At 40.9% G+C, this 576,716-nt stretch overlaps 4 protein-coding genes, 1 long non-coding RNA gene and 1 pseudogene across 7 annotated transcripts; 4 read left to right on the top strand and 2 right to left on the bottom strand.

Annotated features, from left to right (window-relative positions):
* The first annotated feature begins 27,828 nt into the window (after window positions 1–27,828).
* On the top strand, window positions 27,829–272,273 carry HS3ST5 (heparan sulfate-glucosamine 3-sulfotransferase 5). 3 transcript variants are annotated; one of them, XM_072997633.2, is made up of 5 exons: window positions 27,829–27,966; window positions 118,501–118,703; window positions 156,042–156,139; window positions 267,349–267,487; window positions 270,342–272,273. In XM_072997633.2, exons 4-5 carry the CDS (start codon window positions 267,381–267,383, stop codon window positions 271,270–271,272), a joined length of 1,038 nt encoding a protein of 345 aa, XP_072853734.1. In that variant the 5' UTR covers window positions 27,829–27,966; window positions 118,501–118,703; window positions 156,042–156,139; window positions 267,349–267,380; the 3' UTR covers window positions 271,273–272,273. The 3 variants fall into 3 exon arrangements, with proteins under 3 accessions (XP_072853734.1, XP_072853729.1, XP_078241003.1); XM_072997628.2 differs by lacking the exon at window positions 156,042–156,139; XM_078384877.1 differs by lacking the exons at window positions 118,501–118,703; window positions 156,042–156,139 and having other exon boundaries at window positions 27,845–27,966.
* LOC140703333 (U1 spliceosomal RNA) lies at window positions 145,007–145,161 on the top strand (annotated as a pseudogene).
* LOC144586535 (uncharacterized) lies at window positions 213,872–220,002 on the bottom strand. Its single transcript, XM_078384875.1, has 2 exons — window positions 214,860–220,002; window positions 213,872–214,677 (listed from the first exon to the last, which is right to left on the bottom strand). Exons 1-2 carry the CDS (start codon window positions 219,013–219,015, stop codon window positions 214,670–214,672), a joined length of 4,164 nt encoding a protein of 1,387 aa, XP_078241001.1. The 5' UTR covers window positions 219,016–220,002; the 3' UTR covers window positions 213,872–214,669.
* Window positions 272,274–335,722: 63,449 nt separating the features above from the next.
* Window positions 335,723–375,597, top strand: HDAC2 (histone deacetylase 2). Its single transcript, XM_020811282.3, has 14 exons — window positions 335,723–335,922; window positions 345,707–345,819; window positions 346,253–346,370; window positions 348,287–348,361; window positions 349,351–349,489; window positions 358,016–358,157; window positions 365,313–365,405; window positions 365,488–365,596; window positions 368,637–368,777; window positions 370,286–370,394; window positions 373,082–373,212; window positions 374,020–374,175; window positions 374,972–375,029; window positions 375,237–375,597. Exons 1-14 carry the CDS (start codon window positions 335,871–335,873, stop codon window positions 375,265–375,267), a joined length of 1,467 nt encoding a protein of 488 aa, XP_020666941.1. The 5' UTR covers window positions 335,723–335,870; the 3' UTR covers window positions 375,268–375,597.
* Window positions 375,598–408,666: 33,069 nt separating this feature from the next.
* On the bottom strand, window positions 408,667–414,404 carry MARCKS (myristoylated alanine rich protein kinase C substrate). The gene is made up of 2 exons (XM_020811284.3): window positions 413,869–414,404; window positions 408,667–411,850 (listed from the first exon to the last, which is right to left on the bottom strand). The coding sequence occupies exons 1-2, from the start codon at window positions 413,965–413,967 to the stop codon at window positions 411,092–411,094; spliced, it is 858 nt and encodes a 285-aa protein (XP_020666943.1). The 5' UTR covers window positions 413,968–414,404; the 3' UTR covers window positions 408,667–411,091.
* Window positions 414,405–523,559: 109,155 nt separating this feature from the next.
* On the top strand, window positions 523,560–525,787 carry LOC144586747 (uncharacterized). Its single transcript, XR_013541759.1, has 2 exons — window positions 523,560–523,627; window positions 525,646–525,787. It is a non-coding gene; the product is annotated as an uncharacterized LOC144586747 (long non-coding RNA).
* Window positions 525,788–576,716: the final 50,929 nt, after the last annotated feature.

Consider the following 576,716-nt stretch of genomic DNA (forward strand, 5'->3'; position numbering starts at 1 on the left):
AAATAAACCCCACAGTGTGAGAGACTAAAACGAGACTACGTATGATCATAGTGGGCCATGAATGCTCAAGTGAACTGCCATGCAATGCTGATGCCAGTTAGGCTTCCATCATGATGATGATGATGATGATGATGATGATGATGATGATGATGATGCATCTCATCATTGTTGGTGCTTGGGGAATGAACCAAAGGGTCAAGCCAAAAGATTAGGAACCAAGTCCTGAAAAACTGTTGGTGAGATGACATGCTTGCAAAATCACTGACTTTGCAATTTCTGTCAGAAAATTAGCAGCTATTGGCAATAGTTTTAAATTAGTAAGTAAAATTTTTGGAGTGACTCCAGTTACTGACATTTGAATGGGGAGGAGGATGACCTGATCTTGTTTCCATATTTTTTTTAAGTTCTTGCCTTAATGTTTAGTACTTGGTATTTTTTGTACTTTTGTGCTTTCGAGGTTGCTTGTTGATGGAACTCCAATTTCTATCAGATATGTTTTTTCTTTGTTGTTCATCCAGAAGTATAATATCTAGCTTACTAAAGTCAACTGTTTTATCTTGTTATTCCCCATGATAGTATTGCAGTTTTCTTTTCTAAAACTGCAGGAGCAAATGATGTGAGTAATCTATATGATTTAATCAACTACTGAAAAATTATCTTAGCAAATTGGTTACGGTTGCATACGTAGTCTGTTCACACTAGCTTGGAGTATCCAGTTACTTGCACCATGCTTCAGAATTATTTTCTGACAGTATCTGGTGAAAATAACTAGGGTTAAGCATATGAATCCTTCTGTTTCAGAAGGAAGATGGCCTAATTTAAGCCGCAGGCCTGTTTGCTGCATTTCAGTATTGTTATTCAGGAGACAACTGGGATTTGTTTGTGTAATAATTTCTCAAGCCATGTATCCCTGTACTATGAGACTTTAATGTTGGATGTTTCTCCTGTGTAACTTGTAATATAGTTAGTCCTTTATTATTTTCTGCTGTCATCTACTGTCATCTGATGAAATGAAAATATGCTCCCATTGAATTAGTTTCAAATTTTTACTATTTGACCCATACAGAGTTTCTTAACATCAACAGGTCTGTGCCCACCCATGCTCTATGGCAAATAGAGCAGTACAATCTTTCAGAAGGTGACTAGAGTACCTTCACAGAAAGACTTGAGTCTTCTTGTTTAAATCATAATGATGACTACGGGTTGTACATTTTTAAACTGCATTTTGTATATTTTAGCCACATAATATGTTTTATGACTTGGTTGTATATTTTTAAGCTGCATTTTGTATATTTTAGCTATAAATATGTTTAATGAGCAGGTCACCTGACTGTATAATCATCATCATCATCACTGTACTTTTGATTGACAATATGTTAATAACTGGACGTGGTGGCGCTGTGGGCTAAACCGCAGAAGCCTGTGCTGCAGGGTCAGAAGACCAAGCAGTCGTAAGATCGAATCCACGCGATGGAGTGAGCGCCCGTTGCTTGTCCCAGCTCCCGCCAACCTAGCGGTTCGAAAGCATGCAAATGCGAGTAGATAAATAGGTACCATCTCGGTGGGAAGGTAAACAGCGTTCCGTGTCTAAATCACACTGGCCATGTGACCACGGAAAGATTGTTTTCGGACAAACGCTGGCTCTATGGCTTGAAGAGCGGGATGAGCGCCGCCCCCTAGAGTCGGACACGACTGGACAAAAATTGTCAAGGGGAACCTTTACCTTTACCTATGTTAATAACTGCAGTTGCCCAGCTATTAATAGCAATATTTTTTCTTTTTGCACTGATTTCTGTTCTGAGCACTGCCTTCACTTCATCAAAGTACTTGTTCCTGAATAACAACCTTAAGTTCCTTGAGTTTTATATTGAGGTTTTCATGAATGTCTAAGTATTTACACATTTTCTGCCCCTATAAGCATTGAATAAACTGACCATTAGTGAGCTCACAGTTAGTGCCCCCTAGGAATTTGCCTCTTTTTATGTGGATAATAGCACATTTATCAAGCTATCAGTTCACTCTGATAACTTTACTGTAAGACTGAACAATATTTCAGAGACTGTTCAGTTTTCAGGAAAGCTTGTAAATAATTTAATATCATCTGTATACATTATGTCTGAAACATCTATGCCATTACTCTGTATTTAAGTTTGTGGTCTTTAGTGCTGTCAGTGAGCGGTAGTGCTCACTCACCATGTCATCTTGTCATCATCGGGCTTTTGGTTCTTAATGGGTATAGTCCCAGCATGGAATGCACTCCCATACCCTGTTAGCATTGCTACCTTGTTTGGGACATCTTAAGAGTCCTACCTGTAATTACATAGCCTATATATCTGTAGGTCATTCAGCTACCCACCACCCATGGACCTGCCCAGTAGCCAAGGCTTGTTCTGGATGGTGATGGTTATTGTTATTGTTTTTGTTGTTTCTTGCTTTAGTTCACCACCACATAGGGTTCAAAGCAATCTGCTAGGGCATAACCTAATCTCTCCCTATCGTGCCTTTTTTTTTCTCCAGTTATTTGTACTGTATATATTTTAAATGATGCAAACGACTTAGAGTGATTTCACCCACCTGTTAAACATAGAGAACAGCCAATGCAATACTGGTCCAAATGACCAAACTCCTTGACCATTGTGGACCCCTAACTAAAAAGCCCCTTCTTCACATGAAGTCTTCATGTACTGCCTGAAGTCTCAGGGAAGCACTGTACAGTACTTCCTTGAGTCTCCAGGGCCATATTACCTGGTTATCTAGATTTTTCTTAGATTCTATGCTCAAATATCTGGATTTTTATTATGTCCACTTCCACAAACAAGTACCGGTAGTTCAAAAGCAATTCTGTTTCAGTTCTGAAACCTAGAGCCGCCTAGAGTGGTCCGGTGGTCCAGATAGGCGGGATATAAATCAAATAAATAAATAAATAAAATAAACCCTTGCCTACCTCAGAGGCCTGTAGGAGTTCCCACATGTAGAAGTGGGGTAATAATACCCACGAGAAAATTAGAAGAGAAGAAATATGAGAACATTATTTTCAAAGAAATGGCCAGAATTCTGTTGGGGATTTGTGCTTCAGTAAGTATTACTGTGTTAATTTTGGCAATGGACTGCCATTAATTTATGAGTTGCTGTTTGTATTCCTCAACCTATGCCAGTCACACCATTGGATGTGTGACAAGAATACAAGCAGCAATTTGTTAATTATTGGCAATTCACTGCTATGCATTACACTTCCAGTAGGATTCTGGCCATTATGTAATTATTCAGATTTAACACTTTATAGTTCCTATCAGAGTAAACCTCACATTCAAATCATATGTTGTTTTATTTTCTGCTTGAATTATTCTACTATTTATTTTCCTAAGTCATTTACTGAAATATTTATTTTTGAACCTATGGTGATTTATTTATTTTTATGTAAACAGGCATTTTCCCCTTTTAGAAGGCCAAACTGTTGTTGAGTGATGAAAAAACTCCAGGCAGGAAGACAACAACCATAATACTCAGGAATCAAATTGCAAAATTTGTGGGCCTAAGATTATTAGAAGCCTGCAACACTGTAGGACTCCTGACCAAAAACATTTTGTTAACATATCATGAAGCCCTGTAAACTGTATGTATATGATTTTTAACCATATACTTTTGAATTCAGACACCGGTTTCTAGGAATGGGGGAGGGGGGAAGGGAAGCAAGTGGGTGTTAAACTACATTCTCTGATGGTATAGCAGGCAATTTCCCAAACTAGAGTTCCCTGGGGAGCTTCATCAGCAGAAACATTTTATTCCTTTCAAAAGCGTTTATCTCTACTTTTTTTTTTTGGATCCATCTCTCTGTATTTTATTTCTCCTGAAATAGCTCCTCTCTCCCAGCAGTCTTATTCGTTTATAAATTCCATCCGTCTTATTCTCATTAACTCTTCTAACCTAATAGATAAGGTTATTCCCCATACATTAACACATGGAGGAAACTGCCTTTGGTGGGGTGTCAATGAGTCTGCTGGCTGCTATTTATTTGTGGTAGGTAAGGTGTGAAAACGTATCTACTTGTGATCTTGCATTATAAAGAGTTCTAAAGCCCTGACAACTCATGACATTATGATATACTTCTATTACACTGCTAAAGCAGACGTGGAGAGCAGAGTTCTCTGCAAAGTGTAAGTAAAGATTTATAGAGATGGCAAAGGAACACTTTCACTGCTCCCTTCCTTAAATAATTATGACTTTCCATGAATCTCTTTCTAAATCAAGCAGAGAACGACATTGATCTGGATAAGAAAAAGATTCCAAATAGCATTGGCTGCACTCTGCCACAAAGTGTGTTTTCAATCAAAGACGCTTCATTGAAATCTCATGGTGTAAGATATATTACTCAATTCATCTTATTCCTAAATCAAATTGTTATTGTAGCAGCTACTATGCTCACAGAACGAACTTACTGCTTGTTCTACATTTGCCCAAATGCTCCATTGGCTTGTGTTAATCTGGCAAATTGTTCAGAGGTTTAATTGTGAAAGACCCATTGTGACATACAGAATTTCTTCTTCCCGTACCATGGTAGGTTAAGGGATGAGGGAAACAAACAGAAACAAACAAAGCCATGGTCAGATTCAGTCTTCCTGATGAAAGTAGCATTTTTGAACCTCCTCAGACTTTTGAGAAGAAATACTGTGTGTACTTCTCATCCCCAGGAAGCAAAAATGCTTCGATTCATAGGAAAAATGGTTTAATGGGTAAGTCTATGCATATTAGAAGAAATGTATTTAAAATGTAACGGAGATTTACAAAACAGCACAAAAAGGCCGATGGGATTCAGAGAAATGTGTCAAATCATGACTGAGGTGATTTTCACATCATTAGGCGGGACTTATGGGACCGTCATTTCATAGGGGAAGCAGAAGCTTAAAACAGGGACTCTCCTACTCTCTTCCAGCCTCCACTCACCCTTTACCACCAAAGTCTTTGCTTATGTTAAACAGTTCAGTAGATTGACTGGTGTCCTTCAGTTTCCTTGGGACCCTTTATCTCACTTCTTTGTGTTACTGGCTGCCTGATTTAAATGCCCAGCCACACAGCAAATATGGCATAGGCATATATTATGCATGAATGAAAAATGCTCTTTAGACATTGCTTCCAACCCTTGCACTTAATGTTAGTTCTTCTGACTCATTTGCTCACAAATGTTCTGGGACCTGTAAACTGTATCAGCAGCACTGGAATAGCAATTTCTCTGCAAAGTTGTCCTTCCACTCGCTTACCAGCCTGATACCTCACTCAGTTATCATCTCCTTCATAGGATTCACAGAACACTTGTCACACCTGGCCACGCCTCTCCCTGTCTCTTAGTTTTACAGCTTCCTATATGACTCCTTAGATCAGTTAACATGTACAAGAAGCCATTTAGAAAAGGCAGCTCTGTGCATCATAGCTGCCACCTTTTAAGGCATCCATACTCCACACCTGGATGTTTGGAGGCCTGGCTGAGGGTTGCATGATGCATGTGCAAGCACTATATCCATACAGCCTTTTATGTGTGGTGTGCAGACCCTTTCATATGACAGTGTGTGGACTTTTCTCTCTGTGTGTTCTAGAGAGTCTGTAGCTTACTATTCCAAAAGGTGCAGATTTGGATCATCCAGTCCAGACCCTGTCAAGGAACACACAGTGGGGAATTGAACTCCCAGCGAGATGCCTAAACCACAGAGCTATGACACTTCAAAGACTGATATATTTTAATGCAAGCTTTCGTGAATCAAGTCTAAGAAGGTGGTTTTGTTGCATGAAAGCTCACATTAAAATATGGCTGTTGGTTAAGGTGTCACCATTTTTGTCTCTTGCTGTTTTTGCCCAAATGTTATTTGCTTTGTTCTAATGTTGTTTTGGATTAGTTTTGATAAATTCTTTAAAAGTTGAGAGTGTCCGTGATTTAGTAAATAAACATTGATTGGCATCCAAAAGCTATACAAGTTTGTGCTACTTGATGTTATTTATTCTCCTTTCTACTGCAGACGTCTGTTACTTGATTTGGGACCATTCCAGCCTCCTAATACAGCCTCTTCTCACAATAACCCATGCCATTCAGGAGGAGACCTAACCTTTCAGGAAGGCATTTTTAAAATAAGGGACAAAGTAAATTAAAATTCTAGGAATTCAATAAATCAAAATGAGTCGCCTTATATTTTTATGGCTCTCCCATAGCTTATCTCCTCTCACTCTTTTAAAAACAAGCAATACTTTACAAGTGTATCCAGGACATTTGAGAGTGCAGAAGACTTTCTTTTGAATACGGAAGGAAAAGGTCATTTATTAAATCATGGAGTTCTATAAGAAAACTGAAATTCAGCTAGGAGGAAAAAGAGTAGCTTTTTCAAGTGTGCTTGCATGAAACGATGTAACTGAACCCTATAGCACTTAATTAAAGGCACAAGGGGAGCAGGTAAATCTGAGTGAGCAAGTATCCAAAAGAAAGTTTTTTAAAAAATGCTTTCTCAGTTCATGTCCCAACTGCAACTCCCAGGTGATTTCCCTGGTGTAACAAAGGTTGAAAGCATACTAGGCTTTAAGAATTGTGATAATTATGAATTTACTCCCTATAACATCACAAATGATGTGACAATCCACCATCACTCCTTTGATGTAGGCTTCATTTTTTAAACTTACATTGTTTTTGCTGTGTTTGTTTGTTTTTGAAAAGCACGGTAGAACCTGGACTGGAAAGAGCAATATATAAAACACAGCAGATTGGATTCAGAATTAGTCATGCTTAGAAGAGCGCCACTGAAATTAATGGGAGAAGTTAGTCTAGACTCACTGAATTCTAGTTTAGAACTAAGGTGACCAATTTCATTTTTTTTATATATATATAATTTTTTAATTTTATTTTCAAAACTATTGGGTAATGGGGAAGGAATACAAAAGGCAAAGGGCGGGGGGGATGGAAAAAGGGTTTTGAGAATAAGAAAACATCAAATGCATAATCATTCAATCTTACATATCAAGTATATAAACATCTAATCTATTCATGTTCCAATAAAGGTTCATCTTTCTTCTTCTTTTTCTTCTTCTTCTTTTGACTATTTTTCTATGTATTAATCTCTTTAGCTTTCAACTTATACGTGTAATACAGCTTAAATCTATGTTATTCCCACAGCATCAGAACACCAAGGCCATTTGTGAAATATATCCCCTCTTTCACCCTCCTTTTTTCTTGAGAATGCACTCAGCAGACCCAAAACAATATAAATCCTGCTCTCCCCTCCCCTTTCCTCCCTGTGCTTGTTTTGTTTCTGCGACTCTTTTTTCTTCCATATTTTAAAAGGGGAAACAATATCATTCAAAGTTTGCTTTTCAACCTCAATCGCTACATCTCTTACTGGGTGGTCCTCCATCCCTTGTATATTATCTGATATCTTCATCAATACAGCCGGTTCTGAGATCTCTTTTTGGTGTAATTTAACCTCTGCTACCTTCCCTCCCCTACAGCCTCCAATCACGTCTTCCATCTGGTCAATATAATAATTTACCTGCATGAATTTTTGCAACAGTGACATCTGAAAAGAAGTTTTCCAGTCTAGCCACCGATCTGTATTTTTCTCAGGGGGAGGTTCCATTTTCCACTATTTTCACTTAAAATTCCCTCTCCCCTTTACCCCAGTACACATCCAATATTTCTAATATTTCACCTTACAACTATACCATATTAGCAATAAGATAGCAGGTACATTCAAGTAGGAGATGGAATCTAAAACATAAATCTCTCAAGTGTCTTTGTAGTCGCTAATATCTTCAGACCGGTTGCTTCTTTTTTTTCCCCTTCTTTTCTCTTCTCCAAGTTTGTTTTAACCTTCACCCGGCAAGACTCTATTATTAGAATGTCATTTGTCAAGATCCCAGTTCAGTTCAAACCACATAGCCCCCAGTTCACAGCTCACAGTCCGTTTCTTCCTTTTACTTCCAAAGACTTCCTTCTCCTCCCCCAAACAGGGAGATCCAGCAGAGTCCCGGCAGTATATTATTCACGGAAAGCAGAGTCCCACACAGTCTAAAAATATATAACCACAGAGGCAAAGGGGTCCAAAGTGAACAGTTTGCAACAGAATTTATTTTTTCAAGGCCCGTCAGTTGATTCTTCAAGAGTTATTTTTCCTCCTTTAATGGAGACACGAGCTATTTCTGCCTGGCTGTTCCTTTCGAAATAACCCGACCTTCAGCTTGGGTAAAGCTGGAATGCTAGGAATGCCGCTCCTTATCTCATTTGGTCATAAATTTGCACACAATCACTTGTTCTTCATTTAATGAGGTTTTTCATAGAACAAGGGCTTCCACTTACTTTGATGTATACTTTCGCCGTGCTTCTGTTTTCTTATTCTCGGCGAACGGAGCTGTCTTTGGCTAGTTGCCAAAAATGGCGCCCATCTTCGTCTGTGCTGATGTGAATTTCCAGAAGAAAGACAAATCGAGTTGCTGCCCAATCTTCTAACTTCTGTGGCTCACCAGCTGCTGCAGAAGGGTCTCTCCTGACTCTTCCTTGCCCCCCCCCCATTTCTGGAAGGGTCCCAGACCGAAGTGGTTCTAGCTTTCCCCGGGAGCTATTCCCGAGAGCTGCTAGCTTCACCAAGATGAAGCTCCTCCTCAGAACTAAGGTGACCAATTTCAGAAGGGACAGCTTTCGATCTGAACAGCTGGCAGAGGAAGAACTTCCTTCTGAATGTGATCCACATGTGAAAGGTTGCCCAATCCAAGACTGGTTTCCAGATAGCGAACCATAAGAAGGAAGATCAGGAACCTTGAAGTTTCTCACCTGCAATTTACCATCACATGGACAGCAGACTCTGCAGCTACATAGGTCACCTTGGCAGAGTAGCGGCTGCATAACTTTAAGGTTGACAGTGAAGTGCATCCTAGGGTCAAATCAAGCCTAAATTCACTCTAGAAGCAAAACTGACTCAACTGAGGTTTTGTTCTTTTGGCACATCATGAGAAGGCAAGACTCACTAGAAAAGGCAAGAGTGATAGGAAAAGTGGAAGGTAATGTGGGAAACCAAATACCAAATACAAGATGGATTGACTTGATAAAGGAAGCTAAAGCTTTGAGTTTGCAAGATGTGAGTTAATGACAGGATTTTAGGGAGGTCACCAATTCATGCAATTGCAATGAGTCAGACAAAATAAAAACAAATAACAACAAATTGTTATTATCCTTGCTATCAGCCTGTTTTCTCTCTAAGAATCAGATTTATTCAGAGTTGCTATGTGATGATCTTTCACAAAGCAAAGTTATATGCAATGCAAGATACAGAGATGAAGAAAAAACATTTCTAGGAAAGACTTCTTCCACAACAAATATGAATCACAGTATGAATTAAGCATATTGTCTAATCTGATCTTCAGAAATAACATAAATTGTAGATTTTAAAAGTGCACATTTTTCTAAATGTTTCAAAAGACAGGTTTAATAGATCAGTAAATTAAAAAAATCTCAGCTCAGATTTTTCCCTCACAATTTTTATTTGTCTGATTTGGAGGCTAGCCAGCCCACACATTTCCAAAAAGTTTTGACCAAAATAGTTTTTGTAAAACAGGGCCTTAAGGTCATAATTTAAATTTGTCATTGACTTCATTAACTTTCTAATTTAAATCATGTAAAAGCTATATTCATTCAATATATAAATAAAGGAAAAGACTTGGAGTCATTTCCAATTGGAGGAGGGCATAACATAGGTAATGGAAACCATTTGTTACACTGCTTTTGTTATAAAAAAATTAACGACAGCTTAGTCAATTAGAGAAGTTAAAAATTAGGTTCAAGTGCCTCAAAACATATGCTGAAGATTTTAGCAATTTGTATTAAAAACCAGGTATAATAAATGGGTACATTCTTTCCTAACCTGAATCATCTGCTTTATTAGTTCAATTCTTCATAGTCTCATAATGACTTTCTGTTTGTATTCTAAGTTAGCATCATCCAGATGCAGATTCTACTTCTGACTTCTTTTTTGTATTAAAAGAGATGGAGGGGGTTTGAGGTAAAATAGGTTGTTTGTTATACAAAATGGATCAGCAGAATGGGAAAAACCCAATGATGTCCAATTAATGGTAAAATAATAACTCTGCAGAATATTTCCCCTTTTTAACAACTCTGACACTCACCAAAACAATCTGAATTAAAGATGCTGCAAAAAAGGGGGGATGAATTTTCTTATGTAAAGTTTGTAGAGCACATAATTGTTTCATACACCATGAAGCAAAATCATGCAATTTAAAATGATATGCATTTGAGGCCATGTATTTGATTGTAAGATATTTCCATGCCTTGACTCAGTGTGGCATCCCAAGACAATCACTATTAACTAGTGTGGGCACATGGTGAAATCGAAAATAAATCAAATGTTTAGTTAGGCAACAATAATACTTATATTGCTAAAGAAAAGTCCTAGCTCGAAACATTTTGCAACCTGAAGTCAAGCCCAGATCATGACCTTCCCTTCTCCACTAGCTGATCCAGAAGTCTTTGTTCACCATGGAGATATCAAAGCCTGCCTTACCTGCTTTGAGTTATCATATGAAACAGACTTCTCTTGTATGGTAGGTCCAAGTTCACCAGATAGCATAATCTCGAATTTTTATTCTTCAGAACAGCAAATTATAATTCTCATATATTTCTCATTTTCAAGCCAGAGGAAGCATGTCTGAAGGAGAATGATTTTCAGATTGCACAACCTTTGAATCCTGTCCATTGCCTTTCTCATTCCAGTACTCGTTGGACAAGTTTATTCAATTCAGTAAGTTTTCCCTTCGGCATTAGGGGCCCAGTGCTATTCAATATTTTTATTAATGACTTGGATCGGTGAATACAGGGAGTGCTAATAAATTTGTAGATGACACAAAATAGGGTAGAGTAGCTAACACCCTGGAAGTTCGAAATGATCTTGATAAGCTTGAGCACTGGGAGAATGAAATTAAACAAGGAAAGTACTGCACCTAGGAAAAAGAAACCAAACACACAGTTACAAGATAGGGAATATCTGGCTCAGCAGTACTACAATTGAGAAGGATCATGGAGTAAGCTTAATATGAATCAACAGTGTGATGTAGCTACAAAAAAAAGGCAAATACACGAAATTAAAAGACGCCTGCTTCTTGGGAGGAAAGCAATGACTAATCTTGACAGCATCTTAAAAAGCAGAGACATCACCTTGCCAACAAAAGTCCGAATAGTCAAAGCTATGGTTTTTTTCTGTCGTGATGTATGAAAGTGAGAGCTGGACCATAAAGAAAGCAGACCACCGAAGAATTGATGCCTTTGAACTGTGGTGCTGGAGGAGACTCTTGAGAATCCCCTGGACTGCAAGGAGAACAAAACTATCAATTCTAAAGGAAATCAAGCCTGAGTGCTCACTGGAAGGACAGATCCTGAAGCTGAGGCTCCAGTACTTTGGCCATCTAATGAGAAGAAAAGACTCCCTGGAAAAGACCCTGATGTTGGGAAAGTGTGATGGCAAGAGGAGAAGGGGACGACCGAGGATGAGATGGCTGGACAGTGTCTGCGAAGCAACCAACATGAATTTGACCCAACTCCGGGAGGCAGTAGAAGATAGGAGGGCCTGGCGTGCTCTGGTCCATGGGGTCATGAAGAGTCGGACACGACTAAACGACTAAACGACAACGACGAACAAAAGTATAGTCTCCAAATTCAGTGAGGTACTGGTTCCCCTCTATTCAGCACTGGTTAGCCTTTATCTTGAGCATTGTGTCCAATTCTGGACACCACACTTCAAGAAGGATGCCAACAAATTGGAACAAGTTCAGAGGAGGGCAACAAGGATGATCAGGGGACTGGAAATCAAGCCTTATGAGGAAAGATTGAAACAGCTGGGCATGTTTAGCCTTGAGAAAAGAAGACTGAGGGGAGATGGGATAGCACTTGAAAGGTAGTCCTATGGAGGAGGGGTAGGATACTTGATCATCCTAGAGTGCAGGACTTGCAACAATGGGTTCAGTTTATAGGAAGCCAGGTTTTAATACGTATCAGGAAAAACTTTCTAACTGTTAGAGCAGTACGACAATGGAACCAATTACCTCGAGAGGTGGTGAGTTCTCCAGCACAGGAGACATTCGAAATAAATTTAGACAACCACCTGGCAGATATCCTTTGATTTGTATTCCTGTACTGAGCAGGGGGTTGGACTCAGTGGCTTTATAGGCCCCTTCCAACTTGATGATTCTGGGATTCTATTATTGGCTTCAGATTTGTCACTTTTTGCTTTCCTTTTTTTTAACTTTTAACAAATTTATTTTAGAAATAATATAAAAATTTCAGACTTAAAATGATATATTAATTGTTCCAACACAAGTCATATTTGCAGTTGGTGGTACATTAACCACTTGGAAATAAAGTAATGTAGTGATGTCATGCTGCTTGCATGCAATTACAATCCTCCTCCTAAAGGGGGCTTTTGATGATACAGTATAGTCAAAATAGCTATATAACCATATAGGGTAGCCTTTATGTATATAATATAAATATGCACACAACGCTGAAATTACTTCTGCCCCCTTTGTCTAACCACTGCCATATAATTTCTGACTGTAGAACTGAATATATTTTATCAAAATTGTTTAATATATATATATAAATTGTTCATATAAAAATATTTAATGTATTCCCTCTGCAATGCTTTCACTCTAATATGAGAGAGTGGGTATGAGTATGGGGGAAATGCTCTGTCCTTAAAATGCAGCAATGTGATTGTGAACTATTGTTGCTTGCCAGCAATGAACTAAAGAGGTTAATGGATCACAGATCTGGCAAACAGCCATGCTTCCTCTCATTCAATAGCATTTCTGCTGATTTTATGGCTGCTTGGTTGTTAGTAAATACAAGTTGTAATATTTTACACAACACTTTAAAAGAGACCACTCAGCTCCCTTTGTCATTCAGAGTGAATTTCGTTTGATGATGATGAATAAGGAATGGGTAATGGGGTCTTGAATTTCATTACTCTTGCTACTTACAGTGGTCTGTGCATTTGTGCAACATGTCTGTAAATGTTTTCCTGCACCCTTTAGTAGTATCACACTGATATGCCCCATCAGTAATGGCTTATGCCACCAATTAGGAGGGGATACTACAAATCCCCATCCCTCACTCTATCCTTCCATTAGCAGTGGCTAGTATGGTAAGAATCCATAGTTGAAATCTTTTAAATAAGTTGCAACTAGGGTAGGCCCATTTGAATCAATGGAACTTTTGGAGGAGTTGATTCTCAAAATCCCCATTTATTCAATGGGGCTACTCTAGTGTGACTTACTGCACAAAGCAACAGGATTTTGCACCTAGTACAGCAAAGGTTAAAAGGTGAAGCTTGATATAACCTAGTGGGTCAAGATGTGAATCCCGATGGGTTAGCAAGCAGAATTTTCTGAAAGTCTTCTGTAAATCTCAGTTGCTGAGGTACTGCAAGTGCTTATATGAGTTCTGCCATCAAGCTTTTGCTAGCCACACATGACACTAGACCCTGCTGAACCTATCCAGAATATAGCTGTGCCCCAATAAATGTCTGCTAAACTAAAACATGAACCAGAATGCGTTTTGACATTGTAATCTGTGTTTCTCCCCAACTACACAAAAATTAATGTGTTATAAAAACTGCATTTGAGAAAGAAAACACGAACATGACTAGGACTTAATTTGTGTATAGAAATGCATGCAGTTTGTAATGACTTGTCAATGCACAAACCAGCATTTACATGCAGATGTACTAGCAATGTGCATATTTTGAAAAATGAAGTAAAATATTTATCAGCTTTTGTGCAGATCAAAAGAATATGTACAACCCAATGCAGAAATGGGACAGAACACATGTAACTGTGTAAAAATAAAGACCTCTTAAAACTGACTGATTTTTAATAAAGGCTCTGATAAAGTCAGAACAAAACAGAATTGGCATTTGAATCCAAATATACTACAAAAACTTTGTTGATCTCACCTTTACCAGTGCAACACAACACACATTGTTCAGAAGGAAAGTACCTGCTTTCCCACCAATTAAAATCCTTCTGATCAATTACCCCTCAACTAATTACTCCCCACTCCCCACAGTTCACTGTCCATCCAGAGGATCCTCAAAGTGATTCCACGGAATTTATGCTCCAGTTCATTGCCCATCTGGATAATTTTGGAATTAATTCCCTTGCCTAGATCAGAGATTCAGAAGCATATTTTGTTTGTGGAGTTGTTCTTTTCCAAGGATCCCACACAGACACACAGTTTCAGAAATGGCAAATCTTGTGCAATGGAGGAAGTCTACATCTTAAGTAAAATCTTGCCCTTTATTTTACTCCACTAGGACCAAAAAGAAGCTTTCAAGGAAGTCAATATTCAGCAGGGGGGAAAGCCTGTAAGTAAGCAGCTAAACTTTACTAGAACTGAAACTATACTCAAGATTGCAGCCTGTCACAACGGCTACACCAGGTGTAGTTTTCTACACTATGACAGCCCTATGAACAATCTCCAGAATGTCCTGTCATTAACAGCCCCACTCAGACCTTGCAAATGTAAGGGTCTGGCTTTCTTTATTGATTCGCTCCAAAGGGAACGTTAAGTGATATCTCTGTTAGAACATGAAAACATCACAAACAAATGCTAGCTTTTGGCCCATGTGGGCCTCCATCAGGCTAGGTACCACTTATCTGTGGATGGTGAAGAAAAAATTTCAAGAGTTCCAAAAATAATGTTTTTGCCAGTTTTGAAATAAAAACTTCACAGCAAAGCCAGGACTGTGGGTTTTAAATTGTCCCTCCAGCAATTTTGATTGAATTGTCCCAAACTCACCAGACAGAAGGCTATCAACTAACCCTACCCCATCCAAACCAGAATTGCTTTATGTTTTTAAAACGTTTATTTTTTTTTTAAGCTGGGGATTGGGGAGACAGAGAAATGCAGCAAACCTCAGAAAACGTGGGATAAAATTAAGTTTACCAACTAGGTAAGCCAGTTACAGCCAAATTAATAGTATTACCTAGTATTTGGAAGAAGATGAAGTCTTGTTTTGCTGATTTTACATCAGCATCCATGCTTAGTTGCAGATGTTGCCCTGAGTGGCTGTTCACGGTATATTTCATAGTCTGACAGAAGGGGGAAAAGTCATAATTTTTTTGAACTCTTGTATTTTTTTCCGCACGGTCCACAGATAAATTTTGTGCCATCCGATGAAGGCTCATATGGCGCAAATGCTAGCGCTTTTTGGTTGATTTTTAGTGGTCTAGTAGAGGTATCACCTACCCTTGTATTTGGAGTGTGTGCAGACCACACAGCTCCCCCCCACCCTTTTTACTGTTTCAGTCCATCTTATTTTAGGACTTTTTTTCTACTGCATTTCTATTTCCCCTGCACTATTAACTTCCCCAGTGAGATTTGTTTTCTCATGTATGCTCTAGGTACAACAGGCTTAGTTTGCTCATTTTAGATTTTAATGAGTATTCAAACTGATTTGCTCTAAAACCCATTAATTTGTCTTTCTGGTAGTCCATGGTTTCCACAAAGCTTTCCTCCTACACCACATTTTGAAATGAGTTGTTTCCTGCACTCACTGTTTCTTCACCATCCATTTTCACAGCTCCACATAGTAACTGGGAAAACCATAATATGGATGATATTGGCCTTGGTCTACAGTGATACATCCTTACTTTTAAGGATATTTTCTAGTTCCTTCATTTTTGCCTTTCCATTTTTCAGCCTTGTAGTGATTTCTTGGCTACAGTCTCCATTTTGATTGAGGATTAAACCAAGCAATAGCAAATCTTGAACTACTTCCAGTTCTTGACCATCAGCATTTAATTACAAAAAAAATCTTCTGTGGCCATTATCTTTGCCCTTCTTAATTGGTTTTACACTACCTTCTTTAACCTTCGTCAGTAGTCATTTCAAGGGTTGCTACCTTCAACCAGCAATATGATATCATTTGTGTATCCTACATTATTGCTTTTTCTTTTACCAATTTTCACTCATCCTTCTTCTAAATCTAATGTAGTTTTTCATATAAAAGCTAGTTTTATGCACATGTATTTCAGATACACATTACGTAGGATAAAGTTACTGTAACATGTCGTTTAGTTCTTAGCCTATGTTCACTTTGGGGTTTAAGTATCTGCTTCCTGTTGGCTGTGCTTCCCTGATCCCAACACTAAGCTTCTAGGCTAGTAATTCTTTTTGCTGCTCATATGATGGTTAAATGTGTTGTCCTCTCTCCTCCTTGAGGCTCCTTCAGTGTGACTTTGTAATCAGTTATTTGTCTTTCTTTGGAATTATTTTCCCCATGCCCTGCTGATCAAGATGGCTAAAAGATGCCGAGGATATGAGCATCAAAACTGATTAATAATAGAAACTAGACTAGATGGAAGGGAGAAGAGGAAATCATTGGAGAAAGAGGAGAGAAATTGAGGTTATGGGGATCAATGATTTTGACTAGGAAAAAAGTTTATTGACAGCAAAAACAGATTTTTTCTCTGCTATTTCTGTTCATTCTGGTTTGAGTTTCATGTTTGAAAAAGTCAGTACAATGACTTTGAAAAAAACAGTGCAAGAGATAAGGAGTTGTTACACTATTTCTGCTAATTGAACAATGTCCTTCTGAGTTCACGTCTGATTGCTCTGTTCTTCCAATCAGTTTCCATAATTTGCCATCCTGCAGGCCTGTCCTTGAGTTTCTGCAAATCAAGTTCCATTAATCTGCTAATGTCATTTATTCATTGAGTTATTCAGTATCCATAACGCTCTTCCAGATATAATTCCAACCTATTTGCTCAAGTTGAGCAAGTGATTGCTGTATCTAATTAACTGCAACAAACTTTCCAACACAGAGAAAGAATAGAAACTGACACTAATTGGACATCATGCTGATAATTCCCCCCACCCACCCAGCACCATACACAGTTTCTAAACAATATTTGTATTTGGCTTCCTCTGTGCCATTACCATTTGCAAAAATTGACTCTAGGGCACTTCTCCTGTTCCAAGGGTGCTGACTCAGTAGGGTCTGTGCCAGTTTCCATGCTGTCCATCCCCTCATGTCTGAATGAAGGGAAATAAGCAAAGACAGTATGAATGGCAGGCAGCAAACCAGGAATTCTTGGAACTTCATTACATAATATCCTTTATTCCTCCTTAGCTGAAGTTAGATGCCAGGTTTTCTTTACCTGATTTAGTGCCACAGTATTAAGTTTTTAAAATAGAGAAAGAAGCTAAAACTAGCCTTGGAGGCAATTTTGGCAGGAGAGTGGTCAGCTGGATCAAGGTAATTCTAGTTTATGCTTGTTGCTCTTTCCCACTTCAGTAAGGCTCTTACTGACCAGTAGCTTCCATTTGGCGACCTATTTGGTACACTGCAAAATATCTTCCTTCCTTTAAAGCTGTTTTAAACTATGTTATATATTGGTTGAGGGGAGTTATGTGAGCTTGAGAATCACTGGGCTTTTTCAACTCTGTCCTGCATCTGCCTGCCCTCATACTGGCTGCCTGTTAAAGCCACTACTAGTCTTTTCAAATTATTTTTAATTTTTATTACTGCTGGTATAGAATGAGAGGGGAAAAACCTGACTGTCAATAGGAAATAGAGAGGAGACACCTTGCAGCTGTCCTTTGTTTTGGTTTACCATTCAACCAACAGATTCTTAACTACTATGGTAGAAACCCATAGGGTATAAAAAAGCTCTCACTTAACTCCAGGTCATTGACTAGGCAGAAAATGTGTGACCCAGACTGAACAAGCTGATCTGGCGCATTGAATGGGCCAAAATGGGAGTCATGTGGGTCAGCTTGACTCAAACGTGTCTACCAATGTTTCTGGACAAATGTCAATGGGCCAGAAGGTGGAGTTTCAGTGATCTATTATGAGCCTCTACCTCTATTAAGGTAACTGAGCCATTATTCCCCAGGTTGTTTGCCTAATGATAGCACTGGAATTACGTCGATGAACTGCCTATTGCGGCTTTGCTGTGTGGGGCTTCCAGAGAATATAAGGTGAAGCCCCTTGAATCTAACAAGGATGAGAAATTGCCTGATCTCTTGGACCCTTACAATCTAAATGGCAGAACCTCTGGATGGCTGCATTTTGGAGCCCAAGACCAGACCATTGAGGAGTCCAGAAACCTGAACACCCAGATGAAGGGGCCCTGGGGGTGAATCAGACCAGACTCTCCCTCAGCCCTCACAACTGCTGCAGGTTGAAAGCATGAGCCTGTTATAGAAGCTGTGCTGTGAGGAAAAAACAGGGGTCTTCTAGGGGTAAACCAAGACCAGCTCTCCCTGCAGAGAGACTCCAGCTCGGCACTGTAACACTCAGCTTGGAGCTGTGTTTCTATTGAAGATAGTCTCTTCTGGTTCCAGCTTTTGCTTGCTATTTTGATCCTTGTTGCTGATTCCTTCATATATTACTCCAATCTCCTGCATTTTCTTGACTCTAATTTAAAATGAAAAACAAAACAAAACTTCCTTGGCCTTATGCCTCAACAAAAGACCACACTGAGGAACACAAAGCTGCCCAACTATTTCCCTGCCTCAGCTGCTGGAGGTGGTGTTGTCTCCTCCCAATTGGTTGTGTTGGGGTATTTTTACATATATATATGTTAATGCTACTTGGTTAGGACTAGCTCAGGATTTCATGGTTTCCATGGCAACTCTGGGCTTGTCTCAGTGAACATTTTGGCCCCCTAACATAAGGCAAGGGACATTATTAACCTAGTTTTTTGCTGGCCAAGATTAAGGTGATTTGTGAGCAAGTGGTTCTTCAACAAAAGTCAGTTCTATTGGCATGAGCCAATGAGCAGATCCCTACCAGTGTCAGTAATTGAGCTCAGATTTTCTGGAACTAACATTTATACAGGTGGCGGACTTCTTAAAATAGTGTTTCCACAGACATGAACAGATTCAGAAGAATTCCTGAATAATGGCAGAGTGCAGTGTTGATTCCAGCTGCAAGAGCTGGTGATCTTGCTGTTGCCTTGGTTGATCTTAGTTGATCTGGTGAAGAGAGAAATCACCCAAGCATTCGGCACAATTGTGCTAATGTACTTTCTACTCTGACTACACAAAAGCCTTTGACTGTGTCGACCACAACAAACTATGACAAGTTCTCAAAGAAATGGGAGTGCCTGACCACCTTATCCATCTCCTGAGAAATCTATACGTGGGACAGGAAGCAACAGTTAGAACTGGATATGGAACAACTGATTGGTTCAAAATTGGGAAAGGAGTACGACAAGGCTGTATATTGTCCCCCGGCTTATTTAACTTACATGCAGAATACATCATGCGAAAGGCTGGACTGGAGGAATCCCAAACCGGAATTAAGATTGCCGGAAGAAATATCAACAATCTTAGATATGCAGATGACACCACTCTGATGGCAGAAAGTGAGGAGGACTTAAAGAACCTCTTAATGGAGGAGAAAGAGGAGAGCGCGAAAAATGATCTGAAGCTCAACATCAAAAAAACTAAGATCATGGCCACTGGTCCCATCATCTCCTGCCAAATAGAAGAGGAAGATATGGAGGCAGTGACAGATTTTACCTTCTTGGGCTCCATGATCACTGCAGATGTGGACAGCAGCCACAAAATTAAAAGACGCCTGCTTCTTGGGAGGAAAGCGATGACAAACCTAGACAACATCTTAAAAAGCAGAGACATCACCTTGCCGACAAATTTATTTTATATCCCGCCTATCTAGGTGGCTTCCAAATACATACATAAAAACGACAAATAAATATAACACAAAATTATTACATTGAATGATAAATTGTACAAGATGGGAAATAATAAAAAATAAATAAATAAAAAATAAAGAAAGAAAGAAAATATTGAATATTGACTGGAGGGAAGGCCTGCATAAACATCCATGTTTTTAATTGATTTTTAAAGATACTCAGCGTAGGGGCCGCACGAATCTCTGGAGGAAGATTGTTCCAGAGGCCAGGAGCTACAACCGAGAAGGCCCGGTTTCTTGTTTTTTACTTCTGGGCCTCTCTCGGCGTCAAGCTCCTCAGCCTCACCTCCTGATTCACGTGAGTGATATGGGTAGACCTTGGTGGGAGTAGGCGTTCCATCAAATATCGAGGTCCTAAACTGTTTAGGGCTTTATAAGTAAGCATTAATACTTTGAAGTCAATGCGGAACCGAATGGGCAGCCAGTGCAGCGCGGGCAGAATAGGAGAAATATGATGGTATTTTCTCACTCCACTAAGGAGTCTGGCCGCCGCATTCTGCACCACTTGGAGTTTCCACATCAACCTCAAAGGCAGCCCCACTAGAGTGCATTACAGTGGTCTAATTTTGAGATTATGAGCGCATGTACCAAGGTAGTGACCCTTATCGAGATAGGGTCGCAGCCGGGCTATCCGCCAAAGATGGAAAAAGGCAGTGTGGACCACCGACGCCACCTGCGTTTCCATGGTGAGCGCTGGGTCCAGATGGATGCCCAAGCTGCGAACTCCACTCTTTGCAGCAATGGTCACCCCCCCCAAAAAATGAGAGAGTCACCCAAGCCGCTAACAGTGGGGGCACTCACCCTCAGAATCTCCATCTTGTCCGTTTTCAGCCTCAGCCCATTTTCCTGCATTGCAGTACAGTCCCCAGGCAGTGCTGGAGGGACAGAACGGCATCTCCTGCAGTAGGTGAAAAGGAGATGTAGAGCTGAGTGTCATCAGCATATTGATGACACAATGCCCCACACCTCCTGATGACCACACCCAGTGGGCTCAAGTAGATGTTAAATAGCATTGGGGAGATGATTGAGCCCTGCGGAACTCCACAACTGAGATGATTGAATCCTGCAGAACCCCACAACTGAGGGTCCACAGGGCCAATAACCTCTCCCCAATCTGTACACCTTAAGGATGCTCTCCGAGGAAGGATCGTAGCCAACCCGGAAAGCCTCCCCAGGAGGATACTGTAGTCGACAGTATCAAAAGCCACCGAGATGTCGAGAAGGACCAACAGAGATGTTTTACCCATCAGCCTCCCTCAACAGGTCATCATACAGGGCAACCAATGCTGTCTCTGTACCATGGCATGACCTGAAGCCCGACTGAAACAGATCCAGGGCATCTGTTTCATCCAAATGAGCCTGAAGCAGGTCAGCCACCACCCTCTCGACTGCTTTGCTGATGAAAAAAACGTTGGTGATGGGCCTATAATTGCCAATTTTGTCTGCTGCCAAATTAGGTTTCTTCCTTATGGGCCTAATGAGTGTCTCCTTGAGGGCAGGAGGAACCCTGCCCTCAAGGAAAGACCCATGTATTATTGTTGCGGCCCATTCTGTTGTTATCAGCCTGGCTGCTTTGATTAGCCAGGCCAGGCAAGGGTCAAGAGAGGAGGCGGTGGCATGACAGCGATCAAGTGCTTTGTCCACAGAATCTGGTGTCACAGGCTGAAAAAGATCAAGAGTCACCGGGCAAGATGGAGTGTTGGACATCTCAGCTCGACTCATTGTATTCAAAAAAGGAGAGAGCTCCCGGCGGATGGTCTCCACTTTAGATTTTTAAAATGCTGCAAATTGGTCCAGTGAAAAACCAGACCAATTCCGGATAGGTTGCGCACTGTAAGGAATAACTCTACCTGCTGATTTGAAGCTTCGCTTATCCGGTTAGCAAAGTGTGTACGACTAGCAGCCTTTACCTTAGTCAGGTGGAGGTTAGTTGCGACCCTGACAGCTATCCAATTATAATCCGTTGGGTTCTTCCTCCAGTTGCGCTCTAACATTCTCCTAAGCCGCTTCATCACTTGAAGGTCCTGGTTAAACCAGGGTGCAGGCAGAGCTCTGCATTGGAGAGGGCATTTAGGCGCGATTGTGTCTATAGCCCTGGTGGCGGTGGTAAACCAGCTATCAACCCGACCCTTGACAGGAGCGCCAGCCAGGTCAGCCATAACACCTCTCATGGCATCCTGGAATCCAACAGGATCCAGCAGCCTTCGAGGGCGGACAACAGAAACAGGTCCATGCTCCCTGCGAAGGGGAGAGCCACTGAGAGGTTACATTGTTTTTAGGTGGTGATCTGACCATGACAAGGGGACCGACACAAGGACGGTCACCAGCAGACCACACTCACTCCAATTGTTGAAAAAAAACATGTCTAATATGTGACCACCCACATGGGTGGGGCCGTTGATATGTTGGTACATGTTCAAGGAAACCATAGTTTCCAAGAACTCAAGAGCTGGCCTAGAGGTTTCTGCCTCCGCGTGAACGTTGAAATCCCTCAAAACCAAAAGCTTCGGAGATCTCAACAATGCTGTGGAGACAAAGTCCATCAGCTCCAGTAGGGAAGTGGCTGGGTCGCGGGGAGCGCAGTAACCCAGCAAAATCCCAATACCATCCCTGGCCCCAATCGACACTTGGAGGGCCTCTAGACCCGGCTTTACCACCGAGGAGCGCCAAGTAACCTCCAAGATGGATTTATAAACAATGGCTACTCCCCCCGCCCCTCCAGCCTACCCTGGTGCTGGACAGCATAACCGGGCGGACAGGCGAGCGCTAGGGGAGGACCCCCCTCTCTGCCAATCCACGTTTCAGTTATGCATGCCAGGTCTGCATCCTCCTCCAGAATAAGATCATAAATCACCTGGAGCTTATTGGATACAGAGCTGGCATTCAACAGCACCAGTTTTAGAATGGAGGGCTGGCTGGTCTGGCTACCTTGATACTGACAGTTGATCACAGCCCCAGAACAATGAACAGCCTTCAAACATCTGTTCATCGTTCTTCTAACACGAGTAGGAGCTGTGTCAACAACAAGGTCTGCATAGTCAAAGCTATGTTTTTTTCAGTAGTGATGTATGGAAGTGAGAGCTGGACCATAAAGAAGGTTGACCGCTGAAGAATTGATGTTTTTGAATTGTGGTGCTGGAGGAGACTCTTGGACTGCAAGGAGAACAAACCTATCCATTCTAAAGGAAATCAACCCTGAGTGCTCACTGGAAGGACAGATCCTGAAGCTGTGGCTCCAATACTTTGGGCATCTCATGAGAAGAGAAGACTCCCTGGGAAAGACCCTGATGTTGGGAAAGTGTGAAGGCAAGAGGAGAAGGGGACGACCGAGGAGGAGATGGTTGGACAGTGTCATTGAAGCTACCAACATGAATTTAACCCAACTCCGGGAGGCAGTAGAAGATAGGAGGGCCTGTTGTGTTTTGGTCGATGGGGTCACGAAGAGTCAGACATGACTTAATGACTAAACCACAACACTTTCTACTCAGATACAAAGCACAAGATCCTTGGTTTTTGTTTGTTTGTTTGAGAAGCCAATGAAAAAGATGTGTAGGTAAGTAAATCAGGGGTTCTAAACTCTGAGCCCCAGATTTTCTTGGACAACAATTCCCATTGGTTAGCGCTTCTGGGAATTGTAGTCACAGGATGTCTGAAGCCCTAATTTGAGATCCACTGCTCTAGAATGGTGGAGAAAGATTAGGGGGGATTTTATTTATTTATTTATTCAATTTATATCCCACTCCCATTAGTGCTGAGACTCTACTTTGGGTAGTTACAACATGTATACTAGATAACTAAAAGATAAAAACATTAAAAGCAACAATAACCCTAAAAACGGATGGCACAGACTAAACATACAAATCTAGAGTGGAGAGAGGAAGGGGGTTTGTTCCCTACATTAAAGTTGCTGTTATATTTTTGATCCTAGAGCAGAGAGAGGGCATTCCCAGAAACACACAGTGATGGATCTGTGAAATACTTTGCTGGCAGAAATTACCTGTATCTGCTCCAACATGAAGTCCACATTGGCAGTAAATTCTGGTGAGATATCTGAGTCAAATACGTATCCAGTTTTGATGAGTGAACTTTTTTTCTTGCACCAAAAGTTGCTTGGGGGAAATACAATATTCCACAATATGAACATATTATTTTAACAAAGCTTATTTAGCAGTAACAAGAAAACCATCAAGAAAACTGTCAAAGCTGATGGGAAAGGTATTGGAAGTATGCTAAACACCAATGAAGAGAGAAGAAACTAAACAAAATGTAAATCTGCGAAAAGACTGATTTTGCAACATTGAAAAGATAGATGCCCACCAGTAATCCAGTGGATAGAAGACATCACAACACATATTGACCCTTGACATACAGATGGCAACTATGCATGGATATATTTTTTAAATTTGGAAATCTTTAATGGAAGCCTATGTGTAGACACTCCTCTGTTTTGCTTCATTATTTTCCTATGCTCTCCTTTTTTTCTTTTTTTTTCTTTGCTTTTCTGATATTATAATATTGTGTTTAGGTTTATGAAATTAAAACAATAATAACATATTTTAAAATTATACTGTTGCTAGTAAGTTACTCTTTAGTTTATTTTAGTGTGTAGTCTCTTCCTGCTTCAGTGGAGATTGCTGAGAGCGTCTAATATCCATGACCACTACAAACACTGTTATTATAATTTTTATAACACTTGGCATCAGCAGTCTGTCTGCCAGCCACAGCACAGAACACAGCCAAGGTAAAACTTTCCACATTTGTTCTTGAGGACCTAAAGAGGATCATACCGAACCCCAACCAAAGATGCTTATTTATTATGAATGGTGTCACACTTTGTTCCCTTATTTAATGGCAATATATCTGATAGCCTTGTTCAGTTTCATTACAATGAAACCAAAAGCTCATCAAGACATAAATGCTTATAGCCATGTGCATACTGTACAGGTAAGTGGCTATCTAATTCTTTATAACTGAATATTTTACTGTTGTAGCCTTTTATGCCTAGTACCCATTTCCATTGTGATGTATTACTGTGGAAGATTACTTGTCAAGCTGACAAGTTTACAGTTTTGTTATTTCCCAGATCAATAAAGTTTTAAAATGATTTATTGTGTGACTGCCTTGCTATGTTCAAGGGGAAATCATAGGATTGACCTTACTCACTTTCCTTTTCTGTAACGTTAAATTTTCTCTAATAAAGCATGTGCTCACAGTGGCATACCCAATGCGTTTATCCCTATCATGTTGTGGTAATAATATAAGCATTTGCCAACAGTCCAATGGGTAATCATAAACTGTGGGAAGAGCATCAAATCTGACTTGCAGCGCACAAAATTAGCAGAATGTATGTTTTATCCTACATTCTGTCATCTTCCAAATAAAAACAAAGCCTAGTCTTGCAATGCTTTGCATCATTCTAATTGAGTTCAGAGAGGCGGGGAAGGCAGATTGAATCCCTGCAGTTATTAGAGTGGGAGAAGAGACAGTCATAGGCTTATTCATAAATTCCATTCCAGTGTCTATGGTATAATGCGGTAAAGAATTCTGTGATTATAGAGCTAGTCAAGGTCATAAAAAAACAGGAATTCAACCACTGGTAGCTCCTGAATTGAGAAGGTAGGCAGTCAAGGGAAGCAGAATAAGCTTAGGAATTGGAAGATATGGATGAGAGTGATCCTATGGAGCAAGGGGTAATGGAAATTGAGAAAAGGAGAGCGAATGGGCAGTAGGGACAACTACATATAGCCAAGCCTACAGCAGAAGGAAAACGTGTTATTATTGTTATAAGTTGCCTCTTAGTCATGGAAACTCCAAAAAATGAGTGACTTCCATGAAAAACACTGGAAAATGTGGTATAGGGGTGTACATATGTTATTACCATTTTGGAAAATATTTTGACTGTGTCAATTGTGAGTCAGTGTCTAATGGATCAACTGTCTCTGCACAATGTCATGGGTTTTGCTTGCATGGCACCAGACATATTCCAAAGCACTACAAGGGAGGGTGTCCCATGCAATGACACCCTCCCTTGTAGACAGAGCCTTTGGTTATATCAAACACAAAATGCAGCGGGCTGGAGCAGCGCTTCCCAATCTTTAGTAGCCCAGGTGCTCTTGCACTGCAATTCCCAGAAGCCTTCAGCACCAGCTGTGCTGGCGGAGGTTTCTGGGAGTTGCAGTCCAAGAACACCTGAGCACTCTAGGTAGGGAACCACTGCGCTAGAGGATTCCTAACAAAAGAGACACCGAGGTACAGATAGATATCCTTGTTACAAGGAATGCAGTCTGCTTTTGGGATTAGAACATAAAAAGGGATCAGAGGAAGTAATTAGGTTTCTGATATTGGTATCTCCTTCACCAGAGACGGGAAACGTTCCAACAGATGGGAATAGCTTCTATTGCCTTGTGTAGTGATCGGCGTAACTGCTCCCCCAGAAGGATGCTATATCCGCAAATAGAGGGTTTACCGTGAAACATAATGAAGCAGTGGCAAATTCCAGAGGGGATTCAGTCTCTCGGTATTCCCGCCCCCCGCCCCAGCTTGGGTCCAAGAGATGGGTGCAAATTTTTCCCCTCAGGAAGGAAAAAAACAAAACCAAAAACTCCGGGGCTACCTGCACGGAACTCCCCCCCCCCCCGCGTTCCCACGCTCCTGCCCAAGCGCAAGCGGCTTCCGTTGGGCTTGCCCGGGGAGCAAATCTGCTGAGTCAGGACATCCCAGCCTCGCCAAACTCCTCAAAGCTAACAGGGCGGGCGCCCGGGCAGCGGCGGCGGCGGCGGGCGACGGGGGGGGGGCGAGAGAGAACGCACCCCTCCCCTCCTGAATCTGCGGTCTGTGGGAGGGGTCGGCATCTGCTCCAATTTGCTTCCCTGCCTCCTCCCTCTCCTCCCCCAGGAGCGGAGCAGCCGAGGTTGCTGGATCTGATAGGGCGGCAACAGCAACGGCGGCGGCGGCGGCAGCAGGAGCAGCAGCAGCAGCAGGAGCAGCAGCAGGGACGAGGAGGCGGCTCGCGTATTATTCGGGCTTCCGTGGGGCGAATGTTCAGACGACGGGCGGCCCAGGCCGGGACCGGGGCCAGGCAACAGCGGCCCGATGCGAACGTGCGCTGTGCCCTGGAGGACTCTCGCCCCTACCGCTGCCTCTTCGAGCGGCACGTCCTTCGCCTTCCAGCTCCGTCACCGCTGCTGACACGAACCCCCGGGAGCGTGGGAGGCAGCCTGGGCTGAGGGGCGCCGGCACCACCGAGAGGCGAAGGCGGGCGAGAGAGCCTTACTAGTGGGTGCCTCCGAGATTCGCAGAGGGCGGGGAGGCGCGCCGGCTGTTGGGGCATACGCAAGGGCACCGGCGGCGGCGGCGGCTGTGACTCCAGCACAAGCAGCGGGAGGGAGAAGACGAGCCGCCTGCGTGCCAACAGCGCCACAGGGAGAAGCGAGAAGGATGCTCCGCTGCCGGTGAGGGAGACGCTCACGCACCCCACGGGCGATGTCGGCGGCCGCTTCGCGGAAGAGGCGGGAGGGCGAGTCGCCCGCCTGGGACTCCGGAGAGTTGGGACGCGGCGCGTGAAAGTGAAAAGAAGAATGCGCGCCGGCCCTTCTTCCTCCTCCTCCTCCTCCTCCTCCTCCTGTCCTTCCGCACCGCGCGGTTCCCGCGGCGGCGGCTGCTTCCCACGAGCCGAGCGAGCTGGAAGTGAAAAGACGCGGGTTGCTCCTGCCGCTGCCGCTGTGCCTGCGCCTCGGGAGCGAGCCCTGCCGCTCCTGCCGCCGCCGCCTCTGCCTCTCCTCCTCCCCTTCCTGCACCTGCCTTCGCCCTCTCTGGGATGTGCTGCAAACGCCTCCCTCTGAACTCCCGCTACTTCTCCGGCGCGCACCAAGGCTCCGGCTGAGGGTCTTTTCCGTACCCAGGTTCCTGCCTCCCGCCCGGCTTTTACTGAAAGGGGGGGGAAGAGAAGGAGAAATACATTAACAACCCCCCTCAGCGAGACCCCCCCCCCTCCTGGCGAAGGATGCCCGGCAAACGCCAAGCGGTGCCATTCTCCCAGAGACCGCAGAAATACTGAGGAGGAGGAAGTGGGAGAAGAAAAGGCGGGGAAAGAGGCCGGCGAACGTGGGCATTTCTCTCAACCCGCCCAGCTCCCCTCAGTGGTCGGGACGGTCCGCAGCTGTGCCGCCGGAGCTGCCTGGACTCGAAGCGCCCGGTCCTTATTCCCTCCGTGAGTGTCCAGGCACCGGGAAGGGGCGTGCGCGGGGGGGGGGCGGGCTTGTTGTGCCTCCTTGTGGTGGCCCGGCCAGTGCAGGCGGGAGGACGGGCTTCTCTGGGAGGCTGCGGGCGGGCGCACACTTTTTGGTGTGTGTGTGGCGGGGGGGCGCGGGCTTGTCTCCCGGCGTGTGTTTGGCTTGCAAAGAGGCGCCTTGCTGGTCTCAGGTGCCGTTTGGAGGGTGCCCTGTTCGGCCGAGGGCTGAAGGCTGCCTGCCCACCTGGGCAAGCTGACCGACCTGGAAGGGAGACGTCCCATCCTCTACAGGTCGAAGGGTCGGCTGCCTGCACCACTTTCGTTTCTTCTTGGCGGTGTTGATGGCGCTGCTCAACCGAGGGGTGTGTGTTGGCCAGTTGGCTGGCGGGCTCCGGATTTCGTTGGGGCGATCGGTGTCGGAAATCGGGAGAGGGGCGTCTGGTCTTGATTTGGCTGGGCAATCTATTGGGTTAGGGCTCCGCGCCCCTTAACCCCCCCCCCCCAGGCTTGAGAAGAACAGAGAAGCCATTGGCGTGAGGGGCTGTGGCAGTGAGTGAGGCAGCCTTAGTTAACCGGGGAGGACAGAGTGGTTTTTGGGGATACAACCCACAAAGCTGCCACGCTGAGGCAAGCAGGTGTTGTCATCTGAGTGTTCCTCTTGGGAGCACCTTCTATTCTTAGAGCCTCTCTCCTTTGGGCGCATCTCTCCCGCGCTGTAGGTAGGAAGGCTGATCCGTTCCTTCAACCCCCGCCTCCTGCTTCCCCTCCTCTCATCGTGTGCTTAATAGCAGGCTGTAACTGTGAAATATGGATCCCTTAAGGGGAGTATTAATATTTGCAAAATGTTTTATATTAAATTAGTGCCTGGCTTCATTTAACCATTTTTAAACACACACACACACACATCTTTCTACGTGGCAACTTCCTTAGGATTTATGATAGTTCTGGTTGACAGACGTCAGAGGCATTTGGCTGGGTGGGGGAATTTTGGGGGACAGCTCTCCTCATTATTTTACATGACTTGGCATGATTTCTGTGAAACGTATAAAACCGGCAATTGCTGGAGGCTTTTTAATGGAGTTTGTTAGGCAATTTCACAATGTTTTCCTTAATTTTAGAGGCAAGAGGTTTGGCAATAATTTCCTTTTGAGCTTCACTTCGGATTCTTGGTCTTTGTAAGCTTGCTGTCCTGGAAATGAACAATTTAAACTTACAAGGATTTCAATGGGTGAAAGAATTAAGAGCCTTGTAGAAATACTTTCTAAGGAGAAAAGGATAAGGGAAGCTGGGAAGTGCTTTGATACAAAGAATCGATGCAGCGGGAAAAGCACAGCTTTAGACCTGGAGTGACCAGAAACGACTTTCTTAGAAGCAGTCCTGCTGACCTTAGTGAGAATATTCAGAATTAAGCAGCCAATAGACTGGAGAAGATGTGCTTTGTATTTTTCCTGCAGATATCCGTCCTTATGTATCAAAGAAGGGGTTGGGGGGAGACTGCAATAATGTGTATTGTTAGATATTTTTAAAAACTTACCATGCATCTTCAGGTTGGATCAGACTGAGTTTATGTAATTGTTCATAACTGGATGCCTGATACAGTTACTGTACAAACAGATGAGAAAAGCAATAGTATTGATCACTTAAATCAGAATATCAGCTGTTAACAATTGTACTGTAGCAGAGACAGGATTTCACCCATATTTCTTGATGTGTTTCCCCAGTTTAACATCATTGGTAGGTTCCTGGTGTAGTGTAGAGAATTGTGAGATATATGTTAGTGATGCAGGTCACCTGCCTAAAATTATTACAAAAAAAGGTTATTTGAGAATATTCTTCCATTTTACATTTTTATGGATATATTTTGAACCAGCTGACTGTGATAGTACATTTTGTGTGTATTGTCTCTAAATGCATAATCCAGCATAAACTTTTCATTTGCTTCTTGCAGGCAGATTCCTAGTTATTGGAGATGATAAAGTATACACTTAACTTAAAACTTTATGTTTATACCTGGTTTTACAATTAAGAAGAAATAAAATCAATTTAGATGGGTGTTAATGGAGATGGGTGTTCATAGGAGAAAAATTAGGTAGGTATATGACATGGAGGGAAACAATTTTCCAAATCTTGTACTGAAATATATATATGTCAGATTGCACGGCTCAGAATTTTTCTTTGGAGTCTGAGCCTAAATCACTTCTTTAAAGGTAGTTCATTTGATAAGACAGATGCCATTTTATAAATACAGCAATTTTGTGGAAAGTAAAAGGTTCAGAGAACACCAGCATAGTGAGATTCACAGATTACTCAGTGACAGAAACACATCTTTCTTAAGTGATTGTTTGGAAAAGAATTAATTGGGATTGAATGTATTCAGACATTCTTGTGGAATCACTGTAGTGCAACATCCTTGCCTGTACATTCTGTTGATCGCAACAAAGAATGAATCTGGGTAAGGTCTGTTAAAACCAACAGAAAAGAGACTTTCAAGTAAGCATATTTAGATCAGGATGATAGGATGCCTTGATTTCTTAATGGAACTTGTTGCAGTTTCTTGTATTTATTGCTTTAAAATACAATTTTAAATATCCATTGTAGCATAATGTCTTAGTACACTACTACATTTGCTGTACATGGTGCACAATAGATCATTTGGACTTAAATATGATGACTTGGACTCAAAGAAGATTCAATAAAGGTAGCAGGGCTTCAAGGAAACCCAGTCTTGACCATTGCCCCTACATGAAAAGCCATGTCCCAAGCTCAAGAGACATTAGAAGGGAGTCTTAAATAAAACACTAGGCTTGTTGAAGAAAAAAATAAGGAAACATTTATGCCTCTGTGGAAGTGTATAGTGTTTTCCATAGGAAATGTTTGGATCTTGCACACATCTGAAGTAGGGATTTTAGGACAAAAGCATTACACAAGATTGAAACAGAGCATAGTACTGCTCACATTTTACACTTTTATTTATGGAATATGAAATTCAAAAGAGGTGTTACATTTGAAGAGGTGTGTAACAGCTAAACATACCAGAAAACAAACAAACAAAGACAGAATACCCTCCCCAAAGCATTATCTTGCACAAAAGCATTCACTTCGAAACCCACTTCCTTCAGAATATTGCTTTTCTAGTGTGTGTGTGTGTGTGTGTGTGTGCATGAACAATATGATTGTTTTCTGTTTACTCGTACATCACTTTCTGTTTTGCTCTAGAAAAATGAAACTACTGTGTTACTACTGACCATGCACACATTGTTTTCAGTTGTGTGTTTCTTAGAGGTGACTCTCAAACAAGTTAAGAATTTTTGAATGTGTCCCAAAAATGGAAATCTTGAAGTGTCAGCAGACAAAGACTGGAACTGGGAATATGCACAGATGGCTGCTTTGAAAGTTGAACTAAAGCAAATCATGGGCTACAATTCCACTTTGTTCATTTTGCTATTTTGTTATGTTTTACTCCCAGCATGTTATTTGGAGAACAAAAACGTGAGAGTACATTATCCATCTGAGGAGAAGACGTGTCCAGCCCAAAGGCCTTTCCAACAAATCCATGTGGAGCTTCAGTTTCTGATGTAACAATTGCTATGTGTATTCTTCTGTGACAATGTTATGCAGTTATTCTTTGGAGGGAAAGTGTGTCACAGAAAAGGGCTTTTAGTTGCAGAACTACAAAGTATAAACAGTTGAGTAACACACACATGAGAGAGAGAGAGAGAGAGAGAGAGAGAGAGAGAGCGCATTTCTCACTATAGAGGTTCACTTCCACTGTGTTGACAATCCTTTCCATATGGTGCCATGTGTTGTGAGCCCTTAAAGGCCCCATGACTCCTGATCTAGAGGCTGAGCAAGTAAACCAACATCTTTGGTGTTGCACTCATGGCTCTACTTCTGGATGGCCAGAGGCAATGTATTTATTGAATGGTTGTTCTGGGTTTTTCAGGCTCTTTGGCCGTGTTCTGAAGGTTGTTCTTCCTGATGTTTCGCCAGTCTCTGTGGCCGGCATCTTCAGAGGACAGCAACCTGTGCTCTGGTGTAGTTGGCTTGGGAGTGCAGTATTTATGGCTGTGAGATAGGCTTTTGTCTTTTCCTATAGATGGGTGATTGGTGTGTATTGTTGTGGGTGTATTGTTGTGCTAAGGGGAAGAGATTATCTGTTCCTGTGGTTGATGGGTCATTCCCCATGCATGGGGAAACTTTTGAAAAAACACAACCTACAAACAGTATTCAAGCCCACCATAAAAATACAACAAATGTTGCGGTCAGCAAAGGACAGAAGGGACCCCCTCACCACCGCAGGAGTATACTGGATAGCTTGCAGTTGTGGCCAGGTATGTATTGGAACCACAAAACGAAGCATCCACACCAGAATCAAAGAACATGAGAGACACTGCAGACTAAAACAACCAGAAAAATCTGCAGTAGCTGAACATGCCCGGAAACAAACTGGACATGAAATTCTATTTCAAAATACTGAAATACTGGACAACACCAGCAATCATTACATCAGACTGCACAGGGAAGCCATTGAAATCCACAAGCACAAGCACAGTTTCAACAAAAAAGAGGAAAGTATGAAGCTCAACAAAACTTGGCTCCCAGCTATCAAACGTACTACGTGCAAAAAGTCAACGAACTCTACCCACCCACAAGGAAAGGGGATCACTACACACAAAAGACCAGCTAATGACACCCATGAACCACCTGCTCAAACCTGTGCAATTCAAAGGAGAAGTGTATAATATTCTAAAGACAAGACAGTTCTATAATTCAGGGCTTTAAAACTGCACCTAGTCAGGAAACCCACCCAACCCCGAGAATCGAGCTTTTTAACAGCAGTGGGACTACATGCTTCAGACTGAGAATACTAGATTTCTAGAGTACGTAATCACTGTTCTTGTGGACCAGATATGTTATAAGATATTTCATGGGAAGAATCTAGTTCTTTATCTGTTGTATGTTAGATAAAGCATTTTTTTGCAATTGTGTAAAAAAAAGTGGTGTACAATCCATTTCTTTCTTGGAAGGGGGATATATAGTCATCTAAATTGCATTAATAACACCTTGTAACTTAAGGGATGAACTACTTTTGAATAATTATGTGCATTTCTTATAGTTTGAAACACAGTCACAAATACAGAGGTTATACCACATAATTCTAAGAGAAAATTGGTGAAGATAGGTGGGAATTATTTTTTTTTAACTCTGCGAGTGACACATAAATGCAGTAAAGTTTTTAGTCCAAATGAAAATCTTTAACCTGTTGGTCCGTCTCAAACAAGTATTCCGTGCATGTGTTCACTTATGGAAGAAATGCACCACAAATAGGTGATTAACAGTTACAGTTGGGGATTGTGTAGAGGTGGATGATGGTAAGAAGATATCTGCTACCCAGAATAGGTTTTCTTTTATATGGTAAGTGAGATCTAGTGAATATGTGGCTCCATATATTCTTCTATGTTGCCAGTTTTCTGCATACTGCCTGATCTTTTAAAACTCCACTGAGTAAGTATCAGCTACAGTATTATGAAATGGAATAAGCAAGTAAAAATTTTTAGTGCCTCTCCAGATGGTGACTTCCAGTCCTTTTGGGTGTTTTGTCCTAAACCAGAAATGTCCTAAGTCAGTGGTACCAAACCTTGGGTCCCCAGATACTCTTGGACTAGAACTCCAGCAGGAGTTTTAGTCCAAGAACATCTGGGGACCCAAGACTGGGACCACTATCCAAAGCAGCGAATGTCATTTTTTTCCACTGCATTGTGAAGTTCAGAATGCTTTGTCTATTTTGATCATATAGTTCAGAACCCCATGAAATGAAATCGCAGAGGTGGAAACCACAGCTGCATAATCCAGAAAACTGCTTTTGTTCAAAAATCACAAATAGATATACTTCTTGTGTGGATAGTTATATTGTATTTTTCCTTTCAATTTCGTATTTATAATTAAATTACATTTGTCATGAATTGAGTGTTTATTGGATGACCACTTTGAAGTCTGGAACTTGACTGTGTTACATTTGAGATATGTAAAATTTATTAAATCAAGATGCAAAGATATTTACAGCAATCTTGGCAAATAGAATGAATATGTTTATTACAAAATATATTAAAAAGGATCAAAATGGTTTTTTAAAGGGAAGACAAATGGAAAATTTAATTAGGAGGGTTTTGAATATTATATATAATATAGAAAAAGATAAATCAAAGGCAGGTATTTTATCATTAGATATTTTAAGGCATTCGATTGTGTAGAATGGCCAACATTAAACATCCTTTTAAAAGGTTGTGGTTTTGGAAAGAAATTTAGGGGGGTAATAGACCAATTATATTTGGAGAACACTTCTGCAGTAATTGTTAATGATGTGATGACAGCTCTAGGTTGAGGCACCAGACAAGGTTGCCCTCTTTCTCCAGTTCTGTTTTGTTTGGTTATTGAAATGTTAGCAAATGCAATAAGGAATGACAATTTAATTGAAGGCATGGGTGAAAATAATAAAATAAAGATTAATTTATTTGCTGATGATTCCCTATTGACAGTGAAAACCCCATTAAAAATATAGATAGAATTAAAATTCATTTAGAAAAATTTGGAAAAATAACTGGATTACATGTAATTTGGCAAAAATCTGAAATAATGTTGTTTACTCATAATATAACAAAACAAGAAAAGTTTGTTGATAGATGTGGTATTTACCCCATGGCCCCTGCTTGTTTCACCAAACCCAGAGCTCACGAAGGTATCCCAACATGCTCTTTGACACGCTGCCCCCAGTTGATTTCTTTATCAACCTATATTTCCTGTGAAAGACTAAGGCCCGTTCAGTGCTGAACTTTTAAACAGATACAGGTTGATTGTTTACAAGTTGTTTCAGGAATAATTCTTAAGCACATTCTTAAAGTTACACAAAGCTTCTGTATTTTACTTTAACCTCTTCTATCTTAATTAATACAGGTCACACTCTGACTAATCACTACTTAAACACTCTCTCTGCCCCACACTATCTCCTCTCTGTCTCTCCCTGACTGACTTCCCTAGACTCTGACTCACCCCTCCCTTCTAGTTTCTCTGGCTCCGCATCCCAACAGCTCTCATTGGCACATGCCAATGATCTTCTACCTGAGCCAAAGCAGGATGATTGCTGCAATAAACATGATTTTAAGATATGTAAATCGGTTAAATATTTATGTATAGATTTAGTAAAAGATACTCAAAACATAAAGAAACATAATTATATTAAATTTTAAGGAGATATTAAAAAGGAACTACAGGAATATACTAATTTAAAACTTTCTTGGTTTGGAAGGATCGCACTGATAAAAATGAAGATTGTACCAAAAAAATTTTTATTTAAAATGTTACCAGTACAGTTAGCAGAAGATGATTTTAAATTTTGGCAAGGAACGATTAATAAATATTGTAATGAAGGGAAGAGAGCCAGAATAAATAAAAAGTATTGGCATAAAAAAAGAGGAGGTAAAGACCTACCAATATTAAAAAATATATTATTTGGCTAATCAGTTGAGGTTCATTGGGGAAATTATATATAGCTCAGAAAGGTTAATTTGGTGGGAAATGGAATAATCAGAATTACAGGTGGATATTGAAAAACATCTATTTGGTATGACTAAGAAATATAAAATAAGTGAAATTAATTACCTGTTTTTAAAGACTATGTTAAATGTCTGGTACAAGTATAGAAAGAATTTATGTCCATTTAACTCTCCTTTAAGATTAGTGACTGAAATAGAGAATTTTCCCGCCAATATGAAAGTTTATGCAGAATTATTTAAAGAAAAAAGGTGATTAGATTAAAAGACTGGTTGTATAAAATGAGATTGAAAGATTAAATGAAATAAATCCTACAAAATAAGAATATATCATGGTTGAATTATATGCGGTTAGAAAGATGGGCTAATAAATGGGTAAAGAAGTATCATAAAGGTAGAGAATATACAAAGTATGAACAATTTCTATTATCATATGAAGATATTCAGTAAAGGGTGCAGTGAATAAAATTCATAGATTCCTGCTTGATCTAGAAGAAGAAGAGACTATGAAAGAAGGATTGAAGGTAGTGTGGAAACAAGACTTAGGAAAAAGAATAAATGATGAAGAATGGAGGAAGATGTGGAAAATGAGGGTTTTATGATTTATGTCGGTGAGAATGACATAATTTTTTTTCAAATTGGGTTTAAGATGGTATTTGGCACTGACAAAACTGAATAATATTAATGCTAGTTATCTAAATGTCTGTTGGAAATGTGAGAAGGAAATTGGCACATACTTTCATATGTGGTGGGAATGCAAAAAAAATACAAAGATTTTGGAAATTAATCTTTAAAGAACTAAATGACATATGTGAAAAAGATATAGAATTTAATCCTGACATAGCTCTGTTATCAATATTTGAGAATGTGGAATATGATAAGATGACTAGAGAATTGATTACCAATTTATTAACAGCAGCCAGATTAATAATAGCTAGGAATTGGAAATCAAAGTCTGAATTTTGAATGGAAGAATGGTATAATGAAATATGGAACATTGCTATAAATGATAAGTTAACTTGTAACTTAAAGATTAAGAAAGGAAAGATGAAAGAAAGGAAAGATGAAAAATAATTTCTATGATGTATGGGGCAGATTTCTTGAATATGTGCTAACAAGAGGAAAAGGGAATGTTCCAAATCAAGAATCAATGCAGTTCTGGAGAAGAGGAAAATAAAAGAAGAAGAAGAATAAAGACAGAGGAAGAAGAGGATTATTGCAAGAGGTCCCGACTATGGTGGTGGGGAACACAGTCGATTTGTATTTTGGTTTATGTATTTTACGTTTTTGTTTATGTTGTAGTTTAAGAAAATTTTTTTAAAAAGAGATACATAAAATTAGTCAAAATAAAAATGACCAATTCAATGCCCATCCCACTGAGAGTAATTTTCTCTATTAGAGGAACATCATTGAAATTGTCTTGCTTAGTGTATAATTAAGACAAAAAGAACAAAGTCCTTAGGTCTGCTTTCTAATTATAGCTTATATTTATACCTACATTTTAATTGGATATCGTCATGCAGTCGTTTAGTTGTTTCCGACTCTTCGTGACCCCATGGACCAGAGCACACCAGGCCCTCCTATCTTCCACTGCCTCCAGGAGTTGTGTCAAATTCATGTTGGTTGCTTCGCAGACACTGTCCAGCCATCTCATCCTCTGTCGTCCCCTTCTCCTCTTGCCTTCACACTTTCCTAACATCAAGGTCTTTTCCAAGGAGTCTTCTCTTCTCATGAGATGGCCAAAGTATTGGAGCCTCAGCTTCAGGATCTGTCCTTCCAGTGAGCACTCAGGCTTGATTTCCTTTAGAACTGATAGGTTTGTTCTCCTTGCAGTCCAGGGGACTCTCAAGAGCCTCCTCCAGCACCACAATTCAAAAGCATCAATTCTTCGGCGATCAGCTTTATGGTCCAGCTCTCACTTCCATACATCACTACTGAAAAAACCATAGCTTTGATTATGCGGACTTTTGTTGGCAAGCAAGCAATCCTTCACGGATTGCTGCCTTGTCATGGCGAAGGGGCTTGAGTAACTCAGGGAAGCTGTGGGCTATGCCGTGCAGGGACACCCAAGACGGACAGGTCATAGTGGAGAGTTCCGATTAAACGCAAACCACCTGGAGGAGGAAGTGGCAAGCCACTCCAGTATCTTTGCCGAGAATGCCCCATGATCAGAAACAAAAGGCTAATTGGATCTAGAATGGACTAAAATGTGGGAAACTCAAATAAGGCAGCTGTTAGGCAACACTTCATTTTCACAGAGAGATAAATTGCATTGTCATGCAGATGTATTCCAAGACCTCAGCAGGCCTAATTTTACGCTGTAATGCAGCAGGTATTATTGAATTTTTATGGAGTTAAATTCCTATTGTAAAGGAACTTAACACGACAAGAAGGCTGCCATTGTTGAACTCATATGAAGTATAATTTGCATAGATTTTTTCAGCTTTTGAAAAAGTGTCAAGGAACACAGGCAAAGTAAAGACAACTGTTTTTGATAACTGATCATGCAAAGTGCTAATGCAGCAACACCATGTTGAACAGCCATCTTCCCCTTTTCATTATGGAGAAGAGGGCTGGGGGATTAATGATGATCCAGGTGCTGTTAGATTGCAGTTCTCATCAGCTCCATCCAGCAAAGCCAAGGGATGGATGAGGAAAATCTTTTGTCCATAAAACTCTATAGGACTTCATAGAGGACATCATGTTGCCTATCTTGTGGTAAAAGGTGTTTAATATTGCTTGGATGAAACCAGCATAAGTGAGAAATATCCATATCCCACAACTTTCTGGAAAATAGATAATATAACCTTTCAATCACTGTAACGGGAAGAAAACCATATAATAATTGATCATGATCATATTCCTGCTGTTCTATTTATAGCCTCAGACTGAAAAAGTTTCCAAGTACAGTAAGTTAAGAATTATTCAAAGGTGGTTGTTCTTAAGTTAGAGACTGAGATGACAGAATTTATTGGGTTTATTCAAGAAATAGCCAAGCTATTGTTTCAGAAACCATTTAATTTCTGAAGGAATTTTGCAACTTGTTGTCTTTTCAATCAAGGGTGTGTGTCTTTTTAATAAACATATTCTAGCTGAGCTATAGCGACAGGGCTTGAGATAGGATTTTGGAATGAGATATTGTTATGCAAGATGTCTGGCTAGATTACTATCACTGTGACCTAATGAAATCTATAGCTGTGTTTAGCTATGGAGACTAGGTCAGATATTCTTTTCATGGGTTGCATAAAAGGACAAGTATGATTGTCCTTTAAAATAAAAGGGTTGCTCAGGAAAGCAAAGCCTCTTTGACAATCCATGATACCACAGTAGACTGCCCTATTTTCAGCAAGCCTACACACATCCATAATGAGAACTCCCTCTCCTTTATTGCATACCAACAGCTGTTTCCATTACTACCTCTAGTACTGTAATAGTAATAGGAAGAGTTGTAAGACCTGAACAAAAATTTCAATGAATCACCATTTAATTGTTTTTAAACATATATATGGAAGAACTAAATTACTCACATATGAAAAAAGAATTTATGATGGTTTATCTAGTAGGATACACCACCACTTAACTGTCCACAGGTGCAGAGATGCAAGCTGTTGCTCCAAGGCAGAAGATATAAAAGTAGATATTTATCAGACTATCTGTTGGGAAAAGTCAAGCCTGGGCAGCTTCTGGCCCTCTGTATGTTGTTAGACTGCAGCTGTAATCAGTTCTGGCCAGCATAAATAGTGGTGATGGATGATGAGAGTTGTCTACTCCTGGTAGAGTTTTTCAAGCATTTATTTACTTTGTAGGTGATTTGTGATTCTGAAATTTTGAAAGGACTGGAATTAAAAGAGTTAATTGAGATGCATTAGAATTGTAATGTTTAATAGTAGTATGAATCCTGGAAAGGATATATCACTGGAGATTAAAGCCAAGATCATCCACACTTTGGTTCCCAGATTCAGTGTATAGGTGTGTGGTGGTGGTGGGAGTTTGATTCATTTAAAATGTGTTGGAGGATTGCTTACGATGCCATCTACTGCCATAAAGACAAATAAGTGGATTGAATCCTATTAGTTATGTCTGCTAGCATAATGGTAGCTGTTTAACTTTCAGTAGTGAATTGTCACCAGTTAAGAAGTCAGTGTAGGCATTATCTGTAACACACCAGTTGTGTAACTCAATATGTTATAAAAATGTCTATGCCAACTTCATAATTTGTTGCTGTTCACCTGGCATTTCAACTAGCCTTAGGCTAGTGAAAATATATAATGGCATTCTAGCCCTCGTGTTCTGGATCAAATTGAGCCTGAACTCTCATTAGGAGCTAAATGACTAAACTGAGGCTGCTGTTCCTTGTAAATTTCATGAGAAGATTAGATTTACTGGGGAAGACAATGCTACTAGGAAAAATGGATGAAAGGATGTTCTAGCATGAAATAGATTGACTCAAAGGGGGCCATGATATTTAGTTTGGAAGACCTGAGTAGGACTGTTAATGACATCACATTCTGGAGGCCATTAATTCATAGGCTGAAACCTGAGAAACAGCTTGGTGGCACATAACAACAAATGTATGCATAAGAAGTCAAGAGGAACTAGAGATACACTGATAGAAATTATTAATAAAAATGTGAGGATTTTATTCTAAACTTCAACAGTAATAAAATCCTGGCAGTGGAATTATCAGCGTTTCTCCATCGGCAGAGAAGATAAAACATAACAGATAAACTTTGTTCATATTAAGGATAAGATGCTTGCTTAAAAAAAGAGTGGGTTTTTAAGACCAGGTAAAACATAACTAAAGTGGACTACATGAATATAAGCCTCCAACTTAAATATTAGGATCTTCACTTGGTAGTGGTAGGTAAAATGATATCATTGAGTGCATGTAGGTTGCTCTTACTGCATTAATTTCCTGACTCATTCAGAAGTAGACACATAAGGTGTGATCACATGGGCAGAGAGTTGCTTGTGGTGCAGTCCAGAGCAAGCTACGGTATATCCTGGAGATCACCTGATGTAGAAGCAATATTGCTCAAGCCTGATCCTGATCAGTGCATAAGCTGGATCTTTTTCGGTCGAGCAGTAGGCCTACTGCTTTTTGGTGCCAGTCTGGAAAGATTCCCCAGCATATGGGTTACTCCGAGAGAAATTTGCAGCAAAACAAACCTCTCTGGTATGATCAGATATGTACCTTTCTCACTGTCTGATTGCACATGTGTTATTAGGAATTTTAAGTAAAAATCCATACTTGAGCTTCCCATTGGGGTGGGTGCACGGTTGTCTTTTCTATGAACAGGAGGACTCTTTAAATTCTGAAGGAACTGGAACATGGTAGATGCTGCCTAGCAGAGGTGAAGGTTTTTTTTTTACCAACTTTTTTTCTCTGTAGCCTTGAGGCTACTGAAGGGATCAAGTCAAAACACATACAGATGTATATCTGTCTTAGCCTAACTGCAGCCATCTTGCCTCTGTAACTTGCTTTGCTACATGAAGGTTTCTGCTTAGTAGACAAGAACGAACAAGGGAGGGAGGCTGCTTGAATTCCTTTTTCACTTTGCAACCAACTAGCCTAATTGGAAAAGTGTCTTTCATTAGAGATAAGAGACCTGGGAGTCTAACTGCATGGAACCTGGAGGGATGAGCTCAACCACCTGCAAATCCTCTCTTTTCTCCTCCTCCTCCACTCCCCTTTGATACACATTTCTTGTCAAAACGCATAAAATGTATAATCTATAATAAAGGGGTGGCCCTCTTCTCCGCATGTTTGGTGAGTAAAGTTGTCTCCATTATTTTGCTTACTTTCAGCTGAAAATAAGCATCTATTGGATTTTCTTGTCTCTAGTTAATTGACTGATATATTAGAGACAGGTTAATGGCCAGGAATTGGTTCTGGTGCCCTTCAGTACCTTCCTCACTTTTCAGGAGACTTCCACATATGCGCAGCAATTCATCCACTATAAAATAGAGCACCACTACTTTACTGTACTTGTGTTATAAAAGGTAACTAAAACCAGTTTGTATGATACTGATGGGTTTTGACTATTGACAGTTAGCTGGCATTTAATTAAAGAGATGCTAGAAATAGTATTTATATAATTAACAGATCAACTAATATTTATTAAATTTAACAACTGTGTTATCTCATCCATATTGGTATCAGCCCAATACACAGCTTTATTAAATACTATGTATCATCACTGAGATAATCCAAAATGGCATTGAGTTAGGGTATGATCTGACAGTTAAACAATTATCATGTCTGATAACAATGGAAAGGTTCCCTTTGCTGGGAACAATCTCCCTTAAAGTGACTGCTCCAACTGCGGAGGAATTGCTTCAAGACTGCCTCCCCCCCCAAAAAAGAAAAGCCAGCTTGAGTTCCAGCTTGAACATGAAACAAGGTTGGGCTTTTTCATGGTCTCACAATCACATACATCATCTGATCACTAGGAAATAGTTTGCAGGGATTGTGCCACAAACAGTCCGATAGGTGAGTTACTCTCCATCTGATTGCATACTTAAGAGTGTGACCAGGCAGGCATTTGTCCAGCTGTTTAGTCTGCTTCAAGCACAGGCTGGGATTATGTAGGATAGTTATTTTGTCAACACAAGTTAATAATGATCATGATTACTAAAGAAATATCTCTATGGTTTCACACATTTTATTAATCTCAGATGTATTGACTGCTTGAAAAGCCCATTTGATTGATGGTACTGTGCTTACATAGTTTAATTTCTAGATACTTTATCATCCTTCTGATGATGCATATGGCTGTGGCAAAAAGTAGATTTCTTTAAAAAATGTGTATTACGTATTACTACCTGTGATCACTTTTTTCAAGTACCACACTAACTGAATTTAACTTTAGAAAAAAATAGTGTGCTAGAAATTTAGCCTGCATTAACAGTGTTTTCATTCTCCTGTTTATATCTATTTTACTTTTACAATAAGAACAGAAAATAAAGGTAATCTAATTTTATTTTTACTTGCAAACAAGTAGAACAGCAAGTGGTAGGACACTCTTTCTAGGAAAATGTAGGTGCAAGTGGAAATTAAGGTGCAAGAGAGAAACTGAACAAAGATTAACATTGATCTTAAATTTACTCCTCAATTATAGTTTAACAACTCAAAGGGTGTTCACCCAGCTCTGCAGGAAGGAAACATCTTCCATCCAAATGTCACTTTGATCCTCACTGAACCAAGGTTGCATCCCTGGTTGAAATAGCTGTTACCTAATCAAGCAATTCAGCCCTGACAGGATATGCCTGTTCCTTATGCAGGGACCTGTTGGTAGGTCACAGACATGCATGTTTTCTGTATTTAGCATGCATATTTCTTGATGGTGGGAAGCAGTTATCCATGGCAGTTATAATAAAACTGAGAAAGACTGCATGTTAGCGAACTTCTTGATATATATTCTTGCTTGGTTAGTTTTTTTAATAAATTGCAATGCATACTTCTAGAGGGCGATACATTTATTTATTTATTATAGGGGTATTTTACTCTTTTTTCACTGAACTCAGGGTCAATATATATTCTTTCCAACCTATTGTTCCATAATTTTCTCTCACAACAGTTTGTGGACGATTAGGTTGAGAAAGAATGGTTTGTGTTAGTGGTGTTAAAGTAATTCTGAGATACTTTTCATGTACTTTAGCGGTGTCAGTTGTGCCAGATTTTTTTACACTCCTCATTGAGTCAGAATTTGTGTCTGAGTCCTCATTTGAACCCTGGTCTCCTGATCTCAAGAAACAAATCATTTTGTTGAAATTCTGTGTTTCATGACTAGAGGTGATGACTTATCTTGAAAAGTTCAGACATTGCAAAATATTCCTTCAAAGTTAGCAGTACAAACATTGACTTTAAATGAATGGAATGGTTTACAGCACAGTGTAGGAGAAACAATCACCAAACACATAATTAAGGTACGTAAACTTTAAAAAAAATCCTCTTGGACCTTTCCATGACTTGTTTCAGTGACGAGGCATACGTGCAGATGTCTGAATATATGTCTACATAAATACACTTTTCTAGTGCTTTGTAGAGCTCTTGAAGGAATGTTTTCTAGTCATAGTAACTAAAATAAAGGTCTTTACCCCCAAATGCATCTAAATAATTCTGAGGTACTCTTCAGTTACTTTAGGAGTGTTACATATGCTAGTTTTCTGACATTCCTTATTGAAGGAGAAGAAAACAGAATTAACACCAGTTTTCAGTGTATATATTTGTTTTGTATTTACCTTTTTTTATTCAGCATATCATTGGAATATTTATACTTGCACCACTAGGGTAGTCTCTTCACAGAATGTGGAAAGAAAGCCATTGATTAATTTGATAACAGCTGGTGGTGGGTGGAAAAAAAAACCAGCCAATTCATTAAGAAAAATGAAGAAAGCAATGGGTTGATATTTGAACTTCATTTTGTAATCTGATTTCAATTGAGATTAAGGCTGATGCTGTCTTTATTCGAAACAAGAACCATGCGGAGTGCTGAATCTGGGGAATCAACAACTGGAGATGTTAAAAGTTCTTACTGTAGGTACATCTAAAGGAAGGTTTATAGGCAATGATCAGAGAGAGCAGATGGCTAATAGGCTTCTATCCATGCCCGAAAGCAGTGGGGTATTTTCTGTGCATAGTCCCAATGCCATGGCTGGATGCCCAGCACAGTCTGTGGTACAGGGAAAAAACTCCAGGTGGAAGCAAGGTTGACTTACAAAATTATACAGAAGGCAGGGTAAAAAGAAGATAGGCAAGTCAAACCAGTCTGCTTTAGACTGAATTCAGGAAACAGGCGTGGAAGTCACACAAAAAACTACTAGATCACACAAAACTGTGATAGCTCAATGCAAAGCTTTATCAGTTACAAGATGAAAGCAGCAGGAGAAGTGTTGGCTGGGTGCCAACAACAAACACAGATGTGGCATTTGTCTCTCCAGAAGCTTGGAGTCAATGTATTCGCGAAGGCTTTCACAGCCAGGATCTAATTATAGTTGTGGGTTTTTTGGGCTCTTTGGCCATGTTTTGAAGGTTGTTCTTTCTAACGTTTCACCAGTCTCTGTGGCCAGCATCTTCAGAGGACAGCACTGAAGATGCCAGCCACAGAGACTGGCAAAACATTAGGAAGAACAACCCTCAGAACACGGCCAAAGAGCCCGAAAAACCTACAACATTCTTGGAGTCAATGTTTGGATATTGAAGCTACAAGAGAACTCTGTTAGTGAAAAGAAACCTTGGAGCCCAAGGTAACAAGTTAAATAAAGTCTCTTATCAGGCAGCTTCAAATCCTCCCTTTAATAAACAGAATAGACATGGAGAGTTTAGGAAAAACAGAGAGTTTGATAAGAAATTTATGCCATGATATATCCAGACTTCATATATCAGCATAGATCATACATATATACATGGCATTATATACATAGCTTGTGCGTAAATCACTTAGAGCCACACAGACATTCAAAGAAGTAAAAACCACCAGACTCACAACTGAGTGGCAATGTGCTGTTCTCACTCCTCTGCTTATATAGTGAGAGCAGCCTATCACTACAGTATAAGCCATGCAGCTGAACGTGGTTAACAAGCACTACCTAAGCTTGTTCCAGCTGTATGTCATCAGTCAACCATTTCACTTTGACTTTTACAGGCATTACTTTACATTTCTCATCCATCTTACATTCTCTCTACAATATTAAATTTAACCCCTTGTTCACATGTTAGGAACAAATCCTGACAAGAAGCTGCAGCAATAACAACAAAATATGTAAGTAAACAACTGTGCCAGCAGGCATTTATGCAAAGGGTGAAATGAGGATACACAAAGCTTAAGAATGTTAGCAGGTGCTAAATTCTGCTTTATTTTCCTGATACCAATATTATGGATGCCTTTTTTGTGCTGGGGAGCGATGTACAGATACTTTTATTTGGTTTGCTAGATGTGAGGTTGATACTTTTACCAAATGTTTGGGAAAAACTTCAGTAGGTCACTCTTAAGACAGAACTAGGCATTATATTTATGGTGTAGACATGGTGTAACTGCAGTTCATATACACCTTTTGGTTACAGTGGAATCACAAGGATCCCTAAACAGCCTTAGGAATATCCAGGTAAGTGGAGAGGAACAATTTCATTTTCTTGAAGACATCAGTATAACACCCCAACCCTCTGCAGCTGTTGCTTGTATTTAAAGGGAAGTTTCCATTGGCACTGGCCGTAAGATACTGAATGTATCTATACAGCACAAAGATCAGGATACAGCAAAATCCTAAGTAGGTAGGCAACCCTGTAGAAATTTGCACCTCAAGAGTAGAATCCTAAGGGACATCATTCTGTAGGAGTTAAATTCTTTGTAACTCTGCTCTGGCAGGAAATCCTCAAGTGAAGTAAATCTTATGCTTAAGCAATGGTTTACCAACCTTGGGTCCACAGATGGACTAAAATTTCCAGAAGCCTTCACCACTAGGTGTGCTGGCCAGGATTTGTGGGAGTTGTAGTACAAGAACATCTGGAGACCCAAGGCTGGGAACTACTGTGCTAAAGTAAACTTCAGTGAAAAGGCTAGAATAATCTATGTCTCGAAAAGCATGAAAATTTAATGTATATTTTTGTACTGATAAAATCTACAGCACAGACCTAGTTGGTGAAAACATCAGAAAAGAAAAAAAATAAGCTGTTTGGATACAGCCCTTCTTTAATGCCAACTTCTTGCACCACCCTTGATTTGAAAAAATTCCATCCTTCTGACTAAAATCTTCCTTTAAACTTCCACTTACTGTTTTTTAGTGCAGCCTAGTAGTTGATCTATACCCTTACTCTCTCAAATGAGCCCTTTTTAATGAAACCTGCTGTTTTAATGTCGGGGAAGTTTTCAGGGATCCTAGTTTTGTGCATATGAATGGACCATCAACTGATATATCCTTGAAGGAAACAGGTAAATAGATTGGAACGTTAAGCTGCTCTGTGAATTTGATAATAGGGTAAGAAGGTCAAAGCAGTCAAACTCCCGCTACCTCATGATGTTTAAAGTAAAGGAGGCCAGTTAGAAGAACCAGTTACAAATTTAAATAACTAAGTGCTACTGCTATTAAGTACTTTGTGTGGGACACTACATGTTCTGTCTGCTAACTAGGCAGAAATTGGAAAATGTGCTCTGTGTAATGAATTCTTGGCTCTCGGTGAATAAGTTCATTCCCTCGTGGCCGGAGGGCTACCTTAGAAGAACTGAAAGAGGCAGGTGAGTTTCTGGTCAAGGCCTTGGGAATAAGATAGTGGTGATCTTAAGTGTGTGAGAGAATGAGTCTCAAGAAAAGAGGGTGTCATTCTGGGGAAATGATCTCTTAGAAAAGAGCCCATCCTTGGGGGACAAAATGGTATGCATACGATTTCAGAATTGATGGGTGAGAGCAGCCTACTAGCAGATGATTCAGTCATTAGAAACACAGGCGCATGGTTTTAAGGTAGGAATCTGGCTCATACTGTGGCTTGCCTGCCTGATACAAAAGTTACTGATATCACAATTAGATTAGTTGGGGGGGGGGTTGTCCTGTAGGGATGAAAATGCTTCTTCATTGAGTGGGTCATTCTTTGAGATCTGTGAAATGACTGTGCTGTTAAATAATTGGTGGTGAAGGTGGGGACTTTGCCATTGTTTCAAGTAAAAGCTTATCCATAGGGATAGCAAACAAAATTGGGAGTTTAAGGAACAGGATGCTTGTGTTCCGTGGTTTTATGAGAACACATCAGGGATGAAAATTGCATGCAGGGATCTTCTGTATGCAAAGCACATGCACTGTAACTGGACTATAGTTCTTTTTTTAAAACCTTTACAGTGCATTAAAAATACACAGGGAAACTCTGTTGTAGGAGCATTTAGGAGCCTACCCAGTATCACTTAATTTTATTATTTTTAAATGATTAAAAAAACCACATTTAAGCAAGTGTGTTATAGCCCTAGTTGTGCTGTCTGTACGCGACATGAAACTAAAATTGGCAGTCTGCCCAGTCTGTGCTTTGCATAAAATATGTGCAGCATATTTTGCAAAAGTGGTGATGTTAACTCTGGCGCCCTGGCCAAATTTCATTTGGGTAATTATGCTCTGTTGCTATTCCCTTTGACATTTCAGTTGGGGAATAGATCTTTATTCATCTTGCTTAACAACTGCAGTAGAGTGTTGCATACAGAAAATGGCTTTTCAGTTGGCCTCAGAGGAAATAATATTTAGGTGTAAGAAGTGAATTTACGCTTGATGCATGTTCTAAAATGCACTACATTCATTATGGATAAACAAAACTGCATCCATAATAAAATGCTGTTGAGAATATACATTGAAGCTATGCATAGAGGTTTTTCTTCTGACTTATCTATCTGCTCTGAGCTGTGCTATAACTGCGAGAGAAAGATAGGTGTGCATATGGTTTAAACAATAGGGGAAAGTAATCGGGAAAACAGTTCCAAAGGATTATTGGATTGGGGTTTAGTCAAAATGAAGTCAATTCCCAACCTTAAACATGTTTGTTTTCAGTAAATCTTATTGATTGTGTGGTTAGGGCTGGATGCTACACCACCTTCCGCCAAGTACTGAGGCTTATCTAGTGTACAATGTTTCATTTGGTTATAACTAAAATAACGGTTGGGGGCAGGAATTGGTTAATAGATTCATTAAGGCAGTCAGAATTTTGTGAATTAATAGAATCTTAATAGTTGGGTCCTGGTTTTGGTTTAAGTAGCAGTGTTTATAATGATGAGTTCTATATACAGAAGAAACCAGCGGTTGCCTCCATTCAGAAATTTTAGTGGTTCTCTCTATTTTATAGCCACTGACATTTTTAGTAGGAAAGAGAAGCTGCATATTTAGCTGCATGAAAATATGAAAGTTCACACAAGGGCATTATGTGAAGGAACCTGGAACAGTGATCTTGAAGCTAAGTGAGTCTGGATCTGTTAAAGACCGTAATGAGAGATTGTTAGGAACTGGTGCTCCATGAATGAAAGGTATGTTTTAAATATAAGCGTATGTTATAGAAACACAAATCACTGTCCAGACACTACTTTGAGCAGTCACGATAGAAATTTTAAGGGGAAAACCCCACATTGGCTAAATTGCTTTGTAGAAAAGAAATATTGCAGTCAGGTTTACATTTTTCGAGTAAGAAAAAAGACCTACTGAAATCAGCAGGATTTGCTTGGAAGTAAAAATGCTAACATGCACTGGATTATGAAGAAAACCAGAGAGTTCCAGAAAAACATCTACTTCTGCTTCATTGACTATGCAAAAGCCTTTGACTGTGTGGACCACAACAAACTATGGCAAGTCCTCAAAGAAATGGGAGTGCCTGACCACCTTATCTCTCTCCTGAGAAACCTGTATGTGTGACAGGAAGCAACAGTTAGAACTGGATATGGAACAACTGATTGGTTCAAAATTGGGAAAGGAGTATGACAAGGCTGTAGTGTCTCCCTGCTTATTTAACTTCTGTGCAGAATACATCATGCAAAAGGCTGGACTGGAGGAATCCCAAATCGGAATTAAGATTGCCGGAAGAAATATCAATTACCTCAGATATGCAGACGTACCACTCTAATGGCAGAAAGTGAGGAGGACTTAAAGAACCTCGTAATGAGGGTGGAAGAGGAGAGCAAAAAATGGTCTGAAGCTCAACAACAAAAAAACTAAGATCATGGCCACTGGTCCCATAACCTCCTGGCAAACAGAAGGGGAAGATATGGAGGTAGTGACAGATTTTATTTTCCTGGGCTCCATGATCACTGCAGATGGAGACAGCAGCCACTAAATTAAAAGACGCCTGCTTTTTGGGAGGAAAGCAATGACAAACCTAGACAACATCTTAAAAAACAGCGACATCACCTTGCCGACAAAGGTCTGGATAGTCAAAGCTATGGTTTTTCCAGTAGCGATATATAGAAGTGAGAGCTGGACCATAAAGAAGCCTGACCACTGAAGAATTGATGCTTTTGAGTTGTGGTGCTGGAAGAGACTCTTGAAAGTCCCCTGGACTGCAAGGCGATCAAACCTGTCCATTCTGAAGGAAATGAACCCTGAGTGCTCACTGGAAGGCCATCTCATAAGAAGACTCTCTGGAAAAGACCCTGATGTTGGGAAAATGTGAAGGCAAGAGGAGAAGGGGACAACAGATGAGGAGATGTTTGGACAGTGTCATCGAAGCTATCAACATGAATTTGACCCAACTCCAGGAGGCAATGGAATACAGGAGGGCCTGGAGTGCTCTGGTCTTAACGACTAAACAACAACAACAACAAAACGTATAGAGCTATCTGAGAACATCTACAACATATTGAACAGGAAAATGTGTTTTGGCTGAAAAAGTTACATTCAAAACCACTGTTGTGGAGACTCTGCTTTTTCATTTGTTGAAAAAAATTCAGTTAGGATTTAGTTTCTTTTTGTATGAAGTAGCATTCTATCTGTGAGCCTGCATTAATAGTCTGAAATGGTACACTAGTAATATCAGCATGGTGAAAACTGGGGCAGACTCACTCATTAGCAGGAGTTCAGTTGAATAACTATGCTGATGCTTTGTCCAGCTGCATAAATTTCCAGTCTTGTATTGCTGCTGGTTGAGATGTTGGCATTTGAATTTCTTGTTGCGTATCAAGTCACACAACTGATGTGTGACAGAAAATACAATGTAATACTAACTTCTTAAGTATCAACAGTTATTTTATGCTGATGAACATAAGTAATAGGATCCTTGTCATTCATGCAGTTTTTTTAAATCTCCCATCTTTGATGCTGCAGGGAGATGACCCTACTGATAGCAATAGTTTTCGGTAATTAATGGCTTTCCCCCTACTGTCTCAAAGTCCCCAATGCCTTCCTGGTGATGAAAGTGATTACACAGGAACTTTGGGACCTTTAAGGGAGAAACTGGAAATGTTTTATTTTTCTCCCATATAGGTGATACTTCCTTGATAATTAAATGGAAATTTTCCTTAATCCTTATGAACAAACTCTTCAACCTGTTCTGCAGTTACATTTCAACAGGAAGTTGGGTAGACATGATATTCATGGTCGGCCAAGATATACCACAGGAACAAGAAGATGCACCTGTGACAAAGTCTAGTAACACCAAGTTCAGTGAGAGAAGCAAAGCTTTTCTATGCTTTAATGCAAAGAGCATTTTTACAAGAGTAATGGGCAAGGGGCTGTGAAAGCGTCCTTTACAAACTCAGACTTTCACACTCACACCACAGTCAGTCAAAGGAGTTTTACTTTGATAGCACAAGGTTATGCTTCCATTTGGTGTTCTTTATAAACAGGAAACTATTTATCTTCTTCTGTTGTGTGTTGACCTGAAAACCTATTGAGGCATGAAAACCTGAGTAAGAACTCCACATCTAAAATGCACGGGAAGAAAAGAGATATTACCAAGTTGAAGCCATCTGTAAATTTAAGAGGTAGCTGACTGTCCAAAATAGCCAATGTGGTATCTTATTCAGTACCATCTTACACTTTTATTGATATGGTTTAATTTCAAACTTTATATTACATTCATTTTTGGGTGTGGAGTTGCTTTAACAAAAGTTACAATAACTATATAATATTAGTGCCAGAATATTGTGTACTAAACTGAAATTACATCTGAAAAAAATATTAACATTTTCCACGGATACATTATGGCAGCAGTTAATAGGAAGTAAGCATAAATGGAAATGTTCTCACAATGTACCTCTTGGCTTCTGTGTGACAGATTACCCTATAGAATGCCTCTAGATAATTAAGCAAATAGGCCAACATTGGTTCCTATACAACAAGGTTTTGCCTGAATGTATTTATATTAACCCAACAAAATAAACATTCTTTAATGATTGTGAATGTAGATATGAATATTAAAAATAATCAGAGACTCAGTATGATACAGTGCTACAGGAAAAGAAGATTGTTGAGCCTGGAAAGCAAATATACTTCCCTTCAAGAATCTGAATTGCACACTCATGAGATATATTACATTTCAGGAAATGTTTTGATGACTGATTAAAATGTCATATTGTTGTCTGAGTTCCCAAAAAGAATTACATAAACTAGCAGTTCTAAAGCTACATTCTTAGAGGATGTCTGGATCAATTGGGAATTTTTTCATTTTCCATTGTCTTTTGTAGACATCCACAGTCCACTTATCTTCGACTTCTGTTAACAACTCATACAGTCCTCAGGAGACTCTCACTTAGAGAAGAATGAAATGGTACATAGGTATTCCACTGTTTTTTCTTCTTCTGTAAGACATCTCCAAGACACTTGTGGCACCTCAAAGATTTTTTTAAAATTATTATGTTATAAACTTGTGGATTACAGTCCACTTCATTAGATATCCACATAACAGGAGGTGGGAGTCTTTTAGATGCTAGAATTTTCTTCATTTTTAGTTGCAGCAGACTAATAGAGCTACCCTTTGGGAATTCTCTTTCTAAATGTCCATCAAGCTAACCGAAGATCCTACTTCCCCTCTGAGCACTCTCGCAAGTATAGGTGATATTTTCTTACTGTGATCCTTTCCACACCAGTGAACAAAAGAGTCTAGCCCTGTCTTCACTGTAAGTGTAAGTTATGTTAAACCTGTTGTTTGGTGAGGTGCTCAGAATTTTTTGTTGGAAATATTGAATCCTTTTCTAGATAGTAACAATTCCCAAGGCTTCCTGAAAGAGTGTATGAGAATTAAGAGATTAAAATTTCAAGGGCAGATATGCTAGTTGTCTCTTTCTCTACTAAAATATACATTTCAAATAATTACATGAACATATTTCAAAAGAGACATCAATTTATTAAAATCCACAGGGAAGATTGGGGATGGGAGTTGAACCTGGGAGAGGTGAGTTGATGTGAGAGTGTATAGAAAGACAGAGGAGGAAGCGGATATAGTACCAGAGAAGAAGGTAGGAAGACAGTAGTAGCCAAATCCACAAAAGAAGCCTAATTTGGTTATTATTTATTTATTTATTAAATTTATACACCACCTATTTAGACTACATCTACTTGGGGCAGTTAGAGATCAGACTATAAGCAACTTGGCCTATTGAATACAGGAGCAGATGTTTGAGAACAGAGAGAGAGAGATGAAAAAAATCAGAAATACAGTGGTGCCTCGCTTAGCAATTGCTTCGTTTAACGATGTATTCGCTTTGCGATGGGTTTCTTTGAGGAAATTTCCCCATCGTTTAACGATGTTCTCTGTGGGGGAATTTCACTCAACGATGTCCGTTTTTGCTCATTTAAAAGTGTCTTAAAATGTTCGAAACCTGTTTTAAATGCTTGTATTCGGTAGTGCACCTTCTGAAACATGTACAAACTTAATTTGGCTTTGTTCTGAGTCTTCGTTAATTTTTGGTGATTTTTTTGTTTTCCCCATTTAAATCCATTGAACTGTCTGGGGAAAACAAAAAATCACCAAAAATTAACGAAGACTCAGAACACAGCCAAATTAAGTTTGCACATGTTTCAGAAGGTGCACTACTGAATCCAAGCATTTAAAACAGGTTTTGAACATTTTAAGACACTTAAAAATGAGCGAAAACAGACATTGGAAAGCCATTCAAAAGCACTGAAGCCGGCTTCAGTGCTTTTGAATGGCTTTCCCTTGGGGGAAACATTGTTTCACTTAGCGATGTTTCCTATGGGGATTTTCGCTTAAGGACGGCAATCCCTTCCCATTGGAACAGATTAACCGGTTTTCAATTCATTCCTATGGGAAATGGTGTTTCGCTTAACGATGTTTTCCCATAGCGATGTTTTTTTGGAACCAATTAACATCGTTAAGCAAGGCACCACTGTATATTTGAAACTGAGATATTAACTAGTCCAAAATGAAGGAGTTAGCAGCTCTCTCACCACAGGTTGCTCTGATCTGGGTGTTGGGGACCAGAACACCACATTCTTACAAATTATTAAAGAATATCTAGGTCTTATAAAGGAAACACTATTTGTGGGGGGAAAGAAAGGTATTATGAACAAAGTTAGGCCTTGCCTGGATTCTAGTTAACACAGAGAGCTAAACAACCTAATTTATGACTCAACCCTTCAGTCAAAGGATTGGCAAACCCCAAATATTTTGGGGGGGAAAGGAAGAATTGGTTATTTAACTGTGACCCATCCAGACACTAAGTGTTTTGTAGTGGACATTTTTAAAAAATAGATCTGTAGATATTAATAGATTTCTTCTCTTGCTACTTCAGGAATTTAGTGGTGAGGATTTGGACTGGGGCACAGAACTGCCTGTGGGTGTTACTTTGCCTTGTCTGATAGGATGTACATATAAGCCATAGTGAAGTATAAATATTAAACTAAATGATTATTGAGAATGGAAATGCCTTTTATATTATGCAATGAGAAGAGATTAAAAAACAAACAAAAGCTTGGCAATTTTGAATCAGGAAACATTGATTCAGAAGTTACTCCGTTCAGTGTACCAGAGATATTATACATACAGTACAACTAAGTCAGGCATTGGATTTATTTTTCTTTTTGCTATATTTGGGGAGTGAGGAGGAAGAGAGGATGGGGAGAATAATCCTGACACAGCTGAACAGGCAATTGCATGCCAGCAATATTGTGTTACGGAGTAAGTGAATTAAGTTGTATCAGTTGACAAGAGGAAGGGATATATAAAAGCCAAAAGTCAATTTCACCCTCATCAATGACTGATGCTTTGATATCTACTAACTTCAGGGTGGCTAATTCTTCCCTGTCCTTTCCTGATAATGCACAATATTGTTATCCAGCCATGGAGATAAACTATTGAGAAAAAAAAACATTTATACTTTCAGTTTCTGCATGTATAATAGTGCTGGGGGATCAAGCTTCCCTCTGTGGAATTGGAAGAAACTTACCTGCATTGTTCATTGCAGTTCTCTGCGTAAACACATACACACCCTTCAAGGTGCTCCAGAGGGCTGAAAAATCCTTGACAGCTGGGGAAGGGGAAACTTCACATCTCCTTTGTTCTCTTTTGATGAAGTTCTTAAGTGAATGTGGCAGCTTTTGAAATCCATAGAATTTCAGAAATATTATGTTTCTTATACAATATGTATATATATGAGAATATCACACTGATTTTGTGTGCAAGATCCCAGAATGAAACGTCTATTCCTGTCAACATCACTATGTAGATAAAAGTTTTTTTTTAAAGCCAAAAATTACCTCCCCTCCTTCATTTTCATTTTCATCTTCTGTTGCACCGAAGTTGTAACTCTTACAAAATGCAGTACTGTAATCAATTAAAGTTAAATTTCTACTTCTTCATCATCATTGCTTTAAACAATAAAAAATCTGATAATTAAAATTAAAAAAATACAAAATTACTTTTATTATTGTGCATTTGCCAGCCAGGCCTTACACATAGGCAGAAATTAAAACCACTCTTAAGGGAGGACAAATAACATCTCACATCTGTGTAGTTAAATTTTTTTAAAAGGGGGAGATAGAACCAAACAATGGCAAAATTCAGCATACTTTGAGCAATCCTTTTTTTTTTTAAGGTGGTGGTTTTATTACTGTGACTTTGGTGGCCTCTTCATCCATCTCTCATGCTCACACCTGTGACTAGGTGTGAGCAGACATACAGACAGCTGACATGCATCCTATCCACTATGATTCTATTGTCCAATCTCCATGCAGTTAATTATATTTCCATTAAACTCCCAGTGTGGACTGGGATACATATACCAATGCATTGTTCTGAGATGTACCATTATGTAAAACTTTTCCTCGTGTTATTTATTACTTTTATAGTTCATTTTTTTCCTTCAACTATCTCTGGACTAAAGCTACTGTTGTTTTTTTTAACTTTGTACTGATAAAACATGAAAAGGCAGAAGGTTTGATTTTAAGGATGACTACCAATCAATTTAATGATATGTAGTGCAGAATGATTGCACTTTGGGCAATCACTTTTCAGTTGCCAGCCCTTTGGTAATCCTTTCCCAGAGCAACACTGTCTTTAAATGGACCACTTAGAGTGTTTGTCACAGTTTTCTTTGACCTTCAGTTAAAAAACATATCTTTGCAACTGCGAGGTTTTTATTTTCTCACAAATTCCTGAGTGGTCACATAGTAAAAACTATATTCATGTAGTGAAAATATGCTTTGTACTTCTGCATGAGCCTAAGTGTTAGTTTTTGTTAACTGTCATGGAACAATGTGAAAGATCTAAGATTTTTGTCTTGACCGATGTGTATTATTTTGGGGGGGGGGTTAACTGCCCCAAACTGTATTCAAATACCAAACACATCCATGATTGCAAACAAATGTGTGTAATTCTGCTTGTCTTAGCTGTGGGACTTTTTAAACTCCAATCATACTTTGGGAAAAAAAATACTGAGAGGGACCGAATAGTGACTTAAATCACTAGATGAGAATTTCTGGTAATGAAATGACACTGTTAATAACAGTCATTAATTCATAGGGTTGTCATAATTTGGAAGCAACTTGAGAGCACATAGCAACAACGTTTTGATACAATTTTTATCTGTTTTGGTTGAAAACAAACACATTTTATGTGTCTCCTTAGTACAATTTTTGTTGGACCAGCTTACCACAACATCAACACCTGAGCCACAAGCTTTTCCAAAAATAAGAATTCGGCTTACAGCTTATGGAAGGGTTCTTTTTTCCTGTCTCTCTGTTTCTTCCTTTGAACCTCAGGTGTTTTTTGTTATGGGAAGAAAACTATAAGTGGCAAGTAGCTGAAATTTGAGGATGTTATTTGCTACCATACAAGTGCCATTTCCCGAGAGAACTACACTGTAGGTTTGTTCTGTATAAATTTTTCAATGAAAGGTGCAACTAAGGTAAAATTTATTGCACATTGTTGGTGAGCTTATCAGAGTAATTTAATAGGGTTTTTTTTACCTTCTGTAAAATCAATTTCCCAGTACCCAAGTAAGGTATAAGTGGAAATAATGGTGAATAGAAATGGCAGCAAACCATTATCAGCCCAGCTCAGGAAACAGAAAAAACAATTTATTTTGGGTAACAAATATCACCTTACCTCACGGCCCTTACTGTTTGTGAATATTAAAGGAAGTAAAATGTAACAACTCAAGTCTAAACTTGTGCTAGGGTCACCACGTTATATACTTTACAGAGGTCTGTATTTGGGAGCATTTTCTCTTAATAGCATTGTCTAATCTAAGTCTTCTTGAGAAAAATAGGAAGAAGAACTGTAAGGTTGAAGAGCAGAGACCTTAGTTATTTCTCATCAACTCTTAGTGCATAAATAGCAGACTAGGAAGGTACACATTTTTCTCTACTACGGTGAAGAGTGTTGCATTTCTGTTTATGTTTTAGTAATTTCTAAATTTGCATACATAGGCAAACATGCAAAATCTTATATTCAAAACACTGCCCTTTCTGAAGTGATAGATTTCCTCTACAAATGATTAGATTCATTGACTAGTGGCAGTTTCCTGCTATTATTTAGCCATTGCCCATACATCCTGGTAATTAACCAGTAGGATTCTGTCCATTATTAGCATAAAAGGATATATTTTGTGATCAGTAGCTAACATTCCAGCATTTTGGGGGTGGGGGCGTGGAATCTGCCGTTCTGACAAAGAGAAATGGAATGTCACTTGCCTCAGAGAAACAATCTACAAGTTCATCCACAGGAAGAACAAAAATGTGAGACAGACATCCTAATCATAACAGCCTGTACTGGTGTGTCATGTTGGTAGTGCTAGAATTAGTATTCGAGCATATTAAAACAGAACAATCATCCTAAGCATCCTGCTTATCTGTAAAAGCCTAAGATCTTGAGAGGGGTAAAGACTAAACATGAAAGAAGATGAAGTGGTAGATAAAACCTGAAAGCTATTCTCAACTCTCTAAAACCAAGACAAGAAACACTCATTTCTCTTCCACTACTTCTATGCCCACCATAAATAGTTATCTGTTTAGCATCAAATATGGAACTATTCCATTATTTAAAAGCTCATCCATCTTTCCTAACTTCCTCTGTGAAACAAGTTTGAATTAGATGGAATCTTTTCTCTTTTTCTATGGTTGCCTTCCAAATTTTAAATCCACTTGGAGTTACTGTATTCACTTAAACAATATGGAGTTATATTTGGAATATTGTGGTGTTACAGAATGGAATAAGACTCTATTTGTAGACTTCTTTTAGCAGCTTATTTTCTTTTGGGCATGTTGTTATCCTTACAATAAACAGTCTATGTCTCCAGTAAAATGTGTACAAGTTTTATTTATATAAGAAGTGATACCTGTGTAATATAGTCTTTTGGCCGTTTCATAAGCGCTGTTGAAGAAACAGTGATATTTCAGAGTGTTTTTCCTGGGCTCACTCAAAAGAAGGAACAGCTATTAAACCATGTTAGATTAACAAGACACTTTTGTGGTTTTTGACAAAGATGTATAAACTATTAGAAAAGCACATTTGATTGTTGGTACTGTGCTTACATAGTACCACTGGGGCTGCAAAACCTTTAGCTTTATCTGCTGCTTTGGCATCTTTAACATGGGTAATCATAACTAAAGACATTACTATTGCTTTTGAAACAAAGGTCTCCTGGTGTTTTAATTGTATATTAAACAACTGCTGAAAGAATAATTGGTTCTGATTCAAGCTAGTATTGGTCTCAATAAATAAATAAATAAATAAATAAATAAATAGTGTCATCATTATGATTTTGATTATCTAAATCTACCATAAAATTGCTAACTGTGACTGTAATTGAGTACGATTTAAAAAATATAAATGGATTTCTCTAAGTGAAGATATGTTCTCTCAGATTAAAAAGAAGAACTCTTCACTGGGAGAGGGATGATTTGAAACTGATTAATGCTTTCTTTATAAAGAGCTTCCCCATTACTGATGACCACAGAATGATAGAATAATTAAGTTGGAAGGGACCTATTAGGCCATTGAGTCGAACCTCCTGCTCAATGCAAAATCTGTCAGATCTGCCAGATGGTTTCTCTTGAATACCTCTAGCATTGGAGCACCCATCACTTGCAAAGATAAATGGTTCTGTCGTCGTACATCTCTGACAGTTATGAAGCTTTTCCTGATATTCAGCCTCAATGTGGCTTCCTGTAGCTTGAGCCCATTATTACATGTCCTGCATTCTGGAATGATTGAGAACAGATCCTGTCCCTCCTCTGAATGACTACCTTTCAAGTATAATATGGCACCACAGAATACATACTCATCATCATCATCTTAGAACTGCAGAGCTGGAAGGGACTCTATGAATAATCAAATCCAGCACCATGTGAAAGGCATAGTGCAGAATCAAACTCCCAACCTCTGGCTCCGCAGCAAGATACCAAAACCATTGGCCTATCCAGTAGTTCTCTTGATGGCTTAGTTGTCTGAAGAGGTTCTGAATCCTATTTCTAAGTTTTTGTTTTTTAAAAAATGAAACCTGTCTAACTTACATGTTACCTACTTGAGAGTCAGACCTTGGGTGTCAGAGGATTTGTGGAGTTCCTTCCAAGAAAGCATGGGAGAACATCTTTTGGTCATTAGCTGCGGCCCTACCTTGATGTGGGGGCGCTCACTACCTTGGTACATGCATTCGTAATCTCAAGATTAGACCACTGTAATGCGCTCTACGTGGGGCTTCCTTTGAGGCTGCTGCGGAAACTGCAGGTGGTGCAGAATGCGGCGGCCAGATTACTCAGTGGAGTGAGAAAATTCCAACATATCTCGCTCACTCTGACCGCATTGCATTGGCTGCCCATCCGATTCTGCATCGACTTCAAAGTGTTGACGCTTACGTATAAAGCTCTAAATGGTTTAGGGCCTCGATATCTGGCGGAACGCCTACTCCCACCAAGTTCTACCCGTGTCACCCGAGCGAGCCAGGAGGTGAGGCTGAGGAGCCTAACGCCGAGGGAGGCCCGGAAGGAGAAGATAAGAAATTGGGCCTTCTCGGCGGTGGCTCCTCGCCTCTGGAACAATCTACCTCCTGGGATTCGCGGGGCTCCCTCACTGGGTATCTTTAAGAAGCAATTGAAGACATGGATGTTTCAGCAGGCCTTTCCTCCAGACAACTCCTGATGTTTCTTTTCTTTTCCTCTGCACTTGGTTTCTATTCTTGTAAAGTTTTTATTATTTATGCTATTGTATGTATGTTTATTTTTATTATCTGATGATGTTAGCCGCCTAGAGTGGTCCTGAGTTGGCTAGATAGGCGGGATATAAATTAAATAAATAAATAAATAAATAAATAAATAAATAAATAAATAAATAAATAAATAAATAAATAAATAAATAAATAAATAAATGTTAAGAAGACCCACATGGAAACAAAGTAATATATAAGGGAAATCTGAACTGGGGAAAACAGCAGAGGCTGATGGTTGTTTTTTCTGGTACATTGGTGCCTCGACTTATGAATTTAATCCATCCCAGAAGATGTTCATAAGTGGAAATGCTTGTAAGTCAAAGCACCATTTCCTATTGAAATGCATGGGAACGGGATTAATCCATTCCAGCATTTCAAAAACAAAACAAAAACAAAATAAAGATAAAAATAAAACACTGCAAGCCCCTGGGGCTGCAAAAAACAACAGAAATTTATTTATTTATTTATTCGATTTTTACCCCGCCCCTCTAGACAACGTAAACATAAACATAACCCCACCAGCCCAATCCCACCCTGCAAAAGCCACCCAAAACAGTAAAAAGCAAAAAGCAGCACCTTACCTCCGCCGCCGCTGCCCAGCCCAGGCTCCACTGCCGCCATAACCGCTGCCACCGGGAGGGCTTCGGGAGGTGTCCCGTGCTTCCACCTCCACTGCCGGGAGGCCTCTGGGAGCCTGCCCATTACCTCACCATCCCGGGGGAGAAGCTGGCCCCTGTCCAAGAAGGAAGTCCCGTGGGGATGCACAGGTGGCCAAGCAGGACAGGAGCGAGGTCCCCTCCTTTCCTCCTCCATGTCACCCCATCCCACAGCAGCAAGAGCCTTTCCCTGTGGTTGCCAGGCACTCTTGTATGCAGGGCACTGGGAGCCTAGGCACCCCAGAGCCAAGAGAAGCAGAGCGTACCCAGGAGCCCCAGTCAGCCCCAGCATGTTCCTTCCACAGCACCCGCTTTCCCCGGAGGGCCAGCAAAAGTTGGACAGGCTGCGGGCCACATCTGCATCCAGCAGACCGCCCCCCTGGCCAGCCTTCCCCACCCGGCAGCAGAGCAAAGTTTGGCGGTAGTGCCCATCCTTCTCCCTGCATGCGGGGCTGGTGAGTGTGGGGGAATCACCTTTGACAAGCATCTTGAAGGCGCGGCAGCTGGTCCCCAAGCAGTGCTCACACCAGGCGGTGGTGGGGACTGAGGAGTCGGCAGCGGCTGCTGCTAGTCTGAGAGGGGCTCACCGGAGGACGGAGCAGCAGCATTGTGTGGCTGGTGGTGGCAATGGTGGTGGATGCCTGGGCTAGGCGGTGGTGGCAGTGAAGGAGGCCTCCCAGTGGTGGCGGTTGTGGCAGTGGTGGAAGCCCAGGAGGGTGAGCATGGCCGGATGGTCCAGCAGCTCGCCATCTGGCACTGGCAGCAGTGGCGGTGGAAGTCCGGGAGGCTGAGCCTCCCTTTTCCTAACCAATGGGGCGAAAGAGCTACAAAGAAGCAGGCTTTTCACCACCAACAGTTTGAATTCCCTGCCTTTCCCCCCTGCCTTTTTCTGTTCTTATGTCGAAGCTCCACTTGCAAGTCGAAGCAAAATTTTGCAAGCGGAGCTGCTCGTAAGTTGAAATATTCGTAGGTAGGGGTGTTCGTAAGCTGAGGCACCACTGTATTAAAGTTGATGGTCTAGCCAATAAGTCAGAAAATAATTTAGCATATTAACCCACTGCCATAAAGACTACATAGAATATGTGCATAACTTGAAATGGTCATAAGTCGAAGCACCATTTCCCATAGGAATATATAGAAACCCCATTAATCTGTTCTGGCTGGAAAAAATATACCAAAAATTAAATAAAATAAAAATAAAACACTGGAAACCCCATAGGAATGTGCTGGGGCCAAAAAACAAACACGCCAACACAAACAGACAAATAAAAAACACAGCCAGCCTCAGCGGAATACTATGGGGCTGGGAAAAAACACTCAAACACACACACACACACACACACACACACACACACACACACACACACACACACACACACACACACACACACACACACACACACACACACACACACACACACACACACACACACACACACACAGCCCCAGTGGAACACTATGGGGCTGGGAGAAAAAACACAACACCCCCAAACACAGCCAGCATCAGTGGAATGCTATGGGGCTGGGAAAAACACTCAAAAACAACCCCCCACACACACACACAGCCAGCCCCAGCGGACCGCCATGGGGCTGGGGAAAAACCCCAAAAACACCCTCCACATACACACAGCCAGCCCAAACGTGATGGGGCTGCAAAAAAAAAAAAGCCATATAAAAACACAAAAAAATCACAGCACAGGAGGGGAAGCAGGAAAACTGGAAAAACTAAACCAAAATTAGTTTTCAATCTCTTACCTGGTTGGTGTCTTGGCTTGTATAAGGAGGGAATGCAGTTAAAAAGGAAGAAATAAACCACAATTAGTTTTCATCTCTTACCTTCTCAGTGTCTTTACCTGAATAAGGAGGGAAGGCAGTTAAAATGGAAAAAAATGACCAGAAATTGGTTTTGATTCCTTACCTGGTCAATGTCTTCACCTGCATAAGGAGGGAAAGTGGTAAAAATGGGAAAAAAATAAACCAAAATTAGGTTTGATCTCCTACCTGGTCAGTGTCTTGGCCTGTATGAGAAGGGAAGGTAGTAAAAAAAAATCTAAATTGAGTTTTGATCCCTTACCTGGTCAGTGCCTAACCATAAGATATGTTGTTTTACCTAGAAGATAGTTATGTGATATGTATTAACATTTATAAACCACTATCTCTTTAAATTTTGAGCAAGTAACTAACACTATGAATATGGAAATAAACAAAAGAGAATTCAACACAGAAAGAGAACTATTAAGCTGAACAAGTGAATAGATCCTGGCTTATTAACACATTAAATGGGTAAATATTTCAGACACAATAATCTTTGGAACCCTTCAGACTCAGAAACAATATGTAAAGAAGTCTGTTGTTCATTTCTGAACAACATAAACAAAAACTTTTTTTCTAATTATGGTTACTAAGGAAGGAAATTAACCGAATATAATCTAATGAATGCTAGGGATGAAATATACAGATTAATCATGCAGAGTGGGCAAATGTTTCAGAAATGAAACATTTTTGTTTCATTTCCAACAACTACACCCACGGCTCCATCAGAAAGGGGGCACCCAGAAAAGGATCCCCACAAATGCTACTCTTTCCCATCTGTGTGGGAAGTCTGTTATTGAAATCCAGCTTACATCTGGCTGCCCCCTAACAAACCCGTTTATCTCCATTAAAAAACAACAGCAACCTCTCAACCACATCAACTGCTGTGCCAGACCTCACCACCTTAAACCTACACTACCCAGGCAACGCCTTAATGTAGTTTCCAGAGCTATAGACAAAACAGGAAGCAATCCTGTTCGTTGATACAGAGTACATTTCAACAAACTATGGACCTGAATGGCTGAGAAAGTCCACGGTTAAGCCCGAATGAAAGGTGAATGTAAGTAATTTTGAGAAGCCAAGGTCTCTCTAACTCACTCTGCTCCTAATGGCTGTTGAGGCAGGAGAGCAGCAAGTGGGCAAAGACCAACTGTCAAGAGCTTAGAGCACTGTTGCTCCAGCAATCATGTGACCTCAGAAGTCATATGACACCTTCTCTCATTATGTCCTCAGCGGTAGGTCAATAGTTATTTAAATATCTCTCACACTCTTAAGCTCAACTAGGCTGCTTGTAAGAGTGAAATAAAAGTCTTATCCTGTGGATCATAAATACTTCTGCATGGGCTGCTGTCGGGCTGTTTTGTTATTGTTTTTCTTAGAAGCTCATAAATGATAAGCAGTATCTCCAAATGAGCACCCATTAACTATCTTAGTTAATGTTGTGGAGGTATTTACCTACTCCTTTTTAGGTCAAGAGTCAAGAATTAAATATTAGAAGATGTTGGAAAACTAATTGCCATTCAAAACACTATTTATGTCACAGAACCCTGGTCCAAATTCAGAAAATGTTAGCACTAAAATAAATCTTTCTTTCTTTTTCTCCTCCTGACTTGGGGCACAATCCTAACTAGCCAGGCTGGCCTTAGGCTGGCTGAACCAGACTCTCACAATTAAGAGGGAGATGCCTGTTAAAGGTACAGTGTGCTATTTCCCCCAAATGCAAGTCCGTTCTGCAGCTGCCATGAAACCCATTGCAACACCAGAGTGCCCCCATGACATCTGCCTTTCTTTCATTTAAACGTCTACCCACTCTACTGTCTGAGAGAACCACAGGAGGCAGCCAAAGAAAACTTCTGTTTATTGATCTATAGGATGGCCTCACATTACTCCCTCTTCCCCCTGCCCTAGGTCATGATTAGTGGTAAGGTTAGTGACTAGAGCTGTTTAAAGTTATACTTCAGGAAAGAATTCTAAGGCTGTGCTTTCCAGGGATCCTGTAGTCCCCAAAAAGGTTGGGGACCGCTGTGTTAGGGCTTGTCTATTATAGTGCCACTTTATGAGATATTCCAGAGACACAAATGACATCAGAATTTAGAGTTGTTGTTTTTCATAACTTACTCAAATTGCAACCTCGTTTAGTCAACAGCCATTATTTGCAGTTATTATTGGTTACTCCTTTTCTCAAATCCTCTAGCATGGCCTAAGAATGTAATGCGTTTTGTAGAAATCAGTGTGGTTTCTTCTATTTGTAATAGCCTGGGAGATGAGAAGAAAATGCTCTTTGCAGTGGCTTCATGCCAGAGTTTTGCAAAGGCCATGCAAATATTCCTTCACCATCCCCTTGAGTTCTGTGCAGTTTGTAGATACTGAGAAGAGGAGAATATTTGTCTTGAAATATCCATGTTGAGGAGTGGCAGTCACCAGGATTACAGTTGCTGATTGGAGTGAAGTTAGGAAAATCTGTTACTTCACTAATACATACAAGGATAAGCAAAGTGTGAACCTCTAAATGTTGTTGAACTGCAGCCCCCAACATTTCTTACCATTGGCTGTGTTGGCTAGAGCTATGGAAGTTGATGGCCAACAGCATCTGTGGGGCTGCCCTTTTCTATTTTAGCATTATGAGGCACACTCAGTGGGAGATTTAGGCTCACATCTTCGCCCATCTCCTCTTCTCCTCTGGTGTAGTGAAAAGGAAAAGCTTGGAAACTTTCACTATATTTTAGTTTAGTGTGCCTGAAGTTTTAAATATGGTTAATCTTTATTTTGGTTTATTCTAACAAGCCAGCTTCAAAACAAAACTGTGGCTCGGATCCTAAATGTTTATGATTTCTACTCATTGGTTGCTTCTAATGACAGAAAAGGTCAGATAAAAATTCTGACAATCTTCTTTGTATCCTTCTGTGCAAGTCTTACAGTTGGGGAATTCTCTGGCAAGCTGCAGATGGAGGCCTTCTGGAGGAAAAGGAGCTAGCTAAAATCCCATCAAGCAGAGGCCTCTGCTGGAATAGCATCCTTTTTGTAAACAAAAGGCATCCTTTTTATTGTATCCACGAAGGCTTTCACAGCTGGGATCTAATGGTTGTTGTGGGTTTTTCGGGCTCTTTGGCCGTGTTCTGAAGGTTGTTCTTCCTAACGTTTCGCCAGTCTCTGTGGCCGGCATCTCCTGTCCTCTGAAAATGCCAGCCACAGAGACTGGCGAAACATTAGGAAGAACAACTTTCAGAACATGGCCAAAGAGCCCGAAAAACCCACAGCAGCAATTCTTTTTATTAATGGAAGCATATTTCAAGACTGAAGCTCACCACTTGATCTTGCCTCATTCCAACAAACTATAGCTAACAGTTTATCTAGCTTCAGTGAACATGGTAAGCTGGAATGAATGAAAGCTTCCAGATTTTAAGTTACATTTACACTAAAAAGATAGTGGAAGCTCATAGGATCCTAACATGTGGTCATAACAGTGAACAAGGAATGAAGAATTGGTGGTCCAGATGTCAGACTACCGCTCCCCCATCCCTGATCTTTGGCCATAACAGGTGAGGATTATAGGAGTTGCTATAACGTCTGAATGGTTTCTTACCCCATACCAAGCTGCTGCTGTGTGTGAACTCAGCCTCTGTCTCACATCCATTCAATTTATATTTGCCAAATTCCCATACCACAGAACTATATATGTAGGCTTAGCTTTACCTCTTCTTTTTCCTTTTTTTCCCATTTTGGACTTTTGTATTAAAATTGGTCCTCATTTTTTAATGGATTTATGTTTTTCATTTATTATATTTGTATATTTGGTTTTTGTATTTTGTGTAAACTGCCCAGAGTAGACATGTTCTAGATGAGTGTTATATAAGTGAAATTAATCATCATCATCTAGAGATGGTATATTTGTATTTGTCACCCGGGGGGAGATGAATAATAACACTGCTAACCCAGGTGGCCTGGGCCCATTTGATCCTCCCCCCAGAACTGGGCTGTTTATTTACCACTCCAGCAAGGAGGTAGGATGGAAAGTCTCCCTGTTCAGATAATGAATGAAGCAGAGACAAGCAGAGAAGCTTCAGCTCGGCTTCTTCTGTGATTGGCGTGGCACGAATCAAGATGCTGCAAGCAGTAAGTGGATGGCCTGGTTCTTGGTAGGGGAGGGTCAAACAGGTCTGGCCACCTACAGTGGTGCCTCGCTTAACGAGTGCCTCGCTGAGCGATGAAATCGCTTAACGAGGCACTCTGGGCCATCGCTGGAGCATTCGCTCAGCGATGGCCCCTATGGGGTTTTTTCGCTTTGCGAAGATCGCTAAGCGATTTGCTTAGCGATCTTTGCATAACGAAGCCGGGGAGAACAGCTGATCAGCGGTTCCAAAATGGGCGCCGGAAGGTCAGCGCCGTATTTTTGCGCCCTGCCCTCGCTTAACGAGGGCGCGAAAATGGCGGCGCTATGAAGAAACATCACTGAACGGTGAGTTTTCAAGCCATCTATGGCTTTTTTTATTCCGTTTAGCGATGTTTCGCTATAGCGAAGGTTAATCCGGAACGGATTAACCTCGCTATGCGAGGCACCACTGTATGGTGGTGATATTCGTATTCATCTCCCTCAGGAGACAAGTAAAAATATCCCATCTCTAATGTAAACTCAACAAATAGGATCAGTGGAAATGGAAAATACTGTGTCAGGGCATGCTTAGAAAGTGCACTGAACATAAAACAGGCACTGTAGTGCATTGGGTATAGGTATATGTAGAATGCATTTGGAATACTGTTTAAATGTTCTGATCATTTAACCTCAAAAATGGCATAAAGCTTGAAAAAATAGGAAAGAAACATATTGAAGGGAAGCTTGAAATGTTTGTGGCTTTTTGGCTTGGAGGACAGAGAACTGAGGGAGGATTGGGTAGAGATTTAGACAACTTGTAAATCTATATTTTTCTCTTTCCTCTCTTACAACACTAAAACTTCCTGGTAAGATTTTAGGAACAGACTTAAAGAAGACAAAAGGAACCCTATTTTCATATCACACATAGTTCATTTATGGAGGCCAATCAAAATTTATAGATAGCCACTGCTTTAAGTTATTTTAAAAGTGGATCAGAGAACCTCAGTGAGGCTAGATTTTAATGGCTGTTTTCAAAGTTAGCTAGCTAGGGTTGCTGGTATGAGAAGCAATATACCCATTTGGTACTTGATGCGATGAACAGCAGGGAGACACTGTTATTTTCATGGGCCAGTGGGCTTCTTGGACTCGTTCATCGAAGCAGCATGTTGGATTAGATCAGTGGTTCCCAACCTTGAGAACCCAAGTGTTCTTGGACCACAACTTCCAGAAACCTTGGCCAGCACAAGTGGAGGTGAAAGGTCCTGAGAATTGCAGTTATGCAAGGTTGGAAACCACTGGATTAGATGCAAACGTTACCTGACCCAGAAGCAATGCAGAGCAGGTTAAACTCCTGTCAATACCTTTTCAGCATGGAGTCGCCACTGAAAAGCAATCAGCCAGTCATCTGTATGAAATACTTAAAACGCTAGCAGTTCTTCAGGAGCTAGGAGGGCCTTGTTTCCTTACATGCCAGTGGTCCTTAGCATCTATGTCAACACCAGTAACCAACTCTTACAGCACCTAAAAGTAGCTCTCTCTACTCTCCATGCCCTCTAACTGCCAGTAATGTGGTTTAGGCATAACAGAGCCAACAATAGCTTGAACATGCTAAGCTGTGTTCTGTTATTGCATTACTAGTACATACGTAGCACCATGAAAGTCACTTTCTTCTATTAATTACAGTTTTACTCTTTAAGTGAAAGCAGGACTTGTATGTTACACATTTACGACTAAATTGATTTTGTCTCTGTTATGTGAGAGAGCCTGCACGAGGGAATAAACAATGCTGGATCAATTCCATTGTCTTTATTACAGCTAATGGCATTTCTCCTCCAACAGATGGCCACGGTGTTATTCCTCTGATGGGAGTCTTCATCTCTTCTACATGCTGTTTACTGCATCGTCTGTTTGTTGCAACTTTGTAGTACGGTTGTTGAAGCCGCCACTTGCCTAAGCCGATGACATTATGAGGCAATTTATACAACTTCCTTTCAGATCACAGCCTTCCAGCAGAATAACATTCTTTTAAACAAATGTTCTAGTGACTCCAAGGCAAGACAAATAAAGACAAACTCAAGAAGACAGGCAATTTCCAGTTCCTCTGTCATTGATGACCTTGTTTACTTTGCATTATGATAAATTCTGTAATTGTTGATGGGAAAAGTCACACACATTCATGCCCACTTCTATTTATCCTAATGGCACTGCAATGTTAGACTGCAGCATCAGTGAAAATGCTGGTGTGCTTTCAAAGCCTTGGCAGCCTGCGGTGACCTTCAGGAAAAATGAAATGCTCCGCTGGCTAGGGAAACAATTGAGCTGAAACCAGTGAGGCGCAGTCAACTCAGAGACAGACTTCCCAAATTAAAAGCTGTTAGCAACAGCTCCAAACAAGATTGGAAAATAAGATCAAAACATCTCTCCCCCCCCCCCCCAAGGAGATTCATGCAATGAATTAGATACAATCAGGAGCATGAACTTCTCATAAAGAGAAATACCCATTAAACTGAAGAATCTGAACTTTAAATTGAGCAACATTTGCTTCATGTTTCAGAGCAAACAGGCATCAAAATTGTCACTTGTTGAAATGGACAGACACATATCATCTGATAACCTTAAAAAAATATTAGGTCATGAAATGGATCCATAGTTCCAAATGAATAACTTCCTGCTATCACATATGGTTGGTTCCTGCCCCGCCCCCAGTACAGTTTTTATGGCAGTCAAGAGCATCAGACCTTTTTTTTAAGTGTCAGATAGACTAAAATGATGTTTTGCAGTAGACCTGTTTAATGTCAGTTAATTTGGTGCAAGTGGAAAGAGGCGGTCAAGACTTAAATCAGTGGGGTAATTTCTAATAAATGCAGAGTGGCTAAAAAAAACTCAGCAGTCAGAGAAACAGTGAACATTTAAGTGGCACAACATCAGCCAAACAATCAAGTTAGAAAGTTGCACACATATTGAGAAATGTTTCCCCAATCTCTGTTGCAATGTTTATGTAAGAATTTTAGTCTTTTAGAACATAGATGAGTGGATAATATATTCATTACTCTTATTTCCAGTGTCTAGGGAAGTGGTGGTGGGTGGCTAGTCAGAGCTCATGGGAGTTACAGTTCAGCAACTTCTGAGAGACCACAAGCTCTCCTCTCCTGCTCCAGGAAATGATGTAAATTATGAACTGTAATTATCTGGAGACAAACTAAGACACTTTATATTTTGCCAGTTTTGCACAACAAGACCACACTTGTTACTAGTTTCTGAGAAGTAACTGATATATTTGGACTAGCACTACTGGGATGCTGATACACATGACTGTAAAAGCAGGCTAAATTCTGACTGAGGGAAAAGTACAGTAGCAGTCTTGGTTTCATAATTTTTGCCACCAAAGGTAGTTCAGGCTTGGTTTGCTCTAGGACCCACTTGTTCATCTTTCTTGTGGTCCAGGATGTCTACAAAGCATTCCACAATATCTGTATTTCAAATGAACCTTTTCCTGTCATCCTTCTTCACTGTCCTGCTTTCTTATCCATACATTGTGATCTGGAATACAAGTGTGTGGATAATCTTGATCTTGGTCTCCCATGACACATCCTCACAGTTGATGACATTTTCTCATTCCTTCATTGCTGCCCCTCTGAGTCTCAGTGCTCTTCTGATTTCTTGGCTGCAGTCTCCATTTAGATTGAGGATATGCAACAATTTTTAAATTGTCAGCGCTAAAGTTGTCTAATTTTTCTGTAACGATTTTTGTCTTTTTAATGTTCAACTGCTTTGGTACTTTTTTCTTCCACTTTCATCAGAAGTTGTTTTCTGCTAGTAAGATTGTATAATCTGCATATCCTAAATTATTGATGTTTCACCCACCAACTTTCACCCCTCCTTCATCTGAATCTAGTGGTAGATAGAATTCTTTCTGATGTTATATAACTGAGTTATCTGCAGTCTTGGTAACTCAAGTGTTACCATAAAGATGTCACTTTTGTCCCAATCTGCAGTTTTCAACAATGGCACTGATCTGCATCTGGTAATGTTGATCGTTATAACAGCTTCTGTGTATACTACTATAAGGTGAGAGTATGCATTCACTGACTGTGTTAGTGTCTGAGATCATGACTAGGTTTGTGCAGCAGTGGTTATGTTTACCTTGAGTGCTTATTTGCTGATAGAACCATTCAAAAGCTTAGGGCCATTTCACACATTATAATGAATGACATTGCCTCATGATTTTCACAGAAGGTAAGCATGCCTTTTAATTCACATTTCAAACATATTTGCTAGTCTGAAAACACACACCCAGGAGCTTTGTCTTGTTATAGTCCATTTGGAAGTCATTTTGGTATCTTAAGACACACAAGGAAGCCTTAAAATGATATAGAAAATTTAGTTCTTATGTTGCTTAACATCATTTGTGCAACACTTGGGATAATTTTATGTATTTCATAAGGCATTTAATTTCATATTGTTGCAAAAAAAGCCTGTATTGTTCAAATTTTCAGTTGGTGGGAAAAGAAGCACTTAAATATTAGATTGCAATTCTGCTGATTTTTTTAAGGATAGTCTGTTATTGTTTTTTGTACGCATCACAGTAAAGTTATATGAGGTTTTTTTTCCCTCCTAACACTATCCATTTCTGTGAAGGAATTGCAAGTGCAAAACTTCATAGTACTTCATATTCTCAACTGTAGTTTAAAAATGCAAATGTGATAGTGCTGTGCAGAAAATTTCTCCCCTGAGAAATTTCAACCATTCACTTTCAGTTTGATAGAAAAGTAAATCTCTTTGAAAAGAATAGCAAAGAAAGAAGGTTTTCTCTCTCTTTCTCCCACTCCCAGAATAAAGAGACGGGCACAGGTGATGGAGTTAACTAGAGCCACACTTTATTAATTCTTTTTTTTTAAATCTCCTCCATCCTGCAGAGGGGCATGAACATAGTGGGGATCCCTGGGGCAGGTGCCAGGGGTATCTCTTCCCTTTCCCCTCTTCCCTTTCCCCAAGCAAGTGAGTTCCAAGTCCCTGCTCAGAACTGTCCCCTGAATGGCTCATACCCAGTCTGCTAAAACTGGGGGACCCTCCCCGTCATCCCACCATCCAGTCCTCCTAAACTTAGATGGACATTGACTGTGCCTGCCCCCCCCTCCCATGCACACTCATCCTGGCAAGTGATTCTCAGGGTCCTAGTTACTGTGACAATGGGTGCAATAACACCCTTGTGCCTCTGGGGAACTCACAGACATTCACTTCCCATTCTGCACAACCTGCCAGTGTGACTTATTTAAATGCAGTACCTTATTTCTAATCAGTCCTGCAATGTCCCATGGGTAAAACAGTGTGGGATAGGAAAAAATACACCTGTCAACCTTTTTAAGCCAATTAGGTGAGATGGGAACAAAATTCCTATCTGGCCCCAAAGTGACCACTACAGCCATACTGGATACAGCAGCAGGCGAGTGGGTTGCCACAAATGAAAGCAGGCTGGCTGGGTGCAGACTGGCCTTACAAAAGGTATTATGGTTCTCCCCCAGCCAGCCTCATGGATTGCACCTATTGGCACACCCACCTGCCTATCTCTCACCAGGAGGGGAGGGCAAAGAATCTCTGCCTGAGCATGTGCACACCGGCAGAGAGAACACTGGAGAAATTCTAATGATGGGGCTCATGATTCTTGTGCTATTAGGTGTCCATGGCTCTCATTACACTGTCATCTCTGTATTACTTGGCAGTCTACCTCCACCATCCCAGCTTCCCACACTTCAGCAAAAGCCAAGAGGATGATGTCATGTGGTAACTCCTTAACCAGGACTTTTTCATAAAGTGTGACCAACCTGGGAAGCTGTGGACTGATAAAGAGAGATGGTCCCATGAATGTAACAGAAACATTGAAGCCTCTTTCATGGAGAAATAAAATTTTAAAGGAAATTGGATGAGAGTTGTTCCACAATATTTAACTGTGTATCATCTACTTGCTTCCAACTTATACTCATGCTTTCCCAAAAGTCCTATCAATAATAGCCCTATTCATGTCTTGCAGACTAAAAGCCATGGCTTCCTTCTTTCAATCAATTCCAATTCAATCCATTTCAAATTACGTCTTTCTGTTTCCTACTGCTTTCCACTTTCCGTAACCTCTTCCAAAAAGTTGTGCTTTTTCTGGAACTAGACATTATGCTGTCTTTCCTCATATCTGCTATAAGGTTTATAGGGAAGGTGTTCTATTATAGAAACAAAAATTACCTGCAATGGCTCTTTCAAATGTAATACAGTATTTGGAAGGTTTATAGACTTTTGGGAAACCATGAAGTTGCTGAATGATGAAGAAGTTGCTGAATGATGAAGAATGATGAAGCAAGTTTTTGTCAGAAGACATATTTCTGATATGTTTTCATATCCCTTTTCTCCCTTTTTCTTCCCTAAAATAGACACAGAAGGCCATTTTTGGCAGGGGGGATGCAAAATGTACCATTTATGGAAGAGTGTCTGTCTCCCATTCATGAACATCACAGTGCTCTGGACTGACATGAGGCAGAAAGAATTGTGTAAGGGAAAATGGTATCCACATAGTGGTGGTGGTTGCCACTTGCAGGGACTGAGCAAAACAACAACAAAAATCATAGGGAAAGCAAAGGAAGGTTTGCTGCGGCCATTGTTAATGGTGTGCCTCACTTTTAAGAAATTATTAGATTATTTCTCCATTCTCCGCAAAAATTCAGTGAAATTGCCCTAATTTATGTGATCATAAAGGGACGTGGTGGCGCTGCGGGCTAAACCGCAGAAGCCTGTGCTGCAGGGTCAGAAGACCAAGCAGTCGTAAGATCGAATCCACGCGATGGAGTGAGCACCCGTTGCTTGTCCCAGCTCCCGCCAACCTAGCGGTTCGAAAGCATGCAAATGCAAGTAGATAAATAAGGACCACTTTGGTGGGAAGGTAACAGCCTTCCGTGTCTAAGTCGCACTGGCCATGTGACCATGGAAGATTGTCTTCGGACAAAACGCTGGCTCTATGGCTTAGAAATGGGGATGAGCACCGCCCCCTAGAGTCGAACACGACTGGACAAAAATTGTTAAGGGGAACCTTTACCTTTATCTTTTATGTGATCATAAATAGGACAGAGAATTCCAAAAGACCCTTTATATGTAGCTGTACTTTTCAACAAGAATGTGAAACTTGAAGTTGCTTTTAATTCTGGTGAAAAACAAACCATTTTACAGAATTAACTGCAAAAAATGTATTACTGACATAAACCAGCTTGATTTCACTCTTGTACCAATTCTGTAAATGAATCATATGAAGCAAGCAGCTAATGCTCCCCAAGGAGACTTTAAGACAATGTAACATACCTTTAAAAAGCTTAGTTTAGTCATTTATTTATTGATGCAAATGTTGCATTTTATAGCAGCTGTCTTAATTTAAGATGAAAGATTTAACAGCAGAGTGAAGAATTCCCAGCAGAGGCATGGTGTACTTCATTATTTAAGCAGCCCTACTTTTGTCTGATACGGCCCTGTCAATCACCGAGAATATTTTGTGCCTTTAATGCATCAACTCAAATAAAGCAACCACATATATGCAAAAAGATACCCAGTATGGAGAGAGTGAAGACTAGGACTCAGGAGACCTGGGTTCAAATCCTTGCTTGGCTACGGAAACTCATGTGTGCGGAAGGGATGGCACTGATAAAACTACTCCTTAAAGATCTCAATTAGTTTGAAAAGCCTATCAGAGCTTTGTTGCAACTTGGTGGCACGTAACATATAACATGTTCTAAAAGCTAATTCCCAACTTCCCATCATATCATCAAGAAGCAGATTATTGGTTAAAAATGACTTTATTTATCAGAGTTTGGGAATGCAAACGTGGTGGCGCTGTGGGCTAAACCGCAGAAGCCTGTCCTGCAGGGTCAGAAGATCCGGCAGTCGTAAGATCGAATCCACGCAACGGAATGAGCACCCGTCGCTTGTCCCAGCTCCCGCCAACCTAGCGGTTCGAAAGCATGCAAATGCAAGTAGATAAATAGGGACCACCTCGGTGGGAAGGTAAACAGCGTTCCGTGTCTAAATCACACTGGCCATGTGACCACGGAAAGATTGTCTTCGGACAAAACGCTGGCTCTATGGCTTGAAGAGCGGGATGAGCGCCGCCCCCTAGAGTCGGACACGACTGGACAAAAAATTGTTGAGGGGAACCTTTACCTTTTACCTTTGGGAATGCAAAGTAAGACTATAGAAGACCTAAAACACAAAGTGTATCTTTAAGGGGCAATATTTGTTTCTGTAAATAAACAGGTGCCTATTTGACTGTTTTGAGGCACATGACCAAGCATTATAGCATGGTTATAGTGAGAGGAAAATTGTCCCTGCATGCTTAGTATTGGCTGCCAGGTCTCCACTAAAAGACTTTCCACATGGAAAGAAAAACACAACTATTTCTATGCAAAGAAACTACATCTTAGGGAAGTCTTTCCAGTATGCAAGTATCCCCTCTGCATGTAACAGACTGGTGTTTCACTAGTAATTTATAAATTTGTCTAAAACACTTTCACAAGGTAGTTTTTGCAAGTATCCTATTACTTATGTCCACCAGTGCAGGCCTGTCAGCATAAATCAGGGTAGCAAATTGCCTTCAGTTAAGACATCAGGTTTTGTATTTCCTGTCACATGGCAATTGTGTGGCTTGGCATATTACAGAAATTACAATTTTCTTAATTAGTGGATTCTGACTATCATTTATTGTTTGTTTATTATTGCAAAATTATGTTTTTCTGCTTTGTATCTGTTTCTCATTATTCTCAGTTGGTATAACAATGGTCAGAATGTTGTTGGCATTCACGTAACGTTTTTATGAAACTTTCTGTGGGCTAATTGCAGCTCATTGACAACATGCCAAGGTGTGTCTTGGTGACATTCCTGATCTGGTGCCTGATTGAGCAACTGAGATATGCCCCTGCACCTTACCAATTTAGTGCAATTAGCCATGGCATGTTACACAAACCTTACATGAATAAATATAGGATTCTGACAAATATACAAAAAGTTGCCATTTTGCAACCCCACCAAACAAATTATTTGGTAATAGTGAAACAGTAGCATTTGTTCACCACCAGATTTGGTGGACAGAGTCCCTGAAGAAGGCTCGTGACATTGTACAGGAGGCAGCAACAAAAACTATCCCCAAGAAAAGGAAATGCAAGAAAGCAAAGTGGCTGTCCAACGAGGACTTACAAATAGCAGAAAAGAGAAGGGAAACAAAATGTAAGGAAGAGAGGGAAGGTTACAGAAAATTGAATGCAACTTCCAAAGAATGGTAAGGAGAGACAAGACGGCCTTCTTAAACGAACAGTGCAAAGAAATAGAGGAAAATAATAGAAAAGGAAAAACCAGAGATCTGTTCAAGAAAATTTGAGCTATTAAAAGAACCTTTTGTGCAAAGATGGACATGATAAAAGACAAAAATTGTAGGGACCTCACAGAAGCAGAAGACATCAAGAAGAGGTGCCAAGAATACTCAGAGGAATTATGCCAAAAAGATCTGGATGTCTCAGACAACCCAGATAGTGTGGTTCCTAACCTTGAACCAGACATCCTGGAGAGTGATGTAGGCCTTAGAAAGCATGGCTAACAACAAGGCTGGTGGAGGTGATGGCATTCCAGTTGTAACTATTTAAAATCTTAAAAGATGATGATGTTAAGGTGCTACAGTCAATATGCCAGCAAGTTTGAAAAACTCAGCAGTGACCAGAGGATTGGAAAAGATCAGTCTACATACCAATCCCAAAGAAGGGCAGTGCCAAAGAATGTTCCAACAACTGTACAATTGCACTCATTTCACTCGCTAACAAGGTTATGCTCAAAATCATACAAGGTATACTTCGGCAGTATGTGGACCAAGAACTCCCAGAAGTACAAGCTGGATTTCAAAGGGGCAGAGGAATGCGAGACTAAATTGCTAACATGTGCTGGATTATGGAGAAATCCAGAGAGCTCCAGAAAAATATCTACAGTGGTGCCCCGCATAGCGACGTTAATCCGTTCCGGATTAATCGTCGCTATGCAAAAACATCGCTAAACGGATCAAAAAACCCCATAGGGGCCCCCAAACTCACTGTTCAGCAAAGTTCCTCCATAGCGCCGCCATTTTCGTGCCCGCGGTAAGCGAGGGCAGGGCGCAAAAATGGTTGCGGTGGCCATTTTGGGCATCCGGCGGCCATTTTGGAACTGCCAATCAGCTGTTTTAAAAAACATCGCAATGCGAAGATCGGTAAGGGAAACACTTACAGATCATCGCAATGCGATGTTTTGCCATTGAAAACATCGCAATGCAATCGCATTAGTGATCTGAAAAAACAGATCGCTATGCGGATTCGTCATTAAATGGTGCACTCGTTAAGCGAGGCACCACTGTACTTCTGCTTCATTGACTATGCAAAAACCTTTGACTGTGTCGACCACAGCAAACTATGGCAAGTCCTTAAAGAAATGGGAGTGCCGGACCACCTTATCTATCTCCTGAGAAATCTATATGTGGGACAGGAAACAACAGTTAGAACTGAATATGGAAACACTGATTGGTTCAAAATTGGGAAAGGAGTACGACAAGGCTGTATATTGTCCCCCTGCTTATTTAACTTATTTGCAGAATACATCATGCGAAAGGCTGGACTGGAGGAATCCCAAGCCAGAATTAAGATTGCCGGAAGAAATATCAACAACCTCCGATATGCAGACGATACCACTTTGATGGCAGAAAGTGAGGAGGAATTAAAGCACCTCTTAATGAGGGTAAAAGAGGAGAGCATAACAATTGGTCTGAAGCTCCACATCAAAAAAAACTAAGATCATGGCCACTGGTCCCATCACGTCCTGGCAAATAGAAGGGGAAGATATGGAGGCAGTGACAGATTTAATTTCTTGGGCTCCATGACCAGTGCAGATGGTGACAGAAGCCATGAAATTAAAAGACACCTGCTTCTTGGGAGCAAAGTGATGACAAACCTTTTTTTTTTTTTTTTTTTAATTTTTAATTTTTTAATTAACATATCCATACATAACCATTTCTCTTATCTTTACATAGTCATCATTTTTCCTATTTATTTCTACCCCCTTATCCCACCCCCCCAAAGGAAAAAAAAAAAAAAAAAAAAACAGAAAAAGACCATTTAATTTTAAATCTGCAACCATGAGCACACCTTTTGGAGTTTAACCAATATAACATTATTGGCCCCCCCTTCTCTTACCCATCTTACATATCCCGACCATTTCTTTCTTATCTCTAATGTTTTTTCTTCCCATACCTTATCCTGTGTCAAAATCGACAGTATGTCTGATTGAATCCATTCATATAAATACCAATTCCATCTTTCCAAAGTCCATTTTGATGCATCCTTCCACCCATAAGCTATTACTGCATGTGCTGCTATAATCATAGCTTTAAATAAATTCTGTTTAGGTTTTTTTACTTTATTATTCCCCAGAACTCCCATAAACAAGATTTTCCCAGTCAGCTGCAAGTTAATATTACATACGGCGTTCACCTTTTCTAAAATCAGCTGCCAAAATTCAATAACCTTAGGGCATTCGCACCAAAGATGTGCATAATATCCCTTACTCCTCTTACAATGCCAGCAACTTGAATTCAAACCTTTTATCATATAAGACAACTGAGGGGGTGTCCTATACCATTTCAATATTAATTTCATCTCCAATTCTCTAAATTTATCCATTTTGATTTCCAATATGCCTTCCATTAACCCATCTATTTCGTATGCTGACAATGTCATTTCTCTTTCCCACTTCGTTTGTATTGTCCCAATCATATAATCTTTATCTGTATTTATCAAGTTATACAACTTCCTTGCAATACCCTTCTTATTATCCTCTTTATTATTATATAGTTTTTCTAGCGGGGTATCCTCTTTATTTAGTATTCCAGAATACCTTCTCTGTTTCAAAATATTGTATAAAGCCATAATCTGTAACCAGTATTGTCTTCCAACTTGTCCTACTACATTTTGTGCCGGAATCTGTATCCCCTGAGGGTTGTATAAATCCTTCACTCTATAATAGCCAGTTTCTTTTAGTTTCTTCCAAAAAGTTTTCTCAATTTTCAAATCCTCACCTAGAGATTCTAGTGGGGTCCATTTGGAAAGACTTGGCATCCAATTAAGTTGCCTTTCCCCCCATATTATTAATGCTGTCTGTCTTGGACCTATTGTATTTTTAATGTCTTTTTTAACCTTCTGTGTAAATATTCCAAATTTATCTACTTCTTTATTTATTGTATCCTCCCATCTTACCCATTTCTCCACACTTTTCCCATCTAATTCCAATAGCATTTTAATTTGAAAAGCTTCGTAATAGCTTTCCAAATGTGGGAGACCCCACCCTAAATCTTCCTGTGGTGAATATATTACCCTCTTTACTATTCTAGCTTTCTTCTTCCCAAAAACCCAATTTTTTAATTCTTGGTCCCATACAGCTAATTGTTTTTTAGGGATGTACTCCGGGAGTACCTGAAATAGATATAACATCTTTGGTATTATAAACATTTTTATTGCCCTTATTTTCCCTAAAATACTTATATATCTATTATCCCATTCGTTTAGTTTTTCCTGTATCCTTCTCCAAGTTATTTTATAATTAGTTCCCATCAAATTTTTAATACTTTTTGTTATTGTTATACCTAAATACTTTAATCTCCTAATTCCTAATTTCATACCTGTCAGCTTTGCTATTTCTTTTTGTTCCTTTAAATCTATCCTTTTAAACATTATTTCTGATTTCGAAATATTTACTCCTAAACCTGAATATTCTTTAAACTCTTCTAAAATTATCAGTAGTTCTCTTATTGCATCAAGAGGATTTTGTAACACCAATATTATATCATCCGCATACAGATTTAATTTAATTACCTCTTTCCCTACTGTATATCCTCTTATTTTACTACTACTTCTAATTTTTTCGGCTAAGGGTTCCATAGATAACACAAACAGCATTGGGGATAAGGGACATCCCTGCTTCACTCCTCTCTGGAGCAAAATTTCTTTTGTATAATTATCATTAACTTTAATCATTGCCTTCCCTTCTCTATAAATTTCTTTTAATGCTATCAAAAAGGGACCGTCAAATCCAAATTTACTTAGTACTTGAAATAAATACCCATGACTTAGAGTGTCAAATGCCTTATATACATCTAATTTTAAAAGGGCAAATCTTCCTTCACTGTTTCCGTGATGTAGAGTATTAATCACATTCCTTATAGGGTGTCCAATATATCTCCCTTTAACAAAACCATATTGATCCTCTCCTATTAATCTTGGGAGTGTTTTCTCTAATCTATTTGCTAAAATTTTTGCAAAAATTTTATAATCCTGGTTTGTTAAACTAATAGGCCTATAAGAGTTGGGGTCCGTCGGGTCTCTCGATTGTTTCAAGATTATCATGATTTCTGTTTTCCTCCATGATTCAGGGGCTCTCCCTCCCTTCATTATCTTGTTAAACAAACTCTGCATTTCTGGAACTATTAAAGGCCCCACCATTTTATAAAATTCTGATGTAAAACCATCTAAGCCTGGTGATTTCCTACTTTTTAAATTTTTAATAACTGTCAAGATTTCTTGTTGTGTGATTTCTTCATTTAAAATTGCTAAATCTTGTTTCTTAATTTTGTTCACAATAGCTTCTTCAAATTGTTTCTCTTCATTTACTTTAAATAACTTACTATAAAAATCTTCAAAGATCTCCCTTATTTGTTTGTCTTTAAACACCTTACTTCCCGTTTCATTTTTCATGCACCCTATCTTTTGTTTTTCCTTTCTTTTCTTCAAATAGTTTGCCAATCTTTTCATCGAGTTTATATTTATTCTCTGATACTCATTCCTCACCAATAAATCTTTTTTCCACAAAAACAAATTATCTAACTCTTGCAACTCATCTTTCACCCTATTCAACTGTTCCTGTATTTGTCTTTCAAACTTCACCTGTAATCTTCTTTGTAATTCAACTATCTCCTTTAGTTTTTGTTCCCTTTTAAAATTCACCTTTCTTCTAAAATGAATTTCTTTAGAAATACATATTCCCCTGATTACTGCCTTTGCAGCATCCCAAATTATATCTTCCTCCGCAGATCCTTTATTTTCTTTAAAATATTTTTGTATCCCTCTTATTAAATCCTCTCTATCCTTTTGTTGCAAAAATATCCTAGAGTTAAACCTCCACCTTCTAACTTTCTGTTCCTCCTCCAAACCAATCTCAACAAGTAATGGTGCGTGATCTGAAATCCATATAGCTCCTGTTTCCACTCTATTAACTTCCATATCGTTAGTTTCTTTCACTAAGATATGATCAATACAGGAAAACTTTTTATACCTTTTTGAGAAAAAGGTAGGATGCTTTTCATCCTGCAGGAGACTAAATACCTCTTTAAGTTTCCATTTTTTTAAGTTTACTTTCTTATTTTCCCTAATATCATTATTCAAATCCCCTGCAATTAACAAGTCTCCTTCATAAAATGACTGCAATCTTTGAAAGGTTCGGTTCAAAAATAGGGTTTGTCCTTTGTTAGGTGCATAAATACATGCCAAAGTATACTTCTTTCCATTCATCCTGAATTTCACAAAAATAAATCTTCCATCTCTATCTTTACATTGTTCCAAAACATCTATATTCATTCTAGAGTGCAAGAGAATGGCCACACCCCTTGCTTTGTTTGTTCCCCTTGACTCTATCTGCAAACTCCAGTCAGTAGACTTCATCAAAGGTCTTACGTCTCTCTTACTCTTATGCGTTTCCTGCAGACACAGAATATCAACCCCTTGATCCTTTATCATCTTATTTAATCTATAACGTTTCAGATCTGAGGCCAAACCATTCACATTTAAGGAGAGTACTTTAATTATCCTCCCCATTTTTTGTCTATCTCAACTCCCCCTGGTGTGCCCCTATTATTTACTATTTTTTGATGGTCTTTCCCTTCCCCATAGCCCAAAAATAACCCCTTCCCAAGGAGTTGGGTAAGGATTCTATATCCCCCCATTTTCGTCTATATACGTGGAGATCTGTCTACCCACATACTCCCCCCCCAAAAAAATTTCATTCTTTTCAACCAACACTAACCAAAACAAAAAAAAAAAAACTATTTTCACGTGGTATAAATTTTACATTCCTGAAGGAAGCTTATTCATATTTACAGTCACATATAAATTCCCTCAATCTTCTTCTTCTTCTTCTTCTCCTCCCTCCTTCTCTTCTTCGGCCTCCTGAGTAGTACGTTGTATGTTAAGTCTGTATAGTAACTTCTCCGCCTCTGCTGGGTTGCTAGCTTTCAAGAGTTTTCCATCTTTAAAAATTAAAATATTGGCTGGATAACCCCAGGAAAATAAAACACCATTCTCATGCAACTTCTGTGCAAAGGGTTTCATAAGTCTTCTTTCATTCATGGTTTCTGGTGATAAGTCAGGGCGAGGAAATATCTTCTGTCCCTGAAGTTGTAAGTCTTTAATTTTCCTGAGTTTGTTCCAAACATAATTCTGCGTTTTCTCTCTTGAAAAAGCTATTATAATGTCTCTAGGCCTGGCTCCAGGCTTTGGTTTCGGTTTCAGAGATCGGTGAGTGCGTTCAAGGTCCTCATCTGTTATATTTATGCCATGTTCCTGAAAAAAAGCAATTACAGTCTTCCCAAGGTCTCCTGCAGCAATGTCTTCTGTTACTCCTGAAAGTCTTAAGTTCCTTCGCCTTTGGCGGTCTGATAATATAGCCAGCCTTTTTTTTAATTGCTGTATTTCTTTCTCGTTGTTTTCACTTTTTTTCACAGCATTATCTGCAGCTGACCTTGCTGTTTTAACCTCTTCCACTAATTGCCCAAACTTAGATTGAAGCGCTTTTAGGTCTTGTCTAATATTTTTCTCCATATTAGTTATCAACTCCGACAGTTCTTTAACTTCACGTTTTGTCGCCATTATGCTTGTTATGTTGTTTTGTTGTTTTCACGGAGAGTATTATTGCTTGTAATTAGCAAGGAAAAACTCACCAAGTCAAGGGAAAGTTTGTAGCTGAGTTTCCGGAACCTCCTCAAAAGTTCCTTCAGGCTTATCTTTCAATTGTTTGGTTGTATTATAGTTTTATCTGTAAGTTTCCTGGAGGGCGATGTAAAGGCGTCTAGCTTCGTCGACGCATGCGCAGATCTCCTCAAGTGATGACAAACCTAAACATCATCTTAAAAAGCAGAGACATCACTTTGCCAACAAAGGTCCGCATAGTCAAAGCTATGGTTTTTCCTGTAGTGTTGTATGGAAATGAGAGCTGGACCATAAAGAAGGCTGGCCGCCGAAGAATTTATGCTTTGGAATTGTGGTGCTGGAGGAGTCTCTTAAGAGTCCCCTGGACTGAAAAAAGAACAAACTTATCCATTTTGAAGGAAATCAACCCTGAGTGCTCACAGGAAGGACAAATCCTGAAGCTGAGGCTCCAGTAGTTTGGCCATCTCCTGAGAAGAGAAGATTCTCTGGAAAAGACTCTGATGTTGGGAAAGAATGAAGGCAAGAGGAGAAGGGGACGACAGAGATGGCTGGAAAGTGTCATTGAAGCTACCAACATGAATTTGACCCAACTCCGGGAAGCAGTGGAAGACAGGAGGGCTCGGTGTGCTCTGGTCCATGGGGCCATGAAGAGTCTGACACAACTTAATGACTACACAATAAAGCATTTGTTCCTTCTCTACAAACTGGAACTCTTTTGTAGTATTTCAGTTTTATTACTCAGAAATTTTTACATAGCTTTTTTATTCACTTCAATCAATTTGTCAACATGTTCTTCTAAACACTGGGTCAACATGACCCATTTGCATTTCACCATTAGCAATTTTATAGCAGAAGGACAGGTTTATGATTGCCAAGGTAACTATTGTGATAAATGACAAAACATGCTGATAAACAAAGACAGGGAAGTGAAGAGATATATTTTAACAATCAGACTGAGGGAAATACTCGTCTTTTGTCACATAATTTATCCTTGAGAATGAGATTCTTTTAAAAAAAGCTGATGCAGGGTGGAGCTGGGTGAGAAATGTGGCACAAATGGAAAAAGATCTAACTCTGCTGCTACTGTGTTTGCAATCTGGATTGTGTTTTTTCCATGTGCCTGCTAACTGGAAATAAAGTTGCCTTTGACCCAGTGGGAATTTCTTTCCATTGTGAATAACAGGTTTGCTAGGTTGGATATTTCAATGGGGTTAAAACTCCCCAGACCATTTCTTGAAATGCCACTATCCCTAATGTTATAAAGCTTTACTGAAGATCTGTGAGGTTTTGATGATCAGTAATACTAATGACCTTTTATTAGCTGCTGCTGAAAAATCTTACAATGGATGTATCAAATGACAGTTAATTTTTATATGTTCCACAACTATTTCCAGAGGATTGTTTGACAGAGTGAACATATGCAGTTTTGAATATTTTTTTATTGGGGCAATCTTTGTAGCCATTTTTAATGGGAAAATAAATTGGCATTTTTACCTTTTTTGTAAGCTTAACTCCTTTTCTATTTTCATGTTTCTTTTTGTTTGTTTTGTTTTGTTTCCTTGATTTAGTAAAGTTCTAGACTTCTCGAGTAGATGAACGCTTTGTATGCACAGTAGACATTTCTGATTACAGAACTTGAAAAACTACATTTAAAGAAATGTTCTTAAAAATGAATTCTAAACTTTCCCCTATTGCATATTTTACAGTGAATGTCTTAATATCCCAAGTTTGGTCGAACTTTTGGCATCCACAGGAATCCTAATAATCTTACATAGGCTGCAATCCAGTAGCAGAATTCGTGAATGATGCTGATGGTGTCATAGCTGGCTGGGTACAGACTGGCCTTACAAAAGGTATTATGGTTCTCCCCCAGCCAGCCTCATGGATTGCACCTATTGGCACACCCACCTGCCTATCTCTCACCAGGAGGGGGGAGGGCAAAGAATCTCTGCCTGAGCATGTGCACACCGGCAGAGAGAACACTGGAGAAATTCTAATGATGGGGGTCATGATTCTTGTGCTATTAGGTGTCCATGGCTCTCATTACACTGTCATCTCTGTATTACTTGGCAGTCTACCTCCACCATCCCAGCTTCCCACACTTCAGCAAAAGCCAAGAGGATGATGTCATGTGGTAACTCCTTAACCAGGACTTTTTCATAAAGTGTGACCAACCTGGGAAGCTGTGGACTGATAAAGAGACATGTATTATATAGGGAAAAAAACATTTTCCAGCAACCTTACAGTGTTATGATGCACTCTAAAGATACAAGCAACAAAAGTTCTAAATGGTCCCATGAATGTAACAGAAACATTGAAGCCTCTTTCATGGAGAAATAAAATTTTAAAGGAAATTGGATGAGAGTTGTTCCACAATATTTAACTGTGTATCATCTACTTGCTTCCAACTTATACTCATGCTTTCCCAAAAGTCCTATCAATAATAGCCCTATTCATGTCTTGCAGACTAAAAGCCATGGCTGTGGCTGTTTATGGAATGATTTTGCAGGTGGTGGAAATTTTTGTAAATTAAAGACTCCCTCTGTCCTGCAGTCCCTATTTGCCCTAGGCAGTTTGCTTATTTTGTCACTGTAAGCAATAGATACTTTGAGAACAACTTGAAAAACAGCCGTGACAATTGCTTTGTGTTTGGGTGAGAAGTGGTAAAGTGATGAAAAAAGTAGTCAGCTTCTGAGATTTTCCTTGCTGTTTCTTTGTGAATAATTATGTGCCCAAGAGGGTATCCTGTAGACCTATCATGGATATCATGGGGCACTTTGTCAAAAGCTTTGCTGAAGTCAGTATATACCATGTCTACAGCATTCCCTCTGTCTGTCAGATGGCTTACCCAATCAAAAAATGAGATCAGATTAGTCTGGAACTTTGTTCTTGACAAATCTTTGTTGGCTTCTAGTGATTACTGCTTTCTTTTCTAGATGTTTGCATAGTGACTGATCTCCCACTAGAACAAAAATGAGTAAACAGAGGCTATCCTACCTTGCACAGATAATGAGAATACAGAACCGACCAGAAAGTACATTATTGTTGGGAAAAGTGGTGGACGCAGCTGTAGGAGAAGAGGAAAATCTAACATGAGATAAGATAGGTCGACTCAAAAAGGAATACACATTTGCAACATCTGAGCAGAACTTACTGGAATATTTATTTAATTTTATTTATTTTTGTATTTGAGTTATATGCCGTCCACACTACCCAAAGGTCTCTGGGCGGCTTACAGCAATTTAACTACAGTAAAAAATATTTTTAAAAAATACAGTTAAAATATATACTCTTAAAATTGCCATCAGGACACACAGTTGATATTATTTCAGTTAAAAGCCTTCTGGAACAGGAAGGTTTTGACCTGGCACCGAAATGTCATCAGCGTCAGTGCCAGACAAATCTCAGTTGGGATGGTGTTCCATAGTCTGGGGGCAGTTGCCGGAAAGGCCCTTTGTCTACAAGCTATCGCTCTTACCTCATTGAGGGATGACTCTTTAAAAAGGGCCCCTGGCTAGATCTTAATTGCTGGGTAAGTTCATATGGAAGGAGGCAGTCCTTCAGGTATCCAGGGCCCAAGCTGTTTAGGGCTTTATAAGGCAGTGCCCCCAACTCCCAAGCCAGCCAGGCTATCCATAAGGACACCATGGTTGATGGTGTTGAAAGATGGATGTAACTCGAAATGGTAGTAAGTCGAAGCACCATTTCCCTTAGGAATGCATTGAAATGTTTGTAAACATGCTGTCCAATTCCATTGTTGACTTTAACAAAGAACACAAAAGTATTTTAAACAAAGAGTAAGAAATACAGAAGATGAAGTCAAACCTTTCTGTGTTGCCAAAAGTTTACATTTTTATACACATTTTATGAAATACTTAATGCAGTAAGAGAAGTGAACAGTTTTATAAAATGTCCATGCTTAAATCAGTTGCCGGATGATCAATACTAATAATATCTTAAGGCCTGGCCTTTTGGTGACATTCCTAATAGCTTAAATGCTTCATTAATTAGTATATGCAGCCAGCTACTTTTAAAACCCTTCAAAGAATTATGGCAATAAGAAATGTTTTTTCAATGTACATTACTACAGAAACCATCTTCAAACACCATTAAATGATCAAATTTGTTTCACCTGTAAAATAAAGATTCTTTAGAAAAACAATAATTCAGTCACATGAAGATTTGTTATCTAAAGAAATGGCCAAGTTTGAAATAGATTAGCTATTTAAGCCTAATTTGGCCATATGTCTAATGGGTATGGCCCATAAACCTACACATAAAAAGCTTTGAAATGGATAATGGATGGCAAAATCATCCCAGGTTTTATCTTCTTTCGTTTGAATATTTAAGCTACTGGCTCATTCTCAATTTGACTGCTATCAATATATTATTGCTTACTGAAGACAGACAGTTTGCTACCTCAGATTTTTTTAAATTTAACTTGTCATTCCCAATTTTTTAAAAAGTGCTTTATATATTGGTGCTTGCAATATATACAGATCCATATTTAAAAGATGTTTTCAACCCTGACTTGGAAGTTTCTTTTATTTGTCAAAACTCTGATGATGCTTTTGAATGGGTAGGGTTTCCACATTCAACACCAATATTAAAAATAAATCATAAAATTTCAAGTATGCAAATCTGCTCTCACAAATATTCTATTCCCTATAGAAATCTGCACCTATCTTTTTGCTTCATATGCTTTGGAAAGCATGCAGTTTTCTGGATTGGGTGACTCATATGATTTAATCAAAATGTTCTTTGGGCCCATAAATATAGTAAGTTTGTTTCTGTTGGGCCGCTTGTTCTTCTGCATACCTAATGATCTGATCATAGGCAGACAATTTAAATATACAGCTAGTAATCCAGGTTGGGTGGTTTGTCTTACTCTTCATGCTTTCACAATGTTGCTTACCAAGGACAGCCAGTATCCAATAATATATGTCTGTGGGATCCAGCTGCTTCTGCAAGAATCAGTGAACTTTCTCCTTGCATCTCCCCCATTCATTCCAGAAACCTGCTTTGAGTGCACGACAATCATTTGAAGTGCTGGATAATCATTTGCAGCCGCTTTTGGGTGTCATGGAGAGTTGTAGCAGGTGGAAGAGAAGAAGAAGAAAAACCTTCAAATATTGAGCAGAACAAAAGTGTTATTAGTCTGCATAAAACTAAAAAAAATGGGAATACTTTAGCCTCTCCAAGGGTGTTTCACTGTCAAGATGCCAATGCTCTTACTGCAGTTTCCACCAATCTACAGTAGATGCTTTTAGTGGTACAGTGGTGCCTCGATTTATGAACGTCCCTACTTATGACCATTTCGAGTTCTGACCAGTTCCGGCCGCAAAATTTTGCTTCTACTTGCGACTGGAGCTTCCACTTATGAACAAAGGAAAGGGAAAAAGGCAGGAAATTCAAATTTCTAACTGTAGATGGCAACGAGGCTGCTTCTTTGTAGCTCTTTCGCCCCAGCAGTTAGAGAGTACAGTATGTGATTGGAGAAGGCTACCTGGTAAGGTAAGGTGCTGCTTTTAAAAAACTGTTCTGGGTGTTTTTGCAGCATGGTTTTGGGCTGGGGGGGTTATGTTTCTGTGCTGTGATGGGTCTTGGGGAGTTTGTTTTTTGGGTTTCTTCTCCATTTCTGATGGGTCTTGGGGGATTGGTTGCTTTTGGGGGTTTTTCCCCCATTTCTGATGGGTCTTGGGGGGTTTGTTTGTTTGTTGGCTTCCCCCCATTTCTGATGAATCGTGGGGGGGTTGCTTGCTTTTTTGGGTTTTCCCCCCCATTTCCGATGGTCTTGGATGCTTCCCTTGCTTTTTACTTTGTTCTCTTTGCATTTCCGACCTGGTCCCTTTGTTTTCTGTGCATTTCCAATCTGCTCCATTTGTTTTCTGTGCATTTCTGATGGGTCTTGCGCACTTGACTGCTTTTCTTTCTTCCCCCCCCCCTTCAGCCAGAAGGAATTAATCGCGTTTCCAATGAGTCTTGCAGTGATTTTTTGTGATTTTTTTCTTCAGCCAGAATGGATTAATTGCATTTCAATGCATTCCTATGGGAAATGGTGCTTCGACTTACGACCATTTTGAGTTATGTCCATCTTCTGGAACAGATTATGGTCATAAGTTGAGGCACCATTGTACAGCAAAAAACAGGCCTCTTAAGTAGTGATGGGTTTGTTGGGAAATCAGTTAGCACCTTGAAGAGCACTAGTTTCCATAGATATTGAATACCAAAGTACACACCTGGATTTTGGCCAGTATTCCTTCCTTTCTGTAACTCAGTCATGGCTACACCCTATGATAAACATTATATACGACTTCGAGCATTTATGAGCTAATTACCTTGTACTGATCAAGCATAGTAATAGCTGGAGTATAATACTTAGTCAAATCAATTCTGACTTATGGTGACTCTTTTCAGAATTTTCTAGGTGGAGAGGATTCAGAAGTGGTTACCATTCCCTTCTTCAGAGGGCATCCTGGGACTGTATAGCTTGCCCAAGACCACATAGGCTGGCTCTTCTGGGATGCACAGTGGAGAATTGAACTCCCAGCCTCTGGCTGGTGAATCAATACTTATATAAGTTTCATTGATTCATTGGGTATACTCTTGTTGGGATGACCAGTTGGATTTAGGCAAGTGAGTCCAGGTAACAACTTGTCGTAGTTAGTTGGAATGTCATTAACAATGAAAACTGGAGGTACAAAAGCATTATGTTTTGTCTTAACAATAATTATATGATGTTTGGCTTAAGAGAAGTATAGATACATAGTATAAGAATAATGCTTCCTGTACCATACTTCCCAATCTACTGCTTACCTTCGGGTGTGAACTGTAGCCATTTCCTGAATGGGTGTCCAAGCAAAGCATGTAGTGCAATTTTCACTGACACAGGTATGGGGAAATGAGAGGATGGAAATAATAACAAGGAAAGAGATGGGTGCTTCTAATTCTTGAGCTCCAACAGCAGATGTTGTCAAGTAGGAAGCTGTTTTTTACTTGTTTGTTTTTTGGTGGGTCAATGTCCATGAACAATACATTTCATTTCAGCTTAGTCACAGTCAAGAATAAATGTATGCTCCTGGATCCAGTCCTCAACCTGGATGACCAGGTGTTGGTGGTGGGCAGTCATGGCCAAGACTACTTTTCCATAACTTACTTTGGTCTCCAAATAGTACCTGTTCCTAGAAATCTCAGCTATTCTCATGATGACATAGATTTTGATTACATACTGTTAGAATGTCAGGCTCTATGTGGGCCCCTCTATGAAGAGTATTTGGAAACTGAAGTTGGTTAAGAACACTCAAATCACACTACTGACCAGAACTAGTTATAAGAAATGTGTAACTCTTATACAGGTATTACAGCAGCTTCCCAGCTGCCAGTCTGTTTGTGAAACAGCCACATTTTGAAAGAATGGAAGGTTTTTAAAGGCAGCCTAACTTCTTTGATGAAGAAACTCACCTCTTCTCAAGAATTCACACCTTTGCTAAGCTTATTGCTGGTTAAAGGAAAATAAATTGTGGACAAAACAATGCATACTTTATAAAAGTTAAAAATGCAAAACTGGAAAAAAGATACACCCAATATACAAACATTAGTCAGTGGAGGTGTTAAGCAGAATGGATAAACAAATATATACTTTGGGGGGAAATGTGAAAATAAAAATATAATTTTAAAAAATGCACAGATTTTCATGTTGGAGGAAAAATAAGCTGATAGGAAATGAAGAATGTACAGATGGGATTTAAAGAAACACCACAACATTGAAACAAATATTCATATTCTGAATCATGACTGGTATACCAAGTAAAAGATGCCGTAGGTGATTGTGGCCACTTGTGTTTCTGATGACAAGCACTAGAAGAATCAGTTAGAAAAAGAAAGGAGTGGGTTCTGCTAAACTCAATCCTGCATCTCATCTAGCTTTACAGTGGAATGGAAATTGTCCTAGAAAATGTAGGAAAAATGCAAGTAAAGGAGGAAAAGGAACTGGGCAGACTAATGAGTCAGCATGTGTGATGCTGACATGAATCAAACAACAGTATGATCAGTACATCTGTCATGATAGTAGTAAGCAGTAAAGCTCAACGCAAAGATGCTGCTTTTAGTATAGCATTGTGCTAGATCAGTGGGTCCCAAGCTTGTGTTCCCAGATGTTCTTGGATTAAAATTCCCAGAAGCGTTCACCATTAGCTGTGCTGGCAGGGATTTCTGGAAGTTGTAGTCCAAGAACATCTGGGGACCCAAGGTTGGGAACCACTGTGCTAGATTAAATATAGTTTTACCATCAGACTGCTTCTGGCTTATATTTCAGCACTTTAGAAAATGTAGACATATGTTTCCCTGTTTATTCAAATGTTTTAAGATACTTTTTTGAGATAAGTAGAAAACAAAGTTCCTTATTCAGAGAAGGCTATATTTTCTTAAGAACTGTGTACAAGACACTATCTATTCAACCCTGAGTTTATCCCCCCCCCATTGGCCCATAAATTGCCTATTTAATCTTGCCTAATGATTCATATAATATAGTTTAGACTATTACAATAGGGTTCTTTAGAATTAATGATACCAGTATTTTTTCCTCCTGACATCCTTTGATTACATGTGTCAAAGGAACCATTCTTGTGATCTTAGGGTTCTGTAAAATGCTTTCGAAACTCAACAGAGGAGCTAGCTATTTCCAAACTGTCTTCCGTGAAGCCCTGTAACCATGTTCTAAGACCCTGATTTTCCATTGAACAGTAGTGACTGTGTTGACTGACTGGCTTTTCTGAAGGGTAATTTTCTGCCATTATCAGTCTCTTGTAATGTGCAGCTACAATGGACTTGAGTGTATCTGACAACATATTATCAGTTCTTGCAGGATAACAGTAGGGACTAGTGGGCACAAACAGAAAACTGAACAATGAACAAGTTCGCTTTTTTGGTTGGTTTGTGGTTTGTGGCTAACCACGATCCATTATGAACCACAATTTTTCAGGTTTATGTCCATCTCTAGCAGGGACCAACAGACCTGATAAGTATTCTGATGTGTAAGCTGAACATTAATCTACCCCCCAAATAAATACAATAAATATAGCAAGAGTCCCATGGTATGAAAGTTCTTGCCAGCAGACAAGTTGAGTTAGATAGAAACCAAAAAGTTTAAGTCAAAACCATGCTAAAAGACATAGTAAGACAGCATTTGATTTTATAGTCTAGGCCAGCGGTCTCCAAACTTTTGATTGTGAGTGCCACACCAGATATTTCCAAAATTTTTAGGACTGAAGGAACAGGAACATCTGTATGTGCAGCTGCACACACACACACAAACTCCACCCACACACATGCATGCACACCCCATTGACATCCCACCCCCACACCTACACACAGGCTGAAGGGAACAGGCCAGATAAAACAGCAGGGTGGTCCAGATGTGGCCCGCGGGTCATAGTTTGGAGACCCAGGTCTGGTCTAAATCCTGTTTCAGCTTTTATATGTGTGAAAGCAAAAACATGGAAATTATGGCAGCTAACTGAAACTAATTCATGAGCTTCTGAGGGCATACCTGGTTGTGAAACCAGCATGAGAGGAGGCATGTGACTAGTACCTTGTTAAATAGGTTCTGTTAGCTTCTGCAACTTCTCTTCTCACTTACATGTCTGTCAAAAGACCAACAGGATTCTTGTCTTCAAAATTTGATCTTAACTTATATAACAAAAGATTCTAGATAAGCATGAAGGTGTTACATGCTGTGTACTTGCATTTCTGTTGATTTTCTGGAAAATGTTCACTTTTGTACAAGCATTAAGAGCCAAACTGTTTGAGAGTGATAGTTATGTGTACATGCCCAGGAAGGAGAGACAGAAAGAAATTTCCACCACTACTTGGTCAAAACTGAAATACTGTGTGAAAGAACATAGCCTATCATGTACTTCACTACTCCTAAAGTGAAAAGTATAATTTGTTACAGACCACTAGACCAAGACTCCATTCCTTCAATGATGATTTTCATAATTATGTCTAGAAAAGATACTGAATCTTCTTCAACTACAATCAGCTGCTAATTATTCTAAGCCTACCAAAAGAACAATAGATTAAACAATTTGTCTTTTAAAGCTTACAGCTCTATATGCAGCAGATATAATGTTTGATAAGGAAAATGCTTTTAAAAGCTAAATCATACGGTATTTAATGCTTCCTTGAACACTGCTGTCTGCATGTTAATTATAATGGATCTTTAAAATGTAGATTATATTAGAGAATTTCAACTAAGAGTTTACTGACAGCATACTTTATTTTATTAAAAGAGTGTTTTGTATTTTGTTGTTTTCTGAGAAATCCAAGGACAGAAAGCTTGAAATGAAAAGTAATTTACATATGTTTTTACAAATCCTTCTTGGCAATAAAATAAAAGTTACAGCATTATATAATAAATTGCTAGTATTCTTGTACAGAACACTGAATTCATCTAATCTTACAATCTCTGCAAAATGACTTATACTTTTACCTTCTTTTATTATAAGCACTGAAAGTTCTTTGCTTCTTCAAATGGATTGCTGAAGGACAGTTTGTTCTCATCATAAGCTGTGGCAAAAATAGCAAGGTTGTTGAAATCTGAGCTTTTCAAAAGGATATAGAAACATGCAATTTACACATTTTCCCCTTTTAATGTGGTACTTACTGTATCTATTTCAAACTCTGGTCAGATTGCCCTTAACAATGGATTCTAGGTTTTTTGCACCCTAGGCTCTACCATAGCTCAGTGTGAATTATGAAACCCATAATCTTTATTTTCAAAGTGATGGTGCCCACTTTCTTCAGTTCCTGTATTTACTGAATTGTTAAATAAAGCTAAGGTTACAGAGCATATTGCAGTTGTTCTGTAAGACTGGAGAATTTCATTTGCAATTAAAATCTGAGAAATCTTAAACACATCTGTCAGAATGAATGACAGGCTGAATCATTGTTCCTTTTCAGTATAGGTGACATGGAAGTTGTCACAGCAATTTGAAAAATTAAGATACGCAACAAAGTTAGGCTGAAATGAAACTTTTGAAGTTAAAAAGTTTAAACACATTAAAATGCTGAAAGAGCTAAAGGTGATCTTCAACTAATAACAGTCTGGTAATATTTGATTTGTTTGTCTTTTTAAAACTTTTTTAAAATATCAATTTATAATAAAAAACAATTAGGAATGGCTGTTGGTATTTTATTTTAGAAGTATATTGTTTCAGCAGGTTCAGAAATCTTTTGCTACACATGATCAGGTGAAACTTGATTTAACGTATTTCATATTCTTATAGATTTTAATGTTTATATTTGTGAAGTAGAAAGCAGCAACAGTGTGGAAGTGATGCTGATTTTGTACAGGGAAGACTGGGAGAAATGTAAAGTATATTTAAAGATATGAAACCTAGCAAAGAAAAAGTATTAATTACCTTATAGATAGAAACTGTATTACTTAACTGCCCCCTTGTATGGTCAATCAGAACTATACATGTTAGTTGCGTTCTTGCCGTGATATTGTTATAAGTATTGTTTTTACTGTCAGCAGAGTGGTGGTATTATGAAATCAGGATTTGGAGTTACATTTTTCCACCTCATGCCATCCCACTGACCCCTATCAACCCTGACCAGCACTGCGATGAAGGTGGAACTAGATAAAAGTTAGGTATGGTTTGCTAAGGAAATTGGAAATTGTCAACAATTGCTTTGTTGCCTGCTGAACCCACTCTTCCGAATTAATAACATGTCTGTGTACACTTGGTCCACAATGAAGAAGGAAAGTGTTAACTCTTCTCTACTCAACACACTTATTACCCTTGAAAAACTTAAAAAGACCCATGTTTGTCTTATGTTTTATAAACAGAACAAAACAAATTTGAAAGTGCCACATTTATCGATTACTGCTTCTAAATGGCTAGTAACTTGACAAGGGGAAGGGAACACACTGTGTTACTTAAAAATTGCACACATCTGATATAGTCATATATTTTCCTTTTGCCCAGTGTGTCTAAGGTGCTACTGCTGCTTAATAATTGAGTATTGAAACTGTAGCCCAGTTGATGTTGAGCCAGCATGTTGAGGTGGCTAAGTTAGTGCTGACAGGTGCTGTGGGCTAGTGGAATGCATGCCTGTATATCTTACAGAATTCCCCACCACACTTCTTTTTTTATGTACAGTGCAACAATTATCGAATCAGTTGCACTGTGATATTTTATTCTCACATCATCCATAGTTTTTAGCACATTAATAAATGAATTTTAATCTACCATGGTGGAGATGAATGGGAGAATAAAACTAGAAATCTGTCCATTCTACCACCACTCTGCTCGACTCTTGCCCATCTTGGCTAATTAGAAGATCTGCCAGGGGGGTTGCCACCTGGGTCCAGAAGGCTGTGAATGCCTCTTTGAGAGAGGGAGTGGTCCCTGCACCTTGAAAGAGATGGTAATTTGGCCACTCTTTAAAAAGCTAACCTGGACCTAGGGCTGGTGGTTAACTACCAACCAGTGGTGAACCTCCCTTATTTGGGCAAGGTGTTGGAGCAGGTTGTGGCCAGGCAACTCCAGGCACTGCTGGATGAAATGGATTTTCTGGATCCATTTCAATCAGGTTTCAGGCTAGGCTTTGGTAAGGAGACTGCCTTGGTTGCCCTGTACGATGACATTTGCCGGGAGAGAGACAGGGTGTGTGTGACCCTGTTGATATTCCTGGACCTCTCAGCCGCTTTCAACACCATCAACCATGGTGTCCTTATGGATAGCCTGGCTGGGTTGGGAGTTGGGGCCCCACCTTATAAAGACCTAAACAGCTTGGGCCCTGGATACCTGAAGGACTGCCTCCTTCCATATGAACAATTCATATGGAAAGAGGCCAGCAATTAATATCTAGCCAGGGGACCCTCCTGAAAAAGTCATCCCTCAAGGAGGTAAGAGGTATGGCTTGTAGACAAAAGGCCTTTTCGGCAGCTGCCCCCAGACTATGTGATACCATCCCAAGTGAGATTTGTGTGGCGCCGACATTGATGACGTTTCGGCATCAAGTGAAAACCTTCCAGGTGGCTTTTAATTGAAATAATATCAACTGTGGGTCCTGATGGCAATTTGAGAGCACTGTATTTTTAATTATACTTTAATTGTTTTTAACTTTTTATTGCATTCAAATTGTAAGCTGCCCAGAGACCTTTGGGTAGTGTGGGTGCTAAATAAATAAATAAATAAATAAATAAATAAATAAATAAATAAATAAATAAATGTGCTAATTTGAGGTTCATTCTAACCCTGAACATTTCTTAAAGTAGGATAAGGAAAATTATCAGCATAAAGTCTGTTGTTTTCCCAAAATTTCTGGCATGGCCTAATACAGTTTTTCCTTCCAGGATATTTTTGGGGTTCTTGTTGACACTGTTGAGATATCAGGGGTTCATTACATTTGTAGCACAACCCTGTTTGTAGCACAACCCCGTTCATACATACCCAAAAATTCTCAGCTTAGATTTAGCAACAGATGTATAGAACTGCAGCCTGTATATTCAAAATGTTTTGAATATAAGCAACCCTTTCTATGATGTAAAGAAAAAGTGTGCTAAGTCTCTTCTGTCTGATTTTTTATGTGTGACATAGAGCTGCAAACCTTCACTTATTTCATCTTCACAATGAAGAGAAGGAAATGCAAAGTTACTTTGCTTGCCCCGTGAGAAGGTATTTTGTGCACTCTCAACAAGGGAACAGGAACTGCATGAATTAAATGTGCATAAACAATGCCTATAAGGCAGACCATTAAAATGCTGTTGAAGTCATCATTCTGAAAAGTTCAAGCAGTAACTTTATTGGGAACTTTCTGCCTTTACTCTCCATGCTCTCCAATTTCAGATGATACCGTGAAAGTCAACTGTTCTTTTTATTCTTAAATCTTGGCCTTTTTATTGCCGCTTGGACCATTAATCTGATTTTCTGATATCATTGACAGGGTGTAGCAAGGAAATAAAGTAATAATAATAATTTCCAGGGTTTGACAGATTAAGTGATATATACTGTTAGCCAAAATGGAAATTTCATTCAGTGACAAAAAATATTTCGTTATGAAAGCTTGTGAAAGATGAAGCTTGTGCTCATTTCTCTGCGTTAGCATTCCAGTCTCCATTGAGGTGTGTGTGTGTGGGGGGGGGGGTAAGTGGAAAACAAAAACCTTGCTGTTGATCGTTTTGTTACTTAGATATTCATTAACAAACTGAACTCTCTATAAAATTGCTCACTTCTCAAAATTCATGTTAACATTTAGATGAGCCACAGTGGAATTAGTGATGTAGACAGTTCTGTGTTCTATTTATAGCACAAGAAGTGGCACCAGAAGAGTAGTAGAATAATAGAATGAATTCCCAAGAGACACTATTTCACTCTCTGAATCTTGCTCCCATTTTACAATTTATTCTATTTGGTATGTATAAATGAGTGTTACATTAAATTTAACTATAACTTAAGGCAATGAGCATTTATTTTAATTAGTGAAAGCCAAAACAAATATTTCTGCTTTCTACTCTTGTCTGATTATTTTATTTTTTAAAAAGTCTGCTAAAAGAATCACATTCCATTTCTCTGCCTCCTCTCCTGCAACATTATTGTGCACCACCCTCCCAAATACAGAGAGCTAAAAAATATCAATCTTCTCATTTTGTTCTGAAAATGTAGTCTCCGGGCCAGTGTTGGCTAGCTTCATGTATTTGAAAAATACTCACTAGCAATTTGCTTGACAGTTTGGCTTCTTTCATCTAAATGCCTTCCCCTCCTCCCTACTTCATTTGATCAGGGAAGTCTAATTTTCAGATGTCAGGAACTTAGATTGATATCCTACTTTAAAAAAATTATTTAGTCATGATTTACTCCAGTTCGGAACCGAAAGCAACAATTTATTGCTATCCAAGGAGCTGGTAATCGAGTTTTAAAACTATGTATTTTTGCCCTTAGTAGAGCTAATGCAGTTATCCAAGACTGGATACAGCAGTTCCTCAATAAGCCACAAAGGCCACAGCCAAGCAATTTGTAGTGAATGTAGTTGCAATTGAAGGCTATATATTTGAAGTCTGTGGAATGGATCCATATCTGGCCATATACCAATCTCCATGAAGCACATGTTCTGTGTTCCATGTCAGTTATCAAATTCCATGGGTTCTTTCGAAAGAAACATGGAAGATCTATCGATCTGTCTATCTATCTATCTAAAACTAAAGTAAAATAAAATGCTTCAATAAAATTGAAAAGGATCTCTGATAAGGTAACCTAGCCAGTAGCCTGACTTATCTCTTGCAGCACAAGAGAAGCCAAAAGTCTTATAGCACTGTCAAGACTAAGTAGATTTTATTTTTCATAAGCTTTATTAAACAGATTCCCAGAAGTGAGTCTTTGCAAGAAAAACTCAAACTGGGCAGCAACAGGATACTGCTGTTTTTGACATATAGTTATACCAACTGAAAATACTGAAGCACATCATCAGAGACCTCCAGCACATTTTCGAAAGTGACAGGTCTCTGGTAGGCCTAAATGGGCGGGCAACCCATACTGGCATAGAAACAATATCTCAACCTAAAGAGAATTCTAACTGGCAACAACTGACTGTCCGCCAGAGATTCTGACGCTGGAACTGGACTTTGCGGCCAGGTGCCAGTTCTGTTTGCTATTTACATGGGAAATATTGAAGACCAAACAGCATAATCCACAGTAACAGGGACTCATCCCCCAATTTGATATATTCCATCTTCTGTCATCATTGCTCCCCTGCATTTTGTATCAAGGACAGATTCCAAAGGAAGGTTACTGAGCAGGTGTACATCAGGAAGTTCTGCTTTCTAAGTCTTAAAAACAATGGTTTTCTTCATCATTATGTACTGTATATTAGTCCAGTCTTGTGGGCTTTTGTCACCTAGTCAACTACCGTTGTGATATAATTAATCACCACCTATTGCCTGCTAAAGATCTTCTGCACCTGGAGCCAACACACCATACTGTATCTACCTGATTTACAGATAAACCTGAGATACAAAACGTAAATTTCAGCCACCACAGGTCATGTCATAGGAATGTCAGAAAGTTTCTTAAACTGAGTCAGGCCATTGGTCCATCTACCCCACTGTTGTTAACAAGATTCTAGGATTTTGAGCTGAATTCACACCCCTTGCCTAGAGTTCTCTGGTATTCTCTCATTCAGATAACTACGCCTGACTCTGGGCTTGTTTACGTTAAAGCAATAGTCCAGAATTGTAAATGAAACTGAGTTAAATCAACTCAGCTTCATGTGACCATCATGAGGTGTTTGAATCACAGTTTTCATCCCTTTGGAACAAACTTTAATCTGGTGTTCTTGAAGAGACACCTTCGCCAGACGTATGTGCTCTTTCTCAACTGAAGGTTCCTTTCGCAGCTGCTTTTGTGGCTGTGAGAGCCTTTTGCCTGCCTGCTCAGGTGAGGCACCTGCACTTGGGTGAGGCATCACACAAAGTAGTGTGATGGTGCGGGGACTAAGGCAAGCCCTTAAAAGGCTGCTTGCCCCTGCCATCTTACCTTTTCCTGAACGAAGGAAGTGTAATACAAAACAGCCAAGCAATTAGTGCGAGAAAAGCCTTTGCATTCACAGTGGTACCTTGTGAGTGCTGACATACACAGGAGAGCCTGGCGGTGACAGACGGCTGATGCATGCTACAATGCACAAATGAAACACACACCATCAGAGCAAAGTAGAAGACATGGGCTGATACTGGCTGGCTGGAGGGGGGGGGGAGAGGTGTCTGTGTTTTGCCTGCCTGCTTGCCTTTCAGCCACCAGTTCTAGGATTTGTGCACTGGCTTAGTGAAGAGATGCCTTCTTGGGTTGATCTCGCCTTATCCACTCCCCCCATCCCACATCCTGAGACTGGAAGAAGTTTTGCATGAGCAAATGAGCAGCAGGAGGCTCCTGCAAGCTGCTTGGTCCCCAGGCTTCTCCCTTACCTCCTGCTTTGAATACAACAGCACTGGCAAGTGGCTATGAGAGTCGGCCAGCGAGGTGGTTACTTAAAAATTATTATGAATGGGGTGTTCACATAGGGGGAATCTATTTATATGAATCAATTTCACATCCCTGTTAAAATTAACTGACCTCTGGTGGGGGAGTTAAAAAAAACCTCACTTTTGTTCCAAAAATAGACAGTTCCATCAAATTAATCCACTTTTATTTGTGTGTTGTGCATTCACCCACTTTCACAAAAAATGGGTGAATACATGAGAGTCTGAACAGTTTTTTTAAAGCAATGTAACTGCCTTCTCTGTCTAGCTTCCAAAATCAGGCAAGATTCTCTGTGCCCAGGATTGTATAGTGATATGCCACCATTTTGTGTGATTACTGTTATTATGTCATCATTTCTCTTTTCAGTCTTCCATTGGGTTTTTGCCAATTGTACAAGTACTTGGGAAGAAATTTGCAACTTTCACAGCTTTGATTTCTATCCTGAGTTACCTGATCCCTATCCACTGGCCCCTTTCAGGAAGCTGAGATACTTAGCCTGACTGGTTGCATAACTTTCCCATCAGCTGCTAGCAATGTTTTCCTCTATTGGAAAATCCATGGATTGAAATGGTATCTTCTGGAAGCAAAGTATGTGTTTTTGTTAAATTCTCAAAAATGAAGTTCAGATGTTTTCTTTATTACAGATTCACATGGTGCCATTTCTCCTTTTCATTCTCCCGTTGAGAGTCATCCATTATTTTTTCATAGTACATAATCTAAAATTAACATTTGTTGATACTGGAGGGCTGGTGTTAGTACCTCAGACATCTTGGAAGTGTTGATTCAAAACATAGCCTGCCTGACATTTTGCACTTCAGAACCCATCAAGCCAATGTGTTATGGCACAGTATAGCTGAAGTGGCATTTCATGGCATTCAGTTTCATATTATTTCATGACACAAATGTTAATTTTTCACAGTGATCATCTCTGAGTAATGGCATTTAATTGAAATTCATGTTTAGCATTACATATTAATATTTCATTTAGTGATGGAAGTATCTTACATCAGGAATTGGAAACAGGTTCTCTTTTTGACAGGTCATCATAGACTGAGAATGATTCAATGGACTGAACCTCCATCTCTTGTAGGGAATCTAATAATAACTGCTAATCAGCTCATATTTGAAACAATGCAGCCAGTATCAGCACACATGTTTTTGTGTGTAAGAGAAATAGCATGGAAGCAGCCAGACTGAGAACATCCAACTATAATGAAATCTGCATAGTAAATAGCCCATAACACAACAGTGGTGCCTGCAACTAGCTATGCCTTTTAAAGACAATGAGTGCAGGCAAGAAGAATGTAAAAGGAAGGCATGAACAGATATATTTATCTATGTACCTATTTGAATGAGTGACATTACCTTTCAAGTTTTGAAGTTGTCCAGCATGTTTTGCTATGTTGTTATCTGCCTTCAAATCAGAACTAATGTATAGTAACCCGAATGGGGTTTTAAGGTACATGAGATATCAAAGGAATGGTTTTACCAGTTCCACATACCCCGTGAGTTTCTATGGCTGAGCAGGGATTCGAACTCAGGCCACTTGAGTCCTAGCCGGTTGCTCTATCCACTACACCACATTGGGTATCCCAGCATGGTTCCCACAACTGTTAGTAAAATATACAATATTTATTTATTTGTCTAAATCATGCTGGCCAGCATCCTGTTGCATGGTTCCAGCTGCACGGCGGGAGTTATGGCAGCACCAGCAACAGGCTGCTGCTAGTTAAAGATTTCCTTTTTTATTTCAGGGTGCACATCACTTGCATGCAATGATACCCAGTCATAGGCACTCTAATAAAAAGGACGAAACTGATTAATTAGTGGCACTGCTACTGCCCCTACTGTTGCTCAGGTGGAGTTACGCAACACGACACTGGTGGATATACAGTATTCTCTCCCATACAGAGTGGCCTATGATAGGTTCCATGTACAGTACTCCTTTATTGTCTTCTCTCTGGGACTCTGTAGGGGATGCATCACTAGGCAACTAGCAAGTTATTTAAAAACTGTATTCTTGAAGGCTTTCACGGCTGGGATCCGATGGTGGTTGTAGGTTTTTTGGGCTGTCTGGCCGTGCTCTTGAGGTTTTTCTTCCTAACATTTCGCCAGTCTCTGTGGCCAGCAGCTTCAGAGGATAGGAGTCAGAAGTCTGTTTATTTAAAAATGGATGAATAGTTCACAGCTTTCTGGATCTGAGGCTATGTTAGTCTGTTCACAGATAGAACAACATGACTGATTCTTACAAGGCATATTACATCTGTAAGCTATTCCATGTGACTGATCATTGTTATATTTAGGGGAAATGTAATGTGAAGAATTGCCCTGTGTTATCTGCCAAGTTGTGGTTTAATGTCACTGGATTCCAGAAATAGGGTTGTGCCTGAAGCCACATATATAAACTGAACTGCGTTATTGAAGTTGATGGGTAGAGTGGCAGGGAGAAGAGGGAATGGTGGGCCTGAATTCTTCACCTTTTCTGTTTTGGCCTTTTCCCTACTTTGTTTATGTGGACAAAACAATCATATGCTACATCCTTTGCAAAGATGGCAGCTGCAGCTTCCCTACCCTAAATGAAGCTGCAGTCGCCATCTTTGCAAAGGGCAGCCATTCTCCCTTTTTACGTGCTATGGCTCGGACTAGGCCAAGAAACCTCAGCAGCTTCAATTAAGGTAAGGGGCTGTCTGTGGGGATGGGGGAGGGATAAGGTAGGGAAAGGAAGGGGTGGGGTAAGGCTGTGGTATTGGGTGGCTGTGTGGGGTGGTGGCTGCCTTTCTGCCACCAATCAGCTGATCGGCGGTCAGTAGGCAGAATTATGGTTTTTTTTTTTTTTTAAAGAAGTGCAAATAAAAATGGGTAAATATTCATCCCTTCGTATTCGTGGGGGTCTCTGGAACCCACAAATACATATTGACGGGTATTTAATGAATTGGCTATATTCAGAAAAAAACGATTGATTTTTATATCCATCCTCATCTCTGGTTGAAGTCCCTCTCTTAGTTACTGACACTAAGACACCCATGAAAGAATGCGCCATTTTAATACTATCATTTATTTCTGGCCCTGTTTACCAGGATAACTTCTGTGAAACTCAGTTTGGTCCCAGACTGAAGGAACATATCCACCATTGATCCACCAAGCATTCTAAACAAAAATTCTCAAAACTGCATTTCCCCTCTTTTTGCTATGCATTCTCCTTTACAGAAAATAGTCCACTTTTTGAAGGCATACATTGCGAAATAGTCCTTTGCTGTTAGCAGCTGGATAGCATATCCAGCAGATGCCTCGTCTCAGGACCACAATCTTCTCAACTTGAACAAGGTGCACTGCAATTCTCTTTAAGTTATAAAAGTCAGTTCTGATTTAATAACTGTAGATATAAATCAGCATATGCAGTTTTATGCAAATCATCATCCTCATTTGCCTTCTTCTTGGTGGTACCTATTTTCAGCTGACACTGACTGACATTTAAATACAATTTATCCTGCCTCCCTGCCTTCCCTCTGAGACAGGTACGTCTAAATTCAGTCTCTGGTTCCATCTAGAGTTGGGCCATTACACCAGCTGGTGAATTGTGAGTCAGCACTTACCCAATCTCACTGATTTAGCTGGAATACTCTATTTGGGAATACCAAGTGAATTCAGGACTTATTCAGTAATTTAGCTCATAAAGTTATATTCACACACTGTCCTCTGCAAGGGAACATGTGAGGCCAGACAGATACTGCTCTTCAAACGCTCTCCTTGTTTGGGTAGAAAAGAGCAAGACCCTATTTACATAGAAAGCTCAGGAGCATTTTAGTGTGCTACTCCAACACTATCAAACTAATTGTGGTCACACCAGATTTTTTGGGGAAACAGGCAAACTTAATTTTTTTCCCTTCCTCTAGTCCTATTTTCCCACTGCCGGGTAAAAAAAGCATGTTTGCATGCTGCACAAAAAGGAGCCAAAGGCCAAATATAGCATTCTGTCTTGCAAACAAGACATGAACTTGGATTTTCAGTCTCCAGCCAGTCCCAGCTTCCTCACAAGGGTACTGGTATTTTAGGCAGGTACTTCAAGCACTTTAAGGTGCCACAGCATTTTTGTCTTTTTATTTTTCATTTGTTTTTGCCCGATATGCTAGCATACCCTAACATGGCTACGTCTTCTAAAATTTTAAGTACTGTATGTATATGTCGCATCTAAAGTGTTAAATGTGGAAGGCAGAGAACTGATGAATACTTTTAAAATGTCTTACTGCAGTTTTCCAAATTCTGGCTGTGCCAGGACTTTGCTTCATCCTCCAACAATAAGATGTTCTGGCTTCCTGAAAAAAAAAATTCTGATTTCATTTTCCATTTTCCGTTTTCTTCTGCTTTGCTTTTTGGTCATTGGTCTGTATAAAAGGCTGCTAAATTTTGTGAAGCATATTGCCTTTCCAGGGAATCCTGCACAGGAAAGATATTATCCTGCCTAAAAATGGTAAAATCCTGCTTCTTCTATCCTGCCTAGGTGAATCCTATGCAGGAAAGTTGCCACTCTGTGCAAAAATTGTATTTCTGTGCAGCTAGCAATTTTTTCCAAAACATCCAAAAACTGCCACAAAGAAGACTTGCATTGATAAAGTATGTATGCTGTTATTGTATGTACTCCATTGTTTCCTAAATCTCATTTCCTATATAAAGCTTGGAAGCAACTGCTTTCTTGCCATTAATTCCTTTTTTAATAACAAAAGTATAATGAAGTTGTATTTTGGTGGTACAAAAGAGTAGTTTTACATTCTTAGTGCTGTTACTGTAACTATTTAGTTACTTTTATAATTAAGGGGTTGTGATGTAACTAAATAGAATATCTTGTGGTTCAAATGCTGGCTTGTCTTTTGCCTGATGCTGCTGTCCTTTACTCAACATGACGTGGACAAAAGGAAAATGGCTGAAATATTGTTGCTTAGTGTAGTAATAAGGGGACCCGACTTATCAGGCCACCCGTTCGTGGTGGGTGTGGCAGCCCAATCACTGAGGAGATCCGGGGAATGGCAGCAGCCACGAGGGTTGATGCGAGGAGGCTGACAGCGTTGACAGTCTCCCATTGGCCAGCTGTGAGAATTTGAACCAGCCTCTTGGCACGCAGACCAGAGTGACAAGGTCTTCACTCCAGTATGCCTCTCCAGCTTTTTTTTTTTTAAAGAGGAGCATTTTGTTTCCCCCAGACAGTTTGCGACTCATCAGCCTTCCTTCCTTACCTCCCTGCTTTTAGTGCTTACAGTTTAATTCTGATGTGTTGGTTTCTGTGGGAAAGGGGGTATAGAATGATTGTATTGTGGTTTCGTTTCCTGTAAATTCATAATGGCAAAACATTTTGGTGTTTGGGGGGCATTGGGATAGATCCAGGTGGTGTTAGGAGCAGCAGGCATGACCTGTTGCCTCTAGATATTAAGACCTTAGCTAGTGACAGGTTTTGGTAGGAAGCCACAAAGTGGCATGCACTTGGATGGTCTCCATGGAATGTCATCCTTCATGGTGACCCTCAGTGAACAGCTGATGGGTGGTGATGGCATCTAGAGGCATTCGGGTTTCCTGATGCACTGGATCCATCCCCAACTATGCTGCTGTAACCAATAAAGTTGTGCCCTTTCCTTCTAGAAGTGTGTTGGTGTATTTCATTATTGTAGACATTTTATGCATCCTCAGCCTGTTAATATAATGGGGGGAACTGGGAAGTACAGTAGATAGAGTGATGGATTAGGACTCTGGAGACCATGGTTTGAATCCTTATGTTCCACTAGTATCATAGAACTGTTAAACCACTCAGTTATCTGACTTACCTGGGAAACTCTATTAGGGTTGCTAAAAGTCAGTTTCAATTTGACAACACGTACACAGAGAGTACACATTCCACTCTCTACTCAGTGGAAATTTTGTGAATCAAATCTTCTGCAAGTTCTGTTGATTCAGTGGGCCTACTGTAGTTGTGGCTTACTACGCTAAATGCCGGGATTTCAGCCATAGTGTTTTGTACCAAGAAAATCATTCAGGCATTTGATAGCAATTAGAACAATAAGTGCAACTAATAACTTCTTTTAAACTGAATTTCCAAGCCGTGCTTATATGTGTGAGTCCTTTCAGTGTATCTGAGCAGCTATCTGTTTATTGACTAAGTATTTGATACAAAGGCTGAGTTTTGAAAGCACTGGGGTTGTTTTACTCCAGTCATAACATTGGCTCAGATTGTTTTCATTGCAGTAGATGCCAATTAAATTACTGATTTCATAATTATAATTCAGCACATTAGAGTCGATAATGAGTGTTGTCACACTCAAATTGAATCATTACTGTGTTTGAGTTCAGGTCTTCCTTGTGTTGATATGCTAATCATGAAGTTTGCAAACAATACATTTATTCAATTATAAAAACGCTTGGATTTTAGCAGCTTATTCTGATATGCTTTTGGATGAACAAATAAAGTAATCATATTTTAGGATGTCTCAACGTTTTGAAAGGACCATAAATTGACTCTTGTATAACTAGGGATTTTTTATGTTTTTATGTTATTATTTTTAGAATATTCTGTGGATTAAATGAAGTACTTGCTTTAATTTGTGTGTAATGAGTTTCTTTTCTCCTGCAGTAAAGGAAGGGCCACTTTGTGGTTGTTGTATAATAATTTAAACAGTACAGAGATTTAAGCTTATTGAAGTGTTCCAGACAAAGGGCAATTCTAGAGAGTATCTTTGGACTTTGGCTATTAATACTTTTTAGTTAACAATCTGCTACTACAATTGCTTTTTAAACTTTACTTATCAAAATGACACTGGACAATTGTTTTCTTGATAAGGGCCATGATCATTCCAGCAAAATGTCCCCCCTGTGGTTACACAACTTTTAATCATGTTCCTGTTGTGCTTTGTGGTCATGTGGTTCTTATTTGAGGATGTGTGTCCCAACATATTTTTGGGTTACGGAGTCATTTCCTCCCAATTTAATAAGTGCCTAGAACTTCTTGTTGTCACTGTCTGACATAAGTTAACTGACCCATCGACACAAATGCCATGGAAAAATAAAAAATTTTTAAAAACAGCTTAAAAGGACATGCACAGTGACAAAAAAAAAGTTGTGATAAGACCAGTCACACACAGCAATGCAACATTCTTTTGAAAAGATTCATAACAAAAAACATAGAAGCAAGAAATGATCTGCAGTTAGCATGCTCGCCAGGTAAATGATTCACTGATGGCCATGCTTCATGTGACCACAAATTTATGATACAAACTCAGTGGGGGATAGGAAGGCAACATTTTGCTCATGTGACTGTGGCCAAGGTTTCATGATGAAAAGTTTCCATTTTTTTCCTCTTCAGCAACCCCCTGAAAATCAGTTCCTTATGGTCTGGAAACTCTCTAGGAAAAAGGTGGAAAGTGCAGTGGGAGGCAAGCAACAAAATTTTGGATTCAGAATCTAAAGGCTCCTTTAAACTTCACCTACTAGAATTTTTTAAAAATCCAAAATTTTTTGCATTGAGTGGGTTCTGGACAATTTTCTGATCCAAAGAGAATACTGGTATGTTGGAAGTCTGCAGTACGATTAGGGTTAGGGTTTCATGTACATGTCTTTGTTTTCCTGAACCCACTGAGAATTCTGATGACCTGCCCTTCAATCAAGAGTATGTCACATTTGGTTTTTGGCATCCCAGGCTAGAGAATCCTATTGATTACTTACACCAGTACATGCAAGGGAATTTCCGCTTGCCACTTTAGTATAATTGCACTAATAACAACAAAAACTAACCAATAGGATTGTGGCCATGGTTTGTTAAAACACGGCATGTAATATATTTTGTGTGTGGAAGGAGAGATGTACATGGCCACTGACTCAAACTCAGTGTCATTGTTTTCAATTTTTTGGATTACAGCTTTGTAAAGTGCCTCTGTTATAACATCAATTCTGACAATTAAAAAAAAGATCTCCAAAGAATTAAGATATCCCATTCTATAGCACAGAATTTAGCTGTCTTTGGCTTTATTTTTATTTCTGTTTGGAAAAATCCTTTGAATCTAAAATCCCCGAATACTGTCTTCAGTAAAGTTTTCTCCAGAAAGTATAATCATGTTTTTTTCACATGTTGGAAAAGAATTATATCTTATTACACAGTGACAGTTAAATATTCTTGTCTCCCTTCCCCTTCTAAGTTAGAATTACAAACAATCTTATGATTTTGAGAAAGTGTTTTCCTTGCTAATTTCTCTCTACAGTTTTGTCTCATCATCAGTTTTCTTTCTATAAATATTCATAGTTTACCTAGAACTAACTGGTACTATGTTATCAGATTAGCTGGAATATTTGAGTTGGTGCACAGCCAATTAACAGGAATTCAGGGATGTCATCCGCTAGCAGCTCTAAAGAGACCTTTAACTCAGTTGCGTAAAGCCTCCAATGTAACAGGGGCTTAATACCTTCATGCTACTTGTTAGGATTTTCATCTGTGATCTGACTACTCTTTTAATTACCATAATATATGATATCAATGTTTCACAACATTTTATTCTTAATACAATAGGTAAAGGCAGAGATAAGATTCTGTGTTTAATCCTGATATACTTAGATTGGTGACCAGATTAGTGGCTACAGAATACAGATTATGGCTAGTGTACTGTATTTTTCCGTGTATAAAATGACACTTTTTCCTAAAATAATTAGAGGAAAAATTGAGGGTCATTTTATACACGGAAGGAAGCAGTCACGCGCGTGCTCGGGCACCTCTTGCTGCCACTATTGTTGCCCCATTGCCTCTTCCAGAGTTTACAGCTTGTCCCCTCTGGTGGCCGAGGCAGCAGGAGGAAGAAGAGATGGAGGCAAAGGAGCATTCACACACACTGGGACGCCTCTTGTTGCTGCCTCCCCCTGCCCGCCTGATCACCACCTCCAGCAGGACTGACCAGCTCAGCTCAGTTGCTGCCTTGTCCCCTCCTGCGGTGGAGGCAGAGGTGAAGGAGCATTCATACGGGCTCTGGCACCTCTTGTTGCTGCCTCCCCCCACCCCGGCCTGCCCAATCATGGCTGCCTTGTCCCCTCCCTTGGTAGGAGGCAGCAGGAGGCAGAGGCGAAGGCAAACAAGCACTCCTGCACTCTCAGGCGCCTCTTCCTGCCTCATTAGCAAAAAGGACAGGGAGCAATAGCTCCCCTTCCTTTTTTGCTAAACTCCGTGCCTTCTCAAAAGGTGAGGAAAAGCAGCAGTCACTTTGACAGCCACTTTCCTTGCCTTTTGCCAAGGTACAGGGCTTAGCAAAAAGGGTGATCCTTGCTTTTTTAAATTTGGGGTTAGAAAAGGGGGGGTTGTCTTATACTTTGGGTCATCTTATACATGGAAAAATACGGTAGTTATTTTAGAGAAAGGTGTAAACCAAAATTTAAAAGTCACTTTTGCAAGTTCACCTTCTATAGGAAGAACTTCTCTGACCACTTTGGTAGAAAGGCTGTGAAGAGTCTCAGTTCATGTGTTTTTGAGTGAAGACTGCTTTTTGTTGAAATCAAGCATTTTTATAAGTACAGTCTCATTGGCTGCTTCCCTCAGCAGAAAATTGAGTCACACTATTGAGTCATTTAAGCCAAGATCTAATGCAGAACAGGCATTGCCTCCATGGATTGCCAACCTGCAGCTTTCTCTACTATTGCTTTAACTCAGAAACAAGTTAGATTGGGGGTTTCCACCTTTTTGCTTCCACCGTTTCTTCTTCAGCTGCAATTTCTGTATTAAGAATCACATTTGGGTATCATAAATTTCTGCATACAGGACAAGCAGAAGCTCTGAGATGTAATTTTGACAGGGAAGATTGCATTTGGAATAGCTCAACTCTGCCTGCAATACTGCAACCAGCATCCAAATCATAACAAAACAAAATTCCTCTAAATACTTCATCTTATCTGATTATAAGGGTCACAGACTGCGAAAGCTAGTTCTTCAATAAGTTTGTTGCTTTTTTAAGATGTAGGAAGACTCCTTTTAACTTTCCCTACATGGCTCCTTTTTCTTTTCTTTTCTCTTCTCTTCTTCTACCCCTTTTCAAGCAAGTAATCTGCAGACCTTCTCCTGTACCATCTTGTTTGATCCAGTGATTTCCCCCTCATACTGTAGATGTCATCATGTGACACTACCACCATCACTACAGTAAATACTTTTGATCAAAATAATATAAATAATAAAATATATAAATAAATATGGAATTTAATGAGTACTGTATTTTGAAAAAAAAACATAGACATTTTAATATTTTTGTCACCATTATAGTTTTAAGTCACCATGGAATATATCATTGGTGATCTACTACATAGAAAGAACAACGCATGCATCTTTTTCTCCAGAAATATAAATGTTATTTTTATTTTTCCCCTATCTGAGGCAACTGGCATATGCAAAAGTATGCTGCTTATATACCACCCCATAGTGTTTAAAGCACTCTCTGGATGGTTTACAACTGAATTAGGCAGGCTACACATCGTCCCCCCAGTGAACTGGATATTCAGTTTACCAACCTTGGAAGGATGGAAGGCTGTGTCAACTTTGAGCCAGCTAGCTCAATCTGTTGGGACCAGACACAGGTTTTGAGCAGAGTCGTGGCTGTCCTACTCAAATTTAACCAATGTGCTATGAGTGACAGACAAGTAAATAAAATCAAATCAGTACGAACATTGAAAAACAAAGATGAATTAGTAGTGCAGGGAATTGATATGGATTGGTGGTCACATTCCCAATTAATTTCAGGATATGGTAAAGATAAGCAACAAGGTTTCTATGTGGACAATACTCCCTTTGACAGAATCCGCCTGGATACCAAAGACAAGTGCATTAAAGCTCTATATAATTTTTAACTAGATTTTTATAGCCAGGAGGTGGTGGTTAAAGAATGTATGACAAGGTGGGCACAGAATATTAGGCACAGTAGAAGTTTTGATCAGTGGGAACACATATGGAAAAACAATATAAAACTTACAGAGTCAGTAGCATTTAAAGAAAATATACAGTGGTGCCTCGCTTAACGATTGCCTCGTTTAGCGATTAATTCGCATAACGATGTGTTTTTTTTAGAAAATAATATGCACCGTATAACGATGTTTCCTATGGGCGATTTTCGCTTAGCGAAGTTTGGGACCATGCTTCGCATAACGAATGCGATTTTAGGGCCCCTGCTTCACTTAACGATGTTTTTTTTTCAATTAAAAAAGTGTCTTAGAAGGGTCAAAAACGGTTCTAAATGCTTGGATTCGTTAGAGGACCCCTTAAGTCATGTGCAAACCTGATTTGGCTTTGATCTGACTTTTCGTTAATTTTTTGTGAATTTTTTTTTTTTGGCCCATAGGAACCAATGGACCTGTCAAAATCTGACAGCTCCATGCTTTCCTATGGGGGAGAAAACAATTTACAAAAAATTAACGAAAGATCAGATCAAAGCCAAATCAGGTTTGCACACAACTTAGGGGGTCCTCTAACGAACCCAAGAATTTAGAACAGTTGCTGAGTCTTCATTAATTTTTTGTGAATTTTTTCTTCCCCCATAGGAAACAATGGAGCTGTCAGATTTTGACAGCTGTCAAAAGTTGGAGGAAAAAAATTCACCATTAATTAACGAAAAGTCAGATCAAAGCCAAATTAACTTTTGCATCCGTTTTAGAGGGTGCAGAAGCTAATCCAAGCATTTAAAACCATTTTTGACCCTTTTATGACACACTTAATTTTGCAAAAATTGACTTCGCAAAGCCATTGAAATGTATTGAGTCAGCTACAATACATTCCAATGGAGGAAACATCGTATCGTTTAACGATGTTTCCTATGGGTTTTTTCGCTTAAGGACGGCAATCCGTGCCTATTGGAACGGATTAACCGGTTTCCAATGCATTCCTATGGAAAATGGTGTTTCGCATAACGATGTTTCGCATAACGTTTTTTTGGAACCAATTAAAATCGTTATGCGAGGCACCACTGTATATAAAATGTTCTACAGATGGTATATAACTCCCACAAAACTAGTCAAAATGGATGTAAAAATTTCAAACCTCTGCTGGAGATGTAAAAAAAGAAGTTTCTTTCTATCACATGTGGTTATGTGGGAAAGCCCAAAAATACTGGAAAAACGTTGAACTGCTTTTGTGAGAGGTTCTAGAGAGTCCAATAACTGTAACCCCTGAATTCTTTCTTCTAAACATAATTCTGGACTCAATAGAACCAATGAAAACATATTTAGCCATCCATATCTTGATAGCTGCAAGAATTCTCTTTTCGAAACATTGGAAAGACCCGGAGAATCCATCACGAGATGAGTTAATAGCAAAAATTCTGGACATGGCAGAAATGGCAAGATTATCAGAATGGTTAGATCCGACAAGAAAGATGAACCATGAGGATTGTTGGCATAAATTTTATGACTGGCTCAAAGATATAATGCAAATTAATATTTGATAATTGAAAGCCTATGATCAATTTAGAAATAGAATGTACTGTATATCATAACTAAGTTGTACCAGGAACTTATGTGCCTATGAAATGTAACAGATGATAATGAGTATTCTAAAATGTTTATTTGATTCACACCCCCTGTTTATCCCATGCCCCCTTTTCTCCCATCCCTTAACCCATCCATTAAAATAAAATAAAAAATTAAAAAAAGAAAAAAGAAAAAAATCAGTACATGCAAAGAGGGACTAAGATTTTGGCTGAAAGCCATGCCACATTCTGCATCTATATATCTACATCTATATTTACAGTACTATCCTTATCTATATCTGCAATTAGAGCCAGCCTGTGTGGAAAGGTGTAAGCTGCATAGTCCCAGGGCACCCCCAGAAGAGGGAATGGTAAATCACTTCTGTGTATTCCCTACCTGAAAAACCTTGAATAGGGTCACCATAAGTCAGAATTGACTTGAACACACACACACACACACACACACACACACACACACACACACACACACTAGGTGTGTGTGTGTGTGTGTGTGTGTGTGTGTGTGTGTGTGTGTGTGTGTGTGTGTGTACACATGTACACACCAATATGCTGCCATGGGGAATAAATGTATGATATTCACCTAACAAGCTTCAATAACTTCATTCACATTCTAGCTCAGTGAAACTAAGCCCAGAAGCCTTTTGCAGTACCCCCAAGCCAGTTTCAGCCTTCTGGAGTGGGGATTTTTGGTGGATGGAGCGGCATGTGGGAAATTGAGATCACCTCATACCATATTCTGCTGAGGGAAGGAGCTCTTTCTGCTGAATTTTGATCATAAATGTGTTTCGAGTGCATTTTTCCATAGAAATGAACGAATCTCATTTCCACTTATTGAGGGTAAATATAAAATTGAGTTTAAACATTCCTTTGGATGCACTCCTATGCGTACTGCCTTTCCTATCAAGCCTGATACCTTCATTTTGATTGAATTACACTGCATCTCATCTTAAATGTAGTTATTTGCATGAGGTAAAGGTAAGGGTTCCCCTTGACATTTGTGTACTGTGAGCTAAAAATACTCTTGGAAAAAAAGAGGGAGCTCTTACTTTAAATTCAGTCTACTCTCTGCTTATCAGCTTACTGTGCCTCTTAAATACTGAGCTGAAGGAGGAAACATTTTTCCTTTTTAAAAAAAGCTGCTTTCCTAAAGCATAGATAATCTTCTAAACATAATGGAGTCTTTTTAGAAAAGAGAATAATGAATGCACAAGACGACACAGTGCACTTTCCTTTTTAAAAAAATTTAGCTTGTACTACAGTAAGAATCCTTTTTTCGCTTAGTTGGAATGCCATTTCTTAAACTAAGAAGAGTAGATATTACACAGAAATGTGCGATGAAGCCCTGAAAGTTTTGAACTGAGGTATCCAGGAATTAGAGAGGGAGGAGTGCTTAAACTTTAGTTGCTGGTTGTTGTTGTTGTTGTTGTTGTTGTTGTTGTTGTTGTTGTTCACAGTCATCTACTGTATTTCAGGACCATCACTTACTTTGATGTGGGATTCAGATTCATGTCTATTGCCAGATTTGGAAGGTTAAAAAAAATTATGCAGAAATTGTATGGCATGGTAAAGTGGTAAAATGTTTGCAAATTTAAGGAAATGTTTTCCCATCTACCTTAGTTATTACGATAAATGAATTACTTAGAGACGGTGGGGAAGAACTGGAGAGCTCCCTTCCCATATTCTGAAATGAGAGCCATTACCTTTTGAGATTACAGTCCTCAAAAGATTCTTGCCCTTCTGAGTTGGGTATTCTGGAAGCTGCAGTCCAAAAAAGTTACTTTCCCCATGCCTGCTTTGAGGCAGGCTGGGTTACCAGTTTTGATTCTAGTCTTTCATACAACAGGAAAACCAAAGATACTTTTGCTGCATGAGGTCAAACCAAGAGAAATGCAAACTAATGTCTGTAAGATCTGTTAAAATGGATTATTGCTCACATTATTGCTTGTGTCAACACCACAAAGCATGTTAGGGAAGTCTCATACTTTACTCGGCATAGGATTGTTGTTATTTTCACTGGAATCTCGTGAACAGTGTCTAGTGTATTTGGAGAAAACGCTTGTTCAAAAATATGATTCTTCAGTGTTTGTACCTTATATGGAAACACCAATGTTTTCTGCATAAATTGTGAAACTTACCTAAGAGGAACAGGGATGTAGGGTAGCGTATTGACATGAAGAAAAGGAAAACATCTGCAATAACACGAATGGACTGTTCTCCATATAGAGGCACAACCCACCCTGAAGGGATGGGAGGAGGCATCCTGTTGCTTGGATAACCAGCTACCAGTCCTCAGTAAAAGAGGACAACAACTCTGATTTACCAGATGAGCGGGATATAAATCAAATTAATTAATTAATTAATTAATTAAATTTGTGAAAGCAAAATAAACATCAATTAGTCACATTTTATACTTGCAAATGGTTAAATCAAATATATTGCGTAAGTCCTTTCTTTGCATACTTTATGTTCCTAACTTGTATTAATGTAATGGTTTTAGTTTGGCCAGGCATATGTGACTTATTGTAGTACTTTCATGTTTGATGTGGTTATTCAAAACAGCCATTCTTCTTCTTTCATTTGTCATGTTCTCAGCATGTTTAATTACTTCATATAGAACAGCTAAGTTTAAGTTACTGTACTGGCCACTGAGGGTAAGAATTGTTGATTTTTTTTGTGTGCTTCCTAGCTGCCAGGCAATTATAGTTCCTTGCCTTCAGGTTTCATAAAAAATGGATTTCATGCTGTCTCATTTGACTAGTATGGAATTAGTGTCATACTTTCACAGCTGAGGACAATATTTTATGTATGTATGTATGTATTTATTTATTTATTTACGTACAGCGGTGCCTTGACTTACAAACATCTCTACTTACAACCATTTTGAGTTACAACCAGCTCGGGCCGCAAAATTTTGTTTCGACTTGTGACCGGAGCTTCCACGTACGAACAGAAAAAGGCAGGGGGAAAAGGCGGGAAATTCAAAATTCTAACTATAGGTGACAATGAGGCTGCTTCTTTGTAGCTCTTTCGCCCCAGCAATTAGGAAGTGTGTGTTGTCGTCAGAGGCTTGGGACTGCCTTCTTCTGCTTCTGAGAGCATGTGTGTGTGTGTGTGTGTGTGTGTGTGTGTGTGTGTGTGTGTGTGTGTGTGTGTGTTTGCAGGGAGACTTCAGGCTGCCTTGTAAGGTAAGGTGCTGTTATCTGCTTTTAAAAAACCGTTCTGGGTGCTTTTGCAGTGTGGTTTTGTGCTGGGGGGGTTATGTTTCTGTGCTGTGGTGGGTCTTGGAGGCTTTGTTTGTGTTTTTTTGGTTTTTTCTCCCATTTCTGATGGATCTTGGGGGTTTCCTTCCTTTTTGGGGTTTCCCCCCACAATTCCGATGGGTCTTGGGGGTTTTGCTTACTTTTTGGGTTTTCCCCCCCATTTCCGATGAGTCTTGCACGCTTCGCTTGCTTTCTGCTTTGCTTTTTTTTTTTTTTGCATTTCCAATGGGTCTTGCACGCTTTGCTTACTTTTCTCCCCCCCCCCCTTTGGCCGGAATGGATTAATCACATTCTGATGGGTCTTGCAGTGATTTTTTTGGTGATTTTTTTTCCTTCGGCCAGAATGGTTAATTGCATTTCAATGCATTTCAATGGGAAATGGTGCTTCAACTTATGACCATTTTGAGTTACCACGGGCATTCTGGAACCAAATAAATTCGTAAGTCGAGGCACCACTTTACTAATAAGCTGAGTTGGAGGGAGTTCTATCAAGGATTAGGCTCAAGGCCCACAGTTGCTGAGTATAGCTTTTAAAGGTATCTTGGCCATGTGTTGTAATATTCTCTGTGGATTTATGCAATCCTGGATCATGGCTTTGTATGCAAAGAGACAGCTGTTGTTTTCATCGTTATGTTTTTCATAGAAGTATTTTCCCCCTAAGAAATTGCATATTAAAGATTGAATATTGGCATAAATTGAATATATCCTTTAAAACCATGATTTCAAAAGAGTTCATCATACAGGTTCATTCTGATGCACATGTTTCCACTGATGGAGTATTGAAGCCATGACCTTCTGCTTCTCTTTCAGAAGTATTCAATTTAAAACCACTTATAAATGCATTATTATTATTATTATTACTATTTTACCCTTGGAGGATGTAACCCAGCACTGCAGGCTGTGTAATAAATAGGATACATTGGAACAACCAGAAATAAACTACCAGAAATAACTTATTACAGATATGTGTTTAATTATTCTATGTGATTTAGACAGAGCTATTTAAACAAATAAGCTTATTGCAAATGAAAAATGGATGATACATCTCAGTGTCCATTTTCAAAGCCATATTGAAATGTTTCCTGTGTCACAGAAGGAACATCTTCTATTACTGCTCATGGCTCATATATTTTATCTCCTCTGTGAACAGCATTTGCTAGTACTTTTTGTACTAATTCTACCAGAATGGCAATTTCAGGAAATTCAGTAGATGTAATGAATTTTGTGAAATTTTAATACATTTAGCAAAGATTGTTTTTAAAGAAAAGTCCAACATTGCTTTTATGGTTTGAGGAATTATCAGTGGTGTAGAACTCTGTGACTCTATTTAAAGAGCACATTCATGACAAAAATGAGTACAGAAATATTAAAGTCATCCTAGATGCCTAAAATGGAAAAAATGGCTGGCTAGTTCAGTGTAAAACATGAAATTCAGCTATTGCTATCACCTACTGCTTCTTGGGACCAGTGACAAGCACATTATCCAATCATGGACATGCCCCTCCATCGCTGGGATTTCTATGGCCATGGATGCCTGTAAAAGCAGTGCCACAGTATAGGTTGCTCTATCTGATACTAAACCTAATTATTAGAGATTCAGGAACTGTATCTCAGTTATTAAGTGTGATGATGACAATTAAGAAAGAGACAGTGAATCAAACCACAGGTTTCGGGGACTATTGTTGGTTCTGCCTCAACCTGTAGATGACCTCGGCAGCTCCTCCTGTTGTGTTTGTTTATGGTCATGTGGCATCTTTGCTTAAAATGTATTTTATGCCACTTGGCTTAATGCCAGCACTTGCTTGGCCCTCATGAGTCCCTGTGTGTTTCTGAGTCACTATTCTCTTAAGGAGAGGAGAAGCATTTCCCTGCAAGGGTTCTACATCTTACCAATACTGTGTCCCATTGTTCCTTACCAGCCGTTCTGGTGTCACTTGCCTGAGCAATTCCAGATAGATAATACTGTACAATGTTTGTCCTTCCTTCATTTTTCTTGGCTGCTTCTTTCTTCCACTCCACACCAGTTTCTTCCTCACATTCCTTCTTTTCAAGTCTTATGTGTGGACAACCATGCTCCTGCTCTAACCAAATCCCATTAATCCTAGTCACCATCAGTGGAATTAGAGGCAAGCTTTGCCCTCAGTGCTGCTGAAGCCGTGTCAGCAATCCTGAGCCTCTCCTTCTCCCTTTGTGTCTGTGTCTTTCCATGTCTCTGAAAGTATTCATGTGCACGTTATGTTTTCATCTGTGTGCTCTCAACTGCCCTCCCCACTTATCATTAGATGTAGCTGAAAAGTTTGCTTCTACTTGCTGTAGGCTATAGGAAATATTTATCATGATATTTTGTGCTGATTGTATTACATTTATTATTTAGAAATGAAGAGCTACCCTTGGAGCATATATCTGCAATAGATCAGGATGGAAATTAATAAAAATAATTGCTTGATTTAATTCAGATGTACTTCTTTCCGAGTAAACATGCATAGCATTTGATTCCATAGCTGCAATGCTAAAATGATTGCCTGCTTAAGATAATGTTAAATGAATCATGGGTTTGCTAAAAACTGTTACTAGGAGATGCTGGAGTGTTTTGTCCAGGAAAGGACCCATATAGATTATTCTATTCCTCCTGCACCATCATTCCATATGCTAAATGGCACATTTAGTGTGTAACATTTCATGTAGTGGGGTGTTTAACAACAGATAGCATGTGCAGTGTGATACTTGGTGTTTCACATCATGTGTTGTTTGACCTTAACTTTCATGATGTTATTAAGGCTTTTTTAAAACTAAGTGCCATTAAGATCATGCTGTAAATTCATGATCCAGACATTTGTATGTCGAGGACCAGGCCTCATACATCTGTGAACACATACTGACCAAGAGATGGTTGATGCTGCCAGAATTTTTATGCCAACAAGCACCTATCTGATTTGCAGCACACTCCTAACTAACGCCAAGGGAGGCCCGGAGAGAAAGAACAAGAAACCGGGCCTTCTCAGCAGTGGCCCCTTGTCTTTTGAACAGTCTGCCCCCAGAGATCTGTCTGGCTCCCTCACTGGGTTTTTCCTCAACATTTCTTCAGTGTAATTCCTGTGGCTTCTGAACCATTATCAGGAATTCTGTGTGCTTTCACAGTGAGGAGATCTGGCTTCTGGAACTATGCACACATTAACCCTCGCCACACACAGTACAGTATTCAGTTCCGCAGAGAGATGTCTGCTTGCATTGCTAGGCTGCTTTAACTGAATCAGAGTGTGGGATATAATCTTGTTCCTCTTGGCTTTACAGTTTTATTGTGGGATGAAGTTTTGTATTGGACTTATTAACAGTCAACATAAATTATCTTAAAAGTAAAAAAAATCACATTCAAGAGGAAAAAAACTGCACAGAGGCACAGTATATGGAATAGCAGCACTGTATAGCCTGGAGTTGTAGCTTCATACTATATTGTGTTATTTTGTATTTGTTTTATACTGGTTTTTTTTTCAGAATAACATTCCTCCACCCCCTTCTCTTCCACAGCCTTAAACAAGTGAGGACTCCATTAAGAAGAAATGGTCTATTCATCCTGTTTGCATCTGGAGCATTATTACCATACCACTGATCTATTTTATAAACTCTGAAAGCTTTTGAGCTTAAAAGACGGAGACGTGAATCTCCCTTTGATGGTCTTTGGTCTAAAGCAGATGTACCAGATTCCTCTGGATGAGTCTACGGATAAAAAGGTTTGTGGACTCTTTGAATAGCATCAGAATAGTTTATTTCTGCATATAACATAGATTGTGGTGTGAGTGTAATAGGCGGGTTGGCACGTAGTTATTGTTTTTTTAACCCTTTGGAAGGAAATCCAATATTCGCGAAGGTTTTCACAGCCGGGATCTAATGGTTGTTGTGGGTTATTCGGGCTCTTTGGCTGTGTTCTGAAGGATGTTCTTCCTAACGTTTCGCCAGTTTCTGTGGCCGGCATCTTCAGAGGACAGCACTTCAGAGGGCAGAGCACAGAGTGCTGTCCTCTGAAGATGCCGGCCACAGAGACTGGCGAAACGTTAGGAAGAACAACCTTCAGAACACGGCCAAAGAGCCTGAAAAACCCACAACAACCAAATCCAATATTCTTTTCCTCCCTTGAATGTTCCAAATAAATTCTTGCTGAAAAAGTCTGCACTGAATTGCTTTTACAGATTTAAATCCTGATTCAATCTACATGTGATAAATGGGATATTAGACCACTTAGGTACAAATGTACTGAAAATTCTTAATACAGAAAAATAATGAAAAAAAATTGTATATGAAAATTGAATTAATTATAGTGAGGAGTACATGACAAACAATATGAGATTGGATCTCTTAATGACACTTTCTTTGCCTGAAAGGAGGCACTGCCTTTGGTAAGTCAAAAGGCAGATTAAAGAATAGGGTTGCAACTTGTGTTGGATGGGTTACCATTCCCCGAAACCCCAGGTATGAAATTTGTGAGTGCTCCTGGGTTCATCTCTGAGTCTGGATGTTGAGGTTTTGGCAATGGCCAGGAGTGCATTTGCATAATTAAAAATAGTGTGCCAGCTGTGCCTTTCCTGGAGAGGCCTGATCTGGCACAGCAACACATGCCTTAGTTACATTTTGGCTGGATTGCTGTAATGCACTCTATGTGGGGCTGCCTCTGGAAAGTTTCAAGAAACTTCAGAAGGTCCAAAATGCAGCAGTCAGATTGCTGACTGGGGCTGGTTACAGGGATCACATAAACCCCCACTGACGGCCAATCCATTTCCAAGTACAAATCAAAATGCTAGTTCTAACCTATAAAACCCTAAATGGCTTAGGCCCAAGCTATCTCAAGGACCCCATCGCCTTTTATGAAGGTTTTTAAATTGACTATTGTGCCTTACTGCTTTAAATGTGTTTTTGATGTTGTTTTTGTTTGTAGTCTTTTAGTGTGGTATTTGCTTACTCTTTTTTAATATATGTATGATTACTTTATTTTTTGGCTTTAAATAAATAAATAAATAAATAGAAGTGGATTTCATTTTTTGGTACTAAACTAGACTAGCCCTTAATGTTAGCATTTGGCTCAGGGAGCAGAGTAGTAGGAATGATGAAACTGCCACAAGATAAATTGTACTGCTCCCCATTTTTGCTCATGCTGGTAAAAGATTTTGAGAAAGAGTCCAACTTCAAACAGTGGGAGACCTCCCTGAGGAGTTGCCCTTTCTGTTCCATATGCTGTTCTCCTAGTGGGAATCCCATTCTGAGAAACTTCGGCTAGGCATGGAAGAGAGGAGAGAAAGATAGTTTCCCCACGTTGTGCTCCCCCCCCCCCCGGGTGAATATCAGTGTTGTGTGTATGGGTGTGATTACTGCTGGGTTAATGGGATTTAATGCTCACTGCCCTGATGTGAACTCAATGCTTGGAAGTAACATGTTAAAAATAAGTACGTTACTTTTGACATGATCCATGTGAGGGGAATGAAGTGCTTTTTTCATGGTTTAACTTTGAATAGAAACATGTTAGATGTTTGAGAATCAACATCAGCCATTTAGGGTAATGTTACCAGACTACATTTATCCAGCTCTAAACGTTCTGATCATGGATCTTTCTTGTCATGGTTTGGCTCTAGCAGATGAAATTACTAATTGTTAGTTTATCCTATTGTTGATATGTGCCATCAAGTCAGGACTTATTTATAGTGACTCAAAAAGGGGTGTCAGGTACGTGAGATATTTAAGGAGTGGTTTTACCAGTTTCATCCCTGCCCCTGCAAGTTTACATGACAGAACCAGGGAATTGGACCAAGACTTCCATTACTCTATTACCCACCACACTGGGTCTTGCTGGTTCATATTAGTACAGTGGTGCCTCGCAAGACGATGTTAATTTGTTCTGCGAAAAATGCTATCTTGAGAAAACATCGTCTTGCAGAACGCGGTTCCCCATTGGAATGCATTCAATGCATTTCAATGGGGGAAAATCGTCATCTTGCGAAAATCATCAGTAGAAATCATCGTCTTGTGAAGCGCAACAGTGATCGCAAAAAACAATCGTCTTGCAGATTAATCGTCCTGTGAGGTAATCATCTTGCGAGGCACCACTGTATTACCAAAACATTATTTCTATTGGAAGCTAGTCTTATGAGATTGCCAGGTGATCCCAAGGCAGAAGAGGGCATAAAGAAGCCACCTGCTCTCCCTCCAATGTATTGGCTTCCTATCTGGGAGCAAAGTGATCTGTTTACCATCTCTCTTTTCCTTGGAGACTTTCTTATCTTACCTCCATATTCCCCCCCCCCCATTTTCTAGTTCAAAATGACTGCACTTGCTTCAGTTCATGTGTGGATAAATATCTTATAATGGCGAATGAGTGCTTCCAGTGCACTTGGTTTCCAAAGGTAACTGAAGAACTGTTTAAAATATTGAACCCTGAGGTTCAAACAAAGCTGCAGACTATTAACTTTTGAAACTTAACAAAAAAAATAATCAAAGCAAGAAATCATCCTTATTCTCTTCAGATTAAAGATACTGTATTCCATTACAGTCTGAATCCAAAGAGGTAAGTAACTTTGTGCTTCTCTGTATTGAGGACCATTTCAGTCTTCCTTTCTTCATTTTTTTTAATGTTCTCATACAAATAGTCTATGGCTCTTAGTAGTAATTGATCCCTTGAAATGAGGAGCAAAGTGCTAGTGTGACCGTAATTTCTTTACTGGACCTGCTACTGGTTCAAAACATTGCAAGATACCCCTCTGATGTAAAAGGAAAAAACTGAAGTGGGTACGCTGACGTGCCCAAGTTGATGGCTACTCAGTTTACCCTGAAAATAAGGGACCCTCTGGTAAATAATGGCCAACTAAATCCATTTACCTGTGATTAAGCTTCTCAGTGGTACTTCCTTTTAAATAGACATGTAGGACTGTGCTGTACATTACTTAACTTGACATGTGAAGAGGAAGTAGTTGATGTCTAGGTTTAAGCAGAAATAAAGAAGCAAGTTGGGGAAATGCAGTGAGTGAAAAATATAAGAGACTGAGTGTTTATTTATGCAGTAATGTGTTGTTACTTGAGCTGAGATGGGAAAGCAGCTTTATGGACATCAGTCCCTCTTTTGCCCCATGCATTCCATTGTAATGTATGCAGTGAGTCCCCCTCCCAGTTGTACAAAATAAGTGTTTTTTTTCACATAGCATGAGGAATTAAAGGAGTTTAAGGAGGAACCTGGTATAGTGTGGTACTGTTCAACACCATGCATTTTAATGTTAAATGGATCAGAATGTTTGAAAACAGTGTGTAAGAAGCAATGTTAAATGCAGAGACCAAGGCTTGAATTCCATTCAATCCAGTAGGTAAAAGTGGGCAACATTCAGCCTGCAGGCTGCTTGCAGCCCTGGTGGACCAAATGTAGCTCCCAGGCACTTTGTGAGCTCCCATCACCTACTATATATATTCCCTACCATTTTTAAAAAGTTTAGGTAATATTTAGCTTTCAAAATTTTCCTTGTGCCCTCTGCAGGAGTATGGAAGCAAGTTTGCCATATTTAAAGCACCTTACAGCATACCTCAGACCCCCCCCCCCAAAAAATAGCCCCAAAGTTGATTTTTTAAAATATATTTTAACCCATGGGGGCACAAAAATAATTTTTCTAAAAGTTAAAAAAGCCCCTATTTTGTAAAAACATAAATTTTGATGAATGATGTGTCAGAAGAATAGATGCAGTTCTCCAAGGTGTACGAAAGAGATACGAGTGGACCCCAGACCCCTGAGAGTTACCCACCTGTGCGGTAGGGCTTTTGTCTGAATACAGAATTGTATGGCAGTTGTTTAGCAAGCCTTGATGACCAGCTGAACATTATTAATCTTCTCGAACAGGAGAAACATAAGTTTGAATTGATCCAGTAACTTTGACTGGATACTTAGATCCAGGAATGTTGGCAAGTTTTTTAGTTCAAGCCCCAAGTCTTTGGTACCATGTTCCAAGTCCCTATTAAAAATAAGCTTGTTCCCCAAGAAAAAAGGGAGGGTGGCTGGGTTCTGAGTTATAAAAAAAAAATGAGTTGAGTCACCAGTGTGACTTAAGTCTGATTTAACAGAAACTAGAGTTCCCATCCCTACTTGGATATGGGGTATCTGCTTTAATGGTGCAAGACAACAGCTGGAGTTGCAAATAGCCGGCCTGCCTGTTGAACAATTAATTGCACCTCCTCTACTTTTTTCTAGTTTTGACAGTTTGCACTTTTATAACACAACTTGATAAGGCAGAACACATCTATTAAATCACGGTGAGGAGTTGGAAAGCTTGTAGACAGAAAATATGCAAGACTTATTTTTCAAAATGCTCTATCTGCACCACTCTAGTAATTGGGATATGTATTCATCTGGCAGGGCATGGTTTGAAATGAAACTAATTGCGCATAATTTGTTCTAAGAAAAAAAAGTTCTGTCTTGCTATTGTAAACCTAGGGAGTTCTGATGATTAATAAAAGCTGAACTAAAAGTTAGCATTGTTACAATATCATAATCCCCACTTCTATGGTAAATGACATGAAATAAATCTCTCAGAAGATTTATATCCTGATCACCAATCTGTCTTATTTTTAGCAAATTTGTAGCTCTCTGTGTGCATGCTGTCCAGTTATAAAACAAAAGAAGCAGAGGCAGAAGACATGCATCTCTTTATCAGAAAACAGGAGCCATATATCCCAATGGCATCAATTAGATGGTCTAAACACAAGAAAAAGTAATTACATAATAAATGTAACAGAGAAGCAGCAAAAGCATGCAGCATCTTTCTTCACTAGAAATTAAAAATATAGTGGCAACTAGTAGATATATGAGGAGATAAATGTTGTGTTAAAGGTATGAATAATAGTCATGTAAATCCTCTACTTCCAAGAAGCAGCATCCAAATTTTTCTTGTAAAAGTTTTTTTAAAAGTTCACAATACATAATGAATGTTCCTGCACAATACATAATAAACGCAGAAAACATTAGCAGCTTGTAAACTGAGACAGGTGTCAGAAAATTCTAGTATTCCCCCTGATTGATTCTTAAGTCACCTATGATAGAAAATAAACAGGAATACCTAGTTCATTGGTTTAAAACTACATCTATAACGTGAAGAAGGATGTGTGCCTTGGATGAACACAAATATGCACATTTAATTAATTAATTAATATATTTCCCCATTAGTGGATGCACTGCTCTGGGTAGTTGGCAAAAGCCCAATTTCCTATATTTGCCTTTCTGACTCCCCTAGGTGTGTCCACTTAGCAACCTGGATTGAAAGGAGTGGTTGAAATAGTTGATTTCTGGGAGAGACATTTCAACACATATTGAGGTCCTAAACTGTTAAGGTCTTTATAGGTCACAACCAGTACCTTGAACTAGGCATAGAAACTGATAGGGAATCAATGAAGGTGCACCAGGATTGGGAATATATGATCAAATTTACTAATCACCGTGACCACCACATTTTGGATCTGCTGATGTTTCCATACTGTTTTCAAGGGCAGCCCTACATAGAGAACATTGCAGTAGTCTATCTTCGAGATTACCAATGCATGAGCCACTGTTACTAGGCATTTCTTATGTAAATAGGGGTGCAACTTGTCAATCAATCAGAATTGATAAAAGACACTTCTGACCATAATCGATATTTGAGACTCCATAGGGAGGGCAAGGTCCAGGATCTCCATCTTCTTGGGATTCAGTTCCAGTTTATTGGCCCTTGTCCCATCAATTATCAATGCTAGACAGAGCTTAGGTATATGTACAATATCACTGCAGCTGAAGAAAAGGAGAGACAGAGCTGTATGTCATCGGCATATTGGGGAGATGGTCAACCACTGTGGGACCCCATAGCAGAAATTCCAAGGATGGAGATAGCATCTGAGATCAGCCTTCCAGAAAGGACCAGAACCAGTCAAGAACAGAGCCCAATCCCTAAACTCTATAGCCTTTTCATGGTTAATATTATCAAAAGCCACAGAAAGATCCAGGAGGACCAACATGGTTACACTCCCGTGTCTGTCTCCCTTAGGAGATTTTCTTGCAGGGCAACCAATGCTACTTCAGCACCATGCCACAAACTCAAATTGAAATGGATCCAGACTATCCATTTCTTCCAAGAAGGCCTGCAACCGATCAATCAGAACTCTCTTGATTAACTTGCATAGGTCAGAACCACCACTTCTAGTTTTAATTTCTGACAATTCAGAAGTAAACATGCTTTCATCTAATCGTCGTCATCATTTAGTCATTAGTCGTGTCCGACTCTTCGTGATCCCATGTACCAGAGCACGCCAGACCCTCCTATCTTCCACTGCCTCCCGGAGCTGGGTCAAATTCATGTTGGTTGCTTCGCAGAAACTGTCCAGCCATCTCATCCTCTGTTGTCCCCTTCTCTTCTTGCCGTCACACTTTCCTAACATCAAGGTCTTTTCCAAGGAGTCTTCTCTTCTCATGAGATGGCCAAAGTACTGGAGCCTCAGCTTCAGGATCTGTCCTTCCAGTGAGCACTCAGGGTTGATTTCCTTTTGAATTGATAGGTTTGTTCTCCTTGCAGTCCAGGGGACTCTCAAGAGCCTCCTCCAGCATCAATTCTTCAGCGGTTTGCTTTATTTATGGTCCAGCTCTCACTTCTATACATCACGACAGGAAAAACCATAGCTTTGACTATTCGGACTTTTGTTGGCAAGGTGATGTCTCTGCTTTTTAAGATGCTGTTGAGGTTTCTCATCGCTTTCCTCCCAAGAAGCAGGCGTCTTTTAATTTCGTGGCTGCCTTCTCCATCTGCAGTGATCATGGAGCCCAAGAAAATAAAATCTGTCACTGCCTCCATATCTTCCCCTTTTATTTCCCAGGAGGTGATGGGACCAGTAGCCATGATCTTATTTTTTTTTTTTTTTTTTTTTGATGTTGAGTTTCAGGCCGTTTTTGCACTCTCCTCTTTCACCCTCATTACAAGGTTCTTTGATTCCTCCTCACTTTCTGCTATCAGAGTGGTATCATCTGCATATCGGAGGTTGTTGATATTTCTTCCGGCAATCTTTCATCTAATAGCATACTCCTTACAGCTGTAGTTAGTTGTCTTCAGATTTGTGGAGTGAACATTTGTTGGATTTAAATGGGTTCCACACCGGCATCCCAAATGCTATAAACAACAGCTATAGAGCCTTTCTTCTCTCTAGAGAAATACTGCACATGTTCACTATTGGTTTTTATTGTAGCTGTGTAACAGCAAATACCAAATCTGTCTGTTTGATACAGTAATGAAGGATCAAAACATAATATGATTGCATGTTGTTTGCCACTGATAAAGTTGATTGCATGATAGCTCTTAACTGTGTTTTATCTTTTGTGAAAACAGGGTACAAGCTACTGTTTGCACAACATGTGCTTTCTCTTCTTACATTACAGTACATTAACAGCACAGTGATGGTTTAGGTGACATATTTCCATGAATATGCACAGAGTCTTGTTGGCTACAGGCCTTGTTTGTAATCAAAGCTAACTCATGAGTTAGCATTATGAGAATGAACAAGAAGTCTCAGGTATGCACATTTCATTTTCCTCATTTACAAAGAGGAGTAGGCAAGAATTCATATCTATTTTAGCTTAAATTTTAGCTTTCCGTAGCACCTAAATCAGACAATGTAAGGTGAAACTTAACTATGGTAGTGGAAGTAATTCAGCTTCAAATCACAGTTTATCAAATTGGCTCATTTCATCTACCCATAGTGAAGGTTAATAATAGTCCAGAAGTCAGGTCACATGAGAAAATGATAACCTAAAATGAAATGCTCCCAGTAGCTTTCTGTATCAGAGGGAGAAAGGAAACTGTGAGTCTAAGACTCAGCCAAGTATATACATTCTTGTGATATTAAGCTGCAGTCAAAATGTCCTCTGTACTTTCCTATCCATTTTGTAATTTTCTGTTCTGTGGTTGAAATGAGGCTGTTGCCAGGGATGGAGTTGTTGTTGCGGACTTTCTTAGTGGCTTCTGTTCTGTTTTTCATGTTTTGCTTTCTCCTGCAAAATCCTTATGCTTTTCCTTAAGGAACCTCTGGATTTTACTCTAAGACTCTTAAGAGCTTGAGTGCTTTCTCTGTAGGAGGCTGACTCATTGCCTGGGTCAGCATAAAATAGCTATTGCTCTGAAATCACTTGCCTTGTTGTGTAGTTTCTAACGTGGATATTTCTGAGGATTTACAATTTTAATGTTACCTGGATTGAAGAAGTGTGGACATTTTTTTGCTAAAAATGTGCAAATGAACAATGCACATAGGTATCGTAAACAGGCTGTTTGCAGCCCAGAAGCTTCTGCTGAGAAAATTAAAAAATGTAGGCTATAATGATTTTCCTATCTCCCTCACATTAGGGGTCCTGCCATCATCTTGCAGATTTATATATTATAATGTGATGTTCCTGGCAAACTTCAATTTCAGGTAAACACAGGCTTAAAACACATCTCAGCTCAGCCATAATACAGACATACATGCCTCATCAATCAGGCTTACACATTCAAGTTTGTTTACTGTCTGATGACCAGTTAGATAGCAGGGCTGAAACAAAGCATGCTATTTGCATATACATAAGTGAAGAAAATTACAAACTATGTAAAACAGATGCCCTTCGCCACTTGAGGAAGTACATTTTCCAAAGACATTCTAAACATTTAGCTCTTGCTAACAAAATAGTAAACACACTTATCACAACTATACTAATAGTTTAAATTGTTAAACGGCAAGTATCTAAGTGACAAGAAACCATCTTCCACATGCTGTTAGACTACAGCATCTCTCAAACCTAGGCATAAGAGCTAGTAGTGAGAATTCCAGTTTTAACATTTGCCCCCTGCTGAACTATATTTTTGATCTGTTTAACTGTCTAAATCATAACCTAATTGGAGGAATTAATTCAATCAGGATATGATGTAAATACTCCTCTATCTTGTTTCTAGGTCAAAGTAAGTTCACTATGGCTCAAAGCAGTGGAATAGATTTAAGATTTGCTCTTGACACCATACACATCAAAATGTGCTATAGGCAACTCATTATCCAACATATAGACGACTCATTATCCAACAGGACAATTAGCTCTGCTTGGGTGGACTAAGTAGGTTACAAAGGGTTTCTGCTCCAGCATTTAAGGCAAATGGTTCTGAAATCCTGGTACAGTAGAACCCCCATATCGACAGGGAATTTGTTCCAAGCTGCCTTGTGAATACAGAAAACCATAGATAACAGCGAACACTATATATAGCATGGTAAAGGGGAAATAAATCAGAAAAAAATATTTCCACATGCATTAGCAAAAAGTGACCACTAGAGGCGCCAGAGACCATGCTATTCTTCACTAACAAGTATCCATAACACAGTCTCTGGCTCCCTTAGTGGCTCATTCCGGTAATACATGTGAAAACATTTTTTTCTGTTTTTTTTTTCTTTTAATGTTTCTAATATTTTCGGACTGTAAATAACTGGAAACTGATCCCGTGGATAAACAGTTCTATTCTATATAGAAGACGTATTCCATGTGGATGCTCATGAAGATTGCTCACTATGCAGGCTATTTTTCTATACTGATTGATCCTCTTCTTGCACTCCCGGCTCTTCTTGTATTAATACTGCTCATGTGATCTAACTAAACAGTGGTAACAATTTGCCTTAACATTACCCACGACTCTGGATTATAATGCAGATTGGAAGAGAGAAAGACCTATATCTGCTCACATGAATAATTTCAGTAAAGAGTGAAAAGCAAAAACAAGCCGTGGTAATTGTGTTGCATTTGGATTGGCAAATGTTTGGAAGTGATCTTAAGTACTATGCCATCTCTCACCTCCTGTGTACTAGCAACATGACGTTGTTGATGTCTGCTCTAATAGTGACACAATGTGACTTTACCTATCACCCCCCCCCCCTCCTCCTCTTCTTTGGCTTGTTCATAAAACTTCCCATGCCTGGTTTCAGCTGTGTTTAATTCTTCTTAAACTGGATAGTTTATTGTGCTTTTAACTTTACTTGTATTTATTTACTGTGATCTGTCTTGAGTCACTTTCTAGGAGCAAGGTGACATAGAAATTATTTGAATGAATAAGTAATACAGTACATAAATAAAAGTGAAGGAAGCAGGATTCCAATAGTGCAGTGGAATTTAAATGAACCTAAACGACTGCTCTTAATTCTGCAGCCCCAGTTTTTCTCTTTTGTTAAAGGCTTTTGGCTGGATTGTTATCAGTGAAGAATTGGAATAGGTCAGAGGCTGGGCCATTTTTCATTCCTACATTACCCCAAGGTGTGTCATGACATCCTCAGAAAGTTTTTAAAATTGGGGGTGGTGGCAATAGCACAGAAAGTCTCTGTGTGCTCTCTAGAGGTTGTAGTGGCCAACTTCATCATGTTTTGAGGAGCATCTGGCACCCCTGGGACCTTGAATACCTTGATTTAAAAGTGGAGGATTTTCAGTTTAAACTCCCCCGTTTATTAGTTAAACCCATTTCTCAGCTAATAAAAATGCCTTTTAGTAATATTTATAATACATAGCCATTGAATTAAAAGAACATTATTTAAAAATATATTAAAAGATGCAGATTAGCCTCTTTGGCAATGCCCATTCCCACTAATCACACCCTCTTGTAGTGTCAAGTGTAGCTGCAGACAAAGCAGAACAATATGGCCCTTGACCTCACTGGGGTAACTCATCTCTGGATTAGATGACCTTTGAAGGACTTTCCAATGTCTGTGATTTTTGCTTTGCACTCAGTACAAGAAAACAGATTTGCTGGTCTTGCACTCAAACTCTGGCAAGGTTATTCCAGAATGTGCTAGCCAGCATGGCCATCCCGGCTAGCGCATTCTGGGAGCTACCATCTCAAAAGGTAACATTTCCAAGCTCTGCTCATGCAGATACCAATAATCTTTTGTGTACTGGGTGAAGCAGAAGCTCTCAGATCAAGTTGCTGAGACTGGAAATACTGGAGTAACACGCTCAATTCATGATAGTCTAACTCTGGTATAACATGTCAGTCACCACCCATCAGTTTTAGTCCATTGTCCTGTTTTCCTAGAACACTTTTTTTTTTACCTGAAACTGGAGAGTTTTGTGCAACCTTGTTCATTCCATCCTTGTAAAGCTGAGAGTGTTTTTCTTGAGTCGGGTATGTCTTAATGAAGGAAAAATCACTAGAGAACTGGCTGAAGTTATCCTGCATTATTTCCCTAGGTAATTGATAAGATATTTCTCCACAAAAAAATGGCCCTACATCTAGAAGACTTTATCTCATGCAATTGTGTGGCACTCTGAATATGTTTTAAAACTTCACATAATAGTGAAATTATCTTACTGCATCTTATAATATTAAAATGAAACTCTCTTATTTTTCTAAAATGGTTGATGGATTGTTCTAGTTAAGGTTCATATTGTAACTAGCTGAAATCCTTTAAAGCAAATAGAATTGCTTTTGTAGTTATTACCAGTGATAGTAGGCAGCAGACAAAATGAGTTCTCTGTGCATCATCAACTATGTCATCTGGGTACAGCGAATAACTGATCCAAAAGAACTAATATGGGCAACCACACAAGCCAAAAGTGAGACAAAACAATGCAAGTGGAGATGCTACCAAAAAATAAAAACAAAATCTATGATGAGCTTTGCTTCGAACTCATGCAAAGAGATGGTATCTATTATGTGGAATAAATACTGAAAGGAAAAGCAAGAGACATGGAACAAACAGCAAGAAACATACCTGTCTAATCAGTCCCATAGTTCAATTGTGTTATGTGCGACCTGTTGTGTTTGCACTTAAGAGAGTAAATGGGACACCTTTCCACACGGACCTCAGAACACAGGGAGCTGCCTTATACTGACTTGGGCCATTGGTTCATTTAGGCCATCATTTTCAATACAGAATGGCAGCATATCTGACAATTTTAATTCCACTCTGTTTCTCCTTCTTTGGCCTTAATTACATTGCGGCCCAATTCTGTACAATTTTTAAATAGTCCACACTAAAATGAACATGCAGCTTCATACACATTTTCTAATGTGCCTATTATTGTACACATCAGCAGAAGCATTTTTCTGAACATTTTTTGCAAACAGTTTCTGCTTGCCCAATGAACTGCATTTATTTTTTTACAGCAATCTATATGTCTTTATGTTCTTTTTCATCTATGACACCATGTCTGACAGGGGAATATAGCAAAAATCTAGAAAAGTGTGTTTAAAAAGTGCTTTTTCACTTATCTCATAGGTCAAGAGTTGAGAATTAGGTACTGTATATTCATAAAAGTTTGGACTTAACATATTTCTCTTCCGGCCCTAGCATCAGCTGCTTTGCTTCAGGCAGGATTCTCTCCTATCCCTGCTTGGAGAGGCGGGGGACTTAACTTGAAAACATGCATGCAGACTTGTATTCTGCCACAGAGGTGGGGCCATCAGCTGTTCATGCTGTCCATCAACACAGCTTCTGCTGGATGCACATGGACTAAACATGCATGCACACATACCATTTTAAAGCATGACTGGAGGTGGATAGGGTCATTTGAATCCAGTGTATCCTAAAATAAAAGTCTTGGATTGCACAGCTAAGTGCTGCAAATATATTATTATCACACTAGGAAAATAGTGATAAGTAAAAAAAAATGTAGATTATGATGTCAAATTTGCTAATTACATTTGCAACATAAAATTTTACGATATACAACTGACAGATTAGAATGATCAATTTACCTAGAACTTGTCTTTTGAAATGTCAAATAGGTGTGGTGCCACAGTAAAGTTTACTAAAGTTCTATACTGTCTAGCTACCTTTTTTTCAGTAGCATGGATATTTGCTTAAATAGATTTGAAACTCATACAGAACAGCTGAGAACTAGAAAGGTACACACAAATTTGAGAATGCATGAGCTGTTGTGGTGGGTCTTCTTGGTTAAAAAGGGAATCAGGCAACCTTGTTTTGTGTTGTCCCAAAATGCTGCAGCAAAATAAGTGTTGCAGTCTTTTGAACAAGTCACTCAGCTGTGTGCTTGATGCCATTTACACCTGGGCCCAACAAACACCATCGTGTTTATTTGTTAACTTAGCAGAACATTATTTATTAATGAGTTCTTCATGCTTTATTAAGCCTAATGTTGAAATACCTCTGTGAACTGTAGGCATATTTTTTTTCTTTCTGTTAAACACCTTTTAAAGAAAATGAAAAATTATGCACTAAAGCTGCAGATAAAGCCCAACAGATAACAGTTCCATTCTCTTCATCCTGGCAGATGATGTTTCTGAGTAGTTTTGAAAGACCTGCATCAGATAATATAAGTAGGCCTCAAATGAAAGAATTCTGCACTCTCAAATGTGCATAATTAGGAGGACTAAGAAACTTAACAAAGCTACTCTGTTTCTGAAAGCTGAAGGGTATATTCAACAAGTGAAAACTGGCAAGTTCAATAGGAAGGTACAATGAAAAACTAGCTTCATTTTTTCATTTATTTTTCATTCTGCTCTTTTTTATTTATTTATTTAATTTATATGCCGCCCACACTACCCAAAGGTCTCTGGGCGGCTTACAACATTTAAAATACAATAAAATTTAGAACAATTAAAATACAATTAAAATATATATTAAAATTGCCATTGGACCCACAGCTAATATTATTTCAATTAAAAGCCTCCTGGAACAGGAAGGTTTTCACCTGGCGCCGAAATGTCATCAGCGTCGGCACCAGACGAATCTCAGTCGGGAGGGCATTCCATAGTCTGGGGGCAGCTGCCGAAAAGGCCCTTTGTCTACAAGCCCTCTTACCTCCTTAAGGGACAGCTCTTTCAAAAGGGCCCCCTGGCTAGATCTTAACTGCCAGGTAGGTTCATATGGAAGGAGGCGAGCCTTCAGGTATCCAGGGCCCAAGCCGTTTAGGGCTTTATATGTCAAAACAAGCACTTTGAATTGGGCCCAGGCAGCAACTGGTAGCCAATGTAACTTATACAGAATCGGTGTGATATGTTCCCTGGCGGCTGCACCACTCACCAGCCGCGCAGCTTGATTCTGGACCAGTTGCAGTCGTCAAACCATCTTCAAAGGCAGCCCCATGTAAAGCGCATTGCAGTAATCTACGTGGGATGTTACCAGTGCATGTGTAACTGTCATGAGACTCCGCTCGTCCAGGTAGGGCTGTAGCTGGTATAATTTCCGCAGCTGAAGGAAGGCGCCCCTGGCCACTGAGTCCACCTGGGCTTACAGTGTTAGACTGGGGTCCAGGAGCACCCCCAGGCTGCGGACCCTGTCCCTTAGGGGGAGTGTAACCCCATTCAGGGCAGGGAAATGGCCCTCCACCCTGTCCGGTGAAGCACCCATTAACAGTACTTCCGTCTTGTCTGGATTGAGTTTCAATTTATTAACCCTCATCCAGTCCATTATCAGGTCCATACATGAGTTCAGCACAGAAACTGCCTCACCTGGATTGGTGGAAAACGAGAGGTAGAGCTGAGTGTCATCAGCATATTGCTGACTCCTCAGCCCAAACCTCCTGATGACCTCTCCCAGCAGTTTCATGTAGATGTTGAACAGCATGGGGGACAGTATTGAGCTCTGAGGAACCCCATGACATAAACGCCATGGAGCAGAGCAACTGTCCCCCAGCACCACCCTCTGGATATGGTCAGCCAGGAAGGAGCGGAACCACCGTAAAGCTGTGCCCCGAACTCGCAACCCAGCCAACCTATCCAGAAGGACACCATGGTCGATGGTGTCGAAAGCGGCTAAGAGGTCCAGGAGTATCAACAGGGTCACACTCCCCCTGTCTCTCTCCTGGCAAAGGTCATCGTACAGGGCAACCAAGGCAGTCTCCATACCAAAACCCGGCCTGAAACCCAACTGAAATGGATCCAGAAAATCCATTTCATCCAGCAGCGCCTGGAGTTGCCCAGCCACAACCCGCTCCAACACTTTGCCCAAATAAGGAAATTTTGCCACTGGTTGGTGTAGCATTCAGCCCTGCCCTCACCTGTCCGTTACAGCTGGGCAGTGGATCATCAGCCAATGAGGGGACGGAAAGTGGTGCCGAAGGGAGAGGAGCTGGTATATATAATAGGGTGTATGAGGTAAAAGGGGGATTAGAGTGAGATTTTGTGAGAGATAGTGATGAGAGTGTCTAAGGGCCTGTGAGCCAAACAGTCAGTGAGGGAAGAGTCTGTGTGTGTCAGTGAGTGAGAGACCTTGATTAACTTCTTGTGATTAACTTACTTTATTTTGTTAAACCAATAAACAAGTTTAAGTTTTGAAAAATCACATGATTCAGTGATTTATTGGTATTGAAGCAGCAATACCTGGTGGCAGCTACCTGAGAAGAAGAGTGAGCACTCCTGGAGGCCTGAGTTGGTAGAGGCTTCAGCGTGCCCACTACAGTTGGTAGTTGACCACCAGCCTTGGGTCCAGATTAGGCTTTTTAAGGAGTGGTCAAATTACCACCTCTTTCAAGGTGGTAGGGACCACTCCCTCTCTCAAAGAGTCGTTCACGGCCTCCTGGACCCTGGTGCAAACCCCCCTGGCTGATCTTCCAATTAGTCAGGATGGGCAAGGGTCAAGCGGAGTGGTGATAGAACAGACAGATCCAAGCACCCTGTCCACATCCTCAGGTCTCAACAATTGAAACTCATTCATTAATACTTGACCTAAGCACAGCGCACTGGACACATCCTCTGATTCTGCAGTAACTGTGGAGTCCAACCCACTGCTAATCTGAGCGATTTCCCCCTCAAAATGGATGGCAAACTCATCACAGTGAGCTGATGAGCAGTCCGGGACCTCCACCGGATTTCCCGGTTGAAGAAGATCCCGGACCACCCAAAACAGCTCTGCTGGATGAAATTCTGAGGAAGCAATACGGCTGGAGAAATATTGCCGTTTCACCAGCTGTATTGCCACAAAATAGGCCCAATAATGGGCTCTAAGTCGTGTTCGATCGTACTCCCAGTGGGATTTCCTCCACCTGCGCTCCAGCCGTCTCCCCTCTCGCTTCATTGCCCACATTTCAGAAGTATACCAAGGAGCTGTCTGGGCGAGCAGGGAGAGGGCGCTTAGGCGCAATCGTGTCAACTGCCTGGGTCATCTCCCTATTCCATAGGGTGACCTGAGCTTCAACAGGAGCACCAACCATATCAGACGGATAACCCCCAAGAGCATTCAGGAATCCATCTGGATCCATTAGTCTTTGAGGGTGGATCATCTTAATAGATCCCCCACCCTTGCAGAGGGGAGAAGAACCTAAAAGACTAAACTTGACCAGGAAGTGGTCTGACCATGACAATGGGGTCACAACCAGCCCCTCCACATCCAAACCACCATCTTCCAGTCCCGTTGAGAAAACCAGGTCCAAGGTATGGCCCTTCTCATGCGTCGGGTCGATGACACATTGAGACAGCCCCATGGTTGTCATGGTGGCCATGAAGTCCTGAGCCGCCCCAGTCAAGGCGGCCTCGGCATGGATGTTGAAGTCCCTCAGCACCAACAGCCTGGGAGTCCTCAACACCAGGTCCGAGACTACCTCCGTCAGCTCAGGCAGGGTGACTGCTGGTACGCAGCAGGGTGGGCGGTACACCAACAGAATCCCTAATCTGTCTCGCAAGCCCAACACACAATACAGGCCCTCAAGACCTCCTCTGAAAGGGATAGGAAGCCTGGTCAAGGAGATAGAACTCCTATAGACTATAGCAACTCCCCCTCCCCGACTCTCCGAGCGACATTGGTGCTGGACTGAGTACCCAGGCGGACAGAGCGGACACACCGAGGTCTCAGTAATGCACGCCAGGTCAGCACCCTCATCCAGAATTACATCATGGATGAGGGCAGTTTTATTTTGTACTGACCTGGCGTTCATCAACAGCACCGTGTGGCTCAAGGGTTTGCTGATATGGCCACCTGATACCATCTGGTTGGGGGTAGGACTAGAAGAGGGGATAGATGTAAGATATCTAACCTCTCTTTTCCTACGTGGGCATGTTCTACCTGCACCGCCATTCCTTCCCCTACCCAGCACCACCTCAATGGCTCCCCCCTCCAACGCCCTCCCCCCTTCCTGTTCCCTAAAATCCACTGTGGGTTTCTTCTTAATTGATGGCAATTAATCACAATTTAAAATAAGTTTTAAGATATATATAAAATAAAACCTTTCTAAAGCCCCTTCTCTCCCCCGCAGCCATGTGGCTCATGTTGAGAGGGGGGGTGAGGCAGCCAGGAGCAGCAGGGCCTAGTCCTGCAGGCACAGGGGAAGGCTGAGCCAGCTCCCTTGAAAAAGAGCTGGCAGCCAGCAGGGGCCCAACCACAGTTCCACTGTGGTTTTTTGCTGAGGAGAGAAACTTCTGTGAACATTAAAATGATTGAGAGTTGAAACACAAGGGATTATCTGCAGTTTTGTTAATTCAGTACACCTAATATTGCTCAGGAAATCAATACTGGAGTTCAATAAACTTTTCCCTCCCTCCCTCCCTCCCTTTCTCCCTCCCTCCCTCCCTCCCTTTCTCCCTAGTGTTCTTCCTGAGGATCATCTCTCTCTAGCATTGATATACATTTCAGTTCAATGCGTTTGGGGGGGGGGGCTCTCTGGTACTCTTGAGTTTACCCAGATACATACTGCAGTATTTTAATAAGAACTAACTTTCAGTATGACAGAGCAAAACAGAGAATAACTTGTATAATGTATTTCTACATAGTTCTGAAGGAATCTGTGAAAGAAAGGGAAAGGAGATTTAAAAACGACTAGCCTTCATTGACTGTAAATCAACACCTGGTTAATTCCAGTTATGTTTAATAATTAATTCTACATGATCTATAATGACATTCCCTCTGTTGACCTACCTCACGCAGTTGTTGTGAGGTTAAAATCAAAAAGGAGGAGAGTCACATATCCTACTGCGAATTCACTGGAGGAAAAGGCAAATTAGAAATGTTACTAGTACATAAATACTTTTGAGCTGCAGATATTTTCCATTTCCACAGAAAAGGTAGAAGAAGCTTTTCTCTGTTGTGATCCAAGCATTTATCCAGTAGACCATATTTGGGTTATCTAAATTTTTCTTTATGAATTTTGATTCAGCAGGACATTGAAAATTGTAGAAACACCAAAGGAAAAGGCTATAATGAAGAATCAAAGGGTTAGCTGTGATTATTGTGGGAAGAGATGGGGAGAAATTTCATGGACTTGTATTTGAATGTGAACTTACTTAATTTGCAATTCCAAAGCCCACATAACAACTAAAATGTTGTTATGTCTTTGAGACATACTTTTCTAAATTAAGAATTTAAGAATCCATAAAAACTGCTTCAACCCCTTGGACCCACATGTACCATTGGAAGCAAACTAGATAATACCCCCCCCCAAACCTAATCAAAATATATACATTTAAATACAACACCAAATAATGAACTTTTAAAAACCAAACAAACAGGGAAAGCACCTCCCCACATACAGAGAAAAACAGCAAAATAAAACAAAAATCATAAAGCACCCAAATCAAATTGCTTATATAACTGAACACTGTCTTATCTTCAGAATCACCAGTGTACATACCAGGTGTCTGACCCCAAAGATAGACTGAATAGGATTCTTGAGTATAGATATTTAAAAGGCAGTTCTGCCTGTTTTCATCCATAGATCAGTTTCTTGATCTATCCACTCATACATTGATCCATCCCGCCATCTGTCAATCATATGTTTACAATATTTCTGAATTACTGTACTGGAGCCAGAGGTTGGAAGTTTGATTGCCCTCTGTGTCTCCTTTGAGTAGATCCAGTCTGTGTGGACTTGGACAAGCTACATGTCCCAGGGCAGCCCCAGAAGAAAGGATTGGTGCCACTTCTTAGAGTTCTTTACGTGTACCTGGAAAACCCTGGAAAAGGTTGCCATAAGTCAGAATTGACTTGATGGCACATTGTTGCTGTTGTTGTTGAGGATGATGATGGTGTTATACTATATTGAGTTTTATGACTGCAGCGTTTACAATAAACACAGTAAGTGTTTAAAATAAACGCAATAAAGCTTAGTTCCATACAAAAGCAAAACAAAACCAAGAATATACACAAAAGTAACAATAAAAATGGAAACCTGAGAAAATCAAGGACTACTTCCAATGTTGTGACATTTTATGCTCTTCATCATTGAAAGACCTTTCCACAGTCTCAAAATCAGAACAGATATATAAGTAGAATTAACACAGCTATTTTAGCAATAGCACAGAAAAAAGAGCAGAGGGTTTATTGTACGTCTGTTTAAGTTGCCAGAGAAGAAGCAATTATCCATAGAGAACCCTATCACACCTCGTCCAATTCAGCAACCGTTGCATATGCTTTTATTTTTAATAAAGCCCTTTGAGACCTGGCACAATGTGCATAGAAATATTTATATATATATAACAGGCAGTTCCTCCAAAATATGCTTCTACAGTTTTGCTTGTTCTGCCCTTTTCCTTAAGGGTTTATTGTCTGGTGGGCAATCATTACAGTAAAAAACAAAAGCCCAGCTGACACTTACCTTCTGTAATACAAACAGATTTTCATGTTAAGTGGCACATTATTTGCACAGTGTTTAATTTTAAACATCAAATAGTTCATTTTACATGATAAATGAATTTGCAGCAGAGCTCACACCCGCATCAGGGAAAAGTGTCCTAGATATTTATGCCATCTTTTGGGGGGATTTTTGAAAAGAAAAGCTGAGTCAGTTTTTTTGGGAAAATTAACAACAGGGAAGGAGGGGGAAAATCCTTATAAGCACCATTTATAACCTTGCAATATGTGTGGATTTCTTTGGATGAGGCTGTGGTAAGTTGCTGCTAGGTGTGTGTGAGAAATGTCTTGTGTAGGTCAACACTCTAAAGACTAAAACCTATTTCTCCCTAAGCTACTAAGCTTGCTGTTTCGCATTGCCCTGCAGTCTGCAAGTAAAGTGAGACACAGTAATAGGTTTCGAACTGGGTCATAGTTTTATTGAATTATTCAGTTATTCCACTGACCTGCAGTGAAGCCTAAGGTGGCATGTGAACTTGGAACTAGGGCAGCCAGATCCTATGCCCCCTGCCCCAGACTGGACTGAGTGAGCCCCTAGACCCAGGGTGCTGTGTACATTTCCCACATTGCCCCAGCCAGCTCCTCTGGGAAGACACCATCATGCTCATAACCCACCTAAATCTCATGATTTGAGACTGATCATAACCTGAGGCTGTCTCAACAGGCCAATCCCACCTGTGTCCCAGAATTTGGTGACTCACATTACCCATTGAGGGGACCTAATTGCCCTGTGCTGCTCACTGCTACTAACCTTTTCCTCAGCATTAGCTACCACAGGAGGGGGGCTAGCTCAAACTTAGCTCTCTACTCCCCCGTAGTGGCACACTCACATTGCATGCCTTCCTTTGGCTGGAGTGGAGCAGTGCTCCTCTCTCTTCCAACTGCAAAGGGGCTGTGGGAGCACAGAGGCATAATTCTCAATCAAAGGCTCAATCATCAGCCAGGAATCACACTGGCCCCAATCTATGTCTAGGTTGGTGTGTGTATGTGTAAGGACAAATATAGCAAACAAGGGTTAAGCTAGGATATAATAAAACACTTAATCTGTATCTCTGAAGGGAATGACATCATGTGTCTCCCCTGATTTCTGCATTTTGCACTTACTTTTTCCTGCATTCTTTTCTTTGAAAATCAGATGACAAGGTGTCACTCATGACAGCTTCCTGCAACATTCTCATGAAGTTTTATGAGATTTTTCCCCTCCATAAAAACTGATGACAAAAGAACATTTGTCTTGTGAGAATATCACCAGAAGCCCACATGACTGGCAGAGTGACATTATATTTATTACTATGCACCACCAATACACCTACTCGTGCTTGCTTTTCATGGTTTCCCCTTCTCTATCTTATACCAAAAACAACACTGTAAGGTGGATTTGACTGAGCCATTTAGCCCATAACACTAAGCAGGTTTTTAACTAAAATGAGATTTCAACTCAGGACTCCTTTCTTTCAAGCCCAGTCATAACTGTTACATTGTACTGGCTCTTTCTCACACACTCACACACACTCCACTGGCTGCTATATTGTACAAAAGACTGCCTAGTATTAATCCTCATAGTATGCAGATTTGCAGGATATGTAAATTAGGCTGCCTAGATTTGGAGAACCAAAGTCCAACAAGTCTAGCCTTCACTTATCTGCCGAGAAACATTCCATTTTTCTCCAGTATTACATTTTTGTTGATGCATTTCTAGAGAAGACGAAATGATTTTTTTGTGCCATTGCTGGTAATTTGATAGTCAACTAAGATATCGACTGAATTCACAAAATGGCCTCAGCAACCTTTGAAAACGGCTTTTAAAAACAATATTCAGGAGGCTATATTGTTCCTACCAGGCAGTGTTCAAAACTGCTTAGGAAAATATAATCTTATTACAAGAGACATAAAAAGCCTAGGAAAAGGTTCTTTTTATCCATTTAAAAAGCTATTGTTGAATTACATCTTTTAATTATTTTGCATCTCCGCCTCCTTCTCCCCCACCCCCGCACCGTCCACTCCCAGTGTTGAATCTCTGCTTTCCTTTGTCTTGATTTTGTTTTCATGTCTTGCCCGTGCCTTCGAACAGCAATAACTGCTGAATGCACTGTTTAATACAGAGAAAGGCAAAAAATGTAAATGCTGCCTTAAAAACTGAGAAGGTTTATGGTCGACAGTCAGGGAATGCACAGTTCCTTGTAAGATTGAGTATAGGGTGTAAAAGAGCTGAGCGAATAAAGAGGAAGGAAAGTGTGTGAGAGAGTCAGTCCAAGGTTAGAACCAACAGGTAGGCTTAGAGAGCCATCTGTAAAAAGTAGGCAGGCTGAGGAAGCAGGATCATAGATGAGTTAAAAACAACCCAAGTGTGGGACAGACCAGTCATGACCTTTGGCAAATGGCTTTGACAAACAGCCAGGAGAAAAAGTTATATATTGTAGTGATTATGGATCACTTCTTAATCAGGATAGCCAAGTATTCTTAAAGTTTGTTTAGAAGCAAGTAACACTAGTTTTCTTTTCTGATCTCTGAACCAAGCTGCATGAGCAATAGAAGGGCATGGTGTTTCTAATGCAACTATCTTCTTAACATGCTCATATCCTATATTTTTTAATAAAAGTCAACATTTTATGTTGCCTTAATACCAAGTCTATCTGGCTCAACACTTTTTGCTTTGATTGGTAGCCAGCTCCCAGGAAACCAAGAAGCATTAGTTCTTCCACATTGTTAGACGACTCCTCCTTCTCTTCCTCCTCCTAGTGGTATTCCAGTCTCAACCATCAGATTTACATTGTTGACAAAAGATAATGACTGAAGTCCTCACTGAGAATTTTGTGGCAGTTTCGCATCTTCCCCGAAACCTTTTTTTTTCCATTGCAAAACTGTCATGGTTCCTAGGAAGCATTTCCTGGTATTTGGCTTCTGTTTCCAAAGTCCATTCTTTGCTCAGCCATGCCTGTTCTTAGTGGTTGCTTTACTCAGGAGATAGTCTTTTTGATGCAAGCTTCTTAACATGTGAAACTCTATTTTGAGTGCTGAATAAGTCATTATTCCATTCATTGCAAATCTTTTACTGAATATTTTAAATATTCCCCACAGTTCTCTGCTAGAAGCCTACCCAGGCAGCATTTCTATCTCCCTTGCTTTGGTAGATTTCTCAGAGGAGCTTGCAAATGACTTCGATCTCTCCCTCTCCCTCACACATGCACACACCATGTTGGCACCCAAGGGTGTCATTTGTCAGGATCTGCTGCACTAGATTAGTTTAATGTGGCCAAATATATTCTCTGATGAGCTCTTCTCTTTTCATGACCTTTACCAAGCAAAGCTGTGAAAATGCCTGGAGACCTTCAAGCAAGATTCATTGTGTGAGCTTTCAAATCCACCCAAAGTTCAGGTGCTCTTTTCAACTTTACCAAAATGAGACAAATGCACCTCTCAGGCAGCTGCAACATTGGGTATTTGCTTAGTAAATGGAACACATCGGGCCAGTGAGTTGGATTGTAAGAGCAAGAATCTAACTTGGTTATACAAGAGGGAGATAGCTCTCTGTAGCATAACAATTCTGATGCTGAGTTAGATGGAATGACAGCTCACATGACAACCACAACCACTACATGTTTACTATTTGATTTTTATTCATAGACACATAGGAATAAATTGTTTATGGATAAACTTGAAGTTCGTGTGACTTAGTAATTGTAACAATAGCTAAATAGGTAGCAAAACAAGGGAGACAAACATGTATTGAAATATCTTCAGGGCTACACTAGGGGTTCAGCCAAATCCTAGACTGAATGGGAGAGATCTGGCAGCGTCTGATAGATCTGGGACATCTCCAAATGAAATAGGGACTCCTTGAAAGCAGTCCAAGTTTGAATCTTCCCCAAAACTTCTTTAGTGATGCAGATTTGGAGGGTGGAAAAATGATCCAGAATTGGCTGGTTGGGAGAAAGGAAGGAAGGGAAAATCATTATGTGACCTGCAGCTCTAGTTTCTAAGCATAGTGGACCGTTTTGGCAAAGTTCCTCAATTCTAGCATTCTTGGCAGGGATTTTCCATGTACAAGACACTACTTTTCCCTAAAATCATTAGACTGAAAAATGAGGGTCGTCTTATACATGGAAGTAAGCTGAGGAGAGAACAAAACGGCCCATACCTTGCCTCTGCAAACAGTCTTCCTTCAATCACGAGACTTAGCTTCCTCCAGTCAAGAGCCTTATTTAACTGACGTCAGCTGAAGCTGAACAAACCAATTGCAACAGTGCTCAGATGCAACAGGGACTCTTAATGTCTGAGCGTTCTCAACCCAGAGGCTGAATAAAGTTAAAGTGTGATGCATAATATGACAGTACTGGTATGCAAATATTACATAATTACTAAATAAAAATGTATTCTGTTTTATGTTTAAAATATTGATTTCTTAATTTTGGGTTAGAAAAGTGGGGGGATTCTTATACAGTACATGGGGGCATCTTATACAGCATATGGAAAAATGTGGTAGGCATTATAATTTCCTTATCACTGTTTGAAACCTCCTTGTGGAAATTTGACATCCACATTCAACCATGAGCTGAGTAAGCTGAATAGTAATGATGATTAATGAGCTTATTAACAACAATAAAAACTTCTAAAAATTTATACTTTCTCCTCCTCTCCTTTTGTCTTTCTGAACTTTTCCTTTCCTCAAAGGAGCACCTAGCAAAGCTCCCAGAAGCAGGTGGTATGTAATACAGAATTTGATTTGAAGGCCAGTAATATCTATAATATTAGAACATGGAAAAGTTTTTGGGGACTACAGATCCCATAATCCTACCCATGTACCATCAGTCATTCCTATGGCTTTGCTATTTGCTGACTGCTCTATAAACTGATTTCAGCTTTTCACGAAACAACTAGGAGCACACTTTGCCATGAAAGAGCAACTCTTTAATTTATTCATATATGAGATCCTATGAAACTATGGATGGATTCTCTTAATTGGCTAATTATATAGAAAAGCTTATTTGCCATCAGATGATTAGCTAAAATAGTGACTGAATGCCTTGCTTTATGTCTCCAGTTCTGTAAAGTCTAGAGACGAGAGAGAGAGAGAGAGAGAGAGAGAGAGAGAATCTTGGAATCCACGCTGGCTGATTATCTGAATGGTACTAAATAGTGTACCTAAAATCCAGGTGTACTTAAAATTGAGGTAAAACCCAGCCATCAGGGCAACATAGCAGCCTTGGTGGCAAGTCTTTCCCTTGTGTGTTGTCATGTGTATGGTATTCCCAGGAGTTGTCAGTTGACTGGATTATGCCTATACAGTACCGTATTTTTTGCTCCATAAGACGCACCTGGCCTTAAGACGGACATAATTTTTAGAGGAGGAAAACAGGGAAAATATATTCTGAACCAAATCGTGTAATAAAATATTTAATAAACTATAACAGAATAACATTTGAACCATGTAAAGTGAACAGCAGTCAACAGTGGCATTAAGAACCATTACCACTGTCATTAACAAATGGAGAGACTTAAAGCTTTGTGTACTCTAGTTTATGTACCATAAATTTGTGTACCATAAATTTAATTCAACTACATATAGACCATTATCAGCCAGTGATAAGACCTATACCACTCTACCTATATTTTACATTTCCTTTCATCCACCTCCTCCCCATACTTATAGAAATGTCTCAATGACAGATGAGATTGTTGTGCAACTCTGCCCAGCTACAGCTCAAGCGTATATTAAGTTAGAAATGGTTTGTCTGATTTGGCACTGCATTGAGAGGTCCTTTTTAGTTGTGTGGAGGATAAATAGTGGAATTAAACTATTTAACAGCTGGTTTTCCTTATTTACTTTAGGTTATACAAAAGAACAACAACACAAAGCTTAACTTGATCCCATTCACCAGCAGTAGCACATGCTCAGCATAAGACCAAATTTCCATTTTCTGACATAATTGAACGTTTATAGCATGCAAGGCACAACAGGTTAGGCCACACAAAGCCATGAACAATGTTCTTGATGAGCCAAAAAAACTGAATACAAACTATAGTAGCTGAAATCAGGAAGCAGGTACTGTAATCCAGTTAGAAGTCACGCGGCACAGTTAGTTTCCTTGCTGCAACACCCTTTGGAAATGCATTCTATATTAGATGCCCAGAATTAGTTGAAAAGTTTGCAAGTTGAATCCAAATTTCCCATAGAAATGCACTGAAAATTAATTAATGCATTTTATGGGGGGGGGAGGTCAGAAACTTTAAAAAAACTTAAAAGAAAGTCACTTACCAGGTACTGTAGACTGAGCCTTGCTCTTCACAGTGCCTTGGTAGACCCCAGAACAGCCAAAAAAGAGCCCCAAACAGCTAAAAGCCAGCAGGCAGCCAGCAGACGGCAGCCATTTTGTGCTCTTCTCTGCTCCTGTTCTGATCAGGAGGTGCAGCCGGGGGGTCACCATTCCTTTGGGGGACAGGGCACAGAAAGGGGCAGGAGGTGCAGGGGTCATTCCAACTCATACTTACCTGGCAGGGGAGATACCATGATCATCAAAGTGGTTTTCCCAGGGTGAGGCTCATCTATTGTACTTTGGATGTGCTGACCCCAGTGATTTCCCCAAATGTGGGAAAATCAACTGCCTAAGTGGGGGACTGTGTTTGTGGTTTCCCCTGGTCTTTCTAGAATCACTCTTTCCCCTTTTGTCCTTGGCTGTTTTCACTGCCTACTGCCAGAGGCCTGTTAGCCTTGCTGGTTTTACAGGTGGGCTGCAAGAAGCAGATTCTGGAAAGCCAGCAGTGCAGAATGGTGAGGTCCAAACAGCAAGCAGTCTTTGGTGCCAGTTCAGAGGCCTCCCAGCATGGCAGTGGGAGGCTTCTGGGTGGTGGTGGTTGAACCCTTTTTTACTGTATTCGCTCCATAAGACGCACATACTTTCTCCCCCACTATTGGGGGGGGGAGTGTGTCTTATGGAGCGAAAAATATGGTATTTGCAGCTTCAGGAATACTGGAACAAATGGCAAGTCCCTGAATGAGATGAAAAGGGGGAAAAGACCCAAAGTTCCAACATTTACATGTTTCCAGAAATGCGACTGCTCACCAAAAAAGTACCATTATATATTTTTAATATAACAGCAATTGATTTTCTATGCTGTTGACCTAAAAATCAGTATACAGTATTTGGCTGTCATGATTTATGTTGTCCTTAGAATTGTTTTCTGCTGCTTTTTTATATGATAACCAAAGGACACTGATGGAAGTGAAATAAAATATATTCATGAGCTATCCCAGTGAAATATTTGAAAACAGAGTTTTAAAATGGAAAACAATGGATAGCTCAGATTAAGTAAGACCAATGAAGACTTGAGATAAAAGCAGAGAAAATATGTCTTGCATTCATATATTACCACTTTAGAAATTAGTGCTATTTTTATATAAAATGACTTAAATTCATGCATGTAAGTTACAGAAAATGTATTTCTTATTATTTCTCTTCATTTTCTCTTTGTAAAACAACTTGGATCCTACCTTTTCTTTCTTGAATGAAAAGAGGCTTTGACCTGTGAGTGCAAGTATTCAGTGACCAGAATATCCTTTCCTTAACAAAGCAAAAGATTAGGATCCAAACTGTTATCTTTTGTGTAGAAGGCTCTGTTCTCTTTGTCAGAGTGGTATGCTGTGATCAGGTTCTTCAAAAATTGGTGACGGTTCCCTCATTTTGGCATGAATAAGAGGCAGAGACGATTTTGAAATTCCAACTGGCTCAACTTTATCAACATCTGAATTAACCAAATTAAACGGATCAAAACAGCTCAAATCTGGAATTGTCTTGTAACTTCGGATCTTAGCTCTTGGTGTAAATATGTCACTTCTTACATTGGGGCTGGACCAAAGCACTCGCAATTGGTTAGTACCCTCAAGAGGGTACTCCTTACTGCACATACCATCCCACAGCAAGAGTGCCTCGCCCAATCCCCTTTGAGAGGTGAATTGTTGTAAGAGGGACTGGGACTGATCACTTTCCTCCTCCCACCTTGGCTGCAAGGGTAAACCACCACTGTCCATTCTAGTGGTTTTATTCCTTTCCCTTCATTTCTGGGTAAGCTTGGATCTGGGAGTAATCCTCCTCCTATATTAAGGTTGGGGAAATCTTTCTATAAGTCACAGACCTTGTTGGGTGTCTCATCAATCCTCTCTGTTTGTACCGTGCTATCTTTGATACTTTTCTCTGTCTTGTCCGTTTCCACTCTAAATTCCCGCGCGTCACTCCACTCTTTTATAACCTCCTCCCACACTATCAGATCTTGCTCCTCCCCCGGTCCTCCTCCTTGTCTTCTCCCAAGCACACTTCTACCATTTTCCTTTACTTTACTTCTCCGTCTTCTATTTCTATTAGCACCCCGTTTGCACATTCACACGCCTTCTCCTGTCCATTCTTTGTTGAGGACGGCTCACTAGCCTCCTGTCCTTCACATATGCAATTAAATATGCAGCTACTATGACATTCTTCAAAAATATACATGCGAAGCACAGAGGGCTTACATCCAGTAGTTTAAGGTTTTGAAGAGTTTTGGAAAATCAGGAAAAAGTTTAATCATGCAAAAGAATCAATTTTCATAGGCAGTCAGACATAGTATTTGCTAGATTTAGCTCTCAGATTTTACCAAACTTTGTTAAATGGATCAAGCTCTTAAAGTATGGATTTTACTGTTAGAATAATTGGTTGTCTGACTGTATTATAAATCCTGGTTGTCTGTGGGCAAGAGAAAAAGAGATTAGAAAGACATTTTCCTTCCTTTCTGTCTTATCAGTTTTGTAGTATTGGTTCAATGTAGCACCATGGTGCAAAACAAGACCTCCTGCAAAATTATCAGTTAGTGCTGACCAGATATAAATGTAGTGATCCTGTGTTCACTGCTGAATGAATGGGCGGTGTCCCTGTCAATTACCCATCTGGACAGTGCACTGTTTCTAGGCATTTTCTTTCATTTTTGCAAGCAGATGGTCAGCACTTACAAAGCTGACTGCACTAACTATGTGGCAGGGGAGGGACAGGCAGTGGGCAGGGGAGGGAGGATGATGCAGAGCAGCTTGTGTAAGCTTATTCCTGCCTGCAAAGATTTCTGGATCAAGATTATACAATAAAATCAACAGCCTTTAATTTTTGTTTATACTGAATATTGGAAAGGTTTCTGCCTCCAACAATCAAGGTATAAACATACCTCCTAAAGGACAGAATTTCCCACAAAAATCTCCTGTGCGTTAACCCTTAATAATAAGGAAGATAAATATTGCAATAGAATTTTGAGTAGTGAGATATACTTATTTATGTATTTATTTATTTATGGCGTAGTCTGTCGATAGCAGTGGAGCACTCCAAGGCTGAAGTGTTGTATGCATCTAAACTCTAACAACACGTCAGAACAAAAGCAGGAGCAATATATTTATTGATCATCCTCCAAGCCTTTTTTCCCTTTTTTCTCCTATTTTTCAGAAATGGAGAGAAATTGTGCAGGTCAGCCCCAAGGCTAGTAAAAATGTTTCCTTTTCAAAGCTCTGCCAGTCATTATGGGGGTGCAGTACGGTTAGGGATAGGTTAAAAATAAAGAAGGCAAAAACATTCTGGCACTTTAAAGATGAACTGCTATATTTTAATATGAGCTTTCATTGACAAATCCACTTCTTCAAGAGTCTTCTTTATTTTTATTTTGGTTTTGGTTTTGCATAACGTAACAGGGAGAACCTTCTATATATTAGGGTGGAGGAACATTTGGATGCAATTGGCCCTTTTCCCTTACATACTGAGCAAATATCTCAGTCATATTTATAATTGCACCACTTCAGCTTTAGTCCTGCCAACCTGGGGCTCCAAATATGTCCACTCTTGGGATGCATAACCCAATAGTTTTAGGGCAAGGCAATATGGAGTTCAACAGGAAAAACATTGTCAACCTCATCTCTGAAATAAATGTGTAAATTAAAATAATAGTGAGGTCATTGTTCTTTAAAAAGAAAAAGAAAGACTTCCAGGGGAAGCTTGGAGGATTGATCATGCTACTCAGGTGTCAGACTCTTAATTGTTCATGATATACACTATTCTAATGCAATTTTTCTCTAGTATCAGTAATATTTGCAACATATCCGCCAATTAGCATTGCTTTTTAGGAGGCAATGTGCCAGAAGTAGTTCTTTGTTCGTCATCCAAAACAGAAGGATTAATTCTGAGATTCTATGTAGTAAACTGTTTGAATTGCTTTGCATTATATGTTTCTCATAGAATATTAAAATGACAGTGAATTCCCACAGCAACTTTCACAATTACATATATATGAAAATGTTATTGATTCACAGCAGTACATAGCAGTTTTTACTGTATCTGTTCCACATATAAATGGCTTTCCAAGGAGAACCCAATTCTGAATTTTAATCAGCTGTCAAAATAGTAGATTATAAAGAAACCAATGAAATTCAGAAGTACAGTATTGTGCTGAAAAACAATAACTATGTAAAAATGAAATTAATGGTCTCTCCTTTTTCTTAGATTCTGCAAATACTGCAAAACATAACTGTTGCCTTTTTCTTGTCTTTGAAATACCATGAATGTACATCTTGATAGACATTCTGCTGTCTGTCAGCTAGGGCCAAACTAAGATACAATGGGCCTATGACATTGATATTCATAACATGTGAACCATTCTCAGATGAACCAGATTTAGAAAAGAATGCAGTGATTTTGGAGACATAGTATGATTTGCTCAAAAACAAGTACAGTCAGATCAACCTTGTATCTTCCTTTTAACAGTCACAAGTTTATCGATGAGAGGACTGCTGTTTATATAGCGTATCTTGAATTGAGCAAGGCTTGTGACAAAGTCCCTGACAGTATTTTGCAGCCAAGCTGCTAAAACATGAGCCATATGATGCTAGGTGGATTTCCAGCTGGATGACAGTCTATAACCAAAAGAATGTTCACTAATAGTTCTGCCCTGGAGAGAAGTGACAAGTGGGGTGCTACAGGTTTCTGTCCTGGGCCCAGATTCATTCTGCATCTTTATAAATGACTTGCATGAGGGAGCAGAGAGGATACTCATCAAGTTTGCAGATGACACCAAACTGGGAGGGGTAGCCAGTATGTCTGAAGACAGAATCAGGATACAAAATAACCTAAACATATTGAAGAACTGAGTAGCCAAAACAGACAAAATGCACTTTACCAAGGAAAAAAGTTCTACATTTAGATGGCTTGCTAGCAGTATATCTGAAAAGGATTTAGGGCTTTGGGTACAGCATGAGCTAAAAATTAATTAACAGTGTGATGCAGCAGCAAAAACAAAACAAAACAGAAAAACTAAGTTGCATGAACAGAACTACGTATAAGGTCCAAATCAAGAGAAGTAATAGTTTTTTTATTCTGCTTTAGTGCAACCTCCCCCTGAATATGGTGTCCAGTTCTGGGTACCACAGTTTAAAAGGAACTGGAATATGTCCACAGGAACATGTCGAGGAACTGGAACATGTCCAGAGGATAGCAACCAGGATAGTAAAAGGTCTGGAAACTACACCCTGTGAGGAACAGCTGAGGGAGCTGGGTCTGCTTAGCCCAGAGTAGAGAACACTGTGAGAAAATATGTTCAGCTTCAAGTGTTTAAGCTGTCACATGGAAGATGGAGCAAGCTTATTATTTGTAGCTACAGGGGATAAAGCCCAAAGTAATGGATTCAAATTACAAGAAAGTATATTTCACTGAAACGTTAGGTAGAAGAACATCCTGAATGGACTGTCTCAGACAGCGATGAATTCTTCTTCATTGGACAGTCTTTAAATACTGTTGAGGTTAGATGGCTACCTGTTGGTCATGATATAGCTGTGGATTTCCTACCTCAGCAGGCAATTGGACTCAGTGATTCTTGGTGTCCCTTCCAGTTCTACTTTTTTTACCATTCTATGAAGCAGGATGACTCATCTCCTCCACCCGTTTCTTGCATGAAGTAGGGAATGCAAGTGAGGAAGCACTTTTCTCTTTTTTGCCTTTAATGTGTTGCATCTGCTCAAGCAATATTGTCCCAGTCCAGTTCACTTCTGAAATTGAAGCACTAGAAGAAGACTGGTTGCAGGAATGGGAGAGCAAAGCAGGGCAGGTGGTTTGAAGTATTTCACTGTATAGTGTGGGTGTTACATTTAATGGGCAAGGTAAGCCACACATTTCTATTTTACAGCTTAGCAAGGGAGGCATGAGTAGCTCTCCTATAGCCAATTTACGTGTACAAGTATCCAAGACAGATTATTCAGTCAAAAATCTTGTTTGTTAGTTATACTAGCATAATTGGAGTGACATAAATTGCAGTAGTGAATTATTGCCATTTATGCTATTGTGCTTGCACCAGCATAACTAACCAATAAGATTCTGATCAGTACGGTATATCTAAGGACACTATAAGTCGTTGTCGTTTAGACTTAGTCGTGTACGACTCTTCGTGACCCCATGGACCAGAGCACGCCAGGCCCTCCTATCTTCCACTGCCTCCCAGAGTTGTGTCAATTTCATGTTGGTTGCTTCGAAGACACTGTCCAGCCATCTCATCCTCTGTCATCCCCTTCTCTTGCCATCACACTTTCCTAACATCAAGGTCTTTTCCAAGGAGTCTTCTCTTCTCGTGAGATGGCCAAAGTACTGGAGCCTCAGCTTCAGGATCTGTCCTTCCAGTTAGCACTCAGGGTTGATTTCCTTTAGAATTGATAGGTTTGTTCTCCTTGCAGTCCAGGGGACTCTCAAGAGCCTCCTCCAGCACCACAGTTCAAAGGCATCAATTCTTCGGTGGTCTGCTTTCTTTATGGTCCAGCTCCCACTTCCATACATCACGACAGGAAAAAACCATAGCTTTGACTATTCGGACTTTTGTTGGCAAGGTGATGTCTCTGCTTTTTAAGATGCTGTCAAGGTTTGTCATCGCTTTCCTCCCCAGAAGCAGGCGTCTTTTAATTTCGTGGCTGCTGTCTCCATCTGCAGTGATCATGGAGCCCAAGAAAGTAAAATCTGTCACTGCCTCCATATGTTCCCCTTTCTATTTGCCAGGAGGTGATGTGACCAGTGGCCATGATCTTAGTTTTTTGTTTGTTTGTTTGTTTTTTGATTTTGAGTTTCAGGCCGTTTTTTGCACTCTCCTCTTTCACTCTCATTGCAAGGTTCTTTAATTCCTCCTCACTTTCTGCCATCAGAGTGGTATCATCTGCATATCTGAGATTGTTGATATTTCTTCCGGCAATCTTAATTCCGGCTTGGGATTCCTCCAGTCCAGCCTTCCACATGATGTATTCTGCATATAAGTCAAATAAGCTGGGGGACAATATACAGCCTTGTCGTACTCCTTTCCCAATTTTGAACCAGTCAGTTGTTCCATATCCAGTTCTAACTGTTGCTTCCTGTCCCACATATAGGTTTCTCAGGAGATAGACAAGGTGGTCAGGCACTCCCATTTCTTTAAGGACTTGCCACAGTTTGTTGTGGTCCACATAGTCAAAGGCTTTTGCATAGTCAATGAAGTAGAAGTAGATATTTTTCTGGAACTCTCTGGCTTTCTCCATAATCCTGCGCATGTTAGCAATTTGGTCTCGAGTTCCTCTGCCTCTTCGGAATCCAGCTTGTACTTCTGGGAGTTCTCGGTCCACGTACTGCTGAAGCCTACCTTGGAGGATTTTGAGCATAACCTTGGTAGCATGTGAAATGAGTGCAATTGTGCGGTAGTTGGAGCATTCTTTGGCACTGCCTTTCTTTGGTATTGGGATGTAGACTGATCTTTTCAAATCCTCTGGCCACTGTTGAGTTTTCCAAACTTGCTGGCATATTGAATGTAGCACCTTAACAGCATCATCTTTTAGGATTTTAAATAGTTCAACTGGAATATCATCACCTCCACTGGCCTTATTGTTAGCCAGGCTTTCTAAGGCCCACTTGACTTCACTCTCCAGGATGTCTGGCTCAAGGTCAGCAACTACATTGTCTGGGTTGTCCGGGATATCCAACTCTTTCTGATATAATTCCTCTGTGTATTCTTGCCACCTCTTCTTGATGTCTTCTGCTTCTGTTAGGTCCCTCCCATTTTTGTTCTTTATCATGTTCATTTTTGCACGAAATGTTCCTTGAATACCTCCAGTTTTCCTGAACAGATCTCTGGTTTTTCCTTTTCTGTTATTTTCCTCTATTTCTTTGCATTGTTCATTTAAGAAGGCCCTCTTGTCTCTCCTTGCTATTCTTTGGAAGTCTGCATTCAATTTTCTGTAACTTTCCCTATCTCCCTTGCATTTTGTTTCCCTTCTCTTCTCTGCTATTTCTAAGGCCTCATTGGACAGCCACTTTGCTTTCTTGCATTTCCTTTTCTTTGGGATGGTTTTTGTTGCTGCCTGCTGTACAATGTTATGAGCCTCTATCCAAAGTTCTTCAGGCACTCTGCCCACCAAATCCAGTTCCTCAAATCTGTTCCTTAAATACACTTCCACTGTGTATTCATAAGGGATTTGGTTTAGATTATACCTGAGTAGTCCAGTGGTTTTTCCTACTCTCTTCTCTTCAGTTTAAGCTTGAAGGACATAAGCATTTACTCTAAAGCACATCCTATTTCTTTCAGAAGAGCGTACATTACGATAAATGAATTTGTAATTTCTGTTAAAGAGTTAAATCTAGTTGAAGACTAAAGCTTAGGAGTTACTTTTTTGAGATGATTGGGGAAGTAGAAGAACCTAAAAGGGAAGCAGCTATCTAGGTACAATTCCAAAAGTTGAGAGTATAACACTTTCAAAACCAGCACTGCTACCTCTTGACTGCTAGAAATATATGGTTGACTTTTCTTGATCTATGTTTATTTTGTATTATCATGCATACAGAAGTTTTACATATATTAGCGATACACCTTACTTTTAGAAAAGAAGGTTTTTTTGGCTTTCCAAGTGCAAGTCACAGGAAAAAAAACACTTCTCTGTGATTGCATAAAAATGGAGTCTTGTCAAACAGAATAATGACCTTAATAATGTTATGCTATGACTGGGTCTCCTGCCAGTCTGCACTGTAGCAAGAGCAGCATAATTATGTGAGGAGCAACAATTCCCTTATCTATCATTAACACGTGCTGCTGTTAACTACATTTCAGTATGCTGAAGATGGAGCACAAAATTAAAATTTAAACTTAGTTCCTCTATTCTGTTTCTTATCTAGAGTTCCTTGACATAGAATGGGATATTAAAATTAAGGTGTTCTAAAACTGCATTTTAATCTGAATAAACGTACATCTTATTCATTACTACAAACACCATCACTACCAGCATAGAAATCTTGACTTTGTTAAAGAAAAACCCTAGTGGTGAGTGAATAAATATGAACATCAGGAGTCAATATTTCACAGTTCATTAGCAAATTAATCAGTTCCAAGGTGACTTTAATCTAGAAAACTGAATAACTAATCACACTATAAAGATATATGTTGAAAAGTGCACAGTGAAGATCATACTCCAAATTAATGCAAATTGAATTCTTACTTGCACTCAGATTAATTTTTAAAATTATATACAGTTGTGTCTGTCAACCAATAAAGGAAACAGAGATGCACATATGAATGCAGGCAGAAAGCCTGTTTCCACTGAAAACTGGTGGGAGGTGGAATCATATTTTTAACTGAGCTGTTTCTGCATAGGCAAGTGGTAAAAGAGATTAAGGAAAACACTGTTTGTGTATGTGTATGTCTATGTAGAAACAGATATAGCTGGCTGGATAGCTAAATGGTTTAGGTATACGACTGCAGAGGCAGAGGTCAGAAATTTGATTCCCCACTGTGCTTTCTGTGAGTAAAGCCAGTCTGTGTGGTCTTAGGCATGCTGCACAGACTCAGGGCTCCCCCAGAAGAAGGGAGTGGTAAACCATTTCTGAGTGCTCTATGTCTGGAAAACCTTGAGTCAGAATTGACTTGACAGCACATGATTATTACTTTAATGATAAAGAAAACTTTATTCATGGAAATCTTGGCAAACAGATTTTATATATATAGTCTAAAAGATAGTCTTTTTTGGATCTTACTAACCCAATTAGAAATGACTGCAATGTATTACCTTCAAACTACATTCCTGTAATAGAGTAGACATGAGTGTAAGGATTTAGTTTTGAACCATTTCTCCATTAGTATGACATGATTGCTATCGATGTCCCACACAACTTTGATGACCAAGTATTTTTCATAGTTTGCCTCCATAATGTGCTTTTATGTTCTGCATAGCTGCCCTTTAGTAATAATTGAACGAACAATACACCAGACTTCAAATTTCATAAGATCTTTAATAGGGTGATTTTTACATAATAAAGTATGAGTAGGGATCTGGTTTGATTCTGTTGTAAACAGCAATTTTAATTCCAGGAAGGCTGCTTTTCAACCACTACCTCTAGTGGACTTCAAATATATATATATATCTTACTTTATACTCCCCTCTGGATGTCTATTCTTCATAATGATTAACTTTTTCTGCAAATTCAACTTGGATAAAAGGAGCCAGGATTAAAATTTCATCCAAGGGGCACCAGACCTGCAATGTTTTTAGGAAGAATAGGTTGGTGACTTTTCCAGCTGTTTCCATTTTAACTGTGTTAACACCAAAAAGCTCAGTATTTGAGCTACTTTTCCCTACTCCTTATTTACTCAAGAGAGAGATGTCATTTGTAATTTAACTGTATATATTCTTTCAACTGGAAAGCAAAATAATAACTAAATTTGGGACTGCAAACCTGCCTGCATATAAAGGTATTCTTTTTTGAGAAGCAGCAATGAGAAGCCCTCAGCAATGAATAAGTCTAACATTGTCTGCTATATTTTTTTTAAAAAATGTGTCTCCTGTGTAAATAGAATTTCTTGGAACAGAAAAGCAATCTAGGTAAAATGTGGTACAAATCTAGTATTGCATTTTCTTGTGATCCGCATAAGCCTCTTCTAGTAGGGAATAGCATTTGACTCAGTGAAACTATAACCTACCACTGTTAATAAATTATTTATGTAAAACTAGACAATGCAATGATTGAGCTAAGTGGATTTCAACTCTGCATAAAGTACTAATATTCCTAAGAAATATTGATATTTGCCTTCCAACGACATCATTCAAACTAGCTGCTATGACTTCAACAAAATTTCTCTGTAGTCAGTAATGTTGAAGGCACCGGCAGTTGATATAGAGAAAGCAGAAAGAAGTAACTTATAAATAATGTGATTATAAATTTGATGGACTATAAAACTTTACTTGTATTTTATTATACTGCTCCATGGACATTCCCTGTGAAGTTTTGATGGGCATGTTATGACAGATGTGAATCTGTCATAACACTTGGGAAGGAGACACAAAATCTGCATTTAGTAGCATCCCAAAGTTTGTAGGAAGATTTTGTTTACTTTTGCAATGAAGGAAGCACAAATCATGATCCGATTCAGCTCTAACAGGCACCATTTAGCATATTGCTCTCCTGTGCAAGCGGTATTAGTCCTGGACTCACTAATTCCTCTGTGTCCTCTTCTCTGCTTTCACTTGCCAGATCCAGAGATTTCAAGATTCTGATTCCAGCTTTAAAACTCATCACAGTTCCCCTGTGATATTGAAATCTAAGGAACTGCAGTGTCTTAAAAAGAATTAGTGAGTAAACCAGATTATGTTACCATGATTTGAACCTGGTTGCTCTTACTGACTACACATCACAGGGTGTGAGTGGTTAAATGGAAAACTGGAATATGGCCAGCCTCCTTGTCTTTCAGATCTTCCCTGGAGACCATCCACAAGGGAAGAATAACCACCCAACAGCCACCTGGAGGAAATGTGTAGTCACCTCTGGTGGGGCCCTACTCTGAGTGGGTTGAGTCCCTGAGTATGACAGTAACAACAGTCTTTATAGACCTCTTACAACTCCATCTATGGTATGGTAAAATAAATGGACAATATGATTCAGAAGTCAGCTCTTCCATACATCCTCAGCATGTATATATATGCAATGTACCGTATTTTTCCATGTATAAAATGACACTTTTTTCTAAAATAGAGGAAAAAATGAGGGTCGTTTTATACATGGAGGGAGGCAGAGGTAAAGGAGAAGTCACATGTGCGCTCGGGCACCTCTTACTGCCCAATTGCCTCCTCCAGGGCTCACAGCTTGTCCCTTCCGGTGGCAGAGGCGGCAGCAGCAGGAGACGAAGACAGGCGCTTGGGCACCTCTTGCTGCTTCCTCCCCCACCCGCCAGATCACCTCCTCCAGTGGGACTGATGGGGCTCACCAGCAGCTCAAGTCTGCCTCGTCCCCTCCCGTGGCAGAGGCAAAGCAGCAGCAAGAGAGACAGAGGTGGAGGAACAGTTGCCCATTAACTGCTCCTTCACCTCCAGCAAGGGTCAAAATTAGGGGATTGTTTTAGACATTGGGGGGGGTCATATACATGGAAAAATACAGTATATATTGCAGAAACAGTAGCTCAGATGCATATGGACACTAGGGAGAAGATGAGTACCATATTGTCTTATGTTATGTCCCAAGAGGTCTCTGTTGAAATGATGTGTACTGCTATGATGCATCATAAAAACAGAGATAGACCTTGATATATATTAAAATGTTATTTATTCTCCCAACATATTTCAAATCTTGCAACAGATCTACACAAGGCAACCAGTATACTCCATTTAAATGATATCCTGAGACAGTAAGAGTGCAGAATTACAGCAGAGCAAACCAGCATTTTACAAGGCAATTCTAAAAATAGAGGTAGCCAAAACAAATAATTATAGCTTTGAAACTGGATTTTGGATCAGCTCCAAATTTCTGGAGGTTTGGGCAAAGAGGTTCCAAATTATGTTTTTTTTAAAATATAAAACTTTTATATACACCTATGAAGAAATCTTAAATGTCTCCAGATTTAAAATAGCTCATACAAATTGAAAAGACCAATCTTGCTTATCTTGAAAAAGAATGATTGCTATCCCCACTTTTTAAAAAAAATTGGAAAGAATCCAGGCTGCAGGTGCTGAAATGCTGATCCTCAAAAAAGTCTTTTCTAAAGGGTAAAACAGCCACAGGTAAAACAGGAACAGGCTTATCAGGAAGAGCATTCCAAAGTAGATACATTGTTGCAACTTCATGTCTTGAGATGTTTGGAAAGCAATGAAAAGTCACAGAAACAATCAAAAGAATGCTTTTCTTTAAAAAGTCAAGAAAAGCAGGCTAACTTTAAAGGAAGTAATGGAATGACATTCCTCCAAAAATGGAAATTTTACCCTGTATTGCCAAACAATGAGCTAATTTATTCTACTCTCTAAAATGCTGACATAGTTATTAGTTCATTGACTTAAGTGGTAAATTATAAATGTTTGGGATGTTCATTCACTTTTTATAAACTGTATAATGTAACACTTTTATTAACAGCATAACCAAAATTTTTTTTGAATAAATGTATCAGATCTCATACAGACTTTTAAATAAACAATGCGCTCCTGTCAGAGACTCAAACGATGAGCTAGTTTATTCTACTCTCAAGCATTTCTAATATGCAGCCATAAAGCTTCTCTTCTCATCAACCACTTTCATCAAACCTTCTTTTTAGATGTACAACATGATCTCTCTTTTTTTTCTCGGATGTAGCCATCAAGCATTATGGATGCTTCTGTGAACAGGGACAGATAGCAGTAGCACTTTTCTTCTTCATGCTTGCATTTCCAGCAACCCTGGAAAATGAGCTCTGCATGCTCATTTGCTCAATTTCATGCTTTTTCATGAGCAAATGAGCACCAGGAAATTATGTAATTCCATTGTCCTTGCCGGAATTATGAAGTTTCATCAGTCTGTTACTGATGAAGAAACAGTTAAAAGCTATCTTTAATAAAAAATAATGAGGATTTTGCAAGGAAATATATATAAATATATATGAAATAGCTTTCTACTGAATCAGATAATTTATCCATCTTGCCCAGCACCATCTTCTGTGACTGACAGAGGTTGCCCAGGTCTATTGATGTCCTTTTCCAATATCCTTTTTTTTAGGAGAAGAGATAGCAGGGACTAAACTTAGTGTCTTCTGCTTACAAGGCAGGTGATCTACACTGAGTTATATTTTTTCTTCTGCATTCCAGAAGGAGAAAGTGTATGTATATTATGTAATTGAATATCCATATTTCCTGTGAATTAAGGTGCCAGTGTGAGGGTGAAGCTAAAGAATGGCTTATACATGCACATTCTGTACCTGATTATGGCAACGTCAAGTGATGACTTGCAGACAAGAAAGATCAAATATCTATGAAATGCAAGCTTTTTGAAAACAGTCTCACACATTAAGTGGAGAAGAGGTACCAGATTGATAATATATCAAAATATGAATCAGCCTAGAAAGTGAGTACATATGTCTGTTCTAGACTCTCACCAACCCCAACTAAGTCTACATATAATGCCCCGAAAGTTTCTTTTTCATATTAAAAAGCTGTAACAAAAATGACATAGACTAGCTAGAGGGCTTTGTCTTTGTATATCATGTCACATCTACTTAGAAACGGCATGCCAAAATTGTGACCTGTTTCAAATGCACAGTGTGACCAAAGATCACTATCACAGCCCTGTTCATTCATTCTGTAATCCAGCATAATGAAAACTGTTGGAGGAGAGAGCCTAGTTCCACCCCGCCTTCAGCACTTTGCTCATGCTACCAGTGATACATCTTTGCTCATGCAATCAGTGATACATTTATGGAGGAGAGGTACTTGCTTGCATGTAAGCTCTATACATGAGAAAGAATCTTGACAAATGGCTCATGAATAGAGTCCATACATGAGCAGGGCCCTTCTCTTTTTCAGACATGTTGTTCAGTTCAGCAAAACAATGAGCAGAGGGCAAGACTAGCCTCCTTCCTCTATGTTACAAAATGGCCGAAGGTCTCCCTGGCATCACATAGTTGTGAGAAGATACCACTGCATTACCATTTATCCATCCAAGCCCCACTCCATCCACTGTTGATTGTGAGTGACAAGGAAAGTCTAATGACACTTTTAGGTGTGCATGTAATTGTTTCACTACAGTGGGGAGTCAAAAGAGAAGATATGTGTTAGTAGTTCATGTTTGCTTATAATGTGTAAAATACATCAAAGTAATACTGTTGTTTTCAGGAATTCAGTGACACTCTGCTTTAACACAGACAGACCATCACGTTCACATGCAGATGACTAATGCAAAGTCTCTGAATCTTACATAAATCTGCTGTGATCCTTCTCTTTTATGAGATAACAAGATTCCACTACTGATCTTTTTCTCTGATAATATATTATGAAATATATCTTCTTCACTCCTCCTTTCTCTGTATGTCAGTGGCTGAATTGCCTAGGCTGAAATGGCTGAATTATCTAGAGGATTATTGTAAGAAGGTTAATATGAACTTTCTAATGCGTTGAATTCAGTTCGTTGCTGTGACTTGCAGTGTGCCATTTCCAACTTTGTAGATTTTTGGTTTTGTTTTGTTTTGATTTTGTGAGTGAGTATGTGTGGAAAAATGGTCTGAGTTCAAACAATCATTAAGCACATGCTCCAGTGATTACCAGGATGACAACCCTGTCATATAAGAAAGTGAGCAACAATAGTTGCTATGGGTTTCCTAGCTCACCTAATCGGATTGCTTCAAAGCCTGTATAATTATTGTCATTAGGCTGAGTTTCAACTAGCATGACAGATTTATTTAAAAGCTAAAAATAATGCCCAACAGCAGATCGCTCTTCTATTATTTTCCCTGCCTTCAAAATGTCTGCACAGAGAGGCTCAGGGAACATGATTGTAAAAATGTTTCGAAATCAGTATAATATTTTGGAAATAGCCTGGTTGACCTAGTTCTGAGTTGTAATATGGGTAAGAGAGCTCACCGAGGGAGATGAAAGAATCCACCTTCTTTTACAATTGTTTTTCCTGCATCTCTTCAGGAGGCACATAGCTATGCAGGGCGCAAAGGAGGAGGAATTGCTTTGCAATTATATAAAGCTAGAAACATGTAGACAAAGATTTGGCTGGTGAATTGCTCCTTTGTGAAACCTGGCACCACCAGCTGCAAATTACCGGTTAGAACTCCCTGGACCAAAGTCCCCGACATTAATAAAACAAAAATAATTTTGTGTATCCAAACATTTGAGTTTGCTGCCAAAGTTTAGGGATTCCTTAAGGAAATGAGGAGGAATGATATAGTTTGTTGAACATGAGGGCAGGAAGTATGTTTCTTTCCTCCACAGAGGTAATGAACATGCAAAACCACAGTCCTATGCAAAGCTATATGGGAGTCTGCTCTTACCTCATTTTTTTCATGAGTAGAACAGGAATCACAGAAGCTGGTTACAGGTTGCAGCTAACTGGCAAAGTATCAAGTATGTGTGTTGGGCATGATGTGCATTACCTTATGAACTTACTGTGCTGGCTTTCTTCTACATGAGAAACAAAAGGATTGTCTCGAAAGCTGTTGGGGACATCTGGCTACTATTTTAGGCAGAGCAGAAGAAAGATGGGAACTAATTCTCTCTCTCTCTCTCTCACACACACACACACACACACCTACCTACCTATACCTACCTACCTACCTACCTACCTACCTACCTACCTACCTACCTACCTACCTACCTACCTACCTACCTACCTACCTACCTACCTACCTACCTACCTACCTACCTACCTACCTACCTACCTACCTCTCTTTGGGATTTGAAACAGTAGTGAATACTGAGAAAGTCTGGTGGTGATGTTGGTGACAGACCTGCAAGTATAATTCCAGTAGTCCTACAAGAGCAATATAGACCCAGATGTAAGTCCTCCCACTTGTAATTTTTAAAAAAGCAAAACCAAGGAATGTTGTTTGAAGAAATGCCTAATTGGCTCATTACATTCTGGGATCTGAATAATAGACTATAATGGGAACAACCTTTCATGCCCCTATTCTTACCACTTGTTATCGCACCATGAACTAGAACAGGAAGAAATGGGAACACACTTGTCAGAACCTCCCCATGGCATTAGGACAAACACTGAATTTGGTATTTTAAATAAATCAGAGGCTAACTATTGTGGGAAGGAGACTTCTAAAAGATTCAGAGATTGCTTCTTGGATTTCTGTTTTCTGTTCATGATGCTTCTATTTAATTACAGCATAGTTCATTACTGCAGGCTCTTTTCTGATTGAGTCTTCATAATCCTGCTCTGCTTTATGGCCTCCATGGATTTCATATTGTCAAGAATCTACCTACTCACTATGATTGTTAAGCATAAGCACTGTATGAAGGAACAACATAGCTTTAAAAACAAGTGCCCTTGGTATTTATGCAGACAAAATATCAAAAGATGTTACAAAACAGGGAAATAAAAACCCACTGTGTTTGTGTGATCAACTGTCTTTGTTACCAAGCTGTCTCCTGTTTAGTTTGAGTGAAGCATCACTTGCTTTCAGTGCAAAATGCACTGCAATCTTCAATTTTATCTGCACTTTAGATTTCAGTGTGTTTACAATGAACAGAAGCAGAAGCCGCAACTCCTTCCATTGTGAGAATAGTTCTTGTTTTGTTCTGTAGTTCTATATGACAACTTCATCAAACTTTGATGATAATTTATGCTGTTAATCCATTAAGTTGATTTTATGGCAGGAACACAACTAGTCCCCATTTGTGCAAAGCCTAAAGTCTCCTTCAGACCTCTACTGAGGGGGTGATTTTGATACCCAACCATTTTTATGGCTGACCTTGAGGCGAATTCAGTTTGGTAATTTATGGCAATACCATCTAGGAAGACCCATTTGCAAGATTCACTGTCATTTAATGCTAAACGATGGTTCCTGACTCCAAAGACAATCTTGAGTTCCTGACAGGGCAATCCAGCAGAAAATATGGCCTGACTGCCCAGGTGTCCTTTCCAATTATCTGGAGCAGAAATTAATACTTTTAAAAGCTGCTAGTTTTTGAAGGGTTATCACAATTTATTCCAGTGCTTTCTTTTGCACATTATGATGAATTGGTTTATTACGTTGCTATTTTCCATGTCAGCTTTTTAGGAGATTGAGCTGTAATGTTGAAGCATTAGAGAGAATGGCAAACATATTATTTTACAGTTGGGTGATGTATTTCCTGTAGCAAAGTGTGCTCTATTTTTAATAACATGTAATTTTATGTTCTCCAATACTGCTGTCAAGTGTTATTTATTTTCGTGTATTAGGGAAAACTTTCTTTTAAAATGTTAAGAATGATTTGGATAAATTTTAATATTAGATACTAGGAATCGACAAGTATCTTAGAATCACAGAATGATATACTTGGATGGGACCTATAAAGTCATCAATTCCTGCTCAATGCAGGAATCCAAAACAATGTATATCTGACAGATGGTTATTTTTCTCTGGAATGTCTCTAGTGTTGGAGCACTCACCATCTCTTGAGGTAATTAGTTCCATTGTACTGCTCAAAGAGTTAGGAAGATTTTCCTGATACTCAACTAAAATCTGTCTTCTTGTAACTTGAACCTATCTTAAGCCCATTATTACATGTCTTGCAGTCTGGGATTAACAAGAACAGATCCTGCTCCTCCTCTCTATAATGATCTTTCACGTATTTGATAAGTACTATCATATCTCCTCTCAGTCTTTTTTTTAATGGCTCAATTTGCCTAGTTCTTTCAGTCTTTCCTCATAGAGCTTGATTTCCAGCCCTTAATCATTTTTGTTGCCCTCCTCTGAACTTGTTCCAATTCACTTGTATCCTTCTTGAAGTGCAGTGTCCAGAACTGGACAGAGTACTTGAGATGAGGCCTAACCAGTGCTACATCCTTATTTCATCCTTGGGGAAGACAGCATAACCGGCGAGTTCATGGATCTTCCCAGCAAATTTCAGTTTCTGTCCCACACAGTTGTGTGTCTCCTACTACAACTACTCTCCTCATCTTCGTTTTGTAGGGTGCGGCTTCAGTGACTTTGTTGGTTGAGCTTCAGCCTTTCTCATGTCCTCCCATGGGGTTTCCTGTATGTCTTCCTCCACATGCAGTCTGCCAGATTCCTCTTCAACTATCTGAAAGTGGTTTTGCAGTTCACTGGTGAAGGGTGCCTTCTCTTTCTTTTGCTCCTAGGTGTGTCTCTTTTCCAATATGCTTCTTCCGCTGTGTTTGTTTGCTCCTGCTTTGTCTTTCTGTTTTTCCACCTCCAGTGCCTCCCTTGGCTGCTACTGCTTAAGAGCTCTGTCAATATACTTTTCACTTTCTCTCATGGCCTTAAGCACTGTCACTCATTTCTTCAGTTCTTCCACTTTTTCTTCAAGCAGTGCTACCAACTTGCACTTGCTGCATGTGTACATTGTGTTGTTCTCTGGCATGAAGACAAACATTGCATACAGTTTTCAGGTCAACATCACAAAAATGTCTCTTCCCTACATAATTCCTGTTACCTGTACACACACACACACACACACACACACACACACACACACACACACACACACACACACACACACACACACACACACACACACACACACACACACACACACACACACACACACACACACACACACACACACACACACACACACACACACAAAATTCTCTGCCTTTGTCTTCTTGGTCTACCCTTTTCTTTTGTCTCTTCCTCCAGTAAACCCTTTCTTTACCACAACTGTCCCCCATCATACTCCTGTCAGTTAGCTATCTCCATTTGCTTGCTCCGGACACTCACTCCCTGGGATCTGTCTTAGTATTAAGACATAAGACATAAGACATAAGAAATTTATTTGTCATTGCGCTCACAAGTGGGCTCTGTTAAGATTCAGCACAGAGAAGAGTTGTATTAAAAAAGATATATAATTATAGCTATATTAGATGTATAATAAGCATCATCAACATTGAAAATTTGGACATTCTTAATTGCTTTTTCAACAGTAATTTATTATCTCGAGCTGTTCCAGAGTTAATAAATATTCTATATTTAAGATCAAAAGGGGAAATCGTTCTCTAGTAAAACATGTTCTAACCTAGAACATTTATCCTCCTACATGGGCCCTAAACATTCTTGGTATTTACTTATATATTCATTGATCCATAGTAGAGATGAGGACGACTCACCATTTTGGTGAGTCGTCCCGCTTCGTGAGTCATCAAAAGTTGACGACTCACGAAACACAAAGTTGCCGCCATGAAGCGATGAATAACAAAATTATTCATCAATTCGTGAGGAGGTTATTTAAAAAACACCCCTGCTGCCCCCCTTCCTATTGCAAACCCCACCACCACCATTCTGCCTACTGGCCGCCGATCAGCTGATCAGCAGCAATAGGCAGCCACCCCCTCACAGCCGCCAAACCTCACAGCCTACTCCCACCCCCTTTCTCTCCCTACCTTAGCCCCACCCTACGCCCACTGACACCTCCTTACCTTAATGGCCACTGCCGAGGTCGCCTTCTGTCCTCCCAGCCATGGCATGTAAAAAGGGAGGCTGTCTGACCTTTGCAAAGATGGCAGCTGCAGGTTGCCTACACTAAATGAAACTGCAGCCGCCATCTTTACAAAGGGTAGACAATCTCCTTTTTACATGCCATGACTGGGAGGACCTCAGCAGTGGCCATTAGGGCAAGGGGGTGTTGGTGGGGATGGTGGGGCTAAGGTAGAGAGAGGAATGGGTGGGTGGGGTAGGCTGGGGGGTTGTGTGGCTGGGGGGATTAACTGCTGATCAGCTGATGAGCAGCTGGTAGGCAGAATGGTGTGTGTGTGTTTTGGAATACGAAGGACACAAAAAAGGATAAATAGTCTTCCCTATTTGTGGAACCCATGAATATGAAGGGGTGAATATTTAACTAATTGACTATTTTCATTGAAAAAGCCAATCTGTTTTTATATTCGTCACCATCTCTAATCCATAGGGTCCCTTCCAGTTCTGAAGTTCTAAGAAAATGATGCTAATCTTGTGTCTGTGACAATGTCAGTTTTCTGTAAATGTTCTTGGCTTTCTAGAGCAGAATGAACGTTTGAATAGGAGCTGCTGTTGTTAAACAGATGATTTTATACATGGTAGCCATAATCCTGTTTGTGCAGCTTCATGGGTGTGAGACTGATGATGTCATCAGGCAAGGACTTTGCATCTGATCTCAGTGGTGAATATTTTCTAGCATTAAAGTTTCCCCTCTTCATTCCTGAGGATCCCAAAGTCTTTCAGAGTTTGGAGGGGATCTCTAAGGGACTTTAGGGGAGGGGACAGAAAACTTTTAATTAAAGATTAAAGTCCATCTGTAACTAATGACACCATTATCCTTATGTATATGGAGCTGTACAAAAAGATTACAGCTATAGTTGTAAATATTAAGTATATCTAGTGAATAACAAGAGCTTGTGTCTGAATGTTATCTATATTATAGATACACAGTCCAGTAGTGCCCTGGATTGTTTTTTATTAGAACACTTATTATACACAAATTATTGGACATTGTAATATACCATATTTTTTAATGCATAAGATGATACTTTTGTCTAAAATCTTTAGATTAAAAATTGAGGGTTGTCTTATACACGGAAATAAGGAGCAGAAGGCAAGGATAAAAGTGCTTTGATTCCTGCTTTCCACCTCCACTTTCTTGCAAAGATAGTGCTTTCCCCCTCCACTTTCTTCGCAAGAATGTGAAGGGTTTAGCAGTATATCATTATAATGCAAAATGAATTAACTTAAAACTAGGGGTTTTCTAGACACAGATTTATCAAAATATTTTATTGTGCATGTATGTCATGCTTCCATTTCACATAATTAAATAAAAGTCCTTTTAAAAAACAAACAACAAAAACATAGGGCTGAAGTGGTTTAGCACTATATCAATATAGTCCTGAAGTTTCTAAGTTATGAAAGGAGAAATCATCACTTAAAATTACAGTTTCAGAGAGAAGATTCCCCCCCCCAATTTTTTGTGCATGTATTTCATACAACCATTGCATATATTTCTTGATACATTCCTCTTTTTTTTTAAAAAAAAATAACTACAGTGTTGAAATATTTATCAATATATCAGTAAAGCACAAACTTTTTCCAACTATAAACTGATGTAGAGGTAAGATTACAGCAAAGAAAAAAATCCTATAAAGGAAAGTTATTGTAGTAGTGACGGTAATCAGGATGGAAAAGGCTTCACTCCCACACCATGCCCCACTGAATAGCTCTTGATCTATATTCTCAAGACATATAAGATGATATAATGATATAATGTGATCAGAAAGGACGTGGTGGCGCCACGGGTTAAACTGCAGAAGCCTTTGTGCTGCAGGGTCACAAGACCAACAGTCGTAAGATCAAATCCACACAATGGAGTGAGCTCCCGTTGCTTGTCCCAGCTCCTGTCAACCTAGCAGTTTGAAAGCATGTAAAAATGCAAGTAGATAAATAGGTACCACCATGATGGGAAGGTAACGGCATTTCGTGTCTAGTTGCACTGGCCATGTGACCACGGAAACTGTCTATGGACAAACGCTGGCTCTATGACTTGGAGATGGGGATGACATGACTGGACTAAATGTCAAGGGGAACCTTTACTTTTTTAATGTGATCAGAAAAACTGAGATACTTGTTTCCTGTAGTTATGGGATTGAAAATGGCTATCTAAATAGTCTCTGCATCTCAGTGAAGTTAGTTCCCATCTGACCTGCTGGCCTCTTACGAGGTGCCATCGAGGGTCACTCATTAAACAGACAGACAGACAGACAGACAGACAGACAGACAGACACACACACACACACACAGAGAGAGTGACAGAGACAGTGACAGAGACAGAGAGAGATAGAGAGAGACAGAGAGATGTGAAATAGCCATTAGAAAGTTAATTCACAGAAAAATTGGGCTCTAGTTGAAAGAAGAAAATACTTTACAATAAAAGGAAGACATATGTAGATTTAATATTCTGGGCTTCATTCCAAAGATCTATTCTTTTTGTGCTGGTATGAAAAATAACAGCAAGGTCTCATTAGGATTAACCTATAACTTTTTGTAAGATTCCATTTACCCACAGAAAACAGTCTTTTTGAAATAGTAACAATTATAATAATTGTTCTTTTTTTAAAAATGAATTTTATTAAATATATATATTCACATATACATTCTTATATGTTATGCCCTTCTTCCCTCCCACCATCCCATTCCCATGGCAAAGTCATATCAAAATTCTTAGAAATCTTTTAAGGGAAAATTATAAATATCTTCAAAGTGCCGTATTTTCCCGTGTATAAGATGCCCTCAAGTACAAGGGAAACCCCCCACTTTTCAGACCCAAAATTAAGAAATCTACATGGAGCGTAGAAAGTGGAGGGGAAAAGCAGGGATCAAAGTGCTGCAGGATCACTTTGATCCCTGCTTTCCCCTTAGTTTTTGATATATATATTTTTAAAAATGGGCGGAATTGAATCAATAGCTATCTGCAACAGAAAAATAGAATACATTTACAACAAACATTTTAGTAAAGTCTCCTATCCAAACCTGTAGTTTATATACCGAAGCATACAGTGGATGTGCAGGAATAAGGAATAAAATGGCATGTAAAGGGCAGAGAAAAAGATGGTGAAATTGGCCAGAGGAGGAGGATGGGTAACAAGGTCGAGGATAATGCAGAGATACTAAAATGATTCTAAAATGCAATATCCTGGACTAAAAGAAATATAGATGTGTGAATCATACAACCAATAAGATCACTGACTATGCCTTTGAGGGAGTATCAATCAATGTGGAACAATCACCCTGTTTGATTGTGCCCGTGTCTCTCCCCTGAACTCTGGGGGAGATGTGTTCTGGTATGTAAATATCACTCCTCCATCCAAGTCAGGTTAGGTATTACCAAAGGCCAGCCTAATAGCTTGGCACCACATATGAAAAATAATTCCCACAAGAACCTCTCCCCCCCTCCCTTTCAGTAAATGTATGACAGTAATGAACTTGCTGACAATGATGGATTTACCAAGTAACTGAATCATCAAAATCACTTGGCTAGGCAACTGATTCATTCAGCCTAATTGTAGGGTCAATCCCATTGCGGTGAGGATTCTACTCAAGAATTTACTACCTCGTCCCAAGGTTAACTTTGTCTCCATTGCTACTGTAGAAGCTAAGGATTCAGTGTGGGGCAGAACAGTGTCGCTGGAGGAGTAATTTGAGGAGCAAGTACTGTCTGTTATCCTTCTGCTGAAGACACCTTTGCTCAAGTTTTTTTTTTTGAGATTATTGTTTTTCTGTTGAAAGGAACATGGACCATTTTAGATTCTTGTTTGTGCATTGCTGAATTGTGCATTAAATAAATTACTGCATTGCACAGAGAGTTACTGTAAGGTCTATTAAATACAGTACTTATTTAAAGACTTGGCAAGAGTACACAACAATAAATAATTCAAGTAGCACCTCTAATCTTGTTTTCTTTCTTCTTAATTGGTTTTACAGCATTGTTTTGACATTTACCCTTGAATTAAAAAAATACTTAACAAGGAAGGAAATGCATGCTTTGCATTACTCCACTTGCCAAACAACCCAGTGCTTCAGGATGCAAGAAATACAGGCTGACTTCATGGCTGTCATTGGAGTTATGTGGATTTACAACTTTCATTTATGTATGGGTGCATTAAAAGAAACCCCACACATATATTACAGATGTCTTTTATCCTAATCCCCTAATTAAGGTAAATAAAACATATCTGCACCACTAATAAATAATAAAAATAATAAAGTTGTTATTTTCATATGCATTAAAGAGAGAAAGAGAATGTAATTCACTGTCAGTGTCAAGGGAGGTATTTTAATGCATCAGCACAGACAATAATGGACAATAATGGGGGGGGGTGTTTTAAATTGCACAACCATTAGTACTGTGTTTCACAAGATGAAAAGTTCACAATATGACACGACTTGCAGAACGAATTAATTTCGTCTTGCGGGGGCATCACTGTATTGCAAAAAAGTTACAAGTTAAGGCTAGTGTTGCCTTGCTGTTATGTTTTGTTCAAGCACAAAAGGAAGCAAGACTTTGGCATAAAGCCCAGACTATTAGACATGCATATAAAAACCTATCTCACTATTCCTTCTAATCCATTTCTATTTCAGTTTCAGAGAGTTCATCCACATACTATTTGTTTCTGTCTTTAAAGGAGTTGAGTTGCCCATTGATTTAGATTAGTGTAACACAATATTACAGGAAGTTCAAACTAAATCCTCTTACACTCCTTCCTTTTTAGGATTATTTTCCCTTGCTTCAGAACTGGGTTGGTTGGTGATCTGTTACTTCTCTCTGTCCATTCCTCTTGCAGAAGCTTGGTTCCTGTGGAAGCTATGTACAAGCAGAACTCTCCTTCCTTGGAAAGTAATTCTACTAGACAAGTTTAGATCTTACGGATTTTCAGAGGGCAATATAATAAATTTGAGATATGATGCTGCAAACGAAGCTCTTAAACAACGCATCATGGAGGTGGAGAGGCAACATGATTTAGGAGCAATATCAAATAATATTTCTTTGGATAAAGTGCTACTGCCTTTTAAACCACCTAGCTACCTTTACTCACTGTTAATACCAAAATGTCATAGAGCCTTTACCCTTGCCCGACTAAATGTATTACCATCAGCAGGACTAGAAGGGAAGCATAAGAAAATTCCATACTGTCAACATAGATGTTCTTGTAATTTGGGTGCAATAGAAACAGTTACTTATGTTCTCCTGTCCTTATTATGTTGCTATTTGGAGGAATTTTATTGAGCCTCATCTAAAATTACTTGCTGGTCACTCTGAGGCTTTTTACACACTTTTATTGCTGTCTGGACGCAATATACATAGATATCTGGTATAATGTGGCAAAATTTCTTGCAGCTGCTGTTAACATCCATGAAAGGAAGGTTTTAAAAATTACTTGATTTTAGTTATTAGTGGGAACCTGAAAGGGAGACGAAGGAAGTACAATGTATTACTCTGTTAGGATGTTATTAACTTTCTATATGTTTTTATATATGAATTTTACTGGTTTTTGTATGTTTACTTGTATGTTTGGATATTGGTCTATGACGTATTAAATTTGATCTGAACTGATCTGATCTCCTGACATCAGCTGTGATGTCATGTGTCAAAATGTTCCTAACACGGAACTGGGCTGCTTCTGGGCCTCTTCTTTAAACTGGAAAGGGAGGTGGTAGTGTTCTCTCAGCACCACTGCCTCTCTCCCTCTGTTTCAGGCTTGCCAGAATCAATATAAACATAATGCTGTTTTTGCTCTTTGAGAAAAATATAACTAGCAGCTTTAAGCTCTCTTTCAAACTCTGCTGGATTTCCTTCATATTAGGAAGAAAATGACACTTCTTTTAAAAAAAAGGGGGGGGGGGGAGAAAGTTCCACAACCAAATCATGCAACAAGAAGAGACACATAATAGAGGCAAGATGGAGAATGAGGGGAGCATCAATGTGAAACAGAGAGATAGAAGAAGGAGATGTGTTGTGTACAGACTGAACTCCAAGGAAACCAGGTTACATTCCAGGGTAAGTTAAAACAGACATAGAAGCTTGGAGTAAGCTCCAGATGCATGGAGGTGGGGGAGAGAGATAATAACTTCATCCCACATTGATCATAGCCACATACCAGTGAGTGGGCCTTAATTTGCATTGCACCAGTCCCAGTGGATTGAACTGAAGAAACCCAATGAAATCACAGACTTAGTTTGTTATGTTGGTGTTAAATAGATCAAAGGATATATTTTAAATACAGCTTCTGCACAGCATTTACAGATTTAGTGCTCAGTCTTAGTTGCACAGATATGTAGAGGGAAATCTTCAAACCAAACATCAATAAAGCTACATGTATTTATTTATCTGACGGTATCAAGCAGGCTTTAAGTCCAATACAGAAGAAATCTGCTCCCTTGAAGTCTGCTACAGGCCTGATCATCCAGGACCGAGCACAGCGGATGGAATGGTGGATGTAATGCTACTCTGAGCTATATTCCAGAGAGAATGTAGTAACTGAAGAGGCACTAAATAACATCGAGTGCCTGCCTTTCTTGGAAGAGTTGGACAGCAAACCAACTTTAGCAGAAACAAAAGCTGCCTTGGATTCCCTTGCCTCCGGCAAGGCACCTGGGAAGGATAACATCACTGATGAAGTGCTGTAAAGAGATCATCACCACTGAGCTGTATCAAATCTTTTGTCTTTGCTGGAGGGAAGGTGGAGCACCACAGGACATGAAGGATGCAAACATTGTCACGTTGTATAAGAACAAGGGAGACAGGGGCAACTGCAATAATTACCATGGCATCTCTCTTAGCATTGTAGGGAAGCTGCTTGCCCATGTTGTGCTGAAGAGACTCCAGGTGCTTGCAGACAGAGTCTATCCAGAATTACAGTGTGGATTTCGAGCTAATAGATCCACAATCGACATGGAATTTTCTCTCAGACAGTTTCAGGAGAAATGTAGGGAACAACGACAGCCACTCTTTGTGGCCTTCATAGATCTCACAAAGGCGTTTGATTTGTTTAACAGGGATGGCCTTTTAAAAATACTTCCCAGGATTGGATGTCCACCTCGACTCCTTAACATCATCAGGTCCTTTCTTGAGGAAATGAAGGGCACTGTAATTTTTGATGGCTCAACATCAGATCCCTTTGACATCCGAAGCGAAGTGAAACAGGGCTGTGTCCTCGTGCCAACTCTGTTTGGAATCTTCTTTGCTGAAGCACTCCTTTGGAACTGCAACAGAAGGCGTCTATCTTCAGACTAGATCAGATGGAAAGCTCTTTAATCTCCCTAGATTGAGAGTGAAGACCAAAGTCCAACTGAAATGCATGCAGGACTTCCTCTTCAACGATGATGCAGCTGTTGTTGCTCATTCTGCTGAAGAGCTCCAACAACTTACAAATTGTTTTAGTAAGGCCTGCCAAGACTTTGGATTAACAATCAACCTGAAGAAAATACAAGTCATGGGCCAGGGTATGGACTCACCTCTCTCTATTACCATCTCCACACAAGAATTGGAGGTTCTTCATTACTTTGTATGCCTTGGCTCAACGATCTCTGACACTCTCTCTATAGATGTCAAGCTGGATAAATGCATTGGCAAATTAGCTATCATGTTCTCTAAACTCACAAAGAGAGTATAGCTTAACAAAAAGCTAACAGCATATACCAAGATCTAGGTCTATAGAGCCAGTGTCCTGAGCACACATCTGTACTGCAGTGAGTCCTGGACCCTTTGTGCATGGCAGGAGAGGAAGCTGAACACAATCCATATGCATTGTCTCAGACACATTTTTGGTATCATTGGCAGGACAACATTCCAAATAGAGTAGTCCTAAAACAAGATGGAATTTTTAGCATGTATACATTACTAAAACAGCGGCGTCTTTGTTGGCTTGGGCATGTCATGAGAATGACTGATGGTAAGATTCCAAAATATCTCCTGTACAGTGGTACCTCGACTTGAGAACGACCCTACATAAGAACGACTGGAGTTAAGAATGGCTCCATTTGCAAAAAGTTGCTTCAACTTGAGAACGGAGCCTTGACTTAAGAACCAAAAGAAAGAAAGAAAGAAAACCTGTTTCCTGCCCTTTTTTTGACCTAATTTCACCTTAGGTCAAAAGAAGAAAAAAATTAAAAATAAAAAATTTGCCCCCTAGTGGTAGATACGGATTAACCGGCTTTGCATTAGTTCCTATGGGAAGTAATGCTTTGATTTAAGAATAGCGCCTCGACTTAAGAATGAAAAATAGTAGATAGAGATTAAATGGTTTTCAATGCATTCCTATGGGAAATGGTGCTTCAATTTAAGAACGTTTCAATTTAAGAACACAGTCCCAATACAGATTAAGTTCTTAAGTTGTTTACTATATTAAAAACAAGCTACTTAAAAACTGGAAGGGAATAAAGAAATAAATAAAACAAGAAAAACTGTAGACCAGCTCTTAGGTAGCCAGTCACTAAGAAAAAGCCTTTCCTGTGCAGAAGCACAGGAAAGAATTGATCAGCCTTACCTCCCACGGAAGAGAGTTCCACAGTTTGGGAGCAGTGACCCGCAAGGCCCTCTCTTGTGCTCTCACCAAACACAGCTGTGAAAGTGGAGGGTTGGAGAGAAGGACTTCCCCTGATTAATTAAAAAAAAATGGGCAGGCTCATAAAAGGAAATGTGGTCCTTTAAGTAGGTATAAAGTTTTATAAGTTACTTATCTCAAGGACCACATCTCCCTTTATGAGCCTGCTCAGGAAAGGCCCTTCTCTCAGTCCTACCACCTTCACAGGTATATTTGTTGGGAACAGTTCTGTTGTTGCTCCCAGAATTTAGAACTCCCTCCCACAGGAGTCCAGACTGGCTCCATCTCTCTTGTCATTTTGCAAGCAGGTGAAGATCTCTTTCTTTAGGCAAGCTTTCCCTTAGTGACTGGCTGACTCATGGTTGTGCCTTACTGCTTTGAATGTGTTTTTGGTGTTGCATTTCTTTGCCATTTTTTATTATGTTATTTGTTTTATCCTTTTTAATATTTGCATCCTTACTGTTTTTAGCTTTAAACAACATTAGGTGTCCTAAAATATTTTAAATAAAAATAAATTTTAAAACCCCAGCACTTAGAATTCTTTATTTTTGATTTTATTCATTTTTAAATGTATTTCTTTAACTTGCAGCAAACTGCCAGAAAAATGTTCAGTCCACGTGGAAACAAGTCCACATTTGAAAAAGCAAAAACAAAATGTCTAACTTTCCAATGTAAGAGGAATATATTTAAAAAAATACCTTACTATACAGTGGTGCCCCGTATAGCGAGGTTAATCCGTTCCGGATTAACCTTCGCTATACGAAAACATCGCTGTGCGGGGCAGGAAAACCTATTGGAACGCATTAAACTTAGTTTAATGCGTTCCAATAAGTGTATAAACTTACCCCCTCCAGCGATGTTTTCGCTCCGGCGGCCATTTTGGAGCCGCCGATCAGCTGATCGGCGGCTCCAAAATGGCCGCCGGATGACCCGAAATGGCCCCTATCAGCGTTTTCGCGCCCTCCCCTTGCTTAGGGAGGTCGCGAAAACGCTGCGGGATCGCTATACGGATTTTTCGTTAAACGGTGCACTCGTTAAGCGAGGCACCACTGTACTTCCTTTTAATACATAGTGAATTCTTCCATCCATATAATACATTACATACTCACACCTTCTGCAACCTGTGTCTCGTGGCGCAGTGGTTAAACCGCTGTACTGCAGCCAAAATTGTGCTCACAACCTGGGGTTCAATCCCAGGTAGCCGGCTCAAGGTTGACTCGGACTTCTATCCTTCTGAGGTCGGTAAAATGAGTACCCAGCTTGTTGTGGGGGCAATGTGTACCCTGCATAATTAACTTCTAAACCACCCAGAGAGTACTTGAAGCACTATGGGGCAGTATATAAGCATCATGCTTTGCTTTTGCTTTGCTTTGCTTTTCTACCAGTATGAGCTTGAACTCTCTCCAGGTCTCAGTTCCACTGAAGAAGGTCAACCACTGGTGAGATAGTGTCTTTAAATTAATTATCCTGCTAGTGTGTTTGTTTTTGCTGGTTTAGACAACCTGTTGTGAAATGCTAGTATGTATTAGTGTCCTAAAGAGGAAAACGATCAAACAGTATTGATCTAACCTTGCACTTGCTGGTCATCTGTCTTTTCAAATAATATGGGAAGGCTGTCTCATCTGGGGATATTATTTTTCATCTTCCTTTTTGGAAGAAAGCCTGATTGGGCTTGATCTATTGCTTGTATTAAGATTCTTTTCAATCTAGTTGCCAACATGGTTGCATATATTTTGTAATCCACATTTAATAATGAGATCAGTTGGTAGTTTTTGATTTCTTTACCTTTCGCGTTTTCCTTATGTATGAGAGAGATTATCAATTTGGACAATGTTGGTGGCAATTGTCCCTTTTCTTCAACAAATTTCAAATCATTCAGTTTTTCCTCCAGTAGGTGTCCTTATAATCCGCCGCATGTTCCTTCCATTAATCCATAAATCCAATCAACAACTCAAATCCTAGTTTTCCCAGCTCCACAGTCCACCCTCAGCAAAAATATCTCTGTCCCCTTGGAATGAGTTATCTTTTCCCAGTATATAATATAGCCCTTTACAGCCGTAACCTCTGAGGGCGATCTTCCAAAGCTTCCCCACCCCCAGGGATATTATACAGTTCCAAAGTTTTGATAGAACTCTGTTTATACTGTTGAGGAATTTGGCACCGCAATGTTATGTTTTTAATTCTGTTTTCCTGACTGATAACAGCTTTAAATCCAGTCTGTAGTTGTATTATGTCATCCTGGGATTATTTCCAGAATCAGTTTTTTCTCTCTCAGTCTCTCAGTGTTCGGCCTTGACCAGCCTGCAAGCTAGAAGTTAGTTTCACTTTCTGAGGCAGCAAGGCTGGTAAGCAAGCTAGCCGCTTCTTCACTTCTTTTGGCCAAATATTTTGCACTCTAGTTTCTCTTTCCACTTTATGGGGCTGTTCATAAATAGAAGGCTTCAACTTACTTTATTGTTGTCAGTTTTCAATGCAGTATCTGTTTGTTCTCCTCTCCTCTGTACGGGATGGCTTACTCACAGCTTAACTGCCCAAGATGGCTCCTGTATCCTATCTGTGCTCGGATGATTTCTTCAGAGGGAAGAAATACCAGGTTGCTGCCCAGCTTCGTTTCCCTCTGTTGCTCACCAACAGCTTCAGGGAGACTTCTCCTAATCTCCCCTTTGTTCCTTCATCTTCTGTAGGACCCCCAAACCGGGCAGTTCCAGATTTCCCCAGGAGCTTCTCCAGGAGATGCGCTGCGACAAGTCCCATCTCCTGGAATCATATAGCTGCATTATTGAGAGCTGCACTAGTCTAACAACAGATAACCTTAGATGATCTGTTGTTAGATCAGTGCAATTAGCATCTGTTTCAAAGTCATGATGAAATTGTAAATATATTTCATTACAAATATGATGAACTATATTCCAAGGTTGGTGGAGGGGAAAACTGCTGCGAGAATGCTTCTTCTTGGTTATAAATAAAAGTTAAAGAATAGGGTGCATTTCTCTGTTTACTTGGCCACACATTTGTAATACTACTAGCAACAGTGTTATAGAATTTACTGGTGGGGGGAAGAGTGTAGGGCAGAAAAATCAATAATGAAGCTAACATTTTGTGTAGTATTAAAAACTGCACATCTTACATCCTTTTGGGAAAACTGAATGCAATCGATTTTATTTTGGTTATGGGATATTTTTAGTCTGCCTGCATTGAAAGAGATAACTGCTTTTTGTAATTATGCTTTAATTCTACTTGCAAATGCTAAAAAATATCTTCATTGATAACCAGTGATTAAAGGAGAAAAAGAAAGGTGCTTCACCTTCACTGATTCACTCATTGATAGGGTTGCCGAATACCATTGTGCCAGCTGGCATCTCTGGAAATTGCACTGCATTTCTAGTTCTGCAGGCAGGAGGACTCATCCAAGCTGGAACTTCTCTGGAAGAAAGTGATGTTTGATCTTTGGTTGTCAGATGCCTTTAAAGCTTGGTCACTCATTGCCTTCTATGTCCAAATAGTGCCAGGTCTCAATAGTTCAGTTTCAATGTGTTTGCATGTATGTTGTGCTTGTACACCAAAAGCCAAGAGCAGGGGAAGGTGGACTTGCTATATTACCCAGCTGGCTGGGTTTTATCTGGAGTTTAAACATGTCACTTAATGTTTGGCCCATCCACTGGCCTAGATTCTAAGATTTCGTTCTTCTAAAAACAAGTCTGTAGCCCTTATAGACCTGGAGATATAAGGTGAAACATGCAGTCGTTCTTTTAGCCAACAAATGTAGTGAGAAAAAAGCCTTTCAGTGTGATTAACTAATGAGTGATGCAATCCACAGTTTGAAAGGATCTTGCCAATATGTAAATCAAAGCCTTTGGATTGCTTCCAACTCTCCTCTCTATGAATCCAGAGTCTACGAGTCTTTGGCCTCCCAGAAATTTTGTTCCATTTTTTCCCAAGATTTTTTGAGCTAGGCTACGTGCTGACCTGAGGGAAGGTAATAAGAGGAAGAGAAGGAGGTGTGGGTATGAAGCATTTGCTTAATGTGCACATGGTTGTGGTTGAGACTGAGCTTACAGTTATTGTAATATTAAACCTCTGGCAAAAGTTTTCAGACAATGATAAGGATGTTATAATGCAAAAGTAACAAGTACGTCTGCAAATAATTATCTTGTTACGGTTCTTTGAACTGCTTCTTCAGATATACATCTTATGAGATAAATATCATAGTAAATATGCATACTAAATTGATATATTTCTACTTATTAGGAAACAGAGACTGGCTATGTTACTTTTTTTGGAATACAACTCCAAGAATCTTCCAGCCAACGTGTATAGTGAATATTCTGGCTGGGGTATTCTGACTGAGGGATTCTGCATGCTGTAGTTTTAAAATGTAAAATTTCAAGCTATTCTATGAATCTCAGTCATTTCACAATATGTTAGTAAAGCAGAACAGAATCAAATTGGGGGGAGGGGGCTTTAAAGTATAGATAGAGAGCTAGAAAGACAGACAGCGCACAATGCCATTTGGAGCAAGGTAGGATGTGGAGCCTGCCATCAAGAATCCCGAGTTCCTCTGTAACACAAGCTGTGGCATTAATGGTGCAGGGCTTGGAACAAATATATCTGTGGAGTGCTGGTGAACCTATAGTAGCTCTGTAGGGCTTAAAAATCCTTCTTACATGCCATGTGTACTACAAGTAAGGCTGTGTTGGATGCAAACATTTTTTTAACCATCCAACTGAATGTTTTCATTCAACATAGCCTTACTTCTAGTACACATGGCACGTAGGAAGGATTGTTAAGCCCTACAATGCTACAAGTTAGAATCTCAGAACTAGCAGCCAGACCCTTCGAGATGTGAATACAACTCCCTGTCTGCAAACTACATGGCCCAGCACACTTTGCCAAGGGCTCCCAAAGGTTCACCAAACACTACAAGAGAGTGTGAGGCCTTTAAAGAGATACACCTTTCTCTGAGAAGATAGAGTTTTGTTGTGTTTTCAAGTCATACACCAGTATATAAGAGTTCAGATTGTATCAAAAGGCCAAAATAGATATAATGTTTGTTGTATCTCTAAATTGGAATACTTAGAACTGTCGTCCTCAATTTTTTTCACTTCAGCTAGCAGCAGCAGACTAGACAGAGATGAGGAAATGAAGATTTAACTGATTGCCAAGTCGCCTTTTGGCACTGAAAATGACTCTTTCTCTTCTAAGATACTTTTTTGCAGCAAATATGATTGCCCCCAAATACCCACTGGGGGTATTTCAGTGTGAAAAGGGTAGGGGCGAGGGGGGGGGGAACATGGCATCTTTCTTCCTTGTTATAGTGCTAGTCTATTGCTGTCATTTGAAATGAGGAGGTAAATAATACCTAGAACACAATTAAAAGACTTGTTCAGAAAACCACATTTAGTTTGATGCTGATCTTTCTTGCTTCAAGCTACCAGCTTTGGTACCATTGGAAGACTAAGGCTTTGTTCCAGCAGCAGTGAATATCTGCTTCTGGTTTCTACCCATACTGAACATTCCCATCTTGCGTTGTCATATGGCCAGTCCATTTCTGCAAGGTTTCCTTGCCCCTCTAGTTCCAAGGACAAGGCGGAACATGATGCAAGAATTCCAAATCAATGACAAAGTTAAAGGGAAGGCATTTGAAACGGCAGCCAAAAACGTACTTGATTTCCAGAATGCCGTATTATTACATGCTTCTTGCCAATCAAGCACTTTGTATTGCACAAAAAAATTGCATATTCCACCTTGAAACACTATGTAGGCAGGAAACAATGTGCATATGATTTGGATATATATGATTAATCAATGAAATGAAGAGAGGAAACAACATAAGAGTTAAAAACAGGGGAGGTTGAACTCAGCAGCAAAGAGATTTAAATGCTTTGGTATATTAACAGCACAGCTGCAAAGCAGTTCAGATGGAAGTAGAATATCAGCTTACAGCCCGTTTAATAGGAAGCAATTAAAGTAATTATTGCTTCATTTCTAATGCTACCCCAACCAATTAAGAATTCTACCAAAAATATCATTCCTGTTGTATGGGTCAGATTACACAAATGTGTTATATTCAGTGTTTAGATCAATTTTAGATTTCTAACTCCATAGAGAAATAATTTATAGGCCTACCCAAAACCAAGTCAAGTTGAAAAATGCAAGCTCTTTCTAACAATATAATAACAATCCTATATCACAATGTATATTAGTAGTAGTGCTAGTGTTAGTATTAGAGATGGGGAGGAATATAAAAATGGATCGGCTTTTTCAATGAAAACAGCCAATTCGTTAAATATTCATCCCTTCATATTCGTGGGTTCCAGAGACCCCCATGAATACGAAGGGATGAATACAAAGGGATTTTTATTCGTCCTTCGTATTAAAAAAGAAAAACAAAAGAAATCCCATTCTGCCTGCCAGCTGCCAGTCAACTGATCGGCGGGAGATAGGTAGCCACCATTACCCCACAGCCACCAAACCCCACAGCCTCCCCTCCCACCCCTTCCTCTCCCTACCTTAGCCCTCCCCCACCCCTACTGACACCCCATTCCTATTAAAAAGAACATTTACAAACACCATTCTGCTTACTGGCCGCTGGCCGGAGGCCGATAGGCAGTCATCCCCCACCCCCAGCCAGCCACCCCAACAGCCTACCGTCGTACCTCCTTCCTTTCCCTACCTTAGCCCTCACCCCACCAACACCTGTTTACCTTAATTGCTGCTGCCAAGATCTCCTGGCCTTGGAGCCACGCATGTAAAAAGGGAGACTGGCTGCCCTTTGCAAAGATGGCAGCTTCCCTACCCTGGTTCAGTCTGAAAACCTATGCATGCTAAGGGTTTAGAATTGTTCTGACACCTCTAATTTTTGAAATTTTGCTAAAGAACCCACATCCAGAAAGATAGTAATGAATTGGCTTTTTTTAGTATAATTGTGTTTGTGTTCTGTACAGCCCTTTTTAACCCTGGAAGGCAACTTCTGAAAATGAGACCGCAATTCAAAATGGCTGGAAAAGTGAAGGCAAGAAAGAAGAAAAAGTTTCAGCATGTTCTGCGCAAAAAATCGTACATAGAGAAAATAATTTGAACTTCATTTCTCAGTTAGGTTCATTTCTCTGAGCCTTGCAATGATTAAATCTGCCACTCTGATGGGGGGTGGGGGAGAGAATCTTCAATTCCCTTGTGCACAATGATCTGGTACCTGTTCAATATGTTAAACAGTAACTTTTGAGACTTTTGGCATTCATGTATGAATAAACTGTGCCTAACCTTTCAAACAATTAATTAACAAGCTTGCTAACAACAAAATAGTTTGCTACTGCATCTGTTTGCCTTAACGAAAATAGCTGCTATTTTGAAGAATCTTGAACTTGTAATAAGGACTATGTTTAAGAGTTACAACTTAGAGTTATGAGTTATGAATAGAAAAAAATTACTGTCAGGATACTTAAAATGATACATGAATCTGAGAAATAATTTTTAATGTGTGTTGGAAGAAAATTAACTGTGATAATATCCGCCCCATGGCAGTTATGGTTTAATGTGCAAGTGGTTTCAAATGGAGTCTACAAAGACTTCAGAATTGTATGGTGTAATTAGCATATTCTATGTTTTCCTTTTGTGCGCATGCAAATATTGGGTTGGACATAGGGCTAATCAATGGTGCCTAACTCGATTCTAATTCCAAGATGCAGTAGATGGAAGGGGTTAGGAATAGTTAGGTGCCTTTTTAGCTCTTGGAACTGAGCTAAAGTACATGACAGGTGCTGGACTCAATGATCCATAGGGTCCCTTTTAATATTATTATTATCATTATTATTATTGATGATAAGCAAATCTCCATATGCCAGAGAAATCCCCTTATGCAAGAGAATCTCCTTGTGCCTCATTCTTCCAGCTTAACTCAGAAATCTCACAAGATCTACCAAAAGATCTTATTTTCCAGTTAAGACCTGCCAGAGGAAGGGTTAAAAAAAAAGATGAAGAAGGGCAGAGTGAGGAAGGGAATGAGTTATGTCATTCCTAAAATTCCTCCAACCTACTATGTACATAGTTTCTGTGCCACTAGACAAAAGTGGTGCAACATCTTTAGGTGGCAGGGGCTTGGATTCAGGACAAGCTTAATGTCAGCTCAGTGGTCCTTAGTTTTCTTGGCTACTTTGCCCTGTGTTCTTAGTTGTGATTTGAGTTGTTGCTGTTGCTCTCAAGGAGACACTCATTACGCCCATAAGAAAAAAACTAAATTTGGCGGTGGACGATATTGGCAGTTACAGGCCTGTCACCAATCTTTCTTTCATTAGCAAAGTGGTGGAGAGGGTGGTGGCCGACCAGCTTCAGGTGCACTTACATGAAACAAATGCCCTGGATCCATTTCAGTCAGGATTCAGGCAGCGCCATGGTACAGAAATGGCATTGGTCGCCCTGTAGGATGACGTATTGAGGGAAGCTGCCGGCGGGAAAATGTCCCTGTTGATCCTCTTTGATATCTCAGCCGCCTTTGATACCGTTGACCACAGTATCCTCCTGAGGAGGCTCTCCAAGTTGGGAATTGGTGGCCTGGTGTTTGCTTGGCTCCTTCTTGGAGGACCATACTCAGAGAGTACAGCTTGGGGAGAGGGTCTCAGCCCTGTGAAGCCTCAATTGTGGGGTCCCGCAGGACTCAATAATCACCCCAATGCTGTTTAATATCTATATGAGGCCACTGGGAGGGGTCATCAGGGGATGTGGGCCATCATGCCATCAGTAAGCTGATGACACACAGCTCTACATCTCTTTTTCACCAACTGCAGGAGATGCCGTTCTATCCCTTCAGCGCTGCTTGGAGACTGTTCTGCAATGTATGCAGTAAAATGGGTTGAGGCTGAACCCGGACAAGACGGAGGTCCTGAGGGTGGGTGGCCCCACCATTAGCGGTTTGGGAAACTCCCTCTCATTTGGGGGGGTGACTCTCACCGCAAAGAGTGAGGTTTGTAGCTTGGGGATACATCTGGACCCAGCGCTCACCATGGAAACCCAGGTGGCATCAGTGGTCCAATCCGCCCATTTCCACCTTTGACAGATTGTCCAGCTGCGTCCGTATCTTGATGTTCGGGTGCTCACTACTTTGGTCCATGCACCAGTAATCTCGAGATTAGGCCACTGTAACACACTCTGTGTGGGGCTACCTTTGAGATGATGTGGAAGCTTCAAATGATGCAGAATGTGGCAGCCAGACTTCTCAGTGGGGTGAGAAAACATCAACATATCTCTCCCACCCTGGCTGCATTGCATTGGCTGCCCATTCGTTTCCGCATTGATTTCAAAGTCTTAATGATTAATATAAATCCCTAAACGGTTTAGGACCTTGATATCTGGCGGAATGCCTCATCCCACCTAGATCTACCCATATCACTCAATCTAGCCAGGAGGTGCAGCTGAGGAGACTAACACCGAGGGAGGCCCGGAAAGAAAAAAAAACAAGAAACCAGGCCTTCTCATCAGTGGTTCCTCGTCTCTGGAATAATCTCCCCTCCAAGATTCGTCTGGCCCATTTGCTGGGTACTTTCAAAAGCCAACTTAAAACCTGGCTATTTAGGCAGGCCTTCCCTCCGGGCATCACTTGATTTATTTCTTCTTCTTTTTTTATCATCTTGAATGATTGTTTATTGTTGTAAATTGTTGTTATATTTTAATTGTTTTTATTCCATTTGCTGTGAGCCGCCCAGAGTAGTCAAAGACTAGATAGGCAGGATATACGTATAATAAATAAAATTAAAACATACGAAGGATCTCTAAACTCGTCATCGCCACTGCAGAGCGCCTAACAACCTCCAGGGTGTTCTTGTACACAATGGCTGCTCCTCTCTCCACCCCTCCAATCTACCCTGGTGTTGGACTGCATAACCAGGACGACAGGCAAGAGTCTGGGGAACACCCCCTTCCCTGCCCATCCATGTTTCAGTTGTGCATACCAGATCTGCGTCCTCCTCCAGGATCAGGTCTTGTATAATCTGGGGTTTATTTGATACTGATCTGCTGTTGAACAACACCAGGTTTAGAGTGGAGGGCTGGCTGAGTCGACTACTTCGAGTCTGGCAGGAGGTCGCAGTGCCAGAAATGTGAACATATTTGAAGCATCTGTTCACCGTTCTTCTGGAATGAATGGCTACTGCACCTACACCATACCTCCCTCTGCCAGAAATCACTCTGTTGTTGGAAAGATGCCCTCTAAGGGGAGGCAAGCCTTCCACTCTATGCCAAACAAAAAAGAGAAAAGAAATTAAAAATTAACAACTAAAAAACCAATAAATAATGATTATCAAATAAAATAAACAAAGATAAGAAACACATAGAGAATAAAAGCATGTACAGTATATCACAGAAGTGAGCAAACCCCCTCACATTCCATAAATGTTTTAGTATATCTTTTCATGTGACAACAATGAAGAAATGACATTTGGCTACAATGTAAAGCAGTGAGTATACAGCTGGTATAACAGTGTAAATATGTTGTCCCCTCAAAATAATGCAACACACAACCATTAATGTCTAAACCACTGGCAACAAAAGTGAGTACACCCCTAAGTGGCAATGTCCAAATTGGGCACAAAGTGTCTATATTTTGTGTGGCCACCATTATTTTCCAGTACTGCCTTAATCCTCTTGGGAATAGAATTCACCAAAGGTTGCCACTGGAGTCCTCTTCCACTCCTCCATGATGACATCACAGAACTGGTGAATGTCAGAGACCTTGCACACCTCCACCTTCCATGTCAGGATGCCCCACAGATGCTCAATAGGGTTTAGGTCTGGAGACATGCTTGGCCAGTCCATCACCTTTACCCTCAGCTTTAGCAAGGCAGTGGTCATTTTGGAGGTGTGTTTAGGGTTGTTATCATGTTGGAATACTGCCCTGTGGCCCAGTCTCTGAAAGGGGGGGATCATGCTCTGCTTCAGTATGTCACAGTACATGTTGGCATTCATGGTTCCCTCAATGAACTGTAGCTCCCTTATGCCAGCAGTACTCACGCAGCCCCAGACCATGACACTCCCATCACCATGCTTGACTGTAGGCACGACACACTTGTCTTTGTACTCCTCACCTTGTTGCCACCACACACACTTGACACTATCTGAACCAAATAAGTTTATCTTGGTCTCATGAGACCACAGGACATAGGTCCATAAATCCATGTCCTTCGTCTGTGTGTCTGCAGCAAACCGTATGCGGGCTTTTTTGTGCATCATCTTTAGAAAAGGCTTCCTTCTGGGACAACAGCCCTGGAGACCAGTTTGATGCAGTGTGCGGCATATGGTCTGAGCACTGACAGGCTGACTCCACCCCACCCCTTCAACCTCTGCAGCAATGCTGGAAGCAATCGTATGTGTATTTCCCAAAGCCAACCTCTGGATATGACGTTGAGCACAGGTACTCAACTTCTTTGGTCGACCATGGCGAGGCCTGTTCTGAGTGGAACCTGTCCTGTTAAACCATTGTATGGTCTTGGCCACTGTGCAGGCTCAGTTTCAGGGTTTTGGAAATCTTCTTATAGGCTAGGCCATCTTCATGTAGCGCAACAATTCATTTTTTCAGATCCTCAGATAGTTCATTACCATGAGGTGCCATGTGGAACTTCCAGTGACCAGTCTGAGAGAGTTAGAGCGATAACACCTGCTCCCCCTTCACACCTGAGACTTGTGACACAAATGGGTCTCATGACACCAGGGAGGGAAAACGGCTACTTGGGCCCAATTTGGACATTGTCACTTAGGGGTGTACTCATTTTTTGTTGCCAATGGTTTACACATTAATGACTGTGTGTTGCGTTATTTTGAGGGGACAGCACATTTACCCTGTTATACAAGCTGTATACTCACTGCTTTACATTGTAGCCAAGTGTCATTTCTTCAGTCACATGAAAAGATATACTAAAATATTTATGAAATGTGAGGGAGTTTGCTCACTTCTGTGATATACTGTACTGTATTTGTGAATGTGCACACACTGCTACGGATGTTTGATATAAAGCATTTGGCAATATATAAAGTAACTTTGCAAAGCAAATAGTCTCGCATCTCTTAGCTATGAAAGACAATATGAAACAGAAAGGGAAAAAAATCACTCAAAGCTTGGTATAGCTGTTTCCTGAAGTCATTTTTTTTACCTGAAGTAATTTATCTGTTGGTTGAAGAAATGTTTTTTCTTAAGGGCTGAAGTTTCAAGAAGTGAATATATTAGAGTAAGGGTAACAGCTGAAGAAATTGGTGTGGGAAATTCAAAAGCAAATATGCTTTGTTTGCAATATTGTTTTTTTTTTCCCAAAAGGAAAGGAAGAAAATGTGCTGTCGCCATAAAACAAAGCCCGACTCATCTTTTGATACTGCTGAAATGTTGCCTTGATTTGAACTACTAGGCTGTTTGAAGCTCTTGGGACAATCTGGCAATCACAGTATTATCAGTCAACATCAAGTTAGGAAATATGGTTTCCTATGGTTTTCCAAAAGTATTCAGTTTTCTAAGTACCTGTGAAACATTTCGAATTTTGAAGGAATTGGATATGCATATTCATTTTGTGTATCTTTCCGTTTTTCCTTAAATATGTATTTGGATTTTTAAATTACAATAAACACTTTGCTATGTGACAGTCATCCATGATATAAATGGACACAACACTGCTGATGTTCCATTACATGTCAAGGAGGCACTGTTACATACAGCACTGATGTTACCTGTCTGTCATGGGTTTGGAGGGAAAGTTCCATCCTATGGGGAGTGGAAGGCGGGACATCAGGAGGAGGGGCTGTACTGTATAAATATGAGACACGGAGAGATGCTGGGAGACACTGGGATGTGACGAAGCAGCAGCTGGGAAGAAGAAGCTGTTGTGGGAGTCTGTGTGTCAGACAGGGTACTTCTGTGTGTCAGAGTACCAACCTGATAGGTTCAGGTGTCTGTTGGTTAGCCAGAACTGATAGGTTCAGGGTCTGTGCTTCAAGTTAAGGGTTCTGGGTGAACCAAACTGTATGCTTGTATGAGTGAGAATAAGCCACGTTACTTTATTTTATTCACCTGATTGTTTTATTTTCCCTGTGTGTATTTAAAATAAACCTTATTCTTTTTATTGTTTAAAAATCCATCCCTGGTCTGTGTGACTTCTTATAGGGAATGGTTGGTGGCAGCTTAGTGTAACTGTGTGACAGATCCCAGTAGGTCTGGGTTTGTCACATTGATTGGTGTCCAGCGTGTGGGATACGACTGGTCCAGTTGTCCAGCGGTCCAGCAAAGCCTTGGCAAGTGTGCCCAGAGCAAGGGGGGTCTAGTCAGGGACAGTCTGAGGCGCGTAGGTAATCTTCTAGGTGTACCTCACGGGGAGGTGCGCTAGTAGAAGAACGTGCCAACTGGGGAGACTTAGATTAAGGTGCTCTGAGGCAGCCTAGTTTTGGCGGGAAAAAGCTGAGGCAAAACTGCGTAGTAACAGTGATCTAGCTTGCCAGCTGAGAGGCCCAGCAGAGGGGGGTAGGCTCTGACTCGATACTGTTACAAATTTAGTGCTGAAGAACAGCAGCAATCTCTAGGGAGAGCTGGTTCTGAGGCAAGAAGGAAAAAAGTGGTCGTTTTATTTTGAGGCTTGACTTTTAAAGCAGCCTGTTCTGAGGGGGGATTATGCCCTTGACTCGAAGCCAAGTAGCCGACATGAGTGAAGTGAAAGACCCCCAGATTGACCAAGGTTCTGAGGATGAATTTGGCTCAGTGCAGGGTGACGGCACAGGAGAGCAGGACCCAGAACTCAGAAAAATACTCCTAGCCCAACAGCATGAACTGAGGGTGAGGGAAATGGAGGAAAGATTAGAGAGAGAAAGAAGGGAGGAAAGGGAAAGGCAATTTGAAATGGAGCAAAGGGAAAGAGAGAAACAGCGGCAATTTGAATTAGAGAGAGAGAGAGAGAGAATGGAGAGGGAAGAAAGAATGGAGAGAGAGAAAATGGCGTTTGAATTAAGAAAACTGGAACTGATGAACCAGAATAACAATAACAATAGGGATTCTGAGGGAGGCCAACTGTCTAAGGCTGACCTGAAGAAATTCCCTGTGTACCACAAGGGAGATTGTCCTGAGGTGTTCTTTTCCTTAGTGGAAAGAGCGTTTGTGGACTTCTCAGTGAGGGAAACTGAGAAGATGACCATCATGCGGTCTTTAATCAGTGGTAGCCTGGCTGAGGTTTATGCCGAGATGCCTGAGGAACTAATGAAAGATTTTGCAGAGTTTAAAAAACTGGTGTTTGCCAGACATGGGATAAATGCAGAGCAGCTGAGACAAAGATTCAGGTCCCTCACCAAGAAACCAGAGCAGACTTTTACCCAAGTGGGGGCCCAATTGGTGAGGCTGCTTGAGAAATGGCTATCGCAGGAAGGGACAGAGACCTATGAGCAGCTTAAAGACTTGATAGCACTGGAACAGTTCTATTCAGTCCTGCATGGGGAATTGAAATTCCAGGTGAGGGAAAGGAAACCGAGGTCTGTGGCAGAAGCCGCAGAGATCGCAGATTTTATTTCCCAAATAAGAAAGCCCTTGGGTGAGGGGAAATCTGTAGGTAAACCCAAAGAAACCTACAGCAAGTACTCTCAGGGACCAGGGAAAAGCCAGCAAGGGGGAGGGGCCCATGGTGAAGGGAAGCCCTCAGACATGAAACCAAGACCTCAGATTTTGGAGGGAAAACCAAAACAAGATGAGAGAGAATCAAAATACACCAGAAAATGTTATTTCTGTCAGGGAAAGGGTCATCTAATCTCAGAGTGTGAGAAATTAAAGCAGCTAAAAGGAATGGTGCCTCAGGAGTCTAGTGGAACCAAGCCAAAAGCTGTGTTCTGTGTCCAGAAAGAGCAAGGCTCAGTCTCACTGAGGGAGCCTGTTGCCATGGCTACTCAGTCTGGAACAGCTACCGCTGCTGATCAGGCTGAGGAAAATGGTCCTCTTATAGAGGTAAAGCGCTGCTTGCTGGTGAAAACAGATTCTCAGTTGTTTGAGACAGCCGGGGTGGACGTAGGAATACTTGACCGTCAGTATAGGGGGCTGCGGGACACTTGTTCCCAGGTAACCCTGTGCCATCCAGATATTATTCCTAGGGAGTTTATAATCCCAAATGAGAGCATAAAGGTGGCAGGGATTGAGGGGCAGGTAATCTCTCTGCCAGTAGCAGAGGTACCTGTCAACTTTCAAGGCTGGAGGGGAGATTGGCGGCTAGCGATTTCATCGACTCTGCCAGCAGCCGTGCTCGTGGGAAATGACCTGGCTGAACATGTGAAACGGGTGCTAGTGATTACACGCTCACAAGCCACCACAGGGACAGTTCAGGGGGGTAATGATGAGCCAGAGACGGAAGCAGAGGGGAGTTCAGAAGCTGTGGTGGAAACCTTAACCACAGACAGCAGATTTGGACAGGAGCAAAAGGCAGACGCCACTCTCCAAAAGTGTTTTGAACAGGTGACTGACGCCCAGCTAACACCTGAAACCCCAGTGAGATTTCTGGAGAAAAAGGGGATTTTATATAGAGAGACCCTGAGGAATATCTCAAAAGGGGGAGATGGGATCAGAAGTCAGCTGGTGGTACCTGAAAAGTATCGCCCCATGATCTTACAAAGGGGTCACTCTGACATGTCTGCTGCACACTTAGAGGTGAAAGGGCCCCTTGATTTGATCAAACAAATTTGGGAGCAGGTCACCCAGGATGACCCACAAGACGTTGTGACATACATAGACACCTTGATGAATGACCTAAAGAAAAATCTAGAGCTGGCAGCAGAAAATCTGCAAGCTCAGAAGGTCAGACAGAAAACATGGTATGACCACAAAGCTAGAGAGAGGCACTTTGACCCAGGGGAGGAAGTGCTTTGGCTTAGGCCCTGCAGAGAAAATAAATTGCAGCTCAAATGGGCAGGACCATATAGGGTCATTTCCAAGATGTCAGACCTGAACTACCTAATAGAGCAGGAGGAGAACCAAGCAAGGAGGGTGGTTCATGTGAATGCCCTAAAACCCTACTACAGAGGGGAACAGAGGGTTTTGTTCGCGATAAAAGCAGCTGAGAGTGAGGAAGCGGAATTACCCTTCTGGGAGGGTAGAGGGGAAGTAAAATACAACCCAGAGGAGGTAAAGATCAGTCCTGCACTCACCCAAGACCAGCAGCAAGAACTAAAAATGCTGCTTAGTAAATATCAACAGGTGTTTTCCAACAAGCCGGGGATAGTGAAGGGAGTGATGCATCGGATCCACACAGGGGATGCACCCCCGCAGGCAGTAGCCCCATACCGAGTAACGGGACCCTATAGGGACAAGGTGCGGAAGGAGCTGGACGAGATGCTGAGGGAGAACATAATCGTCCCCTCTTCTAGTCCTTGGTCCTCTCCGATAGTCCTTGTGGACAAGCCTGATGGGAGCATTAGGTTTTGTGTTGATTACAGGAAATTAAACCGTGTAACCACTCCTGATGCCTACCCAATGCCCAGGCTAGACAACCTGATTGAAACCATAGGGGGTTGTCGGTTCATCTCATCATTGGACCTGGTAAAGGGATATTGGCAATTAAGAATTGATCCCAGGGATCAAGAAAAGACTGCCTTTTGCAGCCCTTTTGGTCTCTATGAGTTTCGAGTCCTGAGCTTTGGTCTCAGAAATGCACCAGCCACATTCCAAAGGCTGATGGACCAGACCTTGGCAGGGCTCAGTGACTTTACAGTGGCCTACATTGACGACATAGGGATCTTCAGTAATACCTGGGAAGATCACCTGATACACCTGGAGTTAGTGCTGCAGAGGTTAAGTGCAGCAGGGCTAACAGTAAAGGCCAGCAAGTGTCAGCTGGGTAGCCCAGAAATAAAATACTTGGGTCACATGGTAGGGGGAGGAGTGATAAAACCCCTGGAGGCCAAAATAGAAGCAGTTCGTGATTGGCCTAGACCCAACACCAAGAAAAAGGTCAAATCATTTCTTGGGTTGGTGGGCTACTACAGAAAGTTCATCCCGAGGTTTAGCGAGATTGCGGCTCCGCTGACCGATCTGACGAGGAAGAAGGCTGATGACCGCATCCCGTGGACCAGCGACTGTGAGGAGGCGTTCCAGAGGTTGAAGGAGGCGTTAATCAACTATCCAGTCCTGCGTGCTCCAGACTTCGACCGGGAGTTCATCATCTACACCGATGCGTCTAACAGCGGGGTAGGAGCAGTTCTGTGCCAGGAGGATGAGAATGGTGACCAGCATCCAGTATCCTACCTGAGTAGGAAACTTCAAAAAGGTGAGAGACATTTGGCAACCGTGGAGAAGGAGTGTTTGGCCATAGTCTACGCGATCCAGAAGGCCAAGCCTTACATCTGGGGAAGACAGTTTGTTTTGTGTACTGACCATTCACCATTGCAATGGTTAAAGACAATGAAAACCCACAATAGCAAACTTATGAGGTGGGCTTTAAACCTACAGGACTATGACTTTGAAGTGAAAGTGGTCAGAGGGTCAGTGAACTGTGTTGCTGACGCCTTATCAAGAAGACCTGAAGATTGAAGACGGCGAAAGAACATGGACTATGTGTATATAATGATGACAAAGTTAAATGTACCTGGTTTTGAATTTGGTTTGTATGAATAAAGGTAAATTGATGTAATGTTATTGGTAAATGTTTAAATGCATAATTGCTATGGTTAACTTAGAGTGTAAGGATAAGTAAGTATTATATGGTATGTATAACTGTTTTTGTGTATTTTATTCAGGTTGTTTTTTGGTGAAAAGCACGTTAGCTTTCCCCCTACAAAACAACTTATAAAGAGGGGAGGTGTTACATACAGCACTGATGTTACCTGTCTGTCATGGGTTTGGAGGGAAAGTTCCATCCTATGGGGAGTGGAAGGCGGGACATCAGGAGGAGGGGCTGTACTGTATAAATATGAGACACGGAGAGATGCTGGGAGACACTGGGATGTGACGAAGCAGCAGCTGGGAAGAAGAAGCTGTTGTGGGAGTCTGTGTGTCAGACAGGGTACTTCTGTGTGTCAGAGTACCAACCTGATAGGTTCAGGTGTCTGTTGGTTAGCCAGAACTGATAGGTTCAGGGTCTGTGCTTCAAGTTAAGGGTTCTGGGTGAACCAAACTGTATGCTTGTATGAGTGAGAATAAGCCACGTTACTTTATTTTATTCACCTGATTGTTTTATTTTCCCTGTGTGTATTTAAAATAAACCTTATTCTTTTTATTGTTTAAAAATCCATCCCTGGTCTGTGTGACTTCTTATAGGGAATGGTTGGTGGCAGCTTAGTGTAACTGTGTGACAGATCCCAGTAGGTCTGGGTTTGTCACAGGCACAAGGGGGGAAATTGGACTCCCAACTTCTGGCTCCACAGCCAGATACATAAACCACTGAGCTGTCCAGCAGTTCGTTTGGTATCTATTGAACACAAGGCATCGTGGTGCTGTAAAAAAAATTTTAAAAGTAACAATTTTGTTCAGAAAGAATGAGATTGGATGCCAGTGTTTGATTCCCCTGACAGAAAATTAAAATGTTATCAAATATAAAGGGGTGAGGAGAAGAAAAAAGCAAAGTGTTGTAGCTCTTTAAAGACAGATTTATTCCAGTGTGAGCTTTCATGGATCCAAATTCTCTTTTTCAGACACAGAATGCAAATAACATGTCCCTTCATGCTTTATCAGTCCTACTGATGAGAAGTGAAAGATTTTTGTCGGCTTCCCTCTTAGTTTGCAGCCTATGTGATCCCTTGCTCATAGGATGCCCCAACCAACTGGATTTTGGAGGGATAGAGGAGTGAAAGAAGAGGAAGGAATCAGTAAAAATATTCATCCATTCAGCCCATGGAAAGGCTCATTCTCATTCTGCCCTTCAAAAACTTCTGTTGGATAAAAAGCTTCTGGGGAACAGAAGGAGCCTTTTACATCTTCCAGACTTTTCCTAGATTCAACACAATCTGCATATATTGGGACCTTCTAGTATCAACTCTTTCCTTTAGTGTGGAAGGGATTGTCACTCTTGAATTGGCCTTCTCAGCCACACTAAATGCTGTTCCAAGTCCTCCATACAGAGCATGTTACCATAGTCTCTCGAGACTGAAGGATGCCTAATCTAATGGAATCTAAAGTATCAGCCTGTCATGTAGAACTCTATAATTAATCAATCAATCTTTATTGCTATGATAATGAATCATCCACCAGCCTGACTTGCATACTCCAGAGTGTGCACCCTGCAATGTTTTGCCATATTCCTTGATAAATTATAATGTGTTTTATTTAGATGCATGCACATTATTATATTGTCTTTGCTGAGAATTTGGATAGTTACTTATTCTATGTGTGGGTTTCCAGCACTTTTGTTAACCTTTCTATTTTCAAAAAAACTATGTGATTCTTTTTCAAAAACGTGATACTAAATACCATGTGTTTTATGTATTCTCAAAGGCTTTCATGGCTGGGATCCGATGGTGGTTGTAGGTATTCTGGGTTTTTTTGGCTGTGTTCTTAAGGTTTTTCTTCGTAATGTTTCACCAGTCTCTGTGGCCAGCATCTTCAGAAGACAGGAGTCAGACAGACAGAGTTCGGACTCCTGTCCTTTGAAGATGCCGGCCACAGAGACTGGCGAAACGTTAGGAAGAGAAACCTTAAGAACATGGCCAAAGAGCCCAAAAAACCCACAACAACCATGGTTTTTTTAGTGGCTTACACAGAAAATTGCATCTGTATATTCCATAATCCCAGAGATGTACAGTATATATCAATCTCATTAGTCATGTTTAGGAAGATTTAAAAATTGATTTCAGTGCAATGACAAGTAATGCAGTGGTTCAACAACTGTGGGTAACCCAGGTGTTCTCGGACTGCAGTTCTCAGAACCCTTCAGTCCCAGCTGTGTTCCCCAGTGTTTCTGGGAGTTCATTTCAAAAAAAATTGATCTAATGCAACAATATGGAACATGTCAGGCAAAAAGAAAACAAAAATAATAAAAAAAACACAAGAAGACAAAAACATTGTGCCACCTTAAATACGTACTAAAATGCTATATTTTAATATGAGCTTTAATGGCCAAGTCCACTTTTTCAGGTGAGTTGCTTCTGTCTTCCATTTGTTCCTGACAATTTTAACATAGGGAGTTTATGCTACAAAAACACATTAGGTTGTCTGGATCATTGTAGCCCCTTTGCTATGCAAGAAAGCACTCACCACCAATGCAGTGTTTGGCCTCAAAACCACATCCAGTTGGACTCAAGGGTGCTTCCCAGTATATGATGGAAGATTCATTTTGCCATATTGTATCATGATGCATCTGCAGTTTTGTTTTGCTATATTGTATCATGTTGCATCCCTAGCAGAGAAGACTCCAATGACTTTCTGTCTTCACCAGGACACAAAGAATGTGAACTCACTGGAGTTCTGGCTGGTCTAAAGCCACCGACTGGCAAACATTCTATTTCAGAAGACTAGCTAAGAGTACAAACCATGCTGAAGATGAAATACCCAAGGGACTATTGCCAGAATCCTACTAGTATTTGTGCAATTTGCAGTAGCTGAAGGCAGTCAATTGACAATGTAGAGGGACATATCTTGGTCATGGAAGTGGTCATAAGCCTCAATGCCCAACCTAGATACACCTTGGCATCTCTTCAGTTAGCCACAATTAGTTGCAACAAGTTACACAAACTTTACAGGAACGTTAATAGGATTCTGGCGAGTGTGTTTCTCTTTTATTATTTCTAATTGTACAAGATGTGCTATATATAAAAAGAATCTGGCCTTTTCTCCCTAGATCTATTTTTAAGGTCATGGTGGTGAGATGCATCTTCAAAAAGAAAAGAGTATTATATTTAGGAAGTAATCTTGACATTCTGCAAAGTAGTTGGAGACATTTGCTGAGAGCATTGTGTTACACGTTTACAAGGCTAAAATGAGTCAAAGCAAATAAAAGCATTTCTGTTAGTTCCTGGCCTTGTCTAGAAAAGAATGAATTGTGCTTTAGGTGCTGTAGCCCAATCTCAGCAAAGTGTGTGTAACCTTTTGTTCAGAGTTATAATGAGTACTTTTTGTATTAGTTTTCCCTCTCTTTCTAAGAGCACAGCTGCATGGTGCTTAAGTGGGGAAGGGAGGGGGCACAAAGCCACACAGTTTATGTCACATTCATCTTGACTGACAATTTGTGCTGCACAACATGCAAGTATGATAGTGCAAGCAGTGTGTGCACAACACAGTGTTAACCGCATGTCCTTATTCTCACATGCCCAGACTCAAATGTGAACACATGTATTTCTAAACACCAAAACAAAAGAAAAAAAGTGTTGTGTCTCACACGCACACTGGCTCGAGCGCGAGTGCCTCCTGCAACGAAGTGCAGCAGTGCAACAAAGTGCAGGATAAGAAGACACAGCGAGTTTAGAAGCTGTGCAAGTTAAAGGAGAGAGAAAGGAAGCATCTGCATGAGGAAAAGGAGGGAGAGAGAAGGGCTCAAGTGGTACACAGGGCTCAAGACAGGTGGAGAGAAGAACTATTAGAAAGGGTGCAAGGCAGGAAGTGGACAGGGAAGTGCTCCTGCAGAGAATTACAGATCAGGTCTAAGCAGGTCTACTCTGAGTAGGACCAGTCTCATCAAGAGCAGGAGCCCTAGCACGACAGGAGCAGGATAAAAGAAGGGGGAAAACGCACTTTAGGCCTAAACCTTAAACTAGACTGACATTTAAAAACCTATTTAAACTTTAAACTAGATGAAACTATATTTAAACTTTGCCAAAGTTCTAAAACTCTTAAAGCCAGTAAGTTTAAAATTGAGGCGGGGCCAGCTTGGGGTCTAAAGACAGGTTTAAAAACAGACTAGTCCAAAATTCCAACCAGTCAATTGGAATTAAGTGGTCAAGAGGTCAAAGCTGTAGGCTTCCGTTTCCCAGGGAATTATCTCAGCTAACCCTTTCAGGAGTTGCAAATTTGATTAACAAAGTGCTACCAGGGAGCACTTCAATCCTCTTGAACTTGTAGAGCACACTCTTGCAGGCCTCTTCAGCCCTTTGCAATCAGCCAGAAGGGCAAGGGGAGGAGCTAGGAAAGAGCATAAAAGGCAGGCCTACTTGTAAGTGCCCTTGCTCCAGCGAGAGTGCCTCCTGCAACAAAGTGCAGGGTAAGAAGGAACAGTGAGTTTAGCGGCTGTGTGAGTTCAGCAGCAGGGCAAGGAAGCCAGGGCACCTGCCACTTCCCTTGAGGAAAGGTTTGGCATGCTCTAAACACATATCAGCATGCAGTCAGACAGCCAGTAATGAGTTGGTGGCTAGCATGTGTTTTGCACCAAGTGTCATATGTATGACTATATGACTCTTGGACAAAATTTATGGGTGTGTCCTTATTGCAAGGAGCTCCAGGAACTCAAGGAATGGGTTGGCTCCCTTGAGGTCTTGGTTGTGGATTGAGAGAAGCAGAGACAGGGAGAGACGGACCACAGTGAGACTTCCAGGGACCTTCAGGCATCATCCCACTTCAGTTGCTGGGATTGGAAGCCTCCAGGCTGGAGGATGCCAATCTGGACAAGAGGGGACGCCTTCCACAGGTGATGGGCCATATCCAGATGCACTGAGGATACTCATGGGGAGGGGGAAGGGGGCTTATGGTAGTGGGTGATTCAGTTGTCAGGAACATAGAGTGAGGGGTCTGTGACGGTTGTGGGGACTGCATGGTGAGTTGCCTGCCTGGTGCAAAAGGTGCGGACATCACATCTCATTTGGATAGGCTGATAGAGAGTGCTGGAGATGAGGTAGCAATTGTGGTGCATGTTGGCACCAGTGACGTGGGGAAATGTAGCCACAATTTGAAGCCAAATTTAGGTTGTTAGGGAGGAAGCTCAAAGCCAGGACCTCAAAGGCAGCGTTCTCAGAAGTGCTACCTGTTCCGCCTGCAGGGCCAGATAGGCAGGTGGAGCTCAGGGGTCTCAAAGTGTGGATGAGACTGTGGTATCAGGGGGAGGAGTTTAGATTCATTAGGTAATGGGGAACAGTTTTGGACAAGCCAGGCCTGTACACGAGGGATAGGCTTCACTTGAACAAACACGGAAACAGGCTGATGGCGTGTAAACTTTTAAAAGGTGGCAGAGCAGCTTTTAAACTGAATCCAGAGAAATCTGACAGGAGCCAAGCAGTGTCCAGTTCAGGATTCCTCATCCCTGTGGAATGAGGGTGGAGAGGGTAGAGAACTACAAAGTGATTACAGTGTAGGAATTAGGACCTGATAGTTGGTCCACTAGAATGAGACACTGTGGGGGAAAAAACAAACAAGCAGCCCTTCCTGGGGGACCCCGTATGCAGGTGCTTTTATGCAAATGCCCAAAGCATCCAAATCTTTGGATGGGAGAGTTGGAACATTTGGTGGCTAGGTATAATATTGATTTAGTGGCCATAACGGAAACCTGGTGGAATTTGGAGAACCAGTGGGATATGGCAATCCCATACAATAAACTCTATAGAAGGGATAGGGAGGGACGTGTTGGAGGTGGGGTGGCCATCTATGTCAAAGAAGGGTATAATCCTGCAGAATGGAGATGGACTCCATCATAGAATCACTGTGGGTTAAACTACCAGGCCCAAGGAGCAATGTGATGGTGTGTGTGTGCTATCATCCTCCAGATAAAAAACTTGAGGGGGACCTTGAAATACGTAAGTAGGCAAATCAGGGAGGTGTCCAAGAGGGACATGATTGTACTCATGAGGGACTTCAGTTATCCTCACATCAACTGGGTCAATGCATGCTCGGGTCAAGAAAGAGAAACTGTGTTCCTTGACATGCTAAATGACTGTGCCTTGGAGCAACTTGTCATGGAGCCCACCAGAAGACAGGTGACCCTGGATTTAATATTGTGTGGTGCTCGGGACCTGGTTAGGGACATGAATGTCACTGAGCCACTAGGGAATAGTGACCATGCTGTGATCTCTGTCACCATGCATATTGGAGAAGAGTGTCAAGCAAAAGTGACACAAAAATCCTTGATTTCCAAAGTATGGACTTCCCTCAAATGAGGAAACTAGTTAGAACAAAATTGAAAGGGAAGATAAAAAGAATCCAATCTCTCCAGAGTGCATGGGGCCTGTTTGGAACAACAAATTAAATCAGATACAGCTTTAAAGAGGGGATGTTTTAGACCTAATCAATAAATTGAAGATCAATAAGTCACCAGGCCCAGATGGCATCCACCCAAGGGTTATTAAGAAACTGAGGAATGAAGTTTCTAATTTCTTAACTAAAATATACAACTTGTCCCTTAAAACGGCCACAGTACCAGATAGAATATATCACATAGAATATAGAATCTTTAACAAGGGAAGGAGGGAGGACCCAGGAAACTACAGGCCAGTTAGCCTAAAGTCTGTTACAGGGAAGATGGTAGAAAGCCTCATCCAAGATAAAATCTTAAAACATATATAAGAACAAGCCTTGCTGAGGGAAAATCACCATGGCTTCTGTAAGAGTAAGTCTTTCCTCACAAACCTTTTAGAATTCTTTGAGAAGGTCAACAGGCATGTGGATGTGGGTGAACCAGTGGATATTGTCTATCTGGATTTTCAGAAGGTGTTCAACGTGATCACTCACCAAAGGTTGCTGAGAAAACTCCACAGTCAGGGGATAAGAAGGCAGGTCCTCTTATGGATTGAGAATTGGTTGAGAGCAGGAAAACAGAGAGAAGGTGTCAATGGGCAATTTTCACAATGGCGAGAAGTGAAAAGTGGTGTGCCTCAAGGATCTGTCCTGGGACGGATGCCTTTCAACCTGTTCATAAATGACCTGAGGACTGGGATAAGCAATGAGGTGGCCAAGTTTGCAGATGACATGAAGGTTTTCCGGGTGGTAAAGACCAGAAAGAATTGTGAAGAGCTACAGAAGGATCTGTCCAAACTGGGAGAATGGGCCACAAAATGGCACATGTGTTTCAATATAATAAAATGTAAAGTACTGCATATTGGGGCAAAAAAATTATCAAAATTTATTTATGAACTGATGAGTTCTGAGCTGTTTGTGACAGATCAGGAAAGAGATCTTGGTGTGCTGGTGGACACCTCAGTGAAAGTGTCAGCCCAGTGTGCGCCAAGAGTGAAGAAGGCCGATTCCATGCTTGGTATCATTAAAAGGGGGACTGAAAATAAAACAGGCAACATTATAATGCCATTGTACAAAACACTGTTAAGGCCGCACCTGAAGTATTGTGTACAGTTGTGGTCACTGCACCTCAAAAAAGACATAGTAGAACTGAAAGAAGAGAGTGATGATGACTGGGCTGGGGCACCTCCCTTATGAGGAAAGGTTGCAGTGTCTGGAGCTCTTTAGTTTAGAGAAAAGACACCTGAGGGGGGACATGATTGAGATGTATAAAATTATGCAGGGGGTGGATAAAGTAGATAGAGGGAAGCTCTTTTCCATCTCACACAATACTATAACCAGATGCAGGGGAGGGGTATCAGGATATAGTATCTAATTGTATCATGTGCTCCCAGAGGCATCAGGTGGGGCCACTGTGAGATACAGGAAACTGGACTAGATGGGCCCTTGGCCTGATCCAGCAGGGCTCTTCTTATGTTCTTATGTCATCTTGATGACTAAACGTTTTATTTCGTTGGGAGTGTCTATGGATTAGAATCCACTTTTTCTACACATAACTGTAATACCAACATATAAAAGTGGTCTCTTGGGTGACCAATCCAAGCATGATGTTAGAGTAAGGTATGTTCATGCCAATGTTGTAACATCCTTTTCAGGGGATTTCCTGATAAGGTCAAATATAAGGCTTATGGCGATATAATCTTCAAACTGTTTTTTTTTAAATCCAGATGTTAGTGATTTTTAAGGCATGATGACCTTATATGCAGGCATTACTGGCACTGGCAGCAAGAATCTAAAAGTGAGGTAGATGTGAATCAAGGTGGCGAAATGAATGAACCAGTTAATTTGAGTACTGAATTAAAATCCTGGTTGAGTCCAAACACTGGTCCTGATTAAACAGGCCAAACTCCACAAACATCACAAACCATCCTTAACCTAGTTTCGCTAACTAGAATTTTTCTCTTCCTCCTCCACCCAACATTGTGCATCCATTACCTTCTTGCTATCCAAGTGATTTGGGGATTATAGCCTGTTTTGTTAACTCTCAGAAAGTATCTACTTCCTCCTAATGAAAATTAAAGAATAAATATGACTGAGCTGCAAAGTTCAGAAAATGAAAGCACATGCATCACTTTAACCTACCCAACCTTTCCTGTACTAAATGATGAAGTGCTAGTAACTGCCTTGGGGTCAGATCATATGTTTACTCCAGTATTGTCCTTCATCATAGATTCGTGTTGAATCTATACATTATTTAGCATCTTATATCATGGAAGCAAATGCAAAATATTAATTACGATGTAAGACTGAAGTCTGTGAAACATCAGAGGATAATGAAGTCCAAAATTCTATTTAAAACAAATAGGCCTGAGCAAATTTAAGACTGCATACATAAAACACAAGAAAAATCATAATTACAAATTAATTAATACATGAAATCTAATGGGGATTGATGTTTGTTTGTTTGTTTCACAAACTAGTTCAGTTTTGCCTAACTTATAAACTGAGCACCACATTCCGGCAAAAATTTTCTAGACATCGAGGGCCTTTTTAAAGCTGGCTGCTACCTGGTTTTTTAATCTGGAAGAAAGCGTTTGAAAACATTTTCCCATCTGCATAAACGATTTTCTGAAAAGGTTCTGCCACCATCACTTTCTTATAATTGCAAATAAAGACATTTTAAATGGTATAATTTTTTATGAGGAGGCTTCTATAATTTCACATAGTTCAGTGCACTTAGTAGCACCAGCATCTGTCATTTGTCACAAGCCCCAAACAAAAGAACAACTCAATGCAAAGGCAAAAGCAACTGGAATAGCAAAGTATTGATTCTCTTTGAAGACAACCTTCCACAGGTTGGTGCAAGAGATCCCTTTAGGAAAATACAGCTATATTTACCCTGTATAGAGGGTAAAAAGTATAATGAATGTTTTTGTCTTTGAAAAACTCCAGAACTGCGGATGGGGAAGGAAACATAACCATTCTATGTATAGAAACTGAGTACTGTAGTTTCATATTAGAAAATATGTGACTGCGTAATACGCTGGAAAAGTATTGAAATCCAGTTGTACGGCACCTACTTTATGTACAGAGTTCATGGTTTCAACCTCTGGCATCTGCTGTTTAAAATGCCAATTTGTAAATGATGGCAAAGATCTCTGCCTGAGATTCAGAAGGGTCTCTGTCAGAACACAGAATACTGGCTTAAATGGACCTTTTATGCTTACCATTTGGAGAAACAGGATACATATGTAAGGTTGTTATTTGTGGATTATAGTTCTGCTTTTAATACCATTTTACCTAGTAGATTGTTCATTAAAATGCTTAACTGGGGACTACATTAGATGATCTGTCTGTGGGTAAAGGACTGTCTGACAGGTAGGCCACAGTCAGTAAGGATGGGATATTATCATTCTTCTACCTTGATACTAAGTACAGGAGCTCCCCAGGGTTGTGTGTTAAGCCCTTTTCTTTATTCCCCATTGTATAACACCAACACAATTATTAAATTTGCGGATGATACAACAGTGGTGGGGCTTATATATAAGAACAATGAGTGTGTTTATAGGAAAGAAGTACAAGGGCTGACACTATGGTGTAAAGAAAATATACTTAACACCAAAAAAACTAAAGAACTCATAATTGACTTTAGGAGGAGGAGAGATGTATATTTACCACTGTACATAAATGGTGAAGAGGTGTAGAAGGTTAGTAGTTTTAAATTTGGGGGTATCTATATTTCAGAGGATCTCTCATGGTCTATAAATGCTAATATGCTGGTGAAGAAGGCACAGAAGAGGCTGTACTTCCTGAGAGTGCGCAGGAAGATAAATCTATCTCAGCATTTATTTACTTCTGTCCTACTATCCTAGTACCATAGAGAGTGTCCTAACATATGGCATCGTCTCATCCTCTCGTATGGGAGCTGGTCTGAAATGAACAAAAAAGCTTTACAGAGAATCACTAAAATTGCCCAAAATATTATTGGACTTCAGCTCTCAACCTTGGACAATATCTTTGCATCCCACTGCTTGCGGAAGTCATTTAATATTCTTAGAGATTCTTCCCACCCTGTTTATAACCTCTTTGAATGGATACCTTCCGGCAGAAGATACAGAGCAATTAAAACTCGGACGACACACTTTTTGAACAGTTTTTATCCTAGAGCTATAATTGAACTTAACAATGAACTTAAGAATCACCAGCAGTGAGTTGTTGGACTGTATTGCTATTACTTGGTCTGTTGTCTTGTATGTTGTGTGGCTACTGTGTGCTCTTAGGCGGGGTTTTTGGTTTTAGGATTTTTATGAGTGTGTGTGTGTTTTGGTCTGGTCTCTGAGTGTTCTTTGTGAATTTCGTTGTATGTGTATACAGTGTATATACGTTTGATGACAGTAAATTGTTAAATTAAATTAAATTACAGTATTTGACATGCTAAGCCTAGAATCTTGAAGGTGCAATTCTAAGTACATTTCACTAGAAGCTCAGTTACCATCTTTTGTTCAGGCGAGTGAAAGAATAAGTATGAAGACTTTAGGGGTTGCCCTCATGAAGCAAAGTAATTTTCAGCATGTTTTTTGTGGGGGAATATTAAAATGAGGTATGAGCTGAGCAAAGGTAGTTAGGGGCCATCTTCTTTAGGTAATATGACCAAAGAAGTTGTCAGATTGACATTTTAGGAAAAAAATGTTGGATTAAGATGGGTAACAGCAACAAATCTTAAGATTCTATGTTCTTCCTACTTCAAAGTGAAACAGGAAAATCAAAGAAGAATCAAGTGAAATAGGGCTATTTGGATATGGGACACATTTTCTGTGATGGTGGAGAAGTTCAATCAATGCAGCATTTATGTGCATGCAATTTATGCCCCACCATTGGTACAAAAGAAGATCTAGCAAAGTGGCCAAGATAACATTATTGAAGTACCCCACTTCTCAAAAAGCAAAAAAAAAAAAAAGTCTAATTATCTTAACATTTTAATTTGCTTTTAATTTTATGAATATTTCATATACATCCACAATTTAAAATTGTACAACACTCTGATATGAATAAAGACAGCAATGAATGTGTAGATAAATGTATGCATATGCGGACAAACATGCACACACATGCACACGTGAAAATGCCACAGGGGTGGCTAAAAACAGAAGTATAAGGTAGTTGGAACAGGAGGCCACCTAGAAAAAGCATAGCAATAGCTGCAGAAGACAGTGACAATTGGAGGTTCTTCTACAGGAATGGATTCCAGCCATAATTTACAATACTGAATAATAGAAGGCAGAGCCAAATATGTGGTATAAATTATGGAAAGAAGTTGAAGTATTTTAGTGAAAAAAAGTAAATAAAACATGTACTCTACGAGCAAGAAAGATAAATTATTTAAGAAGCATAGAGAAGAAAGAAAACACTTATTTTCAAAATAATATTTGATTGTGGAGAAGGAATAAATAACAGACAAGGACACTGAAAGCAAAATACTGTAAAGGAAATGAAAAATGGCAGGAAGGACACATGTAAAGTATATACATTTAAAGCAAGGACAAGGCAGGAGAAAGTTAAATATTTGAATTCATTTAAAGGCAAAAAAAGTAAAGAAAAATGTTTTTCTTTCCTCTCTTGTTGCCTAAACCCAAATATGTAGTGAAGATAACACAGCAGTTTGGATATTCTCCTTAAAACAAAGCAAGTATCTACAGTGACTTGAATGCTGAAAAAGTCAGGCAGCTTATTGCTTCCATCTTGAGGGCTTGTTCAGATGGGGGAATTTGGAGCGGTCTAGACTTAAAAGGTTCTTATCTTCCGAGTGACCTACCACACTTGAGTGATCTGTTCACACTGGATATGTTTGTTCTTCTGTGAGAAGGTTCCAAGCAGGGCTTTGGATCTTGGTTTATTCACAAGTAAGGTTTATTCAGCTTATTCATGAGTAAGGAGACAACAGTAGAAGACAGCAGTGACGTGACAAGCTCACAGCAGCAGTACCAGTGCAAGGGAAAAACGGGGAAGATTGAGGAGACAGCAGATTACTCCCTTTTTCTTGCCTTTCTCCTCAGCCAGAGCTCTGCTGGGGCTGTGCTGCCTTGTGAGACCACAGAATAAGTCAATCTCTCCCTCTGTGAGGTGGCAATGAGGAAGTGGCTCCACTGGTGAGCTTTGAAAGCCTGAGCAGGCAACCCAAAGATAGGTGCTTTATTCTTCAAGAGGATGTGTGTTGTGTGTGTATATTTGTGCCTCTAATCCAACTAGTTTTCCTACCAACCAACTACTAAGCCAAAAATAATGTAGAGAAAGGAAAGATGCTGTCGTCTCTCAATAAATTTGGACAGGGGAGGCCAACATACTCCCCTTCCCCCCCTTTTCCTGTAGCCATCATTCAGTGGTCTAGGGTGACTTTCCTTTTTTTGTTAGATAAAGTAAGTGAAATAACAAAACAGCAATGCACCACACACATAAAGCCAGTGTGTCTTGTTTATCTAGAATAGCACTGGATCAACAGGGAAATAGTTTTAAAAAATGAAGCAGTACAGAAAATGAAAATAAAGGAAAGTGTTTCTCATCATCTATTCAAATGTCACAACCCACCTAATGCGTCCTCAGATAACACTTCCCACAGTTCCATTTGGATGTGAACTAACCATCTGCAAGGACTACACAATGGGATAATCATGCTAAAATCAACCAACCAAAACAAAACAAAAAACAAACAAACAAAAACAGAAGCCCTAGTGCTGCAACAGAAAGGAGCAAGACAGCCCTGAAAAGAGGCAGGATGAAGCATTGTAAGTCAAAACACATACGGATACCATGACTTGAACCAAAACGCACCAATGAATGGATAAATGGATAAATCCATTAACTGTGATGAGAACATGAGTTGTCACTGGTGCCTTGCTCTTGTTGTCTTCCCACTTTCATACTTTTCATATATGGGATATTTGAGGAGGAAGGTGTTCATTCTTAGTGATGCACTCTCTGTGTCTCTAAGTCCTTTTAAATCTAAATTTCCTCATGTATGTACTGACTACGGTATTTATTACACTAAAAATGTAAATATTTGGATCCTGTTCACCTTGATTTAGCATCTCCAGAATTTGTCCAGTTTGGTTTCTGGATAGGAATTCACCAAATCTCAAGCATTCTAATTTTAAGTTATAGAAACATGATATCCCTTTAAACTGGAGACTCTTAAGTTCATTCTGTCAGGAGAATAATCCAATTATATATGCAGGGTTTTTCTCAACCTTCCTTTGTTTAATTAGTTCTACTACACTCCCTCAAGCAGCTAACAGTAGACTAAGGCATTTATTGTCCATCACACAATCTAAATAATAAAACCTAAACTCTACTCATTAGTATTACTTCATAGAACAAATCACTACCAAAGGAACTTGCATTTGTTACTGAAAAATACTCCTAATACCCCATGTTTACTTGGGGGGGGGTGAAGTTCAAACATTATGCACTTGGCAGAATTGCTATTCATGAATATATGCAAAGTTTGAAAAAGTTTTGTTCTGTTTTTTGTGGTTTATAGCTCCCAATTTCTTGAAGATCCGAGGAGTGGGGGTGAATTATCCCGTAACAGCTATAAAGAGATCTGTGGCTGTAAATCCTATTTTCTGTTTTCTATGATGACCCCATAAGTGGTGGTACTTTCTCAGGGCCTAATCCTAAATGGTCAGTATTAAAAATGAATACTGTATCAAGACTATTCATTTAAGATGCTTACAACAGAAGCAAGGCAAGGGGTTGCAAGGTTAGCACCACCCTGCTCCTTGAAATTTCATAGCCAAAATTTGAAGACCAAATCCTGAGTCTAGTCAACTCTATGTGGCAGGAGCCAAGACTGGCTTGCTCAGCCACGTGACCCATATTGCTCCAGTGGTTGGTCTGACCCATTGCTTAATTGCTCAGGGAAATAGTTTCTGTCTTATGATCATTTAAGAAATTGGTGATCATTAGATTTTTGCTGTTCACAAGAGTGACATTCCACGTGGACACAACATCAGCTTGGCTGCACACACCTCAGGGCCCCAACAGACTCAGAATAAATGATGTGTCTGCCTGTTTCATTATTTTTGCATGGCTCAGTTCTGAGAGGCAAGGGAATGCACTGGGAAATGGCAACCACCACAGTTTTCCTTCTGATGCATTTAGCGCTGCATTCTCACCCCGACTCAATAGCTCTCTTCAGGCATTACATCCAGCACTATGGAATGGCTAAACAGATGCCGGCCCTGTGAAGATATATGTAAACCATGTCCTCCCACTTCCTCATCCCAGTGGAAAAACATTCAGAACTTTGGGCGATTGGCAAAAAGTTCTGCAAATGACCTTGTAGTTCACGGAGCATGTAGGTATGATCATGAAAGAGCTGTAAGTGGGAATATCATTGCATTTACAGGTTATGCTTCGGAATTTCATACTAGTCACACAGAAGTCAAATGGATTCTGGGAAAGGCAGGGATGAGCTTACATGAGTGCCCCCATCTCCACCACTTTTAAAAGACTTTCCATGATTTCAGGCATATAGAAAATGTTAATCCTTCTAGCTTTCTGCCTGTCATTGACTCCTTGCAAAGAGGGACAGTCTTAAAAGAATATTATCTGCTGGACTTGGTGATTCCCCATCTAAACCACTTGAAGGAAAAAAAAATAGTAAATAGTCTTATAGTACCTTCAAGACTAACATGTTTCAGCTGGCATGTGATTTTGTGGACTACATCCTACTTCTTCTGATGCACGGTGCATAGCCTAGGTAGACAGATCTTTATACTGTCATACAGATGATAGAAGATTAGTTCTAATGGAAATGTAAAAGATTTGGCATGTTAATGGTCAGTTGGTGGCCACTACAGCTCATTGACAATCCTTGAGGATGACAGATGGAAATCTATATGGTGCTTGTTAAGAGTCATTCATAGGTCAGCGGTGGGTAATTTATTTTATTTTTTATTTTTAATGTAACAGGTACAGTCAAGCGTGGATAAGAAAATTAACATATTTGAGGTGGGAACATGTCTTTATTAAGTCCAGTTTAGTAAAAGAGTATGTTCCACAGTTCTTATTGCATTGCTTCTTGTATGGGAGTAGGACACAAATGAAGATACAGTACCAGGGTATTAATGCTGCAAATCTGCATGTGTGAGCTGATTAATATATGTGTGGAGATAAGAAGACTATTTAAAGCAAGAGAGACAAAACCTCTTGGTGTGTTCTTGTTCAGCTCTTTCTGATGGGAAGTTATTTGGACTGATCTGTTTGAAGAGCTGATGAGAAAATTCTAAACAAATGCTGCCTGGGGAGGAGTATGAAATAACACAAACATCCCATAAGTTGTCTGCAGATTGCCGCTGAACTCACGTAAAGAAGCTTGCCTGGAACAGAATAACTGTCAGGAAACTTTGGGACTCTGATATATAATTTTTCTAAACTATACACAAACTCTTGGTGCACAGCTTGAGGAAGATGAATTATCATTGAAAGCTAGGTAGCTGTCAACTGTTTGCTTGAATTTTTAGTGCTCTAATAAAGGTATTGCTTGCTCCTGCATTTATCTGGGCTGTGGCCTTTCTCTGATATTGCTTTGGATCCCAGAACTCTTTAGAGGAAAGAAGATGGTGGCAGCTGCACTCACCAAGTTCAGATGCTCAACAGGAAGAAGACAATTTGGTGTTGTTGTTTTTTCAGACCTACTCCCCGATCTTTGCCTGCCCTTGCTGTCCAGTACATTTGGTTGGGTGGGCACCAGAGGTCATTTGAGGATGAATAGGCATATAGCTAGACCCTTCTCTAACCAGTTGCTGACTCCTCGCTACATGCATTTGGACTGTCAAAATATTGCAAAGTTTGGCATCAAAATGAGATTGTCTGCCTTACTTTAACCATAAGCTGATTGTGTCAAAGTCATTTTAGTTTTCATTCTCACTATATGAACACCAATAGATGGTCAATGAGAGTTCAATTGGACAATATATATAATATTGAATTAAGAAAACTTCTGTGTCAAGTTAGCTGAAGTCATTTCTTTACTTTAAAAAACTTTTAAGTTTGCAAAAATGGTAATGGCCAGAAGTCTTAAAAGCAAAATTGTGTTAGTGTTCTCTTGCTCCAGTACAGGAATTCTGTTCAAGAAGACTACATTATAAGTGTGGTGATATCATTAAAATGTGTGTAATTATGTTACTAAATCACATTTTTCTTTGTCTTGGGGGAAAATCCCATGAAAACCTGTCAGGAATATAATACTGGATGAAAATATGTTTTAAAGAAAGAAAATAGTGAATTACTCGAGTAAGCATCTGCTTATGCTCATTTTGTTTGCAGTTTTATGACCAGAGAGAAAACTTTGGTATATTATATTTGGGTTTTTTTTAGTTTATATTTTTATTATTTTTAAAACAGAAAACAAATACAAAAAAAACAAAAATACAAATAATAGTGCTTACTATACACTAAATTCTACCATTCACCCCATACCCACGGGACCCCATTGAGCAATATTTTTTTTACAAACTTCCTTTCCAAAATTGTATAGATTCTTGTTTAGAGGCTTTCCCCTTTCCTTTGACTAATACAAATTCAACAAATCTACCCCAAATAATGTAAAAAATATTGGAACTTATTTCCCCTCTTTTCATCTTGAATTCAATAGACAATTTGTCATTCAATGCAATGTCCCATACTTCACCATACCAATCTTCTAATTTAATATCATTTTTGTCTTTCCAAATTCTAGCTATTAATATTCTAGCACTTGTCATAAAGTTAGAAATCAATTCCTTTGAATAATAATCAAGATCTATCTTATCAAAAATTGACAACAAAGCAATTTTAGAGTTAAATTCAATATCTTTACCAAATATATCACATATTTCCTTAAAAATCAGTTTCCAAAATTTCTGAACCAATTTACAATCCCACCACGTATGATAATACATGCCAATTTCTTCATCCCATTTCCAACAAGCTTTAGAGTAATCTGAATTTATTATATTCAGTTTCACAGGAGTGAAATACCACCTTAAACAGATTTTTTCCCTTCATTCTTATCGACATTAACTCTCATCCTCCACATTTTTATCCAATCCTCTATTTCAATTTCTGTCTTTAAATAATTTTTCCATATTAATTTCAAACCTTCTGTTCCCCTCTCTTTTTCCTCTTCTTCTGAAATTATATTATATATTCTATTTACTACTCCCTTCATCAAAGCATCTTTCTGCATATCTTCATGTGATGACAGAAATTGTTCATACTTAGTGCATTCTCTACATTTACCATTAGTTTTCAGCCATTCATTTGTCCAAGTATCTAACTGAATATAATTATACCATGATAGTTTATTAGTTTGAAGTTTAACCATAATCAACTCCTTCAATCTCATTTTACTCATCCCTCTCCTTCAGTCTTGCAACACTTTTATCCTTAAACAAATCTACTAAACCCTTTAGGTTTGTAGGAAAATTTTGTATTTCAATCACTAATTTTAATGGTGAAGTTGAGGAACATAGTTTCTCTCTATAGCTATTCCCTGTATTTAACATATTTCTTAAATAGGGTTTTTTCATCTGATTTATTGTATTTCTTTTTACTACATTAAACAAGTATTTTTCAACATTCCCATTTATTTCTGAGGATACCATATCCCACCAGATTAATTTTTCTTTATTGTATATAATCTCTCCAATAAATCTTAATTGTATTCTTGAAGGCTTTCACGACCGAGATCTAATGGTTGTTGTGGGTTTTTCGGGTTCTTTGGCCGTGTTCTGAAGGTTGTTCTTCCTGACGTTTCACCAGTCTCTGTGGCCTGCACCTTCAGAGGACTGGAGTAGGAACTCTGTCCCTGCTCTGTTGCTGTTTGTTGGATAGTTGAGTATTTATTATTATAGAATATAGATAATAAATCCTGTTATTTTCCCCAATTTTTTCTAAGTGCTTTTTAATATTGTCCATAATGGGTTTTTAATAGTCAACAATGAATCATCAGCAAATAAATTAATCTTAATTGTATCACTTTTTCCTAATCCTTTAATTATCATTTCTTATTGCATTAGCTAGCAATTCTATAACCATACAAAACAATATTGGTGAAAGTGGACAGTGTTGTCTCCCATCCTTCTTCCAAAGAGATTACTGAACACAATAATCGATAAGCAGTGCATGACACTCCTCTTGTTTATCCTCTCAGCAATCCTGTGAGGTAGTTTAAGATGAAAGCGAGTGCCTGGTGTTAGGTCCAGAGAACGTCATGGCTGAGTGGAGATTTGAATCAGGGTCTCCTGCTTCCAAGAGCTTAAGTGTTTGTTATAGGTACATCATGAGAAGAGAAATTCCTTAACAGCAGGAACTTTTCCTTTTCCTTTTTTAATATAGTTTTCAAATTAGCTTGCTTTGTTCTCTGTGCTGTTACCAGGAGCTGAGACCAAGCTTTGTTTGCAAGTCTGATTCCACAGGCATGAAAATCAGCTGCAGTCAAGTCTCTAAGATACTAATGTAACTTCTTTTCGAATGGTTGGTTAACAATAACATATAATTTCTTCCAAGACTCTGCTAAGCTGCTGCATACAAGAGAACACAATGTTATTTAAGAAAATCACTCTCTGCACATGAAAGAGTGCACACACGTATGCATCTCCCTCGCTTAAATGGAGACGCCAATAAGAGTGAGGGAACTCTTACAGCGTTTAGGAGCTCCTGCGTGTATTGCATCAGTGATAATATCTAGGAAGCAGATCAACACGTGGGCTTTTTCGACAAGGGTAATGACAAACCTAATGTTTTGAGAGAGGCAGAAGCATTTTAAAACAGAAAAAGATCCCTTGCTGAATCGATTGATTTGATTGCTTCATGCTTGCCATCAAAAGACACAGAAACACACACTTATATATATTTGCTGAGTTCTGAAACAAGCAATGCTGTATTTTTTTTTCAGCAGACCTGAATGAAAAAGTCAAAAGCTTTCTCTGGTGGGCAGCTAGGGGTTAGCACTTCTCACATTTCCCATGTCATTTCTCCTTAAATTGCCAAAACAGCTTTGCAATTAAAAATGAAGTCAGCCAGCTAGCCTAATGTATGAGGACAGACTGCTGGTTGACATAGCTTCATGGCGCTGAATGCCACTTAGCACTGCATTGCTATGATTGACTTAAGCATGTAACCTTGCAAAACCAGCTGTGAAACTGACTTCATGTTGCAGATGAAAAGCCTGCTGCAGACACTTTTTTGTAAGGTCTTCAGTAATGTATAAGAACTTCTATCTGTTGTTTCCGCACTACCCACCAGTGTGACCAAAATTTTCCACCGAAAATGCCAACAGCCCTCTTCCAGTGTGGGATAGGCAAAAAATCCCCCCATCCAAGGCCAATCAGGATGAGGCTCAAAAATTCCTATCCAGCCCCTTAAAAGCGACCAGAAAAACTCACACTAGAAATAGGGAGGACGGGTGGGTGCCCGAAAAAGAAGAGGGTGGTGAGAGGGGGAAAAACTCTTTAAGTATTCTGGCTTCACCCCTCCCCCTTGCAAGTCTCAAGAGGTTAAGATAGTCTCTTGCTATCCCAGGTGGAGGGCAAAGACCTGGCCTCACTGCCCAAAGTCCAGGGACTTGGCAGCGGCCGCAACATTTGAATATGCACATGTACTATAAAATAACTTAAAATCCACATAACATATTTGTACATAAATATGGTTTCATTGGCAAATCTGATTTCACAGATACAGATTCAGCTTGAATCACATTGGTAGAATACCACTGTGATGTTGGCACTAGCAATGGACCAGATAGTAGTCCTGCTATTATGTTGTTTTTAAAAAACCCAAACAGTGGTCACAGTGGGGTACCAAAAATTACTGGGACTGCAACAGACAAATGAGAAGTTTGTTCTGCCTTGCTGCTGTTGGGGTACAAATAGTTCCTTTGAAACTCCTATTTGCGTTAGGAGAGATCCCCCATTTAGAATATAAATAGCAGAATAGATCATAAATCTATATTCCAAATTACAGTAAAAGAGCAGCAGATACAACTGCTTTCTGAAGTGATTTCCAAAGTCACTCTCTCTGTGCAAACTGCTGGGTAGTCCTTCTGTCACTAAGCTTCTTGACTTCCCTATCAGAGAGGGTGCTAATATTTCTACTTAAAGGGAGAGAGAGAGAGAGAGAGAGAGAATTGAGCCTGAAAGAGAATAATGTGATTAATGTTATGCTTTTATTCAAATGGGAGAACCTACATTCCCTAGATCCAAATTCAATGCTGAATGCACTGGCTCACACCATCTTCATACCATCTTCTTCACAAAAGTTCAGAAATAATAATGTGCACAGACATGTCCTTGGCCAAATTCCAATTTAACAAACTCATTTTGGGTGTTAGCTACTGTGTGTTTAGTTTGCAGACAACATTAGACGAGAAACTGCTATTACTTCTGACAACATCAAGAACTATATGGATTTCCAATTGGAACAAATATTACTTGTGAAATCACTTGGGGACTCATGACCAAATTTTTCAAGGCTATTGATTGGTCAGCTGGTTGAAGAAATACCTGTGAGTACTAAAAAGACTGTCTTCACAAGGATAGCAAGGAGGCACAAGTGGCCTAAATGATACACATGGAAAGCCACTTCTCTTGAAAGTTGTTTTGATCAGTTATCCCCGGGTTCTTGTTAAGTGTAGCTAACTCATGACTTTTTGATCATTTTATTTTAAAAGCAAGTGAACTTCTCTATGCCTGGCCCTTTTAAAATGTATTCAGTTAAAAGCTGGAGTTGATTTAATATTTTGTCTTGGTGGTTGGTTTCACCCATGTGTTAACCAAGAGGTCATATTAAGCTTGTTGTTAAGGAAATATTGAAAAGGATAGATACTTGCATATCTAGGATTTGAGAACTGTAAAAAAAGCAAGGACTATTGGCACTGTCTCTGAGAGACAGACAAAAGTACAGTGGTGCCTCGCAAAACAAATCCCCCGGGGGATGAAAAACTCGCAAGATGAATGGTTTTGGCAAAGGGGTTGATGACTTGCAAGATGAATGTTCCTATGGCTGTGCTTTGCAAGACGAATGTTTTCCATTTTTTGTTCCTGCCTCATGTTTGCTGATTTTTAAATGTTTTTCTATGATGTTTAAAAAGTTAAAAGTTTTTTGATTGAAATTTTTTAAATCATCTGCACAATATGTATGGCTTTAAAGAGAACTTAATAAACGCTTTGTAAACCAAATTTGTCTTTGTTCTGACTTGTTTTGCCCATAGGAACACATTAATTATACTTCAATGCATTCCTATGGGAAAACGTGTTTTGCAAGACAAATTTTTCGCAAGACGACATTAGCTGCGGAATGAGTTAAATTTGTCTTTCTTGATTGGTGCAACCATAACATATCAATTTTGCTTCTTGGTTTGATGGCTTGCCAGAAAAACTGCATGAGATGCTTCTTTTTGTCCCAATATGTTACATTGTCTGAGACAAATATTACTCCAATGGCAAGAAGCATTGGGACAATTTTTGTACCAGCTGTCTTTTTGCCTATTAGAAAAAAAAACTATACATACAAGTGACAAAACGTTGGGAATGTGGCTTATGGTATTATGACAATACCAGAAGATACCTATCTTATAGGTCTAGTTCTCTGTCCATTTGCAACAAATGTATCTCTGGAATTCTGAAATGTTCTCTATCTGTCTAGATGGGGGATTAAAGGAAGTTTGATATGTGGTCAAACATTTGTTGCCTCCTCTAGTTTTATCCTTAGCTACTCCATTAGATCAGCAAGCATGCATTGTACAGTTAAGAGAGCAGACAACTAAAATCTCATATATTTGTGATTCTCAAGTTGTTTGGGTATTATTTCAAATAAATTCATCATAAAGCTCACATAGACACACAGAGTCCTTAGCTTGTATAAGCCAAGCCAAGTCTTGAGTGTAATTTTCTCTCTTAAGCCCAGAAGTAACAACATGCAGGCAAGTTTCTTCCACCAAAATGTAATCAGTGTTTGAAATGAGGATGATAGGGTTGTCTTTAACGCATTCCCTCCTAACAAATAAAGGCATCTTAAGGAACAGCTTCCTGTCAGATACCTGAAACACTCTCTCCTGAACTGTGCTGACTGCTGAGGCTTTTGCTACTTTCAGATGGAATCTTGATTGTGGATACCTAAATGTAGTATGTGTGACAAACCCAGACCTACTGGGATCTATCACACAGTTACTAAGCTGCCACCAACCATTCCCTATAATAAGTCACACAGACCAGGGATGGATTTTTAAACAACAAAAGAATAAGGTTTATTTTAAATACAAACAGGGTAAATAAAACAATCAGGTGAATAAAATAAAGTAACGTGGCTTATTCTCACACACACAAGCATACAGTTTGGTTCACCTAGAACCTTTAACTTAAAGCACAGACCCTGAACCCATCAGTTCTGGCTAACCAACAGACCCCTGAACCTTTCAGGCTGGTACTCTGACACACAGTAGTACCCTGTCAGACACCCAGACTCCCACAACAGCTTCTTCTTCCCCAGCTGCTGCTTCGTCACAACCCAGTGTCTCACAGTCTGTCTCAGCATCCCCCTCTCACACACCGGCATCACATATTTATACAGTACAGCCCCTCCTCCTGATGTCCCGCCTTCCACTCCCCATAGGATGGAACTTTCCCTCCAAACCCATGACAGACAGGTAACATCAGTGCTGTTATGTAACACCTCCCCTCTTTAAAAGTTGTTTTGTAGGGGGAAAGCTAAAAGTGCTTTTCACCAAAAAACCAACCTGCATAAAATACACAACAACATTTATACATACCATATAATACTTACATATGCTTACACTCCAAGTTAACCATAGCAAATATGCATTTAAACATTTTACCATATACAGTACATCAATTTACCTTTATTAATACAAACCAAATTCAAAACCAGGTACATTTTACTTTTTATCAGCATTATATACATATAGTCCATGTTCTTTCGCCGTCTTCAGTCTTCAGGTCTTCTTGATAAGGCGTCAGCAACACAGTTCACTGACCCTCTGACCACCTTCACTTCAAAGTCATAGTCCTGTAAGTTCAAAGCCCACCTCATAAGTTTGCTATTGTGGGTTTTCATTGTCTTTAACCATTGCAATGGTGAATGGTCAGTACACAGAACAAAATGTCTTCCCCAGATGTAAGGCTTGGCCTTCTGGATCGCGTAGACTATGGCCAAACATTCCTTCTCCACGGTTGCCAAATGTCTCTCACCTTTTTGAAGTTTCCTACTCAGGTAGGACACTGGATGCTGGTCACCATTCTCATCCTCTTGGCACAGAACTGCTCCTACCCCGCTGTTAGACGCATCGGTGTAGATGATAAACTCCCGGTCGAAGTCTGGAGCACGCAGGACAGGATAGTTGATTAACGCCTCCTTCAACCTCTGGAACGCCGCCTCACAGTCGCTGGTCCACGGGATGCGGTCATCAGCCGTCTTCCTCGTCAGATCGGTCAGCGGAGCCGCAATCTCGCTAAACCTCGGGATGAACTTTCTGTAGTAGCCCACCAACCCAAGAAATGATTTGACCTTTTTCTTGGTGTTGGGTCTAGGCCAATCACGAACAGCTTCTATTTTGGCCTCCAGGGGTTTTATCATTCCTCCCCCTACCATGTGACCCAAGTATTTTATTTCTGGGCTACCCAGCTGACACTTGCTGGCCTTTACTGTTAGCCCTGCTGCACTTAACCTCTGCAGCACTAACTCCAGGTGTATCAGGTGATCTTCCCAGGTATTACTGAAGATCCCTATGTCGTCAATGTAGGCCACTGTAAAGTCATTGAGCCCTGCCAAGGTCTGGTCCATCAGCCTTTGGAATGTGGCTGGTGCATTCCTGAGACCAAAGCTCAGGACTCGAAACTCATAGAGACCAAAAGGGCTGCAAAAGGCAGTCTTTTCTTGATCCCTGGGATCAATTCTTAATTGCCAATATCCCTTTACCAGGTCCAATGATGAGATGAACCGACAACCCCCTATGGTTTCAATCAGGTTGTCTAGCCTGGGCATTGGGTAGGCATCAGGAGTGGTTACACGGTTTAACTTCCTGTAATCAACACAAAACCTAATGCTCCCATCAGGCTTGTCCACAAGGACTATTGGAGAGGACCAAGGGCTAGAAGAGGGGACGATTATGTTCTCCCTCAGCATTTCGTCCAGCTCCTTCCGCACCTTGTCCCTATAGGGTCCCGTTACTCGGTATGGGGATACTGCCTGCGGGGGTGCATCCCCTGTGTGGATCCGATGCATCACTCCCTTCACTATCCCCGGCTTGTTGGAAAATACCTGTTGATATTTATTAAGCAGCATTTTTAATTCTTGCTGCTGGTCTTGGGTGAGTGCAGGACTGATCTTTACCTCCTCTGGGTTGTATTTTACTTCCCCTCTACCCTCCCAGAAGGGTAATTCAGCTTCCTCACTCTCAGCTGCTTTTATCGCGAATAAAACCCTCTGTTCCCCTCTGTAGTAGGGTTTTAGGGCATTCACGTGAACCACCCTCCTTGCTTGGTTCTCCTCTTGCTCTATTAGGTAGTTCAGGTCTGACATCTTGGAAATGACCCTATATGGTCCTGCCCATTTGAGCTGCAGCTTATTCTCTCTGCAGGGCCTAAGCCAAAGCACCTCCTCCCCTGGGTCAAAGTGCCTCTCTCTAGCTTTGCGGTCATACCATGTTTTCTGTTTGACCTTCTGCGCTTGCAGGTTTTCTGCTGCCAGCTCTAGATTTCGCTTTAGGTCATTCATCAAGGTGTCTATGTAAGTCACAACGTCTTGTGGGTCATCCTGGGTGATCTGCTCCCAATTTTGTTTTATCAAATCAAGGGGCCCTTTCACCCTTCTCCCAAATAAAAGTTCGAATGGACTGAACCCGGTACTGGCTTGTGGCACTGATCGATAAGCAAACAAAAGGGATTGCAGCTTCTGGTCCCAATTGTTTGGATTCTCTGCCAAGTAAGCCCTAATCATGCGCATTAGAGTCCCATTGAACTTCTCAGTTAACCCATTACTTTCCGGATGATAAGCAGTGGTTTCCTTGTGCTTTATTCCACAGATTTGCCATAAGCGTTTCATGAGCTTTGACGTGAACGATGTGCCCAAATCTGTGATTATCTCTGAGGCAAATCCCATCCTGGACATGTACCCCACCAAAGCATCTGCCACTGTGTTAGTTTCAATATTAGTCAAGGGTATGGCTTCAGGATACCTTGTGGCATGGTCCACAATTGTTAGGATGAACCTGTTCCCCCTCTTTGTGGCCTTGGGCAAAGGTCCCACAATATCCACCCCTATGCATTTGAACGGAGTGTCAATCACAGGCAAAGGGCACAACTTTGCTTTGGTCCTATCGCGGTTATTCCCCTGCCTTTGACACACATCGCATTGTTTACAGAACTCCCTGATCTGCTTCCCTATGTCAGGCCAGTAGAAATTCTGTGTGATTCTCTGCTGTGTTTTGTTGACTCCTAAGTGTGCAGCAAACATGTCAGAGTGCCCCCTTTGTAAGATCATGGGGCGATACTTTTCAGGTACCACCAGCTGACTTCTGATCCCATCTCCCCCTTTTGAGATATTCCTCAGGGTTTCTCTATACAAAATCCCCTTTTTCTCCAGAAATCTCACTGGGGTCTCAGGTGTTAGCTGGGCGTCAGTCACCTGTTCAAAACACTTTTGGAGAGTGGCGTCTGCCTTTTGCTCCTGTCCAAATCTGCTGTCTGTGGTTAAGGTTTCCACCACAGCTTCTGAACTCCCCTCTGCTTCCGCCTCTGGCTCATCATTACCCCCCTGAACTGTCCCTGTGGTGGCTTGTGAGCGTGTAATCACTAGCACCCGTTTCACATGTTCAGCCAGGTCATTTCCCACGAGCACGGCTGCTGGCAGAGTCGATGAAATTGCTAGGCGCCAAGCTCCCCTCCAGCCTTGAAAGTTGACAGGTACCTCAGCTACTGGCAGAGAGATTATCTGCCCCTCAATCCCTGCCACCTTCATGCTCTCATTTGGGATTATAAACTCCCTAGGGATGATATCTGGATGGCATAGGGTTACTTGGGAACAAGTGTCCCGCAGCCCCCTATACTGACGGTCAAGTATTCCTACGTCCACCCCTGCTGTCTCAAACAACTGAGAATCTGTTTTTATCAGCAAGCAGCGCTTTACCTCCAGAAGAGGACCATTTTCCTCAGCCTGATCAGCAGAGGCAGCTGTCCCAGACTGAGCAGCCATGGCAACAGGCTCCCTCTGTGACAATGAGCTTTGCTCCTTCTGGACACAGAACACAGCTTTTGGCTTGGTCCCACTAGCATTCTGAGGCACCATTCCTTTTAGCTGCTTTAATTTCTCACACTCTGAGATTAGATGACCCTTTCCCTGACAGAAATAACATTTTCTGGTATATTTTGATTCTCTCTCATCTTGTTTTGGTTTTCCCTCCAAAATCTGAGGTCTTTGTTTCATGTCTGAGGGCTTCCCTTCACCATGGGCCCCTCCCCCTTGCTGGCTTTTCCCTGGTCCCTGAGAGTACTTGCTGTAGGTTTCTTTGGGTTTACCTACAGATTTCCCCTCACCCAAGGGCTTTCTTATTTGGGAGATAAAATCCGCGATTTCTGCGGCTGCTGCCACAGATTTCGGTTTCCTTTCCCTCACCTGGAATTTCAATTCCCCCTGCAGGACTGAATAGAACTGTTCCAGGGCTATCAAGTCTTTAAGCTGCTCATAGGTCTCTATTCCCTCCTGCGATAGCCATTTCTCAAGCAGCCTCACCAATTGGGCCCCCACTTGGGTAAAAGTTTGTTCTGGTTTTTTAGTGAGGGACCTGAACCTTTGTCTCAGCTGCTCTGCATTTATCCCATGTCTTGCAAACACCAGTTTTTTAAACTCTGCAAAATCTTTCATCAGTTCCTCAGGCATCTCGGCATAAACTTCAGCAAGGCTACCACTGATTAAAGATCGCATGATGGTCATCTTCTCAGTTTCCCTCACTGAGAAGTCCACAAACGCTCTTTCCACTAAGGAAAAGAACACCTCAGGACAATCTCCCTTGTGGTACACAGGGAATTTCTTCAGGTCAGCCTTAGACAACTGGCCTCCCTCAGAATCCCTATTGTTATTATGGTTCTGGTTCATCATTTCCAGTTTTCTTAATTCAAACGCCATTCTTTCTTTTTCCAGAGCAATTTTCTCTCTCTCTAATCTTTCTTCTTTTTCCAATTGCCTCATCCTCAGTTCATGCTGTTGGGCTATGAGCAATTTTCTGAGTTCTGGGTCCTGCTCTCCTGTGCTGTCACCTTGCACTGAGCCAAATTCATCCTCAGAACCTTGGTCAATCTGGGGGTCTTTCACTTCACTCATGTCTGCTACTTGGCTTCGAGTCAAGGGCATACCCCCCCCCTCAGAACAGGCTGCTTTAAAAAGTCAAGCCTCAGAATAAAACGACCACTTTTTTTCCTTCTTGCCTCAGAACCAGCTCTCCCTAGAGATTGCTGCTGTTCTTCAGCACTTAAATTGCAACAGTATCGAGTCAGAGCCTACCCCCCTCTGCTGGGCCTCTCAGCTGGCAAGCTAGCTCACTGTTGCTACGCAGATTTTCCTCAGCTTTTTCCCGCCAAAACTAGGTTGCCTCAGAGCACCTTAATCTAAGTCTCCCCAGTTGGCACGTTCTTCTACTAGCGCACCTCCCCGTGAGGTACACCTAGAAGATTACCTACGCGCCTCAGACTGTCCCTGACTAGACCCCCCTTGCTCTGGGCACACTTGCCAAGGCTTTGCTGGACTGCTGGACAACTGGACCAGTCGTATCCCACACGCTGGACACCAATCAATGTGACAAACCCAGACCTACTGGGATCTATCACACAGTTACTAAGCTGCCACCAACCATTCCCTATAATAAGTCACACAGACCAGGGATGGATTTTTAAACAACAAAAGAATAAGGTTTATTTTAAATACAAACAGGGTAAATAAAACAATCAGGTGAATAAAATAAAGTAACGTGGCTTATTCTCACACACACAAGCATACAGTTTGGTTCACCTAGAACCTTTAACTTAAAGCACAGACCCTGAACCCATCAGTTCTGGCTAACCAACAGACCCCTGAACCTTTCAGGCTGGTACTCTGACACACAGTAGTACCCTGTCAGACACCCAGACTCCCACAACAGCTTCTTCTTCCCCAGCTGCTGCTTCGTCACAACCCAGTGTCTCACAGTCTGTCTCAGCATCCCCCTCTCACACACCGGCATCACATATTTATACAGTACAGCCCCTCCTCCTGATGTCCCGCCTTCCACTCCCCATAGGATGGAACTTTCCCTCCAAACCCATGACAGACAGGTAACATCAGTGCTGTTATGTAACAGTATGTACCACGCTGTGAGGCTTTTAAAGATCTGTCCGTTGTCTGAATTGAAGTACAGGCAACAGTGTTGGCCTCACAGAATAAGAAGCATAGAACAAGCAACTAGATAGCTTTTATTAGACCAATAGCCTGAAGTTAGCCCAGGTCACCGGATTCTTTTCATGCATCAAAGAATATTCAAGTAAAAGAATATCAGCAGCAGTTGTGAAGCTCTACTTCAGAACCTGTCCTAAATATGTCCTTTAGATAAGATAAAACAGGTACAATAGATCTTACTAGACCAGAATCCATCACTGAATGTGATAGGATGTGAATGTCTTAGAGCTCTTATTGTAGATCCAGAAAGGAGCTCTTACTAGAGTTCAGAAAAGGAGCAAGTCAACCAAGAAGAAGCCAGGTGTAGTCACAATATCAATTTATATTTGTATACTCCAACTCTATCATCACTATATGAGATTGTTGCTTATAAACTGTGTGCTTATATTTCTCTGAATTGTCACACAGAGTGTTCCATTCTTTCCATGCTGCACTAAGAAAGATGCATCAATAATTGTCATTGAATGCAGACTGTCAATTTTAAACTATATACCACATGGCATGACGTGCTCTGGTCCATGGGGTCATGAAGAGTCAGACATGACTTAATGACTAAACAGCAACAACCACATGGCCTATACTACACAGTGTAGTATACAGAGATATGGCTGTCCAATAAAGGAGAGTCCATTGCCTTCTGGATGATTGCTTCCTCTGTCAAACAGCTCTTAGGATCAGGAAGTTCTTCCTAATGTTTTGTCAGAATATCCTGCCTTAAAATTTCAGTCCATTAGTTCAAGTGCTAATCCAGAGCAGCAGAAAACAAGGTTGTTCCATCTTCCATGTAAAAACTGTTCGGATATTGTAGAATGGTTATATTATCACTGTGGAAATGAAAAATTCAGAAGAAATGAAGTAGCTGTAATAGCTGAGGCACGGTGTAGCACAGGCAGTTATAGCGCAAGATCTGACTAAATAATATCAGTCAGACTCCATGGAAAATTTATCAACATAACCATCACTTGAGCCTATGCTCCAACTATCAATGCTGAAGAAGAGGAAATTGAAAGCTTTTATGCAAGTGTCCAGGAGGAAATTAATCACACAACAGAACAAGACATGCTTATAGTCATAAGTGACTGGAACACAAAAGTAGGGAACAAGGCACAACAAGATCTTGTTGGAAAATTTGCACTAAGGAATAGAAATGAAGCAGGAGAATGACTCATAGAGTTCTGTGAAGCTAACAATCTGGATTTTTTTGGGGGGGTTGCAAATACATGCTTCAAACAACCAAACAGACAGCTTTACATGTGAATATCACCACATGCTCCATATAGAAACCAAACAGACTATGAATTGGAAGCAAGAGATGGAGAAGCTGCATTCTCTCTGCCCAAACAGGACCAGGAGCAGATTGTGGTATTCATCATGAACTGTGAATATCCAACATTAAAGCTGGAAAAGAAAATTAAAATAATTGTAGTGTGAAATATAATGTAAACAACATTCCTGATGATTTTAAAGTCCACATAAAGAACAGATTTGCATTACTAAACTCAGTTGGCTGTGAACCAGAAAAACTGTGGAATGAAACCATAGATATTATTACGGAAGAAAGCAAAAAGAAAATTCCTGTAGTAAAAACAGAAAAATCTAGATGGATGATGGAAGAAGCACATAAAATGATAAAGGACAGATCAAGCCTGGGCTCTCTGGAGGCAAAAATAATTAAAACGAGACTGTCCTACTTTGGGAACATCATGAGAAGACAGGATTTTCTGGAAAAGATAATTTTGGGAAAGATGGAAGGTAGCAGCAGCAGCAAGAGCAGCAGCAGCAGCAGCAGCAGCAGCAGCAGAAGAAGAAGAAGAAGAAGAAGAAGAAGAAGAAGAAGAAGAAGAAGAAGAAAAAGAAGAAGAAGAAGAAGAAGAAGAGGACGACGACAACGACGACCAAATACAGAACAGATTGATTCCATAAATGAAGTTTACCTGACCTGAGCAGGGCAGTTGATGGCAGGTCATTTTGAAAATGGCTCATTTACAGGTTACCATGAATCAGAGATGACTCAACAGCACACAACAACAGCAACAACATCACATCACTTCTTAGTGTACTCTTCTCCATGCTAAACACTCTCGGCTCCCTCAAACCATTCCTCACAGAGCTTGGTTTTTCAGATTCTTTACCATTGGTTGCCCTCTGGACACATTTCATCATGTCAATGTCCTTCTTAAGAAAGTTTCTCATGACTGGACACATTATTCCGGGTGAGGTCTGGTCAAAGAAGAAGACTGTAATACTGTTACATCCATTGTCCTAGAATTGCAACAAGCTTACAGCTATACCAGAAACAATATCAGATTAACCCACTATGATTTGCTTTTTTTAAATTAATTCTGGCTCTTAGTAATCATATGATTCTTCTTGATCAGTTATTACAGACTGACTCGTGTTGTGTTCTAGAGCCTCTACTGGAATCAGCATCTAGCTGACTAGTAATTAACTAGATTTGCCCTTTCCCCCTTTTTGAATGTGGAATCAATAATTGACCACCTCCTGTCTCCAGTTAGCTCACGATTCTCCAAGAATTCTTAGAGTATAGACAGAGGCTCTGAGATTACATCTGCAAGTTCCTCTAGATATAGTTCATCTGGCCCTGGATACTAATTCTAAACCTAGGCTGGACTACAGTCCCCTCACTACATCATTAATTTTGCTTTCATTGGAATATACATGGAGTCATGGGTCTGTCTCACTAGGGTATTTACAATGACCCTGTTGTCTTGGTTGTAGCATGTGCTCCTCCAATTAGGCAAAACAGCTTGTATGTTTGCACCTTCCCTACAAACAACAGTGTAATTATATATATGCTTTGCACATGCTGGCTGAAATCCAAGAGTAAGTTGTGAGTAGGACCCCTGAATCAATGGAACTATGTAGAAGTTGATTTTCCAAATCCGTACTGATTCTGTGGGTTTACTCTAGTTGTGATTATACACTATTTTCCATGATGTGTACAGGGCATTTCATATATTCAAAACAGTAAATTAAGTTTAAATCTGCACACACATCTCAAATTTGAGAGGGAATGTCAATACTTTCTTATTGAACCCTGTAAACCACCGCGCGCCCCCCCCCCGCCAAGGGATATACTAGTTGTCCTTTAAAGCACTACTTCCTATAAGCTTATTCATACAGTCCTGGTCATAGAAAATCCTGCATCTGTGCAACTGGAAAAATACAGAAAGTTGCGTATTTTCTGTGCCATTTAAATTGACATATTCAAAATTGTTCTAGGAGACATCCCACTAAAATAAAAACCGTGTTAGCCTTAAAGGTGTTTTTATTTTTCCCCAAAAGTCTGTGACAGGATATCATCCTGTGTGTAGCAGCAGCTGCATACAACCAGCTGAATGTCGGCACAGATCCAGCACCTTCAAGATTTTTCAGGTTTTTTTTTAAACAGCGCTGACTACGTGCTTCATAGTTGTATGAACCATCTCTAAGTACAAAGTCAATTGACTGTAAGTGGTGGCCAAGTAAATGTAATGTGATTGATGCAAGAGTTCCTGTCCATCTGAACATTCGGGGGGAAAATGACAAAGCAAACTTCCTTCCTGAGGACCGGCATGTGCTAATGGTAGGTAACTTGCCTGTATCCCTATGGGAAAAAAACAGGCCATTCAAGCAAAACAGCTTTTTTTTTTACATAGAACAAACTAGTTGAGCAGTGTTAAAAGCTGGCTATTGATTTGTGCCCAGACTGAAAGTCATGCGCTGATGTAAATGAAAATGTGTCAAGAGTCAATATTGATTTTTTTTTTTAAGCTAGGTTGTCCCCAGGGAAATACTGCCAGACATACTGCTATGCTTGTCAGTGAGTGAAATAAGACCCTTTTCCACAAGGCTACACATGTCCAGGCATCAAATTTCCTCCTTTTACTGAAGTAAAATGGACATGATGCCGAGCCCAGCTGATGTCAACAGCTTCTTCTTTTGAGAAAACACTCTGGCTGAAAGAGGAAGGGAATCTCATTCTGAAGGTCGTACTGTGTGAAGTGTAGATTTAAAATCCAAAAACTTTCCAAGAAATACTTGTTAAATAATTTTTAAAAAAATGTAAAAGAAAATTATTAATAATTAGCAAACAAGAGGTACCAGAGACCACTGTGCAGTTCTGAAGCACAATGACAATATAAACTGTGATATTAATGAGTGTTTTAACACACACACACCAACACATACACACACGTTTTGGCACCAGGTTAAAACCTTCCTGTTCCAGAAGGCTTTTAATTGAAATAACATCAACTGTGGGTCCTGATGGCAATTTTTAGAGTATCTATTTTATTTTATTTATACTACCTTCATTGATGTGCTTTAAAATTACTGACTTTTAACATTCAGTACTAATTTTATTACAGAAGTACTTAGTTGTGAAATATGCAATCTCTATAAGTGCTTTTTTGTAGTACACTATTATGCAAATATATTTGGTTAGTACTACTATTATAACTTGGTATTCATTTTCCCTTTGAATTATGTTTGTGATTTATCTGAAAGCTCAAGACACTTACTATGTGCATCCTTTAGGTTAAACATTCTCAAGTAGCCTTGTACATTATGATTACATACATCAAACAATGACCTGGCTCTTGACCTGTCACTGGAGTTTTTAATAATAGGAAGTAATGGACATTTTCAAGTGATCACGGGGGGGGGGGGGGGGCTGTGAGACAATGGCATTTCCTTTCTTGGATATTCAGGTGATCTTCTACTATATTGATTGATTGACTATACTTGTATTTGGCTTTTCAATCAAGTGATTTTCTTTGCAGCTTATAATGCAGCAATGCAAAGAACTACCTAGTATTCTTGTTGTTCTGATCACTGGCTGAAACTGTAGTTTCCTTCTTATTTCAGCAATCCAAAGATGAGTAGTGACCAGGACAAGTTTAGCACTATGTAGTCATTTCTTCTTTCACTGGGGAAAGCTAGGGGTGTCCTTACCGTGGTATTTGTAGGAAGTGGGGGAGAGTCTCAGACTTCTTGTTGATCCTTGTTGCTCTAGTCTAGGGGTCTCCAAACTACAGCCCGTGGGCCACATCCGATCCATCTTGCCTTTTTATCTGGCCCGGGCATAGGAAGAGGAGGGAGGGAAGGGGGGCCCAAGGGATCCCCCACCCTCACTGTCTTTGCAAGGACAGTGGGGGTGGAGTATCATGATCTCTTCCTATCCCCAGTCAGGCACAGGAAGAGGAGAGAAGGGGGACCCAAATGATCCCCCACCCCTACTGTCTTTAAGACAGTGGGGGAGGAATTGCTTGGGTCCCCCTTCCCTCCTCTTCCTATGCCTGGGTAGAAATAGGAAGAGGAGCAAAACCTGACAGAAGTGATCCCTCATCCCTGCTGTCTTTGCAAAGACAGCAGAGGTGGGGAATTGCTTGGGTACCCCTTCCCTCTTTCGGCCCTTAAAAATATGTACAATATATGATGTGGCCCTCATACTGAAAAGTTTGGAGACCCCTTGTTGTTGTTCTTGTTTATTTGTTAAGTCATGTCCAACTCTTCGTGACCCCATGGACCAGAGCACGCCAGGCCGTCCTGTCTTCCACTGCCTCCCAGAGTTGGGTCAGATTCATGTTGGTAGGTTCGATGACACGGTATTGAAGACCCCTGCTCTAGCCAATTGCAGAGACCAGAATGCCCTTTCAATCATGAGCATTGTATATTTTTGATGTCCTTTAAGGCGTTTTTATCACTTTACTGCTGAAATGTCATCACTTATTTTTGAGAAGTCAGGGGCTACAAAAATGGCCTTCTGAGTATTTTCTACCTGGAAAACCCTGAAAATGGTCACTATAAGTCAGAACTGACTTGACAACAGATTATTATTATTCTTGGGCATAGAGGCATGTTCTGAGGCAAACAGTGTCTGCTCACCATTAAATGGGGTATTGAGACAGAGCTCAATTATTCACCAGGCAGCTACTTTCAGATTCTATCTGTAGTCAAAAACAGAAAAGTATTTGCAGCAGCCCAATTTAATTGTCTGCCTTCAATAATGGAAGGAAGCTTTAAAATAATTTATTTCAATTTGAAAGTTTGCTCCTGCTATTCAGGACATGTGGAAATAATAGAATATGTTGTTCTGGAATGTAGATTATATAATGAGTTGAGGACATGCTTTATAGATCCACTGCTTACTCCATGGTTGGGGAGGACAGCTAGATCTTATGTGGCATACGTGCTGGAAGGCAGACATGTTGATAGCAAAATATATTGCTGTCATTGTAAGGAGGAGAATGAGATTTAGTGCCTGTTAAGGGTATGAAGAGTCTGGATAAATATTGGGATAGGATGTTAAGATTTTATATAAGTATATAGTAAACTATATACTTATATGAAAAGTTGTATATTTGTTTCATTTTGGTGTTTTTCATGCATGGGTCCTTTCATTTTACACAAGCAAAGCAAACATAGACAAAAATACAGTTCAAGCCCCTACCCCAGACTTAAAGCTACTGGAATAATGGGAGTTTTCATACCTCCTACCACTTGATGCCTTCTCTTCTTTTCCTAGAATTCATTAGACAGGCCAAGAAGCTAATAATAATCCAAGAAAGGAAATGACTAAAGTATGAGGGAGAGAATCCCAAAGAAAACAATCCCAAAGAGGCATGTAACATAAAGATGAAAGCATCTAAGATGGAGGCACAGAGGAAAGGAGGCAGGCAGGCAACTCAGTCCAAGATGGAGGGGACTAGGAACTCACCTACTCACAAGGAACACTTAAGGAAAGAGTGGCATGCAAGAACAACACAAATAATAAAAAATAAGGATAAAAACATTGTGCTACCTTAAAAGGCTAGTTGCTATATTTTAATGTATAAGAGTGGGCTCTTATGTCTGAGAAAATGGACTCGTCCATAAAAGCTCACGTTAAAACATAGCAGTTAAAGTGCCACAACATTTTTATCTTCTTTTAAAAATTATTTTCGTTTTGTTCTTGTCTGACATGCTAGTACAGACTACTAACACGTCCAGTTCTTCTAATACAACAACTATGAAGGGGAAAAAAACACTCACTGGTTTCCAAACCAATTCAGGCCCTTTTATAAATCCAATTCCCCTCTCCTGATTGTTTGCTAAAATCAGGCTTTGCAGTGCTATTGGATGAAAAACTTCCTGGGCAAGTTGACAAAAGATGAAAGAAAGGTTAAATGAAAAAGAGAAACATGAGAAAACATGAAACTTGAATGTACCTCTCTTTCATTAATATAAACCAGAAGTCTCAAAACATTTGACCGTGAGCGTCACACAGGATATTTTCAACATTTTTGAGGGCCAAAGAAACTTATGTGTGCATGCGTACATGTGGCCGGCTAGTGGCACACACATTCTGCCCGCCCACCCCATGCACGCACACATACACACAGCCCCTGCACGCCCCCTGCATGCATGCACGGATGCTCACACACTCCTGCCCACCACCACCACCCCACACACAGGCTGAAGGGAACATATAAAATGGTAAGGCGTACCGGATATAGCCCGTGTGCCATAGTTTGGAGGCCCCTGATATAAACCATTTGTTTTTATGGGGCTTTTGATATTTGACAAAAGCAAATAAAAATGAAAAAGAGCCTTGCACATGCATGAACATGAAATGCGCATCCCTAGATATTACTGACATTTTTTTATGTTGTAGGTAAAATAACTACAGCCATAGTCTAGCCTGCATTAGGTACCAGGCATTTACTCATCATCACCATCATCATCTTAGAACTGCAGAGCTGGAAGTATCATTGAACCAGGTCCCCTTCAAGGAGGCATAGTGAGGAATCGAACACCCAACTTCTGGCTCTGCAGCTAGAGACCTAAACCACTGAGCTATTAAGTGCAGGAGGCTTTGCTACCTCTTTCGAGTCTAAAGAATAAGGGTCCCTTTGAGTTCATGCTCCATGAGACCTGAAGTACTGCTACTGAACAGGAAGAGGAGGAAACACATACATGTTAATTCAGAAAATGTGACTGTAAACAGCAATTAAAAACAATACAAATGTTAAAATCTAACACATTCCTGGTTTGTGTTAAGCTTATGCAGTTCTCCAGTGGAAGCAAATGTGTCCAGGCTCCCCCACTCCTCACCTTGCTTCTTTAAAATCAGCAAGACAAAAAAGCAGAATACAAGAAAAGCAGCACCCTTTTTTGTCTTGCTGGGGGACTGATATGGAAGGATGAAGATGAGTACTGAGTAGCACTGGGAACTTGCATACTGGCAAAAACAGCTACCTCCTCAGCAACATAGCCTGGGGAATACAATAGCCTATTATTGGACATGATGCTGAGGACTGCATCACTGTAATGGGGCAATTAACTCTAATACTCAGCAACTTTTGATCTGCAGAGTTTTGTGTAAGATTACAATGACGAGGTGAAGACTAACAGTTCTGGGTGTAATGGGACTGATGAGATGTGCCTTATTAATCCTCCAAGAAAGCTTAATTGGACACTGGAGTAACCTTGCTTCATTGTTATGTACCGCCAAATCCCTGGGAGATGGAAGTGCTTGGGGTATAGTATAGCAAATGTTATTGTAATTAGGCACATGAACACTAATAATTCCCTTGTTCAAGAAAGGCATATACCATTTTCTTCAGTTATGACTCAATATTTTGAATTAAATAGCAAGCAGTTTGAACACCCATGAAGAATAGCCAGACAGGAAAGCTCTTTGTGAGAGCCACTTTCTAACTTCAAAAAAATTCTTTCCATTTCTGGTCTAGTGAACAGGTAGAAATTTAAACATCTCACAAGTCAGTGGATAGTCACATTTATTTAAACAGAGTTGCTCTTTCTTTCAGTATGCTCTCTTAGTCCTCTGAAGCTTGCATTTACAATAAGAACAAATTTTCTGTAATGCTTGGAAAATTTCAAAATCATTATATTGGAAATTATTTTCTTATGAAGAAATTTCTTTCACGGGAAGGCACTGGTGTGGATGAAATAGATTAAGTTTCTGCTTTTGACATGAAGAAACAAATATAAATCACTTTGATGCATAGTACTTACTATGAAACATGCATGGCTACTACTGAGATGTTCACTGAAAGCTTGAAGGGAAAGGATTACAAGATCCCATTGTCTTCATTCTCAATTGATACAAATATCTGACCGGAACCTATCTAGATGAGCATGTTCAAATCTTTGCTTAAACATGTAAAGTTTGAGAGCAGTACAACTAGCATAGCAGTGATTCTCACAACCACCATACATTTGTTGAAGCCTTGCAGAACCATAAACTATCTATTGGAGTAATTGATAGGTTAAATTCAATAATTTCTCTTTTACACGGATAATGCTTTCTTTGTGGTGAAGACGGCAGTACTGTTGTGAATAAATGTCAGAAGGTGCAGCATCGGAAGAAGCTCTGTTCTGAAAGCAACTGAATCTTATGACATCTGAAACACTGTAGTATAGGAAAGACTGATTGAAGAAAGGACTGAGAAGAGGAAGGCCTAAGGTCATATCCTTCTTAATCACAAAACTTGCCAAGTGTATTTGGGCTAATCAGTACCTCTCAGTCTACAATCTTGCAGAGTTCTTTTCATTATGAAATGGAGAGAGGGAAACCATGCAAATTCATATAAATTAATTGTGCACATAAATAATAACACTGTATCATGCATTTTTGGCTGGACAGTGTCCGCGAAGCAACCAACATGAACCTGACACAACTCCGGGAGGCAGTAGAAGACAGGAGGGCCTGGCGTGCTCTGGTCCATGGGGTCACGAAGAGTCGGACACGACTAAACGACTAAACATACACACACATCATGCATTTGGGTGTCTGGTGGTATTCCCAACAGATGATGGTGGTTGTTGTTGTTTTCTGTTACTATATTACTGAAGGCGAAAAGAAGAAGGAAAAAACATCTACCAGTCATGAGAATCCCATAGGAAGGTCACACAAGCGATCTGACTTACAGGAAAAATGAATGGGAAAGTGAGGGCAAGCCAGAAATCATGTGGAAGCAACAAGGTGTGATATCTGTTGCATGTAGAGATTTAGTATTTTATTATGAATGGGAAACATCCTCAATTAGTTTTCTTTACTGTATCTGACTTGCCATCACAATGTATTTGTTCCTATGCTAAAATTTCAATAATGCCAACAATTTCTTTTTCTTAATGAGCGCAGTCTAGATCAGTTTTCATCACTCGACTAATTACTCTGTGGCACCTGAAGCATATGTGGAATAATCTGCAAAATGAGGCAATACTCTGTTCATCTGATGAAGTGGGCTGCAATCCTCAAAAAGTTATGCTAAATAAGACTTATTAGTTTTTCAGGTTCCACAAGATGCTTTGATGTTTGTGCTACAAAAGATTAAGAACTATACTCCTGAAAACTTCGAAAGGTGTTGCTTTTTTGTGTTACATGTGCAGACATAGACATACACAGTTCTCATACCCCCCCAGTCAGTATAGCCAGTAGTTGGGGAATGATGGGTATTGCAATTCCAAAATATAGTCCCAGATGCCTGGGTGATGCTTTGTGTATGATGTGTGTATGGACACTGACATAGACATACACAGAAAAAATAAAGTTATGTATACAACTACTGCTATGAATATAGAGTAGAGATGGGGATGAATAAAAAAATGGTGATTTGTTTTGATCCATTATTTGTCAAGGTTAATGAATCAACGAATACCAGTATATGAATATTCTTCAATGAATCGATCTGTCAGTTAGTCTGCATTTTAAATGGCTATAGCACTGACCCCCACCCCCAATGACCTAGAGACACCACATTTGCAGGGAAGTTTCCTCAGATGCTTTTCTACTACTCCTGAAAGTTTGGTGAACATTAGATCATGGACCCCTGAATTATACAGTCACAAAGAGGACCACACCAGGAAAGCTCCCCCCAGGTACTTAGAAAATCCAGAATCACAACGGAGTTTCCTATGTCTTTCCCCAACATGCCTGCCAACTTTGGTAAAGATTGGATATCAGAACTCTTGAGTTATTCACCCACAAATTGGGTCCCCCCAGGAGAGTTTACTACACAGCACAGAAGCCCATGGCATTGAGGGAGTTATATTTAGCGCCAGTAGAGTGAGAGGTCCCTTTGGCAGAGGCATGCATGAGGCATTGAGTTTGTCTTCAGCTCAGCACAACATTACATTTGCCAGTGAAGTAGAGTTTGCCCTCAGGAGGACTGGAGGCAAGGAGGTATTTGGCAGCACAGCAGGCTTTTTGGCTCCGTCGGGCACTGAGGAAGTTGGCAGCAGGAAAACAGGCTGTCGGAAACAGATCAGCTCTGCAATATGAAGCCAGGTGATGGAACACCAAAGATGCTGATTTAGAACTAGAAAGCTGGGGATTGCAACTTGGCTGCTGAGACTGCCCAGATATGACAAAGATAGCTCTAGGAGTTTGGGGGGGGGGGGGTAAGACAGGCCTGCCCCCTTGGCACGGGTTGAAAACCACACAAGCTGTGCTGTCTGAAGCCGGGCAATGGGGTGATGGGATGACACCTGCACAGGCTTTGGGTGGGGCTGAGACAGGCCCTCTTTGGCATGGGGGAGTCCTGGACACGGACAGGCTTTGGGTGGGGCAGAGCCTGGCTGTCACATTCCCAGGGGTTTCAACAGCAAAGTCCGATAAGCCAGTCCAATATCAGATGTCCAGAGGATGCAAAGTAAATATCAAAATGCCAAATCCAAATCACAAACTGTAATCAAAAGTCAGGGTCCAAAGCCAAGTGTTCAAAGAACAAGGTTCAAGGTAGTCAGGAGTGTGGATGCAAGCCAGAGTTTTCAATTTTTGCTTCCATGAGCTTCCCAGCTGTCTGGGAGCTGATTATATAGCAAAACAGTCATTGAACTCCTAGAAGCCTTTCATCCTGTTAAAACTCAGGACTAGCTGATGTTTCTGCGGGCAGCATTCAGGCAATCCTCTGACCTTTGTGTCATGAGTCTTTGCCTAAATCTAGCCCTTACTCTGGCTACTGGGGGAGGAGAATCTGGTGGTGATTCAGTGTTGGTGCTTCCAATTGCTCAGCATTCTCCTCAGCTGTACTTAAACCCTCAGGTTCCGGATCTTCGGCTGTACTCATGACACTGGCCTAGGAGACTCATCTGTCCACTAACGTCTAACTAGACTTGCTGACAACCTTCAAAGAAAGAAAGATGCTTGGGTTGACAACCAGATGAACTCTGCCGTCTGAAGCCGGTTGATGGGGTGACACCTAGACAGGCTTGGATGGGGCAGAGCCTGGCTTTGAGTGTGCCAACATGACCAGACAGCCCTCTGTCTTGGCACATTATGGGCGTCACCCAACACTTTGCTCTTGTACACTTTAGTTGTACAAGAGCAACTATTCATTTTTCTTACTGCTCAGTCTGGGTCTGCCAAGAGAGCTGGACGGCCCTCTTTCCTTGTTTGGGGGTGCTGGGACCAGCTCTGGTTGTGCCAGCCAAAAGGGTTAGATGGCCCTCTTCACACTTTTGGGTGATGTGCAGACGGGCTTTGGGTGGGGCAGAGCCCGGCCATGCTGCTACTACAGCAGTTAATCTGCGGGGCCACTGTTGAGCTGAGCTAATTCATTTGGGTAGTTTGTTCCAACTTCTGCCTACCTACTGAGTTAGCAGAGTGTGTTTCTCCATCGGGTACTGCAGTAGGGAGCAGCAGAAAGTACCATGTCTTGCCCCATCAGGCACTGAGGAAGTTGGCAGCAGCAACGTAAAGCGTGTTGCAGCATCAGGCACTGAGGTAGTTGGTTCCAAAGTAGGCAGGAAAGCATGTCTTAATAGACAACGGGCACCGAGGCAATTGGCAGCAAAGTAGGCTTTGCCCATTGGGTGTGTAGTGGCAGAAATCTTCAACATCAATGAGCAAGAGGGTGGCGTTTGCCATCAAGGTGGCATATGAAACAGAAGCCTCCAGGAAGAATGAATTATTTAGTCAAGTATGCTGTTTTTGACTACCAGGAAGGGCTTGGGTCGGCCCAGCCCTCTTGGCACGGGGAAGCCAAGAGGACAGCTTTGGAAAACCAGACGATCAGCTCTGCAGTCTGAAGCCACGTGATGGTGTTGTTTGTTTTGTTATTGATGAAGAAAATGGATGGTGGTTGTTGTTGACACAATAAACTCTGCAGTCTCAAGCCGTGCGATGGGGCGATGCCTGGACAGGCTTTTTGAAGTGAAGTAGAGTTTGCCCTCAGGAGGACTGGAGGCAAGGAGGTATTTGGCAGCACAGCAGGTTTTTTGGCTTCATCAGGCACTGAGGTAAGTTGGCAGCAGCAAAGTAGAGTGTCTTGCCCCATTGGGCACTCAGGCACACAGCACTCAGAAAGCAGGCTTTGGGGCCCCATCAGGGCTCTGAGAGAAAAGGCAGCCTCAGGAGACTCTGGTCTTCTTCTTCTGCAACATCACATTTGCCTGCAAAGTTACTTAGGTTTGTCCCCAGGAGGCAACTGAGGTCGTCAAAGCAACAGCAACAGCAAGAGAATAGGATCCAACTGCAAGGTACTACTAACGGTGGTTAATCAAGGTGGCCGCTGGGCTTCTCGAGCGGAAGATCAACAGTTCAAATCAATGTGATGGGGTGACCTGAGCTCTTGTCCCTTGCTCCTGCTTCTGCCTACCTACTGAGTTAAACTGCTGCTGAGCCACTAAGCTTGTTGATTGGAAGATCTGCCAACCTCCTCAGGCAGTAGCCCCAGTGGACTTTGGAGTACCATGTTGGCATGAGATGGCCAGACAGGCATTGGGTGGGGCAGAGCCCAGCTCTCTTGGCACGGGGATGTCCGGACAGGCTTGGGGGGGGGGGGCAGAGGAGAAGGAAGAGGCAGAGGCAAAAGGAAGGAAGCAGAAGGAAAGAAGATTTTCTACTGCCTGCCTAACTAACCAACTAAACAAATAAAGCGATGGAGATTGAGGAAGGAAACTAATAGAGGGTCAGAGAGTGTGTGTAAATTTTATTTTTAGAATGACAGTGGTGTAATTCTTTTACTAAAATGTGACCTGCCTGCCCAAACAAAAAAACCCCTCAGTATAATGTAATTAGGAAAATTCCCCCCCCCGACCGAAAAGCCCAAAAAGAAAAGCCATGCCAGCTAAGTCTCAGTCACACACACACACACACACACACACACACAGAGAGAGAGAGAGAGAGAGAGAGAGAGAGAGAGAGAGAGAGAGAGAGAGAGAGAGAGAGAGAGAGAGAGAGAAATAAGTTTTGGAAGGAAACGGAATGATGGATCCAGCCACCCACCAAATTCCCTGAGACACAAGCCTTCATAAAATGAACTTTTGAAAACTAAATAATCCTCCCACCTAGACACACACACACACACAGAGAGAGAGAGAGAGAGAGAGAGAGAGAGAGAGAGAGAGAGAGAGAGAATCAAATAAGTTTTGGAAGAAAAAGGAATGATGGATCCAGCCACCCAACAAATTCCCTGAGAGATACAAGCCTCTTTAAAATGAACTTTTAAAAACTGAATATAAAGGAAAAGAGATTCCGCAGTCACACGATGACAGTTCCCTCCCCCCACCGGACACACACACACACACACACACACACACACACACACACACACACACACACAAGCCTCCAGGAAAAAAAGGTTTGATTGGTTTGAATTTGAAATAAAATTAAGCCCTTCTGAAGAAGTAGCCTAAGCTACCTGATATCCCTCCCCAAATTCCCAGTAAAGCTGATGATGATTGATTGATGATGATGATGATGAAAAAGAAAAATAACCCTGAATCTTTGCTTTGCTGCCACAGAAACGGAACCGCAAGAGCACCAGCAAGCCAGCGCGCAGCAACTGTTCTCACTCCGGAGAGCACGAACAGAAGTGGGGAACGGCTGGACAGGGAACGCTTATATGAAGTGTCTGTAAAAGTAGATACACCTTTCAGCAGCGCTATTGGCTGCTAGACATGCCAATCCAGGATTTCTGTCCTGATTCGCCACAGCTTCGAATTGGCACCAGCAAGCTCAGAGAGCCCCCCCCAAAGGGGTAACAAATATAGACAAATTTGAACGGATCAACAAATAAAACTGAGGAAACAGTCGTCAAGCCATATTCGTCCTGATTTAAAATTTTACAAATACAGATGGACGAATACACGACGAATTGGCTATATTCATTAGAAAAACTGATCCATTTTTATATTCATCCCCACCTCTAATATAGAGTGCTGAGTGCTGATTCAGAGTAAAGTAAACCACTTTAGCTCTCCTGTATTTAATAGGGTTAAGGAATAATATTAAATGAGAATCGCAGCACAGCTTGGAAAAGTTAGTTTTTGCATTACAGCATTCAGAGTCCTTTATCTAAAACAGTCATTGACTATGTTTATGGGGTTTAACAAAATGCTTTTTTGCTATAGTCTTGAGAAGAGTTTTGGATATATTCCTGTCCAATACTGCTGGGGAAATGAGAAACTATAATGACAGGATTCATTAAAGATTGTAGAATAGCAAAGAGTGTCTGAAATAACACACTCATTAGGGATTTGGAGCAATCATTTGGAAAGAGAAAGCATTGCTACTACATTTATTTACTCTGCCATGCAAAGGATGTTTTCAGTCAATTGGGATAATCATTGTAAGCATTTTATGTGATTACAAAGCAAACTAATAAGCTGTGTTTCTCAAATTACATCAATCATATCTAAATATCAACAAGCAAACTAATTCCACATTCAAATAGGAAGTTTCCAAATATGGATATTCAATGCCATGCAGACAGTATGAATAAATGATTATTTATTGTTTCTGACACTCTTCTTAGCTGATGGGCCTCATCCATTCATTATGCTATTCCAAAGTGGGAATTTGATTCCTTGGATACTATGGTGCAAATAGGCTTGTCTACATGAGCTCTTTTAGAGCAGGCTGGAGTTGGGTAGAGGTCCAGTATGCCATTTGGTGCAATCCTTTTATCTAAACAGCATACTGAACTTCATGCAACTTTATTTACATAAGAACGTCAGAAGAGCCCTGTTGGATCAGGCCAAGGGCACATCTAGTCCAGCTTTCTGTATCTCACAGTGGCCCCAACAGATGCCTCTGGGAGCACATGAGACAATTGGATACCTGTCTCCTGATACCCCTCCCCTGCTTTGAAGTACCCTCCTTTTAAGCCTGGAGATTATACATCCCCATCATGGCTTGTAACCTACGATGGACTTTTCCTCCAGGAATCTGACCAATCCCCTTTTAAAGACATCTTAGGTCAGATGTCATCACCACATCCTGTGGTAAGGAGACTAACAACATGCTGGGTAAAGAAATCTTTTCTTTTGTCTGTTCTCAATCTCGCAACACTCAATTTGAGTGGATGTCCCCTGGTTCTGGTGTTGCATGAGAGAGAAAAGAGCTTCCCTCTATCCACTTCATCCATCTCCTGTTGTTACTGCTGAGCTGAAATCATGCAGTTGTAACTGGAGCAAGAATACCTCTCTGGGGAGATAATTCAGACCTTGTGGAACACACACAAAAAAAGACATTTCCAAGGATTTGGCCATCAAATATTCAATCCAGAAGTATGGCAAGGTGGGCCTCTAAAATGGGATCAATTTCTGTAATAGAATCTAAAGAAAAATACTACCTCTGCTCCTCCATAGAGGAGCAAAGGAAGTGTTTAATTTGCCAATATCCTGAAGTGCCCTTCTTTGAAAGCAACTTTACAATATGGCAAATTCTCAGCTGCAATCAATTTGACAGCTGCAAGACTCACTTTGGTTCATTTCCAGTGATCACATGCACTGGAAACAACCAAAATAGAATGATGCTACCCACACAAAAAAGTAGAAGCCCCTGATAGGGACCCAGAAAAGTAGATGTAGGAACATTTTGGGATTGGGTGGTTCAGTCCAGTGATTACATTGTGTGATCACTGGAAAAAGGAGCAAGCCAACCCATCCCTGCAGCAGACGCAGACCAACCAATAAAGTAAATGCCAATCTGATTGCATTCTAAGTCTGCGTGTTGCCTTTGAATGATTCCTGGAATGAATTGGCTGAATGTTGCCTAATTTTTATCAGGTCCACACTGAAGCAGAATGGAGTTCCATTCATTAGCATTGACCCTCTATAAAAAATTCTCAGTATTCCTAACCCACATCTTCCTATTTTTTGAAATAAAGCAAACTGTGATTCTTTTTTTTTAAGTGGATGTCTTTAAAGGGGAATGAGACTGTAAATGATGGAATTATCCTGCTGTATGAAAGGCATGATGCAGTGAAAGTAGCCATTAAGAAAAGTTTTCTGGATGCTTACAACACCTCAGTTTTGCAGGAAGAAAGGCTCAACTCCTCAGTTCTTCCATTTTATCTCCTTTTATCTCCACTGGAAGCCAGGTATTGATCTATACACTGTGAATAATGTGTATCATCTGCATGAGTTGAAATGCAACTAAGTAAAGTTGTAAATTAGGAATCTCACCTCTCTGTGTCTACATACCTGACATTGTAACTTTCTACCATTCACTATTATTGATGAAGTGCAGTAAAAACCTTTTATATTTCATTAAATAACTTGCTTTAAATTCCACTGGAAGCACCTGAAAGAAAAAGAAAAATATTTTCAAAGAAGGTACATATCCTTAACCAAGATGTTTTAAGATATTTTAAATCTTGTCCATTTCTGGAAAAGTCACTGTGCCTGCATATGTCAAGATCTACATATAGTAGAGTACAATAGTACAATGATGTGGAATCGGTACTCCCAAATATCTAGTCACAATCGAAGTGAGAGGCATAAAAGTCTTTCCAAACAGTTCTTCTTTGATTACAGCATTTTTATTCTGATCAAGACGATTGGATTTCATTTCCTTTATCTTTAAACCCAAACCCAAACTAAACTCTATTATTACATCCAAAATATGTGAAATTTCCATAAAATTAGATCTAGTGGTTGCCAACACAATGTCATCCAGAAACAGAAGGATAATAATTTAGCCTGTCATTAAGCCAGTTGTACTAAAAGCATTTATCATCCCTGATCACAGTGGCCAAACATTCAGTGGCAAAGCCCTGCCTAAATAAATAAATAAGTGAGTGAGTGAGTGAGTGAGTGAATGAATGAATGAATGATATAGAACATTACTTCTTCATGCCTCTATTTAGGAATTTGAGACATAGCCATTAGTTCTAATGGTGGCATACTGGTTATTATACCGATTCTTAAAACCCAGCTGAAATGTATGATCTATATACATTTTTACAAACATTTTCAAGAAAAAAAAATGCACTCTAGGCAATGAATGTCCTTAGAAGTATCCAATGAAACAATGGCATGAGATTCTGATTTATTTTGGGAGCAATGATGCAAACCTTCAAAAGTCCCTGTATCAGATCAACAAGGCATATTTAAGAAAGCCAAAGTTGTTTTCATAAATGTAGGAAGCAATAATTGATTGTGTTGTTCTGCTAGGAATTCATGTAAACAATATATAATCTTGATTCATTCAGGGTTTATACTGATAAGCTCCCTTTTATCTTCTTTTGAAATCAGAACATCCCTAGATATTTGCCATGAAATAGAAACGGAATTACCTGCAACAATAGAATCAGACAGTAACAGCACAGTACGTGTAAACTGGTCTTTGAATATCCTATAAAACTTGTCAATGAACCTATTGGTGCCAGGGATCTTAAATTTTTTAGCATTGCTTCATGTAGCTCCTCATTTCTAACATGATAACTTAAAACACCTTAATGTTGCCTGGGAATTTCTTCAAGTTTGTTTTCCTCAAATAGTCAAAGACATCCATAGTGGTTTTGCTTCAAATACGGTTGGTTACTGAGTCATGATCTCACTTATCTCTAAAGGCCATTGCTCTGGTTTTCTTTTAACTATTCTTTTCTGTAGTTAACCTTTTAGTTTTTGTATATCTTATGGCAGTGCTTTTTTTAAAAAAATATTTCTTAGCAAACTATTATCATGTAATCTAATAGGACTCTTTTAATATACCTACCTGAGATCATCACATTCAGGGAGTCCCACAAACTGTTGACATGACTATTTTGGAAAGAATTTTCCTTCAGATTGACAGCACATTGTTTCAACTTCTCGCATGAGTCTTGCCTATAGCGAAGCAAGATCATTTTTAGGGGAGCATTCTGTCACATCTTAGTGTGCAGTCAGGTGGGCATTTAGCCTACTGTTTGGTCCATAGTGGTGATGGGTTGTTTCACTCCATTTTTCTGGTGATCACACAGTGAAATCACTGGAGCAAACTAAATTGTCCCCAGAGCAATCCTACCTGTGTTTTCTGAGCCTCTGTTTGTTACAGGTAGGATCACTATGCTTTGGTCCATTTCCAGTGCATGCGATTGCTGGGAATGGAGCAAAAGCAAAACTTCTTGCTGTCAAAGCGCCTAATGGCTTGAATTTTTATTTATTTTATTTATTTTATTTATATCCCGCCTATCTAGTCAGTTAAGACCACTCTAGGCGGCTTACAAGAAACATACAGCAAAATGTATAAAAGCAATACTACATAAAGAAAAAACTTTCAACAAAATAGGTCAAAGAGTGGGAGAGGAGAGGAAGGGGAGATCAAGAGTTGACTGAGGGGAAGGCCTGCCAGAACATCAATGTTTTTAGTTGCTTTTTAAAAATACCCAGCGAGGGAGCCGCGCGAATATCAGGAGGTAGATTATTCCAGAGGCGAGGAGCCACCGCCGAGAAGGCCCGATTTCTTGTCCTTTCCTTCCAGGCCTCCCTCGGCATTAGGCTCCTCAGCCTCACCTCCTGGCTCGCACAAGTGACACGGGTAGACCTTGGTGGGAGTAGGCGTTCCGCCAAGTATCGAGGCCCTAAACCGTTTAGGGCTTTATACGTAACATTGCATTGGCTGCCCATCTGTTTCTGCATCGACTTCAACACTTTGAAGTCGATGCGGAAACGGATGGGCAGCCAATGCAATGTGGCCAGAGTGGGTGAGATGTGTTGGTATTTTTTCACACCACTGAGAAGTCTGGCCGCTGCATTCTGCACCACCTGAAGTTTCCGCAGCAGCCTCAAAGGCAGCCCCACGTAAAGCGCATTACAGTGGTCTAATCTTGAGATTACGAGCACATGCACCAAGGTAGTGAGCACCAAGAATGTCTGATATCATGAAATAGCTTAATAAGCAAGCCACTTCAGGATATTGGCAAATTGAACACTTCTGCTCCTTGAAGGAGAGAGAGAAGAAGTGATTTTGTTTTTTAGACTGCATTAGGCCATGACTGTTGCGCTGTATAAATTATAAAAAGCAAAACTTACAAATATTTGCCTTGTCTTCAAGGGCTGATTGAGAAACTGTCTGCAGCCAAATAAGTGGTTGAACTGAGCTTGATACATTCTAGGTCCCAGCTGAAGTATCAATGAAATCAGTCTTGTCCGTAGGGATGGGTGCTGGCCATCAATTCTTTTTGGCAATAAGATAACCATTTTATCTCTGCAGAAGAGAAGGACATTGATGCTGAGTAGTTTTGGTTTGCCCATGCTGATAAGTAACTTTGAAAGGGGAGAGCCATGAAGAAGGAGGCAGCCAGCTGATCATCATAAAGCCCTCAGTATGTTATACAATTGTTAGATCAAAAGGACCCAAGTGTATCCACCCATTTGGTTGACCTAATGAAAGTATTGCCCTAATATGATTTCTAGATACAGTATATATATTTTTATAACAAACATAGCTATCTCTGGGGTTTGTACTGCTTATCTCAGATTCTTTAACCTCATACTGAAAGTGTGACTACGCAGAAGGAAATAAGTGACGTTGAAGTTGCACCTGGGAAGCTGGGTTTCCCTGGGTTAATTCACCTTACGTCAGCAGAGAGAGAGAGAGAGGAGGAAATTGGCACTCAACAAGCTACTTGTTTGTAGCTTGTTACGTTAGCTTTGTTCTGGCCATCCAGATTAGCAGGAGAAATGGTTACAGCAGAACTACTTTAACAAGCTGGCAAAAGGGCTGATTGATAACTCCGAGAAGGGAGGGGAAGGGGAAAACAAGCAGACTTGGACACCAGGTTTGGAGCAGAGAGGAGTCAAATGGCAGCCAGTGTCCCCACTGCCCTGTCCTGGCTGTTGTAGCCAGGTGAAATGGCTTGACATTGAATGTCTACACACACACAGCTCAAGAGATTACACCATATGAGCCAATGCATACACATTTGCTGTCAAAAAGTGGAAGCTCTAATGGTGGAGGAATGAGAGTGGCATTGTGGGCTGATTCACATTGACTCATTCATCATGTAGGCAACAGAAAATAAGGCAAATCTTACTGTCCCAATCCCAGAGCATTTCCCACATTGATTGCCAGTGTAGTCACTCTCTGAGACACATAGTTTGAGCCAAACAAGCCTTTATAAACATACATGAATATATATTAAAGTAACAGATTATGTGTACAATGGAATTCAAATATTGAACAAGACCACTGACTAAAGCATTAGACATCCCAGCTGAGTGACCTATCTCTCTGCTAAAAGCAGGCTCAATTGCATTATCTGCTGTTTGTTCAAAGGATGTGCTTAACAGCTGTTCTTGTTATGTAACTTTACATCTAGCCTTTCACAAAAAAGGAATAGCAATCTCACAGTGGTAGCCTTTTGGTTAGTGCTTTATAGTGACATTACTCTAGGAAAAAATACATCAATACAGACACAAGTGGTTTAGGATTTGTGAGATAGATCTGTCTGTCTATATGTCTTTCTATCTTTGTGAGAAAAATATTTTAGCCAGTTTCATTTGATCACAGAAAAAAACTCCATTACAGAATGCCTACAACCGGCTAATTCTCTGTCTGGGTTGAAAACTTCAGTGAATTAATTTATACCATTATTGTTTAATTATCAGATAAAGTACAGATATTAACTACATATTATTTTTCTACTCTGCTAAGGATAGCTCTGATCACTAATAAAATAAAGTAACTGGAGAAGTATTACTGCAATTTTTTGGTGTGTGACATGTCTACTCAAAAATAAGTCCCACTGTCTTAAATGAGTCTTGCTTTCAAGCATATATAGGGATATTATTGCAGCTTTAGGCAATCCATGGAAAATAATTGTGACCCCTGCCACTGAAGTTGTTTGATGGAACTATAGGTAACTTGACAACGACATATCAGCAGCTTACAAAACAATATTTATTTTATTTTTTTTAAAAAAAGCAAATCAGTGAAATGGTTGGCAATTCTATTTCTTAAGTATTACATGAAAACAGATAACATGTGATCAAGAGGAATTGCACATTTATTTTGTTGCACACAGTTATATTTTTCCATGAGATTTCTTCTTAGCCTATTCTAGCATAGAATTCCCACTGAGTTATATAGACATTGGGTATATACATTTGGAAACCTAACATGACAACTGTGATTATTTAGAGGGAAACTTCAGATTCAAGTCATCATGTCCCTCCTTTGCTAAGCAAGACAATTATAATAAACTATGTATTCGTGAAGGCTTTCAAGGCCGGGATCTAGTGCTGTCCTCTGAAGATGCCGGCCACAGAGACTGGTGAAATGTTAGGAAGAACAACCTTCAGAACATGGCCAAAGAGCCTGAAAAACCCACAACAACAATAATAAACTATGTTGATACATGTATTGATTTCTCCCCCCCCTTTTGCTAGATATCGGGCTGCCCAACCTGGCTACACACACACAAATTTAGCCTCAAATTCTCCCTCAATTCTTAAAATGAGAAGAAGTTTGCCTCAAGCATTCTTAGCCATTCTGTATCCCTGCCCCTAATTCCAGCCATATGACAGCAGGAGATGCACTACTTTACATGCCTACTGAGGCCTTATGCTGAAACCTCTTCAGCCTAATCCCAAAGAACCAGTATTTTACAAATTTATTGGATTATATGAAGATGAATTCCACACCTGCAACATGTTGCTGGATTGGGTGCCTGTGTAAAACTCTAAGCATAATGTATAGAGAGACAGACAGACAACAGATCTAAGGGAAGCAGATAATGAAGACTGCAGCATTGGACTAACTTTGCTCTCATTCTCTCTCTCTCTTTTCTTTCTTAAATATTCCATATGCATTCCATGTAAAACAAAATCTTCTAACCCAAAGGAAAGAAAGAACATGTGGCTATGCATTCTTTGGCATGAATATTAATGCACAGCCTTCAGACTAGAAACTTAGGAGTTGAAAGACTCTGTAGATTATTAGCAATTCCTGGAGGGTTAGATTTCTAAACAGGAAATATCATTTGGTCACCATGTAATCCCATCCAATCAAATGCAGTTACTCACAAAGTAAGTACTGTTGATCATGCCTGAAGGCTTGAAGTTGTAATCTGAATGTGTTGGGTGCTGTTTATCAAATAAAAAACCATGGCAAGTGGAAGTAAGGAATAACAACACCAAGAAACCAAGATGAAGAAAGAAGTGTATTCAAGAATTGAAATAATGCAAATATAAAAGCTGTGCTAGTCTCTAAAGGAATTAAAGCAAAAAGCAAAGTGTGCTGCTTTTATATCACCCTATACTGATTAAAGCACTCTCTGGACAGTTTACAAGTTAGTTATGCAGGCTACACATTGTCCCTCCCCCAGCAAGCTGGGTACTCATTTTACCAGCCTGGGAAAGATGGAAGGTTGAGTCAACCTCAAACTGGCTACCTGGAATTAAATCCCGGGTTATGATCTGAGTTTGGCTGCAGTAGATCAGTTTAACCAATGTGTTACAAGGTTCCCTAAACAAATATTTTGTTCTGAGTTCTTCCATGATTAGGGTACCAAACTGAATGGTGTGATTTTATGTTTAAATAAAATACACTGGCCAGAAGTTGCATCCAGGTTCAAAATTTCTGCAAAATCTGCTATAGTGAATATTGCTCTGGATCCTAAGACAAGCTAACTTCTGAAATGGTGGAAGGACTGGTTCCTATGTCCTAAAGTCACCTATGCCTGTGTATTCGTGAAGGCTTTCACGGCCGGGTTCTAATGGCTGTTGTGGGTTTTTCGAGCTCTTTGGCCATGTTCTGAAGGTTGTTCCTCCTAACGTTTCGCTAGTCTCTGTGGCTGGCATCTTCAGACACACAAAAGACCAGCTAATGACACCCATCAACCATTGTGACAGATAATCTCTTCTCCTTAGCACAACAATACACCCACAAGAAGACACACTAATCACCCATCTACAGAAAAAGACAAAAGCCTATCTCACAGCCATAAATACTGCACTCCCTAGCCAACTACACCAGAGCACAGAGTGCTGTCCTCTGAACATGCCGGCCACAGAGACTGGCGAAACGTTAGGAAGAACAACCTTCAGAACATGGCCAAAGAGCCCGAAAAACCCACAACAATCAGCTATGTCTGCTGCAAAAAGCCTCTTTGAATGCTACTCAAGCTGTTTTTTGATTATTTATGAGGGGATGTGGGAGGGAGAATTACCCAAGCCCAGCTGCTTGGAGTTGTGTCTTTGTTCTTAGCACTCCACACCTCCACCTTGTATTGTTTAAGAAGTTTCCTGTGGTCTTTCTAAATAGGTTTGCAGATAGAAAGGAGATGCTTCCTTCCTTCCTTGTTGGTTGGTTGGTTTGATTTGATTTGATCTATATACTGCTGTGAGTAGTGCAAGCACCACTCTGGGCAGTTTAAAGGTTAAAACTTAAAACCCCACAAAACTCCACATAAGAAAATATATTCAACAATATGGTTTAACAGTATAGGTCTAATATTCATACAAAAAGAGGAGAAAAAAATTAACATCAATATTAACATTGTTGTTGTTTAGTCGTTTAGTCATGCCCGACTCTTCGTGACCCCATGGACCAGAGCACGCCAGGCCAACCTGTCTTCTACTGCCTCCCGGAGCTGGGCCAAATTCATGTTGGTGGCTTCGATGACACTGTCCAACCATCTCATCCTCTGTCGTCCCCTTCTCCTCTTGCCCTCACACTTTCCCAACATCAGGGTCTTTTCCAGAGAGTCTTGTCTTCTCATGAGATGGCCAAAGTACTGGAGCCTCAGCTTCAGGATCTGTCCTTCCAGTAGAGGGCTACTCCATTCCTTCTATGGGCTTCTTGCCCACAGTAGTAGATATGGTAGTCATCTGAACTGAATTTGCCCATTCCTGTCCATTTTAGTTCACTGACGCCCAGGATGTCAATATTTATTCTTGCCATCTCCTGTTTGACCACATCCAGCTTCCCAAGGTTCATAGATCTTACATTCCAGGTTCCTATGCAGTATTTTCCTTTGCAGCATCGGACTTTCCTTTCACTTCCAGGCACGTCCACAGCTGAGCGTCCTTTCGGCTTTGGCCCAACCACTTCATTAGCTCTGGAGCTACTTGTACTTGTCCTCCACTCTTCCTCAGTAGCATGTTGGACGCCTTCCGACCTGAGGGTCCCATCTTACAGCGTCATATCTTTTAGCCATTTGTTTCTGATCATGGGGTTTTCTTGGCAAAGATACTGGAGTGGCTTGCCAGTTCCTGCTTTAGGTGGATTGCGTTTAGTCGGAACTCTCCACTATGACCTGTCCGTCTTGGGTGTCCCTGCACGGCATAGCCCATAGCTTCTCTGAATTACTCAATCCCCTTCGCCACGACAAGGCAGCAATCCATGAAGGGGATTAACATTAACATTAATTAACAGTGTCCTAGTGGGGTGTAGTGGATAGACTGACAGACTAGGACTTTGGATAACAGGGTTCAAATCCCCACTTAGCCTTGGAAACTTACTGAGGAAGTGGAACTGGTAAAACCACTCCTTAATTATCTCATTTACCTTGAAAGCTCTATTAGGCTTGCTGTAAGTCTGTTCCAACTTGACAGTACAGAACACACACACACACACACACACACAGAGTAGCATCTGGGAGAGTCAGTTGTTCAAAGTAGCTTTGAATAATTCTGTTTTTATCAATTTCCTAAAAATAAGGAATGAAGAAGCAATTGGTTGGCAATTTATTTCAGAGATTGGGGTCCACTACTGAAAATACTCAATTCTTTGTCATAACATTTTTCACCCTCCTCAATGTGGCTATTTTTTTGCTATAGAGTCTGAGAGGAGCAGGTGAAATGGATAGCTAACTTCAGAGACATTCTGGCATGTATAGAAGTCCTAAATTCTTAACGGCTTTAAAAGTCATAACTAGATCCTTGAAATGAGTATGGGAATTGTTAGGGAGCCAATGAAGGCATGACAGGACTGGAGAATATATGCTCAAATTTTCTAGTCCCAGAAATCAGTCTGGCTGCTGCATTTTGGACCTGCTGAAGTTTCTGTACAGTACTGTTTTCAAGGGCATCCCTACATAGAGACCATTGCAGTAGTCTGTTTTTAAGATAATCAATTTTTAAACCACTGTAACTATGCATTTCTTATCCAAGTAGGGATACAAGTAGGCAATCAACCAGAGTTGATAAAAAGGCACTCTTGGCCATGGCCAATATTTGGGCCTCTATGCTGGATCGACGAGTGCCCCAAGTTGCCAGCCTCATCCTTCAAGGCCAGCTAAAATTCCCTTTAACTTGTCCCACAATCCTTCGAACAGTAGGATAGCCATCTTATCTGGATTCAGTTTCAGTTTATTGGCCCTTGTCCTGTTCATTATCAATGCTAGACAGTGCCCAAGGACCCACTTGCAGAAGAGGAAAAGGAGTGATAGAGTTGTGTGTCATCAGCATACAGCTGACAGTGCACCCCAAATCTCTGTATGACTTCTACCAGCTGCTTCATGTAGATGTTAAAAAGCTAATGGTTGATTGACCTTTGGGTCCCCATAAAAGTCCCAGAGGATGGAGATGACATCCCCAAGATGTACTGTCTGGGATCGAGCATTCTGTGCCTTAGGTATTTGCATAACAATCTCTTGTCCCCCCCCCTCAATTGCCATAGGCAGGACAAGTAACTACTTAATTTTTAGTGAAAAACAGAGCAGAAGAAATCACTCTAGACCTTGACAAACTACAGAATCATGGGCAAAATCTATAATAGGACAACTGTTTTAATATAGCCATCTGAAATCTCACAGAATACCAAGTAACTTGCTTTTCAGGGAAGAAGGAGGAATTGTTTCCCCAAGTCTGCAGTTTATAAACATCTTGTGCTGGAATGGAGGAGTTCTGTAGATCTGTTTGGATTACCCTCTTGGCACAAGATTGTAAAAGGCATCCAGGGTTAATTTGATAATTATGCAAAAGTATGTGATTCTTTTTTAGAAAATATAAAATCTAGTATTCATTTGTTTCTGTCTGAAACCTTAATCAGAACACGGAGACCGTAATTTCTCCATCAGATGTGCATAATGCAGAGGTAATGCAGTACACTGATTTCAATGAGATATTCTTCTCATTATTGCATATGCTATATAGAAGGGGGTGCCATTGAATTAAATGCTTAGCGCATTTATTTCCATTTTTGTGTGAATGTGGCCAATTATAGTGAAGTGCTTTTATATGAATTCAAACCTATACTTATAATTTAGAGTCAATTGACATGTAAATTTAAATAGAGTTGCAAGGATAATCTTCATAGTCCATGAAAGCTTGCTCCAGCTAAATTCCGTTAATTTGTAAGATGCCACAGGACTCTTTGTTATTTTTCCTGCAATAGATTTAACACAGCTCTGTCCAGCTGTCAAAATGGGAGATTTTTTTAGCTTTAGGCTTTTATTATTGTACCCTCTTTGTGTCATAGCCCTGCCAGATGACTCCTCCAGTGAAGCTGAATTGGAGCCCCAGAACCTGAGGAATTGCTGCTGCGGCTGCAAACCAGGGCTTGCAGGGTTATAGAAACAGCTAGAACCCTTCACAGTCACTGAGAATGACTCTAACTGAAAGCATGGGCCTGACTCAAAGAGGTTAGGCAAAGTTCTCAACTGCAGAGGATGACTCCTCATGAATAGGGGCTTCCTAAGGAGTAGGAGATCTCAAAGGAGTGTTTTTTCCTCCCAGGGAGACCAGCTTCCATAGTGTTGACAGCATCTTAGCCATATAGACATGAGTCTGAGACTGTGGGGATGTTTGGAAACTGTGTTATTCTTGAAACTCCTTGTTTAGTTGAACCTTGTTCCTCATCTTGCAATTTATTTGTTAGTGTCTGACCTTGGGCTGTGTTCTCATCTATCTACCTGCCTGCCTTGTATGCTTAGAAGTGACCTGGTTATACCCTGTACTGTTACTGCATTTTGATGTGGGATCCTCCTTGTGTGGCTTATGGTACACTCTGGTAGGATGTTTGTTTTCTGTACTTCATCTTTGCTCTTTGACTCTGCTTTTGAATTCCTGATGACAAACAAAAATTGGAGAAAGGACCTAGGATAATAATAAGAAATTATTATCATATGCTTATTGTAACATACAGCTCTGCTCTCACCTGTCCGTCACAGCTGGGCAGGGGAACATCAGCCAATGAGAGGACAGAGGGTGGTGCAGAAGGGGAGGAGCTGGATTATATAAGGGGTGTGTGTGATGTGTGAAGGAAGAGTTTTGGAGTTTGGGAGATGAGAGAAGTTGATTGAGAGAGTGGGATATATTTGTGAGAGATAGTCAGTGAGGGAAAAGTCTGTGTGATTTAGTAATTGAAAACCGTGATTAACAACTTGATTTACTACCTGTGATTTACTCCTTTTATTTTGTACAAATCAATATACACAGTTTTTGTTTGAAAAGAAACACTTGTCCTTTTTGAGTATTAAGGATAGGTTGGTGGCAGCAGTTTGAAGAAGAGTAGTGAGCACTCTGGGAGGCCTGAGTTGACAGAGGCTTCAGAGTGGCCCGCTACACTTATATATAAACGTATGCCGTTTTCTTGTTTTACAGCTGGGTCCGTATCCTTCCTTCCTTCTTTCTTTCCTTCCCTCCTTGTCAATATTCCAATTTGTCAGAAAATGACATGCACATTCATATTCATTTTAACAGACTATTTTATAGTAACTTCACAATGAAGGGAAGTCTAGTTTCATTTTTGAAATCTGTATTTATTTATTTATAATATTTCTATACTGCCTTTCTCCTTTAAAAAGACCCTTTACTTCTTGTCCTACTAGTGAAAAAAGAGAATGTATGTCAAGGAAAGCGGGAGAGCAGTTTCACTGCTAACGCCAAGTTTCTCAATGAATGGTGTGTGTATTCTTGGTGGACAGTCCTGATAAAGTATAAGGAATGCTTAGGATAGAACATGGACCTTGCAGATTAAAACTCTCTTCATGCCTTTATGGATGATGAATTTCCATGCTATTCCATAGGCAAATAGCTAATTTAAATTTTAAATAAGCAATAAAGACACTATCACAATATTGCAGTGATAAAACAATCAACATTAAACGAATGTTTTAAAGCCCAAACCACACATAAAAGCCAAAGTGTGCCACTCAAAAGCCTGGGAAAATAAAAACAGTATTTACCTGGCACTCAAAAGGACACAAGAGTAGGTGACAAATGATACCTCTGGGGAGGGCATTACTGAGAAGGCCCTCTCCTTAGTAGCAGCCTACTGAGTGTCACTTGGCAGGGGTAGCCAGAGAAAGGCCTTCATTCAGGATATTAAAATCTGGGAAATATTATGTGAGAAGATCCTTTAGAGGAGTAGCAGTTAAAACCAGCATTTTGAATTATGCCTAAACAGGTAGTGGAAGCTAGTGTAGCCAACATAATAATGTATTTGAGTTATCTGGTGCCATTTCACAACTTCTCAGCCCTGTTCTGTACTAACGGAGGTTTCCAAACCATTTTTGAAGGCAGACTCACATAAAATGCATTATAACAGTATAAGTGAGATATTATAAGACCATGGACATCTTTGTTATGTTATCTCCATCCAGGTACAGAGTTATGTATCAACTAAAGCTGATAAAAGGGGTTTATATTGGTGAGTGCCCACTTGAAATTGGAACATGATTCTCAAGAAAGAAAGAAACCCCCGCCAGAACAGATTGAATACAATTTAGCTCAGCAGATGAATTGCCCATTAATGTTACCAGGCAATCTGTTGGGAATGCTGTGGATATAATATATCTAAACTTCAGCAAAGCATTTGAAAAACTGCCACATGATAGTCTGATTAGCAAGCTAAGTGTAGACTGGATAGAACAACTGATTACACCTTTGGTTCTAGAATCATACTCAGAGTTGCTTATAAATTATTCCTTCTCAAACTGGGAGGAGGTAACAAGTGAGGTACCACACGGCTCAGCCCTGGGCCCAGCGCTCTTCACAGTGTATGAGGAATGCAAGCAATGCTTACCAAATCTGAGGATGATACTGTACATAATTGTGTGGAATAACTAAAATCCTGGAAGACACAAATGAAATTTAAAAAGATCTTGATAGGCTTAAGCACTGGACTGAAAAGAACAGAATGACATTTAATAGGGTTAAGTGCAAAGGTCTACACATAGGGGAACGAACAAACAAATGGCTACAGAGTGTGGGATACCTGGCTCAGTAATAAATAGTTCATGCAAGAACAGTCTTGGAACAATTTTAGATAACAAACTGAATATAAACCAACAGTGTAATGTGACTTCAAAAAAAGGCAAATGATATTTTAGGCTTCTTTAAGACAAGTATTTGTTTGTTTGTTGTATTTTTTCTCCACCTTTCTCCTTACAAAGGAGCCAAGGTGGCTTAAAACATTAAAAAACAGTATTTAAAGTTTTTTTAAAAAAGGGTAAGTATACACATACTGAAAAGGATCTAACAAATACCACACTAAAACACGGTAAACAAAAGCAAGACCAAAACCACATTCAAAGCAGTAAGGCACAACCACTAGTGCAGAAGGACAGCAAAAATGGAGCCAGCCTGGCCTTCTGTGGGAGGGAGTTCCAAAGTCAGGGAGCAACTACAGAGAAGGCCCTGTCCTGTGTCCCCACCAAACGCACCTGTGAAGGTGATGGGAACCAAGAGAAAGGCCTCTCCTGATGATCTTATCATCCAGGCAGGTTCATAAAGGGAGATGCAGTCCTTGAGATAGCTCAGACTCAAGGCATTTAGGGCTTTATAAGTTAGAACCAGCATTTTGCCAACAAGAAAATCCCCAAAAATTCTTCTGAAATTGTTAGGCTGCAGGGTTAACAGGTTTCTCACCCTTGCAGACAGAAAAGGCTTTTAATACCTCAGTGAGAGTCTTAATAAGAAGTGAAACATGTTTAAACTCTCCTCTTTCAGATCACCTTCCTCTTTTCCAGTTGAGCAAACCAAACTCAGAGTACACTCATTCAGCTGTTCATTTGTTGGAACATTGTTATGGTAGTCATGGTGCAGCCTGAATCCTGTGACCTCAATAGGAATACTGAAGTGAGTGCTTGAAAAGCCACTGACATTTGGGATTTTAGAAGAGGTAGCTGTGTTAGTCTGTACAAGAACACCAGGCAAAATCCAAAGAAACAAAACAATACAAAGACAAAAACATATGGCACCTTAACGACTATTACCTTTTAATGTGAGCTTTCGTGGATCATGGCCCCTTCTTCAGACATATGGGGGGGGGGAAGGAAATGCAGAATGAAATACAGATATCACAAGTAAAAATTCAAAAAATTAATTGGCTTTAAGAATCCTGGATGTGTAGTTACATCTCATGTGCAGTGATTTATGTTTGGTATTAAGTTCTCTTATAAACATTCCTACAGGAAACAGAAAGCAGATAAACAGCCAGAGCAAAACAAGGGAGAAGAGAGGTTGGTGATAAACCCAAAAAGGGAAAAGGGAAGGAAATAAAATATAGAAATAAAAGTAAAAGGAGATAGCAGAGGAAACATGTGTGTTGGCATAGGGAATATTAACAGATTTTATCTGTAAGCCATGTAAGGAGAGATGGGTCTGGTATTTGTGAAGGCAAATAACAGTAGATAACAGCAAAAGTATTACATTTGGTAATGACTTATTACCTAGTCTTATATTTGGTTCATTTCTGTGGGTGTCCATCATGTGTATGAACTTATCTCAGCTGTTTCTCCTCTGTATTCTTGCTCAGTAGTGCTTCTTTTCCAAAATAGCAGCTTTCATATCTTTTGCCATGTGTCCTGGTAGACTGAAATGGTTTCTGATGTCTGATTTGTGTCTGTTGATTCTTGTACAGTAGTACCTTGGTTTACGAATTCCTTGGTTTACATAATTTTCAGTTTACGAGCAGAAATCAGTTGAAAATAATGCCTCGGTTTACAGGGTTTTTTTTCCAGGGTTTTTCATTTTATGAATTAAGTTGCCCCAGGATGCATTGTGCCTGGTGGTTTGTAGTGCTGCCCCCGTTCCTATGGCAATCTGCATTTCGGTTTATAAATTTTCCGCCTTATGTAACATTCCGGAGAATGTATTAATTTCATAAACCGAGGTACTACTGTATGTAGAGTTTGTCCTATATAGAGTGCAGAGGCATTGTCAGCAAAAGATGGCATAGAATCAGATCACATTACCTGAGGAGCAAGTGAAGGTGCCCTTGATGTTGTGTGTGGTATTGTTACATCCTATAATCATGTTGCCAGAATAGATATCACATGCAGTGATTTATGGCGTATGTTATCACCTGGGTCTGTGGCAGGATTTAGTTCCCATTGTTGTTTTGCAGTCCCTTGTATGTTAGTAGCTGCTTGAGGTGTGTATGTGGGGAGCGTGGTTGTATGTAGGCAAGAATAGGTCTGCCACCAAGGACTTTGGAGAGTGAAGTATTCTTGTCAAGGATGAGCTAGAGATCAATTAAGATGTGTGAGAGTGGTCTCAGCTGGAGGTGACAACTAGTGGACTGGAGGTGACAACTAGTGGTGTTCTGACATTTTCTCTTCTGGGTCTCTCTTGCAGTAGGTTACTTCTGGGCATCTGTTTTGCTTTGTTGATTTGTTCCTTAATCATATAGGGTGGGTATTATAGTCTGAGGAATGCATAATGCAGATCCTTGAGTTTGGAGTCTCTATCCTGTGGGTCTGAGCAGATGCAATTGCATATGAGGGCTTGGCTGTGCACAATTGATTTTGTTACGTGTTCAAGATGGAAGATGGAATCATGCAGGTAGGAATATTGATCAGTGGGTTTTTGGTAGAACATGCTGCTAAGTTGCCCATGTTGTAGTTTCACAGCCAGATAAATCAGTCTGGATTGTTTAAGGCAGGTTTCCATGCTTTACTTAGTAGGATCCCCATATCTGCTTAACATAAGAACATAAGAAGAGCCTTGCTGGATCAGGCCAACGGCCCAATTGGTCCAGCTTCCTGCATCTCACAGTGGCCCCACCAGATGCCTCTGGGAGGACATGAGACAACTAGATACCTGTCTCTTAATAACCCTCCCCTGCATCTGGCATTTTGAGGTCCCTTCCTCTTTGCTTTAAATTAACTGTTAAAATTGTAAATTTATATTATATTTTATATCATTTTGTTTTTTAATGTAAAACTGTATATTTCAAATTGTTTTTATCTTCTAAGTTGTGAGCCGCCCAGAGTAGACTATGTCTAGATGGGCGGCATATAAATGCAATAAATAAATAAATAAATAAATAAATAAATAAATAAATAAATAAATAAATAAATAAATAAATAAATAAATAAATAAATAAACAAACAAACAAACAAATAAATAAATAAATAAATAAAGCCTAGAGATTATACAGTGGTGCCTCGCTTAACGGGCGCACCATTTAATGACAAATTCGCATAGCGACACGTTTTTTGCGATGTTTTAGGTGGCAAAACATCGCATTGCAATGATCGGTAAGCGTTTCGCTTACCAATCTTTGCATTGCGATGTTTAGAAAACAGCTGATCGGCAGTTCCAAAATGGCCGCTGGGTGCAGAAAATGGCCGCCCGCAGTGTTTTCGCTTACCGAGGCAGCGAAAATGGCGGCCGGATGGGGAATCTTCGCTTACTGGTGAGTTTTTCCCCCATAGGAACGCATTAAACAGAGTTTAATGCGTTCCTATGGGGTTTTACGTTCCGTATAGCGATGTTTCCGGATAGCGACATTAATCCTGGAAAGGATTTTTTCCTCCAGGAATCTGTCCAATCTCCTTCTAAAGGTGTCTAGGCCAGATGCCCTCATCACATTCTGTGGCAAGGAGTTCCAAAGACTAAAAACATGCTGAGTAAAGAAATATTTTTGTCTATTCTCACTCTCCCATCACTCAATTGAAGTGGATGTCCCCTGGTTCTGGTATTGCGTGAGAGTGAAAAGAGTTTCCCTCTATCCACATTATCCATCCATCTGCATAATTTTATGTGTCTCAATCATGTCCCCCCTCAGGTGCCTTTTCTCTAGACTAAAGAGCCCCAAACATTGTAGCCTTTCCTCATAAAGGAGGTGCCCCAGCCCAGTCATCATTTTAGTCGCTCTCTTCTGCACCCTTTCCAGTTCCACTATGCTTCTCAGCTAATGAGGTCTGAGTCAACCACAGATCATCCTATTTGTGGTCACCGCCACTTTCACCCGTGCCACCCTGTCTGACATTTGTAAAGGACTAATCCAATCATGTTTAGTTGTCAGCTGTGGACTAGGCTGGTGTTTTCTTGAAGCAATTGCCAGCATTGGGGGGAGGGATCCTTCTTTTCTTTTCTCCTCCCCCCCCTTAAAAAAATCTTCAGAAAATTTTTTCAGTATCAATGACAGGGCAAAGCAAGGGGGGAAAGAAGACACAGTACAGGCTGTGGGAATAGTGGAGAGGAAGTCAGCCAGAAGAAAACAGGATTTTCTCTGGCATATATTTTATTTATTGGAGGAGAAATGACTAGGTGGTTGTTTTACAGTTCTGAACATGAAGTAATTTAGGAGCAGGGCTATTCAGCTACTGCTGGGACTGGGATATCCAAATGTAGCTGTGTTGGAAATTACCTTCTTAAACTGTGTAATAGCAGAGACTATTCTGGATATGGTTCAATGGGATATAATTCACGGAGATTCCAATGGCATTTTTATGGGGTGTGTGGTTGTGGGTGTGTTGGTGGGGGTAACATTTTTATCCTGTCCTTAAAAAGCAATATTTCTTATGTAAACTTGCACTTACATATTCCACTGAAATGGCAAGATTAAAAGAATAATTAGGATTCTGGGTCACAGTGATATTCTGTTCACATCTCAGCCTTTAACAATCTGTTAAATGAGAGAGCTTAACAGAAGCAGGATTAACTGACTTTCTTTTAAGTTTGGTAATTGCAAATGCAAAATGAACATCATTCTGCTGACATGGTGCCAGAGGACAGCTCCAGCTGACGGAAGAGTGCTGAGCTATGATAAATAATGTATGCACAGTATCAAAAGCTGAATGAGATACCGAAATGGAGGAACCATTTCGAAATTTGGAATTTGCTCAAAGCATTTCCTGCAGTGATTCTCAAGAGGATGAGCACAGAACAGTAATAAGCTCTATAACTGTGTATAATTCATAAACATGCACACTTTTTATTCATAGCAATTCTTTTTTTTATGGTTAAAGAAGGAAACAAAGGGAGAAGACACTGGGAGCCACTTGACAAAACAAAATGAGGTGGATTTCTTTCCACTTGGACTATTTCCCCAAATAGGGGGTCTGGTTTTTTTTCTATTAGCCTCATATATTTCACCACTTAAATCCAGCAAATGTGCATAGTAGAACACTCTGTATACATATGTGAATACTTCATTAGTAGCAAAGACTTAAAGTACTGAAAATAATAAATGCTTAAGCAAATGGTACTTATGCGATTCTTATATATTTACTCTGCTGATATAGGTTCAATGTTTAACCAATGCACACAGTCATTGTTGTAAGAAGATACTAGGTGATCATTGTTTACTGAAACTACTATTTCTAATTCTATGGCCATCTTTACCTGTAGTATCTTCACCTTACCGATCTTCCATTCCTGGCACATCCTTCTTCTAATCACTTATACCCCACTCTTATATAAACCCATGCACACGGATGATATACTCTTTTTCACATTCCACTCACACATTAGTCACCCAAACTGAATTATAAGGTTCGTCTGGTGCTCACTTGCATTTATTTCCTACCAAAACTACATATCTGTAGTATTAGCAGGAGGAATGTTCATGAGCTTGCTATGACATCAGAGCAGCTCTGCTTCAAGTTGCGGAAGGAGGACAGCATTCTTTTGCCAATCTCTTAGTGTAGCCAAGGAGATGTCAAAAGCTGTGGGCAAATTTTCAGGTTTCTTTATTTCTGATTTTTAACGATTGATCATTTGATTGACTGATGTGGAAATAAAACCTATATCATTTTTCTTATATCTGCAGATACCATCCTTACCTAGTCAACAATCTGAGACTATGACCATTACCCTCTTATTTGAAGGCTGTACAGACATCCTGTGGCATTGTAGTATGAAGCTCTAAACCAGTACATGGAGCGCTGAAATGCCTTATGCATAAGGTTCTCCAATCATGTTATGAAAGGCTTATTTGAGGTTTAGACTTTATCAGGGAAATGTGGTTGTTTTAGTCAGTATTGTTTAGAAACTGCAGCTCTAGCCATTGTCCTTGCTCCTTTTGGATCCTGCTGCATTCTGTTTCTTGTAAATACTTGCTATAAAGCCATCTGATCCCACTCTCTCTTTTTACATATAATCTCTGTTGTCCTAACTAGCATCAAGATTCTGAACTGATCTCTGATCTTATCTGATGTCAACAGATAGCCTCATCAGCAGTTGTTTCATAATAAATTCAAGGGCACAGAAAAAGATAATGAATAGGAAAACCTTTATAGTTCGTTGCAGATTATTGTGTGAAAGAAAGAATCTTTCTACAAAGGTTATACTGGTTTATTTCATTTCTCTCTCTGCAGTATCGTTGGATAAAATTATCTCTTCCATAGCTACATGGGCATAACTCAATATTATACCTGCAACAGCTACAATAGCGCCAAGGAGGATGTATCCAGAAAGCAGTTCTGCCAGCACATTGTATAATAGTTACAATGGAAATGGGCACAACTTAAGTCATGGTATGTTGTACAACTCACACTGCATGGCTCCACAGATGCCATACATTCCCTCCAAGCACCCCCCAGCCAGCTGCCCCATTCACAAGCCTACAGGCACCACCCAGGTCATCCTTCATTACTGAGTTCATCCAGGAAGGAACTCAGGCTGCCCTTCCCCACCTCTGCCGGCAGCCAAAAATTCCGGCATGGAGGTGGGACAGGGTGTCTCACTGTGCAACTGTTGAATGGTTGGCTGCTGGAGGAGGTGGGGAAGGGCATCCCGGGTTCCTTCCTGGACCGGGCATCTGGCACTGGAGGACAACATTGATGGCACACAGAGGTATGTGAGTGGGGCAACTGGCCAGGGGATAGTCAGAGGGAACACACAGCAGCAAAGTTCCCTCTAAAGTGTGTGCCTGCACACACATGACTCTGTCTCTCTCTACACAGCTTTCCTCCTCCTCCACGCAGTGATTGTTTTCAGCCACTTTGTTTCTGCTCATGACAGAACCCTGCACGGGGGGGGGGGGGGGGGGCAGAGTTGCGCACACACAAAGAGGTCAAGTAGTGAGTGAGAGAGGCGGAGCCGCATCCAGCAGGGCTGAAAATTAGAGGGTATGTTGCACTGCATCTATGGTGCCATGGGGCACAACTTAAGCCGTGCCCATCTTTAGTCATGATTGCAACACCCCATAGTCTTCTGCATCGTTCAGCATCTGCAAGCATAAAGAGATTATTTTTTTCTTTCAACTGTTGCATTCTGTTCAGAATATGTACTACACTCATCATGTTCTATTGGTTTTGAGCTTTCTTTTAAACTTGTAGGTAACACAAGCTCTTGAGAAATTATCCACAATGATTAGAATGCGTCTATTTTTATCTAGTGTTGGCACATAAAGTGTTCCACGTAGGTCATTGTGTATTAGTTCTAACATTCTGTTACTTTTCTTCTCAGTTCTTATTGGGAATAAAGATCTAACACCTTTTTCTTTGATACATACAGCTTATAAACCTGTTGTATTGTTTACATTGTGTGGGTTTACCTTGGTGCCTGTAGGAAGGTTTGAGTTCTTTCCTCAAGGAGCACCTCTCGGTCACTCTGTTTGAAACTTCTGTGCTTATTTCATGCTGTTTTCCTCTTTCTGCACTCTCGCTGCATTTGCTTGATGAACTGAAAAGCTCAGTTTATAAATATTTTTGCATACAAAGATTTGGAAATAGAATTCATTCCCTTTGCTTAGTGTACACTTCTCATTCTGAAAGTATATTGTTAACCCTTTCTTGTCTATGACTGAAACACTTATATTGCAGTTCAGATCAGAAAGTCATTTATTGTGATGATACTAATCTCATGGGGTAATTCACATTTTAAAATGCAATCTCCAGTTCCTTGTATATGCATGGAATCATCACCTGGATTTCTCCAGCAGCATTTCAGTCCATGTTTAAAAAGAGTTCAATGAGCACTCTAACAAGTGCACCCACTATCAACAATTCAATCTGTTTATAACCATTAGCCATGCAAGCTGTACGATTGGAGTCTTGCTGATTTTTTACTCTTGATTATTCTGCTTAGGATCAGTTACTGCATGCTGCCTTTGTTCTCTCACTTCAAAGCTTATACAGCTATCATTGGTTAAGCAGTCTCTAAAGGAGAGACAAACTGGCTAGATGGCCCTTCCCACCATACTTGAAGCAGCAATTTGATTGACTTTGGAGATAGCTTTCCTTTTATAGTCCTTTCCACCTATTATGTAATTTGAGTCACTTAGATATGGAGATTCCACATGTAGCCACTTTTTTTCAATAGATTCCTAGTTTGAGGCACTTAGTGCATTGTTGAAATAAAACTCTTTTTTTCCCCATCCAAGACAGAGATAAAAGTATCAAATTTCTTTCCTTATGGTTTCATGGGGAATTAGTCCTTAATGTGGTCTACTTGGTAATCAGACAGACTAGAATAAGATTGCCTTGGTTGGACATTCATTCCAATCCACTGTCTTACAGTATATTGCTTTATTCTTCTGGCTATTCAGTACAGAAATATGCCTCTGAATCTCCATTTTCATTAGGAGAAATGATCATTGTTTAACCTTGAAAGTTTCCCAGTAAGTCCTCTAAAGGACTCAAAAGCCATCCTTGCCTTCAGTAACTTTTGGTTACTGGTCTCAGAAAAAGTTTCAGATGGAAGAAAAATTGCAAGCTGAGATTTTAAAAAAATGGTTGTTGGAGGGATTTGGAATTTCTTTAAACTGATGTTAGTGCCAAAGAAAAAAAATGTGCAGAGATCTACTCTTCAAGCCACTCTTCGAACTAGCAGAGAGGCTTGTCATCCCGCCTCCTGCCAGGAGTGGCGAGCCGAACGTGATCTCTGGAGCCATTAGAAGGCTCTGCGGTGGTCACGGCAGCGGTGCAATTGTGAATGGGCCATCCGACACCTATGGAGCTGGACCCTCGTTATCTCCACCTGTGGGGGGGATATTCGTATACTAATTAATACCTGCATCTCTAATTCACACACAGAGAGAAAGTTGAACATTCTTTTGCATGCACATAGTGTGGAAGGTTTATTTCTTTTTTTCTTTTTCTTTTTCAACTTGTCATAAAGATCCGGTCAATTACCTGTCCACAGCCATATTTTTGTTGCTACCAGAGTGTTTGCTTCTTTGATTGCCTTTTTTCTGGAAACTCAGCAAACATACAGGTACGCATAGATAGATAGATAGATAGATAGATAGATAGATAGATAGATAGAAAGATAGAAAGAAAGAAAGAAAGAAAGAAAGAAAGAAAGAAAGAAAGAAAGAAAGAAAGAAAGAAAGAAAGAAAGAAAGAAAGAAAGAAAATGTCCCCTCAGTTGGCATCTAATTCCATTGCAGAGAAAGAGGAGAAATGGCCTAAAATACCAAATAACTCCAATTCATCCTTCCCTCTACGTTCCTTCCCCTTCAAGATTTGTATATTGCCCTCCAAGGAGGCGTATAACCCAGGTAAAGAATTGCTGGTCTAGGCTATTCCACCATGTAAATTTCAAATGAAATCTTCTATCATTGCTGCAGAAAACCTGTTCTATTGCTAGTGAGATAAATTCAATTTTCAAATTTTACCCCAGAGAGCACTGAGAGAGAAAGGCTTTATGGCTTACAAATTTAATGAAAGCAGAGCAATTATGAGCAACTCAGCTGCTGGTGCTTGAAGATCCCAGATTCATGAAAAAGTCATGGATTCCATGACAAAGGGACACACAAAAAGAAAAAAAACATGGAAGGGAGAAAAAAAATCAAAGGACGAGTTTAAGCATATAGACAAAAATGTGGAAACAGTTCTTAATATATTTGTGATAGATCTAATCCCCACTTTTTTAATGAATGGGTTTTATTCATATTTAGGCCTGCTTCACTCATGTGTTCCATTCTGTGGGGAGTGGCATCCAAATATATGAACTGGCTTTATTGAGAAGCGTTTCATAGTGAAGCAACACAAATGTTCTGGCTCTGGTGCAATATTTCCAATGTCTCCTTTGCATAATCACAAGTTTGTCATGTGTCATTGCTCTCAGCAAGTGATGGGCAACATGGATTCTACCTTAGTTTATTTTTATGTTATATGTAAACGGCCCAGAGTAGACATGTTCTTGATGGGCGGTATATAAATCTAATAATAAATAAATAAAATATAAATAAATGGACAATCAAAGTGAAGAGTCCCGTTTAGGAGGCAAGATAAAAACCGTTGTCCAAATGAAGTTCAAGTTTGCAAGTAACCTAATGGGGGAGGGGAGCAGTGTCCTTTCTGCATCCCTATGATTTTCCTTCCTTTTCTCAGCTATCAGGAGCGACTTGCTTTTTAATAGCCCATGCTTTCATTTCTGCTCAGTTGTGTACATACTGATCTAAATGGACTCACTGTTCCATCACTACTACATTCGTTCAATTCTTTCTCTCATTACAATGTTCTTCCTGAACACAGGACATTTCAGAAGCACTGCTGGGTTTTCCAACTTATTTTTCTGTTCAGTATCTCCTACACTTGAAATGTTTGTACACATGGCACGTATCTTGGGGGTTTTTTGCGCCTTTTTGTATTATGTGATGCTGATGTGCCAACAAAACAGTAGCACAAAAATCTGCATAGTTATTGCTGCAGTTGTAATGTAGCATTAAAACACATTTCCAGCATGAATGATTTTGCAGTTCTCGTCCTTCTCACTGATGTGAACATATATTAACATTTCCAAATCTTCTAGTATGTCTATTTCTTAAAAATACTACCTTCATAATAGATAGAGGAAAGTGAAATTGAAACAGCTCCCAGATTTTAATTAATCTGAAACATACAACTGCCTGATTCTATGAGGCATGTCACTCTTGGGAGGGAGGGAAGGAGGGAGGAGGTGCAAGGACTGCTGTGCCAGCTTTGGCATTGAACCTGCCCCAAGCTGCTGTTCTGATGCAATGATAGATGTGCCTACATCTGGAGCACTTGCAAATGGGATGCAGGTATGTCACAGTAACCAATATGAGAAGGACACTGCTAAAAACTTTACCAGTCATATTGCAAAATAACACAGCGAGCAGAATCCTGTTGGCAATTTGTGCAACCATAAGTTAAATTATATAACTCGCACAGAATCACTGCTAACTAATGAGATGCTAATACATTACAGGGTGCATGCCTCTTGGGCAATTGTGAGCACACCTCATAATATAACTGGTATCTGGTTAGTTGGTGGCAGTTTGCTAAGTTATGCAAGTTAACATACACATGAATAAACCACTAGTAGGATTCTGACCACCAGAGTACTGATTATACATGTAGGTGCATCATGATGTGGGCTTTTGAGTGGCTGCTCATCTGGGGTGAAGATCATGTTATAAGAAGCCATGCAAGGACACTGTACAAAACAGGGTGACCTTTTTGTTTCACAAATTATAAATATGCATAAGCAAGTAGGCTGGGTGTCTTTCTGAGCCTGTTATAAAACTTCTTATATCGTCCATTTGGAAGACTCTAGTCTGGTTCTCTGTGTCAGTTCTACAGTTCCTGTTGCAGGTATGGGGACCCTTAAGACCTGGGACTGAATCAGTCTTTCTCTGGTTCCCCTGATAACTGTGCTCCCTTTCCCATGATACTATTATTCAGTGATTTCTCAGCTGTTGTGCAGTTTTTCCGCAGCCCACCTCCAATTCTAAAATGTTGAAATGCTTTTCCTAAGGCTTTGTTGCTGGCCGTTAGTGCTGTAAGTGAGCGTGAACAGGTATTGTTGGTCCTGCCTTTTTAAATCTCTGCCCTGCCCCCTGGAATTTGCCCCCCTCCCTAAGAACCCCTCTAACACAGAATGAAGCCTTGGACTACTAAAAGACGCTTCTCAACCTTGTTTGTTAGCATGAATGCAAGGACCCAGAATGAGGACAAGGCAAGTGAGGCACTTGAACTTGGGTGCACAAAGCTGAGGGGCACCGGGAGGAAAAATCATTTACTATCCAAATCATACCACGCCATTAGAAAGAGGGCAAATTCTATAAATCCTATTCAGATAGTCACATTTCCTGTTTGCATGTATGTTCTGCACATGAAAAGGTACCCTGGTGTAGAGTCTATACAGGAGCAGTACATAATATCTCCCCTACAGATTTGTCATTTCTATGTACAGAAAGTTGTGACAGATTCTAGCAAGACTAATCACATCCCTCAAAGTGTGGTGAGCTTATTAATATGCAGGGAACAGCTGAATAGGTTTATAAATTCAAATTGAAACAAATTTGAAACTTTTTGCAGCATGATGTATGTTTAGGGTTCTCCTCTACCTTCTCAGAGAACAGCCAAGAACAGGGAGCAGGGAGAGTGAAGAACTCATTTTATATGTTTTCCTTTGGTGCAAAATCCACTAGTTGTGGCTCTGTGTGTATGCTATGAACCTATCAAACATTCAGTGCCAAATTAATATGTAGAATTGATCATAAGAAGACAGTCAAATACTAATCAGTATAAAATTTCTTAGTGATTGTGGCGGACAGCCCACACGTCACTCCTGTCGGTCATTGTAGAGCTCTAGTGCAGGAGCCTATGAGACGACAGGAGGAGAGGAGTCAACAGAACTGGGAGAGACAGAGAGTCAGTTAGGGAAAAGATTGTGATGTGTTTAGACAAGAGATTGGAAAGTTTGTGTGTTAGGGAATATAAAAGAGTTCAAAGTAGTAAGAAATACATAGACTGTCAGAATATTGAGACCTTGATTAAAGGGAATGAATACCAGCAAGCATATATGTAATCAAATCCACGTTTATTGAATGAATAAAAGAACACCAATGATTTTACTTCTGTGATTAACCTACCATACCATAAATAAACCTTGTTATATTTGGCAGCAATAGTCTGAGATTCATTATTGGTACAGTGAGGGTAATATCCTCTGGTGGCAGCGTAAAAGGGTGAAAAGAACAAGTCGTGTCCGAAGGTGAACCTGTGTGAGTGGGAAAACAAACGGGATACTGGGGGCGCGCGACAGTTACGTGTTTGTGAGACTACCTCTTTCATAAGAAATTTTATACTACATTTTTAACCGTCTTTTATTTTTTAAAATTAAGAGATTATCTGTATAGATGCTGGAGTTCCTTTAGATGAGACTGAGTTACCAAGGAGGATGATGTAATGAACTTGTTCCGTATCCCATTGGTTGACACTGTAGCCTCATCAAGGCAAACCTCTCTCTGCATAGCTGTAATAATATACATTTGTCAGGTTGTGATACTTATGGAAACTGTGGCCATGATCCAGTGATGTACTTTACTATCCAATGTTAGCAGAATCTGGATTTTTTCCCCTTCCTCTTGGCTGCTGCAGTTCCCCCCCCCTCAAAAAAAAAAAAGATCCACTGTAGATCCCAGTCTGTAACTGTGTTCCTACATCCTGCATTATTATATCCAGGTTCTTGTAGTAACACATCTCTTGCCAATATATGTTGATCAACCAGTGACCCCTACTAGTGTGCAAGAATTCTGTACTGATTTTTAAAACAATCTTTGTAAAGGTACTCTTCCCTACAATATTAATCACTGTATCATTTCATTTCTAGAAACTGACATTTTCATTTCATTCTGTAAAACCTTTATAATTATCTTACGTGTCATAATTCTTTCACAAAAAGCCAATGACTAGCCTTCAGTATGATTTAAAAATAGAGGGAGAGCGTGTGCGTGCATGTGTGCATATGTTGATGTATGTCTTAATTTGACACCTTCCTGTTGCAGAAAAGATCACAAGAACTGAGGGTTTGAGTAAGTTAACAGAAAGGATTACACTCAGGGACTTAAAGTGTATTTGCCTTAACTTCTTGAAACCAGTGTAACTAACAACATAGACAGATATTGTTGATCTAGTCTGTGCAGTTGTGTCTGGGAATATGACTAAACTAGACTTCCAAGAGGCACATGAACAGACGTGAACATGCAACCACTACAGATGTGTACATGTTCATCAAGCTTAGTATTACCATATCTATCCTGATGCAATGTGATGCTCCAGGAGGACTGACTGGAGTATTTCCCTGCCTTATCTGGAGAAGCCAGTTTGTGTTTGCACGAAAAGTATGTGCTTTACTTCAGTTTAAGCACAGAAATACATTACCATTTTTCCATAGTTAAAAACAGGTCCTTTCCCCCTTTTTTATGTTTTATTCTGGGGATGGGGAAAAATTCAAAGTAGGTCTGATATAATGATCAATTTCTTGCAAGCAGAAGAAATGTGTGTCCCCAAGGAGTATAGCCTGAAGATTCACCTAGCCAGTATTTCTAATGTGTCCTAGTTGCCTCGTTCTGCACAATATTCTGCTAATCTGCATTTATTTGTATGCTTCCTCCCTGTCAGCTTCATGGGCCATTCATAGAACTCTTAAGAGAATTAAAAAAAAAAATTGGTCTTACACTAAGGTTTACATCTTAACTTTAGAGTTACACCTGGCATAACTTACACTCTTGCATACAAATACTGATAGTTCTACAATTTCTTATTTGTGTTTACTTAAGTATCTTTTTTTTTAAAAAAAGAAGAATACCATCTGGCATGGATGCTTTATTATTTCATAGTCCATCATGCCCTTCCTGAACACCTTACACAGCAGTCTGCAATAGATCTTCAGATTAATCACCTTAATAAGAAAAGAGGTGCTCGGGATAGAAATGTTCCTGACCCTTTTGAAGATTGTTGCAGATTATTTACGCCATTCCTCAGAAATGTGCCCCTTATCATATTTTAATTGTCCATCCAATTTCTTCTACTTCCTGCTTCTTGTGCACAGTGCCCTCCTCATACATTGTACAAACAGACTTTGTACTATCATTCGTAGATAAAACATACACTCTCCCAATATAGAAGCAATTATGTAAACATTAGTCACACATTTGTCTGCAGCTGGGATTGACATTGGGAGAGACACTGATAAGTGCTTATGGGAACTCGTACCACTATAGGGCACTAATTGTTACCTCCTGGTCTGGCTGCTGCTCTTCCTTATTGGCTCTTTGTCTCACCTAAGTTAGCATTTGGAGCAACATTCTTGCCTTGCACAGTTCAGAAAAAAATCAGGAAAGGGCCACATGGTCTCCAAAATAATAGAAATGTAGAAGCGGGCAATGCCTTTATTAGTCCACTAGAAAAATCAAACAAAGCTAGCTGTTTGTGGTTTGTTTGATTTTTTTCAAGTGGTCTTATAAAGGTATCCCCTGCTCCTACATTGCTTTGTGCTCTTTTTTGGGAGCTGATGAAGTCAACTCAAAAGAAAGAGGGAGAGAGAACTTGCAGCTGGAACCAAAGGGAGAAGGGGGCAGGATCACACTAACGGGGGATCCACCAAAGATGTCTTGTCCAAGGCTCCTCTGAAACCTGGAGGTTTCAACAAGCCATTTTCCAAAGCAGTCATTTATTCATTATGTGTGCCAAGGCTGGAAATCCCTCCAGAGTTTGCAAGAGTCCCCTTCCCATCAGTCTCAGCCAGCTTGGTTAAAGATGCAAGATGAGGAAATGAGTAGTTCATCTATATCTGGAGTACCTGTAAACACAGAAGACATACACTAAATCAACTTTGTCCTAGTCACAACCCCCTTTGTAACAGCCAAGTAACTTGTCACTTCCCCTTGTATATATATCTACAAGTAACTCCCATTGAAATCAATGTTATTTATGTTGAGTAGAAACAGTTTACAGTGCACTGTTAAACACACATTCAAAACCCAGTCCTCTTATACTGAAACATTTGAATTGGTTTACTCATCACAACAATGTTATATTCAAAACTGTGAGCCTATAAACATATGCTGCCCTTACTGCCATTATAACTTCCTGATCATTGTCTTAATTAAAGTATTTAATCAAAGGAATTAGTTTTACTTTATCAGCTCCAAAATTTGAAATTCACAGATTTTCTTTTTGTTTTATGCTGTGCCAACTGTGATACTCAGATACCTTTCCTTCTTATATTCTGAATTTTTTGTTTTTGTTTTTTTTTTTGTTTTTGCTATTATTTTTCAAAGAAACTTGGCAAGGGATTACGAAATAAGGTAATAAAATAAAAGGGATCCTTTACAGATTGTCTCGTGGTTAATCCTCAGGCCTACAGTTTTTGAGGATAATATTCATATCCTAATTTTGTTTAGGGGGTATCATACCCTGCCCTGCCTGCCTTCTTTTAATGTGTAGATGCCAGAAAATGTGGCAAGCAAAAGATTTGGCCCCCTGCAATAATAAGGTTCTTTTCAGATCTATGTCCAGTTTGTATTGATACACTATTTATTATTACTCAGGTGGTATTGGTGCCTCTACTTAGGATGGATGGACCATGGTCTTCATCCTGTTACACAGTCAGACTCTACCTCCGGATTTGGTAATGATAAAATGCAACACCACTCTTTGATGCAAGGAAAGGAAACAACCACAGGTCTAAGGAGCAATTTGCTGCCATAGAATCTTTTGGGGGCTGTGTGGATCCGTGAAAGTACTAACAAAATGCAAATGGATGGAAACAAAGATGTGGAAGTTCACTTTTGGTTTTGAAATAGTTTTATGCAGAGGTATTAAACCTTGCAGCAGTGGTTACAGCATATGTAAAAGAGGAAGATCCTTTTTTGGGCAGTGGGCAGGGAATCGGATGGGGCTGAGGGTTGCAACACTGACTTGGAGACCATGTGCATTCCCAGAGCTATACTTTGTCCATGCTTGGTTTTAACTCTTAAATTGATGCCACAGCTTGGCTTTTCCTATGAGAGTGAGCAGAAGATGGGGAAGGAGGCTTGGTGGGATGTAAAGGTGTTTCAGTGCCTTTTAGGAACTAATTGACTACCTGTTAATGAACATGAGTCTATCTACTGGTGCTTGCTCACAAGCGGTTTCTGTATTCTGGTCTTTGCAGACTGAAGAAGTCCTGAAGATTGATGGAGGGCCATGCTATTCAAACAGCAGGTGTTGCTGAAACAGAAGCTCCTTGTGCTAGGCAGCCTTGCTATTGGAAGTCTCCTATATCTAGTTGCCAGAGTTGGGAGCTTGGATAGGTAAGTGAGTTTCAATTAGCATGACTGGGTAACATTCATTATTATATGTGGCTTCAGTTGGATGTCCCTACACCCCACTCACAACTTTCTCCAAGACTATGGATATAATTAAATAGATTTCTTCCAGCTCTTTGTCTTTTTATAAATGTCTAGAAAGACAATGTACTGTAGTATTGATTTTCATTGTTATATCCATTCTGTTTAAGGATGGGGAGAATGCAGGAAAACTGGTTTCAGCAATTCTCAGCCAGTGCACTTCTACTTCTCCATTTATATTCAGTGTGCAGTAGTAGTTGCTTTCAGAAGGAGACTAAAGCAGCATACAGTAAAAATGTCATTAAGGTGTCTGGTTTTCATCTGTGTGCATCAGCAGGTTGACCTCAAGTCTCGACAAACAGTTATGATGTATTTATGCATCTTCCTTTCTAAAATTTATGAGTTGGCAATTAATGTGCTACCATGGTATTTAAAATTATGCATGAGCCTGTAGAGTTAGCTCGTCAAGCTTGGGAGCCTACTGCACTTGAAAGATTGCTGAAGAGATGGGGAATTTTAACTATGATAATTGGCCATGATTATTCTATTTTTATACATTTTAACTTTTTGGATGCTTTTTGTATTTGAAAAAATAAATCTTATTTTGTGGAAATAAGGAGTGAAGAGGATCTCTCTGTGAATGATTTTCTCAAGCACTTCAGCCACTATAGGTATAAAACTACAAGATTTTTTTACATGTTTGCAAGGATTGCATACTGTATATACTCATATGAGCGAATAACTTTTCTTACCAACCAAAGATAATTTTTCTTCATGACTCTATATATCACAGTGGGTTGGAACAAAACTCCACTATTTTGGACAGTATTTTGTAGCCACGTCATCCTGTTGCTATTTATGGTCATAAAATGCCAAGCAAAAGGACAGTTGAGTAAGCATCCTTTCTCCAGCAGGCTTTCTCTTACATACCAGTTTTGTGACCAAACAATCAACCACCACATGAACAGCCATGCAGTAGAAAGACTGATGGACTTGGCAGAATGCTGACATTGATTGCCCTTCCACATCATGTTTAGGCTTCACCACGCAGATGACTGGGGTGCTCTGTACTAAAACTCAGTTCATGTGATCTCCCTCAGTTCTAAGCAGCATATTTCTTTCATCATCAAACTCAAGACAACATACAGGTGTTCCCAGATGGTCTTCCATCCATACATTGATTAGATCCAGAGCTATCTTGTGCACTCAGGTGATATACCAGAGCGCAGCTTGGCAGAAGCGAGGAGTTTGATATCTGACTAAAAAAGTATTAGAGATAGCAAAACGCCTTTGTGAGAAGAGGCTGATGTATTCATGTCCTGTCTGTGAGCTTTCAAGAAGCTTCTGATAGGCCAGTGCTGGAATAAACAACCTTATATTGGTTAAATGCTCCTGTACACTGTACTGTGTGAAAGCAGTGTTAATCTTGTTGAATTATAAACTCTTGATGTGGTAAGATATATGATATCATGCTTCCTCCTAACTTACAAATAATAAATCAGAGTCTTAGGGTGCAATATTCAAATGAAACCTCTTTGTGATTCAGGGAACCATGACCAAGCAAACATCAGATGTGCATGGCATTAAGGACATAGTCCAGCCTAGGCATTGTACAAAAATGCCTGGCCCTGGGACTGGGTGGTGTGGGCCTCCACTTTCATGCTGGCTTGGCTCTGTATATATGATCTTTGCTTGCAATGGTTGGATGAACAGACCGGTTAATGTGGTGAAGCCTAAGCAAAAGGAGCCGATTATGGATTAAGCTTATGTTGCATTCCAATAAAGGGATGATTGCTGCTTCAGTCTTCAGCATTCTTCTATTAGTAGTGATTCTTTGGTTGTTTCAGTAAAGACAGTTCTGCATATATTGAGAAAGGAAGGATCATGTATTAATGGTGGAATCATCCCACCATCTACTGGCAAAGCCCCATAAAGATATGCAAAATAGTCATAGCCAATTACACAGCTTCATGTATGGGATAAAGTTCCTTCTTGTCTCCTGCAGGAATTTGTCCTGTGCCCTGAGGCATGAAATTTAATTAACCTTATCACCAATCTAAGCTTGCACAGCTACAAATGTTATTAATGGTCATAAAATTATCTAGACACAGTACTTGACTCCTTGAACTCCTGCAGTAGTGAATTCCATAGGATCCATATATAATATTGCTAATGGCAAGAGGGGGTTTATTCCTCTCATTTTCTTTCTTTGTGGTTTTTTTTTTTAAAATCAAGCTGTGATGGATTTTTATTCACTAGTGAATCCTGTTCTTATTGTAGAGAAGTCTGGATGTCCTTCTAGCCACCTTGATTTCTCTTATAGTTATATCATTCTAACTCTGTGTAAACTACCACCTCTGGACTTGCCACTGGTTGCCACTTCTCTTAGCACTATTCAGCTGGTATAGGGCTACACAAACCAGCCTTAGCAGATATCAATAGGAAAGTCTGCTGTGGAGTTTAAAGAAGCCCAAATCTCACAAACACATTAGCAGTGCAGAATTTGGTTTATTTACCTCCCAAACAGTGCTGGAACTATCTTGAAACAGGTCTGTGATTATTTCACTGAAACCACAGAAAATGGGTCAACGTAAGGCTTCTGGGGAAAGACAAAACTGTGGAATGTTGAACTGTTTTCTGTGTTTTATCCATTAGGAAGCAGGCAAATTATTCAACTCTTATATATTGCATCAGCTTTAGAGTCCAATTTCACACCTCTTTATTTGTAAGTCCTACTTAATGATGCTGTTAAGCAGAAGTGTATGTGATTGTCTTTAATAATGCTGGACAAAAAATTTTCCTGTTCTTTCCTCTGCAGACTGCAGCCCCTTTGCCCCATTGATGGTCGATTTGGACTCCATGGCCAAGATGACATTCCTGTCCGAGCTATCCAGTTTAAGCGTGGGCTGTTACATGAGTTCCGAAAGGGAAATGCCAGCAAGGAGCAAATTCGACTTCACAGTTTGGTCCAGCAGATCCCCAAGGCCATAATAATTGGAGTGAGGAAAGGAGGAACACGGGCATTGCTTGAAATGCTTAATCTCCATCCAGCAGTGGTCAAAGCTTCTCAAGAAATCCACTTCTTTGATAACGATGAGAACTATGCCAAGGGCATTGAGTGGTACAGGAAAAAAATGCCATTTTCTTATCCTCATCAAATAACAATTGAGAAAAGTCCTGCATACTTTATCACTGAGGAGGTACCTGAAAGGATTTATAAAATGAACTCATCCATCAAATTGCTGATCATTGTCAGGGAACCCACAACAAGAGCTATTTCTGATTATACTCAGGTGCTGGAGGGAAAGGAAAGGAAGAATAAAACCTACTACAAATTTGAAAAGCTGGCCATTGATCCCAACACCTGTGAGGTGAACACTAAATACAAGGCAGTAAGAACCAGCATCTACACAAAACATCTGGAAAGGTGGCTAAAGTATTTTCCCATAGAGCAATTTCATATTGTTGATGGTGACCGTCTCATTACAGAACCGCTGCCAGAACTCCAGCTGGTAGAGAAGTTCTTAAATCTTCCTCCAAGGATAAGTCAATATAATTTATATTTCAATGCCACCAGAGGGTTTTACTGCTTGCGATTTAACATTGTCTTTAACAAGTGCCTGGCAGGAAGCAAGGGACGCATCCATCCAGAGGTGGACTCCTCTGTCATTACCAAATTGCGCAAGTTCTTTCACCCTTTTAATCAGAAATTTTACCAGATCACAGGGAGGACATTTAACTGGCCCTAAAGTGAATTTCATACAACACTGTGTGTTGCACCCAGAGATATGCAACTGTGTCTCTCTTAGAGTAAAAATATGCACTTTTCGTATACACAAAGTAACCTTTTTTCATGCATACTTGGACATATGCAGTGTGTGACCAAATATAAGGTGGGATCAATTTTTCTACAGAGCAGTGAATAACATAAAATTTACTCTCTGCATAATTGCATCATTTTGTGCTATACAATTAAATAAGAAGACATCATTTAAAGAAATTAACTCAGCTGTTCAGTTCAAGGGTCAGTACTCTATTTGTTCCATAAAATTTAATACCAAACATATCTGGAGAGGAGGGAGACTATTATTTTAAAAAATCATTGAAAGAGCTGTTTTAGAAAGTCTGTACTAGACTGTTGTGGATACATACTGCTAAAAGAATATTGACCCTTTAGAGGTGTAAATCTATGCTTCAGACTTATATTGGTTCCCTTTTGAGGACAATGAAAATTGTATGTCTGGGATGGAGTGGGCAGGAGGGTGGGGTGGTACAGATCTCCAAGGGAGAATTCTCATCTGCTTACACTTTGCGGCATTTTTTGAGGGAAACCATGCCCATTAAACTGGTTGAAACTCAATATAAGTTTGCAGTGTAAATGTATACTCTGTGTGATGCTGAGTTTTCTTGGAATTCTTTTCCTATTGTTTGAAAAGAAATTCTCTCATGCAATCAACATTGTTTCAAATTTCCTGTGGTGAGTTTGCACTATTGTTTTATATCGTATCGATCATCTTGGCACTTGTAGCATGTCAATCATGTGTCGAAAAAGAAGTCTTTTTTCTTTCTTTCTATGCTTGTATGTTGACAAAGAGAAACCTGCTGTACATAATGTATATTGTTTGTAAATACTGGTTTCACACTAAGTAATTCTATTTTGTAAACTGAATATGGCTATTTAATTTATTGTGAAAATTAAATTTATTGTGGTATTTAAAAATGGAATGGATTAAAATTGCTATATGTGCAACTGGTTTTCTCTTTCTCTTTGACAAATGTTTGATGATCTTCTATAATGCCTCTTTATTTCAAACCAATTTTGATGAGTTAGAAGTCTGGGGGCTCCAGTATCTACTACAGCACAGTTTATTCAAAACGATGTCCCTGGAGACTGAAAAGTGTTTCTGTAATATAAGGTTTATTTATACAGTTATAGTGGCTCACCGTAAACTATGGCTTTACAACATTTTTGATCAGGTATCCTCTCTCATAGATGGTGGGAATGCTCTAGATGTAATATATCTTGATTTTAGCAAGACTTTTACAAAATGCCGCATGATATTCTGATTAGCAAGCTAACTAGGTGTGAGCTAGTTAGAACAACTATCAAGTTGATACATAGTTGGTTATAGGATCACACTCAAAAGCTGCTTATCAATGGCTATTTCTCAAATAGAGAGTAGTTAACAAGCAGCCTCAAGTTACAGGAAACCATATTTCAGTTGAATATCAGGAAAAACCTCCAAACTGTCTGAGCAGTATGACAATGAAAACAATTACCTTAGGACAGGGGTCTCAAACTCAATTTACCTGGGAGCCAGGTAAAGCCTGTGTGAGGATGGGCCGCATCAGATTTTCTGCCAAGTGGAGCAAGAGTCCAAGAAAGCCACCCAGGAGTTTCCTTAGCTCGGCTGGGGCTCTGAGGAGGAAGAAGCACCATTGGGTATTGAAGTGGCCGCTGGCCGGGCTGGTGCTGGGGGTGCCGAGAGAGAAAGAGAGCCAGAGAGCTGCTTCCCTGGAAGAGGTGGTGGTGGTGGCAGCTGCTGTTGGAGGCGCTCTTCGAGGATGGGCTGGGAGCATCGCTCGGTGGTGGCTCGGGGAAAAGGGCTGGCAGTGCACCTCGCTCGCCAGTTCTCCCCCAAGACAGCGCCTCTTGCACCCTCCATCTGGAACTGCAGCCTGCTAGCCAGCAGACACGTGAGCTGGCTGGCAGGCTGCATTTCCAATGGAGGGTGCAAGAGGCACTGTCTTGGGAGAGAGCCAGAAAGCGAGGCAAGGCTTTTTTTGATACTTGACAGCAGAGGATGTGTGGGCACTTCAGGGGGAGCAGGCACGGCAGGGGCCACAAACTATCATCCAATGGGCCGCAAATGGCCCTCGGTCCGCATGTTTGAGACCCCTGCCTTAGGAAGTGATTAGCACTGTAGGCATTCAAGAGTAAGTTAAATAACCGTCTGCTTTGATTTAGATTCCTGCACTGAGCAGGGGGTTGGATTCAATGGCTGTATAGGCCCTTTCCAACTTCATTATTCTATGATTAGCATTCCAAAGGATTTATGTGCTCCATCAAATTTCCAAGGAACTAACAGTGGCATGTGGTTTCCTGTAGAGAACTGTATGAGCTGTCACCCTTCTCTTCACAATCACATCGAGCACACACTGGCCTCATTCATGCCTCCCTTATGTGGTAGAAAAAAATGAACACACACACACTCTCCTGAATTTCCCCCATGAACATTTTCACAGTTCCTCCCACCACTCAAAACAAAGAAACCAACAAACAAAAGTTCTGATCTCTAGCCCTTGACTGCCATCCTTTTACGCCATTAAAAGTATCAGCCCTCACGGTCTCAGGTTTAGGTTCAGAACCTCAAGGAAAGGGATGCTGTTGGCCTGATAATCCTATCCATATTCCATCTTTAACACCAATCAATTTATATAAAAGATAAATGGAAGATTTTTGTCTCATATGAGATATTTTGCCAGAGCTTCCACCACAATCCATGGAACAATTCTATGAAAAAAGCACTGCATAAGATGCGGAATGGTGATCAAGTTTAAAAAGTAGCTGCTGTTGTAGCCATGTGTAGTTCCAACATTTTGCCAAAGAAAAAAGGAAAAAAGGGAAAAAAGGTCCTTGTACGGGGAGGAATACCCAGTTAAAATCAAGTCTGACTTCTGAGAAACTGATGAGGATTTTTCCTCACCTAGAAAAAATTGGTAAAAATTTCTCCCCAGTTGCACTACTCAGCAATAATGTGAAGATTTTTGAGGCACCAGTTGTTCAGGGGTATACCATAAGTGAATAAGCTGTTTGGAAAATTTGGAGAAATTAAAGCAGCATCTTGTGGTGCAACATGGGAGAGAAGTCCTGACTGGAGAAGGTTTGGTGTGACACAAACTTCAAAAAGCATCATTCTGTTTCTGGTTAAAATACAAATCAACTAGTTTATAATCCCCTGTATGGACAAGAAATGCCTATGGTTATGACTAGTGAGATAGAGGACACAGGGTTATTTAAATATTGCAAACACTCAATGGGACTTGCTGCTAAGTAAACATGGATGGATTTCCACTGGAAAACTTAGCATGAATTTTATAGTATAAGGTAGTATGGCTTACAAGATGAAAGAAAACCATTTGGTCCTTTTTGATTGCATACTGTGCTTTTTAAAAACCTACAAACCTATTCAATTACAATGAACTTGCCACCACAGATCGAAAGAAAAAGGTCATAATATAACCATGCTCACTGGAAGGACAGATCCTGAAGCTGAGGCTCCAATACTTTGGCCATCTCATGAGAAGAGAAGACTCCCTGGAAAAGACCCTGATGTTAGGAAAATGTGAAGGCAAGAGGAGAAGGGGACGACAGAGGACAAGATGGTTGGACAGTGTCATTGAAGCAACCAACATAAATTTGACCCAACTCCGGGAGGCAGAGGGCCTGGCATGCTCTGGTCCATGGGGTCATGAAGAGTCGGACACGACTAAACAACTAAACAACAACAAATAACCATATTACATACATGCAGGACTATTGGGTATAAAATTAAAAATGTCTAGGAGAAAAAAGAGAGCATAGTAAGATTTTTTTTAAAAACCACATATACTTTGGAATACACCCAAACTATTCAAAAGCACTTCATCATACTCATAAGAGAGACATCCATTCTTCCACCCTGTGCATAAATTTGGCAGCTATGAAGCAAGTCCCTGCTTTAATATCATCCAGTGATTAACTCTTTGAGCCAACATACATGATGCAACATTCTTCAGTCTAATCCAGACTTCTTCCTTCACTACAGTGCCATCCAGCAATGGAAGCAATGTCGTCAGACATGATTTCTGGTTATATAGCTTTTTGCCATGAATTGGGGGAGCAATAAAGACCTCATCACTGAGAAGTATCTTATTCATGTGATTCTTCCTAGCTGTACGCCCTCTTGTGGTCAGATTTATTCTTATGCCCTACACAAGGAATTGTTGAGTAGCTTTTTTCAGACCACAAACATTAGTCTTTGAGAAACTTTCTTTTTAGTGATTCTATAAGTTCACTTGTATGGAAACCAGGCAATGCAATGTTCCAGATGTTCCATGGAGTCAAGAATCATACTCAGAGTCCTCAAACTGCTCATTCTGGAATAATGCCATTATAAATAGGTAAAAGTAAAGGTTGCCCTTGACATTTAGTCCAGTCATGTCCGACTCTAGGGCACGGTGCTCATCTCCATTTCCAAGCCATAGAGCCAGTGTTTTGTCCGAAGACAGTTTCTGTGGTCACATGGCCAGCACGACTAGACACAGAACATCATTACCTTCCCATCTATTTATCTACTTGTACTTACATGCTTTTGAACTGCTAGGTTGGCAGGAGCTGGGACAAGTGAGGGGAGCTCACTCTGTCGCGTGGATTCCATCTTACGACTGCTGGTCTTCTGACCCTGCAGCACAGAGGCTTCTGCAGTTTAACCTGCAGCGCCACCACGTCCCCTTGCCATTGTAAATAAATAGGACTAATTCAGAGTTTCTGATTAGAAAACCATCATCAGAATTAAAGCGCAGTGGGGGAACCTCAGTGACAGTAGAGATGTTAATTTTCCTGGTTTCCTTCAGAATTTCAGATGATGATAGTAATACCAGCATTTGCTAAGAGTTCTGTTTAAAAATCAGGAGTCTCACAAATGGATAAGGGACATTTAAACTTATCACCATCACCAATTCCCACCCACCACATCCTCCACTCTACCAAGAAATGGGGGGAGTGAAAAATCCATCACTTTTTTGGGGGGGATGGGGACTGGCTCGGGAGAAGATATCACCTTTCCCCAGCCATATCCAGTCCAAATCAGAGCAGGACATACTTAACTTGATAGCAAATAAAAAATTAAAAACCACAAGTGATCATCAATGGCTCACTATATATTTAATGTGTTTTGTTTGGTGCTTGGTCAATGGAAGGTAAATGCAGGCTTAATATTCTATTTTATTATTATTATTATTTTATGTATTTTATTTATATCCCGCCTATCTAGTCAGCTCGGACCACTCTAGGCGGCTAACAATCAACAGATAATAAAAATAAACATATATATAACAGCATAAATAGTAAAAAGCTTACAAAGATAGGAAACTAGTGAAGAAAGGAAGAAGAGGAGCATCAAGAATTGTCTGGTGGGAAGGCCTGCCGGAACATCCATGTCTTCAATTGATTCTTGAAGATACCCAGCGAGGGAGCTCCGCGAATCCCAGGAGGTAGATTGTTCCAGAGGCGAGGAGCCACCACCGAGAAGGCCCGATTTCTTGTCTTCTCTTTCCGGGCCTCCCTCGGCGTTAGGCTCCTCAGCCTCACCTCCTGACTCGCACGAGTGACACGGGTAGATCTTCCTGGCTAAATCTTGAAACAATAGCACCGCTTGTTTTAAAAGGAATGAACAATGCTATGGCTAACTTATGTAGGACCATGTACTATCCACAAACCTGACAGCCCATCAACTGGTGATCATGCTATTATCCTAAGGTCATATCACACACTATAGATTAAGCATGTCTGTTGTCACATTTGATGTAACCACATACTGTACATCTGTTTTACCATGTGGATGTCATCTGGCAAGAAGTTGTAGCTCATCCCAACATTTCTTAGAATGATTATGCCATGGAAGAGATGCAAGAGGTCCTTGGAATTGTGACAAAGTATATTTTCAATCCATAATAAGTGAAACTGCCCTTGTGGAGTTAGCCCGCAAAGGCTAATGTGTGGTTCAGGCACCCATTTGCTGATCATCTGAATGATGAGACGACTAAATTGAATTGAGTCACATAATAACTTAAGGTGTAAAGCCATTTCCAGTAAAAATGCTATTATCTTAATTCTAGTTATCCCAAAGTGCTGAAAATTTACAGAGCAAATGATATATTACAAGCAAATGTGGGCTACAGAGCCCAGATACTTAAAAAAAAAACATCTTCAGGAAAAAGGACATTCACCTGCAAAAATGGCAGCTGGAAAGAGTGAATAACCTTTTCTTTATACACCACTTCTTTGCTCCAGATCATTTCCTCCAGTAATTGGCTTTCCCCCACAAATATCTATTTTCACTGCTCTTCTTTGGGAAGAAAGAAGCACTTTTGTCAGCAAAGAAGTAGCAGGACAGAGGGGTGTGCTTAACCCTTTGAATAACTGCACTTTTTCACTATCTCTCCTCCTACAAGGCATTCCTTTCCTCTGCAGAGTTCCATGAGCAAGTTCACAATGATCATCATGCTTTAAGCTTCTGAAATTTACATGTAAGGTTTCCAATCTGTGAAAGCAGTGGAGGGAAACACACAGGATCTGGTTCTGTACCTGTACACCAGGGGTGTCCAACCTTTCACCTTCCCTGGGCCACATTAGAAAATGAAAATTTGGTTTGCGCTGCACATAAATTTGGTTTGGGCTGCATGGGGGGGGCAGCCCTAGCCATCCTCCACAGCCCCGCTCCAGGCACGCCTACCGGCAGCTGCGATTTCAGATAGCAGAGGCTGCCAGCTTCGACTCCAGTGGCTTTATGGAGCCAGGAGGGGTCCACCTATTGACAGAGATTGTGCAATGCAGTCATGCAGCCCCTCTCCCCTCCCTTCCCCTCCCACTCCTTCCTTCCTTCCCTCTCCCCCCACCCCCCGTTGTGACATGCCCCAGCCGGATTCCGGCCGCAAGCGCCGGCAATGTAACTTGAAACTTTGGAATTTCTTTAAAAATAAAAAATTGCACTGGGCCACATTATGAGCCGACCTGGGCCACAGGTTGGACAAGCTTGCTGTACACTTTCAGGGGCAGCTGTATTAGCCTGTCACAGCAAAAACAAACAAACAAAGGGTCATGTGGCATTGTAACACCTTGCAAGTTTTATACAACACATGCTTTCACAGACTGGAATACACTCTGCAAAATCCTATGACACATAAAATTGTTTGCCTTTCTGGTGTCACTAGACTCCTCGTTATCTTTATATCTTTATTTCTTTATAAATTAAAATCATGAACTTTTTGCCCTTCTAACTTCTTGGTGCTAAAGAAGTTATTTAAGAAGATCTCACATTTCAACAAGGCAAGAGCAAGAAGATGAGTGAATGGCCGAGTAACAAATTCCTCATTTCTACATTTTTACGAGGTTTTCAGTGTGGCGTAGAGAATAGAGTGTTGGACTAGGGCTTTGTAGACCAGGGTATGAAACCCCATGTGGCCATGGAAACTCACTGGAGGACTAGAAACTGATAAAACCAGTCCTTAAATATCTCAATTACCTTGAAAGCCCTATTAGAATCCATGTGAGTTCCAGATTAATGGCACATAGCAAGCTTTTATGCTTCACAGAATGTGGTGCTGCTAATGTCCTAAATCCACTTGCTAGCCCAATGAGAATAGACCCACTGAATCATTTATTTAAACAAGAGCTTAAAAAGTAAAGGTAAAGGTTCCCCTTGACAATTTTTGTCCAGTCGTGTTCGACTCTAGGAGGCGGTGCTCATCCCCATTTCCAAGCCATAGAGCCAGCATTTGTCCAAAGACAATCTTCCGTGGTCACATGGCCAGTGTGACTTAGACACGGAACACTGTTACCTTCCCACCGAGGTGGTCCCTATTTATCTACTTGCATTTGCATGCTTTCGAACCGCTTGGTTGGCAGGAGCTGGGACAAGTGACGGGCGCTCACTCCGTTGCGTGGATTCGATCTTACGACTGCTTGGTCTTCTGACCCTGCAGCACAGGCTTCTGCAGTATAGCCCGCAGCGCCACCACGTCCCTCAAGAGCTTACCATTCAACAATTGAGTCAATGGATTTACTCTAGCTTGGGCTGTCAGATCTACTTTGGTTTGGATTCCTGAACTTAGCACATTAGAAGACTTATAGGCTGTTTCCAACTCAATTATTCTATGAGCTACTCGACAATTATTCTTCCCCCCCCAGGAAATCTCTTTCATCCTGGCAATCTTTTTCAAATGGGGAACAAACAGTTAATCAGGAGGAGGATGTCACCCAATCAGATCTACTTGTATGCACATATAACTAGAATAAAAAATAATTCAGAGCAATCACCAAATTTCACAACAGGAGTACATTTCGTATGTGCTCAAAATGCCTTTCCCCACCATCTCATGGCTCAAATCTAATCAATTCTAATTCTGAATTCTAATTGTGCCGAATACATCCAGAGGAAATTTCCAAGAACTGCTTACAAAACTCTTTAGATTACAAATGGATTATATTGTGGAATCATATGTTAGATAAACTTGGAAGTAATAATCCATCCTACTCCCTCTGAATTACTACCCAAGAAGCTGAAATAATTGCATAATGCAATTTATAATGAGAAGGTAGGATATGGCAGGAAAGCTCTGTTTTCTGAACATGGCAAGATTTTGAGTCATTTCTACTGTGAAGCTTGAATTGTGAAAAAGTGGCCTTGTCAAAAACTGTTATACGCTAAACAAATTACACAAACTAAGATTGTGTATGTCCATTTATTACCTATTTGTGAAACAAAGAAATGAAAATCAACCAAACAGACTTCTGTGTTTTAGGAGCAAATTGAATGGTTTTCACTGTATCCCATGACTGACATTTTCAGGGTGAGTTTATATAATTAAACTTCTGTAAGAAATATAGATGCAGTATGAGTTTCAAACAGTTACATTTACCATGTTTATATCTCAAGTTCATCGTGTGTTTTCTTAAAGGGGGCACTGTGATAATAAATAACTACAGGAAAGTATCTACAGGGAAATAAATATCAGTTGACAAGTTTATGGGAATTTTTTTTACTGTACTAGAAATATTCTACTGAATCAGATGTTCTGGACAATTATTGGCAGACTAAAACTGATCTGAACAGAACAGAGGTGTAGGAGTATTGAGCATGTCGTTTTATAGAATCATAGAATAATGGAGTTGGAAGGGACTGTAAGACCATCAGGTCCAACCCCCCTGCTCAATGCAGGAACCCAAATCAAGGCAGATCTGGCAAATGGTTGTCCAATTATCTCTTGAGTGCCTCCGGCACTGGAGCACTCACCACCTCCCGAGGTAACTGGTTCCATTGTTGTACTGCTCTAACAGTTAAGAGGTTCTTCCTAATATTCAACCAAAATGTGGCTTCCTGTAGCTTCAACCCATTATTCTGTGTCCTGTACTCTGGGATGAACAAGAACAGACTGTGGACTTCTGATGGATAATAATTCCGCCTTGAATTTGTCCTGAAAATATGTAGAATCCTATCATACTTATGATTGAATGGGTATTAAGCTGTAGCTGTAATTTTTCATGAAAAAGCCACCCACAAAGAGTTTTGGAAACAATTTTCTTTTAAAAATAAGATTTTCCCAAAGCTTGCATTTTATTGTTTTTTTTAAAATTTATATAACACTTTGATAGACATTTTTTCTAATGCATTCAATAAAACACTAATCCTCTTTTGTAGGGGATTGTGGTGGCGCTGCGGGTTAAACCGCAGAAGCCTCTGTGCTGTAAGGTCTGTAGATCTTCAGCTGTAAGATCGAATCCACGTGACGGAGTGAGCGCCCATCGCTTGTCCCAGCTCCTGCCAACCTAGTGGTTCGAAAGCATGCAAATGCAAGTAAATAAATAGGGACCAACTGGGTGAGAAGGTAACAGTGTTCCGTGTCTAAGTCACACTGGCCACGTGACCACGAAAGATTGTCTTCGGACAAATGCTGGCTCTATGGCTTGAAAATGAGGATGAGCACCGCCCCCCAGAGTCGAACACGACAGGATAAAAAAATTGTCAAGGGGAACCTTTACCTTTACCAATCCTCTTTTATAGCCAAAGAAAACTTTAGAATGTAAGAAAATAAAGAAGAACCATTCCAGAGCAGTCCAGAGTTCTATCCAATCTAAGTTTCCGATCTCAAAGAGGACAACCAATGGACAACCAGCCTGTATAAATCCCACCAGCATGGAGTGTAACTGTGCCTGCTGATCATGCTCCTCAGCAAACAAAAACAGAGAATTCTGCCCCTGGAGGGAATATATTTTGCACAATGACTTCTAGCCCCCTCCTTCAGGAATGCTATAGCTACATCTTCTAGTAGCAAATTCCACACAATTTTATGCTCTGTGAAGAAGTACTTCAATTTTACTTAGTACTTCAGTTATACTTAGGGGCAGCCAATAGACCAAGTGGGGAACATCTCCCCTCAAAAATTTGTCCCTGTCCCATTGTGAGCTATCTATGGTTATATTGCTTGCACAGAGAGACAGAGATGCAAATGTAATATAATTATACTTTTAACACTTGTTGAGAAAAAAAATAGTTAATCGCTATGTAGGTGTGAGAAGAGTACATAAAATGAGCTTCAACAGGAAAAAGTATAAATTGCTACATGTAGGCAGGAAAAATTAGATGCACAAGTATAGGATGGGTAACACATGATTTGGCATTAGTACATGTGTAATGGATCTAAGGGTCTCCGTAGGCCACTGGCTATATAGGTACCAACACTGTGATGTGGCAGCAAACAGATGAGGGAATACTAGGCTGCATCAAGAGATTCATAGTGGCCAGAGCAAGGGAAGTGGTGGTGTCATCCTATTCTGCTCTGGTCAGATCTCACCTGGACTACTGTGTCTAGCTGTGAGTATCCCACTTTCAGAAGGATACTGAATGTCTCCAAAGATGTCCAAGATGATAAAGAATCTGGAAATCAAGCCATATGCAGAAGAGTTGATGAAGATGGTATGTTTAGCCTCAAGAGGAGAAGACAGGGCAGATATCTTCCAATAATTCGAAGGTTGCCATGTGGAGGATGGAGCAACTCTGTTTCATGCAACTCCAAAGCACAGGGCCTGAATGAATGGATTCAAATTACAAGGGAGTAGATTTTGACTAAATATTAGAAAGAACTCCATGGCAAGACAATGAACTACCTCAGAAGCTATCATATTTTGTGGTTGTTGTGGGTTTTTCAAGCTCTTTGGCCATGTTCTGAAGGTTGTTCTTCCTAACGTTTCGCCAGTCTCTGTGGCCGGCATCTTCAGAGGACAGCACTCTGTCCTCCAGAGGATAGCACTAACACATTTTCCTTCATTCTTTCTATTTTTAAGTAAAGTTTGGAAAGGCATCGGCTAAGAATGGTTTAGCTGTGAATTTCCTGATCAACAAGGGGTTGTACTGGTGAATCTTGGAATCTCTTCCAGCTCTGCAATTCTAGGATTGTAACCTATGACACGCATAACAACAGCCACCTCATTAGTGCAAAACATAAAATAACACTTACACTAATAATAATGAAAGAATAATTTATGGCTAATATTAAGGCATTTTTGCAAGTTATGGCCAACATGGGGACAGAGTTCTATCTTCTTTCTGTTCATACTACTTTAGGAAGAAGTGCGTAATTAGGTGTGATTATTCATGGTTCACTGGGACAAAGTGATCCAGTAAATTTAAAAGCAAAACAAATAAGACTTCAAAAATTAAGAAGCTGAAAATGCTGACAGTGAAAGAAAGTAACTAGGCAGCTAATGGACAATTTAACAGAGATCTGTTAACATTCAGTTAATGCAATTTTGAGAGGGAACCCTGTAGGTTGGACTGTTTAATGCCATAATTAAGGGACATCCAGAGGGGACTCCAGGAGATTATAGACCAGTTAGCTTAACTTCAACTTCACAGAAAGGTTTGGGCATTATTTTTAGAGATCAGCTGGGAACACTGAAGAAAGAAGTGTGTCTTGATTAAGAATGGGCAGCTTATTGCAGGGAGGGCACAGCCATGTTTCACCAACCAAGCTAATAAAAGATGTCATTTAGAGATATTAAAGCAGAGGGGTACAAAGGGATGCAGCCAGCATTCTAATTAAATTTTCAAGACGCCTGTGAGGAAGTTTCACTGTAGAGCGGAGGTCTAAAGGGGATTGCAGAGAAATGGAAGAAATGTGTCTTCTGCCGAATGTCATATATTAACATTCCACTGCAACAACAAATGCCTCTGCACTGAAAGATTTGTTTTAAGCCGGGAAAATTGTCATTAGACTTGAGTCAGACAAGCATTTTTGAGACAGCTGAAGGTGGCATTACACAGGCATTGATCCCCAGGGGCTAGAACTAATTTTTATGATTCCATTGTTTTTCTGGTCAAATAACACTGGAGGTTTTTAGATATGGTAGTCGGCAAAAAAAATGTTAAAAAAAAGCCATACCTCTCATAAGTTATTGAAGAACAATCTATCTCCAAAGTATGAATGCAGATGTCTGAATATTGCACAGATTAAACTCCAGAGTTGTCCATCGCTAGGGATATGCACAGAAATTTCCCCCCTACATTTTGGGTTATTCCTTTATTATTATTATTTCCATGGTTATTTTTCATACCAATCCTTTCATTTTGCATGAAAGGAAAGCCTCTTTTGAGTCATTTGTTTCGTGTTTCCTCATTCATGTCTCTGGCACTCCAAAGGCCCTAAAGAACCCTTTAAAACTATTCCAAAAAAGCAAAGGCAAAACAACAGAGAATCAATCTATTTCAAAAGCTGGCAGCAGTACAGGTGAGAAACAAAAATCAGTAGGTGAAAAAGCATAACATACCAAAATATTAGAAAAGATGAGACAACAGTATAAGTTCAATGCCATCCTTCTAGCAAAAAAGAAAAAACGTGAGGAGAGGAAGCAGCTAGCCAGGCATATGGTGGGTGCTTGGCACACACCAACTGGCTGCCTAGCACAACAACAAGAGAGAAATGTTCCAAGCTGTGTACATGTAATAACAGCCACCCAGACAGCGCAGTGGCTACACCAACAAAGTCCACATCTCTGCCCCCCAACCCCACAGAAGTAAACAAAACAATACACCCCAGCAAGATACACACCTTTAACTGAATACATAGTAAATTAACCAAATAACAATTTTTTAAAAATCAGTCAAACAGGGAAAGCACCCTTTACATAGGTGAAAGCTAGCAAAAATAAAACAAAACCACCCAAATCAGAAAATAGTCCCCTCTCCCAAAACCCAAGCAAACCAAGAAAGCCAAGCAAAATAAAAATAAAAAATCTAATCAATGTCCAACATACACCAAAGAAACTACTAGAATATAGAATGATTTACCCACCCACCCTGAGTTTTTCTCCTGAATTCAGTGGGTAAGAAAAAAAAAACAATCCAATAATATACCAAGATGCAAAAAAATCTCCAAAGAAATTGGGTTGTACAGGAGAATCCAAAAAATAAGTTGAATGAGGCACACTGGGACAGGCAACAAGAAAAATAAATCCAAAGAACTGGAAAACAAATTTAAAAAACTAAGGGGCGGGGACAGAAAAAAGAAAGGATCCAAAATGGAGGCAGGCAGGCAAACAGATGGCAAATGCAATCCAAAATAGAAGGCACCAGGAGCTCACATAGTAATCCCATCTATAAACAATGTCTGGAGAAAAAAAATGAGTACTCTTAATTGGTTTCCAGATCCTTCTAAAAATTCAGAATTCCTGCTCTGCCCCCCCCATCAAATGTTCTGATTGGCTGCTGGCAGCCTTTGTGACTGCTATTAGATGGAAAATATTCAGATATTTGAAAGTCAAAAGGTCACTGGAAGAATAGATGAAAGATGGAACATGAAAAAATGCAAAATATTTATTATGTTGTTTAGTCATTAAGTCGTGTCTGACTCTTCGTGGCCCCATGGACCAAAGCATGCCAGGCCCTCCTGTCTTCGACTGCATCCCAGAGTTGGGTCAAATTCATGCCAGTCGCTTCAATGACACTGTCCAGCCATCTCATCCTCTGTCGTCCCCTTCTCCTCTTGCCTTCACACTTTCCCAACATCAGGGGCTTTTCCAGGGATTCTTCTCTTCTCATGAGATGGCCAAAGTATTTGGAGCCTCAGCTTCAGGATCTGTCCTTCCAGTGAGCATTCAGGGTTGATTTTCTGCAAAATGGATAGGGTTTGTTCTCTTTGCAGTCCAGGGGATTCTCAAGAGTCTCCTCGAGCACCATAATACAAAAGCATCAATTCTTCGGTGGTCAGCCTTCTTTATAGTCCAGCTCTCGCTTCCATACATCACTACAGGGAAAACCATAGCTTTGACTATGTGGACCTTTGTCGGCAAGGTGAGGTCTCTGCTTTTTAAGATGCTGTCTAGGTTTCTCATCGCTTTCCTTCCAAGAAGCAGGAGTCTTTTAATTTTGTGGTTGCTGTCACAATCTGCAGTGATCATGGAGCTCAGGAAGGTAAGATCTGTCACTGCCTCCATATCCTCCCCTTCTGTTTACCAGGAGGTAATGGGGCCAGTAGCCATGATCTTAGTTTTTTTTATGTTGAGCTTCAGACCATTTTTGGCGCTCTCCTCTTTCACCCTCATTAAGAGGTTCTTTAATTCCTTCTCACTTTCTGCCATCAGAGTGGTATCATCTGCATATCAGAGGTTGTTGATATTTCTTCCGGCAATCTTAATTCCGGTTTGGGATTCTTCCAGTCCAGCCTTTTGGAGGATGTATTCTGCATATAAGTTAAATAAGCAGGGAGACAATATACAGCCTTGTCGTACTCCTTTCCCAATTTTGAACCAATCAGTTGTTACATATCCAGTTCTAACTGTTGCTTCCTGTCCCACATATAGGTTTCTCAGGAGATGGATAAGGTGGTCAGGCACTCCCATTTCTTTAAGGACTTACCATAGTTTGTTGTGGTTGACACAGGCAAAGGCTTTTGCATAATCAATGAAGCAGAAGTAGATGTTTTTCTGGAACTCGCTGGCTTTCTCCATAATCCAGCACATGTTAACTGTTTGGTTTCAAGTTCCTCTGCCCCTTTGAAATCCAGCTTGTACTTCTGGGAGTTCTCGGTCCACATACTGCTGAAGCCTGCCTTGGAGGATTTTGAACATAACCTTGCTAGCATGTGAAATGAGTGCAATTGTACAGTAGTTGGAGCATTCTTTGTCCCTGCCCTTCTTTGGGATTGGGATGTAGACTGATCTTTTCCAATTCTCTGGCCATTGCTGAGTTTTCCAAACTTGCTGACATATTCTGTGTAACATCTTAACAGCGTCATCTTTTAAGATTTTAAATAGTTCCACTGAAATGCCATCACCTCCACTGGCCTTGTTGTTAGCCATGCTTTCTAAGGCCCACTTGACTTCACTCTCCAGGATGCTTGGCTCAAGGTCAGCAACCACACTATCTGGTTGTCCGGGACATCCAGATATTTCTGGTATAATTCCTCTGGGAATTCTTGCCAGCTCTTCGTGATGTCTTCTGCTTCTGTGAGGTCCCTACCACACATATCATGTTCATCTTTGCACAAAATGTTCCTTTAATATCTTCAATTTTCTTGAACAGATCTCTAGTTTTCCCCTTTCTATTCTTTTCCTCTATTTCTTTGCACTGTTCATTTAAGAAGGCCCTCTTGTCTCTCCTTGCTATTCTTTGGAAATCTGTATTCAATTTTCTGTAACTTTCCCTATCTCCCTTGCATTTTGTTTCCCTTCTCTTCTCTGCTATTTGTAAGGCCTCGTTGGACAGCCAGCTTGCTGTCTTGCATTTCCTTTTCTTTGGGATGGTTTTTGTTGCTGCCTCCTATACAATGCTACGAGCCTCCATCCATAGTTCTTCAGGCACTCTGTCCACCAGATCTAGTTCCTTAAATCTGTTCTTCATTTCCACTGTGTATTCATAAGGGATTTAGTTTAGATTATACCTGACTAGCCCAGTGGTTTTTCCTACTTTCTTCAGTTTAAGCTTGGGTTTTGCTATAAGAAGCTGATGATCAGAGCCACAATCGGCTCCAGGTCTTGTTTTTGCTGACTTTATAGAGCTTCTCCATCTTTGGCTGCAGAGAACATAATCAATCTGATTTTGGTATTGCCCATCTGGTGATGTTCATGTGTAGAGTCGCCTCTTGTGTTGTTGGAAAAGAGTGTTTGTGATGACCAGCTTGTTCTCTTGACAAAACTCTATTAGCCTTTGCCCTGCTTTGTCTTGAACTCCAAGGCCAAACTTACCTGTTCTTCCTTTTATCTCTTGACTCCCTACTTTAGTATTCCAGTCCCTATAATGAGAAGCACATCTTTCTTTGGTGTCAGTTCCAGAAGGTGTTGTAGGTCTTCATAGAATTGGTCAGTTTCAGCCTCTTCAGCATCGGTGGTTGGTGCATAAACTTGGATTACTGTGATGTTGAAAGGTCTGCCTTGGATTCGTATTGAAATCATTTTATAATTTTGGAGATTGTTTCCTAGTACAGCTTTTCCCTCTCTTTTGTTCACTATGAGAACTACTCCATTTCTTCTACAGGAGTCTTGCCCACAATAGTAGATATGATAATCGTCTGAATTGAATTCACCCATTCCCATCCATTTTTGTTCACTGACACCCAGGATGCCAATATTTATTCTTGCCATCTCCTGTTTGACCACTTCCAGCTTACCAAGGTTCCTATGCAGTATTTTTCTTTGCAGCATCGGACTTTCCTTTCACTTCCAGGCACGTCCACAGCTGAGCATCCTTTCGGCCTTGGCCCAACCACTTCATTAGTTCCGGAGCTACTTGTACTTGTCCTCCGCTCTTCTTCAGTAGAATGTTGGACGCCTTCCAACCCGAAGGGCTCCTCTTCCAGCATCATCTCTTTTAGCCTTTTGTTTCTGTCCATGGAGTTTTCCTAGCAAAGATACTGGAGTGGCTTGTCAGTTCCTGCTCTAGGTGGGTCACGTTTAGTAGGAACTCTCCACTATGACCTGTCTGTCTTGGGTGCCCCTGCACGGCATAGCTCATAGCTTCTCTGAATTGCTCAAGCCCCTTCATCAGGACAAGGCAGCAATCCATGAAGGGAATTTATGTTGTTTTCTTTTTTGTAAACATGACTCATTTTAAAAGCACTGTTGCAGCAGTCAATGAAAGAACACTAATTACACACACACACACACACACACACAAAACCCAGCCTCTTTCATGATCTCTCTTTCATTAAAGCACATAAGGATCACCCCTGTCCATCACAGGAGGCAGAAGATCCCCAGCAACAAAAACTAAACACTTTGGCTTGTTTTCCCACTTGCATCACTAAAATTACTTCTAGAGATTGTAGTGATGTTAAAGAAATACAGTATTTTATTATTGTACTGCTCTAAGAATATAAGAACAGGAGCTAATATTTCAAGGTAAATTCCATCTCATTTTAGTAAGGAAATAAATATATGAGTACAGTATGCAATCACACCCAGTATGTGCAGTTTGATCCACTGAAAGTAAGAGGTTTGCTAAAAACTGTCTTAAGATCAACCTTGAAGTCATGCATGAGTGGGTGGGAACATCCTTTGTATGGCATTCAATGGAATTCAAAGTTTTGTGAGGCAAAAAAAGTGTTTTTTTGCTGGCTCGCTCTCTTCCCACTCCTGTTTTCTTTTCTGCAATTAGAATTCTTGCACTTTAAGCAAAATGTGACCCATTTACAAAGTTCAGAGTCTCTCCAGTTTACCGCTAGGGAGCATGAGTATGACCTACTTGATTTTTTTTCCTGCACTAGGCAATTAAAGTGTAATTTCAGATAAAATAGTCTAGAAAATCAGACAACCAGCTCCATCATCATCTTGACCTATTGGTGGTACTAGTGATTCTAATGGATTCCATTTACTGCTAATGTGGTACTAAATTATATGGCTATTTGGTCTAACCTTTCTAATACAAAAATACATCAGAACATGTAGCACGATTCTCAGACAATGCAGAACCCAACCCGTTCAGCAATCCTGATGATCAGCAAGATAGATATATAACCTGAAGGTCAGAAAGACCATTCATTCTCAACAGGATGTAGGTTAGAGTACTGCTTTGTCAAAAAGTGCAGTATTTCTGCTGATTTAAAGACAAGCGAATACGGTGACAAGGGTCAGACAGCAGCCAAAGGGTCAGCATGTAGTAGAAGATATATGTTACTTTCCTTCCCCAGAAGAATGTCACTTGAATGAGAGAAGAGAATAGAGACTATTTCTCTTCCCTCAGTTCAGCTCTCCAGTTCCCTAATCAACAGCAAGAACTTTCACAAGGACAGGTTTTTACAGAGTCAGTTCCTTCCGCAAAGGGAAAGATACTTTTAAAAGGCAATTATTTCCCACTGCACCTTGGAGTGTAATAAAAGTAACTCATTGTCACTGCTCACTCCAGTGTTTGGAAAGCAACTTGTATTAACTGTTTGACAGATCAGCATGGATAAAATCCAATGTGTTATTTTTTTTAAATCAAATTGGTTTAAATCATGATTTAAATTTAAATATCTCTTTTTAAAATTTAGATAAGGATTTAACTCAATTGCTTTCAACCAAATCCATCCAGGGATGATCGGTAATTTTCAGTTTTATTTCTATTAATGAGAATCAATACAAGAATGGGAGAAAAAAAATCTGAAATAATCCAGTTATAATGTTTCTAAAATTGTCCCGAGAAAATAAATTTTAAGAGTAAGCAGCAGTGGCTGGTTCCTATTGTAGTTGGTGAGATGGGAGTCACATCTGGCAATTGTGACCAGTGTACGAATCTGTAGTAATTGTTAGCTGCCTGATTCCTTCTAAGGTGTGCATCTGCGCATACGTATGACTCTACCCCCTTCTGAGCAGCCTTCTACGTGGACCAAGAGCAATCGCTTTCAGCCCCTTCGGTTCCCATTGGGATGGAACCCCACACAGGGAGGAATTGTACACACACGGGTGGAGGTGCAGGCACAAGGGGCACAGCCCTGCTCAGTGGGGCTCAAAATTAGAGGGAACATCGGTCAGCAGAGTGCAGAAGGCTAATGAGGTGAGATTATGGCTCTGAATTGGGATAGTCACTCAAAATGCTCATAGTGAAGTGAGAAGAGAAACCTGAGGAGAGAAAAATGCAGACTCTAGTTGATCAGAGCACAGTCCTTTCTATATCTATTCAGAAGTAAGTTCTATTGAATAACATGGGGCTTAGGTAAAGGTTCCCCTTGACATTTAGTCCTGTCATGTCCGACTCTAGGGGCGGTGCTCATCCCCGTTTCCAAGCCATAGAGCCTGCGTTTGTCTGAAGACAGTTTTCGTGGTCACGTGGCCAGTGCGACTAGACACAGAATGCCATTATCTTCCCACCGTGGTGGTACCTATATATCTACTCTCATTTTAACATGCTTTCAAACTGCTAGGTTGGCAGGAGCTGGGACAAGCGACGGGAGCTCACTCCATGGCATGGATTTGATCTTACAATGGCTGACCTTGCAGCACAGAGGCTTCTGCAGTTTAACCCACAGCGCCACCACAGACATAGGGCTTACTCCCTCATAAATCAATATAGCATTGCAGCCTTAATTAATAGCAAATAGAGGGAGCTGTAGCACAGCTTAATTTAGCTTATATGTAACAGACTCGGTTTGTGAAGTTAAAATAAGTACTGGCACAGTGGCATTTGGCCTGGGCAGAAGTGGTACATTTTACAAGTGACATCTGGAGCAACCAGGAGGCAAAACAGGCCCATTTCTTCCTGTCAGGACTCTGGTGGGAGGTGGAGGCATCAAGCATTAGGCAACACATAAGGGCAGGATACAGGTGGGCCCTGTTGAATGTGGCTGTGATGGAGGGCTTTCACACAGCTCTCAACATTCAAGCGGCTCCAAATGACATGCTGCAGCAGTGGAGTCTAGCTACAGAGGGATATGGTATGTTTCTCACAGACAATGGGGCAACACGTGGTGGCAGAACTGCAGGCTGGGAGGATGAAAGGGGTGTGGAATATGTAGCTCAGGGTGCTTTGTAGGGATATTAAGCAGCAGAAAGAGTGGGAGGCAATCCCATCTGACTTTCCATCACATGCAGCAGCAACAGTTAGTGAAAACAGTCTAGCTAGCACCAAGAGGGCCACACAGAGCAGGAAGAAATTAGCAATGTCCATAGCAGCCCTAACATCAATACCAGCAGTTGTATTCCAGAGTCATCTCCAACAAAAAACAAGGTGCATGACAAGATGCAATTATAAGAGGGATGCAAAGAAAAGTTTGAGGACAGTTTTGGTGGAACTGGTGGGAAACTAACATGCCTCTTTCCTTACCTCCCCAATTTGAAACAGGGTTGTTGGCAGGAGGAAAAAAGTAAAGTAATGGAAGGGATTTTTCTGTTTCTCCAGGAATTTCTCATTGTAGTCACCTTATTTTACCTCATTTTAATGCAAGATTAGAATCAATGTAACTTAAAATTTGCCCTCAGCATTAAACATAACTGGAATAGATTTCTGGACTCCTTAACAGTTAATTAACTTTATTCTACTAATTTGCCCATCACTAAGAAATACCCCATTTGCTGGTCTTCACTTAAAATAACTAGAAAATATTACTTATTGCATTAATGAAGCCACTTAGTTCCCACTCATTGCATTACTTTTGAAAGGCAACTTTATTACAGCCATGCTATCTCCCAAAGGGAATTTTATGATAGGCAGCTACTTGTAACTCTTTACTTCCAAGCTTTCATTTCCTTGAGGAAGGAGGACTTATTACTGGCATCTTATGGTGTTTAAGAGATACCTGCTTATTTATTATTCTGTGTGGAAAGTGATAAGGACTCATACAGACACTGCTAATCTTTAAAAGAGCATTAATTCCCACAACAAACTGATATTAGCTGCATTTACATGGTAGAAGAGAAAAGCTGTTGTTGAAAGCTTGCTGTTAAAAATAAAATAGGATTTGATGTTCTTGGAAAGTAAAGGATAGTACTTTAAAGGACTAAGAAGACTTGCATAGCCACAGGTGGTGTATCTCTTCCAGACAGCATACATGTTCTCAAGTAATTATTCATAAACATTTGGGTGGTTTTTCAAAAACTATTTGCCTAAAATGGAAAACACACAAGATTACAGAAATATATTAACAGATTCAAATATCACAGTCAGCAATATTTAAGATAAACTCATCTAGAGAGCAGTGAGGGTGCATAGTTCAGATTTGGGTGGTGTTCACAGGGGGAGGGTCATACACCAGGAAATCTAAAAATAGCTTGGCCCTATCTCTCAAAGCATGAAGTTTCATATTTTATCTCTTAGGAAACATAAAGTGCTTAAACTCTATCATTTAAATCAGAAGCTAGCACCAAAAATAGACCTTAAAAGGAGGCACAGCTGCCACCAGAAAAAGCAACCTGCTGTCACATTCTCTTCTCTGCCCAATAATGTAATGCCTAGTAATAGAAAACTGCAGAAGGGTTTTGGCTTGCAGACGTGACAGTTGAATTTCTGCTATGCATGGGCAATCAAAGCTCACCTACTCTCAATCCATGGGAAGGGAGCACTGCCACTCATAAGACATACCCCAACACCCACATATTGCACCCTAACCCTCCCACACAACCAGTGGCAAGATGTGATCAAGATATTCTGCAGATGGCATTGGAGGAAGATGAAGAGACAATAGAGTGGGTAGCACTGTGACAGCCTCCTCTCGCATCACAAAGGAGCTGCCACGTCACTCTCACACCCTCACTTTATTCACGCTGCCACCAACCATTCCCTCATAAAACTCTTCAGACAAAAGTATGATTGTTAAAATAAAAACTTATGTTTATTGATAATAACAAAAGGAATGGTAAATCACTATAATAATTAAAATAAAAGGCAATCAGTATAATAAAGTACCCACACACATACTCTCTCAGACCTTCACTCTCTCTATATAGCACAGTACTACTCAATATGTACAAGCCCTAACTCCCTAAGTCCCTAACCAGACCCTATCAAGTCCCTATCTGACTCACACCTCATTCACTCCCCCTTAAATACCCTAACTCCACCCTCTTATGTCCCACCTCCCGTCACGCTATTGGCAGATGACAAACAACCATAGCAATGACGGGCAGATGACATCACCGTTACTGTAACAAGCACCTAAGGCTGTCTTCCCCCTATTGCACTCTTCTGGCTCCAAGGAGGTCACTGGAACCAAAGCCCTGTTGGGGGGTGGGATTACCTACCAGAATGGCCAGATGCACAGTTCCAAGCCCCAGGAATAAAGTTTGGAAGTGTATATATGAATATCAAGGATCTTGTAAAAAAATTAAAAGTTAATTGGCTCCAATACATCCAGCCACAAAGGAAACCCCACTGGGCACATTCACATCACAGGCCACAAAGTAGCATTTTTTATCTTTACACAAGTACTTGGCTAATGTGCTCAATTTCTTTCCAAATGAACATAACAGCAGCCAATGGCAAGATCCTATTGATGTTGATTTAAAGTCTGCATAACACACTGCAGCTGTTTGTTTGTTTAATTGATTGATTGATTGATTGATTGATTGATATACCATCCATCTGGCAGCAAGGCCACTCTGGGCGGTTTACAACAAATAACAAAAAAATATAGAGTAACAAAATAGGAAATCGGGACATTAATACATAGGGGTGAAAATAAAAAATCATAAAGTGAAGTGAGGATACAATTATAATACGATTAATACAATTAAAAGCGTAGAAAAATAAAAACATGGTGTATGGCAGTAAGATAGAATTTATATTATTGGCCACTATCTTACCAGAGTATAGTTTCGGCCTGTCTAAATAGCCAGGTTTTTAATAGCTTTTTGAATGTGTCCAGTGAAGGGGCCAAGCGGACTTCAGGTGGAAGAGAGTTCCATCATTGTGGCACCACCACCAAGAGGGCCCGATTTCTAGTGGTTGTTTTCCAGGCAGCTCTCAGGGTTTCTGCTGAACCAAGCATTGTTTCAGATCCAAAGAGGCGTCAGGTGTTGGAGCCAAGGCAAATTTCCAGTGATAAATCTGAACATGACAATGTCATCTCCATCTGTCAGACCTGCTTTGATTTGGATTCCTGCATTGAGCGGGGGTAGGGGTGGTGGTGAACTTAAAGGCCCCTTAATAGGCCCCTTCCAATTCAGTTATTCTGTGATTCTGTCATTCATACTTTGTTCCACTACATATTCCATTAACATTAAATTTAACACTTTCTGATATACATTTTTAAACAATAATTGATAGTTTATTTTCTCCTAAAGATATAATTACTATTAGTATAATTAGTAAAAATATAATTAGTACACAAGGGCGTACTGAGGCATCTAAGGCCAATAGACCACATATGGATACCAAAATATGCAAATATTTTCATACTGCTCCAAATGGTAGACCGTATATGGATTGCAATGGTGATGACAGTCAAAAGTATTGGTCCAACTCTGTTAAAGTGTATAGTGCATATATTCCATAGTCAGCCTTTTTATTACTATTATAAAAAGGCTGTCTCATAATTTTCAAATTAAGAATTCCCCATTGAGTTCATTTAGCATGGGCATATGGGTTGAATTGTAATTGATGGAAAATGTGCCTACAGGAAACTGTAGGAAGGTGAATTCTTTTCATCTAATGATGATCCAAAGTGGTGCCAGATATATTGATTTATTTGGTCACCAAAGAGTAGTTGAATAAATTGTCTGTATAAGCTAAAGGTATGTCTTATGACACAAAGTTAGATTAATGGGAAATTAAATCCACTCTCCAAAAACAAGAATTACAATTTCTTGAGTGAGAAACCAGAAGGAAAAGTCTGACAAAATATGTCTGAACAAGATTGCACAAAGTACATACAATATCCATGGAAGTACACTCTTTTTAAGTACAGTATATTGATTTTTTACCACAAATAATTAGTTTAGTTTAGGTGAGAACACAGGGGAGGGCGTTCTCTGTCACTGTTCCCAGACTTGGGAACACTGTCCCACAGGAGGCCAGGCTGGCCTCATCTTTGTTGTCCTTCTGCAAGCAGGTGAAGACCTTTCTCTTCAAGCAAGCTTTCCAATAATGACTGGCTGCCTGAGTGGGGTTCTTAAATGGCGTGTTATGCCTTACTGACGAATGTATTTTTAGTATTGCTTTTGTTTACCATTTTTCAGAATGGTATTTGTTCATTCCTTTCATAATATTTTTACACTTACAGTTTTTAACTTTAAATATGGCCTTTTAATGATGTAAGCCACCTTTGTATACTCCTTGTTTTTAGGTTTAAATATTGTTTTTTAAATGATGTAAGCTGCCTTTGGATCTTTTTCATGAGAAAGATGAGGTTAAAATATTTCAAATAAATAATAAATGAAAAAATTAATAGTTTAAGTCATGCCTATCTTCCCAAAGCAAGAGATATCTCAGTCAATGACGGGTGCACTTCAAGAGTTTGGCAACAATAAAAGTAATTTTGTGGATTGGAGCAAAAATCAATATCTGCAGCTGTACCTCTTCCTCTGTGTTAAATTAGAGCAATTACAAGTTCAAATGTCGTAGCTGAAAACAATGAACCAAAATGACAGAAAAACAACCGCAACAATGAAGAAAATGAACAGAATGCTTATTCTGTCAAACAATAATGATGCTGTAATTTGATTAAATGGCCTACTTGTGCATTGCTCTTTTAATTGGGAAAGTCAGAGTAAACCAGATTGTCAAGCAGAAAGTAAAATGAAGCAATATTTACAAACTTGTAGGGTGAAGACACTACAAAACTTCTGGAAGTGTAAGCAAAGACATCAACCGGGCACAGAGTGCAAGCAGGAGAAACAAAACTGTATTTTAAAAAGCTTTTGTGTCTCTTATTTCCCACCAATTTAAGCAAGACGATTTGGATGAATAAGAGCTCCCTCTGATGGCATAAAAGGGAAAAGTCCACAGAAGCAAAAAAAACAAACAAAGTGGGGGGGGGGGAGAAGAGATCTTCTCATGTTGAAATGTATTTCTTTCTTTCATTGATTTATCTACCACTCCAGTGCAATGTACTATTCTAGATGGTTAAGAGCATAGTAAAATTAAAACAAACTATGCCAAAAAGCAGCAATGAAATCATACCATAAACGATTCAAAACAAATTAAATCAGCACCAAACCAAAATAAAACAACAACAACAACAACAACAACAACAACAACAACAACAACAACAACAACAACAACAACAACAACAACAACAACAACAACAACAACACATCAAGTCAATTCTGACTCATGGTGACTCTTTTCAGGGCTTTCTACCTAAGGAATATTCAGAAGTGGTATATCATTCCCTTCTTTTGGGGGCATCCTGGGACTGTGTGGCAGGCCAGCTCTTCTGGGAGGCACAGTGGGGAATGGAACTCCCAAACTGTGGCTTTCCAGCCAGATACCTAATTTACGTATTTTAAATTTATCAAAACCTATCAGGTGAGGGTAGATTTCATGTGTTCTATTTCATAAAGAAAAAGAAGTGTCCATTCCTTTAAAAATACTAAAATAAGTCTACCAGAATTGAAAGGAAAATATTTTTGTGGGTCCTTGTCTTGTAAACACAAAAAGTATTCCAGCAGGCATAGGTTGACCCATTCACTCCCATGGACTATTTCTTTACAGATCAGTTCCATAATCAGAAGAAAATATTTGTAGCATGCAATTGGGCTTACTCCCGGCTAACTGAGCACAAGCTTGCAACCTTAACTGCTATTCACTTCTACAGAGAAAACAGTTCTCTTTGAATAATCAAATGAACAAGGAAAACCTTGAGGTGAGTCCTATAGCCAGGTGCAACACCAAAGTTTCTAATCCTGCAAGAAATTGCTGGATTACTGTGTAACAGTCTTGGAATCTGGCAGGTTCTTAACCAGATTTTAAAGAGAAAAGCAAACAAAAATCTCTCTCATTTTCTCTCTTGTCTCCTCCCAGGAGGAATTTTTTTCCATTTGTCTTTAAAAAAGAAAAAAGAAAAAAAGGTGAAGCCACTTTACCTAATACCCTTTAAAAAATTCTTATCTCCTCTGCCCCTCCTTGGAGCTGAGACTAAACAGGGTTATCTGAGGCCTGTATGCCATTTGGATGTAAGGGCCATGCCAAATGGCATACTGGATCTCCTAGTGACCCTATTTAGCCTGTTCCTGTTGGGTCAGAAAGTCTGCACACCTTAAGAGCCCTATAAACCTTTATAGGCTTTTAGGAAGAATCAGAAACCTGTGTTTGTCACAGCTGGTGTTCATCCCTGAAAAGTTTATTTCCAGCATGAAAACAGAATAACCATTTCCAATCATATGATAGTTCAGCCGGATATCAAGGTCTGGATATACAAGTCTTTACATTGTTGCAATAAATCCAGGCAGCATCAGCTTGACTAATTCTACAAGATTTTTTAATTAACATTTTATTAGTTTTTCAATCTATCTACATCCAGTTTGTGCTTGTTAAACATCATGTTACATGGGTGGCTTATAATTATTTGTTTTGCGTATTGATGTCTTCTTAGTTGTCCCTTCAAAATCTATACATTTTTAAAGCATTGAACCGATCATGTGCGTATTTTAGTGTACAATACTGGCTATTATCATAATATTGCTCTCAAAGTATAAATGCTCTCAAAATCCTCTAAGAGAATATGTAATAAAAGCCATTCTGGTTTCAAATGTATATAATTTTGAGGCAATTTAACTGACCAACTTTGTATTCTATACTAATAATAACTAAATAGGTTCTTAACACATAATAAATGTTATCTAAACCATTTTATATAGATAAAATTGGCACTCCCAAGCCAACTACACCAGAGCACAGAGTGCTGTCCTCTGAAGATGCCAGCCACAGAGACTGGCGAAACGTTAGGAAGAACAACCTTCAGAACATGGCCAAAGAGCCCAAAAAACCCACAACAACCATTAGATCCCGGCCGTGAAAGCCTTCGCAAATACATTATATAGATTTTCTTTATATAATTGTTTAGCCATATCACCACATTTTCTGCCATGTCTATATTAATATCATATATAATATATGTTAATTAAGTACTATTTATTTTACCTCTTTATGTCTAGCTTCAATTTATCTTAAGAACCATCATGGTATGCCTTTACCCTGATTAGTGATCCCTTATTTCAGTTTGATTCCCTTTTCTTTTTTTCTTTTTTTAAAAACTTTTTTAAATTTTATTATAAACTACAACATAAAATACATAAACCAAAATACAAACCAATTTTGTTCCCCACCACCCTAGTCGGGACCTCTTGCAGTAATCCTCTTCTTCCATTATCTTTATTCTTCTTCCTTTATTGTCCTCTTCTCCAGAACTGCATTGATTCCTGATTTGGAACTTTCCCTTTTTCTTTTGTTAGGATATATTTAATAAATCTGCCCCATATATCATAAAAAAATTTTTATCCCTCCTTTCTTAACCTTTAAATTACAAGTTAATTTATCGTTTATAGCAATATTCCATATTTCATTATACCATTCTTCCATTTGAAATTCAAGTTTTTGATTTCCAATTCCTGGCTATTATTAATCTGGCTGCTGTTAATAAATTGGTAATCAACTCTCTACTCATCATATCATAATCCACATTTACAAATATTGATAACAAAGCTACCCTATTCCAGAAGTTAGGTGTATGCATGCATTCAACGTTGAAGGCTGCCTTAATATTTTTTCCTTTGTATGTTTCTAAGTAAGTCCTTCTCTTGTTTGTCTTTTCCCAATTCTTATTCCTATCTCTGCAAAAATTCTGCCATCCCTTGTACCATGTGAGATCATTTTTTTGCACTTGATCTATCTCCAATAGATCTTCCAGATCTATTTTAAATTAAATCTACAGGTTCTCTCCCCTTATCTTCCTTTAGCACACCCAAGACTGTCCTCGACTCCAGGGTTAGAATTAGATCTCCTAAATTTTCTCCTCTGATTTCCTCCAGCCCCTACTTTGATTGGCATACATCATCCACCACCCTGCGATTTTTCCCCATAGGCACCATTTTCCCCCAGCTGAGCAGCGGGAGCTTTGAAGCCCCGCCGCTCAGCTGGGGGAAAATGTCGGCAGTGGGCTGCGGCCTCAGAAGGACCCCGAAGCCACCGTCCCCTGCCGACAATTCCCTTCCGAGCTCTCAAAGGGCCCCCTCCGATATTGGAAAAAGCCCTTTGAGAGCTTGGAAGGCTCTCAGCAGCGGCGGGGGAAGGGTACGGGGGTGTCAAAGGCTTCCAGGCCTTTGCCTGGAAGCCTTGCGGACACCCCCCCACCCTGTCCCCGCTGCCGGCAGCCTCCCCGCGCCGCCTACCCCGGCCGTTCTCGGACCCCTGGAAGTCCGAGAATGACCGGGGTAGGCAGCGCAAGGAGGCTTTAAGCAGCGGGGACAGGGTGGGGGGGATCGGGAAGCTTGAAGCCTACCCGCGCCGCTTCCCGATCCCCCCCACCGTCTCCGATGCCGGTAGCCTCCCCGCGCCGCCTACCCTGGCCGTTCTCGGACTCCTGGAAGTCTGAGAATGGCCGGGGTAGGCGGTGCGTGGAGGCTTCAAGCATCGGGGACAGGGGGGGTGGATCGGGAAGCTTGAAGCCTATCCGCGCCGCTTACCCAGGCCGTTCTCGGACTTCCAGAAGTCCGAGAACGGCCTGGGTAAGCGGCGCGGGTAGGCTTCAAGCTTCCCGATCCACCCCCCACCCTGTCTCTGATGCCGGTAGCCTCCCCGTGCCGCCTACCCAGGCCATTCTCGGACACCTAGGTGTCCGAGAACGGCCGGGCTAGGCAGCGCAAGGAGGCTTTAAATGGCGGGGACAGGGTGGGGGGGATCGGGAAGCTTGAAGCCTACCCGCGCTGCTTACCCAGGCCATTTTCGGACTTCTGGAATGGCCTGGGTAAGCGGCGCGGGAAGGCTTCAAGCTTCCCGACCCACCCCCCACCCTGTCCCCGCCGCTTAAAGGGTAACCAGCGGTTGGTGGGATCTAAGCCCGGGATACCTGAAAGGCATCCCAATCCCACCACCCTCCCCCCGCAGCTTGGATCCGAGCCACAGCGGCTACCCCAGCCATGGCCGGACTCTAGGGAGTCCAGCCATGGCTGAGGTAGCTGCCGTGGGTCAGATCCAAGCCGTGGGGGGAGGGAAAAAACCGGTTAATCCGTTCCAATTGGAATGGATTAACCGGTTTTCAATGCATTCCTATGGGAAATGGTGCTTCACATAACGATGTTTTCACATAAAGTTTTTTTTCCGGAACCAATTAACATCGTTATGCGAGGCACCACTGTACTTGCTTCCATAGGTCCACTTTAATAGATTGATCATCTGTAGGGTTAAACTAGAAGACTGAATCCAGTCTCAGACATAAAGGGTTTTCCCCACTTGGTGGCTCAAGGACACTTTCTCACCAAATAGTCCACTCAATATTTGTATTCATGGCATGATATCTTTTGTAATCCAGCCCCAGAGGTAGTCCATTGCTGTATTAATTATATCCCGGTTTGTGCTCCAGTCAAGTTCAGAACCCAAGATACACTTTAAAAAATTCCAGTTTGGCAGAATTAGACTTTGGGGGGTTAATTTGTTTATACTTCAGTCAGCTCTCAGGAAAAAGAAGATGTCAGAACTGCCATAGAGTGTTCAAGGTCATTGTTCTGGGCATTTTGCCAATGTTGTTGATAGCTGTAGCTGTAGCCATAACATAATGATTTTAACTCTCAGAGTTGTTTAGCTAATAATTTTAAGAGAAAGATTTCTTAAGCTTCTAATGCCAAAGTAATACTAAACTTCCTTCCCTGAAATATAATTAAATGTCTAATTCATGTCCAATTTATTTTCTTTGTGTTTCTTTGCATCGCTTCCCTCTCTCCAGATTCACCACTGCTCAATAAGCGCTGAGGATAAGAGATGCTATTTCTGTTATAGGGATTATCTCATCAAGGGATAGTCTTAAATCAGTATAGTTATAAAAAAATTTCTCATCCAGTGCTAACAATGATGCTAATTGTGGGGGTGCCATTCCCAAGGTTGCTAAGATGTTGGCTTAATCTACAGTAGAGGGCAAACCCTCCTGGATGACATCACAGCTGCTTCTGAGGGGCATGACTGCCCACCATTCTTCTTCTTTCTCATAGGTGCTCCAACTACCATACAATTGCACTCATTTCACACGCTAGCAAGGTTATGCTCAAAATCCTACAAAGCAGACTTCAGCAGTACGTGTACCGAGAACTCCCAGAAGTACAAGGTGGATTTCGAAGGGGCAGAGGAACCAAGAGACCAAACTGCTAATATGCGCTGGATTATGGAGAAAGCCAGAGTGTTCCAGAAAAACATCTACTTCTGCTTCATTGACTATGCAAAAGCCTTTGACTGTGTGGACCACAGCAAACTATGGTAAGTTCTTAAAGAAATGGGAGTGCCTGATCACCTTATTTATCTCCTGAGAAATCTATATGTGGGACAGGAAACAACAGTTAGAAGTGGATATAGAACAACTAAGTGGTTCAAAATTGGGAAAGGAGTATGACAAGGCTGTATATTGTCCCCTGACTTATTTAACTTATATGCAGAATACATTATATGAAAGGCAAGACTGAAGCTCAACATCAAGAAAACTAAGATCATGGCCACTGGTCCCATCACCTCCTGGCAAATAGAAGGGGAAGATATGGAAACAGTGACAGATTTTACTTTCTTGGGCTCCATGATCACTGCAGATGGGGACAGCAGCCACAAAATTAAAAGACACTTGCTTCTTGGGAGGAAAGCAAAGACAAACCTAGACAGCATCTTAAAAAGCAGAGACATCACCTTGCCAACAAAGGTCCGCATAGTCAAAGCTATGGTTGTTCCTGTAGTGATGTATGGAAGTGAGAAGGTAAAGGTAAAGGTTCCCCTTGACAATTTTTGTCCAGTCATGTTCGACTCTAGGGGGCGGTGCTCATCCCCATTTCCAAGCCATAGAGCCAGCATTTTTGTCCAAAGACAATCTTCCGTGGTCACATGGCCAGTGCGACTTAGACACGGAACGCTGTTACCTTCCCACTGAGGTGGTCCCTATTTATCTACTCGCATTTGCATGCTTTTGAACCGCTAGGTTGGCGGGAGCTGGGACAAGCGACGGGTGCCCACTCCGTTGCGTGGATTCAATCTTACAAGTGCTTGGTCTTCTGACTCTGCAGCACAGGCTTCTGTGGTTTAGCCCGCAGTGCCACCACATCCCTCTTATGGAAGTGAGAGCTAGACCATAAAGAAGGCTAACCGCTGAAGAATTGATGTTTTCAAATTGTGGTGCTGGAGGAGGCTCTTGAGAGTCCCCTGGATTGCGAAGAGATCAAACCTATCAATTCTGAAAGAAATCAACCCTGAGTGCTCACCGGAAGGACAGATCCTGAAGCTGAGGCTTCAATACTTTGGCCATCTCATGAGAAGAGAAGACTTCCTGGAAAAGACGCTGATGTTGGGAAAGAGTGAAGGGAAGAGGAGAAGGGGATGACAGAGAATGAGATGGTTGGACAGTGTCTTTGAAGCTACCAACATGAATTTGACCAAACTCTGGGAGGCAGTGGAAGACGGGAGGGCCTGGCGTGCTCTGGTCCATGGGCTCACGAAGAGTCAGACACGACTTAACAACTAAATGACAACAAAAAGCCCCACAGAAGATAGGATATGTAGGACTGTGCTGTATGTGTTGTGTGATACCAGGTGCTTCAAGTATTTATTATTAGATCACTAGGAACAGTTAAGTAAACATATTTTCATTAGTAGTGATATAGCTGAGAGCCATGGAAATGCCAAATTAGAATGCTATGGGTAACTTGTAGGCATATCTTTTAGCAAAACATGTCTGGCACACTAAGAGCTGTCTATCAGCCTTCATAATTTACATTTGTAGACACATTATCTACTCTGAGACAGACCTCAAGATGTGGGAAACTGTTAGTTTCACTTTTCCCCATATGTGTACTGTTTAAATCTTGATTGCTTTCCTTCCCAAATACAAACAAATGTGTGAATTATGGCAGAAACTTCCAAAATAAACTGACATTATATTCCTCCCATTTACACTAGCCAGATTCAATAGCTACAACTACTTATAGCAAGAAATAAAAGAAACCTGTGTGGTTTTTGCACAGTACAAATGCAGGAGTTGGCAACACTTAATGGACCACTACAGAAATCATACAATCCACCATGTTTTATTGATCAGGGCCTACTACACCAGTGTCTTGTCATTAATGCAAAGAACTTAAGAATCCCAAAAGCTCATGGCAGATGAATTTTGCCAGAGACGTTTCTTAGATCCAAGTTGGGAAACACGTGGGCTACATTGAATATTTGGTTTTAAAGTTATAGCTGAGGTTCAAATGACCTTTTGGGGTTTAGCTGGAAAATTCCAGCCAAATGCTACCAGGTAGAGCTTGAAACACAAACCCCAAAAGCCTTTTATAACCAATATTTCAACTCATCTCTAAGAAGCATTATCTACAGAAGATCAGTCCATGGTCTGAGTAAGTAGATTGACCCATGAAAACTCTCTGTTTGTTCAGGTTTTTAGCGATCTAATCATAGAAAAATGAAGTTGGAAGGGGCCTACAAGGCCATCAAGTCCAACCCCCTGCTCAGTGCAGGAATACAATCAAAGCCTATCTGCCAGGTGATTATCTAAGTTTTTCTTGAATGCCTCCAGTGTTGGAGCACTCACCAACTAATGAGATAACTGGTTGCACTGTTGTACTGCTCTAACAGGAAGTATTTCCTGATATTCAACCGAAATCTGGCTTCCTTTAACTTGAGCCCATTTTTGCGTGTCCTGCACTCTGGGATGGTCGAGAAGAGATCTTGCCCCTCCTCCATATGACAGCCTTTCAAATATTTGAAAAGTGCTATCATATCACCCCTCAGTTTTCTTTTCTAAAGGCTAAACATGCCCAATTCCTCCCGCCTTTTTTCATCTCCCCCCCCCCCGGAATAAATAGGCAAGACAAAGGTGATGGGATAAACTTGGCCACTTTATTGAATAGGTAATAACTGAAACTATTCCCAACCAGGGCCTGCGGTAGTGCGGATCAGGCTTGAGGCCAAAGGTCTCACCAGACCCTCCCCCACAACCATATATGGGCAAGTCTCACACCCCATTGTCGTACAGTCCCTCAGACAACACAATTCTGGCCAGCACCTAATGCAACCATCCCCTGGGCCCGCATGTCCCCTCTCATTCCAGCCCCCTGATTATCCTTGTCGCCCTCCTCTGAAGTTGTTCCAATTTTTTAGCATCCTTTTTGAAGTGTGGTGTCCAGAACTGGACGCAATACTCAAGGCGAGGCCTAACCAGTGATGAACAGAGAGGGACCAGCACCTCGCGGGATTTGGAAACTATACTTCTATTAGTGCAGCCCAAAACAGCATTAGCCATTTTTGTAGCCACATCACACTGTTGGTTGTGGCTATGACAATTCCAAGATTGTCTTCGCTTGTGGTTTTTCTGAGCCAGGTATCCCCCATCTTGTAACTGTGCAATTGGTTTCTTTTTCTGAGGTGCAGGACTTTGTACTTATCCCTGCTGAATTTCATTCTGTCCCTTTCGGCCCAGTGCTTCATCCTATCAAGGTCATTTTGAATTTTGTTTCTGTCTTCTAGGTTATTAGCTATTCCGCCTAATTTGGTATCATCAGCTAATTTGACAAGCATTCCCTGCACCCCCTCATCCGGGTCATTAATAAAAATATTGAAGAGCACCGGGTCCAGGGCTGAGCCTTGGGGTACCCCACTAGTTACCTCCTCCCAGTTAGAGAAAGACCCATTAATCATTACCTTCTGAGTACTATTCTGTAGCCAACTGTGTATCCACCTGATACTTGATCTATCCAGTCCAAACCTAGTTAGCTTACTAATCAGGATATCATGGTGCACTTTGTCAAATAATTTGCTGAAGTCAAGATATACTACATCTACAGCATTCCCTTTGTATCTCAGGGAGGTGACCTGATCAAAAAATGTGATCAAATTAGTTTAGCAGGATTTGCTTTTGACACATCTGTGTCGGCTTCTAGTTATTATTGCATTGTTTTCTAGGTGCTTGCACAATGACCACTTTATGATCTCTTCCAGAATTTTGCCTGGGATTGATGTCAGGCTGACTGGCCTGTAGTTCCCAGGTTCCTCTTTGCTGACCTTTTTGAAGACAGGGACAACACTGGCCCTCCTCCAATCCTCTGGCACCTCACCCTTTCCCCATGATTTCAAGAAAATAATGGTTCTCCGAGTTCTTCAGCCAGTTCCTTCAGTACTCTCGGATGCAGTTCATCCGGCCCTGGAGATTTGAACTCATTCAAGATGGTATGGTATTCCTTGACTTTTCGTTTATCTATCTCCAGCTGCAATCCTGCCCCCCACCTTTCACTTCCAATTTGTTTGGAAGTTCATAGTTTGTCTTATGGTAAAAGCAGAACTAAAATAGGAATTGAGCACCTCTGCCTTTTCTTTGTCCTCTGTTATCATTTTTCCATCTCCATTGCGGAGCTGTGTCATTATGTCTTTTGTTTGTCTTTTACTACTCACATAAATGCTTTTTTATTGCTTTTAGTGTCTCTAGCTAACCACAGCTCATTCTCAGCTTTTGCCCTTCTAATGCCATCCTTGTATTTCCTTGCTACATGTCTGTACTCATCCTTGGTGGCCAGGCTTTCATTCCATTTCCTCTACATGTCTTTTTTTATTTGTTGTTGTTGTTGTTAGGTCCTCCCTGAGCTTTTTGTGAAGCCACACTGGCTTTTTTGCTGCATCCCTCCCTTTTTTTTTCTTGTCGGAATTGTCTGTAGTTGTGCCTTTAGAATTTCTCTTGTTTTAGAAGCATCCACCTTTCTTGGACTCCTTTTCTTGTTAGGATCTCTTGCCATGGAGCCTTTTACTTATCCTTGTTCTGAGATTATTAAAATTGGCTTTTTTAAAATCCAGCAGACATATGAGCCTACACTCTGCTTTGATTTCCGTTGAAATCAAGAATTCTAGAAGGATGTGGTCACTCTCACCTAGAGTACCCCTTACTGCCACTTTCCCCACCAAGTCACCTCTGTTGGTCAGAATCAAGTCAAGGATAGCAAATCCTCTAGTTTCTTTCTCCATTTTTTGCAGGAGAAAATTATCAGCTACAAAAGTCAGGAATTTCTTAAAAGGGCCATACCTGGCAGAATTTGCTTCCCAACATATATATGAATAAATGAAATCTGCCATCACTACTATGTTGTATCTCTTTTAAAACCCTGCAATTTGTTTTTCAAAAGTTTCATCCGCTTCCTCTCTTTGATTGGGTGGTCAGTAGTAGACTCCAAAATACCAAATTCCTTTTGTTTTTTGCCCCAACTAGATTGATCCAGATACTCTCAATGGGACAACCAATCTCCTCCTCCTGTATTTCTGTGCAGGAATGCGTATTTTTGACATATATTTCAACTCCACCTCCCTTTTTAATCTCTATGTTCTTTTTGATCAGTTTATATCCCTCAATTGCTGTATTCCAGTCATGGGAGTCATCCCACTAAGTTCCAGTTATTCCTATCAAGTCATACTTCCCGTCCTGAATTAAAATTTCCAGTTCTTGTTTGTTTCTCATACTCCTGGCATTCATATACAGACACCGGAGTGTGTGTGATTTGTGGCCTGTTTGCCTTTGTACATTTTTATGAATATTATTATTATTTATATTATGATTATTATTATGTTTATTATTGTTGCCCTTTTGATCAGTTTGGACTATTCCTCTTATTATGTGTAAGTCTTCATCTCCCCTTAACTCTGTGCTTGCATTTCCCTCCCCATTCCAATTCAGTTTAAAGCCTTCATGCTATGGGCAAACACCTTCTTCCCAGTCCTTGTTACATGCAAGCCGTCTCTTGCTAGCAATTCTTCTTCCAGGAAGCTTAGCTCATTGTCCCAAAAATCAAATCCCTCTCATCAACACCACCTTCGTAGCCAGTCATTCACCCAGAGGATATTCCTTTCTCGTTCAATTACTCTTCTGAGCACCAGTAGGATGGAAGAAAAAACTATCTGGGCCCCAAAGTCCTTGAGTTTCCTTCCCAGAGCTTCAAAGTCAGATGTGATTTCTCGGTAGCTCCCCTTTGCTGTGTCGTTTGTTCCCACATGGACAAGAAGGTATAACCTGCTCATGCAGGTGTAATTGTTTAATTTTAAGGAGAACACAGCCTTAATTTTTTTCTTTTCTTTTCTGAACAGCAGCTATTGTGAATGGACTCTCCTTCAACTCCCTTGTCCTCCTGGAACTCTGATATAGCATCTTCCATCAATTCCACCTGTTGTGGATTATCCATCTGTGAGCTTCCAGCACACTAATAATAACTGGGCACTCCACATTTCTCCTACCTTCCATCTCCCTGCCTATCATGAAAGAGAAAATATAATAGCGGTCAGTATGTAGACATTCTGAGCATTATTCTCTCAAAAAGGAGGCTTTTTTTCTATCATGGTTGGACCCAGATTCTTTGATGGAGAGACGAATGGGGGAAATAAAGGAAGAAAGGTTGAGAACTAATGGCTTAGAGAATATCAATTTCCACTCTCTGTGACCTTCACCCCAATAAGGTGGAGCAGTGTGTGGTCTTTGTTTTTGTTTCACCTTGTGAAGCCTGCAGCAACAGCTGACCCTTTGAGTCTTCTAGAAAGTCAACATGATTCCCTTTGTGAATCATTTGTAATTTGTACCTTCCTGCATCCCACCCACCTACCCCCAACATGTTATATGATTCATTATTGAAGAAAGCATTCGCTGAACAGGTTTATAACAAATCTCAGACACCAGTCTCTTCATGATGCCTGCTTGATATTCTAGAGGAGTAGCTGAAAATGAGAATGTTTCCAGCCCTATCCATTATTGAACTTTCTAAATGAGGAAATAAAAATACCAAATGCTGCTGTTCATGTCAGAATGCCTTTGTTTACGCAGCACTAACCTTTTTTTTTTTTTTTAAATCTAAATATTACCACTTTCTAGACAAAAACTTGCTTTGTGGGCATCAGATGTTCATTAGATTTGTTTGAAATGATTGTGCTAAAAAGTCATGATTTGGTAGAGAATTTAAAAAAAAACATTAAAAACCTGGGAAAGTGATATAGTTTTGTGAGCTATCAGCAGAACTTAGGTAAAGCAATTTGTTCAGCCACAGGGAAGTAAAAAAGTGTTTTCTGGCCCAATTCTTTTTTGTTGTTACATGGTATCAAGGTATTTCCAAACTATGGCTCTAATAGACTTTTTTTAAAATATGTGAGATACTCAAAGAATGGTTTAACATTGCCACCCCCAGTGTACAGCCAAGTATCAGTGGGGATTTTGCTTATGCAACATGGGTTTTGTGGTATTCATGTTCAGATATGTATGAGATGTTGAAGGAAAACAAGCAGGAGTGTGCGAATCTGCCTCTTATCCTTGTAGTACCTCTGCAAATATTCTTCTGAGGCACTGCAGAAGTTTGCAGTAGCAGCCTGAATCTGAGATGGACATGAACCACTAGTTCAGCCATTCATGCCAGTTGGTTTATCGCCCAAATAGGTGTTTGGTGCTTCTAATGCCCACCTCCTCTGGCAGGGACCCACTCAGAGGTAGAACCCAGAGGAGTTTAGGCAGGGAAGCTGGGGGGAGCTGCCTCTGAGGGGGCACCAACCACAGGAGGTGAGGCTTTGAAGTGTCAAACACCAGTTCAGGCAATAAATAAACCAGCATGAACCACTGAACTGGCAGTTCTCTACTCAGAATCCATCTCAGCCAGGCAAGTTTACTTCTTTTGAATCTATATTTCGCCTATATTTTCTATATACTGTATTGCTGAATCTTTGCTATTTCCCAGTATAATCATTGTGTATGTTTTAAATCTTTTTTTAAATAAAATTCTCCTTATGAATAGCTTTGAGTGAGATGGGTTGTACTCAGCCCAATCCGTTTAAAGACACATTGTTGTCATAGTTCAAAGATCCCTTGTGGGTGCATCTCCTAATGTGTGTGAGTTGTTCCTACATGTGCTCTGAGAGCATCGCTGGCACAACCCGCTTTCAGAGGTATTCTGCAGTACAGCCTTTCTCTCTTCTCCATTATATTCATACTTACTCTCATTGTTCAGAACAGGTGGAGAGACAAGAGGCTAAAGTCTGGAACGTCCCTGGTGGGGGGAGGTACAAATGACAGTCACAGCCCTGAGAACCCTTGTGGTCCAATGCTTTTGGGGCAAAATCAATTACAACACAGACTGATGTTTTCAGCTTCTAGTGGATTGCAACTAGAATGGAAACAAGAGGCAGTTGCAGATGGGAAGCAAAGGAATCCATCCTTTCCTCACCAAGGCTGTGGCCAGATAACCTCATCCAGTCAGGTACACATGCATGTAATGAATGGCTCGTGTCCCCAATTCTAAAGAGCTTTATTTGTGCCTCTCCAACTGCCTGTCACTCAAAAAAGCATAAATAAAAAATTGTAGGGGCACAGCTGAGACACAGATTTTTACTTCTCACTTGGGTACTAAATTTGGTTTGCACAACATTATTTTACAGGTGGAAGCTGGCATGGTTGCTTAACAGATGAGACGACAAATCAGTTCAGGATAAAATTACTCTTTTGTAGTCATATAAAATGGAGTACATTATTTTGAACAAAATATTAATTTGCTTTCCTTCTATTAATTTGCTAAATTGTGTTTTGGCATATTCAGGTACCTCTGTACTGTGATAAGAAGGTCACACCAAAAGACCTGCTGGATCAGAATTAAAAAAAACTCTGAGTACAGCATTCCAAGATCTCAGGGAAACCCACAAAGAGGACTTGAGGGTGAGAATACCTTCTTGATCATGTTGCTCAACAACTGGAATTCAGAAGCAGACTACCTTAGGTGCATGTGTTATGTGCCATCAAGTTGATTTCAACTTACAGCACTCCTAGCAGGGTTCCTGAGGTACATAAGATATTTAAGAAATACTTTTACAAGGGCCGCCCCTCAGTGAGTTTTCATGGCTGAGCAGGGATTTGAACACAGGTCTCTTGGATCTCAGTCCAACACTCTGCCCATTGCACTACACTGGCTGTCGATTTGAGTCAGGTACTGGGCCAAAGATACAAAACATGTATCTATTTTGACTATTGGCCTTAGACACCCTTAACCTTTATGAATTTGTCTAATTCCCAATGTCAGAATATAACAGGCCTCCTTAAAACTAGGATGGGCAATTTCCACAGGTCCTGGGTTTGCGCTATTGCAACTTCACATGCTGCCTCTAGTAGAGGTGGCTGGGAAGGAACTTTTTCGGCTGGGGTAACTGTCAATCTAGCCAGGAGTAACCAATCATTCCTTCCCTGCCTCTGATTTCAAAGAGAGACCTGCCTCTCTGCTCTGTATCTCTCTGCCCCCCCCCCAATCTCAATAGTTTGTTGGAAGTCAGTAGTGCCTGGGAGTCTGTTGAGGCCCACGGTGGAAGCAGTTTTGTTTGTCTTAGTTTACTGTTTTATCTGTTCACCATAAGTAAATAAAATGTTTTTATTCTTTTTCCTAATAATGTCTCAGAGTGAGTTATTGAGACTGTAAGTGCCATTGGATGAGAAAAGGGGGTTGACAGCTTTGGGGAATTTAGAGCTAATTCTGCTCTGTAAATCCCTCCACTTTTGCTGTGCAGCTAGAGAAATATACCAAATTTCAACACACTGCAACATATAAAACTCCATCCCTAGATCATGGAAGGCTGCACCTGCTCCTGTAAACCCCACATTCTCAAAAATCTTTTATTTTAAAGATTGTGGGGGGGGGGGGGCTTTGAAGAACTTTTAAATAAAAAGCTTACAGTTCAAAATAACATTAAAAGTCTCTGCCATTTAATTCCAATTGTTCCCTTATCCACTTGATTTAGATTGTTTTAAAGACTAGAAGAAGCTGCTTGAATCCAAATTGACTTGTTATGTACTTCAAAGTGTGCATATAGGCAATATTTTTCTCTTCACCAAAGGCTTTAAGAAACAGTGACAACTCTTGCCCTCTTCCTTCTGCAGAATTTTAAATGATATTCATTGCCATCTCTGCCCTCAGAAGCTGAATAATAGGAACATGTTGCAGCTTGCCTTAAATGGTGCTATAAGAAATGCAAGGTCTCTTTGTGGTGCAGTCCTTAATGACTGCCGAGTTCATACAGCAGCCCATTCAGATAACCAAACTCTCTCAGGGCAACTTCTTTCATCCCAGGGTAGTTTAGTCACCTGTATAATCCCACCAACAGAATGTGAGGGCACATCAACTGCCCATGTATAGCATAATGTGTGGTTTAAAGGCTGCCTGCTTGTGCTCTACATTTTGAACTAAATGCGGCAAACAAACTCTTCATTGAGAAGCACATGACACAAAAATTGAGAATGTACACTAATTCTGCTCAGGAAAATCCGAACTATTGGCCTTGTTTTATGAAAGCTCAAATGCTTGGCCCCTGTATTCTGGAGATACTGTCTGTGTTCCATGTTCTGTCATGGTCTCTCATTTCCTTCTGTTCATTACAACCACCTACGAAGTGTGGCTTATATGTCAAGATGTATGGAAGAATTCTAAAGGTTGGGTTTGTGTGTATCTGATTTTCCCCCTCTTCTGCTACCATCAAATCACTAGGATGAAGTGAGAATTAGGCATAGGAAGTGGGCGAACAGATGTTTCTGGAATACTGAATCTTGAGAGATCTGATAGATTTCCTCCCTTCCTCATTTGATATTTAAAAGATTGAGACCCATTCTGACTTTGGGGGTATAAGAATAAACATCTGCATGACATTAATACACCTCTCCCTTCAACAACAGTGGAGTTAGGGGTGCCGGATTCCCATGTAGTTCAAAATCCATGTATAACTCTTATGCCCCCAAAACTTAACTACAAAACATAAACTGTTGATTAACACAGCGGTCCCCAACCTTTTTGGGACTGCGGACTGTTTGGAGGGTGAGGGCTTCGTGCGCAGACCGCATGGGGGGGCACATCTGTGCTCGCAGGTGGGCATGTCATGCTCATGGAGGGGCGTGTCGCACTCATTTATTTTATTTTATTTATTCTATTTATATCCTGCCTATCTGGTCATTGCAACCACTCTAGGCGACTCATGGAGGGGCGTGTCACGCTCATGCCTAAGATACAAGGGTGCTTCTGAGGAGAGATGCCTGCTCAATAAAATGCTATGTACAACAACTCTGAGTCAAGTTTCTTTATTAGACAAGGTAGCTCAGGGCCATGCTCAGGGAGGGACACAAACCCTATTTTCATTGATAATGATGGGAAGGGTGGGAAGGAATGCATGGTTTGCCAATCATGAGCTGTGTGAATGGGATGACTCATGAGGCTGAGGGAGCTAGGAAGACACTGGCATGGATACAGACTGGTGTCCTAATCATCAATCAGGAGGTAAGGGGTGGGCAAGATATCACTGGGATGGATACAAGCTGGCCCCACCAATCATGAGCCAAAAGGCAAGGGTGGGAGGGATTCAAATTGCTCCCCCTTCATGAACCAGGAGATAAGGGGCAGGTGAATTGACAGTGGTAGGGATTCAAACTAGCCCTCCAATCATAAGCCACACATTTAGTATTGTAGAAGGGACCCAAGCTGCCCAATCATGAGTAAAAACAGAAGGAAGAGTTCAAGTGCAAACTCAACATCACCCAACCAGGAAGGAGAGCAGGAAGGTGGACAGTGAAAGGGCCAGGCCTTGTGCAGAGTTGTGTAGAATTGTGTAGAGTTGTGTCAGATGGACAACAGACTATAGGATCCCTGAAAAGCACAGCCTTAGAATTCTTGCCTGAAGTATAACTTTACACAGCTCTAGTCACTAACCTTGCCACTAATCATGACCTAGGGCAGGGGGAAGAGGGAGTAATGTGAGGCCATCCTATAGATCAATAAACAGAAGTTTTCTTTGGCTGCCTCCTGTGGTTCTCTCAGACAGTGGAGTGGTGGACGTTTAAATGAAAGGCAGATGTCATGGCGGCACTCTGACTGCATCAGATGCATGAGGAGGGGCTTAGCCTTCTACAGCACAAACTGGGTTTCATGGCAGCTGCAGAAAGTACTTGCATTTGGGGGAAATAGCACACTGTGCCTTTAATAGGCATCTCCCTCTTCATTGTGAGAGTCTGATTCAGCCAGCCTAAGGCCAGCCTGGCTAGTTAGGATTGTGCCCCAAGTCAGGAAGAGAAAAAGAAAGAAAGATTTATTTTAGTGCTAACATTTTCTGAATTTGGACCACGGTTCTGTGACATAAATTATGCTTTGAATGGCAATTAGTTCTCCAACATCTTTTAATATTCCATTCTTGACTCTTGACCTAAAAAGGAATAGGTAAATAGCTCCATGACATTAACTAAGATAGTTAATGGATGCTCATTTGGAGATACTGCTTATCATTTATGAGCTTCTAAGAAAAACAATAACAAAACAGCCCGACAGCAGCCCATGCAGAAGTATTTATGATCCACAGGATAAGACTTTTATTTCACTCTTGCAAGCAGCCTGGTTGGGCTTGAGTGTGAGAGATATTTAAATAACTATTGACATACTGCTGATGACATAATGAGAGAAGGTGTCATATGACCTCTGAGGTCACATGATTGCTGGAGCAACAGTGCTCTAAGCTCTTGACAGTTGGTCTTTGCCCACTTGCTGCTCTCCTGCCTCAACAGCCATTAGGAGCAGAGTGAGTCAGAGAGACCTTGGCTTTTCAAAATTACTTACATTCACCTTTCATTCGGGCTTAACCGTGGACTTTCTCAGCCATTCAGGTCCATAGTTTGTTGAAATGTACTCTGTATCAATGAACAGGATTGCTTCGTGTTTTGTCTATAGCTCTGGAAACTACATTAAGGCATTGCCTGGGTAGTGTAGGTTTAAGGTGGTGAGGTCTGGCACAGCAGTTGATGTGGTTGAGAGGTTGCTGTTGTTTTTAATGGAGATAAACAGGTTTGTTAGGGGGCAGCCAGATGTAAGCTGGATTTCAATAACAGACTTCCCACACAGATGGGAAAGAGTAGCATTTGTGGGGATCCTTTTCTGGGTGCCCCTTTCTAATGGAGTCGTGGGTGTAGTTGTTGGAAATGAAACATTTGCCCACTCTGCATGATTAATCTGTATATTTCATCCCTAGCATTCATTAGATTGTATTCGGTTAATTTCCTTCCTTAGTAACCATAATTAGAAAAAAAGTTTTTATGTTTTTCAGAAATGAACAACAGACCTTTTTACATATTTTTTCCGAGTCTGAAGGGTTCCAAAGATTATTGTGTCTGAAATATTTACCTATTTAATGTGTTAATATGCCAGGATCTATTGACTTGTTCAGCTTAATGGTTCTTTTTCTGGGTTGATTTCTCTTGTATTTATTTCTATATTCATAGTGTTAATTACTTACTCAAAATTTAAAGAAATAGTGATTTATAAATGTTAATACATATCACATAACTTCTTCTTAGGCATCCTTCAGTCTCGAGAGACTATGGTAATGTGCTCTGTATCGAGGACTTGGAACAGCATCTAGTGTGGCTGAAAAGGCCAATTCGAGAGTGACAATCCCTTCCACACTGAAGACAAATACAACCTGTCCCCTGTCCAGCTCCCCGACTTTGCTGCTTCCGGGACTGCCTCTTTGCCTCGGCCTGCTGGATAAGGGTCTCTTCAAATTGGGAGAGGCCGTGATGCACCGCCTGCCTCCAGGCTGAACAGTCAGATTTTAAGGTTTCCCATCTGTTGAGGTCTATCCCTAAGGCCTTCAGATTCTGCTTGCAGATATCCCTGTATCGCAGCTGTGGCCTCCCTCTGAGGTGATGTCCCTGCACTAATTCTCCATACAAGAGATCTTCTGGAATCCGACCATCAGCCATTCTCACGACATGCCCAAGCCAACATAGACGTCACTGTTTCAGTAATGTATACATGCTGGAAATTGCAGCTCAAACTAGGACTACTCTATTTGTAACTTTGTCCTGCCAGGTGATACCAAAAATGCGTTGGAGGCAATGCATATGGAAGGTGTTCAGCTTCCTCTCCTGCTGTGCACAAAGGGTCCAGAACTCACTGCAGTATAGGAGTGTGCTCAGGACACAGGCTCTATAAACCTGGATCTTGGTATATGCCATCAACTTCTTATTCAGCCATACTCTCTTTGTGAGTCTAGAGAACATGGTAGCTGCTTTCCCAATGCATTTATCCAGCTCAACATCTAGGGAGAGAGTGTCAGAGATTGTTGAGCCAAGGTACACAAAGTCATGAACAACCTCAAATTCTTGCGTGGAGATGATAAAAGAGGGAGGTGAGTCCACGCCCTGGCACATGACTTGTGTTTTCTTCAGGCTGATTATAGTTCAAAGTCTTGGCAGGCCTTCCTAAAATGATTCATGAGTTGTTGGAGGTCTTCAGCAGAGTGGGCAACAATGGCTGCATCATCGGTGAAGAGGAAGTCCCGCATGCATTTCAGTTGGACTGTGGTCTTTGCTCTCAGTCTAGAGAGATTAAAGAACTTTCCATCTGATCTAGTCCGGAGATAGACACCTACTGTTGCAGTTCCAAAGGTGTGGTTCAGCATGACAGCAAAAAAGATCTCAAACAGGTTCGGCGTGAGGACACAGCCCTGTTTCACTCTGCTTCGGATGTCAAAAGGATCTGATGTTGAGCCATCAAAAACTATGGTGCCCTTCATTCCCTCATGAAAGGACCTGATGATGTTGAGGAGTCGAGGTGGACATCCAATCTTGGGAAGTATTGTAGAAAAGCCATTCCTGCTAACCAGATCAAAGGCCTTTGTGAGATCTATGATGGCCACAAAGAATGGCTGTTGTTGTTCCCTACATTTCTCCTGCAACTGTCTGAGGGAGAATCGCATGTCACTGGTGGATCTATTTTAACTCAGAATCCACACTGTGATTCTGGATAGACTGTCTGAAAGCACCTGGAGTCTCTTCAGTACAACTCGGGCAAGCAGCTTCCCTACAATGCTGAGAAGAGTAGTTATTGCAGTCACCCCTCTCTCCTTTGTTCTTATACAATGTGACAATGTTTGCATTCTTCATGTCCTGTGGTACTCCACCTCCTCTCCAGCAAAGACAAAAGACTTCATACAGCTTGGTGGTGATGATCTCTTTACAGCACTTCAAAACTTCAACAGGGATGTTGTCCTTTCCAGGTGCCTTGCCAGAGGCAAAGGAATCCAAGGCCGCTTTTATTTCTGCTAAAGTTGGTTCACTGTCCAGCTCTTCCAAGACAGGCAGACACTCAATGTTATTCAGTGCTCCTTCAGTTACTACATTCTCTCTGGAATATAGCTCAGAGTAGTGCTACACCCAACGGTCCATCTGCTGTGCTCGGTCCTGGATGATCACACCTGTAGCAGACTTCAGGGGAGCAGATTTCTTCTGTATAGAACCTAAAGCCTGCTTGATATTGTCATACATTCCCTTGATGTTATCTGTGTCTGCTGCTATCTGTATCTGAGAGCAGAGCTGAAGCCAATAATTGTTGGAACATCTCCTGGCAGCCTGTTGGACTTGGCTACAAGCAGCTCGAAGAGCCTTCAAGTTGTACTCTCTAGGACACGCTTTGTATGCTGCTAGAGCTCTCCTCTTATCCTTGATGGCTGGCTTCAGCTCCTCTGAATGGGCTTCAAAGCAGTCTGCCGTCTTTTTGGTCTTTTTGCCAAATATGGACAAGGCGGTGTTATAAACAGTGTTCTTGAAGTGTTCCCATAGTTCAGGTGCATTTGCATCAGCCGGGCCTGGAAGGCTTTCTGCAAGCACTTGGGCAAAATTCCTCCAATTTTCTTTAATTGCGAGTCTTGCTGATGTCAATACGTGGTCTTCCTTCCTTTTTCATGTGATACAATCTCTTTGTTTGCAGTTTTACTCTACTACACACCAGGGAGTGATCAGTATCACAATCAGCACTCTGGTAACTGCGTGTGACCATAATACTAGGAAGGCTAGAATGTCTAGTGAGGACCAAATAAAGCTTATGCCAATGCTTTGATCTTGGGTGTCTCCAGGAAACTCTGTGTTGAAGCTTTGCATTAAAGAACATGTTGCTGACACAAAGACCATAATAACAGCAAAACTCCAGCAAGCGTCGGCCATTCTCATTCATCTTCCCAATGCCAAAACAGCCTAGACAAGTGGGCCAAGAATTGTGATCAGCAACAACTCTAGCATTAAAGTCTCCAAGAATGAACAGTGGCTCTCAGGGACTTTTTTGATAGTAGCTGCCAGATCATCATAGAATTTGTCTTTGACTTCCGCTAGAGATGACAGTGTTGGTGCATATGCACTAATGAGGGTGACCGGTCCCGCTGATGAGTGGAGCTGCAGAGACAGGATTCTTTCACTCCCCGCAGTAGGTGGAACAATGGATCTCATCACAGCATTTCTGACTGCAAAGTCAACAACATGTTCCCTGGTCTCATTTAATGGTTTTCCCTGCCAGAAGAATGAGAAGTTTTTTTCTTTGACAGATCCCAAGTCTGGCAATCTTGTCTCTTGCAGGGCAACAATGTTCATCTGCAGTCTACTCAGTTCCATGTCGATGACAGCTGTCTTGCACACATTGTCTATTTCCCGCAGGTCATCAGAAAAACTGTCATTAGGAAAGCCAGGGGTCATTGTCCGAACATTCCAGGTGCCCAATTTTAGGGCAGAAGTTTTCTTATGATAGTTGCATGGTGCACAGTTATCAATCTGCTTGTTGGCTTTCACCCTAAACCCCACACAACCCATAGGTAAAACAACATATCTTATGGTTAGGCACTGACCACGTATGGGATCAAAACTCAATTTAGATTTATTTTTTACTACCTTCCCTTATCATACAGGCCAAGACACTGACCAGGTAGGAGATCAAACCTAATTTTGGTTTATTTTTCCCATTTTTACCACCTCACCTCCTTATGCAGGTGAAGACATTGACCAGATAAGGAATCAAAACCAATTTCTGTTCATTTTTTCCGTTTTAACTGCCTTCCCTCCTTATTCAAGTAGAGACACTGAGAAGGTAAGAGATGAAAACTAATTTTGGTTTATTTTTTGCATTTTTACCACCTTCTCTCCTTATACATGTAAAGACACTGACCAGGTAAGAGATCAAAACTAATTTTGGTATATTTCTTCCTTTTTAACTGCATTCCCTCCTTATACAGGCCAAGACACCAACCAGGTAAGAAATCACACCTAAAAGCAGAAACCCCAGTGGCGCAAAACCCCTGAGGTGGAAGACTGCTGGGCAGGGAGAGGGCTCCCCATCTGGATGCGTGGGTGCTTTGGGGGGGGCAGGTAGGACCCAACTCCTACGAGGCAGGGAGGAAGCCCCGCGCTTGCCTAGTAGGTGCTACCGGAGCTGCTCCCACTCCAGGTTGGGCTGAAATTAGAAGCCAGGGAGATTTTGAGAGTGGGTGGGCATGCCGCGCTTGCAGGTGGCCATGTTACGCTTATGCGCATGCACACAAGCATGACACATCCCTCTGCAAGCACAACATGCCCACCCGTGAGCATGGCATGCCCCTCTGCAAGAAGGACCCCTGTGCATGCGTGCAGGCCAGGATCCGTGTCCGCGGCCCAGTTAAAGGAAGCCCACTGACTGGTACCAGGCTGTGGACCGGGGGTTGGGGACCCCTGGACACACACACACAGTCAACAAAAGGTCAGGAAAAGCCTCTATTAGGTGGAAACTGAGGTGCAATCTCTCCTCCTCCTGCAAGGAGCTGCACACTGTTATGACCTCCTCCAACCCGCCTCAGCCTCCTGGCCTGCCCCAGCACTGTTTATAGCCTCCACATGGAGCCGCCATACCAGGAGAGAGGGCCAGCCAGGCCACTGCCATTGGACTGGGGGGGGGAGGCTGCCATACTGCCAACTAAATAGGCCTCAATAGGTTCAAGACCCACCTTTCTCAGGCCACTTCCTGGAGATAAAAAGTAGTACAACATTTATTGAATATTGATTTAATGAATATTGATTTATTTACACATTTAGTAAAATATTTATTTATTTAGTGAAATATTTAGTTATTTATTTATAAAAATCTGTGTACAGCCAAAACTGTGTGGCTCCAAACTATGTAGTTCAAGAGAGAAGTGTAAATACATTTCTCCTAGATGGATGTTGAGTCAGACTCCACTGCTCCAATGCCAATTATATATTCAAAAGGCTCTTATATATTCAGAAGTCCTTCTTTCTTTCTCTCTCCCCCCCAACCTCTTTACAGCTTTTTTCATTTACCAGACAAATCCCCCAGTACTTCTTCCACCACTTCACAATAATTGAAGTGAAGAGAAATATGTTTGTTTGGAAGTTCAGTTGTATTTTCTATCTAATGAGACTTCATGGCTCAGTAACAAATTATGAGGTTTATGAAATCGAGATAGCTTTACAAATCAAAGAAAGAAATTTCCATTGCACTTTTATTTAATTCTTTAGGTCCCAAATGATTATGATTAATTTTTTTAGTTTTGTATTTATTAATATCTTGACAGTCATGATAATGATGATTTCTAGCCTGTCTTTCTACAAAAAGGATTCAATGCAATTTATAGCAGTGGAAACAGTAAAATAAGAAAATAATATATATATATAAAATAGTAACAACTTCATACTATAAAATAAATGGTGAGCAAATCTAAAACAAAAGTGTATTAAAAGCAATAAAGCAGCAAACAGCAGCAAATTATTCCTGAATAACACAGTTCTCAAAAAGTCCACTGGAACACCTGTTAAGAACATAAGAAGAGCCCTGTTGGATCAGGCCAAGGGCCCATCTAGTCCAGCTTCCTGTATCTCACAGTGGCCCCACCATATGCCTCTGGGAGCACACAAGACAACTACATACCTGTCTCCTGATACCCCTCCCTTGTGTCTGACATTTGGAAGTACCTTCCTTTAAAGCCTGGAGATTATATATGCCCATCATGGTTTGTAACCTGCAATGGATTTTTCCTCCAGAAATCTGTCCAATCCCCTTTTAAAGGCATCTAGGTCAGATACCATCACCACATCCTATGGCAAGGAGTTCCACAGACTAACAACACACTGGGTAAATAAATATTTCCTTTTGTCTGTTCTCACTCTCCCAACACTCAATTTGAGTGGATGTCCCCTGGTTGTGGAATTGCATGAGAGGGAAAAGAACTTCCCTCTACAGTCATGCCCTGCTTTACGATTGCCCCGCATTGTGACAAATCTGCTTCACGACAACGATCGCAAAATGATGGTCTACATAGGGTTTTTTCGCTTTGCGATGATCGATGCCCTGCTTCGGGAACCCGATTCTTCACAAAATGATGTTTTTTTAACAACTGATCAGCTGGGTAATTAAAATGGCTCCCCGCTGTGTTTAGGGATGGATTCCTCATTATACAGGCAGCGAAAATGGCTGCCGTATGAAGGATCTTTGCTGGACTGTGAGATTTTAGCCCATTTGAACACATTGAACAGTTTCTGTGTGTTTCAATGGGCTTTTAATTTTTGCTTTACGACGTTTTCGCTTAACAGTGATTTTCCTGAAACGGATTATTAAGCGAGGCACCACTGTATCTATTTTATCCATCACCTTTTATTATTGCTGAGCTGAAATCATGCAGTTGTAACTGGAGCAAGAATACCTCTCTGGGGAGATAATCCAGACCTTGTGGAACACAAACAAAAAAGTCATCTCCAAGGACTTGACTATTAAATATTAAATCTAGGAGTGGGGCAAGGTGGGCCTCTAAAATGAGATCTATGTCTCATACAGGCTCACAGGGAAATAGTTAATTTTGGAAATACTCTGGTTATAGCCCATATAGTGTTTTGACACCTCTCTACTTGGAGATTAACTGTTTAGTCAGATTTACTCACAAATCACTGTGTTTCAGGTTGTTGCTAAACCCAAGAGTGGGGAATCTGCAGCATCCCATATGTTGATAAGCTATTATTCTCTTCCTACGTCACATTAGGATTTGACACCTAGAGGACCCAAAATTTCCCAGGTTAATGCTCATCTTTCAAATGAGTCTGAGAACAAATTGTCAATCAGTGAAGAAAGAACACACTGGTTTTGAGTGAATTGTCCTAACTAGTGAGACTTCTGATATCTGCATTGTGATCACAGTGAACCTTTCATGCTGACTTTTGGTACATGTTTACTCTCATTTGTAGTTCATCCTGGTTAGATTAATTCAATTTGTTTATAATCCTGAATATGTATGTGGTATAAGGTTGACATAAAACCTACTCCATTGAAATCGATAGCTAGCCAAAAAGCATAATGGCTTCGTTCTAAAATTATACAAAGCTATTGAATTCTTTTGTAGGAACCACTGGTATCTGGACTACATAAAGAAGTAGAGCAGGAAAACATTGTTAAGAAAGAGGATAGGTAGAGCAAATACTTTTGTTTGGCAAAACAGATTTTTAAATATTTTGAAAGATTATTCTTCTGGTATAGGCTTGCAAGGAACAAAATAATAATAATAATAATAATAATAATAATTTATTGTCATTGTAAGTATATACACATACAACGAAATTCATAGAAACAGAAACATTATTCCCTGTTCAGTTGAGCTTCTTACTTATATTGCTGTGAGAGTAAAAAAACTGAAGATTTTGAATCTAATAAATCATGCTCATTACTTTCAAGTTTCAAGAAAGAACTAAGAAGGAGACAGGTGAGTACAAATTGCCTCTTGAAAAGTACGCATTGCTCACCCTGACACTTTCTACACCATAGGGTGTGTTGTCTTATGATCTGGAACAAGGAGCTCATCTCAAATTTCAGAGTGAGATCACACACACCCCATTTGGACCAAATCTGGTGAAAAGACATTGCTTCACTGGAATACATGGTGCCCATGGTCTGAGCAGGGATCAGGTGAAGAACACCCTGTCACTATTTCCAGGTGAGGCATCCTGCATAAAATCCATGAGTTCAGAAGAATAATTGCATGGCACCTTGATATTGTACAGGCCAGGGGTCATCAACCCCCGGTCCGTGGGCTGGCCGGAACTGGGCCGCAGACACTGATCTCTGCCCCCCCTCATAGGTGGGCGTGTCTCACTTGCTCGTGGTAACCATTCCCCCAATGCCCCTTGTGGGGCAGCCTGCACGGGAAGTGCCAATGGCCAGCCATGGGGCTCAGCGCCACCCCATCCAGGGCAAGTGGATGGGCAGGAGTGCGCACCAGCAATCCTACTGCTTCCTGCTTGGCAGGAAGAGGTGGGCCGGGCTGGATCACATGGGATGCTGCTGCTCGTCCAGAGAACTTCCGCCTTCTGGGGCCTCCCATCAGAGCCTCGCTCTCACCCTTGTGGTGGCGGTGCAGTCACCCACCCACGCCAAAGTGAGGCTGGCCCGCCACTGCCCCGAAGAAAGAAGGATGGACCGATGGGCGGACGGATGGGTAAGCGAGTGACACAGGTGTGGAAGGTGGAGATAAGCACCATCCTTGGGTTCCCCCCTGTGTCACCGTCCCTAGGAACAGCCCGTGCACCCCCGCCCCATTGCCCTGGGACCCCTGGCGGAGTGGGAAGAGGAGGTGAGGGGGAATCCCTGCATGCCAGCCTGATTCTGCACCCGCCTCCCATTCAGTGCCATCGCCTCCCCCCTCTGCTCCACTCTCCCCGGATGGCCCTTCCACCTGCAGGCCGCACCACGCCGGTCCTTCTGGGAGAGCCCAGCTTGGGCGGTGAGGGGCGGCAGTGGCAGTAGGGGCCCCCTTTCAGAGCTTTGAGGTGGCCGGAGGCTGGTAGCACTGGCCTCTCGGGACCTTGGACAGGCAGGAGGCCGCCCGGGCAGACAGGGCGGGTGGCCAAGGGCGCAGCTCGGCAGGGCATCCCTGCTGCTGCGGGAGGTGGTGGTGGTGGCAGCGGCTGCATCTAGGGCCCTGACAGCTCCTCGGGGACAACACTGCCACCCCTCCACCCCTCCTGCTACTACGACTCCTACTCTTCCTCCTGAGGTGGTGCAAGGCAGGATCCGTGTTCTGGATTTAAAAGTGCCCTGGCCCTGGCCAGGAAAGGTGGGCTGGGTGCCCCAGTTGCCTCTGGCAGCAGACAACAAGCTGTGCCAGGCATGCCTGGCACAAGCCACCAGGTCTTAATTAGGCCTCCCTCCTCCTCCTCCTCCTGCCCCCCATTAAGAGGGTGATGGGACGGTCTGAGGGGGGCAGGAGGAGGAGGAGGAGACCCAGCCACCCCTGGAAAAGGACCCCACCCCACCCTGTCCCCACCCCGGAACTGCACAGTGATTTGTTTGGACATGGAGGAAGGTGCGCCTCGACACCTGTAGGCTGGAAAGGAAGGGGGAGTGGAGGACACCTGCACGCTGACACACATTGGAGGGTCAGTTCCTTCTCCCCCCCTTCAAAGAACAGGGGAGAAAAAGTGGTCCCCAGATGGCTGAGGAGGCTTGGGACCGGTAAGGTGCTGCTTTGAAAAAAAGTTTTGGGTAGCTTTTGTTTTGTTGGGGGGGGGAATTGAGGGTTGGCGTTGTTGTTTGTTTGTTTGTTTGTTTGTTTGTTTGTTTGTTGTTGTTTTGGCAGTCCCAGCATGGGACTTGCTCTGTTTTTGTACTTTTATTTTGGTTTTTTTTTTACCATAGGCCCCCCTGCTTGGGAACAACAAGAATTAAAGTTAATAAAGGTAAAGGTTCCCCTTGACAATTTTTTGTCCAGTCGTGTTCGACTCTAGGGGGCGGTGCTCATCTTCGTTTCCAAGCCATAGAACCAGCGTTTTGTCCGAAGACGATCTTTCCGTGGTCACATGGCCAGTGCGACTTAGACACGAAACGCTGTTACCTTCCCACCAAGGTGGTCCCTATTTATCTACTTGCATTTGCATGCTTTTGAACCGCTAGGTTGGCGGGAGCTGGGACAAGCGACGGGAGCTCACTCCGTTGTGTGGATTCGATCTTACGACTGCTTGATCTTCTGACCTTGCAGCACAGGCTTCTGTGGTTTAGTCCACAGTGCCACCATGTCCCAAAAGTAAATGAAGTGTGGCCCTAATTAATCCAACACCAGCATCTTGCCTCTTTATTCTGGGATGGGGACAAAGGGCACAATACATGTAATGTGTTTGATTCATAGCTATCCTCCAACAACCTACTGCACAATAAGTACCCCCATGCACAGACATCCCCCACACCCCTATTCACAGATGCCAGCGGCACCAGCCCCCCCCCACCCCGGTCCTTGGAAGAATGGTCTTCAACAAAACTGGTCCCTGCCATTAAAAAGGTTGGGGACCACTGGTATAGGCCTTTGATTATGAAGCATGGGACTGGCCCTTTACAAGCACAGAAGCTCCTCAGATGGATAGACCCAACAGCATCTTGTTGAACTATCATCTTTCTATGGGTAAGAATTCACCTGCCAGCCTTGCTTTGTTCCTTTTCTTTTGTCTTTGTTAAATACTTTATCTAAGGTCTAACCACTTCTGCCTTGTCAAGCCCATAAACTGTTCTATTTGTGTCAACCTAACCTTTCTGGATCTGCCTCTACCTTACTTCTCCAACTATCACAGCCTGCTTCCCCTATAATCTTGGATCCTAGGAGGAATGTGACAAATTTTACATGTAATGATAAGGATTCACCCAAGATATATCATCTGTATTTTGCAATCTCTAGACTGGACATTTAGCTGAGCACACTCAGATACCCCTTTTCCAAGTGTCAGATTGGTAAGCATCACCAGTGTACTTGCTGAAGTATAGACTTCTATAAAATTTCAGAATGATCCCTTACTATTTCATATGACAATATAATAAGTTTATAGTCATATAAAATAGTAAGGGATCCTTCTCTGAGACCAGACTTAAATTTATTTCTTTGCTATAAAACATCTTAGAATGGATGCAAGAATCAAACAACTTTATAAAGGCAGAAAATACAAATATAACATAGTATGTACATAGTTTTGTGCACATTTAACAATCCCTGTTTACCGGGTATATATATAAAATACCAAACTCTTATGAGATATCTTTCAGTCTTTTATGAGTTGTCTGTCAGATTGCCCCTTTTCTCTTTGTTTCAATGTAGTTTACATAGCTTCCCTTCAGTGGAAAAATGCACCCTGCAAGCTGGTTAGCATTTTGGTGCCCTTAAATAGTTGACCATACCAAGTACCATTCTATTCTTTCATTAAGTTCCAAACTACAATGGCATACACCAATGACACACATAAACATAGACTCCTATTTCAAGTAGTAGGTGCCCTAAATGTACCTCAAGGCATAGCATATTTGCAACTTGTCTTAGGAAACCATCTGTGTTTAGGGTTATGTGTACTGCATAGAATCATCCTTCTCTTTAGCTGGACAAACGCAAAGGTCAGAATGCTCTACTAATTGCACTAGTATATACTTTATGACACATCAGTGAATTACAAGCTCATTATGTTTTATAATTAGCTCAGTTTTAGAATCAAACACAGGCCTTTGCTTAGGATTTCTTGGGCACTTCACATAAGTTTTTGAAGAGGAAATCAGCTCCATGTCTGGGCAATCTGAACTTTGACCGTGTCACTCAGAACCCAACTTGTTGACTCTCAGCTAATTTCTTTTTTAAAGACTTCCTGGCCAAACAGGCTTATCAGAACCATGTTTGCAAGGTGATTCTGTGTCTGGTTGTAAAAGGGGGGAAACAAAAAAGAATATTAAAAAGTTTCAAAAATACAGATATTGAACATAATTTTAAAAACATATTTAAAAAAGAATAAGGACAAATATTCAGAGGGCTCACTTGTTTGAGCTGTGAACTTATTGGTTTTTTGTTGTTGTGGTTGTTGTGCTCTGTGGCAGGGGATGGTTTTATTTAATCTTAACAGAGCTATATCCTGTCAAAGTCTCCTGTCATAGTTTCCATCAAACTTTTTTGTCACTATATTGACTCCTTTCATAATCAATTAACCACTTAAGAAATTGTCATGGCTGATTTTTCAACAAATTCTCTAGAAGTCAGGTTCTGAGACTTTTCCCTGCTTGTCTATTTGTGAATGGTAGTAAGCACAAGAGGGTATTCCTGTAGATCATTTTGACTGCTGACATGGGTGCCATCAACATTGAGGCTGCCCTTTGCTATGTAAAGCTGGCATCTTTTTTCCTGCTGGCAATGCGGGCACGATATTGTGCAGCAATTTTGTGCAGATCATTTCCTGGCATTTTGAATTGTGGATATAGAAGCACAATATCCCACATTCATAAACTGTTTTTTTTTTAAAGAACTGAATTCCTAAACAAGTTTAGTTTAGTTTTCTTATGAATGCTGTAGATCAGACTTGTCCAACCTGTGGCCCGTGGGCCGCATGCAGCCCGGGTTGGCTCGTAATGCGGCCCAGTGCAATTTTTTATTTTTAGAGAAATTCCAAAGTTTCAAGTTACACTGCCGGCGCTTGAGGCCGGAATGCGGCCAGGGCACGTCACAATGGTAGGGGGAGAGAGGGGGAAGGAAGGAAGGAGTGGGACGGGAGGGGAGAGGGGGGCTGCGTGCCTGCATTGCACCGTCCACGTCAATAGGTGGACCCCCTCCCGGCTCCATAAAGCCGCCGGAGTTGAAGCTGGCAGCCTCTGCTGTCTGAGATCACAGCTGCCGATAAGCGCACTTGGAGCAGGGCTGCGGAGGACGGCTAGGGCTACCCCCCCATGAAGTCCAAACCAAACGTATGTGCGGCCCAAACCAAATTTTCATCTTCTAATGTGGCCCAGGGAAGGTGAAAGGCTGGACACCCCTGCTGTAGATGCTTCTGACAAACATAAGGCAAATATTTCCTCAGTTTTCCTCAACAACCCCAGATAGGAAACATCTATGACAAGAATGAGACGTAAAACCTATCTAGCTATAAACAAAGCAAACAAAATGAAAACTTTCACAAACAAGGTTATCAACTGGTTGTTGTGGGTTTTTTGGGCTCTTTAGCTGTGTTCTGAAGGTTGTTCTTCCTAACATTTCGCCAGTCTCTGTGGCCGGCATCTTCAGAGGCCAGCATTCTGTTTCGACGGCCACAGAGATTGGCAAAATGTTAGGAAGAACAACCTTCAGAACATGGCCAAAGAGACTGAAAAACCCACAACAACCATTAGATCTCGGCCGTGAAAGCCTTCGTGAATATAAGGTTATCAATTATTGCATCCAAGCCACAATTAGCCATTAACAAAAAGCTGCACATATTCTTGGGTGTTGCAAAGCTACATCACTTACTGTCCCTAGAACAGACTGGTAGTCTATGAGCAATTCCCCACTATGAGCCTGGGGGAAATCAACAAACACACCAAGGACAAAATACTTCCCCCCCCACCTCAAATTTCAGTCTACTGATGGTTAGTAGCCTTGTCTAAAAAGACCAAGTATCTTGTGAGTGTGCCATTCCATTTCGCTCTGAAAATCATCCTTCACAACTAATTTTAGCTTTCATGAATTCATGTTGTGGCCAAAGCTCAAAACAACTGAAATCTGAAAAGAGCTCTGCTTTAAGCAAGACTACCACTGCTTACTTAGCTGTATGCATAAACATATTTGCATACTGTCCAGTTCCCTGAATAGTTCTCCCTTTATTGATAAATGTAGAGTGTATAGGGAGACAAATCCCACACATTCACACAAGGCTGCGGAACTGCTGTTGTTCATATTGCAAAATTAAATGCTGTTTTAACTCCCCTGTCTACTCTTTTCCTTAGTAGAACAGGTATGGGTTCTTTTTAAAACTTCTATCAGCTATTTGATGACCTTTGCATAAATAAATAAGCATGAAGTATGGATAAATGCAGTTCAGTGGGATCTGAAAGCTGTATGAAGTTCAACCAAGAAAATACTCAAAATATATATTTATGAACACTCTGAAAGAACAAAGTATGCTTGACAGTCACGGTCTATTTCTTCTGTCTTACGCATCTCATATGGCGATTCTCTAAGCCATTTGTATGCATCTCTTTTCCTCATCCTAGCAAAAGATGACAGGAAGGTCTCTTGACACTCTACTTTTGAAGCTATTTTTGTTACACAGAATGTAATTACAACAAATGCTGTGCCTTAAGATGCTGAAGTTTATTATTACAGGCAGCACCACTAAGATCAAAGCAAAGTGTTATACATGTTGGCATGATCTGAAATTTTAAAAAGATGCTTAACACCAGATCTTCCCTTTTGAGTGGTGCATCTTCAAGGAATGAATAACTTCACTTTCACACATAGTCACATGGGCCAACATTTTGCAGCATTATTCCTAAAAGCTTTAGAAGAGAGTTTTGTGTAAATAATGGCATAACCACATTTTGACTGAAATTCAATTTGTTGTGGTATAATGTAATTCAATTGCAAAACTAGCCACACAGTTCCTATAACCACATATCATACAATGCACTAGCAGAAGTGCTTCATGGATAGCATTTCTGTCTTAGTTTACTACAGCTATATCAAGTTATATCCATGTAGCTACATGATTCTGGCCATTGTGTGCCTTGCTACCTGTTGCACTGGGGCTCACTATACAGGATATAGCTAGGGTTGCCAGGTCAGCAACATCCTGTTTTCTGACCTTTCAGACTCAAGACCTAAAATGAAGGGGGAGGCCCTTATGATGTAATGAGGTAATGGCAACCAAAGTCTGGCAGGTTGGCCACAATTGCCTTTGGATCAGACGATTGTAAAAACAAATCTGAGCAAATCAGCCCAGAATCTGGGTAAAATTTGTTGGGAATGACTGGGTGCTACTCAGCTTACACTTGAGAAGATAGCACTGCATGTCTTTTCAATGGGCAAGAACATAAAGAGAGGATCTCCTCAGGTTTCCTAGACTGTCCTTTACCTGCTCTGATTTGTTTTCACCTTTCTTCGACCTTAGATGACTATTTTTAGAGTTATTGATGTCACTTCCTTTGTTCCCACATCTCTTTTTTGTTCCTCTATGGAGGAAACATCTTGCTTTTGTTCTCTGGATGAGAAGGGCAGAAATGGCTGGAAGTCATACTTCTAGTACTTTTCCTGTTTCAAGTGTATTTCTCTAATAAATGCCAGCTTCCTTATTATCTTAGAAAGAATGTGCACATTGGTCCTTTATAAAGATATAAGTGTGCTCAGGTAATCACTGGAAGTTCAAAGGAGTGAATCTACAAGTTCTCAGTGCTCCTATACTGCTGTGTGCACTCTCCAACAAAATCCATCTAATCATATAATGTGTTAAACCAGAGCCAGGACAAAAAAAAAATCTTGTTAAGAAATTGGAAAATAGGAAGATGGTGGTTTCAGTTGTTCTTTGAAAAACTGGCATTTTTAGCTTGAGTTAGCCAGAAGAGAGGGAAGAAATTACTTGTTTATTGGAAGATTTTGCCACCCATATCTTACCTCCATGAGAAGGAATTCCCAAGGCTATAGCTAACTCCTGGTTCGAGCTATTAACAGAAATGGTTTCAGCTGAAGAGAAGGGAGTGGGAAAGAGTGAAGTTACTCTGGAGGAGTTACTCTCTTCTTTGAGAAGGTTTGGAGTGATTTGAGGCCTGATTGGTACATCTCCTCAAGGGGTCTACAAAGTGGAATGATGGGTATAAAAATGAAAAGAGAGTTTGGTCAGTTTAGCTTAGTCTCCAAGACAGTGGTTTCTAGCTTTGGGTAATTTTAGGCTTTTGTGAGTTTTAGTCCAAGAACACCTGGGAACCCAAGGCTGGGAACCACTGCTTTAAGGAGAATGCTATTCTCACCTGCTGTCTTGCCACTTGATTTGTACTCTGTATACACTATAGAACAATGCTGACGTTCTGCTTGAATGTGAACATAGTAGGATCTCTGTGTCCATAGGCTCTATATGAATGGTTTCACATCCATGGTTTCATTGATCTGCGGTTTGTTGCAGCCCTATATACAACACATAAGCACCACCCCACCCCCTTGAAGCCTTTGTCCTGCCCTTTCATATGTCGCATAGATATCCGAGGTTTCAGAACTGATCCCCTGCAGATGAAGAAGTCTTACTATATTAGCTCAGGAGAATTAACTTTCTTATTTTCTTGTGGGAACTCTTTGGGAATACTCCTTGCCTCAATATCTTTTTGAATGCTTATTTGCTCCATGTTTTGAGTATTTTTGGAAATAGTTTTGGAACAGTTCGGATCTGCTTGGAATTTTATTCTTTTTATTTTTTTACTTTTTGTAACATCTTCAATAAATTGATAAAATTTTACAGCAGTTTGCTTACTTATTTTGGGAATAAGAGGGTTGTCAGTACTAAAGAAGGGTCTTGTCTCATGCAGTTACTGGATACTTAACATTTTTTGTTATTCTTACTTGGCAAGATTGATGTACAGACTAAAATGTTTAACTTTGTGGATTTTTGGTAACTCCTGGGAGCACTGACTGGTCAGAGTAATTTAAAGTGTTGGGAGGGATAGTGGGCAGGAAGTTTTTCCCAACCATCAGCACATCTGGCACTCCTGGAAGCTACCTAGACCAGGAAGGTTTGGGCAGAGTGGCAGAGTGGTTAATGTGGGCCTCTCTAGCCTGGCTGTAACATTGACATGGCCCTTCACTTTTTGGTGGCCAGAAAGAAAGCAAAAAATGGATGGCAGTTGCAGTGGCTGCTGCCATATTCACTGACATTTGTTTCCCATGCTGCCTTACTTGCACCCCACACAACAGTGGTACACTTCTCCCCCCCCCCCAAAGGATCTATGCTATTGCTGCTTCAAGGATCACCACCAGCCCACGGGAATTTTTCTTTCCTCAGGCCCTACACTACTGCTGCAGAAGTTTGTGCAACAAGAACTTTGCATTCCGCTACCTGCTTTACTCCAAAAGGTACAGAGGGTCCAAGTGCCTGCATCTACTGACGGTCTCTTCATCCTCTCCCCTTGTGCCTAGTTTTTTGGTGCGCCTGTGTAGTTATCCTTCAGTCTCGAGACACTATGGTAACGTGCTCTCTCAGCCAAAAATCTAGTGTGGATGAAAAGGCTAATTCAAGAGGGACAATCCCTTCCACACTGAAGACAAATACAATCTGTCCCCTGTCCAGCTCCCTGATTTTGCTGGTTTCGTAACTGCCTCTTTGCCTCGGCCTGCTGGACAAGGGTCTCTTCAAAATGGGAGAGGCCATGAGGCACCGCCTGCCTCCAGGCTGAATGCTCAGATGTCAAGGTTTCCTTGCCCTTTCCCCTAGGAAGCTGGGCTGAGGGCGAAGGCCAGGTCTGTTTGCATGGATGCCTTGCTGAGTTTTTTTTCCTGGGCTTTCTTTTTGTCTCCTGAGCACATGGCCTGGGGGTGGGGCCTAGGGGTGGGACTTCCTGATTTAAAAGAGCGTGTCCCAGGACCCTGGACCCTTTCCCCTAGGAAGCTGGGCTGAGGGCGAAGGCTAGGTCTGTTTGCATGGATGCCTTGCTGAGTTTTTTTTTCCCTGGGCTTTCCTTTTGTCTCCTGAGCACATGGCCTGGGGGTGGGGCCTAGGGGTGGGACTTCCTGATTTAAAAGAGTGTGTCCCAAATTTTATATCTGGCCTTAATATGGTAAATAGGAAAGGCAATGAGATTTGCATAAGCTGGGGAGTCAGGAAAGTTTTAAGGATCAGATCATACTTTTGCACTATTAAAGAGCAGGCCGGGTAGGTGAGGCTCGTCAGCCATGGAAGGCAGCCCATCTAGGAGAAGGAAAACTCCAATTTCAAACCTCCACTGCCTTGTGGCTATATCCACTCATGGAAAAGGCTTCAGGAGTTAACCTCGAGGCAAAATCCGGAGCTGGAGTCCCGAAGGCAGCATGTGTCGTTCTGCCAACTCCTGCGACATTGCTGGAACCAGTTGTATTGGCTCTTGCCTTTCCATTGGACCATTTCAGCAATGTGGAGAGGGGGGATCTGCTGCTTGGGTAACAGTCTATCCTCCATATTACCTTACCCGGGCTTCATGCTCTGGAGAGGACACTCCTTGATTCAGAGCATGTTACCATAGTCTCTCGAGACTGAAGGATGCCTATGCAAGGTTTCCTGTCTGTTGAGGTCCATTCCTAAGGCCTTCAGATCCCACTTGCAGATGTCCTTGTATCACAGCTGTGGTCTCCCTCTGGGGTGATTTCCCTGTACTAATTCTCCATACAGGAGATCTTTTGGAATCCGACCATCAGCCATTCTCATGACATGCCCGAGCCAACATAGACATTATTGTTTCATTAATGTATACATGCTAAAAATTCCAGCTTGTTCTAGGACTACTCTATTTGGAACTTTGTCCTGCCAGGTGATACCAAAAATGTGTCAGAGACAACACATATGCAACGTGTTCAGCTTCCTCTCCTGCCATGCACAAAGGGTCCAGGACTCATTGCAATACAGGAGTGTGCTCAGGACACAGGCTCTATAGACCTGGATCTTGGTATATACCATCAGCTTCTTATTAAGCCATACTCTTTTTGTGAGTCTAGAGAATGTGGTAGCTGCTTTGCCAATGAGTTTATCCAGCTCAACATCTAGGGAGAGAGTGTCAGAGATTGTTGAGCCAAGGTACACGAAGTCATAAACATCATCCAATTCACTGTTACACAAATGAAATGCTCATTAAAACACCTTTGTGCTGAGCCAGTTAACACTGCCAACACCTGGAAATGGGTACAAAAGCCTTTTCATTGATATAAATCAAGCTTCCTCCTCTTCTAGCCCTGTTTGGCCTAAGATTTGCTGTCCCATCTGTAGAACAACAGCAGTTCCCTGACCTGGCAATCCTACACGGGGCCCTGCCTGCAGGAGCACCCTAATGGTCTAATTTCCCCTTCAGCTACGTCTGCTTTAATACAGTGCTACTGCCTCTTGGCAGCAAGTTTTATTATTATTTATTATTTAAAATATCTTTATTCAACCTTTTTCCTTAAAAAGAACCCAAGGCAGCTTACATCATTAAAATCTATATCTCTACCATGGAACACAGATAGAATAGAAAATATGCAATATGGAAATCACCAAAGAGCATATGCATCTCTCAGTTGCTTTTAGAACAATTAAGTAGGTACACAGAGGTGCCGGACACAATTGATAATAAAGCCAAGAAGAAAGAAATCACTAGATCAAAATCATATGTGTGATGCGAATAATTCTTTGCATTTGGTTTTCTGGTCATAACTAGGGCGTATGGATTATAATATACAAAATCTAATATAGGAAGTATTGGTGCTACTTGAGGACATATCAAACTACTCAGATTAACAGCTAACAAGGCTTCTGCCCATTATACTCTAAGTCAGTAGTTCCTGACTTTGGGTAACCCAGGTGTTCTTGGAGTGCAACTCCCAGAAGCCTTCACTGCCAGCTGCTCTAGCCAGCGCTTCTGGGACTTCTGTACTCGAAGAACACTTGGGTTATCCAAGTTTGGCAACCACTGCTCTAGGCAGTTTAATTTGAAACTAAATGTACCTGCAGCCAATGCTTCATAATGTAATCAGGGAACTAGAAGAGGATCTAAAGGTAATCTAGTCTTTCTATTTTAAAGCAGGTTTTCCTAGACTATGCGCCTTGTAACAAAGTCTCTCCTTGGGCTTTCACAAAAGGAATGGATACATTGTTTCATAACTTTTACAAAGATCTTTTAAACTCTGGATTTAAACCTGCCTCTAATTTAGCAACCTAATATCTGATCCCATGAAGCCAATGGTGTAAAGAGAGAGAGAAAAGACTTAGGCGTACTTCCAAAGTTTACAAACACTATTTCAAAACCAAATTATTTATTAGGCATACTCTTAACTCTTAGAGCAGCTTACTACATAGCTTACTTTTCAGATAGTCTGCCATTCAAGCAACACAGAAAACCAGATCCGCTTTCATAATATATTCATATCAGTGATTATTTGCTCCTTTTTCATTCACAACTTTTTCTCACACTACCTGTGTCATGACAGAACACTTTGAATTCAGCCTGAACTCCAGCTACATATTAATGCATTTAATATAGTCTCAGTTTGGTGGTTGGTTTGCTGTCATGCAAAACTTCTTCAGGACATCTTAAGTTGCTATTTATTTTACATTTTTATTTTCAAATGTACAGACTGGTTTTATTCACTTCTCTGTGTTATAGATATCATTTAAAATATTATAAGATGTTCTTATAATTTTTGAGTCATAATAGCAAAATATAAAATTTCAAAATAATGCATGTTGCACTCCTCTTACTGTATGCACAACTCTTTTGCTGCACTTTTATACTTCATACACTTGCAGAATCTCATGCTATGAATTCCTTAAAGGTTTATATTTTTCATATACTCATGTCCTGCCATCCACTATTCAATGAGACTTACTCTAAAATAAGTATGCACTTACATTTCATTAACTGTGTAAGTATTATTTAGTACAAGCTAAGAGCCATATATCTTATACACGCCAATAAAAAGAAGCTTTCCTGGTATAAGGATATGTCTCCTGGCAAAGTCATTTCTTCCACGAGAGGCCTCCGCATGTTCCAAACCTTTTCCATTTAACAGATCTCTGTGTTGGAAGCACACTGTCAGCCTGGCTGATTTCATTTTGGAGAAACTGCAGTGGCTGGGCTGGGCCACAACCAAATTATGTTCCTAAACTCGATTGTCTAAGTCTATGGCTGGAACTTGCCCTCTTAGGATCTCCCTTAGGAAGAGTTTGGATTCCAACTGTTTTGCATGTGGAACTTGTGTACTGAATTGCACAGAATTTACACAGTCCCATAAATTTATCCAAGTGCCTGGTAGACTGCAGGATATGCAGGTTTACTTTCACACCTTTTGAGTGGACCTCTTAAAATGGCTGACCGCAATGAAAGACGCTCACTTTGTAAAAACATGTGAACGACTAAATTATCTACAAGGCTGAAGTTGTCAGGATGGAAGAAGTGCAACTGCCGCCACGAGAGGTCTCGGTGCGAGTCCTTAAGAGGTCAAAAGAAAAAGGTTTATAGGAGAACTGTTTCACAACGAAAAGAAGTTTGCAGGTAGAATTCCTTGTCAGTAAAATCAAATAATTCCCCCTTTTTGGGGGGGAGAGGGAGGGAGGAGACGCTTGCCATTTGAAAAGGAAGAAACAGCGGAGAGGAGGAGGAGCCAGCGCTTTTGCAGCCCCGACCCCATGCCGCTTTTACACAGAAACAAGAACAAAGCCTTCTACGCGTGCGCCCTACGTGCCTTCTGATTGGATTAGGTAGAGCCACGAGCGCACGGCCAGCCTCCTCACCCAGCCTGTACCATTACGTGAGGACAATGGGGGGGGGGGGTAGATAACAATTCTACGTTTTCTATGAACCGTGAAGTTCCTCATCCTACTATCTTTTCTCTTGATGAAGCACCGGCTACTTCCACTTTAACACATATCGAAGCCAAAACAAAACCACCTTAGAAAAGCAGCGGGGTGAAAGGAAGTCACCGTTTTGGCTCCCCCCCCTCTGCTGGGTCACTCCTCCTGGTGTCACCCGTCTCGGCTGAAGGAGGCGGGGCCGGGTCTTCCTGGCGCTGCCCCCCCCCCGGGCTCCGGCATCCTCGTTGGTGGAGCTGCCGGTACCAGCTGCCGCCCCCTCTCTCCGTCCCCCTCCGTCCATCGCCGTTCGCTGTATTCTTTGCCAGGCCGCTTTGCTCCGGAGCAGCCTTAGGGGCTCCCCTCAGACGGCTTCATGGCTTACAGTCAAGGAGGCGGCAAGAAGAAAGTCTGTTACTATTATGACGGTGAGGGAGAAGGGGCAGCGCTTTGTTTGAGGGGGTGGGGGTGGGGGTCGTGTCAGGACGCCTGAGCTCCTACTCCCTCACCTCCGCCTTCCTTCGTCGGGCAGGTTCGTTGAGCCTGCCCTGGCGCCCCCGCCCCCATGATTCCCCCCTCTTGTCCTCGCGCGCCTTCCCCTTTCTCTTCCCGGGCGCACGCGCCGCCGGCAGCCCCGCCCCTTCCCCTCTCCTCCCCCCCCCCTTCGCTTTTTACCTATTGTGTCTACAATTCCCCGTATCGGGTGGGAAGGAAGTTGCGGGTCGCGTTCCTTCTGCCCCTCCTTCGCCTTTGCATCTTCGGAAGGCGCGCGCGCACCCTTTTGCAAAGGCCTTTCCTGGGGACGGAGGGATGGGACCCCTTGCATACTACGGGACCCAAGCCTGTATGCAAGGTTGTTTGTGGTCCTCCTCGCCATTGTGCCCCCTCCCCCGGAATCTCAGATTTGCCCCAGGTTCGTGATCCCCTTTGATTAGAACTGCGTTCTGCCGAGTTCAGTGGGACTTTCTGGTCGGGAAATGCATTGGATTGGATTGCCCAGGTGGGAAGCGCAGATGATAGCTAAGAGTTCTCCTCCCTGGGCGGCACCAGAAGGGTCGTCCGGAGTGATCCTTCCCATAGCACAGCCTCTGTCGTTGGTCCCCCTCCCTACAGTAAAACCCGAAATACCACTACTGGGGCAATGGTTCTCCTAATTTTACACACCGGTTTATATTCCTGATAGCACATAACAGCTGCAAACCTCTTAAATGTTATCCTCGTGGAAATCAGGAAGCTAATTCTGGAAAGATTTGCTGTTCTTAGGTTGCTTGTATGGTAAAACAGATCTTTTAAAATTTTGTACAAATAATTGGTGAACTAAGAAATTACTGGAGACCAGGACATGTTTATAAAATGATTGAGATACCTGTGGCCCTCCAGATGATGATGGCTTATAATTTGTAGCAGTAAAAGTATATCTTGCTATAAGTTTAAGATGATGTTATCTTCCCTCCATCCCATATCTTCACCACAACCCTCCAAGGTAGGTCAGACTGAGAGACAACAAGTGTTCCAAGGTTTCTCAGAGTTCCGTGGGCCCTTGAGACTGCAGCCTGACTCTGTTATCCCAGGCCAACATTCTAACCTCTGGATAAGTATTCTAACCACTATGGATGCTCTCACACAAGAACAATCAGCTGCACAGCCAATAATAATGGATGTTGGGAGACCAACAACCATCTGGAAAGCCAAAGGTTTCTCACTTGTGAGATAAAACAACCTATGGTGTAAGCCAGATTTTGTTATGCTTCTTTAAAAATTGAAATAAAAATCCTGCACAATGCATAGTGTAAATACTTTGAGCAGCATTCTTCTGGGATTCTTATACGAGCACACACATGTATGGACCTTGCTTTCAGGTAATTGTCATAAAACACAGTGTGACTTGAGTTCTGAGCTTGCTGATAGTAATTAAATACATTTTCCTGATCTTATGTAATCTTAAAAACTGAGAAATGAAAGACACTGTAGAAAAATGTATGCTTGAAAAGGCTACAAAGAGATATATGGGAAATCCAGTCCAGTTAAAAAATTAAAGCATGCATTGATTGTTCAAACTGGAAAATGGCCAATCAATTATTTTCTTTTAGGAGAATTCTGAAATATAATAAAGTTCAAATGTAAAAGTAATCCTCAAGCAGAATGCTGCTCAAAATGTGCATCTTCTAAAGAAACAAATGTTTCTCTTTAGTTGGATCATTGTAAGAGCTCTTATTGATGATGAAACTGGAAATAAGTGTCTTGTGACCCTTCCACGGTTCATTTTTTAAAAATCAGCAAAGCATTTGTTTTATGGGGAAAGAGTTAGAAAATATGTGCCAGAGACCACCTTTCTCCCATGCCTATGGGAAACTGGTTACATGCACTGGTCGCAATGCTGTAATTGTCTTTCAGCATTTGTTAGCAAGTAACAGAATACTGGCACTTCCCATTATGTGCATAAAACTAAATCTCACAGATGGTGACTGATGCACATGAGCAACTTGTTGGCAAATGCAAACCTTTAATAGAGTCCTTTTGTGCCCAGATTGTTGTGCAAAGAGGCTCACATTTCAGATCTATAATTTCAAGGGTGAATAGCAGTCTATTTTTTCCAGTACCAAAGACCCACATAGACAAAGAGGTTTTCTTTTCAATCTTATGACTGTTATTAGAAATCTAAGAAACATGTTCTCAAAGTTAGAACAGTTACCACATCTAGAAAATTTTAGAATTTTAATGCAGAAAAAGAGTAAATGAATAATAAGAGCAATATATGACTGGGAAACTGGATTCATTGTAAATGTGTGAAATGGTTTAGCACCACTGGAACAAATAGCCCTTTATGATCAGGAAGGATCCTTTCCCCCACTCTCAACCCTTCCAGATCTGCAGTGAATGTTTCGGGGTTCTCTCAGGAGCAGATTTAGGGAGCATATGATATGCATGAGAGTGGACAAGAAGTCCTTTTGCATGAGCCACATATATCTCATTGGATGAAATACACTGGAAGAGGTTAAGAAACAAGAGAAAACTTCAGAGAATAATGATGGGAAAATCAAAACAATTACTATAAGATATCTAGTCTTAATCTGTGGTAGGATTAGAAAAAAAATCTGTATTAACAGCATCTTTAAGCAAGGAAATGACAGATGTAGATTGGTCCAGTATAGGAGAAAAGAATGTACAGTGGGGTCTCTACTTAAGAACTTAATCCGTATTGGAAGGTGGTTCTCAAGTGGAAAAGTTCTTATGTAGAATCTGCATTTCCCATAGGAATGCACTGAAAACCATTTAATCCGTATCTGCTCTTTTCCGTCCATAGAAACTAATGGGAAGCTGCTATTCTGCCTTCTACCACTAGAGGGGGATTTTTTCTTTTTTTCCCCTTAGGTCAGGGAACAGTGTTAAAAGCACTTCTGACGAAGCTAATTTTGAAGAAATGGACTGAAAACCAATTAATCCGTTCTGGCTGTTTTTTTTTATGTAGCGGTGCGGTCGTACATTGAAGCATTAGTTCCCATAGGAACTAATGCAAAGCTGGTTAATAAGTACTCTACCACTAGGGGGAGAACTTTTTTTAACCTAAGATGACCTAAGGTTAAAAAAAGAGCAGGAAAGTTTTTTTTTCCTGTTCTTATCTGGATTTTTGTTCTCAAGTAGAAGCAAAATTTAGCAAATGTTCTTAAGTGGAATTGTTCTTAAGTAGGGACGTTCTTAAGTAGAGACCCCACTGTAATTGGCATTGTCAGGATATCCAGTGTAGTATAGTGGATAGAGTGATGAAACTAGGACTCAGGAGGCCTAGGTTTGAATTCCCATTCAGCCATGGAATCTCCTTGTTGGAGCAGAACTGGTAAAACCACTCCTTCAGTATCTCACTTACCTTGAAAGCCCTAGTAGGGTTGCTACAATTCAGTTCTGACCTGACAACACTTAACATATGTCTGCTTAACACAGAATTAGGTAAAATCTTCGCTTTTCTAGGTGGTATTTGGCATGCTGGAGACTCAAGTTTTTTTTGTTTTAAATATATGCACAGGAGTGCAAATACATTCAAATTGCCATCTACTATTTGTATATAATCCAGAGAAAATTTGAAATACGCTAAAGACATTTCTTTTCAGAATATTCTTAACACTACAATTTGTTTGTTTGCTTGTTTAAAATATTTCTATCCCACCTTCCTCCCCAAAAGTACCCAAGGCAGCTTACATCTTTAAACAGTATTTAAAAGCTAAAATAGTAAGTATGCAAATATTAAAAAAGAATTAAACAAGTATTCTATTAAAATGGTAACTAGGATCAATATTAAAACACCTTTCAACAACAGAGCACAATCCATTTAAAACCCCTCTCAAACCACCTGTCTGTCTTACTTTCTTTCTTTGACTTCTACACCGCCCATCTGGCTGCCAGGGCCACTCTGGGCTATTTACTACTAAAAACATATAAGCAATAATAGAAGGGAGTAAACACAATAACAGTCAAAATCAAAAATTAGCATCAACTAAACATGCTAGCAACATAAGTAAAAACAAAATTAGGATAGTTTAAAGGCAGGATGGCAGAACAGGTAGTATAAACACTGGAACAACTAATGCATTAAGATGTTGAATACCTTGCCTGCTTGCGGTTCCATTTTATAATTATCTGGAAGTACAGCATCTGTACTTTAGTTATTAAATACTGTATATTATACAGTTTTGAATGGATCCTCTGTATATGGGCAGCATGATCACCATGGGGTGGATGTGTATTTGGAAAAAAATATATAGGTGCTGTAGAGCTAGAAAAAAGCTTAATGCAAAATTGGCATCCTGGGCTAGCAGTTCTTATCTAAATGCTTCTATGAAGACCATAAGGAGAGACAGAGGAAGTCATTCTTCCTTAAAGTTCTCAGCTGCTGAAGCAAGATTTCCATGGTATGCTGCCACTGGATTTGAACGCTTCCCTCACCTATCATAGCTGATATCTGAAGAGAAATGCATTCTTCTGTATACAGTATGTCTAATCCATTTTACAGAGCTCTTTAAGCTAATGAAGTTAGATTCTCCACCCACACAGTACATTATAGTTGGTTTTTATTTGTCATTTTGTTTCTCATTCCTTCTTCTTGGAGTTCCCTGTGGAGCTTTTTGCAATCTGCTTAGGTTTCCATCATCCTAAATAAGCATGGTGGTGTCTACAAACCTACCCCTTCATCCCAGCAAACTATATTGTTTGCTACATTGCAGCCATTTCTGCCTTCTGTTGCTGCAGACTGCTGGGAGAAGCAAACCAATACATTTTGAAGGATATTGTTATATACTACAACGTCTTGACAAGGTCATCTCATGTGTTCTACATCAAATTTCAGGAAATATTGTAGGCCATTGGTGGGGAAACCATAAATTAGATCATTAATTAGATGTGATACGGGTTCCTGCCCCCTCCAGCCTTCTGTAGGTCAAGTGATATTAGGGGGCTACAACTTCAGCTACTCATCAGTTGAGCCAGGAACTGGCTTTATTTATTCATTTACAAATATTTAGAGGCTACTCAGATTGGTAGATGGCAGAGCTATGTGCATCAGTAGTTTAGAATGAATGCAATAAATAGATAACTTATATTGGCACTGCAGTAGATGGTTGGATTAAAGTGTTTGGCCTGTATCCTACTGAGCTGCTGAGAGGAAAGTATGACCAGCATAGTAATGCACAGTCACACCCTTTGCTTGTGTATTGCAGTTTTTTTCATAAAAATCATTGTTTGTGTAGTTTTTGATCTTGCATTATCATGCTGGGAGGACTTCTCACTCAATGGAATCTCAATAGGATGCTGTTCACAACCTGCATCTTCTCCATTTGCTAAGGACAGAATGGGGATGTAGCTTCAGTTTGATTTATGCAGTCTGGAAAAGATGGAGCTAGGGGACAAAATGGAACTAGAAGAAGTAATGCTAGTCTCTTTGATCACTGAGAAAGACATCAGCAAGAGTCTCTGTACATGCTGCATTCTCTTCCGGATGAGGAAGGGAGTGGCAGCAAGGGGTCTCCCTGTTCCAGGAGTTGGGGCTTCCCCAGATCTTCCATAGACTGGACTGGAAACCTGAGAGCAGAAATCCTCCTACCCAGCCTCCTTCCAGGTCTTAGCCATTTGCATCACACCCACATTACTTGGATTTTAATTTTTTTTTTTTTTTAAAAATTAACTAGTGATGTGGAAGCATGCAGACAGTACATATCCAGGGATAGAAGATGTCAGAATGTCTCCTTAATGGTACCAGTCAAATCCTTCCCAGTCTGCATGCCCTTTATTTGTGTACAGTATAGCTCAAGGACAGTCTTCTGCACATCCCTTTTGTAGAAGTTATTTAATTTCTCTCTTGTTGGCAAGATGTATACTTGGTATTGGAATTGTGGTGTGCCTCTGGTACTCTCAAAACCTAGGTGTATTTTCAACATAGAATTCAAGGTAGAGAGGTACACATAGGAGAAGCATTTTTTTGTGCTCTCTTGGGCAAAACAAGGACCTTGCCACCTGGTGGAAGGTTATGGCTGTTAGTGGGTTCCTAAATCCATTGCTTTTCAGTGCTCTAGAACAGTGAAGATGTAGTAGACTCTTGGTTTGCTGGACTTTCAAGTGTCTTTGAAAGAAATATTCAGGCAAAATTCATTGGGTGTTGGTCTAATTGCAAGTTGTAGAGGGGGGGATTATGAACTGTTTTTTGCTGGACTAAGGGCTGAACAAGACAAAGTGGTGGTGCACATTGGATGTGAACCTTTTTAAGAAATCGGGGAAAGATAAACTATCACTTCTGTTTCAAAGTTTCCCCACCTATCAGGAGGTTAAATGTAAAAAAGCAATTCTAGATAGAAAAAAATTGAGGTGAAACTCTACACACTTTGCACATTTTGTACCTTTAAAGCCTATCTTTCCTGCTTTATAGGAAATTGGCAGACTGTGGCTTGAGTCCTGCTGTCACTATCTTTTCCAGTACCACACCAACCAGAGCCACAAACATTAACAAATATTCAAAAACATAACATTTATAAAATGTTTCCTTAGCTGCTAAAATACACTGACTTTTTAAAAAGTTGAATAGTGTAATGAAGGCCACATCACATTTAAATTTTGAAATAAAAAATCAAAGCATGATTGAGGAATATATCTGTAAAGACTCTTAGCCATCCAGGTGAGGTTATTTGGAAGCTGAGTCATGGCAACTGGACTTATTTCTTATTAGGTTGAAACAAGTAGCTTCTTCAGTCTGAGGAGAGTTAGTAGGAGATCCCTGATATATCCTCCACATTGGTTTCACTTCCCCTTGGTTTGAATAGGCTCGTTATGGGGACAAAGGTATCTGGGTGAGTGAAAAACCCACTTTTGCAGTCCTTTTCTACCCACTGTCATGGGTCATTTATTAGCAGCAGCCTTTCTCTGTAAGGAATGACCAGGTTCGCCCGTTGGCTCTGGGTCTCACAAAATGCCAGGGCAGGTGTGTCTGAAAATCTCAGGATTTTTGGTGAAGACCACAAACCTGTGCACTTCAAACCCACAAACACACTGAAGCAGAGACTCATCCACCCAAAAGACCAGATACCAAAACACAACAGGAGCAATATATTAGATGTGGTCTAATGCAAAGAGGAATGTTAGATATACTCTGTCTCCTGTTTATCATGCTGTCCTTTCATCCATCCCAAGAAAGATTAGGACCACTGTCAAAGTCCAAGATACAACAGGCAGCCTTTCTCCATGAACAAGAGCACTAGTACCCAGTCCACCATGCAGGTATTGAGTCCAAAGACACTCACTGCACAGTTGGCCATGACCAAGTGGAGACTGGAGAACTGGGTTGGGAGCTAGGTCACAGAACCAGGAGCACGGAGCCAGAACAAAGTGCCAGGATGCAGGAGACCTGCAGAAACAAGCAGGCACCAAGGTGGACAGGAACACTGAAGTCCAGATGCAGAGATGCTGGAAGCAAGCAGAGGCAAAAGTAGGGGTCAAGGCAGGAGCAGGGACACTGGAAGACAGGGACTTCATTGCTCAGGAGAAGCATGGCACAGCTGAAGACCTTTCTTGCTGAGGCAAGTTCTGGGAGGGAGAACCACTCCTGAAATATGCCTTCCCACCAGATTTCCAGGCAAGCCTCATGAGTGGCCCAGCAGTGGCTACATAGGTCAGGGCCTGAGCCTGCAAATACCAGGCCATTCCTGGGTCAGGCTGGCCCCAGCTGCTAGGGTGGTGTGAGCCAGATCATGACAACTACACACCAGAAAGACCTAAGGATTTAACAATCCATGATAATGGAAGAAGAAAGACTGCAGAAGTGGGATTTTGACTCACCCCCCCCCAAAGTCCTTTGTCCACTTAACAAGCCTATTCAGACAGGGTGGGGGGGGGGGTTGAAACCAACCTGAAAGATATATCACGAGTCTCCTCCCAATTCTCCTCAGACTGAAGAAGCTACCTGGATGAGTAGCAGAACATTTCACCCCAATAAGAAGTCCAGTTGTCACGACTCAACTTCCACATGACTGAGGAAGGACACAAGCTACACTAAATGTGAAAGCACCACCAAAGCATGGTCAAACATGTCTGTACTGTTAAGAGCTAGCCAGCAAAAACAGGACAAGAAAAGTACTGTCATAGGAGAATGCTGGTGAGATTCTTTTTCAGTTCCCTTCTCCCATATGTGACCAGGCATTTTCCTTATATTGTGCTGGTTTGCACATAAGGGAACATCTGTTTAGCTTTTGATGTCTCAATTGCTGAATGACTTCAGATTAGTCTGGCTTCAACTCAGTTGAAATAACTGCAAATTTGCTCAGTTCAGGCAAGATTTGACCTGACAGTCCAACTCTACATAAGAGAGTAAGTGTGCACATAACAGTAAGCAGAAATAGAAGAACCCCAAAACCAGTAAGTGAACATTTCACCTTCCCTGGACACTCTTTTTCTGACCTCAGAGTTGGAATTCTTAAAGAAATTTCAAGAGCAGACACCAAAGGGAGGCCACTGAGCAGGTGTACATCAGGAATTTCAGCACTTTATCTCTGGGCCTTAACAAAGAGAGTGGTTTCCTATGTCATTATACATATTCATCCTATCATCTGGGCCTTTGTTATGCAGACAGACCCTAATCTCCACCACTGAGATAGTAATAATCACCCCCTATTCTCTGTTAAAAGTTTTCAGGGCACTTTGTTTTGTGTCCCCACCCCGCCAACAATTTTAAACTTCCTCCAGAGAACAGCCATTTCATTCATCTGAAGAATTGTGCTTGGACTCACAAAAGCTTATGGAAGAGAAAAACTATTTAGTCCTAAAGTTGCTGCAAGACTTTTTTTGTGCCACACCAGACTGAAACAGCTACTGGCTAGATTTCCTAGCTTAACTGATAGTGGCTGAAATGCAGTTGTGTAAAGTTATGGTGTGCAAGCTTGATAATGTCAGCTGCAGCCATATTTTGTTAATATAGTGGAACCAATGATAGAAGTTTTTGAACATTTAAGATTCCCCTCCCCCCCCCCCCGTCCCACTGTCACCAAAGCAGATTTTTAGGGCGCCAAGGAACCTTGTGGGAGGGGGACAGAAAGTTGTTTATCAAAGTCCTGCCACAGCAGATGATATCATCTAATTTGCATGGTGTAACTTTACATTATGTGTCACTTAATCAGTAGGGCTTTATTATTATTATTTGCAGATACAGATTTTGTTTGTTTTCTTCCCCTGCAATGCCACACACATGTTTCAAGAAAGGGTAGGCTGCTTTTCTAGAAGCATCAGGTGTGTTGAATACCTGTGTCACTTTGCATCTGGGCAGAGGTTTTACCCTCTTGAGATTGCATTATGCAAGTAGAGATTATCAACATCAAGAGTAATGGTCTTTTTTGTACTCTTTAGTGTAAGGTTTGTTTATTCTAAAGCTATTCAGTTAATCTAAAGTTTGCCACTGATATCATCTAACCATGGCAAGAAACCATTATTTGTAGCCACCACCAGTTTCCCTGCCCCTCTTCTTTGTATTCTGGGGTGCAACTAAATGATACAGTTTCTTCCTGAACTTGTTCCAAAGCTCAGTGTGGAAATGAAGATAAAAGGAAGAATGTTTGCCAAAGGAGGAATGCAGTTATTATTATCACTGGTGATTGTATTGTGGAACTTAAAGAAAAAACCTTACTAAAATACAGCTTGGAAAGTTAATACAGGTAGTTAATCAATATGGCTTATGTTTACTTTCAGGTGATATTGGGAATTATTATTATGGTCAGGGACACCCAATGAAGCCTCATCGGATTCGCATGACACACAATTTGTTGCTAAATTATGGCTTGTACAGAAAAATGGAAATTTATGTAAGTATTAATGTACAATTTTCCCATTTAAAATTGATGGGAAATGAAAATAGAATTATTATTTTTTAAAAAAACTATTTACATTGAAGTTGAGAACTTTCTTAAGATTTTGAATTCCAAATCAATATTTTTTTTGTAGAGAACGTTGGTCCTGTGGAACCTGTATCGAGAAGTAAAAATGAAAATGTTGTACCACAGAACAAAATTTACGAGGATTTTATATCCAAAAAGTATATATGGGAGATATTATCTTCTGCTAATAAAATATGTGATGTATTTAGTTCTTGTATGGGCGACACTATTTCAACTTAATGATCGTAAAGACTATACATGAAGTATTAGAAGCATCAGTGTAATATGTCTATAAAAGCTGTGTGAATTAATGTTACTTTTTATATGGTATCAGATCCATTTCACTCTTTTTGTTTACCAGCGACCCCACAAAGCTACAGCAGAAGAAATGACCAAATACCACAGTGATGAGTACATCAAATTTCTTCGTTCAATAAGACCTGATAATATGTCTGAGTATAGCAAACAGATGCAAAGATGTAAGTCTAGTATTGAACTAAAAAGAAATAAATGCATCCCTTTAAGAGCCTGGCTTTTTCAAAATATGAACATAGATGGTTCCGTGACCTTGCGTACATGGAAAATCTAAATGCTTTTCATAAGGCAGTGACTTTTTCCTTATTACCTACTTGGAGGCTTACTGTTTTTAAAGATGAGTTGGGTATTGTATATTTAACTGTAAAGCAAATATTCATGGGTTCTAGAGTGGTCCTATGTGATTCAGATAGGCGGGATATAAATTAAATAAATAAAATAAATAAATAAATTTGTTGCCTGCTATCTTAATTATAGCATCTCAAGTATTTTTTAGATGTAATGCTGTTCTTTATCAGACCAAGGTCAGGTATTCTGTTGCTTACCTGCTCCTTTCCTTTCAGGTTCATGCACTGTTTTCTTTCCTGGATAAAGTTATATGCACTGTAGCATTACTTCTCCATCAGCACAACCAGTTAGAAGTTAATTTCTAACTGTAATTAGCTGTGATGACCACCAGGCTTCAGTCTCTTCATAAAGGCTAACTATGGCTGAAATAACTGTAGCCATTTACCATACCTGCAGAGTGCAGCATAGTTAATGGAATGAAATGAAAGCATTTGTGAGCCAAAGAGCTGCAGACTGGGCAGCACTACACTCTACAGTGGTGCCTCACTTAACTATGTTAATTGGTTCCAAAAAAAACATCGCTATGGGAAAACATTGCTAAGCAAAACATCATTTCCCATAGGAATGCATTGAAAACCGGTTAATCTGTTCCAGTGGGAACAGATTGCCGTCCTTAAGCGAAAATCCCCATAGGAAACATCGCTAAGCGATACAATGTTTCCCCCATTGGAATGCATTGAAACCTTTTCAGTGCATTCCAATGGTTTTGCGATGTCCGTTTTTGCAATTGTAAGTGTATCTTAAAAGGTTCAAAAATGGTTTTAAATGCTTGGAATCGTTAGTGCACCTTCTAAAACGTGTGCAAACTTAATTTGGCTTTGATTTGACTCTTTGTTAATTTTTGGTGAATTTCTTTCTCCCCCATTGGAAAGCATTGAACTGTCGGTTTGACAGCTGTCAAACTTGGGTTCAATGCATTTCAATGGGGGGGAAAATTCACCATAAATTAACGAAGACTCAGAACAAAGCCAAATTAAGTTTGCATACATTTTAGAAGGTGCTCTAACGAATCCAAGCATTTAAAACAGGTTTCAAACATTTTGAGACACTTTAAAAATAGCTTTTGACAGGTCTGTTTTCGCTATTTGTAAAGTGTCTTAAAAGGTCCAAAAACAGTTTTAAATGCTTGGAATCGTTAGTGCACCTATGGGGAATTTTCCCCATAGGGAACATCGCTAAACGGAGCGCAAAATCGCTCCAAAAACCTCATCGCTAAGCAAATACATCGTTAAACGAGGCAATCGCTAAGCGAGGCACCACTGTATTAGATTTTAATTACAGGAAAGTGTTGCAGGTGTTAAATTAACCTGCCATAATGCTTGAGGTCAAAGTTTTGTTGTAAAATACAGTATGCATGAGTGCAGTTGCACAAGTGATGTTCAGACTTTGCCAGTCATCTGTCTCATGCCCATAAGTGCAACAGATTGTGCACCCAAACATATCTAAATATCAGAATTGTAGACATCGCTTGTACAGTTTGTAGTTTATGCTGTGCATTGCCAATAGGATTCTGCCCTACAGGTTTAGAACAACTAGATGTTAGACGTTGTAGGAATAAGATAAAATATTGTTCTCCTCAGTTCACTTGCACTTTCTTGAGTTTCTGAATATGGGCTCCAGAAAGAACTTTGAATATCAGCATAACAAGATATTAGTGCTTGGTTCTTCAGAGAGAATTAATATGATGTAGAATGTCAACCCTAAAATATATATATTCTCCATATGATTACAGTCAATGTTGGGGAAGACTGTCCTGTGTTTGATGGACTATTTGAATTCTGTCAGCTATCAACAGGAGGCTCTGTGGGTAAGCATGTCTTCCTTAAAATTGCATGTGATGTTATTAATTTTTTAAATGCTAACTTTCAAATAACTTTTTTGAAACTAAGCTTTTATTTTCTGCTATTTAATGTTGTCATAAAGTATCGTGTTTCCCCGAAAAAAAGACAGGGCCTTATATTAATTTTTGCTCCAAAAATGCATTAGGGCTTATTTTCAGGGGATGTTTTATTTTATTTTCATGTACAACAATCTATATTTATTCAAATACAGCCATGTTATCTTCTTCTGGTTGCTGCACAATGGTGGAGGATGGGGTTTCACTTAGATGAGGTTTATTTTGGGGGATGGATTCATATTACGAACATCCTGAAAAATTATGCTAGGGCTTATTTTCAGGTTAGGTCTTATTTTCAGGGAAACAGGGTAATATTAGTAAGGCTTTTTTAGTGTTGCATAAATTGTAAATGGTTAGCAAGCTGGTTCAAGGAAAGAGTTGAATATAACTCTAATATAATATAATGTAATATAATATAATATAGCCACCCAGAGTAGACCTTTGGTCTAGATGGGCGTAATCAGTCAATCAATCTCAACAAGTAAAATAATTGAGTGAGTGAAAGGAAAAGCAGGGATCTGTAGGTGTGTGTTGATTAGAGTGTGACTGTGACTCAGGCAGCCTGAGTTCAAATCCCTACTGGACCATGAAACTCCCTGGGTCATAGTCTCTCAGCCTGACCTTCCATATAGGGTATTTCTGAGGATAAAGTGGGACAGCGCTCAGGGGAGGAAAAGCTTGGATATTAGTGCAGCTAATAAATAAATAAAATAATGAAGAATTCACTGCAGTGCATAATATTTCTTATCCAATTATACAGATGTCCACAGGGAGTTCAAATTGAGAATACAGCTGAAAGATGCTAAATAAAACGTGTACCCTTTTTACAGAACATTTTGTATCTTTTCATTCCTACAAAAGATTTTTAATCACATTTTTCCTGCACCATGTTTCTTTAGCTGGAGCAGTAAAGTTGAACAGACAACAAACGGACATGGCAGTTAATTGGGCTGGAGGTCTTCATCATGCTAAGAAGTCAGAGGCATCTGGTTTCTGTTATGTCAATGATATCGTACTTGCCATTCTTGAGTTACTGAAGTAAGTTCATGTTTTAGCTTTATACACAGCTTGACCTGGAAAATGTTGAAAATAAGGTTTTAGATTTAAGGTTTACTTTAAGGTTAATGTTTTTCCTGTGGCAGATGCACAGGAAGACTTCTTGGTTTCAAGTTTTTATAGTCTCTTTCTGTATTATTATTATTATTATTATTATTATTATTATTATTATTATTATTATTATTATTATTATTATTATTATTATTATTATTATTATTATTATTATTATTTATTTATTTATTTATTTATTTATTTATTTATTTATTTATTTATTTATTTATTTATTTATTTTATTTTATTTTATTTTATTTTATTTTATTTCTATCCCGCCTATCTGGTCATATTAGACCACTCTAGGCGGCTTACAATCACACAACAATATAGTTTTAAAAACATTACAACTAAACAAAATCGAATCAAGAAAGAAGTATAAAAGAGAAAAAAAAGTCATCAGGGGTTATCTGTTGGGAAGGCCTGCCCGAACATCAGTGTTTTTAGTTGTTTCTTAAAAGTACCCAGCGAAGGGGCCGCGCGGATCTCAGGAGGTAAGTTGTTCCAGAGGCGAGGAGCCACTGCCGAGAAGGCCCGATTTCTAGTCTTTTCCTTCCGGACCTCTCTCGGCGTTAGACTCCTCAACCTCACCTCCTGGCTCGCACGAGTGACACGGGTAGATCTTGGTGGGAGAAGGCGTTCCGCCAAGTATCGAGGTCCTAAACCGTTAAGGGCTTTATAAGTGAGCATCAGCACTTTGAAGTCGATGCGGTAACGGATGGGCAGCCAATGCAGTGCGGCCAGAGTGGGGGAGATATGTTGGTATTTTCTCACTCCACTGAGTAATCTGGCCGCAGCATTCTGCACCACCTGTAGTCTCCGCAGCAGCCTCAAAGGTAGCCCCACGTAGAGCGCATTACAGTGGTCTAATCTTGAGATTACAAGCGCATGCACCAAAGTGGTGAGAGCCCCAACATTAAGGTAGGGTCGCAACTGGGCTATCCGCCTTAGGTGAAAAAATGCGGTACGGACCACGGACGCCACCTGGGTTTCCATAGTGAGCGCCGGGTCCAGATGGATACCCAAGCTGCAAACCCCACCCCTGGCAGACAGGGTCGCTCCCCCAAAAATGAGGGAGTTCCCCAAATCTCCAGCTGTTGGAGCTCCCACCCTCAGTACCTCCGTCTTGTCCGGGTTCAGCCTCAGCCCGTTCTCCTGCATCCATTCCCGTACGGTCTCCAGGCAACGCTGAAGGGACAGAACGGCATCTCCTGTGGTTGGAAAAAAGGAGATGTAGAGCTGCGTGTCATCCGCATACTGATGGCACAGTGCTCCACACCCCCTGATGACCCCCCCCCCAGCGGCCTCATATAGATGTTAAACAGCATTGGGGAGATAATCGACCCCTGTGGAACCCCACAATTGAGGCTCCACGGGGCCGAGACATTCTCCCCAAGCTGCACTCTCTGGGGACGGTCCTCCAAGAAGGAACGGAGCCAGGCAAGTGCCCGGCCACCTATTCCCAACTCGGCGAGCCTCCCCAGGAGGATACCGTGGTCAATGGTATCAAAGGCCGCTGAGATATCGAGGAGGACCAGCAGAGATACCTTTCCCCTGTCGGCCTCCCTCAATAGGTCATCACACAAGGCGACCAATGCCATTTCTGTTCCATGGCGCGGCCTGAAGCCCGACTGGAATGGGTCCAGGGCCTCTGCTTCATCCAGGAACGCCTGAAGCTGATCGGCCACTACCCTCTCGACTACCTTGCTTAAGAAAGAAACATTGGCGACGGGCCTATAGTTGCCAATTTCGTCCACCGCCAAACTAGGTTTCTTTCTTATGGGCCTAATGAGTGTATCCTTGAGGGCAGAAGGAAATCTGCCCTCAAGGAAAGACCCATTAATTATTGCAGTAGCCCATTCCGTTGTTGAAGGCCTGGCTGCCTTGATTAGCCAGGCCGGGCAAGGGTCCAAAGAGGAGGTAGTGGCACGGCAGCGGGCAAGCGTCCTGGTCACAGTGTCGGGCGAAACAGGCTGAAAGGAATCAAAAATCACCGGGCAAGACGGAGCGCCGGACATCTCAGCTCGACTCACTGTACTCAAAAAAGGAGAAAGATCCCGGCAGATGGCCTCCACTTTAGATTTAAAAAATGCTGCAAATTGGTCCGGTGTAAAACTAGGGGGAGGCCTATCACCCGGGCCAATTCCGGATAGGTCACGTACTATACGGAATAATTCCGCCTGTTGATTAGACGCCTCGCTTATCCGGTTAGCGAGGTATGTTCTACTAGCAGCCTTTACCTTGGACTGGTAAAGGTTAGTAGCGACCTTAACAGCTATACGATTAAAAACCGTCGGGTCCCTTCTCCATTTGCACTCTAGCCGTCTCCTGACCCGCTTCGACACCCGGAGATCCTGATTATACCAGGGTGCCGGGCGATCTCTGCGGCGGAGAGGGCGTTTAGGAGCGATCGTGTCTACGGCTCTAGCCGCGGCGGTGAACCAGCCGTCTACCAGAGCCTCGACAGGAGCGCCAGCCAGGTCAGCCGTAACCCCTCTCATGGCATCCTGGAATCCAATCGGATCCAGTAGCCTTCGAGGGCGGACCATAACAATAGGTCCCTGCTCCCTGCGAGGGGGGAGAGCCATCTTGATGGTACATTTTATTAGGTGGTGATCCGACCATGACAAGGGTACCGACTCGAAGTCAGTCACTCTCACTCCCATTGGTGGAAAAAACCAGATCTAGTGTGTGGCCGCCCACGTGTGTAGGGCCGTTGACATACTGGGACATGTTCAAGAAGGCCATGGTCTCCAAGAACTCAAGAGCCGGTCCGGATGCCTCCGCTCCGCATGCATGTTGAAGTCCCCAAGGACCAGCAGCCTCGGGGAACCCAGCAATGCAGCGGAAACGAAGTCGACCAGCTCCGGTAGGGAAATGGCTGGGTCGCGGGGAGCACGGTAACCCAGCAAGATCCCAATACCGTCCCTAGCCCCAATCCACACGTGGAGAGCCTCAAGACCTGGCTTTACCACCGAGGAGCGCCTAACTACGTCTAGGGTAGACTTGTAAACGATGGCTACTCCCCCCCCCCGTCCCTCTAGTCTGCCCTGGTGTTGGACAGCATAACCGGGCGGGCAGATGAGAGCTAGGGGGGGACCCCCCTCTCCGCCAATCCATGTTTCGGTTATGCAAGCCAGGTCTGCATCTTCCTCCAGAATAAGATCGTGAATTAGCTGGGTTTTATTAGATACAGACCCTGGCGTTCAACAACACCAGGCGTAGAGTAGAGGGTTGACTGGTCTGGCTACCTCGATACTGGGGGTTGGTCTCCGTCTCAGAACAAGGAACAGCCTTTAAACATCTGTTCATAGTTCTTCTGACACGAGTGGGGACGGAGCCAACGCCATATCGCCCTCTACCCGTAATCACGGAGATGTTTTGTGGCCCCTCGCTGGGAAGGCAGGCCCTCCAATCCATAACGCGAAGAAAAATAGAGAGAAGGGGAAAAAGAAAAAAAAATGTTCTTTTTTGCAGATAGATTAGTTTCTACTTAAAGGCATGGGCTGTCTCAACTTAAAAATATATAATTATTGATGCCTTATGAATTCGTAATTACTTTGCAAACAGAATTGTTCATATTCACCTTGTTTGGGATATTAGTCTCATAATCTGGATGAATTTCAGTTTCTTGTAACAATACAAAAGTTGTGGTTCAAAGTATGAAGGTGTCTACCTCTAAATTTTATATTTCCCTACTATTGTTCACACAGCACAGTTTGGGAAGGGGCAGCTGTTTTACAAGACCAACATGCCAGTGCAAAGCATAAGTTGGGTGCAGTGTTAACATTAAGTTGCTGGATGCCTACTTTGAGAAGCCTAGTCAAAGTATCAATTCTCCGATGAAGCTCTTAACCTGCTTTCAGACTTCTGTTAGTTTGTGTTCTCAAACAGAAATTAAAATAGCCATAAACCCAGGTTTGGATCAAAGAATATATTTCTGTATATGCCTTATTGCAACATTATAGGAAGATTGGTAACTGTACACTTTTGGCACAGAATAGAAACGTTGATTAGGTCTCAACCTTTGACTTTCCAGATATCTTAGACCACAGCTTCTAGAAGCCAGCCAAAATAAGAAATGTTTGGGTATTCAGGGAGTTGAATTCCAAACTGTCTAGACAGCCAAGGTTGAAGAACTGCTGTATTAGGCAAGCAAACTTATTTTGGGCCAGCAACTCTTTTGCAATCTTGAAGCATTACTTAAGAAGGAATAAAATACAGGAGAAAGACCACTTCAGTCAAGGGATACACACATGTAGTACATAAGGAAGGTGAGGGACACTCAATAATTTCTTATAGAAAAATTCAGACTTGATATAAAGATGATGAAAAACTTAGGGCATACTTTTGCATGTAGCATAAAGAAGAGGGAAAGGAGCTGAAAGATAAAAACAACAACATCAGAACATGTAAATACTCATTTCCCAAGGGTTCATTGTTGTTCTTTAGTCGTTTAGTTAGGTCCGACTCTTTGTGACCCCATGGACCAAAGCACGCCAGGCCCTGTTGTCTTCCACTGCCTCGCGGAGTTGGGTCAAATTCATGTTGGTAGCTTCCATGACACTGTCCATCCATCTCGTCCTCTGTCGTCCCTTTCTCCACTTGCCTTCACACTTTCCCAACATCAGAGTCTTTTTCAGGGAGATTTCTCATGAGATGGCCAAAGTATTGGAGCCTCAGATTCAGGATCTGTCCTTCCAGTGAGCACTCAGGGTTGATTTTCTGCAAAATCGATAGGTTTGTTCTTTTTGCAGTCCAGGGGACTTTCAAGAGTCTTCTCCAGCACCACAATTCAAAAGCATCAATTCTTTGGCGGTCAGCCTTCTTTATAGTCCAGCTCTCACTTCTATACATCACTACTGGAAAAACCATAGCTTTGTCTATGTGGACCTTTGTTGGCAAGGTAATGTCTCTGCTTTTTAAGATGCTGTCCAGATTTGTCATCGCTTTCCTCCCAAGAAGCAGGCATCTTTTAATTTCGTGGCTGCTGTAACCATCTGCAATGATCATGGAGCCCAAGAAGGTAAAATCTGTCACTGCCTCCATAACTTCCCCTTCTATTTGCCAGGAGGTGATGGGACCAGTGGCCATGATCTTAGTGTTTTTTTTAAAATGTTGAGCTTCAGACCATTTTTTGCACTTTCCTCTTTCATCCTCATTATGAGGTCCTTTAATTCCTCCTCACTTTCTGCCATCAGAGTGGTATCATCTGCATATCGGAGGTTGTTGATATTTCTTCTGGCACTCTTAATTCCATCTTCAGATTCCTCCAGTCCAGCCTTTCACATGATGTATTCTGCATATAAGTTAAATAGGCAGGGGGACAATATACATCTTCAGGGTTCTTAAGGAAAGGATTTTCTTTCAGGAGGTCAGTTCTGCTGACCAACTGAATTAATCTGTACTTCTTCTTGGACTATCTGTAACTCAGACCTATAGTAGCCTTGTCATTCATGCATTCTCACTGTATATATAGAGAAAAGGCTAGAGAAGTAGAATAGAAAGCACTGCCATTTCCATTACATAAACCTTTATTGGCATTTGATTACATTTAAAGGAGTAAACAGTGTGACCAAGAAATTAAAGGGAACAAATTAGAACTGAAGTTAGGAAGGATGGGGGTTGTGGTTTCTCATAAGAATGGTTGACAGAAATTCCGCCACGAGATAGGTAGTAGTTGGAAGGGAGTCACTAAGGATGATTGGGAGGGGATCGGAAAGGGCAAGAGGGAGGGTTAGGAGAAAGGGGTTTAGTAGGGAAGATCTAAGGGTGGAGTGAGAGGGGCAACGAAGTAGGATGTGGGCTACTGTGTCTGGTTCACGGGAGTAGGATGTGCATAGTCTGTTTGGTCGGGGAGTATTGGAATATCTACCAAGATGGTAAGCAGACGGGAAGATGTTAAAACGAGCCCTCCTTTTCCTTGGGTCAGTCAGGTGAAAAAGGTAACTAGCAGGGCGGCCCATTAAGGGGGGCAGCCCGAAGTAGGATGGGGAGCAGGTGGGATTAAGGTTTGATAGGAGGGTTCGAGTTTCTTGTTCCAGTAATTTGGACTTAATGATGAGATGGGCTTTTGAAAGGTCGAGGTCAGCCAAGATTTCAGGGGATAGGTCAAGGGTGGAAAGTTTGGCGTCTACTAGTTTAAACCAGTTTGATATGTGAGAGTTTTGGATAAGGTCATGTAGAATGGAGGTTGGGTGAGAATTGAGATGGCGTTTCAACCAAAATTTGAAGGTGGAAATCCAGGCAGAAGTGGAGGGAAGATGGATACCTAGTTCTGAAACGATCGTAGACAGTCTAATTAGGTTGGGAATCCCCAAGATCCTACGGAGAAATCTAGAGATTGAGCGGTCCAGTTCGGAATTGGCGACTTCGATCCAAACGGATGTTCCGTACAGTAATTGAGGAATGGATTTGAGTTTAAATGCCTGAAGAGCAGCAGGGATGAACTGCTTGCCTTTGTTAAAGAAAAATCTAGCTATGGCATTTTGAGGTAGAAGAGCTGAGGATATGGCGGATTTACGATGGAGTAACCAAGAACGACGGTAATGGAATATAACTCCAAGGTACTTGAAGGATGGTACTTGCTGAAAGCTAAGGTTTAGTATTTTCCATTGAGATGGAGTCCATGATTTGGAGAAGACTAGAATTTTGGTTTTCTCAGAATTAATAGATAAATGGTTTATGAGGCAGTACTCTTGGAAAGTTAAGAGCAGCTTGCGGAGACCGCACTTAGAGAGAGATAGAAGGACAGCATCGTCTGCATATAAGAGGAAAGGAATAGGTGAGTTGTTCAGGGAGGGGGTGGGGAGGTCAAGAGGGAGTAGGGCAGGGGGAAGGTCAGCTAGATAAAGGTTAAATAGGAGGAGTGCCAGAATGCATCCCTGTCTGACGCCTTTGTGAATAGGGATGTCATCAGTCAAGGCGCCTGTACGGTCTAAGCGGACGCGGCATGAGTTGGAAGAATGTAGCTGCTGAATGAGGGAGAGGAGGTGGGGGTCAATGTTCCAGTTCGTTAGTTTCTTCCATAAGATGTTCCTGTCTACGGAATCGAAAGCCCCCTTGAGGTCAATAAATGCAGAGTAAAGTTTTGCCTTATGGAACTGAGAGTATTTGTTAACAAGGAAAGAGAGGGTGAAAATGTGATCCAGAGTCGAGGCTCCTGGGCGGAAGGCAATTTGTTCCCTAGATGGGAGACCGATGTCTTCTGCCCAGGTGGTGAGTTTCTCAAGAAGGAATCTTGAGTAGAGTTTTCCAATAAAAGATAGGAGGCTTATTGGTCTATAGTTGCTGGGAAGGGAGGGTTCACCTTTTTTATATATTGGGACAATAATTGAGTTGAGCCAAGTTTCAGGAATAACACCTGATTTGTTGACAATGGTGAAAAGGTTGGCAAGAGGAATAGACCACCATGTATGGTTGTTAATAAGAAACTCAGTGGGAATTCCATCCGGGCCGGGAGTTTTCCGGGATTTAAGAGAATGAATGAGCTCGATGATTTCGTCCGGTGTGACAGGGGGCCAGTCTGGTAGTTCAGAAGAAGGGTAGGGATATTTTATGACTGTGAACCTTGGTGCTGCCTGGGAACTTCATCTGCATTGAGGGGAAAATAGAAAGCAGGGATGCAAATAAGGAAGACTGAGGATGAGGAGGGGTAAGTGAAGTTCACATGGGAGTGTATTTACTGTAGTTTTGCTGGAAGCATGAGGATTGAGCTGTCCTACTCTGAATGTTCACCTTGCCCAAACACTGAATTTCAGAATTAGGTCCAGTTTACAGACTGAATTACCTGAAGGTCTGTTTCTTGACTTTATTGTTTCGCCTGTTTTCATGTCACGGCACAATCACATTGTTCACAGAGAGATGTAGCATGGTTGTTTCATGTCGTTCTCTGAGGAGAAAGGCAGTTCAGCTGGTGCCTGGAAGTTACACACACATACCCGTGCCCCGCAGTTTCTTTGTAAGGACTGGAGCATGTCCTGGATTTGATGGGGGAAATTATACAAAATCATCCAGAGGTGACTGTCATGATTCTCATAACTATATTCTGATTGAGGCATCATACTGCCTTGCTGTATTCTGTTACTGGGGTTTTGGGGGATGAGGGCAGAATTCAACAAATGTACTTAGCCTTACTGCATAGTATAAATTAGTGGCAAACATTGTTACAGGTAATTGTATGTTTTTAACATGACAGCCAGCTGCCAAAATGGCTGGGTGCAGTGATTTTCTTAGTTGATAGTTCTATGGCATAATACACTAGAGTTTTAAGGATTGGATAACCTGTAGTTATATAAGATGACAAAAGAAGAGTGTAGGGGTTCTTTATATACGTAACTTATTGTGAGAAGAAAAGGAAAGTGATGTCTAAATCTGGCACCAAGTTCAGTTTGTGTGCTCCCAAAAGAAAACAGTGAGATTCATTTCTGTTTTACTAGAGTCATTTTTCCTCTCCAGATACCACCAAAGAGTGCTGTACATTGATATTGATATTCATCATGGTGATGGTGTTGAAGAAGCATTTTATACGACAGATCGAGTAATGACCGTATCATTCCATAAGTATGGTGAATATTTCCCTGGCACAGGGGATTTGAGGGTGAGTCCACATGTAATCTTACCATTTGATTAAGCTAGCATCTTGCAAATACTATCCTTAAATTGACTCTCAACACTGTCTCTAAATTGGTTGTTAGTTATTTTCTTCCTTCCCAAAATGAAAGGTCTAAGCTTTCAATGTTTCGTGATGACATTAATATACCTTGAATTTCCACACCTCAAAAAAGACATAGTGAAACTGGAAAAAGTGCAGAAAAGAGCGACTAGAATGGTGACTGGGCTGGGGCACCTCCTTTATAAGGAAAGGCTACAATGTTTGCAGTTCTTTTGTCTAAAGAAAAGGCGCTTGAGGGGGAACATGTTTGAGACATATAAAATTATGCAGGGAATGGATAAAGTGGATAGAGAGAAGCTCTTTTCCCTCTCATGCCATTCCAGAACCAGAGGACATCCACTCCAATTGAGTATTGGAAGAGTGAGAGAAAATATTTCTTTACCCAGTGTGTTATTAGTCTGTGGAACTCCTTGCCACAGGATGTGGTGATGGCATCTGACCTAGATGCCTTTAAAAGGGGATTGGACAGATTTCTGGAGGAAAAGTCCAATTGCAGGTTACAAGCCATGATGGGGATGTATAATCCAGGCTTTAAAGGAAAGTACCTCCAAATGCCAGATGCAGGGGAGGGGGATCAGGAGACAGGTATGTAGTTGTCTCATGTGCTCCCAGAGGCATCTGGTGGGGCCACTGTGGAATACAGGAAGCTGGACTAGATGGGCCCTTGGTCTGATCCAGCAGGGCTCTTATGTTCTTATGTAATCAAGTCTGGGGTTTTTTTTTTTAGTATTATCCTTTTATCTGTTTATTTCTATTTGTCTTTTTAAAAACTCAAGATACAGCAGGTAAATGGCACAATGGTCAGACTTGAATTTGTAGTTGTAGAAAATAGAGTGACCAATGATCTAATTTCTGGCATCTTTTCTGACACTTGTTAGTGTTGAAAGTTTTCTGTATGCCAAATAAGTATAGCAGGATGGGTAACTACTTATTGGACTGTACAGAAAAGAACTATGTAACATTCCTAGAAGTAGCAGTGTTTTATTGAAGACCATGCAACTCCCACAACAGTAATTGGTAGGAAGGGAGGATAGAAATTTTGAGTTAGAGGGCAGGAAAATACAAACTGTTGGAGTGGAGAAACTTTTTTTAACAATGTAGTTCAGAGCTGATGCACAGTTTAATCATTGTTTAAGATTAGATCTGCGTCAGCCGTTACTTAATGCCTGTGCATATCAGATAATACATGATCAAATTGAGGGCTGGAAATTGGTGGCATATATTTCAGGATCGTAGCTCAGTTGGTATGTGTGGTTCTTAATGTCAAAGTCTCTGTGATGCTTTGAAGATGTTCAAAGCCCCTGACTTATTGGTACCCTATGAATGAGCAATCTCCAGAACGTCCTTTCCTCAAAAGCCCTGGTCAGCTCTTGCAAACTCCAGCATGTGGAGTCCTTTAGGGAGTCATATCTTGTATTTGGTCTTCATCTCTTCCTGCTGCCTTAAGCCTTTCCCAACATTATTGTTTTTTCCAGAGAATCCTGTCTTCTCTCAAGTTTCCTCATTTTTGCCTCCAGAGATAGTTTAGCCTTGATTTGAGCTAGGATCCACTTGTTCGTCTTTCTTGCAGTCCAGGGTATCTGCAAAGCTCTCATCAACTCACTACTGTGCTCCTATTTTCAGGTGCCCTGGTTTTCCTTAATCACAGTAATACTGATTCTGAGATAGTATTTACTTGATGTGTTTGTTACTAAGTGTGATCTAAATGGTCTAGCTGAGCCTGACCGTTTCCTTTGTTGCCAGATGTGGAATTTCTTTTCTCTTTCTAAGAAGTTAAATAAGGTAGCTTAAATGACATCTATGTTTCAACCTGACTGGCCACAAGATGGTACTGTTGCTTCATGCTAAATAGAGATGAAAGGAATGTCTACTGAAGGAATAGAAGTATTGACCTTAAACTAGTTTTTCACCTGTAAAGCATATTTAAGGTGCCATTTCAGACGAAAACTAGTCTGCTGAAGTCTCTAGTCACTTATCTAGAAGGCAAAATAAATTGACATTAACAGATTAAACAAAGAAGAATGTGTTCTCTGTGTTTTAAAGGCTTTACTGTTATTTTGGTAACTTCAAGGATCACCAACTTCAAAGACCATTCATATCTTTAATAATAATTGTTATGCAAGTTCCATAAGTCCTGGTTTACCTTGTATGTCTGTGTGGTGACATACTTTGATGATAATACAGTGGTGCCTCGTTTAACGATTGCCTCGTTAAATGACAAAACCGCTATACGATGACTGTTTTGCGATCGCTTTTGCGATCACAAAACAATGTTTTAATAGGCAAAATTTGCTTCCCAACGATTGGTTCCCTGCTTCAGGAACCGATTTTTCGCTAGATGATGTTTTTAAAACAGCTGATCGGCGGCTTCAAAATGGCCGCCCGCTGTGTAAAATGGCTCCCCGCTGTGTTTTTGCATGGATTCCTCACTTTACAGGCACCGAAAATGGCCGCCCCTATGGAGGATCTTCGCCGGACGGCGAGTTTTCAGCCCATTGGAACGCATTGAACGGTTTTCAATGTGTTTCAATTGGATTTTTTTATTTTGTTTAACGAGGATTTCGCTCTATAGCGAGTTCGCTGGAACGGATTATCCTCGTCAAGCGAGGCACCATTGTACTTAGTAATTTGGCTGCATTTAGTTTGAAAGGAAGGAATTTTGAATAACAGTCTTTTCAAGTAACCTGTTTCCCAAAAATAAGACAGGGTCTTATATTAATTTTTGCTCCAAAAATGAATGCATTAGGTTATTTTCAGGGGATGTTTTATTTTTTCATGTAAATACAATCTACATTTCTTCAAATGCAATCATGTCATATTCTTCTGGAACATCATCATAACTCTCCAAACCCCAAATTCTGGCCTCAGTTTCTCGTGACTTCATTTCCTGTACAGTAGAACCATTGGCACCAATCTCTAATGTCCAGCAATAGAACTCTCCTTAAATGAGCACTTCTTATCCATGTAGCCTACTTGTAGTGCATTGGCAACAGAGCTGTCAGTGATTTTATCTCATGAATTCTTCACCCAAATCATGACCTCTTGCAGCTGAGACTTTACGAATTTTCCCTGCTGATTTCTCTCCATTCTGTTTTCAATGTAGTGATTGATTTCCATGTGCAAATAGTCCTTGAATGGTTTGTTTATTCCAGTATCAAGAGTCTGGAGATAGATAGTCATGCCTGTGGGAATCATTATTTGATCTATTCTTCGCTCTGCAAGGAAGTTCCTGATGTCTTTAGCGCGGGGAGTGCTGGCTGAATCCTAGACTACCAGACCTCTTTGTCCACCTCGTGATATAAGTGGCAGCATTAAATCGACCCACTTCCTTATAACTGCTTGTGTGCACCAGATATTTTTGGTTTTGAGAACATTAATGCCTGAAACACATTCAATCTTATATTTCTTGCCTTTAGTGACTATTAGAGGTGGGACTTCCTTGCCATCCACACAAACTGCCAAAATACAGGTAATACATGCACTTTTGTAACCAGCAGAGGGAACGTAGATTGAGAAGGCACCCCTCTGATTAATTGTCGTTTGAGATCCTTGGCCCATAAACACTGCAGTTTCATCCATAGCAATCATGTTGGAGAGTTGGTATTTAGAAAAGTCAATGCCATCAACAAAGAACTTGAATGCAAGTGCACGTTTAATAAGTTCAGTATCTTCCAGCTTGGACAGTGTTGTCGATCTTCGTACTCTGCTCCCTATTTTCAGACCATTTGGCGATCCAACTAAATTCTCTTTGCAGAAAGCCATAAAATTCTTGCCCCAGGAATCTTCCACGATTCCTTTCCTTTACTCAATGGAATATCTCCTTCTTTTGGCACTCATCTTGTCTGAGGGTCAAAATATTCTTCCTTTTAAATATATAATTTCATCAAGTGTTAATTGAAAACTTATGAGACAGGCATGGCAACAATGTAGTTAAGAATGATGGTTCACACAAAAGCGATGAAAAATTGCAGGTATCAAAATTCAGAAAATGTTAATTTCACATGAGTGCATTAAGTAAGGGCAGTTGGCCATGGGGAAATGAAAAAGAAGAAGAAGCTGATGATGGAGGAGGAGGAGGAGGCAAGCCGGTGGCAAGAAGCAACCCGGGAAGGAAAAGAGCAGGAAGGTGGTGATGTACATGGTGCGGGGGGGGGGGGGGGAGAGGCGGAAAGGGCACCCACTGTAGGTCAGTCACCTGGCGGGCACCACACAAGGTGCTGACACAGCTACGGCTGATGGCTGCTCACCCAAAAGGGGAAACTGGTAAGCCTCTTCTTCCTCATTGGGAGGGGTGCCCTTCAGGTGCTGCGGCACCCAATTGGCAGCAGACCTCACAAGGTCTGCTTATCAGAGCCACACACTCCCTTTCTCTCTCCCTGCCTGGCCAAGTACTCTTTTCAACCTGCAGGAGCATGCACAAGATCGAGCTCTGGAGCTCCCAGCCTTGTCTTTCTTGTCCTCCATGCCTCCCATCCTTTCAGTTCACCGGATGTTTGGCTTCTTTTTAACCCTTTTCCAAGTCCCTCCTTCCTGTCCTCCTCCCCTTCTTTAAATGTACCTGCTGCCACTTCCTCCAGAGGTGCCGCCACCAGGAGGTGCCATAGTGGTGGCTCAGGTTCCTCCAGTGGCGGTGCCTGGGATGAGGCTCCTGTTGGGGCTGGCGGCTACTGGTTTCATTGTGCGGGAAAGAGCAGTGCAGCGATCAGCCCCGCCCTCACCTGTCCATCACAGCTGGACAGTGAAGAAGGAGCCTATGAGAGGATGGAAGGCGGAGCTAAGGGGGGAAGGGGCTGGATATAAAGGCTGGTGGATGGAGTGAGAGGAGATTCTGGTAGTGAGAGACAGTGTGAAACTTAAAAGTAAACTAAGAGTGAGTTAGAGATCTGTGAGAACGATGAATGGAACAGAGAGGTAAAAGAGGTTTAAAGTTATAACAGTTTTGATTCAAATAATAGTGTTTAGCACCTGTGATTTACCTATTGAATATTAATCATATATTAACTTCCTTGACCTAATAAATGACTTAAGTTTTAAAAGCACACGTCTCCATGATTACAGTGGTATTAAAGCAGTAATACCTGGTGGCAGCAAAGAAAGAAGAAAGGCGAGAACCTCCTGAAGGCCTGGGGGAATAGGGGCTTCAGAGGAAATCGCCACAAGCAGCAACGGTGGAGGGGCGCAGTGTTGGAGTGGAAGGCAGTGGGGGGCCGAAGCTGGCAAGCCCAGTTGAGAAGAGGGCGGTGGCAGCGGCTGCTTCAGCATGGTAGTGATCCTGCCAGCAGCACTGAAGAGGGAGCCGAACGAGAGGAGGGTTCAAAGGCTTATGGTAGGAGAAAGAGGGGAGAGGGAAAATAAAGGCAGGGCGGTGGGCTGGCTGGCTGGCAGGGACCGAAGCTGTGAAATTGCCTCCCCCTTCCAACCTTGTGCTTTGTTAGCCTCACCTGGGCACCTGCTGGAGAGGGGGGAAGCGCGCGCACCCCAAGAGCCATTGGAAGCTCAATACCAAGGGGCAAGTTCCTGGCAGCATGCGGCTCCTTCGTCCTTGGCTGCCCAGCAGCCCCTCCGTGAACGAGCGAAGGGGAAGAAGTTTTAAGTCTCTCTCAGTGGCTTGGAGGATCCCAAGAAGTCCCTGGTGGAGGGCGGGATTTCACTTAACTAGGGCTTATTTCTGGAGTAGGGCTTAATATTACAATCATTTTGAAAAATCATACTAGGGTTTATTTTCAGGTTAGGTTTTATTTTCTGGGAAACACGGTACTTGCTCTTCAAACCAACTTATATGCAACATAGTTAATACAACATTTAACAAAAAAAGTTACTGTACAATACTAGATACTTTCTTATGTTACTTTTTTCACCCAAGACAGGGGGACGTAGGGGGCTGTTTTATACTAATTGTTTCTTACATATAAAATGAGAACACGAAGGGAAAAGGCAATAATTCATCAAGGTTTTTTTTAAAAAAACAGATACTTGATTTATGTAATTGCTTTGTATGTTCAGATACACTGTGCACTTTGTCGCTTGTTGGAAACATTGAAGAAGGACATCTCTTGATAGTAACTTGTGAAAAGAGGTATTTTTTATAACCATTAGCATTCTTTCACCTACAAATCCCACTATGTGCAGACATTTGAAACTTGTTCACAAACTGCATACACAAAATGAAAGGACTGCTGCATGGTGTTCTGGGCTGTAATGAAGGGGATGGTGGTGGCACTGCACTTGTAGCCAGAGTGTTTAAGACATGTGCACCTGATGGAGTGCCGTTGTTAATTCTTTGGCCTCAGGAGTTGCAGTATTTTGTGCTGCTGCAAACTCACAAAACGTTCCCTTTGGAAATACAGTTTGTATCATATTGATAAAAATGAAATGTGTCTTCGTGTATATGAAAAACAATCTGTGTTTTTCTTTTTTAGAAAGTGTAGCTAGCAGGCTACTAAATGGAATGACATATATTCTGTTTCTGTATCATGATCAATGAGGGGGAGAGCCAAAGAAGTCATATTTGTGTGTTTTCCTTAGTGAATTATGGCCCATTTCTTGTAGATATAATAGCATGTGACTTTACGGATCTGAGAGAGCAGACCCATGACATTACTTCCCATCCCGAGGTAATTGGTTGACTTTTAAAACTAATCTGCCCCTATATGTCTATTTTATACCCTCCCCGCTCTTGGTGAAAGAAGTGCTATATTTTTCCCTAAAATGATTCCAAAACACTTTGCTGAGATTAAATACTGTCATAAAATCCAAATTATGCTTTTGGGTCTGATTCTTCTGTATTGTCACATGTTTATCTTGCTGTGCTGGATTTACTTCCCTGTGCATTGATTTCTCCTGCCACACTGCTTGAATGCTTCTTCCGAAGATTTAAGTCTGAAATATCTAATATATGGGACACTCTTCTTAAGCATTTAATATGTGGATTTATTTTATATTCAACATTTGATATTCCTTTCATATTTAGCATTTTCCTTATGTCTGGGTAACGCTGGCCTGGTCACAAAGTATACAATGTCATGCTGTCTTTTTTCTTTTTTTAAATTAGTATATTATTTGTTCATGGTCTCATTGTAGGACATAGGTGCTGGCAAAGGCAAATATTATGCTGTCAATTTTCCAATGAGGGATGGAATAGATGATGAATCATATGGACAAATATTTAAACCTGTGAGTATATTTTGAATGTCATTTGAAAGTTGATGTTATGAAGCTGAATAGAAGATTTACTACCATTGCTGCATTTTCACAGATTATATCTAAAGTCATGGAGATGTACCAGCCTAGTGCTGTGGTGCTGCAGTGCGGGGCAGACTCGCTCTCTGGTGACAGGCTGGGATGTTTTAATCTTACTGTGAAAGGTAGGAGAATGAAGGATTCACAACTACATAGGCTTTGGAAGTACTATAGAATGCCAGTGTGGTGGAAATGTTTTGTGAGATTGAGGGTTTGCTTGGTTGGTCTCTTTCACTACAGTAGGATCCTAATGTCTTCATATGGTTGGGTGCTTTTATTCTTCCTTATCATATTTCATTTCCATTCATAATAATCTATTCCCTTTTCACTTTGAGCTCCCTTTGTTTTTCTGTACCTTCCATCTGAGTTTCAAAGCATTCATTCAAATGTCAAATGCCAGTCATCACTAAATTATGCAAGATCAAGTGATGAACAGTGTATCAGAGCACATCCTAACAGACAGAACTTTTGCACCATCTGCTGTTACCCAAAAATTCTTTAGTGGAGTTGGCTGGCATACTGTGTAGAAGGGAGCAAATACTACCCCATTGTCCATCACACATAAAGGACCATGTAAAACAAAATGCAGTATGTAGAGGTCTCTATACGTTACAGTCTGATTTTGTGTGTTCTTAAAGATCAGAGTTTTGGTTGTCAGACATCAATCAAGTGGAGATCAGTGTAGCTATATCCATGCCTGTAGGGAGCAACCCCAAAAAATGTCAAACTGTTCCAGATGTTATAGGTAAAAGCAAAATGCAGCACTTCCAATAAATAAACAAATAATCTTTATTTAAGTAATGACATTCAGAAGTTGAGGTGCTGTGTGCTTTGTTAGTCTCACAGTTGTGTTTAATTTTAATTCTAGAAGTCAGTTTCCCATCTCGGAGTCTTGTCTCCCTGTTAATTTTTGTGCTCAATTTAAGATGCTGGTCATAACCTATGCAGCCTTTAAAGGTTTAGGCCCTCAATATTTGGTGGAATGTCTCTTTCCAAACATAGCTACCTATCACACACACTCTTCTCAGTCCTTGATGTTAAAAATTATAACACCTAAGGAGGCCAAAAGTGCCAACACTAGCAATTGAGCTTTCTTGTCATGGCCTCTGAAACAGGCTTTCTACAAAGGTTCAGGCACCAGTCCTCTTTTAGGAAGCTAATTATGACTGAATTGCGCAAAGCTGTCTTCTACTAATTGTAAATATTGTCCTGAGAAGTTCAAATGGGTTTTAATTAGAGATGGGGATGAATATAAAAACGGATAGCTTTTTCCAACGAATATAGCCGATTTGTTAAATATTTGTCGATCCATATTTGTGGGTTCCAGAGACACCCATAAATATGAAGGGACGAATATTTACCCATTTTTATTCATCCTTCGTATTAAAAAACAACAACAACACAAAACACCGTTCTGCCTACCGGCCTCTGAACATCTAATCGGCGGCAGAAAGGCAGCCACCACCCAACAGAGCCACCCAGTACAACAGCCTATCACCCCACCACCTTCCTTTCCCTGCCTTCTGAATAGTTTTTATCTCAGAGCTATAATTGCACCTAATAATGAACTTAAAGAGCACCAGTAGTGAACAGTTGGCTAGTGTTACTTAGCCTGCGGTGTAGATGTTTGTATTTTTAGTGGGAGATTTTTAGTGGGAGGGAAGGGTTTGGGGATTTTTTTTTATGTGTGTGCATGGGAGTCCGGTCTCTGGGTGTCTGTAAATTTTGTTGTATGTATATACTATGTATTATTTGACAGATTAGGCCCCATGCCACCCCACTGACACCCTCTTACCTTAATCGCTGCTGCCAAGGTCTTCTGGCCTCAGAGCCATGTATGTAAAAATGGAGACTGGCTACCCTTTGCAAAGATGGCACCTGCAGCTTCATATAGGGTAGGGAAGCTGCAGCTGCCATCTTTGCAAAGGGCAGCCTGCATTCCCTTAGCCTGCCTTAAGGGAATGCAGGCTGCCCTTTGCAAAGATTTATTTATTTTTATTTATTTATTTATTCTATTTATATCCTGCCTATCTGGTCATTTCGACCACTCTAGATGGTCGAAATGACCAGATGGCAGCTGCAGCTTCCTTATCCTAAATGAAGCCACAGCCACCATCTTTGCAAAGGGCAGCTAGTCTCCCTTTTTACACGCCATGGCTGTGAAGGCCTGATGGAGACCTCAGTAGCAGCTATTAATCTAAGGGGGTGTTGGTGGGAGTGGGGTGGGGGCTAATGTAAGGAAAGGAAGGGGTGTGGGGCTAGGTGGTTGGCGTGGCTGGTTGTGGGGGGACTCAATTTGTGGGTGAATAACTTGGATGTCCGCTATCCAATCTTCACCAAAGTTGGCAGATGTGTTGGGGAAAGACAGGAAGCCAAGTTGTGATTCTGGAGTCTCTAAGTAACTGGGTGGAGCTTTCCTGGGGGAGTCCTCTTTGTGACTATATAACTCGGGGTCCGTGATCCAAACTTTCACCAAACTTTCAGGAGTTGTAGTAGCATGTCTGAGGAAGCTTCCCTGTAAATTTGGTGATTCTAGGTGGTTGGGGACCAGTCTTATAGCTGTTTAAAGTGCAGACGAATCAATGGATCGATCCATTGATTTGTTGAAGAATATTCATATATTCATATACTTTTTACCCATCTCCTGAAAAGGACAAAAGCCTATCTCACAGCCATAAATACTCCATGCCCAAGCCAACTACACCAGAGCACAGAGTACTGTCCTCTGAAGATGCCGGCCACAGAAACTGGTGGAATGTTAGGAAGAACAACCTTCAGAACATGGCCAAAGAGCCCGAAAAACCCACAACAACCATTCATATATTTGTTGATCTGTTAACCTTGATGAATAACGGTTCAAAATGAATTGCTATTTTTATTTGTCCCCATCTCTAGTTTTAATTTCTCTATTTTTATTTAAAGGTGTTTTAGCTAGTGATGAGATTTATAGTATTTTATTTAAAGGTGTTTTAGCTAATGATGGGCTTTATTGTATTTATTATGTAGTGTTTTATTATTTTATTGTATGTTGTGAACTGCCCAGAGAATGGCAACATTAATGGGTATAAACATGGTAATTAATCTATAATTAATTATAGACTTCAGATGAATTTTGTAAGGCATAAAACTGCCTGTCTTTCATTTCCTAATGTTCTTTTGTTACAGGCCATGCTAAATGTGTGGAAGTTGTGAAGACTTTCAATTTGCCTCTTCTGATGCTTGGGGGAGGTGGATATACCATCCGTAATGTTGCTCGGTGTTGGACCTATGAGACAGCTGTTGCCTTAGATTGTGAAATTCCCAACGGTAAATATTCTGAAAAATACCTCAATAACGAATAACATGTAGCCTAACCGTTTACTAGCCTTAGCTGTAGGATCTCTGAATGAAGAAACCCAAAATAATTTCTTATAATACTATATTTCATATCAATAAGATATTCAGATGGACTAGTGGAACCCTGGATTCTTATGTAAGACATTCAGGTCTTAATATTGGTACCTAAAATCCTGAATAAAACTTATCTACCACATAGGAGGCTTCCCCTGCACCATTGGAGGACTGGCAGGGGTGCCCCGCAACTGCGCTCGCTGCTTTCAGAGGTCTCCCAGCAGTCCTCCAATGGAGCTGTGCAAGCCTCTGAAGACTTCCCCAGTACCATTTTTGAACTTCCTGCCCTTTTCCCCTGCCTTTCTCCTTTCAAAGGCTTGCCTTCGATGGTGCTCGGCAAGTCTCCGAAAGGAAAAAGGCAGGGGGAAAAGGTGGGAAGTTCAAAAATGGGGCTGGGGAAGGCTTGCCCAGCACTATCGGAGGACTGCCGGGGGACCTCTGAAAGCCGCAGGCGTGGTTGCAGTGGACCCCCGCCAGTCCTCCGATGGTGCTTCCCCAGCTCCCTACCTGGTAAGTGACTTTTAAAAACAAATTTCCCATAGGAACGCATTAATTAAATTTCATTGCATTCCTGTGAGAAAATGTACCTCACAAGACGAAAATATCTTCATCTTGCGGGGCACCAAAAAACTCGCAAGATGCTTTCGTCTTGCAAGTTTTTCATTGCCTGAGGCATTCGTCTTGCGAGGTATCACTGGATCTATATATTTATTGGTCCATGGTAGGTCTTGCCATAGGTCCCATATTCTATTACAGATTATTTCTCTCAGTCTTCTGATAGAAGCAGCTCTTTATCTGTAAACATTCTTTGTTTACAGAGGTTTGTGTTGATAATTGAATCATGAAGAGGCAGGAAATTTTTCTCAAAGTTTGTGCTTCAAATAGGCCCTTGGTACCTTTGCATCGTCTGCCTGATGGATATTTTTTGTGCACAGATGTCTTATAAAGCATTAATAAAATATCAAAACCTTGTACAGATAGTTTAAATAAATGTAAGTTTTTGTTGTTTAAAGATCTGCAGCATGCTGTTTTGTGCAGAATGTATCTGCAGATGCTCAGATAAGAAAGCCTTATTCTGAAATGACAATGGCAGTCCTAAATGTCTGTTCCAGAAAATAACTGCAGTAGCTAACACTCCTTATTCATATGAATTAGGGTTGCTCTGTGTTTCTATATTTTAGAACTAAACATAACCCTAAACGTACCTATATTATCACCTCCTTGAAGCATTGTCATGCAGTGCATAGTTTCAGTGTTCACAAATATTTTTTTTTACCTGCATTAAGTTAAATAAAGGAAAATAGAAAATTATGTTTTCAGTAAAGTTGTCAAACATGGCAGCTGCGCACAGTCTCAAGACCTGTCATAAAACCCAGCAATAAACCTGTCTAAGAAACTGTTACACCTCAATTTTGTTTTAACAGAATTGCCGTACAATGACTACTTTGAATATTTTGGACCAGATTTCAAGCTGCATATTAGCCCATCAAATATGACAAATCAAAACACTCCAGAATATATGGAGAAGATCAAGTAAGTATTAGTATCCTGTTTTTGATAAACCTAGTACGGTTGTGCCCCACTTAACGATTACCCCATATAACAACAAATCTGCTTCACAACGATGTTTTTTGCAATCGCACTAGTGATTGCAAAACGATGTTTTAATGGGGGTTTTTTGCTTTGTGATGATTGGTTCCCTGCTTCGGGAACCGATTATTCGCATTATGACAATCAAAACAGCTGATTGTTAGGTTTTCAAAATGGCCGCCGGCTGCTCAAAATGGCTCCCCACTGTTTTTAGGAGGCATTTTTTGCAAGACAGGCACCCAAAAATGGCCGCCATGTGGAGGATCTTTGTTGGACGAGCAGGTATTCAGCCCATTGGAACGCATTGAACAGTTTTCAATGCATTCCAATAGGCCTTTTTATTTCGCTTTACGACGTTTTCGCTCTACAGCTATTTCGCTGGAATGAATTAACGTCGTCAAGCGAGGCACCACTGTATAACTATCAGGATAGTTTCACCTGTTTGTTTAAGCTTAGGTTAGTCAGTTAACTTAGAGATATAAAATTCCCAAGAAATTTTGAAACCAGTTTTTTTTTGGGGGGGGGGGAACTAAAATGTTGGGGAAAATGTATATGCATTACTTATGTTCACATCAGACCTGAATTTATTTTACTGTTCTGGGAATGTAAATGTTTCATTCATATTTTAATCATTGTATAAAATTGTACTATTTGGCATATTTATGATTTTTTAAATGATGGCTTTAGTTGTCTGTACATGCAAAATTTTGAACATATGGTATGCTATAAAGAAAGCTAAACCTGCTGATCCTGTGTTGCCCAGGCATGTATATATTTGAACTATTTGCCATCTGAGAAGTAGGAAAAAATTAAAAACAAATTACCCATTTTGCAACAAAATAAAGGCCCTAATCCTACTGGCAGTTTTTACACATGCTTTAAGAGAAATTGCATTAGTTGCAGTGGCAGATTAATTGACAAGTTACTGGTTGCATTTCTGATCATTCATTCAAGAGGCACACCAGGAGCATAGGTGGCATCTTGTTGATTAGCGGCAACTTGCTTCTGATTAATGTGATTTTATTTATACAATCACCAGTGGAATTCTGGTCAGGTTCTATTATTTAATCAGAAACAGCATTGATTCTACTATGACTATCTCTGCTGAAGAAAACAGCCACTTGCAACAAGTCTTCCTGCCCCTGGCAGTGCCCACTACGTGTATAAATGTATCTTTGACTCAAGGGTTGTATGTTTATTTATATAGACTGTCTCATATGCAAATCTTTATAGTACTCGATTCCTGCCATTTAGAGTGAATAAATCTTTGTCTAAGAAACAATCAAGTCATACCTGAAGGCGAAAAAATCTCAGTTTTCTTTCTATGCTCCAAATTTCCAGTTCCACTAGGAAAAAAAAATGATTTTTCCCCTTTCTTAAGGTTTTCCCCAATTACCTCCCTTTGGGGTTTCACATCTCTAGGAATGATGTACCTTGTGGCTTTCTGTTCTCCATTGACCAAGGACTCAGCTTGCTCAAACAACATGGATGCAGCTTTGAGTTCACAGGTTCCCATGATCTAAATGGAGGGCCAAAAGTGTCTGTCCTTCCACATGCGAGCGAGTGAACAAGCCTACAGGCTGTACTAGTGGCACCTAATACAGTTTTCACCTGATGGAATCTCGTTCTTTACTGTCTGTGTTACTTCCAGTAAGAACACACACATAGCAAGGACTTAAGAAAAGCTTGAGACTTGTGATTTTGTGCACTTCGTGTGCCTTTTTGATTGGCCTAGTAAAAGGATCACATTAGCATATATTTAGGAATGATATGTTTTATTTAACCATCTACATTTCCTAAAATTATTGGAATTTTTGGATCATGGCTTGGGGCTAGTATCCAGAGTGACAATTAATTGACTTGGTACCATAAGGTGCTGTAATAGGAAGAAAGTTGTTGCCCCTTCATAATACCTTAACTTTTGTATCTGGGACAAAGCATTATACTTCAGATTATGATGCTAAATTGCTTATGTGATCAGCCCTTAGGAATCTGTTGAACATTTTTAATATATAACTTGACATGCAATTTGTATTGTATTGTACATTTCCTAAAATTATTGGAAAAAATGCCTTTGCAGTCTGTAAAGGGGGGTGACCATTCCACTATGTTTTCAGCTCACCATGACCTGTTCTAGGTTAGGAGAGGAGGGCTTTTCTGGTTTTGAAAAAAGACTCCCAACAGGCCTAAAACAAGTGAGGAAGATAACTAAAAACATAGTAGAATTGCCCTTAATTGTAAGAGGGCATTTAAGGATTTTTAATTTTTTTTAATTATTTTTTTTGTGGGAGGGGGGTTCAGCAGCTAGGGTCTGGATATACTTTACCCATCCCTGATTTACACTGACCTTTGGACACCATAAATAAGTTGCAAGAGCTGGTATGTTTGGAGTGTGGAAGGCACCTCTTAACACTAATGCTCATGAACACATACTTCAATCCCTTCTGCATATTTCCTTCCAGTAGCATGCATGCAGGAGAGTTTCCCTAGTTTTCTTGCAGTGTGACCTTCCCCCCCCCCCAGCTATAGCCAAAAGAGAAATTTCTTGTAAAAGAGAATAAAACCTCCAAACACATATATGGAGAAAACAGTGTAATAAGCAATTATTTCCTGGATTATTTACCTTGCAGACAGCGTCTGTTTGAGAACTTGCGCATGTTACCCCATGCTCCTGGTGTACAGATGCAGGCTATTCCTGAAGATGCTGTTCATGAAGACAGTGGTGATGAAGATGGGGAAGATCCCGACAAACGGATTTCTAGTAAGAAAGGACAAACATCAGAAGGTTCAATGTAAAACTAAGCGATGTTGTAAAAATAGTACACCAGACATTTATATGAATATATAATTTCAGCATTGACTTCAATTATTCTTAAACTATCCCTTGGCAACAGCTTATTTGTTAACTTTATTAATGGTTATGGTTATGGTTATGCTCTCTTCACCTTCATGTTCTCATGTACAGTTGCTCAGTTTTTTTATTTCTCATCAAGAGATAAGAAATAATTTATTTTTTGTTGAGCACTTTGTTTCCCATCTTTCTTGGAGTAATTTTGTTTCCTTTTTTAAAATCACTTCTTTAACAGACCATCTGATTCGTGTTCTCTGGAAGCATGAACAACTGCTTAGTAGACCAGTTGTGACACGTCCAAGTGATTGGAATTTTAATGATTGGTCCTGAAATCTGAATTCTCTTCCTTCCTCCAATTTCTAGGCGGGAAATAACTTGGCCAAGAAGACATTGCAATTGCTGTTTTGCCATCTCTGGGCACACATTAATCATTTCAGAGAAGCTTCTTTCCAGTCACCTCAAATATAGGAATTGCATACCTTCTCCATTGTGTGTCTTGGCTGAAAATGGGAAATCTTTTCATCAGAAGGCAGTTGAAAAGATGCTGTTTATAACTGTACACTGATTTAATTTTCCATCCACAGTATCGCTGCATGTTATTGAAAATATCATTTCTGTCATAAGTCTTCTCATTGTGTTTCTGGTTGATGTAAAGTCTTACAGTTGCAGTGAAGACAACCTGAGGTAAGAGAAGTTAAATTGCTGTTCTAATTTCAGTTCGCGCATCTGATAAGCGGATAGCCTGTGATGAAGAATTTTCAGATTCTGAAGATGAAGGGGAAGGTGGTCGCAGAAATGTTGCAGATCATAAAAAAGGAGCAAAGAAGGCCCGATTAGAAGAAGACAAAAAAGAGGCAGAAGACAAAAAAGCAGGTCAGGAATCAGTAACTAAACAGATTTTTCTTATGTACTACCTTTTAAGATACACTCCAAAGCATACCATACTCACTTAGAAGGAAGGTCTAAAAGAACTGGGTTTTGCTTCTCACCGTGGAGTTTTCAAGGCCTGTATGACATATGACCACGCCCATTGTCAGTCTTTCCAAGATCTATGAAAGTAGCTGGGATGTTAACCATCTCATAGGATATGATCCATGGCTGGTGGGTTCCATTTTGCCTTAGATCATAGGTTGTATATTAGTGGATTAGGTGCTCAGTGTGCATTTTCATCTTTTCTAGAATATATTGTCATTTTTAGTGAATTGTATATCTTGTCTTTTCCTCAGTGAATTTAGTGTATAATAATACAGCCCCTTCCTCCTTTATCCTCGTACCTGTGGAATAGAGTCAATCTGAAAAAGTGTGATTGACCCATTTGCTTTTCATAGCAGAATGAGAGATAGAATCTGGGTGATCGGATTCTCAGATCATAACCCTGTAACTACTACTCTGTTTTTCATCTCCAGTGCAGGGTGTGTTTTCACCAACAAGCAGTATCCATTTTTCATTTAAAATAATCTTCAGTGGACTCAGGTGCAAATCCTTTATTCAGCTATTCACTTTTGATGTAATTTGTTGAGCTACAGCTATTGTGATTTTTAGAAGTATGGATTGCAATTTTATATACACTCTATCTTCCTTGTTGTGTAAACTGCCTTTAGAATCAGGGACACTTGGTTCAGAATAGACATTGCACTGTTTATGTAAAACTACTGATCATTATTTCCAGATATTAAAGAAGAAGATAAATCCAAGGATGGCAGTGGTGAAAAGGCAGATACCAAAGGGTAAGTAAACTGTGATTGTCCTGTGTTGCTTATCTGCTTTGGAGAAGCCATTAAATTTAAAATGTTAATTACATACCCAGTATCCATTCTGAAAAGCAATAGATAAGTGTTGGTTATTATTATTTTATGTGAGCAGTGTAGCAGAGTAGAGGATGACATTAAATTATGACCTGTGTTTAATAGTTGACTTTTCCCTCCTTTGAACAGCACAAAGTCAGAACAGCTGAGCAATCCTTGAATATACCGCCAATTAAAGGACACAATATGGAAATGAAAAAAAAAGGCTAAGGAACCTTTTCATAGGGGAAGAGACTGTTGATTTTCATTTTGTACAATTTGGCATGGAACGTATTTATTTTCAAACAACTGTGTTTTGGTTCTTGACAAGTTGTATTGTGAGTTCCCTAATTATGATCAAAAATTTGTTCCTTTCGGCTGGCTTTAAGTATTTAAAATGGATGTGAGTTATTATGCTAAGCATCTAAACTGGTCTATTAAAATTTGCCTTTTCCTGAACTGATTTTACCCCTTTTTGTAATTATATCTTTATTAAAAAAATTGTACTTGGCTGCCTTGTCACTCATTGACTGACTGGTATAAACTTGTTTGCATTTCACACTGGTAAGAGTGTTCTCAAGGAATATGGAGAATCCCTTCCATTACTGGAGCAAACAGTGGCTGAAATCCAATAGTAAGTTACAACTAAAGGAATCAGTGGAAGTTACAAAGGTGTTGACTTGCTAAATTCCCCCTGATTGAGTGGGTCTCCTGTAGTTGGGACTGACTTCTGGATTTCCACTAATGAATGTTGCATTGATTTTTTTTCATCCTTAATAAATCTTAATTGGAGGATCAGTTATAAAAGTGATGGTTTGAGAAATGCTTACGGAATAACTAAATTTACTTTTGAAGAATACAGTGATACAGTAAGAGATATAACTTCTAGTCATCTTTCTTTTAAAAATGAAACAAAAGTATTAACGTTGTTAACAAAATTTGTTCTTTTGGGAGAGAAATTGCCTCATTCTAAATACACATAGGTTTGTTCCTATCATACATATTCCTTTGTTGGATTACATAGGCAAGGACTGCATGATATGTGCCACTTCAAGAAGAGCGACCCATCAGCTGTGTATCAAACTTTAAGGACATAAAAATCCCATTCTTGCAATTTCAGACTAGCAACAGAATAATATCTTTGTGCTTTTCTTAGTAGGCTTGTGTATCATAGATTTTACAAATGTTTGTCAGATGGAGAATTGCACCTACACTCTCAGTTATCTATATTGCCCTTAGGTCCATTGCAGCTCTTACTCCTCTCTTCCCATTCCAAAATCCTAATGGAAAAACAGGGTTTGATCTCTTTGAGATGGGACATAAAAAGAAAAGTAGATGCTTTCAGTCTCTTCTTCTGGCACGTAAAATAACCCCACATCCTTTTTTCTAAAGTGAGCAAACATATAATTACAAGGAGTCCTCAAGCAGGTCATGAAAGCAGTAGCCTTCTTGTCAGTCTGATGTTCACAGACATGCAGCTTCTATTCCTGGGCATAGCATCTAATTGCCAATTACTAGTAGTAGGATCTGATAGCTATATTGTATAATCTACTTTTAAAGCCATCTAATTCACTGAACATATTTGGCAGTTCCATAGTTCAGCACTTCACTGTATCAAATTTACACAGACTTTACTAATTTTAAAAAAAGTGTTTTATTGATCATTGTGAATCATTACTGTGTGCCACGTGCAGTTTCCATGATGATCTACCATTCTGTAGTTGTTACTAAATATTCCATGACCAAAATCCTGTTCTTTAGTATGATAAATTGCACTAGGTTCATTTGAATCAGTGAAATTTACAGAGGAATTGACCTACCAATTCCCAATTAATTTCATTCACCTACTCTGTGATTTACTATTTTATTTCAGTCACTGTCAGATAAGTGTGCATAGAAATGTGGCTTCAAGAACACCCTTTCAAGACTAACAAAGAACACCACGCATTTCCTTTTTCACCAGAGTAGTGAAATTCTTACCATTTGGCAGGATGATACAGATTACCAGTTTACCAGGAAGTTACATGAATACTGTGCTCAGGGTCCATAATTTGTGGCTCATCTTATTTTCTGTCTGCCAGTATCAAGTTCAAACTCACTATTCCTATCTCAGTGAAAAATGCCTCCAGAGCAGCTTACAGTGACGAACAGAAATGCAAATTACAAATATAAATACATTTTTTTAAAAAAAACAACCTATGCATTTAAAGCAGCAGAATCTCAACAACACATTAAAAGGAAAAATCAACAAAATATATATTTTCTTTGTTTGAAAATAAAAAATCAGTTGCCAAAAATGCCACCTACTCCTACATCCTAATGGTACCTTTGGATTCAACACTGTTGTTAAAACAAGCAAATCTTCACAAACCTAAGAACTTAACTTGCAAGCTATTAGCTTCATAGAATAGAGGCAGGAAGTGATACGTTTTACACCTCAGGAAGGGGTCTTCACATCAGTGATATACTGTTTGCATTCTGGATTCATTAAAATTATAACGCTTTTTATAAAATTGATCAAAGAAACCAAGAGGCACATTTGTGCAATTATACTTTTAGGTGATGACAGAGTTGCTACACGTGCTTATTATCATACAATTAGCCCCCTGGCAATGGATCTTATTTTGTAGCTTACAAGGTTTCTCTGCTTTCTTGCTTTCCTTTAGAACAATCTTTGATCATGCTATTACAATAGATTTTCAGATGCCTTTTTAAAAACTCAACCATTTCAACTTAGGATGGCTACTTCTGCCTTTGATGATGGAATATTATTATCTGGCATCATAATAGCTGAGTGCTGGAAATTGTTCGCTTACTAGAAGTATATAATTTTTCATGATATCTATATGGACTCTCACTAGTACCAATTTTGTAGCTTTTTTGGAAATACACTGTAGATGTTACTTATTTACCAGATATGAATAATACATATAATAAACACGAGTGTCACAAACTGTGATCCCATTCTTTGTCCCAAATTCTCTTACTTAGTTACACTGGCATAGCACAAACTGCATAGCTTCTGGAGGCAACTTGTCCCATGCTAAGAAATCATCATAGGCCTTACCTGTTGCATGCATTTGTATGACTCAGTGTGCAACTGATAACGTCTATAGTGATTTCTTAACTTGCAGCAGTTTGCCTCTAAAGGTTATGCCATTTGTGTAGCTATGCAAGAGGAATTTGGCTTCTTCTTAGCTCTTGTGAAGTTATTTAGCTGCTGGTATCAGTCTACATTGTCCAGTGGTCCACTATCCTCCATTGGCTGAAATCCTGTTGTGGAGCTACATGGGTGTTATGTTGGAGATAGCTACAATAACACCAAGGCAAAAGTGCGATCCATGAAGCACTTCTACTGGCACTTTGCCCAACTGTTGCAATGAGAACCGCACAACCAGTTGCACAGTCAAATTGTGTGTTTTGCTGCCTGGGCATAAAACCGAGCAAAGTTAAACCTGCATAACTTTAAATTATGCAGCAATGAACATGATTTTGGGCACTATTTTTTCAGAGATTTTGGGGTCCTGTCAGGACATGGTAAATGCATATATGTGCTGCCCTTTCTGATGCTAATCTGTTTTGTTTCTGGGTAGCACAAGGATTAGTTTACCTATAGAATTTTTGGATCATGGCTTGGGGCTAGTATCCAGAGTGACAATTAATTGACTTGGTACCATAAGGTGCTGTAATAGGAAGAAAGTTGTTGCCCCTTCATAATACCTTAACTTTTGTATCTGGGACAAAGCATTATACTTCAGATTATGATGCTAAATTGCTTATGTGATCAGCCCTTAGGAATCTGTTGAACATTTTTAATATATAACTTGACATGCAATTTGTATGGTCTAAGATATTGGAGAGAGACATGAATGTGTCATGTAAGACAGAGGATAAAGTTTGAGTAGGCACACATCACCTCCCGGTCTCTCACACAGCACAGATATCAACAAGAGCATAAGCCACTGACTATAATCAGTGGTTTCCAAACGTCTTATAATATCTAGCAGGTTCTTTTATGCCAATTCATCTTTCAAGGAAAATAAGCTTTTGGTAACTGCAATACCATGTCTGGGCTGCATTTGAGAATGGTCTGGGAACGAAATAGCCCGAAATAGGACTGATAACCTGAAGTATTAAGAGTCAATGAATGATCTATGTCAGTGCTGTATATCCAGGCTGAAATGAAAACACTCCTAAATTGTTTGGATCCAAGAGGATTTTTTTTTTCTGGGTGACTCTGGCCACAATTTCCAGAGCCTGGAACACTAGAGAAATCTCCAAATCTACTAATGGTGGTGGGATGAAGTGAAGGACTTTTCAAACAGACGTATTTGGCAGCATGTGGTCTTTTGGGCAGCCTAATCATGCACTCTGTAGGGCTTTATGTGTCAGGGCAAGCATTTAAAATCGGGCTAGGAAAGGCCAGCCATTGAAGGCTGAAACTTGTAATGAGGGAGTCACAAGCTCCCTGTAGCTGGCTCTAGTCAATATTCTGACCAGAGCACCAGTGGAACTTTCTGAACACTTTTTAAAGGCAATTACCTGCATGTAGTCCTGCCTCATTGAAGGGGAAACAACTGTCTCTGGATCTAAAGGCAGTGCACGTATTTGGTGATCAATCCCAGAGGAGGAGTTCTGAATTCAAACCCCACAAGAGCCTTATAAATGAAGGGTAGCAGGTGAGCAGTTTCATAACAAGCCATTAGATTTGTGGAAAACACTAGCTTCAGCAATCCAAGCAACAGCTTTAAAAGGGAAAGACACATTGAAAAGGTATTTTATGGCTGCCTCTTAGCTTATGAAAGCCTTCCCTAGCTTCTAGCGATATATTTGGAACATTGGTCAGATTTTTAATGGATAAGTGCTAATGTACAGGTCCACATGATTATGTTAAAAAAAAAAAACAACCAGGGAGGCTTCAGGCAGAGAGTTGGAAGCCTTGAAAGAAAAGGGTACATGCTTCTGCTTGATTGGGACATTTATTCATAGCCTCTAAGCATCCTTAAAGCAGTTTTGGCTTCAACATGATGGTAATGCTGGATTGCAGGCACAAGCAGTATGGCTCTGCTATGAACTTTGTCTTGATATCTGTGGATTTTTCTAAATGCTGCCTGAGAATCAAGGTCATGTTTCAATGCCTAAGTACAGACTTATGTCTGGCGTAGGGAATCTTGGCAGTATACCTTTGTCAAGCCCACCACCCAAGGTCAGAAGAGAAGCCCCACTCCCTACATAGCACTTACATGGGGAGGGAAAAGGGGTGTCAGTGGCATCTTTCCTTGAATCATCACACGTCTGCCTCTATACCCATGGCCATTTTGAGAGACAACCATCTAGATAATGCCTGGCTCTGAGGGCCCTCAAGGCCAAGGCATTGGAAGGAGGGTAGTTCTTACCCCAGCTAAGAACAGTCAGCCCCAGTTTTACAGATGTTGGAGACTACAGCCAGGGCTGGATTAAGATATGCCAAGACATTTTGCTATGTCACGTTCCTGGCTAAACCATCTGGAGGGCCAAGCTCTTTCCTGGTCTAGATTCCCCAGACCAGGCACAGAACTATCCCCAGGTTTCACCATTCATCACATTCTCCAATCCCAAAGTGTCCATGTTAGTGTTCTGAACAGACTGAATGGGCCAACATTTCTGTTTCCCTGTCTCCTTGCACTTTGATGTCCAACTGAAGTGCTTGTCACTAACTTCCTGTTCCTTTTCTCAGCATCCACAGCTTCAGTTCATTTTATTTATTTATTTATTTATTTGATTTATACCCCGCCTATCTGGTCTGTATATGTGTTTGGGGCTGGGGGTTTGGGACTAAATTCACTCATGCTGTGAACAAAGGAATGCATTCTTTTTCTTTTTAAATAGAAAAGTTCTAGTTCAAACTAAAGCTTAATAGTGCTACAAAAGAGTTTCAATCAACAAGTGCATGATGGCATTTTAAAGATTTGTTTGAAAAGTTATCGTAACTTTAATCAGTCTACATTCCTGTATACTTAACACAAATAGTCTTTCAAAAAGCAAAAAAGCCCTTGTTCCAAATCAAAAACTTTGAAGTGATTCCAAAGTATGTTTAATTTTCCTCCCATTTGCTTTCTGCCTGTAGATCTAACTTTCTTTTGCCATGACAAGAGACCAAAGATGCCTGCTGCACAATCCTTTCATTTAAACCAAATTACACATTTTTAAGGGTGGGGGTAACTATTAAGCAGCCAAAAGGCATTACAGAATTCTATAATATTCACACACTAGCCCCCCTCCCTGTGCTGTCATACCCAATTTAGAAATGTATACTCCACCCTTTCCAGACATTATCAAGATTCCCTACAATATATTGTAACACTGCATAAAGAAATGTGGTGTAACAACTTGTTGTTTCACAGAAATAAAATTAAAATAAAAGCAGAAACAAAGTTGTTTCATGGAAACAGCATTAAAATAAAAGCAGAAAAAGTTTAAAGGAAGTAGCAAACTAAAATCTTCAGCTGGTCTTCACCCCTCAGAATGGGTGTCAGAAGAGCCCCATCCAGGGTATCACTATTAAAAAGGCCATCTCTCTAATAATCTTTAGGCATCTTTGTAGAAGTTAGAAAAATGGTTTCTGATGAGGATCCCCAGGCAAGCAGATAAAGGGTCAACTCTTCAGATATCCTGCTCCCAAACTATAAAGGCAAAAAACTTAAAGATATAAATCAAGAATGTGAATTGGGGCCAAAGGGAACTGAAAGGCATAGAAGTGTCACTTACAACCTATGCAATCTGCACAACTGCCCCACAACTGAAGTGGCACACAAAGGTTATACAGTACCTGAATTTCTCAAATGCAAGAGCAGAGCAATACCGTTATTGAATCACTGAAAAAAACAAATTGCAAGCTTTCATGGAAAAAAATTCACTTCCTCAAGCTGGGCACCACCCCTTCATGGAAAGTGCTGCAAAAGTGTCAATCAGAGTCTCAAAAATTTATGGCAGATGTTCGTGCTAAGTCTGCTTGTGTGAGGTGGGTTCAGATTTAGGTTGTAAAGTCATCGTGCCGCTTATGTGCCACCCATTTAGACATAGTCTACTCTGGGCGGCTCACAAAACACAGAATAAAAACAACATCAAATAACAATTTACAACATTTACACTGACATGTCAGTGGACGGGCTGGCCCCAGAGGTCGGACCCTTGTCAAGTCCAGCTGTGCAGGGATATTCGTATTTGTATATGAATAACCCCATCTCTATTCTATATAGTTATCATGCCATCTTCTAAGGATCTCTCTGGCCCTGTATTTGTCGAGTCCACAAGGTAACCAGATGGCTCAGTGGCCTGGAGCACATGGATGTGCAGCCTAGGGTCAGTATTCAATTCCTCTCTGTGGCTCCAGGGAGAAGAGGCAGAGTGAAAGGACTTTGTAAACTGCTTCCATGCACTTTAGACCCAAAAAAACGAAGGGAAGTGTTGCCATAAGTCAGAATAGAGTTCATAGTACATAATTATTATTCTTAATGGTATAAGAAGTTCTGCTGGAGCAAGTTGTGTGTTCATGTAGTCAAACTCCATGCTTCCAAATTATCATCTCATGGTCAATAAAATCCATATGAAAATATTACAGCCTTGGAAGCAGATCTGCATCCTGGCCTCCTTATTTTCAGTACATTATAGAGGGGGTGAATGGTAGATTCTGTGTCAGGATACCTGTGTCTTTGTTATCTTGGGTTGAATTGGAACACTTGTAAATATCAGGTCTGTATTTGTGGAAATGGTCATTTAAAAAGAAGGGGGCATCATTCACCCTTAATATATAAATATGCGAAGATAACATTATACTGATACTTTGCATGTATAGTAGGTTTGACTTCCATTGCCTCCGGGTTCTACCTCTGAGAAGAAATATTCAATAATAGAAGAGTAAGAAACCTGCCCTCCAGATGTTGTTGACCTAAGAGGCTCAGCCAATGTGGCCCTTGGCCGAAGGTGAGGAGAGTTCTAGTTTAATATCCTCACAGTTCTCCCATTTCCAGCACAAGATTTTGTACAAGTATTGAGTGCAATTATGTACCTGTCTAGCCAGAAGTAAGTCTCATTGAGTCAGGTGGGACTGCTAGGTAAATAGGTAGGGAATTGCCATCCCATGTGCTCATCTGAAAGAAACAAAGAAATGATTTGACCACAGAAACTGAGTGTGACCCAAATAAATCTGGAAGAGTTTTCAGGTGTCAGTGGAACTGAATGACATAAAGTTTATCCTCTGGCACTAACTGCCCTCCCCCAGACCAAAAGAAAACTTCAGAGACGTAAAAATTGAAGACTCTCCGAATATCACAAAACAGTACTGCAAGGTTCTGATGTTTTAAATGTTTGTAAATGATCTTTAATTGGGCAATGATGTTTTTGAAAAAACACGTTTTTCCAGTGATATAAAGGTTTAGGACCCAGTGTGGTGTAGTGGGCAGAGTGATGAACTAGGACATAGGAGGCCTGAATTCAAAACCCTGCGCAGCCATGGAAAAACACTAGGGGTGTGAAACTGGTAAAACCACTCAAATATCTCACTTACCCTGAAAGCCTTATTAGGGTTGCTATAAGTCAGTTCCAACTTGCCAGCACATGCTAGGTTCTAGAACTGTACGTTCCATCTTCATTCAGCTATTTACACTGTGTTGTTCATTGCTTTACCACTTTTCTATCTATTTTCTAATATTTCCCTGCCTACACCTTCATATAATGTTTGAAACTGATGTTTCATATTTACCATGTTATATTCAGATTGCTCAACAAATGCCTACACCTATTGACCTCTTTTCTGAGCAACTTCAAGTTGATATTGTTTTTAGAAACAGCTCTAAGTTGCATTTTTGTCACAGATAACTGTTGCAATACTTTGCTTCCATTCAAAATTAAATCCTGGAATGCGAGTGACAGAATAAAAGGAATCTTAGTCACCAGCCCTCATTACCTCCCTCTTCTCTATCAAGTCAATATTCATTTTCAATCACAGAACCTAGATGATAATAAAGCAAATGTCTCTGTGTATATGACATGGCGCAGAGTTATAACAACATCAGTAAAAATACTCTTTAGCCTTACAGACTATACCCCATTATTCATGTCTTTCTGAATTACATGACCTTAGGTTTAGTTGGTGACTGACCTTTTGAAAATCCTCTTTGTCATTTTTCTTTATTACCAGCCTGTTTTATTTGGATAATTAAATAATGGTCAAGAACAGCCTAAAAAACCCTTTTTCAGGAAGAAAGATGTCTTTACAACAATCTATTAAATTATGCAGATTTCATTGAAAATATTTGTGTTGCTTGGCCATTATTATTATTTTCAATAACAGGGATATGGATTGTCAAAGAACTTGCTCATTCTGTCTAGGCAAAATGTCTAAAAACATCTGAACTAATTCGTGTTTTGTAACATTTTAATACAAACAAGATTTTATGTCTTTCAAATGGAGCTCATACTCAACTAAGGCTTGCCTGAAAGAAAGACCATTTTGCAGTGGCTGAGGGTCCCGGGTCCAGTCCTCGAAGTCTGCAGAGACAGTTGAGGAAAGATGTCTGCCAAAAATTCTTAGAGAACCTCTAGCACTCAGTGTAATCAATAATGAGTGAGAAGGGTTGACACTCTGATTCAGTCTAAGGCAGCTTTGTATGTCCCTGCCACGCCTCAACCAGACCTTTGATATTAGTGCCTTGATGAACTCATCGAATTTGTGTGTATGGACTTGTATTAATACACCACACAAGAGTCAGAGTGGGATAGTAGATAAACTAGAAGGCCTCAGGAGATCTGGATTCAAATCCTCATTCTGCCATGGAGTGGCAATGGTAAACCACTCCTTGAGCAACTCACATACTTAGAAAACCCAATTAGGGTTGCCACAAGTTAGAAGCAACTTGCTGACACATGTCCATCTGCTCCCATTAATTTTAATCAAAGAAACATACATGCAAAAGAAAGACTGTACCACAAGTAGTTTTTCTGCACTTAATTAAATAGCACAGCCTAAGTAAGCAACAGGGAAGATCCATGTGATTATTGGGGTTTCTGTGTTCAAAAGAAATCACTAGATTAGAAGAAAAATATGAAATCTTTTAAAGATATTAATCCTGAATCTGATCAGCTCTAATGTACAGTGGTGCCTCTCTTGATGAGGATAATCCGTTCCAGCGAAATCGCTGTAGAGCGAAATCCTCGTCAAGCAAAATAAAAAAGCCCATTGAAACGCACTGAAAACCGTTAAATGCGTTCCAATGGGCAAAATGCCTGTTCGTCCAGCAAAGATCCTCCATAGGGAGGCCATTTTCAGGTGCCTGTGCAGCGAAAAATGCCTCCTAAAAACAGCGTGGAGCCATTTTGAGCAGCCGGCAGCCATTTTGAAAACCCGACAATCAGCTGTTTTGATTGTCATAATGCGAAGAATCGGTTCCTGAAGCAGGGAACCGATCGTTGGGAAGCGAAAAAAGCCCATTAAAACGTCGTTTTGCGATCGCAATTGCGATCGCAGAAACATCATCGTGAAGGGGATTCGTCATCAAGCGGAGTAATCGTTAAGCAGGGCACCACTGTAGTTAACTTTCTTAGCTAACACTGTTACAACCAAGAATGTTGTAACAGAGCTCTGAATTTTAAAATTCCGTGCTAGGAAAATTAAAGGACCTAATTAAGTAACTGGGTTTTTTAAAAAGTAAGGCAAATATATACATTCACAGTACATACTTGCTTTTGGCTTATAAAGTTTTATCCCACTGATTCCACGTCTTGCAGGAGGACACTCAGATGGGGAAAGGAAGCAGGAAAGCAATGCACAGGGCTCTGCAAACCTACTCTCCAACTGAAAACCATATTTGGGGTTGGTGTGAAAGTCAACACATCTGAGAATTAAAACCATGTATAGTAGTAACAAGATGTGCAGTCTGAGTTCCCACACACACACTTCAGTCTTCCCTTGGGCCTGTCCAGACATGGGGTCCATAGGTGGATTGGGACCAGAAGATGGAGAAAAGGGGGTCTTAACTCTGCCCTCGTCATGCAATAGGCAGAACAAGGGCAGTTTCCAGTGATGCTGTGTACTTTTTTCCCATCGTGGATCGCAGACAGAGTGGGGAAGTGGGAGTGAAATTCACCTTGGATCACAGTGGGATACAATGGTTAAAGCCTCTCACCCCATGCCATATCCCTTATGCATCTTGGTGCTGTCAGGTATGTATTTGTGAAACAAATGCAACCACATGGAACCAAACCACGGAATTAACATTGAACCTACATTGAGGCTTACTTCTGATGAAGAAAATTGCATCCTTACAGTCCAATTCTATGCACATTTACTCAAGAGTAACTGCTGAGCACAATGGGATCCTTCCTCCAAACAAGAATGCAACTTTAGAGTAATTCCTTGCTTTGGGCGTAAGCTGTTACCATTAGATTGGTGGAATCTGGGAGACATGAACTTTATCCTGTTTATAAAGGGGGAAATTACATCGCAGAAGCCATTTTGCTTACTGAGGGGTATGAACACCTTGCAAAATACAGTGGTGCCTCGCTAAACGATGATAATCCGTTCCACTGAAATCACTGTTTAGCTGAATCATTGTCTAGCGAAAAGCATTTCCCCATTGGAATGCATTGAAACCTGTTTAATGCATTCCAATGAGGAAGAATCGACATCTAGCGAAGATCGGCCATAGGAAAGCCGCTTTGCGAACCGCTGATCAGCTGTTTAAATAGCTGTCTTGCGAAGCTTAGATCCTGAAAATACCCATTTTGCGAGTGCGGAGGGAGCTGTCAAAATTGTTGTTTAGTGAAAATCGGTTTGTGAATCCAGGGACCAAACATTGTACAGCGAAATTCCCCCATAGGAATCACTGTTTTGCGAATCTCTATAGCGATTGCAAAAAGTCAATGTCTAGCGAAAAAACTGTCATGCGAGGTAACTGTCTAGCGAGGCGCCACTGTAAAGGGTATTTAGAAAAGACACTAGAGGTTCTCTGCTACTGAGACTGAAAACCTCAGGCACTATATGTGAGAAAATCCTGAAGAATTTATAGAAGTGAAAAAGCAGAGAGAACTTTTAAAAAGAAATAAAAAGTCTTCCGCTCAAACTACTTCTTGTCCAGAAGGAAGTGAATTGGCAATTTTTTGTGTGTGCTAAACAATGGAGGGAGGAGACAAGATATTTTGAAAAATGAGTTGCAAGTTAACTCCTGAAGGCTTCCAGAAACATGATCCACTTTTTTTTTTTCTTGCTGGGAATTCATTTTGGGGAAGCAATGGAGGAACTTGGGGGACCAAGCCTATGATGTTTTGCATACCTAGCATATGCCCTACCTGAATCGTTGATCCCTTCACTTCTGTCTTGTGTGCTATGGCACTCTCGCAAAAAGCAGTTACATTTAAAAGCTTTTAGAAATGACACTGTTTAAAAGCCTGCTCTCCTAAAAATAGACATTAGATGAACGACCAGATGAACATACAAATTATCCAGAAGGAAGTGAATTGGCAAACGTGTGATGTGGAATTACTGTACACTTGCCCATAGCTCACTCATGTGCTTTTTCCTGGCAATACTGTTTGGGAAAATACTAGCATGCTTATGAAAGCTAGGAGGTCCCATTTATTTCTGCCTGCCCAGTGCCAGCTCAGATGTCCTTTTCTGGGCATCCACTAGGAATAAACTCTCAGTGTTGCTTTCTGTTCATTATTTACAACCCAAAATATAAAGTACTGTTGCTAAAAAGTCCTGCAAATGCTAGAAGGCCAGTTTTTAATGTTGCCCATTGTATATGTCTGCACCATCTGTGTTGGTATATATGCCAATGAGGGTGAGCAGCCTGAGGCAAATGATTCCGAGCAAACAGAAAATGAATTATTGCAACCAATTAGAGGAATGCTTGACAAAGACATTGATTTTTGCTCATGTTTTAATATAAACCCTTTGCCAAATAGCTTCTGTGAAATGCCAGAATACTGAATGTATTTTTTTTAAAAAAAATAAAACTGTAAAAGCCCATTACAAACACCAATGAAGATCAGCAGAGATGATATACTATTAGCCTTAAACACAAATGCTAGTATTTAAGAATGCCATTTTTAGTTTTTTTAGCTTTAAATGTTTTTGGTCATTGAATGTATTTTAACCAGTATTATAATTTAATACTTTTTAAATGTATAATTTATTTTTTAAAATCCGTTCTTTTTGATACTGCAAGACACCTTGAGTCCCCTTATTGATAGAAAGGCAAACAAACAAGAAACAGTCCTCATGAGAAATCTGAAATATAGTCTAGATCAAATCTCAGGTAAGAGATACCTAGTGGGCTGGCATAGACAGTTGGAGCACATTAAAAGTCAGGCATTTGAATCGGGGGGGGAGAGGGCAGCCAAGATCATTTAGACCAGTGATGTCAAACTGTGGCCCTCCAGATGTTCTTGGCCTTCAACTCCCAGAAATCCTGGCCAGCAGAGGTGGTGGTGAAGGCTTCTGGGAGTTGAAGTCCAAGAACATCTGGAGGGCCACAGTTCGACACCACTGATTTAGACAATAAGTGGCTGATGGAGTGACATTCCTTGCCACCTAATGCAGGCTTAGGCAAGCTGAACTATAACATCAGAAAGAGGGATTGATAAAACACTTCTGAATACTTCATATTTTTGCTGGGCTACAGGAATAATTTTTTTTGCATTTGTCCCTGATAATATTGCTGATTTCAACTCTCAGTTCTTGTTCATTGGTAATTGAGTTTAATAATACCACCAGAAATCATGAGCTTTTGTTTCAGCTGTTACCAAGTGGTCTTGGGTGATTTCAACATCCATGCGGAGGCAGAGGTTTCTGGTCCGGCTCTTGAGTTCTTGGAAACCATGGCTTCCTCGGACATGTCCCAGCATATTAACGGTCCCACCCATGTGGGCAGTCACACGTTAGACCTGGAGTTCTCCACCGAGTGGAGTGAATGTGGTCTGATGGTAACTGACCTTGTGTCAGTCCCCTTGTCATGGTCGGATCACCACCTAATCAAATGCAACCTCTCAGTGGCTCTCCCTCCCCGCACGGAGCAAAGACCTATTTTAATGATCCGCCCTCGAAAGCTACTGGATCCTGTAGGATTCCAGGACTCCATGAGAGGGATTCTGGCTGATCTGACTGGCGCTCCTGTTGAGGCTCTGGTCGATGGCTGGCTTGCTGCCGCCACCAGGACTGTTGACACGATCGCTCCTAAATGCCCTCTCCGTTGCAGAGCTCGTCCAGTGCCCTGGTTTAACCAGGAGCTGCGAGCTATGAACCAAAACAGAAGAAGGCTAAAGTGCAATTGGAGACAGAACCCAATGGAATATAATCGGAAAGCTGTCAAGATCACGACTATCCTTACCTTACTAAGGTGAAGGCTGCCAGTTGAGCTCACTTTGCTGCCCAGATAAGTGAAGATTCAAATCAGCAGGCGAAACTTCTCTGTATAGTCTGCAATCTATCTGGAATTGGTCTGCTAGGCCTCCTACTAGTATTTCATCTGACCAATTTGCAGCATTTTTAAAATCTAAAGTGGAGGCCATCCACTGGGAGCTCTCTCCTTTTTTGAACACAGTAGATTGAGCAGAGATGTCCAGCACTCTACTTGGCCCGATGAGACTCGATCTCTTTCAGTCCATGAGGCCAGATTTGGTGGACACAGTGCTTGACCGCTGTTGTGCCACCACCTCCTCCCTTGGCCCTTGCCTGGCCTGGTTAATCAAAGCATCCAGGCCTATAACAGCCGAATGGGCCATGGCAATAATGAGTCTCTCCTTGCCCTCAAGGAGACACTCATTAGGCCCATAAGGAAGAAACCAAGTTTGGCAGCGGACAACATTGACAATTATAGGCCCGTTGCCAATGTTTCTTTCCTCAGCAAAGTGGTAGAGAGTGTGGTGACTGACCAGCTCCAGGCTCTTTTGGATGAAACCAATGCCCTGGATCCATTCCAATTGGGCTTCAGGCCATGCCACTGTACGGAAAGGGCATTGGTCGCCCTGTTTGATGACCTGCTGAGGGAGGCTGGCAAGAGCAAAATCTCTTTGTTGGTCCTCCTTGATATCTCAGCCGCTTTCAATACTCTCGACCACGGTATCCTCCTGGGGAGGCTCTCTGAGTGGGAATCAGTGGTCTGGTGCTTGCTTGGCTCCGATCCTTCTTGGAGGATCGTCCTCAGAGAGTACAGCTTGGGGAACGTGCTTCAGCCCCATGAAATCTCAATTGTGGGGTTCTGCAGGGCTCGATTATCTGCCCAATGCTGTTTAATATCTATATGAGGCCGCTGGGTGGGGTCATCAGGAGGTTTGGGGCTTCGTGCCATCAGTACACTGATGACACCCAGCTCTACATCTCCTTTCCTCCTATCACAGTGGATGCCATTCCATCCCTTCAGTGCTGCCTGGAGGTTGAAGTGGAATGGATGTAGGAGAATGGACTGAGGCTGAACCCGGACAAGAAGGAGGTCCTGAGGGTGGATGGCCCCTCCATCGGTGGTTTGGGAAACTCCCCCTTTTTTGGGCAAGTGACTCTCATTGCAAAGAGTGAGTTTCGCAGTTTGGGGGTCCATCTGGATCCGCCGCTCACCATGGAAACCCAGGTAGTGTCAGTGATCCGCTCTGCCTATTTCCATCTGTGGAGGATTGCCCAGCTACATCCTTATCTTGATGTTGGGGCGCTCACCATTCTGGTCCATGCGCTTGTTGTCTCGATATTAGACTACTTTAACATACTCTATTTGGGGCTACCTTTGAGATTGATGTGAAAGCCTCAAATGGTGCAGAATGCGGTGGCCAGACTTCTCACTGGGGTGAGAAAACATCAACATATCTCCCCCACTCTGGCAGCCTTGCATTGGCTGCCTGTTCGTTTCTGCATTGATTTCAAAGTGTTAATGATGACATATAAAGCCCTAAATGGTTTAGGACCTCAATATCTAGCAGAACGCCTCCTCCCACCTAGATCTACCCAAATCACTCATTCTAGCCAGGAAGGATGGCTGAGGGGCCTCATGCCAAGGGAGGCCCAGAGAGAAAAAATAAGAAACCGGGCCTTCTCAGCAGTGGCGCCTCACCTTTGGAACAGTCTGCCCCCAGAGATCTGTCTGGTTCCCTCACTGGGTGTTTTTAAGAGCAAGACCTGGCTCTTTAGGCAGGCTTTCCCTCCTATCATCACTTGAATATTTTCCCATCTTGAACTATATCACTACTGTTGTTTTTTATTTTATTGTTTTTATTTTATCTATTATTGTTAGCTGCCCAGAGTAGACTTCAGTCTAGATGGGCAGGGTATGTATGTATGTATGTATGTATGTATGTATGTATGTATGTATGTATGTATGTATGTATGTATGTATGTATGTATGTATGTATGTATGTATGTATGCATGTATGCATGCATGTATGTATGCATGCATGTATGCATGTATAAATAAATAAATAAATAAATAAATAAATAAATAAATAAATAAATAAATAAATAAATAAATAAATAAATAAATAAATAAATAAATAAATAAATATGAACATATGATAACATCCAATAACCATTCCACCTGGTTGTGGGAGATTATAACAGAAGTGTGTTTCAATGTTCTGGCTGTTCTTTACATTCTTTATTGTTTTTAACATCATCACCACCACCATCATCCTCTCCACAGGCCTTGTTGAGGCAGAGCAGCTTGCGTCCTTCAGTGAGATTGAGAGCTATGGTGAAGGGTCTCCCAAGCCAGAAAGGTCTTAACTAAGAAGCCAGACCAACTGTCTCCACCAACCATCAATTATGATGAAAGGAAATAAACAGAAATCCATACCAGATTGATTGTTGCCCAAGTCAATAAGGACCGGTTCAGATGCTATAGCCCCTGGGCATCTGGTGACAAATGGGTTACAGGGATCAACATATACCCTGTTGAGGAAACAGGACAGGCTGCTGCAAATCTACTGGAACAACGTAAACGCAAAACTCTCACCAAAAATCAAGAAATTATTAAATGTTATTACAAAGCAAACTCAACACCCTGTGGGTTTCAAAAAAGAAAAAGAAAAAAGAAAGAAAAGAAAAAAGAATGATGGAAATTTGGAAAAGGAATCAGAACTGGAATTGCAAGAACTAAAAATGGTGGCAAAAGAAAAATCAACACAGAACAACAACCATAATATGGAAGACAAATGGAGGGTAGAGGTAGACACAGTAGTGGAAGAAAACATATCAGTACAGGAACAATTTATGGAACAACCCAGACATTATGAGTTGACAGAACAGCAAACATCACTGAGGGAAAAAATAATAAACCATTTTAGCCAGAACACAGAAAGACAAAGGCTTCCCATTTTGCACCAGTTACAAAGTAAAACAGTAAAAGATCTATTGAGTGATGCAAATGTAGTCATCAGAACAATCCCAACCAACATGCTAAAGGAAACAAATCAGCTCATGTATAGCACAGCTACCACAATAACCATGGAACTTAGTTACAAGCTGAAAAAAATAACATCAAACAAACAAAAAAGACAAAAACCACAGAAAACTCCTGGCACTTCAAAATGGAAAAAATGGCTGGAAAAAAAAATAAACAAATTAGGTGGAGACATTAGCAACTTAAAAAACCTGAAAGATTCAAAACTTAAAAAAAAGTAAAAGCCATACTATGCAAAATATATGATCTAGAAAGGAAAACAATTGTTGAAACTGTGGAAGAATTAAAACAGCGGGTATCACTTACAACAAAGAAAATTGAAAGATATGATGGATTCTTGAAACAATATAGAGAAAACATGCAGTTTCAAAATAACCAACGATTGTTCTATACATCAATGGTTCTTAAACTTTGTTACTCGGATGTTTTTGAACTGCAACTCCCAGAAACTCCAGCCAGCACAGTTGGTGGTGAAGGCTTCTGGGAGTTGCAGTCCAAAACTCCTGAGTAACCCAAGGTTAAGAACCAGTGCTATACATCACTAGGAGAAAATGCAGAGCAAAAGAAATTAGGCCTATGTAAAGATGATGCTCTAAAATTTGGGAAAGAAATGTGGGAAAGTGCAACTGGACATAACAAAGATGCTTCATGGATCAAAGAGATTTGTAAAGAAACTCAAGGAACACACATGGATGATATTGTAATAACAACTGAAATGATAAAGAGTCAAGTAAAGGCTGCGAAAAATTGGACTGCACCCGGTCCAGAGGAGCTCCACAGATTTTGGTTAAAGCATCTAACAAGTCTCCATCAACTTATAGCAGTGTAATTTAATCACATACAGTATTCCAAAATTCTACAACTGAAGATTGGATGACAACAGGCTGCACATATCTGATAATAAAATATCATCAAAAGGGCAATGAACCCAGTAATTATTGACCAATTACATGCCTTCCAACAATGTTCAAGCTCCTCACAGGAGTACTGGCAAAATCAATATATAATTACTTAACAACTCCCTATATCCAACTGAACAGAAAGGGAACTTTAAAAAGTCAAGAGGCACAAAAGATCAGCTGCTTATTGATAAAATGATGCTACAAAAATGCAAAAAGATGAAAAATAAACCTTAACTCATTGCCACACAACTGGATTAACACCTGCCTAAAAATTTTGGAATTAGTAAAAACATTCAGAAGTTCTTCAAGTAAAACATGGAAAAATGTGAAACTGTCTTAATAGCCCACCGTGAAGAAATTTGAGATGTTAGCACTAAAAAGAATATTTCAAGGGAAGTCTTTGTCAATGCTGCTGTTTAATATCTCACTAATTCCCACATCAATAATCTGGATTTGGCTATCATATTTCAGAAGAAGCAGGAAAAATCAATCATCTCCTATAAATGGATGACCTAAACCTATATGCAAAAAGTTCCAGAGAAAGAATCACTGCTAAACACAGTGCAAATATTTAATGAAAATATCCAAATTTAATTGAGAAATGTGCAGCTCTGTTTATACACGGTGGCAAGTGTGGCAGACAGCCCATATGTCACTCCTGTCAGTCATTTTAGAGCTCTAGTACAGGAGCCTATGACAGGACAGGAGGGGCGGAGTCAAGAGAACTGGGAGAGACAGAGTCAGTTAGAGAGGAGATTGTGAAGTGTTTAGACAAGATATTGGACAGTTGGTTTATTAGAGAATATTAAAGAGTTAAAAGGAATCAGAAGTATATTGAGACCTTGATTAAAGTAAATAAATACAAGCAAGCTTGTAAGTAACCAAATACAAGTTTATTGAAGAAATGATAATAGAACATCCATGATTTTCCTTCTGTGATTTACTTACTACGCCATAAATAAACCTTGTTATATTTGGCAGCAAGAGTGTGAGATTCATAACTGATATAGTGAGGATAATATCCTCTGGTGGCAGCGAAAAAGGAGAAAAGAACAAGTTGTGTCCAAAGGTGAACCTGGGAGAGGGGCAAAACACACAGGGGTCACTGGGGATATGCGACAGCAAAATTCAAAAATTAGATGGAATAAAGTTAAAAATGGCAATATTATAAAATCACTATCAAGTGATGAAAATTATAAATACCTTGGAATACTAGAAGCAGATAACATCATGCACACAAAAGTTAAAGAACTGACAGAGAGAGAATATATCAAAAGACTGGAAAATCTTAAAATCAAAATTAAATGGTGGAAATATAATCAAAATCGTAAACACCTTCCTCGTTGTAGTAGTTACTTACCTAGTGGAATAATAGATTGGATTCCAAATGAATTAGAAGAATTGTATGAAAAAGCACAGAAACAAATGAACATGTATCACATGCTTCATCCAAAAGGTGATGTGGGCAGATTATATTTACTATGAAAAATCGGAGGCCATAGATTACTACAAATACAGCCGGTAGTAGAGGAGGAAAAAAGAAGCCTAATGATTATATCAGTACAAGCAGAGAAAAATTACTTAAGGCGGTAAAAATGGAGAATATGTTGAAAACAACAGAAACAACAGCTCAATATAGGAAACAACAATTTGAAAATAAATTAAACAGCTGGAAAAATAAACCACTAAATGGACAACACCTGAGAAATATTGATAGAAAGCATGATAATAATTCAACATGGGCATGGCTAAAACTGGGGACCCTTAAGAAAGAAACCAAAGTCTTGATTTTGCTGCACAAGAACAAGCACTCCAAACCAATGTGATGAAAGCTAAGATCAACGGAATTGCTGCCAACAGCAAATGTCAACTCTGCCAAGAAAAAGATAAAACTATGTCACACCGCATCTGTGAATGTCCAAAGACTATACAAATAGATTACAAAGTTAGACATGATAGAGTGGTATTATGCAAAAAAAATAATAATAACTTGCCAGCCCTCCAAAACCCATGGGAACATCACGTAGAGAAGGTGTCAAAAATTGAGGAACTCAAGATCCTGTGGGATTTCCAAATCCAAAGTGATAGACACCTTGAACATAACACACCAGACATAGTAGTAATAGAGTGAAGAAATGTCTGGATCATTGACATTGCAATTCCAGGGGATGCCAGAGTTGAAAATAAATAATTGGAAAATTCCAAAACTAACAAAATACAGAGTACCATCAATCAAAACATCTCGCTTGTGGATGAAACACACTTCAGTGGTCCCCATAGTCACTAGAACTTTGAGAACAATATCAAGAAATTTCACACAGTTGCAGATGTCAGAAATAACACCATCAGAGCTACAAAAAAGGGCAATATTATGAACGGCATACATACTGCACTGATATTTAACAGATACTTAGGCTTTTGTAACTTGTATCTGTTACATAATACCAGTCAATGTTTTTAAAGTTTTGATTAATTGTGCCTATTATTATTATTATTATTATTATTATTATTATTATTATTATTATTATTATTATTATTATTATTATTATTATTATTATTATTATTGTTGTTGTTGTTGTTGTTGTTGTTGTTGTTGTTGTTGTTGTTGTTGTTGCTCTATCAATGAGTGGTAAATGTATATCAATAACAACAACAACAACAACAACAACAACGATAATAATGATAATGATAATGATGATAATGATGATAATGATAATGATAATAATGATAATGATAATGATAATGATAATAATGATAATAATAATAATAATAATAATAATAATAATAATAATAATAATAATAATAATAATAATAATAATAATAATAATAATAATAATAATAATAATAATAAAAATAAAAATAAAAATAAAAATAAAAATAAAAATAATAATAATAAAGCTATTCTGCAAATCTTTCCACCCACAGAGCAAAGTATAAATTCTCTAAATAAATAAATGTTATAAATGTTACAAAGAAAGAAAGTAAAAATACTTTTTTCCATTTATATTTAAGAAGTGTTTAACTTTCACTTGACTTCGCATTTGGACATTTCTAGTTTTTGTATATTTACATAATTTGCTAATATAGCATTTGAAATGTTAGAACCAAAAAAAAACCTTCTTGAAAGGGTTGGGGGAAGAATCAGATCAGGGTGAATGTTGGTACACCATTTCAATAAACAGGTTTCTAGATAGATTCAAGATTATTTTCTTGGACACACAACTGGTAGCTTGACTAATAAATTAGAATTTGGAGTCCAATGGAGGAAAGAAAACTAACTTCCCTGAACTTTTTACCTATGAGCTAGCTGGCTGGGTGTTGCATAACATATTTGAATGATTAAGCAAGAAGATTTTTTTTTTAACCATGACTTAGCTAAAGAGTGTTTCTTACTAAAAAGGCTTGCTGGATGCAAAATGATTATATGCCATTTTTCACAAAGCAACTTCTGCTGAATCAGGAAAATTAATTTAGTGTTTTGTAAAGAACTACAGAAAACCTATAAGGCATGAACCTATTCAGGTTTGTTGCTCTATCGATGAGTGGTAAATGTATATCAATAAGCAATCATACATACATCTATTGTGACATTTCATGGAATGTAATTGTCATGTCCTGCATGGACCTTGGTTATTTCACCAAACAAAGGTGCACTCTTCGTGTTGTTCAGCTGCCACCAGTTGATTACATCAACTTCGATCACTATTAATGACAGACGTCTGGGCAACATATCATTTTAAAAAACCAAGTAGAAATTGTTTATTGTTACAAGTGATAAAAGTCCAGTCAATGTTGTTAACTCTCAACTCAAACTCTCTTTTTTTCTAATCTCCCCTTAACTCCACCCACCAACTTCTATTGGTGCATGCAAATCTCAATATAAATATTCATGAGCAGGGTGAACGCTATACTCATTTCATCTGAACTGTGAGTTGATAACTGACATATTTATTCTTCATTACAACTGCTGTCATCCTCTCCCTCCATTTCATTGTTTGTCTTTGACAAAAAAATATGTGTTTTCTCTGTTACATCTAGGAGTTCTGATGCCATTCTTAAATTATGACATATATCAGTTAATCATGAGGTCTAATCAAAAAGTAAAGTGTTTATTTATAAGTGAAGGAATACTTATTTGACTTGCATTCCTCCTGTTCACATACCTTTCCGGCTAGCCATAACAAAATATGAATGTAATGGTTTTCCATTGCCTTCCACACCTCAGTGGTAAAGCAGATGTCAATGGTTTCTTCCTGCAATATCAGTGTCAGTTGGTAGTGACATTTCTGTTGTCCAGAATCAGAGGGCATCCAAAGTCAACTTCATCCCTCAAGGCTTCAGAGGCCTCCTGGTCAAGCTGCACAAAGCTATTAGCCTTACCAGGAATTTGGTTAATTAACTATCCCCTGATACTCAGGTTGTGGCACTCATCACAGTCAGTTCAGAAACTGATTCTCCCCTCCATACCTCAGAAAATCATCACATTGTATCTCCTAAGTCCAAATGTCACAGCTATTGAATCAAATCAAATGATCCGTTGAGTTGTATCTGACTCTTGGTGATTTCATGAGCTAGCTCTCTCCGTGGTTTCCAATCTTGTACAGGTTCTTTCCGCTGCTTTATATTTTGGGCAGTATCTGCTTTGATTACATCCAACCAACACATTCTTTTGTGTCGTCATCTTTTACCACTGATCATTCCAAGCATAACATCTTTCTCCAATGATGGTGATCATATGACATGACTGAAACTAAGTCTAAGTTTTGTTATTTTGCTTTCCAGTTTTATGCCTAGAGTGGTCTTAACTGGCTAGATAGGCGGGATATTAAATAAATAAATAAATAAATAAATAAATAAATAAATAAATAAATAAATAAATATGCGCTTCAGCACGTCTTTATTCACTATCCTTGCAGTCCATGGAATGTGCAAGAGCCTCCTCCAACACCATAGCTCAAAAGAATAAATCTTCCTTCTCTCTATCTCCTTCATCGTCCAGCTTTCACATCCATATGTAATTCTGGGGAACACGATGGTGTGAATTAAACTGCACTTGGTCATCAAGCCGACATCCTTACTTTTTGATGTTGTTGTGTTCCTGATGTTAGAGTTTGACTTTGATCTTGGCCACCAACAGTTTATGGTTTGAACCACAGTCTGCACCTGGATAGGTTTTGACTGCAAGAACTGAGCTGGTCCATCGCTGATTACAAGGACATAATCAATTTGATTGCGATGTAGTCCATTAGGCAAGGTCCATGATTTAAACACTTATGCTGTTCAAACCATGTCTTAATGACTTGAAACTGATTTTCCTGGCAAAATTTACAAGGTAGCTTGTTAGGTCATTCCTTAACTCTCCCCATATATCCGGGCTTGGGACTGGAGTGTACACCTAAATAAACAAGTGCACATGGCTGGGTTGCCACAGCTATACAACTATATAAAAAAGCCTTCGTATACCAACAATAATCAGAAGGCTGGAAGGTGCTGAGAATATCTGGGATGAAAGTTATATTAGGAACTTGGAATGCATAAAATATGTATGAGGCAGGGAAAATCCCACAATACAGTAAAAGTGAAATAGATGAACATTCAAGTTTGTGGACTAAATGAATTTTGTTGGCCAGGGTCCAGCTCTGTACAGCTAGATGCTGGGCGTACTATCCAAAATCCTATTACTTACAACGGCTGGCGTAAGTCCAAGAGTGTAAATCTCAGCAGTGAACAGCTGCTATTTAAGATGCTGGTGTTTGTATTTCCTGTCACATATTAGTCACATGACTTGGCATACAGCAAGAAATGCAAACACCAACTAGCAGTAACAAACAAACAAACAAACAAAATGTAAATTCCAAACTTCTTTCCTTACTGAGATGGGATCTTATATCTTATAATCTCACTGTATTAGAACTGCAGACCTGGAAGGGACCCTATGGATCACTGAATCCAGCCACTGTCAAGGATGTACTAGTGGGGAATCAAACCTCCCAACCTCTGACCACACAGCCAGATGCCTAAACCACTAAGCCATTCGACATGAAATCCCACAGATGCAAAAACCATGTAAACATGTGCCCAAAATTCTGAAAAAGAGGGAGAAAATATTTCTATGAAAAATTCAGGGTTGTTATAATCATACAAAGAAGTAATCCCTAAATTTCTTAATGGAAACTTTTAACAATAACAGTGTAAAAGGAACCTGCGCAACCTTTCTTGGACAATATGGAGCAGGGGAAAAAAGTGAAGATGGAGAATGAATTTTTCAGTTTTGAGAACACAAATAGTCCTTGCACTAATTCTCCATACAGGAGATCTTTTGGAATCCGACCATCAGGCATTCTCATGACATGCCCAAGCCAATGAAGATGTCGTTGTTTCAGTAATGTATGCATGCTAAAAATTCCAGCTCGTTTTAGGACTAATTTGTCTTGCCAGTGATACCGAAGATGTGTCAGAGACAACGCATATGGAATGTGTTCAGCTTCCTCCCAGCTTCCTCTCCCGCACAAAGAGTCCGGAACTCACTGCAGTACAAGAGTGTGCTCAGGACACAGGTTCTATAGACCTGGATCTTGGTGTATGCCATTAGCTTCTTATTAAGCCATACTCTCTTTGTGAGTCTAGAGAACATGGTAGCTGCTTTGCCAATGTGTTTATCCAGCTCAACATCTAGGGAGAGAGTGTCAGAGATCGTTTAGCCAAGGTACACAAAGTCATGAACAACCTCCAATTCTTGCCTGGAGATGGTAACAGAGGGAGGTGAGTCCACGCCCTGGCCCATGATTTGTGTTTTCTTCAGGCTGATTGTTAGTCCAAAGTCTTGGCAGGCCTTGCTAAAACGATTCATGAGTTGTTGGAGGTCTTCAGCAGAGTGGGCAACAATGGCTTCATCATCAACAAAGAGGGAGTCCCACATGCATTTCAGCTGGTCTTCACTCTCAATCTAGAGAGATTAAAGAGCTTTACATCTGATCTAGTCCGGAGATAGACACCTTCTGTTGCAGTTCCAAAGGCATGCTTCAGCATGACAGCAAAAAAAATTCCAAACAGGGTTGGCGCAAGGACACAGCCTTGTTTTACTCCACTTCAGATATCAAAGGGATCTGATGTTGAGCCATCAAAAACTACAGTGCCCTTCATTTCTTCATGAAAGGACCTGATGATGTTAACAAGTCAAGGTGGACATCCAATCTTGGGAAATATTTTTAAAAGGTCATCCCTGCTAACCACATCAAAGGTATTTGTGAGATCTATTAAGGCACCAAAGAGTGGCTGTTGTTGTTTCCTGCATTTCTCCTGCAACTTTTTAAAAAAAGACTCCATAGGATATATTACATACTCAAGCGATAATGGTGTGGGGGTAGTTGGAGATGGACAAGGGTGGCAATGGCTGCCTGAGTAGAGAGAGAAAATGCATCATTAGGAGAATATCACCCAGAACCCCACAGTTGACAAGACCACAGATTTGACTCCGCTTAACTGTACGTCACTGAACTTGAATAATATTTATTAAGATACATCTTTTATCACAGGAAGGATAAATGAGGTTGCTTAGTAATGTATGTCCCTGCATACAAGGTGGTATTGTATATAAATAATTAACAATGGAGTTAATCAATCTTATGTTCCTGCAGCACTTCGTGGGAAACCAGAAGAATTGGCACAACACTCACTGAGAAACATTTGTTAAATGCTGGTGAAATTAGTGAAAATGAAAGTGTGCAGATTAAATGAAATCAAGTGTCAATCACATTGATGTGGGCTCGCTCACTCACATATCTTTCACTCCATTCCCTTTATCCTGGACAACCAGCAGCTGAGTATGTATGATGTTCTTCTAAAGAGTGTGGTTTATGCTGCGATAGAAACAGGCCTAAAAATGCTCTCTGTGGTGTTGCATCTTATCTAGGATACAGCATTCACACGTTAAAAATCATTGTCCCTTGATACTACAACTAAGAGATCATTCTGAGTCTGTGTAAACTTGCCTGAATTATATATGGCTTTTGACATTGTGTCGAATCAGAGAAAGTGTTTCAGAGAAAGCCCAACTGCCACTTGCCATACTAGCTCATTATTGGGGAGGGGGAGGAAGCATACATACTGTACAGCAGCAAGCTTGGGAAAGAGGGACTCTGTCGTAGTACATCATTGTGGCCTCACTGTGTCACTAGAGAACTTTCTATGAAACCCACACCTTTTTCACTTTCCACTTCCACACAAGGAACCAATCTGATCAAAATGCCTCCGACTCCAGCACATTGACATCTGCCCAGTATTCAAGTGGCACACTCTGCTCTGTTCATATTAGCTTGGTGTAGCAATTTGATTTTTCTGGAAGGCTAGGACAAGTGAACATGACAATTAGAATGGAAGCCAGGGCTGCATGATGTTTGAATATCACATCTTCCTCTATAGTCCCGTGCTTATTCTTCATGGGGACATACCTCTGGAGAAACAGGAAGACAAAACGTATTTTGCAATATCTTGTCCATATACATTTCTCAGAACAGAGAACCAACATTACCAGGAGAAAGCAATCAAGAAAGCTAGGAGTCTACCTTTCTTAATTGTCAGCAAAAGAAATGTTTAAGGTATTCAGCTCTCACAAAGAACCTCTCAATGAAATTTCATCCCCGCATTGCAATCTGCAATTCAAATCAGTGTACACTGGATTTCTTTTGATTTCTTTTGGAAGACCAATTCAGGAATTTTTGGAAGTACAACAATTCCAGAAAACAAAATGTATACACTCAAATGCAATTTGTTCCTAGTGTGTGTCATAAATTCTGCATTTGCAACAAATGTAAGCAAGGACTCTTTCCACCTCCAAAATACAGTACAGGGTGACAAATCTGTGCTGAAATGTTATAAATGGATTTTTAGGAGTTCAGGAAATTGAATAAACATAAAATAGTATATATGTCAATTCGCTGGCTACTCTAGGCCATGGGAGATAAGGAGTGATACTACTATGTGCTTAAAAAATGCAGAGGTGAAAGCTATTTTATTAATTTATTTAAAATATTTCTACTCTTCCTTTTTCCTTAAAAAGACACAAGGTGATTAACATAATTAAAAGAAAATATTAAAACTATGAAACACGCACACACACACATACACACACAGAGAAACAGGTTGCTGGAAGGGCATAGAAAGAACAGCATGCCATGCACTTTTATTAGTTTGTTAACAGTTCAAATAACTTACGTTTATATGTGCTATTTGACTTGGAATGAAATTCCTCTGCCTCTATATTCTTTGGCCTAAAATAACCAACATATTTATAGCTGTATGTCAAGGCAAACAGCAGGCAAATTAATTTTCTGAATATTAAAAACTTCAGTGATTTCAGCAGCTTTATATCCTAGAGAAACCTGGTTAGGGTGTATGCACTTTGGGCATGCACAGACTTAAACGAAAGTCATTTTGACTTATCATATGAACTATTTTGTATTTCAGTAAACTCTAAATTGTATTCTTCATCAAAACATCTTGAATTTTATTCAAAGCTTTATTACAGAGTGCGGCTAAATTCTCCTACTCCAGTTTCTTTAGCTTGTAGTTAACTTCTGCATCCTTTAAATCTGTGAAGAAACACTGATCTAGTAGATTCCTCATACATAAGTGGAAACATGAATAATCCAACAAGAAAAATGTGCTGGCAAAGATCTGACAAGGCCCTATCAATTTGAATGTACACATTAATGGCAAGCCACAAATGGTAAAGAAATTGTTACACATTCATAATTGTTTATCTAAAATTATTAATTTCATACAATGGTGCCTCGCTTAACGAGCGCCCCATTTAACGAAGAATCCGCATAGCTATTTGTTTTTTGCGATCGCAAAAGCAATCACATTGTGATCTTTTTAATGGCAAAAAAATCGCTTTGCGATGATCAGTAAGCGTTTCGCTTACCGATTTTCGCATAGCGGTTTTAGAAAACAGCTGATCAGCAGTTCCAAAATGGCCGCCAGAAAGAATGGCCGCCCGCAGTATTTTCGCGCCCTTTTCTCGCATACCGGGCAGCGAAAATGGCAGCCGCATGGAGGACTTCCGCATAACAGTGAGTTTTGTGCCCATAGGAACGCATTAAACGTGTTTTAATGCGTTCCTATGGGCTTTTTTGCCCCGCATAGCGACAAATCCACATAGCAATGATTTTTTCGGAACGGATTATCGTTGCTATGCAGGGCACCACTGTACCTGAAAATTATGAGTTAATCCTCCATAACTAATAATCAAGCCAATTCTTACAATTTAGTAATTTAAATTTTGGGAAAATTTAAGCAGCTCCTTAATTCTTCTCTTCAAAAAGCACTGGAACTACATGTGGCCAGTTCAAATCATGGAGATACATGTTTTTACATGGATTTATGATTTCTAAATCAACAATGCCAAATTTGTTTTGAGACTAGTGTATTCAGTGGACTAGCGTCCATTTCATGTGATGTATGGTGTCATCCTCATTGCATTCATTTATTTACTTTGTTCTGTATCAAAGAGAGGGTGGGGAAAGTCTACAAATATCCATAGTGAAACCATTCCTGCTCCCAACCTTACAATCCAAAATGCATGCCACAGAAACACAAAAGGAATGGGGACGGAACAGGAAAAATGCAAACTGGGGTCCCAGCACAGCCAGCTGGAATGGAAACACTGTTGGAATAGCTACCAGCGGTGGAAAACCAAACATAGTTGTTCTCCCAGCAAAGACAACAATGAAGAGGTATCAACTGGGGAGACAGATGGTAAGTTAGTGTATCAACAGGTGTATAGGGAGACCATGATAATGGAACAAGCAAAGACAAGCTCCCAAGCTTGTGGAAGGGAAAAAAATGATTATCCAAGATGGGTTGCAGATCATCGATAATACACTGCAAGGGGATCCAGCTAGGATAACGGCCTATAGCCCATCCCAAACAGTGATACATCCCTCTTACAGGCCTCTGTGAAAGATTAATCCTCGATACATCTGTGCATATATAAACATGCAGAACAAAAGCTACTATTCATGTGGAATCTATATTGCAGCACTTTTATGAATGACTACCCATCACATGATCTGCAAATTAGCAACAGGGGCATACCATGGCTCCACTGACTTCCCCTCAGAGCAATGAGTTGTAGGCATTCAACCACTTAGAGCAGCTCCATGAGTTGACGTTAAGTGAGTACAGTATTATGGAATAGTAATCTCTCTTTGCCAGTAATGGTATTCAGTATTTTCTAAAATTAGTTTTCCTTGTTCATGTTCAGTCAGTTTCAGGCACCCAATCTCCCGGGTCCTAAGTCAGTGCCTGGGATCCTTAAGGATCAAAGTCATAAACCATTAAGTATTGATTGGCATAGTTCCGAAATAGCTTTTTCTAATACCGAAAGGAACTGAGCAGCAGAGACTGGAAGCAAGGGAAATCTTTGGCTGAAATGAAACATGAAATATTGGCCCAATAAGTTTCATATGAAAGAGGGATTAACTACCTTTTTCATTGTAATATTTATAAATAAATATGAATCATCTTATCTTCTGTGGGCATTTGATGTTAAAATAGGACATCATGACACCCTTCCTTTTTTGGGGTTCAGGCTATTTTAGATGGTGTCTTGACTGATTCAGTCAGTGAAAACAATGCTTCTTAAATTTATTCATCATTACCTATTCACAATGAATAGAAATCTTAGTTTTATCTTGAAACATCCTGATTGAACATAAGTGAGCAGATGGAAAATTGATATTTTCTCCAATGTAAGTTGCTTTCCTTTCACAAGGATAAATTGATTAATGCTATTTAGTTCTACAGTGTTCCATGTAATCACACACAATTATTCCGCTCTGGTCTCTCTGGGATGACTGTGGAGTCGTGTTGCTATAACCTTTCCTTCAAAGCTCCAGAGCTATATAGCTTCTCTGCAAATTACACTAATTTCACTCCAGAAAATGTTATACCATAGCAGACATTTTCAACACTGTACAACAGGAATACACCTTCCATTTTTTTTCCCTCTAGCATGTTTCTAATAAGTATTTCAATACTCTGAGAAGCGCAATTTAAACTTTGTTTCTAAAAGGCCAATTTTTAAGGACTTCCTAAAATTGCAACTCAACATCATCAAATTTTGTTCAGCTGACATGAAATGCCTGGAACAAGCCTTTTAAATACTTCCAGATTTCACTTCCTAAATATTGCACATACATAATTACCCGCTATGGAAATGTTAAAGAACATAACCCTTCAAGAAGCACATAATCCTTGCAATTCTCATAAATCACCAAGATCATATCGATTAAAATTTATAGTGCAGTTGCTTGTTGTTTCTATGGCTTGTCATATGACTCGGGATGACATGTGACACTTATGTGGTTTTCACTTCCCACACTCCCATCATTCCCTTTGGTCCCAACTGCAAGTCTCACAACTAGGTTTCCATCATGGGCCTTCTCTTTTCATCTCACTTATGAACAACTGCCTTTTACTTATGGAAGTGTGGATATGTTTTGCATAGATATGATAGTTTTGGAGTACTAATAGGGATTTAGAATGGCTTTGTTCAGAGGCAGGGACATGTTCCTTTCTACGTTGAATTCTCTCCCACATCCACCCAATTTCAATGAATTTCAACAAGAAAGCTTATACAGATTTTTTAAAAATAAAACCCTGCAAAGAATATGTTCCAAATGTGATTACTGTATTGTGTTTCGCCTGACATAACAGAAGATACTGTGGGCAAAAAAGGGAGCACACTACTGATTTGTAAAAGGATTTTTCATTTTCCAAGAATGTGGGCGTTTCACTCCTGAAAATTCCAAACAAAAACCCTTTAAGATTTTTTTAAAGGATGCATTTAATTGTCTAAGCAACTTTTTTTGCTCAAACATATACCAACTTTCACCTACAAATATGTTTGTGTGTGTATATATATATAGGGGAATCTTTTGGCCTGAATGTTTATTTACTTTGCAAATCCAAATCTTGGCATTTCAAATATAAAGGATGTTCATTGACTTGAGTGTCTACTACAGCACAGTTATGTTTGACAGTTTGTGCTTCTATCCTAAAATTCAGCATGCCTGGTTTAGATCCAATGATTCCCCTATATATACGTGGAAGTAGCTTCCGTTAATGCACACATTTTTCATCTGCATTCCTCCACCACCCACCAGCAAGACTGGCTCTAGAGAGTTAGGGGACACTTCATGACTTTTATTTATATGAATTCTCATTTGCTACATTAATCCAAAAGTAAACTTTTTCCTCAACAAATCCCAACAAGTAGGAATGGCCAGATTTAGATTGTAGGATTTAGGGAGTGTGGTTTTAGATAGTTTTATTCTAAAATGTCTGTCTGTAGAGCCACTGCAAACTAAGAGGAAAGCATCATAGAACAATATATATATACTGTAGTAAGCATACTCCATTAAAAATGTTGAGTCTCCCGGATATTAACAGAGCACTGGCTGATTGCTCTCAGCTATTTCAGAACTGAGTTTATCAGCTTGCAGCCCAATGACAGCTATTAAATTAACCCTGTTACTTAATTGTCTACAGTCACAATTTTAAGCTCTTTAATCAGTTATGAAACTGGCTGGATAGCTCACATATCTGGCTGTGGAGCCAGACATTCGAAGTTTGATCCCCCCCCCCGTGCCTCCTGTAAGAAGAGCCAGTCTGTGTGGCCTTGGGCAAGCTGCAGTCCCAGAGTGCGTCTCAGAAGAAGGGAATAGTAAACCATGAGTATTCTCTACCTGGGAAACCCTGAAAAGGGGCTTCCCATAAATCAGAATTGACAGCATATGATTGTTCGATTATTAATCAGTTATGAAATAAACATATTTCAATCCATTTAAAAAACTCAACAGGCTGAAAAACAGAAAGAACATGATCTGCCTGAAAGCTACACATTTTCCTACCCCTGTAGGAATGGATGAGGGTCAATGACCACAAGAACAACCTTAAGCACACTTATGCAGGAATCTTACTTACAACAGTAAATATACTTGGAACTGGGAAGTAAAGTTCACAGCCCAACTGAGTACTGGGACGTCTACATAGTCACAACATGGTATTACCTGAGCCATCTTGAATACAATTCCCTTTGTAAAAGGATGGCATGCACTTTTAACTTAACCCTAGTTCCTCATTGATTTTTTTAAAAAATGGGGCCTCTGATACAATTGATGAGGCTTAACTAGGCACAATTCTATTCTTAAGCACTCTGCAGAATGAAAGTACTGTACTGTATCAGTGTAACCATGCTTAGGACTACAGATTTAGCCATTTTGATCATTCTGGCCAGTATACATTGTTTATCTAAAATATTTGTAACAGTGTTTCTGTACTCAACAGCTCAACACCATTATCTCAATATAATATCTACTTACTAGCAGGTAGTAATGCCCACTGACTAATTAGCTCAACCATATAGTACCTGGCACTAGGAAACAGCCTCTTACTTAAGTACCTTACGGGAAGATTAGCAATCCACTAACACTGAGGCAGTTCTACGTCTGCTTACCTGGGAGTAGACCCTGTTGAATTTAATGGGACTTCTGAGTAGACAAGCACAGTATTGCATTATAAGATTAGTTGCCCAGTTTCAGTATAGACTGCAGTCAATACAAAAGGTTAGCCTGGCTAGATCAGACTCCAGGCCCTTTTAAGCCAGCATCTTGTTTCCTAGTGACCGACCCATGGTGATGGTATCAAAGCACTGTCTATCAATGATATGGTTTGCATGAGCCACACACTTTCTGGATTGCATATGGATTTAATCTACTGTACATGTGACTCAGAATAGTTCAGAGTGCAGGTCAGCATATTTTGGAAAGTCTGAAGAACTGGAGAGCACATAGAATATTTCTCAAAATGAAGAAACAAGTCTGAGATCTGCATTCAGCCCTTAAGGCCCATTCCACATATTATATAGAAGCAAACCAGAGGCTGCCACTACATAACACTCTACACGGTTCCCTGCTGAGCATACCTTAACATGTGCTCCTCAAAGTCTGCAAACCATCTCTATTGCCTATTCTGGCCCAGGTGAAATTAAGGGTGGATAGGATTTCCATTTACGTCACACTGTGTGCAATGTAAAAAGCCAGGCTGGCTTTGCTTTTGTTTACTTAAGAACACACATTTATGATGGGCCAATGTCACAGATAAGAGGTATGCAACCACATTGTGAGCACCTGGCAAGAATTACAAATGGAAAGTGTCCCTTGCAGATGGGAGTACAAGAATGACACTCGTATGTAAGATCTCATTTTACATCCATTTATTTCATCCCATGGCCATTTAAAGCATAATAGTCAATACATTTCTAACACTACAGAGAAATACCAGGGTGACCAGAGTATATATACAAGCCAAAAATAAAAATAAAAAATAAAAAGATGTGGACAGCTGAATAAGAATATGTATTCAGTATGGAATCCACTGAACTTCATTCAGCGCAGGCTTTGTTCTTTAGGGAACAAGGTGCTAATGTGCCACTCTCTCATAAAATAAGTGTAATTGCTTCCAAAGTAAGTTACTGCTGAACACATAGATGGAAGCAAGTTATGTGTAACACTAAATTTCACCTATAAATCTAGGAGCAACACTTCCTCAAATCAATTTCCACCCTCCAACACCATTACTACTCTGTGTTTATTTTATACAAAAGCCTACTGTTTTATTAAGGCATATTTTGCCCTGAGCAATATGGTGGAAATTAGCCCAAAAGTCTAAACAGTTAAAAGGCAAGCACCAAGTGACTCTTCTATAGAACAATATAGCAATCTCTTTTTTGTTTTGCTTTTTGTTAACTCACCTACAATTGAGAGTAACATACAAAAAAGTATTGCTCAACAATTTGGTAGAACAAAAAAAAAGTTTACTTTAGCCAAACTTCCAAGGCTGGTTACTTAAAGTCAGGCACTGAAGTAGATGCTGAAATGGTTAAGAACTCGCATGTAAGATTGGACCTTTGCTGTTTCAACACCTGAATGTAGGTGCTCCTGTTTGAAAACTCAGGCCAAGGGCCAAGGCATTCCAAACAACCACAGCCAAAGTGTCAAGTCAACTCAAGCTAAGAAATAACAACCTAATACACCATAAAGTGGTCCTCAAGGCTTCTCACTACACACATACCCACTCTAACTAAAGTCAACTGATGCAAGCTTATTGAAAACACATTCTAGTTCTTCTCATTCCTGTTTTTCCCCAGATCTCTCATTAGCCAATCGAGTCTCCAGGGTAGCATCAGTTAATTGAAAATCCAATGCACATTTCCAGTTAGAAGGCCTTAAAAGATCGTTACACCACAGATACAAATTTAGTAAGGCCAGGAGACCACATAGTCCATAATTTAGAAGAGCAATGTTAATTGGCAAACAAGTGCCTTCTTATACAAATTTAGATAATACAAGCAATCTACTAAGCTATCAAGAGTATCCAGAAAAAGAAACACAGCCAAATTCTACATTTTATTCACATTTATTTTTCGCTTTTAGTGTGCTCACAGAAAATTAGAACACCTTAAGCAGGAATTTAATAGCAATTTTGTAAGCAAAGTTACATTCCATCTCTAAGTCAAATTGGTCAAAGCTTCTCCAGTATTTACAAAAAACATGATAGACAAGATGCTACACAAAAACCATTGCATCTGAAATTGGTTTTTCTTCTTTATTCTCAAAGACAACTGGAAAAAGAAAGCATCATCTGCTGTCATCAAAAACATACCACAGTATAAACAGTAACCATTCCACTTATCACAGCTTGGTTGAGTTTAAAATTGTGTGGTTTTTCTTTTTAAAGGTCCAAGATTACTGCAATTTTACAAAAAAATGGGCAGGGTGGAAAAAGTTGCAAACTTAATGTGCTTCTGGATATCAAGATTTGTTTTTATACAATAGTCACAGTTAAAAACACCCTGCTGGTAATACATAATTACACTTTATTAAGGTCATAAACCAGCAATAAACAATAAAGCCTATACAACTTGTATTTCTACTTAATCACTGACTGGTACAGCTAACATGAGATAAGTGAAAGTTCCTATGGTTTAAATGAATTTCCTAAGACTATGATTTTTTTTAAAATCTGAGTATTGGAATTTTTCTTCTTCCTTCTAAATCAAGACTTGTAGTGTTGTAAACCTTATAGAACATCTGCCTCACAAAATACATTGTAATAACTTTCTTTTTTAAAAAAAGACTAACCCCTTATTTCTTGTGGCACATTTTCTTGGCAAATTATCTGCACCACTAATTCCCCATTGTGACCCCTTATCACTTCATTTGCTATCCCTTTATTGACCCATCCATCTCCTTCATATATGGGCATGTCCATAGATTGACAGATAGGAAAAAAAGTTTACATTTTGAATAAAGATGCAAAGTATGCAAAAAACATTAATACTGATGCAAAAAAAAAAAAAGAGGAACAAGGCAGAGGGAGGCATGTAGTCTCTCTTCTACCAGTTGGAATGGTGGTAACAGAATGATCTGAGATGGGATCTGTGGGTAGAGACAAAAAAAGAGAGACATCTTTTAAATCAATCCCTGGTTGTAGACAAGTTCTCCAAAACCAGTACCTGGCACCACTCCAAACAAACAAACAGGGGGGAAGAAAAGTTCAATCATCATCTCAAAATTGCCATCATTTCTTTTCTTCTTCTTCCTTTTTTTTTTTTTTTTTACTCTGCTGATTCAGCTGGTGGAGCTTCTGGACTAGACTCGGATGGGGCTTCCTGTGTTGGAGCTGCTGCCGCTGCTGCTGGCTCCTCTGCTTTGGGTGCCTCTTGTTCAGTTGAGGTGGCTTCAGTGGTAGCGCATGGGGCAGGGCTGGCCGCGGGCACCTCCTCCTGTTTATCCTCGGCCTTCTGGTCTTCAGCAGGCTTGGCCTCCTCTCCTGCTGGCTTCTCTGGCGCAGTCTCTTCTGATTTGGCTTCCTGGGAGCCGCCGGGCTCCTCCTTGGCTTCCTCTGTGCTGCTAGCGGCAGCAGGAGATGCCTCCTGAGCCACTTTGCTCTCTTCGTTGCTCACTGGCTGCTCTGGGGCAGTGGCTGCATCATCTTTCCCCCCTTCTCCCGAAGCACTCGCACCTTCATTTTCAGCTCCTTCCCCAGACTCCTTTTTGTTCTTTTTAAAGGAGAAGCCACTGAGCTTAAAGGACTTTTTGAAAGAAAAGCGCTTCTTTTTTTTTTTCGGGGTCTCGTTGCTGGAGGAAGGGGTCGCTCCTTCCTCCGTCTTAGAGGAGGACTCCCCTTCGGCCGGAGAGGCCGGCTCTGTACTCTCCGCTTCTGCCGCCTCCTTTTCAGAGGCAGGCTCAGAAGGGGTCTGCTCCTCTTTCACCGACTCTTCAGCAGGTGCACTGCCGTTCGCCTGGACCTCCTCCTTGCCCGCCTCGGCAGCGGCTGGCGAGGCATCGCCATTCACCTTCACATGGCCATTCTCCTGCAAGAAAATTCAGCATGCCATTATTGGATAGAAGACATCTGGTTGTCAAACCTAAGTCAATCAAAAGGCCGTTTGCTGGGCTTTCTTTAATGACAGAAACACAGCAAACCTATGGAAAACCTCAGGGCACTCCATGACCAGCAGTGTCTATGTTGCCATGGCCAAGGATTTATGACTATGAGGAGGGCACGAATGCAGCCATGAAATTCATTAAAAGCTCACCCACCCCTCCATGCCAGCACGTTGTCACAGACTTCCCCGCTGGTTCCCCCCCCCCCCCTTTCGAGCAAAACAAGAGGCACACCGCCAAGCCTCTGGCGACGGGAAGGTATCGCACAAGCCCGCCCCTAAGCCCCACCCCACGCGCCCTCAGGCCGGCTAGTCACTCCAAAGGCGGCCCTCGCCTCTTTTTATTGGGGCACGGCGGGAAATCAGCGTCGTCTGGAGACACTACTACTCATGGCAGGCGGCCACATTTCCTCCCTTCAGCGATGTATTTAAACCTCGAAGCCCGGGGAGCTCCCAGGAGAAAGGAAGGCTGCTGTAGCAGCGGAGCTCTGCCTGAGGAGGGCACTGTGGCTCCGTCTTGGAAACATTAAGTATCTTTTAAAAAAAAGGAGGAGGAAAAAGATAACCAAGCGCGCCGCGGGGACGAGAGACAGGCGGCGCTAGGGACTACGGCGAGGGAGGAGGAGACTGGAAGAGAAGAGCTGGAAGGGGCAAGAGAGAGGAAGCTTTGCTCGCGCCTCGGCCAGGAGCGGCTCTGCGGAGCGAACAATGCTCCGTTTCGCTTCCCTCCACCGGCCCTTTCTTCCTCAACTCGCTCGGCTTCAGCACAGAAAAAGAGGTTAACAACACCAAGGGAGCCCACCATCTTCCCGCCATTGTTTAGGGAGGGAGAGGCGCGGGCACTCCGTGTGTGTGTGTTGCGCGCGCGCGCGCACTCATGTGTTTTAAAGCCCGCCTCAGGCGCCTCAGAAGAGACAGGCAGGCGAAAGCAACAACAAGAGCGGCTGCCGGCGAGAGGCTTAGTTGCTACGACCGCCAACCCCGGGCTGGCCGAGTATAGGAGCGGGCCGCTCGAATGCATGGGAAACCACCAGGACGAAAACGGTCCCACATGGACGCGGGCTTAAGCCTTGAACACCTCCATCTGGCCCCCATTCACCCCGACGCTGTTGACACGTTCGTGTACCCCACGGCAACTGCAGTAATTCGCACAAGCACGTACACACATACACAAGGTATCTCTCACACTTCAGCGCGACAAATTCCACCAGAGCAGCCGCGCTACGTTGTTGCAGCGCCACGAATTTCACCCGAGTCGGCTCGCAACACCTCCCAAGGTCCCAGTTTATTGCAAGACAAGCTTGGGCTATCGGAGCCAGGCGAGGAACGCAACAAACAAGATGGAGAAGACCGTTTCTCCGGCCCCTTCCTCAATACGCCAACAACTCTCCAGCGCCCCCCAACTCAGTACCGCTCGCCGATTTCTCTTGCTGTCGCCTTATCGCCACCGAGCTCCACTATCCCCCCACCCCCGCGCTGAAGAAGAGAAGGTGGGGGGGGGGAAGAGAGAGAGAAGGGACTGTTACAGTACTGGAAGCCATAGAAGAGCATATACTCGACGCAACCGTCCTCATCAGAGCATACATATGGCGAAAAAATCTCCAAAGATAACCGTAAATTAAACCAACACACTACTTGTTGGCGGAACATCAGCTAACCAGGAGGGCACCTATAGTAGACAAGCATCCTGCATCTTTTTTCCCTTTACACTGTACTACGCCCAAACATTACGTCCAAAAGAGGGGGACTCCTCAAGTACAAACACAAGATAACACATTAGTGTGAAAGGGGGGGGGGACGACGACACAATTTGTTTACAAAGTGGATTAAGATCGATTTTCCAAAGCCGTCTCTCTACCGAGAAAAAGCAGAAACGGAATTCAACAGGGCTCTCGATTTAGAAGCATAGCTGTATAAACCAGAAACCTATTATTCGCCTCTCTTACCTGTCCATTCGCTTTCGAAGGCGATGCGGCGACTGCTTCCCCGGGCTTTTCGGCAGCAGAGTCGCCTTTTGCAGCGTTCTTGGAGAATTGGGCACCCATGCTGGCTTTATACAACAAAGAAACTCAACAGATCCAAAAGAAAAGGAAACAAAGAGCAGTGGGTTCGTGTAAATGCTGGGAGACCAGCAGCTTGAAGAACAGCAACGCACACACCAGAGGGGGAGGACGGGAAAAAAAGAGAAGAGAACCGATTATTTTTAAATATATGCACGCCTGTTTTTTTCTTTGATTCGCTTTGTTTTCTAAATAAAGCTGGAGAGATCAAAAAAGCAGCAGCATAGGAAGAAAGGGGGGGAAAAGAAGGGGGGAAAAGTCGAGCAAAAATATTAGAAGCCCAAGTTTAGTACAAAAAAAGAAGTAATAAAAAATCCCAGATTTGTAGCCGTACTGTAGACAAGGGGAAAATGGAGAAATCTCCCTGGTCGCTAATAAGATGCGGAGTCCAACGCCCAAGTGCACAGATGAATGGGCTTCCCGAGCGCTGACGGCAGCCCCCGCCCGCCGTCGACCAATCACCGCGCCGCCAGACAAAAGAGGGGGCGGGGCCTCCAATTGGAGCGAACAATGGAGCTGGGATTGCAATAATTTGAAATCGGCCTTGGACTGATAATTAATACACCGAAGAATATAAATAAATTAATAGGATTAAGGCATGCACCCTCATTTTTCTTTAAAAAAGAAAAAATCGAACGGTCTGTGGTGGGGTTTTATTGCCTTTTTCCTTGAGGTGGCGGATGAACAGCCTTTAAATGAGGGAGGGGTACTCTTGATTTGCCGTGGTGGTAGCCTCTTGTTTGGTGTCTGTCTCTCCCACCCCACCCCACCCCACCCCCCGTTAAGTTAGAGACAATGGTTTGACTTGTGTGTGTTTGTGATTTCATCTTCTCGCCCCCGCTGCCACCCTCTTCCATCCCCCTCCCCCTTCTGCGCTTAGAGAAAATCAACAGATAGGAAGGAAGGCTGGCTGGTGCTGCTTGCTTTTTTCCCCCCTTTTAATTGGTTGCAATTGTTCAATCGTCCCAATTTGGAAGGTATTTAAACCACGTAGATCGAGTTTCGCTAAACGAGATCACGAGTTGAAAATTATTAGGTCTGTAGGCCAGATGTGGAAAATGCTTAAAGCAGCTGTTGCCGCTGCCATGGCTGTGGAAGGAGAATTCCCTTCCCCCATCAATATTGGCTTGAAATAAAATATTTTTGTGAGGAGCCTACGGGTCTAATTAAATTTCGCTGCTTGATTAGCTTTGATTTCTCTCTCTTTTTTTCTTAAAAAAGGCAACTGTTTGCTGAGACTGCAGAGGAGTTTTTATAAGATTAATAATCTGAATGTCTGTTTCTCTCTCTCTCTCTCTCTGTGGTTTTTTTTTTTAAAAAAAGCTTCCACGTGTAACTGAAAACGCTTCCAGCCAAATAGAACTTGAGTCTAATTCGTTCTCATGTGGTGCACGTCGGAGCCATGATGGCTTGTACGAAAATACCAAGCTTCTGAATTTTGAGCGAAGTGGGGGAGGGGGCTTCCCATCTCAAGCTGCGTGGCCCCCGATCCGATGAAGCATGCTCTTGGCTCCCCCCCCCCCGAAACCAGTGAGCTAAAACACGCCTAACGCTGCCTAGGATTGCAGCTTCAGACTGATCCATGGAGGGCTGATTCTTCTTCCCACCGCTTCACTCTTAAATGGGTACAATGGAGTGATAGGGAATGCTGGAAAACAGGGATGGGTGATGGTGGTGGTGGAGATCAATCGATCTGCCTTGGTGCTTCACACGACGCGGTTGGGGAAGAACTGCAGCTCTCTTTCCCCAGGACGACGACCCCCAAAGCCCGATGTGGTGTTGGTTTTGGAACGAATGTTTTCGGGGAAAGACCGGGGTGGAAGGATTCAGGACACAACCACCGCATCCTTGCTTCTCCTAAAGGCTTCCCTGGGTGATGAATCCAGATTTGTGCATTTGCCCCCATTTTAGGACAACACCCCACCCCCACCCCCCATGCGTTGCCAACAACCTAGTATTTTTAGCAAGATGGCACTCGGTCAAAGCACATTTCGCTTCTTGCGGGCAAAACCCTCCACGAGGCATGTGGTTTTTATATCAGGCTTTTACCCCCCACCCCTTCCTTCCTCATTCCATCTCTTCTCCCGCTGTATTCCTCCAAATACAATTCCTTCCTCCAGCTTGGACTGCGGGAATGTGGTTCGCGCGGTGGAAAACCATTGGTGCCAACGTCGATGTCTTTGGGATTTTTTTTTAATCATTGTGGTTTTTTTGGAAAAAGGAGGGGGCGGCGGCGGCAGCAGCAGCAATGGAGACAATGATGGTTTTAGACACACAGTTTCAGGTCGACGCGTTATTCCCTCTCCGCGTTATATTCCCTTAGAGCTGCTGTGATTTGGGGAGGGGAATAGAGGTACATCACGCCAACAAACGCTGCTTATCGCCCTTTAGGGAAATCGGGCGGGCAGTCGGCGGCACTAGAGGATGGAAACCGGCCCTTTTTTGTGCACATGTGGCACTCCCCCATTGAAACTTAATCTGAATAAATCCATTACCATCCAGGTGGCTGTAAAACGCACTTTGGAGCCTGTTGATTCTCTTCACTAGGCAAACAACCCGTTCGCTTCGCCTTCCATCCGCCTTGCCGGGTGGCTGTGGGCTTAAATTGCGGCGAGTCCTGTCTAGGAGAAGCGGCTGGAGGCATCTCGAGTCCAGTATCCGCATCAAAGGGAGAAAGGGAGAGCCAACTGAGCCAGTCTGGAGATTTTTTTTCCCCCCGTCCCTTCTTTTCTTTCTGCCCAGTCTCATTCGAGAGAGTAGCTCGGCTCCTTTATTGCTTCTTTGTTACCCGGCTACATTGCTTTTTGCAGGGTGCCTATTTACACGGTATCGGCTGGTTTCCTAGGCGACGGCCGGCGAAGATTCGAAAGGGAAGGAGGGAGGGGCTGGCGTGAGGGGAAGGGAAGGAGGGAGAGGCGAGGCGAGGCGAGGCGAGGGAGGGGCTCCCGGGAACCCAACAGATGGGCCCTCAAGAGGCAGCCGAGGGTGGAGAGACAGAGAGGCCGGGCCTGGCTGGGGCGAGGGGGGTGGGGAGAGTCCGAGAGGGAGAGGGCTTGGGAGGGACGCTCCAGAGGAGAAGGCGCCCCTTCGTTCTCTTCTGTGGCCTGAGCGCCTCTGCCTCTCGGAAGGCTCCTTGGAAAGATGCTCATGAACTACTTTTTTTAAAAGGGGAGCGGGAGGGAAGTCAGTAGCAGTGGCGGTTGGTGCCCAGTGTGGTTAATGGCACAAGACACTGCCGGCCTCTGGTAAGCAGGGCTGGGGGCAAAACGAGGCATTCATGCAGATGTGCATACCCAAGCAGGCAAGCAAGGTAGATACTGTACATATATACACACTCAAGCAGAAAAGCAGACACTCTTCTCACCCTAGTCATTCTCTCCACAGCTCAGGTGAGAAATGGAAAAATACACTTTGCCTCCTGAATTATGGCCCTACCTTTCACTACTTTGCTCTGTGCCAGGTTTCGAACCTGGGCTGCTAGTTTATTTACTCACATTGAGTTTCTCTCCCCACTACCCCAAACCTCACCCCACAAATTGTGAGGCTGATAGTTCACCCTTTGGTGAACAGGCGGGCAGGGATGTATTGACTGGGGGGTGCCGAGGCTGGAAACCACCCCATTTCCCCTGAGCTACTAGACTTTGCTAAGAGGGGACTGCCATCACCAAGAGAGGGAGGCAGTTTGGGAGAAAGGATCCAGGTCACGTTCAGGCCAAGGAGGAGCAAAGCCGAAATGTGAAAGGATAAGAGGAGAAAGAGTGAGGCAGGATAAGACAAGACAAAGCACAGACAAAAACCCACATAGGTTCTTCCTAGGGACAGAAAATGGATAGGGTTTTCTCCCTCCTCTCATTGACTTAGTTTCCTTTAAAGACAATGGGGCCTGATGGGTGGCTTTTCCTTCTAGTGAGACACCATTGTATGTAAACCTACTGTATTTGACAAACAGAATTTCAACAGGTGCAGAGTTTCTTGGTTCATAGATAATAATCATAATAATTCAGTAAAATTGGGTATGTATACATGTCATTGTATGTCTGCCAGTCATGCTGCCCTCAAGGCTATCTTGTTCTGAAATGGGTAGGGGAAAATGGGTTGTGTATTTTCATTGTGATGTATGTCATGCTGCAGTAGGAATAAAGTCTTGTGAAAATGGGAGATTGAGTTGCTTGGAAAACAGGCCAGGGTAAGTTAAGCAAGCATGATTTATGGCACATTGATCTGATTCTTAGAACTGATTCACAGCCACCATTATGTGTGGATTGTTTTCTTGCTGACTTGTGAGTCTACCTCGATGCTTCGCCCAGACTATTGAATGCATTTTATGATCAGACCTGGGTTTGTGCCAAAACTTTGACAAATATTTCTTTGCAGACACACCAGGTGGCCTAGCTGAGGACTTCAAAACATGGTTTTCAGCTCCTTTGCTTACACCGGGGTGGACAACCTATGGCACTTCAGATGTTATCAGACTGCAAATCCCATCAGCCCTAGCCAGCAGACAAGTGGTGTGGTTGTTCATAGCATCAAAGCACAGAAGTGTACAGGTGGAAGGGACCCCAATATGCATGTAATTCAAAGCAGGAAGGAATCTACAGATAAATGATCTTTGACAGATGGCCGCTAGAGATGGGCACAAACCTCAGTTTGGAGGTTCGTGTCAGTTCATACATGTGGCACCACAGGTGCTGCGTATTCCCTTTGCCCGCCTCCCTGGCTGGATCCTCTACTCATCAGCTGGTGTGTGCTCCTCTCCTCTTTGACCATTCATCCGGCCTCCAGTAGGAGCACATGTTTCCCTGCCCCACCTCCTTAACTGATTACCCACTCAGACAAGGAGGCAGGACAGGCAACCCATGCTCCTACCAGGGAATTGTTGAAGAGCTGAAGAGGAGGAGGAGAGGCGTGTGCTCTGACTGGTCAGTGGGTAATTGGCTTGGGAGGCAGGGGAGGTATCATGCGTATGAACTAGTGTGAACCTATGAACTGAGGTTCATACCCATCTCTAATGGCCACCAAACACTACCTTTTGAGTTAGTCTGTTGCATGGAAAAGCAGCTCTTACTGTCAGAAGTTCTTTCTAATGTTTAGTCAGAATCTCCCTTCTTTTAATTTGAATCCATTGTTTGAGGATTCAGAATGTTGGCCAACAACAACAAAAAAATCTGCTACATTTTCTATGTGGCACACCTTCAGATACTTGAAGATGACCATGTCACCCCAGTCTTCTGTTCTCTGGACTAAATATATTCAGCTCCTCAACCATTTTTATAAGGTTTCATTTCCCGGTCTTTTATTCTCTTGCTTACCCCCTGGTAGATACATTCCAGATTGTGAATATCATTCTTACAGAAGGGTGCACGAGATAGAACACAGTACTGCAAGTCAGATCTGACCAAAGCAGAATAGAGTGATATTATTTCCCTTGATCTAGACTCTGCACTTCTGTTGAGGCGAACTAAAACTGCTTTAGCTTACCACTCTCCCTCCAGCTGCAATATTATGTTGTTGACTCATGTTTAGTTTCTAGCTTACCAAGACTCTTAGAGCCTCTCTATATGTGCTGCTGTCCATATGTATGTCACCCATTCTGTATTTGACTTGTCACCCAGCAACATCTGGATGGCCACAAGCTGCTGATCCCTGGCTGAAATTATGAGATGTAAGTTCTTTAAGTGACTGGTTCTTAACCTTGGGTTACTCAGGAGTTTTGGACTGCAACTCCCAGAAGCCTTCACCATCAACTGTGCTGACTGGGGTTTCTGGGAGTTGCAGTTCAAAAGCATCTGAGTAACAAAGGTTAAGAACCACTGCTTTAAGTCATTGAGTTCCATAGGAAGTGCTATTGTGCCTCAGTGGTTAGTAATCTCCATAATGAGCAGGCACAGGCAAGCTGTAGCCTTCTAGATGTTCTCAGATCCCAACTCCCATCATCCCTAGCAGACATAGTCATTTATCAAGGGTCCTATGTGTTTCAGTCTTGTTAATGACATAGCATTTTCACAATTGTATTTCCATCATTGTTAAATCCATGTTGATGAAAAATTGTGAATAAGAAATCAGGTAGCAACATACTTTAATTAACATGGCAACTTATTTTTGCCGGATAGACAAGTGCAGGGCAAAACATACATAAATACAATATCTGAGGCATCAGGTAAACACTGTCTATGCAACAGTGCCCGCTGAATGCAGTGAAACCTATATTTGACTAAACATAGGCTGTATTACATATCATTAAAAAGATAAGGGTATTTTCTGCATGTTAAAACAAGGATGAGAGAATAATGTCATGAGTTGAGTGGAGAAAACTTTAAATTGAAAGACAGAAGCCAAAAGAAAGAAAATGCTTTTAAAATTCCATGTAATTCTGACACTACAAATATCAAGCAAATGTGCTTAAGCACCAGCCATCCATGTACCATGCTTTTACTTCCCTAAGGATTCACAGTGTTAATTAATTAAGATATAAATATAAGCCATATACATGGGGAGCACTTATGATTCCCAGTGGCAGGCATGCACTGTTTGGAAAATTTATACCCTGATCCTGAATACACCATGTGGTGTAAATGTCATTGGTTTGGGAGCTTCCTTTTGCATACATTAATAATCATGCCCAGAATCTAGTGATCCTTAGGGCCTCTTCCAATTCTACTGTTCTATGGTTCTATGATAGAGTCCTGTGTCACTTCTCACTTAAATTTTTCTAGCTTCATAAAATATAGCCATAGATGCTGGAATTTTTTTGTAGAAGACCAATGAATACAGGATTTATAAGACTTTGCTTGGGGAAAAGATTGCAGCAATTCAAATCTTTTCATACTCTCCCTAAGTGAAAAATAACTTGAACCAATTTTTAGTGGAAAACACTAGAAGGAGTTAGGATCCCCATGTGGTTGATCGACTTTTGTAGATCTCTGGACTATCCAGCAGTTCTTGTTTGCAGCTACATTTTTAAAGGAAAAAAAATCTTCTTCCAGGAACTCTTGGCCTACATGTGACTTCTCACTGCATGTAAAAAGGTCCACCAAAATTCTGCAACTGTACATATGAAAGTACATCTGCACATCCTTAATTCTATTTGTTAAGCAATTATTTTGCAGATGAACTAACAAAACAGGAAGAGATGCTTTGAATTTCTTGGTACTCTCAAGAAATTGTTCACATTCTGTCTTCTCGGATCCCATTCTTGATCTCATAGACAGGATTTCCCCCATTTTTCTGCTCTTAAAATTACCTTGTGAAGTAAAATAGACTTAGAATAGAGGCCTAAGGCCAAAATTAGTCATAATGGTCAGAATCGTATCTGCACTTTACTCCAAAGTAAGTGAAACCATGTTAATGTTGTGGTGGCGCATGGCAGCTAATTAACAAGGTGCCAGTTTACATGACCAGGCATGTGATCAGCACCTTTTAAATTAGCACAATTTCCCATTGTAACTTATGGAATTTCACTTACACCACAGTAAAATCCCAATTGGATTTTGGTCAGTATATCCTATCTACTGTTCACCATATTGAGAAATAAATAAATGTAATCAGACATGCATCCTTGTACAAAATGGTTCATCAAGATCTTCAGCCATACTATTTTTCCTATGACTATAACAATATAAAGAGTGGAAGAAAATTTAAAAATAGTGATTAATGAAAATGCAGCCATATGGTAACTGATTACATTTGATTAATGGACAATCAATGCACACACATGCACATACACACCACCATGTGGCTAGTAAATACAAGTGGGGCAGACCATTTTAGCAAGATACTGAGAGTAATATGCAACCAAAATAAAAACTATCGGCTAAACAACAAAAAAATTATAGCTGTTGATGGGAGTCCTAATACTTATGCCCATCAGCATTAACTCATCCATGTAAATCTTAGCTGTGAATTGCTGCAAGAAGTTGTTATGGGCATTTTCTGTTGCATACCCAGTCACACAACTCAGTGTGCAACAGCAAGGGCTTACACTGACTTCTTAAACTGGGACAATTCGCAGCTGAAATTGATGTCAGTGGCATTTCATTGTTGCAAATTTTCACTGGGATTCTAGCCTCTGTTCTTTACCACATAAAGGAAGAACAGGAAGAGATTGCTGTTAATTGGATTATATAAATTTACAGAAATAAAAAAATATCTCCATAGTTTAGCCTGTGAGCTGATGAGAGGGGGGAAAAGAGTGCTGATAGGCAAAAAGCATGCTGGTACATGCACTGGTGATTTCCAAGATTGACTACTACAACCCTCTCTACCCGGGGCTTCCCCTGAAGTTGACCTGGAGACTGCAGCAGGTGCAGAATGCAACAGCCAGACTGGCATCAGGTGTGAACAAGTTTGATCACATCTTGCCAGGCCTGGTTTGTGTGCATTAACTCCCTGTTGCATTCCTGGCTGGGTCCAAGGTTTTAGTGTTAGTCTATACAGCACTTAAAAGTTTGTTATTTGTTGGAGAGTCTTCCCCTAAGAACTTCAGCCTGTATCGCATGTTCTTCACAGGCTTCACTTCTTTGGGATGCCATGTCAAGAGAATCAAAGAAGATTGTCACCAGAAATTGCTCCTTTCTCATCATGGCCCCTTCCCTTTGGACTAGATTCCCAATAGAAGCCTATTGGGCCTCCTCTCTACCATCCTTTAAGAAGTCACGGAAGATAGTTCTCTTTCAAGAGGAGTTCAGTGATATTCTCCCCTAGACCTAGAGCCTTTTTTGTTTCCACTATCTTTCAGGATTTTGGGGTTGTTAATTTATGATACATGTGTCATGTATTGATCTTGAAAGTTTGTGTGGGGTGGATGAGTTTATGATGTGTAGCTTTCCCTACCCTATTGTTTTTTACTCTGTTTGTAAGCCACTTAGAGTAGTGTCCAGCATTAAGCCAGCAGTGTAGAAATTTATGAAACAAACAAACAGGACAACTGAACATGTTGCATTATAACTTTAGTATGCAGTCCTGACCATGGAACACAGTGGTACTTACCTCTTAGTAAATAACAGTACAGAGGATTGCACTATTAATCTAATATTGCATTATATTATATATAATACTTATTATATCTTATATTCTTAAGAGCTAGCCTCCATGTCAATTTGGACTGGAAGGGGAAACACAATATGCTTGCTGTATCTCCTATGTGCAGAAGGAGCTTTCTGCCTTATCAGAATAACAAAGACAATGTACAGCAGCAGCTCTGTTGACAGTGACCCATCAGACATTGATCCAGACTACCTAATTCCTAGTTTCACACACAAGCTAAGAGGCTTTAAAAGTGCCCTATTAAAGTGTTTTGAATTAAGAACCTGTCTTTTCCACCTAACATAGCAAGTGGCCTCTGTAAACAGCAGCAGCACTAGCAGCAGCAGGAACCACAATAAACGAATTTGAGAAGCGCACAAGAAGTATGTAAGGGCGAAGGGGGCAAAATTCTGTAGGATTTTACCAAAATAAGTAGCTGGTGTGCTATGTGTGTGTTGTTTTTATAAGAAATGTTCCTGGGATAACTTTCTAAAAGTTATTGAAAAATCCCGGATCATTCCATCTCTACCTCTGCCCTCGAGCCATCTGAGAATAGAATGAAAAGATGAAAAGACAGCTTACTCGGAGTCCATTTAAGGTTTCTCTGTTTAAAAAGAGAAATGGGGGGGAAAAGAATTAAAAACAGGTGATCACCAGTTGTACTAGCAGATGACCTTTCTACTCTACTCTCTGTTTTGTAGAAGAAACAATATAACAGAGGCAGAAGAAAGGCAAAGTATTTTATTTTCTCAGGGAACCCTGAGTTTGGCCGGGAAAAACAATTTAGGTTTTGTACAATGTATTTTTCTAATACCGAGAGCCAGGACAATGATTTGAGGGTAGGGAAAGCACATTTTAAGGCTTAATTTCTGTTTACCTCTTCCTATTCTAGGTTAGCACAGTGACTTCTAACCAATCCATCAAATGTTGTTCTTCTTTCATTGTGCAATTGTGCAGTAGAATTTTGCAGCACAATGCAAAGCTTTCAGTCTTGTTATCTATTGTAGCTACTGAAGCCTGGGTTCAGCCCTTTACTAATATTTACCAAGCTTTTATTAAATAAGGCTGACATTGTTTGCTAAGTAAGGTTCACATTGCTCCTGTGTCTTGCAGAGTAGGAGATGAGATCTCAGCACAATGTAGTGATGGCGGGTAACAGGGATTCAGTATACATCACCTGTCCCATAGGGTAGATGCCCTTTTTAAGGAGCTACATGGCCATCTTTGTTGTAGAGAGGAACACACTACAATTGATGGCATTTCAACTCAGGACATACTTCTGTGGAAGAAACAGGGACAACCCTACCCATGTCCATATCTATACATCACTATCCATTCAAAGATGGAAAACGGGGGTGCATCAGTTTTCTACTGAAAAAAGACACTAAGCTTTCTTATAACCTGTTTTGGACGGTTGCTGTTCTGGTGTGTACTTTCATGGGAGTAACTGTGTTTGAGCTTGCCAGTAAACATACATATGCTAGGCTACACAAAGGACTGCAGTTTAATAAATGAGCACATGATTAGGTAGCATCAGATATGTATCTGCAGGGTGTACAATATACAGTTGCTTAGAACTGTTCCTATTGTTAAGCAGGGAGGTGGCTACAACAAGCAAAACACAGTATCCAAAATCCTGTTGCATATGTTATGCCTGAGAAAGAGTCCTGGTGTCATGGGAAGGGAAAGACTTTAAGTAAATAAAAAGTTCCTCTTTCTGTCTCACAGCTTGTCCAGCCCACGTTTAATCAGGGCAAAGTATTTTATTTTCTCAGGGAACCCTGAGTTTGGAGCTGTAGGAATCCCAAAATGGAAGCCCATCAGCTCCCCAATTCTAGTTGCATCTTTTCCCCCAACACATATGAAGTTTGGATTGACTCCCTAAAGCAGTGGTTCCCAACCTTGTGTTCCCAGATGTTCTTGGACTAAAGCTCCCAGAAGCCTTCAACACTGGCTCTGTTGGCTAGGATTTCTGGGAGTTGCAGTCCAGGAACATCCCAAGGTTGGGAACCACTGCCCTAAAGGAAGTCATAGGCTGCTGAACATAAGAACATAAGAAGAGCCCTGTTGGATCAGGTCAAGGGCACACCTAGTCAAGCTTCCTGTATCTCACAGTGGGCCCACCAGATGCCTCCAGGAGCACACAAGACAAATAGATACCTGTCTCCTGATACCCCTCCCATGCATTTGGCACTTTGAGGTACCTTCCTTTTAAGCCTGGAGATTGTACATCCCCATCATGGCTTGTAATCTGTGATGGAATTTTCCTCCAGGAATCTGGCTAATCCCCTTTTAAAAGCATGCTGTCACCACATCCTGTGGCAAGGGGTTCCACAGACTAAAAACATGCTGGGTAAAGAAATCTTTTGTCTCTTCTCACTCGTAATTGGAGTGGATGTCCCCTGGGTCTAGTATTGTGTGGGAGCAAAAAGAGCTTCCCTCTATCCACTTGATCCATCCCCTGCATAATTTTATGCGTCTCAGTCATGTCCCCCCTGAGGCACCTTTTCTCTAGACTAAAAAGCCCCAAATGCTCTAGCCTTTCTTCATAAGGGAGGTGCCCCAGCCCAGTCATCATTTTAGTCACTCTCTTCTGCACCTTTTCCATTTCCACTATGTCTTTTTTGAGGTGTGGTGACCAGAACTATACACAATAATCAAGGTGTGGCCTTACCAGTGTTTTGTACAATTGCATTACAGTGTTGGCTGTTTTATTTTCAATCCCCCTTTTAATGATACATAGCATGGAACTGGCCTTCTTCACTGCTGCTGCACACTGGGTTGACACTTTCATCTAGCTGTTCACCAGCACACCAAGATCTCTTTCCTGATCTGTCACAAACAGCTCAGAACCCATTAGCTTATACCTAAAGTTTTGATTTTTTTTTGTCCCAATGTGCATTACATTTTCTTATATTGGAACACATTTGCCATTTTGCCTCTTATTTTCCCAGTTTGAAGAGATCCTTCTGGAGCTCTTCAGAATCCCTTCTGATCTTCATCACCCAGAAACATTTTGTGTCATCTGCAAACCTGGCCACCTCACTGCTTATCTCTGTCTCCAGGTCATTTATGAACAGGTTGAAAGGCCTCCGTCCCAGGACAGGCCCCTGGGGCACACCACTTTTCACTTCTCACCATTGTGAAAATTGCCCATTAACACCTTCTCTCTGTTTCCTGGTTCTCAACCAATTCTCAATCCATAAGAGGACCTGCCCTCTTCTCCCCTGACTGTGGAGTTTTCTCAGCAGCCTTTGGTGAGGGACTGCATCAAACACTTTCTGAAAATCCAGATAGACAATATCCACTGGTTTGCCCGCATCCACATCCCTGTTGACCTTTTCAAAGAATTCTAAAAGGTTTATGAGGCAAGATTTATTCTTACAGAAGCCATGCTGATTTTCCCTCAGCAAGGCTTGTACTTCTCTGTGTTTAAAGATTTTATCTTGGATGAGGCTTTCCACCGTCTTCCCTGGAACAGATGTTAGGCTAACCAGCTTGTAGTTTCCAAGGTCCCCTCCCTCTTTTCCTCTTTAAAGATTGGTGTGACACGTGCCATCCTCTAGTCCTCTGGCACTGTGGCCATTTTAAGGGACAAGAGATCAGCAACTTCTTTCCTCAGTTTCTTAGTAACCCTTAGGTGGATGCCATCTGGGCCTGGTGACTTACTGATCTTCAATTTATCAATTAGATCTAGAACATCCTCTCTTTTAATCTGTATCTGATCTAATTCATTAGTCAGGAGGGGCCATTCGGGCAGCGGAATCTGCCCAAAGTCTTCTGTCGTGAAGACAGATGCAAAGAACTCATTTAATTTCTCTGCAATCTCCAAGTCCCTCATTACCTCCCCTTTATTTCTTTCACCATCCAGTGGGCCAGATGCTTGTCTGGCAGGTTTCCTGCTTCTAACATATTTAAAGAGGATAGGGCATTTTGGAGACTGCTAATTCATAGGGTGGCCATAAGTTGCAGGTGACTTGACAGCATGTAACAACAACAAACATCTTGTTTGTATATTTTAAAATAAATGATAACAAACCCATAGGTTACCATGCTTATTTCCATGCAAATAGCTTCTGGACTTCTCAGCATTTATGGAAGCTAGGAGCATTTAACAGTCTTTTGGTCTGCTTACTGTATGAGACGTTTCTGGTCATAAAACATTGAGGCAACCCTGCTAATCCCTCATGATGTGCACACGCAGGTGCTTATTCATTAGCAGCTAGCTGTTAGTTTTGGCAAAACTAGAAATCACTTAAATTTAAAGCAGTAGCAAAAAGTTTATTGTCCACCACATCAAATAATAGAATATTACACCAGATGAAATATGTTTCGTCTGTACTAGAAAGAAAACATTAAACACATACACACAAAAAGTGTGTGTGTGTATGTGCACAATGTACACTAAGTATAGATAGCAGCATATACAGGGTAACTGGAAGAATTAGGTTCTTACAATTATGTAAGAAAACAGTGGCACAATCCCATTTCTTTTATGCTGAATCACTGTTCCCTTTGCATGAAGAATTTTTATTCAGATTCAGAGTATTGTGCACAAATTCTGGTTGTGTAGGTGCAAGATGATTTACACTCATATTAGTTAACCACACTGGAAATTATTCACTTGGATTTATCTATTGCAAAATTTAGCTTGATTAAAGTCGGCTTTTATAGTCTCGTGGTGCAGTGGTTAAAGTGCCGTAGTGTAGTCAAGACTTTGTCCATTTCCTGGGTTTGATCCGAACAGGCTCAGATATCTGGCTCAGGGTTGACTGGACTTTCCATCCTTCTGAGGTCATTAAATTGAGTACCCAGATCACTGGGGGAGGGATGATTTGTAGTTTGCATAATTAAATTATAAACTGCCAAGAGAGTGCTTTAAGTACAATGGGGCAATATATAAGCAGCACACTTTGCTTTGCTTTTACTTTATATATGTTTGATATAAAATCATTCATATTCCATATAATTTATTCATTTATTTATTTTAATAAATTCTTACCCCATCTTTCTCCTTAAAAAGACCCAAGGCATCTTACATCATTAAAAGAGAATATTTAATGCTGAAATCAGTAAGCATGCAAATACTAAGAAGGATCAAACAAACACACTAAAATACAGTAAACAAAAGCAACACCAAAAACACATTCAAAGCAGTAAGGCAAAACTAGCCATTTACTACCCTCATTCAGGCAGCCAGTCAATTAAAAGAAAGCTTGCCTGAAGAGAAAGTCAGGGAGTAGCATTAGATAAGGCTTTCTCCCACATCCCTACCAAATGCACCTGTAAAGGTGGTGGGACTGAGAGAGAATGGCCTCTTCTGATGGGCTTAGCACCCAAGCAGGCTCATAATGGGAGACAAGGTCCTTGAGATAGCTTGGACCCAGGCCATTTAGGGCTTTATAGCTCAGAACCAGCATTTTGAATTGTGCCCAGAAATGGACTGGCAACCAGTGGGGCTGCTGCAACAGGGGGGCATTTGATCCCTGTAACCAGACCCAGTCAGCAATCTGGCGACCATGTTTTAGATCTGTTGAAGTTTCCTGACACCTTCCAGAGGCAGCCCCACATACAGTGTGTTACAGTAATCCAGCTGAGATGCAACTAGGGCATGTATCACTATGACCAGATCAGACCTCTTAAGGAACAGACACAGCTGGCACACTAGTTTTAATTGTGCAAATGCATTCCTGGTCACTGCTGAAACCTAAGCATCCAGGCTCAGAGATGAATCCAAGAGCACCCCAAAATTGTGCATCTGTGTTTTTAGAGGGTGTGCAATCCCATCCAGCACAGGCTGCAACCTTTTTCCTTGGTCTACTTTAGATTGACCAGGAGCACCCCGTCTTGTCTTAATTAAATTTCAGTTTATTCACCCTTATCTTGTCCATTATTGACATCAGACACTGGTCCAGAGCTGGAACAGCTTCCTTGGATTTAGATGGCAAGGAGAGACAGAATTGCATGTCAGCCGCATACCGGCGACACTGTATCCCAAAACTCTGGACAGCCTCTCCCAGAGGTTCCATGTAAATACTGTATTAAATAATTTGCCCATGGGAGTTTTCCAAGGTATTTTAAATCAAAACATACTCATAGTACTGGATCTTACTTCATTTAAGTGTGTTGGAGTATGTAGGTTTAAGTTTCCTACAATGATATGTGGCACTGATCAGATGACTAGCTTCCCATTGAAAGGATCCCGAAAAATGTCCAGAAAAATATCTCTTGTCTTGTTCACAAATTTAGAGCCTTGGGGGCATGGCAAAAAAAGTGCCAACATGTGGTCTATGTTCAGATTTTCACTTCTGCTGTTGATGTTGAGGAATAGGCTTTCCATAGAGCAACAGATTTTCCAATAACAGATACAGATTGTTACCAGTGATGTATATGAAGCGAGGAGAGAATGCCTGTTGGATTTATGGACCACACAAACAGCCAGCAATCTTAGAAGACAGGAAGAAAATACAGACTGATCTTGAAAAGAATGGAAAACCGGGATTAAAAGAAGGGCATTTTCACCATGCTTCCTTCATGCCCTTTGTATGAAGGTTTGATACAATGATGGCATGCCATTATTATCATTTGTATTTTCTCAGTGGTTTTCCCCTTTGTTCTTAGATTGTAGAAAGTTCAGCATTGTAAAATAAAATGCAAGAGGAGCACAGGTGTTGACACCTTGAGTACTACACTCTCAACCTGTGGGGTTTTGACTTAGGAAGTGATGTTCTGCAGATGTGAGCCGACCTGCCATAACACAACACATGTTCATTCACTTCAAGTGTGACTTTCTATTGTCTTGATTAGGTAAAGGTAAAGGTTCCCCTTGACAATTTTTGTCCAATCGTGTTCGACTTTAGGGGGCGGTGCTCATCCCCGTTTCCAAGCCATAGAGCCAGCGTTTGTCCAAAGATAATCTTCCGTGGTCACATGGCCAGTGCGACTTAGACACGGAACACTGTTACCTTCCCACCAAGGTGGTCCCTATTTATCTACTTGCATTTGCATGCTTTCGAACCCCTAGGTTGGCGGGAGCTGGGACAAGCGACGGGCGCTCACTCCGTTGTGTGGATTCGATCTTACGACCACTGGTCTTCTGACCCTGCAGCACAGGCTTCTGCCGTTTAGCTCGCAGTTCCACCACATCCCGTCTTGATTAATCATTGCCTAAATTCTTTTCCATCTTCATTTACTTGTTTGTTTGGCTTTTATAGTGAAAGAGGGTTATAATGCTGTAGAAACAGCTCATGTGTTTGTGTGTGTATGAAAATTAATGGTATATCACTATGAGCGTATTACTTTGGTGGTAATTTTAATAAAAAATAATGTCGGGATCCTAAAATAGCACCCATTGCTGAATGGTGGAGGAGGATTTCTATGACATTTCACATTTTCTCTTCAACCTACATCTGAACCCATAAGCACATTCAAATATGTTTATGAGTAATTTGGCCTTTTTCACCAGATTACTCATAAACATGTTCAAACCCACCCATAAACTCAAACATAAGTTGTAGAAAAAAAATATGACATGTCATAGAAATCCTTCCCCTATATAAAACTAAAGCAGAATACTCCCAATAGCACAGCAAGTCAAATGCAGTTCTGTTTGTAGTTTGCAACGATTGGGTGCAATTCATTTGACAGCAATCCAAAACAAAATGTCATGGCACCAAATGCAAACTTTTGCATTAAAGCAAAGCAGTATTAAGTAAAGGAGGGTACGTGGCTTGTCAATAGTTTGTGTGGAAAAGTTTTTGCCATATGTGTGTGCGAAAGTGTAGGAAAATGCAGTTATGATTGCAAAAATGACTGTATGCCTAAATGGAGCAACTGGTATAGCGAAAGTTAATTGGGGTTCTCTAGTGTGTCCCCTCTTTGTCCTGCCTGCACTGTTGCTTGCACAACCTATGGCCAACCTTCATCTTCTCCCACACTCCACTTACCCTCTTGGTCATATAGCCATATAGTAGCAGAACCCCATCTTTCCTCTTTCCTAAATATGCATGTCTTCAATAAAGTGTTCTGTCTATTTGAAATGGTATTCTGTACATTGGGGGTTCCCAACTTCAGGTAACCCAGGCGTTCTTGGAGTGAAGCCCCAGAAACCCTGGCCAGCACAGTTGGTGGTGAAGGCTTCTGGGAACTGATCATAAAGCTGAATGTTAAGTTATGATGCAGCTGTAGAAAAGACTAATGAAATGTTAGGATGCATTATTAGAACCATAATTTCCCAGTTTCAAAACATAACATACTTTATTCTCCATTAGTCATCTGTCACCTGGAGTATTGTATCTAATACTCGGTGCCACATTTTAAGAAAGATCCAGACAAGGCTGGTGCAATTGAATTGGACCAGTTTAGACTGATCCAGATTATCAAAATCAGTTTGAAACAGGTCAGGGGTGTATCTTTGGACTGATAGGTAAATGTAAAGGTTCCCCTTGACAATTTTTGTCCAGTCGTGTCCGACTCTAGGGGGCGGCGCTCATCCCGCTCTTCAAGCCATAGAGCCAGCGTTTTGTCCTAAGACAATCTTTCCGTGGTCACATGGCCAGTGTGATTTAGACACGGAACGCTGTTTACCTTCCCACCGAGATGGTACCTATTTATCTACTCACATTTGCACGCTTTCGAACCACTAGGTTGGCGGGAGCTGGGACAAGCGACGGGAGCTCACTCCGTTGCGTGGATTCGATCTTACGACTGCAGCACAGGCTTCTGCGGTTTAGCCCACAGCGCCACCACATCCCTATTTTGGACTGATAACTTCAGACCAAAATCACATCAGTTGGATTCAGTAAATGGAATAGTAAAGGAAAGTCAGACAGTAGCTTGTCTGTTAGCAGCAGGAACAGTTCTGAAGGAGCTTTGTTGTCATCTGATGGAATCTGTGATTATATAGTTTGTACTTCTCCATTCATTCTACCACAGTCCAAATTTCATCCTCCCTTTCCCAACCCCTTTATCCTTCCCTATTCATATATGTTTTCCCCTCCTCCCTCAGTTTTCTTCGTTCTTTATACAGAAAATCCTACAGCTCCTTTATGCCTTGAGGAAGACTTTGGGAGCCCTGGAATTTGGGGCGTGGAGGGGCTTTAATAGTAAAACATAGCTCCCAGATCACTGCCATCGGGGATAGAGACTGCTAGCAGCAGCAATCTGGAAGTGATTCTTGACTATTAAAGGCTCCCGCCAGTGTCCTAAGGCTCCCAATGATTTCCTCAAAGCAAAAGGGAACATCAGGGAATCTCGGAACCTAAAAGGAGGGGGATGGGGAGCATTTAATTGCTTTAAATTAAATGCTTCCTGTGCCTGACCTGGTGCAAAGTTACACCAACAGAATCTTGCCTAGTGTGTGCTCCTGCTTTAGATGTGGGAGACCGTTTGTCCAAAAGTCTTGGAGACTTATAAGCCACACACCCAAGAAATGTGCACAAGAGTAGCAGGTCTGGAAAGAAATAGGGACAACTACTTGGAAACGTAAATCAAAATAGCTGGGTATGTTATTTTCCCTCTTTCCCTTAGACCTAATCATTCTAAATTCAAAATGTTTGGCTTCTGCTCAAGGCAAAGCTCTTCTTCTTCTTACCAAAAGGCTTGCATCAATCCTCAAGCAATTCATGTGCCTTCGTTATTGACAGAAGCAGATGGCTATTTCCCTGCAGTCAATTTTCTGGGCTTTTCTTACCAGATGGCATACCGAATGCTAGATATGCCACTGAAGGATGAACCGGGTCGCCTTCCAAGGTTCATCATTGCACCTATGTCTATCGCTTCATAAACTATGCAGCTTCCTACTTGTTGTGTTGGAAAAGCCCATGTTTCCAATTTTCAGTCTGCTTGTGAATTTCAGAGTAGTTTATTTGATTGATTGATTTATTTGATATTTATACCACCCATCTGGCTGCTAAGTTGCCATGTTAGCCCATTTGGGCTGGGTGGTAGGGTGGGGTGGAGAGATGCACCCTGGGCACACTTATTAGGGAATAAGTCACATGTGGGGATAGTTTCTGAGTAAATATGCATAGATTGAACGTCTTGAAAATCATACAAAAAAGAAAAAGAGAGAAAAATGTGAAAGAGGAAGGGCAGATGTATACGGCAAAAATCATTATTCTGTTGTTTTTAACATGATCTGATGGAAATCTTATTTATTTGTATTCTATCCTAAAGAAAGCTGGTGATCATTTGCTTACAAGAGCACTTCATTTGTGTGCTGCAAAGACTGTGCTACTTACGAATTTGTTTCTGGGCACAATTAGATGTTTCTCTGGTCATCTTTTTTACAGCCCTAAATGGCTTAGGTCCTGGACCACCACCCAGATCAACCTCAATGATCTAATGGAGACGCCTCCTCTACTGAGATAAAGAAGAGGAAGTGTCTTCTTAGTGGCTGTGGCTGAAATGTGGGATTCTTTCTCCTTGGCAGGCTAGGTTGGCACTCTCTTTGGTCACATTTCATTGTATGGCAAGACCTTTGTATTTAGGCAGGTGTTTCCTGGATGAGTTTTAGCCAGTGTTTCATTTATAGTATCTGCCTGTTTCAATTAAACACCAGGTGGGTGGGAGACATAATTTGAACAAACAAATTCAGATAAGTAAACAACATTGTTAACTATGAGGCGGTTTGAACTTTTAGTCTGTAAGTATTTGGGACAGGGAACTGGCACTCTATAAAGCACAATGTACATAGCTTTTAAAAAATTAATAGGGATAAGGATGTCATGCACCAACCCCTTCAGACACCACCCCCCCCCCCCCGTTTCTCTCTGAATGTAGCTGCAATCCTTATAGTCATGGGAAGGGTTGGAAGGGGAGTTTCACAGCAGCGATATAGTGTTGTGAGCTATTCTTGTAATACTGTAAATTATTTGGGGTGACTTCATCCTAAACAAACGATTAAGGTCCACTAGCATCACAAAAGACTTGCTTTTGGAGGAAAGATGTATGCTTGAACTAGTTTGTTGCATTTGAAATACAGTAAACTGTTCTTATGAAAGTCATGAAAAACCAGGAGCAGTGGTTTGATATTGCTCTCTCTCCCCCCCCCCCTCGAGTTATCTTTCCCTTTCTCTTCTAATATTGAACATCTCGCCAATGAAAATGCAATGTACTAATCACTATACTGTGCTCCCTAATAAATATATTTCTGCGAATCGTAATAAATAGGGTATCATGCACTGCAACTCTTGTATGTGTGCCTGTGTATATGTGCACGTGCGTGCATGTACAGAGAGTGACAGCTGTCTGCATTTTTGAACACACCTTGAGGGGTAGTTAGCAGGGTGGGGAGATTATGATGGAGAGAGCAAAACTGGCTATGGACATTAAGGAGAAGGATATTGCACTTTTTATTTCTCAGCACAGCCGTTGCTTGGGGGTGGACCAAAGTGTCATGCTTAAAAATCAGGAGCCAAGTCATAACACTTTGCAGGTGAGATAAATTTTGCAAAATCACAGATTTTTTAATTTCAGGAAGTAAATTAGTAGCTATTGGAAAGCTTAAAAAATTGTAGCCAAATATTTTGGAACAACTTCAGTTGCTAAAATGAATAGAGGAAGGAGGATGACCTGATCTTGCTTCCATAGTCTTTTAATTTTTTTGCTTCAATGTTTGATACTTCGTAATTTTTGTACTTTCTGTGCTTTTGAAGTTACTTGTTCATGAAACTTCAAGTTCCATAAGGTAAGTTTTCCTTTGCTGCTTATTCAAAACTTCAACATCTGACTTATTAAACTAATTTTTTAAATCCATAATTATTTGCTTGCCTCAGTAGAGTATTGAGTTTTCATTTTCGAGAACTGCAGGTGGCTGGAATTTATAATATGAAAGAAAAGATGTGAGTAATCCATAAGATTTTGCCAACTGTTGAAAATGATATTTGCAAATTGATTATGCCTGCAGAAATAATTCATTGATGCTTGCTTAGGACAGCCATCTATGATTTGATGAACTGTTTCATTAGATTTGTGCTACATAATTATTTTCTGGTAGTATCTATAGCAAACAACTTGAGCTTGGATTGTGCATATGAATCCCTCAGTTTCAGCCTAATTTAAGCCACAGATTTGATTGTTGCTTATGATTTGATTCCTGCTTATGCAGGAAGTAACTGGAGTTCTGTCTATATAATGGTTAGCAGCAGTTTGGACTATTGACATGCAAACTGGCATTCTCCAGCTGAGAGCTCATCCTACCATTAGGCAGAGAGAGGCAAGTGCCTTTGGCAGCAGGACACCACGACCAGCATCTTGCACAGTTCCCTCATGCTGGGAAGGCCCAGGTTTCAGCTTTCTTGCACCTATGTGGCTCTTGCCCCTCCTTCTAGCCACCATCACCCCCCCTTCACTTGTGCAACTGCACAACTCTGGCTTCTTGCTACCACCTCACGCACTGCCTTGTATACTGTAGCTGTGGCTCTTTGTTCATCTCCTACTTCTTGCTTTCAGCTTATGTGATTGCTTGCCTGATAGAGCTTCTCCTTCTTCCTGTCCATTCCATAAAGACCTGCTGTTCAAAGCAGCTGTTTCCCAGAAGTATAAGCTGACTGGGCAGGTTGGGGTGTGTGTGTGGGGGGGATGCTGAGGGGACAGCAGATGAAGAGACAGCAGCATGTATACAGGATTGTGTGTGCATAAAGTTGGTAGACAGTGGCATTGAGTCTCCTCCTACCATTGGTGGTAGGATAGCTTGGTCTGCCACTGCTCTGGCTATCGCCCAAGCTTCTCCTATTCCTCATGCTGGAGTGCCATGATAGTTAGGGTCTATTGTTACACAGTCTCCCAGTGCCTTTTCCTATTGTCAACATCAGAACTGTAACACAGGAGAGAGGAGCTCAATCCTGTTTTACCTTTCCCTCTAAAACCAATATTGTCTCCCCAAAATCAATACTTATCTCTTTAGCTAAAAATATCAGCACTGTTTTTATCAACAGGAGCAAATAGCCACTAGGAAAAGCGGGGATTCCTTTTTTTAAAAAATTAATTTTTAAATTGTTATTTTTAATAACTTGGGATAGGGTAAGGGATACAAAGGGTAAAGAAAAGAAAGGTTGGGGTTATGAGGAAGAGGAGACACAAAAATATATTAACATCCATTCTATTCACATTATCATCCCTAAATTCTATTTCCGCTTTTCTACTCTTTTCTGCCTTCTAGATTTTAGTCCACATTTTGTTCTAAATTATTCAAACATTGTTTGGTGATCCTAACCATTTGTAAAATAAGTCCCATCTTTCAGTTGCCATTTGCAAAGGACAGTCCTTCATTACTTCTGATAGTATGTCCATTTCTGCCGTTTCTCTTATCTTCTCTATCAAATTCTCTTGTTTCGGTATCATCTGACTTTTCCAGTTTTTGGCATATAGAATCCTAGCTGCAGTAACTATATATGTAGCTATAGCCTTCTTTGCTTTGTCTATATTATCTGGTATCATAGACAATAAAAATAATTCTGGTGTTAGTGGGACCTTACACTGCAATATTTTTTGAAATACCAAATGCACCTCTTTTGGGGATTCCTGAAGGGAAACCATTCATGGGAAACTTCGCTATGGTCTGTGTAGCTGAAAATATACCAGGATGAAAATTTCTCAGGTTCCAGACTAACTCCTTGTCTCATGGAACCAGGAATCACAACAAAACATTATTCTCTGTTCATCTATATATCATTCACAGTTATAGGAGGTGGAAATTCTATTATTATCATTCCACAAGAGCATGGTGTCAGTCCTACACACTATTCTGCAAACTTCCCATTTGCACAGGGAAACATCTCAGGGAGTTGCTCCTTGTGCTAATGTGTGACATGAGACAGAGTTTGAGTTTTTCACCTCAGGTCCCAATGCCAGCCATGACAGACCAAACATACTAAAGAAATAAATCATTAAACCACAGTGCTGCCACACCATTACTAAAGGAACAATACTACAAAATATTTTTGTTATAGGACAGAGGATTTTGATTGTCAGTATTTAGAACGCTTTCCCAATGAGTTTTCCTCATTTGTTCTTGTGCATTACATAACATTCCCCACAAGGAATTCTTTTAAAATTCTGCTTGCCCCGGAAATTGTGACAGTTCCATCTGTTCGGCAAACTCGTCTCCTCAAGCAAACTAACAGCAGTACACTATCATTTAGAAACGTTCTCTGAGGCTGTAATCCTTAATTAATTTCATTTTTAATTAATGGGATACTGATGAACTTGGAGGTTTGGGAATCCATTCAATCACTTCCCAAATTTCTCTGAATTTTCAAAGAAGATATTTCTCTCCACACAAAAAAGGAGAAGAATAAGAAGTGTAAAGAAACTGTATCAAACAAATCTTTAATGTGTTACCTGTAATTCATTTTCAGTGAGAGGATATATAGGCCAGCATTAATGAACCATGAGTTTGTTTGCTTGGTTTTTTTTTTTTTTTTGAAAAATGAAAAGTTGGGTGATAATTTATCATGCACATGTATTTTTTACCTTGTTAGTGCATAAGAGTGTGACATACCTTTATATACCCTACATTATAATATTTTTATACATTGACCTGTAATGATTTACAGATTGTCAATTGCTTTCCAAATCAAGACATTTCTGGTATATGAATGCATAAGCAGCTACGAAAAGTTGTTCAGAAGCCTCCACAGTCCAACACCTTGCTTCCTTCAGGGACTAACTAGGTAAGTGATGGTGAACCTTTTTCAGCTCGAGTGCCCAAACTGCAACACAAAATCAACTTATTTATTTCAAAGTGCCAACACTGCAATTAAAACCCGAATACTGAGGTTTTAGTTTAGAAAAAACAACTGCTCCTGCATTGCAAGGGTTAAATGCTTGCGCTTTTTTCCCCAATGGGCGGTATTAACAAAGAAATACTTACCAGCCCTCAAATTCCCCATTGGGCTAGACTGGTAATGGTCACCATTGCACCTCTCCGCTTGACCACTGCACCAGCAGAGGGGAATGCCAAAATCTGGGATCAGAGGATGGGTAAAGTGTTTCTCTATGGCGACTTATGGCTTGTGTGCCCACACAGAGGGCTCTGTGTGCCAGCTGTGGCACACGTGCCATAGGTTCGCCGTCACTGAACTAGGTGCTATAAGGAGGATATGGAAGTAATGGACCTTTCCTACTATTGTCATCCTCTCCAACATGTGGTATGCAAAAGCATTTTGCTTCCAATCCTGGCGGCAGGACAGAATTATTACAAACAGAATTATCATAAATAGATAAATTTATCTAATTTCTCTTTAAATTTGTCTAAGTTGGTTGCCATTCATCATGGCAGTGAGTTCCATAGTTTAGTCTTGTACTTTATGAAGGCTTATCTATGCATAATAAATCAAAGACTTCCCTCAGATTTGAAGTGGTTGAAATGCTTCCAAAAGATACATACCAAAAGTTGCTTAAAAATCTTCAAGGGTTCTACAATTTCCTTCTGTGGATTCCCCCACCACGCACTGGACCGAGCATACAGTATCTCCTAGATTCTTTTCATTATCCTCATGGTACTCTGCAACATTTCATGCCACTTGAATTACAGTACCCCAGATGAAGATGAACAAAACAGCATAGTTCCTCTGTGTCCTGAGACCTGGCAATATTTTTATACATTAGCTTGTCATGCTTGATATCTATCTGTTGAATGCCATTCTATTGATTTTAGGCTAGTATGCTAACACTTCCTTCTTGTCTTTCCACAGCACTTGCAGTTCCACACAATTTGCAGTATCTGAAACACAGAGGTTCTTCTAGTGATGCACTTGGAGCATGCCATTTGTTTTTACAAAATGTCATACCCATTTCTGCCAACCTGGGCTCCAGTACTAAGGCACTTCAAGCATCTTCACCACTTGATTACACAGTACCCTTGCATGTCGTACAGTGCCCACCGGGTTTGCATGACTATTGAAGAAGTTGCCAGGTTTCAGGTCTTTCGTATTAGCAGCCTGAATCATAGGGGAAGACTTCACCTTCCCTTCTCACTGTGGTTTGATCATCCTTTCAACAGAACCGAGTGCAAAAATGAGGCAACTTTCCTTTGAGCTATGCAAATTCTAATACCTATCACCTCCCCCTTTTAAAACCAGGAGCATATTCAGTGCTCTACAACTAGTTCAGCCACTGACCCTATTCCCTATTTTGCTTTGGAGAATATATTGCCAGATCATTGGTTGTGGGACAAGCTCAGGTTCAACACTTCCAGGTAAGTGCATATACATTGACGTAGCAATGCCACATGATGTCCCAGCAGCCATTCTAGTTCATGCTGAGTCGTCTTTATCTGATAGCAGGCAAACTAACAGCAGAGAAGCAGAGAGAGCAAAGGAAAGACAGTGGTACCAGTGAATAGAGTGTTGAACTGAGATGATATTCCAGGTTCCCACTCCCATAAACCATGACACTCAGGGGATGATTTCAAGCCAGTTAATCTCTCTCAATTTAACCTGCCTCACAGGCCTGATGTGAGAATAAAATGGGTGGGAGGAAAGCCGTGTACACCACCTTGAGCTCATCAGAGGAAAAGTGGTACACACACACACACACACACACACACACACACACACACAAAAGGGAACCACCTTTTCTACTAAAATAGTGCAGGTAGACTGTTACAGAGTACAGTAAATGAATACATATAGCAGACCAAGTCGATCCTGGCATGGACAGAGGGGAATCAGAGTGTGGGAATGCTTGGACAGTGCCAGTATTTGGCTAAAATAAGCATGTTCCTATTGCCATCTGTGAAATATTGATGGATATAATTCCATTTTCTAATTGGAGGGATCATCATCATCATCTGATTGACTGTTTTGGGTATTTTTTAATAATAATAATAATAATAATAATAATAATAATAATAATAATAATAATAATAATAATAATAATAATAATAATAATAATAATAATAATAATAATAATAATAACAACAACAACAACAACAACAACAACAACAACAATAACAACAACAATAACAACAGCAACTACAACAACAACAACAACAACGATAACGATAACGATAACGATGATGATGATGATGATGATGATGATGATGATGATGATGATGATGTTCTGCCAACTCCTGCGACATTGCTGGAACCAGTTGTATTGGCTCTTGCCTTTCCATTGGACCATTTCAGCAATGTGGAGAGGGGGGATCTGCTGCTTGGGTAACAGCCTATCCTCCATATTACCTTACCCGGGCTTCATGCTCTGGAGAGGACACTCCTCAATTCAGAGCATGTTACCATAGTCTCTCGAGACTGAAGGATGCCTATGTGATGTGTGAATAATAATAATAATAATAATAATAATAATAATAATAATAATAATAATAATAATAATAATAATAATAATAATAATAATAATAATAATAATAATAATGTGCCATTAAGTCAATTCTGACTTATGGCAACCTTTTTTCAGGGTTTTCCAGGTAGAGAGTACTGGGAAGTGGTTTACCATCCCCTTCTTCTGGGGCCCCCTGGTAACTGTACAGCTTACCCAAGGCTACGCAGGCTGGCTCTTTTCCCAGGAGGCACAGTAGGGAAATGAACTCCCAGCATTTGGCTCTGCAGTCAGATACCTCAACCACTGAGCTGAAAAGAGCTGCATAAATCACAATTGACTTGATGATACATTATTATTTTTATAATACCTCCAGTTGGGAAATGTCATTAAAGGAGCCCCCGGAATGTCGAAACGTGACCTCTTCTCCAACCAACACCCGGAGGAGATGAAAAAAGTTTTGGGGGTAAAGCTCTAGTGCTTGAGAAGTGTGCTGGTTAGATTTCTTATCCGCCACAGAAAATGTTTCTTAAGTGAATTCTTAGTAACAGCCTATAAATATTTACAGGTTTAGCCAGCCCTTTCATTTAATCGAGTTAGGAAATATTTTGCATTTTATTAGGTCATAAAGGATATGAGTGGCAAGCCTTGCTTATACTCCTGAAACTGCCCACTGACAATTTGGGTTCCTGAGAAGTATAAAAAGAGATCATTCATAAAAATTACCCTATATACTGCTCCTAATAATGTTAATATTGCAGGTTAATCAAGAAACTAGGGGCACATTCAAACACAAGCTGTGAATCAACAGATTAAGATGACAGTTTCCTTAAAAAAAACAAATAAGAGCTTTTCTGGCCTATATAAAGTTCAGGGGAAATTATGAATGCAAAACATGTCCTGAAGGCTTCCAGGGGTACAGTTTGACATTTTAAGTAGACGATTTCTTCCCCCTAGGTAAGAGGGTTGTGTGGCATGCCCAGGTCCAGCAGAGAGCTAGAGTGGTCACTAGACCTTTAGAAGTTGCCCGCCCCTGTTCAGGGGGAACACACACAATGCCTCTCAACTTGGTAGGTGCTGCTTCCTGAATGATACAGCCAAAGACTGGCGGATAAACTGTGTTGCTTAAGACGATTCATATAACAGAGAACACACAAGGCCCTGAAATGCTTTCAATATAATTCATTGACCTAAGCAACTGCAAAAGTTAAGGATGTACTAACAGAGGAACAGCAGTTTGATTCTGGACTTAGTGATGCTCAGGGCAGACCCACTGATGCCAGCAGGACAAGTTGAACATTGCTAACTGAATGAAATGCCATTGAAATGCCACTGACCTCACTTGCTCTAAGTATAAGGACTGTGTGCCTCGCCCACCCTTGCCTTGCTACCTGGAAAGAGCCTAAGGTGAGAACTGAAGTGGTTCGTTATTATTTTAATTTAGTAAAAATATCCCAGAAGCAACTCTGTGAAATGTGGGCATGTGTATTGTAGAGAATGCCTCTAAGATCCCGATGATCCATGGGGGTGAAATTGACATATGATCAGTCAAGGAACCTTTGACAAGCATACTGCAAGTATATCTGTTTTATATTTGCAGTTTTCTTCTCATTGTGTATAAGCCTTCATCTTATCTCTGTCTCTGAACTTGTGTCTCCCTTCCCCTCCCAATTCAGTTCAAAGCCCCTCCTGATGAAGGTCTTCAAATTGTGTCCAAACACATTCTTCCCAGGCTTTGTGAGGTGGAAGTCATCATTTGCCAGTAGTCCATCTTCCAAGAAGTATAGTCCATGCTGCCAAAATCAAAATCCCTCATTTTGCCATCACTTTTGTAGCCAGTTGTTTACCCAGAGTATTTTCCTTTGACTTTCTATTCCTCTTCTGAGTACTGGTAGAATGGACAACAAGACTGGCAGGTCTGTATCTTGGATTCAATCCCATGCAACAAGGGGTCTCCTACTATAACTACACTTCTCTTCTTTTTCTAGGATGTGGGTTTAGCACCTGCTTAGCTGACCTTTGGTCTCTCTCATGTCTTCCCACAGGATATCCTGCATGTCTTCTTCTACATGCTGTCTGCCAGATTCCTTTTCAAGAGTCTGAAAGCATTGGTGAAGTTCCACTGGTGACCTCCTTTATGCTCCTTTTGTTTATTTGTGTTGTTTTAAATTTATGCAGTTCACTATCCTATATAAAGAAAATTATACTGGAAATTATTAGTGTACTCACTAGGGCTTTAATTGTGCATGGGATTATACCTTAAAGTGTAGATATTGAAACAGAGCAGACTGTATTTCTAAATCAGAGGACCCTAAAGATCTACATTGTTCATTGAACTTTTGCAATCCTAACTTTTATAACCAAACAACATTTAGTGATTTGTCCATTTTAATCAAAGAGATGTTTCAAGGTTCACTTGTGAAAACAATGTGAGCCCACTCCTCTAAAAAACAACAACACAAAAAACAGTGTAAAAGGGGTATCAAGAATATCTTCAGAAAATTAATGGTCTGCTATAAACTATAACTGATATGCCCAGAAGTACTTGAACTTCTAATGCTAAATGGCCTTGGGTACATTAGGATATTTCATCATATATAAACACAAGTTTCAAACAAAATGCTTAAGCTGCCATGAGGCTGACCTTGACTTTTTTGCAGTGAAGAGGACATACTTTCACTATTAAGTCAGCCCTCAGACAATGCCAGAGATGGAATTTAAAAGACTGTACACTAACAACTGCAAGTGAGTCAGAAAACAAAAGCATTATCCTGGTTTCACTTCAATGGGTCATTCACCACTATTAGCGCCCAGAAGCATAAGTGGTTGTCTCTTGGACCTTGTTGGAGAGGTTTCTAGTCAAGCAGACTTTTGTGTTGCTACCTACTTGATGCTTTTTTTATAAAAATGCATTTCAAGAGAAGCCTAGAAAGCCACCTGGCAGATATCCTTTGACTTGTACTCCTGCATTGAGCATGGGGCTGGACTTGATGGCCTTATAGGTCCCTTCTAACTTCACCATTCTATGATTCTATTAAACAACGAGTCTTATGACACCTTAAAATGTAGCAAATTTTATTTAATGTATTCTTGAAGGCTTTCACAGCCGGGATCTAATGGTTGTTATGGGTTTTTCGGGCTCTTTGGCCGTCTTCTGAAGAACACGGCCAAAGAGCCCGAAAAACCCACAACAACCAAATTTTATTTAGCTTATCATTAAATATTGTGCACTGTTATTCACTTCATCAGGTGCATGATGGATCTCATTGCATCTGAAGAAGGCTACAGTCCAAAAACGCTTATACCAATTAGAACTTGTTAGTCTTTCAAAGTGCAATACAACTCTTCATGGTAGTTAATGCAATAGACAAATGTAGACTCCCTCCTTGTATTTTATTTTTCATTTGTGATCTTTGCTTCACTTGTATTTCTGGTGAATTTATTGTTTTATATGATATTGTGGTTTAAAACTGTTATAAACCACTGTAACTAGCAACTAGACACTAGAATGGCAGAACAGAAGTATCTAAACAAACAAATAAATAAGCACAAAAGACTCATGCTCAAGAACAATTTTAGGTCCATAAAAACACAATATCGAGATTTCCAGATTTTTTTCATCTCCACCCCCATTGGGCTGTAATTAGGGTAGAGCAAATGGGGCTTTGCCCCAGATTAGCAAAAAGCTAGAGGTGAATTTACTGGTGAGTGTCAAGAAAATAAACAAAAACACTTCCCGAACCTATTCAATTTCATTTTTTAGAAAGCATAGTTAATTGATCTTCTTTTCTTTTCTTTAACTTTTATTTTATTTTAGACGAGACACCACTCTCTTCTCCTCCATTTTCCTGGAGGGGTTCATGGATCAGTTGCTGCAGATGCCAAAACTGGTCATTGGTCATTACAGCTATGCCTCCCCCAAACATGAAGGGGATCCCTCCTTTTACTTGTCTGCATATACACTGACACACACACATACAAAAAAGAGGGGGGGCAGCCACAAATGCCAATTTAATAAAATAAACATAAACTCACATAATGAATGCTCAACAGTTGTAAAACATCACACAAGGGGCCAGCAACTTTGTTTTTCAAGCCAAGTTAAAATCTCCTGTCATCTCCATCCTATTTATTTTCCTGCAGCAGACTGGAGCATTGTTGAGGAAAACCTAGTGGGAAGGGCAAACAAGCAACAGTAAAGCATGTCAAGATATGACAATGTTAAAACAGACTCAGTCCCAAAGTTTACCACCTCCCAGCAGCTACTGGTCCTTTGGTCCTTGTCACTGATTTAAATCAAAATTACTAGAGAAAACTGTTTTGCTAATGTTAATATGTCTGGCTTAAAGATGTCACATTTAAAACGCCTAAAATAGGAAGAACTGCCATATGCTTCAACAGCAAAATGTAGACATGGCTTTGGAACCAGGAAGCATCAGAATGTCAATAAGCTGGCCTCCTCTTTTACAAATATTTGGAAATTCTTCTTTCCCTTTGCACTCAATAAAAAGAGAACACAGCACTTAGAAGACAGGTGTGATCTAAACACAAATGGCATGCTAATCTGTCCACTGAACTACAAATGAAGCTCTGATTTCCTTGACTGGCTCTAACCCATTACAAGCCACATATACACGAGTATAGTGTATAGAGTAAGAGCTAATAAACTCACCGGGGATATGGAACTGACAAAGCTGCCCCTTAAGTATCTCTTGAAAGCCCTGTTAGGGTTGCTATAAGTAGGTTCTGAGTTGAAAGCATACGTATAAGAACATAAGAATAGCTGATTAGACTTGGAATTGGGAGACTCCAGTTCAGATCTCAACGTAGAGCCTGATCTCATTGACAATAAAAACCACTCGCATTTAGATGTACACATGAGGTACACGCACACATGGAGTTGTGTGCCAGGGGAGTGAGTTTATCTGCTCCTCTGCCAAGAGTACATTTATTTTGAGGCCCATGTGGAATTGATTCATTGAAATCGATTCCACATATGTAACACCCTCCCCCCTGACAAGAGCAGAAAAACTTGCTCTCGCTTGCTTCCCCTGCAAGCCAGAATGCCCCCTGCCAGCCTGCTACGCCACCCGCTTGAGCACCCCTGCAAGCCTGAACATTCCCTACAAGCCTGCTGCCTCACCCACCCACCCACCGGATCACCGCCCCACAAGCCTGCCGCTTTGCTTGACCAGCCCATAGCCCCACAGAAGCCCAAACGCCCACCCCACAAGCCTGCCACCTTGCCTGCCCACCCAATCAAGCCCTGCCAGCCCAATCAACCCCCTGTCCCCAACCAACAGCCCAATTGCCCATGAGTGACCTTGTTTTGACAGGCAGCAACAGCACAGGTAAGGACACATGCATGGATACAGAAATTCTGGGTTCCGGCTAAAGTCCACATGGCTTTAGTGTGACTCTGAAAGAAACAATCCCTTTGCCAGTTTACACTAGCAGTGGGATCAGGCCCTTAGTCACAATACTCACTTGGTGTACAGTGGTGCCTCGCATAACGTTTTTAATTGGTTCCAAAAAAAAAAACCTTATGCGAAAAAAACTTTATGCGAAACACCATTTCCCATAGGAATGCATTGGAAACCGGTTAATCCGTTCCAATAGGCACGGATTGGCATCCTTAAGCGAAAAAACCCATAGGAAACATTGTTAAACGATACAATGTTTCCTCCATTGGAATGTATTGAAGCCGACTCAATACATTTCAATGGCTTTGCGAAGTCAATTTTTGCAAATTTAAGTGTGTCATAAAAGGGTCAAAAATGGTTTTAAATGCTTGGATTAGCTTCTGCACCCTCTAAAACGGATGCAAAAGTTAATTTGGCTTTGATCTGACTTTTCGTTAATTTATGGTGAATTTTTTCCCCCCAACTTTTGACAGCTGTCAAAATCTGACAGCTCTATTGTTTCCTATGGGGGAGAAAAAAATTCACAAAAAATTAACGAAAAGTCAGATCAACGCCAAATTAAGTATGCACACATTTTAGAAGGTGCACTAACGATTCCAAGCATTTAAAACCGTTTTCAACATGTTAAGACACTTTTGTAATTGAAAAAATGAACATCGTTAAGTGAAGCAGGAGACCTAAAAAAAAACGTTAAGCGAAGCATGGTCCCAAAATCACTATGTGAAAATCGCCCATAGGGAAAAACGTTATACGAAGCACAATCTGACTGTGAAAAAATAAATGTTAAGCGAAAAAAACGTTAAACGAAGCAAACGTTATGCAAGGCACCACTGTACTTGGAGCAGTCAGCCAAACCTACCTTACAGGTTCTTTTGAGGGATGAAACAGGGAGAGAGGGCAAGTCTGTAACATAGCTAAGTGCATTTCCAGTGCCTTTAGGTGAGAATATAATGTCATTCTCCCATTTTCCTTTTCATAATTAGCATGGCTAGTTAGTTTCTTTTTTTAGGGGTGGGAGGGTGCTTAGTTTTGGCAGAGGAATCAGTAATTCATTCCTGACAATGTAAGAGTTGACCAATAGAGACCCATGGAAAGTTCAATAGAGGTTGATAAATGGAAAGGTCACCCCTCAGTCAAGGAAGGGTAGGTTCAAATTCCACAACCATGATTTTGCTGGGTGGCCATGGGCAAATCAGGGTGCTGCAGTGGTGCAAACTGGGAACAATGCTTCTGCTTCTCTTAGGCATGTTGCAAATACTGCAAATAACTTGTCAAGCTGGAATTGTGATAAAAATGCTAAATAGTAATAACTACTATTGCTGCTTTTAGGCTTTACTTCATAGCTCAACAGAGGGTTTGTGGGAAGGTCAAAAATATTCACACACATACACACACATATTAGTATTATCTCATAGGCTGGTTGGAGACAACTGAAAATACCCCACCTTAATAAGATATTTCTGGTGAGCTTCATAAGTGAAATATGCACAAACCCTTCCCTCCTTCTCTCATAAAATGCAAGAATAAAAAAAAGGACTGCGTTCCCAAGAAACCACAGTTGTTGTTGTCATGCAATTTGGGTATCTATAGACATTAGGTTCAGAAGCTAGGCTCATAAACCATCTTCAAACTATTACCACAAGTTGCTAGTCTGGCTGAAATAATGGTTAACTGGAGGCTTTTAAAATTGATTGCTGTTTGTCATACTGGAAGGATGTAAAGAGTTACATGTGTGGCCAAAGAATTTGGTCAAAGCAAAACTGAGGTTATTTAAACTCTCTTCTGTGCCTATCTGTTCTTTTACAGGCTTTGCCCACCATTTTACCAAGTGCATATGCTTCCTCTGTTTCCATTTGGAAGCTAAGAATCTGTCAGTTAGTGTTCTAGTGATGACAGCTATCCCAGGTTGATGTATTTTTATGGCACTGATTTTTAGTCATTTAAGAGTTTGGCATCCATACTTCCAACACTTAAGGAGAAGTGTTATTGAGGATGACGGGGTAGGCCTATCTAAACTTTACTGTTGGACACCTAAAGTTGGCTGCAATCTCATCTATGAGGAAATATAGACTATTACATTGAAGTAAAAGGAATGTAGAACTTTGGTTAAATTATAAAGTAGCAAAAAAAAAAACTTTAAAGGAGGTTGCCATATTTGTCTGTTGTAGCAAAATCAACAGAGTCTTATGGCATATTTAAGATTCACAAGTTTTATCTAGTGTAAACTTTTGTAGACTGCAGCTCATTTTTGAATACATGGAGTAAAGCCTAAATATGCAGATATTCATACAGTAAATACGTGACTACTGAGAGTCCATCCCATGCATCTGAAAAAGTGGGCTGTGATCCATGAAAATGTGTGCCAAATCAGATTTGTTGATCTTACAAGTGCCTCTGCACTAGATTACTCTTAACTTACATGGCCAGGATGGAGGCAAGACAATTTTTTAAAAAAAGTTGAGATTCTTTTTATGTTATGTAGCTATAAGTGGGAGAATGCATAAATTATCCTTGTGAAGAGTGCTATATGGGTGCTAAGTAGCTAATCCCTGATAGGAATATTCAGTAAATGCATTTAGCCAGATAGGACTACCATGGGCACCAATACTAAGAGGCTGTATTGAATTTCTAATTTGTATTGCATCCATGCACAGTGGATTAACTACACACCATCCATTAAGTATGATCCAGTTTTTAGTCTTCCCCTCTCTATGCTGCAGCCTTGCCTTTTAGTGCCTTGCCATGTGGCAGGACTAGGTATCCACACAAAAACTCCAACTACCACCCACAGCAAAAAAAGAGGCGTAATCAAAACACTGGTAGACTGTGCAAATCGGAACTGTGAACCTCAGTTTCTCAGCACTGAACTCAACCATCTGAATTGGGCCCTACAGGCAAATGGCTACCAAAAATGAAATCACAAGAGCTATCAAACCAAGAAAACAACACCAAACTGAAGAAGAAAAACCAACAAATAAAGTATTTAAAGCAAAGCAAAGCATGCTGCTTATATACCACCCCATAGTGCTTCAAGCACTCTCTGGGCGGTTTACAAGTTAATTATGCAGGCTACACATTGCCTCCCCAGCAAGCTGGGTACTCATTTTACTGACCTTGGAAGGATAAAAGGCTGAGTCAACCTTTAGCCAGCTACCTGGTATTGAACCCCAGGTCGTGAGCACACTTTTGGCTGCAGTACAGCGGTTTAACCACTGCGCCACGAGGCTCTTTTTATGATGTATGGCTCTATTTCTGCCATACATCAAAGGGGTCAAGGACCGCATGGGGAAACTTTTGAAAAAACACAACCTACAAACAGTATTCAAGCCCACCACAAAAATACAACAAATGTTACAGTCAGCAAAGGACAGAAGGGACCCCCTCACCACTGCAGGATTATACCGGATACCTTGCAGTTGTGGCCAGGTATATATTGGAACCACAAAATGAAGCATTCACACCAGAAACAAAGAACATGAGAGACACTGCAGACTAAAACAACCAGAAAAATCTGCAGTAGCTGAACATACCCTAAAACAAGCTGGACATGAAATTCTAGTTCAAAATACTGATATACTGGACAACACCAGCAATCATTACATCAGACTGCACAGGGAAGCCATTGAAATCCACAAGCACCAGCAGAACTTCAACAAAAAAGAGGAAAGTTTGAAGCTCAACAAGACTTGGTTCCCAGCTCTGAATAATACAGTGTGCAAAAGGTCAATGAACTCTACCCAGCCACAAGGACAGAGGATCACTACACACAAAAGAACAGCTAATGACACCCATCAATTGCAGTGACAGATAATCTCTCTTCCTTATCACAAGAATACACCCACAACAAGACACACTAATCACCCATCTTCTGAAAGGACAAAAGTCTATCTCACAGCCATAAATACTCCACTCCCAAGCATACTACACCAGAGCACAGAATGCGGTCTTCTGGAGATGCCGGCCACAGAGACTGGTGAAACGTTAGGAAGAACAACCTTCAGAACACGTCCAAAGAGCCTGAATAACCCACAACAACAAGTAGATCCCGGCTGTGAAAGCCTTCGCGAATAGATTGAAAATATTTTTAAAGCATATTGATTGATTGATTGATTGACTGACTGACTGACTGACTGACTGACTGACTGACTGACTGATTGATTGATTGATTGATTGATTGATTATATCACCTTTCTCTCATAACTGGGACCCAAGATAGCTTAGAAAATACTAACACAAAAACACAGTGGCTGAAATCAAACAGTAAATTGCAGCTAGAGTAGGACCATTGAATTGATAGAGCTTACAGAGGTGTTCAGCAGTAATACATCAGCAAGACTTGCGATCAAAGAAAAGTGGAGGAATTTGCCCAAGCACTTGAGGAAACCCTTCCAGGCCTGGCTGATACAAATGCACCTTAATGATGGAAACATTTCAATAATGCTGTTTATAATACCGCCTTGTCCACATTTGGCAAAAAGACAGCAGACTGATTCAAAGCCCATTTAGAGGAGTTGATGCCAGCCATCAGGGATAAGAGGAGAGCTCTAGCAGCATACAAAGTGTGTACTAGAGAGTAAAACTTTCAGGCTCTTCAACTTGCTGGTAGAAACATCCAACAGGCTGCCAGGAGATGTTCCAACGATTATTGGCTTCAGGTCTGCTCTCAGATACAGATAGCAGCAGGCACAGGTAACATCAAGGGAATGTCTGATGATATCAAGCAGACTTTAGGTCCAATACAGAAGAAATCTGCTTCCTTGAAGTCTGCTACAGGCATGATCATCCAGGACCGAGCACAGCAGATGGACCGCTGGGTGCAGCACTACTATGAGCTATATTCCAGAGAGAATGTTGTAACCAAAGAGGTGCTAAATAACATCAAGTGCCTGCCTGTCTTTGAAGAGTTGGACAGCAAACCAACTTTAGCAGAAATAAAAGCGGCCTTGGATTCCCTCGCCTCCGGCAAGGCACCTGCAAAGGATAACAACCCTGCCGAATTCCTGAAGTGCTGTAAAGAGATCATCACCACCGACCTGTATGATATCTTTTGTCTTTGCTGGAGGGAAGGTGGAGCACCACAGGACATGAAGGATGCAAACATTGTATAAGAACACAGAAGACAGGGGCAATTGCAATAACTACCATGGCATCTCTCTTCTCAGCATTGTGGGGAAGATGCTTGCCTGTGTTCTTTCTGCTGAAGAGAGTCCAGGTGCTTGCAGACAGATTCTATCCAGAATCACATCTCCCTAGATGTCGAGCTGGATAAACACATTGGCAAAGCAGCTACCACATTCTCTAGACTCACAAAGAGAATATGGCTTAATAAGAAGCTGATGGCATATACCAAGATCCAGGTCTATAGAGCCTGTGTCCTGAGCACACTCCTGTACTGCAGTGAGTACTGGACCCTTTGTGCATGAGAGGAAGATGAACATGTTCCAGATGCGTTGTCTCTGATGCATTTTTGGTATCACCTGGCAGGACAAAGTTCCAAATAGAGTAGTCCTAGAACGAGATGGAATTTTTAGCATGTATACATTAATGAAACTGTGACATCTACATTGGCGTGGGCATGTCGTGAGAATGGCTGATGGACAGATTCTAAAAGATCTCCTATATGGAGAATTAGTGCAGGGAAATTGCCCCAGAGGGAGACCACAGCTGCAATACAAAGATATCTGCAAGCGGGATCTGAAGGCCTTAGCAATGGACCTCAACAGATGGGAAACCCTGACATCTGAGCATTCAGCCTGGAGGCAGGCAGTGCATCATGGCCTCTCCCACTTTGAAAAGACACTTGTCTAGCAGGCCGAGGCAAAGAGGCAGTGCTGAAACCAGCAAAATCAGGGAGCTGGATAGGGGAGAGATTGTATTTGTTTTCAATGTGGAAGAGATTGTCATTCTTGAATTGGCCTTCTCAGCCACACTAGACACTGTTCCAATTCCTCTATTCCAGTGGTCCCCAACCCTGGGCCTCCAGATGTTCTTTGACTACAATTCCCAGAAGCCTTCATCACCACCTCTGCTGGCCAGGATTTCTGGGAGTTGAAGTCCAAGAACATCTGGAGGCCCAAGGTTGGGGACCACTGCTCTATTCAGAGCACGTTACCATAGTCTCTTGAGACTGAAGGATGCCTAATCTAATCTAAGAGGAGTTACTGCTATACACTTTTTAAAAAAATCTGCCTCCAGGAGAAATTCTAGGAACTGGGGGGAAAAAGATAAAACTGATTACAGCTTTTTAGTGCTTTGGCAATTCTTAAAACAGAATCTGGACCATTTGGGCAAATCTGACAATTAAGCCCAGTGGATTTTGATGTGTCTGGTATGCAGTTAATTACAGAACCTACCCATTCGCTCGAGGTTTGTTGTTGTTTAGTCGTCTAGTCGTGTCCTATTCTTTGTGACCCCATGGACCAGAGAACACCAGGCCCATAGGTAAGCATTAAAGGGCTGAAAGGCTTTTCAGATCCAAAAGCAGAGCAAACCAAAACCAAGACAAAACATGAACAAAAATAGCCACTTTGGGCATTTGTTTCTATTTGTTGATTGGACTGCCTAACTGGTGTGGGAACATGAACAAACACGAACCAAATTCCTTTTGTGTTTTGCTGCAATTTTTGTTAAAAAATTGTGGAAAAGAAAGGAATCCAGCATTCCAAATAATGCAGAGAATTCTATGATGCACTGGGAAAAACTGCTCTTCAGACATACAAACAGATAGATTCTTAAAGAAACATTTGATTGTTCATTTGTCATCAAGATAAAGATACTGAAGTGTAAAGTTAATATTGACTGATGGATTGTTCTTACATTGCTTTGAATGCTGGTGAGAGGTCAAATAGAATCAACAGAGTAGCATTCCTCCTACTTGTCTTTCAAGAAAGGTCATCAACTAGGGATACCAAGGCTGTTTCAGCATCATGCCCAGGCCTGAACCTGGACTGGAAAAAGCCTAGACAATTTGTTTAATCCAGACACACCTGCAGCAGGCCTATCTCTCAATTACCTTGCTAAAAAGAAAAAAAGATATTTTTGAGAAGGATCTCTAGGCTGGGATGCCCCACTGCTCCTTTTGGTGGTCAACATCTCTCCCCCCCCCCCCTTGATGAGGTATCAACAATTATCTAAACCAACCTTGTCAATCTCTGGCAAGGCCTTAACTGCCATGATAGGAAATGGTCCAGAGAGTACTGTAGGCCTGGCCTCTGCAAATATATTGTCTGCATTCACAGGCCACAGTAACTGAAGCTAATTCCACAAACTCTAACCAGAGGGTGTTGTAAATAACCCTCCTAAACCTGGATCAACTGTGGAGTTAACTTTGAAAGAGTTATGAGCAATTGGGACAGCAAAATATTTTCCAGATTCTCAGAGTTGGCCTTTGAGTGGTTTACTGTTTGCCTACTTGAGATTTAGCTCACCCACTGCTTGAAACACGGATGTTTGCAAATATTTGAAATTGTTCAAAATATGAAATGTTGCTGTTTAACTTTCAAAATATAACACATTAGTAGTAAGGACATGAATTTCTGGTTCAAATGTGGGTGTTTTGACAATGGTATATTTTGTGAGGCACCAAACATGCAAACCTCACAAGGTTTGGGAATCTATTATTGATCGAGTGTTAACAGGCGAGCAAATTTTTACCTAACAGTTTGAAATACTATTGGATGTCAATTTCAAAATACCATCAACTATGACATAAAGGTCTAAGGACATTGAATAGGAACTTGACAAAGAGAATAAACTTTTGAGCTTTCAAGCTTAAAGGCAATAATCTTCTGGGATGAAGGCTTTCGCCTGGTTGGTTACTATAGGAAGTGTCCTGAACTAAAGGGATTGATCCAGTCAAAACTCAGAAAATTTACTTTATATATCGCGCTGAGAAGCCCCAAGGGCTGAGAGAATTTTCACTAGACAGGTCATTACTCTTGGTCCAGAAGGGCTTTTCCTATGTTCTTCATAAAATAAAAGAAGACTGGTGTCTATTCCAATGTCAAATATTTAACAAATATTCTGAAAAAAATCCAACAGAACCATTTTGCAAAGGACAATTTTGCAGTCAGTTTATGGATGCAAATTAATTGTACCATAACCTCAGATGTATTTTCCAGCTTCTGTTTCTTTCATATTCACTTGGAAAGCAATGTTGTTTGTTGTACTTCTCAGTTGTACAGCGTGATGCTTCAGTCTGCCACATTGCCTTGCTGATGAGCTGTCAGAGTCACTCTAAATTCACTGATGCCCAACTCTGCTTTGTCAACTCTTTTTGTCTAAAGAATTTACATGACAGTGCTGGACTGGTGTGACTCCTCTCAGAATGCACCATCATCATACCTTGAACTGAAACAGATCAGTTTCCATCAAAATTGTACTGCATTTGCTTTAAATCAAATTTACTGTTCAGAATAAAATTTCAACACATGGTAATTATTTCTTTTTGCTATTGTCAGTTTCTGAAAACCATAAGGTAAGCACACATTCACACACACCTCATACATTTCATTCTGCCTATCCAGAGAGATCAGTTGTTCTGACACTATGTCTGGCATAGAGTTCATCATATTTTCCCACTATCCACACAATGTTTGTCTCAATTTGTCCAGAGCATTTTTCCATGACTTTCTGTTCTTCTTAAATGATCCAAAATAATCCAAAATAATCAGGGATTTTTAAAAAAGTATCATTTTGTAGCAGGGCAGAGTTTCTTAGTCAAAACTATTAAATAAGCACTAAACCACAAATTTAAAGCAAACCACCCAGGCAAAGAAGCTCATTTGTTGAACATTGCTGCAAGGTTTTGAGAAGTCATTTTTTAAAAGGAAAGCTAATTTCTTAAAGGAAATAAAAGTAGAATCACAATGGATGTTTGAGACACCTCAATTAGAAGTTTTCAATTAGAGCTAAAGCACCACTCAAAAACAGAAGAGAGCAAAACAAAAATTCAACCAGAACCTGATTTATTAAATATTTCTGCAAGCTTTGAAAAAGATGTCTTTAAAGAGATGCTGATATCTTAATAACAAGAGAAAAAAGGTTTTAAACCTGAGTCTGGGAGGCAAACAAAAAACCATGTTTCCAGTTTATATACATATTTTTAAAGGGATGTGGTGGCGCTGCGGGTTAAACTGCAGAAGCCTCTGTGCTGCAAAGTCGGAAGACCAGAAGTTGTAAGATCGAATCCATGCGATGGAGTGAGTTCCCGTTGTTTGTCCCAGCTCCTGCCAACTAGCAGTTCGAAAGCATGTAAATGCAAGTAGTTAAATAGGTACTACCGCGGTGGGAAGGTAATGGCGTTCCGTGTCTAGTTGTGCTGGCCACGTGACCATGGAAACTTGTCTTCAGAAAAACGCTAGCTCTATGGCTTGGAAACGGGGATGAGCACCGCCCCTTAAAGTCGGACACGACTGAACTAAATGTCAAGGGGAACCTTTACCTAAGAACATATGAATAACCATACAAATGGAGGATATGTTTTATATACTATGTTGCATACCACTAACATTTACAGACAGATAGACTGATTCTACACACATGATAAATATAAGCATTTTGCCCTGCATACTAGGTAGCCACAAATGTCTACAGATCCATATAACAAGTAAAACACATTGGCAGCCAAGCAACACATGCCCCCACCATTTTTATAGAAATTGGGGGAGGGAGAATTAGCTGATGCAGATGGCTGATACTCATTTTAGAAAACTTTAAAAAATACTTTTAAATCCACTGACTTTTACATTTGACAAATAGCATTATAACAGCTGCACTGAAAGTCTGTATTTTTATAGATCCCATATTTCTACAACACAAAGGGGAGGGGGAATGCCACATATACTCCAGTGTAGACATTTCGTCAAAAGAAAATGGAATAAAAATCTGATGCTAATTCAGACAAATGGACAACTGTTGCTGAGGAAGACTTTCCATGTGGAAAACTTTTTTTCCAGGTTTCCTGGCTAACATGTTTTACAGTTTGCTCCTCATTTTTTGCCATCACTAAAATACATCCTATTACACTACATTTATGCATATTAATTTTTTCATTCAGTCACTGTGGCAAAGTAGTTTGTGTTTCTATGTATCAATTCATGATTTTTAGATTTCTAGATCTAGATTTCTAATATATACCATAATAGTCCATGTCCATTACAATGTTAGTGGCATAAAAAGCAAAACAAATGGGTTCCACAAGTATGTTTGACTGAGGAAAGCCTCTCCTGTAGTAACTCTTCCAGAGCTTAAAAATAGTTCATTACAACTAACAAGTTACTTTTAGTTAACTCACCTTGGCAATAATGTGAGGAATAACTAAGCTACATTAGATTAGGCATCCTTCAGTCTCAAGAGACTATGGTAACGTGTTCTGAATAGAGGACTTGGAACAGTGTCTCGTGTGGCTGAGAAGGCCAATTCAAGAATGACAATCTCTTCCACATTGAAAACAAATACGATCTCTCCCCTATCCAGCTCCCTGATTTTGCTGGTTTCAGCACTGCCTCTTTGCCTCAGCCTGCTGGACAAGTGTCTTTTCAAAGTGGGAGAGGCCATGATGCACTGCCTGCCTCCAGGCTGAATGCTCAGATGTCAGGGTTTCCCATCTGTTGAGGTCCATTGCTAAGGCCTTCAGATCCCGCTTGCAGATATCTTTGTATTGCAGCTGTGGTCTCCCTCTGGGGCGATTTCCCTGCACTAATTCTCCATATAGGAGATCTTTTGGAATCTGTCCATCAGCCATTCTCAGAATATGCCCGAGCCATTGTAGGTGTCGCTGTTTCAGTAATGTATACATGCTGAAAATTCCATCTCATTCTAGGACTACTCTATTTGGAACTTTATCCTGCCAGGTGATACCAAAAATGTGTCGGAGACAATGCATATGGAATGTGTTCAGCTTCCTCTCCTGCCATGCACAAAGGGTCCAGGACTCACTAGACCAGGGGTGTCCAACCTTTCACCTTCCCTGGGCCACATTAGAAGATGAAAATTTGGTTTGGGCCGCACATACATTTGGTTTGGGCCACATGGGGGGGGCAGCCCTAGCCGTCCTCTGCAGCCCCACTCCAAGAGCGCTTACCAGCAGCTGCGATCTCAGACAGCAGAGGCTGCCAGCTTCGACTACGGTGGCTTTATGGGGCCAGGAAGGGGGTCCACCTATTGACAGGGATGGCACAATGCAGTCACACAGCTCCCCTCCCCTCCCACTCCTTCCTTCCCTCTCCCCCCCCCCACCATTGTGACGTGCCCCAGCCGCATTCCGGCCACAAGCGTCGGCAGTGTAACTTGAAACTTTGGAATTTCTTTAAAAATAAAAAATTGCACTGGGCCACATTATGAGCCAACCTGGGCCGCATGCGGCCCTCGGGCCACAGGTTGGACAAGCCTGCACTAGACTAAATGGAGTACAGGAGTGTGCTCAGGACACAGGCTCTATACACCTGGATCTTGATATATGCCATCAGCTTCTTATTAAGCCATACTCTCTTTGTGAGTCTAGAGAACATTGTAGCTGCTTTGCCAATCCAGCTCAACATCTAGGGAACGAGTGTCAGAGATCATTGAGCCAAGGTACACAAAGTCATGAACAACCTCCAATTCTTGTGTGGAGATGGTAATAGAGGGAGTTGAGTCCATGCCCTGGCCCATGAATTGTGTTTTCTTTAGGCTGATTGTTAATCCAAAGTCTTGGCAGGCCTTGCTAAAATGATTCATGAGTTGTTGGAGGTCTTCAGTAGAATGGGCAACAACAGCTGCATCATCGGCAAAGAGGAAGTCCTGCATGCATTTCAGCTGGACTTTGTACTTCGCTCTCAATCTAGAGACTTTCCATCTGATCTAGTCTGGAGATAGACACCTTCTGTTGCAGTTCCAAAGGTGTGCTTCAGCATGACAGCAAAAACATCCCAAACAGGGTTGGTGCGAGGACACAGCCCTGTTTCACTCCGCTTTGGATATCAAAGGAATCTGATGTTGAGCCATCAAGAAATACAGTGTCCTTCATTTCTTCATGAAAGAACCTGATGATGTTAAGGAGTTGAGGTGGACATCCAGTCTTGGGAAGTATTTTAAAAAGGCTGTCCCTGCTAACCAAATCAGAGGCCTTAGTGAGATCTGTGAAGAGTGGCTGTCATTGTTCCCTACATTTCTCCTGCAACTGTCTGAGGGAAACTACCATGTCAGTAGTGGATCTAGCTGGAAATCCACACTGTGATTCTGGATAGACTCTGTCTGCAAGCACCTGGAGCCTCTTCAGCACAAAGAAGCAGCTACATTATGACTGTCATATTAACAAGGGATAACTTCACTGAATCTGTGGCAGATCGGTAACTATTATTAGTTACTTTCACTGCTGCAGGCAGATGTGTGGCCTCACTTTTTTTATGAATGCTTTAACTTTTTAATAAAAAGTAACTATTTTAGCTACTGTTGAATAATGTGAAAGTAAAGCATACATTTTAAAGTTATGGAACAATAGTAGTTAGTAACTAATTACTAACAGGGTCTCAAAACAATAACAGTGAAAAATTAGTTTTCCAAGCCCTGATAGGTCTCCAACCCACCCACTTTTGGTCTAGTGCTACAGTCACTTGGGCTAAGGTCTGGGGTCTAACAATGCAATCTATGCATGTCTATAGTAATTCCTATTCTCTTGGTTTTGTCTTGTCTTGGCTCACCAGCAGGAACGGAGTCAGAATTCCTGGCATTAGAGCGCTGGTACTTTCTAATTAACAGGAACATTATATCACTTGCCCTACGTTCCCTTTTCCTCTGAGCTTAGCGGGAATCCTCACAGTACTGAGGAATGGAGAAATGAGTTTCTCCAGTTATGAGCTAGCCTAGTAAGAGGCAAAATATTCCACGGTACCTTCATCTTGAAGGAGCAGCTCAGACCGCTAAAACCAGCTGCAAGTGGAGATGAAAATGCTAGAACTGTTTTGCTGATATCAAGACATGAGACGTTTCCCTCTAGATATTATGGAATGGCAGCTTTCAACAGCTTTAGTCGGGATAAGCAATACCAAGTCTAATAAGTCTACTAAGACATGCACTCTGATATGGATCAATACAACTGGCTTCTCTCATTGCAGAACTAAAGGGACTCTCACAGGGTCCCCCTTCAAAACATACCACCATATCATGCTGACTGGGCCATGTGATAGCCTGCTGTGAAAGCTGAGACAGGCCCAAACAAGTTTACTTACTAGAATTCATTTCAGTAAGAGTTTTACCTTTCTCAACCATGGTCTGAGATTCTTAAGCTCGTATGAGGCTAGTCCTATAGTTAATTACATGGCATAGCAGACCTTCATCAGTCTGATGCCCTTTGTGGTAATGTAACTTCCCCCTCATTCCCATTGCAATTAATTAAAATTAATAGAGTTGGAAATCTTGTGGCTATTATGAAAAGAGATTAGCACTGAATCATTCACAGAAGTACATTTATCGTAGAAACTTAAAGTGAAAGTTAGCAATAATGGATCTCCCCAAGAAATAATGGGAACTGCACTTTTGCAAGTTTTCTTGGATCCAAGGCATACTTTAAGAAATGGGAAAAGTTACTTTTTTTAGATGACAACTTCCAAAATCTGACAACCAACATGGTTTGTGGCTTTCCCTGTAATACGTTATAACTGTGGCACACAAGCCACCTTAGAACTGCGCACTCTTTGATGTGGAAAGCAGTCTACAGGGTGTCATCACATACGGTACCATAAGAAATGCAGCACCATAAGAAAGGTTATTTGGTTGTGGTTCAAATGACATCAACTGTGCAGAGATCTCTTTACTCAAAGATGTGAATGAACTTGGAGAGTAACAGAAATTAATATTATCAGAGCACTTTATCTGCCTTTTCTTCCAAGCTCCTAGCACTCTACATGACATTTCCCCCTCATTTTATCATCAGAACAGCCTTACAATGCTGGTTAGGCTATGAGATGGCGGCTGATCCAAGGGGTTTCATGGCAACATGGGATCTGAATGTAGATCTTCCCTGTGCTCCTAGTCTGAGTTCCTTCTCATGTCTCCCACTCTCCCTTCTTCCCAGTGTCTGTATCCCCATACACTGAGACATACAAACTGATACAGAGTCAGATAAAGTCACAGTGATGTCACTCCTATTGTGCAGCCAAAGGTATATAACAGGATACTGATTGTTGTATCAATGTGCCCCAATTGATATTGGGTGTGACTATTGGGTGTGCAAACCTACATCTCCCATAATCCCCAGTGTGTGGATGATAGCTGTTGTAATCCAACACATCCAAAGGGGGGTGTTTGAGCAAGCCTGCAGTAGCTCATATGGATCTTAAGCGGCAACCCAATGCACACCTTCTGTGGGAATAAATCTCTTTGGACTGAACTCAGGCCAACTATGGAGTGTAGAAGTGTAATATTGTTCTGCCAGTAATTTTTCAACAAGGTTATGGTTTTGTTTTGTTTTGTTTTAAAGATGTTGCCTTTTATACGAAATAGGCATTTTTGCCATATGCATGACATATTTAAATAATGCATATGGCAAAGAAGTAACCATCAGCTAACGGGTGTTGTGATGTACTTTCTGTACTCTGATATCCTCCAGGACCACCTCATGCAGTCAAACAAAATCCTCCTAGCTTTAGTCATCCCTCTAAATAGTTTTTGGCAGAAAGTCCTCTCATATAACCAAACCAAACATAAGACAAATATTGTCTGCTTTATCATGGAACACATTCTATGATCCTGCAGTTTTAGCCCCCCATGAGTGAATGAAAATGAGGAAGTTTTATTTCATGTGCATACCATTAATAAATAACAGGAAAAACAAGAACAGTGATCGCTCTGCATACCCCTCTGCTATGTTCCTCAGTCATCTCTGTTTGGTTTAAAACAATCCATTCTCTGAGCCATGAGAACCGACCTCTTTCAGGAAACCAGCAAAACAAGTAAAACAAGTTTTTGTATGCAGAAACCACAGTAGCCTTTATTAGGACAAACTAAACCATGTAATGACATTTTTAGAGGGCCCTAATAAAAACAGGTCCACCCTCAAATGTAGCGTGAGTGTTTTTCTTCTACTGCTACAGGACTAACAGCTTTCCTGTTGTTGTTTTATTTACAAATCTTGTACGTGTACCAAATTCTGTGTACATATTTTGTTGACAGTCAACAGGAGTTAAGACCATGAGTTGTTCGCAGTTTAAATCCATTTTGTACAAGCCAAAAAATTAGGTGACCCACTCTGTTTTTCTGATTATGTGACACACTCCTTTAATTTCATCTCATTTTTCTGGTTTCACATACTAGATTTACATTCCCCATGATACAGGCAGAACAGTGGGCTGAATAGTATAATACTGTAGCCAATTTTTCATAACAGTTGATCACATCACAGCTTGGTTAGAAGATGTGTGAGCTTGTGAGTAACAAATGGCAAACTATGAATGAACCAGGGATTGCTTTTGTCAGCATTTAGGTGAGGATACGGCAACAGCACTGTCATCTTATGTACATCATGTGATGGTAAGCCTATCAATAGCCACCAGTCTCAGGATCTATATATTATAATTACTTCCACTGTTAAGAGTTGCCACCTGACAAGGGACTAGGCACAGAAAGGATGGTCCTTTTGCACTCCTATCCTGCTTTGTGGGCTTCCCATATTCATGTGTCTTATGTGGTTCTTCATTCTTCTTACTCCTCTCTGTGGACATCATTGAAGCTATTCTGGCTTTGGGTGCAATAGCTCCAAAAACATTGCTGTGTTGCATTCAAACCATTCTGAAAGCAAAGACTTCTCTTTGTAGAGAAGAGCATTCAGGAGAAAAAGCAATCAGCCAAATAAGTCTTCTTCTAACTCTTTGCCCTCATCTATTTTACCATAAATGATCAGCTGCAACTATCTCTACTTCTCAGTTCTCATTAAGTGGATGAAGTGTTCCAGCATCCTACATTCCAGGGCTTTATGGTTTTTATCCATCTACCTTCACTGGTCACCTTCTCATCCTATAATAAAAAATAAACACCTCAAAGGCTTCTATTTTTGTATTCTCGAAGGCTTTCATGGCCGTGATCTGATGGTTGTTGTAGGTTTTTTTTGGGGGGGGGGCTGTGTGGCCTGTATTCTGGAGGTTTTTCTTCCTGATGTTTCACCAGTCTCTGTGGCCGGCATCTTCAGAAGATAGGAGTTATAACTCTGTCTGTGTTCAAGATGCTAACCACAGAGACTGGTGAAACATTAGGAAGAAAAACCTCCAGAATGAGGCCAAACAACCCGAAAAACCTACAGCAACCAGTTTCTATCTTTCTTATAGTAGCCTGCATTAAGATCCATGACTCTCTGCCAGACGATATCAGAAAACCATGATGTTGGGAAGGCCTATGAGGCCATTGAGGCCAACATTTTGCTCGTGCAGGAATACAAATTAAAGGATATCTGCCAGGTGGTTGTCTAAATTTATCTTGAATGTCTCCAGTGTAGAACTGACAGTCAACTGTGCCTGTTCCCTTAGAGGAATGATCTGGCCATGGTGACACATGCACTAGTTACATCTCGGCTTGTACTATTGTAATGCACTCTATGTGGGGCTGCCTCTGGAAAGTATCAGGAAACTTCTGTGGGCTCATAATACAGCAGCCAGATTGCTGATGACTGGATTGGTTAAAGGGATCATATAACATTCCTGTTGCAGCAGCTCCACTGGCTGCTGATTTGTTTCTGGGCACAATTCAAACTGCAGGTTTTAATCTATAAAGCCCCAAATGGCCTGGGTCCAAGCTATCTCTAGGACCTTGTCTCCCATTATGAGCCCGCTTGGGTGCTAAGATCATCAGAAGAGGCTGTTCCATTGGCTATGCCACCTTCACAGATGCATTTGGTGAGGACACCAATCATACCAAACTCTGTTACTGGTCCCAGACTTTGGAACACCCTCTCACAGGAAGCTAGATTGGCCTCTTCTTTACTGTTCTTCCACAGGCAGGCTTTCCTCAGTGACTGGCTGCCTGAGTGGATTGTTATACCTTACTGCGTTGAATGTGCTTTTAGTATTGCTTGTGTTTACCATTTCTCAGGGTGGTATTTGCATAATCCTTTTAAAGTATTTGTATACTTATTGTTTTTAGCTTTAAATATTGTATTTTAATGATGTAAGCCCCCTTGGGTCCTTTTAAATGAGAGAGACATGTATGAATAAATAAATAAATAAATAAATAAATAAATAAATAAATAAATAAATAAATAAATAAATAAAGTGCTTGGTCATTGTGTGAACAGAGTTTTGGACTAAGAACGATTTTAGTCTGATCCAACATGGCTGTTCTTCTGTTCCTTGACTCCCTCTCTGCTGGATTATTAATCCTAGTTAGAGATGGGGACAAATATAAAAACAGATTGGTTTTTCCGATGAATATAGCTGATTTGTTAAATATTCATTGATCCATATTTGTGGGCTCCAGAGACCCCCACGAATATGAAGGGATGAATATTTAACTGTTTTTATTTGTCCTTCGTCTGAAAAAAACCCAACAACCCACCATTCTGCCTACCAGCTGCCAATCAACTGATCGGTGGCAGAAAGGCAGCCACCACCCACACAGCCACCCAATGCCACAGCCTACCCCCTTCCTTTCCCTACCTTAGGTCCCATGCCACCCCACACCACCCCCACAACACCCTCTTACCTTAATCGCTGCTGCTGAGGTCTTCTGGCCTCGGAGCCACACATGTAAAAATGGAGATTGGCTGCCCTTTGTGAAGATGGTGGCTGCAGCATCACTACCCTAACTGAAGCCACAGCCACCATCTTTGCAAAGGGCAGCCAGTCTCCCTTTTTACACACCATGGCTGCAAAGACCTGATGGAGAACTCGACAGCAGCTATTAAGGTAAGGGAGTGTCGGTGGGAGTGGAATGGAGGCTAAGGTAGGGCAAGCAAGGGGGTGTGGGGGTAGGCTGTTGGGGTGGCTCTCTCTCTCTCTCTCTCTCTCTCTCTCTCTCTCTCTCTCTGTGTGTGTGTGTGTGTGTGTGTAGCTGCCTATTGGCTTCTGATCACCTGATCAGCGACCAGTAGGCAGAATGGGCTTCTGTGCCATGTGGCAAACTCTCCAGGGGGGACCTAATTTGTGGGTGAATAACTCAGATGTCTGATATCCAATCTTCACCAAAGTTGGCAGGCATGTTGGGGAAAGACATAGGAAGCTCCATTGTGATTCTGGAGTCTCTAAATACCTGGGGGGAGCTTTCCTGGGGGAGTCCCCTTTATGAGTATATAACTTGGGGTCCTTGATCCAATATTCACTAATCTTTCAGATGTTGTAGAAAGGCGTATGAGGAAGCCACCCTGCAATTTTGGAGTCTCTAGATCATTGGGGGGCAGTGCTATGGCCATTTAAAATGCAGACAAATCAACAGATCAATTCGTTGATTCCTCGAAGAATATTCGTATTCGTTGATCCGTTAACCTTGATGAATAATGGATCAAAACGAATCACTATTTTTTTTATTTGTCCCCATCTCTAATCCTAATACTGAGCTCTCCACCTTTCCCCTTTACATTGCTTGGTTTTCCTCAAAGAGCAGTAAACTGGGCTTGGTGTGTCCATCCTGTAGGGCAATTTCATCTACACTTGAATAGCTACTGACTGGCAGTTGACCCAGTGTCTACATTCACACTTCCACTAAAATCCTTCCTCAAGGGCAATTAACAAATGTGATCTAGTTTATTTACTTGAATTGGGAGCATAGCACTATTTCACTCTTCTGTGATGAAAGGCTTAAGGGGGATCCTGCATCATTCTGCAGTCTCTCTAGTCTAGACATCAAGCTTCCGGCCTAAATATTTCTGAAAGAAAATCAGTGGCCTTCATGCTTTTCCTGCCTTATGCCTCACACCTGTGGCACTTGGAGTATTTCCAGCAAATGTAAGTGTTTGAATCTGAGAAATGTGGAAGGTGGGGTCAGGAGTAAAAATACAAATTTAAATCCCATACTTGAAAACAGTTTTGTTTTGAAGGCTTTTAGTTATATAACTATATGGATGTACCTATATCTGTATCTCTTTTACATCGATTAACAGAATCCAGTTTCTAAATCCATTCCAGTAGAGAAAGTTATCCCTTTTTTCAGTCCTTTTGCTGCTTTGAATTGCATTTTTGGAAGGATTGTTCTACTGCGGCCTTTAAATTCATTCTGTTGTGTATGCTGTTTTAACATTATGAAGCTTTCAGCTGCTATTACATTTGGTGCCGGATTTACAGCGTTGCTGTCTGAAGAGCGAAAGTTGCTGTCTGTCATCATTGCCTCTTCCTTTCCTACCGAGGCAACAGTTATTCTATTAAGTGTGTGGGCATGTGTATATGAAAGCTATAAGAAAGAATTATCAGCAGCACTGTGTGACACAACAGTCAAAGCCACGTTCATATTTTCCAGCATAAAATGCAGCTTGTTTACAACCTTTCTATTTTAAATAGGAAAACTCTAAAGCAAAATAATAGCTTCCACCCACACTCCCACTAACAACAACAGCTTTCTAAAGACCCCTCTTTATTAAGGGCACAGGAAAGAGGACACAGATAGTAGTTCCAGCTACATCTGGAAATCTAGATTTTAAGTATTAAAGGCTACTCACATGTACTGTCCCCCCTCTCTTGATTGTCATCCTTCCTTCACCTTTCTGTCCCTTGTTTAAATTACTGATACAAATATCTCAAAGATCAGGGGGTCTCCTTGGCTCTTTTTTCATTCGAGGATTGGTCCCTGAGATGGTATGCTTCCAGTTCTGCTTCTAGTAGCACCCTGAATGTTAAGTGAGGTGAAAAAAGGAGAGAGTTAACATAGATTGTGAAGAATCAGGAAAGAGCCTTGATGTTTACCAAAGACCTATCAAGTTAAATGTCCTGTTACCCACAGTAGAAGGTCAGATGCCTCCAGAGCCAGAGAGAAGGGCCTGTAAGAAGGGTATGCAGAACTTCTGGATACCTCATTGGTTTAGGCATTTGGCTGTGGGCCCTAGAGTTTGGGAGTTTGATTCCCCACTGTACCTCCTTGACTTGATGATCCAGCTGTACTGTTCAAAGATGATGATTAGATTGTTCTGCCACTCCATGACTTCCCTGCAACTCACATTCAGTGGCATATGGCCTCTGAACATGGAGGCCCTGTAGGAGCATCATCTTTCCTTTCTAATACCAGATGCAGGTAGTATGCTGTCTGTCACCTCAGCAGTAAAACACCACCAACCAGAAATATGCTAGTGGTTTCTGTACCTTGTGGGACTGCCCAGGCATGCATTAAGTATGTGTGGAAATTCAAAGAAAAAAGAAGATTCTGTTAGAAATTTCAGTATCTTTTAGCAATAAGAATAGTTGAGTGACAATTTCACACCTTTTCCTGGACCTGCCTGAAATGGAAATTAAAAGGCTCACCTTGTATCTGAAGAACCATGTAACTAGTCCGTAATGTTTCTGACAGTACAAAGTACTGGATTCATCAGAGGAAGAAGTGAAAGCAACAATGTGATTATCAAATGCTCTATCTCATCACTCACGCCAGCTTTTGAAAAGACAAATAGTTTGGGACATCTTGCAATCGAAAATGTGTTCACTCAGCCATATATAAATCCAGCCATCTGGTTGGCAAAGGCAGATGAAAGATTTATGGCAAGGCCATGTTTATGACCCTCAGAATCTCAGCTTTCATTTTTAGGGGGAAAAATATAAATATATACCTCTCTGGGAAAATGTTGTGGAATTCTCTTTTATCCAAGAAATGTTTCTCCAGAAGCCTGATTTAGTATAGACTTTCCATCTGGTTACATCTTCAGAACCTAGCCGAACACAGTGCATACCTCTTAAAAATCCACTTCCTCTCATTCCTGTCACTGCTCAGTGGGGTTTAGCTATTATAGCAAGGCTCTTGGTGTCTACCAGGACAATCCTATCTATAGGAGGGCCTTATTTCTAACCAAGTCTTCATAGCAGAGTTCCAATAGCATAAATTCTAAAGAACCAAAACAAGGAGCCTTGATGCTTACCAAAGACCTGTCTAGTCCAATGTCCTGCTTCCCACAATAGAAGGTCAGATGCTCTGAACATGGGGGCCCCATAGGAAGGACCCATAAGAAGAGAATGTAGGAGATGCTTCTCCCGCTCCATGGCTCTCTTGCAACTAGTATTCAGTGCCATGCTGAACCATACCAAGTAGATCTGAGGTCCATTAATAGACATCTAGCAGCCCAACAGAACTGACCTTCATTCTCTGCTTCTTCAGTGAATTTATTTCTAAGTGTGTACCTTCCCCCAGGAACTTTGGAATGTTACTTCTATGGACTAAAATTCCTGAAGTCCCTCAGCCAGCATATTGTTGGGAAAAAGAAGTTTACCAAGCTCTATTTTCTTCAGCAAAACAGTTACATGAGCTTCTTTTTTGTTTAGTCATTTAGTCATGTCCGACTCTTCGTGACCCCATGGACCAGAGCACGACAGGCCCTCCTGTCTTCCACTGCCTCCTGGAGTTGGGTTAAATTCATGTTGGTTGCTTCAATGACACTATCCAACCATCTCATCCTCTGTCGTCCCCTTCTCTAGTGATGTGTAAAACACAGCTCAGAAGGTATTAGGCTACCCATGTAGACACTTGCATACCCTTATGATTGGTTTTCATACATGTTTTCTTCCTTCATAATTCTTACTTTGCAAATACAAAAGATCGGAGTTGGTCGTGTCTCTTAAATGCTAATGTAATCATTTACTTGGACACAGGATAGCAGACACTTGAAAGGTTGTCACACAGAAAAGAGGCAGGACTTGTCCTCAATCATTCCATAGTGCAGGATATTCAATAATGGACTCAACTTCCAGCTGAATATCAGGAGAAACTCTCTAACTGCTACAGCAAAACAACAATGGAACCAGTTACCTTGGGAAGTAGTGAACTGAGGCATACAGTTTAACTTGGATTTCTGCATTGAGCAGGTTGTTGGACTTGATGGCCTTATAGGCCCTTTTCAACTCTGTCATTCTATGATCCTGTGATTTTTTTCAATGTACAGTGAAGTGTAATATAATGGACCTATTTTCCCCCCCACTTACTGACTCTCATCAAAACTATCAGTTTTTCATTGAGATAATTTACCTCCAGCGTATAATAATTATGTTACCAACAAGAGCTGATGCACCCGCCCTGATCTTTTCTCCCTTTATTTTATTTGTACAGTTTAAAAAACAAAGAAGGTGACTTAATAAAAATTAGTAATGAAACAAACAAAACAGTTTTCAGTTGAACTAAAGAAAAAACTGATACTGATCACTGGCCTGCTTGGCTATTTTTTTTAAAATATTGCCTGCTCCATTTGGTGTGTTGCATTTGGAAAATTAAATCAATGTGTTTCAGACAAACAGATGAAATCAATCGTCCGATAAACTAATTGCCTTAGTATGTATAGATGCTTATTTGACCACATGTCCTATTCTGCATGTTTTGTCTAGCTGTTCTTATTGACTGATATTTTGTTATGATTTCATTCTTATTTCCTTGCTCTGGGACCATAGGCCTTGTAAATAAGAAATAAAGAAACCAGCCAACAAATGAAGCAGTGTATATTTTGTTGCATGATCTTGGAACTTGATCTGCTAAGAGACAAGGAGAACAAGAAAAGACTGTGCAGCAATGATGGAATGTTTTGCATCCTCTCTCTGTGTGTGTCCTTCTCCCTCTAATAGATCCAGGACTTTCTCTCTTTCACTATACAGATATTTCTGTAAGAAGGGCATTTGAACATATAAGAGAGCATGCAGCTCATGTAAACTTCATATCAGTGCATCAAATGTCAGTGCCATGCTCTGAAAGAAGAAGCAGTTATTTAATTATGGTATCAGTAGCATTCATTACTGAATGCCAATACAACACTCAGTTGGAAAGAAAATAAGCATTTTGCTCCTAATCCAGCTAAACTAACAATTACTAAAACTGCAGTTGTAAAAGCCCTTAGTAGGGAGTTAGCTTGACTGAGCAAGTAGCTTTACTTCTGAGTAAACATGCATAAGATTGCATAGTTTGAGCCAATGGAAGCAATGTTACAGACAGGTTCTCTTTATTTAATAAGATTTGGTCACACTACTAGCTCAATTTAGATCTTTCCACTTGTGTGTGTGTGTGTGTGTGTGTGTGTGTGTTTATTTGTTTGTTTGATAGGCTTTCTTTCTTCTGATAAGGGGACCCAAGCCAGCTCACAACTATTAAAAAGAATAGAATTGAAAACATAATAAGTTAAACATAAAAAACCCACAAAACTATACACTAATTAAAATCAATTGAATAATTAAAAGCAAGTGAACCTTTAAAACTTAACTTTAAAAAGGCATTCAGGAACTCCATCATGGTTGTTAAAAGCCTGCCTGAAATGATGGGTCTTACATCCACAGAGTATTTAAATGAAAGATGTTTTACTTTTCAGTGACATCATAAGCATAATTTCAGAAGCAGACTGACAGATAGTTGCTAGAAAGAAGAAGAACAGAAGGGAACCTGACATTGAATGGTTGAAAATCTGCCACAACATTTGTTGTGTCTTGTTTTTAGGTGCTATTAGAAGGAAAGAATCAGCTAAATTTCATTCCTTGTGAAGTAGTGGAAAATAATTAAGCCACAAAAATGGTTTTACAGGTGCCCATGTGTTCAACTTTGTTTTTGCTTCAAGAAAAAAAAAGAGAAATACATCTAACACATTTGCCTTGTTTTACTTTGCTAACAAATATTTATGTATTGCAAAGTACCAGCATAGTCTAAATTTTCTTTACACCCTGCACTTGGTATTCCACAAATATGATCTTACTGGACACGAGTGAACTGAAGTCAAGCATTTCTTTATGGGTCTGTTCAGAAGTCAATCCCACTCAATTCCCTACAGATTATTTTTGAGGGAAGATAGCACTGCAGCCTGAGTCCCATCAGTTGGAACACACGAGTCAGATCACTTTTCTGTCTATTTTCCTATATTTAATATCTGTAGCAGTGGCTGAGTCCAATTTCCAGTGTCTGAAGCCACTCTGGGTTTTAAGTCTGCACTTTACAGGAGCTGCCAAATCCTATTCCTAAAATAGGTTCATTACTTTGAATAATATTAGTAAAGTGTGGACAATAACACAGTGTGGACTCAAAATAACAACCAAATTGGAGTCACCAGCGGCCCCTGCCTAGGACAACTGTCTCCATATTTTATTTTATTTAGTTAGCATTGTTAATGGGCTGTGAGTAAACGGAACACATGCCACTTCTGCAGCTCTCGTATATATGTTTGCAAAGCCATGGTTCAGTCTGATTTCTCTGAACTTTCCAAGTAATAAGACAAGTATGTGACACCAAAGGCTCAAACCATTACCCATGACCTCACAAATATTTTTTGATGAGACACACAACAAAGAAAACGAAACTGCTGCTGTACAAGTTTGCCATTGGAGTGCAGTGAAGCAAATGTATAATCAAGTCCTGACATTTGAGATTAGGTAAGATTGCTTGTTTGATCAACAATTTTAAACCAGCAGGTTAGAACCTATTAATGGATTCTGGAGCTGAAAGTCACAATTTTTCTGAGCAAAAAGAATCTTGCTTTTGTGGAGTTGGTCCTCATTCAGTACTGGTGGCCTGTGGTAAAAGTGGTATGTGTGTGCGTCATAATGCCCTGAGGGGTGAGACAACAGCCAAACAGTGCCATCTGATTCCAATGGAGACCATGCAGCAAAACGTCTTGAAGGATTGTGTCAAATGAGACATGGTCATGTCTGGGCAAGGGTTGGAATCTACAGGCAGAAAGTAACGCAGCTGAGTGTGCCTTACAAGCCAAAAGTACTAAGTTCTGTCACTTAGATCTTCAGAACAGATAGAGAACACAGATGCTTATTTCCTTGCATTTGCTGTCCTCCACAGTGATGGTGGGAGGAGATAGCAGAAGTGTACCCACATCCACATTTATTTCATTCTCTCAAAACATCTAATAATAATGATGATGATGATGATGATCATACACCATCAAGTCAGTTCTGACTTACGTTGACACTTCCCAGGGCCTCCTGGTTTTTCGGAGAATAGCACTCCCGGAAGTGGTTTACCACTCCTTTTTTCTGGGAATGCTCTTGGACTGGATAGCTTGCCCAAAATCACATAGGCTGCCTCTTCTCCTACAAAGCACCACAGGGAATGGGACCCCTGTAGCCAGGTGCTCCCTCTCACTAAGCTATCCAGCCAGCTCAAATTATCTACTCTAATATAAACTTGCAACATTGATAAAGGAATCTAAATGGGAAGGAGACTGAGCAATCTTGTAAACACAGACTGTAAAAAGAAGAAAGATCTAATGCTGCTAATATACTGAGAAGCTAGACAAATAGTGGGATTTTGGGTTGCCTGATCTTTCCTTCTCTGGCATTCTATATTCAGGCCAGTCAAGTCACTAGCGGAGGTTTACCCCAAACGTCTGTTAAAAGTTACAACTTTTAATATCAAAATATGTGTTCTTTGTCAGCTAATGGCCATGCCACTTACAACAGACCTGTGTTGTTGCAATAGGATTCAAAGGTGTGTAGTTTGAGAGCAGTAGCAAATGATATGCAGATGTCAGCTGTTCTGACAGAGGGATGATTTTGCCTGTGTGATCTAAAATGCTGCCACTGCAGCACTCATTACTGGCTAGCTAATCAGGTCCATCTTTCAAAATCAACCCGTTCCCTTCAGAATGATTTGCATCCCAAACACACATGTAAGTTTCATTAGGTATTTCTTTCAAGTAGTCTGGCCCCAGTACATATGACAGAATATTACTGATCTGTCAGTCATATGGAATAGCCCTTTTCACCACTACAAACACTGCTGTAACCAATATTTTTAGAGCCAGATTACATGGTGGTGGTGGTGGTGGGGAGATAATTCAGGAAACAGTACAGGTTTTGGGTGGGCTAATTTGCAGTTTTGATCAGACAGCACAATCAGGAAATGCCAATTAGCCTGGAGTCCCAGAGCACCAACCCATAGTTTTTCCTTCCCACAAGAGACACTTCTACTTTTAAAAAATGGAATCTTTTCACTTTGGTTCAAAGCTTGGTATCATTTCAAAGTGAGCACACACAAAGACACACACACAAAGCAGTGCTGTGACAAAGCACTTTCCCCCTCACCTGCTGCCTCTCAAGGGAGGACACGGAGCTGGCTCATGCGTATATGCTTGCGCATGAAACCACATGCACACACATCCTGCACATATATACAAGCAACACCTGCACTCACCTCTCTCTGCAAAGCCTCTCATTTATTTATTTATTTATTTATTTATTTATTTATTTATTTATTTATTTATTTATTTATTTATTTATTTATTTATTTATTTATTTATACCCCGCCTATCTATTCATCACGAACACTCTAGGTGGCTTATCTCGCATGACACTTCTGTTTTCCCCCCATTTTTTTAAAACATATTTTCCTGGGTGGGCATCCTGTTCGTTCGTTCATTCATTCATTCATTCATTCATTCATTCATTCATTCATTCATTCATTCATTCATTCATTCATTCATTCATTAACAGTTTAACAAGCTCTACAGGCCAGCAAGATATGGAACTAATTGATTGCAACTGCTGGATAGCTCAATAGTTGAGGTATCTGGCTGAGGAGCCAGAGGCTGGGAGTTTGATTCCCCACTGTGCCTCCTTGATAGGGGCTGGACTTGATGATCCAAGGGGTCCCTTCTAGCTCTACAGTTTTAAGGTGATGATGACTGAGGAAGGAAAGCCTTCTTAAGGCAGGTCCTTTTAACCCCTTCACCTACAGGCACTTCAAATAGACATGCAATTAGAAGGGTTATCTCTTCTTCTCTGCTTGTGTGGTCACTTAGACCAGTGGTTCTTAACCTTGGGTTATTCAGGTGTTTTTGAACTGCAACTCCCAGAAACCCCAGCCAAAACAGCTGGTGGTGAAGGCTTCTGGGAGTTGCAGTCCAAAAACACCTCAGTAACCCAAGGTTAAGAACCACTGACTTAGACAGAAGAGAGTCAAATGCCCTGGTGTGACTTCACAGTGAGAGAAGATGAGTTAATTCACATTTCCCTTGCTGTGTTGTTGTACCTTTGCTTGTGGTGAAAATTTACATTTCTGTACCAAAGACAGTTGAATATGGATAAAGTCCTTCTCCTTTAAAAGAAACCTTGAAGTCACCTTATACTGCCAATTTACACAATAAAGGAAATAATATTCAGTCTTGAGGGGAAATTCCTAATAATTAATTATATGCCTGTTGTGTTCCTGGATAAGTACCAGTCACACTATTGGATGCATGTTGAGGAACGCAACCAGCACCTCATTAACATACGCATTTATGTGTTTTCTCTTATGCAAGTACAAATTTAGCAATAGAATTCTGGCCATTGGCCTGTGATCTAGCAATAGGGAGAGGTGTGTGAAAGTCAGCAAAATCTTATGGCACAATGAAGTTTACTTTAAGGTAAATGGAGACTGTTGATTATTGTTTATATTTTTATCCCAGCTGTTCATCCAAGAAACTCTAGCTAATGTATGTTCTTTTTCCTGTTCTCTCTGCAATAGCCATGAAGTGCAGATTAACTTTAGAGACAGTGTTAAAGTCAGCATCAAGAGACAAGGATTCAAACATTGGCTTTTCTGTAAGTCTAAATGCTCAAATGGTAACAGCACACAAACTCTCCTTCAGTAAGCTTGGTAATGTTGCTACAACAAAAGTGTTGTCCTGATAGATTTCATGAAGATCAATGGTGATGCTGCATCAAAAGTCATCCATGAGATCCTGCAACCAACCATGAGCTTCCATGTTGTCTTTTCAGCTGTGCATATTTTTTTGTGCCCTGGTCTTCTAAGTAAGGGAAGCACAAAAAGGAAAATTTGCAGCTACAACAACTGAAAGTTAGTAGTAGAAGGGCATTTGCAAGACAACAATAATGTTATTTGAGAGTTATTTCATTATTATTTAACAATTCACAATTAAATTCACAATTAGTAGATTTGTGGAAGAGGAGTAGGATCTGCTTACTTTCACACAGTGAGCTAAGGTGTCTGAGGAAATAACCACTGCTCAGATGGTCTCTTTGACAAAAATAAAGAAAATCTTCCCCCCACAGCTATGAGCTATGATTGTTAAATGAAACATGCATGTTTAGAGGCAGAAACTAGACAAAAAGCTGGGTATGACTGTCACCATTATGACATACATGGGCTTACATCACACTAGATGAATATTCAGTGTTCGCCAACAGACCATTTATCTATCTTTTAAGGATCCTTTTTTCTTTATACTTCATTTTTACATGGCATTACATACAATTGCATTCAGTTCTCATGTCCATTCCTGGGTCATAATAATCATTATTATAACTTTTTTGGCATAGTTATGTCTATACCTTGAGCATAAAAACACATGAAACTTCAGGTGTGATCACATGGGGAAACAATTACATTTTGGACTGCTTGTGGAGCAGTCCTGTGTGACATTTGGGAGAATGCACTCCAGCTCAACCCTAATCCATGTCCAAGCTGGGCCTTTTTAGTTCAGCTGTAGTTGGCCAACACTTACATGAGCTCCATTCATGCAGCTGGTCTACTCTAGTTGCGGTTAACAATTGGGTTTAGGCCATGAAAACACTTTTAAAAACCCTGTACAAGCTTTAAGTGCTACTTTCATGATAACCTAAGAGATTTGATGCAATAGATAGTGTAGGAAGAGTTGGGCAACAGAACATTTTTATGAGCAACAAATGATAGTGATGCTTAAAGTTACAACAACAAAGAAGATACAATTCTATCCTGATATCAGTTTGTGATGAAAACCAGGGACAGATAAAAACAGAAAATGGAGCAGTAAAACACAGTGCAGAGGCATGAGTAAACAATCACAAGAGAGATCCAGATTCCAGGTGAAAAGGAGATGATACCTCTTCAGCTACACCTCAAGGGACAGGCAACAATAGTGCTGTTTCTTTAACACGTATGTGCAACCTAAATGTTTCCCTTCCCTGGAGATTTTCTGACATTGGTGAAATGTTTGTGCACAAATGAGTGATTAATACTGCCACGTGAATTGCCCCAATTAGCCATTAAAAACAACTTCCGGTGAATGAGCTGGCTATGGAGTTCAGTGTGATGCAATTACTTGCCTCTAGTAACAACAGTGAAAGAAAACTACAGAATAATATATTTTTTCTACTGAGTAGGTAATTTTTAGAACAGGAGAAGAATGAGCCATGTTGGTAAAGGACAAGCCTCCCTTAGCATTCAGAAAAGTGACTGGACATTTGCCTACGAGCTACTTTTAATTCATTGAATAATAAAGACTTATAATGACTAACACATTTGTTATAGCACAAATTATCACAGGCTATATCCCACTGCCCTGTTTTATGTACCCAGAATTTTCAGGTATATCTATACATATAGCAAATGAGCCTTATTCAGGCAGCCTTATTTGCATTTCATTAACATGTGGGAGGGGAGCCCCACCTCCTCTATCCTCACATTGTTCACATTGAAAGTAATAGGAGTACAGAGGACAGACTCTTCTCTCCATATGAACCAGAATATGAGAAGGTTCTGGTTCACAGAGAAAGCCTCCATGGATAGAACAAGTTTTTCTTCTTCAGACCTTACACTTTTCCTGCAAACAAAGGAAACTGCAAACTAGTCACATGTTGACTAGACACTATCAATAGGGCTTATAAAGAGCATCTACAGTGGGAGAGGATGAAGACAAGATGGTAGACATCAGGGTATGTTGGGCAGTAAACATGCAGTGGCACAGGAGCAATGTGCAGGTTTAACCCTTTCACACTCAGAAAGATTACCTGAGCATAAATCCCCCTTTGTAAAGGAATCAGTCTAAATGTCTTTCTAAGAAGATAAGAAAGCTTATATTTATTAGGTGGGTACATTTGCAGTAGGAAAGAAAGGTCATGGATTTCTTAGTGCTAACCAATTAAGTTGGACATGTCAGGAGCTACACTGCCCTTTTCATCTCTAGAGAACAAAGGTAATATGTCTCCTCCTTTACAGGACAAGAAAAAAGTGGGAGAAGGAAGGAAGTGACACCAGCAACCCTAAGAATAGTAGTCTAAGGTTGAAGAAAGGTCAGCACAGGCCAGAGCAGATAGAGATAAAATGCAGAAAGTACTGGCAGTGAGAACTGGATTATTAACAGTGGCATTCATCAAAGTGTTGGTGATAGCATGAGAATTCTGGCCCCAGGTAAGCCAATTAACACATTGGGTGTCCTAAGTATTAATCTGATTTGGATCTTTGGCAAGAGGCTTTGTGCTGCTCAGTAACCCAAAAGGATCACTCTTGGTTTGGAATCATCAGAGGAATCCCTTTGCTGCTAGTGGACCAAATAGTTTGTTTCCCTTAGAAAGCTCTGTGGGATGTGTTTTAATTTTTAACAGCCCTTTTTGTGTGCTGTGTGTTTTATAACCATGCCTCATGAATTATCCTAACAGCATTGTTTTTCAGATGCAAAAACAGAGGCAGAAAGATAGTAACTTGCCCAAGAGCTGCAACAATGTGTCTGGCAGTAAATAAGAGCTTCCATGAAGTGGGAGGATTCCACGGGGGAAATGGTGAAGTGGAAAAACTATTGATCACATTGTACATTGAAGTATATATTGATTACATTGATATCTTGTATTTCCCTCAGGCTGCTCAAGGTGGTGTACGTGGCTTTCTTCATTCCTTCTATTTTACCCTTACCACAGCCCTATGAGGCAGGAGAGGTTGTGTGATATAGCAATGGACACAAGGTCGCCAAGTGATCTCAGAAACGGTGGAGACATCTGAACCCAAGTTCTCCCAATTCCAGCCTGAGGCACCAGCCACAGCACCACACCAGCCTGAATCTCACGTGGTGAACTCCAATTCTTCATGCCTTGATAAATCAGGAATTTTGACAGTTGGTATTTTGATGGAATGGGGGAGAAAGCATGTGTGTGTGTGTGTGTGTGTGTGTGTGTGTGTGTGTGTGTGTGTGTGTGTGTGTGAGAGAGAGAGAGAGAGAGAGAGAGAGAGAGAGAGTAAAGGAGCTAACATCATATTTAGGTTGATTCTCTCTCTCTTTCTCTTTCTCTCTATCTCCACACACACCCCACCCCGTTTTTCTGGATTTATGTAACATTCACCAAGAGATATTTTTAGCTTCTACTTTATGACAACAAGTTGCTTGGGAGCAGAATGCCAGGAGTGAATACGTAAAATTGGCATCTTTGCTCTTTCATTGAAGAGGAAAATACGTGTCACATCCCACACATTTGGAGGCCAGGAAGCAAGCAGTAGAAAGGTGCTGGAGAGTGCGAGAGCACGCTGACAGTGATGTCAGAATCTCTCTCTTTTTCCTCATGTTAAGCTCACTGCAAGCTGCAACTGCTTGTCGTGTGTTGGGGAAAGCCCTGAGTTGCTATGGAATCAATGAAGATTTTTGCCTTAATTTAAAGCATTTTAGACAGAAACAGTTCTCTCTGTATCTTCCTACATCTTGATAAGGTGGCTAGCTTTTCCTCCCCCAAAAGGCCTTTTGTTCTATGATTCAATCTATTTTGTGTTTGGCATGAGATTAAAATAAGGATGGGGAATCAGGGGCCCTCCAGCTATGTTTGGCAAGTACAACTCCCATCAGCTCAAAGCAGCTTATCCAATGAAGAAGGATCATGGGAATTGTAACCCAACAACCTCTGGAGGAAGAAAGGAAAAATCGGTCAATTTTGGTTCCTCCCACATTCTGTTTCTTAAATGTCAATTTTTAAATTTTATTTTATCTTATTTACTTTTTAAATTTCTACCCTGCTCATCTAGGCCACTGTTCTGGGCGACTTACAATAACATAATATAAACATTTAATAAAACTACAGTAATAAAGTAATAAAACACCACACAAAACCAAATAAAATAACCAATGCAAAAAAGAGAGCATTCTTCCCCATTGACTCTGGACAAATTGAGTCAGTACAGCTAATCCTTTGGTAGACAGGACCATGTTGCACTTCCTGCCATGTAGCTATTGAAGATGAGGACCCTTTGGGATGTGTGTGTGAGAGAGGTCCCTATTCTAATTCAGCACTAAAATGGAAAAACACAAACCCAGACTTTGAACAGTTAAGAAAATTTGATTACTCCCACATTCTGTCTCAACTCATTCCATCCTCAATATGAAGAAACCGATCAATTTTGTTAACTTCCTATCAAAATGGAACTGAACTGAAATCCCACCATATTCTCCAATCCTGAGGAAATCAGTTTTCTTAGGCAGCTTCCCCAGCCAGGAAGCCTTTCCTTTCAAGGTTTATTATTTAATGAATTTCTTAGTATCTTCTTAGGATGATGGAAAGCATTATTTGTTTGTCTGTTTCTCTGTATGTCTGTTTGTTTGGTTTCAATATTCTGATGATCCCAGATGCCAGGGAATGAATAGTTCGTGGAGATAAGCTTAATGTAAAAAGATCTGTTCCGGGTGGAATGTGTGTAGACTAAGCAGACTTTCACACCACTGATTTGTAATATGAGTTTAATAATAAAATAACCAAGAAATCAAAATAATGAATTGTGATTCTGTGAAGAAAATTAGAATACTAAATAAACAAAATAAATTTATTTATTTATTTATTTATTTATTTATTTATTTATTTATTTATTTATTTATTTATTTGATTTATATCCCGCCCATCTGGTCTGGGATATAAATATCAATAAAAACCTTAGTATAAGTATGAGACGTAGAAAGAGGGCTAGTATTTTAACACACTAAAGCTACCATTTGCTAGAAAGTGAGACAAAGCTCACCACTGCTCAGCCCTTTCTACTCTAAGGTTCTGCACAATGGTTGTGTCTGGACTTTAAAAGAGCCAATGCTCTACGACTGCAGGATAGAGTAAAGCCCCATTCAGGCATTTAGACAGACTATCCTTCTCTTCACATGTTCTCTTCACAGGAGTAATTCTTCAACGTGCAGCTTCTCAACCCTGACATTTTTAGGGTTCTGTCCTGTTTGTAGAGCCTCTACATGTAGCTGAATCTTATCTTCTCAGATGATTGGTCTTCCTGTGAAAAGAGCAATGGTGGAGGGGTGTGTATGTGACATGCCCACTCCCTCTTATGTCTTCAGTTTAACTCTGTCATACATTTGTGCCTATCAGTCAGTCCAAACGCAGAGGAGTTGTGCTTCCCCTGTCATGTAGCTGCTTCAAATCGTGGCTGGGAGCAGACTTGACCCTGGGTCTCTCTGTTCCTGCTCAGACTTTATTTACTGTGTTACAGTAATCTCAGGAACAGAGTTGGGAAAATAGCCATGCTGGTTAGAGAACTGTGGGGAAACAAGTTAAAGGTTCCCCTTGACAATTCTGTCCAGTTGTCTCCGACTCTAGGCTCATCTCCATTTCCAACTCATAGAGCTAGCGTTTGTCTGCAGACAATCCTCCATGGTCATATCACCAGTGCGACTAGACAGGGGACGCTGTTTACCTTCCCATCGAGGTGGTACCTATTTATCTACTTGCATTTTTGCATTTTGCATGCTTTCAAACCGCTAGGTTGGCGGGAGCTGGGACAAGCAATGGGGGCTCACTCCGTCGTGTGGATTCGATCTTACAACTGCAGGTCATCTGCAGAGGCTTCAGTGGTTTCACCCGCAGCGCCACTATGTCCCAGGGAACTGTGGAAACTATCATTCAAAAAAGATCTCTCTTCCCCCCCCCTCGTTCCACCTATGGATTGTGTCTATTTCTTTTTGGGCCCGTGTGATTTATATGGTGTGTTCATGTAGATCAGCCTAAATCTCAGGCACAGTGCCATGTTCTGTAATTCTTGTGACTCCTGCAAGTCTGGATATGGAGATTCTCCATGCTACAAAACTGATCAAAGTGGCAAGCAGGTAACAAGTGTCACTACCTGCACACACAGCTGTAATATTGGAGTCAACAAATAGAACAGATAGACAGGATACTATAATTTCAATGTGACAATCACTTAACTAATTAATTAGCCCATTAAGTATAACCTTGATATTGAGTGAAAACCTTTAATTGATAGACAATCACCACCTTGGAATGGAAAGAAATCCATATTTAAGCTCACAGTTTCAGCAAGCTCAGGTTAAGTAAGGCTCTTCCAAACAGGGCCTTTGTATCTCTTTGTGTGCCCTGCCAAGCATGGGTTTCAATGGGATTTTTTCCTGCCATCCAGATAACGTTCCCCTTCTCCTAATATATGTAGATATTAACACATTTTTAAAACAAATCCCTTCACCTTTCCCTTGCCCAAATGCACTGTGCACTGGTTTGCCGCACCTCCCTGCCCAGCCTCACAGCTTGCTTTTTCTTTTTTCACCTTAGAAAGGACCAAAGCACCTGCATCCCAAAGGAGGCTAGAGGTGGTTTTATGTGGTGATACTTCCCCAAGCTGGAGGGAGGGAAAAACAGAGAAAGAACATGAGGAGGGAATGGGAGGGATTCAGAGGGGGAAAGTGATGCAACAGAGGAAAGCCAGGGGCAAATGAGGACACTATTTTTCTGGGTTGTGCAAAGAGGCACCAGGTGGGAGGAAGGCAAAGGAAAGAGAGGCACAGGCCGATAACATGGGGTGTGTGTGTGTGGGGGGGCTGCAGCTGCACTTTCAGTCACACTGAAGTGGAGAGCCAGTTCCATGCTAGGCCACCCACTGTCAAGGACGGGACTCCTGGTAGGTCTTGGTAAATCCCATAGAAGTCCAAAGTGAAAAAGTAAGTGATAAATAGTAGTACAAATGTCCTGTCTGCAAAAACCTTGCAAATGTTCAATTGTGGGAAGGGGCTCCTGCAACTTTAATTTATCATTCTTGAACGAGTGTTGAACTGGCTTGGCTCCATTATGTCAGGGGCATTAGATTATGCATCTCATGATTGGAAAGGACTAGTTTCCAGAGACATCTGGATTAGAAAAAATGCTATAAACTATTTAGCTCTAGCCTCAAAAGTACAGCTGGTTGGGATGGAAACCATTACTTTTGTAATGTGAAGAGGGGGAAAATTCCTTTGAAATTTGCTCATTAGGAGAATACAGTTTCCAGTGAGAGGGTCTGAAAATGAATGATGCTTTTATTGTTGGCAGAAAATATTGCTGACAGCAAAGATGCTCCAAGCCAACCCATGGCTTCAAAAATGCAGGAACCCAAAATGAGTGAAACCACTTTAAAAACCGCTCTTCACTTCACAGGCATCATTTGAGAGAATGTATATCGGTTGTGGTTCAGATAATCAAACTACTCCTGGAACCATTTGTTTTGATCTTATTTATAAGCTTGAAGTTAGAAATAAAATCTTAAAGAAGGATTTCCGGGAGATGTGTACATGTATCCTAAGCAATCAAAATGGTACTTTCTGTTTTGGATAGAGTAAATGTTCTCCTTCCCTCCTCTTTCTCTCTCTAGATTTTCCTACCCACTCAGTTTGTGCTGATGAGGTCCTCATTCTTATTATACTAAGTCGGCTTTCGGCAGAATTATCTAACAACTGGGGTGTCTGAAACACAGCGGAGAATAACTTGAGATTAGTGCATTTTCTTGCACTAACTAATGCTAAGAAAGAGGCAACCATCACTGCATCTATGGGATTGGCACCACCCTCATTCTTGGCTTTCTGGAATGGCTTTTAGGGACCCCTGGTATTTAAATATAAATTCTGCATTGTTTTGTTTCTCATCTATAAGTTAAGAATTCAATGGAAAAGGAACAAGAAATTGGCATAACAAGTTACTTTCCCAACACTACAACGAGTCACAGAAATGGGATATAAATTTCAAGCATTCAAATGAGTATTGGCAACTAAATACTTCCTAAAAAACAATTTCCCAAGCATAGCTTCTCCCTGGCAAAAGCAGTTCCTTCAGAACCTTTTACAATCTCAAGTCTGATACCCTGTTTCCCCAAAAATAAGACCTAACCTGAAAATAAGCCCAAGTGTGATTTTTCAGGATGCTCGTGATATAAGCCCTACCCCCAAAATACAGTGGTGCCTCGCTAGATGATGATAATCCATTCCACTGGAATCACTGTTTAGCGAAATCATTGTCTAGCGAAAAGCATTTCCCCATTGGAATTCATTGAAACCTGTTTAATGTGTTCCAATGGGGAAGAATTGTCATTGTCTAGCGAAGGTTGGCCATAGGAAAGCCGCTTTGTGAACCGCCAATCAACTGTTTAAATTGCTGTCTTGCGAAGCTTAAGTCCTGAATACACCTGTTTGCGAGCACGGAGGAAGCTGTCAAAATCATCATCTAGCGAAAATCGGTTTGCGAAGCAAGGACCAAACATTGTCCAGCGAAATTCCCCCATAGGAATCACAGTTTTGCGAATTGCTATAGCGATCGGAAAAAGCCAATGTCTAGGAAAAAAACTGTCATGCGGGGTAAATGTCTAGCGAGGCACCACTGTAAGCCCCAGTTAAGTGAAACCCCGCCCTCCACCAATGTGCAGCATTATGCAGCAACCAGAAGAAGATGACATGACTGTAAAATAAAACATCATCTGAAAATAAGCCCTAATGCATTTTGAAGTAAAAATTAATATAAGCCCCTGTCTTATTTTTGGGGAAACACGGTAGTAAAGATCAAACAATGGCAAAATGAGCTAGAAAGAATTGGAACAGCAAACAGAAAGGGTGGATGTCACAGAATATAAATGCATACATTTTTAACAGAGGGGAGCAGCTTTAGAGGTTTGGATGGCAATTTTCTACCTTCAGCACCAACTAGAGGCCTTAACCAACCTTGAAAATGAGCCGAAGGTACATAGAATAATTTCCCCATTTCATCGTGTGTGTGTTTGTGTATGAGAGAATTTCTGGGGCCTGTACCCCTTTTTAAATTGCAACATCCTCGCTCCTGAGAATTTTCCAGTGGGAAAAGTGACTCTTTTTTTAATGTTTGTGTGAAGACATCTAGAGAAGACATCTAGAGATCACCAAAAGAAAGGCCTCACAAAGGCCACATGTGGCCTCCAGTCTATGTTTTACTCACTCCTGATTTAAACCTTGCTGCAAGTAGGAATGATGAAACTGTGAGGATTAAGCAAAGGCATTCCAGAAAAGATATGATTTGAAAGGGACTTAAAGAGCAAAGATAGTTGTCATTTCCGAGAAGGACAAATTTTCTTCCCTCCCAGAATGGGTGGCTTGTTATCATTCCATTGCCCCCAAGACTAATGAATTGCCTTTCACTCTGGGTGACATAAACTGAAAGGCTATTGTTTCCTCACACCATTTTGTGGCTCCCAGTGTCCTCAATATGTAGGTTCATTAGGCTGTGTCACTTCTTAGTGATTATTCAGTCTGTATGATTCATACTGGAAGGATTTGGATAATGGCCTTGTCTCATTCCCCTTCAGATCCTGGAACATCACACCCATTGAACCAATCCTGAACATTCTATCCAAAATGGAGTAGCATAGCAAAGCCTGATAACATCTGGCTTTCATTTAGCAAAATTCATTTATTTTACATTCTCTTCTTGCCCACAACACACCTGAAGACAATAGTTGGGTGTTGATGTATCGGAAAATGGAGAATTCCATGCTGTTTCAGGGCATCTATATTGCTATATACGGCTGTCATTGTTCTTTATTTCAGACCATAATAGAATGGAAAAATTGAGCTGCAATCTGGCCCAAAGTTAATCTCTTTTAGGTCCCTGTGGTTCAATGAAAGAGTTTAGCACAATACAAATGCTTAAATGTTACATGCAGAGATAAATGGGAGATAAAAGCGCTCCAATTTGGCTAGTTTGAAGTTCCCCAAATCCAATGCCAGTCTTCTTATTTACAGCCATTCCTGAAGAACAGTCACTTAGTAGATAAAGCATGCAACAGACTCTATTTTAGATAGCCTATCAGCGTACAACTCTTATACATCACTCCCACCCTTTGCTAATCCATTTATTTTCTGATTGTAACCAAGGAGTACGTACAATCCATTTGAAGAACCATCTGATCAAATTAGTCAAGAGTGAAACAATTACCAACACAAGAAAGATATTTCTTTTTGATATTATGCAATCAGTCAGATGCCGCATATAGATAGACGTGCTGACTCTGGAGCCTGTGTGTTTCACTCAAGGCAATAGATGAATCTCTGAGTTACAGCTAGCCTTGTGTCTCCACAAATGGAGAATGGCCATTGATTCTTCATCCCAGTTTGCATGACGAGGAGTAACTTGATAACTATGTATTTAACCAGTGATTCATTCAGTCTGCAGTCTTCCTGTCAGGCCTGAGTCTAACTGCAGAGCTCATGGTCACAATATCTCACCTAATATTTGAATTTTTCTATTTTTCTCACTGCCCTCCCATTTCCTTATTTGTTGTACTATATAGCCTCATGAACAGTTCTGGACAACTCAACAGGATGCATATTCCTATACCATTTTTGGTTTGTCATTAACAAACAAACAAAAACTCCTCCCAACAATGGATTATGTTTTCACTTAGACCAGTTTGGGTTTTTCCCCTTTTGTTTTTATTTTATGTATACAAAGAATGAAAAAAAAGAAAGAAACGAATTTACAATGGTATGAAGTCATGTTTGCCGTAATGGCAGAGAATGTACACATGCTCAAGAAAGTCTACTCCTTGTTTCATATGTGTTCACGGATTTGTCTGCCAAGTGTCTATGTGGATACACTCATATTTCCTTAAAACTGGAAGTAGAACTACACAGAGGAATGTCTATGTGTGTGCAAGCATATGTGCATGGGAACACTGTGTGCTGTTCAGAGAAGCATGTATACAATGGGAGCCCAGCCTTAATGCTATAATGCTTCTCTATCAAGAGAATTTCATGAAGGAATACCATCCCAAAACCATATCCCTAAACCTTATGAAAAGTCATCAGTCATAGAATTCTGTCTGGACGAAACCTCCACTGGGATATAAACACTGACAAGCATGGCAACTCCCTATAGCAATCTTATAATATCCATAATATGTAGAAATGCATACAATATGTGAGGTGTACTTTTCCTGTGTAAGTCCAAATAACATTTCCCATCCATGACAGCCCCATGCAAACAGCACCCTAAATGCTGGTCTTGACCTTAAAAAGTCTTCATGGCTTGGGACAAACAAATAAAATTTGATTTAATTCTTGTGTTAACTTCTTGTAAGCCACTAGGAGATCCTGTTGAAGGCCGGGGGATGAATTGAAAGAGAAAAAAAAGTAAGATTCATTTATCCTGTCTATAGTTACATAATTAAATTTCTATTCATGATGTGCATTGTCATTGGACAAATGTGACAGAAAAAAATAGTTCAGGGGTATTTATATAATTTGGGGAGGACTCTGAGGTGGAGCAAAGGACCGCTGATCATCTGTGGGGCACAGCAACATCCGAGTGAATCCTTTATATTCCATCTGGTATCTGTAGGCTGGAACCGACACCCAAGAAATTCATTTCGTGATATTCAGTACTTTAAATGCCCTCCCCACCACCAAACTGATGGCATGACATAGCCCCCAAACCCAGATTTCCCCCTTTGTGGTGGTGCTTCATAGACCTAAACAAGGAACAGATTTGAATGTCTCCTAAAGTACACAGGACAAGTTGGCCCCAAACGGTGTGCATTTTGTTGGTCACATGGCAGGTGGAGGCAGGATCCACACATCTAACACTTAACATACTGTATAGTGATTATTTCATACAGCCATTTAACCACTGATAATGTATTGCTTGTTTTTTATTCACCTAGACATTAAGATATGTTTTAAAATCCATCAACATAATTGCTGAAAAATAAGACCCACACCAATTTCATTTCAGTACGAGACTTAGCAAGCTCGGAATTTATAGCTGGGATTCAGAAAGCCAGTGTGAGAATGTGCAATGTAAAATATTTGAGAGTGACACAGATAAAAATTTGAGATGTGAGTCTTACTAGCCACACCAGTGACAAATGTCATCAGAAGCAGTCCATAGATAAGAGTTATGCCAGGAAGCCACTTGGGACAAATTATTTTTTTAAATTATTCTGCTGAGCTTGAGGGTATTTATTCATTTACTTGACTAAGCAAGGTGGTAATTTTGTCTGACAATGTTTCCTGCATCAAGCCACACATGATTAAGCTGGACTTGTCACAAGAAGTACAATGACAGGAGCTTTCTAACATTCCTCAAAATACATTTGAAAGTCAAGCCCTTTGGCCGTTTTTCTGGAATGTAGATGTGGGAAAGCACAGAGCAGCAGACAGGCCTTTTTCAGTTCCAAAAGGGCAGAACACAAAATAGGCACACATCATCCTTACTGTCCCCCCGTCCCCTTCCTCAGTTTTGCTGTGGTTCTTAAAGCCTCACTGAGAATTATGAGCTCAGTCAAGTATGGGCACCAGCCAAATAGATAAAGGTAAATGTAAAGGTTCCCCTTGACAATTTTTGTCCAGTCGTGTTCAACTCTAGGGGGCGGTGCTCATCCCCGTTTCCAAGCCATAGAGCCAGTGTTTTGTCCGAAGACTATCTTCCGTGGTCACATGGCCAGTGCGACTTAGACATGGAATGCTGTTACCTTTCCATCGAAGTGGTCCCTATTTATCTACTTGCATTTGCATGCTTTCGAACCGCTAGGTTGGCGGGAGCTGGGACAAGCGACGGGCACTCACTCCGTCGCGTGGATTTGATCTTATGACTGCTGGTCTTCTGACCCTGCAGCATAGGCTTCGGCGGTTTAGCCCGCAGCGCCACCACGTCCCTTTGCCAAATAGATACACCAATGCAATTGCTACATCCATAGCAATTGGGATGCTTTCTTTGCATTGCTGATTTTTGGATGTGATGATGTTTTCTAACCTCATTGTACATGGCTCGTATATGTGTTTGGTTATACACAGTGTTTATCTTCAAACTATCATAGATACTAACATCTTTGAAAGTTGTACTGGAATACAAAGCCATATGACATTTTGTTATGCTATCTCCATAAACACACAGAATCCAATGGTTAACAATTTCATGACTGTGCCATTTTCATTGCTTTGCATTTCAGAATAAAGCATGCTGCTTATAGCCCTATAGCACTTAAAACACTATCTGGGCAGTTTACAAGTTAATTATGCAGGCCACACATTGCCTCCCCCCCCCCAATAGGTACTTCAGAACATCTTTTTTTTTAATTTTATTTTCAAAACTATTGGGTAATGGGGAAGGAATACAAAAGGCAAAGGGCAGTGGGGGGGATGGAAAGAGGGTTTTGAGAATAAGAAAACATCAAATGCATAATCATTCAATCTTTCATATCAAGTATATAAACATCTAATCTATTCATGTTCCAATAAAGGTTCATCTTTCTTCCTCTTTTTCTTCTTCTTCTTTTGACTATTTTGTCTATGTATTAACCTCTTTAGCTTTCAATTTATACGTGTAATACAGCTTAAATCTATGTTATTCCCACAGCATCAGAACACCAAGGCCAATTGTGAAATATATCCCCTCTTTCACCCTCCTTTTTTCTTGAGAATACACTCAACAGACCCAAAATAATATAAATTCTGCTCTCCCCTCCCCTTTCCTCCCTGTGCTTGTTTTGTTTCTGCGACTCTTTTTTCTTCCATATTTTAAAAGGGGGAACAATATCATTCAAAGTTTGCTTTTCAACCTCAATTTTCCTATCTGCTATCGCTACATCGCTTACTGGGTGGCCCTCCATCCCTTGTATATTATCTGATATCTTCATCAATACAGCCGGTTCTGAGATCTCTTTTTGGTGTAATTTAACCTCCGCTACCTTCCCTCCCCTAGAGCCTCCAATCACGTCTTCCATCTGGTTAATATAATAATTTACCTGCATGAATTTTTGCAACAGTGACATCTGAAAAGAGGTTTTCCAATCTAGCCACCGATCTGTAATTTTCTCAAGGGGAGGTTCCATTTTCTGTTTCCACTATTTTCACTTAAAATTCCCTCTCCCCTTTACCCAAATACACATCCAATATTTCTAATATTTCACCTTGCAACTATACATTAGCAATAAGATAGCAGGTACATTCAAGTAAGAGATGGAATCTAAAACATGAATCTCTCAAGTGTCTTTGTAGTCCAGTCCTTTTCCACGTCGCTGATAACTTTCAGACCAGTTGCTTCTTCTTTTCCCTTCTTTTCTCTTCTCCAAGTTTGTTTTAACCTCCACCCGGCAAGACTCTATTATTAGAATGTCATTTGTCAAGATCCCAGTTCAGTTCAAACTACATGGCCCCCAGTTCACAGCTCACAGTCCGTTCTTCTCCCTTTTACTTCCAGAGGCTTCCTTCTCCTCCCCCAAAAAGGGAGGTCCAGCAATCAGGATCCCGGCAAATATTGATTGATTTCGATACCTTTATTGGCATATGAACAGACAGGAGCAAAACGTAGATACAAATCAAACAATAATCAAGAGAAAAGTAAAGCGAGAAATACACTCAAAACAGCAAGTAATATCATAGGTTATGGGTTAAAATAGAAATTTCCAATAGATATCCTGCAACGGCAGATGTAATCAAAGGACAAGAATCACTCAGGAAAAAGTCTAAGGAGTTGGGGAAAAAAGAAAGCCACAGTTCTAGGAAAAGCTTTCTCAGAGAAGAATGAGCCGGGCAGTGAAATAAAATATGGTCCAGGGAGTCTGGTAGAGTATGACAGAAAAGACAGAGCCTGTTTACACGGTCCCGGCAAATATATTATCCACGGAAAGCAGAGTCCCACACAGTCTAAAAATATATATCCAAAGAGGAAAAGGGTCCAAAGTGAACAGTTTGCAACAGAATTTATTTTTTCAAAGCCTGTCAGTTGATTCTTCAAGAGTTATTTTTCCTCCTTTAATGGAGACACGAGCTATTTCTGCCTGGCTGTTCCTTTAAAAATGACTCGACCTTCAGCTTGAGTAAAAGCTGGTATGCTAGGAATGCCGCTCCTTATCTCATTTGGTCATAAATTTGCACACAATCACTTGTTCTTCATTTAATGAGGTTTTTCATAGAACAAGGGCTTCCACTTACTTTGATGTATACTTTCGCCGTGCTTCTGTTTTCTTATTCTCGGCGAGCGGAGCTGTCTTTGGCTAGTTGCCAAAAATGGCGGCCCGTGTCCGGTCTGTGCTGATGTGAATTTCCAGAAGAAAGAAAAATCAAGTTGCTGCCCAATCTTCTAACTTCTGTGGCTCACCAACTGCTGCAGAAGGGTCTCTCCTGACTCTTCCTTGGTTCCCCCGTTTCTGGGAGGGTCCCAGACCGAAGTGGTTCTAGTTTTCCTGGGAGCTATTCCCAAGAGCTGCTAGCTTCACCAAGACGAAGCTCCTCCTTCAGTACTTCAGAACATCTTTAAGGATTCCAAATAATTCTATATGTACAGATACAAAACCGAATAAATGATTTGCCTAATGTGTATCATGAGGCGTTAACTGTTTCTATAATATTTATTAAATATTGCCCAGTAATTATTTCAAATACATACTTCTGTAATGGGAAGTAGTGACATTTCTTTATTGAAAATATTTTAACCCATCTTTATCTTTAAAAAGGGCCTAAGAAAGCTTACAACAATTAAATAAAAACAATATTTATGTTAGTAATAATGACTATATAATACTAAAAAAAATCAATGACTACAAAACCGAAAAAACATAAGCAACACCAAAATACATTCAATCAGTAAGATTCATTTTAAAAATCCCACCTGGGAGCCATTTACTCAGGGAAAGCTTGCCTGAGGAGAAAGGTCTTTGCCTGCTTTCAGAAGGACAGCAAAGTTGGCGCAGTCTAGCCTCCTGTGGGAAAGAGTTCCAGAGTTTGGGACCAGCAACAGAGAAAGGTTGTTCCTGTGTGCCCACCAAATGCACCTGTGAAGGTGACAGAACCAAAAGGAAAGCCTCTCCTGCCTACATCATCCATCAGTCCTAGCCAGTGATGAAGGGTTATGAACACTGCAGTTAAAAAAAAAAACCAGAGCGCCACAGCTGTCCCCTTCCAACATGTGTGTTATATGCCATCAAGTCACTTCTCACTTAAGGCAACCCTATGAATTAATGACTTCCATATTCAGTTTGCCAAATGTCTAAATTATCCTGGCCTGGTTCAGTCCAGATCACTGGTTACCAAGCATGGATCTCCAGATGTTCTTGGAGTACAACTCTCAGAAAACCTGGCCAGGATAGCTAGTGGAGAAGACCTGCGAGAGTTGAAGTCCAAGAACATCTGGGGACCTAAGCCTGGGAATCACTTTGAGGCGTGTTATGTCATTTGGAGTGATCCTTGCATCCACAAAGTTTCTAATTTCTAAAGATTGATAAGCAGCTTAGGCAAAGCATGGAGGAGGAAGTCAGTTAATGATCTGGAGAAATTGGAAGCATTGCCTTTAAATCTTACTAGCCACACACCTTTGGAGGCAAAGGGTGGGAAGTTTTGCATTTCTTTTTCATTGTTGCAAACCAACACAGAGCATTAGCAATACTTTGAGAGGGCTTTTAAAAAAGCCATAGCAAAGCATTGCTGAGGCAGTAACAACAGCTGAAAAGAAATGAAAATGTCCTCTCTCTTGCCTACATTAAGAGTTTTCCACAACCAGCCAGCTGATTTGGTTTGACCTCAGTGATCACACACACTGAAACTGAACCAAAATGGAATGATACAGCCCATAGCAAACAAACAAACAAACAAACAAAAAACAGTAACCTCTAACAAGGAACCATAAAGGTGTGGATAGGAATGCTCTGGGGTCAGGCTGGTTCACACTGGCACTTACCTCATCTAGTCACCGTTCCTTCTTGGAGGACCGTCCCCAGAGAGTACAGCTTGGGGAAAGTGTCTCGGCCCCGTGGAGCTCCAATTGCGGGGTTCCGCAGGGGTCGATTATCTCCCCAATGCTGTTCAACATCTATATGAGGCCGCTAGCTGGGGTCATCAGGGGGTGTGGAGCGTTGTGTCACCCGAATGCTGATGACACCCAGCTCTGCATCTCCTTTTTACCAACTGCAGATGATGCCGTCCTGGCTCTTCAGCGCTGCCTGAGAACTGTACTGGAATGGATGCAGGAGAACGGGCTGAGGCTGAACCCGGACAAGACGGAAGTTCTGAGGGTGGGGGCCCCCGTGGTAGGGGGCTTGGGTAGCTCTCTCTCATTTGGGGGGGCGGCCCTGGCTCCGGCGACTGGGGTCCACAGTTTGGGCGTACATTTGGACCCGACGCTCACCATGGAAACGCAGGTGGCGTCGGTTGTCCGTTCCGCCTTTTTTCATCTTTGGCGGATCGCCCGACTGCGGCCCTATCTCGACACGGGGGCGCTTACTACCTTAGTGCACGCGCTCGTAATCTCAAGATTAGACCACTGCACTGGTCTACGTGGGGCTGCCTTTGAGGTTGACGTGGAAACTTCAGATGGTGCAGAATGCAGCAGCCAGGCTCCTTACTGGAGGGAGAAAATTCCATCACATTTCTCCTATCCTGGCCAGACTGCACTGGCTGCCCATTCGTTTCCGCATCGACTTCAAAGTTCTAATGCTCACTTATAAGGCCCTAAACGGTTTGGGACCTCGATACTTGGTGGAACGCCTGCTCCTACCAAGATCTACCCAGATCACCCGTGCGAGCCAGGAGGTGAGGCTGAGGAGCCTGACGCCGAGGGAGGCCCGGTGGGAAAAGACACGAAACCGGGCCTTCTCAGTGGTGGCTCCTTGCCTTTGGAACAATCTCCCTCCTGTGATTCACGCGGCCCCTACGCTGGGTACATTTAAAATACAACTAAAAACATGGCTCTACACCCAGGCCTGCCCTCCTGCCAGTATTTAAATTTGAATTAATTTTCCTCCTTTTCTCTATTTATCATTTATTATGTTTATGGATTTTTATTTTAATTGTATATCCTTGTTGTTAGCCGCCCAGAGTGGTATGATATACCAGATGGGCGGGATAAAAATCAAATAAATAAATTAAATAAATTAAATAAATTAAATAAATTAAATAAATTAAATAAATAAATAAATAAATAATAATAATAATAATAATAATAATAATAATAATAATAATAATAATAATAATAATAATAATAATAATAATAATAATAATAATAATAATAATAATAATAATAATAATAATAATAATAATAATAATAATAATAAAAAAGGAACAAACCAGCCCATCCCCAGAGCAGACCAAAGAGTGGGGCAACCGTCTGTATAATCACACCCTCAGGCTTTTAATACAAAGAGCATTGATTTCTTTTACTGAGTCAAGCCATCTCATGTTACATTTCCCTCTTTTCTTAAAATATTATCCTTTTTAGTGAGTCTCATCTCCTGATGTGCCAAAACTACAATAGCCTTAGTTTTGTCATTTTAGCTTCTAGTGAGACTTTAGGCTTGATGTGGTCTGGAACCCACTTATTTGTCTTTCTGGCAGTCCATGGTAAAATTCTCCCCCAACACTAAATTAACTAATTAACTAATTAGCTAACTAACTAATTAACTAACTAACTAACTAACTTATTTATTTATTTATTTATTTATTTATTTATTTATTTATTTATTTATTTATTTGATTTATATCGCGCCCATCTGATCTGGTCAACCACTCTGGGCAGCTTCCAATAAGGTGAATTTTGACTGAATCATTTTCATTCATCTTTACTCCTTGAAATCTTTCCTAGTTCCCCTGATTTATAATAATTATTGTACGTAATGTTGAATTCTTTGGAATCTTGGAAGGTGAGTCCTTTGCAGAGTGACTCCTATAACCTATAGCAAGACAGGGCAATATGCCCTGGTCTGATCAAGACAGAAATATGAAACACAGTTTTTGATACTTGGTTTTCATTACAGATCACTGTAAGGACATGGAACATTTTACAAACTCTCATATAGGAATATGTCCTCTCTAATACAACTGTTACCCAGTATAGTTTTGTGGATATAGTGACGGACTAGGACTCAGGAGGCCTGGGTTTGAATCCCTACTCTGCTGTAGATACTTAGTGGGATTTAGTTAGGCATCCTTCAGTCTCAAAAGACTATGGTAGCGTGCTCTGTAAAGCCACTTGTTAAAAAGCTCACTCATCTTGAAAGCCTATTAGGTTTACTATACAGTAAGTTGTTTCCATCTTGATGACACATAGCAACAATTAATTAATGTACATTGATGAATTACATTAATGTACTGTTGTCTCACTGAGAAATGTGTAGGAATGAGTGGGAAATATGGGCTGATGGTGGCCTGCTGGAGACAAGTCTGTTATATGATATGGGTAAACACAGTTGCTCTGAAACAGCTGGGATTGCCAACGTCAGGGATTGGACACAAGAAGCCATTTTATACTAACTTAGCCATTGATCCATCCAGCCCCATATTGTTGACATACTTGCTAGCAGCTGTCCATGGTTTCAGGCAGGACTTTTTCCTGGGGATGCCATGGACTGAACCAAGGACCTACAGTGTGTACAATGTGTTCTCCCACTCCACTAAAACTACTCTTCTGCGCTGATGTGATTATGAGGACAGTTTGTTTCTGTGACATATTGTTTAGGAATAGCTGAATACATAGCCTATGTTTTCCATACATCATTGTGGAACCCAGATTGTTGCTTCCAGCTGGAATAAAATGATTACACTGCCAAATAATTGCAACCTAGTAACCTAGCCTGTCATCACTGATCTTTCCGAAGGTTCTTTGCAGACAGATGTAGTTTTTCATTTCCTGGGGTGCCAGATATTGTAGTTTCCAGCAAACCAGTGTTGGGATTGTTCTGGACTGTGACTCTTGTCTTAGACTTGCTGATAGGCACATCTGGCAGCTGGGCAATGAGTGCCCAGACCGGGGGGGGGGAGTTTTTTCTTTAAGGATAGGGAAAAGGCTGATGGCAAAATGTGAAGTTGTCTATGTCTCACTCTTCCAGCTGCTCTGTAGAGCCTACACATACAAGCGGTCTGAACAGCTGGCTTTCCAGAAACAATGAAATAGACGTTTTGCTGTTGGCTCCTTTTCAATTAATCCCAAAGCCACCAGTGAAATTCCTTGTGTGAGCAAATACAGCACCTGCTTGACAACCAGAGAGCAAGTCTCCTTTCCTCCACTATATTATATGTCCATTATTTAGCTGACACAGAAAACGGAGCAGCCATCAGTTTTATTATGAGTTCACGAAGCTCATGCTGGCTATGCTGACAAAATGGTTGTGCATTTGGTCCAGAGTATGTGTAAAAAAATCCTTTGGAGAAAACGTTGAGCATAACATTGTGACCTTGTAAGTATGTTAACGAGGCAACCAGATGTAATGGTTGCTTACATCTTTTTGGGATTTAAGTTCTGTTCACTGCCCCCTACAGATTCCATGTATTTGCCCTTGGAGAATGGATTTATTCCCATCTTTGACAAATATGTGGGAGGCAGGGGGCACATTGGGGTGTGATTGCAACACATTGTGGAATGAACATCATTTGTTGAATTGTACCTTTGATTGTCTCACCTGCACTGTGTCTCTAGATCCATCTGAGAAGGAATGTCAGTCAACATTCCAATCCTCTGAGCGGTCTCTCGACAGCTGCCATGAAAACTCAATGCAATTCACCAGAGAAATATTTTCCCATTTTCCCCACCCAAATGTGAAATTTGTCTTTTTGGTGCATAGTAATCCAAAACCAAATCAAATAACAGACTGACAATAGGGAGACTTGTCTTTCCAATATTATATAGGCTTGCACAAAATTTCAGAGGATCAGTTGCTATGGAAGTGCCCAGTAAACATTTGAACCCTAACTTTGATTTTGCTCCTTGTTACTTTTGCAGTGGGCTAATATCTTTAGAGACCAAATTACTGTAGACTCGTTGAGCAGAAAGGAATGCGATTCAGTCAAAGTCAAGGATTTCTTTTTTCCTCAATAGGCTTAACTGAATCACCTGTAGGCGAAGAGCAGGCTGTGGGATGCACATTGCTCCATAAAGGCATTGTAATTGTATTATTGTTATTTGGATCCTAAGCCCATGAACAAAACCTTTTCCTTGAAATTCTCTTTAAAAGAAGAAAAGAGCATCTGTTTTTCTGCTCCTGGATGCTTTTAAGATCAGCAACTTCCAGATAAAACAGATGAGTGGGAACTTTTCATTTCCCCACTCCACTTCAATGCTACAAAACACAACTAAGAGTAGACATCTGGGCACTTTTGATTTTTAATTTTCTAAACTTCATTTAATATCTCAGGGCCTTGTGTGGCCCTCACACATGCTAGGGTCAAAAAGTTGGTTCAAATCATGAGATTTGGAACAATGATTTGGAATAAATCATTTCATTTGTTCATCCCTAAGCTAAATGGCCAGGTGCTCTCACACAATTATGCGGCTTCTTTTTGTTCCTAGATAGGCATTTAATACTGAAAAAAATACACACAAATCATGAAAGCAAACAAATTAAGCCTGATTTTTACTAAAACCTGCTATATTTGAGGTGTTGTTAGAAAACCGAGACTGAGTGTTCACAACTGATATTCAGCTGCTACCTATAATCTTCCACTTTTCTCTCCTTTCTTATCCTCTGTCTTAACCAAACTAGATTGTAAAGATGATTTATTGCTCATATTTTGCAACTAGAGCTTCTTTCCAGCTCATAAACTGCCTGCTTGAAGGCACTTACCCTGGCTGGAGCAAAAGTCATGTTCTCTATAGAGTGTTAATGAATAGAGGATGAAACCACCTTTCAGCCAAACTTCATCTATAATGAATCAGTTGGTTCCATTTTGAGTTTGTATTATAGCTAGCTTGTATGTTTTAATAGGTGGAAGAATTTGCTTATACAAGCACTGTACTTGAGTTGTCAGTTGAATGTTGAAAAAGGGGACATGACATCTGTGACAGATCTCTCAACGGCCACATAGGGTGCTATCTATAAAAAAGTGATTCCGGTGCGCAAAGACCTGTCTGGAGGTTGCTGAGCCACAAAGTCCACACAGGTGGGTCATATCTGAGCAGCCATTTCAACTGTGGTGTTCTTACTCTACATCTAAAAGTTTACAAATGGGAAGGGTGTCTTGTCTCTCCTTCTCCAGCCTACAAATCAACTGTATAATTTAATGTAAAGCATGCTACATTATAAGTAAGACTATACAGCTGAGACAGTTTTCAGAGGTTAATGTGCTACATCACATAAATTATACACACAAATGCTTTCTGCTCTGTTACTCTGAAGCTGAGGCAGTCATTAACACAGACAGTAATGAAAATCTCTCACCTTGCTCTGCTCTATTCCACTCCTCCCTCCTGCTCACACACAACCATTCCTGAAACACCCACATTTTTCTTATTATCCCCACTTGTCTCCCTCAAAGGGCCCTTGGTAAGTGTCAGTAGTAATAACAATTAACCTCCACATGACTCTGCATACAGTAGGAACAAGCAGATGGAAACAATGTCTGAGCTTGAAATATAAAGGAAGATCCCCGGTTCTGAAACTTCTGCCATCAATTGGCTTGGCACAGCATAGGCTGACCTTCAAGGCACAGTGGAAAGGTCAATCAATTTACTCAGCCATTTGCCTTAGGGACACAGCTGTAGGAGCTGGTAACATATAGTATGAGGCAGGATTCATAAAACAGGAGTCAATGTAAGCTGACATTTTATCAATTAACTGCAAATTGTTTTAAGGTTTTTGAGCCTTCAGACAGAAGCTCCAATGGCTATAATTTTTTTAAGTCCTCAAATAAATTAATAATATTGTGTCTTCTAAAGACTGCATGGAAAGGCAGAGAACTTCTGCTGAACTGTACGAAACCCTCTATAATTTATTGATAAACCAGGCATAGAATAAACTGCAGAGATACTGTAATCTGCCATAGAATATTCATGGTGAACCCAACATGGTCCCCTATGCCATTGGAAGTGGCAGATGTTCATGGGGCCTGATGTGCTGATTAAGCAGAATCCCAAGCAGCCCCAGATGTGATTTATCTCTAGTCCGGGCTGTGTGCCTATGAAAAAAAAAATGAGGTCTGGTTCATTTAATTTTCTACCTGCTTTGAATCATGGCCTCAGCCTCAAGCTCAGATGCAAAGGACAAGGGTGAGGCAGGCAACGCTAAGACTGCTGACAGGGGAGCAGGATCCTGCCGTAGAAGACTGAGGATACAGAGCCTGGAGATGGACGACAGGAGTCTGCAGAACTGAAGCCCAACTCCTTATTTATTTATTTATTTATTTATTTATTTATTTATTTGTTTGTTTGTTTGTTTGTTTGTTTGTTTATTTATTTATTTATTTACTTACTTACTTACTTATTTATTTATTTATTTATTAACCCACCTTTCTCTTAAAAGGACTCAAGGCAGCTTACATCATTAAAAGGACAATATTTAAAAGCTAAAACAGTAAGTATATAAATATTTTTAAAAGTATTAAACAAGTACAGTGGTGCCTCGCTTAGCGATCACTCCGTTGAGCGATGAAATCGCTTAGCGACGGGGTTTCAGTGATCACTTAGCGATGGTCCCTATGGGGAAAATTCGCTTTGCGATGATCGCAGGGAAGCAATCATCGCAAAGCCCCCATTTTCAGCCAGCTGATTGGCGGTTTCAAAATGGCCACCAGAAAAACAAAATGGCCACTCGCTGTGTTGCCTCGCTTTAGAGGCACCGAAAATGGCCACCCCTATGGAGGATTTTCGCTTAAGGTTAGTTTTGAAGCCCATAGGAACACGTTAATGGCGTTTTAATGCATTTCTATGGGCTTTTGAAATCCGTTTAGCGATAAAATCACTTAGCAATGTTTTTTCCTGCACGGATTAACATTGCTAAGCGAGGCACCACTGTATTATATTCTATATGGTAAATAAAGCCAATGCTAAAAACACATTTAAAAGCAACAGAGCACAACAATCCAATGTGAAAGACCCCTCTCAGAGAGCCAGTCACTAAGGAAAAGCCTGCCTGTATTTGTCTTCAGTGTGGAAGAGATTGTCACTCTCGAATTGGCCTTCTCAGCCACACCAGACAATGTTCCAAGACCTTCGTACAGAGCACGATACCATAGTTTATCAAGACTGAAGGATGCCTACGACGAGTTACAGGATTTCTGAAATATATCTTAGGCCAGCACTTTCTCTCTCTAGGGGTGCTGCCTCAGCTGCTGAGTCTGGCTACCGATATGGTATATCTCCACCTATTAGGCCAGCACTCGAATGGTAAAATAAACAAATAAAACAAAATTATCTTGATAGCCCATACTTTATATTATGTACTCTTATTACCATTATCAATTCATCACAACAAGTTGCAAATTGTTTGTGTGTATATATGTGTGTGAGAGTTTTTATCTCCAGATATTCCTGGAATTTTTCCCCAAACAGAGGAATATATTTTGTCAACTATTGTTATTTTGGCATTTGTTTATATAGTACCATATGTCTTTCCATGTGTTCTGACTGTGGACACTCCCTTATTATAGATATAAATCCCCACAGGGATATATTTAAGTTGCACTAGAAGGATTCCATTAAGAAATATTCCCCAGGACCAAATTCAAGCAGCATGCAGTAATGTGTTATTTGCCTCCACCCAAATCTGCTCTATTAACTCCTTATATGCTTCTAAATGGCATAATATTTGCTAATATCTGCTGCAGAGCATGCCCTCAAATCTTATTTTAACTATGTGATGGACATGCAGATTCTTTAACATTTGTAGGTAAGACTACAAATAAGATTAATTATGTCAAATTAATCACCCCATGCGTTCCCGCAGTTTCGTTCTAACAGAAAATATATATATATATATAAGTAGTTTTGCTGTTACTTGAACACAAAGATGGTGATCTTTAAGGATCTCATTAATTCTGGAAGGGTCAAATAGTATCCTAGTAGAAAATGACTAGATAGGCGGGGTATAAATACTACTACTACTACTACTACTACTACTACTATTACTACTACTACTACTACTACTACTACTACTACTAATAATAATAATAATAATAATAATAATAATAATAAAATACAGCTAGCCACTTAATAAAACTAAATTCCAATATCTATTTTATTTTTAAAATGTATCTTCAATGGTTCATTCACGAAAAGCTTGTGAATAAGGAAGTCTCCTGGACTTGACACTGGCTTTTGTAAATCGATATACTGTATATGTTCAATAAATGCCATGGACATGGAGCAGAGCGACTTAAACAGTATTGCCATTCTGTTTGTGTATAACAAAGAGACAGAGGAACTCTTCTAGGAGCAGAGGATTGCTGACAAACATCTCTGTTCGTACAATTGCCGCACATATCTGTGTGCGTGCGTGAGCACACACATGCAATACCAGCTCCGTGTCTCACTGCAGTTTCAGATTGCAGCTACGTCTTGCCAAGATGGCTGGCAGCTGCTAGTTGTGATACAAACAAATACAGATGGAGCGAATAATTCAGGAGAGGCGGAGCTATTTGTCAATTCAGGCTTCCTTGAGGCTTAGCAGTCAGCCTGCCTGCCAGCCTCCCTAGTCCTGAGTCACAGCCGCCTTAGCTTTTCATATCAGCATGGCAAATCACAGCCAGGGAGACCGAGTTAATCCGTTTTCGAGTTCCAGGGACTGTAGACCCTTTCTGAATCTCCCTTTTCTTTCCCCTTTTGTATCTTCCTGCTTTGTTTTGTAAGTTAGCTGCCACATCAGAATGAATTAGCCTACCGGCGTACTGTCTCCATTTTTATCTTAACCTGCTGGCACATGGCAACTTTGTACAGTTCAGCAACAAAGCAAAGCGAGCCATTCAGGATCGAAGATATAACTGGGCTTCTGTGTTTAGTACTGAGCTATTTTATTCTGTTTTTTTTTTTTTCATTTAAAGCAAATCTTGTTAAACATATTACTCAAACTGAGCTCCATGGTCTGTCCTTATCATTCTAAGGAAGACGATATCTTGTTCCCCCCTTCCTTTGTCCCTCCCCAACCTTGGAGTTACTAGCACCCTGTTGGCCTTCTCCAGCTGGTAGGCTGAAACATTAATCTTCCCCATAATTCACCATGAAGCCTCTTTTCACAGATAGCCCAGGGGGAAGGGTTCACATAAAAGGAAAGTCAATAGCTTTTTTTCCTAAGGCCTAAGTCTTTCCTTTCCAGGATACAATCAACACTCTTATTTACTGCTAGACTCACATGTGGAAGAAGGACAACACTGAGTTTGGCTCATGCCCTGACAATACTTTGCTTGCTCCCCGCATCATCCCAATAAAAAGTGCCTGTGGAATTTAGGGCTTTCGCACTAGAACTGCTGGCATGGCACAGGGTCTACCCTTGATTTATGTTTACATTTTATCTTTTTAGAGTTCTCTGCCAGCTTTACGATGCTATAAATACGCTATACGATGGGAGCTTACATTCAGAAACATACTCTGCAATATGTCCCCCAAAACACTTCAGTGCTGGGCTATCGATTTATAAAAGTGTGTGAAGTGTAAAGAAACAAAGTCAAATATTTACTGCGTGTTATCTTAATCAACAGCTCCAAATTTAAACCTCATTTTCTTCACTGGGAAGGGTTGGGGTAGACTCACCCCCATCCCCAACTCATTCAATATCTGTTTAAAAAAATGGTGGTGGTGGTGGTGGTGGGTCCTTACAATAACAGGGCCACCATGTATGAACAGGAGCCATGGAGAAACTCTTTTGTGGAACATCACGAGTGTTGCGTATTGTGCCTCTAGACAAAGGATAGGTCGTGTAGGCAGCAGATGCAGGCATCTTTGACATGTCTGGAAGTAGAGGTGGGGGTATTTGTATAGGAACATCCAAGGGCAGCTGGATTTAACGAGGGTCTGGCCCATGGGGCTGGACTGTCTACTCACATGTCGGGTGGCAGTGGTGGCCTTGCTCTTTCTTCCAATCCCTCCTGGAGCCCTCACTTGTCTGGCCACTCCTGGCAATGGGAGGGAGGTCAAGTCTCCCTCAAGGCTGCTGAGTTGCTAGCCAAGCAGGAAGACAGTGGGGCTCTGGGAGGGATTGGAAGGAAGAGCAAGGCTGCCACCACTGCTGGACGTCTGAGTGGACGCTCCATCCCCAGAGGCAGAACCCGTGTTAAGTCCAGCTGAGTGAGGCTATTTGTATTTGTATACGAATATGAATACCTTAACTCTATCTGAGAGTCATTTTACTGCCTGAAGAAGGTCCTCTACATGAGCTTTACCTGCTGACACAAATTACAGAAAATACAACAAGGAAATGAAACCAGATGTCCCTTGAAGTCTACTCCCAATTTTTTAAAAAAGCATTAAAAGCACCAATAATGGCTAGATTATGGTTTCCAGTTTTTGAAAAAAAACCAGTATTTTTTGGAGTTAAATTGTGTGAGGAATAGCTATGAACTATTTACATGAATTGGCACTTGCAATGTGCTGGGGCCCAGGGCCCTGAATACAGCCTTGGGGTTGATTTGCAGTTCCAGAGTCACATTTTGCCCACCTTGACCTATAATCCGTTTGGCATTACAGCTGGAGTGATACAACAGAGAAGCTGCTGTTCAGCATCATCCGCCACCCTCAGCATTTCTCAGGCCTAACAACTGCCTTTGGAGCCCAGGTTTTTGCTGTGTGTGTGTACATGTGTGTGTTTCCTCTTGTTGCTTTTTCAGCAGAAAAGTGAAATAGAATTCAAATATAATGGTTGTTGTGGGTACTTGGCTCTGTGGCCGTGTTCTGAAGGTTGTTCTTCCTAATGTTTTGCCAGTCTCTGTGGCCGGCATCTTCAGAGGACAACACTCTGCGCTCTGAAGTGCTGTCCTCTGAAGATGCCGGCCATAGAGACTGGTGAAACGTTAGGAAGAACAACCTTCAGAACATGACCAGAGAGCCCGAAAAACCCACAACAACCATTAGATCCCGGCTGTGAAAGCCTTCGCGAATGCAAATTCAAATAAATTGACCGCTCCCATTGAAACAGACTGAATTGACTCGATGACCCATAGGGTCCCTTCCAGCTCTGCAGTTCTGACATTATTAAGATTATTATTATTATCTATCTACAGTGGAACCAGAAGCACGCACCTTGCTGTAACGTATTTCCTGTCCCACTCTAAATACTTTTTCCCCTGGGAACTGTGGGTTGCCAAACAGTATTTAGAATGCTGATCCAATGATTCCAACTTGCATTGTTGATATGACCTTTTGTGCATAATGATGATTTTTGGCCATTTCCTCAGTTAGATTAGGCATCGTTCAGTCTCAAGAGACTATGGTAATGTGCTCTGAATAAAGGACTTGTAAGAGCGTTTAGTGTGGCTGAGGAGGCAAATTCAAGAGTGACAATCCCTTCCACACTGAAGAAAAATACAATCTGTCCCCTGTCCAGCTCCCTGATTTTGCTGGCTTCGGGGCTGCCGCTTTGCCTTGTCCTGCTCAACAAGTGTCTCTTCAAATTGGGAGAGGCCATGAAGCACCGCCTGACTCCAGGCTGAATGCTCAGATGTCAGGATTTCCCATCTGTTGAGGTCCATTCATATGGCCTTGCAGATATCCTTGTATAGCAGCTGTGGTCTCCCTCTGGGGCGCTTTCCCTGCACTAATTCTCCATACAAGAGATCTTTTGGAATCCGACCGTCAGCCATTCTCACAACATGCCCAAGCCAATGTAGACGTCACTGTTTCAGTAATGTATACATGCTGAAAATTCCAGCTCGTTCTAGGACTACTCTATTTGGAACTTTGTCCTGCCAGGTGATACCAAAAATGCATCAGAGACAATGCATCTGGAACATGTTCCGCTTCCTCTCCTGCCATGCACAAAGGGTCCAGGACTCACTGCAGTACAGAAGTACAGTCTCTATAGACTTGGATCTTGGTATATGCCGTCAGTTTCTTCTTGAGCCATATTCTCTTTGTGAGTCTAGAGAACATGGTAGCTGCTTTGCCAATGCATTTATCCAGCTCGACATATAGAGAGAGTGTGTCAGAGGTCGTTGAGCCAAGGTACACAAAGTCATGAACAACCTCCAATTCTTGCGTGGAGATGGTAATAGAGGGAGGTGAGTCCATGCCCTGGCCCATGACTTGTGTTTTCTTCAGGCTGATTGTTAGTCCAAAGTCTTGGCAGGCCTTGCTAAAACGATTCATGAGTTGTTGAAGGTCTTCAGCAGAATGGGCAACAACAGCTGCATCATCAGCAAAGAGGAATTCCTGCATGCATCTCAGCTGGACTTTGGTCTTCACTCTCAGTCTAGGGAGATTAAAGAGCTTTCCATCTGATCTAGTCGAGAAATAGACACCTTCTGTTGCAGTTCCAAAGGCGTGCTTCAGTATGACAGCCAAAAAGATCCCAAACAGAGTTAGCGTGAGGACACAGCCCTGCCTCACTCTGCTTCAGATGTCAAAGGGATCTGATGTTGAGCCATCAAAAACTACTGTGCCCTTCATCCAATCTTGGGAAGTATTTTAAAAAGGCTGTCCCTGCTAACCAAATCAAAGGCCTTTGTAAGATCTATGAAGGCCACAAAGAGTGGCTGTCATTGTTCCCTACATTTCTCCTGCAACTGACTGAGGGAGAAAACCATGTCAGTGGTGGATCTATTAGCTCAAAATCCACACTGTGATTCTGGATAGACTCTGTCTGAAAGTATCTGGAGTCTGTTCCGCACAACATGGGCAAGCAGCTTCCCTACAATGCTGAGAAGAGAGATGCCATGGTAGTTATTGCAGTTGCCCCTGGCACCTTTGTTCTTATACAAAGTGACGATGTTTGCATCCTTGATGTCCTGTGCTAGTCCACCTTCCCTCCAGCAAAGACAAAAGATTTCATACAGCTCTGTGGTGATGATCTCTTTACGGCACTTGAGCACTTTGGCAGGGATGTTATGCTTCGCAGGTGCCTTGATGGAGGTGAGGAAATTCAAGGCCACTTTTATTTCTGCTAAAATTGGTTTGCTGTCCAACTCTTCCATGACAAGCAGGCACTCAATGTTATATAATGCCTCTTTGGTTACTACATTATCTCTGGAATATAGCTCAGAGTAGTGCTGCACCCAGCGTTCCATCTGCTGTGCTCGGTCCTGGATGATCATGCCTGTAGCAGACTTCAAGGGAGCAGATTTCTTCTGTATTGGACCTGAAGCCTCTTTGATACCGTCATACATTCCCTCGAGGTTACCTGTGTCCGCTGCTGTCTGTCTATGAGAGCAGAGCTGAACCCAACATCTCCTGGCAGTCTGTTGGACTGTGCTACAAGCAAGTCGAAGAGCCTGCAATTTGTACTCACTAGGACAGGCTTTGTATGCCGCTAGAGCTCTCCTTTTTAGCTCGATGGCTGGCATCATCTCCTCTGAATGGGCTTCGAACCAGTCTGGCCATCTTTTTGGTCTTCTTGCCAAATGTGGACAAGGTGGTGTTATAGACAGTATTCTTGAAATGTTCCAACAATTCAGGTGCATTTACACCAGCCAGGCCTGGAAGGGTTTCCTCAAGCGCTTGGGCAAATTCCTCCACTTTTCTTTGATTGCGAGTCTTGCTGATGTCAGTATGTGGTCTTCCTTTTTTGTGTAATACAATCTTTTTGTTTGTGGTTTTACTCTACGACACACCAGTTTTACAGTACTACACATTTCCTCAGTACCCTTATTTTTTAAAAAAGACAACAAATTGGAATATTGCTTTAGATTCCTGCATTTTCACATGAACTTAAGTTCAAAAGCTGAGACTTTTTTGCTTTGAAGTTATTGCAGGCTTAGCCAAAAAGGTGGGTTGTAATTGCACTGAATAACTAAGAGTATCAGCTATTTCGGCACAATGGACAAGAATGTTCCTGGAGTCATTTAATCAGATATTTGTCATCCCTTAATATTAGCATGACGTTGAAGATGTCAGAAGTTGTAAGTTTGCCAGTTTGTCTCACAGCATTTTTTTCCTCCAGGAATGGGGAAAGACAGGAAAAACAGAGCATGGTGTCACTCACACAGAAATATCAGTTTGCTTTATGGCTATGTGAGAAGCATTTCCCCCCTGACAGCTGTGTTTTCATTCACCACTTGAGAGGCGGCACTTTGTGATTTCAGGACTGGCAGTCTCTATTTTCTGTTTCTGAGTTCTGAGGTTTGATGCACATGGGCAAGCTGTGATGTGCATCCAAATTCTTCATTCTGCTCTGTGACCACCATGTTTTGTCCCAGGGCTATACAGGGCTTGTCTGCTCTACCTGAGGGTCTAACATAGCCCCATGGTAGATGATTTATTCACCAAGTGTTATGTGCTCCTAGCATGAGTTTGTCTGTAGCGACAACAGTATGATAATGTCTCTCTTTCCTTCCAGGAATTCTAATATCCTAAAGGCTGGCAGCCCTATCAGTTGTAAAAGTGTTGTAAGATTTGCAGATGATCCCTTTGCAAGATTGCTGAAGTGGTCATCTGTAATCATTCATGGCCATGAATAAAACTCAGAAAACCTACTTGTTTATCCCTCACTGGAATTCTTCCAGGCTCCATGGCCACTTTTCTAAGCTCTGGCCATGAAGTCCATGGAGTGATCACGGACTAATTGTTCTCTGCAGATACAGCATATCTCATAATTGCTCTAAGGATAGAATGGAGGCGTGTAGGTGGAAAGGCAGGATATAAAAGTGAAGAAACAAAAAAATGCTGCCATGGAACCCCACTAGCATGCCCTGTAATTCCTGCATACAGAGAGATGATCAGCAGAAACACTTACTGTGACTACAGCTGAAGCATGGAGAACCTGAGATGATCATCAGTGGTAGTCTGATGTATTACACCATGCTTGCACACGTTTTATTCCTGATTCTCTTTCACAGATTCAGAACACAGAAGTCTATGACGAACCCATGCAGGATCAGCCAAAATAAATACATATAGTCCAGCATTCTGTTCCAGCACTGGCTGAACAGATGCCTAGAGGACAATTATAATACATGCACTCCAGCAACTGCCTTGATCCTCCCTATAACATTTAGTGTCATGGAATGAGCCACGGCTCCACTGTTATAAGAGGAGTAAAAACCTCCTGCACTCCTATCTCTTGTTGTATCAAGAGATAAAGCAGCCACACACTTTTTTGGCAAAAGAATTCTGAACCACCGAAGTCAGTGGGCTGGATTTCTTTTGCTGTCTTACTGATTTAAAAAAAATGATGAAAAGAAAAGATAAGGAGCAGGCCTAAGGAAAGCTCTTTTTGCACAGGTTGCTAGCATTGCAGAAATTGCTTCCACGTTCTGTGATCCTATGCATTTGGCGCTTGACCAGACTCAAAGGGATGACCATGTGAGAAAGAGCGACACATGTAGTTCTGTACCATGGTATTGTTATGTCCATGTCTATTTATGCAGTGTAGAGCGAGGTTGTAGCCAGGCAGTGCCTCCCACAAAGCTGGGGGCATATGTGAAGGCAATCTTGTTGTGATGTGCATTACCGGATATCACAAAGGATTTTGTTCATTCCACAGTGTTGGAATAAATACCAGACAGGGCAGAGATGAGAAATGTATTGCTTCAACATGCTGATTTTATGTGAAACCTCTCCAGACTTGCTTTAATTTCTGTATGATCTGTTGGTTACAAAATAGTGTTTATATTAGAAATGGGGAACATGTGGCCCTCCAGATCTTTTGGAACCCAATTTGCATCAGCCTTAGCCAGCTTGGCCAATGGTGAGAGATGAAGGGAATGCAATCCAACAATATCTGCAAGGCCACAGATTCCCCAAACTGGTGTAGCATTTAGAATGGATGAAAACCTACTGTATTCTGCACTGTCAAAATGTTACTGGATGGAATTCTCTTGATGATTCAAGGTAAACATGTAAATCTGGGCAGCAAATTGGCACTAATTAACATAGTGCTGGTTGCATTCCTGAACCTGCATGCAGCCACTCAGTTGCTCCAGAATCCAGCCAGCATCTTGTGATTGAATAATAAGTTGCCACCAAGACTTGCACGATTTCCCATAGACAAGCATGCATCAGCAAAAAGAGTCCGGCCACTTTTTTTTAAAGCAACATTTGTAGTCAAATGAAAAATAAGTCCTGGCTTTTAATTTGTAATTCTTATTAAGTGCTACATATACAGTACCTTTGACAAATTGGTGGTAAATCATGTTGAGCAAATTGTTTGTAACGATGCTTTTAATTTGTGCATCTAATAAATAAGACTCCCTGTTAATACAAACAGTTTATTCTCACCAAAGGCACTTTAAATGTAATGGGATGATTGCATAATGGCATCCCTCTCAATCCGTTTAGGATTGCCTCTGATTAAGAACGAAAAGGAAACCACAGTACCAAACTCTAATCAGTATGATGGAAGGAAGACCTGCAGAGCCTAAAGGGAAAGAATAACTCAGCTATCCTTCTAATGGGCTGTAATGACTGATCATAAGGAGCTATTATTAGAGGCTGCAGTCTTAAATATTTGTGATACATCCACATCAAAAATTGTGATGCCAACATCACAGCTGAGTTGCAATGCCACATCAAAGCAGTATTTGTTGATGTGGCAAGCCCAATGTATATTTTTTCCTCATCTTTCTCCTTCCTTTTCATGTGTAGCAGTGGTGATTGTTTTGGTGCCTACTGTAGTGGAGGCAGGAGGCACAGAACAGGTAGGAGGAGCCCAGGCTAACAGGCAGACTCAGTGTCCCTTTCCCCGTGTGAACCAGCCACCAATGTTGTAAAAGGAGGGATTAGAAAGTTCTGCTTCCAGCACCTTTGGCACCAATGATAGGCCATTGGCTGCAGGCTTTCCTTGTGGCAGAATTAGGAGGTTATAACTCACTATCTGTATTTGTCCCCTGCAACACAGGGTTTCTCTCGGGCATGGCGGAAAATTAAATGCTTCTCCACACTGAAAGCTACCATTTAAATATCCCACGATGCCTAGCATTGTGACACATGGGGAATCAAAAAGGGCAACTTGTCAATATAGCTGTTTGGACAAATGGGTTATGTTATGTTTTGTTTGTTATGTTATGTAACCAACTTATAGTGACCCTAATTTTGGACCTGGCTGGGTATTGGATTTGCAGTAGTCAAAACCCAAACGTTTTTATTTCTGACAATTTGTGATTAGAACTGGCAAACACAGTATGGTGCAGCAAGAATATTAAGGTTTCACGAAAGCGTTGAAAAAGCAGAACCAGAGCAATCCCTAAGACTGTGGTATTCATGGGCATCATTTCCTTCAGAATATTCACTTGACCGTTTTTATTAATTGTTGTTTCTATGCATTATTTTTACATTTATAAGCAATTTGTAATGTTTAGTATATGTTCATTTTTCTTTATTATTTGATGTAATTTTATTTGGATGTTGATTATTGTCTTATTTTCTGTTGTGAACTGCCCAGAGCATCCTTGGTAGCCAGATGGGTGGTATAGAAATAAAATAAATATTTATTCATTACCTTAGTTTATTTAGCTGCGGATGATGCTGGCAAGGTTGTTCCTGTCAGTACACCTCCCTGCTTTGAAAATAGTTGGATGCTGCATTCCCCCCCCCCCCATTACATTGCTATTGAAGGCAAAGAGATGCTGAGAAAAAATATATTAGCAATCCATGCATTGTTTCTCTGCCCAGCTTTGGTTTTAACCAAAGGTGCACATAGTGGTTTCGGCCATTGTACCAGAACCGCTCCAGCTGTCTTAGTTTGGTTTGGATGTGAACTATTGTTCTATACATTCTGATTTTAATAAGGCAAAGGTAGGTAATTTATCTACTGTCTCATAACATGACCCATTCAGCTTCTGACTGATTATTATTCATTTGCTTTCCCAGGTGAAAGGTTGTTATAAACATCAGTCACTGCAACATTGGATGAGCATCATCAATTTTGCACTGGCATTTAGAAGCCAGCTTTAGGCGTATTTTCCCCCCCACTAGCTCCATTTTGATTGTTTATGGCATTAGACAGGTGTTGATGACTTTGCTCAGAAAATAGACGAGTTTGACCTTTTCTCCTTATGTTTTAAAATTTCATGATCATCATAATTGTCACCATCTATATATGAAGTGAATTTTGCATTTACTTTGTTGGTTAAATCTGATTGAATGCGGATTCTCTGCTTCAGAACACATTAGGTGTGTTTTGTTCTTTCTTTTAATCTGTCTGTTAACCTTACCCTTATGTTAAACAGCTTAAAAAAAGAAAGATATATGTGTATATTCTTTCTCCTTCTTCCTGACTCTTCTGTTGATGGTATCTATACCAAGGCCAGAACCCTGCTTAGTTTTCCCACACATATAAAGGCAAGCGTTTTTTGTGTTTTGCAGGCTGTCCATTGTGCAACTAGGTGCACAATCAATTTATACAGTAGATGCATGACTGCAATGTACACTTGCAAAATAGCAGACACCCACTTGCATGATTGTCCTTCTATTGCCTACAATTCCAATGAATTCTGGCCATAAGCTCAATTCTGTATTCATTTATGTGGCAGTTAAGCCCTGTTTAATTCATGTGTAAAATTGTGCTGTCATGTTGTGAGGAAACTAAGCATAGGTAGCTCCGTAACTTGTGAAGTGATTCTGCAAGATCTGTACCACCAATGACTAAAAAACCCTTATTCTCCATGGAATGGCTTTCTGGAGGTCTCTTTAGTCTGTCTGGCATTTGTGTGCCGCAAAATAGGATTGTGGTCAGATTTTTTTCTTTTGGTGTAGACAAACTATGGCCATATTCTTGGGGTCTCCTTTTGCTTTCTTTCACAGGAAAACATCCAGTTGTTCATTTCCGTTTCGCACATTCTAGATACGTGACCAGAGCACAAAGAACAGTAAGCCATGGGTGATTTCATTGGCTTTGAAACATAGTCTTAGGGAAACAAGAATGCTGCTGTTTTAAGATCAAGATGTGTCTTTAATTCCAGAGGAGTTAGAGGGAGTGAAAGGAATCCATGAAGGGAGAGTACAAGAGGTGTATGTGTAATTCCTGTTTTCTTTTTTTCTTTTCTTTTCTAGCAGTTCTACCTTTTGAAACACGAGTTTAGTCACTTTACAAGATTTTCTCTCTTGGTTTCTATGGAGGTAGAAAGAGAATCGTTTCTTTCTCATTTTTCACCCATATAAACAAAACCATACTATCTGGTAATGACATCCTTCCCCATCCTATAACTGTAACTCCTGGATTTAGATGCCAGATATATGACCTCTTTTGTACTTGTCGTTCATGTTTTTTTCTACCACTGATAGTGGATTAGATGGGAATATGATGTCCCATGGACTCTTACATTTTTTTAAAAAAATCACTTTCTTCTCCAGTAGTTGGATTAGAATTGCATATATCATAAACTGTCTTTCACCATGTCTTGCAAGAGACAAAAGTCATACTAAACCCCCTGTAGAGATTATCGGTGAAATCTTTTGAAAAAATATCACATAATCTTACCTATAATAAAATATGTTCAGTACGATTGCACTTACGTATGAGACTGACTCAGAAAACAACAAGCAGTTAAGCTCTAGGCACTATATCCGTCCACAAAAAAAAGAGAACTTTTGGCTACTTATTGGGGGGCAATGAACACATTCCCTGACTGGACAGAAACACAACTCACCTGGGGAAATAGACCCTGCTTTTTATATCTAGACAAGGAAAAGCAGATTTTATTATAGAAATCTTACTTGCTTAAGCATATGCATCAGTTCATTTGTCCAACCAATTTGCTCATGAGTTTTGAAGCTAAAGTTCTGATGTTCAAAATATAAATTCTGTTGTGTTGGATCTAATGAACAGACAGATTTTAACAGCTAAATTTGAGTCCCTATCTAGCTCTCCTTGTGTGCAACTGTTTACATGAACATCATTTCTGCATCTATAGTCACATTCAGCAGATTCAAGAAGAACCAGATGATCAGTGTACCCAGAAACCTTCTCCCACAAATGGATCTTCTTTTCATGATGGGATATATAATATATTGCAATAATAACACTTCACAGCTGATCCAGTCACCTGTTCTCTTTTTTGAGCTGTACTTTTGTAAAAAGAATACTTGGATTCCATGCTGTGGGTTCACTCTAGGGAGCTGTATATGTATCATTTGTATTCAAACCGAGTTCCTACTCAGAAACCTTCCTGGACCTACCAATGACTCTTAGCTCATCTCTTTGAGGTACATTATCCTCAGGATTAAATTGGCTTTGGGAAAGTCACACTTTTGGAATAGAGTTCCCACCACCCTAATTGCTGTGTTGGCTAAGGATTTCTGAGAGCTGTAGTCCAAAAAAAGGAATTCTTCCAAGTTCTCATAAATATAGATTAGTGATTCTCATATCAGAGGTTGGATACTGACCTGCAAGAGATGCCTTAAGTTGCAGATTTCCTGCATCTCCAAGGTGTTGGAGGAGGTGATCCTTAGATTCCTTCCAAGTCTACAATTCAATGAATCTATTAAATACCAATTACCAACCGTCTCAGGATTTATTTGGAAGTTACATTTGCCTAAATAAATATTATTTCACTAACCACATGTAAGTGAGCTTCATTGGTCAATGAACTCTGGATAGAATCCTTGAGGTTCATGTGTAGTTCATTCAGAAATTTTTGGAAGCTTGATGGTTTTGGGGAGTTGGCGTTCTGCTCCATGAGCACAAGCCAGAGGAGTGGTAGGTAGTCTCATATGCCCGTGTCCTGGACAGACTGGGTTGGATTCATACTTAACTGTGCTTAGAGTATACTAGAGATGGGCATGAACCACCAGTTCAGTGGTTCATGCTAGTTCACTTGTCAGCAGAAAAAAATGTCTGGTACTTCCCTGCCCTGTAAACAAGTTTTTTTTAAAAAATCTTTCTTTTGCTTTTGAGCTTCTGAGGAGTTCACCAGGAAGGTATTACACTGTGTCTTGATAATATCTTACCCAATAAAAATTATTTGCATTAGCTATGTGTATGCTAAACTTGGCGGGGCAAAAAAGTCTTCAAGAGTTCCTAATCCCTCATCTTCCGAAAATTTATCCTATTGAGAACTGGCAAACTTGCTACATGTGAATTTGCATAATAAGCTACACCAGCGGTTTTTAACATTTTTTACCACATACCCCCTTTACATATATTTTGTTGCCATAGACCACGAAGACATAACTCAAGATTTAAGAAACTAAAGAGAGGTTTAAAAACCTAAGAGAGTATGGCTTAATAAGAAGCTGACAGCATAGAGTACACCAAAATCCAGGTCTACAGAGCGTTTGTCCTGAGTATACTCCTGTACTACAGTGAGTCCTGGACCCTTTGTGCATGGCAGGAGAGGAAGCTGAACACCTTCCATATGCGTTGTCTCCGACACATTTTTGGTATCACCTAGCAGAACAAAGTTCCAAACAGAGTAGTCCTAGAACGAGCTGGAATTTTTAGCATGCATACATTACTGAAACAGCGTTGTCTATGTTGGCTTGGGCACGTAGTGAGAATGGCTGATGGTTGGATTCCAAAAGATCTCCTGTATGGAGAATTAGTACAGGGAAACCACCCCAGAGGGAGACCACAGCTGCAATACAAGGACATCTGCAAGCGGGATTTGAAGGCCTTACGAATGGACCTCAACAGATGGGAAACCTTGACGTCTGAGTGTTCAGCCTGGAGGCAGGTGGTGCATCATGGCCTCTCCCAATTGTCCAGCAGGCCGAGGCAAAGAGGCAGTCCTGAAATGAGCAAAACCAGGGAGCTGGACAGGTATTTGTCTTCAATGTGGAAGGGATTGTCACTCTCGAATTGGCCTTCTCAGCCACACTAGATGCTGTTCCAAGACCTCCATACAGAGCATATTCCCATAGTTTCTCAAGACGGAAGGATGCCTACTACTAGCAAAAACCTAAAGTGCATCAAATATTTAAAGTTTCTTATGAAGGGTCTCATCAATAGATATTCCTTGCTATACCAGTGATACTTTTTAAGATAACTGGAAGATTAATTTGCTTTGAACAAGATGCACCCTTATCGACAGCATTAGTTCTTTTACGTTTCAAATTGAGCCAGCGATCTATTCTGAGGCTCAGCCAAAATATATTGTTACAAAATTCACTGTGATATTATTGAAAAATCACTTTACCCAATAATAAGCAAATTATTTTATTAGCAGAAATCAAAGAAGAAACGTGATCACAATGTCCGTCCAAACACTCGGACTAATGCTCACTGTCTCCAGCTCTCTCTTCTCATTGCTTCTGACTGACTGTGGAGGACCAAGAATTGTCATGTGGTGTCTCTCAGCCAATCAGCTTCACTCACTTGCACTGTGTGCAGAAATATCAAACAATTATTTGCTATCAAGCAGTTATTTTCATAACTGATTTTTACTGTTTGTTTTTAATGGAGGTGGTAGGTTAGAAAAAAAATCTGAGTTTTACATAAGCAAGCAAGGGGAATTAAAATTTTGTTCTACGTTTCTTTCTTTCTTTCTTTCTTTCTTTCTTTCTTTCTTTCTTTCTTTCTTTCTTTCTTTCTTTCTTTCTTTCTTTCTTTCTTTCTTTCTTTCTTTCTTTCTTTCTTTCTTTCTTTCTTTCATAATATTTCTTCAAGCATTCACAGACCCCTGTGAGGAAATCACAGCCCTTCAGGGGTCCACAGGCTACGAACTACACAGAACACAACACTCCAAAAGGTACAATGATTATGTTTCTTACTGTTTGATACCCTTTTAAATCATGCATGAACACAGATACACACAAGGGGTTGGGGAGATCAGCTGTTGTTTTGATCAAAAAGAAAAATACTACTTTGTTATTTTTATAGGGGAATAAGCGAACAGGTGTCATGTATGAAGTAAAGTTTAATGCCTCTGATTTTATTAGTGAAATTCTGTTACTTAAGCTATGAGCAAGATGTAGGCCAGGTTTTTTAAAGCGGTCATGTTATTCTTCTGTGTGTGTGCTACTTTAATTAGTGAAGAGATTGACATAAATCTGCATATGCTAATTATATGACTAGATACAAATTTATCAATAATATAGTTTGAATGTAAATGCATCAGATCTTATCATGGTGGGTCAGATTGTGATAGGTAAACAGCAGGTGAGCGAAGCCGCCTGGTCAGGAGTAACTTCAAGGGCCCTGCTCTCCTTTCTGATAGTTCATCATCGCCTTTCAAACTGGCCATGGACAAAACAGCCTTTCACATAGACAACTGTCTTCTGACAGCCTTCAAACAAAATAATGGCCTATGAAACAGCCTTGCAGAGAAAAAAAATGATAATCAAACAGCAGTAATTCACGGTTATAGCCAAACATGTCTCACTGCAGATCCTACAATCCCAAAAATGTTTCCAAAGAATTGGGAAACCCAGCAAAAGTAGATCTGGGGGACAGGCAGGTGGCTGCAAGGGAGAGAAAAAAAAAGATCCTGCTATATATGTTCATGGGAATTCTGGATGGAGGCCTGTTTAAATACATGTTTTCAAAAGTGTAACGAATGTGGTTTGATGGTTGTCGTGGGTTTTTCGGGCTCTTTGGCCGTGTTCTGAAGGTTGTTCTTCCTAACGTTTTGCCAATCTCTGTGGCCGGCATATTCAGAGTGGTTTGAGTCCCTGCTAACAGAATCCTATGCCTAGTCTACTTGGGAGTAAGTCATGGAATCAGGCTTTGCTCTTTGCTTCTTCCCTTCACAGTCTTGCCGTGGTGCTACTGTTACTCATCAAGAGTGGTGGCCTTTAAAGGCTCAGCTGCATACCGTGCTTTGGAGTGGATATACATACTCCAATATGTTCCTCCCCCGGTTTAGCCCCATTAGTGTTACATGAATAACTCATTTCTTAATGATGGGCCTGAACGCATTCACAATCCCAGTTTGCAGCTGAGAAACTGGCCAGAGTTCAACTTCTAGAAGTTCATATTCCATACATATTATATTTTCCAACTCTGTTGCTTGCTTCTGGTTCAAAACACACATTTTTAACCTCGGTGTCGGGGAGAGGGGTTTTGGAAAGCAAGAGCTAGGGAGGAAGAGTTAAGCCTCCCTCTACGTGGCAGTTCCATTCCAGTTCGGAGCCCCTTGTGTTTACTTTAGACTAGGACAGAAAGAGAAGGTCGACTGCCTCATTATTGAATATAACATGCAGTCTGGCACTTAGAAATAAGTTCCACTCAGTGTAACGAGGCCTTCTTCCTCATAAAATTCCAATCCAAATGGATTGCTTGCCTTTCCAGAATCCTAATTTTATTTATTACTTTAAATTACACAGACAGACACATGGTGGTGTAGTGGTGTATGCTCTGCATGCAAATTACTGCATACTAGCATGCCATTATGTGGTTTGCCCCCTCCCCTGGCAAAATTCCTTCAGACCCCCTTGCCAACTAAGGATTAAGTCCCAATCAATTTAGTGAAGCTTCCTTGCAATTAACAATGCGCAGGATGGTGAGACTACAAGAGTGTGAGTGGTATGAGTCAGGAAATGCTCAGTTTAGGTCTTGTTTCAGGTTTACGCAAACCAGCTTCGCTCAGCTCCTTATCCAGTTCCCATCTATGGTATCATCAACCTAATAATACTGATCATGGTAATTACTGAGAGAGTATTATGAAATGACCAAAACAATCAAAAGCTCGGCTGGAAGTGCCAAGTATTGTGATATGCAAATGAACCATACAATATTTTGACATCTCATTTCATTTCAATTTTTGTTTTACTATCTGTTCAGCAGTCTGAGGCAGATAAATTTATGTGCGAATTGTGTGTTTTGCTGCAACTTATTTTTTTTTAAAGAGCAATAATTCATTCCTTTGGTTTCTGCAGCAATGCAATCAGTTATTTTCATGTCTGAATTTCCCACTTATATTTTATATCACAAGCGAGTATTTTGGCAAACATACATATTTTCTCATTGCCTATCCACTCCTAAAATAAAGAGACAGACACAGGTGTTGGATTTAACTAAGGCCCCTTTTATTAATTATGAATTTCCACCCTCAACCTGAAGAGGGGCCTGAACGTACTGTGAATTCCTGAGGCAAGCTCCAGGGGTACAAGTACATTTCACCCATTTCCAGATTCCTAATGGGCAAGTCCCATGCCCCTAGCCTGAGCAGTCCCCCGACAGCTTGCACCCAGCCAGCTAAAACAAGATCCTTCGCCAGCCACCAAATATCCAAACTTTCAGAACTTGGACAGCCAGTGGCCAGGTCAGGTTCTGTAGATGCACCTCATCATGGCAAGCGAATCTCGGGATCCAAATTGCTATGACGCTGTACAAAAAGCACCCCATGTGCCTATAGGGAACTCACCAAAGCTGACTTTCCATTCTGCACTTCCGCCATGTGACCTATTTAAAGTGGCTCTACCACCCCATCTACCTCAAATGTCCCATGGGTAACCAGTATGGGATAGGCAAAAACTCACCTGCATACCTTTCAAATGCCAATCAGGTAATGCAGGCCAAAAATTCCTGTCCAGCCCTGAAGTTACCACATAAGCCAAACTGGGTTCAGGGTGGGCAGGTAGATTGCCACATTTGAAAGAGGACAGACTAGGGGCAGGCGAGCCTGATAACAAGGCTTAGCTAGTCCCACCTCTGGCCAGCAACCTGTTAGACACCAATAGGTGTCCCTACCTGCCCATCTTTCAATGGGAGGAGCAGGCAAAGTGTCCCTGCTAGTGCAGGGTTTCGTGCTACGGAGATAAGTGATCGTTTTGGCATTATAACACCTGATTTGCATTGAAGGCTGAAATGCACTCATATGGTATATGGACTGGTTTTATTTGTGATCAAATAATATTTGTATAGTCTTCTAAAATATTATTTGATCACACGTAAAATCAGTTCAAATACCACATGAGGACATTGCAGCCTTCAACACAAATCAGATCTTAGAAAAAGCTGGCTGGATAACTCAGTGATATTAGATATTTTGCGGGTTCGGCTCCTCACTGTGTGTCTCAGAAGAAAAACCAGCCTATGTAAGTTTGGGCAAGCAGTGCAGTCCTGGATTCCCCAGAAGAAGGGAATCATAAATCACTTCTGAGTACTAAAGTGGCCAGCTGAAATGGAAAAAAAGAAAGAAAAGGAGTCAGCTTCTGAGATTTTTTTCCTTGAGTGGTGTCACTTTGTGAATAGTGGGGAGCATCAGAAGGTATCCTGTAGACCAGTGGTTCTTAACCTTTGTTACTTGGATGCTTTTGAACTGCAACTCCCAGAAACCCCAGTCAGGACAGCTGGTGGTGAAGGCTTCTGGGAGCTGCAGTCCAAAACTCCTGAGTAACCCAAGGTTAAGAACCAGTGCTGTAGACCATCACAAAATAACAACAACAACAACAACAACAACAACAACAACAACAACAACAACAACAACAACAACAACAACAACAACAACAACAACAACAATAATAATAATAATAATAATAATAATAATAATAATAATAATAATAATAATAATAACAACAACAACTCTTGAAATTGGTGTTAAAATTCAGGCTGCCTTTTGCTATGCAAAGCTTGGCATCCTTTCCCCTGCTGGTAACATGGTCATGATATTATGCTGCAATATCAGGCCAGTTCCTGGCATTTTGAATCATGGATACAGAAGCACAATATCCTTCATTCATAAACCAGAAGATTTTTTTTTAAAGAATTGAATACATATGTAGGTGTATCTACTTCTGCTTCATTGACTATGCAAAACCCTGTGACTGTGTGGACCACAGCAAACTATGGCAAGTTCACAAAGAAATGGGACTGCCTGGCCACCTTATCAATCTCCTAAGAAATCTATATATGGGACAGGAAGCAACAGTTAGAACTGATTGGTTCAAAATTGGGAAAGGAGTACGACAAGGCTGTATATTGTCCCCCGGCTTATTTAACTTATATGCAGAATACATCATGCGAAAGGCTGGACTGGAGGAATCCCAAGCCGGAATTAAGATTGCCGGAAGAAATATCAACAACCTCCGATATGCAGATGATACCACTCTGATGGCAGAAAGTAAGGAGGAACTAAAGAACCTTGTAATGAGGGTGAAAGAGGAGAGTGCAAAAAACGGTCTGAAGCTCCACATCAAAAAAACTAAGATCATGGCCACTGGTCCCATCTCCTCCTGGCAAGTACAAGTAGCTCGCAAATAGAAGGGGAAGATATGGAGGTAGTGACAGATTTTACTTTCCTGGGCTCCATGATCACTGCAGATGGAGACAGCAGCCACAAAATTAAAAGATGCCTGCTTCTTGGGAGGAAAGCGATGACAAACCTTGACAGCATCTTAAAAAGCAGAGACATCACCTTACCAACAAAAGTCCGAATAGTCAAAGCTATGTTTTTTCCTGTCGTGATGTATGGAAGTGAGAGCTGGACCATACAGAAAGCTGACCGCCGAAGAATTGATGCTTTTGAATTGTGGTGCTGGAGGAGGCTCTTGAGAGTTCCCTGGACTGCAAGGAGAACAAACCTATCCATTTTGAAGGAAATCAACCCTGAGTGCTCACTGGAAGGACAGATCCTGAAGCTGAGGCTCCAGTACTTTGGCCATCTCGTGAGAAGAGAAGACTCCTTGGAACAGACCTTGATGATGGGAAAGTGTGAAGGAAAGAGGATGAGATAGTTGGACAATGTCAACAAAGCAACCAACATGAATTTGACACAACTCCGGGAGACAGTGGAAGATAGGAGGGCCTGGCGTGCTCTGGTCCATGGGGTCACGAAGAGTCGGACACAGCTAAACAACTAAACAACAATGACGTAGGTGTATGCATGCGTGGTATAAGTATTAATTTGGAATTTTCTTCTCGCAGGCTTCCCTGAATACAATTTTTTTCTGTGCTTAAAGCTGCTGCTTTATGTGTTCCTCCTTCCTCATAACATTTGTACTTGACCTTGGGTTGCCCGACCTGGTCTCTGACTGTCTTAGCAGAACATGCGGCAACTTGACTGAACTTGCGGCTTCAGTTTCTGAAGATCAGGAGAGCAAACCTCATTTCCTTTTGGAAAAGAGCTCACATTCATGATCCTTATTTTTTTAAAAAAATCATAAGAAAGTGGTGGTTATTAAAGAATTATACTGAGGTAGGAAAGGTAATAATAATCTTAGTTCTACCTAAATAAAGTACAGATGCAGGAAGCCATGACTGCTCCTCACTTCTTAAATAATAATGCGTCTGAAGCAGTTTGCATTCTTGAAATGTGGGAAGCGCTAAGTAGTAAGTAAACCAGACTGAATTCTGACTGGAGAATTTTGTAATTACGCAGAACTAGTCATGGGCATTTGTCATATTATACACACAGCCCTGCCCATATAATTATGGTTGTGACCTAATATTTCCTCTAACTACTGAATTGTTAGAATGAACTATGCTATATACTATGCATTGAGGGCACTATACGGTGTTTCATGTTTGGCCATCAGTTTGAACATTTTTAATGCTGCACCAGTGGAACCTGCTTTTTCTATTATGCTAAAAATAAGGAAATACATATGAGCCAGAGAATTGGACTATCGCTTTGGAAAATTGCTGTACCATATTTTTGTGTCCTTTTGTATGCATTTATTTAAAGCATATGTTACACTTATGGTAAAGTAGTGGTTATCACGTAAAATGCAGTTTATAAAAACACAGCATTATTTTGTGTTCTTACTGCAGTGTTGCTCAGTTGATCTAAGCTAATACATATCATTTTAGGGTGGGGGGAATGATGTTCTGTTTGACATAAAGTCTAGGGACCAATATGGCTCTAATGCTAGGAATGGAGAATATTATCAGCCAACTTTCTTAAAGTCATGCTCCTACTGATTTAATTTTATTACCTGCTAGATTCAGAGGTTAGACTGCTAAGCAATGGCATGTAGGTTTAGGCACATGCCCAGAAGTATGGGAAAACCAGGCCACAGTGATGTGAAAAGTGTATTTCCACAGCTGTAATTTCTGATTTATATACAACATTTATCTGTCAACTATCACTAAATGCCTATACTGTAGTCAATATTTATTACATATTTGGACATCTAGAATAACTATTAACAGGAGAGAAAGTTGCACTAAATGGACAGGATGAAATTGATTTGTTTTGCTTTAGGATCACCACCTAATAAAATGCTTCCTCAAGATGGCCCTCCCCCCTCGCAGGGAGCAGGGATCTATTGTCATGGTCCGCCCTCGAAGGCTACTGGATCCGATTGGATTCCAGGATGCCATGAGAGGGGTTATGGCTGACCTGGCTGGCGCTCCTGTCGAGGCCCTGGTTGACGGCTGGCTCACCGCCGCGACTAGTGCCATTGACACGATCGCACCTAAACGCCCTCTCCGCCGCAGAGATCGCCCGGCGCCCTGGTTTAACCAGGATCTTCGGGTGTCGAAGCGGGTCAGGAGACGGCTAGAGCGCAAATGGAGAAAGGACCCGACGGTTTTCAATCGTATAGCTGTTAAGGTCGCAACTAACCTTTACCAGTCTAAGGTAAAGGCTGCCAGTAGAACTTACCTCACTAACCGGATAAGTGAGGCATCCAACCAGCAGGCGGAACTATTCCGTATAGTACGTGACCTATCCGGAGTTGGCCCGGGAGATAGGCCTCCCCCTAGTCTTACCCCGGACCAATTTGCAGCATTTTTTAAATCCAAAGTTGAGGCCATCCGCCGGGATCTCGCTCCTTTTTTGAATACAGTGAGTCAAGTTGGGATGTCCAGCGCTCCGTCTTGCCCGGTGTCTTTTGACTCTTTTCAGCCCGTATCGCCCGACACTGTGGCCAGGACGCTTGATCGCTGTCGTGCCACCACCTCCTCTTTGGACCCCTGCCCGGCCTGGCTAATCAAGGCAGCCAGGCCCTCAACAACGGAATGGGCTACTGTAATAATTAATGGGTCTTTCCTTGAGGGTAGATTTCCCTCTGCCCTCAAGGAAACACTCATTAGGCCCATAAGAAAGAAACCCAGTTTGGCGGCGGACGAAATTGGCAACTATAGGCCCGTCGCCAATGTTTCTTTCTTAAGCAAGGTAGTCGAGAGGGTGGTGGCCGATCAGCTCCAGGCGTTCCTGGATGAAACAGATGCCCTGGATCCATTCCAGTCGGGCTTCAGGCCGCGCCATGGGACAGAAACGGCATTGGTCGCCCTGTGTGATGACTTATTGAGGGAGGCCGACAGGGGCAAAGTGTCTCTGTTGGTACTCCTCGATATCTCAGCGGCCTTTGATACCATTGACCATGGTATCCTCCTGGGGAGGCTCGCCGAGTTGGGGATAGGTGGCCGGGCCTTTGCTTGGCTCCGTTCCTTCTTGGAGGACCGTCCCCAGAGAGTACAGCTTGGGGAGAATGTTTCGGCCCCGTGGTGCCTTAATTGTGGGGTCCCACAGGGGTCGATCATCTCCCCAATGCTGTTTAATATCTACATGAGGCCGCTGGGAGGGGTCATCAGGAGGTGTGGAGCGCAGTGCCATCAATATGCGGATGACACACAGCTCTACATCTCCTTTTTTCCAACTGCAGGAGATGCCGTTCTGTCCCTTCAGCGTTGCCTGGAGGCTGTACAGGAATGGATGCAGGAGAACGGGCTGAGGCTGAACCCGGACAAGACAGAGGTACTGAGGGTGGGCGCCCCCACACCTGGGGACATGGGAAACTCCCTCATTTTTGGGGGGGTGACCCTGCCCGCCAGGGATGGGGTCCGTAGCTTGGGTGTCCATCTTGACCCGGCGCTCACCATGGAGACCCAGGTGGCGTCCGTGGTCCGTTCCGCTTTTTTCCATCTCAGGCGGTTAGCCCAGCTGCGGCCCTACCTTGATGTGGGGTCTCTCACCACTCTGGTGCATGCGCTTGTAGTCTCGAGATTAGACCACTGTAATGCGCTCTACGTGGGGCTACCTTTGAGATTGCTGCGGAAACTACAGGTGGTGCAGAATGCGGCGGCCAGACTACTCAGTGGGCTGAGAAGATACCAACATATCTCCCCCACTCTGGCCGCATTGCATTGGCTGCCAATCCGATTCCGCATTGATTTCAAAGTGTTAACGCTTACTTACAAAGCCCTAAACGGTTTAGGACCTCGATACTTGGCGGAACGCCTTCTCCCATCTAGATCTACCCGTGTCACTCGCACGAGCCAGGAGATAAGGCTGAGGAGCCTAACGCCGAGAGAGGCCCGAAAGGAAAAGACCAGAATCCGGGCCTTCTCGGCGGTGGCTCCTCGCCTTTGGAACAACTTGCCCCCTGAGATTCGCGCGGCTCCCTCGCTGGGCATTTTTAAGAAACAACTAAAAACATTGATGTATAGGCGGGCCTTCCCAACAGAAAACCCTTGACGATCTTTTTTCTTATTCTGTTCTTTATTATTATTATTTTTTTATTTAAGTTTCTGCTGTAAAGTTTTAAAATTACATTGTTGTTTTTACTGTAAGCCGCCTAGAGTGGTCTAATATGATCAGATAGGCGGGATAGAAATAAAATAAATAAATAAATAAATAAATAAATTTACCTTGTTCCATCCTTTTGCAAACCTTCTTTTCTGGTTTCTACATCAAGAAAGGAATGGATAAATTTCTTACATGCAGGATGGCAGCAATCCAGAACAACTTTATTCATTCAGAGATCCTGGTGTAATTTTTAATTATTTATAGTGAATGTTGCATCAACCCATTATGTAATTTTAGACAATTAACCACCTGCCTTTGTAGCCAATTAATCAACTAAATTTAAATAACTGTTCACATTACTAAAACCTCAAGTGCCTTTTTCAGACATGGAGGGACTGTGAAAGTGAACTAAGAGATGATCGTAAAATGTATCCCAGACTCTTTAATCCTTTGTAGCATGGAGAGGTTCTAAGGCAGATGGTTTGATGAGAAAGGGAATCCAGAAAAGAAAAGAAGAAAGGACGGATTGAGTAACATTGGAACTATCAGCAGAATAACTAAAAAGAGATATTGGCCAAAATCCTGATAATTAGTGTAGTAATAACACTAGATAGGATTTTGTATGTCAACTCCTTCATAAGTTCCATTGATTCAAATTGGCCTATTCTAACTGTGACTTACTATGCTAAGGTAAGGCACAATTAGAGCAGGTCCATTTGAATTAATGGGATGTACAGAGGAGTTAATTGCCAAATCCCCATTGAGTCATTCTAGTGTGATTTACTACACTAAGCAACAGGATTTTGGCCAGAGTCTAAGTCATTCTCTGTAATTTTTCATAGGTAGAACATAATCACACTATCCTTCCTGATGATGTGGACAACCAGCAATAGTTTCTCCCCTGTAATGAGAGTTGTAATTAATAATTCAGAGACAATTGCACAGTGAGGTCTCAGAATGCCAAGAGTTAAAGTTCATGTTACTTTAAAGATACAGGCAGATATTTTATTCAGATCATAAGCATTCCTCCACTCAAGCAAGCCCCAGGATCATCTTGAATAACAATTAACAGGAGACAAAACAGAACTAAGATGGAATTGGCTTGTTTCACTTGGCCTAGCTTCCTCTTTTCCCAGGACCAATCGGACAATGAGTTGTGCAACCCATCTCATAAGCACTGTGTGTCTGGGCATGCAAAGGCGAATCCGCAGGAGCAAGGGGAACACTTCTATGATCACTCTTCTGCATCCATGCCATGCAGCGGGATATTGTGTGTAGCTGGTAGCTTAGCATGAGGGCCAACTAAGACTTCCAGTTGATCATCAACAGGGCAGGGAGGAGCCATCTCCCTTTCTTTCCCACAGTGTACATTCGTACACATGCACAAACCTTTAAAATCTGTTCTTTGGAGTAGATCTGAAGGATGCTGGGTAAGGAAGAGTGAAGCTCCATGGCAAGAACAGATAGATGTCATGTTGGATTTCACCTTTTTTCTGTTGTTAACTGAAAAGCAAGTACAGGGGACCTGATCTGGGTTGGGAACCTACTGCACATGGGGTAGTAAATGCTAACTTCTTCCTGTGCTGTGTTCCAAACATTGGGGGCCATGATCCTGTAATTTACATTGAAACATTTGATTCCACAGTCTTTGGCAATTTGCACGAGCACTGCTGAGCCCCTAATCAGGATCGAGAATACAGAGCACGAAGAGGTAAGCCTCTCTTCCACTCTATCACTCGTCCCTATAATCAATTTCTGTATTTCCTTTTAGGTAACAATGGGGAGCAGGGGGTAGCTGCTAACAATGTCTTTGGATAGCTCAGTTATTTAGATATCTGGCTACAGAACCAGAGGTTGGGAATTTAATTCTCGACTGTGCCTCCTTGACAGAGGCTGGACTCAATGATCCATAGGAGATGGATGCAGATCTATGATGATGATGATTTAAAGTACAACACCAACTCCAGATCGGAAAGATGTAGTTGTGTAGTTTGCTTCTAATGTAATGTGTGGTTTGGCTCTGAGGCTGGCCAGTCTTGAAGTTTTTCAAGGAGCAACGTAAGTAGAGTACTGCATTTCTTGGTTTAGGCACAAGAGTTGGCAGTCATTCTATTAATATTTCATCCTTTTCTTCCCTTCCTCCTTGGCTTTTATGGGTCCAAGTTGTCAGTGATTAATAGTTTACTTTAGCTCTGGCTATTCTGAATACCTATTATTTCTGTTATCCTTTCCATCTGTTCACTAAGCAGTATCAGTTTTTAGTGTTATCTTCCAAAGTTTATGTTTTCATTTAATGCATTTGTGACAGTCCGACCATCTGATAGTTGTTGCATTGGGCATTCTTCCATATTTGGGGTGGGTGGGGATTGCTAATACTTTGGAAGATAGACTCAACTGCCAGAGGATGGGAAAAGAGCTGATGTGGTTCCAATCTGCAAAAAGGGGGAAAAAGTGGATCCAGGAAACTACAGACCAATCAACTTGACAACAATACCTGGGAAAATCCTGAAAGAAATAATCAAGCAGCAGATTTGTGAGCACTTAGAAAATAACAAGGTGATTATTAGAAGCCAGCATGGGTTTCTTAAGAACAGATCATGCCAAACAGATCTTATTGCCTTCTTTGACAAAGTTACTAAATCAGTGGACCAAGGAAATGCAGTGGATATAGTTTTCAGTAAGGCATCTGGTTCTTAACCTTTGTTACTCAGGTGTTTTTGAACTGCAACTCCCAGAAACCTCAGCCAGCAGAGCTGATGGTGAAGGCTTCTGGGAGTTGCAGTCCAAAAACATCTGAGTAACAAAGGTTAAGAACCAGTGAGATAGACCACAACCTACTTCTGTGCAATATAGAACAAAGTGGGATAGACAGAGGATTTGCAGATGGCTGACCAGAACCTGAGCTGATTAACCATTCAACCATCTCCTACATGAAAAAGGGATAAGAATCTGAAGCCTGGAAAGCTATTTGTTGTTATGTGCCATGAAGATGAAACTGACTTATAGTGACCCTGATAGGGCTTTCAGTATAAGTGAGATGTTTAAGGAGTGGTTTTACCAGTTCCACCTCCCCAAGGAATTTCCATGGCAGAGCCTTCTGATTCCTAGTCTGTCACTCTATTAACTATACCACACTGGTTATCCCATAGAAAACTATGCTGATGTCTTATTCTGTTTAATCTCTTTTTATATATGAACAAATGAACAGTAAATTGTTTATTGCCTATGCTGTAAAATAGACCACTCTAGAATATGTTACAATGCATGTAATCATAATGTTTATATATAAGTGAAAGCACGCAAAAGCAAAATGGCTAAAGAAAAGTAGGATTCTTGTCTGGGGAGCTTCATTCTGTCAGTTCAGCAATACTTTGAGGAAAATGAAATGTGCAAATGTCAAGGCCTTAGGCTGTCACTTTATGAGATATGTGTAAATGTCCATTCAGGTGTGAAAGCATGAGACAGAGTACCTCTCTTTGCTTATGTATTCCCTCTTAAGCAAATGCAATACATTTCTACAATAAATCCCTCATTTTTCTATTTTGACCTGCTATACAAGTGCGTGTCACTGGATGCTGTAAACTACTAGCTATTTATTATGTATTGTGTACATGTTTTAGTGTATGTATTTTAGATATGGTTTTGTATATTAGCAAAATGCAAATAAGTATCATTGAATGTTCACAAAATAAGCTTATTAGTTGTGTTTCTATCCCTTCTTTCCTCCAGTGAATTCAAGGTGGTGAACATGAATAGCTCTCCTTCCCCTGAAGTTGAGATTTTCTCCATGCAAGGCATACCTGCCATCAACACGCTGCAGTCCCACTCTGCCTGATAGACATGGTCTAGAGGGGCGGGGTAAAAATCCAATAAATAAATAAATATCCAGCAACATTTGAATGTCTTTCCTAACTATCCACTTTCTGGGGACAAGGTGCCAAATATACAGGTGGAGCTGAACTATTTTCATCTAGGAAAAAGCTGTCAGAAGGATATCCTGTTGCATCGCCAAGCATTGTGTGTTCTCTGAAACGTATCTGTTATGAATATTATGACAGTGAACCAGGGTAGGTTTTAGGTAGAGATGGGGAATTCTCTTTTTCCTTCTTCTGGCTGAGCAGAGATTTGAACCCTAGCCTCCTGAGTCCTAATCCATCACTCTATCCATTATATCACGCTGAGTGTCATGTATCCTATCCTATCTTATCCTATCCTATAATAATATAATATAATATAATATAATATAATATAATATAATATAATATAATATAATATAATATAATATAATATAATATAATATAATATAATATAATATAATATAATATAATATAATTAATGAGAGTAATGAAAAATGGTTCTAATGTTCACTTGAGAAAGTAGCTCCATAGGAGTAGGCACTCATCTCATCATTCAGCTACTAAATAAGCCCATTTGTCTCACAGTGAGTAATCTGTAAATGTAGTGTGAATTACACCATGAGTCATGAAAGCAATGGCTTTAACTGGAACCTGCTTTCTCTTTTCTGCTTCTTTCTTCCCCATTCCTCTTTTTCTATCTTCAAAGAGCTTTATAGGCATGAATTGCTTTAATTACTCTTTTGTTCCTACCTCATTTTGCAAGCAATGGAAAGTTGGCTGACACTTCTCACTGATTTCAAAAACGTTATTCTTTGAGTGCCCAGCTCTCCGTAGCTCGCTCTTGCTTTTCAGTGACCCTGCCAAGCATATTCAGTAGTTGGCAATCAGGGCTGAGGTGTCTTAAATTGGGCATCCAGCTTTACACAGTTGGATTACGGTGGTGTGTGTGTTGGGAAAGGGAAGGCTTAAATGCCTGGCCTAAGACTGTAGTTCTGGGGCCAACATTTGAACGCAGGCTAATGGGAAATGGTGACATTCCTTAATCCATTCTCATTAGTGCAAATGCCACTGCAAAGTATTGCAAATGACAAATGAATGTTCTAAACAAATATAATTCTATCCGAAAGACAAAGCTTATTATAAAATTGATTTGTTTTTTTAAAAAAATGAGTCAAAATGTGATTATTCATCACACACTCTTGTTTTATCTGAGTAACAGACACACTGGGAAATTATTGATTTATTTTGTATTCTGCTTTTCACCCAACTCTGGGACATAGGATAGCTAAAATTTAATTTTAGAGAAGTTTGGGACTGAATTTTATATACGTACCTTGACACAGGAATGAGTCCTACAGCACTCAAGCAGATTACGTTCTGAGTAGGTGGGCATAAAAGTTTTTCAACCCTCAAAAGAAGCTTTAGATGCTAGTAGAAAATGATGAACGTCTTGAATTCCACATGTTAGGGAAGTTTTGTGAAATCTCAGGTTCTGTAAATTTGATTTCCATATATATATATGTTTCTTATCAGTTTTAATTGTGTGATTAGTATTTACCATGGCACATAACAACAATATTTACATGTAAAACCAGAGATGAAAAATGCCACGTTGTAGCACTGTAATTGCCAGAATCCCACAGCTACCATGGCTGCTGCCCATGTTGATTGTGGAATTTTGGGAGAAAATGGGAGAACTGGGACACACTTCTTCTGCTTGAGCATTTTGTTTAGCGGCAGAATCCCACTGGTGTTCATGTAAGGTTTGTGTAACTTCCCATGGTCAATTGAAACTAATTGACAAGGTGCTGGTGTGTGTTCTGTTGTGTGCCTAGTCACATGCTGAGGCATGCAACCAACGTGTATCTGAACACCTCATCAATTAGGTGCAGTTAGCTGTGACAAATTATGCATATCCTACAGGAATAGGATCATAGCCAATAAAGCAGGATCTTAAAAAAAGTGTGCCCTGGAGATAACTAATTTCTGGCTCCCAGAGCTGAAAATGTAGTACAGTTGTTTATTCCAATCCTCCTTTCTAAACCGCAGATTGCTTATTGTAAACTTTAAAAAAAAATGTCTGCAAAGGTCTCATAAATTGTTATTTTTCCTTCACTGGGAAGCTGAAAGATGGTTGCTCTACTTGTCAAAATGTTCATATCTCATCATATACATTACAAAAATGTTATATGAAATCTAATTTATGATGAGAGAACTGATTGCGTAGGGCCAACAGTCAGTTTTATTATATTCTCCCAAGGTTATACTGTATTTTTCCATGTATATGATGCTACTTTTTCCTAAAATCATTACACTAAAATTTGAGGTGTATCTTATACACGGAAGTAAGCTGAGATACTCTGCTGAGATCCATTGTTTCACCTACTGCAGGGAGTGAAAGAATCCTGTCTCTGCAGCTTCACTCATCAGCAGGACTGGTCACCCTCATTAGTGCTTATGCACCAACACTGTCGTATACAACAGAAGTCAAAGACAAATTCTATGACGATCGGGCAGCTGCTATCAAAATAATCCCAGAGAGAGAGCCACTGTTCATTCTCAGAGACTTTAATGCTAGAGTTGGTGCTGATCACAATTCTTGGCCCACTTGTCTAGGCTGTTTTAGCATTGAGAAGATTAATGAAAATTGTCAACACTGACTTGAGTTTTGCTATTATTATGGTCTTTGTGTCAGCTACACATTCTTTAATACAAAGCTTCAACACAGAATTTCCTGGAGACATCCAAGATTGAAGCATTGGCATCAGCTCGATTTGATCGTCACTAGACGTTCTAGCCTTCCTAGTACTACGATCACACACAGTTATCAGGGTGCTGATTGCAATACTGATCACTTCCTGATGTGTAGTAGAGTAAAACTGTGAACAAAGAGATTATATCACATGAAAAAGGAAGGAACACCACGTATTGACATCAGCAAGACTCGCGATCAAAGAAAAGTGGAGGAATTTGCCCAAGCACTTGAGGAATGGACCTCAACAGATTGGAAACCTTGACATCTGAGCATTCAGCCTGGAGGCAGGCGGTGCATCATGGCCTCTCCCAATTTGAAGAGACACTTGTTCAGCAGGCCGAGGCAAAGTGGCAGTTACGAAACCAGCAAAATCAGGGAGCTGAACAGGGGACATATTGTATTTGTCTTCTGTGTGGAAGGGATTGTCACTCTTGAATTGGCATTTTCAGCCATACTAGATGTTATTCCAAGACCTCTATTCAGAGCATGTTACCATATTCTCTCAAGACTGAAGGATGCCTACATACAAGCTGAGATATCTAAGGAGAGAACAAAGGCTTGCCTCTGTAAACAGGCTTCCTTCAGTCACAAGGCTTAGCTTCCTACAGTCATGAGACTTAGCTTCCTCCAATCATGAGCCTTATGGAACTGACGTGAACTGATTTTAAACAAACCAATTTGAACACACCTCATTGGAGGTGGAGCCTATAGGCTCAGATTGAACAGGGACTCCTAATGTCCAAGCATTCTGAGCCCAGAGGCTGAATACTCAAATCTAGGTTTTCTTAATTTTTGGGTTAGAAAAGTAGGGAGGGGATTGTCTTATAAATGGGGGCATGTTTTAAAAGGGAAAAAAGGTACATTGCTCCCCTCCCTTCAGTCTGAATTCCTTAATAGTTCTAAGGGCACACCAAATTGTGTCACTGCTACAAAATATTGTACATTACCATGGTTCCCTTTCTGATCCAGCAGACAGACTATGCCAGCTGGGACTGATATGAGGCATATCTAAAACAAAACAAACCAACAAAAAACAAAACAAACTTAAGACCTCAAGCAGTCTGCTCAGGAAGGAAGATTGTGGGGGCAGATGTTAATCAGGCCCGCCATGTTGAATACCTTAGAATAGCTCAGTGATTTCCAAACCTTTTAGAGATGCTGGGCATTAGGCATGATCTCAGCCAGCACGCAGGGAGACCTTCCAGCCAGGGAGAGGGAGGTGGTGGTGAAGAATGAGAGGATTCTGTAGTGCCCCTGGCTGGGCTTGGCAGTGCCCTAGGGCATCATAGCACAGTTTAGGAACCACTGGAATAGCTCAATCCTTTGTCTTATATCAAAATAATTCTTTCTTAATTCATAGTGCTATCTTGGCTTGGACTTACATTGACAAAAGCACACTTAGATCCTGTTTCTTTCTCCACCTGCTTCCCCCTGTATCAATCACTTTCCTAATTATATTCAGCATGTTTTCTGGAGGACTGAAAGGAAATGTAGAGGAAAAGGAGAGTTTGTGAAAAGCAGTCTCTCCTGTCTGAAAATGCTTCTGCAGGCTCAAGAAAACCCCACTGGGGCATGCAACCAAACCTTATTTCTGCTCCTAAAGTCTTATTGGAGTGGTGTTTTTTGCTTTGCAAACTTTGGATGCTTCCTGATTTCATTTTTTTTTTTCAACAAGAAAACAAAACAAAAGTCTGGCATGGCTATCTTCCTTGCTTCGTGTATCTTGTGGCAGGATCTCAGGGCAAAAATGTGGAGCCTACGTCTGCTGAGGTTTTACACCCCTGCTTTAAATGCATAATTGTTTCTATTATTAATTCTCGCTGCTTTTGGTCTGAGTCCACTTCAGACTAAGTGAGCTACACTTAATGGACACTGAGAAAAATGGGGACTACCTTTGCAATGACTGACTTTTCCTGTTGATGTCACTGAGTCCTAAAAGCACGTCCTTTGATCTAGATTTTTCGAATTTAACATGCTTATGAATATATGGTGCATCTTTAAGATGAAACCTTTTGTTATAATTATGGCTTGATGCTGAAGTTTTATGAGAGAAGAAGAAGGATATAGTTGTGAGTGCATTAATTAAGTCTGTAGTGAGCTGATTGGAAAAGTGTTTTAATGAGCTCTAATAACAAGCAGAAGCTTGCCAGACTTCTTCCATTTTAAGATCAGTGGGTGTTTACTCAGCCACTGCACAGGCCTTGCAGTTTGCCATCTACAGACACTGTAGTTTACAGTTTACATTGACCCATTTGGATGGCATCCTTTTGTCTTTTAGGAACATAGGTAAGACCTTCACATATTTTACATTTCAGGGGATTAAGAGCTCCCTTCAGCTGATGTGCTGACACATGGAACGAGAAGGGAAGTTTCCATGGAATTTAAAACACTGTAGAAGTTAGTTTCATCACCACTGGAACATAGTATGTATATAGCCTGTATAGCCTTTGGTAAGCTGCACAATCCCAGAGCAGCCCCAGAAGAAGGGAATGGTAAGCCCTCATTACCTAGGAAACTCTGTAAAGTCAAAACTCATTTGACAGTATGTTGTTTTTGTATAGTGTGGTGTTTTAGATAGAGTGATGGGCTAGGACTCAAGATACACCACCACCTCTTATATTTTGAAACCACAAGAGATTGGATTGATGCTAATCTGGTTACTCTGTTTTGCGCATTTATTCAAAAGAAAGTCCCACTGGTAAGTAAGTATGCCTAGGACTGTAGCCTCAGTAATCAACAACACCGGAATCTGTGTGTTCAAATTCAGCATTAATTAACTGTATTCCTGGTCTCGGTTTATAGTAGATTCAGGACTACAAGGTAACTTGTATGGTTGCTGAACTGTGATGACTCTTCTGATGTAGCTTTTTGTATTACATCTCTTATGCAGCATTCTATCTACCTGAGGCAAAAAACAGCAGTCCTCGATTAACTCAGTAAAAGAAGATTTTGATCTCACCATAGTGAGCAAGTGTTTTTCTCCTCTTACTGAACATAATCATGGACGACAACTGATATCATCTCCCTCTTAGGTGTTCTGTCCTGCATAATAATTATGTGCCATCAAATCAATGTTGACTTATGGAGACCCTTTACAGAATTTGTGAGCTAGAAAATACTCAAAAGGGATTCACCATTCCCTTCTTCTGGGGGAGCCCGGGGACTGTGCAGCTTGCCAAAAGAAGTTATTTAAAATACAGTGGTGCCTTGACTTACGAACACTTTGACCTATAAACATTTTGACTTACGAACAGCTCCGTTTGCAAAATTTTACTTTGACTTGTGAATGGAGCTTTGTCTTATGAATGGAAAAAGGCAGGGAAAAGGGGTGGGAAATTCAAATGGCCTCCCCGCCGGGCTCTGTCTCCCACTGCAGGGTCCCTCTGCGCTGCTGGCTTTCCAGCTGGGCTCTGCCTCCCGGAGTCCAGCTGGGAAGCGGAAAGCGTGGACTAACCCCGTGGCAGGAGGCAGGAGCCTGGGAAATTCAAATGGCCTCCCTGCTGGCCTCTCCCTCCTGCCATGGGGTCCCTCTGTGCTACTGGCTTTCCAGCTGGGCTCTGCATCCCAGCGAGGACCCATCCCGGCTAGGCTCTGGCTCCTGGCACTGGGCCTGTCTGCACTGCCCATTTCCTGGCCAGGCTCCAGGAGGCAGAGCCCGGCCAGGAAGCAAGCAGCGCTGACAGACCCAATGTTGGGAGTCAGAGCCTGGCTTGCAGGTGAGGACCCATCCCAGCTGGGCAGCGGTGGCAGACCCCAGGGCTGGGCCATGGTGGAAGCCCAGGAGGCCTCCCGCCAATGGCGGTCTCAGAGGCGGTGGAGCCTGGGAGGCTGAGCATGGCCAGGAGACTTCAGAGGAGGCTTTGTGGTGAGAAAAGGTGCTGCTTTTGCATTTTTAAACTTTGGTGGCTTTTGCAGGGTGGGATTAGGCTGGTGGGGTTTTGTTTTAGGTTTATTTGTTTTGTTTTTTGCAGCCCCTGAGGGTTGCATTGTTTTATTTTTTATTTTATTTTTGGTATTTCTTTGAAATGCTGGAACAGATTAATCCCATTCCCATGCATTTCAATGGGAAATGGTGCTTTGACTTACGAACGTTTTGACTTACAAAAACCATTCCAATACGGATTAAGTTCATAAATCAAGGCACCACTGTATGGATTTCTTTCATATTTCATATAACCTTGCTTTTTGGCCATTTAATCTTTTGCTGTGGATTTCCTTTACTTTTACTGGAAGCGATTGCCTGCCCTCCTCTTGATGGACTACTAACTGCCTTCACTGCTGGGCTGAAGCTATCAAAGTAGTAGGAAGGAGACCTCTTTTCCTATTCCCTCTATGTTTTAAGGTTGTGGATCTGGAGGGCTTGGTAACAAATGTTTGTGTGTGTGTGTGTTATTTTGGTTAAAATCATTATGATGATTTCTCTTTCTCATCTGTATTGTTTCCTGTGAACTTTAATATGCTACACAGGTCTGTAAATCATTATTTTTTTCTTTGGTTTTTGTGGGTTTTTCAGGCTTCTTGGCCGTGTTCTGAAGGTGGTTTTTCCTAACGTTTCACCAGTCTCTGTGGCCGGCATCTTCAGAGGACAGCAAACTGTGCTCTGGGCATGAAAGCCTTTGCAAATACATTTTTTTCTTTCTTTGTAGCTGTTGTTGTTGCCTAATTTTGGAGCTGATTGTCTGTTGCCTTGTCTCTGCTTTAAAAAAATAGTTTTGAGGATCTAGCACCAGATTGGAAACCTGAAAAAAGCTTAATAAAAGGGGCTTGTACTTGAAAGAACCTCAAACTGAAAGACGAGTCCTCTAAAAGACCCTGAAATGAAATACTGACCTTTCCCCTGCATATTTTTTATTTTTTTAAAAAAATTATGTTATTAGTACTATGACCATAAGTCAGCATTATTAGACATACAAGACTAAAACAGAGAAACAAATCATATGATAGTTCTAATCAATGCAAAACAGACTGAAATTCAAATTACAGCTAGGTGTGAATTCTTAATCTAATTACTGCAGTGGTTTAATCATGTTTTCTTACTGTACAAGCCACTGCACAGATTTTGCAACCTTAGCTGTAATTTCACTTGAGCCTGCATATCACTAATGGTCACCCTACAAATCTTCCTGTAACCTTAAAAAATAAAGAAAGAATAATCCAGTATTAATGCTTACTAGAGATAGCAGAGGGAGATCAAATAGCAAAGTAAAGCCCACTAAATTTCACATTTGTGGATTCTGCATGAGAACATGGATCTGAAATAGTGTCAGCAATCTGTTGAGCTCATGCTAATGAATAGATTTTATAAACTGCACATGTACGCCATGTCTGAATTCTTCCAAACCTAGATAGCACTCTTGTGAGTAAGTGAATTGAATGGGGTAGTTGTTGAGATTTCTCATTCAAGATTGGGAAGATTGTACACAGAGACCTGTAGCTGTCTACATTGACATGGTGACACCTAGATGATCTTGGGAGCAAGTCCACAATCAAGGTCCTGTTACAGAGATATTTTGCAGTCACCCATAACAGAATGGAGGGACACACAGCAGGGAACTTTCTGAAGGTCTCATATTCACAGCAGGCCTACTAATGTACTTCAGATGTTTTGGCCCAAAGCTTTTGAGAACTTTAGAAGTCAAAACCAACATCTTAAATTGAGCTGAAAAGCAAACTAGAAACCAGTACATTTGGTTCAGGACTGGTGACACACAGGTTAGCATTCTACTGGTGTTCACATAAGGCTTGCATAATTTGCTGTGGCTAACTGTAGCTAATTGGTTATAAATCTGCATGTGACCATGCACATGACCAAGATGTGCTTCTCCACCTTGTCAATTAGCCCCAATTGGCTTCAGCAAGTTACACAAATCTTATAGGAACACCAATAAGGTTCTAGCTATAGTATCCAAAGCATACCACAGGTGATGCTTTGCCTATCATGCTTTGCAGTGGCTGTAGCTTTCCAACACATTACAAGGTCAGTCCTATGGAGTTCAATTAAGAGATAACTAACATATCCAGCCGATGTCTTTTTGATTCACTGTTTGCAGGCAAAGCAGGACTCCACCACAGAAAGGAACACAGTTCAGTGATAGAGAACATGTGTTATATGAACAAGATCCTAGGTTCCAGCCTCAAATAGTATTGGGAAACATTCCTATCTCAAGCTCTTGACTGTCTGTGCTAGTCAGCATATGAACAGAGATAGCAAGTTACATGAACCAAAGTTCTGTATCATTAAAGGGTAGCTTCCCACATCTTATTACTACACCTTATTGCTAGGAACAAGCACATGAGCAAATTCAAGAATCAGTTTAATAACATGGAGGAATGAGGACACTCTTAGAGGAAAAGCACTATATGTGGAAAATCCACATTTTTAGTGAAGCCCTTACTTAACCTCCTGTTCCCATTCCTTCCTAACAGGCAGGCAGGCAGAACTTAGAGCTATGATTCCCAACCCTGTGTCCCCAGATGTTTTTGGATTAAAACTCCCAGAAGCATTCACTACTATCTGTGCTGGGCAAGAATTTCTGGGAGTTGTAGTCCAAGAACATCTATGGACCCAAGGTTCATAAGGGTTTTCTGAGTAGAGGCAGCAAACTACAAGTAACTTGCAGTGAAGTAATAAGGCACAGGTAGGACAATCATGCCATGATCAAATAATGCCATAAGTGATAAGAGTGTTGCAAATATCTATCCTAGTATTCCAAAACATGTTTTCTAGTTATTTTACATTATATTGACACTTCTGTTCCATTCAACAATAAGCGAAGAAATTCCCTTCAAGAAGAATTTCATGAGAGGAGAAAGACTGGGAGAAATTCTTGTCAATAAAGCCCAAGATTCTTGGCTTTACCTACTTAACATTTTACAGTCATATTTGTGGCAGCTGGCAGCCTGTGGTTTCCCATGTTTCCCTGGAAAGATATCATAAGAGAAATTTTCCAGTGAAACTGCAATGTGATTAAAGACGTATGACAGAAAGAACAACAAAAGGCAGTACTTTGGCCATCTTGCAATATTATTATAGTAAACTCAACACTGAAGGAAATTCTGAAAGGCCTCCAGAATGAGGCAGATGACTTGGAAGCCTCTTTTGTTCAAGAATAAAATTTAGAAAACTGGAGGACATATTGTGACATGGCACTAACTTTTTCTTAAAATTGGACACCACACTGCATTCGCTCATACAGGGCTTACAGAGAAGGAGCTGTGATTATAAGCATTTGCAGCCCTTGTGCAGTATGTTTACAGTGCGCCCTCAAACACAGAATATTTGGTGTTGAATCCTAAATAATAAAAAGTGCTGAGTCAAAGCTGAACCAGCATTTCTGTGCTCAGGGGGGCCGAATAACATCTGTCATCCACAGGCACTGTGTGAGAGACAGTGTGGCTGTGGCTGGGCTGCTGCCAGCTGTCAGCTTTTCCAAGGGAGCCTGGCTCAGTCTCCCTCTGCCTTGCAGGAATGGGCCCTTGCTACTTCTGGCTGCCCCACTCCCTCCTGGCTCAGGGGGAGAAGGGGCTTATAAGCCGGAGCTGCTTTCAGGGCCCTATTCGACCGGCATCCCTGTGCTCAGGGCTGAGGAGGCCAATTTGAGAGTGACAATCCTTTCCACACTGAAGACAAATGCAATCTGTCCCCTCTCCAGCTCCCTGACTTTGCTGCTTCCGGGACTGCCTCTTTGCCTTGGCCTGCTGGACAAGGGTCTCTTCAAAATGGGAGAGGCTGTGATGCAACGCCTGCCTCCAGGCTGAACACTCAGATGTCAGGGTTTCCCATCTTGTGAAGTCCATTCCTAAGGCCTTCAGATCCCGCTTGCAGATATCCTTGTATCACAGCTGGGGTCTCCCTCTAGGGTGATTTCCCTGCACTAATTCTCCATACAGGAGATCTTTTGGAATCCGACCATCAGCCATTCTCACGACATGCCCGAGCCAACATAGACGTCGCTGTTTCAGTAATGTATATATGCTAAAAATCCCAGCTCAGTCTAGGACTACTCTATTTGGAACTTTGTCCTGCCTGGTGATACCAATAATCCATTGGAGGCAACACATATAAAAAGGTCCAGGACTCACTGCAGTACGGGAGTGTGCTCAGGACACAGGCATATACCTGGATCTTGGTATATGTTGTCAGCTTCTTATTAAGCCATACTCTCTTTGTGAGTCTAGAGAACATGGTAGCTGCTTTGCCAATGTGTTTATCCAGCTCGACATCTAGAGAGACTGTGTCAGAGATCATTGAGCCAAGGTACACAAAGTCATGAACAACCTCCAATACTTGCATGGAGATGGTAATAGAGGGAGGTGAGTCCACGTCCTGGCCCATGACTTGTGTTTTCTTCAGGCTGATGGTTAGTCCAAAGTCTTGGCAGGCCTTGCAAAAAGAAGGATCCAAAAATGCATGACTGGAAGAAAGGAAGGAAGGCAGATGGAAAAAACAATCCCTAGAAATCTTGCCTTGAATTCACGTCATCCTTTCTCACTGTCAATATTTCCAAGGAGCTGCATAGATAGATATGCTCTGTTTTTGTAGCAGTTCCACAATAATGAGTTGCCATCTGATTCCAACAGATTCAAGACAGCAAATAGATAATATGGATGTTGAACTGCAGTGACCCATTTAGGATGGCTTTGTATTCCGTCAGTTTTGCTGGTGTTCTCTTTTATTACGCAAAAAACAGGACATCCTGAGGTTTCACATCATGAGAACTTTTGTGAGTGATACATCTCCTCTCATCCAAGCCACCCCAGCTAAAATACAGGCAGTTCCAACAGCACAGAATGGAGCAATGGTTATCAGAACTTTTGGGTCAGACTCGATTCAAGTAATAGAAACTACAAAATGCTGTGCAAAGTCTTCATAGCAGACTGTTGAGGGGCCAGAATGTTATTCCTTATGGTCACAGCATATAAGATTCTGGACCACAGAAGGCGGTTCCACTAGATGATTCTGCAAATATAGTGGTAGCAGAGAAAGAGGAACTTTTTTTTCCTTTTTTATTTTTTTAATTTTTGCTTCCAGCACTGCAATGGACTAGGCTAACCAATGGGCTCTCATCACAATCAGCTCTACCTGCCCTGAGATTTTCATCATCATCACTATAAACTCCATCCCATTCAATTCATTGCCACCTATTCCCTTGTATATCAGGGGATAGTTTGGCTTACTCTCTGCTAAGTCTTTTGCACAACAAAGCAGCAGGATTCCAGCCATCATTTCCAAGCTCCTGCTTATAAGGTAGTACAATGAAAATACTCATGCAAAACCCTTAGGACCAGCTCAGTTAGTTCAGGAAGGAAAACTGTTGTGCAGCAGAGTGGGCAGTACAACATATTTCCTAGTCTGTCCTGAAGACCCACTTTCAGGTGTATATGCTCAGATCCAGCAAATTGTAGGACAGGGCAGCTGGGGAGAAGAACGGTATCCCAGGTATTGTCTGCCACTGAACCAAAGGGGAGAAATGGAGAGACAGACCCATCCACACTTTGCCCGGTCAGGTCTCTAGAATGAATATCACATCAGCCTGTTCACCAAGGATCAAATGCTGGATGATTGCTGCCTTCAGTGACATGACATGATATTCCTCTTCTTCCTGTCATTTCATTAGTTGGATGTCACCATGGCTGTCTTGATTCTGGATGTGGCAGCTCTAAAATATGATGTTGGTTATTACCTATAAAGCCCTATGGCTTTGGTCCAGGCTATTTGAAAGATCACATCACCCATATGAGCATTCCCAGCGTTTAGGAGTTCTGGGGAGGCCTTTCTTTAGATTCCACCACCTTCCCAAGCTTGTTTGGTGAGGACTTTTCAGTGGTTGGTCCCAGGCTTTGGAATGTGCTCCTTCATGAAGCAAGGTTGGCTTCCTCTCTCTTGTTGCTCCATTGTCAGACAAAGACCTTCCTTTTCAGGCAGGCTTTTAAGCAATAAGTATCTCAAGAATGCAGTGTTTATTAAACTTAGAGGTTTTTAAATTTTCTTAAAAACATGTTCAAATTGTTTTAAATCCTAGTTTTAATCTTGATATATGTTTTTTTAAAAAAATATGGTGTTTATATGACATTTTAAAATGATTGTTGTATAGTTTTGGTTTTTGTGAGCTGCCTTAGGACCCCTATGGGGAGAAAGGTGCCATATATCAATAAATGCATGCTCTGTTTCATGCAAACCAGTCTTTGAGGTTCTTGAAATGTAATAGGTTTTCCAAATTACCAAATCTGGAATCACAAATTACTAAATCTAATCATGTTTTCAAGAACAAGGACCTTCAGCAATTTCAAAAAATAAGCCCAGCGGAAGAACAAGCAGACATTTTGAGGGGGAATAACATTTTTGAGTAAATTAGCCCTTAAATAAATTTATCTTGCTTGTCATTCAGCACAGCCATCTTGGCTGTATCGGCGTAACAGAATACTGCTGATTTTTATCACCTAAAATATGTCTGGAGGGGAAAAGGAATATCACCTTCTTTATGTGTCGTTTTATAAAAAGAAAGGTGTGAACATCTTGCAGGGATTCTGTGAATTTTTCTCCGTCTCTTATTTTAAATCAAACATCTAGAACTGTGAGCTAACATCAGCAAATAATTATAAGGACCTAAATATACAGTGGTTGCAGTTTATTTGCATACAACCTGTGTGCTTCAAAGACAGCTCTTAATGCATTGTTTAAAAATACATCCATCCTTGTGCAGTTGGCACTGGGCATTTGTCGTTGTTGTATTTTAGAAGGCAGGTGGGAGGTCCACATACACTAGAAGGTATGGAAAATGTATTTGTAGTCTTATAAACAGAACGCTGTTAAAGCAAAAGCAGAGTGTTAAGGGGTAGTGGAGAAACAGGGACTTACTAATCAGTTTCCTTATTTGCCATCAAACAACATATTATTTGAGAGATCCATGACTAGATCTTCATGAGTGGATCACCTTTTTCCAATGCAATGCAATTACAGGATATGGGGTTGATGTGCCTATCACCTGAATGAAACATCTAAGGACTGGAATCCTTCTTTCAGTTCATTTACTTGATGAGTATTCCATTCCTTAGCATGTTTTTTTCTCCTTTGTCGTAGTTGTTTAGTCGTGTCTGACTCTTCGTGACCCCATGGACCAGAACACGCCAGGCCATCCTATCTTCCACTGCCTCCCGGAGTTGTGTCAAATTCATGTTGGTTGCTTCGTTGACATTGTCCAACCATCTCATCCTCTGTCATCCCCTTCTCCTCTTGCCTTCACACTTTCCCAACATCAAGGTCTGTTCCAAGGAGTCTTCTCTTCTCATGATATGGCCAAAGTACTGCAGCCTCAGCTTCAGTATCAGTCCTTCCAGTGAGCACTCAGGGTTGGTTTCCTTTAGAATGGATAAGCTTGTTTTCCTTGCAGTCCAGGGGACTCCCAAGAACCTCCTCCAGCACCACAATTCAAAGGCATCAATTCTTCGGCGGTCAGCTTTCTGTATGGTCCAGCTCTCACTTCCATACATCACTACAGGAAAAACCATAGCTTTGACTATTTGCACTTTTGTTGGCAAGGTGATGTCTCTGCTTTTTAAGATGCTGTCAAGGTTTGTTATTGCTTTCCTCCCAAGAAATGGGCATCTTTTAATTTTGTGGCTGCTGTCTCCATCTGCAGTGATCATGGAGCCCAAGAAAGTAAAATCTGTCCCTGCCTCCATATCTTCCCCTTCTATTTGCCAGGAGGTGATGGGACCAGTGGCCATGATCTTAGTTTTTTTGATGTTGAGTTTCCGACTGTTTTTTGCACTCTCCTCTTTCACCCTCATTACAAGGTTCTTTAATTCCTCCTCACTTTCTGCTATCAGAGTGGTATCATCTGCATATCGGAGGTTGTTGATATTTCTTCCGGCAATCTTAATTCCGATTTGGGATTCCTCCAGTCCAGCCTTTCGCATGATGTATTCTGCATATAAGTTAAATAAGCTGGGGGACAATATGCAGCCTTGTCGTACTCCTTTCCCAATTTTGAACCAATCAGTTGTTTCATATCCAGTTCTAACTGTTGCTTCCTGTCCCACATATAGATTTCTCAGGAGATAGATAAGGTGGTCAGGCAATCCCATTTCTTTAAGGACTTGCCATAGTTTGCTGTGGTCCACAAACTCAAAGGCTTTTGCATAGTCAATGAAGCAGAAGTAGATATTTTTCTGGAACTCTCTGGCTTTCTCCATAATCCAGCGCATGTTAGCAATTTGGTCTCTAGTTCCTCTGCCCCTTCGGAATCCTCCTTTGTAGTTTGAGATAAAAATTAAAGCTGCAATCTGATATATGCTTATTTAGGACAAGCAAATTCTATTTAAGCCAGTTAGACTTCTTTATAAGTACATCAATATAAGCATGCATTATTAATTACATTTTCTTACCCCTTGGTCAAAAAACTGCTTTGGGGAAGGAAATTTTGAATAAGAAAGTAGCAAAGAAGTATACTACACCTAGTGGCATGAGACCTGTGGAATCCAATTTGTTTGCAAGTGTAATGGGGTTGGTGATAGTACCACTGAATAACAGATCTGAGGATGCTGCATAGTACTGAGTTAGAGTATTGGTAAATCTAGCTCTATATTGTCTGTTGACCAGAGCTTGAAAAGTTAGTATATAAGACCTAATTAGAATCCTAAATGCTAATTTAGGTTAAATTAACTTTGGTGAGCATGGTTTTCATCACCTGAAACATAAAAAGCAATATACAACACAACTCCTGATTTACTATTCTGCATTGGAGTCAGTGAGTCTAATTTAATTGGAACTTTTACTATTCTGCATTGGATTCAGTGAGTCTAATTGGAACTAGCAAAAGGATAATGGCTTGTGGTAAACCTGTTATTTTTAAAGGTGGTGGTGATGGGGAAATGACAGCCAGTATCCTACTGGTCTTGCATAACTTGCCCAGCTAATTGTGGTTAATTGGCAAGATGCCACAGCACATCTCAGTTGTAGGCTTGGTCACATGCTTGATTGCAGAAGTGCAGTGTGCCTTGATACCTTGCCAGGTAGCCGCAATTAATCATAGCAAATTATGCAAACCTTACATGGATACCCATCAGATTCCAATGAGCCTATGTTACTGTGACATTTTGGGGGTTTATTCTTCCAGCTAGGCTTTTTTTAATTCTCAGTTGGCTTCCTCAACCTGATATTTTCTAGATAATGCCTTGGTTTCCCCCTTCTGCCACATTCATGTTGTTCACACATCCTTCAGACACCTTAGACTTCTTTTAATTTGGACTGAAAAAATGTAAATAAAGAAATATTTCTTTACTTCAGCTAGAGGACACTGATTCAGTGCCATACTGAAGTGCATAAACCACTAGGTATAAGGATCAGTCAGTGAATCAATAGCAGAGGATATTTAATCAGAACTATTTTGAGTGGCTCTGAGCACATGCAGAGCATTTCTGGGCATTCCACCCTCAGTCCCTGCGGCGTAGAATCAAGAAATGAGATTAAAGGTTCATCATGCAAAAAAGTGAGTGAGAGAGAGGGAGAATACTTATAAATCCATTGCATAAACATGTCTCTACTTGTAAAACCGGAATGGTGACTTCCTCAAATCCAGTCACCTTCTTTCTTCTGACAGAAACTCCTGGGGATATACCTCATAAGGGAAAAAGGTCCCCCACAAGTGTTTTCAGGCTGAAAATTATCGGCGTGTGGGGTGGGGCCCATCTTCCAGTGTCATGATTCAAACATGCTTTATAGAGAATGTACCACACTGAGGTCAAGCTGTGCCACTTTTCTGCCTACTTGTGCTCTTAGGAAGTTGCCACCCCAGATTATAAAATACAAATAGATTTTACTTTGCACACGAATAGGCTATTGCCGCAAAACCTGCCGTCATTACAATCTGTGATTTAAAAATATAATGATGAAAATCTACTGTCTATATAATTGTCTCTGATATTTCTTGTGTAAGTAATACGTTAGCTGCAATTTGCATTCTTTTTTTAAGCATCACAACCCACAAAAAGGCTGCTGTTAAAAAAATAATTTAGACTTTGCAATCAAATCCTCAAACTGCATTTTTCCCTCCCTATCACAGTATTGATTTGTTGGTCTTGTAGTCAATAACAACGCAGAATCTTGGCAAAACAACTACACATTTTCCATCATCATTGAAGGAATTGCTGAAATTGCATTTTCCTCAATGTTCTTCCTTTTGAGCAACTTTAGAAACTGCTTCTTTTATAGACATAAACAAGCTCATCAGGAAAGCCATAACTTTTAGTTCTACACATTGACGTGCTCGGCTAGTGCACAAACGTGTCTTTTGTACAACACCATCTGTGGAATAACCGTCATGGCTCTTCTGAGAATTGTAGTTTGGGAGGCAGTCAAGAGCCTGGACTCGTTCTCATGTCCCTTGAAGAGACAAGCTACACACGTAACATTGTTTTTCACATTTCTCAGACCATACATACAGATTGTAAACAGGGGATTTCCTTGTGGGCAGAAAAGTACATTCCACTTGCAGAAATAAGCACATGAAGGAGGTGCGTCTTGGACCATGTTACTTCTTTTATATCCGAGAGCCTTTTGTGGGCTGGATATGTACTCATGCCTGTAGCACTGCACATAACACACATACACCCATACACATCATTTTGGTGTGACGAAGAGCTATATCATATGACTCAGTATGTATATTGGAGTGAAATTGCACTCTTACCAACACATATTTAAAAATGGTCTCAAAAAGTCAGCCCTTCCCTATTATTTCAAAGCATGTCTTGGTGTACTGTCCATCCTGCTGTCCAACAGTCTACCTCCCGAGTTATCTGGGGCAATCTTTGATGCAATGTTGGACTAACTCAGGCTTATTATTCTGGGGGGGACTTCAATGTGCATGCGGAAGCTCCTCAGTCAGGAGAGGCTCTAGATTTCATGTGTGCCGTGACAATCATGGATCTGTTCCAGTTGGTAGCAATTAGTTGCTGACCCCATACCTATTCTGGATCAGAGGATAAGTTAAATTTGACTTCATTATAATGCATGGATCACCATGCGGTTAATTTCAGATTGGCAGCTGGCATGAACTTGCACAACGATGGTTGACCCGTAAGACCAGATAGGCAGGATATTGAATGAATGAATGAATGAATGAATGAATGAATGAATGAATGAATGAATGAATGAATAAGATGGACCACCTTAGGTGCCTGAGAGACTTGAAGAAAGAGGTTGTTGCCAAAGTTACATAAGGTTGCCCAAAGGTTTCCTGAATATACTTGGGGAGTGCCCTACCTGCCTTGTCAATGGTACTGTATCCAAGCCTTGATGGATTAGTGACTTGTTAACACAATCGTTCTTGAGCGCCCTCTCCTCCCAATGCCCACTGGAGAACTAGGATGAGCCAGATTATAAACTTGCTGTAATCCACCTGAAAAGGTATGCTGCAGAGAGAAGTGTTGCTAAGAAAGTCTGTCTCTGCTACTGTTGCATCAACACATAGAAGACCAGCAATGGCTTTCTGAACTGTGCAAGACCTTCTTCACCAGGTATTGGAAAGTGGGAATGTCAGGGCAGTCAGTTGCATACAGTGTGCAGTTTGCTATGTGTTTTACATACAGTACAAGGTTCATCAGATCTGCCTTGACTTAGACTCTGATGTTGGGGCAGGTCATGTTGATGTAACTTTGGCAACAACCTCTCTCTTCAAGTCAGATTCTTTTCAGCTTGTAGATCTCAAGGGTGCAGACAGAATGGTGAGGTCTTGAAATGGTGAGGGCTACCACCGGCTCACTCAATCCTTGCCCCACCTGGCTAATCAAATCTGCCATGGTGGGACTCATGCCATGGCTAAAAGAGTTCACAAATGCTTGCTTAATAGGGTCTATCCCTTCCTGCCTAAAGGAAGCTATTGTGAAACTTTTTTTAAAAGAAAGCTGCCCTTTACCCAGAAATTTTGATTAACTATAGGCTAGTCTCAAATCTCCCATTTTTTGTAAAGGTGGTTGAGAAAGTGGTGGCCCTAAAACTTCAGGCACTCTTGGATGATACTGGTTATCTGGACCAACTTCATTTCAGCTTTTAGCTGGGATATGGGGATGAGACTGCCTAGGTTACATTGGAAGAAGACCAATCCTAGGATTGGGATAAGAGGAGCACAAGCATATTAGTTTTCCAGGACATTTCAGCAGTATTGATGACATTGACCATGGTATCTTATTGCATCACCTGAACAGATTGGGTATTAGCAACACTGTATTATAGTGCTTCTGAGCCTTCCTGTCAGGTCATAGATAAAAGGTAGTACTAAGGGAGCACTGCTCAACTTCATGCCTTTGGCCTGTGCAGTTTTCAGGCCACTGCCTTTCCCCCCTATAGTATTTGACATCTATGTAAAGCTGCTGGGAGAGGTAATTCAGAGTTTGGAGTGAGGTGAACAATATGCTGATGACATCCAGCTATACTGCTCTTTATCCCCAAACACATGAGAAGCAGCTAGGAGTCAGACCCTTGAACATTGCCTAAGATCCATAATGGGCTGGATTAAGTAAACAATTTGAAATTATACCCTGACAAGACAGCAGTGATGGTGGCCAGTAAAAAGTCAAATTAGGGAACCTATTCTAGAATGGGTTGTGTTCTCCTGGTAGGTCAGGTTTGTAGTCTGGGCGTGCTCCTTGATTCTACACTGTTGCTGGACTCCCAGGTAGGAGCAGTAATGAGAACTGCCTTTGCACAACTCTGCTTAGTGGACCAGCCACAGCATTTCCTGAGCGGACCTTCAGATGCCACACCAAGTAATGCTGTCAGGTAATCATCACTTCTGGCTCATTGGTTGCTGTGGATAATGAAAAGCCTCTTGAACACTACAAGGGCAGAATCCAAGTAACAGCGTTCAAGTTGCTCTCCCCACAATGCATGGCTCTTTCCTAAGTCCTTTGCTATGAGCTCAAAGTACCAACTACTCTTGAGTGGCTGTGGACCGGGCAGGACTTGCTTCACTTTGGATAAATTGGGTGACTTCCTTTTCCACAAACAAATCTCCCAAACAAGATATCATGCCAGCCAAAGTTGCAGCAGCTATGATCTGAAGTGACCTTTAATTGACTCTGAAACATTGCAACATTTTAAGCTGGTACAGAATGGGTATGTAGAAGATAAAACTCATCACTTTCCAATTTTGAAAATATATATCTATATAAATCACGCCTTGCTGTCCATTTGCCCTACATTTCAAAGAGACTAAGAAAAGAAGAAGGTTAACCACAGGGTTGTTGCTTGCTTATGTGTCTTGTATAAAAACTGGGCAGGCTGCTCATGTAAGTAGGATTGTACGTGGTCCTCTGCCGTACTGTTTAGCAAAAAGAACAAGGCTATACCATAGCAACCACAGCATCATAGGTGGAATATACTGTAATGCCTCTCTGAGGTAAAGCTGGCCTATTGTAGGCTTCTGCTGAATATCCAATGGGAATCCTTTGTCCTTAACAGAGTGATTAAGAGAGCTTGCTTGGCAATGAAAAGATATTTCTGAAACACAGTTGTGAATGATTATTTGGCTTGGATCATATCCATTTGTCCTCATCTTTCGGTGTATCCTAAAACTCCAGCTGGTTGAGGCAGCAAAAGAAAGACATGTGATTGGTGAGGCAATGAATACAGAACACGCTTTGTAGTGTAAATTACAGCAAAATAACACATACACATAGACACAGGGGAAGCCAACTAGATATGAAGCCGGGGAGTCTGTGATCAGATTACTTCCATATCTGTGTACACATATAAGTATGTTTTAAAGATGTCAGGGCAGGGAGATTTGGAACAGGCTCTGGACAGACAAACTTGCTTTTTTTTGCACCAAGGGGAAAAACATACAGATCATCATAAATCAGATGTGACTTCATGGCACACGTGTACATTCTTGTGCCGTGTCCTGTCCTGCCCCCCCCCCCCACTCTGACCACAACTCAAACAAATAGTGAATAGCAGCATTATAGGAAGGAAGAAATTCAGCTGGACAATATCATGAGGGAAACATTTACCCTACATCTCTGATACTCTAAACTTGACTTAAATTTGCCACCTAGATTTACATTTACCTTTTTTAAAAAAGGAAGTAAAAGTCATTGTTAATGGATCACCCTCATCAGGAGTAGCTAACCTTGAACAGTGCTTTTAATCTTCAGCAACGATTTGTTCGTTGTTTTACTCAATCTTTCACCAAAGTTGCCAGAGTTAACTTGGTCGCCACAGGAGTTCTTATGGACTGGTAAGTCATTAAGGAACAGGATGTAGGTCTTGGAGGTACATGGGCAATACTCACAACAGAGGAAGTAAAACTTCAGCAATCTGTTCTAGGAGGAACCAATACTGCGAAATTACTCATAAAGGATCAGGAATCATGAGTGAACTGCATTCGGAGAAGTCATTGTATTTCCCCAAATGATAAACAGGGCTAGCCCTAACATAAACCAAAGTCAGGCAGCTGATTTGGCCTGTCCAGATTTCATAAAACATTAGTTACATACTTTATCTGTTACTGCTGTATTTTCACTGCCAGGAATGAGAAGAGTTGCTTGTGGAGTTTTCCATCTGATGCACTAGCTTTGATGACTCTGCTCCTTACCTTGGATGAGGGGAAGAGCAGAAGAGGGGTGCCAAAAATATGTCATCCCATTCTCGATGACAAAAGTTCCAGCATACTGTGAAGTGCTCCCAAAGATGTTCTTAGAGCTGGATGGGTGGTAAACAACATGGCAAGTGAAGTTCAGAGTAATTAGGATATGAGGTAGTCCCCAACCCTGACACTGTCCATATCCACACAGATTGCTGCCCAACTGGCCCTATGCCCTTCTGGAAGTATTCCAACTCTATCCTTGCCCAGGATGTGCCAGTATTTGTGTGGTTCCAGATCTCTACTTACAAGTGTGTGTGTGTGTGTGGGGGGGAGTAAGGGGCACCTGTGATGAACTTTGGCAGTGACCCCACCAGAAGAAGAGAAACTGAAAATGCGGGAGTGAGAAAGACTGAAGTTAGCATCCTAAAGTGAAATACTGAAAATCCATTCATTGGCATGCACAGGCATACTTAGTCTGAGCAATGTTAATGAAGTACATTTAAAGGGGGTGGTGGTTTTGAGAATACAAAGCCCAGGCAATATGCAGACAGAAGTCTCTCACTTTGCATTGTAGCTAAAAAGGGGATAATTAAGGGAGGCTATGACTAAAATTAATTCAGCAAGGATGTTTGAACCAATGATCATCAGCCTTAGTAGCTATAGAATCTCCTAGTCCAGAATCAGTATATCATGTACATGTAGGAGACAGCAGATGAAGGCATTTGACAGAGTTTGCATAAATTACATTTTTGGATGACACCTTACAGAATCCCTCAGCTGTCACAGCTATTGGCTGTGGTAGGTGGAGACTTCTGGGAGTTGTAGTCCAATGAAGTAACTTGGCCAATGTGAAAAATAAATGTATGTTTCATGTATGATGTACTATTTAAGATACTTTAGCTCGAAGTTTCATTTCATCTAAATAAGAGCGCTTAAGATTCTGATACAAGTTATGAATTAGGAAGCCTTCATTCACAATTGTTCCATCAAGTTGTTTATAACATCTAAGGGGCTACTAAGGAAGTTGTGTTTTGCAAAACTCTGAATATTCTGAAGTATTTTTTAAAATGATGAACAATATTATTATTCATGAATACACAACCATTTGTTAAAATAAACTGAAACAATTTCCTAGGGAAAGGCACACTCTTCCTAACTGCACTGAAAGCTGAGTAAGTGTCCTGTGGTTTTGGACTCCTAATAGAACTGGCATTCCCATGCCAATGACTCTGGTTAGAACAGTAATTAAAAGAATCCAAATGTAGCCGAAACCTCCTAGCTCATGTCCCCACCCTCAGAGAATGTATCACATAGCCTAAAATTCCCTTAAGTATCCCATGTTTTTTTATAATGTTTCTCCACATACATCTTTCTTTTTTTGGTGCCATTTCTAATTGCTGACAAGTCAGAAATGCACAGCTACCAATTTGGGAATGCCCCACCTTCCTGAAAAAGATGAGTCAATACAGCTTTTACCAAAGTCCTCTGGCAGGACAGAAGCCTAACAGCCCTGTAAAGAAGCATAAAGCCTGTTTGCAAGGGGCCTCACAGCTTTCAGCTGTGTAGACGCGGGGGGGGGAGGAATGGGAAGTGGGGTGACCTATATTCCTGCCTGTGGCTTGCTGACTCATAGTTTTCCCATGGATTAAAGTATCTGAGGCCACTCAAACATTCTAAAGGGTTATAGGAATGCTGAATAATAATATGACCTGATGGCTAAAGAGTAAAAATATTTCCACAAATGTTTTGAACTAGTCTGTACAGGAAAAGGTGGAAAGATAAATCTGAGGGAATTAGGATGATATAGTGGTGGAGCATTCATGGGGCTTTAGAGATCAAGGGTCAGGTCCCCAATGAGCTATAGAACTTACTGTGTAACATTGAGGGAGTCACTCTCTCTCACCTTAACATACATCATGGAGTTGGGAGGAGGAGGAGGAGAGCCTATTGCAACAAACAAATATTGAATTAGGGAGAAGGCCTACTTAACTTGACATAAGGGCATCAATGAGAAATCTGTCTTCACAGGCTAGTACAGTATATCTTGTGGGGGAGGGGACATTTTCATTGGGTTCACAGTTGAAGAAGGAAATGTGAATAGGACAGAAAATTTATTGCTCTTGTTGTTATTATTGTTATTTGCATGGGTGGCCTTGTGTCTGCTCAATTGACTGCTTGGATGCTAGCTGTTGATGCACAATGCCAAGTGCATTCGCTGCTTTCTCATATTTCGGTCGTTTATTTTTTTAAAGAAGGTAAGACTGCCTAGCAGAGGACTGTCTTCTTAGGCATCCTTCAAATACAGTCCTGTTATCTGCAAAGTAGGTCACATGGCTACCTTAACCTGAATGGGAATAGATGGTGCAAAAAAGAATGGGTCTTAAATTCATCCTTTGCCTATCCAGGATAGCAATACAATTCTGGCAGTAGTAATCCAGTTTGCTAAAGGTAAAGGTAAAGGTTCCCCTTGACAATTTTGGTCCAGTCGTGTCCAACTCTAGGGGGCGGCGCTCATCCCACTCTTCAAGCCATAGAGACAGCGTTTGTCCGAAGACAATCTTCCGTGGTCACATGGCCAGTGTGATTTAGACATGGAACGCTGTTTACCTTCCCACCAAGATGGTATCTATTTATCTACTCGCATTTGCATGCTTTCGAACAGCTGGGTTGGCGGGAGCTGGGACAAGCAACGGGCGCTCACTCTGTCGCGTGGATTCGATCTTACGACTGCTTGGTCTTCTGACCCTGCAGCACAGGCTTCTGCGGTTTAGCCCACAGCGCCACCACGTCCCTCCAGTTTGCTAACCAGATGGTAATTCTCAGAAATCTTTGAAATTTCTTGAAAACTTAGGCTCTTGGCATGTCTCTATAGCTCCCCACCCCACACACATTGCTTTCAGACCTTCTGAGGTCCTTGAATGGCCAGAATGTGGTACTTCTGTGATTTTCAACTTGAATTTATTCTCTTCTTCTACCATGGTAGTTTTAATGGTTACTGTTTTTCCTAAACACTTTAAGCTTATTTATAGTAGTTTCTGAAATAAATTCAAAATTCTGTGAAGATTTTGTCATAAAAAGTGACAAATTTGAGAGAAAAGTCTCCCACAGAAGGTTTCAGATGAAGTGACCAAAAGGAATGGCTGATGTGAAGTTTTCTTTCAACAAGTTTCCCTCCTTCTGAATTTATCTTATTTTTCCATAAATAACCTTAGTAATCTGGATGAATGGAAAGGAAATAAATGCTGAATCTTCTGTATAAAACCTGGGATACCCGAAGTATGCTTATTAGTGAGTACATGACATTTAATTAAATGGAGCCGATCTGTGACTGAAAACATAGCGTTGACTGACAGTAACAATTTTTTTTCATTTATCATTTTTTTTGGGGGGGCAGTGAATTTCGTTTATAGCACTTTCAGAAAAGAGATGATACTCAGTAGTACCATAACACAGATGCATTTTCTCTGGATATTTTATTAGCTATTATGCATGGTGGAGGAAGGAGAACATAAAAGAGACAAAGTGCTTATGGACATCTTTATACAGTGCCATGAAACAATCTCCACTCTATGTGTTTCATCAGTTGCTTACTGTATGGCATTGTGGATATTTATGCCTATAAGTCTCCATGGTATTTTAGGGTGGCCGCTTTCAAATTCTTTCATGCTTCAAACATTAGATCAGGACAGGCTGGCTGTAAGAATTCTCTGTCAGTCTTACAAAAGGAGGTTTGTTTCCATACAGATAAATAAGTCCGCAGCAGGGGAGTTGCACTAGGCTTTTTTCTTCTTCTTCAGTTTTTGTGCAAAAATGTCTATAGTTGTGTGCAGATGGCAGTTTTGCCAAGAGCTGGTGGTTGTATTGTGGCTGAATCATCGCTACAGGACATGTTCTTTCTCCAGCACCCCAGCTTAGCATGTAAAAGCTTTTGGCCCAAGACATTTTGTTGCCAAGGTGGAGCAGCAAATGGTGTCCCCCCCCCCCGTCCACATCAAGTTACCCATTATTCAGTGCCAGCCAACTTATGTTGGCATCTGAAGTGAAAAATCTCACATCAGGAATAATGCAACAATAATCTTCCCTTCATCGGGAACAATACAACAGCAATAAGTCAAATAAAAGCAACTTGGTGCCTTTTTGAAACATTCACTTTAGCTCTCTGAATTGGCCAGTTTGCCTAATGGGAGGGCCAGCCCTTGTCCACAAGTGAGCTAGCACAGCTCCTTGAAAAGGGGGAATGATATGCAACGTTTCTTTCTTTGTCTCGGCAATGGTCTCTTTGCTCCTCACATGCCAGTTTTGCATATGTCGACTGCATCAAGGTATACCCTGGAAACATGTGTTGTAATTCAGTTGGACTGACCAGAGGTCCTTGGCAGGGGAACATCTATAGCTTTCATTCTCCAGGACAGACAATAAAGGACAAAAAAGAAGCCTGAGATGGCTATTAGGAACTTTGACAATGATGCCACCCTATCAACAAGAAAAGAAAAACCAACATGGGGAGAGGTGGGGGAGACAAAAAGTAATCACACAGGAATACAAACACATGTGTGTATGCACACATACATAACGCTCAGTCCTAGTAGGGCAACTATTTAAAAGAGAGAGAGAGAATGCAAGAAACATGCAGCTTAAACCAGCCAGAGTGGTAGAATTTACCAGATGGGCAGGACATAAATAAATAAATAAATAAATAAATAAATAAATAAATACATACATACATACATACATACATACATACATACATACATACATACATACATACATACATACATACATACATAAATAAATTTAAAAAAAGCAGGGAGTGACTGCTACTGGTTCCCAACCTTGGGTCCCTAGATGTTCTTGGGCTATAATTCACAGAAGCCTTCACCATTAGCGGTGTTGTACAAGATTTCAGGGAATTGTAGTGCAAGAACATTTGGGAAAACAAGACTGGAAACCACTGACTACATCAATAGGACAGTGCAGGAAGATTTTAGGCTTTAATGCAAAGGTGACACTGTCAGTTTCTTCCTTTGGCACAGGCTCAAAATCTTCCTTGCAAGGTACAGTGGTGCCTCGCTTAACGAGCGCACCGTTTAACGATGAATCCGCATAGCGACACATTTTTTGCAATCGCTAGTGCGATCGCATTGCAATGTTTAGATAGGCTATATATCGCATTGCGATGATCGGTAAGCGTTTCGCTTACCGATCTTTGCATTGCAATGTTTAGAAAACAGCTGATCGGCGGTTCCAAAATGGCCACCGGGTGCAGAAAATGGCCACCCGCAGCATTTTTGTGCCCTGCCCTCACTTACCAGGCAGCGTAAATGGCGGCCGGATGGGGGAATCTTCCCTTACCGGTGAGTTTTTCCCCAATAGGAACGCATTAAAAAGAGTTTAATGCATTCCTATGGGTTCCCCCCCCCACATAGCGACGAATCCAGATAGCGACGTTAATCCTGGAACGGATTAACGTCGCTATGCGGGGCACCACTGTATAAATACTTTCAATTCCTTTTCCCCATTTTAATCACATCATGCCTTTTGCTTTTTAATGTTTTAACCCCATGCATGCCAAACTTTGGAGTGGGGCACTGTCTTGTGAGTGGCCCTGAGCTCCTTGTTCTATCCTGTGGTTGCCTAGGAAATGTACAAATAACTCTGCTATAGACTGTGTTTATGCATTTCCCTCAAGATAGTGGACATCCCCAGTTCTAATATTTGTACAACCTTTAGCTTCCACCTTTTATAGTGAAGGGTGCAATGCTGCTCTCAAGAAAGAAGTTCAAGTGAGATTTCATTTAGGGCATAACCTTTTATTGGAGCAATAAGCAGGCTAAGAAAATACATTACACAACATGGCTGATGAGAGGTGGCCCAATTTATGAATAGCCTGCTCTTAAGGGCATCCTCTTCTTTAGTCTCCATTATTTGCCAAGTGCTCCAAAGATATCATCTGTCGTTACATATCATTCTATACCTTTGACCACTTATACAAATAATTCCACACTATACAACATAGACAGACAGACAGACAGACAGACAGACAGACAGATTTACTGGTTGTTCTGGATTTTTCGGGCTCTTTGGCCGTGTTCTGAAGGTTGTTCTTCATGATGTTTCACCAGTCTCTGTGGCCGGCAAAAGACAAAAGCCTATCTCACAGCCATAAAGACTGCACTCCCAAGCCAACTACACCAGAGCACAGGTTGCTGTCCTCTGAAGATGCCGGCCACAGAGACTGGTGAAACATCAGGAAGAACAACCTTCAGAACACGGCCAAAGAGCCCGAAAACCCAGAACAACCATTAGATCCCGGCCGTGAAAGCCTTCGCAAATAGACAGATTTGCCTTTATATCCTATCTTTCCGCCAATGAGCTCAACTCATTGGCTGAAATCCTGCTGCTTAACAAGGGAAGTCACAGAGTAGGTCCATTGAATGAGTCTGGTCAGTTAACTCCTTACGTTGATTCAACGAGTATACACTAGTTGTGGCTTACTGTACTAAGCAGAAGACTCACAGCCATCATACAATTAAAAGCAGGTTTAGAGAGATGTAGTGTGTTATGTATTAGCATGCGTTGGAAGTTATCATTTTTCTATGCACCATGTTCCGTGTATACTTGCAATCAACCAGGCATTGTGTACTAGAAGAAGTCCTCATTAAAAGGGTGAGACTCATGGAATCGTCTTGCTCCAGTTGCAGTTTCTCAGCCTGGCCTATGTCACAGGATTTTGAGAAGATGACATGGAGAAGAGACCATATATGCCACCTAAATGTGAATAATACAAACAATAACAAGACAATAACACGTTGAGATGTATGGTGTCTGGTATCTATATATATATACATCTGCCATCTGGGTGAGAGACAGTGTTCTGGGGCAATTTCTGCCTGGACTTCCTTGGCCCTGCAGGACTGGGCCCTTGTTGCTCCTTGCTGCCTCTGGCTGCCCCACTCCATCCTCGGCACCGGCCACCTGGCTTGGAGGGGAGAAGGGGCATTAGAAGGGTGTGTGTTTGTTTGGTTTTTTGTTTGTTTTTAACTGTTATTATTAATTACCATCAAATTGCATAGAGACCCACAGTGGACCTGATGGAACAGGAAGGAGGGAGGGCATTGGAGGGGGCAGCCATTGAGGTGGTCCTAGGTAGGGGAAGGAATGGCGGTGGGGGTAGAACATGCCCGCGTAGGAGAAGAGAGGTTAGATATCTTACATCTATCCCCTCTTCTGGTCCTACCTCCAACCAGATGGTATCAGGTGGCCATATCAACAAACCCTCGAGCCACACGGTGCTGTTGATGAATGCCAGGTCAGTACAAAATAAGACTGCCCTCACCCATGATGTAATTCTGAATTAGGGTGCTGACCTGGTGTGCATTACTGAGACCTGGGTGGGAGAGGAAGGTGGTGTCCCCCTCTCCCAGCTGTGTCCACCTGGGTACTCAGTCCAGCACCAGTGTCGCTTGGAGTGTCGGGGAGGGGGAGTTGCTATAGTCTATGTTCTATCTCCTTGACCAGGCTTCCTATCCCTTTGAGAGGAGGTCTTGAGGGCCTGTATTGTGTGTTGGGCTTGCGAGACAGATTAGGGATTCTGTTGGTGTACCGCCCACCCTGCTGCATACCAACAGTCTCCCTGCCTGAGCTGACGGAGGTAGTCTCAGACCTGGTGTTGAGGACTCCCAGGCTGTTGGTGCTGGGCGACCTCCCTTATTTGGGCAAAGTGTTGGAGTGGGTTGTGGCCGGGCAACTCCAGGCGCTGCTGGATGAAACGGATTTTCTGGATCCATTTCAATCGGGTTTCAGGATGGGTTTTGGTACAGAGACTGCCTTGGTCTTCCTTTATGATGACCTTTGCCGGGAGAGAGACAGGGGGAGTGTGACCCTGTTGATACTCCTGGACTTCTCAGTGGCTTTCGACACCATCAACCATGGTGTCCTTCTGGATAGGCTGGCTGGTTTGGGAGTAGGGGGCACTGTTTTACGGTGGTTCCGCTCCTTCCTGGCTGACCGTGTCCAGAGGGTGGTGCTGGGGGACAGTTGCTCTGCCCCATGGCGTTTCTGTTTTGGGAAGGACAAAAATGTGTTGGTACTGATGAAAAACACAATCACCTAGAACAGCATCTCAATGTAGGACAATTTCTAGTAAGACCATTGTGCAACCCAATCCTTATAGTGGAACAAATGCTGCACTTGGAAGACCCTTAAGAGGAAGATGAGGGAGGACCTAGACAGGAAGATCTGACAAATTCAAATACTAAACAAGTAACAAAAGTTATTGTAAGTATCCAGAAATTAGAAAACAAAAAAAACTAGAACATGAAATATATCTAGATGTCACATTGTGGCATTCGCACCTCGTGCCCCTTGCTTGAATTATGTTTAACATGTACATGAAACCGCTGGGAGAGGTCATTGGGAGGTTTGGGCTGAAGAGTAAGCAATATGCTGATGACACTCAGCTCTTCCTCTCGTTTTCCACCAATCCAGGTGAGGCAGTTTCTGTGCTGAACTCGTGTCTGGACCTGATAATGGACTGGATGAGAATTAATAAATTGAAACTCAATCCAGGCAAGACGGAAGTGCTGTTAGTGGGTGCTTCGCCGGACAGGTTGGAGGGCCATTTCCCTGCTCTGAATGGGGTTACACTCCCCCTAAGGGACAGGGTCCGCAGTTTGGGGGTGCTCCTGGACCCCAGTCTAACTCTGGAAGCCCAGGTGGACTCGGTGGCCAGGGGCGCCTTCCTTCAGCTGCGGAAATTGTAGCAGCTACGGCCCTACCTGGATGAGCTGAGTCTCATGACAGTTACACACGCACTGGTAATATCTCATATAGATTATTGCAATGCGCTCTACGTGGGGCTGCCTTTGAAGATGGTCCGGCGATTGCAACTGGTCCAGAATCGAGCTGTGTGGCTGGTGAGTGGTGGAGCTGCTAGAGAACACATCAAGCCAATTCTGTTTAAGTTGCTTTGGTTACCAGTTGCTGCCCGGGCCCAATTCAAAGTGCTTGTTTTGACATATAAAGCTCTAAATGGCTTGGACCCTGGATACTTGAAGGACCGCCTCCTTCCATAAGAGCCTACCTGGCAGTTAAGATCTAGCCAGGGGCCCTTTAGAAAGAGCCGTCCCTCAAGGAGGTAAGAGGCTTGTAGACAAAGGGCCTTTTCGGCAGCTGCCCCCTGTCTATGGAATGCCCTCCCAACTGAAATTCGTCTGGCGCCGAGAATGATGATATTTCGGTGCCAGGTCAAAACCTTCCTGTTCCAGAAGGCTTTTAATTGAAATAACATCAACTGTGGGTCCTGATGGCAATTTTAATTGTATTTTAATCATTTTATCTTTTATTGTATTTTAATTGAATTTTAATTGTTGTGAGCCACCCAGAGACCTTTGGGTAGAGTGGGCGGCATATAAGTTTATGTATGTATGTATGTATGTATGTATGTATGTATGTATGTATGTATGTATGTATGTATGCATGCATGTATGCATGTATGCATGTATGCATGTATGCATGTATGCATGTATGTAGATGTGTGTGTGTATACACATACATACACACACACATGCATATATACATATACACACACACACACACACATATATACACATGCACATACACATACACATATACATATACATATACATATAAGGTAAAGGTTCCCCTTGACAATTTTTGTCCAGTCGTGTTCAACTCTAGGGTGGTGGTGGTCATCCCCGTTTCCAAGCCATAGAGCCAGCGTTTGTCCGAAGACAATCTTCCGTGGTCACATGGCCAGTGCGACTTAGACACAGAACGCTGTTACCTTCCCACCGAGGTGGTCCCTATTGATCTACCTGCATTTGCATGCTTTCGAACTGCTAGGTTGGCGGGAGCTGGGAGAGGTGATGGGAGCTCACTCCGTTGCATGGTTTCGATCTTACGACTGCTGGTCTTTTGACCCTGCAGCACAGGCTTCTGCGGTTTAGCCCGCAGCGCCACCACGTCCCAAATACATATACATATATTAAAAAATTGATTACGGATCAGTTAAATAAACCTATGCAACAATCTGATCACTTCCCAGCGCATCTGGGCAGCGGATGCTTAATCCGCCCCGGGGAGAACAAGATGTTAAAAAGTAGGGCCCCAATGAGCTGCTCCACGCGGTGGTCTGGTGTAGTGGTCATGAAATGAGAAGGCTGATAGTTCAGGTGATAACCCAATACAGAAAGCAATTAGTTTTAGAGAGAGAGAGAGAGAGAGCAAAGAAGTCAGTCACACACAGAGATGTCTGCCAGCAGAGTCCTCCACACATACCACTCCATACACCTCTGGAGCAATGCCTTCTATTAACCTTACAGATTGTTGATAGTATAATGATAGGGCACGGTTACATAATGCCAATTAGGACTGGCCAAAGAAAGGCTTTGAAGTTAGCTCTCTATCTCTATGAGAAAGAGGAAGAATGGGTTCCTCTTTCAGAAGCAGCTGGGTCATATCCAGGAGAGTGGGCTTTACACTGAAGAACAGACAACAGCTTAGCAACCTTGGGGAGCCCCCCCCAATAAGTAAATGTGATGAACTAATTACTGTTATTTATTTATTTAACTTATATGCTGCCCACTCTATCCAAAGGTCTCTGGTGCTACAGTGATCAAGATTCATCTAAGATGAAGAAGAATCAAGCTTCAAAGTACCATTTTCTACACAGCCAACATAATCCTTTTTGTTCCAAAAAGCAGCACTGATTAGCAGTTGTACTAGATCACATCAGCCTTGTAAACACTGCAAGAATGTAAAGCAACGAGGTTTGTAAATTATCCATGGCAGACCTGCTCTTGTTTGTTTTGATCCACTCAAGTCAACTTTTGTTATATCGTCTTTTGAGGTGTGGGTGAATGTTGTTCCTTTGACTATTCTGGCATTATTTGTTTTCTTGTTGTTGTTAATTAAAAAACAACAACCCTCAACATTTACTTTCAATGACTCAAGCAACAAACATCCTGACTTCATTTGTCAGAATTTGCTTTCACTTAATAAGGGAACACCACACATGTATAATTGATACTCAGCCCTTTTAATGACCCTGTTTGACTCTCTTGGTGAATATTTAATGTACTGAGCCTCACGTTGCCAACTGCAGGTGGCCAAAAAACAAAGAGCTTGATACATCATCCTACCAAATGTGCTATCAAGACTAAAAATCAGTATGTTTACAGGATTTTACAGGCAACAATCAAAGGAAATGTTTAGTTGCTTTTAACTAATAAAACACCCTTAGATAAGTCTATCCTGAAGTAAGTTACCTGGGGTCCATACCTAGGCAGGTACTTTATAGGACTCCTGACTGTACATTTTTATATCAAACTGACTGTACAGAAGGATAATTTTGAAACACAGTATGTTATTTGGTATGGGATAATTGAGTTCAGGTAAAAATATTAGTTGATGAAAATTATTTCACCTTGTTTCCTTATTTCTACTGCTGGCTAGGAAATGGAGAGCTGGTGGTTTTTTTTTTTTTTTTTTTTTTTTTTTTTTGTTATTCAGTTCTGAATGTTCCTTGATTTTGTTATGGTTTTCAGCTAAACATTAAGGTTGGATGACTAAGCAATGATTTTTAAAAGGTAATGTCAAACAAAGCATATCCATTTGAGTGGATGTGGCTGGAGGTGGCGGTCCTCCAGATGTTTTTGGATTCTAATTTCCATCAGCTGATCAACATTTTGAGGCTCGCAGGCTCCTCTTCCTTATAGCAGAAAAGGGCACTACAGTCTAGTCACTGCAACATGGTCTGTGCTTCAGAGCAATACATTAGAAGTAGGAGCATTACTCCTAACACATTAGTTTTGTTTACTAATGGGGGCAATGGCATTATTTTCTACCATTTTACCAGAAATTATATAGATGTTAAAATTTTTGCATAAATTTACTTGCTGCAAAAGTGTCGTTTTGGCAGAAATGGCTTTTTTATTAGTAATTTTAAAAAAAATGGCACTGGTGTATTAAGAACATATTGTGTTGTTGTGACTCCTGCGTAAATGTTGTGCATTATTTATATTGTGACCTATGAGTAACTCGTTCCTCTTTTTTGAATAACTTTTTCCAAATGCTGGCCATAATCCCAGAGCCCTGTTCTTTCCAGTGCCTGCCACGGGAGGCATGGAATGGGCTCACAACTTTTCTTCGTACACTCAGAGCATTGAGGCCTAGCATTCAGAACAGATAGCAGTGCCAAGCACACTGGGTAGCCGTAGCAACCTGACTCTGCCAGACATGATTCCTTGAGACAACCTTTCTACCTCAGTCAGAGCACAAATGGCTGCTGTTTCATCTGCTCTGCCAAGCTTCCAAAACTGGTTGAATGTTAAGACATGCAAGAGCATCACTGCCAGATAAGCTGGCTGGAACGCTTTGCAGCAGACTCTCAGGATTCTTCTCTGCTCACTCAGAACTGTCACTCCAGCAGTGGGTGCAGCCAGGGCAGAGAAACTAAGCAAGGAAGGACTCCCTCCCCACGGGCACCACGGCCACAATTTTTCCTTTCCACCATATACAAACTCTCTGCTGAGTTAAAATAATGAACGACACTGTCAAGCTAAGCCAGTGTGGAAAATACTAGGTCACATTTAAAGAGGATGGCCTGGGAAATTTTCAGCATAAACAGTTGTGGATGTCTCCTTTTAATCAGGAGTGTTTTCTGCTATTGCAGCTTCATTAAGAATGCATGTTGTCTCACTGTTTTATAGCTCTACGGCAAAGTTCCATCTACCTTGAGCATTTGCCAAAATAGGACTCATTACAATAGCATCACTAAACTGTTGTCTGACAGTGTAAAGAATATGATGCAATGTTTGTCTGCAGTCCAGCAGAAAGAACGCTGGAGATGTGTGCTTGGTGGTACATTCCTATATAGTTACTTAGGACAACTCCCAATGAGTTCAATGGGAGCTATGGTAAGGTGGGCAGGTGCTCATTATGATAACTCCAATCACCCCCACCCACCCTTGTGAAGTCTAAAAATGCAAGCAGCTGTGTTGTTCCATCACAGATTACCACTAGAGATGGGGATGAATATAAAAACGGATCAGTTTTTCTGATGAATATATCCAATTAATCATATATTTGTAGATCCATATTTGTAAAATTTTAAATCAGGACGAATATGGCTTGATGAATATTTCCTTGGTTTTATTCATCGATCCATTCATATATAGATTCATTACCCCTTTTGGGGGCCTCTCTGAGCTTGATGGTGCCAATTCAAAGCTCTGGCCAATCCAGACAGAGATCTGGATTGGCATGTCCGGCAGCCAACAGTGCTGCTGAAAGGTGTATCTACTTTTACAGATGCTTCATATAAGCTTTTCCTGTTCGGTTGTTCCTGCTCCTGTTCGAGCTCCCCGGAGTGAGAACAGTTGCTGCACACTAGCTTGCTGGTGCTCTTGCGGTTCCGCTTTTGTGGTATTTTTCTTTTTCATCATCATCATCATTCATTAATCATCATCAACTTCACTGAGAATTTGGGGAGGGATTTCAGGTAGCTTAGGCTACTTCTTTGGAAGGGCTTAATTTTACAGTGGTGCCTCGCTTTACAATTGCTCCGCATTATGACGAATCTGCTTTACGATGATCTTTTTGCGATCACAATTGCGATCGCAAAACAATGGTCTAAATGGGGAGATTTTGCTTAGCGATGATTGGTTCCCTGCTTCAGGAACCGATTCTTCACAAAACAATGATTTTTAAACAGCTGATCGGCGGTTTCAAAATGGCCGCCGGGTAACTAAAATGGCTCCCCGCTATACAGGCAGCAAAAATGGCCACTGCATGGAGGAGCTTTGCTGGACGGTGAGTTTTAAGCCCATTGGAATGCACTGAAAGGCTTTCAATGTGTTTCAATGGGCTTTTTATTTTTGCTTTATGATGTTTTCGCTTAACGGTGATTTTCCTGGAATGGATTATCGCCGTTAAGCAAGGCACCACTGTATTTCAAATTCAAATCAATCAACCTTCCCCCCCCCCGGAGGCTTGTGTGTGTGTGTGTGTATGTGTGTGTATCGTCGGGGGGGGACTGTCGTCGTGTGACTATGGAATCTCTTTTCCTTTATATTCAGTTTTCAAAAGTTTATTTTAGGAGAATATGTTTTTCCTTTCCACAAATTGGTTGTGTATAGGTGGGAGGATTATTCAGTTTTCAAAAGTTCATTTTAGAGAGGCTTGTGTCTCTCAGAGAATTTGTTGGGTGGCTGGATTGATCATTCATTTTTCTTCTAAAATGTTTCTGTCTGTGTGTGTGTGTGTGTGTGTGTGTGTGTGTGTGTGTGTGTGTGTGTTTCTCTGACTGAGATTTAGCTGGCACAGCTTTTTTTTGGACTTTTTTGGCTTCTTTGTCACAGTGGGTTGGGGGAAAACTTTCCTAATTACATTATACTGGGGTGGGGGCTTTGTTTAGGCAGGCAGGTCACATTTTAGTAAAAGAATTACTACTAAACCATCATTCTAAAAATAAAATTTACACACACTCTCTGACCCTCTATTAGTTCCCTTCTTCAATCTCCATTGCTTTATTTGTTTAGTTGGTTTGTTAGGCAGGCAGTGAAGGGATTTCTTCATGGGCAATCCAAGGGGAAGAAGGCTGTGAAGCTACGCAGGCTGGGTAGCAACACCGTCATCACGACCACCATGTGCACAACCACGTCTACGATAACCAGTGCCACTTGTTACATACAGCACTGATGGTACCTGTCTGTCATGGGTTTGGAGGGAAAGTTCCATCCTATGGGGAGTGGAAGGCGGGACATCAGGGGGAGGAGCTGTACTGTATATATATTTTGGAGCTGATGTGGAGAGGGGAGTTGGAGTCTGTGTGTCAGACTGAGTACAACTGTGTGTCAGTTAGTACCTACCTGATAGGTTCAGGTTTCTATTTAGGTAGCCAGAACTGATAGGTTCAGGGTCTGTGCTTTACTTTAAAGGGTTCTGGGGGAACCAAACTGTTGTATGTATATGGTTGGGACTATGCCACATTACATTATCCTATTTACCTAATCATTTTATTTACCCTGTTTGTTATTTCAATAAACCTTGTTCTTTTGTTTGTTAAAATCCATTCCTGGTCTGTGTGACTTCTTATAGGGAATGGTTGGTGGCAGCTTAACTAAAGGGTGGTATACTCCAGTAGGTCTGGGGTTGTCACATTGATTGGTGGCAGCGGTGGGATACGACTGGTCCAGTTGTCCAGTGGTCCAGCAAAGCCTTGGCAAGTGTGCCCAGAGCAAGGGGGGTCTAGTCAGGGAAAATCTGAGAGCGCGTAGGTAATCTTCTAGGCTTACCTCACGGGGAGGTACGCTAGTGGAAGAACGTGCCAACTCAGACTGGGGAGACTAGATTAGGGAGCTCTGAGGCAACCCGTTTTGGCGGGAAAGAGCTGAGGCAAAGCTGTGTGAAGTAACAGTGATCTAGCCTGTCTGCTGAGAGGCCTAGCAGAGGGGGTGGATTCTGCCTGGCAACAGTTGCAAGTTGGTGCTGAAGGAACAGCAGCAATCTATAGAAGGCTGTTTCTGAGGCAAAAGGAAAAAAGTCGTCGCTTTATTTTGAGGCTTGACTTTTGAAGGCAGCCTGTTCTGGGGGGCATTATGCCCTTGACTCGAAGCAAAATGGCAGAAATGGGTGAAGTGAGAGATCCACAGGTAGACCAAGGTTCTGAGGAAGAATTTGGCTCAGTGCAGGATGAGAGCACGGGAGAACAGAACCCAGAACTCAGGAAAATGTTCCTAGTCCAACAGCATGAACTGAGGATGAGGGAAATAGAAAGGGAAGAGAAACAAAGGCAATTTGAAATGGAGGAAAGGGAAAGGGAGAAACAAAGACGATTTGAAATGGAATTGGAGAGAGAGAAAATGGCGTTTGAGTTAAGAAAATTGGAAATGATGAATCAGAACAATAATAACAATAGAGATTCTGAGGTGGGCCAATTGTCTAAAACTGACTTGAAGAAATTCCCTGTGTACCACAAGGGAGATTGCCCTGAGGTGTTCTTTTCCCTCGTGGAAAGAGCGTTTGTGGACTTCTCAGTAAGGGAAACTGAGAAGATGACCATTATGCGATCTTTAATCAGTGGCAGCCTGGCAGAAGTCTATGCAGAGATGCCAGTGGAACTGCTGAAAGACTTCGCTGAGTTTAAAAAACTGGTGTTTGCCAGACATGGGATAAATGCGGAACAGCTGAGGCAAAGATTCAGGTCACTCACAAAGAAACCAGAGCAGACTTTTACCCAAGTGGGGGCCCAACTGGTGAGGTTGCTAGAGAAATGGCTATCTCAGGAGGGGACAGAGACCTTCCAGCAGCTCAAAGACCTGATAGTGCTGGAACAGTTTTATTCAGTCCTGCATGGGGAACTGAAGTTCCAGGTGAGGGAGAGGAGACCGAAATCGGTGACAGAGGCGGCAGAGATCGCAGATTTTATTTACCAAATAAGAAAGCCCTTCGGTGCTGAGGGGAAATCTGTAGGTAAACCCAAAGAAACCTACAGCAGGTACTCTCAGGGACCAGGGAAAAACCAGCAAGGGGGAGGGGCCCATGTTGAAGGGAAGCCCTCAGACATGAAACCACCAAGACCTCAGATTTTGGAGGGAAAACCAAAACCAGATGAGAAAGACTCCAAGTACAGCAGAAAATGTTATTTCTGTCAAGGAAAGGGCCATCTAATCTCAGAGTGTGAGAAATTAAAGCAGCTAAAGGGAAATTTGCCTCATGATTTGAGTGGAACCAAGCCAAAAGCTGTGTTCTGTGTCCAGACAGAGCAAAGCTCCTTGCCACTGAGGGAGCCTGTTACCATGGCTACTCACTCTGAACCAGCTACATCTGCTGATCAGGCTGGGGAAAATGGTCCTCTTGTGGAGGTCAAGCGCTGCTTACTAGTGAGGACAGATTCGCAATTGTTTGAGACCGCAGGGGTGGACGTAGGAATACTTGACCATCAGTATAGGGGGCTAAGGGATACTTGTTCCCAGGTGACCCTGTGCCATCCAGACATTATTCCTGGGAAGTATATAATCCCAAATGAGAGCCTGAAGGTGGCAGGGATTGAGGGGCAGGTGATCTCACTGCCAGTAGCTGAGGTACCTGTGAGCTTTCAAGGCTGGAGGGGAGTTTGGCGGCTAGCGATTTCATTGACTCTGCCAGCAGCCGTGCTCGTGGGAAATGACCTGGCTGAATATGTGAAACAGGTGCTAGTGATTATACGCTCACAAGCTACCACGGGGACAGTTCAGGGGGGTATTGAAGAGCCCGAGGCGGAAGCAGATGAGGGTAGTTCCAAAGCTGTGGGAGAAACCTTAACCACAGACAGCAAATTTGGCCAAGAGCAAAAGGCAGACGCCACTCTCCGAAAGTGTTTTGAAAAGGTGACAGACACCCAGTTAACACCTGAAACCCCAGCGAGATTTCGAGAGAAAAAGGGAATTTTATATAGAGAGACCCTGAGGAATATCTCAAAAGGGGGAGATGGGATCAGAAGTCAGCTAGTGGTACCTGAAAAGTATCGCCCCATGATCTTACAAAGGGGGCACTCTGACATGTTTGCTGCGCACTTAGGGGTGAACAAAACACAGCAGAGAATCACACAGAATTTTTACTGGCCTGAAATAGGGAAGCAGATCAAAGAGTTCTGTAAACAATATGATGTGTGTCAGAGGCAGGGGAATAACCGGGACAGGACCAAAGCAAAGTTGTGCCCTTTGCCTGTGATTGACACCCCGTTCAAATGTATAGGAGTGGATATTGTGGGACCTTTGCCCAAGGCCACAAAGAGGGGGAACCGGTTCATTCTCACCATTGTGGACCATGCCACGAGGTACCCCGAAGCCATTCCCTTGACTAACATCGAAACTAACACAGTGGCAGATGCCTTGGTGGGGTATATGTCCAGGATGGGATTTGCCTCAGAAATAATCACAGATTTGGGCACATCGTTTACGTCTAAGCTCATGAAACGGTTATGGCAAATCTGTGGAATTAAACACAAGGAAACCACTACCTATCACCCTGAAAGTAATGGGTTAACGGAGAAGTTCAATGGGACTCTGATGCGCATGATTAGGGCTTACTTGGCAGAGAATCCAAACAATTGGGACCAGAAGCTGCAATCCCTTTTGTTTGCTTATCGATCAGTGCCCCAAGCCAGTACCGGGTTCAGTCCATTTGAACTTTTGTTTGGGAGAAGGGTGAAAGGTCCACTTGATTTAATCAAACAAAATTGGGAACAGATCACCCAGGATGACCCACAAGACGTTGTGACATATATAGACTCTTTAATGAATGACCTGAAGAGAAACCTAGAGCTAGCAGCAGAGAACCTGCAAGCTCAGAAGGTCAGACAGAAAACCTGGTATGACCAGAAAGCCAGGGAGAGGCACTTTAACCCAGGGGAGGAAGTGCTTTGGCCTAGGCCCTGCAAAGAGAACAAACTGCAGCTGGGTAGCCCAGAAATAAAATACTTGGGTCACATAGTAGGGGGAGGAGTGATCAAACCCCTGGAGGCCAAAATAGAAGCCGTTCGTGATTGGCCCAGACCCAACACCAAGAAAAAAGTCAAATCATTTCTTGGGTTGGTGGGCTACTACAGAAAGTTCATCCCGAGGTTTAGCGAGATGGCGACTCCGCTGACCGATCTGACGCGGAAGAAGACTGATGACCGCATCCCGTGGACCAGCGACTGTGAGGAGGCGTTCCAGAGGTTGAAGGAGGCGCTCATCAATTATCCAGTGCTGCGTGCTCCAGACTTCGACCGGGAGTTCATCATCTACACCGATGCATCTAACAGCGGGGTAGGAGCAGTTCTTTGCCAGGAGGATGAAAATGGTGACCAGCATCCAGTGTCCTACCTGAGTAGGAAACTCCAGAAAGGTGAGAGACATTTGGCAACCGTGGAAAAGGAGTGCCTGGCCATAGTATACGCGATTCAGAAGGCCAAACCTTACATCTGGGGAAGACATTTTGTTCTGTGCACTGACCACTCACCACTGCAGTGGTTAAAGACAATGAAAACCCATAATAGTAAACTTATGAGGTGGGCTTTAAACCTGCAAGATTATGACTTTGAAGTGAAGGTGGTCAGAGGGTCAATGAACTGTGTTGCTGACGCCTTGTCAAGAAGACCCGAAGAGTGAAGACGGCGAAGAAACATGGACTATGTATATTTTGGTGACCAAAAGTTAATTGTACCTGTTTATTGATCAGTCTTGGTTTGTATTAATAAAGGTAACTTAATGTATTGTAAATATGAATGTTAAAATGCATAAGTGATATGTTTAACCTAGAGTGTAAGTATGGGATTGTGTATGATAATGTATAACTGTTTATATGTTTTGATCCTGGTTGTTTTTTTGGAGAAAAGCACTTTAGCTTTTCCCCTGCAAAACAACTTATAAAGAGGGGAGGTGTTACATACAGCACTGATGGTACCTGTCTGTCATGGGTTTGGAGGGAAAGTTCCATCCTATGGGGAGTGGAAGGCGGGACATCAGGGGGAGGAGCTGTACTGTATATATATTTTGGAGCTGATGTGGAGAGGGGAGTTGGAGTCTGTGTGTCAGACTGAGTACAACTGTGTGTCAGTTAGTACCTACCTGATAGGTTCAGGTTTCTATTTAGGTAGCCAGAACTGATAGGTTCAGGGTCTGTGCTTTACTTTAAAGGGTTCTGGGGGAACCAAACTGTTGTATGTATATGGTTGGGACTATGCCACGTTACATTATCCTATTTACCTAATCATTTTATTTACCCTGTTTGTTATTTCAATAAACCTTGTTCTTTTGTTTGTTAAAATCCATTCCTGGTCTGTGTGACTTCTTATAGGGAATGGTTGGTGGCAGCTTAACTAAAGGGTGGTATACTCCAGTAGGTCTGGGGTTGTCACACCACTGTCCCACCTCCGGTGGCGTTGCAGGCAGGCATGGAACCAAAGTTTCCAGAGGTGTCAAAAGAACTGCTGTTCCTCTTCCTAGAGGAATCTGAGGAATTACTGGTTTCCGAAGATCCCCAGTCTGATTTGGGACCAGTAATGGCAGGGCAAGCTTCACAGGCACCCCCACCCCTATCCCCAGAGTCATCTGTTCACTCCTCCCAGACCGGCGGCACCCCTGGGACACAGAGTTCTTCCCAGGCCAGCAGTCAGCAGCAGGCAGTGGGTCCTCATTTGGGCAAACATTGCAGAGGGGCCATGTGGGATCATTTCACATTGCTTAGTGATGACCCAAGGCTGGCATGCTGCAATACCTGCCTTGGAGTGGTCCAGAGGGACCTCAGGCAGACCCTTCCTGCCTGCCTGAGCCTGCCTCTCTGTCCGCCCACCTGCCCACCTACCCACTCTCCAGTCCTACTGAAAAAAAAGAGACCTGCCTACTTGCCTGCCAGCCTGTAAACCTGCCCCTCAGTCAGAAGTCCAGCTGCCAATTCCAGTTGCCTTCTTGGGCCAAGTTCCAACTAAGTCCTGCCTGCCTGCCTGTCTGCCTGCTGGGTCACATCAGCTCAGTGGACCAATTTTTGTAGAACTCCTGCCTACTGCTGTTTCCAAGTTTGTTCCACCTTCTGTCTCCCTGACTTCCTGATGGGTTACGAATTCCTAGCAGGCTATGTTTGTTCCACCTTCTGCCTCCCTCCCTGCCTGCTGGGTTACATAGTCCTCTTGGCATCCAAGCCTAAACCCTCTCTTGGCACACCCAGAGCCTGTCCCGTCACCCTCAGATGTGACTAGAGCACCAGCCAACCCAGTCTGGGCACACACAAAGCCTGTACCCATCCCCAAGCATGGCAAGGGGGCCAGCCAGGCCTCTTGGCAGTTGGCACACCCAAAGCCGGTCCTGGAATCCTGAACATGCCAAGAGGGTCAGCCTGTCTCATTCCCACAAAACCTCCGAGGGCTATCTTTATCATATCCGGGTGGTCTCAGCAGCCAAGTTGCAATCCCCAGCTTTCTAGTTCTAAACGAGCATCTTTGTCACCCCATCGCCCGACTTCAGATTGCAGATCTGTTTCCAACAGCCCCAGGGCCCCGTGGATTAACTGCTGTTAGTACCACCCCCCCCAAGAGGGGCCGGGGAAGACTCCTGTGGGCTTTTGGTTAATAGGGGTCTTAAGTTAGAATTGATATAGTTGATGCCCTCTATTGGATCCCTATGTCCGACTGCAATATCCCTATGTACACTCAGCAGATGTGGGTTGTTTAACTGTTTCCGAATTGTTTGGTCAACAAGGGGGGACTCTACCTTCAGCTACTGGTTTCTTCATCTGTGGCCTAGAAGTATCTTAGTTTAAAACTCCCACTGTCACTTTGCTGAATGTTTACGTGCCTCCTACTACAGCTTCATGTATATCTACTTCCTCCTCTTTGCAGACCATCCTGCAGGGTCCTCTGGGTAGCATTTTCAGGGGACTGGATGGACTGCTGTGAGAAGAAGGTGTGTATGAGGTCTCTTTCCTGCCGCCCAGTTCCACATACCTAAATCTGGATCCAATCTCTTAAGTTTTACAACTGGGACACAGTGACAGCATCAGGAGCTTGAATCTAAGCTTTGTGTGATTCACAGTCTTCCTTCATGAAGTGTTTTTTGTGAACGTTTCCTTTCGATTTGATTGCTTTTGATTCCTATCCTACTTCTGAGTTTCAAGAAAGGGGAAAAACAAACAAAGTCAAAACTTCAAAGCTGATCTGCTGCATCTCATTTGCTTTAGTGTCAAATTTTTAGAAAATAACAAACCCTTGGTACATTCATGTGACATCTACTCCAAATTACAGGTCTCCCCCTTCCCCATTTCTGTCACAAACACACAACACACACAAATATATACTAACAAAACAAGTTTAGTGCAGCTTTTGACTGTGGTGTGGCCTGCGTTTTTCCTCCAGTAAGGTTATGTCTCTGAATACCTGCCATTGTTCTCTGACCTCTTGTGGCCTATGAGACTGCAAATGATATTCTGCCTCCATAAAAATTTGCCTGCTAATTAATATTTGGGGGGGGGGGCTGAAGGGCACTATCCTCTTTGCTCTTAGAATCCCCATAATTTCTATTTTGTCCAAAGGCTTTGAACCAAAGGACGGTTCTTCCATGACATTCCACCTATAGTTTTACCGTCTGTGTGAGATGCAAAAAGTAGACCAGATCAGGAACCAGACTAGAGTGCAGGTCCAAAGGTGGATGCTGGGCATAAAGGAGGAAAAGTCAAGGGAAGCCACCATATCCCACCTCTGCCACCATATCCCCCCACTTCCCCTCCCCTAAATAGGGCAATCCTCTGGACTGGACAGTAGAAAACAAATTCAACATCATATCAACTGGGGTGTATTTTAGGATTAACATTTCCTGCTTTTGCAGAGCTTTTAAATAAATTTTCAACAGCAATCAGAAATTTAACTAGGGCACCTTCCCGTTCGATAATAAAGATCCAGTAGCAGCAACCACTATCCAAGGGACAGGGACAGGCGATCAGTGTGTGGAAGGCTCTGAAAAAGAGTGAAAGCCACCACTTTCAAAACTTCATTGTAAATAGTAGTGTCAGGGCACCATTTTCATGTCTTAGACCTGGGAAAAGTTGGACTGCCAGCATAGCAAGGGGCTGTAGTTGAAAAAACAATGTCTCCAAAGCCAAACACAACTGCAATGGTTCTTGCCTAAGAATATATATTGGCCTGCATATTTGGAACTGAGGACCTGTCTACACTGGCATATAGATATAATACATGGATCACTGATGGCATGGTTTGAATGAGAAAAAAAGACCTCATCAGCAGGGGTTTCTACTTAGAATGAGCCAGTCTTTCCTTTTAAGAGCTGTTGTGCACTTTTCTGGCCCAGTGGTTGGGCATGCATTCTTTTTAGCACACTTGTTGTTTAGTCTGGAGATAGCCATTTTCAGAAGCCTCTGCCATCATGGCTGCAGATTCCAAGGGAGAAGAGAAAGGGGGGGGGCAGAGAGATAGAATGAGGGAAGGGAAGCAGGGAGGGGGAAAGGGAGAAAAAAGAACAGCACTTCTGTTGACTCTCCACAGACAATAAGAGGAAGCACTTAATTGACAGCTGATTAGGCTACAAGGGATTGGTTGGTCTTTGGATGGGAGGTACACCCCTTTATAGCCTGGTCTACTCCACACCCAAAACAGCCGGTCTGGACAGACCCTGAATCTCACCTTGTAAGATAACGAGAATTATGTATCCATCTGCTGTAAGAGGCAGATGATCATGAGCTGCTGCTATGTTTGGCCATTTCTTTGTAGAGTTGTTCTTGTGCCCCCCCCCAAGTTGTGATCCCCTTCCCTCATTCACGTAGCCAAGCCAACGAATCTTGGGTTTTATATATACATTGTCCCAAGCGCAGGCAGTTCAGTGTTGGTGTCAGAAACTCCATGCCAAAGCATACGTTACTTTCTCCTCAGATTGTTTCCGTTTGACTTCTTCCAGGAAACACTGGACAGTTTCATGCAGATATGTTTCTAGCGACCAGACTGTGGGATCTGACAGATATAGCATTTATTCTATCTTAAAGACAGGCATTTATTCCAGTTTTGCTGGAATTTGACATCCAAACAACATTCATCTTATCTCACTTTTCTTCTTGATCCTGCACTTTTTTGTCCCTTCCAAACTCATGGTTTATTTTTCGTGTCACTTTATAAAAGGGGGAATTTACCACTACAATGTATCCCAGGCATTTTAGCAGTAACATACCATGTGAACCAAGTTTCCTGGATACCAGTGAGTGAAAATACAGCACTGGCTCTTAGGAAACTCCTAAGACAGAAGCACAATTTGCAGGGAGTTCCAAACCCACAGCACTCCTACCTCAGTTGGGGCCAGTCCTACTGTTAGGTACAGTGAAGTAGGTGTCTCAAGTAATAGATTTGGGTTGTTCTGAAAGAGGAGCAGTTTTCAGGTTACTTAACATGTTGCTTTTGTATTTTTACAATGCAGTTTGAGGAGAGGCACTTGTAAGACGTTTTGCCGCATGATGAACCTAATTTGGCTGGTTTTGTGTACTATGTAAGTTGACTGGGCAGAGTGTGTGCCATTTACTGCTCTGCCTCAGGCTGGAAAATGCCTGGGGCAGGCTCTGAACCTCAACTACTGTAACATTACATCTAACTGTGAGCAGCTTGCAAAGAAGGGAAAGCTTTTGTGAATCATCAGTTTTATTAACCCAAGCATTTAGGGACTCTTTCAGATAAGAGAGGGTGGGGGTGTATATGCTGTCATATTGTTAGTGGCATCTGAAAAAGTCCTGGACTTCCCCCAGGTTCCATGAAGGAAAAACATATTGTAATCCAATGAGCAGATCCCTTCGAATGGAGGCATGCAGCAAGCCCAATTAAAATGGGAATATTTCCTCCTCCTTCTCTGCCGCTGCCTCTTCCTCCTCCTCCTCCTCCTCCTCCTTCATCATTCTGCATAGGCCCACATTTCATTTCCCAATCAGCTCAACTACAGTCTTCCTTTCATTTTCTTCCTTTGTGCTGTGTATCTTAAAGAATGCCCATCTCCCCAAACCTCTCTGTCACAGGCCAATAGGCTGTGACAAAGCTCAGTCTCAGCTGCCAACAAAGTTCAAACAGAAAAAGTCACAAAAGATTCTTTTCTCTCCCTTTGGCTTTGCCCTTTTCCTCACCCAGGCTGTGGTAGGGACACACACAGCAGCATGGCGAGTAACTCCGAGCCAGCAAATGATGATGGAATGTTACAGGAAAGAGCCTGGAGCATGGCCCAAGCCCCATAAAGCGCATGATGTGTGTAGACAGAGAAGAGTTTACTGCTGCAGCTGAAGCATCTGGTGTGTTTTGGGGGGTTTGTTGTTGCTGCTGCTGTTGTTGCTGCTTTTGCCTCATCTGCGTGGGACTGTACTGGTGCCAACGCCGCATTGTCCCTCCTTACACTCCCCTTATATGCTTTCCCCTGAATGATTTCAAAGGATGCTGCTAAGAAAAAGAATGCTTTTGTGTTCCTTTAGCTAAAGTGTTCTCCTGTGACAATAATCTGCCAGAATCTCTGTTTATTTTTTTTTTTCAGGCAGCTAGCTTGCAGACATAGGTGGGATAAACACATTCCAGATATGGATGGTATATGTCTCAGTAAATTTTTTTTATCTTCATTGAACTAGAACACCAACTTTTCTAGCAAGTAATCTGAACTGCTGGGGGAGGGGCAATAGACACAGAGATAGATGTGCTGGCTGTGTTTCCCTGTTGTCTTCTCTAGATCTCTATACAGACTGATACTCTTAAATTTCCTTCATTCTTCCTCTGTGGCCACTTTATTGTTTTTGGTTTGTTTTTTGCTTTTCCATCTTAATTAGATGGAGGCAGGGTCTGCAGACATGGAAACCAGCTTTAGGGATTTCCGTAATTAAGTTTATAGATCTATCCTGCTGCACTCTCTTAACTGGATTCCTCAGATAATAAACTTCCCTTCCCTTTCTTTTCCTTTCCTTCGCTTCTTTCTCCAAAATAATAACTTCACAGAAATCACAATAGTGATAAAATTAACAAACAGTACTGGAGTAGTTGTATCAACATTAGAGATTATTTCTAATTTTATTTTATAGGAGGTATTAGGAATGGATGCCCTCCACATGGTTTTCAGCTACAACTCCAATTTTTCCTTACAACTGGTTAAGCTGGTTACAGCTTCCTCTCTTATTGTTGCCTCATTAAATTCCTGGAAAATTATTTTGAAGTGGGAATTCTGTTGGAGGTCCTCAGCCTTTCTATCACAGAACTTTTGTTTCCACAGTCTTTGGTATAAGGGAAGGGTGATGTAAGGGAAGAAGGATGAAGCCAGAGATATGTAATGCAGATGTGTCAGAAAACACCATATACAACCAAGGGATCAAGTTACATATGCTGTTAATCCCATCCTTCAACTTTTCCTTAGGACTCTCTTCTTCTTTTTAAACTCACAACACCAAGCTCTTTCACAACTCTGATCTGGATCCACACTCTGGGTGAAAGGTGAGATTAAAAAAAAAAAACATGTATTCATGAGAAGTGGTTTTTTGTTTGTTTGTTTTTTGTAATCCTGTTTTCCAAATAATGTCATTCTTCACAGAAATTGCTATTTAGCAGCAAATAGTAGTGTCAGGGCACCATTTTCAGTGAGAGAATCCTTGTTGTTTAGTCGTTTAGTCATGTCTGATTCTTTGTGACCCAATGGACCAGAGCACGCCAGGACCTCCTGTCTTCCACTGCCTCCTGGAGTTGGGACAAATTCATGTTGGTAGCTTTGGTGACAGTGTCCAAGCATCTCATCCTCTGTCGTCCCCTTCTCCTCTTGCCTTCACACTTTCCTAATATCAGGGTCTTTTCCAGGGAGTCTTCTCTTCTCATGAGATGGCCAAAGTATTTGGAGCCTCAACTTCAGGATCTGTTCTTCCAGTGAGCACTCAGGGTTGATTTCCTTCAAAATGGATAAGTTTGTTCTCCTTGAATCCAGGGGACTCTCAAAACAATTCAAAAGCATCATGCTTCATGTTGAAGAATATTCCTTCCTGAAGTCTACTATATAAATGGGCGAATTCTGGCCAGTGGAATCATTTGCTTTTTAGTTAGTTAATTTCATTTAACATACTTAATTTATAATTGCATCTCTTTATTTATTTAACCCTTTCTGTAATAACTATTAAGACTAACCTCAATGCATTAAAACCATTAAACTCAAATTAAGTATACATTTAAAAACCACACAACAGGACAAGTACATAGCAGATCCCATATCCATCAATCAAGGCAAATGTTTTTTTTATTTTTTGCTGCCACTGTCTCAAAATTGGGACCTAAGGTGGTTCCCAGTTCAGGTACCTTGGAGACAATCTGTGCCACTGTGCCAGCAGCCAGCCTGCCCCAAATGTTTCACTCAAAGAAAAGATCCCTCAGAAACCTTTGGGGGTGAGGTAGGTGCTGAAAGAAGGAGAATGGAGCACATGGGAGGGAATAGGGGTGATCAGGGTCCCCTTGCCTCAGTAGTTAGGACACACAGTGCCATCCCCTGTTGGACCCTTGGACCCTACACCCCATGTTGAAATCTCTCTTCTTCTCTTTCTCCCAGCGAAGACACATTCCTGCCTCTTGCTAAACAGGCTTATATATTAAGAAAAACATCACATTCTGAAAGAGCAGGGATGCTATTGAAAAAACTGTCCTCCTTTCCAAAAATGAACATTTTCTACACCTATGTGGGAGAAGACAAAAAGGAACTTCTACGTTCAATAGCCTACATTGATTTCTCTCTTACAGGGACATATATTTGCCAAGAACTGTGAACTTTGTAAAAGTCATCCCGTGAAACAATGGGGCAAGTTACTGTATTTAACCGTGTGTGTGTGTGTGTGTGTGTGTGTGTGTGTCTGTGTCTGTGTCTGTGTCTGTGTCTGTGTGTCTGTGTGAGATTGTGCTTGGAGTTTAGGGGGCTTTTTTCCCAAAGTGTTGCAACTGTGTAAATCTTTACATGTCTCTAATCCTTTTGGGAATGCAAAAATCTGTGAAAGTGAACCCCAGCCTTGCCTGTGTCATTTCTTTAGTTTTGTAGTTTGTCCAGAGGGTCTCATTTGAATTTTTAAATAGGTGCACTTGAACTTTTTTGCTGTGGCTAAGATCATGTTTTTGCTTGGACAGCTTCCTTTTCAGTCTCCAAACACTTTTATTTGGCTGAGCATATTTCTCACAGTGATTAGAATCTTCATTTTTCTGCAGTCCTAGACAGTGTAGCTCACATTAACTGATGCATCATTTAACATTAGCTTTCCTTTAAAAAAAGAAAAACTAGATGTTTAGTTCTGAAACCAGCAACCAGGAAGTACTGCATTATGAATAACATGGTTATTCATAGAGCATCCTTGGTGTGGGGAGTTGGATTAGCAAGAGGGCAGTGACCTAACTAATTTTGCCTTCTTATATTAATGATCAAATGTTGCCGATACTGGAATAATGTCAATTCCAAATTTTTATATCTGTGCCTTGTTTGAACTTCATGTGGAGGCTGAGTTATGACTAATAAATATTAGCCCATGAACTACCCCTTCTTCTATTAGTGCTTCTGATGCCAGAGCATCCCCAAGATTAGGAAATCACATTGAATGACTTTCCAAGTGACTTCTATTTATTAAGAATGGATAGAGGTGAAGATACAAGAGGATGAGAGAGAGAAGAATTGAAGACCAAATAATAATAATAATAATAAGTCTGAGGTACAGAGCAGTAAAGTAGATGTGGGATGGCTGTGGTAAAGAAGAAACTGAGACAATCTTTTGGGGGAAGAGATACATCCTATTAAAAATACAGAGAGTCAAAATGGCCAGACATGTGCCATGTGGGGCATTACTCTTGTGAGTAAAGTAAAGGTTCCCCTTGACAATTTTTGTCCAGTCGTGTCCGACTCTAGGGCACGGTGCTTATCCCCTTCTCCAAGCTGTAGAGCCAGCATTGGTCCGTAGACAGTTTCCTTTGTCACGTGGCCAGCGCGACTAGACACAGAATGCCATTACTTCCCACCATGGTGGCACCTATTTATCTACTCGCATTTACATGCTTTCGAACTGCTAGGTTGGCAGGAGCTGGGACAAGTGATGGGAGCTCTCTCCGTCATGTGGATTCGGTCATACGACTACTTGGTCTTCTTTCCTTGCAGCACAGAGGCTTCTATGGTTTAATCCACAGCGCCACCATGTCCCTTCACTCTTGTGAGTAGCAAGCAGTAATACGAGGGATCCATAATTTTTGCAAATAGCTCTAATACATTTGCGAGGTTTTTTAAAAAAGAAAATCAATGTTCCAAACTCAGCAAATAGCTCAGAATTACTCCCACTGACTGCTGCCAGATTATCAAAAAGGCACAATATTTCATCTAGTCTATACCTTTCTATCACATGTAATTTATATGTGGCCTTTAGGTTTAGTGGACAACCTGCCTCGTAGCAGTAGAGCTAAAACAGGTGTATTGCCACTACCACAGCTATGTAACCCCTTCATTGGTGTTTAGTGTTAAAGTCGAAATAATAGACAAAAATTTGTTTATACATATTAGGCACAGCCAGAATTCAAGTGGCAAAACAATGGAAAGACAAGGAGGAACCTTTGGTGGAGGATTGTTTAATAAAATTACAGGAATTAATATTAATGGACAAACTAACAGACTCATTGAAAGGAAAGAGTAGAATGGAGCACAAATCTCAATGGGGGAAAGTAAAGAGTTATCTTAGAAATGGAAGAAAGATTCCAAACCTGTACCAAGTGACTTAGGTTTAAATTAGACGCAGAATTGCTCTCAACAGAAGTAAAAACAAAGTAAAGCAGATTGTTAATATGGATATAAAATAAGAATTAAGAAAGGTATTATTAAGATTGCAAAGAAAATAAATGTCTGGTGGAAAATAAGGAAATAAAAATGTTAAAGATTTACTATTTTGCAAAAGAGATAATAGAAAGTTATTTTGGTTATGTGCTAATATTGTGACAGTTATTTACTTATTTTTATAAGTTCTTTTTAAAATACTGTACAATAAAGATTAAAAGGGAGAAAAAAGGAAAGCCTGGGGATTAGCCTTTTCTCTGAGAATTAATGGGGAGCAATGATT

This window comes from Pogona vitticeps, chromosome 1, assembly GCF_051106095.1.
Source record: "Pogona vitticeps strain Pit_001003342236 chromosome 1, PviZW2.1, whole genome shotgun sequence".
NCBI classification, from domain to species: Eukaryota; Metazoa; Chordata; class Lepidosauria; order Squamata; family Agamidae; genus Pogona; species Pogona vitticeps.

Excerpts from the sequence above, each read along its gene's own strand:
- HDAC2 (XM_020811282.3), top strand. The coding sequence starts at position 335,871 with ATGGCTTACAGTCAAGGAGGCGGCAAGAAGAAAGTCTGTTACTATTAT. Across the intron at positions 358,158-365,312 it reads CTGGCACAGGGGATTTGAGG|GACATAGGTGCTGGCAAAGG; the intron begins GTGAGTCCACAT and ends GTCTCATTGTAG. Across the intron at positions 365,406-365,487 it reads ATGGACAAATATTTAAACCT|ATTATATCTAAAGTCATGGA; the intron begins GTGAGTATATTT and ends GCATTTTCACAG.
- HS3ST5 (XM_072997633.2), top strand. The coding sequence starts at position 267,381 with ATGCTATTCAAACAGCAGGTGTTGCTGAAACAGAAGCTCCTTGTGCTA. Across the intron at positions 267,488-270,341 it reads AGAGTTGGGAGCTTGGATAG|ACTGCAGCCCCTTTGCCCCA; the intron begins GTAAGTGAGTTT and ends TTTCCTCTGCAG.
- MARCKS (XM_020811284.3), bottom strand. The coding sequence starts at position 413,967 with ATGGGTGCCCAATTCTCCAAGAACGCTGCAAAAGGCGACTCTGCTGCC. Across the intron at positions 411,851-413,868 it reads CTTCGAAAGCGAATGGACAG|GAGAATGGCCATGTGAAGGT; the intron begins GTAAGAGAGGCG and ends ATTTTCTTGCAG.
- LOC144586535 (XM_078384875.1), bottom strand. The coding sequence starts at position 219,015 with ATGCCCTTGACTCGAAGCCAAGTAGCAGACATGAGTGAAGTGAAAGAC.